General features: G+C 34.8%; 1 protein-coding gene and 1 pseudogene across 9 annotated transcripts; both read left to right on the forward strand.

Moving 5' to 3' along the window:
• The first annotated feature begins 112,718 nt into the window (after window positions 1–112,718).
• PACS2 (phosphofurin acidic cluster sorting protein 2) lies at window positions 112,719–477,467 on the forward strand. Of its 8 annotated transcripts, none has more exons than XM_031952883.1 (25): window positions 112,719–112,886; window positions 213,482–213,569; window positions 239,521–239,610; window positions 262,590–262,715; window positions 272,797–272,959; window positions 293,136–293,209; window positions 293,470–293,526; window positions 304,127–304,186; window positions 313,931–314,088; window positions 314,630–314,717; window positions 315,061–315,126; window positions 336,842–336,978; window positions 359,535–359,667; window positions 370,547–370,651; window positions 371,866–371,972; window positions 406,545–406,699; window positions 409,500–409,610; window positions 412,705–412,813; window positions 429,942–429,974; window positions 441,571–441,613; window positions 444,932–444,974; window positions 445,894–446,029; window positions 466,414–466,640; window positions 474,331–474,444; window positions 475,119–477,467. In XM_031952883.1, exons 1-25 carry the CDS (start codon window positions 112,768–112,770, stop codon window positions 475,235–475,237), a joined length of 2,661 nt encoding a protein of 886 aa, XP_031808743.1. In that variant the 5' UTR covers window positions 112,719–112,767; the 3' UTR covers window positions 475,238–477,467. The 8 variants fall into 8 exon arrangements, with proteins under 8 accessions (XP_031808743.1, XP_031808741.1, XP_031808742.1 ...); XM_031952881.1 differs by having other exon boundaries at window positions 293,470–293,550; window positions 475,119–477,466; XM_031952882.1 differs by having other exon boundaries at window positions 293,470–293,550; window positions 315,064–315,126; window positions 475,119–477,466.
• Window positions 297,066–301,159, forward strand: LOC116421598 (annotated as a pseudogene). Its single transcript, XR_004232049.1, has one exon. The product of XR_004232049.1 is annotated as an elongation factor 1-alpha 1 pseudogene (transcript).
• Window positions 477,468–552,458: the final 74,991 nt, after the last annotated feature.

The raw sequence follows: 552,458 nt of genomic DNA on the forward strand, positions 1-552,458 counted from the left end.
ATGAATTTCAAGTTAACTACAAAAGACCCATGAAGGAAAATGCTATCTACCTCTAGAGAAAAAAAATGACACGAGAAAGCATATATAGTTCCACACACATTTCTTTATCAAATATTGGTCCTCTCTAATGCAGCAAAGGAAAGAGAGTGGGGAAGGGAGGAAGGAAAATTACTTGAAACTCAAAAAGTAACAAAAACAATTAATTTTTAAAAAGAAAATTAAAATAAAAAGTATCTAAGTACAGAAAAAACATTTATACCACAGAGAATGAAGCAACATTAACACTAAACATGTATGCAATAAATGGAATAGTATCCAGATTCTTAAAGGAAAAGTTAGAATTACAGGAAAAAAAAGATAGAAAAATTGTACTAGTGGGGGATCTTAACTTTTCATTCTCAAAACTAAATCTAACCATGAAATAAAAAAGAATGAATTTGAGATTAATATACTTTAAAAAAAATAAAAGTAGAATATAATAGACTTCTAGAGAAAACTGAATGGGAATAGAAAAGATCATGAAAGCTTTATGTTGCAAGACTTATTTTTCTGAATTAAAATCTGGCCTTAGATACTTACTAGCTGTATGACCTTGGGCAAGTCACTTAATTTGCCTTAGTTCAAGGAAATGACAAATGACTTCAAATCTTTGTCAAGGAAACCCTAAATGGAGTTGAACATGACTGAAATGACTGAACAAAATAGTGTACTTTTTGCTCAGCTGGATGGCACTTTCAGAAAATTTTATCATGTTTTGGGGCATTAAAGTGTCACAACCAAGTACAGAAATGCAGAAATATTAAATGTTTCCTTCTTCAGATTATAATGCAATAAAACTATATTTAATAAAAGGCTGAAGCAGAATCTGTTATACTTTAGCTGAAGTAAAAAAAAAAAAAAAAAAAAAAAGGCCAGGGTAGCGATCCTGATTTTAGTTCAAGTTCCTTCTCAAGGAGTGGGCTAGGGTGAGAGAAAAGGAGAGAATTTGGAACTCAAACATTTTTAAATTATTGTTAATATTTTATTAATTTTTTACATGTAAATGGGGAAAAGAAGATATTATAAAATTACATCTCTTATTCACTCCCTTCTCTTTCTATTTATTCTAGACCTGCTTCTCAGATTTATGACTCTAAAGATTCCAAGGTATCCATTCTAATTTCTCCCCTTTACCCACTTTCTATTACTTCCTTATAGGCCTTAGTAAACTTTGAGAATTCCCTAAAAAAAAAAAAAAAAAAAAAAAAAAAAAAACCTCCAAGGCCAGAAAGACTTACAAATGAATTCTACCAAACTTTTAAAGAACAATTAATTCCAATACTATACAAACTATTTTTTGAATAGGGGGGAGGGGCAGCTAGGTGGCACAGTGGACAGAGTACCAGCTCTGAAGTCAGGAGGACCTGAGTTCAAATCTGGTCTTAGACATTTAACACACATTGCTGTGTGATCCTGAGCAAGTCACTTAACTCCAATTGCCTCAGCCAAAAAAAAATAATAATAATAGGGGGAAAAAAATCCTACCAACTTCCTTTTGTGACACAGATATTGTTCTGATACCTAAACCAGAAAGAGCCAAAACAGAAAGAACATTATGGGCCCACTTCCCTAATGAATATTGATGTAAAAATATTAAATAAAAAAAAACCTTTCCCAGTAAGATCAGGAGTGCAACAAAGTTGCCCACTATCACCATTATTATTCAACATTGTATTAGAAACACTAGCCTCAGCAATAAGAGTCAAGAAAGAGATTAAAAGAATTAGAGTAGGTAAAGAGGAAACTAAACTATCACTCTTTGCAGATGATATGATGGTATACTTAGAGAACCCCAGAGACTCTACTAAAAAGTTATTAGAAATGATTCATAACTCTAGCAAAGTTGCAGGATACAAAATAAATCCCCATAAATCCTCAGCATTTTTATACATCACCAACAAAATCCAACAGCAAGAGATACAAAGAGAAATTCCATTCAAAATAACTGTCGATAGCATAAAATATTTGGGAATCTATCTACCAAAGGAAAGTCAGGAATTATATGAGCAAAATTACAAAAAACTTTCCACACAAATAAAATCAGATTTAAATAATTGGAAAAATATTAAGTGCTCTTGGATAGGCCGAGCAAATATAATAAAGATGACAATACTCTCTAAACTAATCTATTTATTTAGTGCTATATCAATCAGATTCCCAAGAAAATATTTTAATGATCTAGAAAAAATAACAACAAAATTCATAATGGAAGAACAAAAGGTTGAGAATCTCAAGGGAATTAATGAAAAAAAAAAATCAAATGAAGGTGGCCCAGCTGTACCTGATTTAAAACTATATTATATGTACTTAACATCTACTGGTCATCTTGCCATCTGGGGGAGGGGGTGGGGGGGGTAAGAGGTGAAAAATTGGAACAAGAGGTTTGGCAATTGTTAATGCTGTAAAGTTACCCATGCATATATCCTGTAAATAAAAGGCTATAAAAAAATAAAAATAAAGTTCTTTCTAAATTATGTGAAAAAAAATAAAAATAAAAATGACAATTATCAAAAAAAAAAAACTATATTATAAAGCAGCAGTTACCAAAACCATTTGGTATTGGCTAAGAAATAGATTAGTTCATCAGTGGAATAGACTAGGTTCACAAGACAAAATAGTCAACTATAGCAATCTAGCGTTTGACAAACTCAAAGACCCTAACTTTGGGGATAAGAATTCATTATGTGACAAAAACTGTTGGGAAAACTGGAAATTAGTATGGCAGAAACTAGGTATGGGCCTACACTTAACATCGTATACCAAGATAAGATCAAAATGGGTCCATGATTTAGGCATAAAGAATGAGATTATAAATAAATTAGAGGAACATAGGATAGTTTATCTCTCAGACTTATGGAGGAGGAAGAAATTTGTGACCAAAGATGAACTAGAGATCATTATTGATCATAAAATAGAAAATTTTGATTATATTAAATTAAAAAGCCTTTGTACAAACAAAACTAATGCAAACGAGATTAGAAGGGAAGCAACAAACCGGCAAAACATTTTCACAGTTAAAGGTTCTGATAAAAGTCTCATTTTCAAAATACATAGAGAATTGACTCTGATTTATAAGAAATCAAGCCATTCTCCAATTGATAAATTTTCAGATGATGAAATTGAAACTATTTCCACTCATATGAAAGAGTGTGCCAAATCACTATTGATCAAAGAAATGAAAATTAAGACAACTCTGAGATACCACTACACACCTGTCAGATTGGCTAAGATGACAGGAAAAAATAATGATGAATGTTGGAGGGGATGTGGGAAAACTGGGATACTGATGCATTGTTGGTGGAGTTGTGAACAAATTCAACCATTCTGGAGAACAATCTGGAATTATGCCCCAAAAGTTATCAAACTGTGCATACCCTTTCATCCAGCAGTGCTACTACTGGGCTTATACCCCAAAGAGATACTAAAGAAGGAAAAGGGACCTGTATGTGCCAAAATGTTTGTGGCAGTCGTGTTTGTAGTGGCTAGAAACTGGAAAATGAATGGATGCCCATCAATTGGAGAATGGTTGGGTAAATTGTGGTATATGAATGTTATGGAATATTATTGTTCTGTAAGAAATGATCATCAGGATGAATACAGAGAGGCTTGGAGAGACTTATATGAACTAAGTGAAATGAGCAGAAGCAGGAGATCATTATATACATCAACAACAATACTGTATGAGAATGTATTCTCATGGAAGTGGATTTCTTTGACAAAGAGAAGATCTAACTCAGTTTCAATTGATCAATGATGGACAGAAGCAGCTACACACAAAGAAAGAACACTGGGAAATGAATGCAAACTGTTTGCATTTTTGTTTTTCTTCTCGGGTTATTTTTACCTTCTGAATCCAATTCTTCCTATGCAACAAGAGAACTGTTCAGTTCTGCACACATATATTGTATCTAGGATATACTGTGACATATTTAACATGTATAGGACTGCTTGCCATCTGGGAGAAGGGGTGGAGGGAGGGAGGGGAAAAGTTGGAATATGTGGTGTTCTTTTTCCAAAACACAGCCAGGTGATAAAAGTTCAGATCTTTTATTGTGTCCTTCAATATAGCCCGGTTAGCTCAGAGACCTATCTCTCTGCTTGGTTCTAAGAGCTCTTGCAGCTTTGTCTGCCTCTGCTTTCTTCAGTCTCCAGCCAGCACCAAGGTGGAAGATGGAATGAATCTCTTTTGCCTTTGAGAGAGGGGTTGTAGGCTTCCTCCTAGAATGCTCTTCTCCAACCCCTGGGAATGTTTGCAAGTAACTCCCTCAAGGCTTACTGGAGCTGTATTTATGCTACTTCTCTGAGAGTGGGATTGTGGGATATCTCTTAGCATGCTCTCTGAAATCTCCCAAACATGTGAGCTCCAATGAGTACTTAGATACTTATGAGCTCTCTAAAGGTGTGAACACAAGCATCGGTTCTATCAGTTGTACTTAGTACCTTGTTTCAAGTTCTGGCCCAAAATATCTCCTCTAAGATCAACTCAATCATATTGAACCATGCCAAATTAGATAATTATTGTCTCTATCAACTACAATGGCTTAACAGTTTGTAAAGATTCCAACAGAATAGAAGTGAGTGCAAGGGATAATGTTGTAAAAAAATTACCCAGGCATGGGTTTGTCAATAAAAAGTTATAATTTAAAAAAAAAAAAGATAGAGAAGGAAATGACAAACCATTCCAGTATCTTTACCAAGAAAACCCCAAATGAGTTCATGGGGGTTGAACATGACTAAAATGACTCAACAATAACAATATATTTACCAAAAGAAAATTTAAAAATTAATGATGAAAAAAAAAAAAAAAAGAGCGGAGTTGCTCGCACTGGACACTGCCCCTCTAGTGGGTTATAAAACCTGTCTGCCAGAGTCAGTGTATCTATATCAAAAATCAAAAAATTAATAGTGTAAAGAGCTAAATTTGAAAGTACCTGTGGCTCCACTTTTCTTTTGGTTTTTGGAGGAGTGTCTTGATGTGTCTGTTTCTCTTCTCTACTATTGCCAGTCCCTGAGGATTAAAAGATATGCCAGTGGTGTGTAAAATCTGATACTATGCACAAAAGTGTGCAAAATGCTTAGAAGTATATGCAGGTCCATTATCTGTTTTTATTGCTTGTGGAACACCCATAATTGCAAAAGCTTGTATAAGGAATTAAATGACTACTCTGTCAGTCTCTTTTGCTGCTGAATTCTGAAAAGATGTCTACCACAACATGGATAAAAGATAAACGGCCAAAAGATTTATAATGGGTCACATCCAATTGCCAAATTTCATTGGGTCTCAAACCACAAGGATTCTTCCCTGGAGGGAGCATAGGAGTGTAGAAAGGAAAGGCTTTTACTATGCTCCTAGCTTCCTCTTTTGTTATCCCAAATTGCAAACTTAAATCTCGAGCAGCCTGATGATATTTAGAATGAGATTCTTGGGCTGCCTAAAATAAAGGAGTATTGGCTTAACATGGTTAAAAGGTGATCTGCCTTTGACTTTCCATGAAAAATAGGACCTGGAAGTCCACTATGAGAGTGGACAAGCAAGATATAAATCTTACCTGGATGCTTTCTCACTTGCTCTTGAAGTACCTTAAAGAGCTGATATATATTAAAAGCTACAAATTTTATTTGGGCTGTGGCAATTCTTTGTACCACATCTAGTGAATAGGCCGAATCAAATATTATATTTACATCTCCTGGATAATACATAAAAACTAGCATGATTGAATACAATTCATTCTGCTGAGTAGACTGAAAAGGAGTTCTAACTACTCTCTTTATAGTTAAGTCCTGAAAGTATACAGCACAAATGTTATGTTTGGATGCATCTGTAAAGAAGGTTGGTCCTTTAAGAGGAACCTTAGAAACTTTTTCTTCAAAAATCGATTGCCAATTATGTAATAGCCAGGTTATCTTTAATGGAGACCCATGTGTAAAATTTGGAGCTACGGCCAATAAAATTTGCCATTCTGGGATGGTTTCACAACATATATTAATTTGTGCATTGGTATAGAAGGTGTATATCTTGTCAGGTCTTATCCCAGATAATTGTACTACTCACTTAATGGCATTTAATAAAATTCTAGCCACAAGCACTGGGTAAGGAGTAAGGCTTTAGTCTGGTTGTGCTGGGAGGTTCACCCACTCTATTACACTGTGTCCTTGATGAAGAACTGCTGAGGGTGCCTCTTTTGTAGCAAAAAACTGGTATTTCCAAGGGTTTTTAAGTAACTCTTTCAACCACATTGGATCAAGCCAGTTCAACTTCTCTCAAAGCCTCTTGAGCTTCTTTTGTAAATTGGCATGATGAGTTTAAAGCAGTGTCTTCCCTTAAAATATCATATAATGGTTGTAATTGATAACTATTTAAGCCTAACACTGGATGCATCCATTGGACATCTACCAATTTCTGAAAATTATTTAAGGTGTTCAACTTCTCTGTTCTTAAAGAAAGTTTTTGTACTGTAAGTACCTTAGGATATATTTCATATCCTAAATATTGAAAAGGAGCATGCCTCTGAATTTTTTCTAGAGCTACATGCAATTTGTAGTTCCCTAGTGTTTCCATGGTCTTTTGTAGACATGTTTCTAACATTTGCTTCTCAGGTGCACATCCCAAGATATCATCCATAAAATGTAATAACATAACTTTTGGAAATGCTTTCCTTACTGGAGTAAGAACAGCAGCAATATACTTTTGACACATAGTAGAACTAATTTTTTATTACATTTGGCAAAACTGTCCATTCATATCTTTTATAAGGTTCAGTTAAATTAACGCTGGGGATTGAAAAGGCAAATCTTTTCATATTCTCCTTATCCAGAGGGATAAAATAGAAACAATCCTTAATGTCTACAACCTAAAGAGGCTATTCTCTAGGTAGTTGAGTAGGAGATGGAAGAGTTGTCATAGTTTCTATCTGTTCATTTATTTTTCTCAAATCAGTCAACATCCTCTATTTTCCAGATTTCTTTTTTACAACAAATACAGGGGAATTCCAGGACTTAGAGAAGGTTGTACATGTCCTTGGTCAAGTTGCTCCTATACTATATCTAATAAGACCTGAATTTTTTCACTTGTTAAGGGCCACTGTTCCACCCACACTGATGTATCAGTTTTCCATTGAATGGGAACAGGTGAGGGTGCAGGCAGGCCTTCAACAGCAATCCTGCCTAAAAAGCTTAAGTATTCATTTGTAATCCTAACTGTTGTAAGATGTCTCTTCCCCATAGATTGAGGGGGGGTTTTATTTACTACAAATGGAGTAAAAATTCCCATTTCACCTTCAAATATCCATCTCAAAGGGGTAGCACTAATTTCAGCTGCTATTGATCCTCCTGTGCCAGACATATAGGTGTCTGCTGCCCTAATCTTTGGTCAATGACTGGGCCAATTGTCACCTCTAATGACTGTACAGTCTGCACTTGTGTCTGCCTATCCTTACAATGGTATGCCATTTACATAGATAGTGAGCATAGGATGGTCAGCTGTAACAGCTGTAGTCCAGAATATTCCTGGATTCTGTTGATGGGAGTCAAAATCTGGATAAATATCGCCAAATTGCCTATTAGGAATAAGTATCAGTAAATCTAATGCTACTACTTCTCCTGGGTGATAAGTCATACATTGTATTAGTGACTGGGATGTTAGCTACATATTCCCCAGTTTCCTAAGCCAAGCCAGTTTATGGATAAACACTGTTTTGTAAGCATTCTTAGGAGGTGAAATGGTTATGTCTACTGTGTGTGAAGGCAAAGGATCTATAGGCTGAACAGGAACAGATTTCACCTGTACAGTAGTCCCAGTTGCATACAACTCTATTCTCCCCAATTGTAATCTGTTTCCCCCATCAAGTTGCTTCTCAGCTGATTGATCTGAGTACTGAACTTCTAAAGACTCTCTGGGGGTAACAACAGCTACCACCATGTTCCAAGGGTTTTTTTTTTACTTGGGGCCCTGGAGCCAAGCTCTGCCTCTCATTTCCCTAAGTCAATCTATTCTGATATCCAATCTATATTTTGATGCCCAACAAAGGAAGTCTTTGTTGCATTTTGTTTTGGGTCTTGTTCTCTCAATTTTTTATGCCAACACTGAGCTTTCAGATGCCCTACTTTACCTCATGGAAAGGCATTAATGAATCTCTCTGGAAGTCCCTTGCCAAAAGGTACACTGTCTTCCCATGTTCTGCCTCATAGCTTGGACATAAAAGTATTTGTGCCCACTGTGTAGTCCTAGTATAATTCTTCTACAAACCTCATTAGCATGTTCTCTAGCAAGTTGTTTTATCATTATTCCTGTTGCTGCATTTTCAACAATAGTTTGTATGACAGCTATCTGCAGGCATACCACAAAATCAGCATAGGGTTCATTTGGACCTTGTGCTATTTTCGTGAAGGCTTCCCCTCTATCTTGTCTTCCTGGGAGGGTGACCCATGCTTTGATAGCAGCAGCAGCATTTTGCTTATATGCTGCTATAGGGTAATTAATCTGCTCTAAAGTGTTTGCATAAGGACCTATACCTGCTAATTGATCAAAGGTTACTGGTATATTAACTCCACGTTGCCTATTTCATTGGGCTTGTAGTCTACAGAGTTCACTATACTCAGAAAGTTTTGTTCAGGTTCTAAACATGTCTATAAATTTCCAATCACTAGGGATTAAAATTTCATAAGCCAAATTTTCTAATACCATCTTAACATAAGACGATGTAGACCCATAAAAAGTGCAAGCCTTTTCCAGATATTTGATAATTTCCAGAATAAAAGGAGTATATCTTCTTCTTCCTTACCTGAAGAGTCAAACTTTAATCACAGGGTATGCTTCTATTCTCAAATCAGAGAATTCTGTCCTTCCTCTTTAGCTTTAACTAATGTCTCTTGTAATCATGTCATAGGGGGTGGACAAAACTGCTTCATGGGTGGTGCTGATGATGTCACTGCCCCATCCACTCCTCTTTCCTCCACCCACAAAGGTGAAATTGAGGGAGGAGAGTCAGGAGATGTGGAATGGCCTAAGAGTCCCTACTCTGGTGTTGGCAGAAATGAAACTAAGCTGTGAAAGTGAGAGAAGCACCACACTCTTTAAGCTCATCAGAACTGTACTTAAGTCCTTTCTTGTCCAACTCTCCATGCTTTTCAGCTGCTTTGTCAGTACTATACCGCTCCTGCTCTTTCTCCTCATGCTTTCTTGTCTGGCTATCCACATTAAAATTTTTCCTTTTTTTAGAACTTATGGGCTCCTTTAAAGCCAATTGTATTACATTGTACATAAGGAATGTTTCCTCAGGATTTGAATCAAGACCCTTAGCTTCATAATATTCAATTAGTTGCTCTCCCACTATTTTCCATATATCTGGCTAATTTTTCTTCCTTAGAGAGCCAAGGAGACGTTCTCTCTAATATATTTAAGAGTCCAGAGATCTGCTTCCAAGTTACCAATAAACCTTGCTTCTTTCTTTTTTTAGTATTTGCCCCATTTCACGGAAAAATTAAAGTGACTAGTTTAGCCCTTACCAAACTTTCCTGCTTGTCTATTTTTGTACTCACCCTATTTCCAGGTCACAGGGACTTCTCCACCAAGTTTACGATCACCTCAGTTGAACTGCTGAGTGTAGGTCCTTACATCCAGAATCTCACATCTAGTGCCCTACGTTTAATGCCCCTCGTTCGGACACCAAAATGTAATGTCTAGGTTAGCTTTCTGGAAGATCTCTGGATGGGCCTTGGTCTTAACAGGAGAGTCACCATGAGGATGGTCAAGGAGGAGTCTGGAGTCTGAAGTCTGGTGTCTGGAGTCTGAGATTAAGCTCAAGCACACTTTCATCTCCAATCCTTAAATACCTTAGTGTGATTACATCACTACAGTACACTGAGCATGTGTCAACTGTAGAACTATTACATCACCATATCACACTAAGTACTAAGTATATGTGAACTAGAGAACCATTATCTCATCAATCACACTGAGTAAATACCCTGTTGTAAGTATCCTTGTTTCAAGTATACTTTCCTCAGAGTTCCCCAATATCTGCGGTCTTCTACATGGGTAGGCTGAGATAATATAATAATAAATGCCATCCCGACCCGATCAAACAGCCAAAAAATTATTTAATCGAGCTAAAAAATTTTATCTGCAAGAAAAAAGGACAATATAGCAAGATAATTTATGAAAAAAATATAAAGACAATGGTCTCACAGTATCAGACCTAAAATTATATTATGAAATAGCAGTCATCAAAACCATTTGGTACTGGCTAAGAAATAGAGTGGTAGATCAGTGGAATCGGTTAGACACACATGACACAATAATGACTATAGTAATCTAGTAGCTGATAAACCCCCAACTTCTAGCTTCTAGAATAAGAGCTCATTATTTCACAAAAATTGCTGGAAAACTGGAAAATAATATGCCAGAAACTCAGCATAGATCTACATCTCACATCCTATACCAAAATAAGGTTAAAATGGGGATGTGAATTAGGTATAAAGTGTCATACCATAAGCAAATTAGGAGCAAAAAGGATCATTTACCTATAAGATTTTTGGAGAAGGGAAAAATTTATTATGACCAAAGAAAAATTAGGAAACATTACAAAATGAAAAATGGGCACCTTGAATTACATTTAAGTAAGAAGTTTTTGCACAGAGTCAACACAAGATTAAGAAGAAAGCACATAGTTGGGAAAATTTTTTTCCATTTTTTTAATAAATTTAAAAAGCTGTCAAATTTATAAGAATACATAAATTTGACAGGTTTTTTAAATTTATAAAATGATTCCCCAAATGATATATAGTTAAAGGATATGAACAGACAATTTTCCGATAAAGAAATTGAAGCCATCTAGAGTCATATGAAAAAAAATGCTCTATATCACTTTTAGAGAAATGCAAATTAAAATAACTCTGAAGTGCCATCTCATACCTCTCAAATTGACTAAGATAGCAGGAAAATATAATAATAAATGTTGGAGGGGATGTAAGAAAACTGTTGGTGGAGTTGTGAAATGATCCAGTCATTCTGGAGAGCAATTTGGAACTATACTTCATAAAGTAATTTCTTTATTAAATCTAGTAAGACTATAAAACTGTGCATATTCTTTTATCCAACTGTGCCACTACTGGGTCTGTATCTCAAGGAAATCATAAAAGATGGAAAAGGATCCACATGTGCAAAAATGTTTGTAGCAGCTCTTTTTCTTGTGGCAAAGAATTGGAAAACAAGTAGATACCCATTAATTGGGGAATGGTTGAATAAATTACAGTATATGAAAGTAATGGAATATTATTGTTCTATAAAAAAATGATGAATGAGCTGATTTTTAAAAGACCTGGTGAGATTTACATGAACGGATGCTGAGTGAAACAAGCAGAATTAGGAATACATTGTATACAGTTAATAGCAAGATTGTGTGATGAATCACTTATGAGTAATTAGTTTCTCCGTGGTTCAGTGATCCAAGGCAATCCCAATGAACTTTGGAGAGAAATACCATCTGCATCCAGAAAAAGAACTACAAAGACTGAATGTAAATCAACCCATTCTATGTTCACTTCTTTCTTTTCCTTCTTTTTTTCTCTCTCATGTTTTTGCCTTTTGTCTTGCTTTTTCTCTCACAATTTGATTCATAAAGAAATGTGTATTTAATAAATTAATGTACATATATAACCAGAAAAAGTAGAATATAAAAAAGATAATTTATTCCCACCCTAAGATACAAGATAATATTATCTTAACTGCATCACTGAATATACTTACATTAAACATCCTGCCCCTCCTCCCACTTTTGTGCTAATATAACAAGCATCTATTAAATATTTATTTATTATCTATAAAGCATAGGGTTAGGTATTAGTAATTCATGGACATAATAAAAGCATTCTTTATCTTAAATGATGAGAATATTTTATTTAAAATGAGAGAGAAAAACTACAATCCTTTGATTGAAAAACTCTTTATTCCAAATTTCCCAAAATATGAATCTCTACTTACTCATGTTTCAAAATATGATACTTCATCTGGTAGAAACTATCTAAATATCTTGTTTTAGAATACTGCTCTCTTTCTTCTTATGGTGAAATTCTCTCAATAATTCCCTATATTCTGCTTTTAATTAGTGACCTATTTGACATCTCAATTACATCTCAAGTAACATTCCTTTTGTCACTTTATCTGCATGGAAGAAGGAAATAAAGGAATGATTGAAGTGACTTACATCAGTAGTAGTTTACAGTCCTCAGAATCTGATAAGATTTTAAATTATTTGATATTATTTATGAGTTCTGGTTTCTGCCCTCAATATCCAATTCATTTATTATTTCTTTCTCTATTTTCTCAACAATTCAATTCTTTATCTTCATCTTAACGTAACAGATGGCTAATTTATTTTTGTCATGTTGTTTGGCAAAAGAGAAAGATACTTAAGGAATCATGTACTGTGTGGATTAAACTTCAGTGCACCATAGGCTGTTGCTCCACTGACAAATAAGAGATTTCCTCTTACTGAAACTAGAGCAGCTTCTCTATATATACCATGACTTACCATAGATCTAGATCTTATGTTGTGCTAGAACTTGATGAATCTGTTACAAATGCTGGTTTTAGGTGGATGTCCTATAAAAAACCCAATGTCTATGTTTAAAACAAAATTCATCATCTTTCCCCTGAACTCACCTCTCACCATCCTTCCTTCTCAGCTATTTGGATTCACAATTTCAGTCACTACCTCTTCCTTATATTCCATATCCAACCATCTACCATATGCTGTTGATTTTTACTTCTATAATATCCCAAGCATCCTAGTCTCTTGTCTCTAATCACAGAATCGTGGAATTTGAAAAACCTGAAGGGACTTTAGCAGTCATCTATTCCAACTCATATATAAGAAGAATATAATATCCAATAAGTGGTCTTCCTGACTTAAAGTATAGGATGTAATGGACCAGAATTCTGGAGAAATATACTTGAGGCAAGGATTCTTACAACAAGGTGTTAACTCAGTGGAATTGATAAGACAATGGTTATCTAGTTTAGCATGGTGATTAATAGTTCTCTAGGTCAGTATGATTGATTTAATCTTACAACAAATAATGGCTCCCTAATGATATAACGATTGGCTTATACTCAGTATGAAGAATGGATTTAATTGTAATAGATTATTTTAAGAGGTCAGAGTCAGACCTAGAGGAGAATTCAAAGAGACTTGAAGACGTGGCTGGCCTGTCCTCCTTCTCAGTCTGTTTCCTTCGCCTGGGGCCAAGCTAGTTTTCTGGGGGACCTTCAGATGGGCCTTGGCCTTAGTGGAGAAGTAAAAGAGGACAGGACAGCCACCAGCTTGAGCTCCAGTCTCCAGTCCTCTATCTTCTCTATCTCTGAGTGTGTCTCTAGGCCTGGCTTTTGAAATTTTAACCCCTACTGATGGGAAATCTATAGCAAGGACATGTTTAGAATCTGGACAAAACTTGTTGTGGCTTTTTGAGTATAGCATATCTGTAGGAAATAAGCCCAACAAAATAGGCAACCTAGAATTAATATACCAGTCACCTCTGGTTTAAGTTTAGCAGGTTTTGGTGCTAAGCAGACACATTAGCACAGATTACTTACCCTATAGCAACATATGAGCAAATCGCTGCTGCTGCAGCTGCTGCTGCTACCAAAGCATGGGTCACCCTCCCAGGAAGACAAGATAGAGGAGAAGCCTTCACGAGAATAGCATAAGGTCCAAATGAACCCTTTGATGATTTTCTGGGACATCTGCAGACAGCTGTCATACAAACTATTGGTGAAAATGCAGCAAAAGGAATAATGATAAAACAACTTGCTAGAGAACATGCTAATGAGGTTTGCAGAAGAATTATACTAGGACTACACAAAGATGCTCCTTTAGAGGAGATCATAAGACACTGTGCTACAGTGGGCATAAATGCCTTTTATACCCAGGCTGTGAGGCAGAACATGGGAAGACAGGGCCCTTTTGTCAAGGGACTTCCAGAGGGATTTGTTAATGCTTTCAATGTGGTAAAGTAGGGCATCTGAAAGCATCAGTGTTGGCATAGAGATAGAGTGAGAAGACAGGGTGAGACAACAAGACCCAAAACCCTATATCTAAAAATGTAACAGAGGCTTCCATTGGACATCAGAATGTAAATTGACTCAGGGAAACAAGAGGCAGGGTCCAGCTTCAGGGCCCCAGGCAAAAAACAGGTGGGGCATGATGGCAGCTGAGGTCACCCAGAGAGTCTTTAGAAGTTCAGTATTCCAATATGATCAATCAGCTAAAAAGCAACCTGATGGGCAAAAGGGATTACAATTGGGGAGAATACAGGTTTTATAACCCAAAGGAAGGGCAGTGTCCAGTGTGAGCAGCTCAAATATAATCACCAGGTGATGTGGAGAGATCCAGAAAGTGGTGAATGGAAGCAACCAGATAGGTTAATTGCTTGGGGGAGAGCGCTTGCTCGTACTTCTACAGATGGAGAAGGAATCAGATGGGTGCCAACAAGCCATATTCATCTTGTCCATCAGAGGGAGACAGAAAAAGAGAAAAACCTTGAAACAAAGGAGAAAACTCAAGAAACATCAGGTGCTTCCATCTCTAACTACATGTGCCACTGAAAAAGCATGACTGTTAACCCAATGTGTATGGCAATTGACTCATGAACATCAAAAATTGTTAATAAGACTGTTATAGAACTTCAAAACCCATAGAAATCATTGGATTCTCTGAGACATGATAAGATTTTTGCAGGCTTGAAAACCATCAGGAATCATTGGATTCCCTAATACATAATAAAATTGTTGCAGGACTTCAAATTCTACAGGAGTTATTGGATTCCCTACTACATGATAAGACTATTGCAGGACTTCAAAACTTAAAGGAATTATTGGATTCCCTGACATATGAAGTAATGGACAATAGATTGGTTTTGGACTATCTCTTGGCTGCTGAAGGAGGTGTATGTGTGATTGTTATTTATATAACCTCCTTCTAGGACTTATGGGAATCTTTTACAATACCATGTTGATTCAGGTATATTACTATGTAATACCTCCCATGCTGATGGATTTATGTATACCTGTTTCAAGTGAGACTCTTCAGAAACCCACTAACAAAACTTGGTTTGACTCTCCATTTCCCTTTGGTGTTTTCACCTCCCAGATGTCAAGGATAGCGTGATCACCTCCTTTTTTGGTGTTTTCACTCTCCTTTCTGAGAAGTCAAGGAGGGCATATCACCTCCCTTTTAAGGTTCTTACCTCCCTGAGAAGTCAAGGAGAGCATGACCACTTATGTTCTAAAAAAAAAAAAAAGAAAGAAAGTGGGAGGTAGGGGAAGCTCACAACATGTACCTAACTCCTTTCCTCTACAAAACCTATTCCTCTTTTAGCCAGGGAAGTTTTTCCTGGCATCAAACCTGAATTTTGGTTTCTTTGACTTTCTGCCTATTCATTGTTCCTAATTCTGCTTCATGGGACAAAATAGAATAAGTATAATCCCTTTTCCATAAGCAAACTCTTCAGTTGATTGAAGACAAGTATCCTGTTGCCCTCCCCCTCTTCACACACATTTTGTCTTTTTCATGACAAATATCAGTTCTTTCAGCTGATCCTTATGTGATATGAATTCAACTCACTTCTCTAAGGTGGTTGCCATAGGAAGATGATGGGCCTCTATGTTGTTATAAGTTCAACAAAAAACCTCCCCATTACCCTTAAATAGGGAATCACTAATTTCTCCTACTCCCAACTTCTTTCACACTCTTACTACATGATTTTTCTCATGACAGCTTCTTTGGCTCTATTATGGAGAACAAGCATTAGCTTTATTCTCAGACCATATAGCTTTGTCTTCTTCAGGAAAAGCCTCAAATCTGTTTTTAGCTCTAATTTTATAACTGTCTTTTTTGTACCTATCTGTTCTTTGTCACATTCTTTCATTCCCTATCATCTTGACAAGGATTGTCTTGACAAATTCCACTCCTACCCTCCTCTCCCCTTGGAATCCTGATTTAGGAAAAGTTTGTTCTTCCTTATAATATGCAAGAGAGGTACTCATCACATCTCTTCAGTTTCTCCTCCAGAAGGAAAATCTTAGAGAACAGGCTTTTGGCTATGGTAGAAAAAAAATTGCACATTTGATACATATCCCTAAAGAATTTCGTCTACTTTTCATAATATCTGAGATTTTCTACCTTGTTTCTTTAAACCTTTTGCTACATATGAATAGGTGTTTCCATCTTAGACCTAAGTATCTAGTTAAAACATTTATGGTCAACTATGGCCTCTTAAATACTTGGCAATTCTAGGCAAAATTCTTTCCTTTGTTTCAGCAAATCTCCAGCAACAGTCATACTCTTTCAGCTTTGCACCAAAATCCAATTTCATTGATTTTCCAAATCCACATTCCATTCTCTCAATTTGTTTAATGATCTCATTGTTCCATTTACCATTTCTTATTTACCTTTCAAAGCATCTTCCCTTTTTTTTACTTTATTATTTTCTACTTTTAATCCTTAATTCTTCTTGATCTTTATCTTCTGTAATTCTCTCTGATACTTTATATCCTCTTTATTCTTGATTCCCCTCTTTAAAATCAGAAATAGAAAGTTCATTGCTACCTAAGCCTAGAGATTGCTCATCAAATATTTTTTAATTTCTCCCAAATTTTGTCCAATTTTTCTTTCACATATTCCATCTCTGCTAGTTTGAATCCTTGCAAGTGACCTACGGGAATTATTTCTTCTTTCCTGTGTGTCAAATATTTTCTCTCCTACTCCTAATTTTGTCCCACAGAAACTGAAAGGATCTTATCATCTCTCATTCACACTACTGAAATATACACCTAATTGGACTCATTTTTTAGTGCTTTCCCCATGTAATCCAATTATACCTGATAAGGTAATCTTCTTAAAGGTCAGGTTTGACCTGTTCCAAGTTCTTCAGTGGCTTTCAGTGACTGTTAAGATAAAATGCAAACTCCTTTGGTATTTGAAGCTTTTTACAATTTGGCCCCAATCTACTTTTCTAATCTTATTTCAGATTACTCCCCTTCAGACCTTCTATGTTCTAACCTAAATAGCTCTTTCTAAACTCTATATTTTTGCAGAGAATTTACAGCTTTCTCAATCATTAATTTTGTTCAAACATGAATTCAAACTTGAATGCTTCCTTTTCCATGAGCTCTTTCTTAAGATCTCTAGTTAGTATTTTCTCCCATTTTAAATTTTATCTTGCACATAATTGTATACATAACATGTGCTCAATAATCTTAAATTTTAATTCCTCTACTTTATCTTTCTGATGGAATTATTTAAACCACACAGAACTTTGAGAGATTGATTGGCTTGGTGAATGAAGATCTGATCTAGGAGTTATAAAATGTTAAATTTCAGCTCTTTCTCTAATATTACTAGCTGGGGCAGAGCCAAGATGGCAGAGAAGGCACAGGCGACTTTCTAAGCTCCTCTCGTTCCCCTCATAACCAACTATTTTATCCAGCCTCAGAAATAGCTCTTCACTGCTTAAATTCATGAAGATCAGAAGTATACAACTTACCTGCTGAAGTCAATCTGGAAGATCGCCAGGAAAGGTTTGTCCTGAGGGCCAGAAACAGACCAGCACAGGCAGGGAGAGGCTAGCGTCCTGAGCAGACCAGGGGCGGGGGTGATCTCTGTGGCTAGAGAAGTTATAGAGACCACTCTGCTATAGGCTAACTGCTCTGCCTTTATTACAAAGCAGTAAACTGGCAGAGAAATTAAAGCCTGGAACAGAGGGTACTCTAAAAAAATGCCAGAACCTAAGACTGGCTGTAGCTACTCAAACCCAGAAGTGACTCAGGAGACTGAAACATAGCCCTGCAGCCACATCCTGCAGTTCAGAGCTTTTGCGGGGGCAGTTACAAACCCACACAGCAGGGGGACACAGCCTGGTCAGCCTCTAATCGGCACAGTGGGGGGCTCGGCCTGGGGCAATAGAACTTCCCCAACAGGACTGTGCTTCCCAGAGCAGAGACACTTCGGTCCATTCTCTGCTCAACTACTAATACCCACAGCCCCAGGGTGGGATTTGGCTTGGGATAGTGAAACTCTCACTGCTCAGTGTCTAGCCCCAGGACACTCATTATCTCACACAGTGGGGGTTCTTTGCAGGGCACTTTCCCAGCTCTGCCCTGCAGGCCTAAGTTACTTCCAGGTGGGGAACTCTTTCCCAGAGCACTCCAGTACCTCATTGCTTTTTGCAGCCGGTTAGCAGGACAGCTACTCGTTCATACACCTCTCTCTGCTCTGCAGAGGAAGCTGGTAACCTCTTGGCCCTGAAGGCAGACTCTAAAGGCTTTAACAAAATGAGTAAGAAAATCAAAAGGACAATTGATAGTTTCTACTCAGAAAGAGAACAGCTTTTCAACCCTGAAGAAGTAATACAGACAGCCCCAGACAAAAGGTTTCCCAAACAAAAAGGCCTCCAGAAGAGACTATTAAAACCTTAAAAGGGAAGTGAAGAAAATGGGGAAAGGAAAGAGAAGTTAAGAGAGACAGAAAAGACATACAACTCAAAAAGAAAAATTTGACAAAGTGGAAAAGAAAACAACTCCCGAAATGTGAACTGGAAAAGGTAAAAAAAAGAAGCAGGAAACAGAATTTGTGAACTGAGAAAGAAAATAACTACTAAAAAAATTAGTGAAATGGAAAAAATCAAGAGCAAAATGACCATTTAAAAAACTCAATCAGAAATACAAAAAAGAAGAAAAAAAAAAAAAAAAAAAAAAAAAAAAAAAAAAACTAATAAGAAAAATAACACGCTAAAAATCAGAACTGAAAAATAGAAATGACACCATTGAGACAGGAAGAAATCAAAAACAAAACCAAAAAAACTGAAAGATTGGAAAAAAAATGTCAAATATTTTATTGAAAACAACGGACCTGGAAAAAAGATCAAGGAGAGAAAAACCTAAGGATCATCGGACTACCTGAAAAATAATGAAAAAAGAGCCTAGATATATTTTACAGGAAATTTTAAAGAGAACTGCCCAGAAGTAATAGAACCAGAAGGTAAAATAACATGGAAAGAATCCATTGAACACCTTCTGGAAAAAAGATCCTAAATAAAGACTTGAGGAATAGAAAAACTTCAGAATTTTCAATTAAAGAAAAATTTTAAAGCATCCAGGAAAAAGTTCAAATAAAGGTGCCAATATCACAAAGATCTGGCTGCCTCAACATTAAAAGGATCGGGGGCCTGGAATTTGATATTAAAGGCAAAAGAACTTAATGCCAAGAATAAACTACCCAGCTAATTGAGCATTTTTTCCATGGAAGAAGATGGACATTTAATGAAACAGAGCAACCATCTGTTTCTAAAGAAAAAAACTAGACTTTAACAAAAATTTGATCTCCAAAACAGGACCAAGACAAGCAGAAAAAGGTAAAAGGAACCTTAAACTGTACTTGTTTGGGATATACATAAAAATCACATGTATATTTGATTTTACTGATATAGCATAAAAAAGGGAAGGAAATGGGGGATACAGAAAAAGGGAAAAGGGGAAATAAGAGGGAAACTACATACAATGAGGCAAAGGAAACCACAACTGAGGTAACTTAGAGAGGGGGGGAGGAACATTTGGAATCTTACCTCATGAGTTGGCTCGAAGAAAAATTGACACATTTGTTTTTTAAAGAATCTCCCACCCCATTAAAAAAGTGGGAGAGGAAAAGGAAAAAGGAAAAAGAGTAATAAGGAAGGGAAAGAAAGGGGAAAAGGATTCAAAGGGAGGAGGGGGGAAAAAGAGGGAGAGGGGTGATGAATGGACCAAATTTTAATGGAAGGGGGAAGGAGGGCAAGGAAAAGCTAATTGGGGATATTAGGACAGGAAATACAGAATTAGTAATCTTAACCGAAAATGTGAATGGGGATGAACTCCCCCATAAAGAGGAAGCAGATAAGGACTGGATCAAAAGTCGAACCCCTACAATATGTTGTTTAAAGAAACACATTTAAAATAGAGATAAACAGATTAAAGGTTTTATTTTTGTAAGACCTAAAGGTCTTATTTTACAGATTCTGGGGAGCAGAATCTATTATGCTAGGTGTCAAAAGGGGTAGTTATCCATCTCAGATCAAGTAAAAGCAAAAATTGATCTAAAAAAGAGATAAGGAAGGAAACAATTCTTGTTAAAAGGACTATAGACAATGAAGCAATATCAGTATTAAAAAATATGCAAAAGTGGTATACATCTAACTTCCTAAATGGAGAAGTTAAGAGAGTTAAGGAAGAAAAAAGCAAAACTATAATAGGGAGACCCTTAACGATCGATCTAGATAAACCAAATCACAAAAACAAATAAAAAAAAAAATTAAAGAGGTAAATGAATATTGAAAGACTAGGGGTATGATAGACCCTTGGAGAAAAACTGAATGGTGATATAAAGGAATATACTTTCTTCTCAACAGCCAAAAATACAAAAAAATTGACCAATATTAGGACATAAAGACCCCAAAATTAAATCCAGGAAGGCAGAAATAGTAAATGCTTTTTTCAGATCACAATGCAATAAAAACACATTCAACAAAAAAGTTAGGTGTAAAACAAATCAAAAAGTAATTGGAAACTAAACAACCCATCTTAAAGAATGATTTTTGAAACAGAAATTATACACGAATTAATAACTTCACCAAGATAATGACAACGGTGAGACATCATACCAAAATTTGTGGGATGCAGCCAAAGGGTAATAAGGGGAAACTTTATATCCTTAGAGGCTTACTTGAACAAAAATAGAGAAAGAGAAGGTCAAGAATTGGGTTTGCAATTAAAAAAACTAGAAAAAAGACCAAATTAAAACCCCCAATTACTAAACTTGAAATTCTAAAATTAAAAAGGAGAAATTAATAATATTGAAAGTAAAAAAAACTATTGAACTAATAAATAAAATAAGAGTTGGTTTTATGAAAACCAATAAAATTGATAAACCTTGGTAAATCTGATTAGAAAAAAAGGAGAGGAAAACAAATTAGTAGTCTTAAATGAAAAGGAGAACTTTCCACCAATGAAGAGGAAATTAAAGAAATAATAAGGGGTTACTTTGCCCAACTTTACGCCAATAAATTTGATAACCTAAACGAAATGGATGACTACCTCCAAAAATATAGGCTTCCCAGATTATCAGAGGAGGAAGTAAATTGCTTAAATAGTCCCATTTCAGAAAAAGAAATAGAACAAGCTGTTAATCAACTCCCTAAAAAATCCCCAGGACCAGATGGATTTACATGTGAATTCTACCAAACATTCAAAGAACAATTAGTCCCAATGCTTTATAAACTATTTGAAAAAGTAGGGAATGAAGGAGTCCTACCAAATTCCTTTTATGACACACACATGGTAATTGATACCTTAAACCAGGTAACTGAAAACAGAGAAAGAAAACATAGACCAACTCCTAATGAATATTGATGCTAAAATCTTAAATAAAATATTAGCAAAAAGACTACAGAAAATCATCCCCAGGATAATTCACCATGATCAAGTAAGGATTTATACCAGGAATGCAGGGCTGGTTCAATATTAGAAAACTATCACCAAATTGGCCATATTAATAACCAAACTCAAAAACCATATGATCATCTCAATAGATGCAGAAAAGCATTTGATAAAATCAAATCCATTCCTATTAAAAACACTTGAGGTATAGAATAAATGGACTTTCCTTAAAATAATCAGTAGCATCTATTTAAAACCAGCAGTAAGCATCATATGTAATAGGGACAAACTGCAACCATTCCCAATAAGATCAGAAGTGAAACAAGGTTGCCCACTATCACCATTACTATTTAATATTGTATTAGAAATGCTAGCTTTGGCAATAAGAACTGAGAAAGATATTAAAGGAATGAGAACAGGCAATGAGGAAAACTAAATTATCACTCTTTGCTGATGATATGATGGTATACTTAGAGAACTCAGAGATTCTACTAAAAGTTATTAGAAATAATCCACAATTTTAGCAAAGTTGTTAGTTATAAAATAAACCTCACATAAGTCATCAGCATTCTTATATATCACGAACTAAAATCCAACAGTCAGAGTTACAAAGAGAAATCCATTTAAAGTAACTACTGATAGTATAAAATATTTAGGAATCTATCTGCCAAGTGAAAATCAGAAACTTATGAGCAAAACTACAAAACTTTCACACAAATTAAGTCTGATCTAACTAACTTGACAAATATTAAATGCTCTTGATTAGGAGCAATATAATAAAGATGAAATACTACCTAAACTAATCTATTTATTTAGTGTTATACCAATCAGACTTAAAAAAACTATTTTGATGACCTAGAAAAAATAAAACAAAATTCATATGGAAAAATAAAAGGTCAGAATTTCAATGAATAATGAAAAAAATCAAATGAAGGTGCCTAGCTAAAATTACAGATCTAAAATTATATTATAAGGCAGCGGTTACTAAAACTATCTGGTATTGGCTAAGAAATAGACTAGTTGATCAATAGGTTAGGTTCAAAGGACAAAACAGCCAATAACTTTAATTATCTAGTGTTTGACAAACCCCAAGACCCCAGTTTTTGGGATAATAATGCATTATTTGACAAAAATTGCTGGGAAAATTGGAAATTAATATGGCAGAAACTCGGCATTGACCCACACTTAACACCGTACACCAAGATAAGGTCAAAATGGGTTCATGATCTAGGTATAAAGAATGAGATCATAAATAAATTGGAAGAGCATAGGATAGTTTACCTCTCAGACCTGTGGAAGAGGAAGGAATTTATGACCAAAGAAGAACTAGAGATCACTATTGACTACAAAATTGAAAATTTTGATTATATCAAATTGAAAAGTTTTTGTACAAACAAAATTAATGCAGGCAAGATTAGAAGGGAAACAATAAACTGGGAAAACATTTTTACAATGTTCTGTAAGGTTCTGATAAAGGACTCATTTCCAAAATATATAGAGAATTGACTCTTAATTTATAAGAAATCAAGTCATTCTCCAATTGATAAATGGTCAAAGGATATGAACAGACAATTTTCAGATGATGAAATTAAAACTATTACTACTCATATGAAAGAGTGTTCCAAATCACTATTGATCAGAGAAATGCAAATTAAGACAACTCTGAGATACTACTACACACCTGTCAGATTGGTTAGAATGATAGGAACGATAACATAGAATATTGAGGGATGCGGGAAAACAGGGACAATTGATACATTGTTGGTGGAATTGTGAATACATCCAGCCATTCTGAGAGCAATATGCCCAAAAAGTTATCAAACTGTGCATACTTGATCCAGCAGTGTCTCTACTGGACTTATACCCAAAAGAGATACTAAAAAGGAAAGGGACCTGTATGTGCCAAAATGTTTGTGGAGCCCTGTTTGTAGTGGGCTAGAAGCTGGAAAATGAATGGATGCCCATCAATTGGAGAATGGTTGAATAAATTGTGGTATATAAATGTTATAGAATATTATTGTTCTGTAAGAAATGACCAGCAGGACGAATACAGAGAGGATTGGGGAGACTTACATGAACTGATGCTGAGTGAAATGAGCAGAACCAGGAAATCATTATATACCTCAACAATGATACTGTATGAGGATGTATTCTGAAGGAAGTGGATTTCTTCAACAAAGACAAGATCTAACTTGGTTTCAATTGATCAAGAATGGACAGAAGCTAGCTACACCAAAGAAAGAACACTAGGAAATGAATGTAAACTGCTTGCATTTTTGTTCTTCTTCCCAGGTTATTTCTACCTTCTAAATCCAATTCTCCCTGAGCAACAAGAAAACTGTTCGTTTCTGCACACATATATTGTATCCAAGATCTACTGTAATCTATTTAACATGTATAGGACTGCTTGCTATCTTGGGGAGAGGGTGGAGGGAGGGAGGAGAAAAATCGGAACAGAAGTGAGTGCAAGGAATAATGTTGTAAAAAATTACCTCGGCATGGGTTCTGTCAATAAAAAGTTATTTTAAAAATAATAATAATAATAATATTACTAGCTATGTGATCTATTGTGGGGCAAATGCATGGGAGTGAAAGACGTTCCTTGTTCTCAGGATGTGACTAGAAGAACCCCATATACATGTGAATGGGGAAATAGCCAACAGTCACAACTAGTTGCTGACTGTGCAAAAATGTTCCCATGGACCTCTCACTTTGTGGTGATGTGCTGAGTAGGCTCTCCTCCTATTGGTGTTCCTTCACTGTCCATCAGGTGCTCATGCAGGTTCTCTGCATAGTGACTGGAGAATGCTCACTGATTACACTTGCTGAATCATATAAAACAAAGGCTGTGCTTAATAAAGTGAAGTCTTTTTCTTACTATCCTGGGTTCCATCCCATCAATCCATTCTTGAGAAAAGAAGCTTGAGCTAGTTTCATGCTCTCCAACTGAATCAGCTGTGACAATCTATGAAAGTCATTTTACCATTTTACTACACCCAAGCAACTCTCTATGACTTTAAGTTAAAGTAAGTTGAAGATCTGCATCAGTGAAAAACTCAGCAAAAACTAAGTGCAATCTGTACATGTATAACAATAGTTTTGTTCACCCATATATTAGCAAATACAGATTTCATTATTGAAGGGAAAGCATTGCTTATGGTCATTACAGGTCACCAGTAATGACTATGGGTTGTCAAGGATCATATTTTGTGGCACAGCAGATTAAAAATTAAACAAATGCCTAGAGAATTGTGTAGAACTGACATTTATGAATTAAGCTACAGGTGATGGAAAGATTTAATGGAATGCGTAAGACCCAAAACTCATTTTTGAAATTGTTGTTTGGATTATATGTGCTATAATTATAACACTAATTATAGTCCTTCATAGATAGCTCCAGGAATAGTCAGCAGTCAGTGGATAGAATGTAGTCAGACTAAGTTTCTTGCTTTGTCATAAGTTTTTTATTATTTAATATTTTTATTTTCCTCAGTTACATGTTGATCATTTTTTACATTTGTTTTTAAACTCCGAGTTCCAAATTCTTTCTCTCACTCCCCATTCCCCGCAATTGAGAAGATACATGTGAAGTTATGCAAAACATTTCCATAAAAATCATGTTGCAAAAGAAAACATAGGTCTCCCCTACACACATCAAAAAAGTTTCAAGAAAAAAGAAAGTTTTTTTTTAAAGTATGCTTCAATCTCTATTTAGACACAATCAGTTCTTTCTCTGGGTGGGGATAGCATTTTTCATCATAAGTCCTTCATGGTAATCTTGGATCATTGGATGGCTGAGAATAGCAGAGTCATTCATACCTAATCAGCCCACAACATTACTATTAGTTTGTACATACTACATTTCATTTTGCTTGAATTTATAAAGGACTTTTTAGGGTTTTCTGAGAGTATCCTGCTCAACATTTCCCATAGAACAATAATATTCCATCATAATCATTTGCCACAATTTATTCAGCCATTCCTCAGTTGATTGGGAATTGATCTTCAATTTCTGATTCTTTGTCCTGAGAAAAGACCTGCTATAACTATTTTTGTATATACAGGTACTTTTTCTTTTTAAAATCCCTTTGGGGATTCATGCTTAGTAAGTTGTATTGTTAGGTCAAAGGATAGGCATGCTTTTATAGCTCTTTGTGCATAGTTTGTGTCTTCCAATCATTTATCAATTGGAGAATGGTTCTTATTTTTTATAAACTTGATTCAGTTCCCAATGTGTTTCAGAATTGAGGTCTTCACTAGAAAAACTTGCTTCAAAATCCTTTTCACGATTACTACTGATAACTGTATTTCCTCCCCTATTTATTCTATTCTTTCTCTCCTTTCACGTTGTCTCTCCTCAAAGTATTTTGCTTCTGACCACCTCTTCCCCAATATGTCCTCTCTTTAATTATTCTCATTCTCCCCTCCCACTTTACTGCAGGGTATTATGATAGAGTTCTATACCTATACTGAGATGTTTTTTCCTCTTTGAGCCAATTCTGATGATAGTAAAGTTCACTTTTTCTTGACTCTTTTATGGCAGATACAACATAACACTTCTCCCTTCCCCATTTTCCCTGTATATTCCTTTCTCATTCCTTATTTTTTAAAGATATTTTCCCTTCACATTCAACTCACAACTATGCCCTCTATCTCTATATACTCCTTCTGCCATAATAATGAGAAAGTTCTTATGAGTTACAAGTATTATCCTCCCATGTAGGAATGTAAACAGATAAACTTTGTCAAGTCCATTATAATTTTTCTTTTTTGATTACTTCCTTATGCTTTTCCTAAGTCCTGTATTTGAAAATCAAATTTTCTATTCATCTTTGGCCTTTTCATCACAAATGATGATTTCATTTAATTTCATTTAATATCCACTTTTTTTCAGGAAGATTACACAGTTTTTCTGGGTATGTAATTCTCTGTGGTAATTCTAACTCCATTGCTCTCCAAAATATCACATCTCAAATTCTATAATCTTTTCATGTAGAAACTATTAAACCTTGTTTTAACCTCAGTGTGGCTCCATCATACTTGAATTGTTTCTTTCTGGATGCTTGCAATATTTTCTCCTTGACCTGAGAATTCTGTAATATTCTTGGGAATTTTCATTTTAGAATCTCATTTAGAATATCATCAGTAGATTCTTTCAATTTTAATTTTATCCCTTGGTTCTAGGATATTATGGCAGTTTTTCCTTGATTATTTCTTGAAATATAATGTCTAGGCTATTTTTTTGATCATGAAGATAGCCTAATAATTTTTAAATTACCTCTCCTGGATCTATTTTCCAGGTCATTTGTTTTTCCAATTAGATGTTTCCCATTATTTTCTATTTTTTCATTCTTTTGATTTTGTTTTATTGTTTCTTGATTTCTCATAAAATTGTAAACTCCCATTTGCTCAATTCTAATTTTTAAGGAATTATGTTCCTCAGTGAGTTTTTTTTTAAAAAAATCTCCTTTTCCATTTGGCCAGTTCTGTTTTTAGGGCATTCTTCTCATTAGCTTTTGGTATTATCTTTTGCATTACCCTCATTTCCCTTTCCATTTTTTCCCGTGTCTCTTACCTGAGTTCCAAAATCCCTTTTGAGCTCTTCCATGGGCTGAGATAAATTCTTATTTTTCTTGAAGGTTTTGGATGTAAGAGTTTTGTTATAGTCTTCTGAGTGTGTATTTTGATCTTCCTTATCACCATAATGTTAGAATCCTTACAAACTGATGTCAATTGCCTAATTTAGCATGGTACTTAGCAAATTCTCTAGTTCACTAATGTATTTAAGTACTCATTGGAGTTCACACTATTGGGAGATTCACAAGTCAGAAACCCATAATCCCACTCTCTCAAAGGAGGAGTCAACCTTTGAGTTCCCACCTCTAAAAGATCATAAAAAAGAGCTGAGTTAAGAGCCAGAAGTCACTTTGGAAGATTGAAAGCCATGAGTCGGAGTTGAGGCAGAGGCAGAAGCAAAGGACAAGCTGCAAGAGTTCTTGGAATCAAGAAAGGAGAAAATAAACATTTGGATTTTATCAGCTGGTTGCATTTAGAGTGATTATTACTCTGAACTGAAACAAAGGCTGCCTCCAGAAAACCTCCCCAAGAAACCTCCCAGAGAGAACCATTTTATATTATAGCAAAAAAAGAACACCACGTTTTGGCACCCTGAATGTGGGACTGATAGGACCCTGATTTAAGTGGAAAAACTTCTGATCCTGAATCCAGTCAAAAAGTCTCCTCAATCCAGAAATTAGGGTGAGTACCACAAAGAAATTTTGTTAAAAGAGTTAAAGTAGAATTTCAGCTAAGATGGAACAGATGTTTAGAAAAACAGCCTTCTGTTTCTATTCAAGGAAAATGTTTAGAGAGCATTGTCAAGGTTATGGAAAGCCAAGGTTTGATTATAAATTTGGAGCAGATCACTGAACTTTTAGAAATTGTAAAGCACATATGTCCTTGGTTCTCTATGGAAAAATATTGGATCTAGATGAGTGGAAATTAATAGGAGAGCAACTTGGTGAATACTACAGATCTAATCCAAATTCAATGGAGTGGAAATTAGAAGGAGAGGATCTTTGTCAATTCTGCAATAAAAATTCAATTTTCAAAGATAGACTTAATACATATAATTTAATACAACTGGTTTTAGGAAATTATTTAAGTGTTAAAATAAGGAAAAAGAAGAAAGAGCAGGAGGGGGAGGTGCCAACTAAATTAGGTGAAAAGGAGGAAGAATCAGATAAGAATGGAGTTAAGTACAATTCTGAGTGTGATACTTCAAAGCAGGAGAAATTAGATCATTCCACATCTTATGATCCTTCCCCCTCAATTAACCCCTCATGGGTGGAGGAAGAAGAGGGAAGGAGAAAGGCAAAAACACTATCAGCATCTCGTGGAGCAGAATATGACAAGATTAGAAAAGGCATTGATTAAGGGGAAAAAATGAAGAAGATATATCTGATTTTATAAATGCATATCCTGTGATTGAAGAGCTCGACTCTTCAGATCAAAAAGGAAGAAGATACACTTCTTTTAATTTGGAAAAAATTAAAGATTTGAAAAAGTGTTGCACACTTTATGGGGCTACATCATCTTATGTTAAGATGTTACTAGATAATTTGTCTTATGAAATCTTAACCCCGAATGATTGGAAATCCATAGCTAGAACATGTTTGGAACCTAGACAAAATTTGTTGTGGCTTTCAGAGTTTCATGAATTATGTAGGATTCAAGCCCAACACAATAGGCAAACAGGAGCTAATGTACTAATAGCTTTTGACCAACTAGCTAGTGAAGGTCAGTATGGAGAGAATTCAGAACAGATTTATTATCCCATAACAGGTATGAGCAAATTTCTAAGGCTCCAATAAAAGCTGGGAGTTCTCTCCCTGGACAGAAAGATGGATGTAAAGCCTTCACAAAAATAGAGCAAGGTCCCAACGAACCTTTTGCAGATTTTGTGGGACATTTGCAAACAGCTGTAATAAGAACCATTGGAGATAATGCAGCTACAGAAATAATGACCAGACATCTGGCTAAGGAAAATGCCAATGAGGTTTGCAAAAGAATTATATGGAGACTAGACAAAGATGCTCCTTTAGAGGAGATCATAAGACGCTGTGCACAGTGGGCACAAATGCTTATTATACTCAGACTATGATGAACATGGAAAGACAGGGTTCCTCTTGGCAAGGGACTTCTAGAGAAACTCGTAGATGTTTTCAATGTGGGAAAGTTGAACATCTTAGAGCTCAGTGCAAATACAGAAATAGAGTGAGAGGACAGGGTGAGAGAATAAAACCCAAAACCCCATGTCCAAAATGTAACTGAGGCTTTCACTGGGCCTCGGAATGTAGATTGATCCAGAGAAATGAGAGGCAGGACCCAGCTCCAAGGTATCAATCAAAAGATACTTGGGGCATGATGGCAGCTGAGGTTACACTCAGAAAGTCTTTAAAAGGTCAGGACTCTGATGTGATCAATCAGCCTAAAAGTAGTCGGATAGCAGAAAGAAATTATAGTTGGGGAGAATACAGGCCTTTTAACCCAACAGGACAGTGTCCAGTGCAAACAGCTCCAATGTAATTGCCAGATGATAAGGACAAATCCCAAAAGTGGTAAATAGAAGGGAATTAGATAGGTTAACTGCTTGGGGAAGAGGGTTTGCCTGTATCTCCATAGGTGGAGAAGGAATCAGATGGGTGCCAACAGGGCCATATTTGCCCTGTCCATCAGAGAAAAACAGAAAAAGAGAAAAACCTCAAAAACAAAGAAGATTTAAGAAACATCTGACATTGAAAGAGCATGGCTGACAATGAGACTGTTAAAAGAACTTTAAAATCTTCAGCTTTCAGTTCTTGAAAACCAGCAGGAATCATTGGATTCCTTGAGATGAAAAATTGTTGATGAGACTATTGCAGTACATCAGAGCTTACAGGAATTATTGGATTCCTGGCACATGAACTAATGGACAATGGATTCCTTTGGGAATATTTCTAGGACTTATGGATATGTATAATTCTTCATGTTGATTCATGTTATTTGTTACATCACTACTAGCCTGTGTTATATTGCTATGTAATCAGATGTAATACCTCCCATATTGATGGATTTATGTATGCCTGTTTCAAATGAGCCCCTTCAGTAACCCGCTAATCTGATTTGATTTCCCATTTCCTTTGGTGTTTTCATCTCCCTTCCTGAGATGTCAGGGAGGGTGTGACCACCTTCTTTTTATGGTGTTTTCACTTCTTTTTTGAGTAGTCAGGGAAGGTGTGATCACCTTCTTTCTGGGGTTCTTACCTCCTTGAGAAGTCAGGGAGGTCATGAATGATGTTCTAAATCAAAAGAAAGCAGGAGATGTTAGAATCCTTACAGAGCGATAAGTCAGTTGCCTAATTTAGCATGGTACTTAGCAAATTTTCTAGCTCACTAATGTATTTAAGTACTCATTGGAGTTCATACTATTGGGAGATTCACAAGTCAGAAACCCACAATCCTACTCTCTCAGAGGAGGAGTCAATCTTTGAGTTCACACCTCTAAAACAGCATAAAAAGGAGCTGAGTTAAGAGCCAGAAGTCACCTTGGAAGATTGAAAGACACGAGTCAGAGTTGAGGCAGAGGCAGAAGCAAAGGACAAGCTGCAAGAGCTCTTGGAATCAAGGAAGGGGAAAATAAATATTTGGATTTTATCAGCTGGCTGCATTTGGAGTGATTATTACTCTGAACTGAAACTAAGGCTGCCTCCAGAGAACCTCTCCCAAGAAACCTGCTCTCAAGGAGAACATTATATATTATAAAAAAGAAGAGAACACCACATCATAGTAACTTTTTTATGGTCAGGAACCTTTTTCTATTGTTTGTTCACTTTTCCAGCCTATTACTTGGTTTTTAACTCTGTGTATAAGATTTCTGTTTCCAGAGTGAAGGGTATAGTTTCTCAAGTTTCAAGGGTTTTGTGCATCTGTTTTCAGAGATCATTCTAGTGATCTGTTTTCAGTTTTTCCAGATTTTATGACCCAAGGAGAACTGTGTTTGAATGACTACAAGTAATTTTTTTCTGACATGGAATTGTGAGCAGGGTTTCAGATCAACTCTTGCTGTAAGTTGTAGTATGCTAAAGCAACAAAGTCCTTCCTCTGTGTTAGAAAAGAGTTCCTTCTTTCCAACTGTTCAAACTCCTTTCTGTCTATAGACTGAGACCTTCATCAGCTTCCATCATCTTGGCAGCTGCCCTTGTTGCCACTACTGATAGTTTTCCTTCTAAGTCGTCTGATATTTCTGGGATGAGAGGTGTGGAAACTGCCAGTGCTGCCATTAATTCAAAGGTCCAAAGGCTAACTTCTGGTTTGTTTGCATAGCCTGCACTGGGACTGTGTGGGACTCTCAGCCTGATGCAATAGACCTTTCCTGCTGATCTTGTAAGTTTTCTTCAGCTGGGAAATTGTTCCACTTCTTCTTTTTGCATGTTCTGACACTTTAAAATTTGTTTAGAGTCATAAATTAAAGGAATTTGAAGAGGTTTGGGGGGAGAGTTTGAATGAATCCCTGTTTTTATCATTTTAGATCTGCCTCCTCTGGTTTGACATAATTTTTGTTTTAAGCTTTCACTTTGTGACAGAGTAATTGTCATGTAAATTGTTTTTCCACAATAAGATAAGGATGGCATAATTTGCCAATGATGTGTTTGTGTTCTCTAAATTTGGTAAACAAGGACTAAGATTTGGCAAACAGCTGCTAATAATTTATGGCACCTAAATCTTGTGAACAACACACAAATATTTGCTAATGACCTTAACATTGACGGATAATTTCCTTTTATCATGAACTTAGATAATCAATCGCCGATTATATGTTAATGCTCATAGTTAGGACCATAAGAAAGCTGCCAGAGACTATTAGTGTTCAGTCTAACCTTATGATGTAATTGAGGCTCACTCTCATAGTCTCCACACTTGAGACTCAAGCATTCCCATGTTCATTTGAGAACAATGCTAATTGTAACTGATAGAGATTTGCTGAACTACTAGATAGAGAGGTATATACCATTATATGGATAAAGAGAATACTTTGTTACTGAAGTCTAGTATGAGACATACTTATTGGCAAACACTGAGAGACCAAATTGGTAGTTTGTTTCTTAATGGGGTTAAAATTTAGGTATTTAATAAATAATATAAACTAATGTTTGCATACATTTGACTAATAAAGTTTGATTGGTAGCACTGAGAAGAGTAAGTCTAATTAGACTTTCTAGACCACTAGTTAATATAAAAAAGAATAAATTGGTTTTGCACATATACTATACATTACAATATAGAGAGAGCTCAGGGGAAAACTATGCTCATACTTAGAGTGCACATATGACAAAGGGGGAACTGAAAAGGTTCTTCTGTTCCTTTATGAAGATTTCATAAAGTTCTTCTTTGGAAAACAGAGATCTCTTCTGTTCTCTGACAGCCCATGGAAGAGCTCAAAAGGGATTTTGGAACTCAAGTAAAAGACACAGGGGAAAAAATGGAAAGGGAAACGAGGGTAATGCAAAAGAAAATACCAAAAGCTAATGAGAAGAATGCCCTAAAAGCAGAACTGGCCAAATGGAAAAGGGAGATTTTTTAAAAAGCTCACTGAGGAACATAATTCCTTAAAAATTAGAATTGAGCAAATGGGAGTTTACAATTTTATGAGAAATGAAGAAATAATAAAACAAAACCAAAAGAATGAAAAATAGAGATCTCTTCTGTTCTCTGACAGTCGATGCTCTTTTAGAGTCCTATGGCTACCTTTCCTTGGTACATCTAGCTAGTCATTGGCTGTATATAGATGCCATTGTCAATTGCTGTTTTAAGAAAACTGCTAGTGATACCTATGGAGATTCCAAAATTGTCCAATCTTTCAAAATTTATAAGGTGAAATTTTCTGGTGAAAGGGAGAAAACAGATTTCTCCCTCTCCTCCCACATATCCCAAGCAATTTCCTCTCAGGGACTTAGCTGAAATTGTTCTATTACTAGTCTGATTACTCATTGGAATATCAAATTCTGAACTGCCCTGCTATTCTAAGCCCCATACAACATAATAGATTTTCTTCAACTACCTACAAGCCCTTCCCTTTGTTGCATAATCTACTTTCATTCAATTTTATGCCTAATTATGCTTTTTATTTATTGATTCATTTTCTAGAGGGGTATAGAAATTGTTTTTATGTAGCTTGCACCCTTAACTGATGTTGATAAAGTTATTTGGAAATAGAGAATCCTCTTGGTTACATTCATTGCATCAAATGATATAGGACATTCTTCAGGCAAGAATTCTCTTATTCAACATGCTTTATCAAGAAAGTAATTAAAATTTGCTTCCCCTCCCCTCTTTATAATAACAGAGAGAATTAGAACATGTTTATATGGAAGAGTAAAATGGTGTTATGGAGGTCTTAGAAAGAAAAAGTGTATAGAAGATAGAAAGAAAAGTGCTAGTCCAGGTAAATGTTGGTGATATTGGATGAGTAAAAAAAAAGAGGGATAAATACAAATATACTGTAGAGTTAAGAGGATTAATAAGAGAGAAGGAATGTCAAGTTGATTCCAAGGTTGTGAACGTGAATGTCTAGAGGAATGTGAATGCCCCCTAACAGAAATATGGAGAAGGGATAAATTTAAAGAAAATATAAGCTAAATTTGGGGAATGTTGAGTTTCAGATACCTATGCATGAAGAAGTGTCAATAAAGTGAAGAAATATGGCAATAAGTTGATATGTAGAAATAGAATCCAGCAGAATCATTAGGAAGACTTAGCATAGGGATAATTATCATGGAAACTGATAAGATCACCAAGGGAGAGGGTAGTTTGAGAAAAATTTTGAAGACCCAGGACTGAATTTTTAAGGATATTGGCACTTAGTTGTAATGTTCTGGTTAGCTTTCTGGTGGGTCTTCGGACCAGCCTTGGTCTCAGCAGAATAATCACCAAGAGAATGGTCAGGAATAGAGTCCAAAGTCTTTATTGTCTGCTTCAGTCTCCCAGCCTGAACCAATCTCTCCCAAAGTGCAGGAGGCAGGAGAGTCACCATGAGGCTGGTCAAAGATGGAATCTTTGTGGCTGACTTTGTCCTCAGTTTATATACTCTATTAAATTACATCATTACAGTATACTGAGTATAAACCAATCATTATCATTAGGGAACCATCATTTGTTGTAAGATGAAATCAATCATATTACATGTATAAAGAACTATTAATCACCATGCTAAACTAGATAACCATTGTATTATCAATTCCACTGAGTTAACACCTTGTTGTAGGATTAAATCAATCATACTAAGCCTTAAGTATATTTCTCCAGAGTTCTGGCCCATTACACTTAGTGATGGTAGTAGTGAGAGTAGAATAATAATCTAGCAAAGAATAAAGAAGGTATGTCAACTACATTTAACAAATCTTTTTTTAAAGTGTTTGTGTAACTCTTGTGAATCAAAAATGTTATCATTAACAAGGAAAATGGTCTTAATTAACCAAGGATAAAATCTGAATTAGCCACTAGCAAACAGTTCTCAACAGCTTTAGAGGTCTCTTATTCTTTCAGTTCTTAGTCACTATTCTAGCCCACACAGTTATATCATAATCTCTCAGCCTCCATTGTGTCCACCATGTTCTTTAATTGCCAGTTGTATGGTCAGAGGAAAAGATGGAAAAGTGAGAAAGAGAGAAAAATGCATTTTTTTTCTTTTATTCTATTGTATTGACTTCTGCTCCTGTGTTGAGAAGATCACTTTGTTAACAGACTGTTAACAAGAGACTGGAACAGAGTTCCAGAACTCTGAAACAAGGATTTTTAATGTTAAGTCAGTGGAATTGATGAAACAATGATTATCTAGTTTAGCATGGTGCTTAATAGTTCTCTAAGTTCAGTATGATTAATTTCATCTTACAACAAATAATGGTTTCCTAGTGATGCAATGATTGGTTTATACTCAGAGTAGAACATATAAGGTGAGACAAACTCAGCCAGCATTAGAGAGCGAGAGAAGACAAGCAGACTGGAGGAGGGAGCTCAAGCTCTCAGAGGCAAAGAGAGAGATTCATTCCATCTTCTGCCAGGCTCCTGGTGGCAGGCTCTCCTGCTTCATTTCTCCACTGAAACCAAGTCCCCTCTGAAGGCCACAAGAAAGCTAGCTGAGCACCAGGCAAAGGAGACAGTAAAGTATTTGGACTTTAATACCTGGCCATTCTCATGTGATTAATCTACTGAAAAGAAGGCTTCCTGAGAGACCTCCAGAAAACCTACCAAGAACATTATAACAGATGAATGAAAAGAAATAGTCATTCTCCCATCAGAGAATGGGAGGATTATCAGAAATTGCTCCTCCAATCCATTTCTGTGCATTATTTCCTGAACTCTTAGGATTTCCATAAAGACAAAAAGGTAAGCAGAAGTAAAAAGAAACAAGATTAAACACAAAATAAGTGATCAGCTGATTATATTCCAGTGGGGAATACAGTAAGTATACATCTATACAAGAAATCTAAGATAGGGGAAATTGAAAAAGGCTTCAGACAAAAAAACACCTGAGTTGAACTCTGAAGGAAGGTAATGATTGCAAAAAGCAGAGATTAATAGTAGCTAACATTCATGTGTTGCTTTAACATTTTACAAATGTTGACTCATTTGTGAGATAGATATTATAACTGAAAAGACTGAAGCACTCAAAAATTAAAACATGTTCATGCTCACATAAGTAGTAAGTATCAGAGGTATGATTCAAATTCATACTCATCTAATAATAACACATTCATCATTTTTTTCAGAATACCATTGTGGAGCAAAGATATTTCAGGCATTGCAAACATAGTGTAAGTAGAGTTTGAAGAATAGCTAATTAATAGTCCAGTTTGGCAAGAGTAATGAGTGCTTGAAGTGCATAATAAGGTTGGAAAGATACACTGGAGTCAGATACTGACCTTTTGTATAACTGTTTAAGTCATTAAAGTTCAAAAAATTAAAGGTAGAATAAGTCAGTAATGTCTTATTAAGAATAAATGTTGCAAAGGAACTAGATGTTCATATATACTAAAAAGAAAGGGATACAGAGGTTGAACCTCTTAAATCTTGTACCTAACAGAGGGAGATAAATTCCTCTAAAATAATTCCCTATAATTTAGGAATATTGAGATTAAAAGTATAATGTGGAAAAAGTACATAAAATCAAGGAGAAGTAAAGCACAAAATTTCTCTAAAAAATAGAAATATATAGGTTCTATAATTCTTGTATAACTCTTGTGAATCAAAAAGAAAAGATGGAAGGAGGGATAGATTGAGGTCAAAAAGGTATGAAATACATGTTAATGAATAAGATTTGGGGCCACAAATTCCAAAGGTAGTATTGACTTGCTTGATAGAAGTGTCTTGTCATTGAATTTTATGGGGGTGACTATTTTTAATTTTTAAAAAGATTATATGGGTGAAAGATATCAGAAAACAATAATATTAGGATTTCTTTTTAAATTCTGTGACCAAAAATTTTGTCTGAAATTATTGGTCAAATTAGACTTTATTAATCACTGAATTTAAGCCAATTTGAGGCCATTTCCATCAGGAATAAGGTAATTTTGACTCTGCCTATGGATATAAAAAACTCAATTATTGAAAGGACAGGAAAAAAAAAAACATGACTAGCTATCATAAATCTTTAGTAATTTCTTTATTTTACTCATATAGTGCCTTACATTATATGTAATGTTGGAGATAATTTCTTCCTTCATTTTGTCTATTTTTGTTGATCTACTATTAACAGAATCATCTCATTTCTTTCTTTATTCAGAAAAATCAGAGCAATGGAAAGCATTGAATGAGAGACTTTGGCTTCTAGTCCCAATTTTAATGCGAATTTGTGTGACTTTGAGCAAATCACTTAACTTCTCTGGATCTTATAACATCCCTTTTCACAATTTTCGTCTTCTGTGGAAGTAGATTGTCACTTCATAACTAGCCCACAGTTTTGTCCCAAGGTGCAAACAACAAGGCAGGAGTCAAAGCGAGGTAATAATAGTTGCATGGAGAGGACTCTTCCCCATCAATGTCAGCACCTTGGGAGCCTTGGAGGGGAGGCATGTGACTTAAAGATGGCAGCAGCAGCATTCAGAGAGGTGCTGAGTGTCAGAATCAATTAGCCTATGCAGGGGTCCTCAAACTATGGCCAGCGGGCCAGATGCGGCAGCTGAGAATGATTATCCCCCTCACCCAGGGCTATGAAGTTTCTTTATTTAAAGGCCCACAAAGTTTTTGTTTTTAGTATAATCCGGCGCTCTAACAGTCTGAGGGACAGTGAACTGGCCCCTATTTAAAAAGTTTGAGGACCCTGGCATATGGTATTCAGAGAGGTGATGCCATGATATGCAAGTAAATTGGATTTAAGTGAGGAAGGGTTTTGCAAGGTTACCTGCCTCACTTTCCCCTCCAAGAATCATCTGGGTCCAGTGACAAGATATAGATCAAGATGACTAAAGATGACCCTGAATGCAATGGGAGACCTTGATCTTTTTAAGCTACAGTCTTTAACAGGTCTTAGTGTGAATGAGACTGAACCCATTCAATGGTTAAGGCTAGAAAGCAATTGATGCAAAAAATCTCCTCATTCACCTAGTCTAAAAAAAAAAAATCTAAATAAATAAACAAAATTAGGAGGGGTTTCTGGCCAAAGCAGAAATATGACTGCTATTTACATTCAATCTGAGTCAATCAGGACCCAAACCAAAAGAGGGTTGGCCTAGGACATATTGGTGGCAAATCAATGAGAATCAAAGTGGTTTTGTGGTACCTCATAGTCTTTAGGAAGAAATCTAGCCCTTAAACCCCAAAATATCTTGGGAGGGGTCAGAGATCAAAAAAAAACCCAGCTTTTAAGGGCATCTGCAGTTAAGAGTAACCCTATGTGGATAGGGGTAAGGAAAGAAGAGGAGGGAGGAAGCAGGAAATTATCTAGTCTCCTGCTTAAGTTCCCATGATTTTATCACCATAAAATCCTTTTCTGAGAATCCTTAAGCAATGTGGTGAGGGCCAGGCTGCATCCTTTCACAGTATGACTACACATTCATATCATGTTGTTGAGTTTAGGAAGGGACTCCGAAAAGTTGGGGTCACTGAGCAGTGTCGTGAGGTATCTCAAAAGAATTTGCAGGCTTGAACCCATATTCAAGTCAAGTTGCAAAATTTATTGTAATTCTTATGTCAATTGAAGCAGACTAAAGTCCAAAGATTTTAGCAAGGAACTTGAAGGAACATTTATCTAGTTCTTCATGTTGCTGATATGGTAATTTTATAGTTTAGAGGTATAACCTGAGAAGTGTTCTCAGGAATTTGGTTATCACTGACTGACCAGCAGACAAGATTGTCAGAACAATAGTTAAGAGTCTCAGGATCACTAATATATCTTCCCTGAAGTTTAAGGGAAGAAATATTATTATGTTCCTCAGCCAGAACACTTTTACAATCATTGACAAAACGGCATTCTTAGATTACAGGGCCTCAGGATCACAGATTTCAAAGCCAGAAGATTTAGAATTGCTGACAGATTGTTAAAACAGAATCACCCTAAGGTCAGGGGACCTTAAAATTATTGCTATCTCCCATAAAAGTTATATTCCATCATTTCCCTGCTCAAGCAGTTTGTACCCCAAATTCAATTGGGACAAAGGGACGGAGATCTCATCATCTGGAGCTGCTTCATGCTGATGAGGGGTGTAGAGCTGTCCCTGCCTAGTGGGGTCCTGCCTGAGGAGGGGAGGCATGCGATTTAAAGATGGCAGCAGCAGCATTCAGAGAGGTACTGAGTGTCAGAATCAGTTAGTCTATGGTATTCAGGGTGAACAAATAGTTGGAAATTCATATCGTGGGAGTCTGGAGGAAATAAATCTACCAAGAGGAATGTTAGTTTTCAAAAGGTTATGAAGAAGCTTCAAGGAAGGTAGTGTAAAAGTATTATGAGTGAGTTTGCCAGAATAATTTTGGAATGACTATCCTATAATTATAGGATAATCCTTTCTAGCAAGAAAACAAGGAATAGTCAGGTTAAAGTAATTCCCCTGGAGGTATAGGTAGTATAAATGGGGTAGCATTTGGGATGAAGATATTTGGTGATATTTGGGAATGTGGTCTTTGCAAATAATTCATTAGGTTACATATGTCTGCCTTGAGGATGCTGATGGCACAAGCAACAATCCTGAATGCCTCCACTATCCATGGAGTTCTCTAGCCTGACTAAAGACTAAGGAGTTTTCTCCTCACTTGAAAGGGCCCAAAAAGTGACACCAGGAGAGCTGGAGAGAAAATACTAGGACAAAAGCTCTCATCCTCAGAGTGTTGTTAAAGGTATACCTGAAAAGAGTAGAAAATAACAAGAAAGAAAGAAAGCTAGAGTGAGGGAGAGAAGGCGATTTTACCCTTCTCTCTTCAGTATATTTCCAGTGTTTCCAGGAGTCCTTCTAAAGAGTAGTTTCAGGTTTTCTGTGGGTTCACAGAAATGTCTGAATGAGAAGAAGTAACAGGAATAGCACTTTTAATTCTAGAAACATAAGTCCAGCTGGGGAAACCTTCAAATTTGACTGAAGTTGGATTAGTCAGAATGAACTTATGTGGTCCTTCCTAAAGGGAGATTCTTCATTTAATTCTCTCTAGAGTCTCCAGCCATAGTTTAGTAAGGATTCACTTGAGGGTGTGATTCATTTTCTCCACCTTCCCAGAAGACTGAGGATGCCAGCCACCTTTTGAATTAGTGAAGAAGTGAAGGCTGGGCCATTGTCACTGAAAGGAACTGTGCAGGCCAAAGCCAGGTATGATTTATTTTAGCAAACACTTTGATACCTCTTGAGCCTTCTCAGTCTTGTAAAGGAAGGCTTCTAACCAATTAGTAAAGGTGTCAAAAGAGACCAAAAGCAACTTGAAGCCTCTGTATGGTGCATATGTGTAAAATCTATTTGTCCATCAATGTACAGTATAAAAGGTTTTAGGCAGGACTAAGGCCAGGGCAAGAGATAGTTTAACTTTCAGGGTCTTAACAGACTGATAGGTTATGTGGGCCTTTAGACAGAGAAACTTCATAGCCTTTGATGGGAGGAGAGGGGCTGGAAGTTGAAGGTTTATATGGCTGCAGGTAGAGAAGTCTCTTGAGTGGGAGCTGCAGATCAAGATATCATCTGTATACTAGATAGCCACTGCCTGTCCAAATATGTGAGCCTGTCACAGAAGCCCTGAGCTACTTACATGTTAGGGACATAACTGTCCATGTTAATTACGGGGGTTATGTTTCCCTGGATTTGCCCCTTCAAGGTCAAAAGGAAATTGTGAATCTTTATGCAATGGTAAACAAAATGGTATACAATAAGCATCTTTAAAATGTAAGCTAGAAAACCATTGGGATACATTGGGATACAACCCTGGGATACTTGTATTGGGCTTATGGCTTCTCCTGACCATTTGCTCTAATTATAGAAATTTGCTATAAGAGGAAAAAGCAGGGACATGATTATAATCTGTCAAAACAGGTCTTTTAGGTTTCAGCCTGAGTGCATGTACATGACATGATAAAGTATCCTTAGCTCTGTTTGACAACCAATCATGCAGTAATAATTCCACTTTATAGCCAGAGTCAGGAATAATCAGGTGGGAAACAAAGAAACAGAACTGGGAAACTGAGTCAGAAGGATCCCACCTTAAGCAGAGGTCAAGATTATCCTCCAAACTCTTCCCAACTCTTGCCCAGATAAGACATCCATCTATGACAGTTCAGGAAGGCATTCATTCCTCTGAGTAACTTATGGCATTTCTCTGGAATGGTGGGTTACTGACTTAATGATCAGGCAATCAAATTCAAAACTCAAAAGAATATCAGTTACAGATATTTGGATATCTTGGATAAAATCCAAGAGATTTTATCTCTAATAGTAAATTCTATTAATCACAGCTAAGGGCTAGATACATTATTTTAAAAGTTTACCAGAGCTTAAACACATGATATTTTTGTTTAACATGTTATATATGTTTAAACTTACCCTGATGCAAAGAATCAATCATTAAACAAGTTTATAAATTCTTAGTAAACACATTCTTTGTGTTTACTAATTTAATTAATTAATACTGATTACTACTTCCTTATCTTGAAAGAAAACTGGCAAGCACAAATTAAGGGGATCTGACATAAACCCCAAAGAAGGGGCTGAGCTTGCTGTGGCCCGCCCCAATTATTCTTAGTGTTTTCATGGGCTGTGCTTTTTGATACTTCCTTCTATACTGTGAAGGGGAAAAAAGTATTGCACACCTCATATTTGAAGGTGAACTGATAAGTTTTTCGTCTTATCCCTCTTGTTCCACACATAGTAATTACCAATTTTAACATGATGACAATAACCCCATATAACTTAGTTAACAATTTTAGAATTTTCCTAATAGGCAAATAGTCCTTGTTAGGATTCTTACAAGGTGCTAAGACAGTGGAATTGATAGAGACAATAATTATCTAATTTAGCATGGTTCAGTATGATTGATCTGATCCTACAAGGAGAAGTTATGTGCCAGAACTTGAAGCAAGGTTAGGGTTAGGCATTGATTTAATCCTACAACAAATAATGGTTTCCTCACACTATAATGATTGATGTATATTCAGTGTACAGGGTAGAAGCAAGAAGCTCTCCGGGCCAGAGCCCACTAGAAGCTCTCAGCCAGGATTCAGTCGAGGAGATTCACAAGCCAAAAAAGGCAGCTTAAGCTCTTGGAACCAAGGAGAGAAATAGGCCTCTATTAAAGTTAACCAGGCCCTAGGAAAAGAGACAAGACTTTGAAGGAGAAAATATAGGATTTGGACTTTAATCCCTGGCTACACTTGTGGTAATTACTGGCTGCCTCCAGAAGCCCCCCAAGAAACCTGTTCCCAGAGAACATTATATTTTAGAGAGGAATATTACAAGGCCTAGCTGTAGTTTCTATTTCTTTAAATAAGTTTCCTTTTTGTTTTAGGGAGAAAATAAGACAATTCTTAAAATTGAGATAGAACAAATTTTAAAATTGACTTAACTTTAGTTAATGAGATTCCCTAGATTCAGATTAAATGTCCTAGACAAACTGAATTGCAATTTGGTTATTTTCCAATTCACACAAATCATTTCTGTTTTGTGAGCCAGGAAAAAGGTTAAGGTGCCAGTTTTTATTGACAGGGTCCTCAGATAGTTCAAAAACAGGCTGTTTTGTAAGCTAGAGTTTTTTAAGTAGCAGCAAACTGCTTTTCTGTTTTTTCTGAAGTTCTCCAACTCTTCTGGTAACACTATCAGTGCAAATAGATTACAATTTACATATCCCTTTAGGGGGCTTTAATTAGAACTCCTTTAAAATTGCTTTTATTATCATATCTCAAATAACAAATTTCACTGAACTGAGTATATTTTCAGGAAAGGAAGGAAGAGGGAAGAAAGAGAAAAACTCTCTTTCCTCTATACACTATTCTCCTAGTTCTGGAGAGGCCTTAATTTAGATTAATGTGGTTCCAAATCATTTATTTCAGCATTGGCATTGTATATTGTTCACATCTAAAAACCCACAGTTATCAAATATGAAGCAATTATATCCAATAAAGCAGTTAACATTCATATAGCATGTTTTATGCTAAGCAGTTTTGCAAATTGTGTGATTTTCACAACAACAATTATTATTTCTATTTACAAATCAGAAAATTCGGCAGAGATAAAATAATTTCCCATAAATCACGTAGTTAATACATATCCACAGTTGAAATAGAGAATGGTGGGCTTACCAAATGCAGAGACTGATTGGCTTTCTTACCTCACACTGCCATGCTGGGTGGTGCAGGGGTACCAGATTCTTCCCAGACAATTCTTGGACAGAACCTGCTGAAGACTGGGGTGACTAGTGGCAGGATCTCCCTTTGATGGTAGTTTCAGGTGCCAGACTCAGATAATTCTGACCATGGAGCCCATTCCATCTCCATTTTCCTAAGCTGGGTTGTGTAGGTATTTGGGCAAGGTTGTGTGGGGTCCCCATGGATGCTTCCCCTATTTCTACAGGTGAGGCAGAATTTGAGTTTCCCTACAATGCTTTAGCATTCTCTTTTCTTAATCTGATCTGAGATGAGAGAAGTTAGCAAACAGAGGGACTTGGGCTGTATTGATCTTGTTAGCAATCCCCACAACTAAGATACACTTAGGACTCTGGGTAGTGGAATGGAAAGGGTCCTTTAATACCTTCTGGGGTGCTTTCCCAAAGGAGCAAAAGCAGATTCCAGACAAGAAAGGAGTCAAGGAAAGATTAGCAAAAAGTTACTATTTACTGAGTTTTTTTTTCTTTTTCTTTTCTTTCAGAATGGTAAACTCTTGGAATTATCCCTAATGTTTCAGGAATTTTTCTTGCAATTGTAAAATGGCTAATTGCCAAACTTCTTAATTTTGCCAAACTTTGAGAATTTACTAAGATGTTATTTTAATTTTAATTAGCTAACTTTTTTGTATAGCCACTCGCTTGGCCAGAGCTGAAGTCCCCAGAAAAAAAAGTTAGGCTTTTAAAGAAATCTTCCCAGAATTCTAACTATAGCATAGAAGGTTGAAAATGGTGGAATATAGCTTCTAGGGGAGATATCAATAATTTTAAGGTCTCCTAACCTTAAGTTACTTCTGTTCTAACAATGTCAGTGATTCTAAATTTTTTGGCTTTGGAATCTGTGATCCTGAGGTATTCTGATTCTAAAAATGCTATTGTTCTGTCAATGATTATAAAAAGTCTTATGACCTAGGAATATAATAATAGTTCTTCCCTTAAACTTTAATGAAGATTAGTGATCCTGAGACTCTCTAACTATTGTTCTGACAATCTTTTCTGTCAATGCTTCTAAAGTCTTCTGGCTTTAAAATAGTCCTAGGTCTGCTGGTCAGTGTTAACGGAATTCCTGAGACCACGCCTCAGTTCTACCTCTAGGCCATAAAATTAGCATATCAATAACATGAAGAACTAGATAAATATGTCTCCTTGCTTCAGGTTCCTTGCTAAAATCTTTGGTCTAATTTAGTCTGCTTCAATTGGCATGAGAATTACAATAAATTTTGCAACTTGACTTGTATATGGGTTCAAGCCTGCAAATTCTTTTGAGACACCTCACAACATCGGTCTATGTACCCAACCTTTTGGGGTTCCTTCTCAACCTTAACAATTTAGGTTGTCCTCTGATTTGCTGTTCACCCCATTCCATCTATACAAATTCCTAAATGGGTCACTGGTATTACTCTATTACTCATTTTTACAAAAACTTTGAGACTCTTAATCTTTACATTTTACTAAGCCAGTAAATGAGAATTTCTTATGCTTTATATATACTAAAGTTGTGTGTATGTGTGTGTCATGCTTTTGCAGAAGACAAATTCTGTGATAAAAATTTTCTATATTATAAAGAGCAAGAATTATCTCTTCTCCACTGGATCTGCCATTCTTTTAAAATGCTTCAAAGGTTATATTCCATATCATTCAAGTTAAACTGGGTTGCTGATACAAAGTGGAGAAAAAAAGATAAAAAAAAGAGTGAGGGCTAGAAAATTCTGGGGTTCACAGAAATTTTGGGATTACAAAATGAATGGTAACTGGGCATTTTCATTGTCCTTATGGTGTTTTTCTGAGAAGGACTTTACTATCAAGTTCATCAGAATTATTTAAAATACAAAAATGCAAAGAAAATGCATGCTAATTAAAATGAACATTTTTAATATGTTAATGAAGCTTACCTAATGGTGAAAGACCTGAATTTTAATAAAATTTTAAGAGCTTCTTGATTATGTATTTGTTAGTTGAGATGATCATTTAAAATTAGATCTAGGTAGCTTTCTATTGAGTAAAGTCTACATTAGAACTTATTCTAAGCAGATATTAATGAATCAGATGAGCCCACTATCAGTAGCATTTATCTCAAAAGAAATGTAAACTACTTAAAAGAATTATGTCTGCAAGTTTGTATTAGGCAATACTGTAGGTAAGTAATGCACTCATTTGCTTGCTGATTTTTCAACATATTTACTCAGGAAAAAGAATGTTATATGAAATTTATTAATTATAATTTAGCAAAGGAAAAGATTTTTTTTATTTTTAAATCTAGCACTTATGTTATAGATTGGGCCTGACTTAGGCTTGTCATGTGATTTATGTTTAGAGTTGAAATTAAATGACACACTTGGGGGTGGGGGTGGGGGGAAAGAATGTTTTCTGTCAGTACTAGCTAACTTGCCAGTAAAAAGCTTGAGCAAGATGCTCCTGAATTCCCCCTGCAATGGAATCTATTATATTATTCATAAGGAAGCTATGACAATAGTTAAAGTTTTAGTTCCCTGGGCCAATGTAGTCTTGAAGACAGTATCAATATCTGCTAGGGAAAAACTTCTAGTTTCCATGAGAAATATATTATTCCCATCATAGTCTTGTTTTGACATAATTCTGTACATAGTTGAAATTGTTTTATTCACCCAAAGAATTTATCCAATCCAAATAACTTTTGAAAATATTTAAATGAGATATATTAAAAAAATTAAACCACAAACATAAGGATTAACATAACTGGGATTTCAATCCAGTTCTTTTCTAATTAATTGACAAATACCAGGAGAAAGGGGAATATCCAAACAGCACATAAATATGAGGTGTGGATAAAGTGCACACATGAAGTACTTTAAGGTAAGAAAATGAGAAATGTGACACAGAGACAAGTGGAATGTCAGGCAATATATGAGCAGCTTTATTATGTAAGTGTTCTACCATCCTTCTGCAAAGGTTGATTATATGGTATGCAGGGAAGAGAAAGGTGTTATGGGGGGGAAATTCCTAAGAGAAACAAAAGAAAAGAGAGCGAAAGGGAAGACTGGTATGTTGGTATTGCATTAGTAGTTTAGAGTCAGAGATGAGAAAATTAAGTGTAGGTCAAGCAGTAAGAGTCTTTCCTCTCTAGTACCCCTTCCTGTTTAGGAAAGAATGCAAAGGAATGGTTAGGATTTACAATATTAGAGACAAATGATATTTACCCCATACAATCTCACTGGAGAGTCAGGTTTCTTTCTTTCTTTTTTTTTTTTTCTTTTTTTTTTAACATCTCTAATGATTTCTATTCCGAGGTTATTATCGGTTTTGTGTTTTGTAATACTTTTTATTTGATAAAACCTGTTCCTGTGATAGTCACTAAAAATTAAACAGAAAAAAAATTTAGCTATTCTTTAGTACTTTTAATGAGATTTAGGAAAGTCCTTTAAAAAGAAGATAAACTTTTCAATTGAATATGATTGACTATTTAAACAAAGTCCAAGAGGTAGCTGAGAAGAATTTCTTTTTAAGGACATGCTGCCCTCTAGAGGTTTAAACACGCATTAGGAAGAAGTTTGGTCATAGCATTCTATTTTTTATTGCTCAAAGTGGTCTTGCAATTGTGAGAAAGTCAATGAATGTAGAATAGATGACAGATTATTATATTTAGGGGAGGGGTTTTCTGTCTTTTTCTTTTGTTTTAAAGATTGTCTTCCTACTTCAATGTTTCAGCATACTATAATTCAGGAAAGCTAGGTGACAGTGGCTAAAGTGCTAGACCTGGAATCAGGAAGACTGATCTTTCTGAAGTACAAATCTGGACTCAGACCTTACTAATTGTGTGACTCTAGGCAAATCACTTAACCCTGTTTGTTTTAGTTTCTTCATCTGTAAAATGAGGTGGAGAAAGAAAGGCTAAACCATTCCTGTATCTTTGCAAAAAAAAAAAAAAAAAAAAAAAAAAACACCAAATAGGTAAGAAAAGTCTAACACAACTGAAAAATGACTGAATAATAACAAAATCATACATTCATAACTTGAGCATTAGCTGACAATATTGTAGGTAGGTTTGGAGAGTCATAATCATAATACTGACCACCAGATGATAATTTGTGAGGAAAGGGGACATCTCAATTCATGAAATTATCTATACTTTCCAGAAAGGCTTCAATTATGATGCTAGTAATAGACTATGTCTATTTTTTGAGGACCAGCTAGTTAAGTACAGATAAAAGTATTGCCAGAAGTAATGACAATTTTAGTAATGGAATCTTTTGTCATAGCGACACATGAATCAATGAAAAATATAAAATGGCCCTCAATCCCCATGTATTTCCCTTCCACAGATTCAGTGACAGTGATAGAATGTCAGAAAGAGAGCAAAAGATACTAAGAAGCAATAGTTCCTATAATGTCTGTAGACAATTTAGCTGCCAGTTACAGAGTAAAGATGAATAGTCTGAAACATATTATCAATAATAAGAAGCACAGAGGAATATATCAACACATAAAGTATATTGTCAGAGATATATATTATAGAAAATGCAAAGGGACAGGTAATATAGGTTAGTTAAAGTGCTCCAATTTGTCCAAGACATTTTTCAGAAATGAAGTTAGTATCATCTACAGTTTGAAGATATCTAGAAGAAATACCGGGCATACTAGGTGTCCCCAGTGTAATAAACAGTGAAATAATGTGTAAATGGGTTGTGACTTGCACAATTGAAAAGAATATTCAGATGAATATTCCATGGGAAACAAGGATTCCGAGTGAAAAGAACTAAAGCTTGGATATGATTGGTACAAGATAGCAAGGCCATGCTATAAGACCCTTTTTCTAGTTAATGATTCTTTATATTTTATTTTAGAGATGCTCTCATCTGCTCCTTCTGCTTGGTAAACCTAAGAGTTAGATTTAGGGCTTTGGTAGGATTATGATTAGGATTTAGGGTAAATGTTAAACAAAAAGACAATGCAGGAAAAAAAGAGAGTCTGAAGAAGGACCAGTTAAGATTTATTATCAGAGTATTTGTTAAGAAACTCATGTAGATTTAGGGTTAGGATTAGGGTTTAGGGTTAGTGTAAAAGAGTTAGTTTAGGATTGCTAAGTGTATTCTGGATAGAAGGAGGAATGGAAAAGGAAGCATATACAGGGGGTTAAGGTGAGTTTGAAATTAGAGACACCTATAGCATCTGAATTAAAGCCAATTAGGGTCAAGGTTAGATTTATGGTGAAGGTTAGAATTAGATGGTTAGAGTCTTGTTAAGATTAGACTTTAAAATTAGTGTTAAAACAAATCAGAGGGTAGAGTTACAATTAGAATCAGGGTTAGAATTAGTGTTAAGATAGTGCTGGACTTCTAAGTTTAGATTAGCATTTCATCTATTAGCTTAACTCTAACCCTAAACTTGCCCTAAATCTAAACCTAATCCTGAAGTTATCTCTAACCTTAATTGCCTTACACTTCAACTCTCCCTATGATTCCAATAACTAACTATAGCAGAAGCATTAATCTAAACATGAAACTCTAACACTACCTTAGCATTCTCTTACCATGATCTTAACCATAACCCTACACTTCCCATTGCTCTAACATTAACTCTAAAGTCTAAATTTAACAGTATCCTCTAACCATCTCATTCTAATCAATACCATAAACCTGAATTTGACCTTTAAATGCTTTTGACTCAGATCCTACAAGTGTCTCCAGTTCCTAATAACATTCTTAGCCCTACTCTCTGGATGTGCACTTCATTCCATTTCTGTTTCTAAATAACACACTAGACCTCCTAAACTACTTTTAGATTAATCTTTACCTTCCACACAAACATAATTTTAACATTCTTATTCAAATATTAGCCTTAATCCTAATTTATCCCCATCTCTGCCTCTTAATAACCATTTAAATTACATACCTTAATTATTGCCCCTGACTCCTCTTTCACCTCCACCTCTACCTCAGACTCTCAGTCTCATATTAACCCTAAACTCTAATCTTAACCCTACCCAAAAGAATAATCCTTACCTTATTTGTAAATTTTAGCAAAAAGCTAACACTAATCTAAATTACCACAACTCCAATCTTGCTTCTGACTTTGATTCTTGTGTTATAGCAGCATAAAAGCTAATCATAACTTGAAACTCTAACACAACATTAACACTCTAAACCTAATGCTGACCCTAACCTTAACTCTAACCTTGTCTAATTTTAGCTTTAAATTTTCCCAATTTTAACCCTAACCCTACTAAGCCTATCCCTAATTTTAAATAATTAGAATAAGGAGAGCTCCAGTATAAAGTAACTTCCAATAGCAGAAAAAATACTCTAAACCCCAAACTCAAATCTAACACTACCTTAATGTTCTAATCCTCATTGTAACCATAATCCTATATTTCCCATTGCTCTAACATTAACCCTAAACTCTAATCTTAACTGTATCCTAAACTTCCCATTCTAATACTCACCATAAATCCGAATTTACCCTTAATTGCATCTGACTCAGACCCTACAGTTTTCTCCAGTTTCTAATCAATCTCTGTCTTATCCTCTGGATACAACTACTCCATCCCTGGGCTCTGAGTGAGGCACTGGCCATCCTAAACTAAACTTGACTCCTGAACCAATACTTAACTCTAACCCTAATATTACCTTAACATTCCTACTCAAATAATTCTACTGTGCCTCCTAACAACTATTCTGGTAACAATCCTTAATTGCTGCTACTCACTCCTACTTCACCTCCCCCTTCAACTCAGACTCTCAGCTTCATATCAACTCTAAACTCTAATTTTAACCTTACCTAAACAATAAATCTTCCCTTCACTTTAAATGCCTTATCCTAAAAGTAATCCAAATCCTATTTAGAGTAGATTCCATCCTTGCTTATGATTCTAGTCCTATTACTAAGGTAATAGTATTCTATTACTATAATATAAAAGTTACTCATAACCCTAAACTCTAACTCAAAAAACAACATCAACAGTTTAATGCCAACCTTTACCCTAACCTAAACTTGCCCTAACAACACTAACTCTAAGCCTATCCCTAACCTCAATTGTTTCCTATAACAACTCTCATATCACTTTAATATACCTACTATAGCCGAAACACCATCTCAACCAAAAACTCCAATTCTAACACTACCATAATACTCTCACGCCATGATCCTAATCAAAACCCTATACTTCCCATTGCCCTAACATTTACCATATACATTGATCTTAACATTACCCTAATTGTCTCCCTCTAACCTTCATCATAAGCCTGAACTTGACCTAAATTAGTTTTGATTTGGACACTACAGGTATCTTCATTTTGTAATCAGACTAAGCCTTAACTTCTGGATGCACATCCTATTCCATCACTGCTTCCAAAGAAGGTGGTAGTCATCCTGAAGTAAACTTGATTCCTAGATATACCATAAACTCCAAGCCTATTATCTTAATACTACTACTGAAACATTAGTCTTAATCCTTATTCTAACCATACCTGTGCCTCCTAATAGCTCTGACTCCTACTTCACCTCCACTTCCAAATCAGACTCTCAAACTTCTGTATGTAGCTATGCCTAATATTTACTTTAAACTCTAATCTTAATCTTACACAAACACTCAACTTGATTTTACCTATAATCCCTAACTTAAAGCTAATCCAAACCCTATTTTACCCTATCTTACATCAGATTCTAAACTCACCTCTGATTCTAATTCTATTAGTAGAGCATAAATGTTAGTCATAACTCCAAATTCTAGTTCTCAGACAACATGAACACTCCAATTCTAATGTTAAACATAACCTTGACCCTAACCCTAACCATTACTCTAACCCTAAACTTACCCTAACTTTACTCCTAATTTTAAGACTATCCCTAACCTTAATTGCTTCAGGCTTGAACTTTCTCTGTCCCTCTAATTAATCTATCATAGTAGAAATGCTAATCTAAACCTGAAACTCCAATTCTAGTACTACCTTAACACTGTAACTCTCACTATGACCCTAACTATGACCCTACACTTCCTATTACCCTAATATTAACCCTACACTCTAATCTTTTGTTGTTGCTATTACTGTTGTTTGATCCACTCATTCTTTAGAATTAGATTGTTTACTTTTCAATTACTTTTTGGTCTATTTTTACATGGCCCTTTATTACATAATTTTTATTGCATCATTATCTGAAAAGGATGAATTTACTATATATGCCTTTCTGCATTTGTGAGGTTTTTATGCCTTCCTACATTATCAGTTTTTATGTAGGTGCTATATACTTGAGAAAAAGGTATATTCCTTTCTATTCAATTTTCTCTAACTTTTCTAAAATTCTAATTATTATCTTAACTACTTTCTTGTTTATTTTGCAGTTAGATTTATCAAGTTCTAAAAGAGGTAGGTAGAGATCCCCTACTAGCATAGTTTTGCTGTCTATTTCTTCTTGCAACGCACTTAACTTCTCCTCTAAGAATTTGGATGCTATATCACTTGGTGCATATATGTTTAGTATTGGTATTTCTTCATTATCTATGGTACCCTTTCACCCTTTTCCTCCTCACCAATGTTTTGCTTATGAGTACCACCTTCTTCAATCTATGCTCCCTTTTTTCAGCCCTCCCCCTTTCTTATCCCTTTCCTCCTTTACTTCTGCCTATAGAGATCTATGAACAGTAAGAGGACTAGCAAACAAAGGGCAAAAGTACCTTTTGGTTGCTAGAAATTCTGCTAAGTCCAGACTGGCTTTTCCATCTGCCCTATGGGCTGGCAGTCTCTTGGGAAGTTAAGAGACATGACAAGCCTTTGATATCGCCTGGATTTACAAGCACCAATTAATGCCTTGGAATAAAGAAAGTGTCTTAGTATTTAGTCCTTAATGTTAGATAACCCCTACCTATTTCCTAAGGTCAAAATAAGCATATATAATTACAGAATAAGTTTGAAAGCTGGCACCAGTATTGTGTCCAGACTAGTTCTCTGAAGGATCTCAATACCAGTCTTATATATATAGCCAAAGCAATACTACACATGCGCTAATTATATGCTGCACATGTGAGACCACATAAACAACTTGCTATTGTATGTAGATGACTCTTTGCCACTTGGTATCACTCTGCTTTAATTAGAACACAGGTTGTCACAGTCCTCTGACTTCTCAGGAAGTCCAAGGGCCCTTAAGGGAGATGGGGAGCCAAACCAGACATTTTCAGCAGGTTCCCTCTGAGTTGAAGGGTCTTCTATATCACCCAGAGTTCCCTCACTATCTCTGGCCTTCTACTGACCATGATGTCTGACCATCTGCAGTTTCAGGATGTCCTTGAAGTCATAAATATGACAGAATCCTATCATATACTATTCGATGTAAACCAGAGACTTAAGATATAGATCTCCATGTATCCCATTCCCTAGAACAAAGAAATTCCTGAGTAATTAACACATGTGTCATATATACTCCGTCTTAGGAACCCTATGGTATATAAGTGCTTGGTATTGATCAATAAAGTAGACTCCTATCTTCACTTTTCCTTTTGAGTTCCTGTGTCACCCAATCCTTGCCTATGACAAAACTCCAGCTGGCTCTGGGCTTCTCCTGGCACTAGAGAGAAACTCTAGCATCTGCCCTCTCTTCTATTAGCTTCCTCCTTTCCTTTCTCCTTTTTCCTCCTACTACCTTATGGGTAGATGAGATCAAATGCACACCCCCCTCCTATATATCTTTTGTACCTCTTCACATGTTATATAATTTACTCCATTTTCCTCCCCATTCTTCTTCTCTTATTACAATTCCTTTTCCACCCCAATTTCTTTTTTTAAATCATCACATTAAAGTCAACTTATAACTACACTCTCTAAGTACACCCTTCTAACTGCCCTAACCTTTCTTAGGGTTCACAAGACAGTTCACAAGAGTTACATATATCTTCTTATCATATAGGAATGTAAATATTTTTACATTTTAAAAACATTTTTTCCCATTTACCTTTTTATACTTCTCTTGAATCTTGTATTTGGAGATCAAGTTTTCTGTTCAGTTGTGATTTTTTCATCAGAAATGATTGAAAATTCCCTATTTCATTGAATGTCCATATTTTTTCCTGAAAGATAATGCACAATTTTGCTGGCTAATTGATTCTTATTTGTAGTCCAAGCTCCTTTGCTTCCAGAATATCATATTCCAGGACCTCTAATCATTTAATATGGAAGCTACTAAGTCTTGGTTTATCCTGATTATGATCCTTAATATTTGAATTGTTTCTTTCTGGCTGCTTGTAGTATTTTCTCCTTGATCTGATAATTATGGAATTTAGCGACAATATTCCTTGGAGTATTCACTTTCAGGAGGTAATGACTACTTTACTCTGGTTCTAGGATGTCAGGAAAGTTTCCCTTGATGATTGCTTGAAAGATGTTATCTAGACTTTTTTTTCATTATGGCTTTCAGGTAGTCCAATAATTCTTAGAGTCTCTCTTCTGGATCTATTTTCCAGGTCAGTTGTTTTTCCAATGGAGTATTTTACATTTTCTTCTATTTTTAATTTTGTTTGACTCATTCTTGATTTCTCATTGAGTCATTCACTTCCACTTTTCCAATTCTAATTTTTAGTGAATTATTTTCTGAAGTTAGTTTTAACTTCCTTTTGCATTTGGCCAATTGTACTTATAAAGGAGTTGTTTTGTTCAATGGATTTTTTCCCATTTTGCCAATTCTATTCATAAGGAGTTGGGAGTTGTTTTCTTCAGTCAATTTTTATGCTTCCTTTTCCAAGGTGTTGACTTTTCCCAAAAATCTTTCATAATTCTCTTGCAATGCTCTCATTTCTTTTTCCCCATTTTTCTTCTCTCTCTCCTTTTAGATCATTTTTTAACTATTCCAATTTTTTCAACTGGATACCAGTTTATATTCCGGAGACTTCATCTGAAGGCAATTTGTATTTGCTGTTCTCGTCTGGGTTTTTATTTTGGTCTTCCCTGTCTCCATAATAGCTCTCTATGGAGAGAGCTCTTTTTGGTTTTTTATTCATTATTAAAGATTGAGGTCTACTCTTATAGCACAGGAGAGATTGTCCCAAGTTTCATCAGCAGGACAACGGGAGCTTTTCACTGATTGTACTAGGGTAGGTGCTGTAGGATTCTCCACTGCTGAATGGCCCAGCCCAGTCCCACTTTGTTATGTTGGGGTTCAAGGGCTCACAATTTGCCTTCTGTGGTTGTGTTGGAAGTCTCATAACTGGTTTCCTGGTCTAGTCTTAATCAGGATAGAGTAACGAATGCTACTGTATTTTGGCTGATATTCCCTGTACCAGGCCTCCCCAAACTGGGCTTCCCCCAACCCTAAGTATCTCACTCTAACACTCACTAAAAGCCTAAACTTGACCTTATTTGGTTCTGATTCAGACTTTACAGGTGTCTCCAATTTCTAATCATCTCTCAGTCTTACTCTCTGGATGCACCTTCTAATCAGTTTCTGCCTCTGAATAAGACATTAGTCCTCATAAAGTAATCTTGACTTTTAAAATACTCCTTAATTCCAACCCTAACATAACCTTAACACTCCATAATCCTAACCTTTTCTCTGACTCCTAACAAGTATGGTGATAATAAGACTTAATTGCTGCCTCTGACTCCTCATCTCTACCTCAACTCACACTTTTAAGCTCCTTATATCTAAGTATTCTTGTATCCTTGTAGTCTAACATTAACACTAAACTCTAATCTTAATAGTATATCTTAGGATCTGATTCTAAAGCTCACCCTAAGGCTATCCCTAACCTTAATTGTTTCAGACTGCAATTCTCCACATCACTTTAACTTTACTATAGCAGAAATGCTCATCTAAACCCCAAATTCCAACTCTAACATTACCTGAACACTCTACCTCTCACCATGACCCTAATCATAATCTTACATTTCCCATTGCCCTTATATTAATCCTAAATTCTAATCTGAACAGTATCCTTTAGGGTCTGATTCTAAAGCTCATCATAAGCCTAAATTTGACCTCAATTGGTTCTAACTCAGACCATATAGATTTCTCTAATTTCTAATCAGACTTTCAGCCTTACTCTCTAGATGCACCTTCTACTCTGTCTCTATCTCTCAATAAAACACTAACCCTCCTAAATTAACCTCAAATCTTAGATTAACCCTTAATTCTAAACCAAAAATCAATTTAACAATCCCACTCAAACATTTGCCCCAATCTTACTCTTAAATCCTACATGTGCCTCTTTAAGAACCATGTTGATTATAAGCCTTAATTGCTGCCTCTAACTCCTACTTCATGTCCACCTCCATTTCAAACTCTCAGTTTCATATGAACTCTAAACTCTAATCTTAACTCTATCTAAACACTAAAATTTATGTTACTTATAAGACTTACCCAAAAGCTAACGCTAATTCTGATTACCTCAGCTCCAACTTTGACTCTATTTTTTTTAGTATAACATAAAAGCTAGTCATATTCCTAAACTCTAAACTCCAACATGACATTAACACTCTAATTCTAATGCCATCCCTAACCTTAACCCTAACCCTAAACTTGCTCTAACTATAACCTTAATTACTTAATAAGACACTAGCCCTCCTAACCTAATTTTGACTTTTAAGCTAATAATTAACTCCAATCTTAACATTATCTCAACATTCTTATTTAAACATTAGTCATAATCCTAATTCTAATCCAACCTCTGATTCCTAATAGGCATTGTGATAATAAGCCTTTTTTGCTGTCATTGACTCCTTCACCTCACCTCCAACCAACACCTCCAACTCAGACTCTCTCTGTACCCTTGTCCTAACATTAACTCTAAACTCTACTCTTAAACTTAATCTAACACTAAACTTTACCTTACAAGAAGCCCTCTCTTAAATCTATTCCTAACCCTAATTATTCTCAGACTCCAATCTCATCTCTAACTCTAATTTTCTTACTATAGAATAAAAGTTAGGCATAACCGTAAACTCTAACTATAAACTGACATAACACTAACTTGAACACCAGCCCTACCCTTAATCCTAACCCTAAACTTGGCCTAACTCTAACCTTAAGGCAATCCTTACTCTTAATTGCTTCAGACTACAGCTCTCCCTAATCACTTTAATTAACCTACTATAATTCTCTTAGAATATCATAAAAGATAGTCATAATCCTAAACTTTAAGTATAACATGATATTAATACTCTAAAATCAATCCTAACCCTAAACTTGCCTTATCTCTAAGCATAAACCTAAAGTTTTATTCTTCAGACTCTAACTTCCCCTATCACTCCAATTATACTATTATAGCAGAAATGCTAAACTAAACCTGGAACTTCAGGTTGAACACTATCTTAACGCTCTCTCACCATAGCCATAATTTTTATCCTACATTAAGATTTTTGTTTTATTTAATAGCCTTTTATTTACAGGATATATACATGGGTAACTTTACAGCATTAACAATTGCCAAACCTCTTGTTCCAATTTTTCACCTCTTACCCCTCCCACCCCCTCCCCCTAGATGGCAGGATGACCAGTAGATGTTAAATATATTAAAATATAAATTAGATACACAATAAGTATACCTGACCAAAACGTTATGTTGTTGTAGAAAAAGAATCAGACTCTGAAATATTGTACAATTAGCTTGTGAAGGAAATCAAAAATGCAGGTGTGCATAAATATAGGGATTGGGAATTCAATGTAATGGTTTTTAGTCATCTCCCAGAGTTCTTTTTCTGGGCATAGCTAGTTCAGTTCATTACTGCTCCATTAGAAATGATTTGGTTGATCTCGTTGCTGAGGATGGCCTGATCCATCAGAACTGGTCATCATCTAGTATTGTTGTTGAAGTATATAATGATCTCCTGGTCCTGCTCATTTCACTCAGCATCAGTTCGTGTAAGTCTCTCCAGGCCTTTCTGAAATCATCCTGTTGGTCATTTCTTACAGAACAGTAATATTCCATAATTTTCATATACCACAATTTATTCAGCCATTCTCCAACTGATGGACATCCATTCAGTTTCCAGTTTCTAGCCACTACAAAAAGGGCTGCCACAAACATTCGTGCACATACAGGTCCCTTTCCCTTCTTTATAATCTCTTTGGGATATAATCCCAGTAGTAACACTGCTGGATCAAAGGGTATGCACAGTTTGATAACTTTTTGAGCATAGTTCCAAACTACTCTCCAAAATGGTTGGATTCGTTCACAACTCCACCAACAATGCATCAATGTCCCAGTTTTCCCGCATCCCCTCCAACAATCATCATTATTTTTTCCTGTCATCTTAGCCAATCTGACAGGTGTGTAGTGGTATCTTAGAGTTGTCTTAATTTGCATTTCTCTGATTAATAATGACTTGGAGCATCTTTTCATATGACTAGAAATAGTTTCAATTTCTTCATCTGAGAATTGTCTGTTCATATCCTTTGACCATTTTTCAATTGGAGAATGGCTTGATTTTTTATAAATTAGAGTTAATTCTCTATATATTTTGGAAATGAGGCCTTTATCAGAACCTTTGACTGTAAAAATATTTTCCCAGTTTATTGCTTCCCTTCTAATCTTGTCTGCATTAGTTTTGTTTGTACAAAAACTTTTCAGTTTGGTATAATCGAAATTTTCTATTTTGTGATCAGTAATGATCTCTAGTTCTGCTTTGGTCATAAAGACCTTCCCCTTCCACAGGTCTGAGAGGTAAACTATCCTATGTTCCTCTAATTTATTAATAATTTCATTCTTTATGCCTAGGTCATGAACCCATTTTGACCTTATCTTGGTGTACGGTGTTAAGTGTGGATCAATGCCTAGTTTCTGCCATATTAGTTTCCAATTTTCCCAGCAATTTTTATCAAACAGTAAGTTCTTATCCCAAAAGCTGGGGTCTTTGGGATAAACCCTAATTTTAACATTACTCTAAAAGTTCTATTCTAACCCTCACTATAAGCTTGAACATTATCTTAATTGATTCTGACTCAGATCCTATAGGTGTGTTCAATTTCTAGTCAAATTTTCAGCCTTATCCTCTACATGTGCATGTTACTCCTTCTCTGCCTCTGAATAGAACCCTCCCAAACTAAACTAAACTAAATTAGACTTAATCTAAATGCCAACTTTAACATTAAATTAAGACTCCTACATAAATATTACCCCTAATCACAATTGTAACTCGCCTATGCTTCCTAACAAGTATTCTGAAAACAAGTCCTATTTGCCCCCACTAAATCAGCTCTGCCTCCAACTCGGATTCTCAGCATTCTGTGTATACAATCAGCTGAACAATAACCTTAAAGTCTAACTTAGCCCTACCTAAACATTGTCCCTCAAGGACAATTGTCTTGAATTATTTTTTTATTATACCTTTTTATTTACAAGATATATGCATGGGTAATTTTTCAGCATTGACCCTTGCAAAACCTTCTGTTCCAACTTTTCCCCTCCTTCCCCCCATCCCTGCCCCCAGGTGGCAGGTAAACCAATACATGTTAAATATGTTAAAGTATATGTTAAATACAATATATGTATACATATTATTTTGCTGCACAAGAAAAATCAGACTTAGAAATAAGGTAAAATTAGCCTGAGAAGGAAATCAAAAATGCAAACAGACAAAAACAGAGGGACTGGAAATGCTATGTTGTGGTTACACTCATTTCCCAGAGTCCTTTCACTGGGTGTAGCTGGTTCTCTTCATTATTGAACAAATGGAACTGATTTGGTTCATCTCATTGTTGAAGAGAGCCATGTCCATCAGAATTGATCCTCATATAATATTGTTGTTGAAGTGTATAATGATCTCCTGGTCCTACTCATTTCACTCAGCATCAGTTCATGTAAGTCTCTCCAGGCCTTTCTGAAATCATCCTGCTGGTCATTTCTTAAAGAACAATAATATTCCATAACCATATACCACAATTTATTCAGCCATTCTCCAATTGATGGGCATCCATTCAATTTCCAGTTTCTAGCCATTACAAAAAGGGCTGCCACAAACATTTTGGCACATACAGGTCCCTTACTCTTCTTTAAGATCTCTTTGGGATATAAACCCAGTAGTAACTTTTTGAGCATAGTTCCAAATTGCTCTCCAGAATGGCTGGATGTACTCATAATTCTTGGATTATTTCTTGCTTTATTGTGTCAAGGTTCTTTTTTTTTGTCACAGCTTTCAGGTAGTCCAATTATTCTTATATTTTCTCTTCTTGATCTATTCTTCAAATCTGTTGTTTTTCTTATGTTTCACATTTAGTTCTATTTTTTCATTCTTTATATTCTGTTTTGTTATTTCTTGGTCTCTTATAACTTTGCTGAATTCCCCTTGCCCAATTCTAATTTTCAAAGAGCTATTTTTGTCTTTAAGATCCTTTATTTCTTTTTCTAGTTGAGTAACTTTTTTTCATAATCTTGTTTTTCTTTTTTTCCCCCCGAGGGAATTAGGGTTAAGTGACTTGCCCAGGACCACACAGCTAGGAAGTGTTAAGTTTCTGAGGCCAGATTTGAACTCAGATCCTCCTGACTTCAGGCCTGATGCTCTATTCACTGTGCCAACTAGCTTTTTCCTCAGTGTCCCTCATCTGATTTGTAAATACTCTTTTGAGTTTTTTTACAAATTCTTTCTCGGCAGGAAACTGTTACCATTACTTGTCAAGGTAGAAGAAGCTCTTTTTACTTCAGTATCCTATTCTGAAGATGAATCCTTGTCTTCACTATTTCCAAAGTAAGTTTTTATGGTTGAGTTCTTTCTTTTTTGATAGATCCTTTTTTAATGAGAAGTATTAGTTTAAGCACCTCTAATTGTGGGGTGGAGAAAATGATGACTCTGTCTTCACTTCAGCTCTCCCCTCTAACCTGGAACCCCAAGCAAATGCTCCACTCTTCTGCAAGTGCCCCCAACCAGCAGCATCCCTGCCCTATTGCCTCTGCACTCATGTGATGTGCTGGTTCCTCTCACTCAGTCCTGCATCTCAACAGCACAGCTAGGCTTGGCCTTTCCAATCAGCCAAGGTTCACTCAGTCTTCCCAAACTCAGACCCCCAACTTCTCAAGCCATCGGGAAGTGAAAGTTTCTGTGGTTCTTTCTGAAGCTCCAGCAAAACTCAGGTAGCCCCAGACTAACACACTTGGTATTTCTGTGGAGCCAACCCAAAGGTGTTTGTGCTTCGCATTGGTTAATCCTGCCTTGAGGTCTTTCTTCAGATCTTCTTGAGTTGTACCAGGAAGGCCCCTGTTCTGCCCCAAGTCTTCTTAATCTTTCACCATTCTATGTTTATCCTGAGGTACAAATTTATTTTGTTTGTGGGGGAAATCAGGAGAGCTTGAAATTTATTAGTCTACTCTGCCATTTATTAATCTACTCTGCCATCTTCCCAGAATCCTAGCCATCTTAAATTAAACTTGACTCCTAGACTAATTCTAAACTCCAACCTTAACATTACTTTAGCACTTCTATTGAAAAATTAGCCAAAACCCTAATCTTAACCCTACCTGTACCTCTTAACAAACATTCTGGTAACAAGTCTTGTTTGTGGTCTCTAAAGCCTGCTTCCCCTCCACTCCAGAAATCAGACTGTCAGCTTTTTCCCTAATATTAACCCTAAACGCTAATGTTAATTCTAACGCCGACCTAACTTTATCCATAATCCCTAACTTAAAATTAACCCTAACCCTAATTACTTCAGACTCCCATGTCTAATCTGACTCTAATTCCATTACTATAGCATAATCTTCAATTCCAACTCGAACATTAACAATTACCACGATATAAACCAGAACCCTACATTTCCCTTTGTCCCATAGAAATAGTCTGTTTGGTTTATTTTTTAAATAATAATAGCTTTTTATTTTTCAAAATATATTCAAAGATACTTTCCTTTTTTGTTTTACTTTTTTATTGTTTTCTTTTTCTGGTTATATATGTACATTAATTTTTAAAAATACACATTTCTTTATGAATTATGTTAGGCAAGAAAAATTAGAACAAAAGGTTTCCATAAGAGGGGAAAAAAAACAGAAGAAAAAGAAAAAATAATGGCCTTCACATTCATTCTCCATAGTTCTCTCTGGATGCAAATGGCACTTTCTATCCAAAGTTTATTGGGATTGCTTTGGATCACTGAACAGCTGAGAAGAACCAAGTCTTTTATAGTTGATCATCATACAATCTTGGTGTAGCTGTGAACACCGTATTTCTGGTTCTACTTGTTTCACTCAATATCAGTTGGTATAGATCTTTCCAGGCCTTTCTAAAATCAGCTTATTCATCATTTTTATGGATCAATAGTATTCCATTACTTTAATAAACCATAATTTAGTCAGCCATTCCCCACTTGATAGGCATCTACTTGTTTTCCAATTCTTTGCCACTACAAAAAAAAAAAAAAAAAGCTATTATAAACATTTTTGCACATACGGGTCCTTTTCCCTCCTTACTGATTTTGTTGGGATGTAGACCCAATAGTAGCACTACTGGATCAAAGTTTTATATCAAGTTTTATCACAATTTTATAGCTTTGCGGGCATAATTCCAGGTTGCTTTCCAGAATGGTGGGATCATTTCACAAATCTACGAACAATGCATTAGTGCCCCAATTTTCCCACATCCCCTCCAACATTTATCATTATCTTTTCCTATCATCTAAGTCTCTCTGAGAAGTATGATATGGTAGCTTGGAGTTGTTTTGATTTGCATTTCCCTAATCAAAAGTGAGTTACAGCACTTTTTCATATGACTATAGATGACTTTAATTTCATCATCTAAAAATTGTTTATATTCTTTGACGATCAATTGGGGAATAATTTGTATTCTTATATACTTGATAATTCTTTACATGTTTTAAAAATGAGGCCTTTATCAGAAACACTGATCAGAAAATTTTTTTTCTCCAACTTTGTACTTCCCTTTTAATCTTGTTTGTGTTGGGGTTTTTTTTGTGGGGGGTTAATTTAATGTAATCAAAGTTGTCAATTTTGCATTTCATAATGTTCTCTAAGTTTTTTTTCAATTATAAATTCCTTCCTTCTCCAAAGATTTGATAGGTAAACTATTCCTTGTTTTTCTCATTTGCTTACAGTATTACCCTTTATGGCAATTATGTACTCATTTAGACTTTATTTTGTATGGAGTGTGAGATGTAGGTATATATTGAGTTTCTGACATATTATATTCTAGTTTTCCCAGAAATTTTTGTGAAATAGTGAGTTCATATCCCAGAAGCTAGTTTTGGGGTTTAACAAATACTAGATTACTATAGTCATTGACTGGGGCAGCTAGATGGTGCAGTGGATAGAACCCTACTCTGTCCTGCCCTAAAGTCAGCAGGACCTGAGTTCAAATCTGAACTCAGACACTTAATACTTCCTAGCTGTGTGACCCTGAAAAAGTCACCTAACCTCAGTTGCCTCAGCAAAAAAAAAAAAAAAAAAAAACAAAACTGACAAAAAACTATAGTCATTGATTATTGTGTCATATGTATCTAATTTATTCCACTGATCTACCACCCTATTTCTTGGCCAGTAACAAATGATTTTGATCACTGCTGCTTTACAGTAGAGTTTTAGGTCTGGTACTGCTAGGTCACCATCCTTTGTATTTTTTTCACTAATTGCTTTGATATTCTTGTCTTTTCATTCTTCCAGATGAATTTTGTTATTTTTATAGGTCTATAAAATAATTTTTGGCAGTTTGATTGGTATGGCATTGAACAAGTAAACCAATTTAGGTAGAATTGTTATTTTTATTGTATCAGTGCAGCCTATCCATAAGCAATTGCTATTTTTCCAATTGTTTAGATCTTACTCTGTGTAAAAAGTATTTTGTAATTATATTCATATAGTTCCTGAGTTTGTCTTGACAAGTAGATACGCAAATATTTTTTCTACAATTATTTTAAATATAATTTCCCTTTCTACCTCTTGCTGCTAGGCTTTGCAGTTCCACTGTAATTGCCAGGTGATGTGGAGAAATCTAGAAAGTGGTAAATAGAAGGGACTAGATAAGTTAACTGCTTGGGAAAAAGGGTTTGCTTGTATTTCTACAGATAGAGAAGGAATCAGATGGGTGCCAACGAGCACCTGGAGAGAGACAGAAAAAGAGAAAAACCTGGAAACAAAAGTGAAGATCTAAGAAACACTGAGAGAGCATGGGTGATAATGAGACTGTTATAGAACTTCAAAATCCACAGGAATCATTGGATTCCCTAAGATAAAAAATTGTTGATAAGACTGTTGCAGAACTTCAAAACCAGCAGGAATTATTGGATTCCTTACCACATGTGAAGTAATAGACAATAGATTCCTTTTGGACTGTTTCTAGGATTTATGGACATATATAATTCCTCATGTTGATTCATTATTATTTGTCGCATTACTACTAGCCTTTGTTATTATGTGCTTATTTAATTTATATAATTATGTGTAATACCTCCTTTGTTGATATTATGTATACCTGTTTTAAGTGATATCCTTCAGAAACCCACTAATCTGTTTTGATTTCCCATTTCTCTTTGGTGTTTTCATCTCCCTTCCTGAGATATCAGAGAGGGCATGATCACCTCCTTTTATGGTATTTTCACTCCTTTTTTGAGCAATCAGGGAAGGCATGATCACCTCTTTTTGGGGGGTTCTCACCTCCTTAAGAAGTCAGGGAAAGTGACCACCCTATGTTCTAAAATAAAAGAAAGTGGGAGATGTTATGGGCCAGAACTCTGAACTTGAAACAAAGGATTCTTACAAGGTGCTAAGTCAGTGGAATTGATAGAGACAATGGATATCTAGTTTAGCATAGTTCAGTATGATTGATTTAATCTTACAACAAATAATGGTTTCCTAGTGATATAATGATTGGTTTATACTCAGTGTAGAGCATATAAACTAGGAGCCTCAACCAGGATTCATTTGGAGAGATTCAGAGGGCAGAAAGGACTGGTGGAAGGAACTTAAGTCTCAGAACCAAGGGAAGAAATTCAATTTGATCTTTGATCTTCCTCGTAGCTGGCCTGGCCTCCTGCACTTCCCCCACTAAGACCAAGGCCAGACTGGAAAGCCTCTAAGAAAGTTGCCCAGCCCCAGGCAAGGAGACAATAAAGGATTTGGGCTTTACCACCTGGCTGTTTTTGTGGTGATTATTAAACTGAAATGAAAGCTGCTCTCAAGAACCCAGAGACCTCAAGAAACCCAAAAGAGAACATTACATTTCATTTTGCCTTGATCAACACCTGCTACAGTTATCCAGAGTACTACTGCTGCTTGCATTCCTCAATGTGTGTACTATGCTATGGGGGGAAAATAACAGCAAAAAACAAAAAAAAAATTGGAATTGTTAAGGGACAGGTCAATTCCCTGAGAGCCTCCACAGCTGTGGATTATAATATCCGAAGGAGCTGCAGGGCAGCTTTTGCTGACACAGGTGTTTCAGACTAGGAATAGATAAATTGGAGGCAGAGGGAAGAGGAGAGAGGTCATACAACACAACGGCCTCTCGGTCAGAGAGGTCAGAGAACAACAACTGCTTCTCAGTCTCCTTGTATCATCTTTTCAGAAGAGGAGATCCAAGAGATCAATAAAATTGAAAGTAAAAAACCTATTGAATTAATTAATAAAACTAAGAGTTGGTTCTATGAAAAAACCAACAAAATAGACAAACCCTTAGTAAATCTGATTTTAAAAAGGAAAGAGGAAAATCAAATTATTAGTCTTAAAAATGAAAAGGGAGAACTTTCCACCAATGAAGAGGAAATTAGAGCAATAATTAGGAGTTACTTTGCCCAACTTTATGCCAATAAATTTGACAACTTAAATGAAATGGAAAAATACCTTCAAAAATATAGCTTGCTCAGATTAACAGAGGAAGAAATAAATATCCTAAACATCCCATTTTTAGGGAAAAAAATAGAACAAGCTATTAACCAATTCCCTAAGAAAAAATCCCCAGAACCAGGTGGATTTACATGTGAATTCTACCAAACATTTAAAGAACAATTAACTCCAATGCTATATAAACTATTTGAAAAAATAGGGATTGAAGGAGTCCTAGCAAATTTCTTTTATGACACACACATGGTACTGATACCTAAATCAGGTAGGTTGAAAACAGAGAAAGAAAATTATAGACCAATCTCCCTAATGAATATTGATGCTAAAATCTTAAATAAGATATTAGCAAAAAGATAACAGAAAATCATCCCCAGGATAATACACTATGACCAAGTAGGATTTATACCAGGAATGCAGGGCTGGTTCAATATTAGGAAAACTATTAGCATCATTGACTATATCAATAACCAAACTAAAAAAACCATATGATCATCTCAATAGATACAGAAAAAGCATTTGATAAAATCCAACATCCATTCCTAATAAAAACACTTGAGAGTATAGGAATAAATGGACTTTTCCTTAAAATAGTCAGGAGCATCTATTTAAAATTGTCAGTAAGCATCATATGCAATGGGGAAAAACTGAAATCTTTTCCAGTAAGATCTGGAGTGAAGCAAGGTTGCCCATTATCACCATTATTATTCAATATTGTATTAGAAACACTAGCCTTGGCAATAAGAGTCGAGAAAGAGATTAAAGGAATTAGAGTAGGCAATGAGGAATCCATACTATCACTCTTTGCAGATGATATGATGGTATATTTAGAAAACCCCAGAGATTCTACTAAAAAGCTATTAGAAATAATCCATAACTTTAGCAAAGTTGCAGGAATAAAAATAAAATCCATAAATAAATGCCCATAAATCCTCAGCATTTTTATACATCACCAACAAAATCCAACAGCAAGAGATACAAAGAGAAATTCCATTCAAAATAACTGTCGACAGCATAAAATATTTGGGAACCTATCTACCAATGGAAAGTCAGGAATTATAGGAGCAAAACTACAAAAAACTTTCCACACAAATAAAGTCAGACTTAAATAATTGGAAAAATATTAAGTGCTTGTGGATAGGCCGAGTGAATATAATAAAGATGACAATACTCCTTAAACTAATCTATTTATTTAGTGGTATACCAATCAGACTTTCAAGAAAATAGTTTAATGATCTAGAAAAAATAACAAGAAAATTCATATGGAAGAACAAAAGATCGAGAATCTCAAGGGAATTAATGAAAAAAAAAATCAAATGAAGGTGGCCTAGCTGTACCTGATCTAAAACTATATTATAAAGCAGCAGTCACCAAAACCATTTGGTATTGGCTAAGAAATAGATTAGTTGATCAGTGGAATAGGTTAAGTTCACAAGACAAAATAGTCAACTATAGCAATCTAGTGTTTGACAAACCCAAAGATCCTAACTTTGGGATAAGAATTAATTATTTGGCAAAAACTTCTGGGATAACTGGAAATTAGTATGGCAGAAATTAGACATGGACCCACACTTAACACAGCATACCAAGATAAGATTAAAATGGGTCCATGATTTAGGCATAAAGAACGAGATTATAAATAAATTAGAGGAACATGGGATAGTTTATCTCTCAGACTTGTGGAGTAGGAAGAAATTTGTGACCAAAGATGAACTGGAGAACATTATTGATTCTCAAATGATGAAATTGAAACTATTTCCACTCATATGAAAGAGTGTTCCAAATCACTATTGATCAGAGAGACGCAAATTAAGACAACTCTGAGATACTACTACACACCTGTCAGATTGGCTAAGATGACAGGAAAAAATAATGATGAATGTTGAAGGGGATGCAGGAAAACTGGAACACTGATGCATTGTTGGTGGAGTTGTGAACAAATCCAACCATTCTGGAGAGCAATCTGGAATTATGCCCAAAAAGTTTTCAAACTGCATACCCTTTGATCCAGCAGTGCTACTACTGGGCTTATACTCCAAAGAGATACTAGAGAAGGGAAAGGGACCTGTATGTGCCAAAATGTTTGTGGCAGCTCTGTTTGTAGTGTCTAGAAACTGGAAAATGAATTGGTTTGGAGAATGGTTGGGTAAATTGTGGTATATGAATGTTGGAATCTTTACAAACTGTTAAGTCATTAGAGTTGATAGAGACAATAATTATTTAATTTAGCATGGTTCAGTATGATTGATCTAATCCTAGGAGAAGATGTTATGGGCCAGAACTTGAAACAAGGTACTAAGTACAACTGATAGAAATAATGCTTGTGTTCACACCTTTAGAGAGCTCATATAAGCAAGAAGTATTTAAGTACTCATTGGAGTTCACACGTTTGGGAGATTTCAGGGTTTAGTATGAGATATCCAAATTCACACCTCCCTTAATCCCTGCCTCCAGAAGGAGGAGTTAACCTTTGGGTGATCATATATAAAGAGGCTCTTAGCTTCAGGTGACTTACTTAGAACATTGCGAGGGGTCGGAGAGGAGCACTCTGGGAGGAAGCCTACAAGCCCTCTCTCTGAGGCAAGAGAGATTCATTGCATCTTCCACCTTGGTGCTGGTTGGAGGCTGGAGAAAGCAGAGGCAAAAACAAAGGACAAAGCTGCAAGAGCTCTTAGAACCAAGCAGAAAGATAGGCCTCTAAGAAAAACTAACTTGGCTATATTGGAGACAATAAAAGATCTGAAGTTTTAGCACCTGGCTGTATTTGGAGTGATTAACTGAAACTTAAGCCTGCCTCCAGAAAACCTCCCCAAGAAGCCTGCACCCAGAGAGAATCATCTTATATTAAAGAAGAAAAACACCACATATGAATGTTATGGAATATTATTGTTCTGTAAGAAATGACCAGCAGGATGAATGCAGAGAAGCTTGGAGAGACTTACAGGAACTGATGCTAAGTGAAATGAGCAGAACCAGGAGATCATTATATACTTCAACAACGATACTATATGAGGATGTATTCTGATGGAAGTGGATTTCTTTGACAAAGAGAAGATCTAACTCAGTTTCAATTGATCAATGATGGACAGAAGCAGCTACACCCAAAGAAAGAACACTGGGAAATGAATGTAAACTATTTGCATTTTTGTTTTTCTTCCCAGGTTATTTCTGCCTTCCAAATCCAATTCTCCCTGCAACAAGAGAACTATTCGGTTCTGCACACATATATTGTATGTAGTATATGCTGTGACATATTTAACATGTATAGGACTGCTTGCCATCTGGGGGAAGGGGTGGAAGGAGAGAGGGGAAAAATCGAAACAGAAATGAGTGCAAGGAATAATGTTGTAAAAAATTACCCTGGCATGGATTCTGTCAATACAAAGTTATTTTAAAAAAACCCATAAAAAAAAAAGAGGAGATCCATTCTGGGTTGGATCTCCAGCAGCCATTGTCAGGTAGCTCTTGTGTATTCCAAACAGCTCTCCTATGTATTCCAATAGTAATGGTTATAGTGGACAACCTTGTTTCATTTCTGATCTTATTGAGAATGCTTCTAGTTTATCCTCATTATATATGATTATTGCTGATGCTTTTAGATAGATGGTACTTTTCATTTTAAGAAAAACTCAATTTATTCCTATGCTCTTTAGTATTTGAACTTTATTAAATGTCTTTTCTGCATCTATTAATATAATCATATGATTTTGCTTAGTTTGGTTATTGATACACTCAATTATGCTTATGGTTTTCCTAATACTGAGCCAGTCTTGTATTACTTGTATAAATCCTACTTGGTCATCGTATATTATCCTGGTGATAAGTTACTGTAATTTTTTGCTAATATTTTACATCAATATTCATTAGGAAAATTGGTCTATAATTTTTTTCCTCCATTTTGACCCTATCTGCTTTAGGTATCCACACAATATCTGTGTCATAAGAAGAATTTAGTAGGACTTCTTCTCCAATTATATTTCCAAATAGTTTGCATACTATTTGGAATTTTTTTAAATGTTTGTTAGAATTCACTTGTAAATCCATTTGGCTTTGAAGATTTTATCTTAGGGAATTCATTAATAGCTTGTTCAATCTCTTTTTCTAAAATGGGACTATTTAAGTCATTTATTTGCTCCTCTATTGATCTTGGCAATCTATATTTTTGTAAGCATTTATCCATTTCACTTAGATTATCACAATTATTGGCATACAGTTGGATAAAATAGCTCTTAATTATTGTTTTACTTACCTTTTCATTGGTGGTAATTTCACTTCTTTCATTTTTGATACTGGCAATTTGATCTTTTTTTTTTCTTTTTCTAATCAAATTAACTAAAGGTTTATCTATTTTATTGGGTTTTTTATAAAATCAATTCTTAGGGTTTTTTTATTACTTCAAATTTTCTTACTTTAAATTTTATTAGTATCTCCTTTTATTTTCAGAATTTCAAATTTGGTATTTGTTTTTTAATTTGTTCTTTTTCTAGATTTTTTTACTTGCATGCCCAATTCATGGATCTTCTCTTTCTCTATTTTATGTAAATAAGCATCTAGAGATATAAAACTTCCCCCAAGAACTGCTTAGCCTGCATCCCACAAATTTTGAGACACTGTCTCATTATTGTCATTCTCTTGGATGAAATTATCAATTGCTTCTATGGTTTGTTGTTTGACCTACTCATTCTTTAGGGTTAGATTATTCAGTTTCCAATTAATTTTAGTCTATTTTCTCCCTGTAAATTAGATGTAATTTTTATTGCATCATTATCTGAAAGAAAAAGATTCATTTACTATTTTTGCCTTTGTGCGTTTGATTGTGAGGTTTTATGCCTTAATACAAAGGTCAATTTAAAAGAAAACTTTGTTAAATTTTTATTTTTCAAAACACATAGAAGGACAATTCTTTAACATTAGTCCTTGCAAAACCTTGTGTTCCAATATTCCCTCCCTTCCCTCACATCCTCCCCTCGATGGCAAGTAATTCAATATATGTTAAACATGGTAGAAATATATGTTAAATCCAATATATGCATATTGATTTATACAGTTATTGTGCTGCACAAGAAAAATCAAATCAAACAGAAGAAGAAGAAGAAGAAGAAGAAGAAGAAGAAGAAGAAGAGGAAGAAGAAGAGGAAGAGGAAGAGGAAGAGGAAGAGGAAGAAGAAGAGGAAGAAGAAGAAGAAGAGGAAGAGGAAGAGGAAGAAGAAGAGGAAGAAGAAGAAGAAGGAAGAAGAAGAAGAAGGAAGAAGAAGAAGAAGGAAGAAGAAGAAGAAGGAAGAAGAAGAAGGAAGAAGAAGAAGGAAGAAGAAGAAGGAAGAAGAAGAAGGAAGAAGGAAGAAGAAGAAGAAGAAGAAGAAGAAAATGCAAGCAAACAACAATGAAAAGAGTGAAAATGCTATGTTGTAAACCACGTTAAGTTCCCACAATATACTCTCTCTAGTTTAGATGGCGCTCTTCATTACTGAACAATTGAAAATAGTTTGAATCATCTTGTTGTTGAAGAGAGCCATGTCCATCAGAATGGATCATTGTATAATCTTGTTGTTGCCATGTATCATGATATCCTGGTTCTGCATCAGTTCATGTAAGTCTCTCCAGGCCTTTCTGAAACCATCCTGCTGGTCATTTCTTGCAGAACAATAATATTCCATAACATTCATATACCATAATTTATTTAGGAATTCTCCAATTGATGGGCATCCATTCAGTTTCCAGTTCCTTGCCACTACACAAAGGACTGCCACAAACATTTTTGCACATGTGGGTCTCCTTCTCTCTTTTAAGATCTCTTTGGGATATAAGCTATATGGGTCAATTTTTGTGGAAGGTCCATGTACTACTGAGAAAAAAAAGTATACTCTTTTATGTCCTCATTTAGTTTTCTCCAAAGATCTATAATACCTAACTTTTCTAAAATTCTATTCTTCTCCTTAACTTCTTTCTAGTTTATTTTTTGGTTCTATTTATCTAGTTCTAAAAGAGAGAGATTGAGAGCTCCCACTGGTATAGTTTTGCTTCTATTTCTTCTTGCAATTCTCTTAACTTCTCCTCTAAGAATTTAGAAGCTATATCACTTGGTGCATATATTACTTCATTATCTCTGCTACCCTTTAGCAATATATAGTTTTCTTATTTCTTTTAATTAAATAAATTTTTGCTTTTACTTGGTTTGAAATCAGGATCATTACCCTAGGTTTTTTTTTTTTTATTTCAGCTGAAGCATAAGAGATTCTACTCTAGCCTTTTACTTTTACTCCATATGGATCTCTTTGTTTCAAATGTATTTCTTGTAAAGCTTCTATTTTATAAGAGAGTTCATCCCATTCACATTCATAGTTAAAATTATTTTTCCCACCATCCTATTTTTCCCAAGTTATACTTTTCTCTCTGCTTTTCCTTTTTCCCTTATCATCAGTGTTTTTGCTTCTGATCATCACCTCCCTCAATCTGTCCTTACTTTTTTGAGCTCCTCCCCTCTTTCTCCTTTTATTTCTGCCCTTTCTTCTATTAGCCTCCCCATTACCTTTTGTCCTTTTCCTCTTAATTCCCTGTAGAGTGAGACAAGTTTTTACACCAAACTAAATATGTATAATATTCCCTCTTTGAGCCAAATCCAATGAAATTAACATTCAAACAACATTCATCCCCCTCTCTTCTCTCAACTGTAAAAGATTTTTTTTTTGCCTCTTTATGTCATATAATTTACTCTATTTTACCTTCCCCTTCCTCTTCTTCCAGTACAATTTCTTTTTCATCCCTAGTTTCTTTTTTATATCTTCACATTAAGGTCAACTTATGCTTGCATCCTCTAAGTATACCTCTAACAAAAATACAGTTCTCAAGAGTTACATATATCATTTTCCCATGTAGGCATGTAAACATTTTAATCTTTTAAAAAAACATAGGTTTTTTTTTCCCTTCCCTTTTTCCCTTCCTATGCCTATAGAGTTATTTGAAGATCAAATTTGCTTTTCAGCTCTGATCTTTTCATTAAAAATTATTGAAAATCCCCTATTTCATTTAATGTCTTCTCATTTAATGTCCATCTTTTCCCCTGAAAGAAAATGCTTAGATTTTCTAGGTAATTGACTCTTGGCTATAGTCCAAGTTCTTTTGCCTTTTGGAATATCATATTCCAGGCTCATCATTTCTTTAAAGTGGAAATTGCTAGGTTCTGGCTAATCCTAATTGTGGCTCCTCAATATTTTAATTATTTCTTTCTGGATACCTGCAATGTTTTCTCCTTGATTTGATAAATCTGGAATTTAACTACAATATTCCTTGAAGTTTTAATTTTGGGGTCTCTTTCAGGAAGTGATTGGTGGATTCTTTCAATGGCTAGTTTAACCTCTGATTCTAGGACATTAGTGCTGTTTTCCTTGATGATTTTTTGAAAGATCTTGTCCAGACTATTTTTTCATCATAGTTTTCAAATAGTCCAATAATTCTTAAATTATCTCTCCTGAATCTATTTTCTATTTGTTTTCCCAGTGATACATTTTACATTTTCTTCTATTTTTTTCCTTTTTTTGGTTTTGTTTGACTGATTCTTGATATCTCATTGAGTCATTCACTTCCATTTGTTAACTTCTAATTTTTAGTAAATAATTATTTATTTATTTAGTAAATTACTTTTATTTAACTTTTAAACATCCTCTTTTATTTGGCCTAATTAAACTTTTAAATTAATTGTTTTGTTCAGTGGATGTTTGCAGTACCAATTCTGTTTTTTAGGGAGTTGTTTTCTTTCCATTTTGCCAAAACAAATTTTAAAGAAGTGGTTTTCTTCACTATATATTTTTCCATTTCGCAAATTTTGTTTTAAAGAAGTTGTTCCCTTTTTCCATTTTACCAATTCTACTTTTTAAGGAGTTGTTCTCTTTTTCCATTTCACCAAATTTATTTTTAAGAAGTGTTTTTCTTCAGTTAATTTCTGTTTTCTCTTTGAAATCCTCCTGCAAAGCTCTCATTTCCTTTCTTCATTTTCCTTTTAAATTTAAGATCCTTTTGAATTTTCTCAAGATAATCTTTTGAGTTGGAGACCAATTCATATTCCCCTTTGAACTTCATCTGGAGGTATTTTGCCTTTAGTTTCCTCAGGGTTTGAGATCTGTTCTTACCTGTTTCCACAATAGCTACCTAGGGGCAGAGCTCTTTTTGCTTATTTTTAAAAGTTGAGATCAGCTCTAAGACAGAGCAGATCATCCCAAGTTTTCTCTATAGATAGGCAGGGGCTTCATGCTGGGACCAGTGCTGCAGGGTATGGGCCTGGCCAAAAACTTCCTGTTATGCTGAGGTTCAGGGACTCATTATTTGCCTTCTGCATTTTGACTAAGAGTCTCCCACTAGATTCCTCATACACAGCCTCCCTGAACTTCACCTGCATTAAGCTGCACCCCACTCTGCCCAATTAAGACAGATCTTTCCTGAAGTCCTTTAAAAATATTTTCTGTTGGAAATTTGTTATACTCCAAATATTTGCGGGTTCTGTTATACTCCAAATATTTGCGGGTTCTGTCACTCCAAAATCTGTTCAGACTTTTGATTTAGTGTTGAATCTGAGAGAAGTTATGAAAACATCAAGTAGAGTCATATCTACTTTCTGCCATCTTGGCTCTGTACCCCATTAACATGTAATCTTATAAATGGTCGAAGAATTTTCAGATGAAGAAATTGAAACCATTTCTAGTCATATGAAAAGGTGCTCTAAATCACTGTTGATCAGAGAAATACAAATTAAGACAACTCTGAGATACCACTACACACCCCTTCAGATTGGCTAAGCTGATAGGAAAAGATAATGATGAAGTTGAAGGGGATGTGGGAAAACTGGGACATTAATGGAATTGGTGGAATTGTGAACCATTCTGGAGAACAATTTGGAATGATGCCCAAAGAGCTAGTAAGCATACACTTTGATCCAGCAGTGTTTCTACTGGGCCTATATTCCAAAGAGATCATAAAGGAGGGAAAGGAACTCACAAGTTCAAAACTGTTTGTGGCAGCCCTTTTTATTATTGTTTGCTTGCATTTTGTTTGCCTTTGCTTTGCATTTTCCTTTTTGATCTGATTTTTCTTGTTTAGTGTGATTGTGGAAATATGAATAAATGAATTGCACATGTTTAACATATATTGGATTGCTTGTCATCTGTGGGAGGGAGTAGGAGGAAGGGAGGGAAGAAATTTAGAGCACAGGGTTTTGCAGAGGTGAATACTGAAAATTATCTATGCATATGTTTTGAAAATAAAAAGCTTTAATAATAAAAAAAAAAAAAAAGTGGGCAGACAGCTAGGTGGCGTAATGGATAGAGCACTAGCCCTGAAGTCAGTTGGACCTGAGTTCAAATATGGTCTCAAGACACTTAACACTTCCTAACTGTGTGGCCCTGGGCAAGTCACTTAACTTCAATTGTCTCAACAACAACAACAACAAAATAATAATAAAGTGGTTTAATAATAAAAGAAGTGGTTCAATAATCTTAACAATACCCTAACCATGGCATCTTAATTTGTTAGGACCCTACAAGTATTCCCAATTTTTAATCAAATACTCTGTCTTAGCTTCTAGATGGGCCAACTATTTCATCTCTAATTTTGAATAAGATATTAGAGTGCCTAACTAAATTAACCCTTGACTCCTAGACCCCCCCCTAAATGCCAACTCTAACATTATCTTTATAATCCAACAAAAACATTAGTGTAACCCTAAACTTAACCTTACCTATGCCTACTAATAAACATTCTGATACCAAGCGTTAATTTCTGCCTCCTTCACATCTGTCTCAAACTCGGAATCTAAACCTCCTTTACAGACAATTGACTTAATATTAATCCTGAATTTAAACCTACCAAAACATGAAACATAAGCTTACCCATTATTCCTACTCTAAAAACAAACCAAATCCTAATTAGCTTAGACTCCAACCTTGTGTCTGACTTTACTTCTCTTATTATAGCATAAGAGCTAGTCATAACCATAAAATCTAACTCTAACATGACATTAACACTCTAACTCTATTGTGAACGAATCCAAACATTCTGGAGAGTAGTTTGGAACTATGCTCAAAAAGTTATCAAACTGTGCATACCCTTTGATCCAGCAGTGTTACTACTGGGCTTATATCCCAAAGAGATTATAAAGAAGGGAAAGGGACCTGTATGTGCACGAATGTTTGTGGCAGCCCTTTTTGTAGTGGCTAAAAACTGGAAACTGAATGGATGCCCATCAGTTGGAGAATGGCTGAATAAATTGTGGTATATGAATATCATGGAATATTACTGTTCTGTAAGAAATGACCAACAGGATGATTTCAGAAAGGCCTGGAGAGACTTACACGAACTGATGCTGAGTGAAATGAGCAGGACCAGGAGATCATTATATACTTCAACAACAATACTATATGATGACCAGTTCTGATGGACCAGGCCATCCTCAGCAACGAGATCAACCAAATCATTTCCAATGGAGCAGTAATGAACTGAACCAGCTATGCCCAGAAAAAGAACTCTGGGAGATGACTAAAAACCATTACATTGAATTCCCAGTCCCTATATTTATGCCCACCTGCATTTTTGATTTCCTTCACAAGCTAATTGTACAATATTTCAGAGTCTGATTCTTTTTGTACAGCAAAATAACGTTTTGGTCATGTATACTTATTGTGTATCTAATTTATATTTTAATATATTTAACATCTACTGGTCATCCTGCCATCTGGGGGAGGGGGTGGGGGGTAAGAGGTGAAAAATTGGAACAAGAGGTTTGGCAATTGTTAATGCTGTAAAGTTACCCATGTATATAACCTGTAAATAAAAGGCTATTAAATAAAAAAAAAAACACGCTAACTCTAATGCCAACTCTAGTCTTGGCACTAACCCTAAACTTTCCTGAATTTTAATCCTCACTTTTATGGCTCTCCCAAATTTAAACTGTTTCAGACAACAACTGTTTCTATCACTCTAATAATCCTGTTTTAGCAGAAATGCTAATCTAAACCTGAAACTCCAACTCTAAAACACCTTAACACTTTACTCCTCGCCATGGCTTTAACCAAAACCCTACATTTTAATTTCTTTTAATGTTAATCCTAAATCCTACTCTATATAGCACCCTAACAGCTCCATTCTAACCCTCACCATAAGCCTGAATCTAACCTTAATTGGTTCTGACTCAGATGCTATAGGTGTCTCCAATTTCTATTCAGATTCTCAGACTTAGACTCTGATGAGCTTTCTACTCCATCTTTGCCTCTGAATAAGATACTAGCCTTCCTAAATCAATTTTGACTCTTAGACTAACCCTTAACTGAACTTCAATAGTACCTTAAAATCATACTCAAACATTATCCTAATCCCCCTCCTAACCTTGATCTTCCAAAATAGTATGTAAAATAATAAAGTATGCAAAATAAATGCGTGCTTGTGCTGTTTCATTCCATAATTTATCTGTGCTGGTTAATCAAGGCCAATCTCTTCTGGTAATGCAAAGAACTATCTTCTCAGAAAAAAAAAATAAGAAGGTGGAAAGGATGATATTATTGCAAGCCTTGGTTTGTTTAGATGGATTCCATGCATTGCAATAGCTAGAGACTTTGGATTTTCTTGCATTGGCAGGGATGGTATACTGGTACTTTACTAAAAATTATACAAATAAGAGAATCAGTATCTAAGAAGTCCAAGAGGTATCCTCAAGAACTTCAAGAGATTCTACCTTTCTGTGCAGATGCACTTATTCCTAAGGAAACATATTCTACTTGGGAATCTTTTGTCTAGTTTTTAGAGGAAAGCTAGATATTTAATTGCACTGATTTGTAGTGAGACTAAGGTAACTTTGAGCCCTATGATCTTAAATTTAATATCCTTAAACAGCCTTTCCATACAGTTTTGAGAAATATTTAAGAAAACCCTATTGTATCTATTGGAATGAAAGAATGTGTACAGCCACTTGAAATATGCTTTTTGTTGGTCAATCAATGCCATTGTCTTCTGACTTTGAAAGAAACCCCTTTTCAGAAGAAAAATAAAGTGTAGAAAGGATGATATTATTGCAGGTCTTGATTTGTTTCATTAAATTCCATGCATTGCAGTTGCTCAAGATTGAATTTTCTTGCATTGGCAATTATAGTAAAGAATTTTCTTTTTCTCTGCATTGGCAGAATGCATGTGCTTTGGTAGAACATTTTTCTGAAGGAAAAAAATCTATTTGCAATACAAAAGGTCTGCTGGAGTCTTTCTAAATTTGATCCAATGAACACAATGGTCAGAATCTACAAAGTCCAAGAAAGGCTCTCAAAAACTCCAAGATATTCCAGCTTTCTGTACAAATGCATTTAGTCCTAAATATACTATATTTGCAAATATTTTATCTAGCTTTAGATGATAACAAAATACTGAACTGCACTGATTTACACTAAAACAGGCAATTTTGAGATTTATGCTTCTCATATTAAATGTCCTGAGGCAACATTTCCACACAGCTATGTGAATGAAGGATTATCTTCAGCCACTTGGAATATGCTTTCAACAAAGGGGCTAATTCTGATTAGGGGCTTGTAATTCTGATTGCAAGCAGAATCAAGAAAAAATAATTGAATTCTATGTTGCATTGGCATTGAAGAAGGGACCCTAAAACTACAAAAATCCTTGAAGGAGAAAATCTCCTTCAGCTCTGCCTCAGTGAGGGACCCCACCTAAGGGAAATCAAAATAGACAGCTTCATTCTGTTTTCTAGCAAAAGGAATTCCAGTCCTATTGAATTGAAGAAACTCACTGAATTCCAGATCAAGCTGAAACCCAACAAGTAGATGAGCCAACTTGGGACTCCACCCACGAGTTCCCTTCAGTTTGTAGTCAAAACTCCTATTATAAAAGAGCCAAAGTAAAATCCTCTCTTTTTAGAGGTTCCAAACATGCCAGCTATGCCATGCTTGCTTTGCCAAGGAGCCTCTGCCGGCTGGAATAATATTCTTTTCTAGTGTTATCCTCTCTTTATCCTCACTTATTTCCCTAACCAGACTTTATACCTCTCTGACAGGATTTCTAACCTTACTTCCCAATCCCTATAATTTTACCACTTTTATCAATCTAAGTTTTTGGGTCTGTAAATTCCTTTATGGAGAATCTCTGCACCGCCAGAGGGGAGTTCCCCAAAACTCCCTACCCTTGCGCCAAATCCCAAGGCGGGTGCAGGGGAGCCAAACCTCTCCATTTGGTTCCCTGAACCCCAAACCTGCCACTAGACCTTATCATTTAACTACCTGACCACCAGAAACCCTAATTTCATTTTGGTTACTGAATAAGAAATCTCTATATTATTAGTAAGTTCATTTCAAATCATTGTAAGAACGTGACTTTCCCCATGTGAACCTAATCTCCATATGAACCATGTGAACCCAATCTCCATATGAATGACTTTCCCCATGTGAACCTAATCCCCATGTGAACCATGTGAACCTAATCAAGGTAAGATGTGACTTCCCCTGTGAGAACTTGACTGTTCTCTCACCCATCAGAGCATATGTTTTAGCTCCTTCTCCCAAGAGAACTTGACCATTTTTTAATCTATAAGCTGGGAACATACCACATGTGTCTTACCTCCAAATACATGATTCCAGAAACTCGCCACTCCTTGGAACAGTTGCTGTCGATAAGGACTGGCCCCCTTGTCAATGCAACACTTGACTACAACCACCTGGAGCCCTTGTTGGTACTTCCCTGTCTTATATGATGTCTTTATTTGGCTCAAAGCCTTCTTTGTCCTGACTCCTATAAAAGGCGGGTAAAGCATTCTCTATTTGGACCCTTGCCCACAGAGATGATGATCTGCCTGGGACCCACTTTTCCCGATCGAGTTTGAAGGCTGCAGAATGGGGCCCCCAGTCACTTTAGAGCTCCCTTGAATCGGTGATGTACTTTCTCTCTTTTTCCTCTATTCTAATCATAATCCTCATTATTCTTTGTCTTTTATGTATTATTTGCTGTATTAGTTGTTATTGTAAGCATTCTATTCCATGTATTGTATAATTAAATTTTACTTTCACTTTGATTGAGTCCAAGAGCATCATTTATAGGAGCAGATTCGAACTTTTCCCTAAAATCACAGAACAGTTACCTAAAGCTAGACCTCATCATTTGGTTCCCTACTAAAGGGAACCCCAAAACCTAAACCTCATCAGCATGAAAGTGATAAATAAGAACTTGATCTTCAAAACTATTGTTTTGAAGAACAATATTAAGCATAACCTATGTAGTCTCATTCCATCATCTATTTGTGTTGGTCATCTAGTCACTACAGAAGGAACCATTTTTGCAGAATAAAAATCAGAGAATAGAAAGGATGAACTTCATTATAATAGTTAGAGACTGTAGCGTTTCTTACATTTTGAAATTCAGTTAAAACTTTTCTTTCCCTGCATTAACAGAAAAAGCTTTGTTAAAAACAACAACAACAACAACAACAAAACTTTTGTGAAAGAGAAAATCCGATTGGAATGAAAAAAGTTCTAGTTTAAATATACTATTCTTGATCCAATTAACAGGATAGTCTGGATCTATGAAGTTAAAAAAAAACTACCCACAATAACTGCAAGAAATTCTTTGCCAGGAAGTGAGATGATGAACTGCGTTAATTTATATAGAGACTAAGATAGCTTTGGACTCTATGACTCTTCCTGTGGATGTTCATAGGCAGCCTTTCCAAACAGTATTGAAAAGCTTTCAATCAGACCCTTATTGCATCTACTGGAATGAAGCAATATCTTCAGTGCCTTGGAATAGTCTTCCACAAAATGATTCTGCTGGATTTCCAATGTCAAATGAGCCAGACATTCTTTCAAAGAAAAATCATATTTGATCAAAATTAAGTCAAATATATTGAAGTATGCTACATTCATAGTAAGTGCGAAAGAAATTAATCTTGAAAACTAGTGTTAGAGATAAAAATAGTATGAAACATACCCTATGTTTTCTCAATCCCTTTTCTATTTTTTTTCTGGCTTTCTCAGGATAAAGAAAGAAACAAATTAACAAAGAACCTCAAAGAAAAAACTTAAAATGGAAATGATGGTATTACCTTAAGACTTGCTTTGTTTCATTGGACTCAATGCATTGCAGAAGGGAATTTTTTGCATTTGAAGAGGCTTTGAAGTGAAGTGAGGCTTTTTCTCTTTCATTGCATTGGCACAAAGGATTTGTTTAAAGAAATCTTTACTGACAGAGAAAAAGTCCACTGCAATCCTTCTAAGCTTGATACAATGAATGGTCAGAATCTAGGATCTAGGAAATCAAAGAAGTGCCCTTAAAAACTGCAAGAAGTTCTTTCTTTCTGGACAGTTTCCTTTATTTGCAAGGAAACATTCCTTGTTTGTTAAGCTTATTTCATATCTGAAGAGGAAATAAAACTGTATGGGGATAACAGGAAAATGATTGAGGACTGATAAAAGGATTGAAATATTAGAGAAAGTAAAAACTTGTGAAGACAGAAATGGTGTGATACAGAGAAAGAGGGGGGAAAAGAAGTGAAAATAGCATAATAATACAGTTAGTTAAAATTATAAATGTGAATGGATTTGACTCACCCATAAAACAGAAGTGTTTAGTGATGTGGACTTTGAAAACCCAGTTTATTATTAAATGCAATAAGGAAGCTAGTTCTCCCAGACTTTCCTGTTTGTATATAATAGACAATGAAACTCCTATATTGTTTTCTCAAAGAAATGAGACCTTAATAAACCTTTTCTTGTCTCAATAACTCAATAATAAAGTGAAACTCTTTATCAGTTTCCTAATCTCTAATTATCTCTAAGACTACCTATTTAACACATTTAAACAAACCCTTGGGAACTTCTCCAGACAATTTCATTAAAAATACACATCTTGGGAAAGGGACCCACATGTGCAAAAATGTTTGTAGCAGTCCTTTTCATAATGGCAAGAAACTGGAAACTGAGTGGATGCCCATCAGTTGGAGAATGGCTGAATAAGTTATTGTATATGAATATTATGGAATATTATTGTTCTATAAGAAATGATCAGGAGGATGACTTTAGAGAGACCTGGAAAGACTTACACAAACTGATGCTAAGTGAAATGAGCAGAAGCCATTGTAAATGGTTTATTTTAGAGTGGCCTTGAGAGACTTATATGAACTGATGTGAAGTAAAATGAGCAGAACCAGGAGGTCATTGTACACAGCAACATCAATATTATACAACAATCAATTCTGATGAATGTGACTCTTTCCAGTAATGAGATGATTGATGCCACTTTCAATGATCTTGTGATGAAGAGAGCCATCTACATCCAGAGAGAGGGTTGTGGGAACTGAATGTGGATCACAACATAACATTCTTTTTGATGTTGTTTGCTTACATTTTGTTTTCTTACTTATTTTCTTTCCTTTTTGAGCTGATTTTTCTTGTACAACAAGAGAATTGTATAATACACTCACATATTGGATTTAACATGTAGAAAAAATAAAATAAAATCTCCTCTGGACAACTAAGAAAAAAAGAAAGAAAGAAAACTACTCCAATTTCCTTACTTTATAGAAAAATTAAAAACTGGTTTGTTGTTGGAATTAAAGTTAAATCTTTGTGAACAAGAAAAAAAAATCCTTAAAGATAATGATAAATGTTGGAGTGGATGTGGGAAAACTGGGACACTAATACATTGTTGGTGGAATTGTGAATGGATCCAACAATTCTGGAAAGCAATTTGGAGCTATGCCCAAAGAGTTATCAAACTTTGCATAGCCTGATTCAGCAGTATTTCTATTGGGTTTATATTCCAAAGAGATCTTAACAGAAGAAAAGGGACCCACATGTGCAAAAAATGTTTGCAGCAGCTCTTTTTGTAGTGGCAAGAAACTGGAAACTGAGTGGATGCCCATCAGTTGGAGAATGGCTGAATAAGTTATGGTATATAAATGTTATAGAATATTATTGTTCTGTAAGAAATAATTAGCAGGATGATTTCAGAGAAACCTGGAGAGATTTACATGAACTGATGCTAAGTGAAATGAGTAGAACTAGGAGATCATTGTAATAGCAACAAGAAGATTATCCAGTGATCAATTCTGATGGATGTGGCTCTCTTCAACAATGAGATGATTCAGACCAGAGAGCATCTACACCCAGGCTGTGGGAACTGAGTGTGGTTTACAACATAACACTTTCACTCTTTTTGCTATGGTTTGCTTGCATTTTATTTTCTTTCTTATTTTTTCCAGTTTGATTTGATTTTTCTTGTGCAGCAGAAATATATGTGCACATATTGGATTTAACATATATTTCTACCATGTTTAACATATATTGGACTATTTGCCATCTAGAGGAGAGGGTGGGGGAAAGGGGAAAAAATTGGAACACAAGATTTTGCAAGGGTTAATGTCAAAGATTGATCCATGCATATGTTTTGAAAAATAAAAAGCTTTAATTTTAAAAATGGAGAAAAAAAAGAATGCACATCTTTTCTTTCTAATTCTTTCTTGGTTCTTCTCTTTCTCTATATAATCTTCTATACAATCTCTCCCTTCCTATAAACATGTCACAAAAATCACTTTAGAGTTTACCCATGGCCTTTTCTCATAAACAGGATTAACTCCTGACAAAGAGAAAGCCATTATGAGTTTGTCACAAGCACCTTTTACCTTGTGCCTCCACGTTCATCTCACAGTTTGCCTTTCAAATCAGCAATTGTCTCCATATTTTCATCATTTTCTGGCATTCTCTTTATCAATCAAAAACAGGATCAGGTAAGACAGGTATTGGAATTGGATTGAAGAGAGGAGGTGCAATATTGCCACTGGCCCCTGGTATCTCCCTCTGCAATGGATCCCAAACATGGCTCAGATAAAGGGGGTTAGGGATGGGGTAGGAACATGGAGTAGATTTTAGACCCTCGGGAGCAAAGGATGAAAAATACAGGGTCCCTCCCTGAGGAGGGAGCTGGGTTCTTGAAGGAGGATAAGATCTCATTATTAAGAATATCCAGTTCCTGGTCTTGGACCATTTTATCTATACCTGGCAAGAAAGAGGATTGCCCAAGGGCATTTTGTAGATTTTTTTCTCAAGTCAGGAATTGGGGAGAGTACTATAAGCACTTGCATCTAAGGTGTTTCAGAGTACTTCTTGACTGCAATATAAATCCAATTGTAATGTGATATTATAATTTAGACTGCTGTTAATTAGCCAACTTTCTATATTCCCTAGATATTATGATGGTCAGACATTGTTACAAAGAGACAAGCCTCTTCAAATTGCCTTCTCGAGACTTTTTCTAATTTTTGAGAAGATACCCCAAGAGTGAGTTTTAAGGGATCATCCTTTTAGCTAACTCCCACAGATCTAGCATTCCAAGAAAGTGAGATTCACACCACAAATGGCAAAGCAACTTAATCTAGGCGTTCCCTGAATAAGTTCAGTCAGATAGCACCCAATTATGCTAAGTGATTAGCAAACCCCTGGAAAAACCAATAGTGTTGTTCCTCTCTACATGGTCTTCTCACCTCCTGCCAATCACCCTGCAATACTCCGATACTTCCTGTCCTTAAACCAAGTGGGGAGAATCAGATGGTGCAAGATTTGAAACCAATGAATAGCACAGTTATATCTATTCACCCAAGTGCATACAATCTCTATACCATTTTAACCCAGATCCCAGAAGAGATTTATAACCTTAGATCTCAAAGATATTTTTTTCTGCATTCCCATTCACATGACTTCCAATTCATTTTTGTTTTTGAATGGGCAATCCCAGGGGAATTACCTGAACAGTGCTTTCCCAAGGATCCAGGGATAGCCCCTACTTATTTGGCCAAGTCTTAAATAAAGATCTTAGAGACTTTAATTTAACAGATAGTCAGTTAATCCAATATGTTGAAAATATCCTTATTTGCAGTTCAGCTTGGGAATCCTTCATAAAAGATACCCTGAATTTTTTGAGGTATAAGATTTCACTTCCAAAGACTAAGATTGCTATTTAGGAGGTTTAGTATCTTGTCATGTTCTTCCTCCCAATTCCTAGCTCCAGAGTATAAAATAAGCCTTCCTTGGCTATCCCACTCCTGCCTCAAAAAGACAGTTCAGAGCTGTCCTATAGATGTCAGGGTTTTATAGAATATGAATTCCCAATTTTGGGCTCCTTACAAAACCTCTATATGAATCTATTCAGGGTTCTGACTCTGAACCTCTGCTTTGGGGACAGGAACAAGACAAAGCCTTTAGCATCCTAAAGTTCAAGCTTCAGCCACTGATCTTATATTCCCTAACCTAGGAAAGCCTTTTTTTTTTTCCTTTTTATGGATGGGAAATGGGGCCAAGCACTTGACATCCTTGTTCAGACCTTTAGTCTGGCCCAAAGACCAGATGTTTACTTCTCTGATCTTTTAAGTGGTGTTAAGTTGGCCCTCTTGCCTTCAGACAGTAAACAGTCACTGCCCTTATGATGTCTGAAGTTAATAAAATTATACCTGTCCACCCCTTGATTGTACCTCCCCATAGAGTACAAAGTATTCTGGAGACCAAGGGTCACCACTGGCTCTTAGGGGGCAGATTTGCTAATTAAAGCTTACTGTTAGACATACTTGATCTAACTCTTAAGACCTGCCACACCTTGAATCTTGCCTCCCTGCTCCCAGAAAATCCAATGACAGACTCTTTAGAATATGAGTGTGAGATAATAGATTCTATTTATTCTAGCAGCCCTCTGGACAATCCTTATGGGGTCTGGTTCACAGATGGCATGAGAAGGAACTCGTAAGGTAGGATATGCCTTGGTAGTCTTCACCACATTATAGAAGCTCAGGCCTTACCCTAAGCTTCTATAATTTTCTGGGCAAAAGTGACTCAGGCCTTACCCTAAGTCACTTTTGCCCAGAAAGCAGAATTTATAGCTCTAGCAAGAGCCCTTTTACTTGGAAAAGGAAAGTTTAATATCTACATTGACTTTAAATATGCCTTCCACATCCATGAAGCCTATTATGCAATATGGAAAGAGAAGGGATTGCTAATATAAAAACATTCTCCTGGCAAGCATGGCCCTAAGAAAGTACAGCTTCAATACTGTGCACGCTCCTAAGTGTGACTTTATATTCTATAAAGGGCATCAAACAACTATATAGAGGCAAAAGAAAACTGTATGGAATAGAGAGAAATAAGATGAAGAAGTTAAAGGAATATTTAAATTTTTTTCTGTATTTTTTATTATTTCTATGTCTCTGGGAACTGCCTAAGTACAGTGTGGTTAAGCCAATATTTACTTAAAACTTTAAATATATTTACTTAACCAGAAATGATGACATTTATCCCTGTTCAACGTTATCAATATTTGGATTATTAGTTTAAATGATGTCAGCTCAATAATCTGAAGTTTGAAGGTCTGATTGATGATTCCTCTTGGAATCAGAGAAACAAAGCATTCCGTTCTAATTTGCCTTTGGCACTAATGTTTAACATTCAATTAGGGGAGAGGGCACTGATTTCTCAATGCTCCCCAACTTACAGAAACCTTCCATTCCAATCTCTCCGAATAGCAACAACCAATTAGATGTTTTCCCCTCCCCTTCTCAATGCTCTCTTACTTGTGATGTAATCTCTTGTATAAAAGCTATGTATCTTTACTACTTCTTTAGCCCTCCAACCACAAGCTTTCTCTTTCTTATCTCACGATGGGATGGCTCATCCTCTGGAGGTTTTCAATAAGCAACTTTTCTGCTTTTTACTGAATGATCTCTGAGTAGTCATTTTGGTTAAGGGTCTTCTATATCCCTCACAAAATCAATTAACAGATACTATAGCTAAGGCAGCTGTTAAAGGGCAGTAATTATGGCTCTCTTGATGCCCCACACCATTGCAGACCTTATTCCCTCTTATACAAACAAGGAAAAACTCTTAGAATCTAAGAGATATGCTTTTTCCCCATTGGATGGTACACTTCTCCAACTGGAAAACTGCTCATCCCTGAATCCATTATGTGGAAGCTATTACTAGTATTCCACTAAGCTACCCTTTCTTCCAGGGGCCTGGCATCTCAGCAGCCATTTTCCAAGTCTGCATGACAGCTCTCTCTGTGCACAAACCAACCCTGAGGGAGTAGCTCACTCTCTCCCTCTCCTAGACCCTGTCCAACTTCAAGGGTAACATCATAAGAAGAAGCTAGACTTCACACTCATGTCCCCATGCAGATGTTTTTGGTATCTCCCAGTCCTAATAGAAACTTTAACCAACTGGGTTGAGACTTTTCCCTGTTATTCAGAGAAGGCAAATGAACTACTACTTAAAATTATTCCTCACTTTAGGTTACCCAACTCTTTAAAGAGCTGCATTTGAGCCAGCCTACTATTTCTCAAATAACTCAAGAGGCATTTCCATTTCTATCACTTACACTTTTCATTCTGCATTGTACCCTCAATGCTCAGAAAAGGTTGAAAAGATGAATCATATCATATCATTAAATAGACACTCACTAAATTGTCCATTGAAACTAACCTAGATTGCCCTGCTCATTATCTGCATTGCTTCTAGAACAGCCTTGCAACTAAGCCTTTTTGTTCTATATGGTAGGCCATGCCTTACCTCAGATATACTAATGAACTCTGGGCAGCCTCAGCCACTCCATTACTCTCTGTCTCTAGGAAAGGTGCAAAGACCTTTGACAGAGTATGCTAATACTAACCTGCCAAACCCAGATATTCACATCCCTCTAACTTCTAAAGTGGTGAATCCAGATCAGGTATATCTCAAATCTAGTTCTGATCCCCCTGTGTCCCAAGTGGAAGTGCCCATATAGAATGAAATTTGTTGTGAAACTTGAGGGCCTGCTTAGCTGGTGTCATATCTTCCACATTAAGCTTGTTTTTATTCCCAATAAAGAGAAAATTCCTGAGGAAGAAGTGCTACATTGGCACATGAAAAGCAGCACCTATTCCAATGAACCAGTTGAAGACTTGAGATTGCTGTTTAAAAAGACATTTACCACTTGAATGTTACTCTGAGAAACAACATCTTGAGTTCTTGCCATATTGGTGCTCATTTTCTTGCTTGTCTTTTTATATTATTCTGTACATATTTTGGCCAATCCCCATCTCCTTCCTGTGGTTTGACTCCACATCCCTACCTCTCAGTGTTGAAGATGTCATTAAACATTTCAATTACTCCTCCTGTTGGTTATACTCTGGGGTTTCCAGCTCTACTCAAATGTCTATGACTTTAATTCCTCTTTTTTTATCAGGACTGGAAAAATATCTTTTTTATCTTTGGCGTTCCCAGCCTCTTTCTTCCCTAGAGGAATAGCCTTCAATTTTTTCCATATAGCACAGTAATTAAGGACAATTGATGACTCATTAAACATGATCCCCCATTTGCCAGGATTCTATTTTTTACAACATATATTTTACCTGAAGACAATCTGTTTTTAGTCTCCTCAGGGTTTAGAGTCTGTTCTCTGTCTGTATAAAAGCTGTCAATCGTTAAAGTCCTTTTTAACTTTTTGCTCATTTTGTCAGAGAAGAATCAGAGACAAACTAGCAAAGAAAAAAAAGGAAAAAAAACCCCAAATGGAATCTGCTTTTTGGGGGGAGGGGCTGGGTGGCGTTACCGAGCTTCCTCTACAGACTGGGGGGGCAGCAGCAAGGCACTAGCAGGACTGTGCTGGGCCTTTGCTCTGAGGCTCTGAGAGCGTGCTGAGTCACTGTGGGGGAGGGGTGGCCAGGTCCCAAGGAACTCCAGCTGTTTGGGGTTGTATTCTTCACCCCAGGTGTTTTTAACTTCTCTGCTGGGCTACTGACTTGCTGCCAGGGCAAAGTATCCAGTCCTGTAGGATTGGATAGGAGCTTCCGCTCTCCCCACAGAGACGGCTGAGATCACATCCCATCTCCCTCCTGTCTGCTCGGCTGTGAGCTGCCTGCCGAGCTCTCACTGCTTCTGCCAGCCCTCAACCTGTGCCCAATCTAAAACCATCTCACCCTCAAGCAAAAACAGACCTTTCCTGGCGAATCTCAAGGATGTCTTCTCTTGGTAACTATTTGTGGGTTTATTTTCAGTCAGGCATTAATTCAGAGGCTTGTAATGAGATGGATTCTGAGAGAAAATGCGGAGCTTACACAGCTGTGTGCCTCCTCACAGCCATCTTGGCCGGAAGTCCTACAACATATATTTTAAAAGACTTTTCTTTTCCTTTTTGCTATAATGCTAATTCTACTAGACCAGATGTAGGCTCTGTAAATGTTTCCCAATGTTCTCATATCTTAACATTTTTCAGCACTGACTTCACACCACATTTCCAGCACTGACTTCATACCTACTATAGGGGATGGGCATAATCAGGATGTCATGGTCTCACAGGGATGAGCAACACTCAATACTATTTTCTCATTCTCCTTCTTCAAATAGCCTGGATGGGGAAAGAGAGTATATACTGTCAGGGCTGTCCAGCAGGATCTTTGCTGACAGGAATCATCTGCTAAATACTATAGAATTCCAGACTGGCCTGGCAGTTGTAAATTCCTTAATATCTCTCTCTTAATAGTCTATGACCCTAGCTGTGGATATCTCTGGGCTTTCCATACTGTCTTTGGCAATCAGCCAATCTACCTGAGAGACCCTACCTTTAACCCTAAATTACTAATTCCTCCATGACTTTTCTCATATCATATTTACAGTTAAAATTTGATCACAGTTAGTCCAGGAATATGTCAGAGCCTAATTACATACATTTTAAAAATTTCTCCTCCTCTGAATTCTGGCCTATTCTAATATCTTCAGAACCCTTCTACCTTTTTGGATTGGTGTCTGTACTTTAATCCTTGCAGTTTCCCCTCTATAATCTCTTTTACTGTTCCTGTTTCCCTTTCAATGTAAACCTGATGTGTTCTTGTCCCCTTTGTCTCCCTTAGCAAGGCCAGGAGGACATTGCCTCTCTTACCTATCTTTACTCTTATGGGAACATGCGGGAGGTTAGGCACCAGAATCAGGGGAATCATCCAATCCCAGAAGATTTATAATGATTTTTCCTGAAGTTTAGCTGAAATTAATAATGGCCTTATTGCCAGCATTTGAGCCATGGACTCTTTGGCTGCCCTGACTTTACAAAACCTACACACAGGTCCTGGACATTCTTACTGCTGCCCAAGGCGCTACATGTGCACTCCTTGGAGAGGACCGTTTTTTGGTTTTTTGTAACAACAATTCTGTCACTATTTAATCCATCACTGATTCAGCTGAGATGAATATCAAGTGATTACTTAAGTAATTGTCCCAAGTCAAGATACTTCCATCATGTAATTCTGACCCCACTCTCCCCTCTATTATGGATGAGGCAATTAAGGTCTTTCATTTGCATCACCTTTAGGGATAACTCTATGTCCTAGGTCAGGCTGAAGCAGTTACAGAAGAACCTTTGGCCTTATTCCCAGTATAGATGTGGACTTCGTAAACCAGTTTATTATTATTTATTTTATTATTAAGTGCTAAAAGGAAGTTACTTTTCCCAGACAATCCTGTTTATATAAGATAACAGAGGTCAAAACTCCTATATTGGACCTCGATTGTCTCAAGGGAAATAAGATCATAATCAATTTCTATTGTTTCAATAATTGTTTGGACCTGCTTACTGGAGGATTTCATTACCAGCACGAATCCTGATTATTAGTGAGGCAGTGAAAGGGCAGAACTCATGAAGATGGTCAAACGGGAGTCCATTTATTCAAAATTTTCTCAAGCTTATATACCTTAATACATTTACATAACTATAGCACACTGCACATTCACTAACTATAGGATACTGTGCATGTGGGGACCATATAAACAACTTGCTATTGCAGATGTTTTTCTTGTCATTTTGGCATTACTCTGCTTTAATAGCAACAAAGGTTGTCATGCCCCCTGACTTTGCAGAAAGGCCAAGACACCCCTAGGGGGGATGAGGAGCCAAAGCAGATGGGGAGTCTGTCAGCAGGGTTCTTTTTAATGAAGTAAAGGATCTTATACCTCACCCAGGCTTCTCTACTATCTGTGGCCCTCTACAAATAATGATAGGTGAAACTCTTTAATAGCTTCCTTTGTCCCAGTCCTCTCTGAGACTAGCATCTTCAAAAAGCCCTTGAGAACTTCTCCAGACTGTTTTGTTAAGAATACTAAACTCTTTGTGTATTCTTCCCTGGTACTTCTCTTTCTCTAACAGTCTATATAATCTCTCCTTTCCCAAAAATATGTCACAAAAATCATTTTTAAATTTACCTGTGGTCTTTCTTCACAAAAAAAGGTACTTTTTGGCAAAGAGAAAGCACTTGTGAGTTTTCACAATATAGCCTTAAACTATATCTTAATTGTGACTTGAGACTATAATAACAAGTAGAACTATAGCTAAAAAGCTACAGGTATTGGATTGTCTTGAATGAACATTCCCTTCCTGTTTCTCACTACCTCATAATCAGCATTTAAGTACTTCATTTAAAGGTGATAATGGCTTTGAATTCTCTTATCCAGGGATATCTGCTTATATAGCAGTTCTCTAGGGAAATTTAAATTAAGAGTTTATTATTATTGCTGACCTGTATATTATTTTATTTCCAGGATAGATTTCCAGATTTAGGGTGTAATCCTGGACTCCCTCAAACAATAGGAGAAAATGTCAAGGGGTGGGGTGGCTTTTGTTCTATTTAATCTGGTATTTTGCAGTTTATGCTTTGAACTCCTTTTTACTGACAAACATCTTGTCAGATGGGAGATGCCCTTTCTCATGAGATTATAATAAACCTCAGTTTGCTTCTGAGTTTTTGTGGATACTGTCCCACACAGTTTGGGGCTCATCTAGGCTATTTTCTGTACCTGTCTCTCCGTACCGAATCCTTGGCAGTTCTCTGTCCAACTCTAGAGAGTTTTCTGGAGGTCCTTGAACTTGGCTCAGGAATTACTGCTCCAAAACCGTAAACTCCCAAAGGGAGACACTCAAGAGAAAGCAAAAACTGAAGTAGGTTAGCATAGAGGATAAATTGGCCTAGGAGATAAGCCAGCTGAGGAAAGTTTGAAATCAGTCAGTACATTGTGCAGCACAGCCCAGAAGGGAAGAACTAGTGAGGGGAGAAGAGTCTCTGCCAAGCAACTGGTGAGCCAATTAGGTGAGTGGGACTGGTAGAATTTAGGCAGTTAGAATCTGTAAAAGGTCCCCACTTCCCTTTGAATGGAAAAAACTGCTGAGGGGGAAAGGGAAAAACTATTGGTAAGAGGACTCTCCTCTGCCAAGCAATTGGTGAGCCAATTGGATATTGGGAAAATCCTATGTGGTTCGAGGCCATAAAAATTCTCCTATTTTCCTTTGGTAAGATCAGATGAATCCTGCCTTAAAAAAGGATAAAATACTGTGAATGTTAGGAAAGGCAAGCAACTGGCTCTGAACCTATCTGGTGTTCCAGGAAGATAGCTCTTTAGGAAGAATTGGGATGAAGTACCAAAATGTTTAGGGAAATACTGTTGCTTTGTTTGGGCAGCTTAGTTAGAGAAACAAGAGGAGTAGGGTGTAAATTCAAAGGAGGCTTCAATATCCCGTCTGCCACTCTGGCTCCTGTATGCCCCTCCTCACTTCCACTCCAAGGTAGAGTCAAGAAGCAGAGTTTGATTGATTTAGAAAAACAATTTGTGCTTGTGTGTATGAATCTGTGTTTGTCTTCGGTGTTTTTCTCAGGTGAATTACAAAGGAAAAGATATGACTGGAACTTTAAAAGTGCTTGTTTGTATATAATTAGACTTAAGCAAATAACTTTTAGCTAGACAGAGGAAGTTCTGAAATAGGAAAAGTTTTTACCAAAAAGAAAAAAATATTTCTATGGACCTAGAACTAGCCAATTTGGGTCTGCAGAAATAGTTAAAAGTTACAGAACTGGTAAAACATTTTAGCAGATTCTGGTGTTTTTGAGACTGTATTTTAAGTTGTTTGGCACTAAGTTAAGTTGGTCTATTTTTAAATACATTATTAAAAGCCTTTTGAGGGCTTTTTTTAAACCTGAGGCTTATTTAAAAAAAAAAAAAATGCCTTCTCTGGGATTTTCCAAGCTTCTTATGTTTGTGAATTATGTATTGGCAGTATCCTCATGCCTTTCAGCCTTTGGGAAGGAAGGATTGCTGGTCCAGACAATGCCTGTGGAGTTTGCAGTTCCAGGAATCCTCAAAGAAGCAGAGTGGGAAGGATGTTACAGATGAATGAGACTGCAGTCCAAAAGCTGAGAACACCAAGTTTAAATGATCTATGGAAGAACTTCAAGAATGGATTGTTAAGAATAATTTATAATCTCTAAAATTGACTTGGGGGGGGCGGAGTCAAGATGGCAGAGAGGACACGTGCTTCATTTTGAACTCCCTTCTACCCTCACTTACTAATTACCTAATTCAGCCTCAGAAATAGTTCTTGACTGGGAAAATCCACGAATATTGGGAGTATAATGAATTACCAACTGAAGATAACTTGGAAGATCTCCAGAAAAGGTCTGTGTTGATTGGGGGGGGGGAGGGGGCAGGGGGAATGGGGTGGAAGGGGGGAGGCAGCAGGGAGGAGGAGGCCAGCACAAGCAGGGAGGCAGAACAAGGAAGCTAGCCCATACTGTGTGGACCAGGAGTGCAGTCTCCCCATGTGGAGAATTTGCAGGGAAGACCCCTACCATGGGTTACCTTCTCTGCTTTGGTTGCAAAGCATTAGATCAGCAGAGAAGTTACACAAAATCCAAAGGTAACCCCAGAACTTAACAAGACCTGGCCACACCCACCAAGCATTGGAAGTGACTCAGCACAGACCACAGTGCAGCCACAGCCTGCAGCACAAGTCTCTGCCCAGGGCAGTGAAACTTCCACTGCTCAGCCTCTTGTCCCAGGGCAGTCATTGTTCCGCACAGCAGGGTTCTGCCCAGGGCAGTGACACTTCCATAGCAATCTGTTCCCAGGACAGTTACTCTCCATATATCCCTGTTCTGTAGAGAAGCTGAGAACCTCCTTGCCCTAAAGGCAGAATCTAAGGAATTTAAAAAAAAAAAAAAAAAAAAAAAGATTAGAAAAGATCTGAAAAGAGAGAAAAGAAGAATGGAGGAAAAAAAGAGAAGCTCTGCAAGAGAGTATGGAAAAGGCAAATAACTCACTAAAAGAAAGATTTGATAAAGTGGAAAAAGAAAACAACTTCCTGAAATGTGAAATGAAAAAGGTAAAGAACTCTCAGAGGAACAGAATTAGTGAATTGGAAAAGATAAAGAACTTCCAAGAAAATAGGATTTGTGAATTGGAAGATAAAGAACTCCCAGGAAAGTAGGATTTGTGGGAGGGAAAAATTGTGAATTATTTAGGAAAAAGAAAATGAGTCATTTAAAAAAATAGTGAAATGGAAAAACATTCCATAGAACAAAACAACTCATTTAAAAACTCAATTGGGCAGATACAAAAAGAAGCAAAAAAAGCTAATGAAGAAAATAACTCACTAAAAATTAGAACCGAACAAATAGAAATGAATGATTCATTGAAACATCAAGAATCAGTCAAGCAAAACCAAAAAAAAAAAAGAAAAAAAGAAAAAGAAAAAATAGGGGAAAAGTGTTAAATATCTACTTGGAAAAGCAACAGACCTGGAAAATAGATCTAGGAGAGATAATCTGAGGATTACTGAACTTCCTGAAAATTATGATGAAAAAAAGAGCCTAGACACTATTTTACAGGAAATCATCAAAGATGTAATAGATGCCCAGATATAATAAAATAAGACAGTAAAATAGGCATTGAAAGAATTCATAGAACACCTTCTGAAAGAGACCCCAAAATAAAAACTCCAAGGAATACTGTGACTAAATTTCAGAACTATCAGACTAACGAAAAAACATTACAAGCAACCAGAAAAAAAAAATTCAAATACCAAGGAGCTATAATACGGATCATTCAGGATCTGGCTGTTTTCACATTAAAGGATCAAAAAGCCTGGAATATGATATTCCATAAGGCAAAAGAACTTGGAATGCAGCCAAGAATAAACTACCCAGGGAAGCTGAGCATTTTTTTCCAAGGAAGAAGATGGACATTCAATGAAACAGGTGAATTCCATTTATTCCTAATGAAAAAACCAGAGCTAAACAAAAAAATTGACCTCCAAATATAGGACTCAAGAGAAGCATAAAAGATAAAAAGAACTCTTGAGAACTATATTTCTGTTATGGGCATACATAGAGAGCACATGTATAATTTGATTTTACTGTTATAAAAAAAGGGAACTAGAAGTAAAAAGGGGATTGTATCAGAAAAAAGGGAAAAGAGGAGATAAAAAGAGGGAAATTACATGCCATGAAGAGGCAAAGGAAACCTATCATATCTGAGGGAATTAAGGGAGGGAGAGGAACACTGTGTGAGTCTTACTCTCATCAGATTTGGTTCAAAGAGAAAATATTAGACATATCTAGTTTACAGAGAAACTTCTCTCACCTCATTAAAAAGTGGGAGAGGAAAAGGAAAAAGGAAAAGAGTAGGCTAAATAGAAAGGAATTACAGAAAAATAAGGGAAAGGTATAAGAAAGAAGGAGGGGTTCAAAGAGGGTAGATGGGATTCTAAAGAGGGAGAGCTGCATGAGGCAAGTGGTGCCCATAAGTTTGATACTGGGGAGAGGAGTAAGGAGGGAAAGAAAAAGAAAAGTATAATCTGGGGATAATAAGATGGCAGAAAATACAGAATTAGTAGTTTTAACTGTAAATGTGAATGGAATGAACATTCCCATAAAGTGAAGGCGGATAGCAGACTGGATCAAAAGCCAGAATCCTACAATATGTTGTTTGCAGGAAACACATTTAAAGCAGGGTGATACATACAGAGTAAAGGTAAAAGGCTGGAGCAGAATCTATTATGCTTCAGAGATGAAGTCAAAAAAGCAGGGGTAGCTATCCTTATCTCAGATCAAGCAAAAGCAAAAATTGATCTAATTGAAAGAGATAAGGAAGGAAACTATATCTTACTAAAGGGTACTATAGACAATGAAGCAATATCAATACTAAACATAAATGCACCAAGTGATATAGCATCTAACTTCCTAAAGGAGAAGTTAAGAGAGTTGCAAGAAGAAATAGACAGCAAAACTATAAAAGTGGGAGGTCTCAACCCTGCACTCTCAGAATTAGATAAATCAAACCACAAAACAAATAAGAAAGAAGTTAAAGAGGTAAATATTAGAATATTTAGAATATTAGAAATATTAGGTATGAGATCTTTGGAGAAAACTGAATGGAGACAGAAAGGATTATACTTTCTTCTAAGCAGTTCATGGAACCAACACAAAAACTGACCATATAGCAGGACATAAAGACCTCAAAATTAAATGCAGAAGCCCGCTTTGTAGTGGCCAGAAACTGGAAACTGAATAGATGCCCATCAATTGGAGAATGGCTGAATAAATTGTGGTATATGAATATTGTGGAATATTATTGTTTGGTAAGAAATGACCAACAGGATGATTTCAGAAAGGCCTGGAGAGACTTACAATGAACTGATGCTGAGTGAAATGAGCAAGACCAAGAGATCATTATATACTTCAACAACAATAATATATGATGATCAATTCTGATGGACCTGGCCATCCTCAGCAATGAGAAGAATCAAATCAGTTCTAATGAAGCAGTAATGAACTGAACCAGCTACACCCAATGAAAGAATTCTGGGAGATGACTAAGAACCATTACATTGAATTTCCAATCCCTATATTTTTGTCTGTTTGCATTTTTTATTTCCTTCACAGGCTAATAGTACACAATTTCAAAGTCTGATTCTTTTTGTAAAACAAAATAACTATTAGGACATGTATACTCATATTGTATTTAATTTATATTTTAACATATTTAACATATATTGGTCAACCTGCCATTGGAGGGAGAGGAATGGGGAGAAGAAGGGGAAAAATTTGAACAAAAGGTTTGGCACTTGTCAATGCTGTAAAATTACCCATGCATATAACATGTTAATAAAAAGTTATTAAAATTTTTTAAAAAATTAAATGCAAAAAGGAAGAAATAGTAAATGCATTCTTTTGAGATCATAATACAATAAAAATTACATTCAACAAAAAGCTAGGGGCAAATAGACCAAAAAGTAATTGGAAACTAAATAATCTAATCCTAAGGAATGAAGGGGTGAAACAGCAAATCATAGATACAATTAATAATTTTACCTAAGAGAATGACAACAATGAAATTAATGACCTAGAAAAAATAACAACATTCATATGGAAGAAGAAAAGGTCGAGAATCTCAAGGGAATTAATGAAAAAAAAAAAATCAAATGAAAGTGGCCTAACTGTACCTGATCTAAAACTATATTATAAAGCAGCAGTCACAAAAACCATTTGGAATTGGCTAAGAAATACATTAGCTGATCAGTGGAATAGGTTAGGCTCAGAGGACAAAATAGTCAATAACTATAGCAATGTAGTGTTTGACAAATCCAAAGATCCCAACTTTTGGGATAAGAATTCATTATTTGACAAAAACTGCTGGGAAAACTGGCAATTAGTATGGCAGAAATTAGGCATGGAGCCACACTTAACACAATACACCAAGATAAGATCAAAATGGATCCACGATTTAGGCATAAAGAATGAGATCATAAATAAATTAGAAGAAGATACGATAGTTTACCTCTCAGACTTGTGGAGGAGGAAGGAATTTGCAATCAAAGAAGAACTAGAGACCATTATTGATCACAAAATAGAAAATTTTGATTGCATCTACAATTAAAAAGCCTTTGTACAACAAAACTAATTCAAACAAGATTAGAAGGGAAGCAACAAACTGGGAAAACATTTTTACAGTTAAAGGTTCTGATAAAGAGCTCATTTCCAAAATATAAAGAGAATCGACTCTAATTTATAAGAAATCAAGCCATTCTCCAATTGATAAATGGTCAAAGGATATGAACAAAGGATATGAACAGACAATTTTCAGATGATGAAATTGAAACTATTCTGGAGAGCAATCTGGAATTATGCCCAAAAAGTTATCAAACTGTGCATACCCTTTGACCCAATTTACCCAACCATTCTTCAATTGATGAGCATCCATTCATTTTCCAGTTTCTAGCCACTACAAACATTTTGGCACATACAGGTCCCTTTCCCTTCTTTAGTATCTCTTTGGGGTATAAGCCCAGTAGTAGCACTGCTGGATCAAAGGGTATGCACAGTTTGATAACTTTTAGGGCATAATTCCAGATTGCTTTCCAGAATGGTTGGATTCATTTACAACTCCACCAACAATGCATCAAGGTCCCAGTTTTCCTACATCCCCTCCAACATTCATCATTATTTTTTTCTGTCATCTTAGCCAATCTGACAGGTGTGTAGTGGTATCTCAGAGTTGTCTTAATTTGCATTTCTCTGATTAATTTAACTTAATTAACTTGATTAATTAACTTGGAGCATCTTTTCATATGGATAGAAATAGTTTCAATTTCTTTGTCTGAGAATTTTCTGGACATATCCTTTGACCATTTATCAATTGGAGAATGGCTTGATTTCTTATAAATTAGAGTCAAATCTCTATATGTTTTGGAAATGAGGCTTTTATCAGAACTTTTAACCGTAAAAATGTTTTTCCAGTTTGTTGCTTCCCTTCTAATCTTGTTTGCATTAGTTTTATTTGTACAAAGACTTTTTAATTTGACATAATCAAAATTTTCTATTTTGTGATCAATAATGATTTCTAGTTCATCTTTGGTCACACATTTCTTCCCCCTCCACAAGTCTGAGAGGTAAACTATCCTATGTTTCTCTAATTTATTTATAATCTCATTCTTTATGCCTAAATCATGGACCCATTTTGATCTTATCTCGTTATATGGTGTTAAGTGTGGGTCCATGCTTAATTTATGCCATAGTAATTTCCAGTTTTCCCAGTAGTTTTTGTCAAATAATGAATTCTTATCCCAAAAGTTGGGATCTTTGGGTTTGTCAAACACAAGATTGCTATAGTTATTGACTATTTTGTCTTGTGAATGTAACCTAAACTGATCACTAATCCATTTCTTAGCCAATACCAATTGGTTTTGGTGACTGCTGCTTTATAATATAGTTTTAGATTGGGTACAGCTAGGCCACCATTATTTGATTTTTTTTTTCATTAATTCCCTTGAGATTCTCGACCTTTTGTTCTTCCATATGAATTTTGTTGTTATTTTTTCTAGATCGTTAAAATATTTTCTTGGAAGTCTGATTGGTATAGCACTAAATAAATAGATTAGTTTAGGGAGTATTGTCGTCTTTATTATATTTGCTCAGTCTATCCAAGAGCACTTAATATTTTTCCAATTATTTAAATCTGACTTTATTTGTGTGGGAAGTTTTTTTGTAGTTTTGCTCATATAATTCCTGACTTTCCTTTGGTAGATTTCCAAATATTTTATGCTATTGACAGTTATTTTGAATGGAATTTCTTTTTGTATCTCTTGCTGTTGGATTTTGTTGGTGATATATAAAAATGTTGAGGATTTATGGGGATTCATTTTGTATCCTGCAACTTTGCTAAAGTTATGAATTATTTCTAATAGCTTTTTAGTAGAATCTCTGGGGTTCTCTAATTATACCATCATATCATCTGCAAAGAGTAATAATTTGGTTTCCTCATTACTTACTCTTATTCCTTTAATCTCTTTCTCAATACTTATTGTTGAAGCTAGCATTTCTAATACAATATTGAATAGTAATTGTGATAGTTGGCAGCTTTGTTTCATTCCTGATCTTATTGGGAATGGTTTCAATTTATCCCCATTAAATATGATACTTGTTGATGGTTTTAAATAGATGCTCCTGACTATTTTATGGAAAAGTCCATTTATTGCTATACTCTCAAATGTTTTTATTAGGAATGGATGTTGGATTTTATCAAATTCTTTTTCTGCATCTATTGAGATGATTATATGGTTTTTGTTAATTTGGTTATTGATATAGTCAATTATGCTAATAGTTTTCCTAATATTGAACCAGCCCTGCATTCCTGGTATAAATCCTACTAGATCATGGTGTATTATCCTGGGGATGATTTTCTGTAATCTTTTTACTAATATTTTATTTAAGATTTTTGCATCAATATTCATTAGGGAGACTGGTCTATAATTTTCTTTCTCTGTTTTCAACCTACGTGGTTTAGGTATCAGTACCATGTCTGTGTCATAAAAGGAATTTGGTAGGACTCCTTCAATCCCTATTTTTTCAAATAGTTTACATAGCATTGGAGTTAATTGTTCTTTAAATGTTTGATAGAATTTACATGTTAATTCATCTGGTCCTGGGGATTTTTTCTTAGGGAGCTGGTTAATAGTTTGTTTTATTTCTTTTTCTAAAATGGGACTGTTTAGGATATTTACTTCTCCCCTCTGTTAATCTGGGCAAGCTATATTTTTGAAGGTATTCTTTCATTTCATTTAAGTTGTCGAATTTATTGCCATAAAGTTGGGCAAAGTAATTCCTAATTATTGCTCTAATTTCCTCTTCATTAGTGGCGAGTTCTCCCTTTTCATTTTTAAGACTAACAATTTGATTTTCCTCTTTCCTGTTTTTAATCAGATTTACTAAGGGTTTGTCTATTTTGTTGGTTTTTTTCATAGAACCAACTCTTAGTTTTATTAGTTAATTCAATAGTTTTTGTACTTTCAGTTTTATTGATCTCTCCTTTTATTTTTAGAATTTCAAATTTAGTGTTTGACTGGGGTTTTAATTTGTTCCTTTTCTAGCATTTTAGTTCAAAAAATTCATTACTCTACTCTTTTTTATTTATAAAGTAGACCTTTGAGAATATAAATTTCCCCTTATTACTCTTTGGCTGCATCCCACATATTTTGGTTGATGTTCTCATTATTGTCCTTTTCTTGGGTGGAATTATTATGTCTATTTTTCTTTTCCCAATCATTTTTTGTAAAGTTATTTAGTTTCCAATTATTTTTGGTCTACTTTCCTTTTTTTTTATGTAATTTTTCATTGCATTGTGGTCTGAAAAGGTCATTACTATTTCTGCCTTTTTGAGTTTAGGTTTTGTCCTAATAAAGGTGAATTTTATAGGCCCATGAACTGCTGAAAAAAGTGTCTCCTTTTTGTCTCTACTTTTTTTTCTCCGAGATCTATCATATCTAACTTTTTATTATTTCTTCTTTGACTTCTTTCTATTTTGTGGTTTGATTTATCTAATTCTGAGAAAGTTGAGATTCCCATTTAATAGTTTTGTTCTATTTCTTCTTGCAGCTCTCTTAATTTCTCTTTTAAAAAATTTAGATGCTACACCACTTAGTGTTATATGTTTAATAATATTTGCTTCAAATCTATCTCCCTTTTAAAATATGTGCCCTTCCTTATGTCTTTTAATTAGATCAATTTTTGCTTTTGCTTGATTTGAGATCAGGATGACTACCCCTGCTTTTTTTACTTCACCTGAAGCATAGTAGATTCTGCTCCAACCTTTTACCTTTACTCTGTATGTATCACCCTGCTTTAAATGTGTTTCCTGAAAACAACATATTGTAGGATTCTGCCTTTTAATTCATTTGCTAACCTCTTCCTCTTTATGGGGTAGTTTACTCCATTCACATTTGTGGTTAAAATGACCAATTCTGTGTTACTTGCCATCTTGTTAACCCCCGTTTATGCTGTTCTCTCTTCCTTTCCCCTTCCCCCTCTCCCCAGTATTAAACTTGTGAGCACCACTTGCTTCTCACAGCCCTCCCTTTTTAATATCTTTCCCCGCATCTTAAGAGTTCCTCACCCTATCTTACTCCTTTTCCTCACAATTTTTGTATTCCCTTCCACTTAGCTTATTCTCTCCCTTTTCACTTTTCCCTTCCCACTTTTCAATGAGGTGGGAGAAGTTTCACCATAAATCAAATATGTCTAAAATTTTTCTCTTTAAGCCAATTCTGATGGCAGTAAGATACACACTATATTCATCCCCCTCCATTCATTCTCTCAGATATAATAGGTTTCCTTTGCCTCTTCATGAGATGTAGCACCCCCACTTTACCCTTTTTCTGGTACAATTTCTTTTCCACCTCTAGTTTCTAGAACAAGGTATACATGTATTCTTTATATATCTTTATAGCAGAAATATAGTTCCCAAGATTTCTTTTTACTTTTTTAGGTTTCTCTTGAGTTCTATATTTGTAGATCAAACTTTTTGTTAAGTTCTGTTTGTTTTTTTTTTTTTTTTTCATCAAAAATAGGTGAAATTCGCTTATTTCGTTGAATGAATGAATCTTTTTCTAGGGAAAAAGATCCTCATTTTGGCTGGGTAAGTTATTTTTGGTTGCATACCAAGTTCCTTAGCCTTTTGGAATATCATATTCCAGGCCCTTTGATCCTTTAATGTGGATGTTGCTAGACCCTGAGTAATCCTTATTGTGGCTCCTCTGTCTTTGGTTTGATTTTTTTCTAGCAGCTTGCAGTATTTTTTCCTTTGTCTGATAGTTCTGGCATTTGGACACTATATTTCTTGGTGTTTTGATTTTAGGATCTCTTTCAGTGGGTGATCGATGAATTCTTTCAATGTCTATTTTACCCTCTGTTTCTATGACTTCTGGGCTAATTTCCTGGAAAATAGTGTCCAGGCTCTTTTTTTCATCATATTTTTCAAGGAGTCCAATTATTCTCAGATTGTCTCTCCTAGATCTATTTTCCAGGTCTATTGTTTTCCCAAGAAGGTATTTGACATTTTTCCCCCATTGTTTCATTTTTTTTGGTTTTGCTTGACTGATTCTTGGTGTCTCCTCGAGTCATTCAATTCCATTTGTTCGATTCTGATTTTCAATGAAGTACTTTCTTCACTCACTTTTTTTATATCTTTTTCTAATTGTCCAATTGCTGTAAGGGGCTGAAACGATTGAGTCGATGCATTGAGGTCAGGCCTGCCGAGCATTTGAGGCTAACTACCGATTGGACAATACTCTATGGGCATATGCTTGGGAAATGGTCCTTTCCACTATCCGTTCTGGCTCAATGATTGGTGTATACAGAGGATTGTAGGAGGGACTAGGAGGTGGAGTAATAAGACTAGCCAGCATCACACTTGGGCAGTAGACGAGGGAGAAGGTGGTAGTGGAGCTTCTGCTTCCATCCTGTTCAATCCTATGTCTAAGGACCAAGAATAAAGACTGAGGACTTTTGCTTATCCTGACTCCAGTTGATTCTGAGGTATCTGGGGTGCTAGTGCAGTCATCACAAATTGTGTTTTTAAGTATGTTGTTTTGTTCTATGGAATTTTTTCCCATTTTGCCAATTTTACTTTTTAGAGAGCTATTTTCTTTTTCCAGTTCACTAATTCTATTTTTCAAGGATTTGATTTCTTTATCCACTCTGTCTTTAAATGAGTGTGATGACTTCTCCAGACTCTCTTGCCAAGCCTCCCTTTCCTTTTCCCATTTTTCTTCTAGCTCTCTTGTCTTTTTAATTTCTTCTATGAGATTCATCTGTGCTGAGGACCAGATGATATCCTCCTTTGGGGATTCATCTGGAGACAGTCTGTTTTTAGTATCCTCAGGGTTTAAAGTCTGCTCTCTATCCATATAGAAGCTATCAATGGTTAAGGTCCGTTTAAATTTTTTGCTCATTTTGTCAAGGAAGAATCAAATTAGTAAAAACAAACAAACAAAAAACCAAATGGACTCTGGTTTTTTTTTGTTTTGTTTTTTTGGGGCGGCCTGGGTGCTGTTACTGAGCTTTCTCTACAGACTGTGGGAGGCAGCAGCGAGGCACTGGCAGGATAGCAATGGCTGTGCTGTGCCTCAGCTCTGAGACTCTGAGATCCTGCTGAGACACTGTTGGGGGGTGGCCAGGTCCCAAGAGACCCTAGCTGTTCGGGGTTGTATTCTTCACCCCCTGTGTTTTTAGCTTCTCTGCTTGTCTCCTGGCTTGCTGTCAGGGCAAAATATCCAATACTATAGTAAAGCTTTCCCCACAGAGAAGGGTGTGACCACACCCCACCCTGCTCCATTCTGCTTAGTGTGCTCTTGCTGTCGCTGCCTGCCCTCAGCCTGTGCTGGATCTAAAACTGTCCCCACCCTCAAGCAAAAACAGATTTTTCCTGGCAAATGTCAAGGATGTCTTCTCTTGGTAATTATTTGTGGGTTTTTTTTTTTTTCATTTAAGCATTAATTCCAAGGCTTGTCATGAATTCTGAGAGAAAACGTGAACTTACACAGATGTGTGCCTCCTCTCCGCCATCTTGGCCGGAAGTCCCCCTTTTTTAGCCTTCTATAGCTTGGGGCTAGGGAGTGAATGAGGGGCTAATTTTCAAATCAATAAGATAGTAATTGTTTCCTAGACCAAAGTGATTCCCAGATCAATTGGAGGTGGGAGTTTCCCAGTGGGAACTAGGTAGGAGCAGGAACTGCTCCCAGAGGCTGGGTTTTTCCAACCCAGGTCCACCCCCCAAAAGATCAAGGGGACACAGAGTCCTATTACCAAGAGCACTGAAGGAAAAGAAATGATAGTTATTGAAGAATGACTTGGGAAGATGAACTAATAATTTAGCAGGTGGTACAAAATCATATGGAAATAACAGACTGTTTGAAAAATGGAATGTTTCAAACCAAAGTTAATGATCCTGTGAGACAATAATAAATATTAAAACAAATGACTGGGAAAAAAAAAGAAGAAAATGCAATATATATCAAATTTTTAAATGACCTGTAAAATACATCAAGGAGACATCATATAAGATAATTGGACTATTTGAAAAACTTGACACATAACTGCTCCCCTTCCTCCTCCAAAAGAGCCTAGATAACATATTTCAAGAGATCACATAAGAAACCTTCCAAGATCCGTCTATTAGAATCACAGGGCAAAGTGAAATTAGAAATAATCTGTTTATTACCTCTTGTATGAAATGAAAATTCCCAGAAATGTCACAGCCAAAATCCAAATTTTCTAGGTCAAAAATACATATACTGCAAATATCCAGGAAGAAAAAGATTCAAATTCTAAGGAGTAACAGTCAGTTTATACTGTATTACACCAGACTTAGCAGTCACCACAATGGGAGAGAAAAGATATTGGAATTTGATACTCCAAAAGAGAAAAAGCTTAAACATCCAGCCAAAAAAAAAAAAAAAAAAAAAATATATATATATATATATATATAATATATTATATATATGCATATATATAACTAGCAAAATCCAATCTCAACCTATAGGATAAAATTGATCTTTAATGAAGTGAAGTAGTTCCCAGAATTCGTAATGAAAATACCAGAGGTGAGTAAAGGTATTAAAAAAACAAACACAGGTGTCACAAGAAATATAAAAAGATTAATAAGAGTGTGTAATTATTAAAGAAGTATATGAGAATGGAGTGTTTACATTGTTTTTAATTTTAAAATAAAACATTTTCAACTTATAGTTATGTATAAATGAATAACCACTAACAAAAGTGGATGTCTCTTTAAAGCATTTACAAAATGGACCACATATCATTCTTCTTCTAAGATCACCAGACAGTTATGATATTAACTTTATACTAAATAAAAAAATTATAACTTGGTTTCACAAATCCCTGAATCATTTGCCCAATTATACTATTATGAAAAATTAAAGGACATTATTTTATACATGAATAATTAATAACATCAGACAACAAGATTAAATACTTTTCACTTAGCCAGGTGGGATATTTTCCATTCAAGAGGAAATACATATGGAAGGAATAGTTAGAAGAATCCTACCTCAGCCTATATATTAAGAGTCGTTTCCCCAACTTTTCTCACGAGAACTTCACCTGCAAATTATGCATGTCAACACTATAGAGTTACTGGCATCATGGATCATTTTGTTTCACAGCATTCCTTGATGATAATAAATCATTCTTAGTTAGTTCAATTTCTCTTTCTAACATGAAATCATTTAAATATTTTCCTTCCTTTTCTGTTAATAAGGGCAATTTATATTTTTGTAAAAATTATCTATTTTATTTAGATTATCAGTTTAACTTGCATATAATTGGACAAAATAACTCCTTATAATTTCCTTAAGTTCATGTTTATTAGTAGTATATTCACCCTTTTCATTAGTGATTTTGTTATTTTTTAAATAAAATTAAAGAGCACCTCCTGAAGTCAGGAGGACCTGAGTTCAAATCTGGTCTCGGACACTTAACACTTCCTAGCTGTGTGACCCTGGGCAAGTCACTTAACCCCAGTTGCCTCCAAAAAAAATTAAATTAAATTAAACAAAATTATTGGTTTTCCCACAAAACCAACTTTTACTTATGATTTTTCAATGATTTTTTCCTATTTTAGTATTTAATTGGAATTTCAGATGTATTCTTTCTAATTGTTGGTTTTTGATTTTTTTTTTTTTTTTGTTATACAGAAATATAAACTTTCCCCTAAATAATGCACTGGCTATATCCTACAAAATGTTGTTTTATTACGGCAGTTATCTTTTTTTTTTTTTTTAATAGCCTTTTATTTACAGGATATATGCATGGGTAACTTTACAGCATTAACAATTGCCAAACCTCTTGTTCCAATTTTTCACCTCTTACCCCCCCACTCCTCCCCTAGATGGCAGGATGAGCAGTAGATGTTAAATACATTAAAATATAAATTAGATACACAATAACTATACATGACCAAACCGTTATTTTGCTGTACAAAAAGAATCAGACTCTGAAATATTGTACAATTAGCTTGTGAAGGAAATCAAAAATGCATGTGTGCATAAATATAGGGATTGGGAATTCAATGTAATGGTTTTTAGTCATCTCCCAGAGTTCTTTTTCTGGGCATAGCTGGTTCAGTTCATTACTGCTCCATTGGAAATGATTTGGTTGATCTCATTGCTGAGGATGGCCTGGTCCATCAGAATTGGTCATCATATAGTATTGTTGTTGAAGTATATAATGATCTCCTGGTCCTGCTCATTTCACTCAGCATCAGTTCATTGTAAGTCTCTCCAGGCCTTTCTGAAATCATCCTGTTGGTCATTTCTTACAGAACAGTAATATTCCATAATATTCATATACCACAATTTATTCAGCCATTCTCCAACTGATGGACATCCATTCAGTTTCCAGTTTCTAGCCACTACAAAAAGGGCTGCCACAAACATTCGTGCATATACAGGTCCCTTTCCCTACTTTATAATCTCTTTGGGATATAAGCCCAGTAGTAACACTGCTGGATCAAAGGGTATGCACAGTTTGATAACTTTTTGAGCATAGTTCCAAACTACTCTCCAAAATGGTTGGATTCGTTCACAACTCCACCAACAATGCATCAATGTCCCAGTTTTCCGGCATCCCCTCCAACAATCATCATTATTTTTTCCCTGTCATCTTAGCCAATCTGACAGGTGTGTAATGGTATCTTAGAGTTGTCTTAATTTGCATTTCTCTTATTAATAATGACTTGGAGCATCTTTTCATATGACTAGAAATAGTTTCAATTTCTTCATCTGAGAATTGTCTGTTCATATCCTTTGACCATTTTTCAATTGGAGAATGGCTTGATGTTTTATAAATTAGAGTTAATTTTCTATGTATTTTGGAAATGAGGCCTTTATCAGAACCTTTGACTGTAAAAATATTTTCCCAGTTTATTGCTTCCCTTCTAATCTTGTCTGCATTAGTTTTGTTTGTACAAAAACTTTTCAGTTTGGTATAATCGAAATTTTCTATTTTGTGATCAGTAATGCTCTCTAGTTCTTCTTTGGTCATAAAGACCTTCCCCTTCCACAGGTCTGAGAGGTAAACTATCCTGTGTTCCTCTAATTTATTAATAATTTCAATCTTTATGCCTAGGTCATGAACCCATTTTGACCTTATCTTGGTGTACGGTGTTAAGTATGGATCAATGCCTAGTTTCTGCCATATTAGTTTCCAATTTTCCCAGCAATTTTTATCAAACAGTAAGTTCTTATCCCAAAAGCTGGGGTCTTTGGGTTTGTCAAAGACTAGGTTGCTATATTTGTTGAGTGTTTTATCCCTTGAACCTAATCTATTCCACTGATCAACTAATCTATTCCTTAGCCAATACCAAATAGTTTTGGTAACTGCTGCTCTATAATATAATTTTAGATCTGGTACAGCTAAGCCACCTTCATTTGATTTTTTTTTCATTAATTCCCCTGAAATTCTTGACCTTTTGTTTTTCCATATGAATTTTATTGTTATTTTTTCTAGGCCATTAAAATAGTTTTTTGGGACTCTGATTGGTTTAGCGCTAAATAAATAGATTAGTTTAGGTAATATTGTCATCTTTATTATATTTGCTCGCCCTATCCAAGAGCATTTAATATTTTTCCAATTGGTTAGATCAGACTTAATTTGTGTGAAAAGTGGTCTGTAATTTTGCTCATAAAGTTTCTGATTTTCCCTTGGCAGATAGATTCCTAAATATTTTATATTATCAGTAGTTACTTTAAATGGAATTTCTCTTTGTAACTCTGACTGTTGGATTTTGTTAGTGATATATAAGAATGCTGATGACTTATGTGGGTTTATTTTATAACCAGCAACTTTGCTAAAGTTGTGGATTATTTCTAATAACTTTTTAGTAGAATCTCTGGGGTTCTCTAAGTATACCATCATGTCATCGGCAAAGAGTGATAATTTGGTTTCCTCATACTGCAGTTATCTTTAATGAAATTATTTCAATGATTTGTTCTTTGATCCAATTATTTTTAAGATAATATTATTTAGTTTCCAATTAATTTTTAATCTCTAATTCCAAGGCCCATTATTGATTGTAATTTTTATTGCATTTTAGTCTGATAAGGGTATATTTAATATTTCTGCTTTTCTATTTTCAATTGTAAGGTTTTTATGTTCTAATACAAGGTCAGTTTTTATGAAGGTGTTATCTATAACTAAGAAAAGGTACATTCCTTTCTATTTCCATTCATTTTCTCCAAAATTTTATCATATCTAATTTTTCTAAAATACTATTCATCAATTTCTTTGCTATTTTTCTAATTAGTTTTATTTAGTTCTCAAAGGGGATTTAGCAAAGAGACTAAGAAAGAGCAGCCTGATTAATGAGAGGAAAACAAAAAGAAATTGGTTTCTTGAAAACCTATAGAGAATAAAGTATCAAGAAAAGGGTGGTCAACAATATGAAAGGATGCTATTAAAAGAATTTTACTCTCTTGGTCTCTAAACTGAATAACTAGAGCCATAAAAAGCAGGCCTAGAGACAGTTTTAGAGATCAAGTCACAGTTTAATTTCTCCTTTTCAGAATGTGGAATAAAGTTTACAAACTGGAAGAGCTCCTGGGCAGGTAACCTTCTCTTATTCCAGGAAAAGTGGATATTTTATACACAAATCATAAATGGGAAGGAAGAGGGAAGGTGAATTACATTACAATCATTTTCAGAGCCTGAGTTGTTTCCCATGACAAGCCCCTGAATGCAACACAATATGAGTATTCTCCTTGGGAACAGTTCATAAGTGATTGTTTCAAATCTTAGTTGGGGAATAGGTTAAGAGTTGTTTAAGGAGAATGGGTTATACAACCTTTGATTACTTCTCTTAACATACACAAGGGAATATTCTCAAGAATTGATCATTTTGAGTTGCAAGTCAGAAAATGCAATGCAACAAAAAATAATGCAACTCCCAAATCAGAAAAGACTCTGAGCGATCTAAATTATTAGTATATTTATTACATATATCATATTGGTAATTATGAAAATCATAATTTTTCTATATTGCAGAGAGATTGAGGAGAATAAGGAGTGAGAAAAGATCACTGAATTTGTTCAATATGATATTTTTGCTAACTAGAGAGAGTAGTTTCAGTAGAATGATGAGGATGAAAGTTGGATGCAAAGTACTAAGAAGAGAAAAAGTAGATGGTTTTTTCAAGGAGTTTAGCTAGAACAGGCAGAAAAGTTATAGGATGAGAGAGTCAAGTAAAGGTTTTTTGAGAATTGGGGAGATATGGAGACAGGAAGATAGGAACTAATAGAGTTTGGAAATAAATGATAAAAGTAGAAATAATAGAGTTGACAATCTAAGGAGATAGGATGGAATGGGATCATTTGTGCAGGTAAAGAGGTTAGCCTTGGTAAGGAGTAAAGTCAACTCTTCATGTGAAACAAGGATAAAGCAGGAGAGAGAGGCAGGAAATTGAGTTAGCTGGAAGAGTAAAGAACAGCAAGCTCCAAGTACATGACCTAAATTTTTCCTGTAAAATATGAGGCAAGGTTCTCAGCTAAGAGAGTGGAAGGAGAGAGAGCCATGGGAGATGTGATAAGATTTTGATAATCTACTAGGAAGAATAAGAAATTGTTGATAGAGGATTGCTTGGCAGCATGTAAAGGCTGCATAACAGAAATCTGTTCCAGTAAGAATTGTTGTGTTATTTTCTCTCTTTTAATTAAGCAGCAAGTATGTGGAAGTTAAGATGGCAGATAGTGGGAGTCATCCGAGGCTGGGTCAAGGCAGGCCCAATTGGTAATATAAAGAGGGTAGGTATGGGATAATGGGATTTTAACTGTTGCTCCCAGTCCAAATCCCTCAGAAATCCCTAACTAGAGCAACAAGAAGGTCAGCATACCTTGTGACCATACCATCTGGCTTCAACAAAATACAAAAATCAACCATATAGAACAGGATATTGGGCTGCAAAGCACAGAAAGGACTTTCTTCAATGTGATACATATTCACTTTCTTTGCTTTGCTGTCCATGGGTGAACTTACACTAGTTATAATATCATTACCTTACTTTTAATACTTGACCAGCCAGCCCCCCATTTCAATTCCCCACCCCACCCTTTTCTGAAATGCATTCTGGGTAACCACAGGAACAGTTCCACCAAGGGAATGTATGACGAGATAATAGAGTAGGTATTTTCAGCCTTCAAGAAGTTCCCAACCTAATGATGGAGACAGCAAATATATATATATATATAAAACAAAACTGTCCATCCTCCCTATGTTAGCAAACTCCACTGGTAACCTCAAAATTTACATATTTTTTGATGTAATGAGCACTCTACAAAAGTCCTTGTCTTACTTTATTGAGCAAGGAGTAATCTAATTCCCCCATCACAACTAGTGAGTCAAAAGTATAAGTGTAAGTGTAACCTAGTGCTGGGAATGTAGCCAGGGCAACTCTATCATTTTAAAAGAGGACCAGAACTCAGTGATTGCAAATAGTTGGAACAAAAAAAGAAAAGTTTAAAATAAAAGCTGTTTTGTTACCTATGTCCAGAAAATGCAGTAGAACAACAAAAGGTTGAGATGATGGAATTCTGCTTTGAAAGGAATGGAAATAAGAGACTGATCAGTGGGGAGATGAAACAATGCAAGGGAGGATTCAAAATTACTAAGATGGGGTGGAAAGAATATTAGTCATTGAGAAATGAGTTTAGGTAGGTTATCTATGTTCAGAGAGTACAGTTTCAGAACTTGTCCCAGGAGGTCAGGAAATTGATTATGGCTAGAAAGGGAGTGAATTGTGGAAGATTCTTGGTTATAAGGAAGGAAGGCTCTGTGAAGGTAGCTGGAAAGAATGGCTTCAGCACAAATTTATCTGAAAATTATTCTTCCCTTTTCCAACTCCCTAAACATGTGAGATTAAATATTCTTTACTTCACAAAAGTCTTGAATGTAGAAATATATTGAGGATTCAACTATCTCCCCAATATTGAACCAGACATTAAAGAGATTTGCAAAAACATAAAACAATGCAACTCTTTTATATTTTGGTAGTTATTTTTCATGAAGATGTTATGTATGTTGAAATGTAATGGATTTATTATTTTTTAATTTATTAATAAATTTAATTATTTATTAAATCAATAAATAAATTGATTTATTGATCAATAAATCATTTGTTAACATGTATTATTTACTAAGTTCTGGGAATATATGAAGTGGTTATAGAATAGGTATTCCCAGCCTCCAAGAAAGTTACTAATGATGGAGACAACAAAAACAAATATCCTGTATATACAGGATAAATAAGAAATAATTATCAGAGGGAAGGTATTAGAACTAACTAAACTTAAAAATATAAACTTATATATATATATATATATATATATATATATATATATGCCACATATAAAAATATTCTAGGGTTCTCAATAAATGTATCAGAACACAAAGGCCAGCGACAAAAAGTGCTCTAGTAATCGTTGGCATTTCTCCCCTTGAAACCAGCTTGCTCATATTCTTGGGCTGAGGTTGGGAAAGGGAACCCAAAAGTTTCGGGTCACAAACTAGAGTCATGAGGTGTCTCAAAAGAATTTGCAGGCTTGAACCCATTTCCTGATCACGGGGCAAAGTTTATTATTATAATGCCATTACAAGCAGAATAAATTTCAAGAGAATTTATCAAAGAAACCGGAGCAAGGAGCCCTAGTTACCTAGTTCTTCATGTTATAGACATGATAATTTTATGGCAGAGTTAGGACAAAGGATTGGTCTCTGGCATTTGGTTCTCACCGACCAACATTATCACTATTGTCTCAGAAGTTTGGTCCATGGGACTATCCTGAGGCCAGAAGCTATTTGACAAGTCATCAAACAGATTGTTATTCTTAAGACTGGATGTGTTATGCACACCTGCATTTTTGATTTCCGTCACAAGCTAATTGTACAATAATTCAGAGTCTGATTCTTTTTGTACAGCAAAATAATGTTTTGGTCATGTATACTTACTATGTATCTAAGTTATATTTTAATATATTTAACATCTACTGGTCATCCTGCCATTTAGGGGAGGGGGTGGGGGGGGGTAAGAGGTGAAAAATTGGAACAAGAGGTTTGGCAATTGTTAATGCTGTAAAGTTACCCATGCATATATCCTGTAAATAAAAGGCTATTAAATTAAAAAAAAAAAAAAAAGACTGGATGTGGGAATTCCTTCCCTAAGGCAGACTCCAAAGCCCGAAGATTCAGAATCACTTCAGAACTGAAGCCCCCTAAGGTCAGGGGACTTCAAAATTATTGTTGTCTCCCCGATACTAGTTTATAATAATAATAAACTATATTACATCAGGGCCATTTATCATTTAGGGAAACCATCTCTAGCATTTGGGGCTGACCTTTGGTCACCGATGTGGAGCAGCAGTTCCCCCCAACCCTAACCCGACTCCCGACTCTAACCCTGGAGTGGGGCTGGCCTAACCTAGTTAGCAAAAGTTAAGCTTTCCCTTCTCTGCTGTTCTGAGTCCTGACTTTCGGAAACTTCGAGATCGGTCTGGATTTCTTCCCCTCCCCCCTCTTCCAGGTACGTAAAAGATTAGGTAGTTTGGTAGATCACAAATGATCAACTCTATCCTGTGCAGCATTTCCCAGGAAACGTACCCATTGCCAGCCCTCAGATCAAACCAGGAGCTCGGAAGGGCCTCCCAAAGGCGGGGGCAGGAGAATGGTAGGGTAAGGACGGTGATGGGTGGGGCACAGAAAGAAAAGGAAGAATTATTGGCGATTGCTGAGAATGGGGCTAGAAGCGAACCGGGAGACAGGGTGAGAAGACAACGAGTCCTTTACCTCATTTCCGGTGAGTGATCAATTTGGATCTTGATTGGCTCATTGACCCGCGAGCTCCAACTCAGCTCGGCCAATCGATCGACGCCGGGGCGGCTACCAAGCTACTGAGGAGCTTGGAGTTGGTTGCTTACACTTTAGTTGGTAGTCTTTTTTTTTTTTTTTTTCCTTCGTCAAATCTCAGTGCGCAGGCGCTTGCGGTAGGTCCAAATTACGGCTCAGGAGTAGCTAGTGGGGCGGGGCTCGAAGTCCAGACCGCTGGTTAGTATTTTTTGCTGTTGTGTCCCCGTTGTGACTGAGGGGTCCGGCGCGCGCCGAGCGGCCACTACCTTTTCGCACCAGCTGTGTGGATCCAAGTGCCTCTCCCCTCCCTCGCAGTCCCTCCGCTAACCCGCGGCCAGCCACAGCCATGTAAACCCCTCCTCTTCCCTTGTCCCCCGCTCCTTCGCTTCGGATCACAACTCCCAGACTGGGTCCCTTAGGGCCCGGCCGCAGCCTTGGGATTGCTGCCTCCCTTCTCCTAACCCCCCACCCAGGCCACACCGAACTACGACTTCGCCAGCTGGACGTCCGTCCCTCCCCCGCCCCCACCCCCCACCCCCCGTTATTCCCCGGGCTCCAAGGATAGGCTGCTGCTGGGACGGGGCTTGGCCCACGGAATCTGGCCGGCTTGCACCATGGCGGAGAAGGGCAGGCTCAGCTTCCCCACGGGGCCCGGCGCCCTAAACACGCCTGTACCCATGAACCTGTTCGCCACCTGGGAGATCGATGGCTCTAGTCCCAGTTGCGTCCCCAGGTAAGAGCTCGAATTAGGACCAGATTTACTACTTCGCAGCTGTAGGCAAGAGAGGATAAGGGAGTAGTGACGCGCGGGGGTGAGCACTATCCGAATTTGTAAAGCCCTGGCGGAAAGTCTAAAAAGTCTTTTCTGCTCCGAGTGATGAAGGGAGGCGGGGAGAAGGGCTTTTCCTCTAAATAGAGAATATAGATTTGATGAAAAAGAATTTCATTCCTTTTTTTCTTCCTCCCCACCTGTGGGAGGAGCGTTGAAAAGCTCCTGCAACACATTGATGTCTGGAGGTGTAGCTCTAAGCTCAGTTATTAAAATATACCAGAAGGTGGGGTCACTGAGGCTAAACATCGGACACCTAGATTGGCTATACTTTATAGGCAGTGATCTTGTTCAATAGATCATCCCTGCATCAGTGAAGTTGCTCCTCTGTTGCAAATGATTGTTTAGCAATCTGGTGATTTGTGTGCGTGGCTCCTTCTGATTTCCTAAAACTAGGAGCTGGAGTTATTTTTCTAAAAGATATGTTACTTAGTAGCATCTTAGTTTTGGCATCTCAAAATTCAGCTTTCATTTTAGGGACAAGCTTTATAAGAGTGTGGTTTTATTAAAAAAAAAAAAAAAAACCTGCAGCAACTATCACAATCTGTTTAAATATGAAGTCCCTGGTATGTGCTAAACATTAGGGATATGCATGAACAGTCAGTAAGCATTTATTAATCATCTGCTATGTACTCATGAAAATTGATGAAATCACCAAGTGAAATAGTATAGAGGGAGAAGAGAAGAGGGCCCTGAGCGCCCTGTTATAGTCATGGCTTGGACAAAGATCCAGCAAAACAGACTGAGGAGTAATTAGAAAGGTAGGAGGAAAACCCGGAAAAAATAGTGCCCCCAAACTGAGAGAAGATAATCATGAGAAGAGGGTAACTGACAGTGTCAGAGGCTGCAGAGAAATTAAGATTATTGAGAAGAGGCCATTGGAGTTTACAAGAGGGTAATGGTAATTTTGGAGAGAGTAGTTTAATTGAACAAAGAGGTTGGAAACCAGATTGTAAATTTAAGAAGAGAGGTCTACTTAAGGAGTTTTACCAGGAGAAGTATGATAGTTTGCAGGATGGATCTAATGAAGGTTTTTTGAGGATGTTTATAAGCAGTAGGTATGAGACTTGAGCATGTTTGTGGGCAATAGTCATAGGATGAGATTGAAAATAGATGAGTAGGATGACACTGGAAGAGTATGGTCTTTTGGATTGAGATGCAATGGGATATACTTTATATATATGTAGATACATATGTATACATAAAATGTCATATATCTGCTCTCAAGAAACTTAACATTATATTGAGAAAGACATGATCATAGAGTGTAGGAGACAAATCTAGATAAATTGTATTAAGAAAATTTTACTCAGCCAGATATAATGCAAAGGACACCATACCCAGGATCACAACTCCTCCCTCTATGATTTAGAAAAATTACTTAATGTCTCTGGGCCTCAGTTTTTTCAGTTGTGAAATAAAAAGTTTTGACTACATGACCTGTTCTCTTCCATCTTTAAATGTTAAAATTCTACTTTCATTTGGGAAGAATCAGGGAAGGCTTCAAGTAGAAGGTATTATTGAGCTGAGCCTTGAAGAATTCTGAAAGGCATAGTTAAGGAAGGTCATGAAAGATGGATTGTTCATTTTTGGGGAGGGGAGAGGAATGAACAGGAGAGAACATATGGAATGGGAAATAGCAATTATAATTTAGTTGGAATAGATTTTGGAAGGGGGAATAATACAATAGAAAAGTAGAAATGGCACAGATTTTAGAGGGCTTTAAATTCCTGGCTAAGCATTTGAATTTGATTTTGTAAGCAACAAAGAGCCACTAAAGATTTTGAAACATATGAATGATAATGTTGTGACCTGTTTTAATGAGATTCTTACAACTATATGATGAATGAGAGACCAGTTAGAAGACATAATAGTTTTGGTGAAAGGTGAGCTATAATGTTAGTAGTCTGAATGGAAAGGAGACAGATATAAAATGTGTTAGAAATAGAAGTGACAGGAGTTTAGAAGCTGATTGACTATGGTGATGAGGAAAAATGTAGAATTGAAGATGAATGAAATTTTTAATCTGAGTGGTTAGGAAGATGATACTATTAACAGAAATAAGGAAGTTAGGAGCACAAAGGCAGGTTTAAGGAAAGAAGATGAATTCAGTTTGTATGCCCATGTGATATCTAGGGAAATATGTATAGCATATAATTGGAGATGGGAACCTGGAATTCACATGTTTTGTTTGTCCTTCATTCTCAAAGAGGACCATGACATTAGGGAGATAATGCCATGATATACAAGTGAATTGGATTTAAGTGAGGGAAGGGAGTGTAAAATCCCTTGCTTCACTTTTCCCTCCAGAGCCATCTGGATCCACTGGCCAAATATAGATCAGATGACTGAAGATGGCCCTGGATGCACAGGGAGACCTTGGTCTTTTTAAACTATAGTCTTCAATAGGGCAGCTAAAACATTTAGGATTGAATTTTCAGCTTCATATTATCATTCATTTGTGTAGAGATTATAATTGAGCTTTTTGGAGTGGATGAAATCTCCAAAGAAGAGATTTTAGAGAGAAAAGAATAGAGAGGGCTAGGACAAAGCCTTTTAAAACACCCACTCTGACAGGAAAGGTATGATGAATCAGCAAAGACAAGGATCATTTAGGAGAATAGGAGACAATATCACCATGGAGAAGAGACTGATAAGTGTTGAGAGAAGGTAGTCAGCAATGTCAAATTGTATGGAAAAGTGAAGGAGCGGGCCAGCTAGATAGTGCAGTGGATAAAGCACCAGATCTGAAGTCAAGCGGATCTCAGTTCAAATCTGGGCTCAGACACTTAACACTTCCTGGCTGTGTGACCCTGGGCAAGTCACTTTACCCCAATTGCCTCAGGGGAATCAAAGTGAAGGAGCATGACGAATTAAAAAACCGTCAGATTTAGCAGTTAGGAGATCCCTGGTGATACTTGAGGGGGCAGGAATTAAAGAGTGAATTAATGGTAGAGAAGAATATAAACCACTATTTGGCATTTAAACTTTTTAGTACCTAGCTCTGGCCTATCTTTCCAGACTAATTATTTCAGAGGGGTGTGTGTCTGTATCTGTGCTTGCCTGTATATGCATGTGTATACCTGTATATTTATGTATGTATACATATATATATATGTGTGTGTACACAGATAGTTCAGCTTCTACACTGGCTTTTTTGATGTACTTCACACATGTCCTTTTAGAAATGCTTACTTAGAACTTCCTTTAAAGCTCAGCTGAGATGCCACCACCAATTATGGCTTTGCTGATTTCCCATTTTTGCCATTGAAATTGCTTTGTATTTACTTTCTTATACACACACACACACACACACACACATACGCACACGCGCGCGCGCGTGCACGTGCACACGCATTCTTTTCCTGTATTTATAGAATATAAGTTCCTTGAGAGCATAGAATGTTTCATCTGTTTTGTATCTCCAGCAGTGAACATGGTTTTCAGGTATGTATAGTAGGATGCTTAATAATGCTTTCTGATGGATTAATCCTGCTGAAGGGATAGCTTTGTTAAGTGGATTTTTTTTTGTTTGTTTGTTTTTTAAAGGATGAGGGAAACATCTGATAACATTTGCTGAAAGTGAGAAAAGGGCTGATAGATAAGGAGAACAGAAGAATGAGCAAAGGGTACAGAGGCCAAGGGCAAGCTCCTGAATAAGATGTCCAAACTGTTTGTTTTTTTTTTTTTTTTAAACAATGTAAAGAACAAGATGACTATCATAACTACATCCTGGGAAGTAGACATATTTATTTTAATTAGACATATTATTAAAATAGTGAGTATTCAAATTCAAATAGAAACAGATTTCACAAATTAACTTATTTTTGTTCTGCTTTATTTCTTAAAAATGTTAACTATTTCCTGAACAGGGAAAGTTTTGCAGGCCATATGGGGACTAGGAGTTTAACACCTATGTTATAGATTTTCTTTAGGTGCAATTTGGCCTATGTCTGAAGTTTTTTCCATCTCTCAGATTCTGGGGAACAGGCTCAAGGTCAGGGTCATTCTCTGACCTTGGGCAAAGGAGCAAAAGAGTGGTTGGGGAAGATCTAGTGAGATTTTGAAGTTTGGATTAAGGGAAGCTCACAAGATACAACTTTAATGTTCTAAGTAAGTTTATTTGCAAAGTGATGATCGGAGAGTAAGGGCTCCAGGTGGAACTATGAGGAAAGACACGTGGGACAGTTGTTGTAAAAAGACACTTAGTAACCAATAGAATTGCCATAAGCTGTGGAGGGCCCTATTAAGATTAAATAACAAATTTGTGGTGCACTAACATGTAGAGTTTTGTAACTTCCTACATTTTTTTTTTTATAGACAGGAGTGAAACAAGATGTGGGAAGTGGTGAAAGAGGTGACCCACTATCTAGGATTAAACAACAAAAATAAGATGAAAAGCATTCAAGAATGGAGCATTGTACTTTCTTGGACTGGTTAACTGGTTGAGATTGTGAAGGGAGAAAAGCGAAGTCAAAAAACAAGGACAAAGAAGAATTGAAAGAAATGAAAGTCATGTTGAGGCCAAAGAATAGGTTTAAGGAATGAGAAATGAAAAGTCATAGCTATCATTTACATAGCATTTCAAAATTTGCAAAACAATTTATTATTATCTCATTTTATCATCGCAATAATCCTGAAAGTTAGATGCTGCTATTATCCTCATTTTTCAGATGAACTGAAGCACAAGAGGTTAAATGACTTGCCCAGAGTCACAGAGTTGATCTGAGGCAGGATTTGAATTCAGGACATCTTTACTCCAAGTTTAGTACTTCATGCAGAATATCCTCAAAATAATTTCTGAGTTTGAAATCTTTTGAGATGAAATTGAGTGTGGTGAAGGTGGTTAAATTTAAGCATTAAATAAAGTGATTAAGGTTAAGTAAAATGGTCTCACTTCATGAGAATTGAAGGAAGTTTGTGACCTGAGAGCACAACAGAACCATTTAAAGTCACCAGATTTAAGAAAAGGAGTTGGACTAGAAAGGATTCTGAGCTAGAGATTGAATTTGTTAGGAAGAAAAGGGATGATTTCTTGTAGGCTAGTAAATGGCAACAATTAAAATCTGGACAAGTTTTATGAATTTCAAAGAAAAAAGATTTGAAGTTGCCAGAGAGATGAATTAGAAGTGGCTTTTTGGAAAATGGGGGAATATGCTGACTCAACATTTTAATGGTATACCTGGTTTTTAAAAAAGCTCTTATATTGGAGAAATTGGCTAGAAATGTGGTATCTTTAAAAGAAAGTAAAATTTTAGTTGTATAGGAACATTCCTGAGAAAAATTAGAGCAAGAAAGGAAAATGACCATCTTATGGAGCTGATAGCTGAGGAAAGAAGGGGAACCAAAGGGAAAAGAGAAAAGGAAAGCTATATCCAACTGAATGCATAATTCAATAGAATAGCCAGGAGACATAAAAATGTTTTCTTAAATGATCAATACAAAGAAATAAAAGAAAACAATAGAATGGGAAACTACATACTTTATTCAACAATATTAGAGATATCAAGGGGATATTTCATATAAAAATGGGCATGATAAAAGACAAAAAATGGCAGGGACTTAACAGAAACAGGTAAGATTAAAAAGAGGTGGCATGAGTACACAAAGAAAGATCTTAACATCACCTTTAACCACAATGGTGTGGTTACTGATCAGAAAGCAAGCTATGACAAATCTGGACAGCATACTAAAAAATCAGACATCACTTTCCTGTCAAAGGTATGGTTTTTCTAGTAGCAGTATATGGCTAGGAGAGTTGGAATATAATGAAAACTGAGTAACACAGAACTGATGGTTTAAAATTGTGGTGCTGTGGTGCTGGAGAATAGTACCTGGGACAGCAAAGAGGTCAAGAATTAAATTCAGAAATTAATTCAGGCTATTCACTGGAAGGTAAAATAATGAAGCTGAAGCTTAAATGCTTTGTCCACGCAATGAGAAAATGGGACTCATTGGAAAAGAACCTAATGTTAGGAAATATTGAAGGCAAAAGGAAAAGAAGATGGTGGAAGATTAGTTGACTAGATCGTATCATAGAAATAATAAACATGAATTTGAACAGACTTTGAGAGGTAATAGAGGATAGAAGAGCCTGACTTGATATGGTCCATGGGATCGCAAAGAGTTGAACATGGCTCAACTACAGCAAGATTTCATTGAGATAGGAAAATGAAATGAAAAAATTTAGAATATAGGGACATTTATTGTTAGTCTCAAAAATGAAAAGGAGAATTTACATCAGTAAAAAAAAAAAAAATTAGAGCAATAATTATGAGTTACTTTGTCCAACTTTATGCCAATAAATAACCTAAGTGAAATGGAGGAATATTACAAAAATATAGATTGCCCAGATTAACAGAAGAGGAAATAAATTATTTAAAATAGTCCCATTCTAGAAAAAGAAATAGAACAAGCTATTAATCAGCTTCCTAAGAAAAAATCTCCAGGACCAGATAGAATTACATGTAAATTCTATCAAACATTTAAAGAACAATTAACTCCAATGCTATATAAACTATTTGAAAAAATAGGGAAAGAAGGACTCCTACCAAATTCCTTTTATGACACAGACATGATATTGATGGGAGGATGAAAAACCAGGGAGGATGAAAACAGAGAAAGAAAATTATAGATCAATCTCCTTAATGAATTTTGATGCAAAAATCTTAAATAAAATAGTAGCAAAGAGATTACAGAAAGTCATCCCAGGATAATATACTATAATCAAGTAGGATTTATACCAGGAATGCAGGGGTGGTTCAGTATTAGAAAAACTACTGGCATAATTGACTATATCAACAACCAAATTAACAAAAACCATATGATCATCTTAATAGATGCAGAAAAAGCATTTGATAAAATCCAATACCCATTCCTATTAAAAACACTAGAGAATATAGGAATAAATGGACTTTTCCTTAAAAAAGTCAGTAGGATCTATTTAAAACCATCAGCAAACACCATATGTAATGGGGATAAACTAGAACCATTCCAAGTAAGATCAGGGGTGCAACAAGGTTGCCCATGATCACAATTACTATTTAATATTATGTTAGAAATTCTGGTTTTGGCAATAAGAGAAGAAAAACAGATTAAAGGAATTAGAGTAGGTAATGAGGAAAACAAATTATTCCTCTTTGCAGATGATACAATGCTATACTTAGAGAATCAACGAAAAAACTATTAGAAATAATCCACAACTTTAGCAAAGTTGCAGGATACAAAATAAATCCACAAAAATCATCAGCATTTTTATATATCACTAACAAAATCCAATAGCAAAAGCTACAAAGAGAAATTCCATTTAAAATAACTGTCAATAATATAAAATATTTGGGAATCTATGTGCCAAGTGAAAGTCATGAAATATATGAACAAAACTACAAAACACTTTCCACACAAATAAAGTCAGATCTAAAAAATTGGAAAAAATATTAAATGCTCTTGGATAGATCGAGCAAATATGATAAAGATGATAATACTACCTGAACTAATCTATTTATTTAGTGCTATACCAATCAGATTTCCATGAAATTATTTTAATGACCTAGAAAAAATAACAAAATTCATCTGGAAGAACAAAAGGTCAAGACTTTCAAGGGAACTAATGAAAAAAAAAATCAAATGAAGGTGGCCTTGCTGTACCAGATCTAAAACTAAAAAGCAGAGATCACCAAAACATTTGGTATTGGCTAAGAAATAGACTAGTTGATCAATGGAATAGGTTAGGTTCACAGGACAAAACAGTCAATAACTTGAATAATCTAGTGTTTGACAAACCCAAAGACCCCAGCTTTTGGGATAAGAATGACAAAAACTGCTGGGAAAATTGGAAATTAGTATGGCAGAAACTAGGCATTGACCCATATATACTATATACACTATATATATATATACATATATATATATATATATATATACACATATATATATATATATATATATATACACTATACACCGAAATAAGGTCAAAATGGGTTCATGATCTAGGCATAAAGAATGAGATTATAAATAAATTAGAAGAACAAAGGATAGTTTACTTCTCAGACCTGTGGAGGAGAAAGGAATTTGTGACCAAAAAATAACGAGAGATCATTATTGATCACAAAATGGAAGATTTTGATTATATCAAATTGAAAGCTTTTGTACAAACAAAACTATTACAGACAAGATTAGAAGGGAAACAATAAACTGGGAAAACATTTTTATAGTCAAAGATTCTGATAAAGGCCTCATTTCCAAAATATATAGAGAATTGACTCTTAATTTATAAGAAATCAAGCCATTCTCCAATTGATAAATGGTCAAAAGATATGAACAATTTTCAGATGAAGAAATTGAAACTATTTCTAGCCATATGAAAAGATGCTCCAAGTCATTATTAATCAGAGAAATGCAAATTAAGACAACTCTGAGATACCACTACACACCTGTCAGATTGGCTAGAATGACAGGGAAAAATAATGCAGAATGTTGGAGGAGATGTGGGAAAACTGATACATTGTTGGTGGAAATGTTACTACTGGGCTTATATCCCAAAGAGATTTTAAAGAAGGGAAGGGGACTTTTATGTGCCAAAATGTTTGTGGCAGCCTTCTTTGTAGTGGCCAGAAACTGGAAACTCAGTAGATGCCCATCAATTGAGAATGGCTGAATAAATTGTGGTATATGAATATTATGGAATATTATTGTTCTATAAGAAATGATCAGCAGGATGATTTCAGAAATGCCTGGAGAGACTTACATGAACTGATGCTGAGTGAAACGAGCAGGACCAGGAGATTATTATATACTTCAACAACAATACTATATGATGATCAATTCTGATGGACGTGGCTCTCTTCAACAGTGAGATGAACCAGATCAGTTCCATTTGTTCAATAATGAATAGAACTTGTTAGGATTCTTACAAGGTGCCAAGTCAGTGGAATTGATGAGATAATGATTCTATAATTTACATGTGCTTAGTACTTACTATAATTCTATAAGATTCACACCTTTAAGAGAACATATATAAGGAAGAGCTCTCAGGGCCAGACACACAAGCTTGCTAGAAGGTCATTCAGAGGGAGCTAGAGGCAGAAGCTGGCAGAGGCAAAGGACTAATGGCAGGAGCTCTCGGAACCATAGAGATAGGCCTCTAAGAAAGCTTAACTGGGCCCCAGAAAAAGAGACAAGACTTTGAAGGAGACGATAAAGGAATTGGACCGCTGCATTTGGGATGATTACACTGAAACTGAAACTAAGGCTGCTCCTAGAAGCCCCCCAGGAAAACTGCTCCAAGAGAACATTATATTTTAGAGAAGAATATTACATTTTGGCGCCTGAACGTGGGACCAAGAACCTTTATCTGTGACTCAGAAATTAGGGTGAGTACAACAAGGAAACTTTGTGAAAGGGCTAAAATAGTATTTCAGCTAAAATGGGACAAATGTTTAGAAAACAATCTTCTTTTCCAATTCAAGGAAAATGTGTAGAGAGCATTGTCAGACTTATGAAAAGCCAAGTTTTGATTATAATTTGGGAGCAGATCACTGACCTTTTAGAAACTGTACAGTAAACATCTCCTTGATTCTCTATGGAAAAAGAATTGGATCTAAAGGAATGGAAATTAGTAGGAGAGCAACTATGTCTATTCTACAATGAAAATGGACCTGACTCAATTTCCAAAGATACACTTTATACATACAATTTAATACAACTAGCTTTAGGAAATTATATAAGTTATAGAATAAGGAAAAAGACGAAAGAGCAGGAGAGGGAGGATCTAAATAAACTAGATGAAAAGGATGAAGAATCAGATAAGAATGGAGTTAAGTACAATTTTGAGTGTGAAGCTTCACAGCAGGAGAAATTAGGTTATTCCCCATCCCCTGACCTACTTCCCTCAATCCTTTGTGGGTGGAGGGAGAAGGAGGAGAGGGAGAGGCAGTAACATATTCAGCACCTCCTATGAAGCAGCCTATGACAAGATTACAAAAGGCATTGGTTAAAGCAAAAAACAAAGGATAGGATTTATCTGATTTTTAAAATAAATGCATATCCTGTGATTGAAGAGCTTGACTTTTCAGGTCAGAAAAGGAGAAAATACACTCCTTTTGATCTGGGAGGGTTGCAGTCTTTATGGGGCTACATCATCTTATGTTAAGATGTTACTAGATAATTTGTCTTATGAAATCTTAACCCCGAATGATTGGAAATCCATAGCAAGGACATGTTTAGAACCTGGACAAAACTTGTGGCTTTCAGAGTATAGTGAATTATGTAGGATTCAAGCCCAACGCAATAAGCAAACTGGAGTTAATATACAAATCACTTTTGACCAACTAGCAGGTGGTCAGTATGCAGAGAATTGAGCACAGATTAATTACCCCATAGAAGCATATGAACAAATTGCTATTGCTGCTATAAAAGCTTGGGGTACCCTTCCAGGGAAAGATGAAGGTAAAGCTTTCACAAAAATAGAGCAAGGTCCCAATGAACCCTTTGAAGATTTTGTGGGACGTTTGCAAACAGCTGTCACAAGAACCATTGGAGAAAATGCAGCTACAAGAGTTATGAAAAGACAACTGGCTAAGGAAAATGCCAATAAGGTTTGGAGAAGAATTATATGGGAACTACACAAAGATGTTCCTTTAGAGGAGATCATAAGATGCTGTGCCACAGTGGGCACAAATGCGTATTATACCCAGACTATGATGAACATGGAAAGACAAGGTCCCTCTTGGCAAGGGGTTTCTAGAGAAACTTGTCAGTGTTTTCAGTGTGGAAAAATAGGACATCTGAGAACTCAGTGTAGATATAGAGATAAAGGAAGAAGACAGGGTGTGAGAATAAAACCCAAAACCTTATGTCCAAAATGCCACAAGGGCTTCTACTAGGCCTCAGAATGTAGATTCACCCAAGGAAATGAGAAGCAGGGCCCAGCTCCAAGATATCAATCAAAAGACAGGTGGGGCATGATGGCACCTTTAGAAGCTCAATACTCTGATGTGATCAGTCAGCAAAAAAGCAGTCACATGGCAGAAAGGGATTACATGATATATTGGCCAAAAAGCAATCAGATAGCAGAAAGGGATTACAATTGAGGAGAATACAGGCTTTTTAAAGCAATAGGGCAGTGTCCAGTGCAAACAGCTCCAATGTAATTGCCAGATGATGAGGAGAGATTTAGAAAGTGGTAAACTGAAGGGAACTAGATAGATAGATTAACTGCTTGGGAGAAAGGATTTGCTTGTATTCCTACAGATGGAGAAGAAATGGATGGAAAAGGAAACAGATAGGTGGCAATGAGCACCTGGAGAGAGACAGAAAAAGAGGGAAAACCTCGAAACAAAGGAGAAGATCTATGAAAAAAATCTGCAGGAATCATTGGATTCCCTAACACAAGATAAGATTGTTTAACTTGAAGACTTGAAAACCAGCAGGAATCATTGGATTCCTTGAGATGAAAAATTGTTGATGAGATTATTGCAGGACTTCAAAACTTGCAGGAATTATTGGATTCTTGGCACATGAGCTAATGCACAATAGATTCCTTTTGGACTATTTCTAGGACTTATGGACATGTATAAATCCTCATGTTGATTCATGTTATTTGTTACATCACTACTAGCCTGTGTTATATTGCTATGTGCTTGTTATTTGTGTAATTATGTGTAATACCTCCCATATTGATGGATTTATGTATACCTGTTTTAAGAGTGAGCCTCTTTAGAGACCCGTGAATCTGATTTGAGTTTCCATTTCCTTTGGTGTTTCCTAAGAAGTCCAGGCATGACCACCTTCTTTTGTGGTATTTTCACCCCTTTTTTGAGCAGTCAGGGAAGGCATATTCACCTTTTTTGGGGTTCTCACCTTGAGAAGTCAGGGAGGTCATGACCACCTATGTTCTAATTCAAAAGAAAGCAGATGTTAGGATTCTTACAAGGTGCCAAGTCAGTGGAATTGATGACATAATGATTCTCTAATTTACATGTACTTACTACTTAATATAATTCCACAAGATTCACACCTTTAAGAGAGTATATATAAGCAGGGCAGACACACAAGCCCACTAGAAGGTCATTCAGAGGGAGCTAGAGGCAGAAGCTGGCAGAGGCAAAGAACTAACGACAGAGTTCTCGGAACCAAGGAGAGAGATAGGCCTCTAAGAAAGTTAACTGGGTCCCAGAAAAAGAGACAAGACTTTGAAGGAGACGATAAAGGATTTGGACTTTAACTCCCCGCTGCATTTGGGATGATTACACTGGAACTGAAACTAAGGCTGCTCCCAAAAGCCCCCCAGGAAACCTGCTCCAAGAGAAGAATATTACATTTAGAACCAACTACACCCAATGAAAGAACTCTGGGAACTGAATGTGAACCACTACATAGCATTTCCAATCCCTCTCTTTTTGTCCACTTGCATTTTTGATTTCCTTCACAGGTTAATTGTGCATTATTTCAAAGTCTGATTCTTCTTGTTTAGCAAAATATATGCATGGATATGTATACATATATTGTATTTAACATATACTTTAACATATTTAACCTGTATTGGTCTACCTGCCATCTAGGAGAGGAGAAAGGGGAAGGAGAGGAAAAATTGGAACAAAAGGTTTTGCAAGGGTCAATGCTGAAAAATTACTCATGCATATATCTTCTAAATAAAAAGCTATAATTTAAAAAAAGAAAAAATAACCTCAAAATTCATCTGGAAGAACAAAAGGTTAAGAATTTCAAGGGAAAAAAAAGCAAATGAAGGTGGCTTAGCTATACCAGATCTAAAAGTATATTATAAAACAGTGGTCATAAAAACCATTTTGGTACTGCCTAAGAAATAGACTAGTTGATCAGTGGAATTGGTTAGGTTCACAGGACAAAACACTCAATGACTATAGCAATTTAGTGTTTGACAAATTGAAAGATCCCAGCTTTGGGGATAAGAATTAACTATTTGACAAAAACTGCTTGGAAAATTGGCAACTAGTATTGCAGAAACTAGCCACTGATCCATACCTAACACCATATACCAAGATAAGATCAAAATGGGTTCATGATCTAGACGTAAAGAATGATACTGAAAACAAATTAGAGGAACATAGGATAGTTTACTTCTCAGATCTGTGGAAGAGAAAGGAATTTATGACCAAAGATGAACTAGAGATCATTATTGATCACAAAATAGAAAATTTTGATTATATTAAATTGAAAAGTTTTTGTACAAACAAAACTCATGCAGACAAGATTAGAAGGGAAGCAATAAACTGGGAAAACATTTTTACATTCAAAGGATCTGATAAAGACCTCATTTCTAAAATATATAGAGAATTGAGTCAAATTCATAAAAATCCAAACCATTTTCCAATTGATAAATAGTCAAAGGATATGAACAGATAATTTTTAGATGAAGAAATTGAAGCTATTTGTAGTCATATGAAAAGGTACTCCAAATCACTATTGATCAGAGAAATGCAAATTAAGACTACTTTGAGATACCACTAAACACCTGTTAAATTGGCTAAAATGACAGGAAAAGATAATGACGAATGTTGGAGGGGATGTGGGATAACTGGGACACTGATATATTGTTGGTGGACCTGTGAACAGATCCAACCATTCTGGAGAGCAGTTTGGAACTATGCTCAAAAAGTTATCAAACTTTCTATATCCTTTGACCCAGCAGTGTTTCTACTGAGTTTATATCCCAAAGAGATGTTAATATAGGGAAAGGGACCCATATGTGCAAAAATGTTTGTGGTAGCCCTTTTTGTAGTGGCAAGAAATTGGAAGTTAAATGGATGCCCATCAACTGGAAAATGGCTGAATAAATGATGTTATAGCTACGTTATGGAATATTATTGTTCTGTAAGAAATGACCAGCAGGATGATTTCAGAGAGGCCTGGAAAGACTTACATGCACTTGATGCTAAGTGAAATGAGCAGAACCAGAAGGTTATTATACATGGCAACAATAATCAGTTCTAATGGACATGGCTTTCTTCAACAATGAGCTGATTCAAACCAGTTCCAATTGTTCAGTGATGAAGAGAGCCATCTACACCCAGGGAGAGGACCGGGGGAACTGAATGTGGTTCACAATATAGTATTTTCACTCTCTTCATTGTTGCTTATTTGTATTTTATTCTGCTTTTTCTTTTCTTTTCTTTTTTTACTGGTTTGATTTGATTTTTCTTGTGCAGCACAATAATTGTATAAATAAGTATACATATATTGGATTTAGATGTATTTCTACCATGCTTAATGTATATTGGACTACTTGCCATCTAGGGGAGGGCGTGGGGGAAGGAAGGGAAAATTGGAACACAAAGTTTTGCAAGGGCTGTTAAAGAATTGTCCATGCATATGTTTTGAAAAATAAAAAGCTTTAATGAAAAAAAGAATATAGGGACATTTAACAATTGGGGTTCAAGAATACCGAAAGTAGAATACAGAAAATAATTAGAGTAAGATAAGGACTTCAGGGAATTAAAGCTAAATTAGTCTAAGATAAAAGTAGGGTGAAAGAGAACAAAGGATAGTAATTTTCTTGACATTTGGATCACAGGTATTAGGGGACTTCCTCATGTGTAAAATGAAAGTATTGGACTAAATGATTTACAAGGTCCCTTCTATGGCTAACATTCTGTGAATCAGATGCCTTGATTTTTGTAGAAGAATTGTGTCTTAGTTCTTCTTGGGATGTCACCTAGTCAGTTCTGTGTTGACTTTGTATTATGGTTGATTTAGAGCTCCTAGTCATTTTACAACTCCGGAAACTAAGGTTCAGAGATTAAATGAGTTATCCAAGGATGACACTATTAAGGGAGGTATAAGAACTCCTTTTAGGGCCACTCCCTCCAACAATGCAGATCAGCAAATCCTTTGTAATTTACTGTTTAGAGTTTTCCCTAAGAGAATCAAAAGATTAAATGATTTAACTCATAGTCACACAACCAATATGTCTGTGAGGGATCTGAACCCAAGTTTCTTTGACTTCAAAATTAGCCCTCTGTCTACCACACCAGACTACCTTCTTCTCCTGCAAATAATTTACAAGTATTATGGTCTTAAGATTTAATTCATTGTATTTTAGTAGAGACAGGGCCTGGTGCTGGACCTGGAGTCAGGAAGATCTAAATTTAAAACCAGCCTCACTAGTTGTATGACTCTGGGGAATAGAATCTGGGCTTGTAATTTAATTAGTTTAGAGAACTGGAAGAAACTCCATCTACAAATGCTAATTGGTACTTGATCTGCTAGTTATTTTAGGATACTGAAAGTGAAAGTGAAATGGCTTAGCCAGAATCATATGTCAAAGGTAGGACCTGAACTTAGGTATCCCAGTTTTGAAGCTAACTCTTTTCTTTTCTTTTTCCTCAATAGTTATTTTATTTTTTCAATTACATAGTTTTGAACATTTATTTTTATAAGATTTTGAATTTTTTTTTCTCCCTTTGGAAAAATTTTAAACATATTTCCATATTAGTCATATGAAAGAAAAATCAGAACAAAAGGGAGAAACCATGAGAAAGAAAAAACAAACAAAAGAAGGTGAAAATAGTATAATTCTACACAGTTTCCACAATTGTCTCAGGGTGTAGATGGTATTTTCCATTCCAAGTCTATTGGAATTGTCTTGGATCATTTATTGCTGAGAAGAGCTCTGTCATAGTTGATCATCACATAATGTTAGTATTACTGTATAATATTCTCCTGTTTCTGTTCACTTCATTCAGTATCAGTTCATGAAAGTCTTTCCAGGATTTTCTGAAATCAAGCCTGCTCATTTCTTATAAAACAATAATATTCCATTATACTCATATGCTATAACTTGTTCAACCATTCTTGAACTGATAGACATCCTCTCAATTTCCAATTCCTTGCCACTACAAAAACATTTTTGTGTATGTGGTTTTTTTCCTCTTTTATGATTTTTGGGACTATAGACTCCCCCCAAAATGTGTAGTGACAATCAAAGTGTATTCATAGTTTGATAGCATTTTGGGCATAATTCCAAATTGCACTCCACAATGATCCAATGATCAGTTTACGACTCCAGCAACAATGTATTACTGTCCCAATTTTCTCACATTCAACTGTTTATCATTATCTTTTACTGTCATCCAATCTGATAGGGGTGAGATGGTACTTCAGAGTTGTTTTAATTTGTATTTCTCTAATCAATAATGATTGAGACCATTTGTTCATATGACTATAGATAACTTAAAAATTTTATCTGAAAATTATATGTTCATACCCTTTGACCATTTCTTAATTGGGGAATGATTTGTATTTTTATAAATTTGATTCAATTCTGTCTTTATATATATTTCAGAACTGAGGCCTTTATCAGAAACACTGGCTGTAAAAATTGTTTCCCAATTTTCTGTGAAGCCAACTCTCTATTAATCACACCAAACTACTTCTGAACAAGATAGTAGAATGTGGTTAAATATCTGGTAGTATAGAGTGGTGCAGAAGTTCGAAAAATGGAGAGATTATGGAGGACTAAAGGAAACAGAATTTTAGTCAAATCTTGAAGGAAAAGCAAGATTTCTGTAGGCAGAGAAGACATTCCAGGAAAGAGGAATGTGAATGGGATAAAAGTAAGAGTCATCAGCAAATAAGAATTTAAGACTTGCTCAGTGTTGGGCCCTGTGAATATAAATGATAACTACTCACATTTTTACAGTCCTTTAAGTTTTATGAACTGTTTTTCTTAGATTTCTGTTTTACAGACAACAAAAGTGTGACTTGCCTAGGGTCATAGGTAATTATGTAACCCTCTGTTCAAGTTTATATAAGGTATCTTATATATGAAGGTAAATCTCAGGAAATATTTCACTCCATGACTCGTGTGCTTTTTACCCTAAACCATACTTTATGGCCTTTGTTTTTTATGTAGTAAAATTTTTTTAAGGCTTTCTTACAGATGTATGGTGAGTGCAAGTAAACTACAGCATGTTTCCAGTGATGACTTAATTTGGGACCATATATCATAGAAAGAATGTTATAGGTAACTTTATTCAGGAGAAATGTATGATTTGAAAAATGAGATTAATTTTATAGTGAGAAGGCTGACATTGGACATCCCAAGGACTTATAACACTTAAGAGTATAAACAGTCTGAGAAGGAAACATGAATAAGAATTGCTTGGGAAGAGCACCTTGTGGATGGATTAAGATTTGAATTGATACAAGGAATATTCATTTCCATTTGCATATATTTGAGCAAAATATTACTAATAATTCATTTTCCTTTTCACTTACTGTAAATATTTTTTTTATTTTGGATTTTGTCAATTTAGTGTTTTTCTTCCTTAAATCATACTATCTAATGGTTAAGCCAATTTACTAGTCTTTTGAAAAGACTTATTGTTCGTTCATTCTTTCTTGGCAAAGATACTGGAGTGGTTTGCCATTTCCTTCACTGGTGCATTAAACCAAACAGATATTATTTGCCCAGGGTCACACAGCCAGTAAGTATCTGAGTACATTTGAATTTAGGTGTCCCTGATTCCAGGCCCAGCATTCCATACACTCAACCATCTAGCAGTTTCAAAAGACTAGCTCCTTTTTTGTTTTGTTTTGTGTTTTCAATTTAAGTTTTGATTGTTTTCAGAATTTCTACTTACGTGTTTAGTTTTGTTTTTTTACTTGCTGATCTTAAACTTTTTTTAGTTGTATGCCCAGTTCATTGATTTATTCTTTTTCTCTTTTGTTGATTAAAGTGTTGAGAAATAGAAATTTTCTCCTTAAAACTGTTTTGATTGAATCGCAAAAACACTTGTCTCATTGTTGTCATTTTCTTGGATAAAGAAATTTATCGTTTCTTTGATTTGTTCTTTGATACAACAATTATGTGGGATTTGGTTATTTAGTTTCATATTTAAGTATTTAAGTAAGGACCTTACTTCAAAGGTCCTTTAATTTAGTTTTAATTGTGTTATGATTGATAAAGAATTTAACATTTTGAGTTTTTTACATCTGTGAGGTTTTGATGCTCTGTGAAACATTCAGTTTTGGTAAAAGTGACATGCATAGCTGAGTAATATACATGCTCATTTTTTAAATTAAATTTTATTTTGGTCAGTTACCCACCTTTTCTCTCTTCTATCTCCTGCTTCCAGTTGAGATGAAAAAGTAAAACCCTGCCTGTTTCTACAATGTCTGTGTCCAAAAAAAAAAAAAAAAAAAAAAGAAAAGATGTCTTAATTTTCACTCTGAGTCTATCTCCTGTTTTTCATGAATTCTTTGGAATTTTTTCCAAATTGGTTGGTCATTGTATTAATCCAAATCTTTCAAAGTTGTTTGTATTTGCAATTTTTTTGTCATTGTATAAAACCAGTTCTCTTGGTTTTGCTTACCATTTTGTTCTTAGAGTTAGTATTTGTTCTTAGAATTCTTCCTAGGTTTTTCTGACTTTCATAATTTCTTGAAGCAAAATAATATCCCATCATGTTACTTATCTTATTCAGCCAATCCTCAGCTGATGGATACTCTTTATGATTTTTTTTCTACTTAAAGAGAACTCTCATGAATATTTTATAAACTTAGAATTTATTTTGCTTGGGACTTAATTTACCCTTTCTCTTATTCTTCACTTTCCCTTTTCATTTTTTCCTCTATTTCCCTATCAGAATGTATTTCTTTGGTCACTTGTGTGCACTTTTTCTCCTTTTGACCAGTTCAGATGATTGAGGTTCACTTGTCACTAGGTTCCCCTATCCTTTTTCATTATTGTTTATATAGTCCTGTTTGTTCAATATGATTGTGTAAGATCATTATTCCCATCCTTCTCTTTTCTTCTACTCCCTCTCCCTTTCTGTTCTTTTAAGAGATCATTAAAACATAACAACAAGCCTTCTCCCTAATAAGATTTCCACTATGACTTTTGATGATAATAAGGTTTGAAGAAGAGAAATATTTCATCTTCCCATAGTAGAAAAACATTTTATCCTCTTTAGTCCTTGATGCTCATCTTTACTTTTATATGTTTCTCCTGACTTTATTTTTATGAAGCTTTTGGTTTTTTTTTTCATCAGGAATGATTGGGAGTACTTTTGTTATCCTTTATTTCATTAAAGATCATCCACTTCTCTCCACTTTTGCCTATTTCTTCCCTGAAAGATTATACTCAGTTTTGCAGAATAAGTTTTTTAATTACAAGTCATCTTTTGCTTTAAGTGTTTGCTTTTGTGTTTTAAGTTCTGCACTCCTTTATAATAGTAGCATGTTAAATTATGGGTGATTCTGACGGTTCTTTATTATTTAAGTATGTTCTTTCTGGCTGCCTGCAGCATTTTCATTCATTCATTTATTTATTTGGTTATATAGTTAATTATTTTGACTTTGCCTAGAAACTCTGGATTTTGGCTCTAATGTACAAGTAGTTTTTATGGAGTTTCTTTTAGGAAGTGACAAGTTGACTCTTTTCTATTTCTATTAGTTCTAAAAGATGGTGACAGTTTTCATTCTTGAAATAAGATGTCTAGATTCTTCTGATTGTGGTTTTTAGGCACTCCAGTGATTCTGAAATTCTCTCTCCTAAATCTATTTTCTGGGTCAGTGGTTTTTGCTATGAAATAACTAACATTTTATTTTATTTTTTCAGTCTTTTGACTTTAAGATTTCTCTGAGTGTATGTCTCTCTGAGTCATTGGCTTCTTTTTAGTGTCTTTAAATTTTCATGGAGTTTATTGCTTGTTTTGCTTTTGTTTCTCTTGTGCCAACAAGAGAATTTCCTTTCTAGTTATTTCTTTTGCAGCCCTAGTGCTCTCATTTTATTTTATAAGGTTTTTTTTGCTGTTTTTGTGATTTTTATTTTTTTTAAATCAGGAGCTAGTTGAACTTGTGCCAATGCTGTTTTTCTTTGGGTCTTTGTAAATGTTTTGAATTCTTTTCTTTTATATTTGTGTTTTGAATATCTTCATTACAATACAATCGTAACTTTTTATGGTGGCATTTCTTTTTTTGACTTTTCATCCTTCCAGCCTACTTCATGACTCTGGGCCATGCTTTATACATGCTTCTGTAGCAAATGTCTGTTTCTCTTTGGGGATATTAAATATTTTGTTATTCTAGATTCTCAGGGACAGCTCTGGTTGGCCGTCTGCAAACTTTCATTGCTCTCAGAGTCATCTTGATTCAGGATGCAATATTGTCACTGCCCTCATGATCTGCAAATTCCTGACTTGAGCTTGGATCTGAAATGAGTAAAACCAGGAGATCATTGTATATGGCAACAAGAAGATTATATGATGATCAATTCTGATGGACATGGCTCTTTTCAACAATGAGATGTTTCAGGCCAGTTTCAGTGATCTTGTGATGAATAGAGTCATCTCTATACCTAGAAATAGGACTGTGGGAAGGAGCGTGGATCATAAATTACATTTTCTCACTTTTTGTTGTTGTTTGCTTGCATTTTGTTTTCTTTCTCATTTTTTCCCTTTTTGATCTGATTTTTTTTGTGCAAGATAATGTATAAATATGTGTGCATATATTGGATTTAACATTTTTTTTTTTACCATATTTAACATATATTGGATTACTTGCAAGGGGAGGGAATGGAGATGGAGAGGGAGAAAAATTGGAATGCAAGGTTATGTGCAAGGGTCAATGTTGAAAAATTATCCATGCATATGTTTTGAAAATAAAAAAGCTTTAACTAAATTAAATAAATTTAATTTTAAAAATTAATTAAATTAATTTCAATTAAGATTTTGTGATTAAAATTTTAACTAATTAAAATTGATTAATTAACATTTTAATAAAAATGAAAGAACTAATGATATAATTATAATGGGTGACAGCAACTTTCACTTTTCAGAGAGTATAAAAAGTCAAGTATCTTGAGTTGTGAAGTATGAAGGGAAACTCTGTTGATAAGGAACATTAGGCTTATCTGTGCTGAGGAGATGGGGGGGGGAGGGTGGAGAAGGGAATTGAGGAGTGGCACACTGGGCAAGAAGGAACCAGCATATGCCCAATGAGTGTTGAAGGAGTGGAGCAGACACTCTTATCCTTAAAAAAAAAAAAAAAAAAAAAAAAAAAAAAAAAAAAAAAAAGAGGCAAAGGAAAAAGCACCCAACCAAAGAAAGTTACTATTGTGTGGGATGTATAAGACCCTTACCCAAAATGACTACTCAGAGATCATTCAGTAGATAGCAGAAAGGTTGTTTATTAAAACCTCCAGAGGATGAGCTGTCCCATCATGAGATAAGAAAGAGAAAGCTCATGGTAGGAGGGCTAAAGAAGTAGTCGAGATACACAGCTTTTATACAAGAGATTACATCACAAGTAAGAGAGCATTAAGAAGGGGAGGGGGAGGCATCTAATTGGTTGTTGCTATCCAGAGAGATTGGAATGGAAGGTTTCTGTTTCCCGAAAATCAGGCCTTCTGGCTTCAGATAGACAGTGGTCAACTAATAGACTAAATATCGATAAATGTCATCAGCTCAGGTTAAGTAGATATGTTTATAGTTGGCCAAGGCTCAAGTAAATACGGGCCTGCACATATTATACAGGTCATAGGAGAAACACAGAAATAATGAAAAATAAAATACAGAAAAAGAATTCACATATTCCTGTAAATTCTTCACCTTATCTCTCTATTTCACATAATTCCCCCTTGTAATATGTAAATGATTTTTATCATATATCTATGAAGAACTGTTCAAAATCAGTTAACATATCTATACATTGTTTATCAAGTTCACCATAAATCATCCCTCTCTAATACATTCCAGCCTTTTTTCTGAAGAATCATCATTTTAATAGAATCTTCTGTATGCAATATTTTGATAGGGACTATTAAACTATTCTGGTTACTAATGTAATTATACAGGGTAGACATAGTGGCAACAGGATAATACCACTGATTGCAATAAGTTCATGCCATAAAAATTGCTTCCACCAACTATCTTAGAAACAGTTAACACAAAACAGATTGGCATTTGGTAGACATAAAAATATGCAGATAAATTAACAAAAATGACAATCTAGGGAAACTGAGGCACAACATTATACACTTCTGAATATTTGAATTATTGAATTACCTTCCCCTGGATACCTAGGAGGTCTCAGGACCATAATTTTGGCCAATGTGAAGCAAATAAACCAAAATGAAATTAGAAAATGCAAGGTCTTATGGCAAGGGCAAGTCTCTTCCTGACAACCCCAGAGTTATCAGCAGTACAAAGGCCCTCATCTCAGCCAGAGAATCCAGTTTGAAATGGACAGTTCACTGTGTTAGGTGGTCTTCAGTCTTTTGTGCACTTAACTCAGCTTCTGCTTATATAGGGAGTAGCAGTACTCAAGACAGCCCCATGCTAGGAGGGGCACCCTAAGTCTGTCAGAAATTTCAAAGGAGGGAAAGAGTGGGGTCTGGAATAGTTCCACCTGTTCCCTCTAATAGAACAGGAGTTGCTACTAGGATTCCGAAAGGAATTCTGAGCAGAATATGCAGTTAGACCACAAAGGCAGGTAAACCCCGAACTTCAGAGGCTTGTTCTCAAAACTGCAATGTCCCTTGAGAATGCTGAGATACCAATTAAGAAACTGGGTTTATAGGGCTGGAGACTACCATTCCCAAGACAGGTGGAGATTTCCTAAAAACAGGCAATGAGAGAATAGTCTGCCAGAGCAATTCCAACAGAATAAGGGATTTCAAAGCTAAAGCATCAAATAACCATTTCACATATAAAGTTTCTATACATCCATAACAGCAGTAGTTACACAATTTAACAATTTCCATATCAAATCTTAAACATACAGTAATATAGTTCTAATTTTAACAATAATTCATCAACCACTTTCCTACTTCTCCCATAGCAGTCCAAATTATATCAGGAGCATGGACAGTGGTCTCAATCCATGCAGAGGTGTGGGTGTGGTGTGCTGAGAGCTGCCAAAGCTTCAGATAGGCCAATCTATGTCTTAGAAGAGGTTCAATAATCTGTAATTTGACCAAGATCTAGAACAACAAAAAACCAAATCTAACAAGATTAGAACAGTCTGAGATAGAAAGACTTGATTCATCAGACAATTGCCAAATGTGAAGGGCCAACAGCTGAGTTTGCTTCACAAGGCAGGCAAACTGCTCTCAGTTATATGCCCAATAAATAAAACAGCAGTTAGATTTCTCAGACCATTGTTAATTGTCCTCTTATCACTTATAAACTTTTTGAAAAACACTTAAATATCATAAACACAATATTCAGTAACAGACAGATGACCAGGCTACATACTTATTTGCCTAAGCATTTAGGATATAATGATTACATATAATCAGGTTAGAAACAACAAAGTATGACATAATTGAATTGCATTAACAGTTTCTATTGACCATTGCTCTGATCATAGAAGTAAGTTACAGGAAGAAAAAAAATGCAAAAACATTTTTTTTTTAGAATTTTAATAGCCTTTTATTTACAGGTTATACGTATGGGTAACTTTACAACATTGACAATTGCCAAACCTCTTGTTCCAATTTTTCCCCTCCTTCCCTCCACCCCCTCCCCCAAATGGCAGGATGACCAGTAGATGTTAAATATATTAAAGTATAAATTAGATACACAATAAGTATACATGTCCAAACCATTATTTTGCTGTACAAAAAGAATTGAACTCTGAAATAGTGTACAATTAGCCTGTGAAGGAAATAAAAAATGCAGGTGGGCAAAAATGTAGGGATTGGGAGTTAAATGTAATGGTTTTTAGTCATCTCCCAGAATTCTTTTGCTGGGCGTAGCTGGTTCAGTTCATTACTGCTCCATTGGAAATGATTTGGTTCATCTCATTGCTGAGGATGGCCAGGTCCATCAGAATTGGTCATCATATAGTATTATTGTTGTTGAAGTATATAGTGATCTTCTGGCCCTGCTCGTTTCACTCAGCATCAGTTCGTGTAAGTCTCTCCAGGCCTTTCTGAAATCATCCTGTTGGTCATTTCTTACAAGTATGGTATTTAATTACCATACTAAAGGCCTATCATCTGGTTTTGGGGCTTGACGGAAGCAATAAAATTTAGTAAGGGGGGTTTAGTGGTAAGAAACTATTATAAATACTGTTTGTCTTTATTTTTGTCTAAAACACACACACCTACACGCACACTCATACGCATACGCATATACACACATACACATACACATACACATACGCATACACACACTTGCGCCCACACTCACACAAATGCACTTTTAGTACTTTCGTCTAGTCGAGGGTAACATGTTGTGGGGGGGGGGGGGAATATAAACGCATGTCTAGTGAGGTTTTAGTAATATAATAATAATAATATGTCTATCGATCATTGATTAAATGTATAACGTTAATTAATAACTAATACTTAGCTTAATATCTAAACATCTTATGTCATCGTTGTTTTTAGTTAATAAAATGTCTAATCATCATTCATTGAATAACACCATTCTGGAAATAAGCGCGTGTCCAATGTTCATTCTCAGTTGATGTCCAGTTGAAATGTTGTTGGCCTTGTTATGTAAGTCTGCACTTTTAATGGCGTCCTCCAGGCTCCCGCCCTGGTGATAAACCACCCCCAAATTAAAAACTACCTAATGCCGTAGCCATCACCGGAGATGCCGGGATATGAGGCCAAACAGCATTGTTACCATCACAAATGCCTCTACAAAAAGCATGGTTGAACTGAATTAGGAACAAATGGGCCTGAAGTAGCAACCAATAGCCAGTCAGAGGGAATAAGGTTAGTCCGCAGATTATGGGCTTGCTCTGAAGGATCAAATATCTTCAGATGGCGGGTTGCTGATCTCTCGTGAGTGGAGGATAAAGGTATTCCTAATGGTAATGATCTACTAGAGGAGTTAGCTTTGTTGATCTTAATTCATGGATTTAATGTCTATGTACGCCAACATGTTATGTCTTATGTAATATATACATATTATGTATTATATACTATTATGAGTTTTATTAGTTTAAGATACGCATGTACTTATTAATACTTAACGATACATTATATTAATGTATTTAGTACTGTATACTTAATACGTATATTATTATATGATAGTGCACTATAAATGTATGCTCTATATACATAAATACTTATAAGTACATTAATATATATGTAAATCTTTACATATATTTTTTACGTAAGTGAAATTGTAAAAATTTGCAAAAAAAATGCAAAAAATGTAATACTGGGATAGTATATAAATTGAATTTTGCGATAAAAATAAATAAAAATTTTGATGCAGGAAGTAGTTTAAGTAGAATATCGGCTTTGGGCGTTGATGGTGGGGCATAATGCCTTCTTCCTGATGGGTCCTAGGAAGGAGTTTTACCTTCATAACTGACTTACAAGGCCAGTATTTTGGTTAAATTACTTGGATTCTTCATTTAGGTTTTAATATATAGTTTTCAAATAGTCCTGCAAGGGGTATTAGGACAAGAATTAGTAGGAAGTAAAGTATAGAGGCTAATTGGCCGATAATGATGAATGGTTGTTCTACAGGTTGGCCTCTGATTCAGGTAAGTGTGATTAGGTTAGCAGTGAGGTTTCAGAATAGGGTTTGGGAAATTGGGCGGAATATCATGCTTCGTTGGTTGGCTGTGTTGAAGTAGGGGGATGATTAGGAGGATTAGGATGGATGCTAGTAAAGCGAGGGCTCCTCCTAGTTTTTAGGAATAGAGAGTAGGATGGCATATGCAAATAGGAAATATCATTCTGGCTCGATGTGAGGGGGTGTGTTTAGTGGGTTGGCTGGTGAGAAGTTGTCTGGGTCTCCTAGTAAGTCTGGTGAAAAAAGGGCTAGAAGGAGGAGTACGAGAAGTAGAAGTATGAGGCCTAGGGCATCTTTAATAGTATAGTATGGGTGAAAGGGGATTTTTGTCCGAGTCTGGGTTGATTCCTGAGGGGTTGTTAGAGTTTGTTTCATGGAGGAACAGTAGGTGAACGATGGCTAGTGCTGTGATGATGAAGGGTAGGATGAAGTGGAAGGTAAAGAATCATGTGAGGGTTGCTTTGTCTACTGCGAACCCCCCTCAAATTCATTCTGCTAAGGGGGTGCCAATGTAGGGGATAGCAGATAGTAGGTTGGTAATTACGGTGGCATCTCAGAATGACATTTGGCCTCAGGGAAGTACATACCCCACAAATGCTGTTGCTATGACAGTGAGAAATAGGATTACACCGATGTTTCATATTTCTTTGTAAAGATAAGATCCATAGTAGATTCCTCGGCCTACATGTAGGAATAGGCATATGAAGAATATTGAAGCCCCGTTAGTGTGTAGGTTACGGAGGAGTCAGCCTTGGTTAACATCAGGGCAAATGTGGGCTACAGATGAGAAAGCGGTAAGGGTGTCTGAAGTGTAGTGTATTGCTAGAAAGAGGTCTGTGAGGATTTGGATGATTAGGCATACTCCTAATAGAGATCCAAATTTTCATCAGGCAGAGATGTTAGATGGAGCGGGGAGGTCGATAAAAGAGTAGTTGATGATTTTTAAAAGGAGGTGGGTTTTACGTAGATTGGTCATTAGTTTTTGTAGTTGAATTACAACAATGGTTTTTCATGTCATAGGTTATGGTTAGAGTCCATACTAAAACTAATACGGAAATGATGCTTTTTTTTGTATTGTCCTTGTTATTAATTTTTGGGTTTGTTGCTTTTGCTTCTAAGCCTTCTCCCGTATATGGGGACTTAAGTCTTGTGGTTAGTGGGGGGTTGGTTTGTGCGATTGTTGTGAGTTTAAATAGCACGTTTTTGGGGTTAATTATATTTTTGATCTATTTGGGAGGAATGTTAGTGGTGTTTGGTTATACTGCTGCTATGGCTGCAGAGGAATATCCTGAGAGTTGAGTGGGTAATATGGTGGCTTTTAGTATGTTGTTGCTTAGTTTGTTAATAGAGATAATTTGATTTATGGTGTCGGGTGAGGTTGAGGTGGTCACAGCTGCTGAGTTGTTTGATTTGTTGGGTAATTATTGTGTAGGTCAGGATTGGAATGGGGTGTCTTTGTTGTATGGTTGTGGGGGTTGGGCAATGGTATTATTAGGTTGGATTTTATTTATTACTATTTTAGTAGTTTTGGAAGTTATTTGTGGTCTTTAGTTATAAGATTAGGAGAATTAATGTTATGGAGATTATGAAGGAGAGGAAGTAAGATTTAATAAGTCCTTTTTGAATAGAAGTAGTGGCGGAAGATATGGAACTGTGTAAGTTGGCTTGGCCTTTTGGCCCGGTCTTTTCGTATCATCCTAGATCAATTAGTATGGTAGCAATGTGTTGACCTATTTGTAGACTTGCTAGGGGGTTTAGTCGGTGGAAGATGTGTGTAAAGTATCCTAGTATGTTTGAGAAGTTGTATGTATGGATTAGAGGTGTGGATTGGTATTATGGTATTCCATAATATTCATATACCACAGTTTATTCAGCCATTCTCCAATTGATGGGCATCTACTCAGTTTCCAGTTTCTGGCCACTACAAAGAGGGCTGCCACAAACATTCGTGCACAATCAGGTCCCTTTCCCTTCTTTATGCTCTCTTTGGGATAGAAGCCCAGTAGTAACACTGCTGGATCAAAGGGTATGCACAATTTGATAACTTTTTGAGCATAGTTCCAAATTGCTCTCCAGAATGGTTGGATGTATTCACAATTCCACCAACAATATGTTAGTGTCCCTGTTTTCCCACATCCCCTCCAACATTCCACATTATCTTTCCCTGTCATTCTAGCCAGTCTGACAGGTGTGTAGTGGTATCTCAGAGTTGTCTTAATTTGCATTTCTCTGATTGATAATGACTTGGAGCATCTTTTCATATGGCTAGAAATAATTTCAATTTCTTCATCTGAGAATTATCTGTTCATTGGAGAATGGCTTGATTTCTTATAAATTAGAGTCAATTCTCTATATATTTTGGGAATAAGTCCTTTATCAGAATCTTTGACTGTAAAAATATTGGAACCAGATTTCTCTTTAGGTCTGGATCCTGAATTCAGGGAGAAATGGACTCTTTAATGTATTAAAAATACGTTAAAAGCAATCAGATATATTGTCAGCTGGACTGACCCAGTCTCTAACCTGTGTAGAGCCAAACAGAGCTTTAATTGTAAAGTCGGTAAAATGACTTGCAAATAAGGAGGGAATAAGACACATCTGCCAGGGTGACACCCTAATCAGAGAGCTTGCTTTAGTAAAGCTGAAACTTGATTTATGTATTTGTGGTTAGACAAAGAATCAAACCATGTAGTGTAGCAACAGTGAGTAGTAAGGCACAACAGCAAAATTAAGGCGTAAAACAGTCATAGTAAGGCAAGACTGTCTTGTGACAAAAACCTTCATTTAGTGCAGGGATTCATGCCTGGGACCTGTTGGTGCTTGTCCAAGCTTAGGAACAATCAGTTATGTGTTCGTCCAGAGGGGAACAAAGTATTGTTGTTATGCTAGGCTCAGGATACAGCTTTCTTGCTGAGCTTTAGCGCTGGAAAACAGGGTATTCTCCAATATCTTAACATTTCCTCCTTTTAGCCAAAGGAAGGGTATCAGAAAGAATTCCTACCTTTCTGACCAGTAAAGGAGAAGCAGAAATAAGCTGAGATACCATGAGAACCTACTTGTGCTAAGACAAGATGGTGACTTGAATAAGATTATTATTGTCTTGTCTAGCCATTATTTGCTTGCAAACAGTAAAGAAAGGGAGAAACAAGAATGTAGAGGGAGAAAATACCAACACATTCTTAAATTGGGGCCTTGATGGTTGGCAACATAACAAAAGGAAAGAGGAGAAAAAACTAGGAAAATGTACTCAGCTGTTGTCCAGCATTTTGGAATGTAGTGTTCTGGTTGGTTTTGTGGAGGTCTTGGAGCAGCCTTTCTTTCAGCAGATTAATCACCGCAAGAATAGCCAGGTGTTAAGTCTAAATCCTTTATTATCTCCTTAACAATCTAGTTTCCTTGCCTGTGGCCCAGGCTAGCTTTCTTGGAGGCTTTCCAGAGTCTTGGTTTCAGTGGAGAAGCAAAGGAGGAGAGGCCTACCACCACGGTGGTGTGAGATGGAGTGAATCTCTCTTCTTGCCTCTGAGAGCTTGAGCTCCCATCTCCAGTACTTTGTCTTCTCCAGGTCTGTCTCCGAGCCCTTTCCAAGTCTGTCTCCGAGCTTTTCTGAGCCTCTCTCTGGCTCAGACGGGCCTTGGTCTCAGTGGAGAAATGAAGGACAAGCCTGCCACCACAGTGGTGTGAGATGGAATGAATCTATCTGGCTGAATTTGTCCCAGTTTATATTCTCTATTATAATTACATTATTATAGGTGTGAGTCTTGTAAAATAGGTGTCAATCTTGTAGAACTATATTAAATACATGTACTAAAATAGAGAACTATTAATCACCATGCTAAACTAGATAACCATTGTCTTATCAATTCCACTGAGTTAGTACCTTGTTAGAATCCTTGTTTCAAGTACAGAGTTCTGGCCCATAACATTGGAACAGCTGTCTAATCCGGGTGTCAGCTACTTTTAGGTCCATACTAGATGAACCAAAGGATTCTGTCATCCACTCAGGAGAGGGGTGATAATCTTCAGATAATGTAGGAGTCTACTCCCACAAATTTAGTACCTATGTGAATAGTCAAAAGGATCAGTTTAGGTCTTTGGAAAAAATGATTGATTGACAATTATAAGAAAACTTGCATCAGTCTTCACATCTGAGTTTCTAGTTAGCACCTCTAAATATCAGTTTCCTAGCCATGGAAGGTTATAATGTTAAAACAGTGCAATAGGGTTTTCTCACAATTCCCATAATTGTATGATTACATTGTCACTTATAGATCAAACAATTTAAAGGACTCAGGACTAATTTGAGAAGGGACATTTATTTACATGTATCCTACTGATCTCTTCTCAGTGTTGACTAGACCAGTACATTTTGCATCCCAGATATCTGGTTCCAGAATATCTTTTCTTGGACAATAGGCTTTATTTCCAGGACAGCTCTCTGAAAAGGGCACTGTTTCTCTGATTCCAAATTTAGAGTTCCTAGAGAATTCTGACTTAATATAATTTAGTATTTGAATTTTCTTGAAATTTCAGAGAATTTTAGTTGATATACCAGTTGCTATTTCTATTCTTACCTAAATCCTATACCCGATATAAGAATCCTTAAAAATCATGATCATCCAATATAAAATGAATTCTTATGTTTTTAATATTATCTATCAGACTATTTCACTTTCTTTACCATTATCAATACAAATTATGTATAAAATCTAGTTAATCCTTAATAAATGCATAATCCAGTTTTTGAGAAGTTATTACTAGGACATACATACTCAAAGGCTCTGTTTCCATGACAGATAAATTTGGAAACCAATCATATATATATTACAGAGTTCTTAGTGAAAATAATCTAATTATGTTGCTTTCTCAAAATTTACTATTCTGTTCATTTAGAAAACTTTTAAAATCTTTATCTTATTCTTGTCTAATCATTTCCCTCTCAGGAGGATATCATCCCTATCTTATAATTTGACCACAAATATGGGTAAAATTGTAAGATGTTCATACTTGTCTCTTACAGTAGTAACTCAAAGATGTCCATATTATTTAATGGATTATTTAATGGAAAGTACAAAGAATTATTGTAGTTTCAAAACTTAGTGATTAAAGAAATTTGCTATAAGAGTAAAAAGGACTTAGTTATGATAATGTCCTATGTCTTAATTGTGGGAAAATTCCCTTAGCTCTGTTCGATTGCAGGCAAGAAGCACAGCCAATCATGTAGTAATAATATTAAAAGCAAGGCTCAGCAGGATTAAGCAGGTGGGGAAATTTTCTTTTTAGAAAGGAGATAGCACAGCAGGGAAATAATCATGAGGATCATGCCATGCCAAAATTGTTCCCAAAACTTTGCCTAGGCATTGACATCTACCTTTAACAGCATGTGCCATTTTCTGCTATTGGCTTTATTATGATTTAGACAACTATTCCTGTAATCAAAGCTCAAAACAATAGTAAATTACAGTATCAAGAAGAAATGGATATATTTAATTAGAAGTGGCTTATTTGGAATGTGTTGAGTTATTTAGTAAAAATGAAAATCTGAGTAGGCCTAATTCTGAACTCTTATTTCAGAGTTTATTACATTACACTGTGTTTCTCAGAACTGGTTTTCCATTAAAAAAAAAAAAAAAAAAAACTTTGTTACATTAGTGTCCAACTTCATCTTCCAAAGTTTTAACCATGATGCAATTACATAAAGTTGATTTAAAAAAACAATAATATAAGAAAAAAAATTGCCCGACAGACACAAAAATCTACCATAAAGCCCCAGTTTTTAACCAAGTTTTGTTTGTGAATTATTTCCATATCCCACATTTTCTTTTCTGTAAATGTCATTTGTCTTTTTTAAAGACTTCACTGTATTCCCACCAGCTTTCTCCTCTTTAATTGAATTCAGGAAGTATAATTCACAGTCATTCTGGGTGTCAGGCACTCTTGCTGTTTATTTGTTTTAGTTGTGTTTTTTTCAGGTTTTCTTGGCAGGATAGTGAAGTAGTTTGCTATTTCCTTCTTTAGCTCATTTTACAGATGGTGGAAACTAAGATAGATGGGATTAAGTCATTTGCCCAAGATCACACAATCATTATCTGAGGCCAGATTTGAGCCTAGTTGCCTACTGTAAATACTGGGAAATTATAATATTTCCTACTCTTGAAGAGTTTGACAACACGCAAACAAATAAGCAAACACAAATTATATGCAATATAAAAATGCAATAGAATAATTTCAGGTGGTCTGGGGTGGGAAAGAAGCCTCTTAATCCTAAAAGAGATCAGGGAGAGAGTGTGAGTGGTATGGGGAATGGTCTCTGAACAGGGACCAATATTGTTTCAAAAATGGTGTTTTCAAAGTGTCTCTGCAATCTCTAGAATAATTTGGCTGGAATGTAGAACTCTTCATTAAAAATAATTTGCAGTAAATTTGGGAGAACAGGTTAAAGCCTGATTTTAAAGGGCTTTAAGTACCAATGATATGAAACAAAGAAGGAAACAAGCATTTATGAAGCATCTATGTTTGCTTATGGAACTAAATAATTTATAATTATCTCTTGCTTCTCACAATCCTGGAAGGTAGATGCCAATATTCATTTTATAATTAAGGAAGTTGAGGTAAATAGACTGGCTATTTAGGTCTGAGTTTGGTTTTGAAATTAGATCTTCAGATTTTGGACCAATGCCAGTGCCACCTAATCAGATGCTGGTTTATTCTAGAAACAATAGAGAGCTATTGAAGCTTTTGGAGCTTTAGGAACACCTATTTGGTAGAGAGGTAAATAATAGATTGAATTGTGGATATTGATGGTAGAACATCCAATTTAGAAGGATATTGTAATAATTTACAAAATAGACAAAAGAGCTTGAATTAAGAGTGGTATACATGTGAATGGACAAAATATAATCTCTGGCATTTATACTTCACTTAATAAATGCCAGGCATAGTGCTTTACAATTACAATCTCATTTGAGCTATACAACAATCCTGGGAGGGGTATATACTTAGTTATGAAAAATATAGAAATAAAATGTACACTATTTGCCTACTGACTTGAAATTGAATATGATAAAGACATGAAATGAAGTCATTTCATTTGAGGGAGAAGGAGGCTTTAAGGATAATTCTGAACTTGTGAACGTCAGTAACTAGAATAGTAAAGCCCACAACAAATATAAATTTTTGAAAGACTGATGAGTTTAAGGGGAAAGATAACAGGCTTTGTTTTGGACATGTCAAGTTTTAAATATCTGTTGGTAATAATATTTCATGTTTGTTTTTAATTGATATTTCTGATTATATTGGTACTTGTAATGTCTGGGCTAGCTTTCTGGTGATCCTCTGCAAGGGCTTTGATCTCTGCTGGATAGTCACCACGAGGATGGACAAGAATAGAGTCCAAAGTTGTTATTATCCCCTTCACAGTTTGTGTCTGTCCGAGTCTTACCCAGTCTCCCGTAGTAGTTTGCCAATCTGCCAGTTTGACTTCTGTCTGACTTCCAGTCCCCAGTTCTTATATACCCTATTATAATTACATCATTACAGCATACTGAATATGTGTGAAGTAGAGAACTATTACATCACCATGCTAAGTACTAAGTATGTGTAAACTAGATAACCATTGTCTCATCAGTTCCTCTGAGTTAACACTTTGTTTCAAGTATATCTTTCAAGTATATTTCTCCAGAGTTCTGGATCTCTACAGGTACCTCTGTACCTGTCTACTTTGAAATTCATCAAATACAGTATTTGACACATTTCAGCTAGAAGAAACTACTTCGGCACTCGATGCTTGCTCAGTCTTCATTGCCCTTGGTTGTTGTTTCGGTTGAGCACTAAGGACGTGAGGTTGGCCAGGCATACTGCCTAAATTCCAGCTGCCACTGTTATTTTCCTTGGCTTTTGGGCAGCTCCTCCCCAGTGCTCAGGACTGTCAGATTGGAGCTTATGATGCTGAGGTTGTGTGCCCCAAAATAGTATTAAAAGGGACATGGAGCATCCAGTATGCTCAGCAGGAATGGTGGTGAAGGCAATAGAGGATCCAGGAGTCCTGGCAGTCTTCAGTCTCCCATGGCTTCTGTCTTTACATCCAGCAGACTGCATCCTTCCCTCCCAAGGAAGCTTGGACAGCATGGGGGTCAAGCCTCTTCTCATAAATTGAGTTGGGTCAAGAAGGAAGTAATGTGACTGGGCTAGCTTGTTTGTCTGCAGCTGGAAGTCTCACTTGCCCCATTAAGGAACTGGGTTGAGAGGCATGGTTAAGCTGTAAACTGGAATGTATTCCTTATGGGAAAAATTCATTTAGTACTTATTTTTGCCATTCATTATGTCTTCTGGAATTAATGCCAGGCATAGTGCTTTACAATTACAATCTCATTTGAGCTATACAACAAATGTATAGCTCAGCTATAGCTCAGCTAATGATGAGTACTGAAATAACACTGTACTAGTGCTTTTGGATATTTTTCAAGTAGTTATTGATAATTTATGCTAGAAAAGCATCAACACTTCAAAAAAAGTTTTCCAGTTTTCCAACATCCCCTCCAACATACATTATCTTTTCATGTCACCTTAGCCAATCTGAGAGGTGTATAGTAGTACTTCAGAGTTATCTTAATTTACATTTCTCTGACCAGAAGTGATTTAGAGCATTTTTTCATATGACTAGAAATGGCTTTAATTTCCTCATCTGAAAATTTGTTCATATCCTTTGACTGTCAGTTACAGAATGGCTTGTATTCTTACAAAGTTGAGTCACTTCTCTATATATTTTAGAAATGAGGCCTTTATATTTGGATGTAAAATTTTTTCCCATGTTTACTGCTTCCCTTCTAATCTTGTCTGCATCGCTTTTGTTTGTACAAAAATTTTTAACTTAATAAATCAAAATTATTCATTTTGCATTCCATATTGTACTCTAGTTCTTTGACCACAAATTCCTTCCTTCTCCATAGATCTGAGAGGTAGACTATCCTTTGTTCTTACAATTTGTTTATAGTGTCACTCTTTATGTCTAAATCATGAACCCATTTCAACCTTATCTTGATATAGGGTGTTAAGTGTGGGCCACTGCCTAGTTTCTGCCATACTAATTTCCAATTTTCCCACAATTTTTGTCAAATAGTGAGTTCTTATCACAAAAGCTGGGATCTTTGGGCTTATTAAACACTAGATAGTCATTGACTACTGTGTCTTGAATACCTAACCTATTTTACTTATCCACCACTCTTTTTTTTTTTTTTTTTTTTTTTTTTTTTTTTGCCAGTATCAAATAGTTTTGATGTTCCATTGCTTTGTAATATAGTTTTAAGTCTGATACAGCTGGGCCATTTTCATTTGCATTTTTTTCATTAATTCCCTTGTAATTCTTAAATTTTCTCCTTCCAGATGAACTTTATTATTTTTCTAGCTGTATAAAATAATTTTGGGGGAAATTGTCATTTTTATTATAATAGCTTGGTCTACTCATAAGTACTTTGATACTGATTAGATCTGACTATTTTTGTGTGGAAAGTGTTTTGTAATTGTGTTCATATAATTCCTGACTCTGTTTTGGCAGGTAGACTCCCAAATATTTTATATTATCCACAGTTTTACTTTCAATGGAATTTCTCTTTTTATCCCTGGACTTTATTGGTAACATAGACTGTTTCTTGCAACTTTGCTAAAGTTGTGAATTATTTCTAGTTGTTTTTAGTTGATTCTCTAGGATTCTCTACATATACTATCATATCATCTGCAAAGAGTGATAATTTGGTTTCCTCATTGTATACTCTAAATCTTTTCATTTCTTTTTTTCTTTTATTGCTAAAGCTAATATTTTCAATAAAATATTGAATAATAATAGTGATAGTGGGCAACCTTATTTCACGAACCCTGATCTTAGTGGGAATGGTTCTAATTTATCCCTATTACAATTTAAGGAAAACTTCATTTATTCCTATGCTCTCTAGTGTTTTTAAGAGAAATGGATGTTGAATTTTGTCAAATGCTTTTTCTTCATCTATGGAAATAATCACTATTTCTGTTAGTTTGGTTATTGATATAGTCAATTATGCTCATAGTTTTGCTAAAAAAAAAAACTATATATATATATTTTAACCAGTCTTGCATTCCTGTATAAATTCTACTTGGTCATGGTGTATTATCATTATCCTGGTGATAACTTGCTTTAATCTCTTTGCTAATATTTTATTTAAGATTTTTGCATTAACATTTCTTGGGAAATTGATCTATAATTTCCTTTTTCTGTTTTTAACATACCTGGTTTAGATATCAGCACCATATCTGCGTCATAAAAGAAATTTGGTAGCACTCTTTTTTCCCATTTTCCCAAATATTTTGCATATTATCGGAATTAGTTGTTCTTTAAATATTTGTTAAAATTCATATATAAATTCATCTGGCTCTGGAGATTTTTTTCTTAGGAAGTTGATTTAATAGCTTGTTCAATTTCTTTTTCTAAAATGGCACTATTTAAGTAATTTATTTCTTCCTCTGGTAATCTCAGAAATCTATATTTTTGTAACTATTCATCCATTTCACTTAGATTATCAGATTTATTGGCATATATTTCAGCAAAATAGCTCCTAATTATTGCTTTTATTTCCTCTTCATTGGTGGAAAGTTCACCCTTTTCATTTTTGATACTAACAATTTGATTTTATTTTTAACTTTTTCTAATCAAATTAACTAAAGTTTTATCTATTTTGGGTTTGTTTTTTATAAAGCCAACATTTAGTTTTGTTTATTAGTTCAATTATTTTCTTAACTTTCATTTTATTAATCTTCTCTTTTATTTTCAGAATTTCAAATTTGGTATTTAATTTTTTAAATTTGTAACATTTTTAGTTGCATTCCCTATTCATTGATCTTTTCTTTCTCTATTTTATGCAAGTAAGCATCTAGAAATATAAAACTTCCTCTAAGAACTGCTTTAGTTGCATCTCATAAATTTTAGTATGTTGTCTCATTAATGTCATTCTCTTGGATGAAATTTTCAGGTGTGTCCATGATTTATTGCTTCACTCATTCATTCTCTAGGATTAGATTATTTAGTTTCCAATTAATTTTTGATCTGTTTTTCCATGGCCCTTTTATTACATGTAATTTTTATTGCAACATGATCTGAAAAAGATATATTTACAATTTCTGCCTTTCTGCATTTGATTCTGACGTTTTTACGCTCTAATACAAGGTTAATTTTTGTGTAGCTTCCAAGTACTACCAAGAAAATAGTTTATTCTTTTCTGTCTCCATCAAGTTTCTGCAAAGGTCTATCATACCTAACTTTTCTAAAATTCTATTTACTTACTTAACTTCTTTCTTATATATTTTGTGGTTCAATTTATCTAGTTCTGTGAGAGCAAGGTTGAGATCTCTCTCTAGTATAGCTTTGCTATCTATTTCTTCTTGCAGCTCTCTTTAACTTCTCTAGGAATTGGATGCTAAGCCTCTTGGTTCATTTATGTTTAATATTGGTATTACTTCATTATCTGTGATACCATTTAGCAAGATGTAGTTTCCTTTCTTATCTCTTTTAATTAGATCTATTTTTGCTTTTGTTTTATCTGAGATCAGGATTGCTACCCCCACTTTTTTTTTTTTTTAACTTTAGATAAAGCATAATAGATTGTTCTCCAGTCTTTTTCCTTCACTCTGTATATATCACTGTGCTTTAAATGTCTTTCTTATAAACAACATATTTTAGGATTCTGACTTCCAGTCTGCTATCCCCTTCTGTTTTATGGGAAAGTTCATCCCATTCACATTCACAAATAAAATTACTAACTCTGTATTTCCCACCATCTCATTTTCCCCATTATATTTTTCTCTTTTTCCCCTTTCCCTCCTCACTAATGTTTTGCTCCTGACTACCATCTCCCTCAATCTGCTTTCCCTCTTTACAGCCCCTCCTTTTTTTTAAATCCCTTCCCCTTCTACTTGTCTTCTCCCTTGTTTACCTTTTTGTTACCTCCCTTTATTTTTCCCTTTTCAACTCCTTCTTTATAGGATGAGACAGGTTTCTATATTAAACTAAATAGGTCTGGTATGCTCTCTTTGAGCCAAATCCAATGTGATTAAGGTTCATACAATGTTCATCTCCTTCCTTTATTTCCCTCAATTGTAATAGATCTTTTTTGCCTCTTTATGTAATATAATTTGCCCCATTTTATCACCCCTTCCCTCTTCTTCCAGTACTTTTCTACTATCACTTTTCTACCCATAACTTCTTTTTATATCATCACAGTAAGGTCAAGTTATACTTATACCTTCTAAGGTATACTGCTAATATACAGTTTTCAAGAGTTAAACATGTCATCTGATGTAAACATTTTAACTTAAAATTTTTTTATCTTCCCTTTCTATCTTTTTGTTTGTTCTGTATTTGAGAAGCACAGTTTCTGTTCAGCTGTGGTCTGTTCATCAAAAATAAATGAAAATCCCCTATTTTATTGAATGTTCATTTTTTTTTTCCCTGAAAGATAATGCTCAATTTTGTTGAGTAGTTAATTTTTAGCTATTGTCCAAGTTCCTTTGCCCTCCTCCTATCATATTCCAGACTCTTTGATCCTTTAAAATGGATGCTGGTAGGTCCTGGCTAATCCTGATTGTGGTTCTTCCATATTTGAATTGTTTCTGACTGCTTGAAGCATTTCTCCTTCATCTGATAATTCTGGAATTTACCTACAGTATTACTTGGAGTTTTCATTTTCACTTTCTCTTTCAGGAAGTGATTGGTGGTTTCTTTCAGTGGTTATTTTAACTCCTTATTCTAGGACCTCGGGGCACTTTTCCTTGATGATCTCTTAAAAGATGTTGTCTAGGTTTTTTCTCTCATCTGGTTTTCAGGTAATGCAATAATTCTTAAATTGTTTCTCCTGGATGTATTTTCCAGGTCAGTTGATTTTGTGATGAAATATTCTATAGGTTTTTTATTTTTTGTTTTTACTTTTTTGTTGTTGTTGTTTTGGTTTTGTTTGACTGATTCTTGATATGTCATTGAATCATTTTCTTCCATTTGTTCTATTTTTTTAGTGAATTATTTTCTTCTGTTAGCTTTTTTATCTTCCTTTGCATTTGGCCAGTTGAACTTTTAAATGAGTTGTTTTGTTTGCTGGATTCTTTTTTTTTTTTTTTTTTTTTTTTTCCATTTCAGAGATTCTAATTTTCAAGGATTTGTTTTCTCTTTCCATTTTGCCAAAATTATTCTTAGGAGTGAATTTCTTAAGAGAATTTCTGTGTTTCCTTTTCCACAGCTCATTTCCTTTCCACATTTTTCCTCTCTCTTTTAAGATCATTTTTGAATTCTTCTAAGAGAGCCTTGTGAGATGGAAACCAATTTATATCACTCTTTGAGGCTTTATCTGGTGATGTTTACCTTTGTGTCGTTAGGGTTTGATGTCTGTTCTTCTCTGCCTCCATAAAAACTCCCAATGGTGAGAGAATTTGGGTTTGTTTTTTTTTGTTGTTGTTGTTTGCTTTTTTGCTCCTTTTTAAAGGTTGAGGTCTACTCATAGATCAAAGAGGACATTGTCCTAAGCTTCCTCTGTAGGCAATAGTGGCTTCACGATGCCCTGGGGTTGGTGCTGCTGGCTTCTTTTCTGTGCTGAGTGGATGTGGCTAATTCCCTCATTATGCTTGGGTTCAAGGGCTTATTATTTGCCTTCTATAATTGCATTGGAGGTCTCACAGTTAATCTGCTGATTCACTGGCTTCTGAACCAGTACCGAGTAGCACAAGCTGCTGTATTTTGACTATGAGCCTCCCCTTAGATTTTTCCAGCAGCCAGAAAGCTCTCTGCCCTGGGTCTCCCTATACTGCACTATGCTACATTGTGCTGTGCTGGTCTGCAAACTGCCCCTTGTTCCTCCTCCCCACCACTGTTCAATTGAGACAGACCTTTCTTGAAGTTCTTCCTAAACATGCTTTCCAGGAAATTTGTTAAACTGCAAATATCTATGGGTTCTGTCACTGCAAAACCCATTCAGAGACTTGATCTGGTGTTTTTCTGAGGGAAATAAGGAAGAATTCAGACAAAAACCTGTCTACTCTCCATTATCTTGGCTCTGCCTATTTGGCTATCACTTAAGAAAAATCCTAAGATTGTTATCGAAGATATTTGGTTTTATTGTCATAATGTTAAAATTTAAAACTGGTAAATATTGCATTTGGGAAAAAGCAAATAAGGTGAAAACCTTGTCTGAATTGATTTTGCTTATTTAGAGAAGTCTGCCTTATGGTATTCAGCAAGGTTAGTCTATTTCACTCCCCTTTATAGGGTGAGAGGTGCTTGTGGTTAGGAAGCACAGCCCACAATGGCTCTAAAGGATGAAATGGACAGTCAGGGATAGCAAACTTAGTTTCTTCTCTGGGATCTCTGTCAACTTCCTTTAATTTATAAACTTGCCAGGTTTTTTGAAACCATCTGTGTGGGCAAGGCCATCAGCCATGTGAAAAGAGTTTGTTTAGGTTTCATAGTTTGTAAACAAGGAATGTATTTACTGAGAAACTACAAGTTTATTATATAGAAGTAATTCTAATTATTGATTTTTATACCAAAATGAATTTACACTCAAGAAAAAAAGAAAAACAAATGAAAAGTGTTAAATGAAATCTCTTATGTGAATACTGTTAAATTTTTATTACTTATTGCAACTTTATGAAAGTAAAAATAATTATATCTAGCCCTAAGCTGTGATTAGTGGAACTTGCTATTTGAGATAAAATCTCTTGGGACTGGAACTTAGAATGTTTTGAGTCTTCTTCTGAACTATTTGAGTCTTCTTCTGAACTATTAAAATAGTTCTTCTGAACTATTAAAAGATAGAGATTTGTTTTTGGGCAAGAGTAGGAGGACAACGTTGGCATCTGCTTAAGGTGGGATCCTTCTGCCTCATTTCCAAATTATGTCCATTTAAATAGGAATGTTTCCTACCTGATTATTCCTGAGTCTGGCTATCTGGTTATGACGTATAATTACTGAATGATTGACCTGAAGTCAAATGGAGCTAAGGGCCCTTTATCCTGCTACCTATATATGCTTTCAGGCTGAAGTCTAAAGGACCAGTTTTGAAGCTATTATCATATTCCTGCCTTTTTCTTTTATAGAAAATTTCTAACAAGTATTCAATAGAAGCTATGAGTACAATACAAAAATATGTAAGATCTTGCTATTTTCAATCTAAAAATGTGTAGTCATTGTATCCTAAACAATTAGGTAAATAAATATGTAGCCTTGTCATCTGCCTGTAACTTGACCAGGGCCATAACAGCTAGGAAGTGTTAAGTGTCTGAGGATTTGAACTCAGGTCCTCCTGACTTCAGGTCTGGTGCTCTATCCACTGCGCCACCTAGTCACCCCTATTAGATTGGATTATTGAAAGTAAATCAGAAATATCTTCAATATGGTATAGGGAAGAGAATTGTAATGCAATCAATTTTCTTAGGAAGATGTAACATATGGACATATTTTGTCACAGTCCAGTCTGGGTATTAAAGATATACATGTCCTTATTAGGTGTGATTGATTCTGACTATCAAGGAGAAATCATTGTTAAACTTCAAAATTTGGGATCTGAACCAATTGGTGTATCTTAATTCTTTCATCATTCTAATCATACTTTATGCACCAGTGAAAATTAAAAGATTTCTCCTCTGCCTCTGTGTACTCTAAAAAGAATTGGCAGATTTGAATCATCTGATAACATAAAACCTGGAGCTAAGATATGGGTAAAAAGAATGTCAGATATAATTCCTAAGGCTGTGGAAGTCATGGCACAAGGAAATAACAATACTTTGAGAATGATGTATTTAGGGCATGAGAAAATACATGTTGTGCCAATAATTGGTTGTTATTTTCATGAATAAAGTATGTTATACGTAAAGTATCATTATTTGGCTGTTTTGGACTGGAGGACAAGTTTGGGCACTGTGATTGAAACTATTCTCAGCAAATACAGTAATCCATTTACCTTGATCAAGTCTCAATTCAGCCTAGGTTCAAGGCACTTTTATATGCCCAGCATAGCATTCTTATGAAATAGCCAGTTGCACCTTGGAGAGCCATCCACGTGATCCTTTGAATATATCTGCACATACAACTGTGAATAAAAAAGTGTCATAATATGACTTTTGAATTTAGAAACCCTGGTACACAAATGAATCAAATATTGTCTCCTGATGTTTTCTGATATCTTGACAATGGTTACATATAAATTAAGTTGTCTGTATTTTTCAGTAGGAATTAGGCTAAATAAATGTAGGATTGAGTAGGAAAAAAAATTGCTATGAGCAGAGTTGACAGCAGACAGACAAGTAAAATAAACTAAATATAGTAATTTCTAATCTCTATTTTTTCTTTCTGTATGTTTTTGTCTTTAGGATATAGTCTATATTTGCTAGGTGTGAATAAGATCCAAGAATTTACAGTTTGGAGGTAGAATCAGGGAAGGGTTTTTTTTTTTTTGGCTGAGGCAATTGGGGGTAAGTGACTTGCCCAGAGTCATACAGCTAGGAACTGTTAAGTGTTTTGAGGCTAGATTTGAACTCAGGTCCTCTTGACTTTAGGGTTGGTGCTCTATACACTATCTTTTAATAAAAACATCAAGGTTTTTCTTTGGATGGAACTCTAGCAAGTGCTTAAACTGATAAATATCTATATCAAACTTAAAGATCTTAGTAATCATGAGGACCTTTTCTTTTGAATAGGATTGATCCACAGGATTCATCAATAATTCATATTAATAGATAGATTTATGATGTGCAGAGGAAAAAGAACCAAAGATAGAATAAGCTATATTTTGGAATTAGAAAAGAAAAAAAAAAAGTCACTCTGTGTGGGTGTGGGTATGTGTACACATATGTGTGCTCATATAGGTGTTATTTTGGAAATTTATCACAAGGGCTGATGAGGGAAAACTAATTTAAGATGTTTTGTTATTATTCCAACATTAGATGAATTCAGGTTTAATTAGATCCCAAACTAAAGTTTGTAGGTTATGTTTAAATTAAATTTAGAGAATTGTCAACCCACCCAGTATATCTGATATTAGGCACTGTGTTTAAAAATGCAAAAATACATTTTTTGTCTTAAGAAACTTTGATCCAGGTTTTTCTATCATAGCTTTAAAGGCAGTTATTGTAAAAATTCATTAATTTGTTTAAAATGATAATTACATTGTAAAAATAAACCTGGTGTTTTGTAAGTAATGTTGGTGAAAGGTAAATACAAGGAAATTGTATTGTAAATTATGGAGTGTTAACTCTTACCAGATTCTAAAAGATGAAGAGTACCAAAACAAAAAGGAGGATGATAAGAATGATTTGACATTCAGAGAAATTTCTACTACCACTACTAGAGAGGTAGCTTGGCTTGAGATTTCCATTTCCAAGAGAGGAGACTTGTCCTACTCTGCCCAACTATCCACATTACCAGGTCTGTCTTCTCTCTGTGTAGGCTTAGGTTTAACATGTCTGTCCCTAGCCTCCACATGTCACCTGTCCTCTCTTGTCTATGTCCTGCACCCATGTGTGCTCTCCTCACCCAATATGTTCTTCCTTTCTGTTCTGGCCAGCCCTTCTTATTGCTGGCCATGACCCTGCATGCTCTTGCTTCTCTATCTGTGACCCTAGAATATTCTCAAGCCAATCCTTTCCTTCTACCGATAGCTCACTTCCTGTTTTCTTCCCTCCCTCCTTTTCTGATACTCATAGGCAAATTCAAATGATATAAATAGAGTTAGCTCTAGATTGATATCATTTGAATTTGCCTGTGTCAGACTATGTGGAATAGTCTACTTAGATAAATGTAGTGGACACACACACACACACGTATGTATATACATAGATATTTTTATATAAATATAAATTTTAATATATGTACATATGTATATACACACAATGTATATGTGTATACATACAGTGTATATGTGTATACACACTATATATGCGTGTATGTATGTGTATATTTATTTATACATAGGTATTTTTATGTTTCTCCTAATTAGCTCATTGGAATGTCTGTCCTGTTTGGAAGCTAAACTATACCCACCCCTTTCTCCCACACTTTATTCTATAGTCTCCTTCTCACTAAACTCCCAGTTTCCTAAAACTGAAACATTTATTCATGAAGACATCTAATTTTTTAAATGGATATTGCAGTTTTGGCCAGTCGCTTTCATTTTCATAGCCAATAGTTCATTTAATTTTAGTAACTGATTTTTTTTAAAGTACTAATTTGATTGCTTTTATGAGCTTTTGGGGAGTGTTTACTTGATAGGGTTGGGGGACCTGAGTTTTGGGAGTGCAATAGGAAGATTCAAAGTGTTGATTAGTGGAGGGATTTTCTTTTTTTTTTTTTTTTTTTTTTTTTTTGTGGCTAACTGAATGTCCTTTTTTTTTTTTTTAAATTTTTAATAGCCTTTTATTTACAAGTTATATGCATGGGTAAATTTACAGCATTGACAATTGCTGAACCTTTTGTTCCAATTTTTCCCCTCCTTCTCCCCATTCCCTCCCCTAGATGGCAGGATGATCAATACATGTTAAATATGTTAAAGTATAAATTAAGTACAAAATAATTATACATGTCCAAACCGTTATTTTGCTGTACAAAAAGAATAGGACTCTGAAATATTGTACAATTAGCCTGTGAAAGAAATCAAAAATGCAGGTGGGCAAAAATATAGGGATTGGGAATTCAATGTAATGGTTCTTAGTCATCTCCTAGAGTTCTTTCGCTGGGCGTAGCTGGTTCAGTTCATTACTGCTCCATTGGAACTGATTTGGTTCATCTCATTGCTGAAGATGGCCAGGTCCATCAGAATTGATCATCATATAGTATTGTTGTTGAAGTATATAATGATCTCCTGATCTTGCTCATTTCACTCAGCATCAGTTCGTGTAAATCTCTCTAGACCTTTCTGAAATCATGCTGAAATCATTTCTTACTGAATAATAATATTCCATAATATTCATATATCACAATTTATTCAGCCATTATCCAACTGATGGACATCTACTCAGTTTCCAGTTAATGGCCACTACAAAGAGGGCTGCCACAAACATTCTTGCACATACAGGTCCCTTTTACTTCCTTAAGATCTCTTTGGGATATAAGCCCAGTAGTAATACTGCTGGATTAAAAGGTATGCACAGGTAACTGAATGTCTTAATAAGTTAGGTTTTAATCCTTCAGGTATACTGCTACACTAAAGTGTGCTTTCTTTGTAAATATCTAGTTTCTGATGAAATGTCAGAAAGACCTAGCAAAAGGCAGCCTTTCTTCCTCCCTGTATCCAGGACCTGAAATTGACAAGAGTATATTTGAAAAATGATTTCAGATGCAGAGTTCTAAAATTATGTTTGGTTATGGACAGTTCTTGACCTTCCATCTCCTGCAGGAAATGTTACCAATGTGTATTGGTAACAGTTATCTCTGAATAGTTCTTTTGTATTACCACTATATTTGTATACTTTAACAATTCAATAAATAAATTCTTAATGACTTCTAAAAAAAAGAATATTTCCTTTAACTACAGCTATTATTTGTGATCTCATTCTTATTTAGTATTTTTTTGGAGGGGGACTTTTATATTCACAACAATTATCTATTTTTTGTTTATTGTAGAATATGGTCTAAGGTGATAAAGTAAACCTAATTTCATTTGTTTTCAAGTTTACCCAAGTGTTCTTGTCAAATAGGAAGTTCTTTCCTAAATATTTATGTTCTTTAGTTTATCAAACAGTTATTGAGAATGTGTTTTCATGTATCTATAGATTAGTTTCATAAAGATTTTATAGAGATGAGAAAGGCATATACTGAACTAAGTTCAATACTTAACTGATATTTTCTAGGTTCCTTTTTGGGCTATTACTATAATTTGAAGGTTTTTTTTCCCCCCATCCTTTTGAGACATTGAAAACTGATCACTAAAAGTATTTAAAATTGTCACTGCTAGCTCAAATTTTCTTTGCATGGATTTTGGTAGATATATTCAACTTATTCTACTTTATTTTGTTGAGTGCTGTTTCTGATGACTAAGAGCATTTGGAAACATTGGATATTTGAACATGTAGAAGGTGATGGTTCAATAGATAGCAATATGAAATTGCTATAGAAATATTAGTATTCAAGATAAGATAGAAATGGATTCATGATTTAGACATAAAGGTTGATATTGTAAGAACATTGGTAAAACAAGGGACAGTTTACCTATTGGATCTATGGAGAAGGGAGGAATTTACGGCCAAAGAAAAACTAGAAAATATTATGAAATGCAAAATGGATAATTTTGATTACATTAAATTAAAAGTTTTTGCATAGAGCCAGGATTAGAGGGGAAATAGAATGCTGGGAGAAAAAATTTTACACCAGTTTTTCTGATAAAGGCCTCATTTCTAAAATATATAGAGAAAAGTGACTCAAATTTATAAAAATAAAAGTCATTCCTCAGTTGACAAGTGGTCAAAAGATAAGAACAGACGATTTTCAGGTGAAGAAATTAAAGCCATTTTTTAGTCATATAAAAAGATGCTTGAAATCACTGTGAGGTATCATCTCATATCTCTCAGATTGGTTAAGATGACAGGAAAAGATAATTATAAATTTTGAAGGGAATGTGAAAAACTGGAACACTAAGGCATTGTTGGTGGAGTTGTGAACTGATATAACCATTCTAGAGATTAATGCTTTAAAACTATGCATACCTTTTGATCCAGCAGTGTCTCTACTAGGTCTGTGTTTCAAAGAGACAATTTTTTAAAAATGGGAAAAAGACCTATATGAGCAAAAATATTTGTAGTGGCAAGGAACTGATAATTGAGTGAATTCTCATTAGTTCAGGAATGGCTGAATAAGTTACAGCATATGAATATAATGGTATAGTGTTGCTCTATAAGAAATAATGAGCAGACTAATTTCTGAAAAGCTTGTGGAAGGACTTACATGAACTGATGCTGAGTGAAGTGAAAGAACATTATAAGAGAACATTATACATAGTAACAAAAGGTTATGTGATGATCAACTGTGATAGGGTTGGTTCTTCTCAACAATGTGATAATTCAAGGCAATTCCAATAAAGTTTGATGGAAAATGCCAGTCATACCCAGAGAGAGAACTATGGAGACTGAATTTGGATTGCAGCATAATATTTTCAGCTTTTTTTTCCTTATAGTTTTTTCCCCTTTTTCTCTGATTTTTCTTGCACAACATGATAAATATGGAAATATGTTTAAAAGGATTGTACATATTTAACCTATATCAGATGACTTGTATCAGAAGGAGATAAAGGAAGAAGAGAGAAAAATTTAGAACACAAAGTCTCACAAAAATGAATGTTGAAAACTATCTTCATATGTATTTGGAAAAATAAAATCCTATGGAAATTTTTTTAAAAGTTTAGTATTTAGATTTAGAATCTTGAGGATGAAATTATTGTAATTTATTCTTAACATTAAATGAATCAAAAGATAAGTTTGCCAGTATATTTGATTGTGTAATGGGCTACTTTTATCATAAGGATTGGCACTGTAGTGTGACTGTTAAGATTCTTAATAAGAGCAGACTCTTAACTCCTTGCATTTGATAGCCCAGATTTCTCCATTAAAGGAAATTAGATAATTAAAGGGGGAATTATGTGGAAAGCGAGACATTGACTCCAATTAATCTGGTTAATAATATTTGAATTTTTAAATAGTTTTAGAAGACATTAACTCCAATTACTTTTAGAAGACATTGACTCCAATGACTTTTAGAAGACATCGACTCCAATTAATCTGGTTAATAATATTAGAATTTTCAAATAGTACAAAGTTTTAGAAAGATTTTAGAAATTAATATATTTCCACAATTCAATTCCACTGAACAAGCATGTTCAGCCATGGGGTTATAAAAACAACATAGATAAAAATATCAAATAAGTCTAATCCTCTAAGAGTCTGTATTTTGGAAAGAAGAAGCAGTTTGAATGTAAATAATAAGTAAACAGTAGATTATTTGCAGCTAGAACTCCTGGAGCTGGCACATTATTCCTCACCCATTCTCTCATAGCTGCCTTCCTTATCATCCACCTCTTCTTTCCTGAGAACAATATATTCATAATTGTCATCATATAAGGCCAGGTATAAAAATTAGGACCTAAAAATTGGTCTAATTGATCTGAGCCAGTTGGATCCTCTGTTGGGGATTTCATTTCTTTCTTTTACTCCTTACTTCAGCACTTGTTAAAGAAGCATTCACATGTCCAGTTTTCTCTTGACCTACTGGGATCTCCCTCAAGGTATATAAAACTTAGATGCTCTTTCCCCTTTAGAAGAAAGGGAGAAGGAATAATTCTGAAGGTTTTTCTGACATTGAACGAATTGCTTAATTTACTGAAGATGGGAACCCCACATGTCCCTGAACTGGATCTTCCTGTGATTTCTCAATTTTCTTTGTCTTTTACTCAGACCTTGAATCCTGAAACTCAGTTCCTTCCCCTAGATCTATCGAATCTTTATTTGGATCCTTAGGGTTAGAAGGAGCATAAAGAGATGAAAGGGCAAGATGGAAGAATATTTTTGAGGATCTTCCTCCTCCCTCATATCACATTTCTCTTTTCTATCACATTTCTCTTTTCCCTCTGACTTAATTAAAAATAATGTGACAGAACTCCCCCATTGTCTGCAGGAGGCATAGTCAGATGACTCCTGACTGAAAAGATCTTTGTTGTTCACAAAAATATTTAATGTTCTTGTCTGTTCTTTTTTTATCCTTCCCTCTTTTACAACAATCATCTTTCCAATACTTCATCATCCTTCTCAAAGCAATATCTGGAGGGACTTCTTCCAGAGAAACTGTCTTCTCCTTCACTGGCACTTTACATTTCTGATTCCCCATCCCACCTCTTCTCCCCTAGAGTTTCTTATACACATCCTATTTAATCCTTGTCTATTCCTGATAAGTTTTCCTGTGCAGATCCTGTCTTCCACACTCCTGGAGTCCCAGACTGCTCTCCTAATATTTATTCAACCTTAGGTTTTGTAGGATGATGCACCACTTCCACCAACAAGGTAGAACTTCAGTCCATTTGTCTTAGCATGCCTTATAGAATGTCCATGGTTTTGATGCCCAGAATGCACTTTTCTATTCGCTCTTCCTTTTCAGTCTCAGGTTCCTGTAGTCAGATGGTGAAAGTACTTGCCCTCAATCCATGAGGCCACTGAACTCAAAGGGGCATGCTTCCTTTGCTCTTTGATGGTGTCATCTCTCCATTTCAATACTTGGATCCCAGACAAGCCTCAAATTGTGAGAAATAAACCTTTTGGACACAGAAAAGGGGGCAAAGTCTTTTATTATAGACAACTGCAGAAGTAAGTGTGTATCAGGATAAGATAGGCATACATCTTAAAGAGAAAGATTAAACATTATATCCCTATTTCTGACCACAAGATCCCTCCTCTTTCCTTATTTGCTGATACTCCTTTTCACTCCACTATGCCTAAATATGTTCCCCTTCCCACTATACACATTGCATAATCATTAAAATGAATCTAAGCTCCTTCTGGAGAGGAGAAGTTAATATTTATGAGTTAATTACACATGAACACTTCAAGTAAAGCTTAACCTTTACTCTACTATCTCCTACGCTTGAACAGGTTCTTCTTATAACTGCTACTTATAAATTTATGGAGACAAATACTCCATTGTATATCTCATCCACTGAGATATAGAAAAGACATAGAACTGCATTTTGATTGGGAAACTAAAGAATAAATCACAATGAGTTCTTTTTCCAATCCATGCTATTTTAGGGAGACAGACTTTTTTTTTTGGGGGGGGGGGTGGATACTAGTAATTAAGTAATTGAGACCAGTAGCTCACTTCAAATGGACAGAATAGCACCCCAGAGGTTGAAAGAAAACGGGAACTTTGCACTAGATAGTATAGGAAGTAAGGGCAGGAAGCATGGGAACAGATTGAGATACTAGGGGATCTCCTAACTTGCCCTGGATCCAAGAATAGGTGCGATGTGACAGCTCTATAATTTAATACCCCGTTCAGCATCATAGATCGAAGGCAGACTAAGGTGAGGACCTTTGTGTGTTTCCTAATTGTATAAATGAAGAATAAGACCAGAAGCCAACAGTAGCTTTGGGTCTGAATCAGAAACTGAGTTCTGATTCACTTTCTGGCTTCCAACCTTGGATCCTGCATTCTACCCTGCAGTGGAATATTCAAGGGCAGGCATCTCACATCCAAGGGGAAAATGTAGTTCATTTTGTTTATTTATACATTAACAAATAGCTCTGAAATACTTAAAGAAAACATTGATCAGCACAATGGAGTTAACCACAATTCTATTTTTTTTTTTAGTTTATTTTTAATACTTGTTTCTTTATGAATTATGTTGTGAGAGAAAAATCAGAACAAAAGGGAAAAACCATAGTAGAGATTTAAAAAAAAAAAAAAAAGTGAACATACCTTGTGTTGATTTACATTGTCACCCTAGTTCTTTCTCTGGTTGCAAATGGCATTTTCTCTCCAAAGTCTATTGGGATTGCTTAAATCACTGAACTACTGAGAAGAATTGGTTCATAGTTGATCATTGTACATTCTTGGTGTTAATGTGTACAATGTATTCCTGGTTCTGCTTGTTTCATTCAGCATCAGTTCATGTAAATCTTTGCAGGCCTTTCTATAATCAGATTGTTCATCATTTTTTATAGAACAATATATAATTCCATTACCTTCATGTTTAGCTGTTCCCCAATTCATAGGCATGTACTCCTTTTCCAGTTCTTTGCTACTACAAAAAGAACTGCTGCAAACATTTTTGCACATCTGAGATCTTTTCCTTCCTTTATGATTTTCTTGGGATACAGACCCATTTAATGGCATCTATGGGTCAAAAGGTATGCACAGTTTTATAGCCCTTAGGGCATAGTTTGAAGATTGCTCTCTAGAATGGTTGGATCATTTCACAACTCCACTAATAGTGCTGTAGCGTCCCAATTTTCCCATATCCCCTCCAACATTTATCATTATCCTTTCCTGTTTCTCAGCCAATCTGAGAGGTGTGAGATGGTATCTTAGAGTTGTTTTAATTTGCATTTCTCTAATCAATAGTTGTAATATTCTCTTCTAAAATAATAATGTTCTCTGGGAGCAGGTTTCTTATGGGGCTTCTGAGAGCAGACTTTGTTTCAGTTCAGAGTAATCACTACCCCAAATGCAGCCAAGGATTAAAGTCAAAATCCTTTATTGTCTCTTTCAAAGTCTTGTCTCCTTCACTTGGGGCTGGGCTGGTTTTTCTAGAGGCCTTCTCTAGTCTTGGTTCCAAGAGCTTAAGCTGCCTTCTCTGGCTTGTGAGTCTCCTCGACTGAATCCTGGCTTCTGAATCTCCTGGAGTGCATCCTGGTTGAGGCTTCTAGCTTATATATGGTCTCTTAAAGGTGTGAATCTTGTAGAACTCTAGTATGTATTAAGTACTTAATCATTGTCTCTGTCAATTCCAGTGACTTAGCACCTTGTTTCAAGTTCTGGCCCATAACATTTCCTTGTAGGATCAGATCAATCATACTGAACCATGCTAAATTAGATAATTATTGTCTCTATCAATTCCACTGTCTTAGTACCTTTTAAGAATCCTAATAAATAGTGATTTAGAACATTTTTCATATAACTATAAATGGCTTTAATTTCATCATCTGAAAATTGTCTATTTATATCATTTGACTATTTATCAATTGGGGAATGATGTGTATTATAAATTTGACATTTTTAAAAATATATTTTAGAAATGAGACTTTTATGAGAAATATTGGCTGTCAAGATTTTTTCCCAGCTTTGTACTTCTCTTTTAATCTTGTTTCTGTTGGTTTTGTTTGTACAAACCCTTTTTAATGTAATGTAATCAAAGTTGTCCATTTTGCATTTCCTAATTCTCTCTAGTTCTTCTTTGGTCATAAATTTCTCCCTTCTCTAAAGATCAGATAGGTAATTTATCTTTTAAATCATGTATCCATTTTGATCTTATTTTGGTATGGAGTGTTAAGTTGTAGGTCTATGCCTAGTTTCTGACATATTATTTTCCAATTTTCCCAGCAATTTTTGTCAAAATACTGAGTTCTTATAGAAGCTGGAGTTTGGGGGTTTATCAAATACTAGATTATTGTAGGCCTTATTTATTGTGTCATGTGTATCTAATCTATTTTACTGATGCACCACTCCCATTTCTTAGCCAGTACCAAATGGCTTTGATGACTAATGCTTTATAATATAGTTTTAGATTTGGTACTACTAAGCCACTATCCTTTTTATTATTTTTTTTAGTCATTAATTTCCTTGATATTCTTGACTTTTTGTCCTTCCACATGAATTTTGTCATTTTTTCTAGTTCTATAATGTTTTGGCAGTTTGGGGTGGCACTGAACAAGTAGACCAATTTATGCAGAATTGTCATTTTTATTATATTAGCACGTCCTAGCTATGAACAATTTATATTTTTCCAATTGTTTAAATCTGATTTTATTTGTGTGAGAAGTATATTGTAATTATGTTCATATAATTCTTGTGTTTATCTTGGCAGGTAGACCCACAAGTATTTTATTTTGTCTACAGTAATTTTAAATGGAATTTCTCTTGATATTTATTGCTGATAGGCTTTGTCAGTAATATGTTGATTTTTGTGGGTTTCTTTTATATAGCTATGAGTTGTTTCTAGTAGTAGTAGTTTTGCATGATTTTCTAGGATTCTCTAAATATATCGTATCTTCTGCAAAAAGGGATAGTTTTCATTTTCTCATTGCCTATTCTAATTTCTTTCCTTTTCTTTTCTTATTGCTAAAGCCAACATTTCTAGTACAATTCAACCACAGTTATAAAGGACTCCTGAAGAAACATGTTACCCACTTCCAGATAAAAGAGTGATAGATTCGGAGTTCAGAAAGAAGGATTTGGGGAGAGGGGAGTTGTGGTGTTCTTTCTTCTTTAAAATAATAATAGTTCGCTCTGGGAGAAAGGTTTCTCAGGGAAGTTTTCTGGAGGCAGCCTTTGTTTCAGTTAAGAGTAAATAATCACCCAAAACACAGCCAGGTGATAAAAGTTCAATTCTTTTATTTCTTATCTCTTTCCTTGGGCCCAGGTAGCTCAGAGGCCTATCTCTCTGCTTGGTTCCAAGAGCTCTTGCAGCTTTGTCCTTTGCCTCTGCTTTCTTCAGCCTCCAGCCAGCACCAAGGTGGAAGATGCAATGAATCTCTCTTGCCTCGGAGAGAGGGCTTGTGGGCTTCCTCCCAGAGTGCTCCTCTCTGACCCCAGTCAATGTTCCGAAGTAACTTCTTGAAGCTCTAAGAGCTTCCTCTATGTATATGATCTCCCAAAGGTTAACTCCTCCTCTGAGAGAATGGAATTATGGGTTTCTCCCAGAGTTCTCTCTGGCTCTAAGAGCTTCAAGGGAGATGTGAATTCAGATATCTCATAATAAACTCTGAAATCTCCCAAACATGTGAACTCCAATGAGTATTTAAATACTTCTTGCTTATAAGAGCTCTCTAAAGGTGTGAACACACAAGCATTATTGTCTATCAGTTGTACTTAGTACCTTGTTTCAAGTTCTGGCTCATAACATCTCGTAGGAACAGATTAATCATACTGAACCATGCTAAATTAGATAATTATTGTCTCTATCAACTCTAATGACTTAACAGTTTGTAAAGATTCCAACAGGGAGTCACTTAGTTAACGTCAGAATTTGTTTTGATTTACTACATATATTTGTAACAATTTTCTTTTTTCTGGATTTCTTAGGGAAGAGGTAGGTGAGATTTGGATCATCAAGTAAAATAAAATTTAAAAATAAAAACAAATTATAAAAAAGATGTGTTCTTTAGTGAACCAGAGGCCAGTTTGAAGGTGAATGTGTGGGACAAGGCTCTGGATCCCCTAGCCAAATTGACTATGCTGAGGCATCTTCAGATACAAACATTATTCACTTCTTGCAAGGAAGAGGTCGTCCAAGCACACCAATCGAATAGCTCAGCATGTTTTGTGGCTCCGAGCTGGAAACAGTGAATGGATTAAATAGCAGAAAGACTTGGATTCATTCATTGGATGGATTGAAAAGGAATTAACCATTGACCAATAGCCTAGCAATGCTGTGAATGAATTGTGTTGGGATATGTGGTTCATGTAACTTCCTGAAGCTTGGACCTAGGGTTTGACCTTTTCTGCCCTCCAGCCCTCTCAGAAATCTTCACTTGGTCCCATTCAGTCCCTCTTTTTTATTTCATAGTTTTGAAGATTTCTCACACCAATGTATCAGGATACATTTCTTCCACTATGATATCCTTGTTACCTAGGTCTAGGTCTCTAGACTCATTCCTCTCTTCATTATCATTCACTCTATTATTTAGAACCAATATCCACACATCAGTGGAAGCCTTCAGGAATTTCTTTAGTAAGAAATCTTGAGCTATAATGCTGCTTATAGCAATGAGCTATTTCTACCAACTCCCACTATCTAGTATGGAAACCTTGTCATCACAGACCAACAGATTGGCATCTGGCAGCCAGTTATCCATGGAACTCCAGTAATTGTCAACGACCAGTGGCCTCAGGGCCATTATCACATCATTCCCACCTCAAGCAGTCCAGACCCAAATTCATTTGGGATAAAGGTGTAACGGAGGTCCTCCAAAAGGGCCTTGGTCTCAGCAGGATAGATACCACAAGAATGGACAAGAATAGAGTCCAAAGTCTTTATTGTCTCTTACACAGTCTTTTTGTCTGTTATAGTCTGATCCAGTCTCCCTCAGCAGTCTGCCAGTCTGACTTCCTGTCCCCAATTCTTATACACCCTATTACAATTTTATCATTACAGCATACTGAATATGTGTGAACTAGAGAACTGTTACATCATAATGCTAAGTTCCAAGTATATGTTAACTAGATAACCATTGTCTCATCAATTCCTCTGAGTTAACACCTTGTTTCAAGTATACTTCTTTCAAGTATACTTCTCCAGAGTTCTGCCTCTTTACATCTCCCGCTTTCTTTTGTTTTAGAACACAAGTGGTCATGCATTCCCTGACTTCTCAGGAAGAGAGGTGAAAACACCAAAAAGGAGGTGATCATGCCTTCCCTGATTTCTCAGGGAGGTGAGAACATCAAACCAGATACTGTTAGCTGGTTTCCTCTGGACTGAAGGGTCTTACTTGAAACAGGTATACATAAATCAATCAGCATGGGAGTTATTACACAAGCAAATAGTAATATAACACAGACAAGTAGTGATGTAACAAACAACATGAATCAACATGAAGAATTATATATATCCATAAGTCCTAGAAATAGTCCCAAACCAATCTATTCTCCATTACTTCATATGTCGGGGAATCCAATGATTCCTGCAAGTTTTGCAGTCCTGTAATAGTCTCATCATGTGCCAGGGAATCCAATGATCCTGCAGATTTTGAAGTCCTATAGTAGTCTCATCAAACAATTTTTGATGCACATGAGTCAGTTGCTAATCTGATGTTTCTTGGATCTTCTCCTTCGAGGGTCTTCTCTTTTTCTGTCTCTTTCTGATGAACAAGGCAAATATGACTTATTGGCACCCTTCCTTCTCCATCTGTAGAGATACAAGCAAATTCTCTCCCCCAAGCAGTTAACGTATCTGCTTCCTTCCATTCACCACTTTCTGGATCTCTCCATATCACCTGGCAGTTTTCTAAGGATAGTGGAACTGCTTACATTGAACACTGCCCTTCTGGTGGGTTATAAAACCTGTCTGTCGGAACCAGTGCCTCTTTATCAAAAATCAAGAAATTAATAGTATAAAGAGCTAAATTTAAAAGTTATTTAGAAATATCTATGGCTCCCCCTTTTGTTTTTGGAGGAGCGTCTTGATGTCTGTTTCTCCTTTCTACTATTGCCTGTCCTTGAAGATTAAAAGGTATGCCAGTAGTGTGTAAAATCTAATACTGTGTGTAGAAGTGTGCAAAATGTTTAGAAGTATATGCAGGTCCATTATCTGTTTTTATTGCTTGTGGCACACCCATGATGGCAGAAGTTTGTATAAGGAATTCAGTGATTTCTCTGTCAGTCCCTTTTGCTGCTGGTATTGCAAAAGTAAATCCTGTAATGGTGTCTACTACAACATGGATAAAAGACAGACAACTAAAAGATTTATAATGGGTCACATCCATTTGCCAAATTTCATTGGGTCTCAAACCACAAGAATTTTTCCCTGAAGGGAACTTAAGATCGTGGAAAAGAAGGCAAGCTGTACAGGTTTTTTACCGTGCTCCTAGCTTCCTCTTTTGTTGTCCCAAACTGCAAACATAAAGCTTGAGCAGCCTGGTGATATTTAGAATGAGATTCTTGGGCTGCCTAAAAAAAAGGAGTATTGGCTAACATGGTTAGAAGGCTATCTGCCTTTGAATTTCTATTAAAAAATAAGATCTGGAAGTCCACTGTGAGAGTGGGCATGCAAGGTATAAATTTACCTGGATGCTTTCTCACTTGCTCTTGAAGTTCCTTAAAGAGCTAATATATATTAGTGGCTACAAATTTTATTTGCGCTGTGGCAATTCTTTGTATTACATTTACTGAGTAAGCATACCCCAAGATATAATCCATGTAATGTAACAACATAACTTTTGGAAATGTTTTTCTTACTGGAGTAACAGCAGCAGCAACATACATTTGACACATAGAAGGTCTATTTTTCATTCCCTGTGGCAGAATTGTTCATTCATATTTTTTATAAGGCTTAGCAAAAGTAATGCTGTGCACTGAAAAGGCAAATCTTTTTATATCCTCCTTTTCCAGAGGGATAGAATAGAAACAATTCTTAATGTCTATAACCCGAAGAGGCCATTCTCTAGGCAATTGAATAGAAACTAGAAGTCCAGATTAAAGCGCTCCCATAGTTTCCATCTGTTCATTTACTTTTCTTAAATCAGTCAACATCTTCCATTTTCCAGATTTCTTTCTTACAACAAATACAGGGGAATTCCAAGGACTTAGAGAAAGTTTTATCTACTATATCTACTAAGGCCTAAACTAAGGGCCATTGTTCCACCCATACTAGTGTTATCAGTTTTCCATTGAATGGAAACGGGTGAGAGTGCAGGCAGGCCTTCAACAGAAGCCCTGCCTAAAAAGCCAAAGTACTCAATTATAATCCTAACTGTTGTAATATGTCTTTTCCCCATAGATTGATAGGGATTTTATCTACTACAAAAGGAGTAAAAACTCCTGTTTTCACCTTCAAATATCCATCTCAAAGGGATAACACTAACTTCAGCTGCTATTGATCTTTCTATGGCAGACATATAGGTGTCTGCCTTAATCTGTGGCCAATGACTGGGCCAGTTGGTGCCTCTAATGACTGTATGATCCACACCCATGTCTACCAACCCTTTCAATACTATGCCATTTATATAGATAGTGAGCCTAGGATGGTCAATTGTAACACAGCTGCAGTCTAATATATTCCTGTATTCTGTTGTTGAAAGTCAAAATCTGGGCAACTATCATCAAATTGCCTATCAGGAGGCTGTATCAGTAAACCTGATGCTACTATTTCTTCTGGGTGATGTCATACATTGTCTACCCGTTTTAGTGACTGGATATTAGTTACACATTACCCAGTTTCCCAAATTAGTGTATGGATAGACACTCTTTTGTAAGCACTCTCAGGAACTGAAATGGTCAAACCTACTGTATGTGGATGCCAGGGATCTATAAGCCAGACAGGGACAGATTTCACCTCTCCAGGGGATATCTCAGTAGTCCCAGCTGCATACAACTCTATAATCCCTTTCTCCCATCACATTACTTCTCAGCTGATTGATCATGTCTGACTACTGAACTTCTAAAGACTCTCTGGGTGTAGCATGGGCTGCCGTCATGCTCAAAGTGTTTTTTGCCTAGGGCTCTGGCCACACTTCCCATTTCCCTGAGTTAATCTCCATTCTAATGTCCAGTTGAAGCCTCTATTGCTCTGTTTGGATCTTATTCTCCCACCCTGACTTCTGTGCCAACATTGAGCTTTCAAGATGCCTTATTTTACCACATTGAAAACATTAGCGAGTCTCTCTGAAAGTCCCTTGCCAAAAGGGACCCTATCTTCCCATGTTCAGATCTTGAGAAGTCTGCATCATAGCCTGGGTATAAAAAGTATTTGTGCCCACTGTGGCACAGCATCTTACCATCTCATCTAAAGGAGCATCCTTGTGTAGGCCTAGTATAATTCTTCTACACACCTCATTAGTATTTTCTTTAGCAAGTTGTTCTATCATAATTTCTGTTGCTGCATTTTCACCAATAATTCATATGACAGCTATCCACAGACATCCTATGAAATCAGCAACGAGTTCATTTGGACTTTGTGCTGTTTTTGTGAAGGCTTCCCCTCTATCTTGTCTTTCTGGGATAGTGCACCATGCTTTGATAGCAGCAGCAACAATTTGTTCATATGCTGCAGGGTAATTAATCTGTGCTAAAGGTCTGCATCTAAGACCTAAACCTGCTACTTGATCAAAAGTGACTGAGACATTAATTCCAGGTTGCCAATTTTGTTGGGCTTTTATTCTATTTAGAAAGCTACAACAAGTTTTATCCAAGTTGTAAATATGTCCTTGCTATAGATTTCCAATCATTAGGGGTTAAAACTTCAAAAACCAAATTCTCTAATATCATCTTAACATAAGATGATGTAGACCCATAAAGAGTACTGCAAGCCTTTTTCAGATCTTTGATAATTTTTAAATTAAATGGAAATATTTTCTTATTTCTTGACCTGAAGTGTCATACTCTTCAATCACAGGGTATACTTAATTTTTAAATGAGATATATCTTGTCTTTCATTTGTAGCTTTAATTAGTGCCCTTTGTAATTGTGTCATAGGGGGGTGGACAAAGCTCTTTCATTGGTGATGCTGATGGTGTCAGTGCCCTTCCCTTTCTTCCTTCTTCTACCCAATCGAGGGTAAAATTGAGGGAAGATGGTGAAGAGATGGGGAATGTCCTAATGGCACTTGCTCGGGTGTAACTGAGCTGTGAAAGTGAGAAACACCACACCCCTTAAGTTCATCAGCACTGTTCTTATCCAATTCTCCATGCTTTTCAGCTGCTTTGTTAGAACTTGTGGGGTTCTTTAAAGCCAATTGTATTATATTGAACATAAGGAATGTTTCTTCAGAAATTGAATCAGGACCCATAGCTTAATAATGTTCAATTAGTTGCTCGTCCACTAGTTCCACATATCTGGCTCTAATTTTTCTTCCTTAGCTAAGCAAGGAGATGTACACTATATTTACGCGTCCAGTGATCTGCTTCCAAATTACAATCAAACTTTGCCATTTTATTAACCTAACTATGTTTTCTACACACTTCCCTTGAGGTGGAGAAGGCTCTTTTCTAAGCATTTGTCCCATTTCAGCTGAAACACTAGTTTAGCCCTTATTAAAGTTTCCTGCTTGTCTATTTTTCTACTCACCCGGTTTCTAGATCACGGGGACTTCTCCACTGAGCTAACAATCATGTCAGTTGAATTGCTGAGTGTAAATTCTTACGTCCACATTTGAACACCAAAATGTAATGTTGGGGCTAGTTTTCTGGAGGTCCTCCAGAAGGGCTTTGATCTTAGTAAGATAGATACCACAAGAATGGACAAGAATAGAGGCCAAAATCTTTATTGTCTCTTACACAGTCTGTGTCTGTCATAATCTGACCCAATCTCAATCTGACCCAGTTTCCTTTAGTAGTCTACCATTCTTCCAGTCTGACTTTGGTCTGACTTTCTGTCCCCAGTTTTTATATAATCTGCTACAATTACATCATTATAGCATACTGAATATGTGTGAACTAGAGAACTATTACATCGTAATGCTAAGTACTAAGTATATGTAAACTAGATAACCATTGTTTCATCAATTCCTCTGACTTAACACTTTGTTTCAAGTATACTTCTTTCAAGGTTTCAAGTATACTTCTCCAGGGTTCTGGCTGTTTACAGAAAGGGATGAAGGTCTCCTGGAGCTGCTTCAGGCTAATAAGGGAGCATGGAGCTAGCCCTGCCTAGTGGGCTCCAGACTGAGGAGGGAAGAAATGCAACTTGAAGCTGGTGTCAGCAGCGTGGTGATCCTGAATGTCAGAATCAGGTATTAGGTGATTTCATGTTGACCAAACAATTGGAATTTCATGGCTTGGAGTCTGGAAGAAACAACTCTCACAAATAGATTAAAAATGCAAGGACTAAATATGAGCAAAAAAAGAAAAAAGGGGGAAAAAACAAAAGAATAAACAAAAGTGGAGTTAGTATGGAGGTTACTAGGAAAAGTAACCAGGAATCCCACCCAGAGGAAGACTGAGGGGGAAGATGAGGCTATCATGAATGTCTCTCATTCAGACAGCTTTTCCTGGAATAAATATCAAAAGAACATTTTCCCCAAATTCCTGTTTTTATTTCCTCAAAGGAATAGGGTAGTGTAGTCTTAAATATGTATGATCTCCTTTAGCAAAAACTCTAGAGCCTTTTCAGTCTTACAAGGGAAGGCTTCTACCTAATCAGTACAGGTGTCAACAAAAACCAAAAGCAGTTGGAAGCCTCTGCCAGGAGGAATATGTGCAAAATCCATCTGCCAATCCTTCCCCAAATATGCTCCAGAGAGAGGGGTTTTAACAGCTCTTTCAGAATTTACTTACCTGGGAGCTATTTGAGGAAGTATAGGAGTCAGGGGTTGGGAAATTAAAAGTGCTGTGGTCATGAACATACAAGCTCCAACACAGGCAGCTGAATCTGCTAGCCTTTTTCCTTTGGCCTGAATGAATCCCCCTTCTGTTGTCCTTTACAAAACATAACATAAATCTCCCTAGGTCCATAGATAGTTTGCAGTAATTGTTCCCCTATATACTTATTGGCAGAATGTTTACATGAAAGGCATATTTGGAGTCAGTATAGATATTCATTCTCATTCCTTTACCCAATTCTAAAGCTCTATTAGAAGCAAAAATGCTCTGGTGGGGAGTTAGAATCTCCAATGATTGGCCTACGGTGCTTAGAGACTTCCTCAAAAAGACTATGGCAGCCATTGCTCTAAGGAGTGTAGGGTCATTGACACCAAGTTTCTTTGAGAAGTAAGCAAGGAGTCTATAATGGATTCCAGGGACAGAGTCAAGACTCTTAAGACCTAGCCCCACCTTTCATCAACATACAGAATAAAAGGCTTTGGGTTGGGCTAAGGTGGGGGAGAGGTCAGTTTAGCTTTCAAGGTCTTAAAGAGCCTTGGCCTTATGCGAGAGTGATAAGATTATTTTCATCCTCTTTGAAGTGAGCAAAAGGGAGGTGGCCCAAATAAAAGTGGACCTTCAAACAAAGAAACTCTTGCCCCAGGAAGCCAGAAAGTTAAGAGTTTTATGGCAGTAGCTAGACAAACCTCCAGGGCTGGGCTGAAGATAAAGACATCATCTATATATATATTTGTATTATGCTCATGTCTTCTACTGACCACTTGCTCTGATTATAGAAATTTGATGTAAGAGGAAAAAGCAGGGACATGATTATAAATAGAATCAAAACTGATCTTTCAAGGCTTCAGCCTAAGAGCACATCCATGACAGGATAAAGCATCCTTAGCTCTGTGTTGACAACAAATCATACAGTAACAATTCTACATCATAGAGTCAGGAATAATCAGGTGGGAAAAAAAGAAACAAAACTGGGAAACTGATCCCACTTTAGACAGTGGCTAAGGTTGTTCTCCCCCTTCTTGCCCAGATAAGATTTTCACCTGTAACAGTTCAGGAAGGCATCCCTCCAAGTAACTTAGGACATTTGTTCCAAATGGTGAGTTACTGACTTAATTATCCATCAGGCAATCCTACCTAAATTTGAAACTCAAAACAATATTAGTTACAGTCCCAAGAGGTTTCATCTCAATAGCAAGTTTCACTAATCAGGTTTTAGTTTCTAAACTATCCCATGTGCCTATAGAGCACAATCAAAAGCTAGATGAAAGATTGTCAGGTTAGACTCCTGCTCCAGTGTCTTCAAGAAAGCTATTGTTATGCCACAGAAATTGAGGCAAGATAGAGATAAGCAAGTATTTAATATTTTATTTGAAAGGGAGAAATTTACTGAGACCAAATTGATCTATGATTTGGTCCCAGGGCTGAGTGAGACTATCATCTTCAAGAATCCAGCAAACAATGTGAGTTCTCAATGACATATATACATGTGACTCAGATACAGGGGGTAGACTGAAGCAGGGGCAGAGTCAGCACTGAGAGCAGGAAGGAACTATCAATCTGATTCTGACAGGATGGAGGGAGGCATCTTGATAGGATGGTATCTGATATTCTGATTGCTTGGGATGGAGAGAGCCCATCTGATATTATAAATATAAGATCTTTTATCCTTATCAAATATTCTGATGATTAAGAGGAGGGGTGATTTTGCTCCTGCAAAATTATCTCTATCTTGAGCAGAACAATTGAGGCAGAACAATTCATGGAAACCGAGGCAGGATAATTCAGGGAAACTGAGTCAGGATAATTAGAGAAACTGAATCAGGATGATAAAAGAGAACTGTGGCATAACATTTCACACTCTTCTGAATATTCAAATCATTGAATTGCCTTCCTCTAGATAGGTCCTAGCATCATAATTTTGACCAATCCTATATAAAGCAAATAAACCAAAATAAAATTAGAAAAACGCAAGGACTTATGGCAAGGACAAGTCTCTCCCTGATAACCCCAGAGTTAATCAACAGTACAAAGGCTCCCTGTTGCTAGCATGTCAGTCCTCTGCAGTTCTGGAGCATCTCAGCCAGAGAATCCAGTTTGAGATGGACAATTCACTGTGAGTTAGGCCTGTGGTCATTTGTGCATTTAACTCAGCCTCTGCTTATATAGGGAGTAGCAGTGGTCAGGATAGTCCTGCTGCTCATTCTAACAGGGTACCCCAAGTCTGTCAGGGACTCCAAAAAGGGAGGAAAGGTGGGCCCTGGAGTAGCTCCACCTTTCTCCTCTCAATGGAATAGGAGCTGCTACTAGTATCCAGATTTCTGAGCAGATTATGCACAGTTAGACCAAGGCAGGCCACCCCGAACTCTTAGAGGCCTGATACCAAACCAGAAGGTCCTTTGAGAATACTGAAATATTAATTAAGGACCTAGGGTTACAGGAGTGGGAGTGGAGAAACAGATCAGAGAGACTGCCAGTCCCAAGACAAGTGTCTGATTTCTGGTTGTTTCTAAAAAATAATCCCCAAAACTGGGTTGCCAGGGTAATTCCAATGAATAAGGGATTTAAAAGTTAAAACATAACCAGCAAATCATAGTCCAGTAAATTTTAAGCAAGGAGTAAAAACAAAAAGGACTGTTTAAAGGATTTACACCAGTTTCCCCAATTTCCTATCTTTTCCTTCCTTTTTTTTTTCTCACGAGAAGGAAATATCAAATAACCATACCACATATAAATCCCAAGAGTGAATCAAAATTCCTATTTATAACAGATTTGTATTGTAAGTTACCAAAAAATCCTTCACACATACAGCAATAGTTACACAGTTGTAACAATTTCCATCTTAAATCTTAAACACACAGTAATAGATGACCTAATCAGGATTCCTAAATTCCCCCATATCAGTCCATCAGAGGTAAGGAACGAAGCCTCATTCAAAACTGCTTCAGGCTGGGCACTGGCAGAGACTCTCACTCCATGCAGGAGATACCTGTGGTGTGCTACCTGCTACCAAAGCTTCAGATGGTGCCGATTCATGTCTCAGAAGCGGTTCAGTAATGTATATTTTGACCAAAATCTAGAACAAGAAAAACACAAACCTAACAAATAAAGGTTAGAACAGTCTGAGATAAAAACACTTGGTTCACAAGACTGCTGCAAAATGTGAAGAGCCAGCAGTTTCCTATATGAAGAGATGAGTTTGCTTAACAGAATAGGCAAATAGCTGTCAGCTATAGTCCCAAATAAATAGAAGTTAGGTCTCACTGTGCTAATTGTCGTCTCATTATTTAGAAACTTAAAAAAAAAAAAACACTATGACATATAACCAGAATGGAAATAGCAAAGTATGACATAATTGCATTATGCATTGTTATATACATCGTTAATTACATTAACAGTTTCTATTGACCATTGTTCTGATCATAGAAATCAGTCATAGAAGGAAAAAAAATATAGAGATACAACTATAATATAACATAAGTAGTTAAAACTCAATTTTCAGCAAAACAGGAATAATAGCTTTAATTCATTTTTACTCCAGTTAATTGTCTCACTAACTGTCAGAGGGTGGAGCTTTAAAACTCCCAAATAGTATTAACTATAAGCCCAAGAAATTTTACTTCCAATAACAAATCCCATTAACCAAAGTTGTACAATAAATCCAACACATATTTACCATAACCTTATATTTATAACAGTAAGAATTTCTCAATAAGTTCACTTCTTTCATATCTAAATAGACAGTTTCACAAGTGGATATTATACATACAAATCATTTTGCTTTTAAAATATCCAATACTTAGACAAATATTCCAGATTACATATTGTCCATAACAGAAACATTTTCAAGAGGACAAAGAAAAAAAACTATGCTAAGCACTTTTGCAATCTTGTAACCCCCAGCTTGACCAGAGCTGGAGTCCACAAGAAAAAGTCAGGCTTTCCCCCCGCCCCCTTCTAAAATGGGAGTCAAGGGTGTAAAAAGAATCTTTCCCAGTGTTTTAACTATAGCATAGAAGTTTTTCTTTTTGCTGGCTGCATTGTAAATCTTTCCAGGTAACAAAATCTAGGTCGCAGAACAGACATGGCACAGACATTCTGCACAAAGACAAAGACACAGACAAAAATTACATGGAAGACAATCATCCCTTTACCACAGGTAACAAAATCTAGGTCACAGAACAGACATGGCACAGACATTCTGCACAAAGACAAAGACACAGACAAAAATTACATGGAAGACAATCATCCCTTTACCACACAAAACAGCAGATATCTCATAAAGTGCATTCTCTGGTGGTATTTTAGATTTTTGCTTCGAAGATTTGGGTTTGGACTGCCTTCTGGGGAGCCAATGTCATGGCTTGCTATCTGTAATACAGAGAGTTGACCTCTTAGCTTTGATCCCCAAACCTGAAGGTATTGCTGTCATCCAGAATGCCCCTGCTCTGTGCCATATATCAGAACTTCTTTCTGGCTTACTAGGCGCCATCCCCTACCTTGGATCACCATGCCTTGATGATTCTAGGGCTAAGGACGGCATAAGAGTACAGACAGTGCTCTTACCTCTGGATTATGCATGCACAAGTTACTTGTCTACTAACTCAACTCTCAGGCTTCTTTGGAGACTTCTGCTTCTGTTTATATTTAAGTATCTCTCTTTAGACCCATACTTCACAGAGAGGGAGGCTTGAGAATATGATCTAAGGATGGTTAGAAAAAACCCAAACTAGTGCCTGCCCTGCATCAGAATCCCAGTCATCTCTTTAGGAATCATAGCTCCCAGACAAGCTCCTATAAATTGTGTGGGACAAAGTGCTAGACCCCTTTCTCCCCCTTACCCAAATTGACTATACAAAGGCATCTTCAGATATGAACAGAAAGCACTTATTCAGTCCTTGCAAGGAGAGATCCAAGCACACCAACTAAGCAGCTCAGCATGGTGGGTAGCCCCAGGCTGAGAATGGATTAAATAGTAAAAAGACTTAGATTTGAGTGTAAGGGGAAACTGAGGACTTCCCAAGAATAGTCATTTGATAATTCTGAAGAGAACCCCAAAACCTGAACCTCTCACTTGATAATTCCAGACCTAATTCAAGGATTTCCTAATCATTAAGGCTCTGGGAAGGAGAACAAAAGATCTGCTCCTCCAATAGAAATATCTGATCTCCTGGACCTTTACTTAACTTCTTAGAAGAAGTTAACTAATTAATGAACTGGAGCCATTCTAAGGGATCTGTCAACTGGGTAATCTCTATTTGTTGAGGAAGCCTGAGGTAAACCAAGTCTCCTTGGTTATCCTAGTTTAATGGATTACTTGCCTCTAAACAAATCTCTTTGTGAGGGTATTATATGTTTTCTTATAAAATCATTAACTAAAGTAGTTTGAGATTTAGTTTATCTGGGGAAATGAAATAGGGTAAACAGTTGCAAAACTGACCATCATAAAATTCAGGTCAAAATTTAACAAGTTTATGTTACTTCCAAGCATTATTCTTGTGCTCATGACTATATAACTCATTTCAATCTCTATGGACATTAACCTCTCTAGACTAGTTTGGAGTCCAGTGTGACTCTTCTTGGAAGATTCTAAGAATAAATACTTTTATTCTTCATTTGAGATATCTCTTGAGTATTTGTAAATTGGATTTGTTGTACCACACAGGTTCATTGGATGGACTGAAAAGGAAATAATCATTGACCAATGGTCAGCAATGCTGCCTACTTCCTGAAGCTTAGACATAGGATCTGAGCTTTACTGCCCTACAGCTTTCTGAGAAATCTTCAACTGGGTCCCATTCAAGAATAATATGTAGTAATTTTGGACGTGTAAGTTTGGGCAAGGCTGGAACTAACGGCCAGGCAGAAGAAGTGATTTTTTTTTTTTTAAGAGGCATTAGCTTCCAAAGATTCCCGAGTAGATTAGTGATATATCAGATCTGTGCTTTAGGTATATCAATTTGATAAGCTATATAAAGAGTGGATTGTAAAAGGGAGAAACTGGGAGCAGGAGAAGTCAATTAAATACTATTGCGTTAGTTTTGGTTGTGTAAATACAGAGAAAAAAGTTCATATGAGACACATGACAAAAGAATTAAATATATTTGGGGTAAGGGATTGGGGGAGGGCAAAATAACACTGAGGTTAGGAACTTATATGTCTGTAAGAAAGGTGGTATCATTAATAGATATAGGGAAATTTGGAAGTATGTTTAAGGGAGAAACTTTGTATTGGCCATGCTGAGTTTAAAGTGGCTCTGGGACTTACAAGTGGTTTTCTCCAGCAGAATTATGAAAGACTGAAATACTGAATATATAATAAAATTTATATTAGTTCATTATATAATTTGTAAAAATATTTTGTCTTATGAATAATATAAATTATTAGTAAAATGTTATAAATATATTATACAAATTTTGGAAGTCATCTTTATAGACATAATTTAATCCAAGAGAACTTTCATTAGGTCACAATACAAGAAAATACAATAGAACCCAGAACCCAACTTTTTAGGGGATACTCACAGGAGATGGGTCAAGGAAGATACATTATTTCAGTACATTATTTAGTACATTATTTCAATATTCAGTATTCCAAAAATACCATAGTTTTATTTACTTTATGTAGATTGTTTTCAGTTTTTGCAAATACAAATGAATACTATTTAACCTTGAACAGATAAGTTTCCTTTTTTGATACTGCTTTTAGTGTAAAGATATTAATTGCCTTACATAAGTGAACCATTTCACATTCCTCTACCTTGAGTAATTTTTAGATAAAGTGATTTTTAAGTAGTGCCAATTTGACCATGTATGTGGATGAGAGAGAGGAAGAAGGCAGGAAGAGAGCCTATGACATGACAAGGTCATTTTGAAGATTAGGGGCAAATGAGAGTAGGAGGAAGTAGGGCCAGCTATGTGGAGATTTAGCCAGAATTGAGAGAAAGATGAGAGATGGGCAATGGGAAGTGGTAGACCAGTAGGGACCAAACATAGACAGGAGAAGACAGGCAATACAAGGGGGCCAGAGGCAGACACTATTACCCAACGCTGATGGAGGAAAGACACTTATTTAGTGGACAGATGGGAGGCTAGACAGAGTAAAACAAAAAATCTCCTTGGATTAGAGAACGCAAGCCAAACCTGCTGGCAGTAGTCTCTCCTACATCTGATCCTCTTTCATTTAGGGAGATGGGGATTTTTTTAAGGGGAGTTTTTTGGTGAGGGAAAGTGGGAATAAATTGAGGAGTACCAAGCTTAAAGGCAGGAGCTGATCAAAAAGAACAGTACTATACAGTAAAGTTAACATGGGTGGGTTTTTTTCTTTTAGTTTGGATTTTTTTAAGACTATATAAAACAACTTATATAATTTCTAATGTACTTAGAGTGAGAACTCTCTCATGTGTCCACTGAGTTAGTGGGTCAAAGAACATGATTATTTTTGTAATTTACAGAGTACTCGCCAGTTTGCTTTATTATCCCAGTTTTTAGTTCCATCATTAGTATTCCCAATGTACCATTTTTATCCACACAGTCCTGCCAGCATTGTTTTGCTGTTTTTTAAAACATTGGAGACAATAGTTTTAATCAAAATTGAAAGCCACAAAACAGTGGTTTGAGGAGAGGGAGATGAGGAAGCAGCCTGAGTATAATTTTTGGGAATAGAACCACCCCTCTCTTGATTAAAATGTTGTGAAGGTGCTTGCTAAAATAGTTAACATTGTGTATAAGTGAAATCTCAAAGTATGAGAGCAGTATAAATGTTGAAATTCTAAGAAGTAAACTAAACTGGAGTCAATAAATGACTCAGGAAGGGTAGATAAATTGCAAAGGGAGTAAACTGCAAAGGGACAGAGATTCTCGAATTACGACAGCAAGAGGAAAGTCAAAAAGCATCAATTAGGATCAAGATCACATAACCAGGAAGCTAGATTTGAATTTATGTCTTCTTGACTGTTAAGTCCAGCACTCCACACACTGCACCATCTAGCTGGCATAATCTGTTCCTCAGTAAGCATTTTCATGTGTCCTAATAATAACTGTCTGAGACTTTAATCCTCAATAAAGTTCTGTGCCAAGTCCTGGCAACTTAATGATTGTAAAGGACTGGGGGAGTTTATTTTTTCATGTGATTCTGTGAAATTATTACTATGTAACCTACATAGTAATAGGTTCAAATTTTTAAATTTTAAATGCGTGCTGGACACTCAGTAGTAAAGAAGAGCTACTGAAATATTATTGTGATTTTCAGTTAATCATTTATTTCCTCCTCTGCTCATCAGTTAAGGAAAAGTAAAAGCAAAATTCTTACAAGAAATATGCATAATTAAGCAAAAAAATTCTGGCCTTATCCAAATAAAAATTTATCTCATTCTACATCATTTTCTCAATTTTTACTATTATATTTGGTTATTATAATGGTAGGGGATAGTTTCTTCCCTCTCACTTATCTTGTTGCCATGTGTATTGCTTTTCTATTTTATTTCTCTTCTGAATGAGATCAAAAAAGTCTTTCCATAGTTCTCTGAATTCTTGAGATCTTATTGTTCATTAATAGTACTTAATTACATTCAATTTCTCCAAATGATAAGCATTTAAATATTCCACAATAACTTATTAAGCACCTACTGTGTGCCAGTTTCTGTACTAAGTATTGTTTTTTGTTTCCACAAAAAGGGCTGCTGTATTTTGGTACATATGAGACCTAAGCCTTTTTTTCCCTTGGTATGTATTTTCCCATTTTTCTCTTTTTGACCTTGTTGGAATACTTACCTAGTAGCAAACAGTGTTAAGTTAAAGGTTATGGACATTTTAGTCACTTAATTTTTTAGTGTAGTTCTGTGTGGAACCAGTACTAGATTACCTTACCCAAATTGACTACTTAGAGGCATCTTCAGATAAAGACAGGAAGCATTTATTTGGGCCTTGCAAGGAAAGGTCCAAACATACCAGCTGAACAGACCCAGAGCCTTTCAGCTCCTATCTCCCAGCATCGTGCCTGGCCTAGTTAGATGGGAATAGTGAATTTGGTTAAATAGCAAAAGACTTGGATTCATTGAGTGGACTGAAAAGGAAGTAACTATTGACCAGTGGTGGAACAGTGCTGTCTACTTTCTGTAGGCCACTTATCTTCTTGCAGTTTAGACCTAGAGTCTGACCTTTACTGCTCTACAAATCTCTGAGAATAGGGATCACATGCCTAGGGTCTAATCCACTCTATCTCATACATTTTTTGAGAAATCTTCACCTGAGTCTTACTGATGGTTTTAAATAGATGCTACTGATTATTTTAAGGAAAAGTCCATTTATTCCTATACTCTCAAGTGTTTTTAAAAGGAATAGATGTTGGATTTTATCAAATGCTTTTTCTGCATCTATTGAGATGATCATATGTTTTTTGTTAATTTGGTTATTAATATGGTCAATTATGCTAATAGTTTTCCTAATATTGAACCAGCCCTGCATTCCTGGTATAAATCCTACTCGATCATGATATATTATCCTGGGGATGATTTTCTGTAGTCTTTTTGCTAATATCTTATTTAAGATTTTAACATCTTCATTAGGGAGATTGGTCTATAATTTTCTTTCTCTGTTTTCAACCTATCTGATTTAGGTATCAGTGCCATGTCTGTGTCATAAAAGGAATTTGGTAGGACTCCTTCATTCCCTATTTTTTCAAATAGTTTATATAGCATTGGGGCTAATTGTTCTTTAAATGTTTGGTAGAATTCACATGTAAATCTATCTGGTCCTGGGGATTTTTTCTTAGGGAGTTGATTAATAGCTTGTTCTATTTCTTTTTCTGAAATGGGACTGTTTAAGCAATTTATTTCCTCCTCTCTTAATCTGGGAAATCTATATTTTTGGAGGTAGTCATCCATTTCACTTAGATTATCAAATTTATTGGCATAAAGTTGGGCAAAGTGACTCCTTATTATTGGTCTAATTTCCTCTTCATTGGTGGAAAGTTCTCCCTTTTCATTTTTAAGACTAATAATTTGTTTTTACTCTTTTCTTTTTCTAATCAGATTTGTCAAAGGTTTATCTAATTTATTGGGTTTTTTTCATAAAACCAACTCTTAGTTTTATTTATTAATTAAGTAGTTTTTTTATTTTCAATATTATTAATTTCTCCTTTTAATTTTAGAATTTCAAGTTTAGTATTTGATTGGGAGGTTTTAATTTGCTCTTTTTCTAGCTTCTTAAGTTTCAAGCCCAATTCATTGATCTTCTCTCTCTCTATTTTATTCAAATAAACCTCTAAAGATATAAAATTTCCCCTTATGCAGCTTTGACTGCATCCCACAAATTTTGGTATGATGTCTCATCATTGTCATCATCTTGAGTGAAATTATTAATTGTGTCTATAATTTGCTGTTTCACTCAATTATTCTTTAAGATGAGATTATTGAATTTCCAGTTACTTTTTGGTCTATTTACCCCTAACTTTTTGTTGAATGTAGTTTTTATTGCATTGTGGTCTGAAAAGAAAGCATTTACTATTTCTGCCTTCCTGCATTTAATTTTAAGCTCTTTATGTCCTAATATATGGTCAGTTTTTATGTAGGTTCCATGAACTGCTGAGAAGAAAGTATACTCCTTTCTGTCTCCATTTAGTTTTCTCCAAAGAGCTATCAAACCTGATTTTCTAATATTCTATTTACCTCTTTAATTTATTTCTTATTTGTTTTGTGGTTTGATTTATCTAATTCTGAGAGTGTAAGGTTGAGATCTCCCACTATTATAGTTTTGCTGTCTATTTCTTCTTGCAACTCTCTTAACTTCTCCTTTAGGAAGTCAGATGCTATACTACTTGGTACATATGTGTTTAGTATTGATATGGCTTCATTGTCTATAGTATCCTTTAGCAAGATATAGTTTCTACCTTATCTCTTTTAATTAGATCAATTTTTGCTTTTGCTTGATCTGAGATAAGGATGGCTACCCCTGCTTTTTTGACTTCACCTGAAGCATAATAGATTCTGCTCCAGCCTTTTATCTTTACTCTGTATGTATCTCCCTGTTTTAAATATGTTTCCTGTAAACAACATATTGTAGGGTTCTGACTTTTGATCTAGTCTGCTATCCACCTCCACTTTATGGGAGAGTTCATCCCATTCACATTTATGGTTAAAATTACTAATTCTGTATTTCCTCCCATTTTATTATCCCCAGATTATGGATAAACTGGAACCATTCCCAATAAGGTCAGGAGTGAAACAAGGTTTCCCACTATCACCATTACTATTCAGTATTATATTAGAAATACTAGCTTTGCCAATGAGTCGAGAAAGAGATTAAAGGAATTAGAGTAGGTAATGAGGAAGCCAAATTATCACTCTTTGCTGATATGGTATACTTAGAGAACCTCAGAGATTCTACTAAAAAGCTATTAGAAATAATCCACACTTTTCGCAAAGTTGCAGGTTACAAAATAAACCCACCTAAATCATTGGCATTCTTATATATCACTAACAAAATCCAACAGTTAGAGTTAAAAAGAAATTCCATTTAAAGTAACTACTGATAGTGTGAAATGTTTGTATCCTTACACACTGTTAAGTCATTATAATTGATAGACAATAATTATCTAATTTAGCATGATTGATCTGATCCTACAAGCAGATGTTATGGGCCAGAACTTGAAACAAGGTACTAAGTGGAATTGAGGAGAAGAAGTTTAAATCTAGTTTAGAATTGATTTAATCCTGCAACAAATAATGGTTTCCCAGTGATATAATGATTAGTGTGTACTCAGTGAACAGCATATAAGCAAGAAACTCTCAGGGCCAAGGAGCACTCTGGGAGATATAGAAGCCCACAAGCCCACTCTCGGAGGCGAAGTCAGATTCATTCCATCTTCCACCTTTGTGCTGGCTGGAGGCTGAAGAAAGCAGAGGCAAAGGACAAGCTGCAAGAGCTCTTGGAACCAAGCACGGAGATAGGCCTCTAAGAAAGCTAACCAGGCCCAAGGAAAGAGATAAGAAATAAACGTTTGGATTTTATCAGCTGGCTGCATTTGAAGTGATTATTGATCTGAACCGAGATTAAGGCTGCCTCCAGAAAACCTCCCCAAGAAACCTGCTCCCAGAGACAACCATTATATTTTAAAGAAGAGAACACCACAGTAAAATATTTAGGAATCTCTCTGCCAAGGGAAAATTAGGAACTATATGAGCAAAACTACAAGACACTTTTCACACAAATAAAGTCAGATCTAACCAATTGGAAAAATATTAAATACTGTTGGATAGGGCAAGCAAATATAATAGAGATGACAATACTACCTAAATTAATCTATTTATTTAGTGCTAAACCAGTTAGACCCCCAAAAAACTATTTTAATTACTTAGAAAAAATAACAACAAAGTTCATATGGAAAAACAAAAGGTCAAGAATTTCAAGGGAACTTAATAAAAAAAAATCAAAAGAAGGTGGCCTAGCTGTACCAGATCTAAAATTATATTATAAAGCAGCGATTACCAAAACCATTTGGTATTGGCTAAGAAATAGATTAGTTGATCAGTGGAATAGGTTAGTTTCAGAGGACAGAATAGTCAATAACTTTAATAATCTAGTGTTTGACAAACCCAAACACTCCAGATTTTGGGATAAGAACTCACTGTTTGACAAAAAACTGCTGGGAAAATTGGAAATTAGTATGGCAGAAACAAGGCATTGATCCATACTTAACACTGTACACCAAGATAAGGTCAAAATGGGTTCATGACCCTAGGAATAAAGAATGAGATTATAAATAAATTAGAAGAACATAGGATAGTTTACCTCTCAGACCTGTGGAAGAGGAAGGAATTTATGACTAAAGAAGAACTAGAGATCATTATTGATCACAAAACAAAAATTTTTGATTATATCAAATTTAAAAGTTTTTGTACAAACAAAACTAATGCATACAAAATTAGAAGGGAAGCAATTAACTGGGAAAACATTTTTACAGTCAAAGGTTCTGATAAAGTCTTCATTTTCAAAATCTATAGAGAATTGACTCTAATTTATAAGAAATCAAGCCATTCTCCAACTGATAAATGGTCAAAGGATGTGAACAGACAATTCAACTCTGAGATACCACTAATATACCTGTCAGATTGGCTTGAATGACAGGGAAAAATAATGTGGAATGTTGGAGGGGATGTGGAAAAACTAGGACACTGATGCATTGTTGGTGGAATTGTGAATACATCTAGCCATTTTGGAGAATGATTTGGAACTATGCTCAAAAAGTTATCAAACTGTGCATACCCCTTTGATCCAGCAGTGTTACTGCTGGGCTTATATCCCAGAGAGATCATAAAGAAGGGAAAGGGACCTGTATGTGCATGAATATTTGTGGCAGCCCTCTTTGTGGTGGCCAGAAACTGGAAACAGAGTGGACTCCCATCAATTGGAGAATGGCTGAATAAATTGTAATATATGCATATTATGGAATATTATTGTTCTGTAAGAAATGACCAGCAGGATGATTTCAGAAAGGCCTGGAGAGACTTACATGAACTGATGCTGAGTGAAATGAGCAGGACCAGGAGATCATCATATACTTCAACAACAATACTATATGATGATCAATTCTAATGGACGTGGCCCTCTTCAACAATGTGATTAACCAAATCAGTTCCAATAGAGCAGTTATGAATTGAAGCAGTTACACCCAGCAAAAGAACTCTGGGAGATGACTATTAACCACTACGTAGAATTTCCAATCCTTCTATTTTTGTCTGCCTGCATTCTTCATTTCCTTCACAGGTTATTTGTACACTATTTCAAAGTCCGAATCTTTTTGCACAGCCAAATAACTGTATGGACATGTATACATATATTGTATTTAACTTATACTTTAACATATTTTACATGTATTGGTCAACCTGCCATCTAGGGGAGAGAGTGGGGGGAAGGAGGGAAAAAATTGGAACAAAAGGTTTTGCACTTATCAATGCAGAAAAATTAACCATGCATATACCTTTTTTTTTTATTATAACTTTTTATTTACAAGACATTTGCATGGGTAATTTTCCAGCACTGACAATTGCAAAACCTTTTCTTCCAACTTTCTCCCCCCCCCCATGCATATATCTTGTAAATAAAAAGCTACAATAAGAGAGAGAGAGAGAAGAAGAAGGGGGAGAGGAAGGAAGGAAGGAAGGAAGGAAGGAAGGAAGGAAGGAAGGAAGGAAGGAAGGAAGGAAGGAAGGAAGGAAGGAAACAGAGAAGGAGGGAAGAAGGGAAGGAAGGAAGAAAAGAGGGGAAGGAAGGGAGGGAGAAAGGAAGGAAGGAAGAAAAGAAGCAGAGAGGGAGGGAAGAAGGGAAGGAAGGAAGAAAAGAGGGGAAGGAAGGAAGGGGGGAGAAAGGAAGGAAGGAAGGAAGGAGAAGGAAGGAAGGAAAGAAGGAAGGAAGGAAAGAAAGAAAAGGAAGGAAGGAAAGGAAGGGAAGGAAGGAAGGAAGGAAGGAAGGAAGGAAGGAAGGAAAGAAGGGAGGGAGGGAGGGAGAAAAAAGAAAAAAAAAATCTTTACCTGGTCCCATTCAGTTCCAAATTGATTCCAAAGTAATTGGATAATAGTTCCACCTACAGTATAAGTGTAGCTGTGTGACACTATTTCAGTCTTTTCTCATCTTTGCCAATTTATTAGGGGAAAGAGGAATTCTTAGAATTTTTCTGATTAATTTAGACAAATTTTCTAGTGATTTATAAGTAATCTTTCATAGGATCAACTGCTATTTTGTAATTCTCTTGAAGACTTTGTTTGCATCTTCTGATTGTTTATCTTTTGGGAAATTGCAAAATGACTCTTTAGGCAACAGTTTTCACAGGATCTTGATTTTACATATATTCTGCTACAAAATGTTCTGTTAATAAATGCAGATAGGTATTATATAAATACCAGCTTGCATCTTCTTCAACAAATGTAGAACAAATTCCTGAATAATTTTATTTCTATTAATAGAACTAAGCCCTTTTAAGATAAGAAAAGGAGGAAACAGAAAGACAATTTCTAAATGGATAAATATTTCCCTTCCAAAACATTGTAATGCCAGAGAAACTGAAGCAAGATAGCCAGCTACAACCCTGATTCTTTTTTTTTTTTTTTTTTTTTTTAAGATTTTAATTCATGTGGGAAAATCTCACTATTAAAAAGTTACTAGGAAAAAGGGAAACCACTTTTGCAGAAATAGCCCACCTTATTCCAACATAAATGTCAAATTGTAACATGACTGAAATAAAATGAAGCATCATAAGCAAATCCAAGGAGCAAGAATTAAATTACCTTTCTGATCTGTTGATAGTGAAATAGTTCTTGATTAAACAAGCATTGTATTTATCTCTATTTTCTTATTCTAAACATTCCTCCCTATTTTTTCCCTATATGTATTGTCTTCCTTATTGTAATTAAATTTATTTCTATTTTATTTTTTTTAATAGCCTTTTATTTACAGGTTATATGCATGGGTAACTTTACAGCGTTAACAATTGCCAAACCTCTTGTTCCAATTTTTCACCTCTTACCCCCCACCCCTCCCCTAGATGGCAGGATGACCAGTAGATGTTAAATACATTAAAATATAAATTAGATACACAATAAGTATACATGACCAAAACATTATTTTGCTGTATAAAAAGAATCAGACTCTGAAATATTGTACAATTAGCTTGTGAAGGAAATCAAAAATGCAGGTGGGCATAAATATAGGGATTGGGAATTCAATGTAATGGTTTTTAGTCATCTCCTAGAGTTCTTTCTCTGGGCGTAGCTGGTTCAGTTCATTACTGCTCCATTGGAAATGATTTGGTTGATCTCGTTGCTGAGGATGGCCAGGTCCATCAGAACTGGTCATCATATAGTATTGTTGTTGAAGTATATAATGATCTCCTGGTCCTACTCATTTCACTCAGCATCAGTTCGTGTAAGTCTCTCCAGGCCTTTCTGAAATCATCCTGTTGGTCATTTCTTACAGAACAGTAATATTCCATAATATTCATATACCACAATTTATTCAGCTATTCTCCAACTGATGGACATCCATTCAGTTTCCAGTTTCTAGCCACTACAAAAAGGGCTGCAAAACATTCGTGTACACGGTACAGGTCCTTTCCTTCTTTATAATCTCTTTGGGATATAATCCCAGTAGTAACACTGCTGGATCAAAGGGTATGCACAGTTTGATAACTTTTTGAGCATAGTTCCAAACTACTTCTCCAAAATGGTTGGATTCTGTTCACAACTCCACCAACAATGCATCAATGTCCCAGTTTTCCCACATCCCTCCAACAATCATCATTATTTTTTCCTGTCATCTTAGCCAATCTGACAGGTGTGTAGTGGTATCTTAGAGTTGTCTTAATTTGCTATTTCTGATTAATAATGACTTGGAGCATCTTTTCATATGACTAGAAATAGTTTCAATTTCTTCATCTGAGAATTGTCTGTTCATATCTCTTTGACCATTTTTCAATTGAGAATGGTTTGATTTTTTATAAATTAGAGTTAATTTCAATATTTTGGAAATGAGGCCTTTATCAGAACCTTTGACTGTAAAAATATTTTCCCAGTTTATTGCTTCCTTCTAATCTTGTCTGCATTAGTTTTGTTTGTACAAAACTTTTCAGTTTAGTATAATCTAAATTTTCTATTTTGTGATCAGTAATGATCTCTAGTTCTGCTTTGGTCATAAAGTCCTTCCCCTTCCACAGGTCTGAGAGGTAAACTATCCTGTGTTCTTCTAATTTATTAATAATTTCATTCTTTATGCCCCAAAATAATTTTTGGGGAGTCTAATTGGTATAGCGCTAAATAAATAGATTATTTTAGGTAATATTGTCATCTTTATTATATTTGCTCACCCTATCCAAGAGCATTTAATATTTTTCCAATTGGTTAGATCAGACTTAATTTGTGTGAAAAGTGGTCTGTAATTTTGCTCATAAAGTTTCTGATTTTCCTTGGCAGATAGATTCCAAATATTTTATATTATCAGTAGTTACTTTAAATGGAATTTCTTTGTAACTTCTGACTGTTGGATTTTGTTAGTGATATATAAGAATGCTGATGACTTATGTGGGTTTATTTTATAACCAGCAACTTTGCTAAAGTTGTGGATTATTTCTAATAACTTTTAGTAGAATCTCTGGGGTTTTCTAAATATACTATCATGTCGCTGGCAAAGAGTGATAATTTGGTTTCTCATTGCCTATTCTTATTCCTTTAATCTCTTTCTCAGCTCTTATTGCCAAAGCTAGCGTTTTAATACAATATTAAATAGTAACGGTGATAGTGGGCAAACCTTGTTTCACCTAGATCTTATTGGGAATGGTTGCAGTTTGTCTCCATTACATATGATGCTTACTGATGGTTTTAAATAGATGCTACTGATTATTTTAAGGAAAAGTCCATTTATTCCTATACTCTCAAGTGTTTTTAATAGGAATGGATGTTGGATTTTGTCAAATGCTTTTTCTGCATTTGTTGAGATGATCATATGATTTTTGTTAATTTGGTTGTTAATATGGCCAATTATATTGATAGTTTTCCTAATATTGAACCATCCCTGTATTCCTGGTATAAATCCTACTTGATCATAGTGTATTTTCCTGGAGATGATTTTCTGTAGTCTTTTTGCTAATATCTTATTTAAGATTTTAGCATCAATATTTATTAGGGAGATTGGTCTATAATTTTCTTTCTCTGTTTTCAACCTACCTGGTTTAGGTATCAGTACCATGTCTGTGTCATAGAAGGAATTTGGTAGGACTTCTTCATTCCCTATTTTATCAAATAATTTATATAGCATTGGGGCCAATTAACCCTGATTATTTCAGTTCTAATGGTCAGGAAGGGGGGTTGCAAACAAGGGGATTGAGGCAGAATAATTCAAGGAAGTGAGGCAGGACCATTTAGGGAAACTGAGGCAGGACCATTTAGGGAAACTGAGGCATGACAGTAAAAGGGAACTGTGTCACAATAACTTGTCCCTATTATGAGCAATTATCTTTCTCTTTAGAATTTTATTTTCATGAAAGAAATTGCCAAATCCCAAGTTTTAAAATAAATATAAACATCAGTGGAAGCCACGATTTCACTGAAGTAAAAGATTTTACAAATTAAATATCATGCCTAACATTGTAATCTAATTAAATATCATAGGATTGCAATTTTTTTTTGAAAGGGACCTTTATTGGCTAATCCAACTTTTAAAATTTTTAAATAACTTCTATTAATTCCTTTTGTTTTCAAATCATTTGTTTATATCTTATAATTTTTTTATAAAACTTTTTTCACACACCAGAATTAAACTCTTCATTTTAACAAAGAGTTTAGCAAAATTAAGTGTATCAGTGATCTGCTATAGAGTAATAATATATGTAAAATTATCTTAATGTGCTTCTGTGAAGAGGGAACTATATCCATCCCTGTTTCACAGGTAAGAAGTGAGACCTAGGGAGAGAAGTGATTCTCCATTGTGTACAGCTTGGTTTTTGTAAATATGTAAATAATTCATTATTTTCATATTTTTCTTTCTCCTTTTGTTCTTTTTTTTTTGGCATTAAGAAGGTTTCATTGATTTAAAACTGGTATTATGATTACTTTTCCTTTTCTCTCCAACTCCTATTTCTAGTAAAAAACAAACAAAACCATCAGGCATTCTATTCTACCTCTTAGTCTCCTGTTACTGTATTGATCTTAGGTTGTAACATTCCATTAAGTCTTTAGCCTGGTCTCTTGCTTTGGGGGGAAGGAGAATAATATTTACCCTCCCCTTTCCTTGCATGAACTAGCCTAAAGCTCTAAACGGACTTCACCCTGAAGCAAAAACAAAAGAAAATTAACCTGTTTTGGAATTTCAGTTTACCTAAATTCTTCCCCTAATGATTAACAAACTCCACCTTATAGTCTCTTCATTCCAGTGATTCTGAACTCACCTGTGGTCTATTCTCTGTTCCCTCATTCTTGTTGTTTAATTATTTCAATTGTGAGGTGAAAAATTGGAACAAGAGGTTTAGCAATTGTTAACGCTGTAAAGTTACCCATGCATATAACCTGTAAATAAAAGGCTATTAAATAAAAATTTAAAAAAAATTATTTCAATTGTGTCCTACTTTTCCTGACCTCATTATGGGTTTTCTTGGCAAAGATATTGGAAGAGTTTGCCTTTCCTTTTCTAGCCATTTTTTAATTGAGTAAAGTAAGGCAAAAAGGTGAATTGTCCAGAATTAAACAGTTAGAATGTTTCTGAGGCTGGATTTGAACTCAGGTTCTGCCTACAAGGCTGATGGTCTCTTTTATTCCCATTCTCCTCAACTTATCTTTTTCCCTGTGTGTGGTGCGCAAATCCAATTTACAAATACTTAGATATCTCAAATGAAGAATAGAAGTATTTATTCTTAGAATCTTGCAAGAAGGGAACTTGTCCAGACTGGACTTCAAACCAGTCTAAAGAGGTTAATTTCCACAGAGATTGAAATAAATTATATAGTCATGAGCACAAGAATAATGCTTGGAAGTAACATGAATTTGTTAAATTTTGACCTGAATTTTATGGTGGTTGCAACTGCTTACAATTGTTTACTCTATTTCATTTCCCCAAATAAACTAAATCTAAGTTATAAATTCAATCTACCTTAGTTAATGACTTTATAAGAAACCATATAATCCCCTCACAAAGAGATTTGTTTAGAGGCAAGTAATCCATTAAACTAGGTTAACCAAGGAGACTTGGTTTACTTCAGGCTTCCTCAACAAATAGAGATTACCCAGTTTACAGATCCCTTAGAATGTCTCCAGTTCATTAATCAGTTAACTTCTTCTAAGAAGTAAAGTAAAAGTCCAGGAGATAAGATATTTCTACTCGAGCTACAAATCCCACAGCTTCATGATTAGGAGATCCTTGAATTAGGTCTGGAATTATCAAGTGAGTGGTCCTCAGTTTCCCCTTTACACTTACCTGTATTCAGTAAATGCCTACTCAGAAGACAACAAAAATTTGCTCTTATCTTGAAGATTTTCATCTTTTATCTTCTGACTCATAGCTATATCTGGCTCATTCCTGATGACACAGCCACTCTGGCCACCCTTTTCATTATTAGTTGCCCTTTGATTCTTTTCCCTCTAAATGACCAAGATAAGGCAGTTGGATTCCTATTAGCAATCTGCTGTCACTTCCGGGCTTTCCCTCTACTGCCATCATCAATTTTTGCCTTTCCTTGTATCCCCAAGCACTTAGCAGAGTTCAAAGTCAGTGCTTAATAAATATTCACTGACTGACATTATTCTGTAACTTCCCCTTCTTCAGGGTTCTTTTTTAATCCTTATTCACCATCCAGTCACAGTTCTGCTACTTATTATCTACCAACTTCTAGGATATTCTTTTCTTTTTTCACTATGTTCAGAGCCTGCTCTCAGTTATTATCTCTTCACCAGTCTTTCTCTCTCATGTAAATAGACTTAATATAGACATATGCAATATACATATAGACACTTTCCCAAACACTTACCTCACTGTTCTTGAATGCTACTACCTTTACTCAGCTACACATAAATACATTCAAAAAATTAAAATGGTCATACTCTCATACCCATGATATTGTCATATCCCACAAATGCACAAGTTTCATGTTTATAAACTCTGAAATTCTCTTATCTGATCTTAGTCTGTTATCATTCCTATGTTCCCCTCTGCCTTTCTATCTCAAACCTTGTTCTGTGTCCATGCTGTGATCTGCAGTCCTTTGACCCTTCAGTTCTGTCCCATATCTTCATTCCTGAACTAGCAACACTGTATATTTAAGTGCCTTGCCTCCTTATCATGTCACTCATTTTGCCCTGCTATGCCTAAATCCTTGATTAATTCTTTTATCTTTTGACTTTGTTCTTATTTATATGCTGCTTGAAAGAATATATTAAAAAATATTAGGTCCACTACAAATTTGTTAAAATAACCTGAACTGAGTCCTTAAAAGGCAATCCTTTTATAGCTACCTAATTAGCTCACTATCTGTCTTAACCACACTGACTGAAAAGGTTTAGTAAACTAAACCTTTTCACCCCTCAGACCATCCATTTTTCATCCATTTACCTTCTTAGCTGAGATTATTGCTTCTTTTTCACTGAAAAAAAAGTGAGACCATTTGCAAAGTTCTCTCTTCTCTGTTCTGTGCATATCATGTATTATATCACGTCATATATATATCGCTCAAATATCTTCTGCCACTATTTTTTTTTTCACTTCTCACATGAATTCTTAAAGGAATTGAATTATCTACCAAAAATGATTATTTTTGTTTCTTTGTTGCCTTCTTTTTCCAATTTCTTTTTCTTATATTTTTGTTATAGTTAGCATAATTAGTACAATATTGAATAGTGGGGTAATGATAAGCATCATTGCTTTACCCCTTATTATAGCAGAAAATCTTCTAATGTGATAGATACTGTTTGCTCTTGGATTTAAATAGATAATTCTTATTTTAAGAAAAGCTTTATTTATTCCAGTGCTTTCTTGTGTATTAATAGTCATGGCTATTGTCTTTTTGTTCAAAAACTTTCCCTGGATCTATTGAAATAATTGTGATTTTTTTTCTTATGATTATTACATGGCAGTTAAAGCTTAATTTTTTTCCAATAGTGAGCCAAAACTACATTCCTGCTTAGTCACAATGTATAGTTTTGTGATTGTTTCTGTAGTCTTCTGTAGTTAAAGTTTTATTTAAAATTTTTTTTCATCAATATTCATTTGGTCTAGTTTTTTTTTTTTTTCTTTTTTGACTCTATAGTTTAGGGATCATCACCATATTTGTCATAGAAGTTGGTTAGTCAGGCCTCTGTTCCTTTATTTCTCCCCCCCAAAATTTTATATAATAGTGGAATTAATTGTTCTGTAAATATGTGATAAAATTCATTTATTAATGGTTTTTCTAATATTGAACCAACTATGCATTCCTAGAATACATCCCACCTGTTCATAGTGTATAATTCTTGTGCTGTATTGCTGTAGTTACCTTGTTAATATTTTGTTTGAAACTTTTGCTTTGATATTAATTGGGAAAATTGATCTGTAATTTTCTTTCTCTGTTTTAGTCTTCCCAGTTTGGGTAACAGCACCATATTAAAAGGAGTTTGATAGGGCTTCTTCTTTACCTATTATTCCAGATAATTTATATAGTATAAGAATTAATTGTTCTTTAATTGTTTGGTAGAGTTCACTCATAAACCCATCTGGCCTTGGGGATTTTTTTCTTGTAAGGTTTGGGCAATGTCTTATTCAATTTCTTTTTCAAAAAAGAGATTAGTTTTTTTTTTTTTTTTCCTGAACTGTTAATGTAGGTAATCTCAGTTTTCATAAATATTCATTAGTTTTCCTTAAATTATCAGATTTATTATCTTATAATTATGCAAAATATTTCCTATTGATTGCTTTAATTTCTTCACTTATAGTGATTTCACTCTTTTCATTTTGGAGTATTTGGTTTTCTTTTTTTCTTTTATCAAATTAACCAATGGCTTATCTATTTTTTTTTTAAGAAAGTCAACTCAATAACTTGTCGTTTTTTTTTAAACTTCAGTCTTCTTAATCTCACCTTTAATGTTCAAGATTTCCAATTAGGTATTCAATTGGGAAGTTTTAGTTGATAATTTTTCAAGTTTTTTCAATTGCATACCTATTTTATTGATCTCTTCTTTTTCTATTTTGTCGGTGTAAGAATTCAGAGATAAATTTTTCCCCAAGAGCTGCTTTGGCTGTATCCAATAAATTTTTGTATGCTTTCTTTCTTTGTATTATAACCTGTATAAAATAACCTGAGAAGAAAAAGAAAAATGTAAATGTAAGAAAAATGTAAAAATAAGGTGGGAAGAAAAACAAAAATGTAAGTAGTCTACATTCATTTCCCAGTGTTCCTTCTCTGGCTGTAGCTAATTCTGTCCATCATTGATCAATTGGAACTGAATTAGATCTTCTCTTTGTCGAAGATATCCATTTCCATCAGAATACATCCTCATACAGTATTGTTGTTGAAATGTATAATGATCTCCTGGTTCTGCTCATTTCACTTACCATCAGTTCATGTAGGTCTCTCCAAACCTCTCTGTATTCATCTTGCTGGTCATTTCTTACAGAACAATAATATTCCATAACATTCATATATACCACAATTTACCCAACCATTCTCCAATTGATGAGCATCCATTCATTTTTCAGTTTCTTGCCACTACGAAAAGAGCTGCCACAAACATTTTGGCATATACAGGTCCCTTTCCCTTCTTTATGATCTCTTTGGGATATAAGCCTAGTAGTAACACTGCTGGATCAAAGGTTATTCACAGTTTGATAACTTTTTGGGCATAATTCCAGATTGTTCTCCAGAATGGTTGGATTCGTTCACAGCTCTACCAACAATGCATCAATGTCCCAGTTTTCCCGCATCCCCTCCAACATTCATCATTATTTTTTCCTGTCATTTTAGCCAATCTGACAGGTGTGTAGTGATATCTCAGAGTTGTCTTAATTTGCATTTCTCTGATCAATAGTGATTTGTAACACTCTTTTATATGAGTGGAAATAGTTTCAATTTCATCATCTGAAAATTGTGTGTTCATATCCTTTGACCACTTATCAAATGGAGAATGACTTGATGTCTTATAAATTAGAGTCAATTCTCTATATATTTTGGAAAATGAGGCCTTTATCAGAACCTTTGACTGTAAAAATATTTTCCCAGTTTGTTGCTTCCCTTCTAATCTTGTTTGCATTAGTTTTGTTTGTACAAAGGCTTTTTAATTTGATATAATCAAATTTTTCTATTTTGTAATCAATAATGATCTCTAGTTCTTCTTTGGTCACAAATTCCTTCCTCCTCCACGAGTCTGGGAGGTAAACTATCCTATGTTCCTCTAATTTATTTATGATCTTGTTCTTTATGCCTAAATCATGGACCCATTTTGATCTTTTCTTGGTGTATGGTGTTAAGTGTGGGTCCATGCCTAGTTTCTGCCATACTAATTTCCAGTTTTCCCAAGAGTTTTTTGTCAAATAATGAATTCTTATCCCAAAAGTTGGGATCTTTGGGTTTGTCAAACACTAGATTGCTATAGTTATTGAGTATTTTGTCCTGTGAATGTAACCTACACTGATCACTAATCTATTTCTTAGATGGTTTTTGCGACTGCTGCTTTATAATGTAGTTTTAGATCAGGTACATCTAGGCCACCTTCATTTGATTTTTTTTTTTCATTAATTCCCTTGAAATTCTTGACCTTCTGTTCTTCCATATCAATTTTGTTGTAATTTTTTCTAGGTCATTAAAATAGTTTCTTGGGAGTCTGATTGGTATAGTACTAAATAAATAGATTAGTTTAGGGAGTATTATCATCTTTATTATATATGTTTGGCCTATCCAAGAACACTTAATATTTTTTCAATTATTTAAATCTGACTTAATTTGTGTAGAAAGTGTTTTGTAATTTTGCTCATATAATTCCTGACTTTCCTTTGATAGATAGATTCTCAAATATTTTATGCTATCGACAGTTATTTTGAATTGAATTTCTTAATTCTCTCAAGTGTTTTTATTGGGAATGGATGTTGGATTTTATCAAATGCTTTTTCTGCATCTATTGAGATGATCATATGGTTTTTGTTAATGTGGTTATTGATATAGTCAGTTATGCTAATAGTTTTCCTAATATTGATCCAGCTCTGCATTCTTGGTATAAATCCTACTTGGTCATAGTGTATTATCCTGGGGATGATTTTCTGTAATCTTTTTGGTAATATTTTATTTAAGATTTTTGCATCAATATTCATTAGGGAGATTGGTCTATAATTTTCTTTCTCTGTTTTCAACCTACCTGGTTTAGGTATCAATACCATGTCTGTGTCATAAAAGGAATTGGGTAGGACTCCTTCAATCCCTATTTTTTCAAATAGTTTATATAGCATTGGGCTTAATTGTTCTTTAAATGCTTGGTAGAATTTACATGTTAATCCATCTGGTTCTGGGTGTTTTTTCTTAATTCTCTCAACTATACGATATTTTAGCATTTTTTCTAATTCTGTATCTATGCATATAGACATTTATGTATATAGATATGGATAGTATCCTTACTAATAACGAGAAAATTTTGGTAATATTTCAAGATATCATAAAATGGAATGAATTACCTTAAAGGCAATGAACTCCTAGTCAATGAATTTTTTCATGATAGAAATTGAATGTGGCTGAGCTTGTTTATTAGTCAAATAGCATTACTTCTGAGGCCTCCCTCTTCTTAAATCTGCATTTTTTTTTTAAAGGAACCTGATACTTAGTTTTATGGGAGGTTTTTATATCATAGTGAAAGTGTGGCAAAAATATTCATTATTTTTTATTTGAAGTGTCTTGGTAAGCAAACAGAACACACGGATTCTGTTTTTAAAACTTTGTTTTGTTTTTAGAACAAAACTTTTCTCTTTAAATTATGAAAAGAAATTGTTACAAAGCAATAAAGCTAATATAGGTGATTTGCTCAACTTGGAAATGATGTATTAAATGTCTCAGTAGAAAACAAAACCCCTTTCCTGTTATCTTAATGTTTGCATATATAGAAAACAGAATTTGTTTGGATAACTTCTCCCTTCATGAGCTTTAGAAAAATGATAAAATGATTTTGTGTGTATGTGCTTTTGCATGTGCACACACGTGTATATCAGGAAAATAGTATACATGTACATTTGAGAAAAAAAATTGTATTTTTGCATTCTTTATGAATTTCCAAAGGTCTCTCATTTTATTTTTTTAATTTTCTGTGTAGGTTCTCAACCTGTGTCATCTTTTAGTTAGAATTTCCTAGTTCTGAAAATAGTAGTACATTGAAATTCCTAAATTTTATTATAGTTTTCCTTTCTCTTTTCCCTTTTAATTCAATTAACTTTTCCTTTAAGTATTTTGATGCCACACTGTAAGTATATATGTTAAGTTTTAGTATTTCTTTGTCTATAGAACCTTTGAAGTATAATGTTGTTTCCCTGTTGATCTCTTTTAACTATGTTTGTTTTTACTGTAGCTTTGCTCCAGGCCCTAATTTTAATGCTTTTATAAATTTTTGTTTCAAGTTTACTGTAAATAATAAATGGATTTCATTTTTGTAGTCAAATTTGTTATCCTCTTCCATTTTATGGATAAATTCATCCTTTTTTATTGTTACTCTGGCAAATATGTTTTTTCCTTCTTTAATAATTTAATAATCCTTCATTTGTCTACTACCTCATTCTAACAGAGAAAAGATAATGGACGAAAATGAATATGCTTAATTTTAGTGATCTTTAAATGAGATTATAAACTTTTTTTTCACTGTCCCTCATCTCTTTCTTATCCCTGAATACCTAATCATTTATTTACACACACACACACACACATGTGCATAAATGTAAAATATATACACATACACCCATCATTTTTTTTTAATTACAGCATCTTTGTACCATAAAATCTCTAAAACATATAGGCATATATCTACATGCCTATGTAGATCTCTCTTTTCTGTATACACACACACACACACACACAAACACACACAGAGTCCATGTGTCTATATTCACATTTCTATCTTTTTCTTAGTTCCCCACCCCCATCCCCAGAGAAATTTATTTTTTTAACTGAGTCTTTTCATTGCCACGTGTTTAGGTTCTTTGTATTTCTGTTTTACAGGGAGCATGCTGTGTGCAGTTATACAAGGGTTGCTAAGTTTCCATTTATATTAGTTTTGTGAGAGAAAAGGGAGTTCACCATGGAACAGGAATCTTAGAACACATACAGTGTAAAACAATGGTGGGGATTGAAATGGGAACATGGAAAAAGTAGGGTTAAAGGACATGGAGATGACAATGAGAAGAAAAGATATAAGGGGCAGTTTTCTGAGTGGTAATTGATGATTGAAGGAGAGAAATGAGTGGTCCGTGAATATTCAGGCTCTCCTTGTCAAATAGTACTGGAGAAAGTGCTGAGCTCAGTTTAGGTCTTCTTCAGCTGGGTGAGAAGTGACCTTGCTACCTTCTCAATCTTGAAACACATTATTCCCCATCTCATACTGATGAGGTTCGACGCAGGGCAAAGAGTTGTGGGAACTCCTTCTGGTCGGTGCAGGTCCTTTGTAAAAGAATTTATGAACCCCAAAAGACTGGCAAAAAGAAGTTTATTGGTACTGGGAAGTCAGCTTTTGCTAGGAGGCTGACTTTCTTAGTGCCAAGGTCCTGACAGAGAAGTAAAAGTCTAGCAGAGGAGTCCTGGCGGAGGGAGAGATAAATTTCCTAGCAGACAAATCTCCCAGCATAGAAATCCCGACAGAGAGGTCTATAGATGTCTCTTCCATTTTATTATTTTGTTATTAACAGAAATAATGTTGATTCCTGAAGATGTACTTTGTAAACTCTACTGAATTCCAAAAATGCCAAGAGATGGCATCAATAGAAAAGAAAATCTCATTCCAAATAACTACTAAATGTATATATATGAAGTATTTGTGGAATCAATCTACCAAACCACACAGAATATTTATATAGATTCAATTACATGATTCTCCTTAAGAAATTTTAAAAAAAACAAAAAAACTTAAATAGCTGAGTAATATTTGGTGGTTGTGGTTGGGCCCTGCCAAAAAACAAACAACAACAAAAAATGACAAACTACTAAAGTTAATTTAATCTTTTAATATCATACTAATCAGACTATCAAAGAGATACTTTATAGAACTTAAGAAAATACCAGCAAAATTTATAACATGAAGTGAAGTGTTGTACTTCTATATAATATAAAAGGAAAATACTAGCACTTTCAGTCCTTAAGCTATTATGTAAAGCAATAGTCATTGAAATTATTTGATACTAGTTTAAAGAAAACAAAAAAAATAGATTAATGGGAACAGAAATGACAATGTAATTCAATAACCCATTATGTGATAAAAACAAAAACAAAAACACTTAGGCAAGAAGTCTCTATTTGATAACAGTTAATGTTAAAACTTTGAAGCTGTCTGGTAGACATTAGTCTTAGATTAATACCTTATACCTTATTCTACAGCATATTCTAAATTTATTTGTGACTTTAATATTAAGATTATGGTTTAAAAAATAAAAAAAACTAGATCATATACTTCTCACAGTTATGGATGGGAGATATTCTTGACCAAAAAAGAATTAAAATAAAGATAAAAATTGGTATCTTTGATTTCATGGAACTGAAAAGCTTCCGCACAGACAAAATTATTGCAACTAGGGAAAGGAATTTGATTGAATGGGAAAAAAATCTTTGAGTAAATTTTTTACTTGTAAGACTAAATAAATATACATGGGTGTGTCATAAATACATATAATCAGAGCTATTTCTCAATAAGATGTTTAGTCAAAACATATAAACAAAAAGTTCTCAAAAGATTTTCAGAGTATTGATAACTATATGAAAGAGAAATGTAAATCAGAATAATTTTTAGGTTTTACCTCATTACCCTGCAAATTGGACAGTAGTCAATGTTGGAGAAATTGTGCAAAGATAATTACATTGGTGTAGTGTTGATGAAGCTGTTCCTTGGCATTTTTGGAAGCAATTTGTAATTATTCAAAATAAAGTTAGTAAAATGTCAGTATCATTTGACTTAGAGATCCTTTTGCTGGGCTTATATAAGAGACATAATTTCAAGGTAATTTATTTAGTCTTCTTATTCCTAAGGCCAGTACTCAATAAAAGGATGATCATTTGAGCCATCTCTTGGAGCAAGCAGTCATGGTAGCAGGCTCAGAGATTACCTGCTCTTTTGGAAGAGAATTAGCAATCAACTCTGATTTGTTAACACATTTGGAAGTGAGCTTTTTTAAAAGAAGGGTATGAGAGATGTCGTGTCACCCTTGGACAGAGAAACTATCTTTGTGCTCAAACCACTTCAGCCTTGGCTGGCTAAACAGAAGGATCTGTCTCTATCCAAGCTTGATTGAATGGAATTCACCTGAGATTAGAGATTCCTTGTAGTGTTGAGTTGGGTCAGATAGAAGCAGTCTTCAAAATGGAAAAAAAGAAAGAGGGAACTCTAAATTTCCCCAAATCATTAATTATTAATAATCATTTCTCTCAAAAGTATAGAAATACTTAAACCAATGCAAAATGAAGTAAGTGAAGCTAGGAAAATAATATATTCAGTGATTACAACAAAGCAAATGAAAGGAACAACAGATATTCACAAAAAAAATCAAAAGTAAATATTAAAGAAATAAAAAGAATGAATTGCTTCAATGAAGAGATGCTTCTGTTTTGGAAATCCTATTGTGGTAGTCACATGTCCATAGGTGTTATATATCGCATGTTTTCAGACCTTTTCAATTGATTATAGTGATTATTTTTTCTCTCATCTTCCTTTGTCTTTAAAAAATCAGTTTGCTCTTTGGAATGGTTCTCTAAGAAGGCAAAAATATAATTATCAATAAACTCTTAATTTAAAACATATTACATTAGCACAATTCACAGCTTTCATTGTGTCAATATTTTTTTTTCAATTTGTCCTTCAGTTAATGGATTCCACTCATCATATAAACCCAGCTTATTGATTGCCATACTTTTAAGATATGCTTCTGTAATCTTTGTAGTAAGTCCAATTTGAATTACAGTTCATTTCAGTTGTCTTGAACTCTTTGTGACTCCATTTGGAGTTTTCTTGGCAGAGATACTGGAGTGGTTTACCATTTTCTTTTCTAGCTCCTTTTACAAATGAGAAAAATGAGACAAATTCAGCACTATGCCAGTTAACAACTTTTCAAATATGCCATTACTCTCTAAAAGAAGAGCTTTACCAATATTTGAGTAGTGAAAACAATATCTCTTTTTGTTTATCATTTTACTTTTGAATGTCACTAGGGACAGAAAACCACCATGATTCCTGCCAATAGATTGTTTTTGTTTTACATGGCATTATAGGCACATTAATAAACATTTATCAATTTATTTGTTTCCAAGGTCTTTCCTGCCTCAAAATATACCTAAATTTGGGCATTTGGAGCCATATTGGGTATACCTATAATCCTGAATTGCTTAATTTTAAACCTTCTACTTTTAATCCCCAAAGGAATTCATGGGTAGTGGAAAACCATTTTGCCTGCGTAGTCGTCTTCTTCTTTTTTTTTTTTAAGATCCATAGAGACCACTTGAACCAGTCTTCTATAGATTCCTCAGCCATTGCTTTATTCCTTGAGGTGATGAGTCTGTTCTGAGATGATTGAGAATGAGATATAGTTTCTTAGAAGTAGAATCCCATTAATGCCATCTAAGCTGCATTAAGACCTACTAAAAATCCAATAGTAATCTTCATCAACTAACTTTCTCATTCTTTTTGTATTCTTATATCCCTTATGGACATGATTGAGTGACTCCCATCTCTTAACATCCTTATATTAATCCATTTTCCATTTCCAATTTTCTTTGAGAATTTATAATCCCAGAACATTGTTTCAGAAGTAAACTACCCTATTTCTAGTCTTTATCAAAAGAGCCCTATTAGATTGTCCACTTAGCATGAGGGGAAAAAAATCAAATTCATATATGTAATTGAAATTTAACTTCTCACATGTATCCCTTATTGATTCACCTCATAATCTTTAACTAAACCAACTAACATAGTTATAAATGGTTCCACCAACATTTACTGAGTACTATCATAGTCGTTTTTCACATCTAGGTATCTTCCAGTTCATTCAGTTATTTTTATCCTATGGATAAACTTTTTTTCATTTTTCATGTGGAACAAATATTTCATACCTGTGCATGCTGTCAACCCTGAAAAATAAGTTATCAAAGAGCCCACTTAATAAAAACTTTAAACTGTCAACTGTAATGTTCTCTGGTTCGGTTTTCTTGGGGTCTCTGGGAGCAGCATTCTTTTCAGTTCAGTAATCACCACAAGAGTAGCCAGGTATTAAAGTCCAAATCCTTCAAAGTCTTGTCTCCTTTCCTGGGGCCCAGTTAGCTTTTTTAAAGGCCTTCTGGAGTCTTGGTTTCAGTGGAGAAACTAAGGAGGACAGCCCTGCCACCAAGATGGTGTGAGATGGGATGAATGAATCTGAGTCCAAGGGTTTGTGCTTCAGCCTCCAGTCCACTTGTCTTCTCTAGCTCTGTGTATGAATGACCCTGGTTGAGGATCCTAGTTTATATGCTCTACACTGAGTATAAACCAATCATTATATCACTAGGAAACCATTATTTGCTGTAAGATTTAATCATTCATACTGAACTTAGAGAACTATTAAGGCCCATGCTAAAATAGATAACCATTATCTTATCAATTCCACTTAGTGCCTTGTAAGAATACTTTGATTCAAGTTCAGAGTTCTGGCCCATTAACAGTCAATTCTGAAAAATAAAATGTCAAAGAGATCACAACAGTTATAGGCAAAATGTTTTATTTCCTTGGAGGAGGGAAACTAGACATGAGTATTGGAGGTTGCTCTAGAGCTAAGGAAGACTCAAGACAGCAAGGCTAACCCTTAATACATATTGTTGTGGGAAGACAAAGGATCAAGTAGTGAGGTGTAATGGCACCAGAAAGGTGCCACAGTAGCAATATAGCAAATTTGCCAAAAGATGAAAGTCTGTTTATAGCAGAGCTTAATAAACAGGACATGGTTCTTGCAGGTCATTGCCCAGGTTCTGGGGCCACTAGTTCTGTAGAGGATGAGTTCACAACTTGCTTGCTGGGCTTGGAAAACAAGGTGTTTCCCAATAATAAAAAAAGAGATGGGGTTTTAAGGTGGGGACCCTGACATTGATTTGTAACATTCTAATGGGTGAACATCCAGATCCTTACAGATTGGATTTCATTTTTCAGATATACAAGGAATTGAGTCAAGTTTTTAAAAATAAGACCAATTCCTCAGTTGATAAATGATTAAAGGATATGAGCTGGCTGTTTGCAGAAGAAATGATAGCAATAGTCATATGAAAAAAATTCATTAAATAATAGAGAAATGCAAATTAAAATTACACTGAGGTACCACTTCACACCCATCATATTGACTAAGGTGATAAAAAAGGATAATGATAATTCCTGGAGAGAATGTGGAAAAATAGGTATCTTAATGCAGTGTTATGCTTGTGAATTGGTCCAATTCTTCTGGAGAATAATTTGGAATTATTCCCAAATGACAATATAACTGTGCATACTACTTTGTGTATCCCAAAGAACTCATTTGTACAAAAATATTTATAGTTGCTCTTTTTATGGTGGCAGAAGGTGCCCATCAATTAGAGCCCAGCTTCTTGAAATGTGAATTGTGACTCCATATGGAGTCTTATAATTGAATATGGAAGTCATGAAATTATGATTTATTATCAATAAATGTTTGATTTGTATACCTATTTTTATACATTATGGCACCTTGACACTCGTTGGCCTTAAAACTTATCTGATATTCAACAAGAAAAAAATGCTTTAGCACTTGACACTTTAGCACTTGGTTGCTCTGCACATGTTGAACTTGGTCATTCTTCTTGGTTGAATAGTAGGGATATGAGGTTGGCCAGGCACACTTCCCACCTCTACTACTTTTGCCCTCAGCCATGGGCAGCTCCTCCTCAGTGAAGGTGGTAGTGCACAGGATTGTCAGGTTGGAGAAAGTATTACAATGCAGAGAATCAGCAGACAATTAATGGGGCATTTCCTGCAGAACAATATGGCTGCAGCACGTAGTCTATTGACTGCCAATACTGTAATACTGAAAGGTTCAGGTAGTATCCAGTATGCTCAACAGGGGGAGATCAGGTGGAAACAGTGGCAGTGGTGGTGGCAGAAGATCCAGGATTCTTGGCAGCTCTGATCTTCAGGTGGAGGCCTTTGCTTTTGGCTGCAGAGAGCATAGGACAACATGAGGTAGGGGGAGAGTATAAAGGTCAGGGTTCCTCTCAGAGAAAATGAGTTGGGTGTGGATTGGAGATGCATACCTTATGGGGAAAATTCATTTGGTATTTGTTTTCACCACTCATCATGCCTTCTGGAGCTAATTAACAAGACTGAGGTATCAATATACTTACATACCTGGAGTAATATAAAAATTTCTCAGGCAAAAAGGGGTTAAGAGTGCAAAATGTTTAGAAGCCAAGATAGTGGAGTAAAGAATAGAGACAGGGGACTGACTCATAAAACTCTCCCCCAAACTGTTCCAAATTCCTTTAAACAATGACTCTAAGCAAATTTTAGAGCATCAGAACACACAGAAAGATAAAGTAGAACATTTTCCAGGCAAAGATTACTTAGAAGATCAGAAAAGGTCTATGGCACCAGGGAAGGGAGCAGGCCACACCAGTGCAGACCTGGCCCCAGTTCCAGCCCCCACCTCCAGTGCCAGCAAAATAGGAAGGAACAGGCCTTAGGCCATTGAATCAACAGCAATACTGGTGGTTTTTAAGCCTGGACACATCAGAGATGACTTAGAAGGTCAGCAGGAAAGGGTGTTTTCACTGGGAAACCCTCAAACAAAAAGTGGGCATGGGTGGCAGTAGAGCCTTCAGCTCACAAGAAGTCTCTTTACTAGCACTGAGGAAGGACTCTGTTACTGTAGCACACTAGAACTTAGAGCCACACTGGACCTGGGACATTCCTCACAGTTCCAGGGCAGAAAAGAATGCTTGAGGTCAGGTCCCTAGAAGAATCTCTGAAAACAGCTTGTGAATTGTAGAAATGAACAAGCAACAGAAAAAGATTCTGACCTTAAAATGTTACTATTGTGAGTTATGTGGAAGACCCTTAGCCAACATGGCTACTCAGAGATCATTCAGTAGAATGTTGTTTATTGAAAACCTCCGGAGGATGAGCCATCCCATCGCAAGATAAGAAAGAGAAAGCTCCTGGTAGGAGAGCTAAAGAACTAGTAAAGATACATAGCTTTTATACAAGAAATTACATCACAAGTAAGAAAGCATTGAGAAGGGGAGGAGGAGGGGGAGGCATCTAATTGGTTGTTGCTATTTGGAGAGATTGGAATGGAAGGTTTCTGTTTCCCTGAAATCTCCTGATTTCTAGGAAATAGAAAGTCAAGCCTTCAGGCTTAATCAAGCAGATAGTGGTCCAGCTAATAGACTAAATATCGATAAATGTCAAATACTAATACATGTCATCAGCTCAGGTTAAGTAAATATGTTTCTAACTGGCCAAGGCTCAAGTAAATGTGAGTCTGCACATATTATACAGGTCATAGGGGAAACATAGAAATAATGAAAATAAAATACAGAAAAAGAATTCATACATTCCTGTAAGTTCTTCACCTTATCTCTCTCTATTCCATACACTATGATGGCGAGGAAAACCAAAACACACACTCAGAAGAAGATAACAAAGTTAAAGCTCTTAATCCAAAAGTCTACAAGAAAAATAAGAAGGCTGTGAAAGAGCTCAAAAGAGATTTTGAAAATTAAATCAGAGAGAGAGAGAGGAAAAATTGGAAGAGAATTGTGAATGGTGCAAAAAGAAAATGCAAAAAACTAGTGAGAAGAATGCCATAAAAAGCAAAATTATCCAAATGGGAAAGGAGGTACAAAAGTTCACTGAAGAAAATAATTCCTGGAAAATTAAAATTGAGCAAATAGAAGCTAATGACTTTGAGAAATCAAGAAATAGTAAAACAAAATCAAAATAATGAAAAAAATAGAAAACAATATGAAATATCTCATTAGATAAATACTTGACCTGGAGAACAAATCCAGGAAAATGATTTAAAAAGTATTGGTCTCTGATCCAAAAAATAGCTTAGACATTATCTTTCATGAAATTATTAAGGAAAACTGCCATGCTATTCTAGAACCAGAGGGTAAAATAGAAATTGGAAAAATCTACCAAACACTTCCTGAAAGAGATCCCCAAATACAAACTCTCAGAAATATTATAGACAAATTCTGGAACTCCAGGTCAAGTAGAAATCATTACAAATATCCAAAAAGAAACAATTTAGGTATAATGGAGCTATAGTTAGGATAACACAAGATTTAGCAACTTTTATAATGTAGAATATGATATTCTAGGAGAGCAGTGGAGCTAGGATTATAACCAAGAAGCACTTACCCAACAAAATTTAGTATAATCCTTCAGGGGATTCTAGCATTCATGATGAAAAGACGAGAGTTGAATAAAAAAAACTGATTTTCAAATTCAGGATTCAGGAGAAGCATGAGGAGGTAATCAGGAAAGGGAAATTATAAGGGTCTTAATGAAGTTTATCTTTTTACATTTTTATATAAGACGATGATACTTCTAACTTATTAGTACATTCTCATTATTAGGACAGTTAGGATTATGTATAAACAGAGAGCACAGGTGTGTGATAAATATGAAGAAATAATATCTAAAAAAATAAAATTAAGAGGTGAGAAGACTACTAGAAGAAAGGGGAAGGAAGAGGTGGGATGGTATAAATTATTTCCATAAAATGTAAGGAGAGACTTTTACAGTGTAGGGGAAGAGGGAAAATAAAAAGAGAATGAGTGAACCTTACTCTAATCAGAATTGGCTCAAAGTGGAAATAACATACATACTCAATATGGATATAGAATTTTATCTTACTCTGCAGAAAAGGAGGAGGGGAAAATATAATATGGAAAGGAAGGTGATAGAAGATGGGGCATATTAGAGAAAGCTCTTTTGAGGAGGGTCAGGGTGAAAGGAGAGGGAGAATAGAATTAAGGCGGAGGGAGAATACAGTTAGCAATAGTAATTGTAAAAAGAATTTTGAAGTGAGTTTCTCTGCTGAAGGCCTCATTTCTCAACTGAGTTCTCCAAGTTAAATTTATAAAGCAAAAAAAAACCATCTCCCAATTTAAGTAAGTATGTAATATGTATGTATATGTACATGATATACATGATATGAACTATGTACCACTTGGCATGAATACCAAAAGAGATTTTAAAAAGAAAAAAAAATTTGCATGTACAAAAATATTTATGGTAGCTTTCTTCTCAGGGCAAAGAATTGTTAATTGAGGGAATGCCCATCAACTGGGTAATGGCTGAATAAATTGTTGTATGTGATTATGATGGAATATTATTGTTCTGTGGGAAATGATGAGCAGGATGCTTTCAGAATAACCTGGAAAGTCCTCCATGAACTCAAGCAAAATGAAATATACTATGTTGTGGGATGATCAGCTGTGAATTACTTTGCAATTCTCAGCAGTACAATGATCCATGACTCCTTTGAAGGACTTAACGATCTGAATCCAGATTGAAGCATACTTTTTTTTTTTTTGGCTTTATTTTTCTTGAAGATTTTTTTTTTTTTTGAGAAGAACTATGTTTTCTTTTACTTTGATGAAAATATTTTGCATAACTTCACAGGTGCTTTTTTAAAGAGGGATGAGGGGTAGATAGGAAGGGAGAGAATCTGGAACTCTTAAGATTTTAAAAACAAATGTAAAAAATTGTTTTACATGCAATTGGGAAAGTAAAAACATTAAATATAAATATAAAAAGAAGGCTTAAATTAGAGAATGCTCTAGTTTTTATAACGTTTCTATCCTAACCTGAGAAATGTGAACTCTTTTTCCATTCAGTAATCTCCAGAGATCTGGTCATGTGTGAATTTTCTTAAATTCTTTTCACATCCTTAATTTTCTTCAAGGCCCCCAATTGTTATAATTTTTCAGTAGATGAAAAATTTACATACTAATTAGGAAGATAATAATCCCAAAGCAATACTGATCAATTGATAAATCTAAGATGCATGTATAATATATAAGTATAAAGAATATATAAAAGATAAATACTTAAATACAACATCATTTGTGAGGGAGTATTATCATCCTGATGCCTAATTTCCTATATCTCTCTTTCCCTTCTTAGCTAAACTCTGAAAAAATCATCTATACTCCAGGCCTTTCTTACTTTTTTCTGAAATAACTGCATTTTGTCTTTTGGAAATGTCATTCTGCTGCAACTGTTCCTTCTAAAGTTGTAATAGTTTTTGGCTTTCAGTACTCATTCCTCTTTATCCCTGTAACATTAAGACACTTTTCCTAACACACTTAATTTTCATTGATTTTGTAGATGTTACTGTCCAACAAATACAATCATCAGATAATAGACTTAGAACCAGATAGACCTTAGATGTTTTCTGGTCCTGTCTTCTCATTTTATACATGAGTTAAGTAAAGCCCAAGGTCATTCAGGTACTCTAAGTGGCTTGACTGAAGTTGAAATTTTGACTGTAATATCCAATTATTTTTGGGTGCACTAGGCTTTCTCCCCAACTCATATGATACTCATGAGTCTAAGATGTATTTATTATGAGTAGTTTTGAAAAAGGAATAAATATCTTATCAATTCTATCAATTCATGTCTATAAAACAAGTTTTCCTAAAGCCAACAAAACCTGTAGTTGTTAGCCATTTATAGGATTAAAACAAAACTTAATTGTTTTCTTCTATTTTTATATTTTACTTCTTATTGTATTCCTTTCCCCACTCCTCTCAGTAAGTCATTCCTTATAATAAGGAAGAAAAAAAAAGCTTTTTAAAAAAAATACCTAGTGAACGAACATATAAAAAAAAAAAATGGTTCTATGTTTGGTACCCAAGATACTTTACATTTTCAGAGAAATTGGAAGATAAGAATTTACATATTTCTTCTTTGGAGCCAAGCTTTCTTAAAATTTTGCAACTTTCAGTTTTGATCAATTTGTTACTGTTTTTTCCAGTTAACATGTTGTCATTGTGTGTATTGTTTTTCTGGTTCTGGAATCATTTTGCATGGAGAACTTGACTCTTCCTTTTTCTCTTCATCCCAATGGCTGCACTTATTCTAAGGGACTTGACATACACACATGCTTGTGTCATATGATGTGATGTATGTATGTGTGTGTGTATACACACATACTCTTTCCCTCAAATACTCTAACTTCACAGTACCTCACTCAATTCAATTCACATGACTTACTTCTGCAATCCATTTCAGCTATACATAAACATAGTAATACCCTTAATCTTGAAGTCATTCACAGATGTTGAGCTTCTGTGTTTAGAGACAATGAAATTCCCCTAGTCATAACCTTTCATCATCTCATCTTTCCCAAAGCCTTACCACCCCTAACACTATTATTCTTTATCCTCCCTGTGAGCTCCATTCTCTCCACTCCTTTCTTTGTTGGCTATCGTTCTCACACTCAACTGTACTCAGAAATGGCTGTTAGCATATTCATGAAAGTAGAGCTGGCAGGGAGTAAAGAAGTACAGAAATGTTAAATGACTTGCCCAAAATCAAATAGCTAGTAAGTGTCTGAGCTAGTAAGTGGATAGTTCTTTGGCATTCTGTCACATGTCCTTGCTCTATCATCTCTCTTTCAAAAACTGAGAAAGGAAAAGTGGGAGATAATATAAAGTGTTGAGATGAAGAAAAGGGGATAAAAAAAAAAAGAAATGATTCCTTTTATTTCGTAAATTAAGAAGTAAGGTATTAAGCTTAGAGATTGGGGCACAGGATAGTTTGGGAAATCTGAGGAGAGAATGGAACAAATTTTAATGGAATCATTTTAGGAGGAATAAAAGGCTTGCCTTGCCACAATGAAGGCCCAGTTAATGTTAGATGATATCAATTGTAATGTAGCTAGTAAGCATAATTGTGAGACTTTTTTATGCTATTTTCAGCAGTAGGTTCACAGGATATAGATGGTGGGAAGTAATCCAGGGCTAAAGTTTGGCAAGGGATAAGAAGTTTTAGAAAAAAGGAGTGTTTGGGACAAAAAGACCTACCCAAATTGACTACTATAGAGATCACTCGTAGAAAGCAAAATTATTTATTAGAATCTAGAGAAGTGGACCCCATCCTGATCTGTGAGCTGAATTAACAGCAGGATAGGACCAGAACCTTGAAAATGTTTACAGTATTTATACATTTCAGACAAAGAATCCTCAAAATCCCACCCTCTATATGTTGTGTTTGGTCACATAAGTCTGTATTCCCCTAGTTGGTCAGTGGAATTTTAGTAGACAAGGTGATATACAGCTTCTTCGGCCTGTATATGTTTTTAATCCCTTCTTTGTACAATGGAATATAGTCCAGGCCTTATCTAAAATCACATGACTCCAGAGAAGCCAAAACTGAGGCCTATAGGCTTGATCTACTTTAGCTAACACTCTCTGATCAATATATGCTTAATCTGTAAATTCCTTACCTTTCCACACAGGAGGATGAGGGATTTGAGATTAGACGGCATTGTAGATTTAAATTTATTAACTCGGCAGTAAAAAGTAGAAAATCCTAGCTAAGCTATTCTCCTTTAGAAAGTACTAAAGAGGGTTTGATGATTGTGATGAGGGTGATAAATAGGCTTAATAGTTGTAAGGACATAGTATAAAATAAACCCAAGGATCCCAAATTCCCAGATGTAGTCATTTTTCTTTCCTTAAGCACTGTGAATTTGTTTATTTGTGCCTTGGCAAGTTGCCTCTTTTGTTTGTTACCCAATAAAAGTGGCTCATCTGTGAAAAGGAGAAGCTAAGACGAAGAGCTAAACCGAGGAGCTAAGGAGGAACTGAAACTGAGAATTGGAGCTGGGGTTGAAGCTGCTGTAGGAGCCTTCCTTTCCCCTGGTGCTGGTATTTCTAGTGAAGCACTTGTCTTGGTGTTTGTTCTTTCTTGCCTCTTGGTATAAAAAGAACTTTGACCGGAAAAGTTCCAAGATTCTAGTGTAACAGTAATGTTGAAGTTTAAAGAGAGATTAAATAATGTGGAGTTATGATCAGACTGTTAAGCAATCTGATGAGGTGATATGGATGAAAGTGTTCATATTTTACAAGCCGTAACTATTAATACATTATTGCTTTATTTTCTACACCTGTTTTATATAGATTTAGTTTGTTCTCCCCCTTCTCTTCCCCCTTCCCCCTCTCCCCCTCTCCTTCCTCCCCCACCACCTTTCCTCCTTCTTCCTCCACCCACCATGGCATATGATGTTACAGAGTTCACTTTTCAGAGGGCACACATTAAATATTTAGTAAACAACTGATTACCTATTTCTGTATATAGCATAAGAAGTAATATGCTTAATAACTTTCTTATGGTAGTCATAGTTTAGAAGACAGACAAAACAACATCCTGATGAAAGTGTTTATTGCGGCTTGGTAGTTTTCCTTTTGTGAGTCTTCATTTGTCTTTTCTCTGGCTACCTTTCATTTGGTTTCTATATAAGCAAAGTTGCCTGATATATCCCGATATAGATATTAGTAAAGTAAGTACCCTCTATTTGTTTTTACTTTCAGGTTATGCAGCCTGACCTTAAAAAAGCTGGTCGTTTTTAAGGAATTGGAAAAAGAACTCATCTCTGTTGTAATTGCTGTCAAAATGCAGGTAATACTTGTTTTTAAAAAAGCTATTTGATTAGAAGTGTAAGACCTTTGATTTAACCTAAGTGAATAAAAATTGCTAAATTATAAAAATCTTTAAAATTTGCCATTATCCATCAGATTTGCAAAATAATTTTCTTACAATGGGCTTCTGTTGCATTAGGTGTTGCAAGTTTTATTATTTCTATTTCATAGGGATAGAAACCTGAAGCTAATCTATGGTTTCACAGATTTTAGTTATCAGTATTGAATAGTGGATCTGGGTTTTTAATCTTTTCAAGTTCTGTACTATTCTCTGTAACTTTGTTGAAAAATATATTAGTACCATACTTTGTGTTATAGACTAGACTGCCTGAAACAACTTTTATTAATTTGTTATTCTGAAATGAAACATTGTCCTACTTGTCATAGAACTTTTTTAACTTACAATCTAATCTTATTTTCAGATGTTTTTCCACAAGTCATTTTGAAGGTCTTTTAGAGGATTCTTGAATGTAGGAAAATTTTACAGGGTAATGAAACACAAATCAAGGTGAACATTTAGCCATCCTCAAATAGTCATGTCAGCAAGAGTGTACTTAATTATCTACTATGTTTCAGGTGCTGGGCTAAGTGTTGGGGATGTAAAAAAAGGCGAACAGTTCATATTTTGAGGGAGATGATATTCCATTGGGGAAGACAGCATGCCAATGTGTCTGTGTAAACAAGATGTTTATAGCATTAACAATAAATAATCTCATGGGATAGGTACTAGCATTAAAGGGGAGTTAGGGAAAACTCATTGTAGAAGATGAAATTTTAGTTGATGCTTGAAGGAACCGTGGGAAACCTCTATATGGAGATAAGGAAGGGGGGAATTCCACACTTCAGGGAAAGCCAGTGAAAACGCCTTGTGCCAGGAGGTAGAATGTCTCATCAAAAAACAATAGAGAGGCATATTCCTTCCTCTTTATCTACAAAAACATATGTTTCCTCCAGTCTTGATAATTCTTAATTGATTCTGCCATCCTGGTGACAAATTTTCTATATTTCTCCTACCTTTTTCAGCTTAATGTCTTTGAAAGAGTTGTCTATATTTCATGCCTCAAATTATTCCTTTTTCCTCAATAGTATTTTATTTTTCCAAATACATGTAAAGATAGTTTTCAACATTCATTTTTGTAAACCTTTGTGTTCCATGCTTTTTCTCTCCCTCCCTAGCTTCTCCCTCTCCAAGAAATTTGATACAGGTTAAATATGTACAATTCTTTAAACATACTTCCATGTTTGTCATTCTGAGCAAGAAAAATCAGACCAAAAGGGAAAAAAGCCACGAGAAAGAAAAAAACAAACAAAAAAAGGTGGAAATACTATTCTTTGATCCACATTCAGTCTTCATAGTTCTCTCTTTGGATGTGGATGACATTTTCTATCCCAAGTCTATTGTAATTGTCTTGTATTCACTACATTGCTAAGAAGAGCCAAGTCCCTCACAGTTGCTCATCATATAGTCTCCTTGTAACTGTCCCATATTCTCCTGGTTCTGCGGACTTTTCTCAGCATCTGTTCATGTAAATCTTATCTAGGCTTCTGAAATCAGCTTGCTTATCATTTCTTGTAAAACAATAATATTCCATTACAAGCATATACCATAACTTTTTCAAGCATTCCACAACTCAGGCATCCACTCAGTTTCCAGTTCCTTGCTGTAACAAAAAGAGTTGCAACAAGCATTTTTGCTCATGTGGGTCCTTTTCCCTCTTTTATGATCTCTTACTCAAATTACTCTTATGCTCTTTTTTTTTTTTTAAATTTAATAGCCTTTTATTTACAGGTTATATGCATGGGTAACTTTACAGCATTAACAATTGCTAAACCTCTTGTTCCAATTTTTCACCCGTTACCCCCCCACCCCCTCTCCTAGATGGCAGGATGACTAGTAGATGTTAAATACATTAAAATATAAATTAGATACACAATAAGTATACATGACCAAAACGTTATTTTGCTGTACAAAAAGAATCAGACTTTGAAATATTGTACAATTAGCTTGTGAAGGAAATAAAAAATGCAGGTGGGCATAAATATAGGGATTGGGAATTCAATGTAATGGTTTTTAGTCATCTCCCAGAGTTCTTTCTCTGGGCGTAGCTGGTTCAGTTCATTACTGCTCCATTGGAAATGATTTGGTTGATCTCGTTGCTGAGGATGGCCAGGTCCATCAGAACTGGTCATCATATAGTATTGTTGTTGAAGTATATAATGATCTCCTGGTCCTGCTCATTTCACTCAGCATCAGTTCGTGTAAGTCTCTCCAGGCCTTTCTGAAATCATCCTGTTGGTCATTTCTTACAGAACAGTAATATTCCATAATATTCATATACCACAATTTATTCAGCCATTCTCCAACTGATGGACATCCATTCAGTTTCCAGTTTCTAGCCATTACAAAAAGGGCTGCCACAAACATTCGTGCACATACAGGTCCCTTTCCCTTCTTTATAATCTCTTTGGGATATAAGCCCAATAGTAACACTGCTGGATCAAAGGGTATGCACAGTTTGATAACTTTTTGAGCATAGTTCCAAACTACTCTCCAAAATGGTTGGATTCGTTCACAACTCCACCAACAATGCTCTTATGCTCTTTTTAAAAAATCTCTGCACTCTTGCTTCTGAATTCATCATTCAGCTGAAAGTTTTTTCCACAGAAATTTCTTAATTGCCTTCTCTTAATATCCATCCTTCTTGATCCCTGTAACATTTAGTTACTATTGATTGCTTTCTTCTGCATACTGTCTCCTGGATTTTCACGACACTGCTTTCTCTTAGTTCTCCTAACAATCTTATCATTCCTCAGTTTTCTTTTCAGATTCTTCATCCTTTGTCTTCTTTCTAAGTCTTCTTTCCTTCCTTCCTTCTTCCCCACTCCTTCCCCATTCCCTCCCTCCCTCCTTTTTTATCTCCTTCCCTCTCCCTTCTTTCCCTCCCTCCCGTTGTCATTCCTGCCCTCTCTCCCTCCCGCCCTCCTTCCTTCCCCTTTTCCTTTTCCTTTTCTTTTTCCTTTACTTATTTCATCAGTTTTCATGCATTCAATTTCATATTTTTGTAGATGATTCCCAGATCTATATATCTAGCCTTGACTTCTTTCCTGGACTCAAGTATCACCTCACTAAATGCCTGTTGGACTCAGACAGTGTCAGACAATATCCTATAAACATTTTAAATTCAACATATCTAAAATAGAACACATTATCTTTGCTGATAGACTCTCTCCATCCCAGGGATAAACTTCTTTATTATTACAAAAAATTAGCACCATCAGGCTCACAATCTCAGTGTTGTCATTTCTTCTTCACAACTTTTTTTTTTTTTTTTCTGAGGCAATTGGGGTTAAATGACTTGCCCAGGGACAGACAGTCAGGAAGTATTGTGTCTGAGACCAGATTTGAACTCAGGTCCTCCTGACTTCAGGGCTGGTGCTCTATCCACTGTGCCACTTAGTTGCCCCCTTCACAACATTCCTTGTATTCATTTTCTTCTCTCTATCCATATACCTTAGTGCAGGCCCTCCTTACCTCATTCTTGAACCATGAAAATAGCTATCAAAGTAATCTTCCTATCCTAAATCTCTTGCATGCCAACTTATCTTTTATTAAGCTGCCAAAATAATTTTCTAAAAGTGAAGGTTTGACCATAACCTCACCCTCCTTCCCCCACCACTACTAACCTTCTCAGCATTGAATATACTTTATTGACTTCCTATTACTACCAGTACCAAATACATGTATTTATTTATTTATTTATTTATTTTCTTTTAATGCCCATCATAATCTGCTCCCTCTTACCTTTGATTTCCTCTCAATCTTTGTTTCCTTCCAAGTATTCTGTTATCCTATGCCACTAACTCTTTTGTTTCTACTGACACAACACTCTCCCTCATGATTTCTTTTCACTGACTATCCCTCATGTTGGGAATGCTCTTCTTTCTCAGTTCCTAGACTTGGCATAGGTCTTATGAAGAAGAATGGAATATTTATTCTTAAATAGATTAGGAGAGAAAGTAGTAATCTTTTCTCAAGAACTTGATTCCTTGAAAACCAGGATATACCAATATGAATCAATAATCCTACAAGAAAACATGAAATATTATAAGAAATAAAAGAATTTTAAAAATAAAAGCATAGTAAATTATATATAGGCATTCAGGTAGAAGCAGTTGGTGTCAGTGGACCAAAATCAGGATCTGGCAGCTTCACTACAAACCAGAGTAGTTCTTAGAATAAAATATTTCAATAGACAAAAACTAAAACCTTACAACCAAGAACACTTACTTCAAAATTGGGGGTAGTCTGATGGGATAAAAATGATCTTTTAATTTATTTTATTTTATAAAGTCCTATTTGATAGGACTTTTCATTTCTGATGAAATATACAAAGCTAAGTACGTTGAAATACAAATGTTAAAGTACAGAGAAACTAGGAAGGTAAATCTGAACACTTGAAGGGAACTTTATGATGACATAGTGCTAACATTCTAATAGTGTGAAAAAATTTAGTATCTTCAAAGGTTATTTAGGAAGATAAATAAGAAAAACAGATTTCAGTAATGGATTGATTCTATAAAAGGGAAGTTAAAAGAAATATACTAATGTAGAAAGGAAGAAGGTGATAAAACTTATCACTCATAAATCAGATATGTAAGAAGAATAATCCACAAACATGAAAGGATGGATGGGAGGAAGGGAGTGGATATCATCACTATTATCTGAATTACAGAAAAGAGACTACATATGCATCACATATACACACAAGAGTTTGGTGCAGAAATATATTGAACTCAACTGGGGAAAAAAAGTCGGGGGACATTAAGAGGGGGAAAATACTAGGGAAGAAATCAGTGCAAATAAATAAAACTTCCTGATCTTGAAGGGCAGAAGTAGGAAAAGGTGGAGGGAGAATTAAACTACAAAGTGGTTTCTTAGATTGCTTCTTAAATTGTTGATTGAATTGTTGATGAATGGCAGAACAATAGTACATTAATATAACAGAATAGTTTTACCTTATAAGAAATGATTAAAGAGATAATTTCAGAGAATTTTAGGGAGCATAAACCTGATGCAGAGTTGAGTTAACTAGAAGAAAAAAATTATACAGGACCAACAACATTGTGAAGAAAAACAACAATGAAGGATGTAAGAACTCTGATCAATGCAGAGAACCAGCACTGGGTTTTTTTGTTTTTGTTTTACCTATGATGAAGCATAGTTCCCTCCTTTTTACAGAAGTAATTGATTGACACAAGATATTGGGTGCATTTTTTGAACATGATACAAATCTACTGTGTAGATTTGTTTTATGTGACTATGCTTGTCACATTTTTTTCTTTCTTTGTCTTCATTCATTAATTAAGGGGGGACAATAGTGATATTATTTTTGGCTTATTTTGATTTTTTTGCTATATTTTAATTTCATTAAATATTTCTCAATCACATGTATATTTTTAAAAATTTGGGCTTCAAATTCTCTCTCCCGCCTACTTGAGGTGGCAAGCTGTTTTATATCAGTCGTGTGAAGTATTACAAAACATATTTCCATATTAACCCATATTTGTTATAAAAGAAGACACACATGTAAAAACACAGTTTGTGTTTTTGAAACACAAAATTTGCTTTTTTATATCTGGAGGTGGGAAACATTTTCCATTGTGGGTTTTTTGAAATTGTCTTGAACCATGTAACTAAAACTATCCTTACAATATTGCCATGTACAATGTTCTGTTCACTTTACCTTGCATGAGTTCATATAAATCTTGCCAGGTTTTTCTGAAATTCTTCTGCTCATCATTTCTTATAGTACTTCTATCATAACAATATAACTTGGTCCGCTATTCCTCATTTGATGGGTATCCCCTCATTTTCCAGTTCTTTGCCACTACAAAAAGCTGCTATACATATTTTTGTACAAATAGATTCCTTTCATTTTTCTTTGATTTCATTGGGATACAGACCTAGTAGTGTGGTGGATGAGTTGTTGTGTTTTGTTTTGTTTTTTAAAGAGACACATTGAATCATTTTAAAGAATGCAGAGAAGAGAATTGAAAGAGGTTCAGGGGAAAGCATAAGCAAGTACAGGAAATTTTGAAAGTAAATTGTAGAATTTACTATATACTTATTAAAAAGGTCAAATGGTAGAAAGGAGTTTTCAGGTTCATAAAGAATCTTGTTTATGTATGTGTGTGGAAATGTTCTGTGTGTATATAATTTCAAAATGTTAATAGCTATGCTAATTTTCAAAAGAGAAGAGAGAAAACACTACCAAACTTTTTAAATGTCAAATATGGTCCTGATAACTGAGACAGAGAAGAATGAGGCAATGAGAGTATTATATAAATGTCACTGATAAGCATTAATAACAAGATTATAAACACAAATCTCCAATAAGATTATAATATATTCCCCCCCAAATTCAATATGACTAGATTAGATTTATGTCAAAGATGATTCTATATTAAGAAAAGAACCAACATGATACTTTTGGCCAAAGATAACTGCCTTAAAAAAGGAGGTATATTTTCCAACTCCCATATATCTACTCTAACAAAATTGTTAAGTTTATACCAGGACAAATAATTATTAAGAAATTCAATAAAAACTACAGTAAGTGATTTCTTTTATTCCCAAATAAACAATTTCATCCAGAAACTCACTGGAAATAAGAAAGGAGCCTATCAGCAAAGCCATTGTTTGTGAAGAATAACCTCCCAGGCCAGGGACACATATAATCAGTAATCAGCAAGCCTCAGTGTTTGGAGGCCTTGGGAATAAAAGGTCCTTCTGATAAAGTCCTTAGGGAGATCAGAAGGCTCCAGGGTAAGGATTTAGAATCCCTAGAGAGGTCCGGTGGGCACCAACCATTAATATCTCACTGCTGCAGAAGTCAGAATAGTAGATCCAATGTCCAGGGCTCCTGAAATTCTTAATCCTCTGTTTTGAGAGATCATAGGGACCCTGAAAAATCTATATTCTGCAAAGTAAAGTATCATACTTAAGTCTGGGAGAGTTTGTACAGGAGTCAAAGTAACCCAAATAAAACCATAATTTCAAATTGCTTTCCAAAATAGTTTTTACTCATTAGTCACTCCAACAGTAGTGCATTAGGGTGCCTTTTTTCCCCTCACAATTCCACCTGACATTGATTTTAAAAAATCATTTTTCAGAAAGATAAAATTTTTGAGAAATTGATATCCAAGTCAGGCTTTAAAGGAAGGATAGAGATGGCTGCCTCATAAGTGGCTACTAGAGAGACTAGGATGCTATGTTTTTACTTTACTCAATAGAAAAATGGAAAGATTAGACTACTAATAATATAAAGGTTCCATAAGATAGTGTAGAGAACCTGAGCTTTAATTTCCTGTAAAGAGGCTGTTATAGCCATCTGTTGACTGATATAATCAACAAGACTTGGTAACTTAAACATTATGAGAATTATGGGTGAAAAGAATCAAATATAATACTTTTTCAAACTTGGGAGTCTGGTGAAAACTAGTATCAGTTTACATGAATCCTCAAATCAGAAAGACTTTCCCCTCAATGAGTGAGAAAAATCTGAATTTTGGATCTCAGTTTAAAGTTTTGGTGGCATAGACAAGAAATATAAGGTCTTGGTAGTAAGAGAGATCAGAATAAGGGATATTGATTTGGGAATTATGTGCAAGATATAATTGTCAAGAGACATCAATTAACAAGTATTAAGCACCTGGTATCCAGTACTATGCTATATATATACACAGTAAACATATGCCCAGAATGCAAGAAATCCTGTTCTCAAGGATCTTAAATTTTTAGTGGGAAAGATAGTAAATACATATATCACACTGGCAGATGGGACCCCAAAAGTCATCTAACTACTACTCGTAGTAATAGTAGTAGTAGGAAGAGGAAGAAGAGGAGGAGGAGGAGTTTAAGGCATATTACTTAAAGGCTGAAATTTCTAGTAGTTATTTATGAAACTCTATTTGATATACTTTCCATTCACTTGAATCAGCCAAATTTTAAATAACTTTTAGAATTTATTTACTAAGATATCATCATAAGAACCTCAGTACAAAAATAAGAGTTCTGGGTCATATACAAATAGAGACTGGAGTGTAATTTAAAGTTAAAGTATGATAATCAGATACATAAAGATAATACTTTTACAAAAGATAAACTCACAACTGCATTCTTTTCTGGAATAAGAAGTCAAAGTTTCTTGAATCTACTTTCTTCCTTGAGTGGCTATCTTTCTGATATCTTTCTTTCCTGGGGTCTCTAGCCGCTTTGTCTTATATGAGTAAAGTCAGTGATGATATAAACAATGTGGCTGTTTAAAACAGACAGAAATGGAAGTTAGGCCTATCTGGATCTATGAGTTTCAGTGAATTAGATATTCAAGGCATTTTGTGGAGTTTCATGGATTCCCAGGATCTTGGAGGCAAAGGTTACACTGTTTACTTTTGCTTCTTAGACTTTCCAGGAACCCTAGTGTGAGTTTATATCCATTCTAGGACTTTAAAGAGGTCATTTATTATAGTTTCTCAGTGAATTTTTGATCTTATTCAGCTTTGTGTGAATTTCAGGTTTTTGTTAGAGTATATGTGAATAAGTGTTGGAGCTTCCGCTCCATCTCAGTTCCTTAGGATTGCCTATACTTATAAACTTTAACTTAGATATTATTTATGCTTCCTAGTTTATTAACACAAGTGCCACCTCCTTCAGGGGGCCTTTCCCCCCAATTTAATCTTTTCCTCTGCTTTTAGACACACCCTCACAACTTTGCACCCATTGCATAATTAACTCTCCTAACTTAACTAGGTTTATTAATACAGATATCTGTTATTAAGCTTTCACATCTTTCATACTTCTTGAACAACTTATTGTTGCTACACTTTGTCCATTATGCCAGCTCCCTTTTGCCAGTTCTGCCATTGACATTTTAGGAGTTTTTGTCTTTCTCACAAATGGTTTAATTCTTCCTGATCTTCCAACATCTTTATCACATAATTGCATTGTCAATAGAAATTACCTAACCAATGTCTTTGGAAGACCGAAGTCAAGGGAAAACTCTAAAGGATTATTTATAATATTCTCTAGATGAGGATGAAAAAGTGATGATCAGATATTTTAGATAACTGCTGTGAATTTTAGCAACTGTGTGGGTAAACTTAAGAAAGGTTTTTTCTGTTGAAAGAATCTATCGAACACCTTCTGAAAAAGACCCTAAAATAAAGACTCTGAGGAATATTGTGGCCAAAACTTGAATTTTAATAAAAAAATTCAACACCAGGAAAAAATTAAATACCAAGGGCAAATAAGGGTCACGTAAGATCTGGCTGCCTCAAATTAAAGGATTAAGGGCCTGAATTTGATATTCCAAAAGGCAAAAGAACTTGAATGCACAAGAATAAACTACCCAGCTGAATTTTTTCCTGGAAGAAGAGGACATTTAATGAAAAGAGGAATTCCATTTGTTTCTGAAGAAAAACCGATTAAACAAAATTTGATCTAAAAAACAGGACTCAAGACAAGTAGAAAAATAAAAAGGAACCTTGAGAACTGTATTTCTGTTGTGGATATACATAAAACCAATGTATAATTTGATTTTTACTGATATAGCATAAAAAAGGAAATGGAAAGGAAGGCAGAAAAAGGAAAAGGGGAAAAATAAGGGAAACACATACAAGAGGCAAAGGAAACCACTATCTGAGGGAACTTGGAGGGAGGAAATTGGGAATCTTATCAAGAGGGCTAAAGAGGAAATAATTGAAATTTGTTTTAAGAGAATCTTCTCACCCCATTAAAAAGTGGGAGACCAAAAAGGAAAAGGAAAAGAGAATAAGGGAAGGGAAAGAAAGGGAAGGGATTCAGAGGGAACAAAGAGGAGAACTGGGGACAAGAGGGACCAAAAGTTTAATACTGGAAGGGGGGAAGGAGGGCAAGAAAAAGAAAAGCAAATCTGGGGAATTAAGATGGCAGGAAAACAAATTATATTTTAACCAAAAGGAATGGGATGAACTCCCCAAAAGAGGAGGGAAGACTGGATCAAAAGTCGAACCCCTACAAATGTTGTTTCAAAACACATTTAAAAAGGGAATGCTACAGAGTAAAGATAAAAATTTGGAGAACTATTATGCTTCAGGTGGAAAAGGGGGTATATCCCTCTCAGATCAAGCAAAAGCAAAAATTGATCTAAAAAAGAGAAAGGAAAAACTAATCTTGCTAAAAGGTACTATAGACAATGCAAAATCAAAAAACATAAAACAATGGATAGCATCTAACTTCCAAAGGAGGTTAAGAGAGTTATGAGAAGAATTAAAGCAAAACATAAAAGGGAAAGATCCTAATCTTGCCCGATTTAGATAAAAAACAAAACAAATAAAGAAATTAAAGAGGTTAAATATTAGAAAATAGGGTATGATAGATCCTGAGAAAACGAATGGTGACAAAAATATATTTCCTTAAAGTCCATGGAACCTACACAAAAATTGACCAATATTAGGACATAAAGACCTAAAAAATAAAAGGCAGAAATAGTAAAATTTTTCAGATCACAATGCAAAAAAAATCCAACAAAAAGTTGATGAAAAATAAAAATTTAAACTAAATAACCCCATCTTAAAGAAATTGGGTGAAAAGCAAATTATATAACAATTAATAACTCACCAAGATAAACAACGGGTGAGACTCATACCAAAATTTGTGGGATGACCAAAGCGGTAATAAGGGGAAACTAATCCTTAGAGGCTTACTTGAACAAAATAAGAAAGAGAAGGTCATTGAACTTTTTAACTTAAAAAAAATAGAAAAAGACCAAATTACTAAACTTGAAATTAAAATTAAAGGAGAAATTCAAATTGAAAGAAAAAACCATTGAACTAATAAATAAACAAGAGTTGGAAAAACCAATAAAAATTGATAAACCCGGGTAAATCATTAGAAAGAGAGGAAAATCAAATTAGATCTTAAAATGAAAAGGAGGACTTCCACCAATGAAGAAAAAAAGAAATTATCATTTTTGCCCAACTTTACACCCAATAAATTTGATAACTTGCTTAAAATGGAACTCCCAAAAATAGGCCCCAGATTATGAGGAAAGAAATTGTTAAAATCCATTTCAGAAAAGAAATAGATCAACTCCCTAAAAACCCCAGGACTAGATGGATTTTATGTGAATTTTATAAAATTCGAAAGAACAATTAGTCCAATGTTTTATAAACATTTGAAGAAATAGGAATGAAGGATCAAAATTCCTTTTATGAACAGACATTATTAATACCTAAACCAGGTAGGTTAAAACAAGAAAGAAAATTATGACCAATTCCCTAATGAATATTGATGCAAAACTTAAAAAAATATTGAAAGGGATAAGAAAATCATCCCGGATAATACAACACATGTAGGATTTATACCGGAATGCCGGGTTAAATTAGGAAAAATTCCCTTGTAGTTACCAAAAAACCAAAAAAAAACCAATGATCATCCAGATGAAAAACAGAAAAACCAACATCCATTCCTTTTAAAAAAACATTAAGAGTTATAGGAAAAATGGACTTTTCCTAAAAACCAGTAGCATCTAAAACCAGAGTAAGCATTAATGAATACAAACTGCAACCATCCCCATAAGACTGGAGGAAAAAGGTTGCCCACCATCACTGTTACTATTTAAATTTATTAGAAATGCATTTGGCAAAGAGCTGAGAAAGAATGAAAGGAATAAGTAAATGAGGAAAAACCAAATTTCCCTTTGCTGATGATATGATGGTATATTTGAGAACCCTTGAGATTCTATTAAAAAGTTATTAGAAATAATCCAAACTTTAGCAAAGTTGCTGGTTATAAAATAAACCCACATAAGTCACGCATTCTTATATATCAAAAAAAAACCAACAGTCAGAGTTACAAAGAAAATTCCATTTAAAGTAACTACTAATAGTATAAAAATTTGGAATCATCTGCCGGAAAATAGAAACTTTATGAGAAAAACTATAAAAACTTCCCACAAATTTCGATCTAACCAACTGAAAAATATTAAATGCCTTGGATTTTATAAAATAATAAAGAAAAATACCTAAACTAATCTATTTATTTAGTGCTACCAATTGATCCCAAAACTATTTTGGGAAAACAAAAGGTCAAGAATTTGGTTAATGAAAAAAAAAAATGAAATGAAGGTGGCCAGCTGTACCAGATCTAAAAATTTAATTAAAAGCAGTGACAAAACCATCTTACAAGAAAAGAGTATTGATCAATGGAATAGGTTAGGGTTCAAAGGAAAACACCAATAACTTTAATTATCTAGTTTTGAAAACCCAAAGACCCCAGTTTTGGGGATAAGAATGCATTATTTGACAAAAATTGTGGAAAAATTGGAAATTAGTATGGAGAAACTGGCATTGACCCACACTTAACAATACACCAAGATAAGGTCAAAATGGGTTCATGATCCAGGAAAAGAATGAGATTATAAATAAATTGAAGAATAGGATAGTTTACCTTCCAGACCTGTAGAAGAGGGGAATTATGACCAAAGAAGCCAGAGATCACAGACTACAAAATAGAAAATTTTGATTAAATCAAATTGAAAGTTTTGACAAACAAACTAAAAAGATTAGAAGGGAACAAAAACTTGGAAAACATTTTCATAAAGGTTCTTTCTGATAAAGGCCCCATTTTAAAAATATATAGAGAAATTACTTAATTAAAGAAATCGCCATTCTCCAATTGATAAATGGTCAAAAGATATGAACAGACAATTTAAGGAAAAATTAAACATTTCAGCATGTGAAAAAAGCCCAAATCATTATTAATGAGAAATCAAATTAAGACAACTCTTGAGATAACCACACACCATTAGATTGGTAGAAGAAGGGGAAAATAAAGAATGTTGAGGGATGGGAAACCGGGACAAACATTGTTGGTGGAATTGTGAAACATCCAGCCATTCTGGAGAGCAATTTAACCAGGGCTCAAAAAGTTATTAAACTGTGTACCCCTTTGATCCCAGTGTTTCTACTTTAACCCCAAAGAGATACTAAAAGAAGGGAAAGGGACCTTGTATGGCCAAATGTTTGTGGGTGTTTGTAGTGGCTAGAAGCTGGCAAATGAATGGATGTCCATCAATTAGAATGGTTAATAAATTGTGGTATATGAATGTTATGGAAATTATTGTTCTGTAAGAAATGACCAGCAGGATGAATACAGAGAGGATTGGGTGAGACTTTTTGAACTGATGCTGAGGAATGAGCAGAACCAGGAGACAATATAACAAAATAAAAGGAGGATGTTTCTGATGGAAGGGATTTCTTCGACAAAGAGAAGATCTAACCATTTAATTGATCAAGGATGGACAGAAGAGCACCCCCCAAAGACAGAAAATAGAAAAAAAACACTTGCATTTTGTTCTTCCCGGGTTATTTGTACCTTCTAAATCCAATTCTCCCTGAGCAACAAGAGAACTGTTTGGTTGTGCACACATATATAGTATCCAAGATCTACTGTAACCTATTTAACATGTATAGGACTTCTTGCCATCTGGGGTAGGGAGGGGAGGGAGGGAGGGGAAAAATTGGAACAGAAGTGAGTGCAAGGGATAATGTTGTAAAAAATTACCCTGGCATGGGTTCTGTCAATAAAAAGTTATTTACAAAAAAAAAGTACATATACATATATATATACATACACATATATATGAAATATATGTATACATAGGAAGTGTGTGTGTGTATATATATATATATATATATAGAAAGTACATGTATATATATATATATATATATTTTGGAAGTGTATATATAGGAAGCATGTATAGATATAAAGTACATATATGTATACATAAAATATATGACTGTGAGTACAAATAAAAGAAGCATGTGAGTATATATATATTTTTTTCTTTTATATATATATATATATATATATATATATATATATATATAAAAGAAAAAAGAAGAAAGGTTATTTCCTTCTGTCACAATGTAATCTTAGGCAAATAACAATAATTATAATAGTTTATCTTTAACTATATATACTATATATACATTACTTTCTTTATAAGAACTCCATGACATGGTTAGTACAAGTGTATATAAGTGAAAATGCGTAGAGGTTTTCTTCTTTGGAGGAACCCTTCTCTGATAGACAGCTATACTAAACTATAACTTTATAGTATATAACTATACTAATGGGGGATGTCAACTTCCCCTTTTAAGAAGTAGATAAATCTAACCACAAAATAAACAAGAATAAGGAGGTAAATAGAAGTTAGAATATGATAGATATCTGGAGAGTGTTGAATGGACATAGGAAGGAATTTACCTTTTTCTCAATGGTGCATAGTACCTACCCAAAAAGATGACCACTTTAAATCATAAAAATTTCACAATTAAATACAGAAAAGGAAAAATATTAAGTTCACTCTTTTTGGATCATGATGCAATCACCATTATATATAATAAAGTGCTGTGGAAAGATAGAACTAAACAATCTAATCCTGAAGAATGAATGGCTCAAACAACAAGTCATATATATAATCAGTAATCTCACTAAAAAGGATAATAATAATGCAGCAACATACTAAAACTAATGGGATATAGCAAAAACAGTTCTTAGAAGAAATTTTATATTTCTAAATGCTTTCATGAATAAAATAAAGAGGAGATCACTAAATTAGGCATGCAACTAAAAAAGCTAAAAAAAGAACAAGTGAAAAATCACCAATTAAATAACATTAGAAATTTTGAAACTCAAAAGTTTAATAGATTTGAAAGTAAGAAAAGTATTGAATTAATTAAATAAAACTAAGAGCTAGTTTTGTGTAAAAACCAATAAAATGTATAAACTTTTGGTTAAATTGATTAAAAAACAAAACAAAGAGGCAGTATCAAAAATGAAAAGGGTGAATTCACCATCAGTGAAGAGGATATTAAAATAATAATTAGGAACTCTTCTGCCCAACTATATGCCAATAAATCTGACAATCTAAGTGAAATGGATGAATATTTACAAAAAAATAAAAAATATACTACTTAACCCCATTTTAGAAAAGAAATTGAACAAGCCATCAATGAGCTATGTAAGAAAAAATCAATAGGGCCAGATGAATTTACAAGTGAATTCTACTAAACATTTAAGGAACAATTAATTCCAATACTCTTTAAACTATTTGGAAAAATAAGTGAAGAAAGAGTCTTACCACATTCCTATTATGAGATAAATATACTGCTTAAGCCAGGAAGAGCTAAAACAGAGAAAAGCAATTATAGACCACTCTCCCTAATGAATATTGATGTAAAATGTTAAATAAAATATTAGCAAAAAGATTACAGCAATTTTTCTCCAGGATACTATGACCAAATGGGATTTATATCAGGAATATAAGGCAGATTTAATATTAGGAAAATTGTTAGCATAATGGACATTACTAATAACAAAACGAAAAGAAGACATATGATTAACTCAATAGATGCAGAAAAAGGTTTTGACAAAATACAGTACTGATTCTTTTTAAAACACTAGAGAGCATAGGAATAAATGAAATTTTCCTTAAAATTCTAAGCAGTATCTAAAATCATCACCAAGAATTATATGGAATGGAGATTATATGGAAGACTGTAAGCCTTCCCAGTAGAATGAGGTGAAACAAGAATGTCTGTTATCACTACCATTATTCAATATAGTACTTGATATGTTAGCTTTAACAATGAGAAAGAAAAAGAAATGAAAAGAATTAGAATAAGTAGTGAGAAAAAAAATTTTGCACATGATATATGTTTATATGTATGCTTATAGAATTAGCAAAATTGCAGAATAAACCCATATAAATCATTGACATTTCTATATGTATATTTATTTATAGATATAGATAGATAAATAGATATATGCTTTTAGCAAAGCCCAGATAGAGAAATTGCATTTAAAATAACTATGGACAAGAGGCGAAGCCAAGATGGCAGAGTAAAGACAGGAATTCCTCAGAGCTCTCATTCAAACCCCTTCTAAAACCTATAAATAATAATTCTAAACAAATCTTAGTATTTCAGAACTCACAATAAGAGGAAGTGAATCAATTTTCCAGCTGAGGACAACTTAAAATGTCAGCAAGTCTGTTAAACCAGGGTGAGAGAATGGAGTTCAGTCTGTGTCAAGCAGCACTAGCACAACCCCAGCCCCAGCAAATCATAAATAAGCCTTGGAATGACCAAATAAGTGGCTGCAATGGGTTTCTCGATCTCTCAGTCCACAGATGCTATAAATGACTTAAAAGGTTGGCAAAAAAAGGTTTGTCACACTAAGGTAAAAGTGGAATACAGTCCATCCTTTGTTGGACTGTAGGTAAAGGTAAAGGTCTTTACCTTGCCAGCAGTCTCAGACTTAGAAAACCAAGAGTGGGATTTGGAAGCTACTGAATCAGCAGCATCAACAGTTTCTGGAGATCTCAGGCCACAGACTGTAGTGAGATCAAACATCTGGTCAGAAGGAGATTATAAGAGTCTCTTTCCAAGCACTGAGGCAGAACTCTATTGCTTTACCCATTGGGAAAGCAGTTCTGGATCACAGTCTCAGGATGAGGCAGAACACTTAGCATACTAGAACTTATAACCACAGTGAACTGTGATCCTCCTCAATCTAATCCAGGGCAGTTAGTAGGTGATGCCAAGGCAGAAAAGAGTGCTTGTGGTCACTTACAGACTAGAACATAAATCAGGAGAATAGTAAACACACTTTTTCTTGGATCATGCTATCTTTGAAGATCTGAAAACTTACAGATCCCATAAGGATCTCTGAAAACTACTACACAAAAGCCCTGAAGCTTGGTACATTGCACTTTCCACTCTGGAAATAGAGCCCTTCTTTAACAAACAATTAAAAATCAGCTAATAGGCTGGGGAAATGAGCAAACAACAGAAAAAAGATTCTGACCATAGAAAATTACTATGGTGACAAGGAAGATCAAAACACAAGAAAGTAACATAGTCAAAATTCTTATATCCAAAGCCTACAAGAAAAATAAGAATTGGTCTTAGGACATGTAAGAGCTCAAAAAGGGATTTTGAAAATCAAGTAAGAGAGGTAATAATCGAGAAGAGAAATGAGAATGATGAAAAGGAAAAAGCCAATGAGGAGAAAAATGCCTTAAGAAGCAAAATTGGCCAAATGGGAAAGAAGATACAAAAGTTCACTGAGGAAAATAATTCCTTAAAAATAATTGTGTAGTCTGAATTCTTAAAAGAGAAATTAAGAGAGCTGCAAGAAGAAATAGACAGCAAAACTATAATAGTGGGAGATCTCAACCTTGCACTCTAAGAATTAGATAAATCAAACCACAAAATAAATAAGAAACAAGTCAAAGAGGTAAATAGAATAGTAGAAAAGTTACATATGATAGATCTTTGGAGAAAACTAAATGGAGACAGAAAAGAGTACACTTTCTTCTCAGCAGTTCATGGAACCTATACAAAAACTGACCACATATTAAGACATAAAAATCTCAAATTCAGATGCAGTAAGGCATAAATAGTAAATACATCCTTTTCAGACCATGATGCAATGAAAATTACATTCAATAAAAAGCCAGGGTAAAATAGACCAAAAAATAATTGGAAACTGATTAACTCATCCTAAAGAATGATTGGGTGAAACAGCAAATCATAGAAATAATTTCACCCAAGAAAATGACAATAATGAGACACCATTCCAAAATGTGTGGGATGCAGCCAAAGTGGTAATAAGGGGAAATTTCATATCTCTAGAGGCCTACTTGCATAAAATAGAGAAGGTTAATGAATTGGGCTTGCAACTAGAAAAGGAACAAATTAAAAACCCCCAGTCAAACACTAAACTTGAAATTCTAAAAATAAAAGACGAGATCAATAAAATTGAAAGTAAAAAAACTTTTGAATTAATTAATAAAACTAAGAGTTGGTTCTATGAAAAAAACCAACAAAATAGACAAACCCTTAGTAAATCTAATTTAAAAAAGGAAAGAGGAAAATCAAATTGTTAATCTTAAAAATGAAAAGGGAGAAGTCGCCACTAATGAAGAGGAAATTAGAGCAATAATTAGGAGTTACTTTGCCCAACTTTATGCCAATAAATTCATTAACTTAAATGAAATGGAAGAATATCTTTAAAAATATAACAGAGGAACAAGTAAAGTGGTTAAACAGTCCAATCTTAAAAAAAACAAATAAAACAAGCTATTAACTAACTCCCTAAGGAAAAATCCCCAGGACCAAATGGATTACCATGTGAATTCTACCAAACATTTAAAGAACAGTTAACTCCAATGTTATATAAACTATTTGAAAAAAGCAGGCAATGAAGGAATCCTACCAAATTCCTTTTATGACACAGAAATGGTACTGATACCTAAACCAGGTAGGTTGAAAACAGAGAAAGAAAATTATAGACCAATCTCCCTAATGAATATTGATGCTAAAATCTTAAATAAAATATTACCAAAAAGATTACAGAAAATCATCCCTAGGATAATACACCGTGACCAAGTAGGATTTATACCAGGAATGCAGGGCTGGTTCAATCAATAACCAAATTAACAAAAACCATATGTTCATCTCAATATTTGCAGAAAAAGCATTTGACAAAATCCAGCATCCATTCATAATAAAAACACTTGAGAGTATAGGAATAAATGGATTTTTCCTTAAAATAGTCAGGAGCATATATTTAAAACTGTTAGTAGGCATCATACGTAATGAGGATAAACTGGAACCATTCCCAATAAGATCAGGAGTGAAACAAGGTTGCCCACTATCACCATTATTATTCAATATTGTATTAGAAACGCTAGCCTTGGCAGTAAGAGTCGAGAAAGAGATTAGAGGAATTGGAGTAGGTAATGAGGAAACCAAATTATCACTCTTTGCAGATGTTATGATGGTATACATAGAGAACCCCAGAGATTCTACTAAAAAGTTATTAGAAATAATCCACACCTTTAGCAAAGGTATAAATACAAAATGAATCCACATAAATCCTCAGCATTTTTATACATCACCAACAAAATCCAACAAGCAAGAGATACAAAGAGAAATTCCATTCAAAATAGCAGTCAATAGCATAAAATATTTGGGAATCTATCTACCAAAGGAAAGTCAAGAATTATATGAGCAAAATTATAAAATGCTTTCCACACAAATTAAGTCAGATTTAAATAATTGGAAAAATATTAAGTGCTCTTGGATAGGTCAAATGAATATAATAAAGATGACAATTCTCCCTAATCTATTTACTTATTGCTATACCAGTCAGACTCCCAAGAAACTATTTTAATGACCAAGATAAATTAACAACAAAATTCATATGGAAGAACAAAAGGTCAAGAATTTCAAGGGAATTAATGGGAAAAAAAAATCAAATGAAGGTGGCCTAGCTTTACCTGATCCACAATTATATTATAAAGTAGCAGTCACCAAAACCATTTGATATTGGCTAAGAAATAGATTAGTTGATCAATGGCATAGGTTAGGCTCACAGGACAAAACAGTCAATAACTATAGCAATCTAGTATTTGACAAACCCAAAGATCCCAACTTTTTGAATAAGAATTTATGATTTAACAAATACTGCTGGGAAAACTGGAAATTAGTATGGCAGAAATTAGGCATGGACCCATACTTAACACTGTACACCAAGATAAGATCAAAATGGGTCCATGATTTAGGCATAAAGAATGAGATCATAAATAAATTAGAGGAACATAGGATAGTTTACTTCTCAGACTTGTGGAGGAGGAAGCAATTTGTGACCAAAGAAGAACTAGAGGTTATTATTGATCACAAAATAGAAAAATTTGATTATATCAAATTAAAAAGCCTTTGTACGAACAAAATTAATGCAAACAAGATTAGAAGGGAGCAACTTCTGGGAAACTGGGAAAACATTTTTACAGTTAAAGATTCTGATAAAGGCCTCATTTCCAAAATATATAGAGAATTGACTCTAATTTATAAGAAATCAAGCCATTCTCCACTTGATAAATAGTCAAAGGATATGAACACACAATTTTCACTCATGTGAAAGAGAGTTCAAAATCACTATTGATCAGAGAAATGAAAATTAAGACAACTCTCAGATACCACTACATACCTGTCAGATTGGCTAAGATGACAGGAAAAAATAATGATGAATGTTGGAGGGGATTTGGGAAAACTGGGACACTGATGCATTGTTTGTGGAGTTGTGAAAGAATCCAACCATTCTGGAGAGCAATCTAGAATTATGCCCCAAAAGTTATCAAACTGTGCATACCCTTTGATCCAGCAGTGGTACTACTGGGCTTATATCCTCAAAGAGATACTAAAGAAGGGAAAGGGACCTGTATGTTCTGATGTTTGTGGCAGCCCTTTTTGCAGTGGCAAGAAACTGGAAAATGAATGGATGCCCAGCAATTGGAAATGATTGGGTAAATTGTGGTATATAAATATTATGGAATATTATTGTTCTTTAAGAAATGACCAGCAAGATGAATACAGAGAGGCTTGGAAAGACTTACATGAACTGATGCTGAGTGAAATGAGCAGAACCAGGAGATCATTATACATACACTTCAACAATGATACTGTATGAGGATGTATTCTGATGGAAGTGGATATCTTCAACTAAGAGAAGATCTAATTCAGTTCCAATTGATCAATGATGGACCGAATCAGCTACACCCAGAGAAGGAACACTGGGAAATGAATGTAGACTACTTACATTTTTGTTTTTCTTCCCACCTTATTTTTACCTTCTGAATCCAATTCTTCCTGTGCAACAAGAGAATTGTTTGGTTCTGCACACATGTATTGTATCTAGGAAATACTGTGACATATTTAACATATATAGGACTGCTTGCCATCTGGGGGAGGGGCTGGGGGGAGGAAGGGGAAATATCGTAACAGAAGTGAGTGCAAAGTATAAGGTAAAAAATTATCCATGTATATGTACTGTCAATAAAAAGTTACAATTAAAAAAAATAAATGTTTGGTAGAATTAAAATAATTGTGCAAGTGGAAGCTAATGATTTCATGAGAAAGAAAGAAAAAATAAAAAGAAAAGAATGAAAAATAGAAAACAATGTAAAATATCTTATTGGATAAAGAACTGACCTGGAAAATAGATCCAGGAGAGATAATTTTAAAATTATTGGTCTACCTGAAAGCCATGATCAAAAAAATAGCTTAGACATCATCTTTCAAGAAATCATCCAAGAAGACTATTCTGATATTCTAGAATAAGAGAGTTAAATAGAAATTGAAAGACTCCAGCAATCATCTCCTGAAAGAGAGAGATCCCAAGGTGAAAAGTACCAGGAATATCCAAATTCTGTAGCTTACAGGTCAAAGAGAATATTGCAAGCATCCAGAAAGAAACAAATCAAGTATGGTGGAGACACAGTCAGGACAACACAGAATTTAGCAGTTTCTACATTAAAGGTTTGGAGAGCTTGGAGAAGAAATATTGGCATTCCAGAGAGCAAAGGAGCTAGGATTACAATCAAGATTCACCTTCACCTACCCAGCAAAAGTGAGTGTAATCCTTTAAGGGAAATTCAGTGAAATAGATGCATTCATCTATTCAAGTGTTTTATGATGAAAAGACCAGAGCTGAATAGAAAATTTATGTTTCAATATAGGAGAAGCATAAAGGGAAAAGGAAAGGGAAATCATAAGGAACTTAATACAGTTAATCTATTAACATTCCTACTTGGGGAGATGATACTTATAACCTGTTAGAGCTTTCTCATTATTAGGACAGTTAGGAGTTTGTATAGACAGAAGGCATAGGTATGTATTGAATATGAAGGGCTAATTTCTAAAAAAAAACAAAAACAAAAAATAAATAAAATTAAAGGGTAAGAGAGGAATGTCCTGGGAGAAAGAAGGGAAGGTGGGATCGTGTAAATTATTTTCATAAAAGGCAAGAAAAGATTTTTATAGTGAAGGGAAAGAGGGGAGTAACTGCATTTTACTCTCAATAGAATTGGTTCAAAAAAGAACTAACATGTACTCAACTGAGTATAGAAATTTATCTTATCCTGTAGGAAATTGAGAGAAAGGGGATACTAGAAGTGGAACAAGTGCTAGAAAGGAGGACATATTGTTAAGAAGTAGCCAGTAGTAAAATACCTTTGAAAAGGCGCGCAGAGTAAAAGAAGGGGAAAGAATTTAAAAGGGGGGAGGGGGAGGAGGAGTATAGTTAGCAATAGTAATTAATGAAAAGAATTTTGACCTGTTTCTCTGAGAAGATCTTATTTCTCAAGCATATAGGAAACCAAGTCAAATTTATAACAAATAAAAACTATTCACCAAATGTTAAACGACCAAAAGATATAAACAGTTTCCAGATGAAGTAATTAAGCTATTTATAGTAATGTGAAAAAAATACTTTAACTCATTATTGATTAGAGAAATGAAAATTAAAACAATTTTGAATTATTACCTAATAACTATTAGATTGACTAGTACATCAGAAAAAGAAAATGACAAATGTTAAAGAGAACATGGAGAAAATGAGACATTAATGTGTTGTTGGTATAATTGTGAACTGATTCCCCCATTGTATAGAGCAATTTGGAACTGTGCCCAAAGAACTTTAAATAAAATTATGCATACCTTTTGACCTAACAATACCAGTACTAGGCATGTATACCAAGAGAGCTAAAAAAAAAAAAAAAAAAAAAAAAGGACATAGATATAGCAACTCTTTTCTCAGGGCAAAGAATTGGTAATTGGAGATATGCCTGAATAAATCATGGTATGTCATTATGATTAAATACTATTGTATTATTAAAAAAATGATGAACAGGATGCTCTCAGAAAAACCTGGAAAGAAAAACCTGAGCTCATGCAAAGTGAAATGTGCTGTGTACAAAGTATAAATAATATAATAAGATGATCAGCTGTGAATCACTTGGCTATTCTCATCAATGCAGTGATCTAAGACAATTCTAAAGGACTTATGATAAGAAAGCTATCTATGCCCAGAGAAAGAATTGATTGTGTCTGAAGACAAATTAAAGCATACTTTTTTTTTAAAACTTTTTTTTTCTTGAAGGTTTTTTTTTTTTTTTTTTGGTTTACTTTCACAGTGTGACTTTTATGGAAATATTTTGCATAACTTCACATATGCCTTCCCAGTGGCTAGGATGGAGTAAGGGAAAGAATCTGGAACTCAAATTATTAAAAATAAATGTAAATTTTTTTACTTGTAACTGGGAAAAAATAAAACGTTAAATAATAAATTATTTTTAAATAGCTATAGACAATATAAAATATTTGGTAGTCTGCCTGCCAAGACAACACCAAGACCTATATAAGCACAATTAGAAAACATTTTTACTTTTTAATTCTTATTTTTATAAAGTCAGATTTAAATAATTAAAAATATTAATTGTTCATAAGTAAGGCAAACTAATATAATAAAAATGTCAGCTCTAAGTTAATTTACTTATTCAGTTTTGTATCAATCAAAACTATCAAAATATTATTTTAGAATTAGAAAAAAATAAAAACAAACAAAAATAACAAAAAAATCAAAATTCATCTAAGGGAAAAGGGTCAAGAATATCAAATTAAGTAATAACTCAAAAATGTTAAGGATGATCTAAAAGTATATTATAAAGTGGCAGTCATCAAAATTAATTGGTACTGGCTAAGAAATAGAGTAGTGAATCAATGGAATGGGTTAGGTACATAAGACACAGCAATCAGTGACTATAGTAATCTAGTGTCTGATAAACTCAGACTCCAGCTTCTATGATGGGAACTTACTGTTTTACAAAAACAAAACTGCTGGAAAACTGGAAAATAGTTAATTTTTTTTTTTTAAATAAAATTGGGTCTTGTATTTGATTGGTTTTTTTAGGTCCTCTCTAGCCCGAAAGCCATGGATCTATGGTTTTGATGATTTTTTTTTAGAGTCCACCAATTCTTTGTTTTATATATCATATCTTTTTAAGTTTCAAGTCATTTCTTAATATTACTTCACTAATCATAATTTTTATTATATTCTGGTTAATAATTGATACATTCAAGATATCTGCTTTCCTGTATTTGTTTGTGAGGTTTGTATACTCTAGCATGGAGTCAATAAAAGTTCTATGTACTACTAAGAAATATATAACTTTCAGTCCTATTTGGAAATCACCTTCATATTTAATTTCCTTCATATTTAATTCCTTTAAAATTCTATTCAGGTCTTTTATTTCTTTCTCATTTAACTTCTTGTTAGAATTGTTAAATCAAGAGGCAGCTAGTGAATAAAGCATTGGCCCTGGAGTCAGAAGGTTTTGAGTTCTAATCTGGTCGCTCACTAGCTGTGTCACCCTGGGCAAGTCATTTAACCCCAATTGCTTTGCCAAAACAAGCAAACCACCACCACCACCACCAATGATAATCAACTAGAACTGTTAGATTTCCAAAAAAAAAAAAAAAAAAAGGCTTGTTTATTAAACACATTAAGGTCTCCCACAGTTAGAAATAGAAAAACTATTTCTCCATTTAATGCTATTAAGGTTTTCCTTCCGATAGAGGCTTATTCAGAGTGTATAGTATTGAGCCTCCTTGGAAGAAGGGAATATAGGAGATGAAAGAGAAGAAAGAAAGAATAAAGTAAAAAGCATACAGCAGAAAATAAAAGAATAACATACAAGGAAGCCAAGAAAAGATGGAACAGTCATGAATTTCTTCTATTATTATATATGCTTTTTTAAAATGGAAATTTATTATTGCATATTTTGAATACTCCTTGATGTTCTGCCGGGCACATGACAATGTTTTATTTTGTTGTTGTTGTTGTTTTTTTGTTTTTTTTTTTCTTTTCTGTATCTTTCTATTTGCTTTTTTTTTCTTAATTTGCATTTAGTTTTAATTTTTTTTATTATTGATTAGAAATCATTATTGATTAGAAAATGCTAATTGAAACAACTTAGAGGTACCACTTCACACCTGTCAGACTGGCTAATATAGAAGAGGAAAATGATAAATGTTGGAGAGGATTTGGGAAAATTGAAACATCAGTTCATACCCATTCTGGAGAGAAATTTGGAATTATATCTAAAAGGCTATAAAACTGCAAAGCCTTTGGTCCAGCAATGTCACTATTAGGTCTGTATCCAAAAGAGATCATAAAAAATAGAAAAGGACTCATACGTACAAAAAATGTTTACAGCAGAATGGTGTCAAAGAATTAGAAATTGAAGGAATGTCTGTCATTTGGATAATTGCTGAACAAATTATGATATATGAATGTAATGAAATACTATTGTTTTATAAGAAATGATGAGCTGACAGATTTCAGAAAAACTCAAAAAAGATTTATGTAAATTGTTGCTCAGTGAAATGAGTAGAACTAGGCTAATGTTGTATATAATAACAACAATATTGTATAGTAACAGCAATATTGTTCGATGATCACCTTTGGTAGATTTAACTCTTCTCGATAGTAAGTGATCTCAGACAATTTCACAAGACTCATGTTGGAAAATGTTATTCACATCCAGAGAAAGAACTGTGCAATCAGAATGCAAATCAAAGCATACTATTTTCTCTTTTTTTTTTTTTAAACCCCCATGTGGTGTTTTTTCTCTTTCGTTCTGATTCTGATTCATAGCATGAATGATGTGGAAATATGTTTAATATGATTGTATATGTATAACCTAAATCAGATTGCTTGCTGTTTTGGGGAAGGGGCAGGGAATGGAAGGAGGGAGAAAAGAAAATTTGGAACTCAAAATCGTATAAAAGTGAATGTTGACATGTATTTGGGGGGAAAAAAAGAATACTATTAAATGGAAAATAAGAATTTAAATTTACCTATAATTGATTTTACTCCATATAACTTAGAGAAATTCTTTCATCATTTGATTTATGTTATCTAAATCAGGAAGCTTCTTGTCTTTATATCTGGTGAAAGGTTTTCTTGCTTTTTATTACAGGGCTCAAAACGAATATTGAGGTCTCATGAAATTGTGCTGCCTCCCAGTGGACAAGTGGAAACTGATCTTGCACTAACATTTTCATTACAGGTAGGTAATGAAATTATTTCAGAGGTAAATGTGCAGTGATTAAATTTTTGTATTTGATTTCAGTTTCAGGAAGTTTTTTTCAGCCTTAAAATTGTCTATTATTGTAGGAGTTTTGTGGGGCTTTTTTTTTTCCCCCCCACAGTTTTTAATCTTTATGGATTAGAGAATTTCTTTCAACTTGGCAAGAGTTAGCAAGGTTTTTTTCACTAACAATATAAGGAAAAAGAATAAGGAAATGAAGGAGAAAAATACACAAATTTTCATGTTAAATTCTTTTGTAAAGTCAGCAAACAAGTAAAAAACTAATTTAGATCATTATTTCTAGTTTATTAAGTATATATGTATTTATTTTTTGTGTATTTAAATTTGTTGTATCTTTTTCTATCTAGATAAACTATATGTGTGATATTTCTAGCTAAGATGTTAATGTGAAGGACTCTAGCTTTCTCATATACACTGCAGCAATGTCTTATGAGGGTACCAAGAGAAATCAACAGTGTTTTTTGAATGACAAATAGATGCTGGGCACTAGAGATACAGAAAAAGTAAAAAACAGTTTGTCTTCTTAAGGAACAGTCTATTAGAAAAATAATATATAAACAAACAATTATATATAAAAAAGAGATATATGAAGGACATTTTGAAAATAATCTTGGCAGAAAGCACTAACAAAGGGGATTGGGAAAAACATCTTGCAGAATATGGAATTTTAATTGAGGCTTGAAAAAAAATCAGGAGGCAGAAGTGAAAAGAGACATTTTAAACATTAGGGACAGCTGGTGGAAATGACCAGAGTTGAGAGATACAGTGTTTTTTTGCAAGGAACCAAAAGAAGGCCAGTATCACTGAATTAGAGTGTGTATTGATAGAGGAATATTATTTAAGAATATTGAAAAGATGAAAGGATTTTGGAGGGCTTGAAAATTTCAAAAGAAGACTGAAGAAAAAAGAGGTAGTATAGATTTGAAGTGGGTCACCACCGAGTCAAGTTGGGGGGAAAAAGAATAAAAAGATGTGTACCGCTATGTTAACGTGGGAAAAAAAGTGAAGGATTGAGGAGTTAGAGACTTTGATAAGGGAAGGCTGAGAGGAAGAAAGACAGTAGATAATACCAAGATAATTTCGGATTTCTTGAATATAAAGGTGGGACATTTATGATAGCAAGATCAAGGATAAGATAACCATCTTTGGTGGTGGAGGGAAGTGAATAGGAATAGTTTGTAAGAGTGTCATTTTGTATGTTGAGGTCTCCTAGTATGAGAACAAAAGTTACAGAGGAAAGAAGGAATTAGGTACTGAGCTAGGTACTGAGGAGTTTCCTCAGATTCCCATTTATGTTTCTTTGTATTCTGGTAAATTTCTACAACCAGAGAGCATTTGACTACCATATCTACTTGGTCCCTTTTCCTCCACAAATTTATAGCAAATTAACCTGGGATGCATTGTAGTCAAATTCTACTATCACCAAATATTTTCAGCTATATCTAAGTCAGTGATTCAGGTTTAGGTTTGAAATGCAGTTTTGTTTTGTTTTTTTTGCGGAGACAATTGGGGTTAGGTGACTTGCCCAGAGTCACACAGCTAGGAAGTGTTAAGTGTCTAAGACTAGATTTGAACTCAGGTCCAACTGACTTCGGGGCCAAATAAACATACTCAAAATATAAAGATTGACATGGCTAAAAGAGGCCACAGCAAAATTTAGAATATTTTGAATGAATTAATAAAAAAAGTAGGGTGGTAACCATGATCTCTGAAACAAGGCTATACTAATAAGAAACATAATTAAGATACCATCAATACTCAATATTATATGCTCTGAATAAGCATCCAACGATTAGAAGGAAAACCTTAATAGCATTATATAGAGAAATATTTTTCAATTTCTAATGTGTCCCTTTCAGATATAGACAATAATTTTTTTAAAAAATCTAACAATTGTAATTGGTATCTTTGGTTGTTGGGATTTTTGGTTTTTTGGCAAGGCAATTGGGTTAAGTGACTTGCTTATAGTCACATAGACAATGAGTGTTGTGTCTGAGAGGATCTGAACTGAACTCTTATTGAATCCAGGGCCAGTGCTCTATTCATTTGTGCCATCTAGTTGCTCCTTGATTTAACAATTCTTAGCAATAAGTTAAATAAGCAAGAAATAAAAGATCTGAATAAAATTTTAAAAGAATTAAATATGAAAGTATCTGTTAATTTCTGAATAGGGATTGAAAGATAGATAGATATGTTGTACATAGCATTTTTATAAAAAATTGACCCCATTCTAGAGCATACAAACCCCACAATCAAATACAGGAAAGCAGATTATTATGATTATATAAATCATTAACCAGTATATAATAAAAATTATGATTAGTAAAGGGAATATGAAGGAATAACTTGAAATTTAAAATGAAAGATACATTTTGTAAACAAAAAATTGGTGGATTCTATTAAAAAAAATCATAGGTCTATGGCTTTCAGTCTGGAGAACATCTGAAAAACCATCAAATACAAGCCCCAATTTTATTTAAAAAAAAAAAAAAAAGGAAACCAAGATGTAGAAAGGTGAAGTAACTGCCAAGATCATAGAAGTATTTAAATGTCACTTATATGTCAGATATGAACCCAGTTCCAGTGATTACAGTCACTAATTTTTTACATTGTAATCACATAGTAGATATCTTAATGAAATGACAATTACAGTAAGCTTGGGAATTGCGGTCAAAAAAAAAATTCTAAGGGAGAATTGGAATCTCTTAACATTTTTACCAACTACACAGAAAAATAATGGAATTATTTGCTAGTAGAACTAGCAAAACTACAAAAACAACAAATAAATCCTAACTCAATTCACAAATTGTGAAATATCAAAGATGATGAAAATTGAACTGGAAAAAATCCCACGTACTTAATAGTATAACTTAGAACGGTTTCTGAAAATAATAACAAAACAAAAACCATTAACTATAGAGAAATAAAACAAATTGGCACAATGAAAATTTAGAAAAATAAATTCACAATAAATGAAGAGGAAATAAAGTAAATTAATATAAACTACTTGTCCCATTTGTATGATAATGCTGATTGATTAAATATAATGAGTGAATATTTATAAAAATATAAAGTACTCTGATTAAACAGTATAAGAAATAGATATTTTAAGAACTTAATATAATTTAAAGAATTTGAAAAAAGTATCAAGGAGGAAAAAATCTAGGAACAAATAAAATTGTGAATAAAATTTATCACATATTCAAAAAACAATTATTTTCATCATTACATAAATTATTTGTAAAAATAGAAGTATTTTATATTATATTATTTTTAATAGTAGTTCTACTTTGAATAGCAAAAGAATATGCAAAAATTATTTTGGAAATGCTTTTTTAAAAAAAGTTGACAACAACCATAAACACTCAATATTCTCTAATTATTCATATCTTCTTTTACTTCTATAAAAAGGAAAATTTTGTAATGGTTTATGTGTATCTTGGTGGCTGGACTCCTGGCAACCTGTAGTTATAAAGAATGGATTTCCCCACAAATTTTTTTATTTTTTAAACTAGTAGTTAATATTAACCTAGAGGAACAAGAAAAATAACAAGGGAAATCATTTCAAAAATAGGAACAAAGAGGGCTTAGAAGTACTAGATCACAAAATATAAAAATATTAGCTACTAGTTTAAAAAATAAAAAAAAAATTTCAATATAATAGATTAGGTATACCAGACTCCAAACACAATTAAACATGGTAATATGTTTGATATAGCCAAAAACCAGTTACTGGGGTAAGAACTGGATAGTTGATAAACATGCTGGAAAAACTGGGAAACAGTCTGACATTATTTGCTACAATAAGCTGCAAATGGATTCATGATTTAAATATAAAAGGCCATATCACCATTAAATTAGAAAGGAAGGGAATTCGCTCTGAATAGGGGATGAGTTTTTTATGTTGCCATTCATGCCATGAATTCATGTCATGATGAAGTGATTGAAAGAGATGAAATGAAAAATTTTGAATAATTAAAATATATAATCACACTAACATATTGATATTTATTATAATTGTATTAAATGATTTAATAAAATCACTGCAGTTAGAGAAATAGTTGGGAGGAAAAAACTTGATATGCAACTTCCCTTCTAAAGGTCTAATGTCCAAGATATTTAATAAAATACTGATAGAAATCTATGAGAATAAAAGTTATTCTCCTCTAGGTAAATGTTCAAAAGGATATGAACTAGCTTTCTCAAAACAGCTATGGCAAGGCATCAACTACTACGAAAAAACTGCACCCAGTCATTGATACAAAGAAAAACACAGTAGAACAACTGTGTGGTTTAGGAGAGACTGTTAGAGGACACTAGTGGAGTTGTTAAGGAGCTATCAATTTATCCCATCATTAAGGGATTGTGATTTCATGAGTATAAAGAACTTAGGAGAAGAAACTCCCTTCTACCAATGAAGATCAAGAGCTAGAACACTTGCTCTATGTACGTATGATCTGATGTGTGTATGTCAGATCTGGGATATAAACTTAGTTTTTATAACTCTACTACTGTCTCTTATTGTGAAAAACAATTTTCAAATATATTCAGTTACAAAGCTATATAACCATTTGAGGCTGTTATATATACCACTACTATAAACATATTCCAGAGATATCAAAATGATGATGTTTTCTTTACCAAAAGGTACCTTTATTTTCAAGAAAAGGTCATAGAAAAAATCCAAAGGGCATTTTTTGAAATGCTTTGTGAAGAGATTTTTTATAGACAGAGAGAAGGAGAAGAACCCAGAAAAGAATTGAGATAAAGGAATCAGAGAGGAATTGGGGAAATAAAGGATGCTTACTGACCACAGAGGAAGTTGATAAAAGGTTTCCTAATAAGGGGAAAGAACAAGCTGGTTTGAGTTCCCATCCTTCCTCACTGTTGGAATTTCGAGGGCACATTTCTGAGCTGGGAGCAAGGAGGAAGATAATAGCTTCAAGCTGACATGGGGCATTGAGTTGTGCCTAAAGCTATTGCAAATGAAAGTCCTTTTTTGCCTCATTCATAATAGAGGAGGTCCAGAGTACATGATGGGAGTAACTTGACTTGGGAGAGTCAGGAGGAAATAAAAGAAACAAACCAATTAAATGAAGGAGGAGGGAAGCATAGATCAGCAAAAGGGACAAAATACACAAAGGGACAGTTAGGGCATTAATAGGGACATTAACCAAGGAGTGAAGGAAAATGAACTGTATTATGTAATAATATTACAACTCTCCTCTCCAAGGAATGCATAGGTACCCAGATACCACTAGGGCCCATCAGTTTTATAAAGTAAGAATGGCTAATGATTGTTATTGCCGAGCCAGAACTCAAATGTTACTAGTAAGGTAGTTGTTGATTTCAACCAGACTTTTGGAAAGATCATTATAAATCTTCTGGGATTTGGAAAATCCTACGATTTCAGTGCCTGCACCCCGCAACTGTTCCTATAAAAGCAAAGGTAGGTAAGAGAGGCAGTGCCTTTCTGATTCTGTTAAGTGAGACAAGAGGGTCAAGGGGACATTGAGCATACATTGACAGGGAAACGGGAACAGTAGAAGAAATGTAATCCTGGAGGGAACTGCAGGGGTTAAAATGCAGACACCCATCCAGAATAGTGGAAAAGTAGTGAGGAGATTATTGCCAGTAAAAATAAGAATAAGCCAGAGTTCAGAAGAGAACTTTTAAAAATCCAAATAATTAGGCTCTGGCATGTGCCTGGACCAGATAACAGTCAAATTTTAGCTGTAAATGTGATATGAGAAAGGTTGTAGAAGGATTGGGGGCTGAGTTGAAGGTATGATCTCTCTCTAGTGGATTGACTAATTGTCAGAGATACTACAGAAGGTCCAGAGATATAGTCCAAGACCATTTATTTGGATAGGGGTATTAAGGAATTTACATTTGTACAGTCAGTCTGGAGTTTTTAGTTGGCAAAGTCCCACTGGGATGGTTCTAACAGTATATACCTCCTTTTCCTCATCCAAGCTGTTTGAAGGAGTATGAGTAAGTAGTATTAAGGGTTGCCCATGTCAGAGAGGCCATGACTTCCTGATTATGGCTATCTCTTGTGGTGCGCAGGAAGCCAGTGCTGGAAATATTCATTACAGGAGAACATTGGGTAACATTTACAAAGCCTACATTTGGTCCAGTGGAATTAGTCTTATAACAAAAAGGGAAATAAAAACCTTTAAAAATATCTAAGATAAAAAACAGAGGCACAGCAAATGGGGGATCATGTCAAAACAAAACACCAGCTTCCTTAATTCCCATACTATATGGGAGAAATTTAGAATTATTTCGCTAGAGAAGAAGCATTAATGCTGGAACTCTGAAGATAGTATTTCCCCAGTCCTGATAAGAATGAAGAATTGAGATCATAGACTTCTGAGCAAAGCTGGAAACTCCAAGGCATAACCAACAGAAGGAGAGATTAAAATATTTAATGACAATCTTGCACTGGAGGTAGGGGTGTGGAGTTAAACCCAGGGAGGGGGATTGTGCATATGTATAGCATAATGTAAAAAGACAAGCAAGAAAATAAGCACAAATATGGCAAGTACTCAGTATCTTGTTTCCTAAGGCAGGATTCAGGTGGCAGATGTCTTTTTTAATAGTAGTCTCAAGTCTTCAACTGGTTCACAGAGTAGGTGTTGCTATTCATGTCCTGCATTAGCTCTTCCTTCTGAAAAATTTTCTTTTCTGGAGTAAAAACAGGCTCAATGCAAGAGATATGACACCAACTAGTCAAGCCCTTAAATTTCAGAGCAGTAAGAGTGATCAGAATAACCCTTCAAGAACCATCCCTTTGGAGCCCAGGGTGTCAGTGCCAGGGGACTCCCAAGATCTGAAATATATATCTTAATTCTTGGATTCACAGATTTGGGAGTTAGAAGGGATTAGTGTATAATATCTAGGCTCAGCAGATGAGTATTAGCCTACTCTCCACCTGCCCTAGACACTGAGTAATGGAGTAATTGGTGTTGGCCACTATTATGTCTAAGGTAAGAAAAGGCCTACCACACAGCATTTCAAAAGGGCTTAGTTGCAAGGCTGTTCTAGGAGCAGTACAGATTCTGAGCAGAGCAACAGAAAGAAGTGTAACTGAAATTAGCTTAGTTAAAGTGGACAGTTTAATGAGTGTTCATTTAAGGGTCTTTTTTAACCTTGCCTGAGGATTGAGGGTATGATGCAAAATGAATATTGTAAGTGATTGTAAGCACTTGTGTTATTTGAAAGGTAAAGGCTGTCCCATTGTCACTCTACAAAGACCTAGGTAACCCAAAATGAGGAATAATTTCATTAAGCAGTAGCTAAGTGACTTTGCCGGCCTTCTCTGAACTACAGGGAAAAGCCTCAATCCAGTTGGTCAAGGTATTTATTAGAATTAGGAGATACCAAAAACATCTGCATGGGGACATATGTGTGAAGCCTAGCTGCCAGTCCTCCCCAAGATGTCTTTCTTCTCCCCTCTGTCCACCCTTCTGCCCCTGCCCTCCATGTTTACAAGCTTTAGGAGAGGGGAAGAATAGGCAGTTCCCTCAGGGTTGGTTTATGCATAGACAGAGCATGTCCTGCAGATTTGGGAAATGGTTCCTGAGGGATCTGAAAGAGGGAGTATAAAAGTGTAGCAAGGGAGTTTTCCTTGAAAACTACATGAAACCTAGATTGAACAAAGTCTGGAATGACAGAGTCTACAAAGAGATAAATTATATTCAAGCTCAAGACAGATTGTAAGGACTTCAAAAAACATCAGTCTCACTGGGTAAAAGAGCTGCTCACCCCAGCTAAGACAGTGTCTGGAAAAGCCAGTGAGAGGGTCTTACTTAGTCACAGTAAGTTAGCAACTGAGACCCTTCCTCCAGACTCAGTAAAACAGTAGCACAGCAGATTAATGGGACAGCCTCCAGTTTCAGCATAGAAGGCAAATTGCCAGCTGAACAAGAAACAGAAAAGAATCTTGGCCATAGAAAGCTACTATGGTGACAGGAAAAACTAATATATTTATTCAGAAGAGGATAAGATGGCTATGTATGAAACTTCAAAATGGGATATAAATTAGTTTCAAGTCCAAAGAGCCTTCATGGACAAGCTCATAAAGGATTTTTAAAATCAGATGAGAGAGAAAGAGAAAAAAAATTGGAAAAGAAATGAGAAGTATGCAAGAGAGAGTGAATAACTTGGAAAAAGGAAGGACAAAAATTGACTGAAGAAAACATTTCCTTAAAAATACAATTGGTCAAATGAAACAATAACAAAAAATTCACTGAAGAAAATACCACCTTGAGAAGTAGACTTAGGTTTTCATAGAAAAGCTAATTGAAGAAAATCATACATTAAAAATAGAACTAGGCAAATGGAAGCTAACTGATTCTATGAGACATCAAGATTCAGTCAAATAAAAAGAATGAGAAAATGGAAGAAAATGTAAAATACCTCATTGGAAAAACAATTGACCTGGAAAATAGATCCAGGAGAGAGAATTTTAAAAATTATTGGAGTACCTGAAGGCAATGGCCAAAAAACAAGAGAGAAAAGAAGAGGGGAAGGAGGAGGGAGAGAGAAAAAAAAAAAGAAAGGGAGGGAGGGAGAAAAAGAGAAGGAGAGAAAGAATGAGGAAGAAAGAAAGGAGGGAGACAGCTCACAAGCATGCAAGAATATCACGCTGACATTGAAAGATTCCTTTGATCACCTCCAGAAAGATCTCACTAGGAAAACTCCAAGAAACTTTGTTGCAAAATTCAGAATTATAATCTCAAGGAAAAAGTACTTCAGTGTGCCAAGAAAATAAATCAACTATCAAGGAGCCACAATCAGGATTACCCAGGATTTGGCAATAAGGAAATGGGTAAGAGCTGTGGGAGGAAGGTTGATAGAAAGGAGAACAAGTTGAGGGAGGGGTTGGTCTGAAACAAAACTCTACTAAGGAGGGTCAGGGTGGAAAGAGAAAAAATAAATACAGGAAATAAAATAGCATGGAGGGAAAAACATATCTGGTAGTCATAACTGTTAATGTAAATGGGCTAGTGTCTCCCATAAAACAAAAAAACCCAGAATCCTACAAGATGTTGTTTACAAGAAATACATTTGAAACAGAGAGATGCATACAGAGTAATGGTAAGAGGATGGAAAAGAATATGTTATGTTTTAGCTGAAGCAAACAAACAAACAAAAAAAAAAGGTGAGGACACCAATTCTGATTTCAGACAAAGCAAATGCAAAGCTAGATCTAACTAAAAGATATAAGGAAGGAAGCTACATTTTGTTAAAGAGTACCATAGATGATGAAGTAATATTGATATTAAACATGTGTACCAAGTGGTACAGCATCCACATTCTTAGAGAAATTAAACCATTTGCAGGAAGAGAAAAAGATTAAAACTATATTAGTGGGGGCCTTAACTTCCCCTTCAAGAAGTAGATAAATCTGATTACAAAATGAACAAGCTTAAGGAGGTTAATAGAATTTTTAAAAACTTAAAAAATTGAACAAAATTGAATGTGAATAGAAAGGAATATACCTTTTTCTCATGAAACCTATACAAAAATTGATATGTATTGTGGCACAAAAACCTCACAATCAAAAGCAGAAATAATAAATGCATTTTTTTCAGATCACAGTACAAAAAAAGATTACATTCAATAAGGGATCAGGGAATGATAGACTAAAAACCAATTGGAAATTAAATATTCTAATTCTAAAGAATGAATGAGTCAAATAGAAATAATCATTTCATCCAAGAGAATGACAATAATGAGATGACACCAAAATTTATGAGATACAGCCAAAGCAATTCTTAGGGGAAGTTTTATATCTCTAAATAGATATATAAATAAAATAGAGAAAGAAGATCAATGAATTCTGCATGCAACTAAAAAGTAGAAAAAGAGCAAATTAAAAACCCACAATTAAATGCCTAATTAGAATTTCCGAGAATCAAAGGAAAGATTAATAAAATTGAAAGTAAGAAAACTGTTGAACTAATTAATAACAAGCTGATTTTATGAAAAAGCCAACAAAATAGATAAATCTTTGGTTAATTTAATTAGAAAAAGGAAAGGGAAAAAACCAATTACCATCATCAAAAATGTAATTAGAGCAACAATTAGGAGCTTTTCTACTCAACTGTATGCCAACAAATCTGACAACCTAATTAAAGTACATGAATTTTTACAAAAATATAAATTATCCAGATTAACAGAAGAGGAAATAAAATAATTAACTCTATTTTACAGAAAGAAATTGAAAAAACCATAAGTGAACTCCCTAAGAAAAAATCTTTAGGGCCAAAGGGATCCTACTATTTAAAGAACAATTAATTCCAATGCTATATAAATTACTTAGAAAAATAGGCAAAGAAGGATTTTGCTCAATTCCTTCTATGACACACATGGGATACTGATATCCAAACCAGAAAGAGCCAAAGCAGAGAAAGAAAATTATAGACCTATCTCCTTAGTGAATATTAATGGAAAATTTTTATTTTATTATTTTTTATTATTATAGCTTTTTATTTATAAAACATATGTATGGGTAATTTTTCAACATTGACCCCAAGCTTGCAAAACCTTCTGTTCCAACTTTTCCCCTTTCCTCCCCATCCCCTCCTCTAGAGGGCAGGTAATCCAATACATGTTAAATATGTTAAAGTATATGTTAAATCCAATGTATGTATACATATTTATGCGGTTATCTTGCTGTACAAGAAAAATCTGATCTAAAAAGAAAGAAAAAAAATCTGAAAAGGAAAACAAGAATGTGAGTAAACAACAAAAAAAATAGAATGCTATGTTGTGATTCACACTCATTTCCCATAGTTCTCTCTTTGGGTGTAACTGATTCTCTTCATTACTGAACAATTAGAACTGGTTTGAATCATCTCATTGTTGAAGAGAGCCACATCCATCAGAGTTTATCATCGTATAATTTGTTATGATGCAAAAAATTTAAATAAAAGATTAACAGAGAGATTACAACAACTTGTCACATTATGACCAAATGGGATTTATACCAGGAATGAAGGGCTGATTAAATAAAAGGAAGACTTATCTAAAACTATCAGCAAGCATTATTTTCTAATGGGTAGAAGCTAGAAGCATTTTGAGTAAGATTGGAGGTGAAACAAGAATGCCCATTATCTCTACTACTCTTCAGTATTGTACTAAAAATGTTGGCAATAGCAATAATAAAATAAAATGTAATTAAAGGAATTAGAGTAGGCACTGAGTAGATGCAGATATGATGGTATACTTAGAAAATCAACCAAAAAAAAAAAAAAACACCCACTTGAAACAATTTACAACTTTAGCTAAGTTGCAGAATATTTTTCCTTTTTTTTTCTTTTCTGATTTTTCTCTCCCAACATGAACTATTTGAAAATGTTAAAAAAAAAAAAAAAAAAAAAAGGAATGTAGAACTTCCCCAACCTCTCCCCCAAACTACTCAAAAATCCTTTAAATAATAACTCTAAACAACTTTTTAGAACATCAGAACACCAAGAAGGATTTTGGTAAGAGAGATAGAGGAAAAAAATGGGAAGAGAAATGAGTGATGCAAAAAGCTAATTAGGAGAAGAATGCCCTAAAAAACAAAATTGGCCAGATGGGAAAGGAGATTTTTTTAAAAAGTTCACTCAGGAAAATAATTCCTTGAAAGTTAGAATTGAGCAAATGGAAGCTAATGACTTTAATGAGAAATCAAGAAACAATAAAGCAAAATGAAAAAGAAAATGTAAAATATCTCATTGAAAAAACAACTGACCTGGAAAATAGATCCAGGAGAGATAATTTAAAAATTATTGGCTTAACTGAAAATCATGATCAAAAAAAAGTTTGGACATCATCTTTGAAGAAATTATCAACTGTTCTGATATTCTAGAACCAGAGTGTAAAATAGAAATTGAAAAAATCAGCTGATCACCTCCTGAAAGAGACCTTAAAATAAAAACTCCTGGGAATATTTTAGCCAAATTCTGGAACTCCCAGGTCAAAGAGAAAATATTGCAAGAATCTGAAAAGAAATAATCCAAGATAGTGGAGCCATAGTCAGGATAATACAAACCACATTTAGCAGCTTTTACATTAAAGGATCAGAGTGGTTGGAATGTGATATTCTGGAGAGCAGTGGAGTTAGGATTGCAACCAAGAGTCATCTGCCAGAAAAACTGTTGAGTATAATCCTTCAGAGGAAAATGAAATTTTTTTTTCAATGAAACAGGATTTTCAAGCATTTCATGATGAAAAAACCAAAACTAAATGAAAAAATTTGATTTTCAAATGATGGACTCTGTAGAAGTATAAGGAGGTAATTGGGAAAGTAATATCATAAGAGACATTCCAACATGGGAGGATGATAACTTTTAACTCATTAGAATATTATGGAATATTATTGTTCTGTAAGAAATGACCAGGATGATTTCAAAAAGGCCTAGAGAGACTTACATGAAGTGATGCTTACACAGCATGAAATGTACTATCTTCAATTGGCTCCTTCATCTCTCTCACAGCTGTCATCCTAACAGTGTTCATTATCTGAGAAGCATTTGCATCTAAACGAGAAGTTTCTTCTGTAGAACTAACTACTACTAATATCGAATGACTCTATGGTTGCCCTCCACCATACCACACATTCGAACAACCAGTTTTCATCAAAGCTTAAACGAACAAGAAAGGAAGGAATCAAACCCCCAAAAAGTTGATTTCAAGTCAACCCCATAACCATTATGACTTTCTCCAAAAGATATTAGTAACAGTGAAACGAGCAGGACCAGGAGATCATTATATACTTCAACAACAATACTATATGATGATCAATTCTGATGGACGTGGCCTTCTTCAACAATGTGATGAACCACATCCGCTCCAATAGAGCAGTAATGAATTGAACCAGCTACACCCAGCGAGAGAACTCTGGGAAATGAGTATGAACCACTTCATAGAATTCCCGATCCCACTATTTTTGTCCGCCTGCATTTTTTATTTCCTTTACAGGTTAACTATACACTATTTCAAAGTCCGATTCTTTTTGTACAGCCAAATAACTGTATGGACATGTATACTTATATTGTATTTAACTTATATTTTAACATATTTAACATGTATTGGTCAACCTGCCATCTGGAGGAGGGGGAGAGGGGAAGGAGGGGAAAAATTGGAACAAAAGGTTTTGTAATTGTCAATACTGAAAAATTACCTATGCATATATCTTGTAAATAAAAAGCTATAATAAAAAAAATTTTAAAAAGAGAAAAAAACATGTACATTAATAACAGAAGAGAACACCCTTAACTCTGTTTGACTTCAGATGTGAATCACAAATGAAGACCATACATGTAACAATTCTACCCCATTTTTACCTCAGGAGTAGGTAGAAATCATTCTAATACAAAGGAACATGATTGGGAAGAAGGAATAATTAAGAAGGATCAAGGAAACTTGAAAAATTGTTCTTCCAAATTTTTGCAAACAAGCCTTCACCTTCTGAGAAGCTCTGTGTCATTTTTGTTTTGTTATGTTTTCGTTTTGATGGGTTTACTGATTTAATGTTCATCATCCACACCTGAATTCAATCTCAAAAGAAATAATATCAGTTATGGTCCCAAGAAATTTTCTCTCAAATAGCTAAGTCCCATATCAGAAGCTTTAGATCTTTACAGAAGAAGAAGAGGAAGAGGAGGAAGAAGAAAAGACAATGGTGACGGCACCTTATAAATCATTGTGCATAACCAAACTATCTCAGGACTGTTATGGGCTTTCTTAAGCCATACTTTCTTTTCACAGGAACAGCAGAAGGTGCAAAACAAAGAAAAAATAATAGAGGTTTTTGCTAACAAAACAACCAATAGTATCAGATTTAAATCTTGCATTAGGAATTTAAGGATATATCATATTGGTTATATAATGGATGTATACTAAATAAATGTTAAATAATAACAGGATGGTTTGCTGAAAGGAGATTGAAACCATAGTAGAAGTGATGGGTTTTAAAATAAATATTTTCAGAGAACTTGCAATTAACCAGAAATTAAAATGTCTATTTTCTCTCAGAAGTTTGTAGCATTGCTAAGCAACAGAACCTTTGCAACATTACACAAATGACATCACTTTAAAACAATGAGACTTGAAAAACAGCACAGTTATTAACACGATGGAAACAGACTATCCCTAATAGAAGCAATTTAAAGATGACGAGATTTCAAAATAATTTCATCTATATTTTCTTCCTTATATGGGAATTTGATCTCCCATATCACGCTCTTTTTCTAGGGCTGATAACCTCAAATAAACCATTCTCATTAGTAAGGTATTTCCATAGGAGGAAAGACTAAGCCTGAGGTTGATACATCCTATTTACCTATCTTCACAGTCAGGAAAAGAAGAAAACTCTTTCCTTTTCTATAATGAAGCTATTAGTCTTACCAATTGCTTTTTAAAACATTTTCAAACTTTTTATACGATTTAGCAAATTCCACAGCTACAACCTCAATTATGTAACTTCATTCTGTAGACCTAACTTGGCCAATGCTGGGTCCATAGACCCCTTTAAGTAAATTTCTTTGTTTATGGGAGAAAATAAGATGATCTTAAAATTCAGAACAGAGGCAATAGCTAAATAATTTGGGGTAAACCGTCACAAAATTTACAGCATATATTTACATTTTAATGATTTTTCTTCAAATACATGTAAAAATAGTTTTCAACATTCATCTTCATTAAATCACAATTTTTTTCTCCCTTTCCTCCTCTCTTTCCCCTTCCCAAGACAGCAAGTAATCTGATATAGATTAAACTTGAAATTCTTCTAAACATATTTCCATATTCATCATTCTGAGCAATTAAAAAAATCAGATCAAAAGGGAAAAAACATGAGAGGAAAAATTCAAACAACCAAAGAAAGGTAAAAATACTGTGCTTTGATCCCCATTCAATCTTCATAGTGCTCTCTCTGGCTGTGAATGGCACTTTCTATCACAAGTCTGTTGAATTACTATGAATGGCACTTTTCATCACAAATCTGTTGGAATTGCTTTGAATCACCTCATTATTGAAAAGAAGCAACTCCTTCAGAGTTGATTATCACAGTTGTTGTTAATTTGTACAATGTTCTCTTGATTCTGCTTACTTCAGTCAGCATCAGTTCATGTGTTTCCAGGCTTTTCTGAAATGAGTCTGCTCATCATTTCTTATAGAACAGTAATATTCCTTTACATTCATATACCATAACTTATTGGCCATTCCCCAATTGCTAGGTAAGCATTCAATTTCTAGTTCCTTGTCACTACAAAAATGGCTGCTACAAATAGTTTTGCACATGTAGGTCTTCCCTCTTTTGTGATCTCTTTGAAGTATAGAGCCAGTAGAAATACTGTTTGCAGTTTTATAGGGCTAACAGAATTTTAAAACATAACTCATACAGTTTTTACAAATTGCACAATATATAATTTAGAAAACATCATAACACTTTAAATAAATTTCATAGACATGTGGCCTTGTTGGATTGAGTCAGTTACCATTGAGAACTTTGCTTAAATACAGTTTTAAATTTCTAATAGTAATACTTATAAAATCTTATGCTCATATAGAGAGTCAAGTTCACAATTTTAGCATGCACCAATTAAAATATTCTAGTTTCATGTAATTTAGAATCAGATTTTCAGTTTAAATGTACATGACTTTAAATTAATTTCTTGGGTCACAATGTTCTTTAAAGTGGCAATCAACTGAGAGAAACAGGTATGTGCTTTTTCCAGATGCTGCCGAGGGACGAAATGGTAGTGGTTTGTTTCTCCACAAGGGCTTCTCTTTAAAATTTTAGGGTTCTCTTTTCTCTGCCTTCTCTCAGTCCTGCCACAGTCAGGAAAGGAAGGAAAGGAGAAGAAAAAAAAATGTTCTTAAAGTGGGTCTTAACTGTATTCAGGGATCCAGGCATCTCCTGACTGGTGAGTCGCTCAGATCTCCCCAAGCCATGTGAGGGCACTCTCTCATTTGGGGGAGGGAGGGAGGAACCACTTGGATCTCCTATCTAGAAGGAACTTAAAAACCCATATCCTTCCACAGCCGCAGAATCCCATTTAAGGAGAATTTTAAGATTCTGGGAGTCAAGGACACAGGGATTGTGATCTAGGGATATCTAGAGAGAAGTTGTAGGTGGGTATACAGAGTTAGAAACAGTATCATTGCAAAGTGCTAGGCATTTGGTATGAAAAAATGACTGGTTGAGGGGTTCTCCAATAAGAGACAATCATCTTGATATAGCCTTCAACCTGTAATTTGGCCAGTTATTCCCCATTTATAGGACCCCACAAGATAAGGCAAGAAGAACTAGAGAGAAAGAATACTAAAGGAGAACACCTCATCCTTGGAAGGTAGTAAGAAGACAATCAAGAAGTGTGGGGGAAAGCATTTACTTTGGAGCTGCTCTGTAAAACATGGATTGGGCATAATTTCTTTTAGCAGAGGCTTGTACTCAGTTATGCTAAAGAAAATGCAGAAAGGTTGGAAGGTGCTAAAATGGGGTTACCTGACAAGTATAGGCTGAGAAAAGGATAAGGTAAAAGAAGTGTTGGATTTAGGTTGGAGTGATGAGGGTAGGATTTGTCCTACATCACCACTGACTCCAGGTACTTTGTTTGGAGTCAGTCCCTGAACCTGGCTCAGATGTTAGAGGTTAGGGAAGTGGGGATGGAGCCTGAGGACCAGGGATGGAAAATCCAATGTCGAAGAGTCCAGTGAGGGAGGATAAGGTCTGGTTGTCAAGAACATTGACATTCAGTCCCTGCTTTTGAACTTTTATCTATAACCAGGAAGGATTTAAAAAAGATTGGCCAAGAGAATTTTGCAGTTTTTCTCAGGTCGGGATCCTGGGGAGAGTATCATAAATACTTGGCCCAGGTTTGATTCCCACTCAGGGAACCAAATGATGAGGTCAGGGAAGCAAATGATGCTGTTAGTGGCAGTGCAGAGAGTTGAGGAAACCCCTCTTTGGTTGGCACAGGTCCAGTGTGAAAGAATTCATGAACCTGAAATATTAGACTGGCAAAAGGAAGTTTATTGTTTACACTACAGAAGCCAGCTTTTGCTAGGAAGACTGACTTCCGAGTGACAAAGTGATATAGGTCTTAGCAGAGAAATCCAGGCAGATAACAAAAGGTTTATCACTGAGAAGAGAATGTCTCTTCACAGTGGGCAGAGGTCCCTTCTCCCCAAGACAACAAGCAATGTGATATGTTAAACATACGTTTACTTCTTTTAAACATGTTTCCATATTTGTCATGTTGTACAAGAAAAGTCAGGTCAAAGGGGGAAAAAAACACGAGAAAGAAACAAGTAAACAAGGTGAAAACACTATTCAACATTGAGTGACCATAGTTTTTTCCCTGGATGTGGGTGGCATTTTCCATCACAAGACTATTGGAGTTGCCTTGAATCACCTTATTATTGAAATGAGCCAAGTCCATCACAGTTGATCATCATATAATTTTGTTACTATGTATGATATTCTCTTGGTTCTGCTTGCTTCACTTAGCATCAGTTCATTTAAGTCTTTACAACTTTTCTGAAGTCAGCCTGCTCACCATTTCTTATAGAAGAATGATATTCCATTGTTTTCATATACTTATAACTTATTCAGCCATTCCCCAACTGAGGGACATCCATCCAATTTCCAGTACCTTGCCACAACAGAAAGGGCTGCTGCAAACATTTTTTCATGTGAGTCCTTTTCCCTCTTTAATTATTTCCTTGGGATACAGACACTTTGGGATACAGAGATACTGCTGAATCAAAGGGTATGCAGAGTTTTATAGATTTTGGGGCATAGTTCCAAACTGCTCTCTAAAACGGTTGGTTCTCAAGAAAATAGATGGCAAAATTTTTTAAAAATGGCAAATCTGATTGGAAAAAGGAAAGAGGAAAATCAAATTGTTAATCTTAAAAATGAAAAGGGAGAACTTTCCACCAATGAAGAAGAAATTAGAGCAATAATAAGGAGTTACTTTGCCCAACTTTATGCCAATAAATTTCATAACCTAAGTGAAATGGATGACTACCTCCAAAAATATAGGCTTCCCAGATTAACAGAGGAAGAAGTAAATTGCTTTAAATAGTCCCATTTCAGAAAAAGAAATAGAACAAGCTATTAATCAACTCCCTAAGAAAAAATCCCCAGGACCAGATGGATTTACATGTGAATTCTACCAAAATTTAAAGAACAATTAGCCCCAATGCTATATAAACTATTTGAAAAAATAGGGAATGAAGGAGTCCTACCAAATTCCTTTTATGACACAGACATAGTACTGATACCTAAACTAGGTAGGTTGAAAAGAGAGAAAGAAAATTATAGACCAATCTCCCTAATGAATATTGATGCTAAAATCTTAAATAAGATATTAGCAAAAAGACTACAGAAAATCATCCTCAGGATAATTCACCATGATCAAGTAGGATTTATACCAGGAATGTAGGGCTGGTTCAGTATTAGGAAAACTATTAGTATAATTGACCATATTAATAACCAAATTAACAAAAATCATATGATCATCTCAATAGATACAGAAAAAGCATTTGATAAAATCCAACATCCATTCCTAATAAAAACACTTGAGAGTATAGGAATAAATGGATTTTTCCTTAAAATAATCAGTGCCATCTATTTAAAACCATCAGTAAGCATCATATGTAACGGGGATAAACTGGAATCATTCCCAGTAAGATCAGGAGTGCAACAAAGTTGCTCACTATCACCATTACTATTCAATATTATATTAGAAATACTAGCTTTGACAATAAGAATTGAGAAAGAGATTAAAGGAATTAGAATAGATAATGAGGAAACCAAATTATATCCCTCTTTGCTGATGATATGATGGTATACTTAGAGAACCCCAGAGATTCTACTAAAAAGCTATTAGAAATAGCTTTTTCTAATAATCCACATCTTTAGCAAAGTTGCAGGATATAAAATAAACCCTCATAAGTCATCAGTATTCTTATATATCACTAACAAAATTCAACAGTTAGAGTTACAAAGAGAAATTCCATTTAAAGTAACTACCAATAGCGTAAAATATTTAGGAATCTATCTGCCAAGGGAAAATCAGGAACTATATGAGCAAAACTACAAAACACTTTTCACACAAATAAAGTCAGATCTAACCAATTGGAAAAATATTAAATGCTCTTGGATAGGGCAAGCAAATATAATAAAGATGACAATACTACCTAAACTAATCTATTTATTTAGCACTATACCAATCAGACTTCCCAAAAACTATTTTAGTGACCTAGAAAAAATAACAACAAAGTTCATATGGAAAAACACAAGGTCAAAAATTTCAAGGGAACTAATGAAAAAAAAATCAAATGAAGGATGGCCTAACTGTACCAGATCTAAAATTACATTATAAAGCAGAAATTACCAAAACCATTTGGTATTTCCTAAGAAATAGATTAGTTGATCAGTGGAATAAATTAGGTTCAAAGGACAAAACAGTCAATAACTTTAATTATCTAGTGTTTGACAAACCCAAAGACCTCAGCTTTTGGGATAAGAACTCACTGTTTGACAAAAACTGCTGGGAAAATTGGAAATTAGTATGGCAGAAATTAAGCATTGATTCATACTTAACACCGTACACCAAGATAAGGTCAAAATGGGTTCATGACCTAGGCATAAAGAATGAGATTATAAACAAATTAGAAGAACATAGGATAGTTTACCTCTCAGACCTGTGGAAGAGGAAGGATTTACGACCAAAGAAGAATTAGAGATCATTAGTGGTCACAAAATAGAAAATTTTGATTATATCAAATTGAAAAGTTTTTGGTCAAACAAAACTAATGCAGACAAGACTAGAAGGAAGCAATAAACTGGGAAAACACTTTTACAGTCAGAGGTTCTGATAAAGGCTTCATTTTCAAAATCTATAGAGAACTGACTCTAATTTATAAGAAATCAAGCCATTCTCCAATTGATAAATGGTCAAAGGATATAAACAGACAATTCTCAGATGAAGAAATTGAAACCATTTCTAGCCATATGAAAAGGTACTCCAAGTTATGATTAATCAAAGAAATACAAATTAAGACAACTCTGAGATACCACTACACACCTGTCAGATTGGCTAGAATAACAGGAAAAGATAATGTGGAATGTTGGAGGGATGTGGGAAAACTGGGACACTGATATATTGTTGGTGGAATTGTGAATACATCTAGCCATTCTGGCAAGCAATTTGGAACTATGCTCAAAAAGTTATCAAACTGTGTATGCCCTTTGATCCAGCAGTGTTATTACTGGGATTATATCCCAAAGAGATCTTAAAGAAAAAGGGATCTGTATGTGCAAGAATGTTTGTGGCAGCCCTCTTTGTAGTGGCCAGAAACTGGAAACAGAGTGGATGCCCATCAATTGGAGAATGGCTGAATAAATTGTAGTATATGAATGTTATGGAATATTATTGTTCTGTAAGAAATGACTAGCGGGATGATTTCAGAAAGGCCTGGAGAGACTTGCATGAACTGATGCTGAGTGAAATGAGCAGGACCAGGAGATCATCATATACTTAAACAACAATACTCTATATGATGATCGATTCTGATGGACATGGCCCTCTTCATCAATGTGATGAACCAAATCAGTTCCAATAGAGCAATAATGAATTGAACCAGCTGCACCCAGCGAAAGAGTTCTGGGAGATGACTATGAACCACTACATAGAATTCCCAATCCTTCCATTTTTGTCCACCTGCATTCTTGATTTCCTTCACAGGTTAATTGTACACTATTTCAAAGTCTGATTCTTTTTGTTCAGCTAAATAACTGTATGGACATGTATACACATATTGAATTTAATTTATACTTTAACATATTTTACATGTATTGGTCAACTTGCCATCTGTGGTAGCATGTGGGGAAAAGGAGGGGAAAAATTGGAACAAAAGGATTTGTGATTATCAATGCTGAAAAATTACTCATGTCTATATCTTGTAAATAAAAAGGTATAATAAAAAATAAATAAATATGAAAAAAACCACATAAAATGGTTGGTTCAGTTCACAACTCTATTAATAATGCATTAGTGTCCCAATTTTCCCACATACCCTCCAACATATATCATTATCTTTTCCTGTGATCTTTGCCCAATCTGAAAGGTGTAAAGTAGTTACATCAGAGTGTACATAATATTTCTGAAGTATATTTCTTCAGTCAGTTCATGTTTTCATCTCTGTGATCCTGAAATGTAGGGATGGTCTTATATCTTGTTATCACGTGAGTATATGGATAGACTAATTCATACCTGTGCTCATTAAGAGTGAAGACCCTTTGTTCTGCCCATGTGAGAAATTCATGTTCAGAAATATAGACACAAACTAAAACTGTCTATGAGATTTGTAATTCCATAATTTTAAGTTTAAACTTTAATAACATGATTTTATAGCAACTTTTTGGTGAAATTTAAGGAATCACAGTAACCATTAATCTAGATTGTTAAAAAGATTCTTCTTAACAAATCAGCTTGTTTTATTGTTGTTTTGTTTTTAATTTTTTTGTACTTAATGGCTATTTATTTCCCTCTTCCCCATTTCCTAGGAATTGACTATATTTGTGAGGTAACCAGAAGTTAAATGACTTACCCAGAGTCATACAGTTAGTCTGAGGCAAGCTTTCAACTCAGATCTTCCTAGTCCTGGCCCAACATTCCATTTAGTATGCTACTTAGTTACTGTAATTTTTTATTTTAATGATTTTAACAAATGTTACTATAAATCTGGATTTATAAGATTTTTCTTTTTCTGAAAAGATAAAATTCTCAGCTTTTTTATGTCATCAAAAAACTAGCTTTGTCATTTCTACCTTTACAGTATATTATTTACTGATCTTGGAATGGGTAAGGTTGACCATTCTATATATCATTTTCATTTCATAAAAAATTTATAATTTATGCTAAATATGCTAAAAAAATATATAGAATCTGTCAGCCTATAATTGTTTTCAGTTTGTATTTTCATTTTTTAATTTTAGAAAGATAATTTTTGAAGGTATGCAAATATAGAATTATTTAATGGCTATGCAGATATATAATACATTGTCATTGTTATACACTGATTGTAATACATATGAATATAATGCAATATAGCAATATCTATGATTATGCTAAAATATATATTTACATAACTAAGTGACAAAAGGACCATTTGATGTAGATATATGCCAACAAGCTACATGTATAGAATTTTTAAGAAGCATTAAATTTTCACTTGCATACATAAAAATTGCATTCACAAACATTGGATAATTAAAATGAAAGTGAACAAAATGAAACTTATAGAAATATAAGGACAATATTTTAATATATGTTAATGAATATCATTGACTCTCTTATACAGGTGACTATCTTACATGTTTTACATACATCCTATTTGACATTAAGCCATTTTTAGTCTTGGTACTGTTTATAAAAATGATAAAAATATATTTCCAGTAAGCCAAGAATACCTTTCAATATGGAAGATAGAATTGTAAATTACCCCTAATAGGAACTATAGGCCTCTTTGTAACTCCTTTTTCCTCTGCTATTAAAGGAGTAGAATGAAGGGGAAATTAGCAAATGAAGCATAAAACCCTAATTTGCTAGGATCATCTCTGAATTTTATTGCATTAAGGATAATGGCCTATATTACTCCTGCTTGTTCCCATTTTTAAATGTGATGTTTATAGAAATATTTAATTTCTAAATCTTTAATTATGTAATCTCAGCAATTAAAACATTTCAGTTCCCACTTGCTAAGATACTTTCAGATACTCATTATCTTGGGGTTTATTTACTCTCCCTTTCCATACAATGAAAGGCCTTGGTCTGTTTTGGGGAATAGATTATTATAAACTTTATATATAAAGTTAAATAACAGAAGTGTGGAAGTTTAAACTGTTGAATTGTATTGCACAGTATCCTCATTTCTTGAAAAGAGAAGGCAACAAACTTCAGATTATGCTGCAGAGAAGGAAACGATACAAAAACCGAACTATTTTGGGCTACAAAACTTTGGCAGTGGGATCCATCAACATGGCTGAGGTAGGTTCTTAAAAATTTAACAACTGGAAAATGAATAATTGTAAATTCAGAGATGTACACTAGAGCCTATTGCATTATCCACTATCAGGGTGCTATTTAATATAAAACAAACATCTTAGATTACATTAAAAAATTGAGAAGAGAGGAAGGTTGTAACTAGGATATCTGAAAGAAGTCATTACAGTGTTTCACTTCAAATGTTTATCAAGTATCTGCTGTGTTCAAGACACTCTGCTACACTTTGGAAATATAAAATTGAAAAATTATATAATTTCTGTCTTCAAGTAGCATACACATGCATGATGTACCAAATTTAGACCTATTATTGTTCTGTATAAGCTAATTACTATATTATTAGAAATTCATTCATTGGAAGTCACAAGTAGCTTTTATGTAAAAAATTATGCAAACTTTGACAACAACTGTATTATTATGATAAACACTTTTTTTTATGTCTGCTGTAAAGAGGCGTAGCAGCAAGATTGAGATAAGTGTAATGCAAAGTATGATGTGATAAGGACAAAGGATAGGTCCCTTAAGAAAATTTGAAGAAGGATAGACTGCCTTTAGCTGGGGTATCAAGGAAGGTATTAGTAAGGAGGTGCCCCTCATGTTACATTTTGAAAATAAAATAGAATTTTAATAGAAATCAAAAGGGAGTATCTTCATGGTAAGATTAGGCAACCTTATCTTTAGCTCAAATGTAGAGTATGTGAAATAGGGTAGGGAATTAGAGCCAGATTGTGGGGAGCTTCAAATCCTAACCTAAGGAAAGAGCCACTTTAGGGCAGTGTGGAGGGAGGCAGTGTGAATGAATCGGGACATTAGAAGGTTATCTCGGCAGCTGTGCAAAGAATAAATAAGAGATAATACTGGGTCATAGGAATATTATTTAATATGTCATAAATATTTTTCTTATGGGAAAAAGTGATGAAGGTCTGAAATAGGTGATGGTAAGTTTGAGTGTAGAAAAAGGAATGAATATGAGAGAGATTATGTAGGTAATATATTGACTATAGTTGGAAAGCTTGTTATACTTGGCAGAAGATAGAAATCTAGGAAATGGAGCTATTCATTTTCAATAGACTTGTGATAGAGAGATCCATCTGATCAGACAGAAAGAACTGGGAGACTGAATGTGGCATCACAATATAGTATTTTCACTTTTTTGTTGTTGCTTGCTTGCTTTTTTACTTTCTCATTTTTTTCCCTTTTTGATCTGATTTTTGTTATGCAGCTTGATAAATGTGAAAATATGTATAGAAAAATTGCACATATTTAACATATGTATTGGATTACTTGCTATCTAGGGGAGGGGATGGAGGGAAAGAAGGGAGAAAAGTTTGGAACACAAGGTTTTACAAGGGTAAATAGTGAAAGCTATCTTTGCATGTATTTTGAAAATAAAAAGATATTTTAAAAAAGAAATGGAGAAATATTACTGTTTCTCATGCCTAAATTGAATTGTCATCTCCACTATTAAAAATTCTTCTAGCTCAGCTCATATGCTACCTTCTTCTGGCAAGGGGAACAAATATGAGGAGGGAGATCATAAGTATAGTCTGGAATTTATTAAGTTTTAATGTACCAGAAGTTTGTCCAGATAGTAATGTCCCAAGTGATTTTAGGACAATGTCTTTTGAGATCACCCACATTTACGAGGTGGATAGATGATGAACCAATCCAAGAGGTGAAAAAGCATTATTTAATAGGAGAAGAATCAGTGCCTTTCCAGAAAGACAAGGAAAGAATCAGTGAGCAGTTCCATAAGATACAGAGAAGTTGAGAAATTTGAGCAGCTAACATTGGATTTAGCAGCTGAGAAAGAGCAGTTTTAGTGGAACAGTGGAGTCAGAAATGTGGCTTCAAGGGCTGGAGGAATAAATGGGTAGGAATATGGGATATAGTTTGATTGGAAGCATGGCATAAAACCTTTAAGATAAAGTGAAATTTTCTTGTGGTTTTTAGTTGAGTTTAAGACTTCAGCAAGACATTACTGGAGTATAATATATAAGACTTCTATTTGCTTTCCCATAGCTCTTAGAAAATCATTTGCAACACAAATGATTTGAGTTAACGTATATTTTTGAAGTATACTCCTGCACATAAATCTGAAAACCAGAAGTAGAAAACATGAAAGAGAACATTCAGGTAAAAAACTTTGGGGAAAAAAAAATAGGAGAATTATCAGATTATTACAATAATGATAGAGAGCATCATACATCTAGTAAAATTCTTTCTATGTCATAAGCAGAAGAGCTAACAACTTTTTGTTTGATTTCACCCTTCAAAGAATAGAGGAATCAAGATCCTAGTCTAGACCTTATTCTCATGATTGAATTGGAGTGGAAATCACGGGGAACATTATAGTGGGAATAGCAGTTCCTTAGAAGAGTATCTAATAGAAGAGAGGAAATGTGGACATAGATTTGACATCTATTCTACACTTTGGGAATGCAATTTTCCAAGGGTTCAGAGGTAAGATTAAGAGTTCTACAGGAAGTAGCATAGGAGCCATGAGGACTTCTCAATATGAAATTCTTAAGACACAAAGGAAAGCAGTTCCTATAAGTAGGAAATATAAGAATTGTTTGAAAGAACAGTGTCAATGCACATGCAACTCAATCAACTTAGACATCTTTTAAACCTCTGTTTCAAAGATGGAAGCAGATAATAATGGAGAAATATAAAACATGACATTCTCCCACCAAAAAATAGTGTCTGGCAATGAGTGAAGCTCAGAATGAGTTAAAGCTAAAGTGGGAAGCTAAACAATGAAGACAGATTTTTTTTTGTTTTTTAAGGAAAAAGAAGGAAAAAAAGAAGGCTTGGGATGGATGAAGTAGGTGACAACAGAAAGAAGCGAAAGTTACTTATGTTACTTCTCTTTTCTCTGCCAAAGAGATTGATCATTACAATAAAAATAACAGAATAAAGAATGACAAAAACAGGGAGTTGATATGAGTAAGGAGATACTAATGAAGTTCCTAGCTATGCTTGATAAATTTTATCTAGCCTAAATGATCTTATCCCTGAATACTGAAAAAATGAAAATGAATGCTACAGAACATTACTGTGCTATAAGAAATGATAAGATATGAATAGAATAAATATAACATTTTCATGAATATTTTCATAGTGAAGAAGCAGAACTAGGAAAATAATCTACATAATGATTACAACAATGTAATCATTTTGCAACATTACAGTGAATAAGCTTGTTCTCAAAGAAGACTAATAAGAATATACTCTTTACTCTTGCTGTGGTTTATATGTTGGGAATAGGAGATTTATACAGGTGTAACATTTCATATAATTTCAATTTTTTTCTGTTATGTTGATCAGTTTGGGGATTTTTTTTCTTTTTTTCAAAACAATTCTTTATCATAGAATTGTTTTGAAAAAAAAGAGAATTCCATCTCAAAGATGGAAAGGAGGAAATTTAAATAATATAGGAGGGAAGATAGTCATTTTAAAGAATATATTGTGTCACTACCCTTATTTTCTCTTATAAGGAAACTGAGGTTTGTTATTCTCCTGGTATCATAAAGACAGTCATTTAGTAAACAAGCATTTATTAAGAAGCTACTGTGTTTAAGCACCATTTTAAGCACTAGAAATACAAAGAAAGACTAAAAGAAAAAAACTCATCCAATCCTTGCTTTCAGTGAACTCACAATCTAAGAAAGACTAAAGCAAACAAATATGTCAAAAACATTTGTGTATACATTCAGTAAATTGGATATAATGCCACAAGGAAGGCAAAGGAGGATAGATAGTGGCTTTTTATAGAAGGTTTGATGCTAGACATGCAATGACAGCTCAGATGGCACTGTTCAGGGGACCAAAGGGCATTGGATCTTGCTGCTGCATGCTAAAGTCCATTGAGTTTTTCCATCAGCACTGCAGTTGAACCTTTTTTTATTTGTGTTATCTCTTATTATCTGATTAGAATGTGACCTCAAAAGCAAGAACTGTCTTTTTGTATCCCCATCACATAGAGCACTCAGTACTTGGCATAAACTAAGTGCTTAATAAATACTTTATTCATTTATAAATGGAAGAATGTCTAGAGGATGACAGCCAAGGTGGTAAAGGGCCTTATGAATATCAGCTAAAGGAGCTATGAGTATTTAACTTACAGAGAAAGGTTAGGAAATAGCATTGTATGAAATATTTGACAGACCCTCATGTGGAACACAGATTAGGTTTATTCTTTTAGACCCCAAATAGCAAAACAAGAAGCAATGAATAGAAAGTGCAAAGACTTGGGTCAGGAGAAATGTCCTAACCATGAGAGCTGTTGAAAAGTGATTTTTGTTACTCACTGGAGGTTTTCAAACAAAAGCTTAGATGAGCATTTGTCAGTTCTCTTATATCATATATTCCATTTGAGGATGGATTGGATTAGATAACTAATAAAATCTCCTCCAGCTTAAAATTTTTCAGTTCTTTGACTTTTTATTAATAACTACTCATTTCTTTTTTAATCATTATCATGTGTTCCCAGGGGACCATGTATAGAGAATTAGTATATGTAAACTTAGTTTTAAGCATAAACAAACTAAAGGTATTTTACATTTAGTTACTTTTAATTATGCTTATTTCATCATACAAAATATCAGTTTCTACCTATTAAATTAAATAGATAGAGACTCATAGTAATTATTTATAAATAAATTTTCCTTTTATATAGTAGTAGCCAATACAATATTCAGCTTCTCTTAGTTCTGCTTTCTTGGGTTTAAATTATTTTATAAAATTTTTATAATTTTATATATGTTTCCCATACTTATCTTGACAGCGTCCTTTTTCATCAATACATATTGAGTTTTGTGATTTTAAAAAAGATTTGCTATTTTGATTAGCATATATAGTATTCTTGGTTGTTTTATTTTGCATTTGCTTGAGCTTTAAGATTTTGAAGAAAGCAATTATTTTAAATTTGTGTTTCTTTTAAAATTATCTGGTCTTAAGAGCTTTGGCTCCCTTTCTACCTTTCAGGCCATCTTTCACATCTCCTGTGTACTACAATCTAGTGACTGTCTTCCTTGCTACTACTTAAATATGATACTCTATTTCCCAATTTCCTGTTCTTTTTTTTTATTCTTCATATGAGCCTCCTAGCTTATCTGGCTTCAAGTCTTAGCTCAAATCTCACCTCTACATGAAGACTTTCCTGGTCCTCTTTAATCTTATTGCCTTCCCCTCAGTTTATCTTGTATATACTTAATTATGTTGTATCACTCATTAGACTGTGATTTCCTTGAGAATAGGGACTGTTTTTTGCTCCAACATTTATCTCTCTGCTTGGCACCACAGCTGGTGCTTAATAAATGGTTGTTGACTGTTTTCTTCTTTTTATTATTATTATGATAAGTGTTGAAGACTTGAAGCTAATCACCCAGGCTATAGAGAGTCAAGTACTGTGATGCAGGACTTTTTACTAGGCTCCTGGTAACTGAGAAACAGAAGCCATTTAGGACAAAGGAGGATTAAAACCATTTAATATCCTTTTTTTTGTAAACTGTTTTGCAATGGCATTCTGGCTATGATCCCTATGCTATAGATATCTTTTACTTTAATTCCTTCAGTGCTCCATGGATAGAAATTATATATATATATATATATATATATATATATATATATATATATATATATATATATATATATATATATATATATATATAAAATCACTGGTTATCAAGCTAGAAAACATTTGAAGAATGTCATGTAACCAAACATGTCACCAAAAAGATAGCTTCTAGAATTGCAGAACTTACTCTTCTCATCTAAGTGGGCAATACGAAGTTTATGATGGTCAATCACCAAATGACTATTAAATACCTACTGTGTGCCAGGCGCTGTTAGATGCTAGGGTTGAAGTATGAAGAATGAAAAGATGCAATAAATATGTATGGGAGAAAAAATAAGTAGTTGGTCTACTCTGAATTCTGGTCAATAAAATTTTACTATTTACTAAGTGCCTATGTGTCAGCCAATCTACTAAGGACTAGGAGAACATGGAAAGGGAAAAGACAGACTGTGCTCTCAAAGAGCTCACACTCTAATGGGGAAGAAAATTTGCAAACTAATATATACAAGCAAGATGTATGAGAATAAATTAAAAATAATAGAAGAAAGACACAAGAATTGAGAGGGAAAGAGAAAGGCTTCCTATAGAAGGAGCTATTTTACTGGGAATTTGAAGGAAGCTAAGAGATAGACCGACATGAGGAAAAAGAGCACATCATGAGAAACATTCAGTGAAAATGTCCAGAGTTGAGAAATAAAAGTATCTTGTTCCAGAAATGGCAAAAAGGCTAAAATCACTGGATGTAACAGTATGTGGAGTGGGGAGATAAGTTTAAGAATATTGGAAAGATAGAGGGTGGGGCTAGGTTATAAAAAGCTTTGAACAACAAATAGAGAGCTTTATATTTGATCCTGGAGGTAATAGACACTGGAGTTTATTAATGGAGGTGGTCATGGGTGACATGAGTAGTACTATATTTTAGAAAGCACGAATATCATTAATAAACACACAATATACAAGGAAGTTTGGCAAGGTGAGCATTAGCAATTGGGATCAGTGCACAAATTCTATCAAATATGACCATTATGAAATCAAATTAAGGCACAGAGATATATACTGTTGTTTTCTTTTTTTACAGTGATAATTCACAATTGTTCACAATAATGTTCCAGACTAATCCAGAGAATCTGGTTATTTATTTAGAGAGCAGGTCCGACAAAACCATTATAAATCAGTTCTATCTAAAATCTCTTCTACAAAAATCCTCCCCCCCCCTTAATGGCAATGCCTTTCCTCTGTAATAATCTCCAGTTTATCCTTTATGTACTTAGTTTTCTGTTTACATTTTGTCTCCCCAATTAAGACTGTAAAGCTCCTTGAAAGCAAGAATGTCTTTTGCCTTCCTATGTACCTCCAGTCTTTAAGACAGTGTCTAGGAAATAAGCACTTAGTAAATGTTTAACAACTGATTATGAATTTTAATAACCACCTGAATGACATCCACAGTTACTACTAAGAGATGGAGCCAAGATGGTGGAGTAAAGGCAGGAATTTGCCCAACCTCTTCCCCAAATCACTCCAAATTCTATTAATTAGTGAATCTAAAAAAATTTAGAGAACACCCAAAAAGATGGAATAAAAACACTTTCCAGCTGAAGGCAACTCAGATCAGCAGAAAAGGTCTGTGATGCCAGTCCCAATGCAAGCTACACCAGCGCAGCCCCAGCCCCCACCCTGGCCCTGGCACCAATGTCGGCGAAGCAGGACCTCTGAATCAGCAGTGATGCTAGAAGCTTCTGGACCTCTCAGCCTGGGGGACATCATGGAGAACCTAGAAGGTCTGCAGAGAGAGGGTTATTGGCAACAGGTTGGGAGTCCGGTGTGCAGTCCCAGTATAGGCCATACTAAAGCATCCCTGGCTCCAGCACTGGACCATGGCATCAGCAAAGCTGAACTCTGTTGATTCCCCACATTACTTATAACTTACAGATACTGTAGGCTGGGGACACTCCTAAAAACTCCAGGGCAGAAAAGAATGCTGTGATCAAGTTCTCAGAAGAATCTCTGAAAACAGCTACACAAAACCCCTGAAGCTTAGGACAGTGCACCCTCCACCCTGGAAACAGAGTCCTACTTTAATAAAGAGTTAAAAGCCAAGTAGTAGGCTAGGAAAATGAGCAGAAAACAAAAAAAGTTTCTGACCATTCCAAGTTATTATGGTGACAAAGATCAAAACATACATTCAGAAGATAACAAAGTCAAAGCTCCTTCATCTAAAGCCTCCAAGGAAAATAAGCATTGGGCTCAGATTATGCAAGAGCTCAAAAGGGATTTTGAAAATCGAGATAAGAGGAAAAATTAGGAAAAGAATTGAGAATAGTGCAAATGGAAATGTAAAAAGCTAATGAAGAAAAGAATGCCTTAAAAAGCAAAATTGGAAGATAAAAAAGGAGGTACAAAAGCTCACTGAGGAAAATAATTCAGTTACTACTAGATTTCCTCATCATACAACTATGGGAACCCCACCTACCAATGGAGAGCTGGGAGGAGTGAATCTGCCCAAAAAATGTTGAGGAGAGGGCTTTTTTCTCCCATATGAAGCAAGTGGTTACTAATATTTTTACTGATTTGGTCATAGTCTGATAAACATTGATGATGACATTTTTCTCTATTTCAGAATGTCAGTGGTAGTCATTTTTTATAAATTTAAATTATTGAATTATTTTGATCATATAATGTTGGTTAAAATGTTGAACAAGACAAGTCCAGAACCTTATTTTTTGTCATTTCTTGGGACTCCCCCTTTTTATTCCCCTGCAGTAAATATCCATCAATTAAACAATTATTTCTAGTAACTCTTCTGTGGCAATTAGAAATTCATCTGCTACAGACATGAAATCTAGCCAGTTTCATCATTCTGAAATAATTTAATCATAACAGGATGTTCTCAATTACACCAGTACTAAAGTGATTCTATGAACATAATTGATATGAGTTTTCCCTTCAGTTTTGTAGAGCTCAATTCATTCCTGCCTCCTATAAATTCATCATGGGTTTTTCCTCGTTTTCTTTTTTCTTTTTTTTCCTCCTCATTTTCTTGGAGTAAAACCATCTCAATGGCCACCACTAACTATTTACCTTCTAACAGTAAGTGCAACAACCTCTGCTGTTTCCTTAGCAATTTGAGACGTTGAAGACCTGAAAAAGAAAAACTGTTAGCACAAATCTTTTTGATATCATCAAATGGCTAAACATCAGAAACAGATATGATTTTATCAATGTAAATGAAATTTTAAAAGATGCATTATAATCTCTTTCTTTTAGCATTGTATCTCTTAAGAAACAATATACCTTTTTATCTGACTGTGCTGATGTGGATGTGCTCCTTAAGAACAAAAACTATCTCACCTCTTCTTTTTGCATGTCCTAGCTCAAATCACATTGCTTTATTTGTATGTAGTAAACACTTAACAAATACTTTTTCATTAATTATAAGTCTAATACCTAGCAGAGTTCCTGGAATGTTATACATTTCTTTTCTGAGATCCTTTAAATCAGTGAATCTAATTTTAGTGAATTAGTGAATCTAAACAAATTTTATAGAACACCAAAAAGATGAAAGCAACTCAGAAAGTCAGCAGAAAAGGTCTATGACACCAGTCCCAGTGCAAGCTATACCAGCACAGCTCCAGCCCTGACTCCAATGTCAGTGAAGCAAGACCTCTGAATCAGCAGCAGTGCTAGAGGCTTCTGGACCTCTCGGTCTGGGGACATCAGGGAGGACTGATTTAATTTAATTCTTTTAAGTACTGCAGCCTGCTTGTGCCCACCCCATGAATCAGCCATATAATATTACTAGACAAATATTAATATCTCCCCCCCCAAAAAAAAAAAAAAAAATACTGTTTTTCCAAAGAGAAGCTTGGATTCACTTTGCAGTTTTCCCTGGGCAGTCCAGTCTTCTTTCCTCTCAATTTTGACTCTCTGAGTTATACCTCCTCTTCGGAAAGTTCTATAGGTTATCTAATTGCATATCATAGTTTGGGGAATTTTTATTCTTTCTTTATTCTTTCTTCAGTTAAAACTATGTAGATACTTAGGCCAAAATTGTCTTGAGAAATAGTGGTATATTCCAAGGCTTGATAACTTTGACACAATGTCATCTGCAAACAGGAAAATGTGAAGAGTCTCACCTTTCTGTTCTTCACTTTCTCTTGGGTCTCCTTTTTCAACTTGCACTGTCTTGAATTTCCTTTATAACTGAAGTGAAATTGTTTGACAGCTATATATCCTCTCATTTAAATCTTCAAATGATAATAATGCTCAGAGAGAATGCTTTTCTATCTCTCAACATCAGAATTCCTTCTACACTGCAGTTTGGGCATTGACTGGATATCCTTTGACCTGACTAAGAAGGAAAAAACAAGTAAGTCATATATGAAATACTTGAAAGATGTAGTGAATATAACCAGATGTCTTTAAAAACATTTTGACTTTTTATATTTAAATATACTTCAACTAACCATCCGAATTACCCAAACACAGGTGATGCAGCACCCAACTGAAGGAGGCCAGGTTCTGAACCTTTGTAGCAACATCAAGGAAGTCACTACTAAAGTAGCTGAAATATGGATCTTCTCTTTGTCTAGTCAACCAATAGATCATGATGACAGCACTATTCATTCTAGCCAGAAAATCAAATCCACAGGTGAGCTTTTTTTACCACTTTTTTTTCCTGACTCAGCTAATAAGTAATGGGTTACTTAACCACTCTCTTTCATCACATTTCAAATCATGAATATGTAAGCATGAGGTATCTACTTCTAAGACAAAGGAAAAAACCCCAGCTAAAACATGAACTGGGCATAATAGAACCCTGCTAATGTATGACTACTGTATCATAATAAAAATAAATAAAAGAGGTGATCCATCTGAGTCTGATGTTTAAGTGACATTTGATCAGGAAGGCAAAAGGTTCATGATACTTAAAAATATCATGGAGAAAGAAATAAGATGTGACTCATTGACTATAAAACCCTATATATAGAGGGAAAGTTAGAATACAGCTCTACATACAAAACAAGTGTATTCATAGATATTAACCTGGAGCTATTTAAGCTCAAAATATTATTTAGATAAACCTGATTTTCCAAAGGAAAATTCCAGGTTGATTCATCCTGTTTCCAGCTACTTTCAATTTAACCTGTTGTTTATATTCTCCCATTGATGTCAGAGGCATTGGCCCTCCAGTACCCAGAACCCCTAAATCTTTTATCAATGTTCCTTCCACAAAGAAGCTATTCAAACTATTAAAGGCTTCCCCTAGATATTTTTGTAGCTCTTAGGTTATTCTCCATTCATGCTAAATAATTCGCCTGCTTCCTTTTTCAGTCATATATTTCAATAGGGATTTCCCTTATTCTACAAGCACATAAGTTACTTGTGGAAATATGTTATCACCTACTTTTTCTAGTACATGCAAAATATATTTGTGATGCTTTAAGATTCAAAACAATATGGCACCATAGCGGTAAATCATTTAATCAATCAGAAAGTATTAAGATTACTATGCTAGGGGCAGCTAGGTGGTGCAGTGGATAGAGCACCAGCCCTGAAGTCAGGAGGACCTGAGTTCAAATCTGATCTCAGACACTTAACACTTCATAGCTATGTGACCCTGGGCAAGTCATTTAACCCCAATTGCCTCAGCAAAAAGGAAAAAAAAAAAAACCATTAAGGCAAAAAGACAAAATAACCTTAACTCAAGTAATTTCCATCTCTCAAGGGAAAAAACATATATATATGGAATGGAGATAGGGATTGAACCTGTATTTTCATTTGTATAAAGAATTTCTCCTGAGTGAAGAAATTCCCTCCATCAGTGGTGGTTGGAAAATTCTCTGCACCTGATTGTCTTACAGAATTTCGTAAACCACTGAGAGGTTAAGTAACTTAACCAGAGTCACATAATGTATGTAATTAGAGTGCATAAAGGGTAGCTCTCTGCCTACACTATCATGCTGCCTCTTACAGATTTACAGAATAACTATATGCACACTAAGAATGAATTCAATTCAGCATAGCAAAGGAGGACAATAGCATTTTAGTGAAAACAGGTATCATGTAAAAAGCAATATGTCAGCTATTGCCTGAAATAAATTATGGATTTAGTGACAGAGAGCTGAGTTTGGACTGCTTCCAGGATTTAGATAATACCCTAAACAAAGGCACATAATAAGGTAATGAGAAAGACAGCATGACCTTCTGAAAAAAAAGCTGGCCTTAGGAATCAGACCAGGGCATAAGTTCTGCTTCTGATACATCTTAGAACAGTAAATCTAGAGATAACCTTTTTCTAGAGTGCAACTTTATGCATTTATAAAGCAGTTACTGATTGGCATAGATGGAACAATTTCTTTCCAGGATATTTGTGGCACCAATGAAATTACAGTGCTAGACAAAGAAATAATAGTAATAAGGTAATCACTGAAAAGAGTGATTATACTCTACTTTTTCTTCTACTCCATGAATAGAGTAGATGAAAAGCTATGTACTCTGCAATTTTTATCCAGTATTTGTTGGAGATGTATTTATTAATATAAGAACATTCTTGAGAAAGAACCAAACTGGCAAAGTTTCCTGTGCTATTTGGAATTGTCATTACACAAGAATTTTCCATCATAGTAATTATTATTATAATAATAAAACAGAAGATAAGACGTCATAGCAAGATGACAATGGTACAAAGTTCAAGATGTTAGTTATTGGATTTATTTGAACTGAGCAATAATAATATTAGTGTCACTTGACCCTTGGAGAAATGTCCTTTAATCATTCAATCTAAGCATGAGATATTGTTTTTAATTAGATTTAACCAAAGTATGGTTTAGTATGGTTACACCACTCTGATCTTAATTTCATGAAACCTGGGTTCCTACATGAACTGAGTCATCAATTATCAAAAAAAAAAAAAAAAAAAAAACCCAAAAAACTGATTAGTTCTGTGATAAAAATGAAATCAAGGGCTTCATGGTAGGACTTTACCTCCTTAACATTGATAATAGTTTTTCCATTTAATCAGGAACAAAAGCTTCAGAAAAAGATGCTTGTCATAACATTATTTTTCAGTTTTCAAAAGAAGACAAAAAAGCTTTTCTATAAGGAATCTTAATTTTTTATGTTGTGGACATCTTTGGCATTTGTATACAGCCTATGAATCTTTTCTCAGGATAATGTTTGTTGCCTACATTCATAATTGAAGGAAGTACTAAATTTCAATTAGATGTAAATGAAAATGAAAATGTAATTTTCTCCCAGTAGTATTAACACACTTCCTGAAATTTATTCATGCAGATTCCTTAGGGGTCCATGGATCCCTAGTTAAAAACTCCCACCTTAGCATATATGTTTCCACAGTTCGACAGGAAATGTTATATGATGAGTTGTTGGAAGAAAAACTCAAAGATTGCATTTTGATATGCACCCCCCCCAAAAAAAAAAAATCACTGAAGGCATGGCAGAATTTTTTGCAATTTTTATTCAGTTTTGTAACTGTTAAAAAAAAAAAAAATCTGCTGTAGGAAATTGTCTTTGAAAGCTTGATTTCCCATCTTTAAATCCCCAGTATTTGACTCAGAGGAGCTGCTTAATGAATTCTTGCTTGCCTACTTAATTGATTCTTATATTTTTTAAAGTACATTTATTATTCATTTATTTATTTATAACTAATTAAAGTAGTTCCAAATTCTATCCTACCTTCCCCCATCCATTGAAAAGACAAGAAATATATCAGTTAAGCATGTAAAACCATGCAAAACAGATTTCCACGTTAACCATGTTACCAAAAATTAAAAAAGACAAGAAAAGACAAAAAAAAATTCTGTTTCAATTTTTATTCAGACTCCATCAGTTCACTCTCTAGAGATAAAAGAGCAGTATTATTCTTCATAACTCCTTTGGAATTATGTTGGATCATTGTCTTGATTGGAATAACTAAGTTATTCAAGGTTAATAATTGTACAGTGTTGCTATTCCTATGTATAATGTTCTCTTAATTTTACTTAACCTCTCTTTGCATCATTTCTCTCCAGGTTTTTTGGAAGTTATCCCACTTATTTCTTACAGCATGGTAGTATTCCATCACAATCATATACTATTTGCAACTATTCCCCAATTCATAAACATCCCTCATTGGAACCTCAAAATTATTTTAATTTGCATTTCTGTAATCAGTAGTGATCTAGAGCATATTCTCATGTGACTATAAGTAACTTTTAATTTTGAAAATTGTCAGTTTGACCGCTTATTAGTTGAGGACTGATTTGTATTCTTATAAACTTGACTCAGTTTTCTCTATATTTGAGAGATGAAGTTTTTTCAGAGATACTTGCTGTAACTTTTTTTCCCTAGCTGCCTGCTTTTCTTCTAATCTTGGTTGTTTGCACAAAAATATTTTTAATTTAACTTAGTCAAAATTAACCATTTTATACTTCCTATTATTCTCTCTTTCTTCATCCTTTTCTATTTTCTTTCCTCATCCATAGATCTGACAGGTAAATTATTCCCACTCTTCTAATTTGCTTATAGTAGTGCCCTTTATATCTAAATTATGTATCCATTTTTGCCTTTTTTTTGGGGGGGGGATTGATTTAAAATACTGGTTTCTGCCACACTGTTTTCCAGTTTTCCCTGCAGTTTGTCAAATGGTGAGTTCTTTTCCCAAAAGTTTGGGATTTGGAGTTTTACCCAATACTAAATTACTATAGTCATTTATTATTGTATATTGTGTATTAATCTATTCCACTGAGCTAACACTTTATTTTCAGCAAGTATCAGTTTGATGATTATTGCTTTGTAATATAGTGTGAAGTGTGATACTGCTAGGCCATTTTTCCTTCACATATTTTTTCATTCATTCCCTTAATGTTCTTGACCTTTTGTTTTTTCAAATGAATTTTGTAATTATTTTTTCTAACTACATGAGATCATTTTTGGTAGCTTGATTTGGTATAGCATTGGATAAGTAAATTAATTTAGGTAAAATTATATGTCTCCCCCTGAGTAATTAATATTTTTCCAGTTCAAGTCTGACTTTATTTGTGTAAAAGGTATTTTTTAATTGTGTTCCTGTGTTTGTTTCAACAAGTGGACTTCCAAATATTTTATATTAAATATATTTAAATGGACTTTATCTTTCTTTGACTACTGAACTTTATTGGTAATATATAGACATGCTAATGATTTATGTGGGCTTATTATTTTATATCAGGCAACATGAATAAAATTGTTAATTGTTTCAAATAGTGTTTTGGTTGATTCTTTAAGCATGCCATCATATTATCTGCAAAGAGTTATAGTTTTGTTTCCCCATTGCCTATACTCTAATTTTTATAATTAACATTTCTAATACAGTAATGAATAATAGTGATGAGAGTGAACATCCTTGCTTCACCCCTGATTTTACTGAAAAGATTTGTGACTTGTTCCTTTTAAAAGCAATGCTTGCTAATAGTTTTAGAGGAATACTACTTATCATTTTAATGAAATTGCCATTTATTATTATGCTTTGTATTATTAATAGGAACGATTATTGTATTTTGTCAGAAATATTTTTCTGTATCTGTTGAGATAATCCTGTGGTTTTTGTTGGTTTTGTTATTGATTTGTTATATTAAAAGTTTTCTGAATTGAATTAGCCCTGTAGTCCTGATATGAATTCCACCTGGTCATAGTATATGTTCTTTGTGATATATTGTGGTAATCTCCTAGCTAGTATTTTGTTTAAAATTTTTGCATCAATATTCATAAAGAAAATTCATCTATAATTTTCTTTATCTATTTTTGCTCTTCCTGGTTGAATTATCAGCACTATATTTGTGTCATGAAAAGAATTTGTTAATATTCTTTTCTTATTATTCCAAAGAGTTTATATTGTATTGGAATTAAATTGTTCTTTACATGCTTGGTAGAATTCACTTGTGAATACCATTTGGTCCTAGGAATTTTTTCTTAGCGAACTCATTGATGGCTTTTTCAATTTCTTTTTTTTCTAAAATGAAACTATTTATTCTAATTCTTCTTCTGTTAATCTGGGCAGTTAAATTTTTTGGTAAATATTGATCTACTTGTATTGTCAGATATATTTGAAAATAAGTTAGCATTATAGCTTCTAAAAATTGCTTTAATTTCATCTTCATTGGAGGTATACTTTACCCTTTTCGTTTTTGATACTGATAATTTTTTTAATCATATCAGTGGTTTATCTATTTATTGTTTTTCTTTTTCACAAAACCAGCTCCAAGTTCTATTTATTAGTCCAGGGGTGGTTTTTTTGTTTTTAACTTTCATTTTTATGCATTTTGCCTTTGATTTTCAGAAATGGAAGTGGAAAATGGAAATATTTTATTGTTTAATTGGAGAGTTTCTCATTTGTTCTTTTTCTGGTTTATTTAATTGCATGTCCAGTTTATTGCATTGCTTTGCTTTTTTATCTAAATGTTTAGAGCTATAAAATTCCCATTAAGTACTGATTTGGCTGCATCCCATAAATCTTTGCATGATATCGCATTCTCCTCAATAAAATAATTGTTTCTTTCTATGATTCATTTTTGAGCCACTTATTTTTAATAATTAGATTATTTAGTTTCCAATTTATTTTTAATATATCTTTTCATGACCTTTTATTGAATGTAATTTTTATTGCATTGTCTAAAAAAGATGTACTTAATTTTTCTACTCTAATAATGATCAGTTTTTATGAAAGTTCTATTTACAACTGAGAATGAAATATCCTTTCTATTTTCATTTAGTTTTCTTCAGATATCTTGTCATACCTAACTTTCCTCATTCTATGATTCTCAGTATCTTTCTTATTTATTTTATGATTAAAATTATCAAGTTCTGAGATAGGAAAGTTGAAGTCCCCCATTAGTATCGTTTTACTGTCTATTTCCTCCTTTTCCTTTAAAAATTTGAATGTAATGCCATTGAATGTTATGCATATGTATTTAGTATTGATGTTGCTTCATTGACCTTGGTTCTTTTAAATAAAATGTTAATTCCCTGCTCATAACCTTTAAATCCATTTTTGTTATCATCATCATTTTTTGTGAGATCATGATTGCTACTCCTATATTTTTTACCTCAGCTTAAGCATAATAGATTCTGCCCCAATCCCTTATTTTTGTTCTGAATGACATTCTGTTTCAGGTATCTTTCTTGTAAACCACATATTGTTTGATTCTTGTTTCTCATTGATTTTATTTCCTCTTCTGTTTTATGGGTAAGGTCATTCTATTCACATTCACAGTTAAAATTACCATATATTTTCTCCTCCATCTTATTTTTTATCTTGTTTCTTCTTCTCTCTCTTTTTACCCTCTTTCCTCAAAAGTTTATTTTGCTTTTAACCACTGCTTCTCTCAATCTATCTTTCCTTCTGTTAGTCCCAACCCTCTATGCTCTTTTCCTCCTACTTTCCTAGATTTCTATATCCAACTGAGTGTGCATGTTATTCATTCTTTGAAACAATTCTAATGAGATCAAGAATCAAGGTTTGTCCAACATGTCACCTCCCTTATTTTCCCCTCAACTATAAAAGCTTTTTTTGTGCCTCTCTTTTATGTGAAATTATTTTTATTGTTGCTGCTGCTGTTCAGTCATTTTCAGTCAGAGCTAATTCTTTGTGAGCCTATTTGAGATTTTCGTGGCATAGATAACAAAATGATTTACCAGTTCCTTTTCTAGATCATTTTACAGATGAGGAACTGAGGTATACACACTTAAATGACTTGCCCAGGATTATACAGTTCTTTAAGTGTCTAAGGCCAGATTTTGAACTCAGGAAGATGAATCTTCCCAAATCTAGGCCCTTATACTCTATTCATGTGCTATCTACCTCTGCCCTAAGATGATTTTACCCATTCTTCTCTCTTCTCCCTTCCCTCTTCTAGTACATCTAACTTGCCTCCCTCCCTTTTTTCTTGGTCATCATTTCATCATATTCAAATCACACTTATCCTTCTAACTGTCCTAAAACTGATAGAATTGTTAGGAGTTGCAAGTATCATCTTCCAATAATGGAAAATAAATAGTTATCATATTAATTCCGTTATGATTTCTTTTTCATGTTTATTTCTTTATACATCTCTTGAGTCTTTTGTTTGAATGTTGATTTTTCTATTTGGTTCTCTTTGTTTTTGTTTTTGTTTTTGTTTTTCCCCATCAGTAATACTTGAAAGTCCTCTATTTCATTGAATTTTTTTTTTCCTATGAACACTAAGTAGATTATTCTTTGTTGTAATTCTTGGCCTTTTCCTTCCAGAATTTCATATTCCAAGCCTTTTATTTCCTTTAATGTAGAAGATGCTAAATGTAGTATGCTCTTGATTATGGCTTCTTGATATTTGATTTGTTTGTTTCTAATATTTTCTCTTTGACCTGGAAGCTGGCTATAATATTCCTGGAAGTTTTCATTTTGGGATCTCTTTTAGGAATTGTTTTTTTCTTTTGCTTTCTATTTTTCCTGGGATTGTGAGCTGTCAGGGCAATTTCTCCTTGTAATTTCTTGAAATATAATGTCTGTTCTATCTTTTTTATCATGGCTTTCAGGTAGTCCAATTACTATTTTTTGGTCCAAATATTCTTAAATAATATCTCCTTTATTTTTCCAGGTCAGTTGTTTTTCCAATTAGAAATTTCATCTTCTTCTCCCCTTTTTGTTCTTTTGGCTTTGTTTTATTGTTTCTTGATGTTTTGTGACGTTATTAAGCCTTCCATCTTTATCTCTTTTTTCCTATTTGGACTTTTTAAGGATTTTTTTTCCTTGGTGAATTTTTGTACCTCTTTTTCCATGTACAAGAGTAGGGATATACTTTCTTCATAAAGCAGTCCAGTCTATCTCCCTTTCATTCTTGTGCTTTTATGGTAAGAATAAATATAGGCAAAATTAAAAGCAGATAAGATAATACATGGATAGTAAGTAAGATGGTATTATGTAGAGGTTAGTATTTCAGATGTGGCTTGAAGGAATTAGAGATTCAGTTAGAGGAGATTGAACAGGAACTTATTCTCCTGATGCCATTTTCCACTGTGAGTCTCACCTTTCTCCTAACACAACTTGTTTGTCTTCCCTCTCTTATTCCTTTCTGCCATCATTCTTCCCACCATCTTTGCTGAGTGTTGTTTAGTAGAACTACATCTACTTGGGACTTTTAAGTTGACCACTTTCCCCACTGGCTGCCTCTGAATCCTTCCCTCTCAGTAATTTTTGGGGGTTACCCAGTGCAAAAGCACCTTGAAACATAATTTTTTTCTCTGTACCATCTTTTCCTTCACCTCTTCTCAAGGGTTGTCTGGTAGTACAGGCACAGTCCCTTCTACTAAGCCTTTTGATGACTCTCTCATGCAGGTTAAGGTTCTTTTCTGTTTCTTGCTCATTTTCTTGCTTTCCCTTTTTGTATTACTTATTTTGTGCCTTTTATGGTTAAGCTCTGCTCTTGGGATAAAGGGGGTCCTGATCCAAGCTTCCTTGTGCATCTCTGAGTCTTTGATTACAGGGCTCCTTGTGTTTGCAGCGGGTATCTTTGCCTGCTCTTTCCAGGAAACAACCTGGTTTCCCAGAATTTGCCTTCTGACCTGGGACTCGAGGCTGCCCTACTGATCTGTTCAGCTACTGAGTCAGGACTGAATGTCTCAGTTGCTGATCTGCTGTGATTAAGACTATCACTGACTTTCTTAGACTCTGTCTGAACTGGGCTGAACAATCCTTTTCACCCCAATGAGACTGATCTTTCTTGAAGCTTTTACAGTCTATTTTGATCTGCAGGGTGGTTTCATTCCATCAGACTGTGCTCAGAGATATGGTTTCATGTGGTTTTTGAGGGAAACTGGGAGAGCTTGAGCATCTTTCTGGCTTTATTTCACTATCTTGGCTTCACCCCCAGAAGTTCTCTTGGCTTCCTATTTGCTTTCCTTCTGATACTTTCTTCTTTGAGTGCTCTTAGTATGAAGCAACTTAGATTGGTCTCATGCCAAATTTTCTTCGCATTTTTCACTTCCACTTCCTTGCTCTAATCTCTCTTTTAAAAGAATTTCTTTTTGAGTGAAGTATTTGGAGCTATAAAATTTTCCCTAAGAACTGTTTTATTGAAAAAAAAATTTTGGAATATTATCTCATTGTTTTTATTAGCTTTATAAAAACTATCTCTCATTTTATTTTTTTGCCCCAGATTCAGTTTTGTATCTACTTTGCCCACCTAGTTTCCTTATTTTTCTTTTTCTCCCCCTTTAAAAATTTGCTATCAGATTTCTGAGAAAATGGATATAATGGGAAATGTTAAGTGATAGAGAAACTATTAGATAGCAGTACAAAATTATTAACAATGATGATGAGGTTATTGCAGTAGTCTAAGCAGGAATTGGTAAGGACATAAATACGGATGGTGGCCATGTGTTTTAGGAAGAAATAAATACTAGCAATTAAAAATAACAAGTTCAGATTTATAGGAATACAAGTCATTCCTCACTACTGACTAGAGAAATCCAAATTAAAGCAACATTGAGGTATCATATCACACCTGTCAAATTGGCTAATATGACAGAAAAGGTTAATGACAAATATTGGAGAGAGTATGGGAAAATTGAAATACTAAGGAAAGTGAAACACTGGATCTGATATTCTGGAGAGTAATTTGGAACTATCCCAAAGGGCTATAAAATGTGCATGTCCTATTGATCTAGCAATACCACTACCAGGTCTATATCAAAAAGAGATCATATAAAGAACCCATATGTACAAAAATGTTCATAGTAACTCTTTGTGATGGCAAAGAATTGGAAATCATGGGGATGCCCATCAATTGGAGAATGACTGAAGAAATTGTGGTATATGAATGTGGTAGAATACTATTGTTCTATAAGAAATGATAAGTAGGCAGATTTCAGAAAAATCTGGAAAGAGTTACACAAACTGATGCTGAATGAAGTGAGCAGAGAGCTGAACTGGGAGAACAGTATACACAGTAATAGCAACATTGTGTGATCAACTTTGAGAGACCTTACTCTTCTCATCAGTGTAATTTTCTAAGATAGTTGCAAGAACTCATGATGAAAAATGTTATCCATATCTAGAGAACTATGGAGTCTGAATGCAGATCAAAGCATACTATTTTCACTTTTTTATTTGTTTTTTTTTTTTCTATTTCATAGTTTTTTTTCCTTTTTTGTTCTGGTTCTTTCACAACAATTAAGTAGAGATATGCTTAATGTGATTTTATATATATATAATATATATCAGATTGTTTACCATCTTGGGAGTGAGGAAGAGAAAGGAAGGAAGGAGGGGGAAAAATGGAAATCAAAATCTTATAAAAGTAAATATTGAAAACTATCTTTACATGTAATTTGAAAAAATAAAATAATATTAAGTAGGGATAAAAAGGAATAACTCAGTTCAGAAGAAGAATAAGTTATATTTCATATATGTTGAATTTGAAAAGGCTTCACAAGCACCAAGTGGTAATGTTCATTCATTTGGTATATAGAGTTGGAACTCATCTACAAAATATGATGGTGGTTGAAATCACCACAACTGTTGAGATCATCAAGAGAAAATATAATGGCAAAGAAATGAGAGGAACAAGGATAATCTGTTGGGGAACAGAGGTACCCAGAAGACTGAGGAACAGTCTTGACAGGTGGGAGAGAGCAGTGTCATGAAAGCCAAGGAGGAGATAGTATCTAGAAGACATTCACAAGTATCAAAAACTGAAGAACCCTTGTGAAGGTGAGAGGCTGCAGAGTAGATAGAATCAGAAGATCTTTGGTTCTGGGATCAGAGTATTTGGGTTCAAATCCCATCTTGGATGTTGAATAGTTTTACTACTTTAAGCAAATCAGTTTCCTCTCTTAAATCCATTTTCTTCATCTTTTAAATAAGAAAATTGTACAAGTTGGATTCTGAATTTTCTTTCAGCTCTAGATCAATGAAACTTTGATCCTAAGAATAGGTTGAAACTAAGAGACATTCTCTTACTCTCACTTTACCCCTTGCTCCTGCCTAGGTTAGTGAATATGTAATGTTATTGATATTTCCTAACACCCTTCCTAGTACTATACCAGGACATCCCTGTCTATAATATTTTGAATCAACTCAAGGCTTCCATTTTGTGGAATGAGCTTCTGCTTTATCCCAAAGGAATAAATGGGTAAAGGGGAGCCCATGTTGAGAGTACTATGTGTGAGGATCAATAAGTAGGCCAATTTGGCTTGACCTTATAGTATCTGGAGAGGAACAATGTGTAAAAAGATAATAAAGCTAAAAAGGAGCCAGGTTGTAAGGTTATTCAGATGTCAAAACAGATGATTTTAAAGTTTGATGTTAGGTAGTAAGTTGTGGAGTTTATTGCCTAGACTAAGGTATCATGATTAGACCTGTACTTTAGGGAAATCACTACCAACTAACTATGTGGGGGATAGATTGGAATAGGGAGAGACTTGAGACAGAGAAACCAATTAGAAGTATTAGCAGAAATCTGTATTAGAGTTAATTAGTACTAATTTATAAATATTTTATTATATTTTAATATATTTTATATATTATAATATAAAATTATATTTTAATACTAATATTAATAGTACTGTTAGTGTGTACTATGTGCCATGCACAATGATGTGTGCTTTATTATTAGATCCTTAAAACAGCCCTAGGAGATAGGTGCTGATGTTATTATCCCTATTTTATAGATGAGGAAAATGAGGAAAACAAAAGTTAAGCAACTTGCTCAGTTAGTAAGTGCCTAAGGTTTCAAATTTAAACTCATCTTTCTATCGTGAGGCCAGCATTCTTTCCACTGCCACCAACTGTCCCTGAGTAATGTGGGGAATGTTGGCTGTGTCATTGAACAGAAGAGACAGTACATCAGTAATATTAAGAAGGGGGACAACAAGATTGGGCAGTTGATTGGTTACATAGAATAAGTGAATCATTGTGTCAGCAATGACACTGAAAAGGAGAATCTAAGTGACTATAATGTGGCTATGTCCATGATAGTAATGGAGAAGTTTAAAAGAGGAGTTGTTGCGGAAAATAAAGGGAGTTCTGTTTTGGACATATTTTGTTTGTGGTGCCTTTGGGATACCTGTTTTGAGCTGTCGAGGAGCTAATTGGTGACATAGTGACTGGAGTTCAGCAGATACCTACACACAGAAGAGTGAATTGAAACCATGGGAGCTGATAAAGTTACCAAGTTAGAACATGTATAAATAAATGAGAATTCTGGAGAATAAAAAGGCCAAAGAGTTGTAAAATTGTTCATATCCTTTGATCCAGCAATACCACTACCAGGTCTTTACCCCCAAAGAAATCAAAGGAAAAAGACATAAAATATTTATAACAGCTCTTTTTTGTGCTAACAAAGAACTTGAAATTAATGTGATGTTCATCACTTGGGGAATGACTGAACAAATTGTGGCATATTGAGTGTGATGGAATACTATTGAATTATAAAAAATAACAAGAGAGATGGTTTCAGGGGAAAGTGGCAAGATCTCCACGAACTGAGGCAAAGTGAAGAACCAAAAGATGATTGCCCGCAGTTGTGGTATTTTTCTTCTTTAAAATATAATAATGGTTCTCTCTGGGAGCAGGTTTGTTGGGGAGGTTTTCTGGAGGCAGCTTTCATTTCAGTTAAAAGTAATAATGCAGCTAGGTGCTAAAAGTTCAAGTCTTTTATTGCTTCCTACAAAATAGCCCGGTTAGTTTTTCTTAGAGGCCTATATTTCTGCTTGGTTCCAAGAGCTCCCTCCGAATGTCTCCAAATCCAAAGGTTTGTCCTTCAGCCTCCAGCCAACCAAGTGGAAAATGGAATGAATCTCTCTTGCCTCTGAGAGAGGGCTTGTGGGCTTCCTCCCAGGGTGCTCCTCTCCAACCCCTGGGAATGTTCTGAAGTAACTAAATTAAAGCTCTAAGAGCTTCAGTATATATGATCTCCCAAAGGTTGACTTCTCCCAAGGGAGGGATTAAGGGAGGTGTGAATTTGGATATCTCATACTAAACCCTGAAATCTCCCAAACTTGTGAACTCCAATGAGTCCTTAAATACTTCTTGCTTATATGAGCTCTCTAAAGGTGTGAATACAAGCATTGTTTTTATTAGTTCCACTTAGTACCTTGTTTCTTCTGGCCCATAACATCTCCTTCTAAGATCAGATCAATCATACTGAGCCATGCTAAATTAGATAATTATTGTCTCTATCAACTCTAATGACTTAACACTTTGTAAAGATTCCAATACACAGTGACAGCAATAGTGTAGTGATTGATGATCACCTGTGAAAGACTTGTCTATTATGATCAATACAGTGATCCAAGACTATTCCAAGGGAATCTGTGATGAAAAAATACTATCTACCTGTAGAGAGAGAACTCTGAATGCAAGTTAAAATATAATTTTTCTCACTTAATTTTTTTCTCTTCCTTTTTTGATGATGTGGTTATTAAAGAAATATTGATATATTGTTTGCCTTCTCAATGTATGGGAGGGAGGGAACAATATGCAACCCCATTTAAAAAATAAGAATGTTATAAATAAATAAAAAATATGGAAAAAAATATTTTACTGTAAGCTCCTTGAGGCAACTGCTGTTTTTGCCCTTTTTTGTATCTCCCACACTTAGTATAGAGTCTGACACATAGAAAGCATTTAATAAATATTTGTTGATTGATTTTTTTAAAGTAATATTCAACAACAGACTGCATTTTGCCATCTTAAAATTTGTTTAAATGTATAGAGAATTAAAAAATGACATCTTTGAAAAATAATAATAAAATAAAGAAATGAAGACATAACCTTGAGGAGCACCAACAGTTAGAGTGTATGACCAGGATGATGATCCAGCAAAATAGAGAACAAGCAGAAAGAGAATCAAGTGGGAATCAATATCATGAAAATAGAAAGGATTAGGATTGCTAACATTTCTAGTGGACCCAGTCAACATAGGTGCAGCACTTCCCGATTCATTCAAGTTACACATGAGTAGGATTGAAGGAGGTACATGGTGAGCTGCTCAGAACTGGAGTTTGTCAAGATATCTGTGACAGTAGGAAAAAGGATTAAAGAGTAGAGAGGATAGTAATGAGTTGATTCACAAAAGGGTCAAGATCGGGAAGAGAAGAGAATATAACCAAAACAGATTGAAAACTTGAGGAAGTACTGAAGGATATAGAGCCTAGAGGTCGCAAGGAGGTCAAGTAATAGGAGGAAGGAAGGCATGGAGGAAGAGCTAGTTAACTTTTTGTGCCACAGACCCTTTTGAAATTATCATAATACTTTTTAAAAATATAATTATATTGAAATGTGCTTAAAATGTCTAAAAAATGCATTAAGAGACCCTCTGAAATTTATCCATAGCCTCATGTAGACTGCTGTGATATAGGAGAAAATGGAATAATATGTGGTTGTGATCAAATCATGTGATTTCAGAGTTCTTAGTGATGAAAGTATAATATTTGTGGATGGCATTCATTGTCATCAATGTCAAGTGGAGGAAGAAGAGGAACTATTATTGCTCATGGGAATAAAGAACTCTTTCCCCTTATGCCCTTCATAACTGCCTTTAACCTGTCATTCTGGGCTCATTGAACATGACTTCTCCCATACAGTGCCTATCTTTTAGTGTTTTTCTCCACCCCAACTAGAGGACTTCAATAAATGTTGATTTTAAATAGTCTAACCTACTATTTATTAATCTATTCAACTCTCATACCCTACATTTCTAGTTGTCCTCAGTCCATGAAGAATGATCACACTCTTGATCTTGCTTGTTCTACTTCTGTGTTCAAGAATTCTGAAATTCCTTTATCTGATAATAACTTTTAATCATTCTAAGTCTCCCTGTGCTTTAGGAACCTCTAATTCTCTTCTTTGTCTTCCAGTCCTTCCACTCTTCAATACTTTCCCAGGATTCAGTTTTTGACTTACTGATGTATCAGATTAGCTACACAATATTTTCTGTTGCCTTTGATTCCTATTGTCTTGCTGATCATATTTTCCCAAACACTAGTCTTCTGTAGGTCACAATAACTTTCTGTTTTGCTCCTACTCTTTTGCATGCTAAATAATTCTACTACAAATGTATTTTATCTCATTTTTTTATTATAACTTTTTATTGACAGAACATATGCCTGAGTAATTTTTTACAATATTATCCCTTGATATTTTATCTAATTTTAACTGGTTCCTCACCACTACGAGGTAGATCTTTTATAACTTTCTTATGAATTCTCTATCTCACTCACATTCTGTCTTGTTTCTTATTATGTTTCTCTAAACATTTGTACTTGGTGTTTTTAGTGCCTCGAATACCCTTCCTTATATTTAAATGCAAATCTTTTGACTCCAAGTCCAGCTTTCTTTTTTTTTTTTTTTTTTAAATAATGTTGAGATAATCTGGTGCCAGATTGAGGAAGAGTATTGTTTTTTACTTTGGCTGAGAATTGGTTAGTAAGTAAATAGTTGTTTCCAAAATATATTGATCTGTCATGATTTTATTTGTATAGGAAATAATCCAAATGAGGAAATTCAGTCCATCAAAGTTACTCAGCATTTTATAATAGAAAATTACATAGAACCCTGAAAGTTTATGACTAGCTCAGTACCAAGTAGCCATTATATATTAAAAGTGGAACTTAAACCTGACTTCAAGGCCATAACTCTATCCACTGTAGCAGAAGTTTTAAAAATAAATTATCACTTTTGCCTCAAGGCCTTTTCCTTTTCCATTTTATCTTGTAAGCCTTTCTTCCATTCTTTTAGCTTTTTATATTTCTTTTTTCACTTCTCTCAGTTCTTTCCCCTTATTTTTCCTCTATCTCTCTTGATTTTCAAAGTCCCTTTTGAAAATCCCAGGTTTTCCATGGCCTGAGCCCAATTCATATTTTTCTTGGAGGATTTGGATGTAGAAGCTTTGACCTTGCCATCATCTTTGGAGTGCGTGTTTTGATCCTCACCATAATAACTTTTATTGGTCAGAAATTTTTTTTTTCTTTTCTGCTCATTTTCCTAGCCTATTAAAATTGGCTTTTAACTCTTTGTTAAAATTAAATTCTTTGTTAACTCTTTGTTTCTAGGATAGAGAGTACACTGTCCCAAGCTTCAGGGATTTTTGTGCAGCTGTTTTCAGAAATCCTTCTAAAAATTTAACTACAAGCACTCTCTTCTTCCCTGGAGTTATTAGGTATGTCCCTGCTCCATTGGTAAGATCTAATGTGCTGACCAGGACTGGGGCTCTGCTGATTGGAACTGTGCTGGGACTGCACACCAGATTCCCATCCTGTTGCCACAAAACCTCTCCACTGACCTGAGTCCTCCTAGTGTCCCCGGGCTGAGAGGTCCAGAAACCTCCAGCACTGTTGCTGATTCTGGGGTCCAGGCCAGAGCTGGTACTGGGGTTAGGACTGGGCCCTTGCTAGAATTGCATGCTGGGTTCCCACTCTGGTTCCACAGACCTTTTCTTCTGACCTTCCAGCTCCTATTTGGTGTCTCTGGGCTAAGAGGTCTGGAAGTCACCAGTATTGCTGCTGATTGAGAGGCCAGGCCTAAGTCAGGGCTGCACATTAGATTCCCATCCTGGTATCACAGACTTTTCTGCTGAGCTTCTAAGTTGCCTTTGGCAGGAAAATGTTTTACTCCATTTTTTTTTTTTTGAGTGTTCTGATAATATAAAATTTGTTTAGAGTTATTAATTTTTTAATATTAATTTTTTATTTTAAATATATTTCAATTATTGGTACAATTTATTTCATTTACAATGCTATGAATTTTTTTCAGATTTTTTTTTATTATAGCTTTTTTTGTACTGTTCTCTTCTTTTGTATAATGTATGATGATTCTTTGGGAGCAGGTTTCTTGGGGAGGTTTCTGGAGGCAGCCTTAGTTTCAGTTCTGCGCAATAATCATTCCAAATGCAGCCAAGTGTTAAAAGTTCAAATCTTTTATTGTCTCCTTCAAAATAGCCTGGTTAGTTCTCTTAGAGGCCTATCTCACTCCTTGGTTCCAAGAGCTCTTGCAGCTTGTCTTTTAGCTCTTCCAGCTTCTGACTAGCTCAACTCCGACTAGTGGCTTCTCAATCTCCAACTGGCGCTCCCCTCTCAATCTTTTCATCTGAACTCTCCTGACTGAGCTCACCTGTTTTTATGCTTTTTTAGAGGTGTAAACTCAAAGATTGGCTCCTCCTCTGAGAGTGGGATTATGGGAGGTGTGAATTTGGACATCTCATACTGAACCCTGAAATCTCCCAAACATGTGTCAGCTAATGTGTGAACTCTCAAAGGTGTTAACTTAAGCATTGTTTCTATCGATATTAGTGACTTAACACCTTGTAAGGATTTGCTCTAATGTGTGAACCAATAAGCATTGTATCAATTCCATTGAGTTAACACTAGGATTGTAACACTTTTTATTTACAAGATATATGCATGGGTATTTTTTCAGCATTGACTATTACAAAACCTTTTGTTCCAACTTTTCCCTTCCTTTTCCCTACCCCTTCCCCCAGATGGCAGGTTGACCAATACATGTTAAATATGTTGAAGTATAAGTTAAATACAATATATGTATACATGTCCAAACAGTTATTTTGCTGTACAAAAGGAATTGGACTTTGAAATAGTATACAATTAACCTGTGAAGGAAATCAAAAATGCAGACAGACAAAAATAGAGGGATTGGGAATTCTATGTAGTGGTTCATAGTCATCTCCCCGAGTTCTTTTACTGGTATAGCTGGTTCAATTCATTACTGCTCTATTGGAACTGATTTGGTTCATCTCATTGTTGAAGAGGGCCACTTCCATCAGAATTGATCATCATATAGTATTGTTGTTGAAGTATATAATGATCTCCTGGTCCTCCTCATTTCAACTCAACATCAGTTCATGTAAGTCTCTCTGGGCCTTTCTGAAATCATTCTGCTGGTCATTTCTTACAGAACAATAATATTCCATAATATTCATAAACCACAATTTATTCAGCCATTCTCCAATTGATAGGTATCCACTCAGTTTCCAGTTTCTGACCACTACAAAGAGGGCTACCGTAGAGTTATTATTTAAAGGAATTTGGAGCAGTTTGGGGGAGAATTTGGGATAGTAAGCATTCAAATTGCTGCCTTTATTCTACCATCTTGGCTCCACTTCCTTTTCCATTCTTTTAAAGGACACTTCAGTCTCTTAAAAATCAAAAGCAAAAATGTATTATTTCAATATGGAAATATGTTTAAAATGATTGTACATGTATCAGATTGCTTCCTATTTTGAGGAAGAGGAAGGTAAGGGACAGAGGGAGGGGAAAAAAATTGGAACTCAAATTTTTACCAAAAATTGAATGTTGAAAACTATCTTTACATGTAATTGGGAAAAATAAATATCATATAATAAAATATAATAAGGGGGGGGGGAGAAATGTATTATTCTAGCCTTATCCCTTTCATCCTCTAGGATACATACACATTGTATGTATGTGGATGTTTCATGGTATGACTGAAACACAAACATAACTATTCATATTCTTTTTAAGTCAAAGAAAAATTATCTTTGCCCTCATTCTGTAATTGCTTAAAGCAAATTCCATAGTTCTTTGGTCCTTCTAGCCACATTGGGGGTTTTCTGTTCGTAAGATGCAAATGTAATCAATTTTGCCACTACCCTTCAAATCTTTTATCTCTCTCTCTCTCTCTCTCTCTCTCTCTCTCTCTCTGACAGCTTTTCTGTCCCTTCTTAGATAGTAAGGTATAATTTGTTTAGCAGACAAGGACATGAGATGAAAGGCTGTTATTTAATGATGTCAACATACCTGCTCTTACTACTGTCCTCTGTAACCTTTCCTCTTTTCCTGAATGCAGAGTTCTCTTATACCACTTGTGGGTTAAGGCTTAATTTTAACTAGAAACATAGGTAAGACACAAAATGCAGTTCAGTTATATGATGAGTTCTACATAACATAATTTCTCACCTTGTCATTTCTCTATTGAATCTTTCTTTTACTTCCTTAGATATTAGCTTCTCTTGTCTATTTGGAAGATGGGACTTTATTTAAAAAATAGAAGTACTCAAAATAGGACACAAGGACATGAGGACATCCAGCTATCAAATGTATTCTATTTATACAATACATTTTATCCTCCTATTTATCTTCAGAATTTTCTGTCATTTTCTTTAAGTGCTAGCTACTCTTTTTGGTAATGTTCAATATTGTCACATATGAAAGTGTTTTCTTACTCTTTCAAAAAAGTATTATATATAGTTGAGGGATTTAACAATAATCTTTTCTTTGTTGTTATTGTTGTTGCTGTTGTTGTTGAAAGGCAATTTGAGATTAAGTGATTTGTCCAGGGTTACACAGCTAGAAAATGTTAAGAGTATCAACCCAAATTTTGAACTCAGGTCTTCCTGACTCTAGAAACACTGTGTCATCTAACTGCCCCAATAACATTTTCTTAATAAGCTTTTCACTAACAAATTTCTTAATACCAAACCATGTATTCAAGTATATATTTTACCAGCCTCACCTTTTCTCACTTTTATATTGAATTCATCAAATATGAATACATATTCACTTGGTTTGTAGACTCTTTCAGGATTTGTTATTGTTATAAAGAAGTTCTCTGTTCAGCCTATGCAACAAATGTTATTAAATAAAAAAACTTTTATAGCTTGTTCAATAATCTGTCTTTATATATTAGTTTGTTTTGGAGGAAATATATCAGTTTTTGTTATTTTTACAACTTTTAGGAAGTTAGCCAGTTTTTAAAACCACTACTCATGTGAACAATAATGTGTCTTACTGAAGAAGAATCTCAGATATTCATTGCTCTCATTCTTGATTCACAGATAACTATTCTGAAGAAGAATATGAGAGCTTTTCTTCAGAACAGGAAGCCAGTGATGATGCTGTCCAAGGACAGGTATTCACCCTTTGATGAGGTCACATTATGGCATGGAAAATTTGGTATCAGAAAATTAATTGTATCCTAGCAAATTATTTAATTGCAGCAAGATGTTGAAAAAGAAATAATAAAAGAGTAAGAAACTTAAAACTCAAAATTTGCATTGAATTCACTCTACATATTGGTGTAGATCCCAATTTCTTTTATACAATATCATTTTTATTGGTGAGAACTTTGAGCAAAACATTTTTATATCATTGGCTTCTGTGTTTCTGCAGGATTTGGACGATGATGAATATGATGTGGGGAAACCAAAGAAACAGCGGAGATCGATAGTAAGAACGACATCCATAACCAGGGTCGGTGGAAATTAGTTTTACTAACACTGTATGTGAGGGGTTTTTCCTGGGATGTACTTGAAGCTGGTGAGCTTAACAAGCTTTGGTTTTGAGAAAAAAAGAAAGCTGGGAAAAAGAAAAATCCTATCTGGCTAAATATTGAGAACAAGTTTTCTTGGTAGTAAATCTAGGATTAAAAAAACTATGGGCATTTGCCTGTTTGTTTTCTATATCTGAAAAATCTTAAGGCATATCCTTGTCCTGAGATAAAGTAAACCAAAAAAAAAAGTTTTTAGCAAAATGAGACTTATTATTTTACTATCTGCCTGTGACCTAATAAAAGAAGTTAATAAAGCACAATTTGGGAACCAATTTATTTTGTGGGCAAAGTATTAGGTGAAAAGTCGAGATAGTCCATTTTAGTTCCAGATCTGCTATCCATTTACTCAGTGACCTTGCTGGATAAATCAGATAATCAATCCCTCATTTTCTCCATCTATAAAACTGTAAAAAGAAAAAAAAAAAAATACCTGCTCTATAATCCATTGCACATATATGGTATTTGAGAAGCCATATATTCTCCAAGAGTCATTCCAGTTCCCCAGGTACACTAATTCATTCACTTTTTTCTGATATTAAAATAGGTTTGGTTGTGGGGTTTTTTCCCCCAAGATATCCTATTTACAATATTTAAGATATTTTATAACAGTTGTGTCCATCAGAAAGGGACCAAATGCATATATTATATTTGATTTTAATTTGTGAGTGGAGATAACATTTAATTATTGATTATTGCTTGGCAGCTTTAGATGAAGAAAATCCTTAATATTTGAAAAAAAGTTAGCAGTGCTCTTAGAAAGTTCCCCTTCCAAATTCCAAAAAAAAAAAAGCTAATGACACGTTAAGTTCATTACTGTCTCTCTCCCATCCCTCCTGCTTTTTTTTTTTTATTCATATCTTTTGAATATGGACTGAAACTAGTTTATAGTGTTGTTAAAGGGATAAGTGATAAAGGAATATTTATATAAAGAGATCTATCTGTGAATAAACTTGTTCTTTCCTAATGTAAAGGAATATACTGGGAAATCATAATAAAGTAGTAAAAGTTTGGTTGTGTAAGATACTTCTAATGAAAAAAAGGGTGCACTGTGATAATATTGCCTGCCTTGGCAAAAGATTAAAGCACAGATCAAATTCCTGTAGCTCTGCTCCCCACCATGAGAAGAATGACCATTTTAGAAAACTTTTCATATTTCACTATTTCTTTCTTATATCAATGTTACCTCTTCCTCCATTGCAGTATTTTAGAAAAGATTGCTCAATTCATGAAAATCCAAATCCTAATACAATTTATGGTATAAGTAAGTGGTGCTCAATTTGGCATCACTTTAATTTGGGGGAAATTAACTTTCTTTAAAAAGTTATTTTTCTGTTTATGAATTAACCAATCCAATCTACTTGTTTAGACTATTAAATTTTAATTTCTTGATCTTTTTCATTACTCTGATGAGATTTGCTATGTTAATATATTCCATTAGCAAAAAAAAAATCAGTAAAGAATTACTAGAGAATGAGTCATTTCTAAAAGTAAGAGAACCTAGAAATGAACTCAAATTTTTCTTCTTTTTTCCAAAGCAATAATCAGGATAAATACCCAGAAATTAACAATATTCAACTACAGTAAGTTCTTCAAATTTTTTTGTGTGCTCCTGTCTTCATCTTAGTGTTGCTGAAAGAATCCCCCATTTTCCTAGATAATGGAATTGATACAGTACAATAAATGCACACAAGCAGTTTGTAAATGGGCTAAAATAAGTTATATAAAATTCAATAATAAACTAAACAAAACCTCTTCTATTATTATTATTATTAAGTTTTCTTAAGATTGAATATCTCAAGGCATAAGTTTCAATTTCATTTTTATTTAAACATATAAAATAATAGCTTTGAGGGGCTTCCAGTGACATCTAACTGAATCCCTTGCCTTTTGATACCTGGGTATTTCATATCTTTCTGATTGTTTATTTAAAAGCAAGTGCAGAGTTGAATGGGGGGTAAAATCTTTAATTCATCGTTGCCACATTGGAAAATGAATTACATGGAAATCTGAGACAACCTACCTTCAATATCATATTTGACTTGTATATTTATATAAAGTACTAATCTTGGAAGGTAGAGAATTTCTTAAAAGCAAAAGGAATTGTACTTCTTTATTTCACTATTTAGGACATTTTTACTGTTGCCTGATAGTTTCTTAGGGCATTGAAGTCTGAAATATTAAGGTTTATAAAAGAAAACTTTTGTTTGGAATTTCCAAAGAATAAAAAAAAAAAATCCACACAGGTAAAAAGAAACTTTGATCTTAAATAGTTTAGATAAGAAATTTTACAAGTTAAATGTGGATTTGTGACAAATTACATGTAAGCTGTATATTAAATATCACAACCTCTCTGATATAAAGGGTACAAATATGGCCTATATTGATAGTTTTGTTTCTGTATGAGGTAAAGCTAAGGGTCAGTAATTAGGAATAAATATTCTTTCCTTTTATTGATTGATCCCAGAAATTAGCTCTTTCACTGATTAGATTTACACATCTTATCGTTATAGCTGATGGCTCCAATTGCTTTTGAAAATTCTCATAGTTTTTGGATTTTTGAGAAGTAAATTCCAATTCATAAAGCTATTAGAGTATTTAACATATTTGCCACTGTTTAAGCCTTAAATGCAGCTCCAAATGTGACTGTCTTAGGCACAAGAAGAAAAAAATATGGTCTTGGGAGAAAGTTGGATTTCATCTGATTAAGCGCAGTGCACCCTAAGTACCAGCAAGCATGGTAAATCTGTTTTTACACTAACATTAATTCATATGTTATTACACTTGGATTCTCAAATGTCTTGCCTAGAAAGTGTTTAAAACATAACTTTGCTATAGAATTATCAGGTTTGGGCAGAAAGTAGGCTTCTGATTTATTTCAGAGTTTTTTCCTGTACTTAAAGCTGTCCTTAGGATTTGTTTCAGAGACCAGTTTTCCAACATCAGTTTTTAACCTAGTAATCTTCACTTGTCTTTCAAATACAATTTATGCTATTTTAAAGCAATTGCTATAATTAATGCTATAATTTAAGTACACTTTTAAATACACCTATTCACCTGAAAAAAAATTAGCCTCTTAAAATAAAAATACCTAACTTAAAATGAAATACAGAGTCAGGTCATACTAGTGACTTTAAAAAAAAAAAAAAAACATGCCAATTGCTATATTATTGATTGTCTTAATTTAAAGAAGTCTGAATCACTTACCCTCAGAACACTTCCATTTTGTACATTCTAATACCTGTTTTAAGATGAGGAAATTTTCAAAATAATCATATTGTCTTTTATCAGAAAGGAATGTTTTCTTTAGAAGAAGCATCTAGTAGATTTTTGTTGTTGTTGTTTAAAATATTGGTTTAATGATGAATTAGATTATAATATAGAAATAGTATGTCATGTTATCAGAGATAATCTTTTATATCTTGAAATTTATCTCAAACTTAAATTTTTATCTTTGAATTGAATAAAATTCCTTCAGTTTGTTTAAATATCCTAGTTGAACAGAAAATACAAATTATTTTTCCCTAATAAAATTTTATTTCCATTTCCTATATTTACTGTCACAAAGGTGGATATCCATCTACTTCCTAGATGAAATTATACCATATAAGTTAGCCTATATTTAACAGCTTTGTTAGAAGAATAGGGGACACATATAAAAATAGAAACTTTTCTATTTGTTGGAAACTGGCACTAAAATTGACCAGATATCCCCTTTTTAAAAAATTCTAAATCTGTTTTATGTACATATGCACATATGCATACATACACATTAAATTATCAAGCACTTAACTTCTAGGCACTGAGGATACAAGGATTCAAGTAGCTTTCCTTTTCTCAAAATAGGCAATATGCACATATATAAGCACTTAGAGAATTACATTGTAGTTTTGAGAGGCACAACACTATTAACTGAAGAGATAAGGAAAGTCACTTCAGTAGTACGTATGGAGGACAGATTTAAATGAAGAAAAACTTGAGGTAGGAGAACAATTAGGAAGGTATTGGATTAGTTCAAGCAAAAAATAAAGATCTGAATTAAAGTGGTAACTCTGAGCAGTGAGGAAAAGATATGTGTAAAAGATCAAGTAGACATATAAATGGCAATATTTGACAATTGTTTGAATATCTAAAATGAGGAAGAGTGAAGAGTCTATGATGATGCAAACCTTGTGAAATAGATACTTCAAAAGAAGTAGGGGAAGTTTAGGAAAGGGAATGAATTGATAGTGGGTGGAGGGAGAAAGTTAATGTCTGTGAGACACCCATTTAAAAATGTCTAATAGGCAGTTGATGGGATAGTAATAGAATTTTAAGATATGTAAGTCTTGAAAACGCCATGATGATAGAACCTATTGGGAACTGTTAAGATCACCAACCTAGAAAGTGAAAGAAAAGAGTGACCAAAAAAGAGCCTTGGGATATAACCATACTTAAAGAACTTAATATAGATAATGATCCAGCAAAATAAACTGTGAAAAATGGCCAGGTAGGAGAAGAACATGGATGGAGAATAGTGCCAACAAAAACCTAAAGAAGAGAACATCCAGGAGAGTAGGGGTGATCCACAGAATCAAGTGCCTTTCAAGAGATCAAGAAGGATGAGGTTTGTGAAAAATGTCATATTTAATATTCATTTAAGAAATCATTAGTGACTTAGAAGAGAACAATTTCAATTGAATGATAAGAAAAGAAGACTGACTGATTTAAAAGGATTGAGGAGTAAGTGAGGGGAGAGACAGATTTTATACAGCTTTTTCTAGGGGATTGGCTGAAAAATAAAGGAAAGGAGTTATAAGATGACAGTTTGAAGGGTTGGTAAGTTGTAGTGAAGTTTTTTTAGGATAAGTTTTTTAGGTCTTAGTCATGAGATTGGAGAAAGACCAAATAATTGTCAGAAAACAGTTTGCTGGAGAAAGTGGAAAATAATGGGATCAAAACTACATATATTAGGAGTTGACCTTTATAAAGAAAAGGAGACCTGATTTCCAGAGAATGGAGGAAAGGAGATTGGGAAATGATGGCAAGAGGTTTTGAGGTATATCAAAATGAAGAGGAGGGAGCTCATGGTGAACCAGAACCATTTTTATTTCCTCAATAAAGTATGAGATCACACATCATCAGAATACTTAGAGAGGAAGGAGACTTGAGAAAATTTGGAACAGTCTTTGTGGTGTATTTTAGAGAATCAGAAATAAAAGGAGTACCATATTGCAGTGAGGGCCCAATTGTGGTCACAAATTTGTAATGTAACCAATCAGTTCAATTGAATGACTTCTTTCAATCTTATATAGCAACTTAAGATAGGACAAGGAAAAAATGAGGCAATTGATTGGTGTAATCTAGAGCTAGGATTTGTCAAGACTAAGTAACAAAAAGAGGTAAGAAATTTGGGTAAAGAATTCGAGCCAGAACGTTCAGTACTGTGTCATAAATTTACAAAGTAAAATTCAGGTGAGAGAAGATGAGGGATGGAAGCAAAGAATGAAAGAGAATGTAATAATAGAGCATAGGGGATATTTTAATTTCCTTCCAAGACCAGTCTTAGGGACACTCAGTGCTGGAGATATATAGGCCAGGGGTATAAAATAATCTGTCATAGATGTCTTTGTATGTAGGTGTTTTTTAGAAATAGGTAAAGGAAAAATTTTATATCATTAAAGTGAAGGTACATTATAATAATCATATTTATTCTCCTTGAAGCTGGAAGGAGTTTACATTGATTATCAATATAGAAATTAGTTATAGAATTGGCCTGTAAATTCTCCATCATTCAAAAATGAGCAAATCAAAAATTTAGAGCAGAAAAATAGAATTTCCTTTTTTGCAACGGGTTTGCTGCCAGAACACAGGTGTTATGACAACCATTGCTAAACCTCCACAGAAATGGGCAAGAAAAAGACTCACATTAACATTAACATCATTGGACACATAGACTCTGGCAAGTCCACCACTACTAGTCACCTCATCTACAAATGTGGTGAGGTTGATAAGAGAACCATTGAGAAGTTCAAGAAGGAAGCTACTGAGATGGTAAAGGGCTCCTTCAAATATGCCTGGGTATTGGATAAACTGAAAGCTGAATGTGAATGTCGTATCACTATTGATATCTCCCTGTGGAAATTTGAGAACAGCAAATACTATGTGACTATTATTGATGCTCCGGGACACAGAGACTTTATCAAAAACATGATTACAGGTATATCTCAGGCTGACTATCCTGTCCTGATTGTTGCTGCTGGTGTTGGTGAATTTGAAGCTGATATCTCAAAGGATGGGCAAACCTCTGAGCATACCCTTCCGGCCTACACATTAGGTGTGAAACAACTGATTGTTGGTGTAAACAAAATGGATTCCACTGAGCCACCCTACAGCCAGAAGAGATACAAGGAAATTGTTAAGGAAGTCAGTACCTATAACAAGAAAATTGATACCCTGATATAGTGGTTATGTGCCAATTTCAGGATGAATGGTGACAACATGCTGGAGCTAAGCTCTAATATGCCTTGGTTTAAGAGATGGAAAGTCACCCGTAAGGATGAGAATACTAATGGAACTACACTGCTGGAAGCTTTAGATTGTATCCTGTCATGAACTTGTCCAACTGATAAACGCCTTTGTCTACCCCTCCAAAATGTCTACAAGATTGGTGGTATTTGGTACTGTACCTGTTGGCCATGTGGAAGCTGGTGTTCTGAAACCAGGCATGGTTGTCACCTTTGCCCCAGTCAATGTTACAACTAAAGTAAAGTCTGTTGAAATGCACCATGAAGCTTTGACTGAGGCTCTGCCTGGGGATAATGTTAGTTTCAATGTCAAGAACATGTCTGTCAAAGATGTCTGTTGTGGTAGTGTGGCTGGTGACAGTAAGAATGACCCACCTATGGAAGCTGCTGGTTTCACTGCACAGGTCATTATCCTGAACCAGTCAAATCAGTGCTGGCTATGTACCTGCTCTGGATTATCACACTGCTCACATTGCTTGCAAGTTTGCTGAACTGAAGGAGAAGATTGATTGTTGTTCTGGTAAGAAGCTGGAAGATGGCCCTAAATTCCTGAAATTTGGTGATGCTGCCATCGTTGACATATTTTCAGACAAGCCTGTGTGTGTGGAGAGCTTTTCTGATTATCTTCCTCTGGGTCATTTTGCTATTTGATATAAGGCAGATTGTTGCAGTTGGTGTCATGAAGGCAGTTGACAAGAAGGTTGCTGGAGCTGACAAAGTCACAAAATCTGCCCAGAAGGCTAAATGAATATCTGTTACCCCAGTCTTAATCAGTGGTGGAAGAACAGTCTCAAAACTGTTTGTCTCAATTGGCCATTTAAGTTTAATAGTAAAAGACTGGTTAATGATTACAATGCATTGTAAAAGCTTCAGAAGGAAAGGAATGTTTTTGTGGACCATTTGTTTTGTGGCAGTTTTAAGTTATTAGTTTTTAAAGTCAGTAATTTTTAAATGGAAACAACTTGACCAAAAATCTGTCACAGAATTTTGAGACCATTAAAACAGTTTAATGCAAAAAAAAAAAAAAGAATTTCTGAGGCCTTGTTAATTCTTTTAACATTTATGATTTTTATGTACTGTTTTGTTCTTACCATAGTTCTAGCATAACTAATAATAGGAATAATGACCAACAAGATCACATATATTTGAGTGGTGCATTGAAACCACCACAGATATGGAATGGTTAGTCCAGGTGCAGTACATTTGAGCTTTTAAACACTTATTGAAAAAGAATATTATCAAGTCAATAGCATTTATTAAATGCCTTCTATATGCCAAGCACTGTATTAAACTTTAGGAATAGAAACAAAATAGAAAGAAAGTTCCTTTCCTCAAGGACCTTCCAGCCTAATGAAGAGAAGCATCACTGAAGCAACTACATCCATAAACTATATATGTATATAAGATAAATTGGACATTATTTCAGAGGGAAGGCACTGATATTAAGGAGGATCTTAAGAAGGTAAGATTTCAGGTGAGCCTTGGAGGAAGCCAAGGAAACTAGAAGGTAGAAGCCAAGGAAACTAGAAGGTAGAAGTCAGGAAGAAGAGAATTCCAAGCATGGGTGACAACTTGAGAAATGTCAAGGGATATGGCCTGTCTTGTCTGAGCAAGGAGGCTAGGGTAACTGAACTGTGGAATATGTAGAGAGAAGTTAAATAGAAGAATGAAAAGTTTGTAAGGGTTGTAAAAGTTTTAAGGTCTTTAAAAGCCGATCAGAGGACTTAAAATTTGATCCTGGAAATAGTGTTTTGAGGAAATAATACATTCAGACTTGCAATTTGAGAAAATCATTTTGATAGCTACAGGAGGATGGATTGGAGTGAAGAAAATTTTGAAGTGGGGAGACCAGCTTTAATTGCAACAGTTCAGACAAGAGATAATAAAATCCTCCTCTGTTGTGATGGCCATGTCAAAAAAGAGAAAGCAATGTATGTCAGAGAGATTATGAATGTAGAATTTATAGGATGTGACCATAGATTAGATGAAAAAAGGGTGAGGTCTAGGATAATACTTAGGTTCAGAGGTTAGGTGAGTAAAAGGATGATGATGCCCTCAGTTATAAAATTCAGAAGAGGAAAAAGATTTGGGAGAAAGATAAGAAATGTACTGCTGGACATTTTGATTTAAAACTTTAGATCCTCCAATTGTCCGGGAGGCATGTGAAGATGCAAGACTGAAGAGGTTCAGAGAAAGTTTAAGGCTAGATACTTGGATGTGATAGAGATGATAACTGAATCTGTAGGTAATGATGAGTTTACTGAGTAAAACAGATTACAAGGAGAGCTCATTACAGAGCCTTGATTACCACCCCAAGAGCATCCATGGCCTAGAGGATCCAGCAAAAAGACTGAGGAATAGATTGTCAAGAATCAGGTACAGGAGAACCCAGAGAAAGTAAAGCATTCATGAAAGTGTATCATGAAAACCTAGAGAAAAGATAGTTACAAGGAGAAGAGGGTGATCCACAGAAATTTCAAAGAGATTAAGAAAGATGAGGATTGAGAAAAGGCTGTTAGATTTGTAATTAAGAAATCATTTGTAACTTTGGAAAGAGCAATTTCAGTTGAATGATGATGCTGAACTATGACAATGAGGAGGGATATATAATATGATAGGGAGGGAGGGAGGGATAGATTCAATGGGAGGGTGTTTTTTTTGTTGTTGTTGTTGTTGTTTTGTTTTGTTTTGTTTTTTTAGAATAGTAGAGTTGTAGATTTGTTTTAAAGGCAGCGGGCAAGCAACCAGTAGACAGAGATCAAAAATTAGTGAACATTTATTAGAGATGATAGGATGGAATGAGATCACTTTTGTAGGTAAAGGAGTTTACCTTGTCAAGGGAAAGGCTCACCTCTTCATTTGAGATGAAGGAAGGAAGAAATTGTGGGGGAAGGCACCTGAATGATGTTAAAATGAGGAGTTGAGAATAATTAATGGCTCAGTTTCTTTAGGGCAAAATCAGACAGATTTCTCAGCTTTAAGAGTCAGAACTGAGAATAGTAGGAATTATGACAGTTTTGAGGAGGGATAAAATGTTTTGGAAAGGCCAATGTTGTGAATGGGATTGTGAATCAATTAGGGAGGTGTATATAAGGATTACTTTGCTAGAGTTTATGTCTAGGTGAGATTCACTGTAGTTTTCTGTAGCTTCATTTAGTAACTCATGAATAGGAACAAAAGGAGTAGATCTTGCATTCTGACTCAAGATCATATAAAATTGTTCATCATGAGCATATGTGAAAGGATATCTTAAGAAGTAAAGAACAAAGGGAATTATAACCTCAAAAGATGGGAAACTATTCAAGTGATCTTCATATAAAGTGAAGCTTATTGACAGTGTATGTTTAGGCTTAAATGGTCACTTTATGCACAGATACTTAGTTAATAATTGAGTATTTTGACTAAAATGCTTTTTGATTTAATGTACTAAAGTTGTACTTTGGGTAATCCTTTCAGTAAATGTTAGAATTTAATAAAAGCAGTATATAAAAGAAAGTTTGAATAATACTCCCAGATATAAAACAACAAACTCTATGTGCATTCCTTCTCTATGAATTAAGGAATATGACATTCCGTACTGATCTGTCCTGAGTTTCTTTATGGCAGTTGTAATGATATGTTTTTCTGTTGTGATAGTGCTTCTTTTTGAGACTTTATGTTTCCCAAGTCAAACTTAGGGGTTTCCCCATGGTGGGAAGCTATCCAAGTGGAATATAACAATATTATATTTGTATATAATTGTATGTAACAAATTATCCCTGATACAGAGGGTTAAGGTTCTGCTTTATTGCAAAGAATCTTCTATGATCAATAAAAGAACAGACCCTATAGGATTACTTTATTGAAAAGAATCTTCTATATCAATAAGAGAACATACCCTATAGGATTACATAGGCATTTTAAGTCATTTTATCAAACAGACCTATATTTTGTTTACCATCAGAAAGATGTTGTTTTCTGTGGTTGCTGATTTTATTTTCTCTTTGGCTTACAGCAACAAAACTTTAAACAGAAGGTGGTAGCATTGTTGCGAAGGTTTAAAGTTTCTGATGAGGTAAGTCAGCTGGATATTAATTTTTTTCCTTTTGTCTTAATGTTAATGTTGTATTTGAATTCACTTAAATAAGTTATTTTTCCAAGGCCCCTATGCTTTCTTTTTTGGGCCTGTGTTCCATATCTTTTTTGACTGAAATTTTTGATAGAGTGCCTTCAAATTAAACAACCAACTTAGTACAGTATTGAAAGCAGGTTTGTGATTCTTTTTATTTTGTTTTTGTTGACATCCTCTTTTCTTACATGTCATTCTTGCCTAAATATATCCTTTCCTCCTCTTCTATTCAGAAAAACATTACTTTTAATAAAAAGTGGGAGAAAAGTTAAGCAAAATTAACCAAGACATGATCTGCTTCTGGCAGTAAGCAGTATTTTTACACCCTCTACTTCAGTAGTGAAGGAGGAATATACATTTTATTGACTCTTTTTTTCAAGGGCAAATTTACAGTGTTGTGATTCATTTTAAAGTAGTTTTTTGGAAATCCTTTATTCTAGAAGTAGCTTTAATAAGTAAAAAAAGTTTATTTAAAAAATAAAGCTTAAAATGAATATATAGATGGATATCATAACACTTCTGATTGATTTATTGCCTGCCAAGAATGATTAATAGCAAAAAAAAAAAAAAACAAAAAAAAAAACCCTAGGAAAAATAAAGTTCTTACTTTGATTTTTCCATAAACTAAGTTTCAACAATTGGCTGAAACAATTGGACCATATAAAAGTAACAGGCAGTAGGGACACTTGTCAAGGCAAGTGTCAAGAAAATGACCAGGAAATAAATGAAGCATGACTGGAACTGGCCTAGATGTCATGGTCCATGTGAGATGCTCACTACCCAGGAACAGGGAGGATCAATAACTGAAGGTATTGAGATTGCCTTTTATTTAAATCACAAAATCTCAATAATGGAAGGATTTCAGAAGTCTCTAGTTCAACCTCTGCTGTAGCAGTAGTTTCCCTACAATATCATGGACAGATCCTTCCAGCCAATGACTAAAAACATATTGCTTCTTAAGATAACCTCTTTTACTTAGAGATAGTTTTGAATTATTAGGAAGTTTTGTTTTTACACCAAAATTTCCCTCTATGCACCTTCCTCCATTATTCCTAGTTCTGTCCTCTAGAGTCAAGAAAAACAAGTTTAATCCTTTTTCCATTTGATAGCTGTTTCCATACTTAAAAAGCAGCTCTCATCCCCTGTGTCCATTTTCATTCAGTTTAAATATCCCCTTTTCTCCATCCTGATTGTCCCTTTCTGGGATCATTAAAATTTGCCATTGTCCTTTCCAAAACATAATGTCATTTTCACAAAGTTGAACATGGTATATGTCTCCTGACCATGTGGCTCTGTTTATGTAGTTTAAGATTCCTTCCAAAACATAATGTCATTTTCACAAAGTTGAACATGGTATATATCTCCTGACCATGTGGTTCTGTTTATGTAGTTTAAGATTGTACCTATTTTGGGGGCACAGTGGATAGAGCAACAGCCCTGAAGTCAGGATGACCTGAATTCAAATCTGACCTCAGACACTTAACACTTCCTAACTGTGTGATCCTGGGCAAGTCACTTAATCCCAACTTCCTCAGGAAAAAAAAAAAAAAGGATTGTACCTACTCTTTAAGATTGCAATAAATAAACTGTTGACTGTTTAGCTCAAAATCCACTTTAAAAAAACCCAGAATTTTATGTAGAAGGCAGTGTTTGAGCTGAGTTAAAATAAGTAACATTGTATGTGGCAGGTAAAGAGGGAATGCATTCCAGGAATAGAATACAGTCGATGCACAGCTACAGAAACATAATGCCACATGTAGGGAATAGTGAAAAGGACAGTTTGGCAATCTTATAGTACAGAAGGATATGTAATCTGTAATAAGATTTGAAATGTAGGCAGAGGCCAGCTTATAAAGGGCTTTAAAAATCTAACAGAACATTCATTTGTTATCCTAGAATTCACTGGAGTTTATTGAATGGAAAATGATATCATTAGATTTTTGCTTAAGGAAAATCACTTTGGCAGGGAATGCGCGCGTGTGTGTGTGTGTGTGTGTGTGTGTGTGTGTGTGTGTGTGTGTGTGATTGGAGCGCAGGGATACTTGGCCAAGAAGACTAATTGGGAAGTTATTACAATATACCAAAGAACACATATCCTACTTCTGAATAACATAAAATAACAATAGAAGTCAAAATTTATGTTGACTCCTTTACATTCTGCCTTTGCTTCTTATTTCTCTTAAGCTTCTGTTTAATTCTAAAAGTCTCAATTTTAACTTAAGCAAGTCTTCCATTTGGTCTAGGGATTCAGTCTGCTTATTCAGGAACTTGGCATGACCAGACATCTAGACTTGATCTAGAAAAGTTAGTTTAGGAACTTCTCTGTGTGATCTAGCAATTTTTCTTCTCAGGCTCTTCATCTGATATAAATTTTTTGAGATTCATTGTTCCTTAGAAGGTCAGATGGTTATGCAGGCTTGCATCCAGACAAGATTCTGTTAGAATCAGCTGGAGCCATTTGTTAAATTTGAAGTTTTCAATTTGAGTTTTATACCTCAGAAATCAGCAAACCATGCAAAATCATGACAATTTATTGTTTTTTCGATTGTATAGTGTAAAATGATGTCAAAAATTTTAATATTGTAAAAAAAATCCTTGTGTGCCACATGCACTTTTTTTTTTCTTCAGAGACAGTTGTTAAACATTTATCAGCAAACTACTGCCTCTAGAGAACAATCTTCCCACTGTTTTTCATCATTACTCTTTTCTTCCATTCATTTTTCATCCTCTTTTTTAAAGTGTGTTTTATAATGCTTGGGCACTTAGAATATAAGCACTTAGTTCAAGCTCAGGTATTTATGAAAAAATGGTTAATAAATATTAATCACCATTGTGACAGAAAACTGTGTGTCAGTAGGCGCCTAAGTCCAAATTTATACTTTGTCAAAATGCTAACTTTGTTAAGGGAAAATATTATCAGTACCAAAACAAAGTCTTCATTAATAAGCTACAAGGATCCAAGACAATGCCTGGTCCCACTTACTACAAATGGTTTCCAGAATTTGGCAGTCTGTTTCTAACTTCCTTCTCTTCCCTTTCATGAAAATTGGAAAGCATTTGCTATTCTCCAGTACTTCAGTACTGTCCACAGTCATTCTAAGATCTCTAATAGTAGCTCACAATTCATTTTCCTGAGTGTTTCAGTATCATGTATTGTATTTCATTTTGAATTCATTAAAGGAAGTTAGCTATCTTTTATTATAGCTCTACTTAGTATTCTCCCTAATAGCCATTTTTGTTCACACTTTCTGGAATAATAATTGTACCTTAAGAAAAAATTAGCAACATAAAAACTGAGTAATTCTGCCTTCTCTGTAGCATCTTTTATCATCCCATACATACTGAGTCTATTGGTATAGCTAAGAAATGCACCCTTTTTGTCAGATTGCATCTTCTGTTCTTTGCCCTTGGTTTCCTACATTTTAAAAAAATCTTATTTTGGAACATGATAGACCTTTGGAGTATATCATAGAGAAATAGAAAGTAGTATATATACATCTCAGTTATGCATGACCTTTCACAAAAATTTACCACAAATAAACATTAAAAGCCTTACAAACAAATTGATAAAAGCAGATATATTAAAGATAAAAGTCTTTACAGACTGTAATGCAACAAAAATTATATTCAATATAGCCCTTTAAAGCAAAGGTTAAAAATTAACTGGAAACTAAATAACTAAAGAATAATTGGATTATAGAGCAAATTACAAAAACAATAAATAATTCTGTTAAAAATAGTGACAATGATGAGACAGCTTACCAAATTTTTATCTTCACATACTTTCATCAAGAAAAAAAGAGAAAACAAATCAATTAATTGGACATGCAACTAAAAAACATTGAATTAAGTTTTACAATGAAAACTAACAAATTAAAAACAAATAAAAAAATTAAATATTAAAACAGAAATCTCAAAACCAAAAAAGAATTAAGAAAATTAAAATCCTCCAAATTGTTAATAAATAAAACAAGGAGGTTTTTTTTCCCTTGCAGAAAATCATAGCAAAATAGTTAAGCCATTTGCCAATTTGATTTTTAAAATGAAACAAAAAACCCCAAAAATTATTAATAACAAAAACGAAGAGAAAGCAAACAATGAAGACAAAAATCAAAGAAATTATTATGAAATTATTTGGTCCTACTACATGCTAATTAAACTCACAATTGATGAATTAGAATTAATTATAAAATGAATGAATATTTATAAGAATTGTAAATTGTCCAGATTAACAGGAAATAGAGCATTTAATATAAACATATTAAATAAGTTATAAATGAATTCCTAAAGAGAAAGTCCCCTCAATCAGATGAATTCAAAATCAAATTCACCTTAAATTTAAAAGAATTCCAGTACTGTATGGGATCAATATCCTTGATGAATATAGATATAGAATTTTTAAACAATATAGCACAAATATTATGTGCTATGACCAAGAATTTCACTGGGAATTCAAGGCTAGTACAGTGTTAAGAAAATTGGACACCTGACTATATTAATAAAAAAGAACAACAAAACAAAATTATGATTACATTAGGTACAGAACAAGCTTTTTATAAAATCCAACACTCATTCCTAAAAAATAAAACACTAGAAGGCATAGCAATAGATGAAGTTTTCTTTAAAATAATAAGTCATGTCTATATGAAATCAAATTTGTCAAAATTGTTTTGGAATTTTTTTGGTGGTGGTTTAGTCTTTTCAAAATTTGATTCTTGTGAGCTGCTTCTCTTTCCTTAACTGACTTTCCCCCAATTTAGTTCTTGAAATCTTTTTTAACTTTTTGAAGTCTCCTTTCCCAAAATATGTTCATGTCAAGACTCTATCCAATTTTCCAATCTTTTATCTTCACTTACTCGCAAGTTTCCATCATGTCTACTACAGGAATCAGTTACCCTTTGTTGATAATTTAAGAAAAGCAGAACCTCACTGGTTCTTCCACTTTTTGAAAGGAGACATTTTCTTTAAGGGAAGCCTAGAAATTATTAACAGCACAAGCTTTAGTAGAGAGAATCTTGCAGCAAATAATGTCTGAATAATCTGAGTATGACTCTTCTCCTTACAGTTCTAAGCACCATCCTATTTTACTCTCTGAACTATAAATGATTCTGAGAAACAGTGATTAAGAGTTCTGTAATCAGTATTCATTGCAAGACACTAGAGGGTCCTTATCAACTGAATACATTCTCCATATTTTGATGGGTTTATTCTCTATTTGCTCTGACCCCATGGATCACAATCAATATCTTCTCAAGTTCAAAAATTCCTTTTCCTCTCTCTACCTAACAATCTTATCTTATCCCTCTCAACCTTCAACATTTCACATCCTCTTGTTTCCCTCTTCTTCTAGTATATTCTCCTCCATTCCTCTTATTTCTATCCATCATTAACAAAGTTTCACGTCACACTATTTATCTTTTTGAACAGAGTAAAACTAACTTTCTCTGGAAAATAACTGCATCTCCAGCTATTCTTTCAAACATTCTATGTTCTTCATGACCTTCAAAGCAAGGACCAAGAGAACTAAGCATACTTTACTATTTCCATTTCTATACTGTCCTTTTTCTGCTGTCACCCAACAGTCACTCTTTCTTTGAGATTGTTCCGTTAATCTGTATTACCTATTGGATCCAAGTTACTCTTTTTCTTTTCTCAAGGTCAGCATTTGAATCATAGTCTTCATTTTTATCCCAACCATGTTTGTCATACTAGACTTTATATGCATTAATGTCCTCTCCAGCAATCTACCCCCACTATTTCTTCACTCTCCAAAATTTCCATTATCTGTACCTTCAGTCTCCCTCACTCACATTAAACAGGAGATAATCATATCCCTGATTTAACCATCACCCATAATTATTCCACCTCTGTGATCTGGAAATAAAAAATTTCTCCCTTCAACTATAACTTCTATTCTTCAATCTCTAACCTCTTTTCTAAATCAGTTCTTGATTTTATAACCTTGTTCTCTCATTCCATTTCTCATATTCTTACTTCCTGTTACAATCTTGACTGTAGGTCCATCACTTTATTCTTCCTTACTAGCTACCCTTGAATCTTTTCCCTTATCCTTTTGATAGATATTTGTTGCTAGCATCTCACATGAGTTAACCCATCTATCTTTTTCATTTCTCTCCATGAGTTCCTGGAAAAACTCATGCAAATCCTTTGACTGGATTCATTAGTTATTTGTTATCTAATAGTAAACCAGTCTACATTATAACATGATGGTCTTTTTATTCTTCTGTGATTAATCCTCTCATACTCTCAAAAGTAATTTTCACAGATCTTCTATTAAATCTCTTATTTCCCCCCCATGTCTTAAATATGAAACTTTACTACCTCCCTTATTGAAAAGCTTAATTCTGACAACTGACAACTGACAATTCTCTATTCTACACTTCATATCCATCTTCATCATCTACCATTCTTTTTCTTTTGCTTTAGTCTCTGGGGAAGAATGGCTCTTTTCCTTGTCATTATCAGTCCCTCCACAAATGCCTTTAGTCCTACCTCGCCCATTTTTTTCAGAAGCTTATCCCCTAAATTATCCCCATCTCTGTTTCTCTCATTTCAATGTCTTAACCTGTAGTTTCTTCCTTAATATCAACAAATATGCCGGATTTGTTCCCATTCTTAAGAAAAAAAAAAAAAAAAACCCTTACTTGATCTCTTCTTCCTCTCAAGTTACTCTTCTTCGTCTCAAGTTACTATCCCCACATCTCTTCTCTCTTCTACAATCAAATTCTACAAAGTTATCTGTACTCATTGTTTCCATTACTGTAACTACCAATTCCCTTTCAACTCTTGCAATCTAGCTTCTAGCTTCTTCACCACTTAACTGAAACTTAGCTAAGCTAAATTTCCTAATTTATTTCTCTGCCTCCTGTCTTCTCCTTTTTCTGAATCCACACAGCTATAAAACCTTGTCATTCTTCCTCATGTCTTTTCCATACATACATATACATACACACACTCAAAAGTCTTAATTTACTCCAAGTTGCTTATAAGATAAATTATAAAATCCTGTGCCTAGCATTTAAGGACTTTCATAATCTTGTTCCTTGCCTTTCCAGCCTTACTTTGCTTCGTGTAATCTCTATTCTAATCAAATTTGCATACTAATCAAATACATAATTGATCTGTTATTTCATTGGTTTGGCAACTTATTCCAACAATACATATTGCAATGTGTGTAATATGATAAATAAATCTTAGGATATTATATCAGATCAATTAAGTGACTTGTCCATAATCACATGTGACATTAAGACAGTATCTGACCTCTTTCTGACTTCAAAAATAGTACTAATCATTTATAGAGCACTGCCTCTCATTACCTGTCTTACCAGGTTTCCTCCTCAGTAATTAATTTTTTAAAAATTGATGTTTTGAAAAAATATATATTTAAAGTCTGATCAGCTTCTCAAATTGTCAATTCAAACCTCATACCAGTAAAAAGATTTTTCATCACTTCATAAAAATCTCTTCTTTCCTTCTACCTATACCTATACACATGAGATAGATATATACCTATAGATAATAGATATATACAGAGAGAGGGAGGAAGAAGGAAGGAGGGAGAAAGAGAGGAAGGGAGAGAGGGGAGGGGTAGAGTGAGGAAATTTTTCTCACATAGAAGGAGCACATAAGAAAGCTTTTACAATGGAGAGAGAAATGGTAGTGGGATGATGGTAGTAGCAGGCAATGCTTGAACCTCATTCTCATCAAAATTAGTTTAGAGAAGGAAGAATATTTTATACATAATGAGTTATGTATAGAAATGTAACTTAGGCAATAAGGAAATAGAGGAAGGGAGGGGAATGATAAAAGGAAGGACAGTTTAAGGGAGGCATTAGTAAAAAGCAAAATATACTTTTGAGAAGGGACAAAATAGAAAGAGAGAGGAAGAAAAAGAAGAAAATGGGATGGCTATAATCAAATATGCTTCAGCTGAAGTAAAAAAAAAAAACGGCAGGGTTCATAATTATGATCTTAGATAAAACATTGTTACTCTGATTATCTCTTTAATTGTGTATTAAAAGATAATCAGAGATACTACCTTTTGGTAGAAGATACCATAGACAATGAAGCAATTATGTCAACAGATTTTACTGTAAGTTTCTTTGATTAAAAACTTATTTCTTGAATATATGCCAAGTTCAGAACTGAGTCAAATAAATAAAAATAAAAGCCATTCCCCAAATGATAAATAACAAAAGGATATGAAATTAGTTTTCGGAAAAAGAAATTAAAGCTATTTATAATCAGGTGAAAAAATGCTCTTGATTTTTATTGCTTAGAGAAATGAAAAATAAAACAACTCTGAGATACTGATGAAGAAAAAAATAGATGCGTTAATGGAGTATTGAACAGGCCTAACCATTCTGAAGAATAATTTGGGCCTAGACCCTACTAGGTCTGTATCCCAAAGACATTAAAGAAAAATTTGGGGAAAGAACCTACCTTTATGTACAAAAATACTTATAGTAACGCTTTTTGTGGTGGCAAAGAACTGGAAATCAAGGGGATGACCATCACTTGAGGAAATGGCTAAACAAGTTGTAACATGTGATTATGAAGAAGTACTATTAAAAGGCCAAGAGAGATAGTTTCAGAAAAACATGGGAAGATCTATATGAACTGATGCAAAGGAAAATGAACAGAACCAAGAGATCATTGCTCACAGTAGCAGCAATGTTGTGATGTTGATCAATTGTGAAATACTTGGCTATTAATACAGTAATCCAAACAATTCCAAATGACTTTTTTGTTTGTTTTGGTTTTGTTTTTTGAGGCATTTGAGAGTAAGTGACTTATCCAGGGTCATAGAACTAGGAAGTGTTAAGTTTCTGCAGCCAGCTTTGAACTCCAGTCCTCCTGACTTCAGGAATATTGTCCTATCCACCAAATGACTTTTAATTCCTATTCATTTCCAGAGAGAGAAATCTGTTAGAACTCAGAATGCAAATTGAAGTATAATTTTCTTGCTTTTCTTTTCTTTTTTTTTTTTTTTTTTTTGTGATGTGGCTAATAGAGAAATAAAATCAGCATGATTTCATTTCAGCATCTTATTGTTTGCCTTCTCGATGGGAGAGGGTGTGGGAAAAAGGAAAGGAAATTGGAGTTCAAAATTTATAAAGAAGAGAATTATAAAAATAATAAAATCAAAAATTAGAATTTTTAAAAATTAATTCTCTTCAACTTCTCTCATGATTTCATTTAGGAAATGTGGCTAGTTGCTACTTTCCACTTTTATAAAATGAAATAGAAGGTGTAACTTTATTAATCACTATTAATTTAGCTGTTTTTCTTGAAAGGGCTCCTCAGAATAAGATAAAAATAAAAGATTTTTGTATTACATGAAATACTTCTCTTCTCTATTCCCCACTTTTGTTTCTTTCATAGGTAACCTTCCATCTTCTCCTTCATTCTTTAGTAGATAGACTTAGTTAAAATTACTTAAGAAATATTTGAAATCATATTGATCTGAGTTGTTTATGATGTCTTTAATAGGAGGACTTATATATGAATTTTAGTTTTGTTGTTTTTTTTTTTTTTAATTTCTGAAGACCAAGTCTTGGAAGCTTCTTTTATTTCTAACTATATCAAGTGATTTGCTCACATTAATAATTGTTTCTATGATACCTGACTTTTCTCTTATTTAATATTTCTTTTTCTTAAATATAGGTACTAGACTCAGAGCAAGATCCAACAGAGCATGTCCCCGAAGTTGAAGAAGATTTGGACCTCCTGTATGATACCTTAGATATTGAGAATCCAAGTGACAGTGGCCCTGAAATGGAAGATGATGACAGTGTCCTTAGTACTCCTAAACCAAAATTAAGGTGAGGAGATTCATAGAGATTCACTACAACTCAGCCAGATCCATTATCCCCGACTACTGAGCTAAGCAATATGTTGAGATATTCTTTTCTTCTTTTGAAATTGGTTAAGTTACATCTTCACTTTTCCTTTTTATCCTCAGAATAAAATGTCTTTTGGACAGGAAGTTCACAAATTTTTTTCCTTCTATTAAAAATTCCCAGTTGCCTCTCCATGAATAGGTTTACACAAAATCATGCTTTTGTTTTTATCCTTTTAATTTATTTATTAGAGACTGCATAGTCTCACTAAATAGAGCTTAAGAGAGTATTCTAATCATGAAGTTTTTATTCAAAAGTTTCCCTGGAAGAAGACTAACAAACTTGAAATCTTCCTAAATTTAATTCACTTGGAAGGTCCAACTTCAATTTTCTATTAAATTTGTAATTTTCTGAGAATTTATTTTTTATCAGGGTTTTCTGGGGACAAATGATATTTGTTTGAATTCTTGAAATAAAGTTGTGAATTAAGTAAGATTACTATTTCTGTATTCCAACTTTTTAGGCCCTATTTTGAAGGTTTATCACACTCCAGTTCTCAAACAGAAATTGGCAGCATCCACAGTATAAGCCATAAGGAACCATCAAGTCCAGTAAGTAAATGTTATTTAGGAAAAAAATCTTTTTTTTATATTTAACAATAATATAAATAGAATCTGCAACCCATAAATCTGTCTCTGCCTCCACCCCTTTAAAGTAAACTTATGTTAAACCCATGTCTCAGAGTAATTTATTATATGGAAATTATATGATTTCTTATGAGCGTATTATTCTGAATCTATTGCACAAATATTTATCCTGATTGCTCTCTTGAATTTAGCTAGTTCCAGGTAGCTCTCTCTGCCAAATTACTAATCCAGAACGCTTGTTATGCTTTTCATCATTCATTATTAAGTGCTCCATTTTGGGCATTTTTTCTGACTATCTTATTTCAAGCAGATGGAGAAGCCTGAAAAGACAAGAAAGCATCAAGGAGACAGTGTTTCTGATTCTGTATCTTATGTAAGTTTTTGATTCAAATCATTTTTTCTTTACTAACCATTTAATAGTCCTCTGACTACTGTTCATTTCTACAACAGCATTGCTCCTGATCAGCCTCTGGTCTATAAAAATTCAATATATCCTATCACCCAGTTAAAGATTTTGAAAAAGTTGAAATTTCTTTCAAAATCTGGCTTCAGTTTTCCAGTCTTAACCCCTTCTCCTCCATTTCCTTCCATCAACCTATCTCGTTAGTCATACAAGACTATTCATGATCTTCAACATATATATGTCCTTCCTGCTCCTATATACTTATGTAATCCTCATCCTTTGTAGGCTTTCTCTGTTATAGTGTAAGAAGCAGCCCAGGTCACACCAGCTTCAATGCTGGATTTGAATTCCAAATTAATTTTTCATTTTACCTACAGTGCTTATTACTTGGATACTTAGCCACATCATTTATCCTTGGCTGTAGCTTCCTTATCTGCAAAATATCTGCAAATTAGGGATAATAGCAAGGACCAACTTGGCAGTTACTGTACTAAACAATGAGGATATCATTACAAGTAAAAAAACAAGACAATCTCTGCCTTCATGGAGTTTATTATACTCTAATGGAGAAAAAAACAATACATAAAAAGAAAATTGAAAATCAAAGAGAAGTCCAAAAGCATTATAACCAGTGGGAAAAGGGGAGAAGATTTTGCTGAGCCCCTTCCTTAAACAGAAGCTCTTGAATGCATGTCCTTACCCTTTTCAGTCAGAGAAGCATAGGGTAATGATAAAGTAAGAGTACTAGGCAGATTTAGTCTTGGGGGGGAGGGGAGAGATGAGATTTTCCTGTGTTAAATTTCCTTTGAATTTAAAATCTGAGAGCCTTCCATTCAGAAGTGCTTAATTTTATCCTCTGAATATCTCCTTGAAGGGACACAAGTCTTTGTTCTTTACCAGCTATGAAATGCTTTCCCCTAAGACTTTCTCCACAAGTTTGCCTGAAAAAAAAATCACAGATTCTGATCTTTATAGTTTTAGGTGATTCATTTATTTCTGCTTGGTGGGAGAGTCTGTATTCAAATTCCCTCAGGATCAATCTTCTTGTACTATAGGATTTTATAGCAGTAACAACCAATTAGAACTCTCTTCCCTTTAATCTTGGATAGTTTCTCTAATTAACTAGTCACAGGAACAGTTCTCTTGATCCCAGTTATATATAAGGTTATGTGTAAGAAGAAATGGAAAAACTAAGTGGAATGGTACATAGATACAGGGAAGAAGCAGCAAAGTTTGCTTTAGTTTTTTCTGGGGAAAAGGCAACAGGACATCAATTGAGTAGTTGGAAAAGAGGATTATGTGCATGAGTTCAAACCCCCAAGTTAGCTTCTCCCTCATGTTATAGCTAATACAATTCTGTTTTCCTAATTACCTCATAATAAGACTTACATAGAAGAAAAATACTTAAGTCCATGATGCCAGGGAAAGAGATAGATTTGGAATTTTACAGACATTCCAACAAGAAATCCTGCTTCTAAAAACAAAACCAAAAAAAAAAAAAAAAAGCCTCATAAATTCTTGAGGAAAAGAGCTATTCTTGTCTTTTCTTAGTCTCCCCAGCCTTTGGCACAGTTCCCAGTATATCATAACCTCTTAATAAATGCTTATCGATCGACTTGGGGGAGGGGAGAGAGAAATACTGATCACTACTTAATAATATACGATTCACATAATTCTCTGGGTTTCAGGTTTTGTCTGCAAAATCAAATAGGTTGCCTAGAACTAAGTATGCAATGTGGGAGCCAAACAAAGTGCTCTGTTGGGTTTCAGCAGGCAGCCAGGGACCAGGGCTAGCTTCCTGGAGGAGGACCTACTTTAGATCTGTGTTGTAAAAGTGAGGTAGAAATCCAAGTAGAAAGGAATGAAATAAGTAGTATATGTATTATCTGTTTGTAAGATTTAATTGAAATATTATGCATAACACCCTTTGCAGGTTTAAAGATACATATATATTGCTTTTCTTATCTCTAATAATAGTATAATAGAGCCTTATAATTATATAGCACTTTACAACTTTGATAATACCTATCCATCATTTATTTCAGTTTTCACTGCCACCTTAGGAAGTGTTTGGAAAGAGATTCTTATCCTCACTTTAGAGATTAAAAAAAAGTGAGTCAATGAATTTAAGCAGTTTGTTCACATTTGTATATATTAGGGATGAAACTGGGACCAACAACTGGTCTTCTGATTCCCTCTAGTACTGTATCCAGTGTAGCATTTAGCATAATGCCTTACTATAAAGTGATCAATAAATGCTTGTTGATGATGAATTCATCTCTTCTTCAATCAATTATTGAGCAGTTACTATGTGCAAGTTTCTCAGTGTACAAAGACATAGCATAATATAGTTCCTTTTGTCAAGAACTGCAAAATTTATAGTCTAATTGGAAGTATGAAATGTATAAAAATATACATGATACAAAGTAAAGGGCATAAAAGTATAAGGACAAGGGAGGCATTTAGACAAATGCCTATAAGGCTGAGGCAAGAGAGATGACTGCCAGTTGGAAGAATCAATGAAAACTCGAAGGAGGTAGAAACTCAGCAAAGATTTAAACAAATAGAAATGTGAGTTGTGATGCACAGCTGCCCAACCATCCTAATCTTGGGTATCAGAGGACTATAAAATAAGGCTTATTAATACAGATTTGTCATATATTGGACACGATAAAAAATTAATTGGTTTAGGTTCTGTTTCTTTCAAGTTAAATGCCAACATTTTTCTCCATGATGAATATAGAAATTCTTACCACATAGTGACCACCAGATCTGAGAAAGGAGGATGCTCAATCAGTGGGTGCTTTTTCATTGCTAATGTAAATGCCAGCATTCATTTTACAAAGCCTTCACTTAAGTGTGAAACAAAAAAACTTTCATCTTGTAGCCATCTATGTAAGGTGTAAGAAAAATGGAAACATAAGAAGACGCTAGATTATAAGGAATTATTAATGCCAAACTGTTATAGACCAAACCTTGAAACTCACTGGAATTGATACAAGCAATGCTTGTGTGCTTGGGTTTGCACCTTTAAGAGTTCATACACATTAGTTTACAAGTTTGGGAGATTCACAAGATGAGATTCTCACCTCCCATAATCCCACTTTTGGAGGAGGAGTCAACCTTTGAGTTTATACCTCTAAAAGAGCATGAAAAGGAGCTGAGTCAATGGAGTCAGTGAGTTCGGGAGATCGACAGAGTGAGAAGTCAGTTGGAGATTGAGAAGCTAGGAGTCAGAGTTGAGCTAGAGGCAGAAGCTAGAAGAGCTAAAAGACAAGCTGCATAGCTCTTGGAACCAAGGAAGGAGATAGGCCTCTAAGAAAACTAACTGGGCTATTTTGGAAGAGACAATAAAAGATTGGATTTTAACTTCTGCCTGCATTTGAGGTGATTATTGATCTGAACTAAGGCTGCCTCCAGAAAACCTCCCCAAGAAACCTGCTCCCAGAGAGAACCATTATATTTTAGAAAAGAAGAGAACATCACACCAAATAGAGGATTTTATATATGATCCGAGAGGCAGTAGAGAGCCACTTGAGTTTATTGAGAAGGGGAGTGATATGGTCAGATCTGTGTTTTAAGAAAATGGTTCCTTTCCATTGCATCACAGCTAGGTTTGTTACAAGAGAAATAAACATGCATGTAGAATCCTAAGCCAGGGCAAAGAGTCCACAATGCAAAAAACAGAAGTTTGCATATTTATGAAATTATGACAGTGGGGAGGAAAAACAAATTTCCACCTGAATGGGAATGTCAGGGAAGGAGAAAAACGAATAAATAAGATGGTAAAAATAGCACTTTGCCCTTAGAAAGACTATAAAGATATGGTGGTCTACTTATTTACAAGGGTTGCCATTGAACAGGCAGTTTCCCAGTTCTAGTGCAAGCTAACTGACTCCCAAGAACACATGGAGTCTAGCTTGGGGTGCAAACAGCAAATAATTTTAGTTCAAAAGAGCTTCTTCCTTGACATATTCAAGGTCTCTTGCATACATTAGACCTATTGTTTCTGGAAAATATGCAAAAAAAAAAAAAATTCAAGGGATCCCTTTATATTCCTTAACACTTACTGATGTTTTTTTAAACTTGTGTTGCCCAGTTCTGAATATTATAATATAATATGTTATATATTATATAATCTAATATTAGATTTTTTAACTTCCACATCACAGTATTGACTCATTGAGTTTTTAGTCCACTAGAATTTTCAGATTTTTTTTTTTAGGACAAATTCTATTTATTCATGCTTTCTTCATCTTCTACTTGTGAAGTTGATTTTTTTTAACCCTAGTGCAAGACATTAATCTTATTAAATGCAGTTCTGTGTTCCAGCCTATAACGACTTTTTTTAAGATCCCAACACCATCATTTACTTCATAAGCTATCCCTTTTAGCTTTGTATTATCTAAAAATTTGATGACAGCATGATAGCTACGCTTTTATTCATGTTTATTTATACATATTAAGTTTCACAGGGCAAAGAACAGATTTCTGAGGTACTCTGCTGTGGACCTTCTCCACAATGACAATTAATCGTTAAGAGTTCGTTGAGTCTTGCCATTCATCCTATTTTGAATTTTTCTGATTATATGATTGTCTAATCCTTATCTCTTTATAAAAATTATATTAAATATTTTATTTTACTTATGCAAAAAATCTATATCCTTTGCATTCCATTCTATTTAATAATCCCATCAGAAGTGTCACAGCCTATTCTTATAATATGGCTTCAGCCCTTCCTGCTCTTTGTAATTGCTACTCCCCTTTCTAGATATTTCACAACCATTTCTTCAGAAATGTGTTCTAGAATTTTCCTGAGTTAAGGTTAATCTCAATCATTTATAGTTAAAAGACGCTTCTTTCCCTTCTTTCATCAGGATATGAGTTGCCATTATCCAATCTTATTGTTACTCTTTGTTTTTATCATAATAGTTCATTTAATTTTTAAAAAATTCTGCACTTAAAGAACCAAAAGAGAGCACTTCCTTACATACAGCACAAAAACAGAATTGTATATCAGACTGAATCTTCATACCACTTGCTTTTTTGGAAAAGTATATATGTTTCCATATATTACTTTAAAAACTGTCATACTTATTCCTACTTCCTTTTGGAAGTGCTTCTGTTATTTTTTTGTGCTTTAAATTTTTTTTTAGTGATCCTCTCTTTTTGGGAGTCATCTTTCTTATTAACCTTCTAATCTAACCAAACATATCCCCTAAATGTTGTTTTGTTGTTGTTGCTGTTGTTTTTGTTGTTTGACCTTTGTTCTCAAAGAGAATCATGACATCTGGGAGATATGCCATGACATCAGCAAGTGAGATGGATTAAAGTGAGAGAGGGCTATACAAAGTCTCCAGCCTCACTTTCTCCTCTGAAACAATCTGGATCCAGTGGCAACATGTAAATTAGAACATTAGAGATAACCCTGGATGCAATGGGAAACCTTGGCTTTTTTAAGTTAAGGTCTTTAACGGGTCTCAGTTTGACTGAGGCAGTACCTAATCAGTGATCAAAGATAGAAAAGAAATGAGGCAGAGAATAACCCCAATTTAAAAAGAAGAAAAACCCTCATAAAAAATAAATATAGTTAAGCAAAATAAATCCACATAATGGTCATATTCAAAACTGTATGTTTCTTTTTACACTTTAAGTCTATCAGTATTCTATCTGGAGACAAGTAACATGCTCTATTATAGGTGGTCTGGAAGTACAGGTGCTCATTGCACTGATGATAGTCCTCAGGTTTTTCAAAATTGTTTTCTTTATAATGTTTTAGAAATTGAATTCTCTTAAATTGCCTCTTGTTCTTTTTTATAGTGCTATATTATATTAAATTTATATATCACAATTTATTCAGCCATTTCCCAATTAATGGGTATTTCCCAAGACTCTAGTTATTCTCTTTTCTTTTTTTTCTTTCCAGTCCCCATTTCAGGATCAGGAAATTTGTTTTACTTGCTAGCTGTTCCCTCCCCGCTATTATCTTCTCTCCTAAATCCTCTCTCAGCTACATCCCAATTTGTTTTCCTGTTTAATGTATTTCTACACAAAACAGTTTTTGTCTGGTCAATCCTCCATTATCTGTTCAGATAAGTGACATTCAATTGATGCTCTTGTTCTTTACCCCTTCCTCTGTTAGTATATACTTCTCACTTAATTCTTTTTTAAAAAATAGAAAATTATAATGCCTTCTTCTTCCTTTCCATACTTGAATATTCTTTTTACTCTACCTTCCCTTTTTCTTCTTAAAATCTCCAGAACACAACCAAACTATTCCCAGGCTTGTAGTTTTCTTGTTTAATTTACCTTTTTCATTATTTTTTGGATATAGCATAGTTCTGAAAAGCCACTTAATTCTTCTTCATCTGCGTCATCACACAGCTTCTCAACTTTGTAAGTTTTTCTTGAATCTTATATTTGTATTTTAACGTTCCTCCTCAGCTCTGGTATTTTCAACAAAAATGCTTTTAAGTCTTCTATTCCATTAAAGATCTCTTCCCCACTCCACCCCCACTTCCCATAGTGATGTGGTTTGAGCACCAAAATGATAAGGGTTATGTAGACACCAGATGATGGTAGACAACAAAAAGTTATGGTTTGGTCATGTGAAGAATTCACAGTGTCCTTTCTCTTTGGCAAAAAGTAGATTTATTTAGGGAAGAGTTTATAAACAAAATGAAGGGACATAATAGATACCAGGAATTGTAAATCTGGAATAGAGTGGGAGAACATATGAAAGCCAAGTTCTTTAGTAGAATTCAAAATTACTCAGTAAAAGAGGAGCATCTGTTGTAAGATTTTAAAGTTTGAATTAGTTATCACAAATGATTCGTGTGTTTCAGAAGCCAAATATTAAAGAACTTTAATAATACCTAAAAATAGCAAAGAATAGACCTTTTGCAATAGCAAAACCAGCATATAAGGATAATAACTAGACACACTACAATTATTAATACAATAATCAGAATAGATGAAAAAGGGAGAGAAAACATCACCAATTCGGGAGAGCACCAATTCTGATCCTCTGTGGTTGATGAATCCCAGAAGTGCAGCCTAGAGTCCTGAATGGGAGGGTCCCAAGCAGAGTGTCCTCTCCATGGGTGAGATTCCAATGAGCCATTTCAGAGCAAGGGCTTTTATGGGGTTGCAGATAAAGAAGGCTTTGAGCCAAGGATTTGGGATATGGTTTATCATGGGATATGGTTTATCGTGGGATTTGGCTGGGCTTCAGCCCATTTTCTTGGTTTTTGGCCATGGGAATACAGATGTGTTAGCTCATCAAGGAGATAACCATGAAAGGGCCATGGGGTTGTAATTAATAAATGACATACATGGGAGATTAGCCATTTCTTCCAAGTACTATCCTTGAGTTCCAGGAGAGGCTAGTTCCTGGAACATAGATAAGCAGCCAATGCACGCAGATAACATTCCTTGAGAAGTCAACTAAAGGACAGAGTGAACTTACTCAGGAATAGGGAATATTCCTTCAGCATCCCATGAAGTTGGGACATGCCCTTAATTGGCAGACTAAATCCTGAAAGGGATTTAGTACTCAAAAAGAGTCGGTTAGGGTTAGGGAGGAGAAGTGGGGTTGAAAAGCACAGTGGACTTGGGAGAGATGGCATGGGGAAAGGAGTAAGGGGAAAGATTTCATATTTCTGATTCTCCCTTATTCATTGATCTATTACTTCTCTTTGTTTTAGACAATACCAGATGGTTTTGGTGATTGCTGCTTTATAATATAGTTTAAAATCTGGAAGTGCTCTTCTTCCTTCATTCTTTTTAATTTATTTTATTTTAATTTTTTTAATAATAATAATAATAATAAAATAAAATAATTTATTTTAATCATTTCCTTTTCTAGTCTAGGTTCCTCCCCCTCACTGGATTTTGTTAGTATTTTATCAGATTCTGAAAGTATCCCTTATGTTTATATAGTATTAAAAAACTTTGGGGGGGAGGTGGATCCAAATTGTCTGAGATTAGACAAATTTCTACCTGACTTCCTCTAAGCTTAACTCAAATCAAGAACAGATTAAGCCTCTGAACTGGTTTTGGAGTGACAGAACCCACAAATATTTGGAGTACAACAAATTTCCAAAAGAAGATAACTGTGGAAGAAATTCATTAAGGTCTATTTTACTTGGCAGTGGGAGAGGCTGCCAAACCTAGACCACAGTGCAGGGAGCCTGGGGCAAGGAGCTGAGAAGGGAAGTCAGGGCATTGTGGCATCTGCACACCAACTAATCTATTGCAAGGTTCTAAGGCTACTCTGTCCTGGTTATAAGCCAGTGAATCAGCAGATTAGCTGTAAAACACCCAGAGCAAATACAAAAGGCAAACTGTGAGCCCCTGAACCCCAGAAGAATGTGGAACATGGCCATGCCTACCCAGCATTTGAAATCAGACAGCACTACTGACCCCAAGGCAAACTAAAGCGGCTATTGCCCCTTTGCCTTAAGAGTAGACCTCAACCTTTAAAAAAAAATTAAGCAAAAAGAACTCAGACCATAGATAGCTTTTATGAAGGAAGAGAACAGATCTTATACCCTGAGAATCTTAAAGGCAAATCAGCTCCAGATGAAGTGCCAAAAGGTGATATGAGTTGGTCCTCATTTCACAAGGCTTTCTAAGAAGAATTCAAAAAGTATCTTCTTAAAAGAGACTTAGAAGAAAAATGGGGAAAGGAAATGAGATTTTAGCAAGAAGTTATGGAAAAGAAAAACCAGAAATTATCTGAAGAAAACTCTTTAAAAACAGATTTGATGAAATGGAAAAGGCAAATAACTCCTTGTAAAATAGATTTGATGAAATGAAAAAGCATATAACTTCTTGCAAAATAGATATGAAAAAGAAACCAATTTGTTGAAAAACAGAATTTGTGAAATGGAAAAAATGCAATGAACAAAACCTCTCAATTGGACAAATGCAAAAGGAAGTAAAAAAGCTAACGAAAGAAAATAAATAACTAAAAATTAGAATTGAACAAATGGAAGTGAATTACTCATGAGACTTAAGGAATCAATTAAACAAAACCAAAAAAAAAAAAGTGAAATAGTAGAAGAAAATGTAAAATACATAATTGAAAAAACTGACCTGGAAAATAAATCTAAGAGAGACTATCTAAGAATTATTGGACTTCCTGAAAACCATAATGAAAAAAAAGAGCAGAGATATCATCTTTCAGGAAATCATCAAAGAAAACTGACCAGATGTCCTTGGACCAGAGGTTTGAAAGAATTCATCAATCACCTCCCAAAAGAGACCCCAAAATGAAAACTCCAAGGAACATTGTAGCTAAATTCCAGAATCATCAAATCAAGGAGAAAATATTGCAAGCAGCCAGAAGGAAACAATTAAAATATCAAGGAGCCACAATTAGGATTACTCAGGACCTATAAGCTTCCACTTTCAAAGATTGAAGAGCTTGGAATCTGATATTTTGAAAGGCAAAAGAAATTGCATTGCAGCCAAGAATCAACTATCCAGTAAAATTGAGCATTATCTTTCAGGAGAAAAGAGGGACATTCAAAGAAACAGGTGAATTTCATCTATTTCTGATTAAAAGACCAGCACTGAATAGAAAAATTTGATATTCAAATACAGAACTCAGCAGAAGCATAAAAAAGGTAAAAAAGGAAAGAAAAAAATAACTTTCTTTTAAAAGTTAAAAAGCTTGTATCTCTATATGTGAAGATGATATGTTTAACTCTTGAGATCTGTTTCTCTCATGAGTATAGTGAGGGTACAAAGATCATTTGATTTTTTTTTATGATTTTAAGAAGAAGCTAGAGGAGGAAAAGTGATTCTACTGGAAGAAGAGGAAAATGTAGTTAAAATGGGATAAATTACATCTCATGAAGAGGCAAAAAAGACCTATTACAACTGAGGGAAAGAGGGGAGGAAGAAGAATGTTAAGTCCAAGCTAGCTCCCTGGAGGCCTCAGGATCAGCCAGAGTCAGGATAAGTAAAAGTCCTTGGTCTTTAGGGGGAAGAGTTAAAGAAGCAGGCAAACTGCCAGGAGTTTTGCCAAAGATTTCTTCTCAATTCTAGAGTCCAGACTATCTGCCTTTCTCCTCATCATCCTACCCACCAAGTGAAGTCTAGCCTCTCTCACCCCACCCTCTAATCCTTGCCTACAATTATCTTAAGACCAAACAGTGAAAAAAGCCATTTATCCAAACATATGCTAATAAACTCATTGTCTCACATCAATAGGTAATTAGCCTCAAGTGTTAGGTTGTCTGATTCAAGTATACCTTTTCATAGTTTCAGCCCTTTACAGAAGAACATTGTGTGAATCTTACTCTTCTCTGATTTGGCTCAAAGAGAGATTATCAGACACATTTAGCTTCACAGAGAAGTTTGTCTCACCCTGTAGAGAAGTAGGAGGGAAAAGAGAAAAAGAAGGGATGAGGCTAATAGAAGGGGAAAGGTAAATGAAAGGGGGAGGGGCTGCAAAAGGGGAGGACTGTTGGAGGGAGGGAGAGAACAGTGACAAAATACTTGGGAGGTAGGAAAAGAAGAAAGGGAAGAGAAAAATATAACGGGGGATAAACAAGACACTAGGAAATACAGAGTTAGTAATTTTATCTGTGAATGTGAATGGGGATGAACTCACCCATAAAATGGAATTCGATAGCAGACGGGATTAAAACCCAGAATCCTACAATTTGTTGTTTACAAGAAATTCATTTAAAGCTGAGTGATACATTTAGAGTAAAGTTAAAAGGCTAAAGCAGAATCTATTATGCTTCAGCTGAAATTTTTAAAAATAATAATAAAGCAGGGGTAGCAATCCTAATCTCAGATCAAGTAAAAGCAAAAATAGATCTAATTAAAGAGATAAGGAAGGAAACTACAACTTACTTAAAGGTATCATATATAATGAAGTAATATCAATATTAAACAAATATGCATCAAGTGGTATAGCATCTAGATTCCTAGAGGAGAAGTTGAGAGCTGCAAGAAGAATTAGACAGCAAAACTATACTAGTGGGGGATCGCAATGTTGCGCTCTCAGAACTAGATAAATCAAACCACAAAATAAATAAGAAAGAAGTGTTGTAGGAGGTAGATAGAATCCTAGAAAAGTTAGGGGTAATAGACATTTAGAGAAAATTGAGGGGCACCTAGGTGTCACACCAGCCCTGAAGTCTGGAAGACCTGAGTTCAAATCTGGTCTCAGACACTTAATACTTCCTAGCTGTGTGATCCTGGGCACGTCACTTAACCCCAATTGCCTCAGCAAAAAAAAAAAAAAAAAAAAATTAATAGAGAGAGAAAGGAATATACTTTTTTCTTGGCAGTACATGGAACCTATACAAAAATTAACCTTATATTAGAGCATAAATGCAGAAAGGCAGAAATAGTAAATGCATTTTTCTCAGGTCATGATGCAATAAAAATTATTATGCAATGAAAGGCCAGGGGAAAACAGATCAAAAATTAATTGGAAACTAAACAATCTAATCCTGAAGAATGAGTGGATGGAACACAATAATTTCATCCAAGAGAATGACATACCAAAGAGAAAATGTACCAAAATTTGTGGGATACAGCCAGAGCAGTTATTAGGGGAAATTTTATTTCCCACTTGCAAAATATAGAGAAAGAGAAGATCAATGAATTGGGTTTGCAACTAAAAAAGCTAGAAAAAAAATTTAAAAACCTCCAATTAAATACCAAATTTGAAATTCTAAAAAGGATTAATAAATTGGAAATAAGAAAACTATTGAATTAATAAACAAAGTAACAGTTGGTTTTATGGAAAAAAAAAAAACAACTAAATAGGTAAACCTTTAGTTAATTTGATTAGAAAAAGGAAAGAAGAAAATGAAATAATTGTTAGTCTCAAAAATGAAAAGGGAAAACTTTCCACCAATGAAAAGGAAAATAGAGCAGTCATTAGGAGTTATTTTGCCCAACTATATGTCAATAAATTTGCTAATCTAAGTGAAATGGAGAAATACCTATAAAAATATAAATTGCCCAGATTAATAGAAGAGGAAATAAGTTACTTAAATAGTCCCATTTTAGAAAAAGAAATACAACAAACTATTAATCAACTCCCTAAGAAAAAAATCTCCAAGGCTAGATAGATTTATATGTAAATTCTACCAATTTATGACACAAACATGGTTCTGATACTTAAAACAGGTAGGGTGAAAACAGAGAAAGAAAATTATAGACCAATTTCCCTAATGAATATTGATGCAAAAATCTTAAAAGATTACAGAAAAGAATTATCCCCAGGATTACACTGTGGCCAAGTAGAATTTATACCAAGAATGCAGGAATATTCAATTCCTGGTTCAATATTAGGAAAATTATTAGCATAATTTTTGCTAATTAGCATAATTTGACTATACAAATAACCAAACCAACAAAAATGATATTATCTCAGTAGATGCAGAAAAAGCATTTGATAAAATCCAACACCCATTCCTATTAAAAACACTAACAAGTAAAGGAATAAATGGAGTTTTCCTTAAAATGATCAGTAGCATCTATTTTTAACACCATCAGCAAGCATCATATGTAATGAAGACAAACTAGAACCATTCCCAATATCAGGAATGAAATAAGGCTACCTATTATCACCATTACTATTCAATATTGTATTAGAAATGTTAGCTTTGGCAGTAAGAGAAGAAAAAGAGATTAAAGGAATTAGAATAGGTAATGAGGAAACTAAATTATCATTCTTTGCAGGTGATATGATGGTATAAGAGAACCTTAGAGAATCAATTAAAAAACTGGTAGAAATAATTCACAACTTTAGCTAAATTGCAGGATACAAAATAAATCCATGTAAATCATCAGCGTTTTTATATATTACCATTTTTCAAAAAATGGACTTTTTCAAAGTCCAACAATGAGATACAAAGAGAAATTCCATTTAAAATAAGTATCAATAATATAAAATATTTAGGAGTTTACCTGCCAAGGCAAAGTCAGGAACTATATGAACACAACTACAAAACACTTTCCACACTAATAAAGTCAGATCTAATTAATTGGAAAAATATCAATGGTCATATCAATATAATATAATATAATCAATATAATAAAAATGACAATACTACCTAAATTAATGTATTTCTTCAGTGCCATACCAATCAAACTCAGATTTTACATCAAAATTCCTAGAGAATCAACAAAGATACTAATGACATATAGCTTCAACTAAATTGATGGCTACAAAATCCTCAAAAAACATGTGCATTTCTTTTATGCAAACCATCATATTATCAGCAAACAGGGATGCTCTCTTTACCTATATTTATTTACGTAATTTCTTTTTCTTGTCTTAATACTGCTCTTAGCATTTTTGGAATCATATGAAATAATATTGTGGAGGATTGGTATCTTTACTTCCATGTTTGCTGGGAAAAGTTCTGGTGTACCCCTATTGAATTATTGACCTTAGGTTTTAGACTAATACTTTTTATAATGTTAAAAAGTGATACCTTTATGCTTATAATTTGTAAGGGTTTTTAGCATAAATGATTGTTGTTTTCCTCACCTATTGAGATTATGATATGGTTTTAGATGGATTTTAAAATGCTTTTAAGATGATTAAATTCTGTTGATTGTTTGACCCATCTTGGCATCCTTGATATGATTCCAACTTGATCATAATGAGTGGTTTCTTGGATAAATCACCATAATCTGTTTGCTGAGGTTTTATTAAAAATTTTTCAACCAGTATGCATTAAGAATATTGGTTTATAGTTGAACTCAGTTTTATCATTGCCTCGTTTAAATGTTAAAATTATATTTGTTTCTTTAAAGGATTCTAATAGGGTGTTTTCTTTCTCAATTTTTGAAAATGATTTGTGTATTTATTGGATTTAACATATATTATAACATATTTAACATGTATTGGTCTATCTGTCAACTAGAGGGAGTGGGTGGGGAGGAGAGGAAAATTTGGAACAAAAGATTTTGCAAGGATCAGTGTTGGAAAAATTACCCATGCATATGGTTTGTAAATCAAAAGCTTTAATAAAAGAAGAAAAAAAATGATTTCTGTAGTATTGGAACTAATTGTTCTTTAAAAGTATGAGAGAATTCTCCAGTGAATCTCTTAGAAACAGGAGTTTTTGTCTGATAATTTCTTTAAAGCTTTTTCTATTTGCCTCTCCTGAGATTGCCATTTGATTTCAGTCAGTGTAAATCTTGTATATTTTTTAAGGTATCCCTCTTTTTTGTGATCTTGGTTTTATTAGCATGTAAATAAGAATACATAATAGGTTCTGAAATTCTTTTTATTTCCTTTGTTTTGGTATGATTTTAGTTTGTGTTGATTTGATTTGTTTTTTTAAATCAAACTGGCTGAAGTTTATCAATTTTTTTTTTTATTTAATAGCCTTTTATTTGCAGGATATATGCATGGGTAACTTTACAGCATTAACAATTGCCAAACCTCTTGTTCCAATTTTTCACCTCTTACCCCCCCACCCCCTCCCCTAGATGGCAGGATGACCAGTAGATGTTAAATATATTAAAATATAAGGTTTATCAATTTTTAAAATCATTACAAAGAACCTTTAGATATATTTTTCATTTGGGGAGAGTGTTTTTAGTTTGCCTATTTCTCCTATCATTGTAAATATCTCTTATTTTAGGATTTTCCATTTTTTGGCTTTCTAATTTTTTAAATGCATACATATCATTAATTATCTCTTTTTCTATTTTGTTAATATACATTTGTAGGGAATATGATTTTTTTTTTCCCCAGTGACTTTTTTAACTGCATCTCAGAAGTTTTGGTGTATTGTTTCATCATTATAATTTTTTTTTCATGTGACTATTAGTTGTTTTTATAATTTGTTCTTTCATCCCCTCATTCTTTAGGATTTCATTGTTAAATCTCTAGTTGGATCTGTTTTTTTCCTTCCTGAATTGGTTACTACTTTTATTGCATTATGGTCTATATAACATGTACTTAAAAATCAACATCTTTTTACATTTGTGTCCAATTTCTTTGCTCCCTGGTCAGTTTTTGTAAAAATTTCACATAGTGCTGGGCAATATGTATGTTTCTTAGAAATTTCTTTTAGACGATACCATAATTCTTTTGGTTCTACTTTCTCATTTAATTTGATCCAATCTCTATCTTCCCTATTAAGTATCTTGTAACATATAAGTTTCGTATTAATATTGCTTTATTATCTATGGTTCTTTTCAGCATAATATAGTTTCCTTGTTTATCCTTTTTTTAGACTGTGTTTCCTCTTGCTTTGTCTGAAAACATGATTGCAGTTCCTGCTTTTGTGGAATCATTTGATGTATAATAGTTTTTCAAAGTGTCTCATTTTTATCCTGTGAATGTCTTTTCAGAAGTGTTTCTTGTAAGCAAATGGTGAAATTTTAGCTCTTTTTATCCAGCCATCACTCTTTTTCATATGATTGGATAGTATTGTCCAATCACACTTAAAATTAAAAATTCTGTTTTCCTCCATTTCTCTCTCATATTGCCTTTTCTTTTCAAATTAGGTTTTCTCCCATTTCCTCTCTCTTGCTGTAATTTAATCTATTTTAAAATGATTCCATTCCTACTTGCTGTTTTTTTCTCTTCTACATATCAATTGCAGATGATAAAAAGGGTTCAAGGTAGGAATCTTCCAATGTCCCTTGTTCAAATCTTATTGCCTTTGCCCTCCCCTGATTATTTGTTCCAATTTACCTAGAAATTTTCCCCCTGGATCTAGATCTACCAACTTTTCTGAGTATCACTTGCCCCAGAAACTCTTATTCCTCTTCATCTGAGGCAGGATAAATGATCTTTCAAAGCACCAAATCCCTTCAGATAATGTTCATTATAAATTCCACACATTCCTTTATGAAATATCTTTCTTCTCTTATTGAAATATTCATTGGTGGTAACTCCTTTTTCAGTCCTTTCTTTTGCTTTTTACTCAATGTCTTTATTTCTATATGACTTAATAGAGTTATTTTTCCTTCATGAATATATCACATTTCTCCTTTATCATCTTTCTCTCTTTGTATTTCCCTCCATTTTGTAATTTAATACCACAAAATATATTGATTCACCTGTTTGCAACTTGTTAATGAGGTTTGGTCTGTGATATTTTGACCTTTTTTTCCCAACATCATTTCTGTTTTAATTTGGCTTTTTTCTTTTTCTTCATGAATTTCTTCAAGAAGAAATTTCTTAATGATTTCTCTGTTGTTATTTTTCTATTGTTGTCCTTGGTTGCTGCATTTGTTTACCCTTCTGGTGTACTTCTGTTGTAATGAGTTATTTGAGAAACATAATTTTCTTCCTCCTGAAATCTTTAGCAGTTTCATTTTTTTTCTTCTGATTTTCCCTTGCTTATCACATTCTGAGTCCCTCTCCCTTGATGGCAATTTACCAACCTAGGTCTTTACTTCTAGTGTCTAAGGGAATAAAATTGGACTTTTTCTTTAAGGCTTACTAGAGTCTAATGCAGCCTCACACATATATCCTGCCCCAGTTCCCTCTATTTCTTAGTTCCTTGGCTGTTTTTTGTTGCATCTTAAGAGCATTAATGTTCTTAGTAAGGCTAAGCATAGCCTTATAAAATTTCTCTTTAGATCTCTGCAACACTGGGAGATTATAGTGAAGAGTTCAGTTCTGTTGCAAGTGTAAGGGTCACCTTTTGTGACTAACTATGGTGCATGGTAAAGAAGAAGGTATTGATTACATTTAAGCTTAAGGATTAGTTCATCAAATTTTTACTTCGTTTAGGTCGTTGGTGTTGTAAACTGTAGAGATAGCTGAAATTAAATAATCTGGTGACATTTTAGGACAAGTTCTTCTGGTCGGAACACCTGAATGTCACTGAGCCACTAGTTTGAGTTGACCATTTTGACCATTGCTGCTCTGCTTCAAAAGTCCCCAACATAGAACTGGGTCTTTCTTGGGGCCCTCTCAGCTCTTGCTATCTCTAGACACAGTCTTTCAGTTCACATATTTCTAGCCTCTATTTTCTGGGACACAGCTCTTTTATCTGTGCTACTACTGGATTTGCCAGCAACCTACTTTGTATTATGAACATATTTCTGGCTAGCTTTTGGTGCAATTCTAGGATGAACAAAATCAATTTTTCTAGTTCTCATTAGATTTCTTGATCCAAAAATATATGTCAGATTTTGCCTAGATTTCCTCTCATCAACCACAAAAGATTGATTAGTCACTTACCCCCAGATTCTTCATTATTTCTATTCCATCAACCAATTCAATTTTTTTTAAGGTGAATCAAATCCAAAACAGAATTTACCCTTATTGGTTCCATCACTTTTTGAAAGTGACATTCCTTCACTAAGCAAGTCATAAAAGTTATTAGCTGCTCTGGATTTCTCAAAGAGAAAGAGCTCTTCAGTAGCTGATGGGGTAATTCAAGTTCCTCATATCACATAGAATGCTTTGCTAGATTTGTGATCCATTTCTCAAATTCCCTGATTTTTTTCCTTCCTTTGTCCTTTGCCCAAATATTTTCCATCATAATTTTCCTTTCTTGTTTCCTAGATTTCTTCAAATGTGCTCCTGGCCATATTCCACTTCTTAGTGTCTGTAGATCTCCCTTTCTATCTCCCAAAGCTTCCTTGGACTAGAAAAATGACTCACTATATCTTCTTGATTTTTCCACTAAGAATTCAGACTGATATATTTTCTAGATTTTTGTTAACAATGTGTGAAGTGAAAGTTGGAATGCTTCCTTTTGCTCTTTGCATCTTGACTGCACTGACTTCTCTATCATCTAAAAGATTTCAGAAAGCTGTTTGAATTTCCTCTAAGATTGTGAAATAAACTCATATTCAGAGGGCTAAGAAACTTATTTTTCTCTCCCCTATTGTTTCTGGTTCTCAATATGCATTTCCTTTCCTTTTCTTTTTCTTCTGTATTTTTCTCAAAACACTCTGAAGTTTGACTGGACACTTTTATCACATTGATGGAGTTCTTCTAAAAATAACTCCATAGTTCTTTAACCATAGAGTGCCATGAGTTAATATCCCATAAGCAGGGAGTTGAATATTTGCCCCTTATTTCTCTTTGTTTGGAGCAGAAGTCATTTTTACCCATCTCTTAGCTGCAGCAATATGATGCATGTCTATTTAACTATTCTAAATTAAGTTATCAGAGTAATATAAAATATTCTCAAAAAAGATTTACTTTCCTTATAAGGATAGAGTTGTCAAATACATAACAAATATAAATATTGATGACTCTTCTCAGTTAAGCACCAAGGTCTTCCTTGGTCTCTCTTTTTTTCCCTCTCAGAGATAATATTGTCAGGTGATGATAAATATATCCCTGCTCAAAGTTGAGAATCTTAAGGATACTAGAATATCATTGCCACTTTGATGCTATTGTTACCCAGATGTGTATTCCAGTCACTTTTTAAAATTCAGTTTTCTTGAATTTTCCTACATATTACATCTCTTAAATTGTACCTCCTACCAAACAAGTGGATTCTTTTTTTTTTTCCCTAAATATTCTAAGTCCTTCAGAAAAATCTGCTAGGCTTCCTTACTGTGTGCTTTTTCCTATGCTAATTGCAGTTCTTGGGACCATGTCACCTATATAAAGCATTTGGTTATGCATGAAACAAAGAAACTTAAGCTCTAGCTGCCTATGTGGTATTATACATGAGCATTCCTTGATTCCTAGGTGTTTTATAGTCCTCCTTCTTCCACAGCCTATCTACATCACAGTGCCTAAATAAACCCAGGTAATGTATACAAGCCTGACTATAAACTATCATAGAAATGCATTCCAGTTTTGGAATACAGTATGCACAAAAATATAAACAAAGTGGGCTTTTTTATTTTTTCATTGATTTCAAGGACAAAGAACAAGATGCTTCTCCCAGAATAAAGTCTTCATTTTTAATCTCATCACCATGCCACTAAACTCAAGTCTGAACTAGTAACATCTTCCTTAGCTTCCTTTCCCCTCTGATCAGAGGACTAAAGCATGCAAGACCAAACTCCTTCCAATCTCTTCCTTTAGAGAGTGCAAAAACTGGAATTTCATCTCATTCTTCTTTGCATCTGCTGCTCTCGTATACAGGATGTCCTTCTGCTGGTACTCTATAGTATCCCCTGATTTCTATTCCCCACTTTTTGCCTCTTTTTGTATATTATCTTCCCCCTTTATATTGTAAGTTCCTGGAAGGAAAGGGCTATCTTTCTTTTTATTAATTGTATCTCTAACACTTAGCATAGTGCATAGTACATAGACACAATAATTACTGACTGGTGAGCACATGACAATTTTTTTCTTTTTCTGTCTTTTTCTATTTTTTCTTATTTTGCATTTTAATTTTAAATAAATTACATATTTGAAAAATATTTATTGGATTAGATGGAAAAAATAAATTAAAGAATAACTAGTTGGTCCATTATAGCTGGCATAGCGATCATAAAGGGGAAATAATAAATTGAGCTAAGGCTAAAACATAAATTATGATAAATTTTGCATAAAACATTAACATTTTGATTTTGTTGGAGTTCAGAATGTAAATAAATTTTCATGTGAAGTTTGTATAGTATTTTGGGATAGACTGGTAGAGTTGGAGTTGAGAAGATGAGTTCAGCTCCCATCTCTGGAATATACTTGTTTATGACAAATAACTTAATTTTTTAGTATTCTTAGCAACTTCCTAAGATTGTAAAAGAAGGTGCTGACTTGCATTGGTAGAAGGAATTTTCCCATCTGAGTGTTCCTCATGCATATTAAATAACAAATCTAGTCCTTATGCCTGTGTTCAAGTCACTGCCTAATATTATTTCTTTTAATGGTCAATGTCCATTCCCTTTATTTGTGGCTCCATGTTGTAATTGTTGCAATTTATGTTGACTTCCATGGATTGTACAAGCAATAAAAGGCAACCAGCTATGCTTTATATCGTTGTTTCACACAAAGCAAATACAGAAATATCCTAAACAATTCCTATAAACACAAAACAGTACAATGACTGAGGAAAGAATATGCATAAATAAAGAAGTAATTTTTTTTACATGAGAAAAGTCCAAGATTGACAAAGTTTGCAGAAGCTTAGTTAATTGAATACTGCAGTGCTAATTTAATTAGTATAAAATTGAAGGAACTTTTGTTTCTGCAATAAGAATTCAAATTTGGGATAGGGCAAACTTTAAAAAAAAGCAGCCATTAAAGAAGGAAAGGGAAAAGTAGTGGGACAGATAACAAAAATGTTGCAACTTTGGGGACATGTAAATTGCACTGTCAAACAAACCAGTTCAAGTTTCCTGGTTTCTCATGGAAAACATTTTATCTGCCCATTTTTTCCTTCCAAACTTAAGTCAATCAAATTCTAATACATTGTTTAAATTGTTGTTGAGTTTTTTGATTAGTTTTCTTGGTGGCAGTATGACAGTAATTTTACTACTTTTTCTCTGCCCACAGCTCCACAAAAAGTTGCCAGTCATTCTTCTGTATTTCATCTCGGAAACAATCCTTCAATGCTTTAATGAATTGTTAGCTGTCCTTGCTAACAGGAATGTTCATAGTTTCAAAATGTATTCCACACATTTTAAGAGATTATACAGGAATGGGTTCTATTTTGACACAGATTTCTTGACCCTTTTTTTTTTTCAGTAGTAACTTATTTATGGTTTATTTCAATACTTGTAACTATTCCAGTCTCAACAAGATTTGTCCTTGTGCACATATGGGTACAAGGTGCTAATTAAACAAAATTAAGAACACAGTCCCTGCCCTCAAGGAATTTATACTTTAGTGGGATGAAGCATCAAACAAATATAACTCGAGTTAAAATGAGAAAAGTTTAAAAGCTTAAGAGAGTCATAAAACATGGGGGGAAGGTGAATTTTCCAATAGTTGGGAGGATCAGGAAAATTGTGTTAATATAGGTGACTTAGTTTGGAGAAAGGGAAGGAAAAAAAAGAGGAAAAGGTCAGAGAAAAAGAGAGAAAAAAGACAAGACAGTTCCTACTGTCAGTAGGAACTTTTTAATTGAAGACGACAACATAAATGGAAATTGGGAGGGTACCTTCTAGTAGGCAAAATAGCTAGTGAGAAGACAGAACAATGTAGAAATCAAGCCAAATTGAAAGTATCTTTACTACATTCTAGATCGATAAATGTTCTATTCACTTTCACAAAGGAAATTTTAGTCACATTTTATAAGACACAATCTAAACAGGGATAATTGATGAATATTATGAAACTTTAAAAGGAGGGTACTTTTGTTGAAGCATAATGTGACACTTAAGACATTGTTTTTCTTTAGTTCCTTCTATCTATTGACTTCTTTGAGCATTTGGAAATCTGTGCATCTGCACACTCTTTAGGGGATGTAGTAGAGATTTCACATTGTCCCTCTCTGTTGTACAGATAGGTATACTGATCACTGTTTTGAATTAATTTCTTCAGATGTTGCTACCTCTGCCCTGCATTTGATAAGGCATTTCTTCTACCAAACTAGGTATTTGTTTAATCGTAGTTTCCTAAGTCAATAGATTTTAAATTAAAGGACAAGTAGAGAGAAAAATTTTTAATTCATGTAAGCCCCTCTAACCAAAGGTTATTTATAAAGGAGGTATGGGTGGTGGGTGACAGACATAAAGAGAGATGAGAATAGTGTATTTTTATAAATAAAGAGTGTAACTAGTGATATTTAAGAATAATTTTTGCTCATGCCAGAATCTGCTTCCACAAGAAGCCAGTCAGCAAGAAGACAGCCAGGAAACTGAACTCTCTACTCTGGATGTGTTCATTGGGAAGCTTCCACCAAGTGGGAAGATTACCAAGACAGAGTCTCTGATTATTCCTTCTACCAGGTAACATCTCTAAATACCATTCATGACCATGTTTATTCCTGACAAGTCCAGTAGAAATATGTTCAGTGATAAGAGAAAATCTGACTTTGAAATGTTTATCTGACATCTGCAAATACTATTACTATACATGGTACTGATTCATATCATCATTTCAGTGAGTTGCTGTTTGACTCATTTTGTGTTGCAAGTTTAAGTTATTTTTTTAAATCACTATTGTGATTTAAAGTACATTTGATCCCACCTAGGAGAAAATTCTCATATCATCTAGAAATGGCATCCAAAATACAACTGTTTTTGATGGTGCCAATAATGAAAATTTGTAGCACCTAATTGAGAAAGTTTTCATCACTTAAATGAGGAAAAAATTTTGAGGTAGGCAAAAAAAGTAATAGAAAAGAACAAGTTTAAAGATATATTAGAATTTACATACTTAGAGATAGTCCAGGATTTAGATAGTGTTAATAAGGCAGCACATTTTTATATTCTATAATGTTAATCTCTAGAGTTTATTACCTGCCTCTTTCTCATTAAACAGTTAAATAAAATTTTCATAGCAGACATGTAATCCTGCAAAACAAATTTCCACATTAGTCATGTCCAAAAATGTATGTCTCATATCTACAACTTAAGGCAATCACTTATGACAAGAATGGCATGATTTATTCTTCATTCCTTAATTAGGGTTCTAAAATTTTTCAAGTTGTTTTCTTTATAATGTTGTCATTGTATAAATTCTTCTTCTAGTTCTGTTCACTTAACGCTGAATTAAGTTATTGAGATCTTCCCTGTTTCTTCTGAAATTGTCTATTTCCTTATTTTTAACAGTATAATATAACTTTCAATACATTAATATACCATTATTTGTTTAGCCATTCTCCATAAATGGTCTCTCAGTTTCCAGTTTAGAATTACAACAAAAATTGCTTTTATAAATATGTTTGTACATATTATCCATTAACTTTATTTTTGTAAATCTTTATATTCAACCTTAATCACTGTTTTGGACAGTAACCTATCATGTGCCAATAAGTTACTATCCACTCTATAAGTAAATCCATCAACAGAAACTGTGTGCAGAGAATGAGGACTTATGTCTTTAAAACATTATGTATTTTTTTAGAAAAGAATTCTGTTTTGTAGTGTGCTTTCTAGAACCCCCAAATTGGGGTGCCAAAATCAAACTATGTTTTCTAGAGCTAGGGTGTCAAAATATACCGTTCGGACTAGCTCTCTGGAGGATCTCAGGACCAGCCCAAGTCTTTGGTCTTAATGGAAGAGTGATGAAGGTAGGAGACCCACAAGGATGGTCAGAGATGGAGTCCATTTATTTCAAGTACGTTCAGCCCTTAAGTACCTTAGTATGATTACATCACTGCAGCACACTGAGCATGTGCCAACTATAGAACCATTATATCACCATATCACTACAGCACACTGCAAGTGCTAACTATGGTAGCATTACATCACCATAGCATATTGGGCATGTGTTAACTATAAGCACCCTGCTATTGATATGTAAATTCCTCTTACTGTTATCCCTTGCTTCAAGTAGAACACAGGTGGTCACGCCTGCCTTGACTTCTCAGGAAGGGTGAGAGGCACCAAAGGAAGGTGATCATGCCCTCCTTGACTTCTCAGAAAGGGTGAGAACACCAAAGGGATATGGGGAGCCAAACCAGACATTGTCAGCAGGTTCCCTCTGGGCTGAAGGGTGTTATACTTTACCTACTATCTGCAGCCCTCTACAATGTTTTATAAAATAATGAAAATAATTTAAGGGCGTAAATAATAAGATAGTGCATTTATTATATTCCAGGGTGCTTTGTTATGCACTAGATATAATAATACAAGCAAAGAAGTTGATTCCTACCCTAAAAGAGCTTACAAAGAACTAAATAGAAAGTAGATAATAAATGCTATTTAAGTTCATAAGTTCATAAGAAAAAAATTATTTTCCCAATAATAACTAGGGAAATGTTTAAAGAAACAAAATCCACAATAGATAGTATTTTGATCATCAGAAAATAATAGGAAGTACTTTTTTGGTCAAGGAAAGATAGCTAAAATAAGGAGAGAAAAATTATAAGATAGATTTCAGCAACTTTGAGTTTGGCTGGAGCAGAAAAGTTTCAAACATAAGGGAATTGTAATAGATAAGGTTGAAAAGATGGGTTGATGTTAATGATGATAATACTAGTTTTCATAGAGTATTTTAGAGCACCATTAGGTTCTCTATTATCCACACTTTATAGATGAGGAAACTGAAGCTAAGAGAAGTTAAATGACTTGCCCAGAGTCACACAGCTAGAAAATATCTATGACTGGGTTTAAACTTAAATCTTCCTGAATCCACATCCAGTTCTCCTTACACTGCCTCTCTACCTACTTCAACCATTACATACATAGTTAAATATTATCAGTGTGTCATTTGTTCTGCTTGGAAAGAAACTAGGCTCAGATTGTTCCAACCAGTGAAAACAACAGAAACTTACTACTAATTTTTGTCTTTTTCTTTTAGAAAATAAAAAATATCATAATCAGTCTCATACATTTTTAAGTGCCTACTATTCAGTGCTAGGCACTGAGATATAAGAACAAAGAATGAAACAGTCCCTACTTGAGTTGGAGAGAGAAAAAACAAACAATCATAACTATGAATGTGAATGGGATTGAACTCATACATAAAAAAGAATGACAACATGAATTAGAAAACAAAACTCAGTAATTTTCTGTGTACAAGAAGCCTTTCAATATGCAAAGGTTTTTATAGAATTAATATTGAAATGTTGGAGTAGAATTTATTCTATCTTAGCCAAATAAAAACAGATAAGGATTCGTGCTTTCAGGCAAGGCAAACATAAATATACATACAATTAAGAGAGAAAAGCAGTAACACTACATTGTACTTAAAGATTATTTAGAATATGAAAGGATCAATATTATATTTATATGTATCGATTAGCATATATCTAAATAAAATTAAAGCATGGAATAGATCTAAGATTGATATTGTTTGTTGCCTTTTTTAGACTTAGACAAAACTCACACAGTTAAATAAGAAAAATGATGTATCTAACCTGAATTACATCTGAATCTAAGTTTAAAAGCTAGATATGACCTTAATTATTGAATTAAAACTTTTAATTAATATTAACTACTTTTCACTATTATATTACTTTTATTTCATTACAAACATGAAAATATTGTAGAGTATAAAGAATTTACAATTGCTAAATGTTAGAATCCTTACAAAGTGTTAACTTATTGGAATTTATAGAAACAATACTCAAGTACTTAAGTGAACTTGAGAGTTTACATATTAGCTCACACATTAGAGTTCACAAGTCCAGGAGATTCAGAAGTCAGGAACCCACAATCCCACTCTCGGGAGGAGGAGTCAACCTTCGAGTTCATACCTCAAAAAGAGCATATAAAAGGACAAGCACTAGAAACTTTTGGCAGATTGAGAATGAAAGATTCAGAAGAGGAGAGGCTGAAGCTGGCAGAGGCAAAAGACTAGCAACGGCAAAAAACTAGCAATGAGAGCTCTCGGAACCAAAGAAAGCTAACCCGTCTATTTTGGAAGAGACAATAAAGGACTGTACTTTAACAGCTGGTTACATTTGAGGCGATTATTACACTGAACTGAAACTAAGGTTGCCTCTAGAAGACCCCCGAGAAAGCTGCTCTCAGAGAATCTTCATATTTTAGAAAAGAAGAACATTACAGTTGAAGTGCTCGGTTTTAAACATATCCTTGACAGATTATAATGCAATAAAAATCATTGATAAAGTGAACAAATAATACATGCTTAAAGATTAGATAGTTGTCCTAAATAATTTATGTCAAAGGATAAATTATAGAAATTAATAATTGTTTAAATAGAATGAGGTAATATGCCAAAAGTGGTCCTTAGAGGAAAATTTTTCTCTGTGGACGCTTACATTAACAAAAAGAAAAGCTAACTGGGTCTGTATCCTATCAAGAGATCATAAAAGAGGAAAAGGGATCCACACATGTAAAAATACTTGTAGCAGCCTTTTTTGTAGTGACAAGGAACTGGGAACTGAGTGTAGATATCCATCATTTGGAGAATGGGTGAATAAATTATGGTATATGAATGTAATGTAATATTATTGTTCTATATGAAATGATGAGCAGGCTAATTTCAGAAAAGTCTGGAAGACTTACATGAACTTACGCTAAGTGAAGTGAGTAGAACCAAGAGAACATTGTACACAGCAACAACAGGATTATATAATGATCAACTGTAATGGATTTGACTCTTTTTTAACAATGAAGTTATTCAAGGAAATTCTAATAGACTTGTGATAGAAAGAGCCATCCACATCCAGAAAGAAAACTAAATACACCAAATGAGGATCAAAGCCTGGTTATTTTCACCTTTGTTGTTGTTATTTGCTTGCTTGATTCTTCTCTCTCTTATTTTTTCCCTTTTGATCTGATTTTTCTTGCATATCATGACAAATATGGAAATATATTTAGACGAATTGCACATGTTTAACCTATATCAGATTGCTTGCTTTCTTGAGAAGGGGGAAGGAGACAAGGGATAAAGAAAAATTTGGAGCACAAAGTTTTGCAAAGGTGAATGTTGAAAGCTATCTTTACATGTATTTGGAAGAATAAAATACAATTCCGAGTCAAAAAATAGGAAGTGAAGAAAAATTGTGTATGTATGTATCTGCATACACAGATGTGTGTATCTTTTTTTTTTTTAAAGAAACTAGAAACAATTAAATATTTACAAACAAGTACAGAATTCTGAAAATCAAAGAAGTAATAAGTGGAAAACAAATGTTTATAAAATCTAGAAAACTAAGAGCTGCCTTTTGAAAAGACCAATTAAAACAATTAAGCATTCAGTTTTTTAAGGCAGAGAAAAAGCTGATTACCAAAAAAAAAAAAAAAAAAAAATTTAAAAGAATTTTTAAATTCATGTCTGAAGGAGAAGAAATGAAGCAAATTATCAGAATCTAATAATGATGTGACTACATTTGTCTATCTGGTGTTTTAAAGATTGCACAATTCTTCATATACATCATCTCATTCTAATCTTATGATAACACCTATTAGTTAGATGTTAGAGTTATTTTATTCCTGATTCAAAGTTCAGAGAAATTGAATGACTCAGCTTTATTCACCCAGGTAGTAATTTTCAGAGTCAATGTTTTCTCTTTTTTATTTAAATCCTGGCAATCTTTCCATTTTGTAATGCCTATTATGCACAATTAATTGCTTAATAAAACCAAAAACTTAAATGAAATGGATGAATAATTACAAAAAATATAAAATAGGCAGAACATCAAGATATGCTAATAAATAAATTAACTAGTTTCAGAAAGAGAAATTAAATAAATCTCAATTGAACTTTAAGAAAATAAAAACATTGACATAAATTCATTTACCAAAAAATTCTGTCAAATATTTTAACAAATTACTTCTTCATTGCCTAAATTCTTTGCAGAAATTGAAAAAAGATTAATTTACCAGACTTTCCCATCAGATAGTTATGCCCTGGTACTCAAATCTATGAAAGAGGAAGCAGAAAACTGAAAATGTAAGCTAAATGACTAGTGAATGTTAACATAAAATATTAAAATATAACAATATAAAGAATTTTTAAGATGTTTATATTTTTCAAAAAATTATTATGATTAAGTTAACTTAATTAGGAAGTTTATAGAAAACAAATCTTATCAATAATGAAAGTTACATGATCAAGAGTTTTTAAAAAGTTCTTTGAAAAAAAATAAACCACTTAAATTATAAATACTAAGAAACTCAGAACAAAATTACCTTAATATGATCAAAGAGATCTTTGTAAAATTAATAGCCAGAACACTTAAGGTAACATACCTTCCCAGTAAGAAAGCCAAGAAAGCCATTAACTCTTCACCAATCGTGACACATTACCCAACCTCCATTTTCTTCCAAGGAGAACAATTAAGAAAGAGGAACACAAACGGAAGTTAAGACATCATCCCGGGGTTTGAGGAGAGATTAAATCCAGTCTGAATTATTTTCCTCCTGAGTGCCTACATCCATCCTCTGCTAGCTTCTAGCCTGAGTTAGTTGAAAGTGCAGGAGTTTTGCAGAACCCCTTCCATCCTATACACCCACTCTACTACCTACTACCTACTGACCTGAACCTATCAGTTTTGGAGACATTCAACCAATCATTCAATCAGCAGATCGTACTTTGTCAAGTACTAGATGACACATACAGAGAATGAAACTAGCTCTGCTTTCAAGGACCTTATATTCTATCAAAGGAAACCATATGTATATATGTGTGTATATATATACATATACATACATATATATATATGTGTGTGTGTAAAATAAATATGGATAAATAAAAATGAAATAAATATAAGATAATCAGGAATGAACTACTAGCGGTTTAAGCACCTACGTGGCTCAATGTATAAAGCACTAGGTCTGGAAATAGGAAAACCTGAGTTCAAATGTAGACACTAGCTGTATGATTTTGGGCAAGTCACCTAATTTCTCTTTACCTTAATTCACTGGAGAAGAAAATGGAAAATTACTCCAGTATCTTTGCCAAGAAAATCTTATGGACTGTATGGTCCATAGGATCATGAAGAGTAGAACACACTTGGATTTCTGAATAACAACACTAGCAGTTTGGGTGATAAGAAAAAGTTTTTTTTTATGAAAAGTAGCTTTTAATATGTGTCTTGAAGGAAAGAGATGAGAGAATACAATTTCAACCTTTGAGGATGACTGTTCTAAAGACCTAGACAGGGAAGATGGAATATCATTTGTAAAGAATAAAAGAAAGCCACTTTGGATGAACCATAGAATATGAAAAGGGAAATACATAATTTCCTTGAAAAGCTAGATTGGGGCCATATTATGAAGAGTTTTTTAAATTCAGAAGTTTATATTTTATTCTAAAAGAAATCCAAGACTTTAGGAAAATGACATATCTACTTTCAAGGAAAATCTACTTTCACAGCTGTGTGGGGAATGGATTAGAATAAAGAGAGACTTATAACAGAGAGATCATTTGAAAGGTTAGTACAATAATTCAGATGGGCGATGATGGGACCATGTGAATAGTAAAAGGGGGAACAATGTGAGAAGGCTTCTGGAAATAGAATCACTAAGACGTGAGAACAGAATACCTACAATTAGCAGGGCAATACTAATCCCTCTAATAATCTTTTTTCATGTGTATACTTTTTCTTCAGACCAATAAAAAGTATTTTTAAGGTAAGATCCAGCATAATTTACAATGGAGAAGCACTAAAAAGAGATAGAGAAAACAGGAATGTCAACTCTCATCACTTCTTTTTTGACATAATGTTGGAAATTCTAACAATTGCCATTAGTCAGAAAAAAGTATATTAGAGGGATCAGTATTAGAAAAGAAATCATAATATCATTATTTTCATGGGGCATGATGTGATGATCTGTCTAAAAAGTAATACCATTTCAGCCACAAAATTGAGTTTATCAAAGCTACAAGATACAAAATTAACCTAGCCCCCTCAAAAAAAATTAAAATTCTCATTTACTAGTAATTAAGAGCAAGAACAAATAACATTTTTTTAGTCCCTCTGCATTAAAAGCAAAAACCATTAAGTATTTGGAAATTGAGCTACATAGAAATAAAATTTTGATGGCCAAAATGAAGAAGGAACAAAAAGTTGGAGGACTATTAATTGTTCATACATATATTATGTTCACATAATAGAAATGACAATTTGCCAAATTAGTTCATCTATTTAATATGGTACGAGTTAAAATACCAAGAAATTTCTGTATTAAAACCAAACTCACAGTGAAAATTTATATGGAAATAATCAGGCAATAATATCAAGGAGCAAAGAAAAAAAAAAAAAAAAAACTGACAACTCCTAGAACTCAAAACAAATGTTCCATCTCAATCATATACCACAACTTGTTCCGCCATATCCCAATAGGTAGGCATCCCCTCAATTTCCAGTTCTTTGCCTCCACAAAAACAGCTGCTATAAATATTTTTGTACATATAAACCCTTTTCTTTCTCCCTCTTCCCCTCTCTCTCTCTCTCTCTCTCTCTCTCTCTCTCTCTCTTTCTCTCTTTCTCTCTTTTTCTCTCTCTTTCTTTCTCTCTTGTTCTCTCTTTCATTTCTTTGGAATACAAATCTAGTAGTGATGTTACTGGGTCAAAGGATATGTAAAGCATAATACCAAATTGCTTGGATTAGTTCACAATTCCACTAATTAATGTTCCAATTTTCTCACATCTCTTTCAACATTTATCATTTTCCTTTTCTGACATATTATCCAATCTGTTAGATGTGAGGTAGAGTCTCAGAGTTGTTTTAATTTGTCTTCTCAGTCATAAAATGGATCATTTTTTTCCTATGACTGTAGCTAACTTTGATTTCTTTTTCTGAAAATTGCCTTTTCATATTTTTTGACCATTTATCAATTTGGGAAATATCTCATAATTTTATTGTTTTGACTCATTTCTCTATTTGAAAGATAAGATGTTGGAATCCTTACAACGTGTTAACTCATTAGAGTTGATAGAGACAATAATTATCTAATGTAGCATGGTTCAGTATGATTGATCTGATCTTACAAGGAGATGTTATGGGCCAGAAGAAACAAGGTACTAAGTGGAACTGATAGAAACAATGCTTGTGTTCACACCTTTAGAGAGCTCATATAAGCAAAAAGCTATTAGGGCCAGAGAGCACTCTGGGAGGAAACCCATAATCCCACTCTCAGATTCCACATCCCACTCTTTGAGGAGGAGTCAACCTTTTACACCTAGCATAAAAAGCTTCAGTGAGTCAGTCAGGGTCAGTTCAGTTCGGAGCATTGCCAAGAGTCAGAGAGGAGCACTCTAGGAGGAAGCCCACAAGCCCACACTCGGAGGTGGAGTCAAATTCATTCTAACTTTCACCTTGGTGCTGGCTGGAGATATTCAGAAGAAGAAAAGCTGAAGCTGGCAGAGATTCTGGGAGATACAGAAGCCCACAAGCCCACTCTCGAAGGTGGAGTCAGATTCATTCCATCTTCTACCTTTGTACTGGCTGGAGGCTGAAGAAAGCAGAGGCAGAAGCAAAGGACAAAGCAGCAGGAGCTCTTAGAACCAAGGAGAGAGAGAGGCCTCTAAGAAAACTAACCGGGATATATTGAAGGACACAATAAAAGATCTGAACTTTTAGCACCTGGATGCATTTGGGTGATTATTACTTTTAACTGAAACTAAGGCTGCCTCCAGAAAACCTCCCCGAGAAACCTGCTCTCCCCCAGAGAACCATTATATTTTAAAGAAGAGAACATCACATTTTGGCGTCCAAATGTGGGACTGACAAAATCCTGATTCCAGTGGAAAAGCCTATGATCCAGTAGAAAAGACTCCTCAACCCAGAAATTAGGGTGAGTACAACAGACATTTTGTTAAAAGAGTTAAAGTAGAATTTCAGCTAAGATGGGACAGATGTTTAGAAAACAGCCTTCTGTTTCTGTTCAAGGAAAATGTTTAGAGAGCATTGTCAAAGTTATAGAAAAACCAAGGTTTGATTATAATTTTGGAGCAGATCACTGAACTTTTAGAAACTGTAAAGCACATATGTCCTTGTTTCTCTATGGAAAAAGAATTGGATCTAGAGGAGTGGAAATTAGTAGGAAAGGATCTTTGTCAATTCTATAATAAAAAATGGACCTGACTTAATTTCCAAAGACATACTTAATACATATAATTTAATACAACTGGCTTTAGGAAATTTTATAAGTGTTAAAAGAAGGAAAAAGAAGAAAGAGCAAGAAGGGGAGGTGCCAACTAAACTAGGTGAAAAGAAGGAAGAATCAGATAAGAATGTAGTTAAGTACAATTCTGAGTATGATACTTCACAGCAGGAGAAATTAGATCATTCCACATCTCATGACCCTCCCTCCTCAATTAACCCTTCATGGGTGGAGGAAGAAGGAAGAGGGAGAGAGGCAAAAACACAATCAGCATCTCCTGTGAAGCAGAATATGACAAGATTAGAAGAGGCATTAAGGCAAAAAATGAAGAAGATATATCAGATTTTATAAATGCATATCCTGTGATTGAAAAGCTTGACTCTTTAGGTCACAAAGAGAGAAAATACACTCCTTTTAATTTGGAAAAAATTAAGGATTTAAAAAAGGGTTGCACTCTTTATGGGGCTACATCATCTTATGTTAAGATGTTACTAGATAATTTGTCTTATGAAATCTTAACCCCGAGTGATTGGAAATCCATAGCAAAACATGTTTAGAACCTGGACAAAATTTGTGGCTTTCGGAGTTTCATGAATTATGTAGGATTCAAGTCCAACACAATAGGCAAACAGGAGCTAATGTACTAATAGCTTTTGACCAACTAGCTGGTGAAGGTCAGTATGCAGAGAATTCAGAACAGATTTATTAACCCTTACCAGTGTATGAGCAAATTTCTAAGGCTGCAATAAAAGCTTGGGGTTCCCTCCCAGGACAAAAAGATCGAGGGGAAGCCTTCACAAAAATAGAACAAGGTTTCAATGAACCTTTTACAGATTTTGTGGGACGTTTGCAAACAGCTATAATAAGAACCATTGGAGATAATGCAGCTACAGAAATAATGACCAGACATCTGGCTAAGGAAAATGCCAATGAGGTTTGCAAAAGAATTATATGGGGACTTGACAAAGATGCTCCTTTAGAGGAGATCATAAGACACTGTGCCACAGTAGGCACAAATGTTTATTATACCCAAAGTATGAATATGGAAAGACAGGGCCCCTCTTGGCAAGGAACTTCTAGAGAAACTGGTTGATGTTTTCAGTGTGGAAAAGGTGGACATTTGAGAGCTCATTGTAGATATGGAGATAAAGTGAGAGAATAAAACCCAAAACCCCATGCTTTCACTGGGCCTCTGAATGTAAATTGACCCAGAGAAACGGGAGGCAGGGCCCAGCTCCAAGGTAGCAATCAAAAGACATATGGGGCATGATAGCAACTGAGGTTACACCCAGAGAGTCTTTAGAAATTCAGGACTCTGATGTCATCAACCAACAGAAAAGCAATCAGGATTATAGTTAGGAGAGAATACAGGCCTTTTAACCCAACAGGACAGTGTCCAGTACAAAACAATTCCAATGTAATTACCAGATGATAAGAAGAAATCCCCAAAATGGTAAATAGAAGGGAGTTAGATAGGTTAACTGCTTGGGGAAGAGGGTTTGCTTGTATCTCTACAGGTGGAGAAGGAATCAGATGAGTGCCAACGAGCTGTATTCACCTTGTCCATCAGAGAGAAAGAGAAAAACCTCAAAACAAAAGAGAAGATTTAAGAAACATCTGACACTGAAAGAGCATGGCTGCCAGTGAGACTGTTAAAATAACTTTAAAATCTTCAGGAATCATTAGATTCCTTGAGATGAAAAATTGTTGATGAAACTATTGCAGTACTTCAGAGCTTACAGGAATTATTGGATTCCTGGAACATGAAATAATGGACAATGGATTCCTTTTGGACTATTTCTAGGACTTATGGACATGTATAAATTCTTATGTTGATTCATGTTATTTGTTACATTACTACTAGCCTGTGTTATATTCCTATGTGCTTATGTATTTTATGTAATTATGTATAATGCCTCCCATATTGATGGATTTATGTGTACCTGTTTCAAGTGAGCCCCTTCAGAAACCCGCTAATCTGGTTTGATTTCCTATTTCCTTTGGTGTTTTCATCTCCCTTCCTGAGATGTCAGAGAGGGTATGACCATCTTCTTTTTATGGTGTTTTCACTTCTTTTTTGAGCAGTCAGGGAAGATGTGATCACCTTCTTTTTTGGGGGTTGTTCACCTCCTTGAGAAGTCAGGGAGGTCATGACCACCTATGTTCTAAATCATAAGAAAGGGGGAGATGTTGGAATCCTTACAAAGTGTTAAGTCATTAGACTTATAGAGTCTGACTGCTAGAGACAATAATTATCTAATTTAGCATGGTTCAGTATGATTGATCTGAGATGTTATGAGCCAGAAGAAACAAAGTACTAAGTGGAATTGATAGAAACAATGCTTGTGTTCACACCTTTAGAGAGCTCATATAAGCAAAAAGCTTTTAGGGCCAGAGAGCACTCTGGGAAGAAACCCATAATCCCACTCTCGGATTCCACAATTCCACTCTCAGAGGAGGAGTCAACCTTTTACACCGAGCATAAAAAAAGCTTCAGTGAGTCAGTCAGGGTCAGTTCAGTTCGGAACATTGCCAAGAGTTGGAGAGGAGCACTCTGGGAGATACAGAAGCCCACAAACCCTCTGTCTCAGAGAAGAGCACTCTGGGAGGAAGCCCACAGTCCCCTCTCAGAGGTGGAGTCAGATTCATTCCAATTTCCACCTTTGTGCTGGCTGGAGGCTGAAGAAAACAGAGGCAGAAGCAAAGGACAAAGCTGCAAGAGCTCTCAGAACCAAGGAAAGCTGAGGCCTCTCAGAAAGTTACCTGGGCCCAAGGAAGGAGAAAATAAACATTTGCATTTTATCATCTGTGTTTGGAGTGATTATTACTTGTAACTGAAACTAAGGCTGCCTCCAGAAAACCTCCCCGAGAAACCTGCTCTCCCCCAGAGAACCATTATATTTTAAAGAAGAAAACACCATAATAAGATCTTTAAAGTAAAGAAATTTGCTATAAAAAATTTTCCCAGTTTTCTGCTTTCCCTTCTAATCTTCACTGAATTATTTAATGTTTCTTAGTGCCCTCTTATCATTTGATTAGTCATAAACTCTCCCTTCATCCATAGATCTTAAAGGTAAGATTAATTTCATGTTTTACTAATTTACTTATAGTATCACCTGTTATGTCTAAATCGTATACACATTTTGACTACATCTTGGTATATGGTGTGGGCTATTGTTCTATACCTGGTTCTCAGTATATATTCTGTGTCTGTTTCAGCTGTCTTTCTTACAAACAATATAGTGTCAGATTCTGGTTTTTAATTCACTTTTCTTTCTGCCTCTGTTTCATGGGTGAATTTATCCTATTCATATTCACAGTTTTGATTACTGTTTTTTCTTTCCATCCTAATTTTTACCCTCTCCCTCCTCAAAAGTCTGTTTTGCTTCTGACCCCTACCTCCCCTAATCTGCCCTTCCTTCTATCATCCAGCCTTCTCTCATCCCCCTCCTTTCATACTTCCCTGTATGTAGGCCAAGATAGATTTCTATACCTATCTGAATGTATATTCCCTATTTGTAATTCCCTATTTGAGCCAGTTCCAATGGGAGTAAGATTCAAACATTATCCGCCACTTCCTATCTTCCCCTCCACTGTAAAAGCTCTTTCCTTCATGTTTCTTTTATGTCAATTTACCCTGTATCTTTCCCTTTCCCTATCTCCCAGTCTATCACTCTTTCTTATCTCTTTATTTTATTTTGTTTTTAAAAATCATCCCATTATATCAGCTGACTTCTGTGCCCTCTGTCTATGTGTGATTCTTTTAACTGTTTTAAAAATGATAAAATTTTTAATAGTTAAAAGTAGGAATATAAATGTTTAATCTTATTGAATCATTTTATTATTTCTCTTTCACAGTTTACTTGTTTATGCTTCCTATTAATCTTGTATTTGAAAGTCAGATTTGTCTTTTCATCAGGATTATTTAAAACTCCTTTATTTCATTGAATGTCCATTTTTTTTTCCTCTGAAGGATTATACTCAGTTTTGTTGGGGAGGTGATTCTTGGTTATAACTCTAGGTCCTTTGCCCTCCAGAATCTCACATTCTAAGGCTTTAGATCCTTTAATATAGAAAATGCTAAGATCTTATGTTATCCATATTAGAATTCTTTCTGGCTCTTTACAAGGTTTTCTCCAGGGAGCTCTGGAATTTAGCCATAATATTCCTGGGAGATGTTTCATTTGAATGTATCTTTCAGAAGGTGATCAGTAGATTATTTCAATTTCTATTTTATCCTCTGATTCTCAGATATCAGGGCAGTTTTTTTGTTTTGTTTTGTTTTTTAATAATTTCTTGAAATATGTTTATGCTCTTTTAAAAGTTTTAGCTTTTAAATAATCCAAGAATTCTTTAGTTTTTTCTTGGAGCTATTTTCCAGGTCAGTTCTTTCAATGAGGTATTTCACTTTTTTTTTTTCATTTTTTGACTTTTTTGTCTATTTTTGATATCTTGTGGAGTTACGAGCTTAATTTGCCCAATTTGTAAGTAATTATTTTCTTTAGTAAGCATTAGTACCGTATCTCTTTACTGTTTCACTAGTTCTATTTTTTAAGGAGTTCTTTTCTTCAGTGAATTTTGTACCCTCTTTGCTATTTGACCAATTCTGCTTTTTAAGCAGTTATTCTTTTCAGTGAATTTTTGTGCCCCTTTTAACCATTTGACTAATTCAGTTTTTTAAAGATATTTCTTTTTTCTGCCTCTTTTTCCAAGCTATCAACTTTTTTTATGATTTTCTTGCATCACTCTCATTTCTTTTCCCACTTTTTCCCATATTTCCCTTATTTAATTTTTAAAATCTTAAAAAAAAAAAACCTCTTCCAATAATTCTTTTTAGGCCTATAACCTATTAACATTTTTCTTTGAAGCTTTCCATGTAGCTGTATCATATTGTCATCTCTTGAGTTTGTCTTAATCTTCCTTGTCACCATAGTAACTTTTTATGACCAGTTTCTTCTTTGGTTAAAGCTGATTTTTCCAGCTTATATATTGACTTTATGTTAAATTTAGGCTCTCTTCCCAGAGTATGGGCACATAGTCCCAAGCTCTAGATCTTTCTTGTTGCTATTTTCACAGCTAACTCTAGAAGTCTGTAGTTTTTCATTTCTTCCAAGATGGTGTGATCAAATGAGAGGTTTGAACTTTGCTCTCTTGGCTTGTGCTTTGGCCTTTGAGCAACCACAAACACTCTACTCTTCCCTGGAACTGTGACCAGGGCCCTTGCATCTCCTGCAATTTCAAATACTAATAATTTAGTATTTCTCTTAGATCTGGAACTGCACTATGACAGATTCTTGCACCCAATGCCAACAAAGGATCCCCTGTAATTTCCTTCTGACTAGTTATCTTTCTCTCTTACCATCTGTGGGTTGAGGGCTCTTGAAGATGTTGCTAAGAAACTGCCTCCTGGGTCCTGCTGCTGGTGCCTGGCATGGCCTATATTGTGCAGTCTGTGCTGAAGCTCCAGGTTCAACTTCCTCATCTCCCCACCCCCTTGGGAGAGACCTTTAAGTTGTTCTGACCTGGAAATGTATTTGCCCTGATCTTTTGATTGTACCATTCCAAAATTTGATTTGAGGCATAATTTTACATTATTTGTAGGGGAATTAGGTAGCACTTGAGTGAGTCCCTACCTTTACTCATCTCTTAGCTCCATCTTGGGACTAATATTTTTAGATTCAGCCTATAAAATGACTTTAAAGTAGAAAGACAATCATTTTGTTGTAACTACTTTTGTATGACAAAAATATATAATTGGAAAAAGTGGGGGCAGATATACTTATGGACATAATAAAAACTTGCCTTCTTACAGCAAGATAACTATATGAATATGTATACATATATTAGAGTTAACATATATTTTAACATATTTAACATGCATTGGACTACCTGCCATCTAGGGAAGGGGGTGGGAGGAAGGAAGGGATAATTTGGAACAGAAGGCTTTTGCAAGGGTCAATGTTGAAAAATTACCCATAAATAAAAAGCTTTGATTAAAAAAAAAAAAAACTTGCCTTCTAAAATATATAAGGAAATGTTTAAATGTCAAGAGTTGTAACTCCTAATGAATCTGTAAACTATTATTCTAATCACTGGATAAATGATAACTGATTAAAAGACATATTGCAATTTTCTGAGGAAGAAACAAATGGGTTTTAATAATCTTTTGAAAATCTCATTATTCAAAAATGGAAAAATTAAAATGCCTCTTTTATATTGGCAAATAGAATTTAAACTTTCACCTTTGATTTAATTTGGTCCGAAGAACCCTTGGAAAGGAAACTCCTTGCATTGATGCAGATTGGCAATTTATCTTATACTAGCAATAATACTAACCTAGTGAGAGTGAGAAGTTAAGTGATTCATCCATTAACACAGCCAGTATATATCAGAGCTTGAACTTGGGTACTTCTTATTCACATCCACTATCATACCCAGCCTCTCTTTAATCATACCACAAGAAAATGAGTAATAATGGAAAAAACAAAATAATCCCAAAATGAACTTAAAATAAAATATGATAGTATTAAAATTATGTGTTAAGTGTAAATCTTTATTAAATAAGTTTAGTAGATAGAATTAATTTTCCATGTTAAATTTTTAGTCAAGTATTTTAAATCAAAAATTAGCATTAGTTGTAACAGAGAAATACTGTGAGCTTTTTCAGTAATTTTTCTCTTCAGTATTATTAAGCAACTACTTTTTGCCATGCAAGCAACAACAAGATATAATGGATAGAACTGTCTTTGGACTAGGAAGTTGCAAGAATGTGGTGACATTCATTTGTAGAAGAAATTTTTAATTCAGGTACCAATAAAATCATTTATTTATACCTCTGTCCTCCTTGCCCCCCCAAAAAAAATTTCACATACTAGGAATGCAGAGACAAAAATAAAAATAAACCCTCCCATCAGTGAGGCTCACCTCTACTGAACAACTTAGTATACTGGGAAATAATCATGATGTGCTAAGACTCTATAAAAAAATTAAGACACTAGCTTCATTAAAGTAGAAAAATATAAAATAAATCTGTAAAATCATTAGCCTTTCTTTATTTTCCTAACAAAACCCAAGAGAAAGAGGGAAGGAATTGTATAAGCCAATTAATCAACAAGTATTTATTAAGTGCCAGCTGTGTGCCAGACACTCTGCTAAATACTGGGATATAAATAGAAAGAATAAAATAGTCTTTAACCTCAAGGAGCTTACATACTAACAGATTCTGCTTCTGTGTGTCTGTGTGTCTGTGTGTTACAGAATAAATGTAAAAAGAATAAATGCACATGTAGAGTAATAAAGTAGTGCTTTTTGGTTTGGGGAAGACCATTTAAGATAACAATAAATTGAATCAGATATTTGGGGATTATCGTATAGATATATAGACAGATTATATATATGCAACTAAAAATAACTTTTAATGGGAATAAAGACCTAAATAATTGAAGAAAGATTCAAGTTTCATGAATGAGTGTTGCTAATATAATAAAGATTGTACAGTACTCTCAAATTACTCTACAGATTTTTTGCTTTAACAATCAGATTCCTAGAAAATCTGAAAGAAATATTTTGTAGAACTAGCCAAAATAATAACAAAAATACATTTGTAGGATTGGATTTCAAGAATATAAAGGGATATGATAAATGAAGGAAGAAGGGAGTATTGGGGGAGGGGGGGACTTGTTACTATTAAATCTCAGATTCTACTGCAGAGCAATAATTAACAAAACTAATACTGCATGATAGTAATCATGCAATCAAATGAATAACTATGACTTAGAAATAAAGTGATCAGAAGCAAAATACTGGTGAAGAACAGTGTAAAAGGAGAGAGAAAAATAAAAATTTGAGGGGGGAAGAATGTGATGTAGAGAAATACATAGTAATCATAACTGTGAATGTGAATGTGATGAATTCTCCATAAAATGGAACAGAATAGCAGAGTGGAATAAATACCAGAATCCTACAATATGTTGTTTACAAGTAAAAGGAACAGGAGTAGCAATTCTGATCTCAGACAAAGCAAAAATAGATCTAATTACCAATTGTATACCAATAAATTTGACAATCTGAGTGAAATGGATAAATATTTACAAAAATGTAAATCACCCAGATTAATAAAATAAAGTTTTTATTTTGTTAGAGGGGCAACTAGGTGGATAGAGCACCAGCCCTGAAGTCAGGAGAACCTGAGATCAAATCTGGTCTCAGACATTTCATACTTGTGTGACCCTGGACAAGTCACTTAACCTCAGTTGTCTCAGCAAAAATAAAATAAAGTAAAATCGGTTAACCCCATTTTAGAAAAAAAATGAAATAAAACAAGCCTTAAAATCGGTTAACCCCATTTTAGAAAAAAATGAAATAAAACAAGCCTAAGGAAAAAAATCTCCAGGGCCACATGGATTTACAAGTGAATTCTATGAAACATTTAAGGAACAGTTTAATACCATGTAAAACATTTGGAAAAATAGGTGAAGTCTTTCCAAATTCCTTTTATGGCACACATAAACCAGGAAAAGCCAAATATACAAAGAAAATTATAGACTAATTTCCCTAGTGAATATTGATGCAAAAAAATTTAATAAAATACTAAGAAATTGCAGCATTTGATCACCAGAATAATATATTATGACTAATTGGGATTTATATTGGGAGTTCAGGGCTGATTCAATATTAGAAAAACTATCAATGTCATTTACCATATCAATAACAAAACTAACAAATGATATTATCTCAATGGATGCTGAAAAAGCTTTTGAAAAAGTACAGCACCCATTCCTATTTTAAAAAATTAAAGAGCATAGAAATAAATGGAGCTTTTCTGAAAATGGTAAGCAGTATCTATCTAAAATCATTAGAAAACAATTAGCAAACATGATATGCAATAGGGATAAGCTAGCAACTTTCCCAATAAGATCAGAAATGAAACAAAGGATGTCCAGTATTACCACTTTTATTCAATATGAGCAATAAGAGAAGAAAAATATGTTGAAATTAAAATAGGAAATAAGGAAACAAAACTGTCATTCTTAGCAGATGATGTGATTGTATACTTAGAGAATCAACCAAAAAACTCTACCTTTATTGAAATAATTAACAAATTTAGCAGAATTTCAGAATATAAAATTAATCCACAGAAATCATTGACATTTCTCTATATTACTGACAAAACCCAGCAGGAGAAGATAGAAAGAGAAACTCCATTTAAAATAATTGTAGACAGTATAAAATATTTGGGAGTCTTATCTCCCAAGATATATCCAGGAACTATTTATGAAAACAATATGAATGCTTTTCACACAAGTAAAGCTGGTTCTAAATAATTGGAAAAATATCAGCTGCTCATGACCAACCCAATATAATAAAAATTACACTTCTACCTAAATTATTTTTTTCATCCCATACCAAACTGCCAAAAATTATTTTATAGAGCTGAAAAAAAAATAAAATTTATCTGAAAGAACAAAAGATCAGGAATATCAAGGGAATTAATGGGAAAAATGCAAAGGAAGGTAGACAAGCCATATGAGATCTAAAACTTAAGTAGCAATCATGTAAACTACTTGATACTGGCTAAGAAATATGAAATATGTTAGGTACACAAGACACAGAAATCAGTGACAAGTAATTATTGTTTGATACAACCAAAGACTCCAGCTTCTAGCATAAGAACTTATTATTTAATAATGACTGCTGGGAAATCTGGAAAACAAGAGGGCACAAACTAGGTGTAGGCCCAACATCTCATACTGTATACCAAGATGAGGTCCAAATGGGTACATGATTTACACACAAAGGATGATACCATAAGCAATGTAGGAGAGCAAGAAATAGTTTACCCATCATATCTATGAAGAAGAAAGAATTTACAAAATGGATAATTTGATTATATTAAGCTAAAAAGTTTTTGTAAAAACAAAACCAGTTCAACTAAGAAGAGAAGCAAAAGGCTGGGAAACAATTTTAATAGCAAATGTTTCTGATAAAGGCTTCATTTCTTAGCAATTTAGGGAATTGAGTCAAATTTATAAGAATACAAGTCATTGATAAATGGTCAAAGGATATGAACAGGCAGTTTTTAGATGAAATTGTGGAAGAAAAATGATATGATCAACTTTAATCGAGTTAGCTTTTCTCAGCAATGCAATGATCTAAGAAAATTCCAAAAGACTCATGATAAAATTAAAAAATGCTATCCACTTCCAGAGAAAAAACTAAGGTCTCTAAATGCAGATCGATGCATACTATTTTCACTATTTTTATTTGTTTTTTTCTTTCTTGTGGATTTCTCCCTTTGTTCTGATTTTTTCACAACATGACTAATGTGGAAAAATGTTTAATATGAATGTGCATATATAACCTTTTCAGATTGTTTGCCATCTTGTGGAGGAGAAGAAAGGAAGAAAAAAAGAATTTGGAACTCAAAATCTGAATGTGTATTAGTAAAAAATAAAATATTGTTAAATAGAGGGGTGAAGAGAAGGAAACTGATTGTATGAAAGTCTACAAGAAGACAGAAATGCTAGTTTACTATCTTAGAATATGTGATTTGTTTGAACCTTTATGAACAACTTGAAATTGGACCCAAAAAATTTAATAATGTTCTTTCCATTTTGAATTCCAGAATTTTCTTAATGAAACTGTGATGTTATTAACAGAATTTATTAACAAGAAAAGCAATATGTACTCAAATGTTCATATTAAGATTCTGTGTGATAACAAAATACAAAAAAAATCTGAATTCAAGCATTGGGTAATGACTGAACAAATTATGGTATCTGAATATTTATATCACGTGCATATGTGTTAAGGAAAAAAGATGCCCAAAACATAACTATAAAAATATAAATAAAGTCATCATAGGGAAGTAACAATAAAGTTCAAATATAAATGTTAATATTAATACAATATTACCAGAATTAGAAGATACAATTCTTCTTTTAAGGCGAAAGTATTTACTAATTATCATATATAAGAAAATTAATTTGTTAGTGCTTTCACTAAAATTATTTCATATCATAGTATGAAAATAACTCTTTGTTCTTCAAAACTGTGCCAGTAAAGCAACAAGTTCTGAAAGTCCTGAAATTAAAAGGCTTGAAATAGGACACAGCAACAGGCTTTATACTTTTCTGAGAAATACCTTCTTACAGCTGCTTCTAGAAAAGCATTAGTCTTTCAAAGTTTGTAGAAGTTTTTCCCCATATTGGCCATAAGTTGACAAATTTTTCAGCCATATAACTACTCCTGAGTACTGTCTATTAAGTTGTTTTCATGGATAGAGGGAGAAACCATAATGGTTGTGTCATAGTTTTTTTTGTTTGTTTGTTTTTTGTTTTTGGCTGAGGCAATCAGGGTTAAGTGACTTGCCCAGGATCACACAGTTAGGAAGTGTTAAGTGTCTGAGGTCACATTTGAACTCAGGTCCTCCTGACTTCAGGAGGCAGCCACCTAGTTGCCCCTATATGAAAAGATCTGGCAGTGATGTGCAAGTTTGGATTTCATGGGATATGGTCTTAAAATTTTAAATATTTAATGATAATCCCTGAAAAATATTTTTAAAAGCATTGGTCTTTGCTCTGATTCCTTAGGGAATATTATTATTATTATTATTATTATTATTATTATTATTAAGAAGTAATTATTTTCCTTTATAGCTTTTTTCTGCCTCTGAATATTTTCCTTATCTTTGCTAAAAATACTCTCTGTAGTCCTATTATAAACCAGCAATTTTTTTAAGCAAATGTTTTGGAATTTCAGCAGTTTAAATAAATTAATTTCACTAATTATTATTACATGTTTATATGTGCATTGTATACCCCTATATATATATATGAGTGAATTTTTATCCATTAAAATTAATTAGCACCATTTTTATCTAATGTTTATAATTTATGTGGACATTTTCTTCTAATAAAGCCTTACAATAATATGAAGGTGACTCTGAGAGTCTTTAAAATGATGTCCATAGAGATTAAACTCCTAACAGATTCTCCCAAGTGAGAAAAGCTTTGCAGAGATAGAAGGTATGTTGCATAAGGACCAGGTTAATTGAGAAAAGTTCCATCACCAGGTTGGTGAAATTGATCAGAATAGTGAATTATTTAGCCACAGAAACTACCAAAGGTCTTCTACAAAGTTATACTGGGGTTACAGTGTGCATTGGAGAGGGGAATACTTGCACTGAATTACAGATAGTGTAAGTGTTCAAATGTGCTTTCAAAAACTTCCATCTGATAAGCTTGTCTCACCTTTTTCTAGGAAGCCTTTTATCTATCTTTGATTAAATGTCTTTTCATTCAAATACTTTGAATTTAAATATTTTGAACCAATTTAACTAATCTAAGGTTAAGGTACCTGATATTTTGTTATTTTTTCCTTTTAATTGTTATCTGTCAGGATATCTATGAAAATTTTCATCAGAAATTATATATAGTAATAAGCAGGTTGCCTTTTTATTACATTGTAAATGGAATTATAGTAGTAGTTTTATTAGCATTTCTTTCTTCACTGATTCTTCTTTTGTAGAGCTAGTAAAATATTTCTATGTTTTTCATTCAGCTTCTTAAAGCATTCCTGTGGAGGAGATGATTTGGGGCAAAAACAAAGGAAGGCTTTTTTAATAAGTTGATCAACTTTGTAAGGTCTTGTTTTTTCTACATCAAAACTCTGACCTACCACTAGTGGGCAAGGGTTTGATGATTAATGGGTGTATTTCAATATATCAATGTTTTCTCACTGCAATCTCTGAACAATCTGCTTCTTATAATTAAACAATTTTCCCCCAAAAAAAACCTCTCCTTTATTGGCTCTGCAGGTCAGAGGGAAAGCAGACTGGTCGGCGGGGTAGAAGCACTTCACTAAAAGAAAGACAGCCTGTGAGGCCACAGAATGAACGAGCTAACAGTCTGGATAATGAGCGTTCACCAGACACTAGGAATCACTTGCAGGTGAAGATAACTTACTCCTTTGGTTTGGGAAGAAAAGGGAAAAATTGGTCTAACCATTTGATTACAGAAATTATAGTAACAATTGAATTATGTGTAAGAATAATTCTAACTCCCCAAGAAAAGCACTAAAAAGACAGAAAATAAACTCTTATCTAACCATTAAACTTGGTCTGTGATAAATCAGATTAGAAGACTTCTTTCCTAAGTATCAAGAGAGGTATTAGGAAAAAAAAAAAAAAAAAACTTTATACTACATTAGAAGAATGTGAGTATTCTTTAAATTTGTGGGGAAAAGTAGAGATTGACAATTTTATCTAAGAACTTTTCTTTGGAAAAAAAAGGGATACTGCCACATTTTCATTGGAATAATTAAGCAATGTAAATATGTGAGTAATAACAGCACAGAGAATTACCCTTCAATAGGTAGGGAAAAAAACCTATTGTTTTTCTGTTATCGCAGAACTGCAGCTCTGAACCCTATTCACTGACAAAGGATTTGGTTGATAGAGCAGAAAATACAGGGAACTTGAGGAGAAGTGAAAACTCCACTTAGAATTTAAAGAGAGAAAAACAATATGTAGTGTGTCATGCATCTTAAATTTTGAAGAAAGCAATCAACCAATAAGTCAATAATCATTGATTAAGTTCTTGCTATGTACCAGGCCTCATACAGGAGATACATATATAATAAATAGTACATTTTAACAAGCAAGTCAGCAAGGACATTTATTTTAAAGTACATATAGAACATATAATAATAATACAAGGAAATTTAAAATAATTAAATACAATGGTAATTTAAGAGGAAAAATTATGGAAGCTGAGTTCAATAAAGATATCACAGAGAATGCAGTATTTTAATTATGTCTTGAAGAAAGCTGTGAACTAGGAATGAGGAAGGAGTGCATTCTAAGTCCAGCAGGAAGCCACTGCAAAGTAATAAGGTGTCATGTGTAAGGAATATAGAGAATTTCAGGAAAATGGGGAAGTAATATACAATTAGCCTGGAAAGATAGGTTGTGGTCCAGTTGTCAGAGGCTTTAGAAACTCATAAGGAAACTTTATATTTTATGCTAGAGATAACGGAGAACCAATGGAGGAGTTGAATGAGTAGGATATTGACATAGTCAGAACTTGGGCAACAATGAAGTTGAGATGGGAAAAAAAAGGAAGGCTATAGGCAGTTATATAAGCACCTTCTATGTGCTTATTCATCATGCTAAATATTTTACAAATTTATCTCATTTGGACCTCACAACCTCATAAAAAATAAAAAATATTCTGTTATCATCCCCATTTTATAGTTAAGGAAACAAAGATTAAATGATTTGTCCAGAGTCACACAGTATCTGAGATTAGATTTGAATTCAGATTTTCCTGACTTCAGGCTCAGGATTCTATTTATTTCCTCATCTAAGATTTGATTGTTGTAGGGAGAAATTTGAGGCAAGGACTCTATTTAAGAGAATATTATGGTAATCTAGATGAGAAATGATAAAGATTAACAAAGGTGGTAGCTTTTTTATAAGTGGAATCTGATTATAGCTTTATTAATAGATGATGAGAGAAATGTTCTGGACAGAGGCATAGCAATATTTGGCTATTAATTGGATATGTGGAAAAAGGAAACTCAAAGGTAATACTGAGATTACAAGCTTGGAGGACTGAAAGAATGATAATGCCTTTGACAGAAAGAAGGAAATTTAGAATAGAGGTAGAATTAAGGATGGAAAAGGTAAATGAGTTCTATATTTAGACATACTAAGTTTGATATGTCTCCAAGACATCTGTTTGTGTGGAATTGAATCTCAGGATTGAATTATGCATGTCTGTGTGTGGTATTGATAAAGTTTAGATTTAGGGAACCAAAATGAGATTAGGGTTTCTGGTGGTCAGGGAGTTAAATGATAAGGCAGGTTCAAGGTTCAGGAAACCAAATGGAGAGGTTTGGCTCCCCTGCAACCCCTTGGGATTTGGGGTAAGGGTAGGGAGTTTTGGGGACTCCCTTCTGGTGGTGCAGAGGTCCTCTGTAAAAGAATTTGCAGACCCAAAAACAAAGATTGATAAAAAGGGTTTATTATGGGGATTGGAAGTAAGGGTAGAAATCCTGACAGAGAGGCATGAAATCTGGTTAAGAAAATAGGTGAGGGTAAAGGGAGGATAACACTGGAAAAGAATATTCCAGTGGACAGAGGCCCTTGGCATCCCAAGCATGGAGCTGGCATGTTTGGAACCTCTGCAAAGAGAGGGTTTTAGTTTGGCTTTTTTATATTGTCTTAGGACAGCGAGCAGAATACAACCAGTGGGAGCTGGGCAGCCCAAGCAAGTCAGAATGGGGGCTGGGACAAGGGCCAGATCTTTTATTGGAATTCAAAGGGATGCTTTTTGAACAGGATTTGTAATTGAATCAAAGGCTCTGGCAAGACAACTTGTCTGGGGAGGATATACCTCAGCCAAAAGGGGATGGGAATCTGAAAGGAATCACAGTTTCTTAAAGGGACCACAACCTGCTTCATTATTGTGTATTTTACATGTATTTATGTCTACTAGGTATCTGCATAGGGATGATAATTAAATTTACAAAATTTGTGATAGATAATAAATCAGCAAAGGATACCAAAAAAGCATGATTAAAGAAGTTGAAGTAGAAAACCAAGAGAGAAGAGAATATCCAGGAAAAAAAAAAATGATCATCAGTGTCAAATTCAGGGCATTAGGGCAAGAAAGCTAAAGACTGAAAAGAAAAAAAGAAAAAAAAAGATTTAACAATGAAAAGATATAATATGAAAAGAAACAGGTTTCCCTTATTTGAAAGCCAAATTACAAAGATTTGAGTATAAGTAAGAGGAGAGGAAATGGTGACAAATGAATTTAGGCAGGTTTGTTTGTTTGTTTGTTTGTTTCCCCTAGGTGTTTGAGAAATAGAGGACAGATATAGGATGACAGAATGATAAAGTTGAGTGAAAGTTTTTTAAAGATAAGAAAGATCAAACATATTTAAAGGCATTTAAGAAGTAACTAAACATATCACCTTTAGGTCCTGGGGTTGGGGGAAGGAGAATTGATATAGCAGTAAATTATTTTCAATAAGAAGCAATTTGGAACTTTGCCTTCACTGATACTGTGAGTTATGTGGAAAGTATTAAGTTGTAAGAAAGGGAGACCCCAGCATAATGAAGTGTTTTATGATGGCCTCCAGAAAAGGACTCAACTGTTCAAGACCCAAGGGTGAGCTCACTCTCTGTATCTTTGGGGATTAGTTAAAATCTGTCTTTTGATTGATAACTTCACAGCCCAAATGCACATACAGGAAAGAATGCCTTTGCTTTTTTTTTTTTTTTTTTTTTTTTTTTTTTTTTTTAATAGAAGCATGAGCCAAATTTCTGTTCTTAGGGGAAAATCTGGGTGGTTCAAAACAAACAGATTCTCAGAGAGAAGTCAGTCACTCTCATTAAGGATCCATAATGCCACTGGCAACTCAGTCCAAAAAACTTTATCTAAATATGGACAAGAAGATCAGAAAGTAATAAAGAAAAACCCATTTATAAAATGTTTAGGGGCCAAAAATATATTTTAGCAAAATTATATTTTTGAGGAAAATGTTAGCAATTTAATCTAAAGATAACGTTTTTATTTTAATATCCAGTATGAAACATTAGTATATATTTTTATTAACAGATTATTAAACTCAAGATTATATTAAAAAGGCAGTTTACCTAGCATTTTCAGAGTCACAGAATCTCAGAGTTGGAAGAATCCTCAAAACATGAATTGTAATGATGTGGTTAGTTGCAGTGCAGAGAGTTGTGGGAATCCCTTCTTTAGTCAGAGGCACAGGTTCAACATGAAAGAATTCACAAACTGGAAAAGTCTAACTGGCAAAAGAGAAGTTTATTGTTGTCTGAAAAGCCAGCTTTGCTAGGAAGATTGACTCCTCTGTTGCGAGAGGTCCTGGCAAAGAAATAAATAGCGGTTATCACTGGCAAAGTCTCTTCACAGTGGGCAGGAGTTCTGGTAGGCAGCTGTGCCAAGAGGAGAGGTCCCTTGGCAAGGCATAATTCCTACTTCTTACTTCTGCAAAGGTATGAGTTTAAAATTCTTTTTATAAGAATTCTGAGATTGGGGTTTCTATTGAATGAGATTCCTTCAATGTTGTCACTGCCTCCAGGCCTAGATTTCAAGTTGAATGAGACCATTTAAGTTATATCAAGTCCATATCTCTAGCTGAAGGAGACCACTTTAAGTTCAAACTAAGTAGAGAGTAATCCTGGGCTAATCTTAATGAAACCACTCAAATGCCCTGAAAGGTGGATCTCTGTCAGAGGAGAGTTTCAGAGTTCACCCCAAAAGTCAAGGAGGACATTTTAGGGTTCATCACCATCAGTAAGTGACAAGAAAGCCCATCTACAGCATTCTCATTAGTGGTCCTCAAGCCTCTGTTTGAAGACCTTCATTCAGTGCCTGGAATCTACCACCTTCAGAGACTATCTACTTTTGAATAGATTGAAATATTAGGAAGTTTTTCCTTTTATCAAGCCTAAATTTATGTCTGCACCTTTAACCCACTTCTGTTTCTTAGTCAACTCAAAATGTTCATTGTTCTTTCTCTTCTATATGCCATTCTTTAATTGTCCAGCTTCTCAACACAATGCAGGATTCTTTTCTGTCTTTTCCTTAAATTCTTCCCTTCTTCCTCTTTCCCCTTTTTCTCCCATTGCTTTACTTCAAAATTTCTCTACCAAATAACTTAAGAGAGTGAAAAGACATTTCTTGATCCATTTTACCTTCTCTTCTTTTGCACTTTGGGCATAGAAAGCAATCATTTGGCTATCACAGCAATACAAATTGACAGTTGGGAGAAGCAGAATAATATTCATTCAGAAGATTGTGTCTGAGCTGCATTTTAAAGAGCAAGACTTTAAAAGGAGGAAATAGAAAGAAAATACATACCAGGTGTGGACAAAAAGATATTAATACAGGAGATGGAATATCCTGGATAAGGAACAGAAAAAACATGAATTTCCCTAGATTGCAGGATGCAAGAGGGTAAATTGGGACCAGGTTATGTAGGTCTTTAAAAGCTAAACAGAGGGAGTTTATATATTATTCTGAAGGCATCAGAAAACCACTTTTGGTTGACTAGAAGAAAAATTACTTTGGATTAGAACAGTGAAAAAATTGAAGCAAATTTACCAATTAAGAGTAAACTGTATGAGACAGGTGCTAGACGCCTTTTCCAAAATTAACTAATCTGAGACATCTTCAGATACAGAGAGAAAGCATTTATTTAATCCCTGCAGGAAAAGGCCCTGACAACCTGGGAGCTATTCCAACTCCTGCCATGTGCTCCTGAACCTGGCCAGCTTCTGGCTTGTCTGGATTTAAAAGCAAAAACCCGAGCCTTTTCATTGGATAGACTAAAAGGATATAACCATCCTTGACCAATGATTACCAATGTTGTCTGCCTCCCACAGGTCATGTCACTTCCTGTAACTTCACTAACTTCCTGTATCCCTGCATTCAAAGTTCATCCCTCCAGAGATCATGTGACACCCTGAGTTATTCCCAGACCCAGAGTCCAAAGCCCAGTCTCCCAGTTCTGGGAACAGGGATCATGTGACTCAATACTGAAAAATACTTCATCCAATCAGTCTCATTCAGGAGGCTGCTCAGTAAACTAGCAAAGAAGTTATGAGGACATGAATTAAAGCAGTATCTGTGTGAGTAGAAAGAAAGGAGAAAGTTGGGAAAAATATGAAGGTAGATACCACAAGATTTGGTGATTGATTTTATAAATGGAGTGAGGAGTTGAGAATAATACCAAGATTACCAACCTGATATTTGGGAAGGATGATGATGCTTTCAACAAAAATAATGTAGTTTGGAAGGTTTGGGGGAAAAGATAATGACTTTAGTTTTAGACTTGTTGACATATTTAGAACATCTGTTCTTAATCCAAGAGGCAATTAGGTGATACAGTATTAAAGGTCAGGAGAGAGTAGTCTGAAATATCCCTTAGGTAATTAGGGGAATTACCTGCATATAGATAATAGTTGAACTCACAGAAACTCATAGATTTATAGAGCGGGGATGGAAAAAGCCCAGGATAGAACCTTGGGAAACATCTGCAATTAATTAGTATGAAGTAATTGCTGAGCCATCAAAGGTTACCAAGAAAGAAAGGTTAGACATTGAAAGGAAAAGGAAATGTTGGAGTCTAGCTCCAGTGCAAACCAAGAGAGTGAAATGAATACCCAAGGCCAGGAGGAATATGTGCTTTGCAGTCTTCAGTTATTAATCTGAGTGCCATGCTTAATATACCTTTTAGGCTAATGTTACAACATTACTAGCTACCTTCAGTTGACATTATATTCTTCCAGGGGTAATGCACATTCCATTCTTTGACTTTTCAGTATGCACCTTAAATATCAATATCAGGGTACTTATCAACACGGAATTGTAAATAACCTAGTTGTGATGCTCACCAACATCAAGAAAATGGTAAATAGCTATAATGTTGTATCTGGACATCAGTATCACTTTATTTTGTCAAAACAGAGTAGTAAATAGCATATTTTATATGCTAATTTACTTGACATACTAATATATGTATGTCAAGTATGTCCTTAATTCATTTTTAAAGGTAAATAGTATAGTTGAACATTGTTAAGGGTAAGTAGTATAGTTGAAATGCCTTGTTCCTGTGGCATGCATTCTCCAACAGGAGAATCCTAATTTTACCAAATATCTCTTTACAATTATTAATAGCTGGACTGGACTCTAGCTGTTTTTGGACTTTTCAGTAGTGGCCCTCTACAAGGAAACAAGTAAAGCAAGAGGGGGAAAAAAAACAGAAAAGAGGAGCCAGGAGGAAATAGTGGTCAATACTGTCAAATGCAGCAGATAGAGCTACAAATATAAAGATTGAAAAAAGACCACCAGGTTTGTCAAGTAAGAGATCACTAGCATCTTTGGAGAAAGCAGTGTCTGTTAAGTGATGAGCTAAATAACAGATTACTTTCTGGCCCAGTTTTGTTGATTAAAGAATGAGAGAAACAAGTAAAGACACTTTTTTAGGGAGTGTAGCTGAGAAAGGGAGAAGAGATGCTGGACAATAAAAGTGTGTTGTTTTTATTTTCCTCCTCTTTCTTGCTTATTACTTCTCCTTGAGTGCTTTTCTTCCCCTTCTCCTATTCTTCAGGTCCTTCTTTTCCCCAAGAGTCTCTTCCCTTTACAATTCTGTTTCTTTAGCTTCTTATCAAGTCTTTCCAAATATCTGCTTCCCAAATTCTTTCACACTGTCCCTCATTACAACTCCATATCCTTTCAAGTCACCCTAAAAATTCCTTTTCGTTTGTAAGCTAAAGCCCCTTATTTTTCTCCCACCAAAACCAAAAAGTAGATAATGTTTGACTTAGAAAGAGTAGCATTTAAAGAGGAAAAGCAAATTGTTAGTCTTAAAAATGAAAGGGAGAACTTTCTACCAATGCAGATGAAATTAGAGCAATAATTAGGAGTTACTTTGCCCAACTTTATGCCAATAAATTTGATAACTTAAGTGAAATGGATGACTACCTTCAAAAATATAGTATTTCCCAGTAGTTCCCAGATTAACAGAGGAAGAAGTAAATTGCTTAAATAGTCCCATTTTAGAAAAAGAAATAGAACAAACTATTAATCAACTCCCTAATAAAAAAATCTGCAGGACCAGATGGATTTTCATGTGAATTCTACCAAACATTTAAAGAACAATTAACTCCAATGTTATATAAATTATTTGAAAAAAATAGGGAATGAAGGACTCCTACCAAATTTCTTTTATGACATAGAAATGGTGCTGATACCTAAATCAGGTATGTTGAAAACAGAGAAAGAAAATTATAGGCCAATCTCCCTACTGCATATTGATGGAAAAATCTTAAATAAAATATTAGCAAAAAGATTACAAAAAATCATCCCTAGGATAATACACCATTACCAAGTAGGATTTATACCAGGAATGCAAGGCTGGTTCAATCAATAACCAAATTAACAAAAACCATATGATCATTTCAATAGATGCAGAAAAAGCATTTGAAAAAATCCAGCATCCAGTCCTATTAAAAACACTAGAGAGTATAGGAATAAATGGACTTTTCCTTAAAATAGTCAGTAGCATCTATTTAAAACCATCAGTAAGCTTCATACATAATGGGGATAAACTGGAACCATTCCCAATAAGATCAGGAGTGAAAAAAGGTTACCCACGATCACCATTACTATTCAATATTGTATTAGAAATGCTAGCTTTGGCAATAAAAGTTGAGAAAGAGATTAAAGGAATTAGAGTAGGTAATGAGGAAAACAAATCACACTTTGCTGGTGATATGATAGTATACTTAGAGAACCCCAGAGATTCTACTAAAAAGCTATTAGAAATAATCCACAACTTTAGCAAAATTGCAGGATACAAAATAAACCCACATAAATCATCAGCATTCTTATATATCACTAACAAAATCCAACAGAGTTACAGAGAGAAATTCCATTTAAAGCAATTGCCGATATTATAAAATATTTGGGAATCTATCTGCCAAGGAAAAGTCAGGAACTATATGAGCAAAATTACAAAACACTTTCCACAAAAATAAAGACAGACTTAACCAATTGACAAAATATTAAGTGCTCTTGGATAGGTCAAGCAAATATAATAAAGATGACAATACCACCTAACTAATCTATTTATTTAGTGCTATGCCAATCAAATTCCCAAAAAACTATTTTAATGATCTAGAAAAAATAACAAAATTCATCTGGCAGAACAAAAGGTCAAGATTTTCAAGGGAACTAATGAAAAAAAAAAATCAAATGAAAGTGGCCTAGCTGTACCAGATCTAAAACTATATTATAAAGCAGCAGTCACCAAAAACATTTGTTATTGGCTAAGAAATAGATTAGTTGATCAGTGGAATAGGTTAGGTTCACAGGACAAAATAGTCAATAACTTTAATAATCTAATGTTTGACAAACCTAGTTTTGGGGATAAGAATTCACTGTTTGACAAAAACTGCTGGGAAAATTGGAAATTAGCGTGCCAAAAACTAGGCATTGACCCACACTTAACATCGTACACCAAGATAAGGTCGAAATGGATTCATGATCTAGGCATAAAGAATGAGATTATAAATAAATTAGAAGAACATAGGATAATTTACCTCTCAGACCTATGGAAGAGGAAGGACTTTATGACCAAGAAGAACTAGAAATCATTATTGATCACAAAATAGAAAAATGTGATTATATCAAATTGAAAAGTTTTTGTACAAACAAAACTAATGCAGACAAGATTAGAAGGGAAGCAATAAACTGGGAAAACATTTTTACAATCAAAGGTTCTGATAAAGGCCTCATTTCCAAAATATATAGAGAATAGACTCTAATTTATAAGAAATCAAGCCATTCTCCAATTGATAAATGGTCAAAGGATATAAACAATTTTCAGATGAAGAAATTTTAACTATTTCTAGTCATATAAAAAGATGCTCCAAGTCATTATTAATCAGAGAAATGCAAATTAAGACAACTCTTGAGATATTGCTACACACCTCTCAGATTGGCTAGGATGACGGAAAGATAATTATGAATGTTGGAGGGGATGTGGAAAAACTGGGACACTGATACATTGTTGGTGGAATTGTGACTGCTTCCAGCCATTCTGGAGCACATTTTGGAACTATGCTCAAAAAGCTATCAAACTGTGCATACCCTTTGACCCAGCAGTGTTACTACTGGGCTTATATCCCAAAGAGATCTTAAAGAACGAAAAGAAACCTGTATGTGCTAAAATGTATATGGCAGCCTTTTTTGTATTGGCTAAAAACTGGAAATTGAATGGATGCCCATCAATTGGAGAATGGCTGAATAAATTGTGATATATGAATATTATGGAATATTGTTGTTCTGTAAGAAATGACCAGCAGGATGATTTCAGAAAGGCCTGGAGAGACTTACATGAACTGATGCTGAGTGAAATGAGTAGGACCAGGAGATCATTATATACTTCAACAACAATACTATATGATGATCAATTCTGATAGATGTGGCTCTCTTCAACAATGAGATAAACCAAATCAGTTCCATTTGTTCAATAATGAAGAGAACCAGCTACACCCAGCGAAAGAACTCTGGGAAATGAGTGTGAACCACAACATAGCATTTCCACTCTCTGTTTTTGTCCACTTGAATTTTTTATTTCCTTCTCAGATTAATTTTACTTTATTTCTAAGTCCAATATTTTTTGTGCAGCAAAATAAATGTATGGATATGTATACATATATTGTGTTTAATATATACTTTAACATATTTAACGTGTATTATAAATACGTTATTTATAACTGCCGTCTATATATGGCATCTAGAGGAGGGGTGGGGAAAAGGAGGGGAAAAGTTGGAACAGAGGTGGGGGGAAGGAGGGGAAAAGTTGGAACAGAAGGTTTTGCAAGGGTCAATGCTGAAAAATTAGCTATGCATATATCTTGTGAATAAAAAGCTATAATTTAAAAAAAAAAAAAGAAAAAAGGGGGAAAAAAGTAGCATTTGCATTAAAATGATGTATAGCTTTGAGATTTAGAAATCATCTAATTCAGCCTCCCCATGAGATAACTGAAACCCAGAGGAAGTGACATGCTCATTGTTGGTAATAGTTAATAAAATAATCCCTTTTGCATATTTGAGTATTGTCTATACCATCTTGCCTGTAATTTAGAAATTCATCCCTACAAGTCATTTGATTTCTGCTATTATTTTTATTATAATTTTGTTGGATAGTGTTGCTAGCTTTCAAAAGTAAGGAAAAAAAAAAGAACTGAGTTGTAGCATTTTTTCATTTTTTTTTTAATAGATCCCAAGAAAAACTGTGTATGACCAATTAAATCACATTTTAATTTCTGATGACCAGCTTCCTGAAAATATAATACTTGTTAATACTTCTGACTGGCAAGGACAGGTAAGAAGATAAACACTGTTGTTTGTTATCATTTTATCCTTTTTTCCTTCAAAATTAGGATTGGCTCTAGGGTAGGGAAGGATAAAATGAGAAAATAGATGCAGATTATTCTGGTGTGATTGAACAAGGTTATTTTCAGATTTTCTATCCACCATTGATAATGTCTAATGTAGTGCTAGCTACATAGTTTGTGGTGTATAATTGATGTGCCTTAGCCATGAGATCTATTTCCTAATACTATGCAATGTTGAATCTCTTTCACTTCAGCTCAATTTCTAGCCATTGAAACCTGACATAGTCTCTTCAAATGCTTCCTTGTTGTCATTTGTATAACATTCTTGTCCAGGAATGTGCATGCCATTCATCCATTTTTCACACATTGTACATGATTCTGTGATTAATCTCAACAAATGTATGTGTTAAATGCTAAGGCTACAAAAAAATAAATGAAATAGTCCTTAGCCTCAAGGAACTTAAATTCCTTTGAACAGATGGAACACATACACGAAAAAATATAATATGATATAATATAAAGAAAATTCATTTGTATCTCAACTACTAAACTATAAATTCTTTGAGGCCAGGCATTTATTGTGTCTTATATAACTTTATATCCTTCATAGAACCTATCATGAAGCCCCGAACATAGTGGGAAATATTTTTTGAATGTGAGAATTAGTCATCATAATTAGAACAAAATTTAATTAAATCAAATCAGATATCAAATCAAAATACTATTTGGTTTATTTACTTTTGGCAAAATTTGCTTTTAATTATATTTTTCTCTTTTGTTGATGATAGGCTTGAGAAAAAAATTGTAGTAGTAATGTATATGTAAAAAAATCAATTTGTTCATCCTTCAAGGGGGCCTTGCAGAGAGACTTTTTTTTTTTAATTTTTTGCTGAGGCAATTGGGGTTAAGTTGACTTGCTCAGGGTCACACAGCTAGGAAGTGTTAAGTGTCTAAGGCCAGATTTGAACTCAGATACTTTCTGACTTGAGGGCTGGTTCTCTATCCACTGTGCCACCTAGCTGTCCCATAGAGAGTAAAAATTTTCTGACAATCATTCTCATGGATGTGGATGTGTATATCTGTATATACACACACAAAGAATTCTACATATGTTTACATAAGATTATATGTGTGTAAATGCAAACAAGGTTTTATGTGTGCATGTATGTGTGTGTATATATTTAATATTGTTTAATTTTAGTTTCTTTCAGATATTTTACAAAAACACACCCTCCCAGTGGTTTGCACATGTTCTTCAGCAGATATTCAAGCAGCTTTCAGTACTATTGTCTCACGGATCCAGCGATAGTAAGTTCTTATAATTCTTTTTTTGGCCAAGCTTTACAGAAATCTATTAATGTAGAGGAGTTGCTTCAGTATAAAGCACTGATTATCCTGTTAATTAACTTCCTTTCCATAATCTTGACATAAACTTCTTTCATGGATGATAATGATCATGCTTTTTCTTCCCATGAAAAATGGTAAGAAACCTAGAGATAGGAATGGAAGCTGCTATGAAAGTGATTTACTACAAAATATATGCTTTTAAATGGGTGGTGGACAATGTTTTTTTCCTTTCAGAATTATCAAAGCATACTCCTGAGCAGCAACCCAGGTAATGGAGATAAAGGGACTACTTATCTTTCAAATAAACTTCAGTCTATAGCAAATAGTACCTACCATGTTTCAGCAGCAACTCCCATTCTTGTCTGGAAAATTTCCAGAGAAATTACTGCATCACCAGTAACAGAGATTTCTGGCTGCAACTCTTAAAAGTACTACTTAAAGGACACAAATTCTCTCTTTGTTCCTTGCTTCATTTTTCAGGGAATTATAGTAGCCACAACAAATGATCAAAGTTATCTAATAAACTCTCACATGAACTGCTCAAATAGCATTCTTTTTTTTTAATAGCTTTTTATTTACAAATATATGCATAGGTAATTTTTCAGCACTGACAGTTGCAAATCCTTTTGTTTCAACTTTTTTCCTTCCTTCCCCCCACCCCTTCCTCCAGATGGCAGGTTGACCAATACATGTTAAATATGTTAAAGTATAAATTTAAAACAATATATGTATACATGTCCAAACAGTTATTTTGCTGTATTTAAAGAGTCGTACTTTGAAATAGTGTAGCCTGTGAAGGAAATCAAAAATGCAGGTGGACAAAAATAGAGGGATTGGGAATTCTGTGTAGTGGTTCAGTCATCTCCCAGAGTTCTTTCCCTGGGTGTAGCTGGTTCATTTCATTACTGCTCTATTAGAACTGATTTTGTTCATCTTATTGTTGAAGTGGGCCACGTCCATCAGAATTGATCATCATATAGTCTTGTTGTTGAAGTAAATAATGATCTTCTGGTCCTGCTCATTTCACTCAGCATCAGTTCATGTAAGTCTCTCCAGGCCTTTCTGAAATCATCCTGTTGGTCATTTCTTATAGAACAATAATACTCCATGACATTCATATACCACAATTTATTCAGCCATTCTCCAATTGATGGGCATCCACTCAGTTTCTAGTTTGTGGCCACTACAAAGAGGGCTGCCACAAACATTCTTGCACATACATGTCCCTTTCCCTTTTTTAAAATCTCTTTGGGATATAAGCCCAGTAGTAACACTGCTGGGTCAAAGGGCATGCACAGTTTGATAGCTTTTTGAGCATAGTTCCAAATCATGCTCCAGAATGGCTGGATGTAGTCACAATTCCACCAACAATGTATCAGTGTCCCAGTTTTTCCACATCCCCTCCAACATTCATAATTATCTTTTCCTGTCATCTTAGCCAATCTGAGAGGTATGTAGTGATATCTCAAGAGTTGTCTTAATTTGCATTTCTCTGATTAATAATGACTTTTATATGACTAGAAATAGTTAAAATTTCTTCATCTGAAAATTGTTCATATTCTTTGACCATTTATCAATTGGAGAATGGCTTGATTTCTTATAAATTAGAGTCAATTCTCTATATATTTTAGAAATGAGGCCTTTATCAGAACCTTTGACTGTAAAAATCTTTTCCCAGTTTATTGCTTCCCTTCTAATCTTGTCTGTGTTAGTTTTGTTTATACAAAAACTTTTCAATTTGATATAATCAAATTTTTCTATTTTGTGATCAGTAATGATCTCTAGTTCTTCTTTGGTCATAAATTCCTTCTTCTTCCACAGGTCTGAGAGTTAAACTATCCTATGCTCTTCCAATTTATCAAATAGCATTCTAATTGATTTTTCTATTTCAAGTGTCTCCAATCCATCTTCTACATTGCAACATGATTTTCTTTTCTTTTTATTGTTTTCTGTTTTTCTAGTTATACAAGTACATTAATTTTTTTTAAATACACATTTCCTCATGACTCATGTTGGGCAAGAAAAATCAGAACAAAAGGGAAAACTACAAGGGAAAAAAAAGTAAACATGGCATGTGTTGATTTACATTCATTCTCCATAATTCTCTCTCTGGATGCAGGTGACATTATCTGTCCAAAGTTTTATTGGAATTGCCTTGAATCATTGAACCTCTGAGAAGAACCAAGTCTTTCATAGTTGATCATCATACAACCTTGCTGTTCTTGTGTACACTATATTCCTGGTTCTACTTGTTTCACTCAGTATCAGTTCATGTAAAATTTTCCAGGTCTTTCTAAAATCATCTGGTTCATCTTTTTTTTATAAAGCAATAATATTTCATTACTTTGATGTACCATAACTTATTCAGCCATTCAGCCATTCCTTAATAGTTGGGCATCTACTCATCTTCTAATTCTTTGCCATCACTAAAAGAGCTGCTACAAACATTTTTGCAGATGTGAGTCCTTATCCCTTACGTTTTCTTTGGGATACAAACCCATGGTAGCACTGCTGGATCAAAGGGTGTGTCCAGTTTTATACCCCTTTGGGCATAGTTCCAAATTCTCTCTAGAATCATTAGATCATTTCACAATTCCACCAACAATGCATTGTGTTATAATGCTCTCTGGTTTGGTTTTCTTGGGGTCTCTGGGAGCAGCCTTCGTTTCAGGAGAGTAATCACCACAAGAGTAGACGGGATTTAAAGTCCAAATCCTTTATTATCTCTTTCAAAGTCTTGTCTCCTTTCCTGGGACCTGCTTAGCTTTCTTATAGTCCAGATCTTGTATTATCTCTTTCCTGGAGCTGGGCTGCTTTCTGGAGAGCCTTTCAGACCAGCTTTGACCTCAGTGGAGAAATGTAGGAGGAGAGTCTACCACCAGGATGGTGTAAGATGAGTCCAAGGGCTTGTGCTCCAACCTCTAGCCTTCTGTATGCTTGTCTTTTCTGGCTCTGTCCCTCTCTAAATGAATCCTGTCTAACGCTCCTAGCTTATATGCTCTACATTGAGTATAAACCAATCATTATATGACTAGGAAACCATTATTTGTTGTAAGATTAAATCAGTCATACTGAACCATGCTAAACCATTGTCTCTTCAGTTCCACTTAGTATCTTGTAAGCATCCTCGTTTCAAGTTCAGAGTTCTGGCCCATAACATTGTGACCCAATTTTTCCAGGTTCCCTCCAACATTTATCATTATCTGTCATCTTAGACAATCTGAATGGTGTGAGATGGTACCTCAGACTTGTTTTAATTTACATTTCTCCAATCAGTAGTGATTTAGAGCATTTTGTCATATGCCTATAGATGGCTTTAATTTCATCATCTGAAAATTATCTGTTCACATCCTTTAACCATTTATCAATTGGGACTTTTCTTGTATTATAAATTTGAGACCCTTCTTTATGTATTTTAGAAATGAGGCCTTTATCAAAAACATTAGTTGTAAAAAAATTTTCCCAGCTTTGTAATACCTTTTTAATCTTGTTTGTGTTGATTTTGTTTGTGCGGAAATTTGTTAATTTACTGTAATCAAAGTTGTGTGTTTTTCATTTCATAACATTCTTTAGTTCATCTTTGTCATAAATTCTTCCATTCTCAGAGATCTGATAGGTAGATTATCCCTTGCTCTCTTAATTTACTTATAATATCATCCTTTAGGCCCAAATCATGTGCCCATTTAGACCTTATTTTGGTATGGTATGTAAGATGTAGGTCTATGCCAAGTTTCTGATATATTTTCTAGTTGTCCCAGCAATTTTTGTGAAATAGTGAGTTCTTATCCCAGAAGTTGGAGTTTTGGGATTTATTGAATGCTAGATTACTATAGTCATTGATAATTATGTCATGTGACTGCTGCTTTATAATATAGTTTTAAATCTGGTACTGCTTTGCCACCATCCTTTGTATTTTCTTTGTAATGCTCTTGATATTCATGATTTTTTGATTCTGCCAGATGAGTTTTATTATTTTTTCTAGCACTATAAGAATTATCATTTTTATTATGTTTACTCTGCCTACTCCATGAGCAATTAACATTTTTCCAGTTGTTTAGATCAGACCTTATTTATATTAGAAGTGTTTTGTAATTGTGTTCCTAGAGTTCCTAGGTTTCTTTTAGCAGATAAACATCCAAATATTTTATTTTGTTTATTGATATTTTAAAATAGAATTTCTCTTTATATCTCTTGCAGCTGGGCTTTGTAATATAGAAATGCTGATGATTTGTGTGGTGATTTTATATCCCACAACTTTACTAATGGTTTCAATTAAGTTTTTGGATGATTCTTTAAACTACTCGGTAAGTGTGCCATATCACCAGCAAAGATTGATAGTTATACTTCTCATTGCCCATTCTAAATCTTTTAATTTCTTTATCTTTTCTTGTTCCTAAAGCCAACATTTCTAGTAGTATATTGAATAATAGTGATGATAATAGGCATCTTTGTTTCACCCCTAATCTTATTGGGAATGTTTCTAACTTCTACCCATTACATATAAGCTTGCTGGTGGTTTTAGATAGATACTACTTATGATTTTAAGGAAAACACCCTTTATACCTATCCTCTCTGGCGGTTTTTTTGTTTTGTTTTGTTTTTTTGAAAAAAAAATTCTTTACAAAATTATCTCTTGTACTTACTTCTGTTCCAACTTTTTCCCTCCCTCTCTCCGCCCCCTCCCCCAGATGGCAAGCAGTCTTATACATGTTAAATATGTTACAGTATATCCTAGATACAATATATGTGTGCAGAACCGAACAGTTCTCTTGTTGCACAGGAAGAATTGGATTCAGAAGGTAAAAATAACCCGGGAAGAAAAACAAAAATGCAAACAGTTTACATTCATTTCCCAGTGTTCCTTCTCCAGGTGTACCTGCTTCTCTCTCTGGTGTTTTTAATAGGAATGGGTGCTGAATTTTTTCAAAAAGTCTTTTCTGTATCTAGTGAGATTAGTTTTGTTATTGAGATGATAAATTATGGCAATAGTTTTCTTGATATTGAGCCAGTCTTACATTCTTAGTATAAATCCCACTTGGTCATAGTGTATTATCCTGCTGATAAATTGCTGTAATATCTTTATTATTTTATTTAAATTTTTGCATGAATATTCATTAGGAAGATTGGTCTGTAATTTTCATTTTCTGTTTTCTCTTTTTCTGGTTTAGATATCATTACCATATTTGTATCATAGAAGGAATTTGGCAAGAATCTTTCTTTACCTATTTTTCCAAATAGTTTACATAGTATTGGAATTAATTGTTCTGTAATTGCTTTGTAGAATTTACTTGTAAATCCATTTAGCCCTAGAGATTTTTTCTTAGGTAGTTCATTGATGGCTTGTTCAAATTCTTTTTCTAAAATGGAACTATTTAAGCAATTTATTTCCTCTTCTGTTAATCTGGACAATTTATATTTTTGTAAATATTCATCCATTTTAGTTAAATTGTCAGATTTGCTGTCATACAGTTGGACAAAATAGCTCTTATTTATTACTTAATTTCATTTTCCTTAGTGATGAGTTCAGCCTTTTCATTTTTGATACTAGCAATTTGATTTTTTCCTTTATTTTTTCAAATCAAATTAGTTTTTTGATAAAACCAACTCTTAGTTTTGTTAGTTCAATCATTTTCTTAGTTTCAGTTTTATTCATCTCACCTTTAAGTTTTAGAATTTTTAATTTGATATTTAACTGGAGGTTTTTAATTTATTCTTTTTCTAGCTTTTTTAGTTGCATATCCAATTCATTGATCTCCTTTTTATTTTATTCATATAACTATTTATTTAGAAATACAATATTTCCCCTTAGAACTGTTTTGGCTGCATCCCAGAGGTTTTGGTATGTTATCTCATAGTTGTCATTCTCTTGGATGAAATTATTGATACTTTCTATATGTTATTGTTTGACCTACTCATTCTTTAGAATTAGATTATTTGATTTCCAATTGGCTTTTAGTCTTATCTTTCTGGCCTTTTATTGAATATAATTTTTCTTGCATCATGATCTGAAAAGGTAGTGTTGATTGTTTCTGCCTTTCTGCATTTGATTGTGTGGTTTTTGTGCTCTAAAACAGGGGTAGTTTTTGTATAGGTGCTATGTACTTCTGAAAAAAAAAGATTTATTTCTTCTTGTCTTTATTCAGTTTCTCCAGAGGGTACCAAATCTAATTTTTCTATGATTCTGTTAAGCTCCCTAGTTTCTTTCTTGTTTATATTATTTGGATTTGTCTAATTTTGAGGAGAGGTCCCCCACAAATATAATTTTGCTGTCTTATTTCTTTCTATTACTAGTTTAACTTCTTTAAGAATTTGGATGCTCTGGCATTTGGTGTATATACAGTTAGTATCAATACTACTTCATTTTTTTTGATACCCTTTAGCAAGATGTAGTTTCCTTTCTTATCTCTTTTTAATTAGATCTGTTTTTACTTTTCTACCCCTGCTTTTTTTGCTTTAGCTGAAACATAATAAATTCTTCTCTAGCCTTTTATCTTTACTTTGTTTGTTTCAAATGTGTTTTTTATAAACAACATATTGTAGGAGTCTGCTTTCTAATACATTCTGCTATTTGCTTCCATTTTATAGGAGACTTCATTCCATTCACATTCATAGTTCTGATTACCAGCTCTGTATTTCCCTCCATCTTATTTTCTCCTCTGTATATGCTTTTGTTCTCTCTTTCTGCCTTATTAATAGTGTTTTGTTTTTAGTCCACCTGACTCTCTACCTACCCTACCTTCTATCATCCCCTTTCCCTTCTCTTACTCCCTTTTCCCAATGTTTCTCTCCTCCCTTCCACACAGCTCCTCCCTTTTCTTTCTCCTTTCTCCTCCTACTTCCTTCCAGGGTAAGGTAAATTTTATGCCCAATTGAGTGATTATATTATTCCCTTTTTGAGCCAAAAATGATATTAAACTTTAGATAATGCTCAATCCTCTCCCTTCTTTCCTTCTATTGTAATAAGTATTTTTGCCTTTCTATGTGACTTAATTTGTCCCATTATACTCTTCCCCATTCCCCTTTCTCTCAGTACAATCTTTTTTCCATCCCTTAATTTCTTTTTCTTTCACACGTCGCATCAGAACCCATTCACCAGCCATGCTCTCCATCCAGGTATGCCCCCTTTAGCGTCCCCATTAACAGATATAGTTCTCAAGAGTTACAGATAAAATTTCCCATTAGAGATTTAGACAGTTTAACCTTTAAATAATATACATATATTTTCCCCCATTTACTTTTTTATGCTTCTCTTGTCCTGTGTTTCAAGATCAAAATTTCTGTTTAGTTCTGTTTTGTTTTGTTTTGTTTTGTTTTGTTTTGTTTTGTTTTTCAGTTCAAATGATTGAAAGTCAGTCAACCTTCTTTTTATTTCATTGAAGGTCCAACTCCTCTCCTGAAAGATAATGCTTAGTCTTACTGGTTAGTTAATTTTTTATTGTAACCCCAGGTCTTTTGCCTTCTAGAATATGGTATTCCAAGCACCTCTGATTCTTTATTGTAGAAGCTGCCAGATCCTGGGTAATCCTGACTATTTCTTCTTGACACTTCAATTGTTTCTATCTGGCAACTTTCAGTATTTTTTTTTCCCTTGAGATTCTAGTTGTGGAGTTTTGCAACAATGTTCCTTGGGGTTTTCCTTGTGAAATCTTGTCCTGGATGGATAGGTATTTGATGGATCCCTTCACTGACTCTTCCCCTCTTTGGGTCTAGTATAACTGTTGATGACCTCTTGAAGAATGCTATCCAAACTTCTTTTGGATATGGCCTTTAGTAGGTAGAGCAATAAATTTTAAATTGTCTCTTCTGAATCTATTTTCCAGGTCAGCTGTTTTTCCACTAAGGTATTTTACATTTTTTTCCATTTTTTCATTCTTTTTAGTTTGTTTTGCCCAATTCTTTGTTTGTGACAGAAGCATTAGCTTCCTTTTGCCCCATTCTAGTTTTTAATGTGTGATTCTCTTCAATTAGTTTTTGCATCTCCTTTTCCATTTGATTAATTCTACTTTTAAAAGCATTATTTTCTTCAATAGATTTTTGCATTTGGCCTGTTTTGCTTTTTAAGGAATTATTTATCTTCAGTCTATTTTTGGCCTTCCTTTTCCAATCTGTTAACTCTCTCTTGCATACCTCTCAGTTCTTTTCTCATTTTTTTTCTGCCTCTCTTATGTGCCTTTTAAAATCTTTTTTGAGCACTTCCAAGAAGTGTCTTTGGGCTTGAAACCTACTCATATCACTCTGAGTTTCCTCTGTAAACATTTTGTCCTCATCTGAGTTGGTGTTTCTTTCTTCCCTGTTACCCTGTTACTGATTAAGATTCTTTTCTGTTTCTTGCTCATTTTCTCTCCTCTTTTTTTATTTCCTTTTTTGTGCTTTTTATGGTCAAGCTTTGTTCCTGGGATAAATGGGAAATTCCTGTGCACCTCTGAACCTTGACTTTGAGCACTGGGACTCCCTGTGTTTGGTGTCTTGCTATGGGGTAGCCTAAACTGCTTTTTCTAAGAAACAGCTTGGTTTCCCAGAATTTGCCTTCTGAGCTGGGATTGGAGGCTGTCCCATTGGTCTACCTTGCTATTGAGCCAGGACAGAGCGTCTCAATTGCTGATCTGTTGTGTATTAAGACCCTCTCACTAGCTTTCCCAGTTACCATCTGAGCTGGGCTGAATACCCCTTTCACCTCAGTGAAATTGACCTTTCTTAAAGTCCTTTCAATCTATCTTGAGCTGGAGAATGGTTTCAGAGACTTAGTTTTCAAGGGAAACTAGGAGAGATTGAGCAGTTTCCTGGCTTCACGCTGCCATCTTTGCTCCTCCCCCAGAATTCCCAACATGATTTTCTTTTTTTCCTTTTTTTTTTAATTTATTTTATTTGAAAAAACAGTAACAAAGAAAAACAAAAAAGAAATATAAAACAAAATAAAGCAAAACAAAAAAGACCATTGTTATGTACACAGCAGAACATCAAGGAGGATTCAAAATATATAACATGTTACCAGATCAAGAAAGTACATATATTAATAGAAGAAATTATATTCATGAATGATAATTTTTTCTTTACTTCCTTATAAATTGTTCTTTGGATCTCTACTGTGCACCTTATTTACTTTATTCTTTTTCTTCCTTTCATACCCCACTTTCCAGCAAACCTCAGTTAAGAAAAGATAAATATGTATACATATATACACACACACTTACACACATTCCACATACACAAACATGTCTTTCTTGCTGCCTCCTTAATTAAATTTTGCTCCCTAATTTGCCTTGCCATTACTTAACCTCCTTCCACCCAAGAATTCCCCCCTTGGCTTCTTCCCTCACTCTTTGCTTCCCTATCCACTCATCAATCCTCCTTTATTTCTTTATAGATTTTGGAGAGTTCTATACCCTTCATGGTATATATGTAGTGTTGCTTATTGAACCCATTCCCAAAGTAATAAAGTTTCTTCTTTGAACCAAAAGCCCTCCTCTTCTCTCTAATGCCTCTGTGTATATTTTCCTCTGCACCTCATTTGTATAACATAATTGCTATTTTTACCTTAATTCTACCAATCGTTCTATTGTTGACGTGAATCTTAAACATATATTATATATATATATATATATATTATATTGTATTATATGTTACTATATAATTATGTTAAATTATATTAATATGTTAATAGAAATTATATTCATGTTATTAAATATATATTAATATATTAAATATGTCATATATTAAATATATCATATATTTAATTCCATATATCAAATATATTAATGTATTATTATATTCTATAATGTATTAAGTATATTCTATTCTCTTATATTAAATATTAATATGTTGTGTTAACATATTAAATATATATTTGCTAATATATTAAATATATTGTATATTAATATATAATATATATATAATATATTAAAAACATAAATAATTTGTCCATGTTTAAATAGTTTGTCCATGTTAAGTTCCTTAAAATTGATCTTTTTTATTTTTTTCAAATTTCCCATTCAAAATTATAGATAATTTTGCTGGATATGACAATTTTGGCCTCAGGTGGTCTTTTATTGTAGCTGCTGCTAGCAGATTCGAATTTTTTTTCCTTGTTTCTTGCAGAATTTTTTCTTTGATCTGGGGGTTTCAGAATTTGACAATAACATTCCTGTGTGTTTTTCACAAAAGATCTCTTTGAGGTGGTGATTGGTATATTTTTTCTGTTGCTCCTTTCCCCTCATGTTCTATCACTCCAGGACAATTTTCTTCCATTATTTCCTGCATATTGTGTCAAGGTTCTCTTTTTGGTCAGACCTTTCTAGCAGTCCAATTATTCTTATATTTTCTCTTCTTGATCTGTTCTCTAGATCTGCATTTTTCTTAAAAGATGTTTCACATTCTGTTCTATTTTCTCATTCTTTATAATCTGTTTTGTTATTTCTTGGTCTCTCACAACTTCACTGGCTTACCCTTGCCCAGTTCTAATTTTTGAAGAATTATTTTCATTTTTGAGACTCTGTACCTCCTTTTCTAGTTGGTTAACTTTTTTTTTTCATAATAATCTTGTTTTTCTTGGATGGTTTTTATTTTTCTTTTTAATTTTTCCTCATTGTTTCTCATTTGATTTTTAAATTCTTTTTTGAGTTCTTCTATAAATTCTTTCTGGGCAGGGAGCCATTTCATATTACTCTTTGTGGTAGAAGTTTTCTTTACTAAAATGACCTGTTCTGAAGATGAATACCATCTTCCCTGTTCCCATAGTATATTTCAGTGGTGGGGTTCTTTCTTTGATAATTCATTTTTTTACGAGGTATTAGTGTAAGCACCTCTAATCATGAGTTGGGAGGATCACAGTGCCTCAAGCCTTCAGCCCTTCACTCTGACCAGGAACCCCAAATCAAGAGTTCTTCTGTCCTGCAAGTGGCCACAGCACAGCAGGGCCTGATTCCCATTCAGCTAAAATTCACTTTGTCTTCCTGGACTCAAACACCACTATATAAACAGTAGGGGAGGTGAAAGTTTGTGTGGTTCCTGCTGAAGTCCAGCTACAACCAGCTTGCCCCAAGGGTCCCCACTTAATGTTTATGCAGAGCTAGCCCAGAGATGTTTCAGACAGGTTAATCCCCAGCCCTGAGGTCTTTCTTCAGATCTTCTCAGGTTGTATATGGAAGAACCCTGTTCTGTCCCCAATCATCTTGATTTTTCACTGATCTGTGTTTACCCTGAGGTGCAAATTTGTTCTATTTGCGGGAGAAATCTGGAGAGCCCAACATGATTTTCTTAAAGGACCCCCACACTCCTGCATTCCCCCCCACTCAGTAAACTGTCTGCTGTTACCTCTAGAATCAAATGTAAACTTTTATGTTTGGCACTGAAAGTTCTTCACAGACAGGCCCCTTCTTATCTTTCCAGTCTTTTTAGATAGTATTCCTCTCTGTACACTATATGCTTAAGCCATATTAGCCAACTTGTTTTTCCTCACCCACAATATTCCATCTTCCATCTTGACACATTCCCACTGGCTCTTCTCTGACTATATGCTTTTTTTTCTTACTTCCACTCTTAAAATCCCTGGCTTCTTTCAGAAATCTGCTCAAGGACTATATTCTGCAAGAGATTCCTGTTACCTTATCTGAGGTCACTACTCATCTATTATGTATGTATCTTGCATACTGCATATTTATATACATATTATTTCCCTCACTAGGATGTGAGTACCTTGAAGGAAAGGCTGTTTTTTGCCTTTTCTTTATATCCTCAGCACTCAGCTGTGTGTATAGCACTTAGCTTGTCACATAGATAGTAAGCACTTAATAAATGTTTGTTGATTGATTGATAATTTATGACCCAATATTGGGGTTTATTACTTTGATATAGGAACAGAAATTTAAACAGTTTCCCAGGAAACAAGATTACCCATCTTTTGTTTGTAAATAAGTGGCACATATAATCCAATTTGAACTTGAGATATCCAAATTGTTTTGATGTAGTGGAATTTTGTATGTATAAAGATGCCCTTAAGTATTACCTTAGTAATTATGATCTCAATGTGGTAAAGCTAGAGAGGAAGCGTTTGAAAGTCATACCCTGTAGAATGAATTAGCAAGCGAACCTGATGATATTCTAGTGGCAGCCAGAGTTGTAGGAATCTCCCCTTTTGATCACAGGCACAGGTCCTTCGTAAAAGAATTCACAAACCCAAAACGTTTTAAGTGGCAAAAAGGGAAGTTTATTGTTGGATGAGAAGTCATCTTTACTTGGAAGACTGACTTCTGAGTGCCAGAATCTTATTAGGGAAATGGGGTTTAGCACTGAAAGGAGAATGTCTTCACAGCAAGCAGGAGTCCTGACAGGCTGCTAAGCCAAGGGACAAGGCATAGTCCTGCTTTGGACATTCTACAAAGAAATGAGTTGAAAATTTCCCTTTAATAGGAAATCTGAGGGCCAGGTTTCAAATGGAAAAGAAAGACAAAGTCTCCAGTCCTAGATGCTTATCAATATCAGGCCCAGATCTCCAATTGAATGAAAATCACTTTGAAGGCTTCCTAAATGAGGATCCAGCTACCAATGAGGTGGGGAGAGGGATGGTGATTTGCCTTAGAAAAGGCCCAGTTGAATGACACCACTTAACTTATCTGGGGAGATATGCTTCCCAGGATGGCCTAAGGCTCAAATCTCCCTTCTGAATAGCTCAAAGGGTACATAATTTTTTACAGAGTTCACCCACATCAAACCCAAATAGAAATCCTGTGTATTAAGAAGGAAAGGAGGCAGAAGCACTGTATTATGGTACCAGTTCCATACTTAACCATATTCATAAATATATACCTGGAGTTTCTTTTCTACTCTACCATGTTGGCTAGCACATTTGCACTCTCTTATTTCAGATGATGACCTAAACAAATCCTATAGCATTCATGTAAGACCCCTCTGTGGAAACATCTCTCAAGGCAAAATAGCCACAGAGCTGAATTATAATGCAGCATTTCTGATTTTGTTTTTTATGTCATGTAGTCAAATGTATTGCTTTCATGTATGTAAATAAAATTCTAAAAGTGCTACAAATATTATTATCCCATTTTATAGCTTAGCAAAGTAAAAGAAGTTAAATGATTTCCCCAGGTTACACTGCTGAGCAAAAATTTGAACCCAAGGCTTTTTTTCTAAATGCAGAATTATTAATTATTGCATTTCATACTGTCTGAGAATAAGATAACATTTGCATAGCATTTTCAGATTTTCAGAATGTTTCCTTACACATACACACATGCACCCACACTCACGCATACATGAACACTCATATACACATTCAGTATCATGAATACCTTCTCTCCCTGTCTTTTGGACATCATATTTGATGAGATTATCTTATGTAATCTTAACAGTAAGCAATCAATCAACAAACATTTATGGTGTGATCAGCTAATATAAGGCAATGGAAGAAAACAGTAGAGTCAGGTCTCTCTCACATCTCTACAAACATTTAGAAAATATACAAACCAGTACTAACTGATAAAGTCAAGTAAAAGTCTGTGGTGACCGTGTTTAGCACCCAGAGTATATTAAAATCAGCTGGAGTCAGGATAAGGGAAAATCCTTGATCTTTATTCTTTGCAGAGGTGAAGGACAATGGCGATAAAAGTGAGAGCAATCACAAGGAATTCGCCAGCAGTGCCTCTAGCTCTCACAATCTCCTATACAACACATCAAACTTGCACAGAGAGTGGGCGGGACCATTCTTTCTCCAAGCATATATTAATAGAGTATTGTCCAATTGCTAATTAGCCTCAAGTGTTCAGGACCTCAGTGCAATGACTCAAGAGCTTCAGCCCATTACAAAAGTCTGTTATTTTCTAGCCTATGTCCACATAAGGAGACTCAAAGATATGCAGATACTAAGGAGAATATCTACCCTGAAGCATGGCACAATTTACAGAATCTTCCAATAGTGAGACTTGAAGAAGGGCCTGCCCTGATTACCAAGATAATAGATCTGCTGCAAAATTAAGTGAAAAGAACTGGAAGATAACTGTGCACAAGAAAGAAATCTCAGAGTTGTCTTCCTGTTCTGAGATCTGTAAATTCCACAACCTGCTGAGAAGCAAACAATATGATACTTTTTAGCATGATGTAGTGTCCTCAGTTATCTCTTTTGATCAGTTCTATTTTTGTTTTTGCTTTTTCCAAGATCATGATTGTTAACCCTACCTTTTTCACTTCTGGTGAAGCTTGTTAGATTCTGTTTCATCCCATTCATATTCACAGTTATGATTATTATGTATTTCCTTCAACTCCATTTTCTTGTCTCTTCCATTCTCTTTTTATTTTACCTTTCCTCAAAAAATCTATTTTCTTCGAACTACTGCCTCCCTTAATCTACCCTACCTTTTATGAAATCACTCCTTCTCTTATCCCTTTGCCTTCCTATTTCCCTATTGGGTAAGTTACATTTCTACACCATGTGTGTATATGTGTATATGTGTGTGTGTGCCTATAAGTATGTATTCTGCCCTATTTGAAACAGTTCTAATGAGAGTAAAATCCAAGCATTGTCTGCCACTGCCACCTTATTTTCACCTCCATTGTAAAAGCTGTTTCTTTAATGCTAACTTTGTATAAGAAAATTTTCCCCATTCTACCTCTCTCCTCCCTCCTCCTATTGCATTCCTCTTTTTCATCCCTTTTTTTGGGGGGAAGGGTTTCCTATCAATTGACTCATACACATACCTTATGTCTATAAAAACTTGTTTAACTGCCCTAATAATGATAAACTTTTAGGAAATACATATATTATTTTCTCACATAGGAATATAAATATTGTACTTTGTTAAGTTCCTTATGATTAGTCTTCTGTGTTTATCTTTTTATGTTTCTCTTGGGTTTTGTGTTTATATGTTAAATTTTTTATAGCTTTTTATTTACAAGATATATGCATAAGTAATTTTTCAGCATTGACAATTGCAAAACCGTTTGCTCCAATTTTTCCGCTCCTTCCCTCTACCCCTCCTCCAGATGGGAGGTTGACTGATACATGTTAAATATGTTAAAGTATATGTTAAATACAATATATGTATATATATCAATATAGTTATTTTACGGTACAAAAAGAATCGGACTTTGAAATAGTGTACAATTAACCTGTAAAGGAAATAAAAAATGCAGGTAGACAAAAATAAAGGGATCGGGAATTCTGTATAGTGGTTCATACTCGCTTCCAGGTTCTTTTGCTGGGTGTAGCTAGTTCTCTTCATTATTGAACAAATAGAACTGATTTAGTTCATCTCATTGTTGAAGAGAGCCACATCTATCAGAATTGATCATCATATAGTATTGTTGTTGAAGTATATAATGATCTCCTGGTCTAGCTCATTTCTTTCAGCATTAATTCATGTGAGTCTCTCCAGGCCTTTCTGAAATCATCCTGCTGGTCATTTCTTACAGAACAATAATATTCCATAACATTTATATATCACAATTTATTCAACCATTTTCCAATTGATGGGCATCCATTCAATTTCCAGTTTCTAGCCAATATAAAAAAAGTGCCACATACATTTTTACACCTACAAGTCCCTTTCCATTCTTTAAGATCTCTGGGATATAAGCCCAGTAGTAACACTGCTGGATCAAAGGGTATGCACAGTTTGATAACTTTTTGAGCATAGTTCCAAATCGCACTCCAGAATGGCTGAATGTATTCACAACTCCACCAACAATGTATCAGTGTCCCAGTTTTCCCACATCCCCTCCAGCATTCGTAATTATCTTTTCCTGTCATGCTAGCCAATCTGAAAGGTGTGTCTCAGAGTTGTCTTAATTTACATTTCTCTGATGAATAATGATTTAGAGCACCTTTTCATATGGCTAGAAATAGTTTCAATTTCTTCATCTGAAAATTGTCTATTCATATCCTTTGACCATTTATCAGTTGGGGAATGGCTTGATTTCTTATAAATTAGACAATTCTCTGTATATTTTGAAAAGGAGACCTTTATTAGAACCTTTGACTGTAAAAAATCTTTTCCCAGTTTATTGCTTCCCTTCTAATCTTGTCTGCATTAGTTTTGTTTGTACAAAAACTTTTCAATTTAATATAATCAAATTTTTCTATTTTGTGATTAATAATGATCTCTAATTCTTCTTTGGTCATAAATTCCTTCCTCGTCCAAAGGTCTGAGAGGTAAACTATCCTGTGTTCTTCTAAATTATTTATAATCTCATTCAACTCATTTTGACCTTATCTTGGTGTACGGTGTTAATTGTGAGTCAAAGCCTAGTTTCTGCCATACTAGTTTACAATTTTCCAAGCAGTTTTTGTCAAACAGTGAATTCTTATCTCAAAAGCTGGGGTCTTTGGGTTTGTCACACAGTACATTATTAAAGTTATTGACTATTTTGTCCTGTGAACTTAACCTATTCCACTAATCAACTAGTCTATTTCTTAGCCAATACCAAATGGTTTTGGTAACCGCTGCTTTATAATATAATTTTAGATCTGGTACAGCTAGGCTACCTTCATTTGACTTTTTTTTTTTTTTCATTAGTTCCCTTGAAATTCTTGACCTTTTGTTTTTCCATATGTGTTAGAATCCTAGTGATAACTCAGTGGAATTGGTAGAAACAATGCTTGAGTTTACACCTTTGAGAATTCACACATTGGCTCACATGTTCATAAGTTCATAAGTACAGGAGATACACAAAACTTTGTAACTTTGTGAATTCACACCTCCCATAATCCCACTCTCAGAGGAGGAGTCAACCTTTGGGTCACACCTTTAAGAGATATAAGAAACTCTTAGATTATAAGAAACTCTTAGAGCTTCAGTGAGTCAGTCAGTCAGTGGAGGAGATTGAATCGGAGTTGAGCTAGAGGCAGAAGCTGAAAGAACCAAAAGACAAGTTGCAAGAGCTCTTGGAACCAAGGAGGGAGAGAGGCCTCTAGGAAAGCTAACCAGGACCAGGGAAAGAGACAAGACTTGGAAGGAGAAAATAAACGTTTGGATTTTATCAGCTGGCTGCATTTTGAGGTGATCATTACTCGGAACCGAAACTAAGGCTGCCTCCAGAAAACCTCCCCCAAGAAATCTGCTCCCAGAGAACGATTATATTATACAAAAGAAGAGAACACCACATTTTGGTGCCCGAACATGGGGCTGACAGGACCCTGATCTCAAATCCTGAATTCAGTGGAAAAACCTCTGATCCTTAATCCAGTGGAAAAGTCTCCTCAACCCAGAAATTAGGGTGAGTACAACAAGAAATTTTGTTAAAAGAGTTAAAGTAGAATTTCAGCTAAAATGGGACAGATGTTTAGAAAAACAGCCTTCTGTTTCTGTTCAAGGAAAATGTTTAGAGATCATTGTCAAGGTTATGAAAAGCCAAGGTTTAATTATAATTTTGGAGCAGATCACTGAACTTTTAGAAACTGTAAAGTGCATATGTCCTTGCTTCTCTACGGAAAAAGAATTGGATCCAAATGAATGGAAATTAGTGGGAGAGCAACTAGGTGAATACTACAATTCTAATCCAAACTCAATGGATTGGAAATTAGTAGAAGAGGATCTTTGTCAGTTCTGCAATAAAAATGGATCTGACTCAATTCGAAAAGACACACTTAATACATACAATTTAATACAATTGGCTTTAGGAAATTACATAAGTGTTAGAATGAAGAAAAAGAAAGAGCAGGAAGGGGAAGTACAAACTAAACTAGGTGAAAAGGAGGAAGAATCAGATAAGAATGTAGTTAAGTACAATTTTGAGTGTGATACTTCACAGCAGGAGAAATTAGATCATTCCATATCTCATGATTCTCCTTCCTCAATTAACCCTTCATGGGTGGAGAAAGAAGGAAGAGGGAGAGAGGCAAACACACAATCAGCATCTCCTGTGAAGCAGAATATGATAAGATTAGAAGAGGCATTAATTAAGGCAAAAAATGAAGGGGAAGATATATCTGATTTTATAAAGCATATCCTGTGATTGAAGAGCTTGACTCTTCCGGTCAAAAAGGAAGAAGATACACTCCTTTTAATTTGGAAAAAATTAAATATTTGAAAAAGGGTTCCACTCTTTATGGGGCTACATCGTCTTATGTTAAGATGTTACTAGATAATTTGTCTTATGAAATCTTAACCCTGAACGACTGGAAATCCATAGCTAGGACATGTTTAGAACGTGGACAGAATTTGTTGTGGTCTTCGGAGTTTCATGAATTATGTAGGATTCAAGCCCAACACAATAGGCAAACAGGAGCTATTGTACAAATTACTTTTGACCAACTAGCTGGTGAAGGTCAGTATGGAGAGAATTCAGAACAGATTTATTATCCCATAGTGTATGAGCAAATTTCTAAGGCTGCAATAAAAGCTTGGGGTTCCCTCCCAGGACAAAAAGATCAAGGGGAAGCCTTCACAAAAATAGAGCAAGTTCCTAATGAACCTTTTGCAGATTTTGTGGGACAAATATCTGTGACAAGAACCATTGGAGATAATGCAGCCACAGAAATAATGACCAGACATCTGGCTAAGGAAAATGCCATGAGGTTTGCAAAAGAATTATATTGGGACTAGACAAAGATGCTCCTTTAGAGGAGATCATAAGGCGCTGTTCCACAGTGGACATAAATGCTTATTATACCCAAACTATGATGAACATGGAAAGACAGTGTCCCTCTTGGCAAGGGACTTCTAGAGAAACTCACCAATGTTTTCAGTGTGGAAAAGTTGGACATTTGAGAGCTCATTGTAGATATGGAAATAGAGTGAGAAGACAGGGTGCGAGAAAACCCAAAACCCCATGTCCAAAATGCAACCGAGGCTTTCACTGGGCCCTCTGAATGTAGATTGACTCAGGGAAATGAGAGGCGGGGCCCAGCTTCAGGGCCCCAGGTGGGGTAAGATGGCAGCCGAGGTTACACCCAGAGAGTCTTTAGAAATTCAATATTAAGACATGATCAATCAGCCAAAAGGCAATCAGAGGGGGGGAAAGGGATTGCAATTAGGAAAAACAGAATTGTGTGCAGTAGGGACTACTGAGATATCCCCTGGAGAGGTGAAATCTGTTCCTGTCCGGCCTATGGATCCCTTGCCTCCAGACACAGTAGGCTTATAATTTTAGAGCAGATCACTGAACTTTTAGAAACTATAAAGTATATATGTCCTTGGTTCTCTACAGAAAAAGAATTGGATCCAAATGAATGGAAATTAGCAGGAGAGCAACTAGGTGAATACTACAATTCTAATCCAAACTCAAGGGAGTGGAAATTAGGAAATGACCATTTCACCTCCTAAGAGTGCTTACAAAACAGTGTTCATCCATACACTGATGTGGAAAACTGGAGAATTTATAGCTAATATCCCAGTCACTAACACAGGTAGACAACCTGTGATTTATCAACCAGGAGATGTAGTAACATCAGGCTTCCTGTTACATAACCCTAATAGACAATCTGATGATAGTTGCCCAGATTCTGACTTTAAGCAAAAGAGTCCAGGAATATTTTGGAGAGCTGACTGACCTCTGCTCTCTATTTATGTGAATGGAATACCGTTGGAAGGATTTGTAGACACAGGTGCAGATTTACAGTCATTAGAGGTGCCAGTTGGCCCAGTTACTGACCAAAGATTAAGGCAGACACCTACATGTCTGGTGTAGGAGGATCAAGAGCAGCAGAAGTTAGTGCTGCCCCTATGAGATCTGAAAATGAAACAGGAGTTTTTACTCCTTTTGTGGTTGAAAAAATCCCCATCAATCTGTGGGGAAGAGACATTTTACAGCAGATAGGATTACAATTAAGTATTTTGGCTTTTTAGGCAGGGCTGCTATTGAAGGCCTGCCAGCACTCTCACCAGTTCCTATTAAGTGGAAAACTGATAGACCAATGTGGGTAGAACAGTGGCCCTTAACAAGCAATAAAATTCAGGCCTTAGTAGATATAGTGTAAGAGCACTATACTTGACCAAGGACACTTACAACTTTCTCTAAGTCCTTGGAATTCCCCAATATTTGTTATAAAAAAGTAATCTGGAAAATGGAGGATGTTGACTGATTTAAGAAAGGTAAATGAACTGATGGAAACTATGGGAACTCTTCAGCCTGGGCTTCCATCTCCTACTTAGTTGCCTAGAGAATGGCCTCTTTGGGTTATAGACATTAAGGATTGTTTCTATTTTATCCCTCTAGATATGGAGGATTTGAGAAGATTTGCCTTTTCAGTGCCCAGCGTTAACTTATCTGAGCCTTATAAAAGATATGAATTGACAGTTTTGCCACAGGGAATGAAAAATAGCTCTACTATGTGCCAAATGTATGTTGCTGCTGCTCTTACTCCAGTAAGAAAAGCATTTCCAAAAGTAATGTTACATTATATGGATGATATTTTGGGGTGTGCAATGTTAGAAGCATGTCTACAAAAGACCATAGAAACACTAAGAAACTACAAACTGCATATCGCTACAGAAAAAATTCAAAGGCATGCTCCTTTTCAATATTTAGGATATGAAGTATAACCTAAGGCACTTACAGTACAAAAGCTTTCTTTAAGAACAGAGAAGTTGAACACCTTAAATGATTTCCAAAAATTAATAAAAGATATCTAATGGATGTGTCCAGTGCTAGGCTTAACTACCAATCAGTTGCAACCTCTATATGACATTTTAAGGGGAGACATTGCTTTAAATTCACCACACCAGCTTACAAAAGAAGCTCAAAAGGCTTTTGAGAGAAGTTGAACTGGCTTTATCCAATGTGGTTGAAAGACTAACTCAAAAATCCTTGGAAATATCAGTTTTTGCTACAAAAGAGGCACCTACAGCAGTCCTTCATCAAGGAGACAGTGATAGAGTGGGTGAACCTCCCAGCACAACCAGAACAAAGCCTTACTCCTTACCCAGTGCTTGTGGCTAGAATTTTATTAAAGGCCATTAAGCGAGTAGTGCAATTATCTAGGATAAGACCTGACAAAATATACACATTTTATACTAATGCACAAATTAATTTTTGCTGCAAGTCCATCCCAGAGTAGCAAATTTTATTGGCCATGGCTCCAAATTTTTGCACATGTGTTGGAATCCTAGTGTTAACTCAACTTGGAACAAGGTGATAACTCAAGGGAGATATTAGAATCCTAGTGTTAACTCAATGGAATTGATACAATGCTTGTGTTCACACCTTTAGAAAGCTCATATAAGCAAGAAGTATTTAAGTATTCATTGGAGTTCACACATTTGGGAGATTTCAGGGTTTAGTATGAGATATCTGAATTCACACCTTCCTTAATCCCTCCCTTGGAGGGGAGGAGTCAACCTTTGGGAGATGATATATAAGAAGTGGACAGAGGCTCAGTCAGGAGTTGAGCTGAAAACATTGAGAGGGGAACATCAAGTCACTTCAGGAGAAGCCATCTCTTGGAGGCACAACCAGATTCACTTCATCTCACACCACCATGGTGGCTGGGCTCCTGCACTTCCCCCACTGAGACCAAGGTGGTCTTAAAGGCTCTCCAGAAAGCTGGCCGAGACCTAAGTGAAGGAGACGAGATTCATTCCATCTTCCACCTTTGCACTGGCTGGAGGCAGAAGAAAGCAGAGGCAAAGGATAAGCTCGTTAGAATCAAGGAGAGAGAGAGAAGCCTCTAAGAAAGCTAACCGGGCTATATTGAAGGGCACAATAAAAGATCTGAACTTTTAGCACCTGACTGTATTTGGAGTGATTAACTGAAACTAAGGCTCCAGAAAACCTCCCCAAGAAACCTTCTCCCAGAGAGAACCATTATATTTTAAAGAAGAGAGAACACCACACACATGGATAACCATTAAAGATAACTAGACTATTACATAATTAGCAATGGATTTTTGAAGAAAAGATTTCTAAGGTTCCTCTTAAAGGACCAACTATCTTTACAGACGCATCCAAACAAAATATTTGTGCTGTATACTCTCATGATTTAACCACAAAGAGAGTAGTCAGAACCCCTTTTCAGTCCACTCAGCAGAACGAATTATAAGCAATCATGCTAGCCCTTATTATCAAGGAGATATAAATATAATATCTGATTCAGCCTATTCAGTAGATGTGGTATAGAGAATTGCCACAGCCCAAATAAAATTTGCAGCTTCTAATATATATCAGCTCTTTAAGGAACTTCAAGAGCAAGTGACTCTCATAGTGGACTTCCAGGTCCTATTTTTGATGGAAATCCAAAGGCAGATAGCCTTCTAACTATGTTAGCCAATACTCCTTTGTTTTAGGAAGTCTAGGAATCTCATTCTAAATACCATCAGGTTGCTCAAGCTTTACATTTACAATTTGGGATAACAAAAGAGGAAGCTTGGTGCATAATAAAAAGCTGTACAACTTGCCTTCCTTTCCACACTCCTACACTCCCTCCAGCAAAGAAGCCTGTGGTTTGAGACCCAATGAAACCTGGCAAATGGATGTGACCCATTATAAATCTTTTGGTCATCTGTCCACATTGTGGTAGATACCTTTTCAGGATTTACTTTTGCGATACCAACAGCAAGAGACAGCCCAAGTGGTCACTATATTCCTCATCCAAGCATTTGCAATTATGACTGTGCCACAAGAAATAAAAACAGATAATGGACCTGCATATACTTCTAGACATTTTGAACACTTTTGTGCACAATATAAGATTTTACACACCACTGGCACACCCTTTAATCCTCAAGGTCAGGCAGTCATAGAAAGAAGAAACAGAGACATTAAGACACTTCCAAAAACAAAAGAAAGGGGGAGCTATGGGTAACCCTAGAGAACTTCTAAATTTAGTTCTCTATACCATTAATTTTTAAATTTTTGATAAAGATGCACTGGCTCCAGCAGACAGATTTTATAACCCACCAGAAGGTCAGTGTCCAGTGCGAGAAGCTCCAAGATCTTTAGATAATCGCCAGGTGATGTGGAGAGATCCAGAAAGTGGTGAATGGAAGGGACCAGATAGGTTAACTGCTTGGGGAAGAGGGTTTGCTTGTATTTCTACAGATGGAGAACAAATCAGATGGGTGCTAACGAGCCATATTTGCCTTGTCCATCAGAGAGAAACAGAAAAAGAGAAAAACCTCAAAACAAAGAAGATATAAGAAACATCTGACACTGAAAGAGCATGGCTGACAATGAGACTGTTAAAAGAACTTTAAAATCTTCAGGAATCATTGGATTCCCTAACACAAGATGAGACTGTTCCAAGGACTTGAAAACCAGCAAGATTGGATTCCCTGAGATGAAAAATTTTTGAAGAGACTATAACAGTACTTCAAAGCTTTACAGCTTTGGCACATGAACTAATGGACAACGGATTCCTTTTGGACTATTTCTAAGACTTATGGACATGTATAAATTCTCATGTTGATTCATGTTATTTGTTACATTACTACTAGCCTGTGTTATATTGCTATGTGCTTATGTAATAATACCTCTCATATTGATGGATTTATGTATATCTGTTTCAAGTGAGCCCCTTTAGAAACCCGCTAATCTGATTTGATTTCCCATTTCCTTTTGTGTTTTCATCTCCCTTCCTGAGATGTCAGGGAGGGTGTGACCACCTCCTTTTTATGGTGTTTTCACTTCTTTTTTGAGCAATCAGGGAAGGCTTGATCACCTTCTTTTGGGGGGTTCTCACCTCCTTGAGAAGTCAAAGAGGTCATGACCACCTATGTTCTAAATCAAAAGAAAGCAGGAGATTTTAGAATCCTAGTGATAACTCAGTGGAATTGGTAGAAACAATGCTTGAGTTTACACCTTTGAGAATTCACACATTGGCTCACACATTGGAGTTCACAAGTACAAGAGAGACGTAAAACTTTGTAACTTTGTGAATTCACACCTCCCATAATCCCACTCTCAGAGGAGGAGTCAACCTTGGGGTTCACACCTTTAAGAGATCATATATAAGAAGCTCTTAGAGCTTCAGTGAGTCAGTTAGTCAGTGGAGGAGATTGAGTCGGAGTTGAACTAGAGGCAGGAGCTGGAAGAACCAAAAGACAAGCTGCAAAAGCTCTTGGAACCAAGGAGGGAGAGGGGCCTCTAAGAAAGCTAACCGGGACCAAGGAAAGAGACAAGACTTGAAAGGAGAAAATAAACATTTGGATTTTATCAACTGGCTGCATTTTGAGGTGATTATTACTCGGAACCGAAACTAAGGCTGCGTCCAGAAAACCTCCCCAAGAAATCTGCTCCCAGAGAACGATTATATTATACAAAAGAAGAGAACACCACGCATATGAACTTTGTTGTTATTTTTTCTAGGTCATTAAAATAGTTTTTGGGAGTCTGAATGGTATAGCGCTAAATAAATAGATTAGTTTAGATAGTATTGTCATCTTTAGTGTGTTTTCTGATATTATCCTCTTTCCATTGTCCCCTTCCCTTTTTTTATGTTATATCAGTAAAATCAAATTATACAAAATATACAAAGTATACAAATTATACATAACAGAAATACAGTTCTCCAGAGTATTTTTTACCTTTTTCTACTTTTCTTTAATCCTATGATTGGAGGTCAAATTTTTTGTTTAGTTCTGGTTTTTTCTTTAGAAACAAATGGAATTCATCTCTTTCATTAAATGTCCATCTTCTTCCCTGGGAGAAAATGCTCAGCTTAGCTGGGTAAGTTTATTCTTGGCTGCATTCCAGGTTCTTTTGCCTTTCAGAATATTAGACTCCAGGCCCTTTGATCTTTTAATGTGGAAGCAGCTAGATCTTGAGTGATCCTTATTGTGGTTCCTTGGTATTTGAATTGTCTTTTACTGGCTGCTTGTAATATTTTTTTCCTTAGTCTAATAGTTCTGACATTTTGCTACACCATTCCTTGGAGTTTTTATTTTAGGGTCTTTAGGGCATTTCAGAAGGTGTTCGATGAATTCTTTCAATGCCTATTTTATCTTCTGGTTCTATTACGTCTGGGCAGTTCTTTTTGATGATTTCCTGTAGAATAGTATCTAGGCTCTTTTTTCATCATAATTTTCAGGAAGTCCTATAATCCTCAGATTGTCTCTCCTAGATCTATTTTCCAGGTCTGTTGTTTTTCCACTTAGATATTTAACATTTTTTGTATTTTTTTCTTTTTTTATGGTTTTGCTTGACTGGTTCTTGATGTCTCATGGAATCATCCATTTCTAATTGTTTAGTTCTGATTTTTAATGAGTTATTTTCTTCATTAGCTTTTTTTAGTTCTTTTTGGACATATGTCCAATTGAATTTTTAAATGAGTTGTTTTGCCTTATGGAATTTTTTTCCATTTCACTATTTTTTTTTTACTAAGTTATTTTCTTTTTCCAGTTCACAAATCCTACTTTCTTGGAAGTTCTTTATCTTTTCCAATTCATAAATCCTACTTTCCTGGGAGTTCTTTATCTTTTCCAATTCACATTTCAGGAAGTTGTTACCTTCTTGCATAGCTTCTCTTTCCTTTCCCCATTTTTCTTCTAGCTCTCTTTTAAGACATTTTATAGTTTCTTCTAGGAGAGCTTTGTGTGATGGGTAACAGGTTCCATCCCCCTTTGAGGTTTTGTCTGAAGACTGTCTCCTATTAGTCTCCTTGGGGTTGAAAACTTGTTCTCTTTCTGTATAGAAGCTATCAATGGTCCTTTTGGCTTTTTTACTCCTTTTTAAAGCCCTTAGACTGTGCCTTCAGGGCAGGGAACTTACCAGCTTCCTCTGCAGAGCAGGGACAGGTATATGGACAGCAGCTTTCCTGCCAATGGGCTGCAAAGAGCAGCCAAGCTGCAGAAGTGCTCTGGGAAAATCTCTGCACCGGAATTGATTCAGGCCTGGGTAGCTCAGTCAAGCTGCGGAAGTGCCCTGCAAAGAGCCCTGCTATGTGGATTAGCGACTGCCCTGGGGCTAGAAGCTGAGCAGCAAAAGTATCACTACCTCAAGCAGAAGCCCTCTGTGGGTAACAGCAGTTGTCCTGAGAATAGCCCCACATGGCACCAGGCACGGAAGTGTCTCTGGCCTAGGGAGCACAGTCATTCTGTGGAAGTTCTATTGCCCCAGGCCAAGCCCCACACTGTGCAGATTAGAGGCTGCCCCGAGCTGCAACCCCTTGCTGTGCAGATTTGTGACTGCCCCGGGGCCTCATGCTGCAGAATGCAGCTGCCCAGCTGTGCTGTAGTCTGTGCTCAGTCACTCACTTCTGGTTTTGAGTGAGTATAGCCAGATCCTGTTAGGTTTTTTGAAGTACCCTCTACCTTTGACTTTAATTTCTCTGCTGGTCTACTGCTTTGCAACCAAAGCAGAGCCACCAACCTGTGGTAGAGTCCTCCCTGTAAATTTTCCAGCCACAGAGACTACCCCTACTTCGGTCTGCTCCGAATGCTAGCCTCTCCTATCTCCCTGCTTGTGCTGGTCTGCTCTCACTACTCAGGACAAACCTTTTCTGCTGATCTTCCAGATTATTTTTTCTGGTAAGTTGTTGTTCTTCCAATCTTTGTGAATTTTACTAGTCAAGTGCTATTTTTGAGTCTGAATTTAATGATTAGTAGTGAAGGTATGAGAGGAGCTTAGAATGTAGCGTGTGCCTTCTCCACCATCTTGGCTCCGCCCCATATGTTAAATTTTTTTAGCTGGATAGCTAGCTCTGGTCTTTTCCTCAGGAATGGTTCAAAGCTATTTATTTCAATATAAATTTTTTTCCAGCTTTTTTTTTTCTTTTCGCTTTTAAGTTTATGTTTAAGTTGGTTTCTGCTTCCCTGCGTTTTCTCAAGCTTCAAACTTTTTCATGTTGTTGTTTTCAGAGTTAGTTCTAGAGGCTGCAAGTTTTGGGCAATTCCAAAATGGTATGATCATAAAAGAGAAAATAGTCCAAAGCTCTCCTGATCTGTGCTTTGATCTTTATCCAGAAAGGATCCTGGGTCCTCTGCAGCCACAAAGGGTAGCATTTCTCTTTGTAGCTATGAATGACACTATCAGTATTTCCTATCAGTCCTGGACCTACAACTCAAAACTGCATATGGGCAATAGAGTTGCCAATCAGTTCCAGCTGAAACCTATGCCAGCCAAAGGTCCCCTGTAATCTTGTTCTGGCCAGTTCCCTGGATAAGAGCACTCAAAGCTGCTGTTAGCAGTGTTATTATCACTGCCTCACATATGGACTCCAGACAAACCTCCACTGATTTCTCTGACAGCTTAAGTTTTCTTAGTCCAGAAAAATGTCTCATTTAGACCTTTGATTGTCTGTGTCATTCCAAAATTTAATTTGAGTAATTATTTTAAAGTTGTTGGGAACCTTGGCAGAGTTTAGTTGAATAGCTGCCCCTAATGCACCATCTTGGCTCTCCACTACAACATCAAGAAATGATGAAACCCTCCTCACAGTTCTAGGGCAGAAAAGAGTACTCATGATTATATAACCAGAGCCAGAAGAGTGGTATACACATACTCAAAAGAAGATAGTAAAGTATAAACTCCTACAAGAAAAAGATTAACTGATCTCAGGCCATGGAAAAGCTCAAAAAAGATTTTGAAGATCAAATAAGGAAAGTAGAGAAAAAAAGAAAAATGAGATTAGTGCAGTAAAACATGAGAAATAATTCAATAGTATGGAAAAAAATATACCAAAATATACTGAAAAAAATAAGATCTTAAAAAACAGACTAGGTCAAGCGGTAAAGGAGCAACAAAAAACCAGTGAAGCAGAAAATGCCTTGAAAAACAGAATTAACCATATGGGAAAAGATACACAAAAATTCACTGAAGAAAACAACTCCTTAAAAGAGCAGAATCAACCAAATGGAAAAGAAGGTATACAACCTCACTGAAGAAAATAATTCCTTAAAAGTTAGAACTGAATGTGCCAAAATGTTTGTGGCATCCCTGTTTGTAGTGGCTAGAAGCTGGAAACTGAGTGGATGCCCATCAATTGGAGAATGATTGGGTAAATTGTGGTATATGAATGTTATGGAATATTATTGTTCTGTAAGAAATGACCAGCAAGATGAATACAGAGAAGCTTGGAGAGAATTACATGAACTGATGCTAAGTGAAATGAGCAGAACCAAGAGATCATTATATACGTCAACAACGATACTGTATAAAGATGTAATCTGATGGAAGTAGATTTCTTTGACAAAGAGACCTAATTCAGTTTCAATTGATCAATGATGGACAGAAGCAGCTACACCCAAAGAAAAAACACTGGGAAATGAATGTAAACTGTTTGCATTTTTGTTTTTCTTCCCAGGGTATTTCTACCTTCTGAATCCAATTCTCCCTGTGCAACAATAAAACTGTTTGGATCTGCACACATACATTGTATCTAGGATATACTAGGACATATTCAACATATATAGGACTGCTTGCTATCTAGGGGAGGGGATGGAGGGTGGGAGGGAAAAATCGGAACAGAAGTGAGTGCAAGGGATAATGTTGTAAAAAAATTACCCTGGCATGGATTCTGTCAATAAAAAGTTACTATAATAATAATAATAATTAAAAAAAAAAAGTTAGAACTGAAAAGTCAGCTAGATGGTGCAGTGGATAGAGCACCAACCCTGAAATTGAGAGAACCTGAGTTAAAATCCGGACTCAGACACTTAACATTTTCTAACTGTGTGACCCCAGTCAAGTCATTTAATCTCAATTGTGAAAGAAAGAAAAGAATAGGAAGGAAGAGAGAGAGAAAGCGGAAGGAAGGAAGCAAGGAAAGAAGAAGGAAGGAAGCAAGGAAGGAAGAAAATGAATAAGAAAATAAAAAGAATAAAAAACATACAATTCAGATATTATGGAGCCATAGTCAGGATCATGGAAGATTTAGCAGCTTCTGTATAAAAGATCAGAGAGCTTGGAATGTTATATTCCTGAGAAAAACAGCTAGGTTTTCAACCAAGAATCACCTTCCTAAATTGAGTGAATGCCCATCTGTTGGGGAATGATTGAATAAGTTATGATACATGTAAGTTATGGAATATTATATTCTCTAAGAAATGATCAGCAGGATGATTTTACAAAGTCCTGGAGAGATGAAGTAATTCTAAATGGAGTGAGAACCAAGAGAATATTGTACACCAGGACAACAAAAATTATATTTAATAATTCAATTCATCTAATTCTGATAGAACAAGGTTAAGATTCCAAACTAGTATAGTTTTGCTGTCTATTTCTTAGTTGCAGTTCTCTTAATTTCTCCTCTAGAAATTTAGATGCTATACCATTTGGTGCGTGTATGTTTTATATTGATATTACTTCATTATTTATGGTCCTTTTTAGCAAGATATAGTTTTCTATCTATCTTTTAATTAGATCTATTTCCTTAATTTAAGTTGATCAGGATTACTACCCTTTTTATTTAACTTTTTCTGAAGCATAACAAATTCTGCTCTAGCTTTTTACCTTTATTCTATATGTATCATTCTGCTTTAAATGTGTTTCTTGTAAAGAACATATTATAGGATTTGAGCTTTTAATCTGGTCTGCTGTCCACTTCTGTTTTATGGAAAAGTTTATCCCATTCACATACACAGTTTAAATTACTAATTCTGTATTTCCCACCATCTTATTTTCCCCAAGTTATATTTTTCTCTTTCCTTTCTCTCTTTCTCTCTTCCACAGTGTTTTACTTCTAATTACCATCTCCCTCAATCAGCCCTTCCCTTTTACAGTCGCTCTCCCCATTTTTATCCCTTTTCCTTTCTACTTTTTTTCTCCTTCTTTTAACGTCTCCCTTTCCTTTCTCCTTTCCCCTCCTACTTCCCTATAGGAAATTTCACCATCACATTAAATATATCTGATATTCTCTCTTTGAGGCAAATCAGGTGGGTTTAAGTTTCACACAATGCTCATCTCTTTCCCTTCTTTCCCTAAATTCTAATATGTCTTTTTTGCCTCTTCATGTGATGTAGTTTACCCCATTTTACCTCCCCTTTCTTTTTCTTTCAGTACAATCTTTTTTCCTCCACAGTTTCTTTTTTATATAATCACAATAAAGTCAAATTATACCTACACCTTCTAAGTATACCTCTAACAAAGATACAGTTCTCAAGAGTTAAACATATCATCTTCCCATATGGAGATGTAAACATATTAACCTTTAAAAAACAATTTTTTTTTCTTCCCCTTTTACCTCTTCATGTTTCTCTTGAATTCTGTATTTGAAGATCAACTTTTTTCTTCAGCTCTGGTCTTTTCATAAAATATAAGTGAAATTACCCTATTTCCTTGAATGTCCATATTTTTCCCTGAAAGATAATGCTTAATTTTGCTAGATAGTTGATTCTTGGCTACAGTCTAAGCTCATTTGTTCTCTGGAATATCATATTTCAGGCCCTTTAATCCTTTAAAGTAGAAGTTGCAAGGTCCTGGGTAATCCTGATTGTGGCTCCTTGGTATTCAAATTGTTTCTTTCTCTATGTTTGCACTATTTTCTCCTTGATCTGATAATTCTGAAATTTAGCCATGATACTCCTTGAAGTTTTCATTTTGGGGTCTCTTTCAGGAGATGATCAGTAGATTCTTTCGATGGCTCTTTTACCTTCTGGTTCTAGGACATCAGGGCAGTTTTCCTTGATGATTTCTTGAAAGATGTTATCTAGGCTCTTTTTTTCATCATGGTTTTCAGGTAGTTCGATAATTTTTAGATTGTCTCTCCTATACCTGTTTTCCAGGTCAGTTGTTTTTCTGATGAGGTAATTTAAATTCTCATCAATTTTGGGGGGGGGGGGGTTGTTTGATTCTTGATGTCTTATTGAGTCATTCACTTCCATCTGTTCAATTCTAATTTTTAGTGAATTATTTTCTTCAGTTAGCCTTTTTACCTCCTTTTACATTTGACCAATTGAACTTTTAAATGAGTTGTTTTGTTCCTTGAGGTTTTTTTCCATTTCGCCAAATCTATTTTTTAAGAAATTTTTTGAGATAATTTCTGTGTTTCCTTTTCCAAGCTCTCCTGCAAAGCTCTCATTTCCTTCCCTCATTTTTCTTCTAATCCTCTTTTAGGATTCTTTTTGAATTCTTTCAAGAGAGCCTTTTGAGTTGGAGAGCAACTCATATGAACCTTCATCTGAAGATGTTTTGTCTTTAGTGTCCTCAGGGTTTGAGGTCTGTTCTTCCCTGTCTCCATAATAGCTATCTATGATCAGAGCTCTTTTTGCTCATTTTTATAAGTTGAGGTCTGCTCTTAGGGCAAAGGGGAGATTGTCCCCTTTGCTTAGGCTTCCTCGGTAGGTAACAGCTCTTCACACTGCCTCAGGGCCAGTGCTTCTGGCTTCCTCCCATGCTTAGTAAGCATGGCCAAGTCCTTTGTCTGGGGTTAAGATGCTCACTATTTGCCTTCTGTAGTTACATTGAAGGTCTCACAGCTAATTTCTGAACCAGTAGCCAATGCTGCTGTAATTTGGCTAAGAGCTTCCTATTAGATTCTCCAACAGGAGAATATCTCTCTGCCCTGAATCCCTGAGCTGTGCCTGTTCTGGGTGACTTCTCCCCCTTCCCAATTGAGACAGACTTTTCTTGAAGTTCTTCCAAAATATCCTCTACTGGAAATTTGTTACATTTCAAATATTTGTGGGTTCTGTCACTCCAAAATATGTTCAAAGGCTTGATCTGGTGTTGATGTGAGTGAAGCCAGAAAGAGTTTAAAGTCCTGTCCACTGTCCACCATCTTGACTCCACCTCCTGAAATTGAGTACTTTGAAAGAAATATACCAGAGCTGAATAGAAAGTTTAACTTTCAGATAAAGCATAAAAAGGTAAACAGGAATTGGAACTCATAAGAGACTTAATAAGATTAAATTTTTATATTCCTACATGAGAAGATTATGCTTGTATCTCAGAACTAAATAATTGTAACTCAAAACTTTTCTCAATATTAGGACAGTTAGAAGGAATATATATAGACAGAGGGCACAGGTGTAAGTTGAATATTATAGGTTGATATCTTTAAAAATAAAAGAAGGGAAAAAGAGAAATGCACTGGAAGGAAAGGGAAAGGTAGAATGGAATAAATTATTTGACACAAAAGGCATGAAAGAGCTTTTACAGTGGAGGGGGAAATGGGTTTGATAGTAGGAAATCCTCTCATTGAAATTGGCTCAAAGAGGGAATAACATACTCTTAGTTGGTACAGGAAAGTAGGTAGGAAAGGGGATGAGAAGAGGTGGGGAGGGTTTCATAAAAGGAAAGGCAGTTGGGGCAATCAAGCAAAATACTTAATTAAGAACAGGATGAAAGAAGACAGAGTAAAATAAATAAGGAGAAATAGGATGAAGGGAAATACAGTTAGCAGTCATAACAGAAAAAAAATTTTGAAGTTTCATTGATAAAGTCCTTATCTCTTAAATATATAGAGAAATGAGTCAAATTTATGGGAATAAGAGCCATTCCCCAGTTGATAAAATATGAACAATTTTCAGTTGAAGTTATCAAAGCTGTCTACAACTATATGAGAAAAATTTCTAAATCACTAGTGATTGGAGTTGTTGATCAAGCAATCTGAGATATTACTTCACATCTATCATATTGACTAATAGGATCGAAAAGGAAAATGACAAATATCGAAGGGAATGGGAGGCAACAAGAAACTAATACACTGGTGATGGAGTTGTGAACTGATTTAACTATTATGGGGAGCAATTGGGAACTATGCCCAAAAGCCTATAAAATCTTGCATACTTTGACATAACACTACTACTTCTAGGTCTATATGCAAAAATAAAAACTTTTTAAGGAAAGGAAAGTGACCTATACCCCCAAAATATTTATACCAGCTCTTTTGGGATGGCAAAGAATTGAAAATTGAAGGGATGAACAAATTGTGGTATACAGTTCTGATGAAATACTGTTGGCTGTAGCAAATGATGAGCCAGATGCTTTCAAAAAAACCTGGAAATGACTTGTTGCAGAGTAAAATAAATAAATATAACTAGAAAAACACCATAACAACAATATTCTGAGATGATCAACTATGAATGACTTAGCTGTTTTCAGCAATACAGTGATCCAAGACAACTCTGGATAACTGGTATAAAAAGTGCTGCTTCAAACAGTTTTGCACATATGGATCTTTTTCCCTCTTTTATGATCTGTTTGGGATACAGATTCAGAGACACTGCTGGGTCAAAAGGTATGCACAATATTGTGACCCTTTGCACATAGTTCCGAATTGCTTTCCAGAATGCTTTGATATTTCACAGTTCCACCAACAATGCATTTGTGTCCCTGTTTTCCCACATTCCCTCTAATATTCATTGTTATCTTTCCTGTCATCTTAGCCAACCTGAGAGATGTGAAATTGGTACCTCAGAGTTGTCTTAATTTTTCATGTGATTTAGAGCATTTTTATATGACTAGAAATTGCTTTAATTTCTTTATCTGAAAATTGTTCATATTCTTTAACCATTTATCAGTTGGAGAATGATTCTGAAGCACTTATGATGAAAAATGCTGTTCATCTCCAGAAAAAGAACTGATGGAGTCTAAATACAGATCAAAGCACACTTTTTAAAAATTTAATGTTTCTTTTTTTTATTTTGGTTTGTTTTCATTTACATGACTAATATGTAAATATGTTTTGTTTAACTGCACATGTATAATCTATATCAAATTATTTTTCTTCTCAGTGGGGAGAGGAAGGGAAGAGGGAAAGAGAACATTTGAAATTCTTTTAGAGGGGGTTCATTTTAAAAAAAACATGTTGGAAATTGTGTTTACAAATAATTGAGGAAAAAATAAAATACTAGATTTTTAAAAAGAGATAGACTGGAGTTAAGTAGAAACTTTGAAATGTTTCAAACTCAGGAGTCAAGAGAAATATAAAAAAGCAAATATGAATGAGTAGTCCAATTAGGGACTAAACAAGGATTACATTCTAATATGGGGAAATGATGCATGTAATCTTTCAGAACCATATAATCATCAGGGCTTACAAACAAAATATAGAGAAGATGAGAGCAGATAAAATGGATAAATTTTGTTTACATACAGTTTAAAAGTTTTCGCTCAAACAAAATCAGTACAGCTATAGTTGAAAGAGAGGCATGTAAATTGAGAAAAAAATCTTTGCAGCTCTTTTTGTGGTACCAAAGAAATAGAAATGGAGGAGTATAATTCTGGAGAAACCTGGTAAGATTTGTATGAATTAGTGATTCTGGAGAAACCTGGTAAGATTTGTATGAATTAATGATTCAAAAGTGAAGTGAGCCGACATTTTGACAGTAATAATAATACTGAAAAAAAAATTTGAAAGACTTAGGAACAACCATAATACTGGAGGACTTGCGATTAAAATGCCACCAACCTCCTAATATAGAAAGGTGATAGACGACTCAGAGTGTAGATTGAAAGAAACATTTCGTTTTTAGCATGGCCAGTGTGGGGAATTTGTTTTATTGACTATTTTTGTTGGAAGAATTTTATTTTCTTTCTTTTTCAAGGTGGGAAAGAAGGTGGAAGAGAAAGAGGTGAATTTTCATTTATTGATAAGAATTAAATTATGTTTTAAAATAGCAAACATATTTAATAAAAACTCCTAAAAAATTCTTATTCTTTTCAGCACAGTATATGGAACATAGTAAGTACTTAATTAAGTTTCTTGATTGATTTCAGTTGTAACTGCAATTCTCAGCCTCCAAATCCAGTGAAGATTGCTGTAGCAGGTGCTCAGAACTATCTCAGTGCTGTATTGAGGCTTTTTGTGGAACAGTTGTCTCATAAAACCCCTGACTGGCTTGGTTATATGAGATTCCTGATTATCCCATTAGGTAAGTGAGAAATCTCACACAACTCTTGTATATCTCCTTACTTGTTGTATTATAGTTATTTGTATGTTTTTTTTTTTCTTCCTTAGACAGTAAGCTCCTTGAAGGCAGGATCCATACCTTATTTGTCTGTGTATATCCTCTAATCCCTAGCAGTATGTTCTTGTGTTTAGTAAATCAATTTGTTGGGGTAGCTAGGTAGCACAGTGGATAGAGGACCCGAGTTCAAATCTGGTCTCTTTGCACCTCTCTATGCACAAGTGATCCCATTTCATCCTGTCTTTTTCAGCAGACTTCCTCTTTTATAATCCTTTCTTATCTCATTAATCTTCAATCACTTCCTGTCTACTGGCTGTTTTCCTACTGTCTGCAATCATATCCATGTTATCCCCATCCATAAAAAAAACAAAAGATCTTTCTTGGTCTTTCTCTTATTTAATATTCCCACTAGCTATCATCCTGTACTTTTCTGTGGGTAAATTCCTTGAGAAAGCCTTTTACAATAGGTGCTTTCACTTCCTTTTTTTCTGTCTTATTAACTCTTTACAATCTTACTTCTTATCCTGACATCAAAGATGCCAATGTCATCTAGTGCCCAGCTTCTTAAATTGTGGTTCATGACCCCATATGATATCTCATAAACTGAGTGAGGGGGATTACAAAATTATGATTTATTATCAGTTAAATGTTTGATCTTTATACCTATATTATGTACCTATGTACCCAGGGTCATATAAAAAGTTCTTGGGTGAAAAGGGGTTGCAAATGGAAAAAGTTTAAGAAGCTCTTCTCTATTGCATTCTAGACCTTAGTCAGTTGTCCTGACTTTTGTCTTGCTGTTAGATTTTGATGTCTCTAGAAAAGAGATTAAGATTGATTACTTTGTGCATTTCTGCCTCACTTAAATCCAGCTCCCATGCAAGTTAATCCCAAAGTGTCATCGGTCCTCCTCAAAATGAAAGTCAAATAACATTATATATACTCTTGATCTCATTTCTTCCCATCTAATTGCCAGTCCAACTGTCTTTTTTCTATCTTCAATCTGTTCTTATATTCTAGTTCTTTACCTGCTGGCCATAATCATTCTAAGTTTGTTTCAGTCTTTAAAAATAAAAGAGGAAAAAAGTCTCACTAGTCATAGTGAGACATCTCCACCAGTCACAATCCGACACTCTGCTTCTCAACTAAATTTGAAAAAGGCATCCATATTTAGTGCCTTCACTCTTTTTTTTCTTTAATTTTTAAATGTATTTTCTTTTCTTTTTTCTCCTTTATTAAAGCTTTTTATTTTTCAAAACATATGCATGGACAATTATTCAACATTAGCCCTTGCAAAAGTTTGTATTCCATTTTTTCCTTCCCTTTCCCTACTCCCTCCCATAGATAGCAAGTAGTCCAATATATGTTAAATCCAATATATGCATACATATTTATACAATTATCTTGCCCTTCATTGTTTTCTAATCCTGTGATATTTGTCTTCTCATCATTCAACTGGAACTACTATCTTCAGCTATTAGTCATCTTTTTATTATCAGATCTTTTCTCATTTTCCCTTGACCTCTTTGCAGCATTTGACATTGTTGACTGCCTTCTCCTCTTTAACTCTCTTCTTATCTCTCTGCGTTCCAATCTGTCCTGCACACAGCTGACATGATTTTTCCAAAAGCACAGAATTTACCATGTCTCCTCCATATTCGTTTATACTCCAATATCTTGCTATTATCTCTAAGGGTCAAATTTTTAAAAAAAATTTTATTCTATTAGTAATTTCTCTTACATTTCTGTTCTTTGCAACCCAGTTTCTCCTACATATTATTCCCCTCTATACTGTCTACTGTGCAACCATATTTACTATTTCTAGTATAGGATGTTCCCTCTTTTATGTCCATGTCTTTGTACTGGCTGTACCTCATGCCTTAAATGCTCTCCCTCACTGATCTTTTAGAATGATAGTATCAAGCTCAATTAGAAACAGATCCCTGCAGCCCATATTTTGACTTAGAAAACAACAAATTAATGTATTTTTATTTCTTTTGTTATATATTTCCCAATTACATTTTATTTGATTCTAGCAGTAATTGAGTTTTATAGGTTACAATAGTGGCCACATTTTGAATACCTGGTTTGCTTTAATAGTCAATTCAAGTACCATCTTCTTTTAAGACAACTTTCCGGTAGCCTAATGTGCATATATTTCTTATGTACATTGTGTCCATTAAATGTAAGTTCCTTAAGGGCAAGGACTGTTTCTTTTTATCCCTAGCATTTAACATTGCCTGTTATATAATAATTACAAATAGAGTGCATAGTAAATTAATAAATGTTTATTGATATCTATAGTTTAGCAGCTTTGATTTTGACTTTTTCCCTAGGACAACTCCTTTATGTTTTTGTTAACTAAGAATAGTATTAACACTTTTATTTGCAGGATAGAAATATTGTTGTGTTAAACACTTAATTTTTTTAATAGTAAAGTGACATTTTTAAAAAATGTGTCCTTTCTCACATTTTCTCTTATAAATCCAAAAACAAGTATAAATTACAATGACTGACTCAAAGAAATAACATTTCATTGTCTTGTCTTTTTTTTTTTTACTGAACTCTGAGAATTACAAATTATATAGGAAAGAAGATTAATTGAAAATGAACAAAATGACCATGTGCATAATAAACTAATCTGAATGGTCACCATGTTAGATGTGCTAAGAAAATAGCCATTTAATCCCTATTTCTTTACAAATACCATTATGCATACAAAATTTGTATTTCATATTAATTAAGTTCATTTTCTTTGCTCTAGGTTCTCATCCAGTGGCTAAATATCTTGGTTCTGTTGATCATCGGTATAACAACTTCTTCCAGGATTTGGCCTGGAGGGATTTGTTCAGTAAACTTGAAACACATACTGCTGGTAAGAAGTTATTTCCATATCTTTCTCTGATGCTACAAATGATATGAATGTTTTACATCAGTAAAAATGCCACACAATAGGAAATATTAAAGATTATATTTTTGTGAACCTTTACATATATAAAATACTTAGATCTCCCTCCAGACTTTCATCTTTTTTCCCTGTATTTTTCTTCAGTATCACAAAATCCTACATCTCTTAGTAATGCTTTAAACCTGTGCTCATTGAACTTTCTTTTCCCAGAGTAACCTTAATTGCTATATCTAATGGTATTTTGTCTTATCATGATCCTTAGCGATGTCTGCTTTATTTGATCATGTTACACCCTTTTTCCTAATATATACTTAATATTTCCTTTCTTACTAGATGTCCATGACACTTTTACTCTCCTGTTTGTTTGTTTTTTTCCTACTTATCTGTTTGCTTCTCCTCAGTCTCCTTTACTGGCTAATTATTCATATCTCACATACACCCCTCTAAATAGGAAGATACCTCAAGGATCTGTCATAGGCCTTCTTTAGTTTTCAGGAGTCTTGTTATTGTTTCACAGATATTATCATCTTTTAGATGAATCTCAGATCTCTATTATTAGCTGTGTTTTTTTCTCATGAGTTTAATCAACAGGATATACTGTAGATAGCTCAAATTCAGCATGTACAGAACAAAACCCATCTTTTCCTCAAAGTATACCCTTCTAGCACACTTCTCTATTTCAGTCTAAGGCATCACAATTATTTCGGTCTTCTGTTTTTGAAATCTCAATGTTATTCTTGATTTCTCACTCTAAATACCTAACTAGTTGCCTTTTGTTGCGGTTTCCTTTTTTCTCTACTCAATGAGCCATCAACTCAGTTTAAGCCATTTTCAGTCTCAACTAGATCATTATAATAGCCTCTTAATTTACATTCCTGCCTTAAGTCTGAAAGGATGGTAAGCCTTACTCCTAAATACAGCTGTGATTTTCCTTAAATGCAGATATGATGATGTCACTTTCCTATTCATTATATTCCAATTGTTTTCTAGTACTTCTAGAATCAAATAGAAATTCCTGTTTAGCTTTTAAAGTTCCTTCATATCCTGGCCCCTGCCTGCACTCTACACTCCAGCCTGGTGCGGTTTGAGTGGTCTAGATTCCTGATGGTCTAGAGGTTAGTGGCTATAATAGAGTTGTTAAGAATACCTTTAAATAGGTCACAGGTTCTAGGAGTGAAAGAATTCACTCATTCCCGAATTATTAGTTGCAAAATGAAAGTTTTTTTGTTGGATAGAAATCAGTTTACCAAGAGAGTGACTTCTAATAGTGGCAGATCTATTGGAAAATGGAGTTTTGCACTGAGAGAATGCAGTTCTCAGTGGACAGAAGAGTCCTGATAGCTAAGTGAGCTATCTGGGTCCATCTGCAAAAAACTTTCATTGAAGGAAGCTATTATACTGAGGCTGGGACAGCCCGGATCTCCTATTGGAATTAACTGTAACACTTCAAAGATGTGCTTTTTGACCAGGATTTCTAATTGAATCAAAGGCTCTGGCATCCTGGAAAAGTAACTTATCTGGGGAGGATATGCCTTCCCCAGGAATGGTTGAGACTCTGAAAGGGATCACAGATCAAAATGAAATACAGTTTCCTAAAAGGACTACAACATGCTTCAAGCCCAACTTGCCTTTTTCTGTTCTTTACACATAACATTCCATCTCTTGCCTCTATACCTTTGCATTGGTGACTTCCTATCCAAGAAATGCATTTTCTTTTTTACCTCCTCATCTATACAGAATCATTTTCTCTTCATTACTCTGCTCAAGCACCACTTTCTTTCAAAGTAAATATTTCTTAGTCTCCCCTACTACTGGTGCTCTTCCTCCCTGACTACCTTGTATTTACTTTGTGTTTATTCACTATATACTTATATACATACATGTTCTTTCCCCCAGAAAACTGAAAACAGGAATTGTTTGGTTTTGTCTTTGTATTCCTAGCACCTAGTACAGTTCTCAGAGACATTATAGATGAAAAATAAATATTTATTAAGTGACTTATATGCCAGGCACTATGCTAAGTCCTAGGGATGAAAAGAAAAGCAAGCCCTCAAGGAGTTTGCATTCCATTGAAGAAATACATAAAAGGAAGCTAAAAAAGAGAATTGGGGAGGAGGGGAAGGATGGAGTATTACAGGTTAAGAAAGGATGGTACCTATCATAGGGGCATCAGGGAGAAGTCCAGAGGAGTGCAGCTGTGTAACAAATAAAGATAAAGCTGGCCTCAGTAAAATCCTGTACTGCAAGTTCTGAAAAGAGCTCTGCACCCTCCAGTCAAAGGAAGGAGTTCAAGGGCAGAGAGCTATGAACTATGAGTTCAGGAACTGAAATGATATTCCAGTAAGAACTTTCTGGGGGAATAATGAAAAAGTTGAGAAAAATACTTGTTAGTTAGTTAGCACTAATTTGACTTGCATGTAAGAGAAATCTATTATAGACTCCTGTTGGTTTTACTTATGAAAACATCTAATCCTTGACCTAGAGCAGCTGCTACTGATAACTGATTTAGCTAGTTATCTTATTTTCTAATAATCGTGCTCTTAGTGGCACTGGTGTACTTGCTAGTGCACCAACAAGCCACTCCATCTCTCAACTCTGGGCATTTTCTCTAGATGTCCTTCATGTTTAGTGTGCTCTCCTTCCTCCACACCAATTACTTACCACTCTTCTTTTTAAGTCCCAACTAAAATCTCCCCTTCTACAGGAAGAGCATTTACTAATTCCATTGCCTTCCTGATATTAATTATTTCCTCTTCCTCCTACATTTGGCTTGTGCTGTGTGTGTGTGTGTGTGTGTGTGTGTGTGTGTGTGTGTGTGTATTCACATATTTATGTTTGGATTTTGTTTCTCCATTAGACTGTTAGCTCCTTGAGGACAGGGAGTGTCTTTTGCCTCTTCGTATATCCCTAATACTTAGTACAATACCTAACATATAATGTTTAATACATATTTATTGGTGCTTAATAAATGTTTATTGAATTGAAAATTAATAGCATGTAAATTTTGCAAAGCCTTGCTGAGGAATAATCCTGATTATCTTTCCTTTTCATTCTCTTACAGTTCAAGAAACTCCAGATATTGTGTCCCGAATAACACAGTACATCGCAGGGGCTAACTGTTCCCATCAGTTACCAATTGCAGAAGCTATGTTGACATATAAGCAGAAGAGGTAAAATCTGTTATTAATCTTTATTCTAGAAATGGTAGTGGTATGAAAAAATGCAGTGAAATATATCTAAATTGAATACAAAAACTGACTGATCCAAAGTAGTAAATTTCCTTTGTGCTGACTTTTTCATTTGTAGAGCACTTTCAAAGAAAGATACCCTCAGTTAGGAACCCCTCCCCCCTAATCCTGGCACATAGAGAGGTGTACAAATTACTTGGGACAAAGCATAATAATTAAAATGTATTGACTTATACAGGAAACCTTATAGTTTTTTTTAACATTTTAAGTGTTTTAATATTTAATGTCCTCCATTCATTATGACTTGTTGCAAAATTTGACTTTCTTTAATTTTTGATCATGAAACCATACTTTTATCCATTGAATAGTAAGTATAATTTTAACAAATAATCCATTTTCCCAAATTTAGTCTTGATTATATAGCTCATCAGTTTTCAATTGAATTTTAAAATCATGTGAGTTCTCAAGTCATTAAAACACATTTATCTCCTTTAGATATATCATAGCATTGTGACATAAAACAAGTTGTGCTGTAATATTTCATCTCCATTTGAGAATTTCTGTAATTCTGGAACTATTCTATTTCTCAGTATATCAGAATATTTACTAATGTTTTTAACTTCTTTAGTGAGAACAATATAGACCTATTAGAATTTTTTTAAATCTACAAATATTTTGGAAGTAAAGGTCATACTCATATTTCTAATGAAGATCCATAGATCTTACAGGTACATTTGTGCTTGAACTAAATGAATTTCATCAGTAAAAATTACCTTTTTCTATCTTCATTGTTCTAGTCTATCATGTTTTGCTTTTGAGAAGCATTTTTCATAACAGAGATCAGCTTATATCCTTCCAACTTCAAGAATCTTATAGAGAATCAGTACCAAACCCTCTAGATGCCAGTTCCCCTGAAGGTTTTTGCTTCATTTTCTGAGGATTAATTAGGCTATTTCATAACAATAATTTTTTAATTATAGGTACAGTTTTTCATTTTTGCCTACATTTCCTTTTGCATTTTGATGTAACTGATCCTATTTCATTATGAACTTTAGTGGTCCCTGAAATGCTTAATAACCATCCCCATAACAATAATTGTTTGAGAATCTCTTAACAGTTGTTGAAATAAGTTATTTAAGATGTAGGATTCTTATATATATAAATAATATAATTACATTATATTATATACTGCATCCAGAACAATACAGTATCTGGAATTTTCTATGTTGCTCCAGAATTTTTTAAAAAGAAAGAGAATCAAGATTGATTTATCTTATTTAAATAATAGAACTGAAATTATAACAAAAGGGGATAGTTCTATAGATTTATGCAACTTGAAATGTAACTATTAATCAATAAGAGAACAAAACAAAGATGGAAAATACCAACTCAGTTCAATTTTATCTAGTCAAAATCGTATGTTCTGAGTTAGCATTGTAGCAATAGAAGAGTCACCATTTCTGTCACAAAATGTTAATCACCATTCTGGAGTGAAAGAATTCCTACAAATTTAAAGAGGAAGTGAACCAGCATAGAACCTTCTGTTATGCCACAGTCTTCTTGAACTGTTCCACCTCAGTTTCTCTGCATTAGTTTCCCTGAATTATGTCTCCATTGCCCTGAGTTAGTATGCAACCCCCATCTTTTTTCCTGTCCATTAGGGCTGTCTACCCACTCTAAATATTCCAAAAGATAAGACTATCTCAGATACCTAATTGACATCTTTACTTCTGTTTGTTCAGACATCTTGACTCTGGCCAAGGTAGTAAGAATTTATACTTTTCACCCCCATCCTGCTAGAATAGAATTTATGGTCCATCCCTGAAAATTCCCACTCTTTGCCTCCTGCCTTTATTTCTCTTCTTACTATAGTCCTATAAAAAAAAATCTGAGAGTCTCACATTCACCACTGGATACTTTGAGATGAGAGTCCTATCCGGTCAATCAATTAAGCTCTCCAATAAATAAAATATTTAAAACTCTTGCCTCAGTTTCTCCAGCATTACAAGAGAACAGAAACCTTAAATATTAGGCAACACACAGAGAATGGAGTAAGATAGTGTTAGGGAAGGTCACCTGAAACTATATCCATTACTAGTCCATCTTAATCTTTAATCCTTCAGTCAGTTAAGAACTCCTAAAGGCTAGAAGAAGTAAATAGCTATAATGGAGAACCTTCCTCCTTTTTTGGAATAGTACTGATTTATCAAGAACACTGCCTTTAGTAGATAGGATATCCATTCCCAGAACACCCATTTTGGGGTATAAACCCCAATGTCCAAAAAGCTAATGTCCACTTCTGCTCTCTAGCATCAGTTGCCTGAGGATGATGTGGGAAATGGAAAATCTAGTGAAAGTAATAATAATGGGCTGAATGTCAGATATTCTTTTCAATAAAATTGGTTTTCATTAGAAGCACAAAGGAGTCCATATAGGAGCTTCCCTGGTGTCGTATTGGGTCTAAGACTCAATTTTCTAATTCTGTTCACAGTAATAGGTTGGATCTTCAGGGGATAGCTGGTTACTGCTTTCCTCATGTTTCTTGGAGTAACTTTGAGAGAATAGAGGATATTTGTCATGAAACTGCACCTGTTTGTTCTCCCATTAGTTATTATTTGATACCAATTAGAGAAGTAATTAAAGTTCCTTCTATATATAGTAGCTTTCTTCTGGATTCTGGATGATGAAGCTACCTTTCATCAAAACATCTAGTTTATCTTCACTGTGTATTTCAGCTCATGAAAGAGTTGCTGCCATTAACTACTGCTGTTCCAAGAACACTTTTACTGTTACCATTGGAAAGTCTCATCTTCCATCCCTTCAATCCAAGATTTAAAAAAAGAAATATTTTTCCTCCTTTTCCCCACCAGGTTGAATTAAGCCTCTGAGCTTTCTTTTTAAGTATGTTCAAGAAACAAGTATTAATACCTTGTTACAAGTTATATCTGGAACCATTCAGATACTTAACAGCCAGCATATTTTTTCCATTTTTAAGAAAAATTAAGTTTTTAATGTCTTTTTTTAATATTACTATAATTTTTTCTAGTATTCCTGATCATCTCCCTCCCTGAGAGCCATCCTATTTAACAATTAATATTTTAGTAGTATTTAAATTTTTTATCAATTATACGTAAAGAATATTTTAGCATCCATTTTTACAAGATTTTATGTTCCAAATTTTTCTCTCTCCCTCCTTCTCCTAATATTTTCCTAAAATGGTAAGTAATTTGATATAGGTTATATATGTGCAATCATGTAAAACATGTTTCTGTATTAGCCATAGTTATAAAGAAGAAATAGACCCAAAGGATAAAGCCATCAAAAAAAAAAGGGAAAAAGTATGCCTTGATTTGCATTCAAAACCCATTAGTCCTTTATCTGGATGTGAATATGTGAATAGCTTTTTTCACTATGAGTCCTCTGTAATTGTCTTGGATCATTGTGTTGCTGAGAACTAAATCATATTTGATCATCTCGCAGTGTTGTTGTAGCGTATAAGTGTAATAGGATACTATTGTGTGTATTAAGAAATGATGAGCTGGCAGATTTCAGAAAAACCTGGAAAGTTTACTATGAACTGAAGCAAAGTGAAAGGAACAGAATCAGAAAAACATTGTACACAGTAATAACAACACTGCTAATTCATATCCCGTTACCATTTATCAATTGGGAAATAGATTGTATTATATATAGTATTATTATAAAATTTGACTTAGTTCTCTATAGATCTGAGATACTTGCCATAAAAATTATTTCCCCTCTTTCTGCTTTCCTTCTAATCTTAATTGCATTGGTTTTGTTAGTGCAGTTTTTTTAAATTTAATTATAATCAAAATTATCTATTTTACATTTTTTAATGTTTTCCCTCTCTTGTTATGTCATCAATTCCTTTCTATATAGATCTGATAGGTAGACTATTCCTTGCTCTTCTAATTTGTTTTATGGTATCATATTTTTTATTTTTTTATTTTTAAGTCATGTACCCATTTTGACCTTATCTTGGTATTCAGTGTAAAATGTTTGTCTATATCTAGTTTGTACCCTTTTATTTTCCAGTTTTTGTCAAATATTGACTACTTATCCCGAAAATTGGAATCATTGGGTTTTTCAGACATAAGGTTATTGTGTTATGTTACTATATCTTCTGTGCTTCATCTATTCTACCGATGCATTACTCTGCTTTATAATATTATTTTAGATATAATATTGCTAAGCAACCTTCCTTTGAATTTTTTTTCATTAATTCCCTTGATATTCTTGAACTTTTGTTCCTTCAGATGAATTTTATTATCATTTTTTATATCTCTAGCAAATAATTTTTGGTAGTTTGGTATGTCCCTGATTAATTAAATTACTTGTGGTAGAATTGCCTTATTATGTTAGTTCAGCTTGTGCATGAGCAATTAATATTTTTCAATGTTTAGATCTGACTTTGTGTGAAGCACTTTTTAATTGCTTTCATGTACTTCCTGGGTTTGTCTCAATAGGTACACTCCTAAATATTTTATATTATCTACAGTTATTTTAAGTGGAATTTTTCTTTCTATCTCTTGCTGTTGAGCTTTGTCATAAAAAGAAATGCTCATAATTAGTATGTATCTTATATCACACAATTTTGCTAAAGTTTTAAATTATTCTATCATTTTTAGTACTTTAAGTGAATAATAGTGGTGACAGTGGATATCCTTTCTTCACCCCTGATGTGATAAGATGATAAAGCTTCTACCTTATCTTCATTACAAATTATGCTTGAAAACTCCATTTATTCCTGTGCTCTCTGGTATTTTAATAGGAATGGTTGCTATATTTTGTCAAAAACATTTTCAGCATCTTTTGAGATAATCATATAGTTTCTGTTGGATTTATTATTGATATGGTCAATTGTGTTGATAAATTTCCTAATAACCCTACATTCCTGGTACAAATCTTACATGATCATAGTCTATGGTTCTTGTGATATAATGCTGTAATCTTGTTAGGAATATTTTATTTAAAAATTTTTACATCAATATTCATTAGGGACATTAGTCTATAGTTTTCTTTCTTTGTTTTAGCTCTTCCTGGTTTAGTTATTAATACCATATTTCTGTCATAAGAGGTATTTTGTAGGACTTCTTTGCCTATTTTTCCAAATAGTTTATATAGTATTGAAATTAATTGTTCTTTAATTATTTCATAGAATTGACTTACAAAACCTCTCTAGTCCTTAGGATTTTTTCCTTAGGCAGTTCATTAATGGCTTGTTCCATTTCTTTTTCTAAAATAGGATTGTTTAGGCATTCTGTTACCTCATCTGTTAATCTGGATAATTTATATTTTTATAAATATTAATTTCATTCAGATTGTTAGATTAATTGGCATATAATTAGTCACCTTTTCCCAACAATTGCTTTAAAATCTTCTTCATTTGGTGATGATTTCATCCTTTTCATTATTGATATGAAGTATTTTGTTTTCTTTTTTAAAATCAAAGTAATCAATGGTTTATTTGTCTTATTGAGTGGTGTTTGTTTTTTGTTTGTTTGATTGGTGAGGTTTTTTCTTCCATAAAACCAGCTCCTAATTTTATTTATTAGCTCAATAGTTTTGTTTTTGTTTATTTTCCATTTTATTAAGCTCACTTTTGGTTTTCAGGATTTTCAATTTAGTGCTCAGTTAGGGATTTTTAATTTGTTGTTTTTCTCTAATTTTTTTTTTTTTTAGTCACAAGCCTAGTTCATCTGTTCTTTTTGTATTTTGTTGACATAAGAATTTAGAGAAGTTAATTTCCATCTACCTACCGACTCCCATAAATGACATTCTTGTCATGCTCTTTAATAAAATTATTGATTATTTTTATGATTGACCCACTTATTCTTTAAGATTAGATTGTTTTAGTTCCCAATTGATTTTTAAGCTGTCTTTCCATTGTCATCACTTGTTGAATGTAATTCTTAATATATCATGATCCAAAAAAAGATACATTTAATATTTCTGCCTTTCTACTCACTTAAATCCTTCTTTAAGAATTTGGATGTTATTCCATGTGGTGCATATATGTTTAGTATTATTATTATTTCACTTTCTATGGTACCCTTGAGCACCAAGTAGTTTTCTTATCTCTTAATTAGATGTAATTTTGCTTTTGCTTTGTCTCAGATCACGAATCCTATCTCTGCTTTTTTTTATTTCAGCTGAAGTATAATAGATTCTGCTCCAGCCCCTGACCTTTATTCTGTGAGTGTCTCTGCTTCGAGTGTGTTTCTTGTAAACAACATATTGTAGAATTCTAGTTTTTGATCCTCTCTGTTATCCACTTCTCTTTTATGGGAAAGTTCATCTCATTTTTATTCAGAGTTATGATTACTAACTGTATATTTCCTTTCATCCTATTTTTCTATCTTTTTGTCCCTTCTTTCCTTTCACCCTTCCTCTTCTCACCAGTGTTTTGCTTCTTTCTACTGTCTCCCCCAATTTACCCGCTCTTCTGTCAATCCCCTTTGTTCCTTAATTTCCTTTCCTCTCACTTTCTTGTTGAGTAAGATAGATTTCTGTGTATAACTGATTGTGTATATATCTACATCTATCTATCTTTCTATCTGTCTGTCTGTCTACCTATCTATCTGTGTGGGACAAAGACCACCAGATCCAATAAATCAAGGAAATTTCTCAAAGTAGAAGCAGAAAGGAATTTTATTATGTTCTTGCAAGAAAGGGCATCTCTTTCCTAACAGGCAGGTAAGGAGATGGAAGGTATAGAAAGAAGACAAAGATTATATACAAGTCTTGGGTAACATTCCCATAGGCTGGACCTCTGCCCTGATTAGTCAGGACAAATGACCTCAAATTCTAAGTCATAAATGATGGAATGCTTCTAATCCAATCACATCTTTAGGATTACTAAATTACCTTATATGGAGTTTTAATGTCAAAGTGGCCCTAACTTAGTCTCACAAAGAAAAGGACTATATGATCCCATTCTTTGTAAATCATAATAATTTCTGGAGAAAGAAACTTAGGCCTGGGGCACAGCCAACTTTCACCCAATTTTTAGAATATTGTCTCCATCTTGTGAGACAGCTTTCACAATTCACTTCATCCATATCTATCTATATATCTATATCCATATATCTTCCCCTTTTTGAACCAATTCTGATGAAAGTAAGAGTCAAGGTTCACCCACTCTTCCATCTTCCCTTCACTGTAATAGGTCTTTCATGCCTCTTCATGTGAAATAATTTGCCTCATTTTATTTCTTTCTTCCTTCTGTACCCATTATACTTCTTATTTTCCTCCTTTAATTTTTTATGTCATTCCTTCAAATTCGCCTTATTGTCATATCCTCTGCCTATGTGTATTCCTTCAGTTGCACTATTAGTGATATAATTCTTCAAAATTACAAGTATCATTGTCCCACATAGGGAAGTTTGACTTTTTGTTGTTGTTGTTGTTTTACCTTTTTCCCTTTTTATGCTTCTTTTGGGTCTTGATATTAGAGATCAGGTTTTTTATTCAGGTTTGGCCTTATTAAAGCTTGAAACCTTTTTATTTCATTGAATGATCATTTTTTCATTTTCAGTATTATCCTAGGACCTAAGTTCAAACCTGGTCTCAGGCATTTAACACTTCCTAGCTATGTGACCCTGGGCAAGTCACTTTACCCCAATTGCCTCATCAAAAAAAATTATTAATAATAATAATAATAATTCTTGATTATATCTTTGCCCTCCAAAATATCATTTCCCATGATCTTAGATCCTTTAATGTTGCAGCAGCTAAGTTCTATATAATCCTGATTGTGGCTCCTTGTTATTTGAATTGTTTCTTTCTAGCTGCTTAAAGGGTTGTTTTTTTTTTTTTTTCCTTATAGTTCTGAAATTTGGCTCTAGTGTTTTTCATTTTGGGATCTTCTTCCTGAGTTTATCAGTAGAATTTTCAATGCCTTTTTTTGCCCTTTGATTCTAGGATATCAGGGAAGTTTTCCTAATTTCTTGAAAGATACTGTCTAGACCTCCTTTTGATTATGATTTCAATTAGTCCAGTAATTCTTACATTATTTCTCCTAGTGCTGTTTTCAGGTCAGTTGTTTTTCCAGTAAGTTATTTTACATTTTCTTTTATTTTTTCATTCTTTTAATTTTGTTTGATTGATTCTTAATGTTTCTGAGTCATTATTTTTCTCAGATTTTGTATCTCCTTTTTCATTTGGTCAGTTATACTTTTTAAGAAGTTGTTTTCTTCAAGGGATGTGATATCTTCTTTTCCATTTGACCAATTCTACTTGTTAAGCAGTTGTTTTCTTTTTTTCAAGCTGTTGAATCTTTTTTTCATAAACCTCTTGCATCACTCTCAATTCATTTCCAAATTTTTCTTCTACCTCTCTTATTTGATTTTGGAGCTCCTTCTTGAGCTCTTTTGAGTTCCCTCTGGATTTGAGACCAATTCTCATTTTTCTTTATTTTGACATTGTGGTCCTCTTCTGAATTTGTGTCTTGATCATCTTCCCTGTTACCATAATAACTTTCTATGGTTAGATTATTTTCTATTGTTTTTTGCTCAAATTTTACAGCCTTTTCCCTTTTTGAGCTCTGCTCCTGAAGTAGAAGGCACATAGTTTCAAGCTTTTTGTTCCAGGTACTACAGACACTTGCTTTTTCCCTGATGCTGCACTGTGTTGTCCTGAAGCCCACAGGGTACCCTCATAGGTGATTCTATGCTGAAGGAATACAGTGGGAAATGGTTGGCACTATTGGAGGCTATCTAGGTCTAGTAGCTTACCTAGTGTTACCAGCTAGGTTCCTACTGCTAGTGTCTGATACGTGTTGAGGCCTGAGTGGAGGGGGTCACTGCATTGACATCTCCCTGTTTCCCTGGGACTATGTTGAAGCAATGTGGCCAGTCTAAGAGCTGGAGTCTGCTCCTGTTCAGAGGTCCATAGAGCTTCCCTTCATTGGCGTCTGTCTGTTTGCCTGATTATGCTAGGATACATTTCCCTGCTGGAGGACAGTAAGAGCTTATAAAGGCTCAGCAGTGAGAGATGAAGTGGAATAGGTAGGAGTTCAGTATCAGTATAATCAAGGAATAAAGTATAGGAAGATTGGGAAAATAGGAGGGAGAAAGGTTATGAAGGGCCTTGAATGCCAAATAGAGCATTTTGTATTTGGTCTTGGAGGTCATAAGGGTAGGGGAATGACATGATCAGACTTGAATTTAGGAAAATTACTTTGGTAGCTGAATGGAGAATGGATTGTAAAGTAAGTAGAGATTCGAAGCAGGCAGATCCATCAATAGGTTTATGAAATAGTCTAGGTGTAAGGTGATGAAGAGTCTGCTCCAGATCGGTGGAAATGTCAGAGAAGAGAAGGGTGGAAAATATGTTTTGGAAATGTTGGAAAGATGAAACTGATAGGTCTTGGCACTAGATTGTATATTGAGAGATAAAGAGTGTGGGATAAGAAGTACAGGATAATTCCTAGGCCACAAGCCTAAGCCACTAAGAGGATGATGTTGCCCTCTTTACTAATAGAGAAGATAGGAAAAGGAGGTGGAGAGGTTTTAGCAAAGAAATTGGAACAGGGTAAGTAAATTTGGTGAATCATCAGCGGTCAGGGCAGCAATTCCTTATTTGAAGGAAGGATTGTACTCAAAACAGCCAGCCTCCTTGTCAAAAGGTAGATTTATTTAGGAGAAAAGAGTACAGACAAAATAAGAGGTAAAATAGGCATTAAGAGTGGTAAATATGAAATAAAGTTGGGAAAGCAGCAGAGTTCTCATTATCAAGGAAAGGAGTTGGAAAAATCCATTAAAAGAATACACCATGAGGCCTGGGATTGCCCTTAACTAGCATAGAGGAGTTTAGCAGACTAAACAGCTAGAAAAGGGAAGGCATTATGAGGAGAGAAAAAGAATACTTCATAGTAGGCTTCATCCTGAAATATATTTAGCAAAGATTTTCATCATGAGCAGATTGTTTATAGGGGAAATGCAGCCTTAACAATTTCTCAAGATTAGGGAAGAATTTGGCAGCACGAATTACGAAGAAAATAAGAAGAAACCAGATGGCTACCTGGCAGATGACTATCTCAAAGGTTACTTAAAGATCCCCAGAGGTTGGGGAATAGACAGTGGAGGTTGATAAAGATTTCCATCCTTAACAGTCTTCATACAAACAAGATAGTCTGGGAATTGGTTATGGCTGATAATAGCCAGGTAGCTTTCTTCCTGACAGGAGACATTCCCTACTCTTTGATTTGCAAAATAAATGTTTAAAAAAAAATGTTGGAGGAGAGAGGGGGTTGTCCATAAACAGGGTGGGATTTTAAAGACAATGCTGAAAACACACTTGTTGTGCTTAACAAGTAAAGAAGCTGTCCAGAAACTGGGAGTGAAGTATAGTAGCCAAAGTTTGGTGACACCATAGAGATACAAAATTGGTTACCAGAGCAGAATAGTGGAAATTAGCACAGGGTCAGTTGTTTTCTCCTTAGTGGCAACCCACTCAGACACTGATAGTATTTTGCTGGAGTTCATTTGCATCAACGATCAGTTTCCTCCCAAATAAATGGGACCCAAAGTTGTTTGGGGTATAGGATAATGATCTCTTCTTCTGAAAATACTTCCTGCCAGGAATATATATTCCTGGGTATAGAGCTGGGTCATCCTACAGGATCAAGGGATGGTCCAGAAACTGATTAAAGTAATATTTAATGGGGTTCTGAGTCTGATCCCTGAATTGCTCAGTGCTGATCATTGAATTGATCAAAGCTTAGGAGAAAACAAGTCTAACAAGCAGGGATTAGGGACATTAGCATTACAAACAGTAAAAGGGTTGTTTGGGTAAGCAAGGATATATGTGCCATAATATTCAAAAGAACTTAGGCATTGATTAGAGAGGATAGCAGGTTAACAGGTTGAGAGTAGTGGGGTCTGCAACCAAAGGCATTTTTCTTAATACAGCCTTCAAAAATGTTTAGAGAAAGTTCTATATTACAGCCTATAGTGTGGTCCAAAAGTTATTCCTCCTTATTTGAAGGAAGGAATGTAGTCAAAATGGCCAACCTCTTTGTCAAAACGTAGATTTATTTAGGAGAAGAGGGTACAGACAAAATAAGAGGTAAAATAGGCATTAAGAGTGGCATCACAGATTAGTGGGATATGGGGAGAGTGGAAGGGAGAGAGAGAAGAGGAAAGAGGTATATCTTTCCTGAAGAATATGTAAATAGCTAGTTAGGCATCAGCTTTTTAAATAAATACATTGTCTTCAAGGAGATATCTTGTACTGGTAGATAAAGAAATCCAGAAGTAACAATTAAAAGCAGGAAGAATCTCTAGAGATCTCGGTTTCCAGGGACCTCCACCAAAAGTTTACTTAAGAACAAAAGATCCACTTAAAGCTTTGGTGTTGATTAGAAATGGAGTGCCAAGCAAAGAGAATAGCTAAGATCCCCATAAAGGACACTGCTTTGGGGACCTTAACCCAAAAGCAATTTTTAGAAAGGGGGATCCCACCAGAGATATTGACAAAAATTTTCCTTAATAGGTCTCACAGTTATCTTTCAAAAGCAGGACATGAGATAGAGACATTTGCCCAAACTTCTACATGAGGCATATGGGTTAAAGTTCTCTGCCCTTTTCCTAGACAAGTATCCTTTCTCTGAACAACTTTTAGAAGAGGGGGGTTTAATGGAGGCCTAGGAAAAGTTTTCACTGGCTTATTTCTGGGGGATTAGAAGCTGGTCTGAGTATGTTTGAAACCACCAAAAGGGGGAAGAATATATTCCCTCTTTGCCAGGTTCTACTGTAAGAACTGGAGGAGTAAGAAAGCCAATGTAATAGATTGTCAGCAAGCCATTTTCCTGTGGCTCATGTTTATAAGAAAATATGTTTGTGCCACAGGACACACAGGACAAACGTTATTTCCACATTAGCTCAAAATTGACTTCTGCATCAGTGTAACAAAAAACTATGTTACATCTCCTAAATAACTTTTTACACTAAAATTCTCTAAACCCCATTGCATGAGAAGAGCAGTTAAGTCTCACACCCAGTTGTTCTTACATTATGAAAGGTTTAGAAATTATATACAATACAAACATATTTCTATCTCTAGTAAAGGAAGGTGACTAGATCAAATATTCATTTACACAGTGATGGAAAACAGTAATTTATCTAATGACTACACATTTTCAAGAAGAAAACAGCAAGATCTTCGAGCTTGCATTTTGCTGACAGCTTTTGCTGTCCACTTGCTCTGAATATAGAGATTTGGTATAAGAGAAAAAAAAGCAGGATATAATTACAGGACGACGCATCCATAACTCTTTGACTTCAAGTAGGAATTCAAAATAAATTCCACTCCATTACCAGGCTCAGGAGTAATCAGGTGGTAAATGTTCAAAGGAACACAATTGGGAAATTGAGTCAGAAGGACCCAACTTTAAGCAAACACCAAGATTGTCATTCCAGTTCTTCCCCAAATGTAGAGACATCTACTTGTAATATCAGAATGGCATTCTTCTGAGTAACTTAAGGCATTTCTCTTGAATGGTGGATTACTAACTTTATGATCTGTCAGACAATCATACCCAAATTCAAAACTCAAAAGTATATCAGTTATAGTCCCAAGAGATTTTCTCTCAACTATCTGAGTTTCCACATCAGAGCCTAAAGATTTTCAGAGGCTTACAAATCATTGTGTATAATCTAAACTATCCCAGGGCTGATAGGGTATCAGGCACATTTTCATGCCATGCTTTCTTTTCACATGCAGATGAAATTGAACGGAGTGAATTTCATTTCCCCATTACTGTGCAGAGGGCACAGCCAAAACTGTTGATCCCTTTCCTTCCTTTAAGATCTCTTTGGGATATAAGCCCAGTAGTAACACTGCTGGATCAAAGCGTATGCACAATTTGATAACTTTTTGAGCATAGTTCCAAATTGCTCTCCAGAATGGCTGGATCCATTCACAGTTCCACCAACAATGTATTAGTGTTTTCCCACATCCCTCCAACGTTCATCATAATCTTTTCCTGTCATCTTAGCGAATCTTGAGAGATGTGTAGTGGTATCTCAGTTGACTTAATTTGCATTTCTCTGATCAATAATGATTTAGAGCACTTTTCCATATGACTAGAAATAGTTTCAATTTCTTCATCTGAAAATTGTCTGTTCATATCATTTGACCATTTATCAATTGGAGAATGGCTTGAATTCTTATAAATTTGAGCCAGTTCTCTATATATTTTAGAAGTGAGGTCTTTATGAGAACCCTTGAATGTAAAAATGTTTTCCCAGTTTATTAAGGGTAGCAATTCTTAATTCAAAATAATCATGTGACAAACTCACAAGGGGCCACTCTCTTTGCCAAAAGGTAGGTTTATTTAAGAGAAGAGAGTACTGACAAAATAAGAGATAAAATAGGCACCAGGAGTGGCAAATGTGAAATAAAGTTGGGAGAGCAACAGGTTTATCATTACCAAGGAAAGTAGTTTGGAAGAATCCATTAAAATAATATGCAATAAAAGCCTGAGTGTGCCAGTGATTGGCACAAATCCATAGAGGAGTTTAGCAGACTAAACAGAGATAGCTAGAGTAAAGACAAAGATGCCATTAAAGGGAAGGAAAAATAGAGAACCCATAGTGGGTTTAGTCTTGAAAAGGACTTAGCAAGGATCTTTATCATGAACAGTTATGTTATAGGGGAAATACAATTTTAGAGATCTCTCAGAACCCGGGAAGAATTTGGCAGCTCAGAGGGAGGAGTCAAGGAGGAGGTGGAATGCATCTGGCAGACCAGGTCCCACATCTCTCTAAAGTTATACTAATCAATATCTCAGAGATTGTTTAAAGATCCCCAGAGGCTGGGGGATAGACAGTGGAGGTTGATAGAGAGTTCCATCCTCACAATCACTCTATACAAACAGAAATTGGTTATGCCTGATAATAAGCAGATGGCCACCTTCCTGACAGAGGAAGAGAGTAAGTCCACATCAGTAATTGTAATTAAATCCATGAGAACTAATGCAATTTCCAAGTGAAGTAGTATAGAGAGGGAAGAGAAGGGGCCCAGGACAGAAAGGGTATGATCTTGACAGAATCCAATAAAGGAGAAATTTGATAGGTAAGAGAAATACCTGGAGAGAATGGCCTAACAGGAAGTTTAACTTAGAAGACAATATTTAGGAATTGACTGTGATCAACATCAGAGATTTCAAATAAAGGTTATCCTGACCACTAAAACTCCCCATAACGATTAAAATTTAAAATTATTAAGATTAAAATTGGGAAATTTAAATAAAAATAAAGATACAGTACAACATATTAATTTGAGGTTTTCTAAGTCAATGCAGGCTACTTATTTTATAACACTAATCAACAGTATCAAAGGTGGCAGAAAGCAATAGAATAGGGATTGAGAAAAAGTTATTGAATCATCGGTAACTTTAGAGAGAACAATATTGATGGGATAAGGTTGGAAGCTTAATTGTAAGTATTTAAGGAAGTGAGAGGAGAGAAGGTGAAGGTACCTATTATAATCTGCCCTCTTATTTGTTAGCAATATCAGGTGATGGAAGGATCAAGAATTTTTTTTAGTTGAGGTAGGGAGCATATTTATAAGCAGTAGGGAAACAGCCAGTAATTAGGGAAAGACTGAAAATAAGTAGATGAATGGGGAGGGGGAAGATTGCAAATCTCTTGGAGGAGGTGAGGGGAATGGAATTCCTTGAACAGGTAGGAGTATTAGCCTTGATAAAGAATAGGGTTAATTAATCATATGAGACAGGAAGAAAGGATATGACAGTAGCAGAAGGTCATGAATGAAAAAGAGAGGAGGAATAGGGGAAAACATGCTTGTGACAAATGGCCACAATTTTTTCAGTAAAATATGAGGCAAATTTGTCAGTTGAGAGTTTGAGGAAGAAGGGACCATTGGAGGTTGAGAAAAGATGAAAAGCTTTGGAAAAGCAACTATGGAGAATGGGATAGTGAGTTGGTAATGGAAGTATTATTAAGATAAATTAATAGCAATGAGGGCTTTGAGAATTCAGAGCAGCAGTTAAGATGATATGATAGTTTTTTTGTTTGTTTGGCTTTTTTAATGCAACTAGGTACACAACTGATAGAGCAGTGGTCTTGGAATCAGGAAAATTCATCTTCATGAATTCAGATCTACTCATGAAGATGAGTTTTCCTTATGTGACTTTGAACAAGTCATTTAATCCTGTTTGTCTTGGTTCCTCATGTATAAAATGGAAAAGGAGATGCCAAACCATTGCAGTATCTTTGTGAAGAAATCCAAATGAGGTCACCAAGTGTCAAAAACAATTGAAATGATTGGGTCCACTAAACATGTATATTTGTTGTTCAGTCACAGCCATTGTGTGCTTTTGCTCCTTCCATGTTCACTAGTATCTATATAGGAAGTAATGAATAGTTGCAGTGATCCAAGTCTGAGGCTTTTTTTTTTTTTTAATGGCTTCATTTTGCAACAGCATTGATTATGCAGGTGGGCTTCTCCTTACACTAGGCTGACTAGAACATCTGATCTTGAATAGATAAAACCAGCTTGAGCTGGTTTCCTCACCTTTGATCTTATTCTCTCTCAGTTGAGTGCTAGATGATGTTCAATAAGTATGTATTTTGTTTCCCACTTTATATATTAAATTGTGTCTCAAAGAAGGAACTATTACTCCAAAGATATGTGCAAAAGTTGTGGCTCTTAAAGATACTACAACAGCTATTGTGGAAAAGCCAACTTTTTTTTTTCCAATAGTCATTCAGCCCCACAGAGTGCATTGAAAATGAAAAATGATGTGAAGAATGATAAATTTTTACTATGAAATAGCTTAATTAATCCTCAGAAAACGAAGCTAAGGCCTTTAGAACAACTGGTATCTGAAAGGGTTGTTATTATTTCCTCTATAGTGTAACTATTAAAAGTGAAACAACATGGAGAAGTTGTTAAAAAAAAAATTAACTACTGCTAATCATTGCTAATGGAAATAACATGTGTCCCACTAGAGTACTGAAGATTGAAAAAAAAGATGATCAAACAATGTTTATTCAAAGCTGCTCTGAAATGAAAATGTTGTCAGAAGCCCAAGAGTTCTTTTAAGATTCAAGTGTCTTGATCAAAGTGTAACAACATCCAATCCAACAGTGTTTTAAGGATTTTTTTTTTATTCCAGTAGATCTCATTCTTATTTCCTTTGAGGGAATCATAAATTTTGATAAATATTCTGATCTACTAAGAAACAGAAAAATTTTATAATCATATTCATTCCAAATGGAGATGAAAAATTGCAACACAGTCTTATATACACCATGTCATTATGTCATGAAAAGTTTAGATATATATTTGAGAAGGGAATAAAGATGCCTTAATGGCTTGAGATTCTTACAATTTAAGTGCTACTAAAAAATCTATGGGTCATGTTCAAGACTAGATTTGAAAGAAGTTAAAGATACACTTAATAGCCAATGTGATAAAAATGTAATTTAATGGTGAAGAATTGCATAGCATGTCAGAATCTTGTTAACTTCATTCCAAATTTTGTAAAACAGGTAAAGTGAAAGGACATATACTATATATATTTTTAAGATGTTGAAGATATAAGAAGTTTAATGTCTATTCTAGAAATCAAACCTTTATTTTAATTTATTTTTTTTCTTTGTTCCAAGAAATTCATACTACTTTATATGTTCCTCCTCTTTAAAAAAAATAACAACCTAGTTGGATGAATAAGATCTATCTATGTAGTGAAAATAATAACATCTTCTCTTCATATAGTCCTTTCAGGTTTGCAAAATACTTTACACATATTGTATTGTTTGATAATGAAAAATTCATTTAACTTTTTTGATAGCCTTATTTAAGGATTTGTTTAAGACAAAGTACTAATTTCAGGGCAAGAGATTAAATCTCTCTTATGAGATTGTTGAGAAATGACTTGCTGGTATAATACTTCAATAGAAATCCTGTAGCTTTAAGATTTTTATTTAAAGAGATCCTTTTAAAGGTAATCAAAAAATAGACTATATTGTTTCTTAATTGATGAGTTGTTTTCTTTGATAAGTGTAATAATGTGTGTGTGTGTGTGTTTTTTTTCTTTTGGTGGCTTTCTGAAAAGGAAAAAGAACTTTCATTTTGATTTTACCTTAAGGTATTAATCTTAAAGTTCACTCTCCCTTTTTTTGGGGGGAGGGGGGGGTGCTTTCTCCAGGCTGGTCTTTTAGTCTTGTTTAACAGTTTTTACAGGTTGGGATACTTAATCTATACTTTGCATTCCAAATTCAATTTTTTGCTTTGGTGCTTCCGACATCTTTGCCACAAAATGATATATTTGATCTCTTTTCTAAAGTATATACTAATGGACACTTTGCTGTCAACCAATCTCAAGCTTAATTACACTGATTTAAAATTATAAAACTGGAAATATGTGTAATAGCACAGTAAGTTTGGAAAAGGTATAAGAAATAGTTTTGTGGATGATGATGATATATAAAGAAATCAGAAGAAATTATTATATAAATTTTTGTTACCTTTAGTTCTTCACAGAGTTGAAAAGCAAGACCATTTGCCCTATTTCTTTCTCTCATATTCTAAACCATGGAGAGCAGTTTATAAGAAGAGCAATTTGTAAAAATTTTTAATTCATCCACTGGAAAAAGTTATGGGGATCTTAGGAACCCCAGAATTCAGACTTAATGCTGTTGGAATTTTGCAGTAAAATATCCTCTTACCTTTACATCAAGATTATTTGGGAGCAGATAACAACGAAATTTTCTACTTTATTTTTATCGAGGAAGAAGGGAAGAGTATGAGATCAACTATAGGCTCCACAAATAAAATCTTGGTACTGCTGATCTACAGTGACATCTAAGTATTTCTCTTAAATGAGCTAGAAGGTTTTGATAGAAGTGCAGAGAAGTAGGGTAGAATATGTAGCTCTCTTTCATATGTATATATATATAGATACGTGGAGTTCTGTAAAATGATGCTGCCTGATTTAATGGGGATAAAATAAACATTTGCCACAGTGGTAACAAAAATAGAGAGAGAAAATTAGAGAATTCTAGTCTGGAGAATCAGCTCCTACATTGCCTAAAGCATAGATTTAGTAATTTCACTTACTTCCTTGGTTCTTTATTATACATGAAATTTAAAAGCCCATTTTGTGTTTGTGCTGCTCTATTTGCTCTTCCTTAGTTTCTCTCACACTCTTTGCACTCTGAATGATGAATTAAGAGCATTCCTTCTTTAGTACTTTGTAGTTTCTGCCAGATCTTTTCAACCCACCTCAGAGAATTACTCAGATGTTAATAGACTGTGTGAATCTAAAACTGTAATAAGTTATGGTCTTTATACTGTGTAGATAGGAATGGTGGAATCTAAAGTCACCTATTAGGGTAAATACACTATAAATAGTGCATTATAAAATGATCTTCCCTAACAAAGAATTTTTTTATTTGTAGCTTATAAGCACGTTCTCTGTTCTCAGAGCTGAGATACCTTTTAAAATAGATTTGCCATTTTATCCTCAAACTGGGTTGATTCTTCTTGCTAAGAGAATAAGAAAAACTCTTCACTTGAATGGATAAGTTCCTTTCTGTCCTACTTTGTTGACCTATACTTAGTTGTTGTTGTTTTTTCCTAATTAATTTAAGGATTACTCTAAAGTTGAAAGATTGATTTACTCTATTCCCCAAGTGGCTGGTGTATTTGAAAGTATTTGAACACTTAAAGTCTATCTAAGTGAAAAGAATAACCAATTTAAACTAAATTTTTTTCTGTCCAGCATTTTTGCCTCCACAGTTCTCAGGTCATTGATTTTTTTTTTTTTTTTAAGGGCTGTATGTTACTACTTCCTGGAAATGGCTTTAAAATTTTTAAAAATGTAAAGTAGAGAGACAACTTTGGTATCCCTGCATTTGCTCTGATAAACAAGCCTTTATTGCCCTGGGGAAAAGACCAGTCATGGTGTACACCTTTCTATGCATTTTTTTCTGATCTTCCTAAATTTTTGTACTGAGCAAAACTCTATAGATTTTTTTTTAATCTCTTTATATGGTTATAACAAGAGGCTTGAAGCATGTGCTGCTTGTGAATATGCTGTGTATCATGTGGGATTTTTTTTCCTTAAATCTTTTTTGCTAAATTTGACCAAAGTTTTGGCTCTAGGGAGAAAAACAAATAAATCTATTTTCCCTCTCTGTCTCTCCTGTTTTACACTGGGTGACACATTGTGCTAAGTGGAAGGTTCTATGGGTATTGAGTAGCATCATTCTCAAATATAGGTCTAGTAAGTAGCTATTGAAAGAAAAGCCCACTGGTGTTAATAAAATGTGCTGTTTTGTGGCAATTTCCTGGATCTTGATAGGTAAGATGTCACAACTTTCTCCCCACTACCATCAGAAAATACCCTTATTTTCCTGTCCTTTTACCTTGATCCCATATGAATTAATCTCAAATGACAGTTAAACCAAAACCTCTCCCCAGAAGACAATTGGAACAGAAAAACAAGCCCCTTATCTTCTTTGAGGAAAAGAAATTATATTTATAATAAGAATAGTCCGTATTAGGAATGTGATTAACGATTATAGTAGTTCTTTCACTTTTTCAATTAGGAATTTGTACGCATTCAATTTTAATGCTTCATGGACATTGCTTTGCTTTTGTGTTTTCTGAGAATTTTATAACAGTTGAAAAATAAAACCAAATTCTCCTCTTTGAGGAGATGAATTAAAAAAAAAAAATTACATAGACTTTTGTTATCTTTAGCTGTGCCTGCACAGAGCTGCTATATAAATTGAAAAGCGAAACAACCACTTGCCTTATTTTTGTCTTCCATATTTTAATAGACAGACAAGTGTATATATCAATGAGTTTTAGGTTGACTTCACAAAATTTTTGTTTTATCTATGTAAGCAATAAAGAGTGCTTTTCTCTATACCATCTTTCTTGGAAAACCTAGTTTTGTTTGTCTTTGTCTCCAAAGAAATATGGAGATTACAGGTAATTTTTGAGCTTCTTTATTCATAAAGAAAAAGGTATTATACAATATATTTAGAATTTGGGCGGTATATATAGTCTCCATGTATAAATGACCATATCAGTCATGTCAATGAAAGTCTATTATAAAATATTTGAGCATTCATTGGGTTAAAATCTGGTTCTGTAATTTCACTGGTAGAGTAAATTAATAGGTTAAGAAAATGCTATCAACTCAAGTAGCCACCATTTTTGCAAATTATATTCTAAGAAAGTTGCCCGGAGCACTGAGAAGTTCATACAATCATTACATATCCGAGTTGGGACATGAAATCATATCTTCTTAGCTCCAAAGTAATTTTTATCCACTCTGTCATTTCTGTCACCCACTGTAATTCAGAATCCCTCATTATAGTCCCTGGATGTTGTTTGCATGAATCTTGAGGTACAGCTTGGCTTTTGAAATTTGAGCAGTTTTCTTCACATGGAAACTTCACATGTTGGTATATTCTCCATATTTAATATTCACTGTACTAAATATGTTATTGTCCTTTTTTCTGTGCCTTGCTCAGGAGAGAAGTCTTATAAAGAAATTGTTATTGCTACAACAATCCACTCCATGAATTGGGTTTATATTAGTTTCTACTACAAATTATACCAGTTTGAGAGATGGAAGAGTGGGAAAGAAGTGGTGGCTCAGAGGCAATATGACCTTAGGATATTTGCCATATCCTAACTAATTCTTACCTTTGGAATAACCCAAAACATGTGCAAACATGATCATCTGCCATTGGTATCTGTGACCTTAAATGTTCCTTTAAAAAAAAGTTCCTTATAATTACCAAATGTGAAAGTTGCTGAAGTAGAAAGGAAAAACTGTAGTTCACTACTTAAAATCCAAGCTGGTGTATGTTATGGAAGATGGTGTAAAAACAAAAATTAAAAGTATAAATATCTTCTGTACCTTATCAAAAAGCAGGTGGGAAATGAGCAGATAACTGAAATAGGAGAATGTGAATTGTTTAGATTTCTTTATCCAAAGCTGGTTTTTTGCTTTGTTATAATGATGATAAGCTTTTACATATTTCTTTGGTTAATGTCTCTTTTTTTAAAAATTGCATAATTTTGCTTTAAAATCCAAGGGTTTGTCGTTCAGGTTTACTTTGGAGTTTTATTCTCACTGTGTCCTCATGAAAAATACTATGCTTATTCCTCTTATGATACTTCGTCATGTATCGAGATGTTTCATAATATAATGTTGACCCTTGTTTAATTTTTGTTTACATTTTTTTAACAGAATTCCAAGACAGCATAATCATACTGACTGACCTAGAAAAGATTTGAGTTTGGGCTTAGTGTTTGTCATCTGAAGATCAATCTAGCTAAAGTCAGAAATGATTATCACATAAGTTGATGTATTTCTTTGGCTACAGCAATATATGAAACAACCTTTATGCATTTACAATATGTATTAGAAAGAAAACTTGGACCAGTGAAACCACAGAATTTTTGATTCAAGTATTTAAAGTTTCAAATTCAATAAAAAGTGACATTTGTGAATAAGAAAAATATAGGGCCTTAAAATACTTAGTAGTTCTCTTTTATTTTTCCTGGGGATTTTTTTTTAAGTAACTAACTGTTACCAGATTTTCTTGACTGAAACTATTCACACTTTCTTAGAAAGAACTCTTCATCAACATCAACATTAATCTGAATGATGTGATGAAGTCCCCAATTTACTACCTTATTGGCCAAGTACAGCAATAAGAATACTCAAAGTATCAGGGTGTAATTTATCTTTATCTTGATTTCTTTACTGCATGAGGATACATTCTTCCCACTATGCATAAAGCCTGCTGATATAAATCCTTTTAACATGCAGAAATAGATTCAGAATCCTTTTTAAATTGTAGACTGATGGCATTAGATGGCATTAGACCACCTAACTGCCGAGATATTAACTCTGATAAAATTACAAATAAAATTATTTTAAATAATAGAAATGACATTTGCAAATAGCTGGCATTGCAAATGATGAACTCATTAAAATTAGGCAAATTTCACATTAAAATATCTAGTTGAGGACTCATTATTTCTACACATAGCCTTAAAAAAAATTTTAATATCTTTTGGTAACATTTCACGTGTTCTTTCAAATAGACAGATATTCTACTTTGGAAGCCTTTGATCTTATTTTTAGCTCTTAGTTTTACTCAAGTTTTACTCATTATTTACTCAATAGTAAGCTATTGAGAAGGAATATTTGTGGATTTTATTTGCCTTTCCTGAAGTATTAGAAGAATGTAGATATCTAGCTATTAGCATTCTTTATTATTGATGACTACAGATATGCAGGTAGATAGTAATTGCTGCCTAATTTGAATAGTAGTATGTGGTATTCTTTTTTATAATATAAATGATGGTTCTCTGGGAGCAGGTTTCTTGGAGAGGTTGTCTGGAAGCAGCCTTAAGTTTCGGTTCAAAGTAATAATCACTTCAAATGCAGCCAGCTGATAAAATCCAAACGTTTATTTTCTCCAAGAGCTCTTGCAGCTTGTCCTTTGCTTCTGCCTTTGCTTTCTTCAGCCTCCAACCAGCACAAAGGTGGAAGATGGAATGAATCTGACTCCACCTCCAAGAGTGGGTTTGTGGGCTTCCTCCCAGAGTGCTCCTGGCTCTCAATCTCCCAGAGATTGCCCATAACATCTCCTCATAGGATCAGATCAATCATAAACTCTAATGAGTTAACACTTTGTAAGGATTCCAACAGTAGTAGTCATATATTATTTAGGGTATATAATGTGAGGAAGATTTTGACTTCATAATTAACATCCTCCAGATTTTCCTTATGTGATGGAGTGAGTTTGTTTTCTCTCATGCTCTGCCAGCATAACTAGAATTCTGATCAGTCCTTCTAAATTGAAATGACTTCAGATATGGGCACAATATATATGTTATCTGAGAACTAACCTACCTAAGCTTAGAGGTATATATCATCAGATTATGTGCAGGGTGTGAGATTTTTTCAGCTTTTGAAAATCAGCTACTTAAATTGTAACCACAGTTGACAGAGGACCCAAATTGAGAAATCACAAATCCTTGAAAGGAATCTCAAAATCAAAGATGTCATCACAGAATCAAAAAATTTTAGAGTTGAAGGGATATTGGCTGTCATCTTGTTCAATCTATAATCAAAAGAATTCTCATTTATAATATATCCAGCAAATAGTTATTCAGCTTATTTCTAAACAGCTTCCAGTAAAAGTTAACCTAACTTCCAGAGAAGACTCATTCTACTTTTAGGTGTTTTTACTTGGTATAAGTGTGTGTGTGTGTGTTTTCCCTCTGAAATCTGTTTCTGAATAACTTCCAACTACTGTTCTTGGTTCTGCCCTTTGGAGTCAAAAAGAACAAAGCCAAAAAGATACCTAATCTCTCTTCCATATGAAAATCTTCCAGTTATTCTCCTTAAGTCTGCTCTTCTTTGAGCTTCATATCCTCAATTGTTTTAACCCATTTTCATATGGAATGGACTTAGGCCCTTCACCAACCTGGTTACCCTCTTGTACATGCTCTCTAGCTTATCAATGCCTTTTTGAAACTATGGCAATATACTAGATGTCATCTAAATAGTACAAGGAATAGCAAAAGCACAGAGGACTTATCATGTCCTTATTTTCCTGGAAGTTATCTCTTTTTTAAACAAGTTTGTTCCCACATCACATTGTTTAATAATTGAGCATGCAGTCCATCAAAACAAATTTGTTTTTCAGACAGATTGGTTTTTAATCATGCTTCCCCTATAGTGTACTTGTGAAGATAATTTTTTAAACTATAAGACTTTAGCTCTTTCTCTTAGTAGCTCTGGTCTCTTATTGAGGCCAGTTTTTTGTTGTCATATGTTTTGGAATCCTGACTCGTATTGTCCAGTATTGTTTATCCCTTCCTGTTTTATGTCATCTGCTAATTTGATAGATATGTTATCTATACTTTAACTAAGTCATTGATAAAAAATGTTAAATAATGGAACACCACATACAGATCCCAGAGGTCCTATTAACACTGAACTAGATCTTTCAACCAACTGTTCTTAATCTAATTATTACCTAATACCACATCTCTACATCTTTTCCACAAGAATAGCTTAAGGTTATTTTTGAGGGATTGAAGTTACTGGCCCTTGTTTTTAAGAATCAGGTTATTTGCCCTTTTTTTGTCCTACAATACCATCTCTTTATTTCCCATTACCTTTCAGTTATCACCAATAATTATCTCAGCAATTATATGAAAAATAATTTAATAACAGTGATATTAATGCTATTTCAAAAGTTTCTAATATTACCCTATTGCCCTTTCTTAAAATTATCGTATGTATATCCCTCTTATGTTTTCCTTTCATGGTAGATCTCCAAATATGAGGTCCAACTTCTATAATATTAGGATCTTTTTTCTTATCTTTTTTTTTCCATCTTCTCTACTCCCATTGATAAGGCTTTTACTTAGAAAGAAGTAAGTGAGCTCCAGGACTAAGTCATGTTTTTATCTCCTCAAAGTGGTAAGTCATCTACTTTACTTATGTCAGTCTATCCAAAGATTTTTCAGCACTAGTTTGTCCCACCAATTAGGAAAGAAGAAAATGATCATTATTGCCATTTCACTGTTAAGATAGCTTAAGAATTTCTGTATAAGTTTTTTTGCCTTAAGAAAAATATCCAAGGCAGAAAATCTGGGGTCTCATATAGGATTATCATCACTGTTAAATGATTAGTTGTAACTTTTGAATTGCTATTGGAATTCTATAGATCAGTCCCTTGAGAGATATTAAATGTGTCTCTCTGATGGATTAAAGAATGAACTAATGGGAGAAAGGACTTAGAGTTATCTCCTAAAAGAGTTCAGTCAGAAGTACAGAACAGTTGGAAACTTTCAGATATTTTGGTTATATTTTTTAGCAGTCTTTGAATAAATTCAAATTTTCTTTTTTTAGTAGGCATCTGCAAGTGGAAGCTCCAATTTTACTAGCAATTTAGGAGTAATTAGCCATTACTAATTATTCTGAATAATTAAATATTTGGTTATAATTCTGATCTCTTCCATTTTCTGCCTTTCTTTCATTCCTAGTTCTTCCAAAATCACCTCTATCTCCTAAAATCACAGTTTTATTATCTGCTCAGGAGTTCTCAGACTTAACGTCTTTTAGCTAGCTCTAATTTTTAGGAAATTCTTCCTCACATGAAGTTTAAATTTGCTGCTTTGTAACTTCTATTCCTTGTTCTCCTCTCTATGGCCAAGTAGAATAAGTTTTAAGTCCTCTTCCACATGACAACTCTTCAGATAGATACTTAAAGACAGCTGTCTTTCTCTCTAACTCTTCTTTAGGTTTAACGTCCCAATTCCTTTGACTGGTCTTTAATTGGAATGGACTCAAGGTGCCTCACTATCCTAGTTATCCTCCTCTGGACATTATCCAAATTATCAATGTTCATCCTAAAATCTTGCACCCAGAACTGTACTATACTTCAGTTGTGAATTGAACATTCCAGAAAATAATAAAAGCATTATCTCCCTTGTCCTGGAAGTTATATGTCTATACAGCTTTTGATTGCATTAACTTTTTTGGGTTGCCATAGCAAATAACTGAATATTTATCATTCTGAACTTGCCAGCCAAACATGGTAGAGAGCTCTTTGGAACTTGTAATATATGCCAGTGTTCAGATATAGACATTCTTTTAGTTTTAAATTTCTCATAAGCAGCCTTGAAAATCGGAGTATAGCTATATGGAGACTTTAATACTAGGTTTGCAAACTCCTGTATTGGTAAGCATGGGACCGAATGTAATAGAACTAATTTTTCCTTCTGCACAATTTATATCCTATTTGTTATGATCTTTACAATGCATTTGAGGCAATTAGGTGGTACAATGTACAAAATGTTGGGCCTGGAGTCAGGAGGATTCATATTTCTGAGTTCAAATCTGGTCTCAGATACTTAACTAGTTGTATGACCCTGGGCTATTCACTTAACCTATTTGCCTCAATTTCCTCATCTGTAAAATGAGCTGGAGAAGGAAATGACAAACCACTCCAGTATCTTTGCTGAGAAAACCTCAAACGGGAAGAGAAGCAAATTGCAACTGCAAACAACTGAACAACAGCAGCAAATTACAGAACACTTCATCTCTGAATTCATCAGTAGAAAAAAGGCCTTATATCATAATTTACTTCAAAAATGTTTTCAAACTCAACATATCCAAAACAGAATTCAATATCTTTCCCCCAAAGCTTACCCTCTACCAAACTTCTCTGTTGGTATCAGTATCATCCTCAACTCCTCATGCATCCTCATCCCAAATAACTAATCATTTGTCAGATATTATATGTAAGACATCCATTGAATCTCCTCAACAAGTAAAAAAAAACTTTTCTTGACTCTCAGTCACTACCTTATTTGAAGTGATCGTCACCTCTCATCTAGGTTGTTGCAATTACCTCATAATTGGTCTCTGTACTTTGACTATTCTAGTTCATAGATACAGCTGCCAAAGTGATTTTTCTTTAGCACAAATCTGACCATGTTATTCTCTGACTTATTTGAACTCCAGTGGCTCCCTAATATATCTTATAATCAAACAGAAGCTCCTTGTTTAGCTTTTAAAGCCCTTCACAATAAGACCCCAATATATTTTTCCAACTTCATTACATGTTATCTATCATCATATAACTTTTTGGCATTAAAATGGCTTTCTGTTTCCTCATATACAGTGTTCCCATCTCCCATCTTAGAACTTGTAATTTACTCCCTTTTTGCTAATGTTATATAGAACATTATATATAACTTGCTTCTTTTAAGATGTAACTCAAGCACCATCACCTTCATGAAAGCTTTTCTGATTCCCCCTATCATTGGGTGGGGTATAAGAGAAAGACATCTTTAACAACTTTTCATTTATTTTGTATTGTTATTTTTATACTTATATAAATCATATTATCTCCCCAAATAAAATGTCAGCTTTGCAAGAGTCGGGATTTTTTTTGGTCTTTTTTATCCCCAGTGCCTAGCATAATGCATGTTGCATAGGTTTTTAATAAATACATGTTGATCAATTAATTGAGAATAGATCCCATTTTCTGTAAGGTCGTCCTTTTTTCCTCAGCATAAAACCTATCATCATTTTAATGACATCATGCCATTCCTTCCAGTGAGGAGGTGATTTTTCTCACCAAAGCCACTCTCTCAACATAGAACCATGATCCCATTCCCTCTTGTTTTCTATCAGATCAGTTATATTTGACCTCGGGAAGGATAATTATATCTAAATGCCTCGTGTACCTAAAATGTGGAATTCAAAAAACCTGATTTTAAATCCTACTGCAATTACTAGCTGTGTGTCCTTGAGCAAGTTGTCTACTTGTTTATTCATCTGATAAATAGGGATAATAATGGTACCTGTGTCCCAGCATTAATGATACATTTTCCTAGATACTGTGTTTTCTCTTTTTGTGACATCTCTCTCTCTTAGCTATTCTTTTATTAATGTAGTATCTCCTCAGTTACTTTTGTAGGTAGGGGTTCTTCTCTATATATACTTAATAACTTCATCAGCCTCCATGGTTTAATTATCATCTTTATGAAGATAACTCCCAAGTGTCTTATCCTCTCTCTCAGTCTCAACCTCTTTTTATTGAGCTCCAATCATACATTCCGACTACTTATTCCAACTAATATCCATATCCAAAACTGACTCCTCTTTCTCCCAAAACTATCTCCTTTCTGAACTTTATTTTTTCTGTAGAGAGTCTACTATTTCATTTACCCAGATTCACAACCTCAAAATTTTCTTCCAGCTATTCTCCTTTACTCTGCAATTGCCATATCTTCTTGTTTCTACTTTCATAATATATCTTTAATCCATCCTCTTCTCATTCATATGGCCACCACTTTAGTTCATACTCTGTCACAAGTTATCTGGACTAATATAGTAGCCTCCTAATTGGACTTTCTGCCTCTGTCTCTTCTCACTTCGGTTCATCCTCCACTCAACTGCCAAAGTGATTTTCTTGTAGTACACCAGACCATATCATTACTCATTCCATTCCATTGTTCCCTAATATCTTTAGGATTTTATTTTCAAAGTCCTTCACAACCTCTCCAACCCTACCCTTCTGACCTTATTATATGACTCTTTACACTCTCCAGTTTGGCTGGACTGATCTCCTCACACCCAAACTGATTCCAAGTCTCTTCTCTTTCCATACTTTTACACCTGTTTTCCTCCATGCCTGGAATCTCTTTTAAAATTCCTATTTCTTTCAAAACTCTGCTCAAACATAACCTTCAACATAAAGGCTTCTCCAGTCCATTCCCCTACCCACATTCCTAGCTTCTAATAGCCTTTCCTCCAAAGACATATTTACCTTGTAGTGATTTTGCATATACTTAATTATAAATATGCTTCCCCCATTACAATTCCTTGAGGGTAGGAATTGTTTCACTTTTTTTAAATTTTAGTATCATCATCTAGCACAATGCCTAGTAACATATCAAGTTTTAAATAAATGCTTATTGACTTGGTTGCTTATAATATTTATGATGACCAGATAAGTTACTGTTGATAGTTTCTCTCATTAATGGCAATTGAATGCTGAAGAAAGAATTACAAACCAACTTTTGTGTCTTTTGAATTCTTACTGCATGCCTTATAGACAGATTGTTTTCTGGATGTACTTTGAATAAGTATTAACTATCTGTGTTTTTCTTACTTTTAGCCCTGATGAAGAATCTTCCCAAAAGTTCATTCCCTTTGTTGGGGTGAGTATTTCTTCAACATGGCAATTGGAATTAAGTATGTTTCCTAAGTTGGTTGCTTTTGTCATCTCATCAGCAAATTATAGACAAACTGTCAGGATTTCCACTACAGTGAAGCAGCCTTTGGAATCATCTTCCCCATTTTGATTAAAAGATTTACATGTAAATCACTCCAACTCAAAAACTGTTTTGTTTTTCTTACTCTAGCAACCTGTGGCACTTGTGATTGTTCCCTTTGACTTCTCTCCATAGTAGAAAACTAAAATATAAAAGCATTAATTACTGCATTTTATTTTTTGAGCCTGGATCTCTTTCTCTTCCAGAGTAGCAGTATAGTGGCCGCTCACAGAATTACTTGCAAAACTGATGAGCGTGAAAGCTTTAACCTGTTACATTTCTCTAATTTGTGCTCTTTTAACAACTAGACAGCCCTTCACTCCTATAAACTCACTATTTTGATACCAAAATTAATATAAATAGCTAATTACATTCAGTCTTAATATCTAGCTCAGTAGTCCTGAACTCCACCAGCCTCAACTTCCCCTAGCAACAGGGACTATAAGCATGTATCATTATGACTGGACTCCAATCCTTATTTCATATATCTATATATAAAAGTGAAATGAATGAATAATGTCTTTTTATTTTTTTAATTTTTTGCTGAGGCAATTAGGGTTAAGTGACTTGCCCAGGGTCACACAGGTAGGAAGTGCTAAGTGTCAAAGGTCTGATTTGAACTCAGATCCTCCTGTCTTCAGGACTGGTACTCTATCCCTGCACCAACTAACTTCCTCTAAACCTGTCTTTTTAATTAAAGTTTTTTTAGTTTAATTTAATTTTTTATGATTGTAGATTAAAAATACAAAAAACACATATATGTATCTTGATTGGTTGTTTAAAATATTTATGATCAATTACTGATAAATTTATCTCATTGCTGGAGTGGAATGCTAAAGAAAGAATCATTTATACATGTACATACATATATACACATATACACACATACATACTAATATATATGTATGTACATATAGTGATGTTTGTGTGATCTTAGTTTTAAATTTAACACTGGACATATTTTTAGGATCTAAAAATTTTAAGTTTTAAAAAAATTCTTGGTAAAGAATTAGTTATAATTTTCCCATTTTTAAGAATTTAAAATACTCAACCAAGTAACTGTGTTTTCTTTTCTTAACATAAGCCTTGGGAAAACCTATTTTAAAAGCCTATTTTATGAATACTACTTTACCTTTCAAAAAAAATATTTTGCTTTGAAATAGTTTAGAGAATTTTGGCTAGAGAGAGTTTTCACAATTCTAATCTTACATGACTATTTAATAATGATGCTGTTTTGAGGAAAATAACATAAAAGTCTTACTGAAAATCAAATCAGTGATCAGTATATGCTAAAAATTGGTAGTGACTGCATTATGACTAAAATTCCTCTGAACTTAGGTTCCTCGTCTGCCAAAAAAAAAAAGAGAGAGAGAAAGTTAAGACTAAATTATCTTTAATGATCTTTTAGTTTTAATAATTATAAGATTATCATTCTATTTTCTGTTGATAATGTGTAGTGAGATTACTTTGTGGCATCTGCCAAAGCAAAAGGTGTTAGAAACTTAACCAAAAATCTCATAAGAGGATAACATAGTTATGCTTTAGATTGGAAATAATTGTTGGGGAGATGAGGTAATGCATGCTTAAAAATGTAAAATGGCCCTTAATCCTGTATAGGTGCTAACATATATTTTATTTTACACACACACACCTGCACAAATGCACACACAGATATAGGTCTACATATATATTTATGTAAGTCTATTTTACAATAACATTTGGGAGTCTGTGAATGATCAACTTTGCCTCAAATCTCTGACTTAAACTATTTATACTAAGCCCTATACTTTGCTTCCTTTTACATGTCATTTACCTGCTTGGTTGTGGGTCTAAATGATGTTACTCTACTTTTTTCCCCCTTCCTGAACCTTTTACTTATAGTATACAGTGTTCTGGTCTCTTTATCTAATACAACTATGATCTCATCTTTATCATCTGGTCAATTGCATAAAGTCTTCATTCACTATAAATGAATTGCATGATGTTCTCAGAAAAATTCTCATTTGAGTATTACTGTTTTAAAATTAGTTTTATTAGATAGGAGATGATAATATTAGCAAACATTTATATAGAACTTGAAGATTTGCAAAATGTTTCCACACATTATCTCTTGACTTGTTGGATATTTATTCTGATTTATTTCAACAAGTATTTATGAAGTAGCTGCTGTGTTCCAAAATAGATAACATTCTGGCATGAATGAAAAGCCAGCCTCATATTCAGGAAAACCTGGATTCAGATTGTCTCTGATACATATTGGCTGTGTGAGCTCTGGGCAAGTCATGTAACCTTTAAGTGTTCCAAACAACTCTCTAAGACTTTTAAGTTGCCCGAGCCTTGCTCAGTAGAGAGAATATCCTCATAGGTCCAATCCGTTTGCCAAGCATTATTTGTAAGTAGTCTTATAAAGCAGAGCCAAGAAATACATCATTTCCAATGGGAAAATATCATTGTGTTTTGTTTTACTAAAAGACTTTTATGATTACAACTTAAAATAAATGACTAGCAATATTCATTATTAGCCAGTAACTAGCAGGAGGCTTTTGTCAGTTGTAGAAATCATATCATCATACTACCTGAGAAAATGAGTTTTAACAAACTTTTTCTGATTTTGCTTAGAATATAGAACCAAATCCCATCTTCCCACATCTGCCGAAGCCTTATAGCTTGAACCATCAAGCATTCAAGTTTTTTGCTTGCCCCTTGTAGTACTTGTGCAGAATATAGAAGTTGCAGAAACAAGTCTTACTTTTCTGGAGTTTGTTCATTAAGACACATATAAAATATTTCATTGCCCAGGCAAGATCTGTCAGTGGTGTCAGACTCAAATGAATTCCTTTGGGCCATATATTGTTGTAGAAAACCACAAATTAACATTATTTATATTGTATTCTAATTTTACTTATTTTGTTAAACATTTCTCAACTACATTTTAATCTGATTCAGGCCCCACTTAAAGGACCTCAAATTGGACACCTGAGTGGTATGTATACTCAGAACATAGAGTTAGAAGGCCTCTGATACTGTCTGGTTGTAACTTTCTCATACGGCTTCCTATATGGAGGCATAGTGGAAAGCAGGTTAAATATAGTGAGCAATAAAACCTCAAACTAACACCAGCTCTGTGACATTCTCCATGCTCTTCTAGACTCAAGCCCACAATTATATATTTCATAATTCATTAGTTATGTCATTGCTTTCTAGGTGGTGAAGGTTGGAATAGTAGAACAATCCTCTGCAGCATCAGGTAAATTGATTCATGTACACACATATATTTTGTTTCCTAATAGGTTTTATTCCTAATGGCTTAGGTTTTCTGATTTGACCAGGTCCTATAGAACTAAAAGCAAACCTAGGCACATACAGTCATTGTATATTTGTGGTAGAATTGGAAGTCCTGGATTTTGTTGTTGTTGTTGTTCCTTTCCAAGATAAATATCAACTCATTCTATTTATATTGGAAGAAAGAAATGCCTTGTTTGTATTATAGTTTAATGGAACTATTAGCAATACTTTTTAGTTCTGTTCCCCTGTCTATCTTTTCCTCTACTCCCCAAAAATATAAAGCTAAGCATACTGGCTCATTCAGTGTTTCACCTTATTCTTTGATGATGTATGAGATCAGAGCTAGCATTTACTTTTTATTAAATTAAATAAACACAAGTATCTGCTGAATGTAAAACATATTCTGGGTCATAGTAGAGATTTAGATAAGTCTAGATAAGACATAGTCCTAGCACTCATGTAACACAATCTAGTAGGAAGGAAATAAGACATAAAAACAGATAATCATAATATATAATAATATTAACTAAGAAGGTCAAAATGTTCCATTAAATTTAAAAGAAGAAAGTAGTAAACTCTGGGAAAGGGGTAGAAGAATCAAGTTTCAATTTCAGCAAGAAATTCCTTCAGCACTTTCATGCCACTTTCAGTGTATCCCTAAAATTAATGGCTAAACCATAATCCTCTATTACATCTCACTACTCTCACCATAGAACCCACACCTCCATTTCCCTTTCCAAGAGATAAATGCTTATTTGCTCTTTAAGTTTATTTTCTCTCCCCGAGGAGTTCATGTCTTGTCCTGCCTTGTATGGACGGATAATTCCAAGATGATAACAGGCAACTATCTGGCTGATTGTATAATTCCTTCTCTTTTAAAGGTGATTCAGATGATGCAGCTCCCTCTAGTTCCAGTATTCTTTCCTCTACCCCACCTTCAATGTCTCCTGCTGGAAAGGAAGCATCACCTACTCCTCCTTCTTCTCCGTCTGTGGCAAGCAGCTTTTCTTCCCCCAGGTAAATTTTATTCTCCCCTCAAAAGAAATGTACCAAATTAGAGAAAAAAAGGAGGCTTTGGTATGTGGGTAACATTGATACCCACCTCTTTCACTAACTTTTTTTCCTAAGGCCTAGTGCATACTCCCACAAAATCAGGACCTCTCAGAATTTGGAAATTGTAAATATTCTATTGATATGTGGTTTGGTTCATCATACTTCTCACACAATTTTCTTTGCATTTTGTTTGATTTAAAATTAATTTTGTTTCATCATTTGAAATAATTCTCAATGTATAGGATTCTTACAAAACCAGAATAACAATAATTGATATCAACTCTTCAATGCATTTTAAGAAACACTGGACCACTGAAAACTAAAGTAAGAATTGGATTTTTGTTCTTGGCTTAATTAAGGATACTTCAAGAAGGTTATAGACTGGAAAGTTCTAATGAGATCTGTATCAGAAGGGTGAAAACAGTCTTTGCTGCTCTACCTCCTCAGAGCAGTGATGTATTCCTTCATTAGCTCTGTCCAGATCATGTATCTAACTTTCATGTTCTCAAATATCTGGGCTAATTTTGAGACTGAGGAAAACATAGTCCTTAGCATGGGGAATCAAAAATCTAGCACAGATTCAATCCAGTGATGAAACACAAACAAAATCGTGCACATGCATATTCACACTGAATATGAAGGTAAATCCATAAAGTTACCATGTGGCATTGAGACATAGTGTTCTGGTTAATGACTTCTTCTGGGTTAAGGAAATGTCATCCTTTTTTTCTTTGAAAGTACCAATGTTAAAGATGTTCTGGCACAGAGTGGTAAGATTTGCCAGCACAAACTAGAAAAGCAATACTTATTAACCTTGAGTCTTTAGTCTAATAGCCAGCATATCAAACACAGCGTCAACACACTTTGACAGACTTGGAAAGAGACAATAAAGGATTTGGACTTTAATGCCTGGCTCCACTTGTGGTGATTACTGAACTGAAACAAAGGCTGCCTCCAGAGACCCCAAGAAAACCTCAACAGAGAATATTACATTTTTAGAGAGAACATTACAGTTGGAAACCAGAGAGCTTAATAATGACATATAATGCTTTAAGGTTTGTAAATAGCTTTATATGTAGTGTTAATAAATGGTAATACTGTAACATACTTTAAGATTTGTAAATCACTTCATATATGACTGCTCTAAGTCAGATGGATTACTCCAAATCCAGCACACATTTGCTTTTTTTTTTTTTTTTTTTTTTTTAGAGCTCTGAGCAATTGAGTGATTTGTTTTATAATATCTGGGTTTAAATACTAACTGCTGTTTATTTCTTACATCTTTGGAGAAATCATTTAGTTTAATTTTTCTGCCAATCATTTTCCTCATCTTCAAAGGTAATGCTAGGTAATGATTAAGTCATCTTTAAGGGACCTTCCACTCTATATCATATTATCTTTTGAATCTCTTTGAAGTGAAGTATTTCAGGATATTAAGTATTTCCAGGTCCCTTTATTAGAATACAGCTTGAGTACCTTTGTGATACTGTATTGCATAAAAACCAAAAAGTTTGTTTAAAATTATGAGTACACTTTTTAGAACTCAATTTTTTTTAAAATAAATGGAGCCTTTTGCTTATAAAGTTAGTTAATAGTTTATAAAGCATGTCTACATACAGTTGCACCAGCTACTTTATCACAGGGGTTGAGATGTTCTTTATATTGTGCTTTGTTTGCTGTAGCCTGGTTAACTTTCTTATAGTCCAGATCCTTTATTATCTCCTTCCTGGGGCTGGGCAGCTTTCTGGAGAACCTTTCAGTCTGGCCTTGGTTCCAAGAGCTTGAGCTCCCGCCTGCCTTCTCTGGCTTCTGAATCTCCCCAACTGAATCCTGGCTGAGGCTCCGAGAGCTTCTAGTGCACTTGTACTTTCTGGCCCTGAATGCTTCTTGCTGTACACTAAGTATGCACCAATCATTATATCACTAGGAAACCATTATTTGTTGTAGGATTAAATCAATGCTAAACTAGATTTAACCATTGTCTCCTCAATTCCACTTAGTACCTTGTTTCAAGTTCTGGCTCATAACATCTCCTTGTAGGATTAAATCAATCATACTGAACCATGCTAAATTATTGTCTCTATCAATTCCACTGACTTAGTACCTTGTAAGAATCCTTTGTTTCAAGTTCAGAGTTCTGGCCCATAACACCTTTCATAGAATCCTTAAACTCACTAATACCCATACAATTTGTCTAAGATGGAAACAGTTTTCCAGTTTGGAATATTAGGGTTCTTAAAGTAGAGTAATGTGTAATAAGGGTAGAAAATAGGTCTGAGCTAGATTGTGGGGTATCTTAAGTATTAGGTTAAAGATTTAGTATGTTATTCTAGAAGTTCTCAAAGTATAGTCCATGAGAACTTTTTAGGGGGTCCATGTGGTTAAAACTTTTCAAATAATATTTAGCTGTCATTTGCCTTTTAAAATACACCTTCCTTTTCCAACTACATATCTTATTTGTCTGATTCCAATGAAGTACCCAGGCAAGAGAAAAACAGGGCAGCCAAAATAATGAAGTTTTAAGAGGGTTTATTACTGGCCAAGACTGATCCCCCAACACCAAGACAGGAGGGGTGAGTAATGAGTGGCCTCAGGGCCATATATTTATAGAAAGAAGAGAGAGACATCAAAATGTTTCTTGATACATTTGTTATAATAAAGGAATTTCTATTCTAAACAGGAGGCAAAAAATTATCACTCTAAGAGCGTCATTCCCAGGCAATAATAAGCAGTATTTCTTTAAGTTTATCAAGTTGTCAAGGTCTTAGGTTTTTCAGGACAGCACACCTTGGGGTGTAAAAATACCATCCTGCATTAGGGAGTAAAGAACTAGTAATAAACTTCTAACTACAAAGATTCAAGATTATGTTTCTCAAGGTCCCATTTGGGATGTTTTTCCATTCACCAATACAATATATTGCATCAGATTGAATGTAGAAGCAGAAATGAGAATCCATCTGCCAGACATTTGAGATGTGCCCAAAAAAGAATGTTGTAAAAACATGTGAAACAGTGCCTTGCTTTTCTCACTGATTTTTTTTGTTCTGAAAGTTACTTTTCATGAAAAATGTTATGTTAACATGTAATGGGCTTATTATTGTTATATTTTTCAAACATTTTTCAAAGTTTTAATTTCTAATATGGTAACTATTGATACTTATAAGCCACATAAACAAACGTTCTTTGGATCATTAATAATTTTTTAAGAATATAAGGGAATCATAAGACCAAAAAGTTTTGGAACTGTTATTTTATGTTATTTGCAGTAGGAAACCACTGAAGGCTTTTTGACTAAGGTTTGACATGCTCATATCTCTCCTTTACAAAGTTTATTTTGAAAGTTTATGGAAGATAGGTTAGAACATATAAAAAAAGGGAATAACTATTTACTAAGCTCCTTTTATATGCCAGGCCCCGTGTTAAGCAAGTTTTTTGTTTTGTTTTACAGTCTCATTTAAAAACAGGAAGACCAGTTAGAAAGCTGTTGTAGTAGTCCAGGTGAAAGACAGTGACGGTCTGAATTAATGTAGGCCATGAGTGGAGAGAAAGAAAGACATTCCAAGATATGTTATAAAGATAAATTTCACAAACTTGGTACCTTATTGGGTATAGAGGAATAAGATATGGTGTATATATACTGAGGTAATTAATAAGATGACTATTTTCATTGAAAACTGGGAAGTTTGAACAGGAGTGGATTAAAAGGGGAAGATAATTAGTTCTATTTTGTATATATTGAATTTGAGAGACCTATATACCTCCAGGAAGAAATACCCAGGAGGCACTTGGTGATCCTTCATTGGTGTTCAGGACAGAGATAAGTGTTGTATATACACATTCGAGTGTTATCTGTTCATATAGTGGATGATAATCAAACCCACTGGCGCTAATGAAATATCCTAAGAACATGTATATTTTCCTCAGTGATAGATGAAAAATAAATTTCTATCTTTTAAACAAATAAAAGAAATGATTAATTACAAAGTAAATGTGTTACACAAAAACTGAAAATGGTTCTACAAAAGAAAAAGATTTTCAAGATAAAAATAGCATACTAGAAAAATATTTATGATAAGCATGAAAACCTAACTTTTAAAATATATGAAAAAATGGGGCAGCTAGGTGGCACAGTGGATAGAGCATCAGCCCTGAAGTCAAGAAGACCTGAGTTCAAATGTGTTCTTAGACACCTAACACTTCCTAGCTGTGTGACCCTGGGCAAGTCACTTAACTTTAATTGCCTCAGGAAGAAAAAAGATTTTTAAAAATATGAGGAAATGATAAAAAGAAAATTCTACAACAAACCCTACTCCTAATGGATAAAGGATCAAAGGATATGAAAAGATTGTTTTTAAAAAAAGAAACAGAAATTGTACATCACTTGAAAACATTTAATCTCATCAATTATCAAATACAGTTATATTGCCTTTTAATATGTCACTTATGAAAATTGTAAAATTGATTAAATTAATGCAATGATGGCAGGTCTGCTGAATCAAACTGGCAAAATCTCTTAGAGTACTCTATCATTCATATCTTTCAAAAGTTACTCCTTAACCCAACAATTTCATTATTGAGAAATTATCATTCTAAAAAGAATGTATTCTAGAAAGAGAACATTCTAAAAAGAATGGTTATATGTTCAAAGATATTTATGTCAGCATTTGTTATTATTGCCAAAAAGAATGGAAACTACGAAGTGTCCTGCAATCAGGGAATGACTGAATATATTTTTGTGTATTAAGATGACAAAACTTCCTGTAGAAAGGATGTATCTTCACTCAATTTGGACTTGTAGATTAGATACCTAAGAAGAGGACAATCTAGGTTCAAGGTACCCTTTGAGACTATGTTTATAAAATTGTATATCATGCACTTCCATCTGTGTTTTTACCTTTTAGCCAAAGGGAACAACAGCAAAGAGCAAACACGGTTTCCTGAAGAAGCATTAGTTTAAAAAAAGTTTCCCCCTCATAAATATTAAGTATACTCTCCCACTTTCACATCAGCTAGAAACATTAGCAAGTATAGAGATTGTGTATGAGAAGGCCCTATATGAGAACAATACAAATGAAACTGACCCTGCAGAAAACCTAGTATCCTCTCATAATGTGCCATATAGGTTTTTTGCTAAGCAAGCCATTTTATTCTTCCAAGTTTTCATTGGTCCTGTCATCTACACACAATACATTGTTCTCCCACCATAGACTAGAGCAGTGCTATACTCAGAGGGAATCAGTTTCCAGGTACTCTCACCATGTCTGCTTCCTCAGAGGCTTTGAGTCTTACACATCTCCCAAGCAGCAGGATACCACTCCAGGCACCAAGTTCATTTTCCTTGAACTTCCTCTTCACTAGAAAAATGAGAGGAAGGATATTTCAGCAGCTCATGTTCTTGAATTCTCCTATTAGACAATACCACAGTATTATTGTGTGTCATAGTCACGTGTTTCTACTACAAGATGCCATTGCCATGATAGGATATAAGAAAAGAAATGACCCTCCCTTATGATGTAATATGATTTTGTGGTCCCCTGATTTTAGGCAGGGCGTCTATTCTGGCAGGGAGTTAGGAAATCCTGGGTCTTTTGGTTTTGGAGTCTGCTTCAGAAATTCTCACACCCAACCTGATTCTTAATAGATTACTTCTCAATTCAGTGATCTGGTCAGTGATAATCAAATTTCTGAGACCACCCCTCAACCTGGAGACTACTCCCTAGCCTTACCCTTGGGCCATAGAATTAATATGCCAATGATAGACTCCCTAGCCTTACCCTTGAGCCATAGAATTTGCATATCTATGGTAGAAGCTGGAGAAATATCTCTCCTTGCTTCTGTTTCTTTACTGAATTCCTTTACAATTCAGTCTGTTTTGTAATGGCATTACCATTACTTTCAATAAAATTTGCTTCTTGACTAGGTGATGGGTTTAACCCAAACTTTTGGGGTCCCTCTTTCCCCACTTAGATTGTGGCACTTTTTTCAAAAGATATAACAGCAGATCTTCAAATGCAGAAAGCTCCTTCCAAAGTCACCTCTTCTTGTATTGCTAACTTGTTTTCAGGATTTGACCAGTTTGGTGTTTGGTTTTTTTATTTTTGTTTTTCTTGGCCCCTAGGATTATGGTATCGATTTCATTCAAGTTGACTGAAGAACTTTAAAGTGTTTGGCCCTTTACAATGACTCACCCTTTCTTATTTTATCTGATTGTTTAGAAGAGAGGAGTCAAAAGGCCTGGCTATCATCATTCTCATTATCATCATCACATTATCACATCACACCAACCCTTTTATTTTAAGGAAAAATTTTAAGGAAACCCAAAAGATTAAGTGAATTAAGGATCTACATCATTTTCAATTATAATGCTGTTAAGATTGACAAGTATAAAGGAATATATATAAATATGGAAGGAATAATATTTAATAATACAGAGTGAAAAAAAATGAGAAAAGGACAGATTAAACTGATTTACAAAGAAAAATATGCAAATTTTTTCATTTTTATTTTGTAATTTTACTTTCCCAGAAAGAAACTGTCCACCAGACCAGATCCATAATTGTTCTGTAATGTAGTCTTAGAGAGTTGCCTGAAGCCCAAAGGGGTTAAATGACTTTGCTTAGGATCACAAGGCCAGAAATTAGCTAGCCTGAATCCAGATTTTTCCCAACTCCAAGACCAGCTTGTTATGCAGTACACAATGCTGCTTCAGTACATGAATATATTGGCCAAGATGGCGGAGAGGACACACGCTTCATTCTAAGCTTCCCTTCTACCCTCACTACTGATTACCAAATTCAGCCTCTGAAATAGTGCTTGACTGGTAGAATCCACAAATATTGGAAGTGCAACAAATTACCAGCGGAAGATAATTTGGAAGATCACCAGAAAAGGTTTGTCTTGATTGGGCAGCAGGAATCCAGCACAGGCAGAGAGGCAGAATACAGAGGGATGCAGCCAAAGCGGTAATAAGTGGAAATTTTATATCTTTAGAGGCTTACTTGAATACTTACAGAAAGAGAAGATCAATGAATTGGGCTTATAACTTAAAAAGCTAGAAAAAGAGCAAATTAAAAACCCAATCAAATACTAAACTTGAAATTATAAAATGAAAAGGAGAAATTAATAAAATTGAAAATTAAAAAAAAACTATTGAATTAATAAATAAAACCAAGAGTTGATTTTATGAAAAAACCAACAAAATAGTACATGAATATATTAAGATAAATGGACACCAAAAATTTTTTTGAGAGAACATAGAGGGAGTAACATAAATTGTTACAGATTTTTATCTGTTATTATTTGTTTAACTACTTGAATATAAATAGCTTTTAAGTTTACTTGATTAGTTTGTTGATCAAGTTCATAAAAGATTTTTAAAATAAAATTATAGTATATTGGTACGAGTCATGGAATGCTACAGCCTCTGAAGAATTGGAAATATAAACATAATCCAGAAGGTAATGGAGAAGTACAGAGGTATGAGTAGCAACAAGATAACAAATACAGATGTGCCTTCTGACTTTTTTAACTTTAACATGCTCTCCAGAAATGTTCCTAGAGCCTCAATTGAAAGGGGGCCCAAGTTGGCCAATCTTTATTAAACTTCAGCACTTTGTCCCTCCTAGATACCTTCACTCTGCCCCCCCCCCACTCTGTACTCTCTCTCTTTCTCTTACACACACACACACACACACACACACACACACACACACATATTCTAGGACTTGTTGTTTTGCCTGCCTTTGTAAGCATTTAATAAGTATTTCTTGTCTTGTATTGCCTTGCCTACAAATAAGAAATTATGAAGGAAAACTAGAGCAAAGGATAGCATCAAAGAAATGTATGAACAATTTTTTAAAAAGATGGCATAGTTATATGAGAGTGAAGGTAATCAATAAACAATATGGGTGTTTCTTCATACCACCTAGAGAAATTGAATATTCCTGGCACATTGTGTGGACCCCCTCTGGCAAACTCATTGGAGGACTTAGAGGAGAAATTGTGTTAAGAAATTTCACACAAGTGTCAGTTGAATGAACATTTTTGCTTTAAGTTTAATGTCTCCAGATTTTAAATCTGAATTTGATCTTCATTGGAGCATTTGCCAGCTTTTTGCAAAAATCAGCAATTTAATGATTTTGTGGCAGTGATTTGTAAAAGAAATGTCACATTTTTTCTGCATGTTAAAAAATATTGATAGCTTTCATTTTTACAGTATTTTAATTTTCAAATATATCTTTCACATTTCCATTCCCAGAAAGACATAAAGAATAAATAAGAATATTTCCTAAGAATAAAAAAGAAAGAAGGAAAAAGAAGCAGTTAAACAAAACCAACTAAAAAAGTTACTCAACTCATCAACCAAATTTGATAGTATATGCAGTATTACAAATCTACAATCTACTTCCACAATGAAGGGAGGAAATGCATTTTTTTTTCAATTCTTATTTGATTTTCTTTCTTTTCATTGTTGTCATATATATGGTTTTCCAGGTTTTGCTTATTTCACCCAATATCAGATCAATTAGGTCTTCTCATGATTCTTTGTATTCTTCATATTCATTGTTTATTAAGGCATAATAATAAACTATTAATATTCCATAACATTTCTGTACCATAATTTGTTTAGCTATTCCATACTTGATGAGCACCTATGATGTGATACTACAGAAAGTATTGTTATAAATAGTTTAGTCCATATAGGACTGAAGCAGGAGGGAACTGTTTCCTTTACTAAATTATGGTCCCTTTAAGAAACTATATTTCCTTTTGATCTGTGATCCCTTTCAGATTCTTAGCCCCTCCTGGGGAAGGTATATCCTCCCCAGACAAGTTATCTTTCCAGGATGCCAGATTCAATTAGAAATCCTGGTCAAAAAGCACCCCTTTGAAACGTTAATTCCAATAGGAAAGCTGACAAGAATCTAAGCCTGGGAATCTTGGCTGTCCCAACCCCCAATACCCAATATAACAGCCTCCCTCAACCAAGGTCTTTGCAGATGGACTAAGCAATTTGTCAGGACCATTCTGCCATTAAGAAAGCATTCTCAGTGCCAAAACTCCATTTCCTACCAGGAACAGATTTCTATCCAATAATAAACTTAAATTTTGCAACTAATAATTCAGGAATGAGTGAATTCTTTCACTCTAAACCTGTGGCCGATTTAAAGGGGATTCTTAACAACTCTCTTATTGCTACTAACCTCTTGACTACTAGGAATTGAAACCACTCAAATCACATCAGAATCTTTCTGAATTTAACTTTAACTTCCTTTCAGGGGAATCTCTGGTTTGAAAGATCTAATTCTGAATTAATGAGATCTTTTCATAGCTCTATTAATAGTATATTAGCCACCTTATTTAAAATTGTAGATGTTATATAGAAGTAGTATTTGGGAAATATGTAACTGACGAGGGCTGAGGGTACCAAAGAAGAGATTAGGCAGGAATAGGTGAAGTTCAGCTGTCCAAGGCTTGAGTTCAGGCAAAGGGATTTCGCTATGGTAAAAAAAAAAAAAAAAAAAAAAAAAAAAAAAAAAAAAAAAAACTTTATTGTTAAAGAAACACCAAAAGGGATTCTCTTGGAGGGCATATCATTCTCAAGAGAGAAATGATCTGCAAAGAGTCATTTTCTGAAGACCCATTTTATGCATGAGTCTAAGAGAAGTTTCCATGGGATGTGAAATCTTGCCAGGGGTTGTGACTTCCTCCAAGAAAGCTTATCTTGCTCCAGAGGATGCAAGAGCATTTGGGTTTATACATCAAAGGAGACATTTTGTTGGTGATTTTACATAATTTTACAGGGCTGACTCAGATCAAGCAGTTTTACTCTCATCATCTCTCCCCTCAAGCAATAAGCACAAATTCTTTTGGGAAAAGGATAGAAGGTCTCAGGTCTTCTATAACTACTTCCCGCTGAAAATAGTCATAGACCTTCCCTTAATGGGGGGTTGTGCTTGAAGGAGAGAAACAAGATCTGAAAACAGCAGCTGTAGCATCCAGTGGATGTTGAGTTTGCCCATCAGTTGTTTCATGATCGCCAGGTTGCAAGAGAAGTTGAAAGTTTGCAGCTGGAAGTTTAGAAGAAATAAATCTCACAAGCAATCTGAAAATGCAGGGGCCAAATAAAAGAGTTCAAAGGGGCTCAGTTTAATTATCTCCCCAGGGGCAACTCTGACTCTGGGTAGTCCCAATGACAGATTCTTTATCCAGTCCTCTCAAGTCTTTAGGCAGAGTTTAGTAAGGACTCTCTTAAGTGTCTGGTTCATTTTCTCCATCTTCCTAGAGGCTTGAGGACACCAGGCAGAGTGGAGATAAGAAATGTTAAGTGCCTTGGCTACCTCTTGAGTTCATTTTTAGAAATGAAGGCCAGCCCGTTATTGCTCTGTAAAGCGCTGGGCAAGCCAAAATGCAGTGTGATCTCTTTCAGCAAGCACTTAAGATTCTTCTTTAGCCTTCTCAATCCTAGAAGGAAAAGCTTCTACCTAGTTAGTGAATGTGTCAACAAACACCAGAAGCAGCTTGAAACCTCTACAAGGGGCATATGCCTGAAGTCTAGTTGCCAATCCTCACCAGGGTGTGTGCCTCTCCTCTGGATTGGCTTCAGGAGAGGTGGGGGCTTAACAGCTCCCTCAGGGCTCACCTGGGCACAGACTGGGTAGGCCTGGCAGACCTGTCTGATGGTTTCTCCCAGCTTGTGGCCAATGAAAATGTGTTTCACCAGGGAAAGGAGAGCATGGCCTGATGGAGACCAGAGATCAGTTTCCACTGACTTACCTTTGGGATTAAGAGGTGGTCTGAGGGCATTTGAAACCAACCAGAGGGAGAAACCGACCAACCCCCTTTCCTCTGCAAGACCCTTTTCCTGTGGGTTATAGGAAGGAACAAAAGACTCAGGCAGCTGGGGAATTAAAAGTGCCATAGTCAATGGTGAAAGGGCAGCAGCTTTAGCAGCTGAATCTGCCAGCCTGTTCTCTTTAGCTTGAAGTAAATCTCTCTTCTGGTGCTCTTTACAGAATCTGACCAAAGACCTCTCTAAGTTCATGGACAGCTTGCAATAGATGCAGAATTTCTCCCACATGTTTAATGGGAGAGTTTTTTGCTGTCAACAAGCCTCTTTCCAAATAGCTCTGTGAGCTCGCAAAATATGAAAAGCATATTTGGAGTCAGTGTAGATGTTGACTCTCATCCCCTTCCCCAGTTCTAAACTGGATTAGAGCTATGAGCTCAGCTTTCTGAGTAGAAGTCCCAGGAGGTTTAGCCTCAAGGGTGGTATGAAGAGATACCACTAAATAACCTGCTTTTCTCTTCCCATTCTCAAGAAAGCTAGATCCATCTGTGAACCACTCCCCATCTGGGTTCTCAAAGGGAGTGTCCCTTAAGTTAGATCTGCTGGAGTAGACAGAATCTATAACTTCCTCGCAATTGTGGACAATCTCTCCTGATTGAGAGACATCAAGGAGAAGAGTGGCAGGATTTAAAGTCTATCACACATTCGGAGAGTCAGGTCAGGGGTATCTAGCAGGAGGACTTGGTACTTAGTAAGCTTCCCACTCGAGAGCCACTGATGACCTTTGGCTTCTAGAATGCTTTGGATTCTGTGGGGGATTAAACCTCTAATGGCTGACCCAAGGTCAGTCTGGAAGCTTCCTCAGTTAACAGGGCTGTGGCAGCCACTACTCTGAGACAGGAAGGCCTTCCTAGGGAAACTGAGTACAGCTTCTTTGAGAAAAAAGCCACAGATCCGAGATCAGGTCCTAGAGGCTGAGTAAGGACTCCCAATGCCTACCCATGCCTCTCATCCACATACAGGGTGAAAGGTTTCTGTAAGTCAGGGAGGGCCAGGGCAGGGCAGAAGTCAGTTTGGCTTTCAGGGTTTTAAAAGCCTTGGCCTGATCAGGTCCCCATTCAAGAGGAAGGTTATCGGAACCTAGAATAGAATCATAATGGGGTTTGGCAATAACCCCAAAATTGGGAATCCAGATCCTTCAGAAGCCGACCATGCCTAAAAAGCTTTGCAGCTGCTTCTTTAAGGCAAGGTCTGGGAGGCTTAAAATAGCTTGTTTCCTCTCCTCAGAGAGCAAGAGAAGGGGTGAGATTGTGGCCCAAATATTTGACAGACTGGCAGGCTATGTGGGCCGTTGGTAGGGAGACCCTGTAGCCTCTCAAGGCTAGAAAATTTAGGGTCTTTGTGGCTGCTATTAGAAACTCCTCCCTGGTGGAGCTGCAGAGCAAAATATCATCCACATATTGGATAAGGCTGCTGCCAGGCAGCTCAAGGTCTCTCAGATCTTTAGCTAATGCTTGCCCAAACAGGTGTGGACTATCCCGAAAGCCTTGAGGCAGAACAGTCCAGGTTAACTGGTGGGGGAGTTCCCCTGGCTTAGCCCATTCAAATGCAATCGAGAAACCTTATGCAGAGGTATGCAGAAAACGGCATCTTTAAGGTCCTAGGTAGAAAACCATCATATATTCCCAGGAATAATTGGATAATGGCGCCTATGAGGAAAAACACTAGGATCCCAAAGCTTAATGAGAGCTGGAGTGGCATGCATGGCTCTTCCAGGGATGCCCTGATCCCACACAGAAGAGTCTATGTCCTCCCAGATTTCATAGGAAATATGCGAGGGTCTAGAAAGGAGCACAAAGAGATTATTTGGAGGTTTGAGCAGAGAGAATTGGGCTCCCAGCTTCACCATCAAGTCTCTCCCCATTAACGGGGTGGGACAGGAAGCAATAATTAAAAATGAATGTAGAAACAATAGGTCCCTAAACTGACAAGGCAGGGGGAGGCTTCCAAGCAGTTTCAGTATCTCCTGTCAATTCCCATCACCATATGGGGGGAGGGACGAGCAGAACCCAAATGCACGAGCAGAACAGAAAGAGAGGCCCCATATCAAAGAGAAATGAGATGGGCTTACCTGCTATGTCCAAAGTGACCCTGGGTTCTGTGATGGTGATGGAGTAAGGGAAGCCATAACCAAACCCAGGCCCTCAGTCCAGGTCTTGAGATGCCCATAGGGCAAGAATGGGGGCCATAGCCCTCCCCTTCCCTAGGCAGTTGCTCTTCCAGTGTCCTTCCCGTTTGCATCTAGGGCAAGGGCCTGGAGGCTAACTTTTCAGAGGGCAATTCCTTGCCCAGTGTCCAGTGCCTTTTGCACCAAAAGCACAAGCTCTGGGGCTCCTTGGAAATAGCGGCAGGGAGAATCTGGGCCTGCTCTTTGTTCTTTGCTCTGGCCTTCTGATCCTCCTCTCAGTCCCTATTATTGAATACCCCAAAGGCAACTTCCAGTAACTGAGTTATGAGAGTCTGGGGTCCTAGAGCCAATTTCTGTAGTTTCCATCTTATATCTGGGGAAGACTGATTGATAAAATGCATGCCAAAGACAGTGGTCCCTTCTGAAGAACGGGGGTCCAAGTTAGTATATTTCCTCATGGCCCTCTACAAGGCAACCCTGAAAGAGGGCAGGGTTTTCCTTAGCTGCTTGGGTAATCTCTCTAAGCTTATAGTAATTCACCTGCTTTTTAATCCCCTTTTTCATACCCTCAATGAGGCAAGTTAGGAGATGATTCCTCTTTTCTCTGTTCCTGCTCCCCTCCTGATAATTCCACCCGGGTTCTGAGACAGACACGGCAATGGCCCCTGTTTGATATCTACAGGGGAAGAAGCAGCCATGTCATCCCCAAACTTCTGGGACAGATCCCAGATCCTTCTTTTCTCCCCTATGGTACAACAAGAGGAGATAATGATATTAATATCTCCCCAGAACAGATAGTATTGGAGGGTAATGGCTTTAAATCCCTCAATATACTTGGTGGGATCTTCAGAGTATCTGCCCAACTTCTCCTTAATATGGGAAAGATCCAACATGGAGAAGAACATCTGCACTCTGAGTTCCCCCGTCCCCGCCAGGGTCAGCCACTTTCCTCAAGGAGCAGAGTTTAGAGGAGGTAGCCAAATCAGGGTCCTGAGCAGCAACTGTAGCTGAATCAGGCTCGTGGGGAGAAGTAAGAGAAGGATAGAGGCTTGGGGGCAGGGTGGCCTCAGAGGAGGAGGGAGGGAGTGGATGGGAAGGAAGCACAGCTTCTCCTCTGAGAAGGACTAAGGAGTGGGGTAGTCCCAGAGTCCGACTCTGGGGAAGAGGGGAATTGGACAGCCTGGGATCCGAGGTTCTCTTTCTGATAAGAGGGCAGCTTTTGGAGGCAATTAGGAAGTGTCTTGCTGAGGGCCACAGTGGGGGGCAGACGTTCCTTGCACCCCCAAAGGAGTGGAAAAGAGGGGGTCATTCAGGGAATCAGTATCTATCTCCAGTTCCCCCGCAGTGAACTTATCTAGCAACATCCTGCAATTTAATCTAAATTTAGGATCCTGAGATAAACCTATGAAGGCCTGAACATAGGGAACCTCAGTCCATCTACTCTGGCTCCTGCAAAGTCCAGTTCCCTAATAGTAGTGAAATTCATTGAGCCATTAATGGGCCATGCCTCCTGGTTGTCTAACTTACATTGTGGTCAGACAGTATTGCAAAAATAGATGAACTTTTTCGATTTTAAATCTCTCAAGCCGAATTTGTCCCTATTTCTATAGCTCTCGTCTGCTCTAGGTGTCCCCAGAGAGACAGAAAGATGTGACAAAAGCTCTTCTCAGTAAGAGGGCTATTTGTCACCCTGCAGAAGTTTATCTGTCCAAGCATCCTCAGAGACACAAATCTGCACAAGCGCAAGGCTCCAGACAGCATCATGTGTGTGCCCTGGGGAAGTCAAGCTGTCCCCTGCTACAGAAGGGTGGTATGGCAGGCTTACCTCAGTCAGAAAGACCCTTGTAGATGAAAACCTCATGGAAGGGCCACCAAATGATGAGGGCTGAGGGTATCAGAGAAGAGGTTAGGCAGGAATGGGAATTTCGCTAAACCCAAGGCTATGGTAAAAAAAAAAAAAAAAAAGCTTTATTGTTAAAGAAACACCAAAAGTGATTCTCTTGGAGGGGGCATATCATTCTCAAGAGAGAAGTGATCTGCAAAGAGTCATTTTCTGAAGACCCATTTTATGCATGAGTCTAAGAGAAGTCTCCATTGGATGTGAAATCTTGCCAGGGGTTGAGACTTCCTCCAAGAAAGCTTATCTTGCTCCAGAGGATGCAAGACCATTTGGGTTTGTTGATCAAAGGAGACATTTTGTTGGTGATTTTACATAATTTTACAGGGCTGACTCAGATCAAGCACAGTTTTACTCTCCTCATAACCATAGCAAACTGGTGCTTATGAGCTATATTATTGGGGTGGGAAGCTGACAACATGCTAGAAAGAAGAGTACCCCAGATATTCCTACCTATACTCTCTTGGGGCTTAGACATGTGTCACTTTGATAAATCATAGAAAGACTCACCTCTAATGTCTTCCAGCCAACCCAGTATTCCAAAGAAGAACACTTATAGTTCTGCAGAGATCTTAAGATAAACAGCTGAGGTATATTGAATGCAGAAAACAGGACATAAGTAGCCACCCTGATGACTTTGAGTGAGTCTAACAACCTTGTCTGAACTCTGCTGTGGGTATCCCCCAAGCCTAACCTACCTAAGAGTATAGCTGCAGAAGTTGAATCTAGAAAAACTGCTTTGAAGTATTGTGGGTGAATCTAGCATTTCATTCTCTGCCTGAGCCAGGAAGTTCCCAAGCTTAACTTATCCCACACCCAACCCAACCCTTCCTCAAATTCCCAGCAGGATCCAGTACAGCATTCTCTGACCAAATTAATACTGCCAAGTGCCCTTAGAATGTAGGATCCTAATTAGAGAAATAACAAGTCATTATGGAATGAGAAAATGGGGAGAGTGAGGAGAGAGCCTTTAAACAAAACTCAAGGCCGCCCTGAAGGCTGTAGCAAGCACCCAGCACTGAAATAACCCCTGACCCCAGCCACAGAGAGAAATAACCCCAAGCAGAGGTTGAGAAGTCTTATGATAAGATGCAATCCCAGGATCATAGCAGTTCTAGTCACTTGAAAGAAGGCTCTAGTGTGAACCACTATATTTGGGACTAAGCAGGCGTTTCTTTTTTAATTGGGAAGCTTAAACCAAGGACAGACCTCTTCCCTGCCCCTCCCCCCCAAGCAGCTTAATTATCAAAATGGAGGAGGATGCTCAAACTCAAATACCATGAGAAAATACCTTGGTTTGAGGAGGACAGCAAACCCACAAGTCCCTTGGAGGAAAATAAATGTCTTAACCACAGGAATATAATAGAAAAGCTGGAGAGGAATGAAAAAAAATTTTAAGCCACAGAATAGATGGTAGAAAACCTCAAGAATAGGGCCCTAAAATTTACACTTATTAATTAAAAGAAAACCAAAATTTTTAAAACTCTAAGAAATATATTCAAAATGATTTTTAGATTCTTCTTGATCTATTTTCTGAGTCAAAGTTAATGTACTATGTGAAAATCATGATCAGGGAGGAAAATAAGATTACCGATAATATAATTTCAAGAAATTATTAAGAAAAACTGTCCAGAATTATTTTCACTTTAAAGTTAGGAAACTATGTGAAAGTAAAATCTTCTGATCACCCAAAATGAAAAAAATTTAATTCCAGGAACACCACACCCAAAATCCAGAGTTACTAAATCAAACAAAAAATATTACCAGCACCCCAAAAGAAGGAATCAAAATACCAAGGAGCCATGCAAAGGATCATCGAAGATTGTTTACTGTCGGTAAAAGCAAAAAATAGAATATTTCAAAATTCAAGAGAAAAGTTTACAAACAAGTTTTGCCTTTCTGACAAAACTAAATATAATCCTACAGGGAGCAGAAATGGGCCTTTCTTGGAATAAAAGATTTTAAAACATTCCAGATGAAAAGGCCAGAACTGAGGAGAATTTTTTAAATGCAAATGTAGGTGGCAAGAGAAACATTGAGAGGTAGACATATTTGTTTCATTAGAAAAGACTATATAGTCATTGCTTGATTCCATATTAATAGGGGACTAAAAAAAGTCTTCTGCAATCTTTAGAAGTTATAGAAAATGGTTAAATAATAAATAATGAGTGGTTTTGTTCTGATGCAAAGGTTTTAGGAGAAGACAGAATGGGAAGGATGGGGGACTAGACAGAAGGGAGGAAGATAAAAAGTGCAAAACACTTTTACATAATGGAGATTCATAAAATAAGTGCATAGTCCACAGGAAAGTCTGGAAGAGAAGGAGCAAGCGGCACCTAAGAACCTCAATTTCATATTAATCCAATAAAGGAAGATTGAACACAATTTTACACAACGATTTCATTAAACTCAAAAGGAGAAATGAGGAATGAAGAGGGAGATAGAGGTTTAACAGGAAGGGTAAGATAGGTAAGGATCTAGTCAAAACCAAAATATGTTAGATTGAAGAACATGAAGTAGAAATTAAAAGGAAAAAAAGACTGAAAGCCTGTGTTAAGAGGCAGAATAAGAAGAGAAGAAAAAGCTGCAACAGGGGAAAAACAGATTTTCCCTTAGATCACTCTTTTTTTTCTACCACCTTATTTGTAAACAGGTATCAAAGAAAAAAAAGTACAAGAGGATAAATGGAGGAAAATACACAATTAACAGTCACAACTGAATGAAAATGGGAAAATATCCACTAAAAAGGATAATAAAATGGATTAGTAACAGAATTCAGAAATAGATTTCTAGAAAAATACTTGAAACAAGAATATTTATAAAGTTACTATAAAGGGGACAAAAATCTATTATGCTTTATCTGAACTAAAGAAAAAGCAGTAGTAGCAATCATAATATCAGTTCAGCCTCTCTTAAAGATAGATAAAATAAAAAGATAAACCAGGAAGCTTTATGTTTAAGGGCACCATAGATAACAAATCATTATCAATATCAAATAAATGCAGCCCATTAACATAGCACCTAATAATTTAATTGGAGAAAAATAAATAGTAAAACAGTAAAATTGAGTGGCAATTTCAAACTTAGACAAATCTAACTAAAAGTTAAACAAGTAAAAGGACCTGAATATAACTTTAGAAGATAAGAAAGGATAGATACTTGATAATTACATACTAGAAAGGAAATTTACATATGTAGGGCAACATAGCAAAAAGTGTTGAAAAACAGTCCTACTAAGCAAATTATTTGCTGATCATAATGTCAAAAATATGTTCAATGAAGGAAATTTAAAATAAATTGTAATTAGAGACTAAGTAGCATAATTCTAAAACAAAAAAAAAAAAACTGGTAGATAAAGTAGCAAGTTAGAAAAACAATAGAAAAATTTCAGCAAAGAAAACAAAAACATCATACCAAAACTTATTAATTACAACTAATGCTGTTCTGAGGGGAAATTTTCTATCTGTAAATACTTTTATCAATAAAAGGGAGAGAACAAATTAATGAATTAGGCAGCCAACTAAAACTTAATAAAAAAATGTCCAGCTAAATAATAAAGTAGAAATTGTGAAAATTCAAAAATATAGGCGCTGTTTTTTAAAAAAAAATTTTTAATTAAAAAATTTAGTAATCTTGTTTTTAAGAGAGGAAAATCAAATTGTATCACATCAAAAAGAAGCATCTGAAAAGGAAGTAAAGGAAATTATCAGAAATTACCTTAGGATATGCTAACAAAAATAAGTTGGAGGAAATCAATGAATATTTTTAAAAATGAGAATACCCAGATTAACAAACAAAAATACTTAAATAATCCAATATCTATTTCTGGAAGTGGATAATATTTTTCATCATGAGTTCTATGGAACTATCTTGGATCACTGAGAATATCTAAAAAGTCATTCACAGATCATTGTGCAAACATTGCTGTTACCATATACAATGATCTCTTGATTCTGCTTATTTCATTTTGTATCAGTTTACATAAGTCCTTTAAAGTTCCTTGGGATACAGATCTAATAGTTGCTGAATCAAAGGATTTTATAGTGTTTTGGGCATTATTGTAAATTGCTCTCCAGAGTGGAGTTGTAACTCCATCAACAATGTACAGTCAAGTGTTTCCCACATCCCCTCCAAGATTTGTAGTTTTCCTTTTCTGTCATATTATCCAATTGGTATGAGATAATGTGCCAGAATCATTTTAATTTGTATTTCCTTTATCAGTAATGATTTAGAGTATTTTTTCATAACTATAGATAGCTTTGATTTTATTATCTGAAAAAATATAGGCAGTTTTCTTAGGAAGAAACCCAAGCAAACAACAACCCTATGAAAGAAATTTTGATATCACCTGTAATTGGAGAAATGCAAATTAAAGCAACTCTTGAGGCTTTATCTCATGCATATTAGATTGACAAAGATGAAAAAAACAAGAAAAATAACATATTGCAGAGACTATAAGAAAACAGATACATTGATGATGGATTTATTCTTTGGTCCAATCATTCTGCAAAATAATTTGGAGTTATTATAGATAGATACCCCAAAGAAATAAAAAAAAAAGAATTGATATGTACAATTATATTTGTAATGGCTTTTTTGTTATAACCAAAGTCTGGAGATAAAGGGGATATTTTAATGGCTAATGGCTATATTAAATAGAATGTAATATTATTGTGCCATGAAAAATAATGAACAGTTTCAGAGGAACTTCAGCTGATGCAAAGTGAGAACTTAGAGAACAGTTTATATAAAAAATACATTATAAAAGCAATTTTGAGTAACTTTAGAATTTTGATCAATGAGCTATATAATGCAATGATATAAACAAATCCCAATATGCTGAAGATAAAATAAACCACTTCCTTATCTTATGACAAAGAGGTAATGAATTTAAAATCCTGAACAAAACATATATTTCTGAATGTGATCAATGTGAGAATTATTTAGCAATGTATTGAGGACTTTATTTTTCAGTTTTTTATTTTGTTTTGTTTTGTTTTTAATTTGCTCATTGGTGGGGGAGAGGTGGAATGAGGGAGGGATGAATTAATAAAAAAGAAAACCTATGAACTCTAACCAAGACTCAGCTTGGAAAAATTAACTATATATAAATGGTATGCTTATTATCTAATGGGATAAAACCATAATTTTATGATAAGCAATTAAAGAATGTGTGTCCAAAAAAAAGTAAAATAAGAGAAAATAACTAGGGTATGTATACATTTATATATTCTTAAGACAAATAATTGTAATCAATAGTGTCTAACAAATAAATTTTAAATCATAGTATTATACATATTTTTAAGTATGAAAATGTCTTAAGATATTGTTCAAATAGATTATGTTGATTAGTTTATAAAGCTTGAAAAACTTTAAATTATTTTCTAGTGATATTTGGGCACCTATTAAGAAGTTAGAAAAGAACATACAATATGATAAAGTAACTAGCTCTTTTTCCGCCTTCTGTTTTCTAGTCAGAGTACTGGTGTTGAATTAATGGGACTGCAAGTAGATTACTGGATTGCTACTCAGCCCATGGAAAAAAAGAAGGACACAGAAAAGAAAGATCCTTCCACTGCCAAAAACACACTGAAATGCACTTTCCGGTCTCTCCAAGTTAGCAGGCTTCCTAGCAGTGGTGAGACAATAGTCACTCCAACCATGTCCATGACTGTTGTAACAAAGGAGAAAAACAAAAAAGGTAAGAAGGGAAACATGAACTTGGGTGAACCTTATTCACCCTTGGCAAGATGTGGGTCTGTCTTAAGACATGGGACATTGTTGATCTCTGCCTACATCCATTCCGTTCTATTTTGATTGTCTCTATTCTTCATTTTCCATAAAGGTGTTCCCATTATATTATGATCTCTCCTTATATTCCTGTCATAACTCCCCACTCGTCATACTTGGAAAAGTAACCACTCACTTTGCTGAAATCATTAGACTGTGCAAGAGAATGTCTCTCAACTCTCCTCTTCCCCAAAATTCTCAGCATTATCACTCATCTTTTCCAACCCTATTGCCTCAGACTGTCTTCCTTTGACCCTTCTTCCTAACCAACTAACATATCATCTTCTCTCCATTACTGGACTTCTTTTAAAAGGTGTCTAAACTCAGTTTTGCCATATTTCCAATTCTTGGTCTCTCTTTCCTTGTAATCTGACTTCTGCTTCCACTGGTGTACCACTCCTCCTCATTGTTAAATCCTTAATCTTCATCTTCATCCTTTACAGCTTTTGATACTATTTGCCACAATTCCTTCAGATACTCTGTAATGTCTTTTTCTCTATTAACTCCTCTGTCTTTTTCATTGGTTTCTTGTCCTCTTCATGACATTTAGCAAAGAGGATTTCCAAAAAAGATCTCTTGCCCCTCTTTTTTTTTCTCTCTCCTCTGTCTTCTTTTCTTCTCTTAAGTTCAATAACTACTTAAGTGCCTCTAATGTACCAGGCACTGTACTAAACACTACAAAAAAAGGCCAAAAATAAAAAAAGTCCTTCACAAGGAGTTCATAATTTCATTATTTCAACAACCATCTCTCTATAACTGACTTCTCAATCCATATCCCCAAATTCCAACTTCTGTTCTAAGCTCCAGATTCACATTTCTACCAAATCTTTTTTTAACTACTTCAAATTCAGTATGATCACTATACCATAATTTCCTTGAAATGTAAATAGAGCACTAAGTCTGGAGTCAGGAAGACCTTAATTCAAATCCCACCTCAAACACTTAGTAGATGTGTGACCCTGGACAAGTAACTTAATGGTTCCAATCCTCAGTTTCCTCATTTTTAAAATAAGATTAATAATAGCATCTGTCTTACAAATTATTATGAAGATTAAATGAGGTAATATTTATGAAATGCTTACTGCAGTGACTGACAAATTGACAGGTGTCACAAAAATCTATTTTAATCTATGTGGGGATGGGGATGGGTGGGTGTATATGATTAGGAATTGTCCTTGTTTTATCTTTGTATCCTCAGCATCTAGCACATATTAGGTGCTAAATAAATATTACTTGAATGAATGAATGTACCAGACTGAACTCATTATTTTTTCCTCTAATTCATTTTCTCTTGACTTTGTCTCTCATGTTAAAAACCACAGTTCTTTTTTACTTTTCCCTTTTTTTCATTTCTTATCTTACCTACCTCATATCCTTACTATGAGAGAAGCTTTTTTGAAAACCTTACAAGCTGTCTGCATTGTTTGCTAAACCCTGTTGATCCTTGGCCTAAAATATCTCTCATATCTTTTCCTCCCTTTGTCATTTTAATATAGACCCTCTTTACCATTTATCTGGGATATTGTGATAGCCTCTTAATAAGTTTTTTTCCTTCCATTTTCTATACTCTATAGACCATTCTTTATTCCACTACCAAATTTACATTATTTATGTAAATCTGGTCATTGCTTAGAAATTTTCATTTAGTCTTTGTGCTCTATAGTCTTTGTCTAGGATTCAAGCCTCATCAGGAATACAGTTTAATATAGGTCTTTCTCATACTTCTTCCTTCACATATATTACACTGCAGCCAAACTGGACTTCTTGATATTGCATAAGTGTACCCTATTCTTTCCTAACCTTATTACTTAACTTATATTGTTCCCTCAGTTTTCCCCTCAATATGTTGCTATTCTTTTCATCACATATTTATTCCTCTTCCAGGAACCCTTCTCTAATTTTCCACAGTTGATATTAACCTTTCTTCCTTCATATCATACTTTGTACCAGGTATTGTTTTGTATTATATTTAATTATATGATTTTCCCACATGCCAACTTTTTTTTACCTTTGTATCTGAGCTGTCTTAGCACATTACTCTGATGTAGAGAATCATGCTTTTCATTTTTAAATGTATTATTGATGCTTTTTTTTAAATTTCCCAGTGCATATCATCTTAAAGAGTCCTCTTAGAAAATTTCCTTAGAAAACAATTAAGCAAAACCAGCTAAAATAGTAATGAGATATTACATCTTACTTTGAACAAAATCATCCATTAAATAATAAATGTTGAACTGAGAGGAATTACATTCTGGACCTTTTAGCTCTCCAGAACTGATGGTAGTTCATCAACAATATACAAATCTTTAGGAAAAATGAAGAACTCCCAAATTTTAGGGTAAATCAGGGAGAGAGCTGAAGCAGGGTAATAGGCAATACATTGTTGCCCATCATACTAACTGAAAAGCCTAAGGTGATAGAAAATAATCAAGAGGATTCTTATAAAAGGGGAAGACAAGTAGAAATGTGTAACAGAAATGTTTATCAGTTGAAAGTTTTGGACTACTTTTAGGGCTCTAGAATATTCTAATTCTGTCAAGAACTGAAGAATAGGTTAAAAAAAAAAGAAGGATATTAAGATACTGTCAGCTAAGGAAAGCAGTATTGTCATCAAGAATATACTGCAAACCATCTAGGTAGAAAGATGTTGAAATGAAGAGTTCAGAAAATTGATTTCAAGACACTCATGTCATAATGTCATGTATATGAAATTGATCAGGAAAACATGATCAATCTGATGAGGTTAAAGTGATGAGGGACTTTTGGACTTTTTAGATTTTGATTATATATAAAGAATTTTATGTCTCCTTGATAGGTACCAATATCCCCATAAAATGATTAAGCTTAATGCCAGGATAACTTCAGTAGCTTAGGCTATTATGGAGCAGAGTCATCTCTTTGTTCCAGATCTACCCAGAAGTGTGGAATAAAGACAAATCAAAAACCTGAAGCACACATAAGTGCCTAGTTGAGCTAAAACCTGACTTTTGCAACACACTCAGGCCAAAGTGTTTTTGCAATTGCCCCAGAAACATTTACTTTAATCCCAAAAATATCATCTGTGATATAGGATATTTGCAGAGTCAAGTAGTAGAAGTTCATGAACCTTGCTGTCTTAGGGGGATGGAGAAATAGTAGAGTTGCTAAACCAAGAATTGATCATGTGTCCCTGTAGCTGCAGTAACAAAACTTAGACTTTGTCTTCTCCTACAATAATTATTAATATGGTGCAGATCCCAAGAGAAGGGGACTCCTTAACAATTGTAAGTTCCTTTTTCTTTTAAGAGGGTTCAAATTTGGGATGTATGGGGTAGGGTGATGTTGAAAGATTAAAGACCTGGATCCCTGGAGTGCAGGCGGGTCTCAATGGAATATTGGGTTTAAATGAAATTTAAATCAAAAATTAATGGATTTTTGTGCCTTTTTTGTTTTGTATTGCCTATGAGGTGAAATGAAAAATACTTTTTTTTTTCCAATAGTAGGAACTTAGTGTTTCCACAAGAGTTGATCTGTGGCAAATAAAATCTGAGCTATGTTCTGAAACTCCATGGGAAAACCTTGGACGAAAACAAAATAAGTCAAAAAGAATAGTTTATTAAAAGCCCCCAAGATTGAATCAAGTCTTTGTAAATTCAGAACATGTATTTTGGGACCCCAAAATAATGAGAAATTTCAATTATCCTTACTGAATTTCTGAATTTCTTCACCAAAATCAGAATAATTCATAATTTCCTTATTTTTGAGACAAGTGTCAAAAAATTCAAAAGAAGGCTAGTTAGGGTTCTATGAACTGAAGTTCTACAAGGTCATCAGTTTAGGAGTATTAGTGAAGGGCATTTAAGAATGAAGTTGTAAAGACATGAAGAAACAATTCAGGAAAAAAGAAAGAAAGAAAGGAAGGGTGGGTTCTTAAAAAGACCAATGTAGGTATACAAGAAATTAATCAACTAGGATTTTTTAAAATAGATAAGATAGGCACATAAACAAAGGATATATAACAAAATATGACATTGTTTTGTAAAACAATTCTCTAATAGTGTTAGAGAAAGCTAAATCTTGGCGTATACTCAAGCTGTTGAAGAAGAGTTAAAAAAAAAAGGGAGGGGAACACTTTTTTAGCTACGTGCATATAGAGACAGACAGACATGTCAAAGAAGGAAGAGAATTACACAGAGTAGATAGAATTATAATAACAAATGACAAAGAAAAGGGAGAACTGTCCCATATCATGTTGTTCTTGATTTTTTGGCCACATAAAATTATCTTTGTACTAGAAAGAAATGATTAAATGAGTTAAACTTTGATGATGGTTATCATCAAAAACAAATTATATCAAAATAACCTCTTTTCCTTTGTCAAGGATATTATCCTGGTAAATCAAGTGAATATCAAAATTAGGTTTTTAAAAAGAATTTAACCAAGTCTATTCTACTATACTTGTGAGTATTTGGAACTGATGAATAATCAGCCTCAAAGAGCAGTCATGAAAATGGCTTAATATTAGATTTCCCCGATGGATTTCTAAAAGGAATCTATCGGTGTTTTAGATTGTATGATTTAGGTTTTTGCTAACAACTAAATGAAAGCATGTGTATAAAATTTTACTTATTGCAAAGTTACAAGGGATAGCCAACACACTGAATGAGAAAATCAGGACCTAAAAGGATCTTAAAAAACTAGGTATTTGTGTTATATCAAATAAAATGAAATTTAATAGTAGCAAATTTATCATGTTTAAATCTTGGTAACATTTTTAGGAACATCATTGAAAAGCTGGAGCACATCTACAGGAAGATAACCAAAATAAGGAAATTCCTTGAGTTCATGCCATATAAGAATGGTTTCTAGAAATTGGAGCTGTTTAGACTAAAAAAGAAGAGACTTAGAATAAGAGAGTAGTCTTCAAGTATTAGAAGTACTGTCTTCCTGAAAAGGGATTTGGCTTGTTCTTAGTGCTGAGAAACAGAACTAAGAGCAATGAATCAAAAGAAAAAATTTAGGCTTGAGATAAAGAAAAATGTCCTAACATCTAGAGTTATTCAAAAATGGAACAGCCTACCTTAGGAGAGAGGGGGGTTCACCTTCTAGAGTTCTAGCAAAGCTTATATGACAGTTTGTTAGAACTATTATAGAAGGATTTTATGTATAAGTGGGATTCTGTGGCTTTCTGAACTTATTTTCAATTCAGTCCACATCTTGCCTTCAGAACCACACCGAGCCATACCTTAATATCAAATCCAAAGTCAAAAAATATGCCAAAAGAGTGATGAAACAAAAAAAATCCTACTACAAAAAAGTATTATAGTGACTGAGAAATTGAAGGCAAACCTGAAAGAAAACAACTCCAAATATTATGACTACAAATTCACCTAGAATCCTAGAACAGATGAAATTTTTTTTTATTTTTTTTTTTTATTTTGAGTTTAAAAAGATTTTGTCAGTGAAGTAAGTGCTAGAAGAAAAAATGGGCAGTGGAGGCTCATAGAAGAGCTGTGGGAGAAAAAAATTGGAAAGGTAATTAGCAGCATGGTTTAGGAGGTATAAAATCTTACCCAAGTAACAAACTCTTTGAAAACTGGAATAGACAGGAAAGAAGCCAACAACTCCATGAGACAAAAAAAATATAAAAACAAAATCAAAAGGCTATTTTTTAAAAAAGAAGACAATGTAAAGAATAGAAGGGGAAAAAAAGGAGAATCATTGGACTACCTAAATTAATCCATGACTCAAAGAAAAAAATTTAGATAGATGTATAAATACCAAGAAATCATTAAAAAGAAAAAAAAAAAAAAACTAGCCAGATATCTTAGAACTAGAGGGCAGAATAGAAAGAGAAAAAATATACTAGTCACCTACTTTAAAAAATAAAATAAAATAAAACTCAAAAACCTCCAGGAACATGCTAGGCAAAACCCATCAAAGAAAAAATATTGCAGATATCCAGAAAGAATTAAAGTACCAAGAAGCCACAGGCAACTTAGCAACCTCTACCTAAAGCAGCAGAGAGCCTAGAATGCAGTATTTCAGAAAACAAGAAACATAGGCAGTAATAACTGATAGCATATTTGAATATAATTCTACAAGGGAAAAAACAGACCTTTAATGAAATAGGGTACTTAAGATTCAAGCACAGGAATTAAGAGAAATATAAAAAAAAGAACTAATCAAGGATAAATTGATTCTAATATGGAGATATGAAGTTTATGTTTCCTCTCAATCCTAACCAAGGGTCAAGAGGGAATCTTAAAAAAAAAAAAAAGTCTGGGAGTAATTCTATTAGGTATAAAGAGTTTAGTGGATAGAAAGTTGATCCTGGAGTCAGAGAGAACTGAGTTCAAACCTGGTCTCAGATACTTATTAGTTGTGTGATACTGGGCAAATACTCAATTTACCTCAGTTTCCTCAAATGTAAAATTAGAATAACTTAACTCACAAAGTCGTTGTGAAGATCAAATGAGATTTTTTTGAAGGGCTTTTAGCATGATACCTGGTACATAATAGGGATCCTTATAAATTCTTGTTCCCTTTTCCTTTATGTCTTGAAAAGAATGGAAAGAGAGAGGAAAAGGTATAATAGGGATTGGGGAGAGGAAAAGAAGGTTAAGGGGAAATTATTTCCCATAATCTGGGTGTGTAAGTAGATATATAATACCAACAAGAAGGAGGGAATGAGAATCAGTTGACACTTGAACCTAACTCTCATCTGACTGGTCAAAGAAGGGAAGAATAGGCATACATACTTGTATAAAAATACAACCCACCCAATAGGGAAATAAGAGAATAGAGGGAAAAGGAAGAAAATGAAATTAGAAGGGTAGATTAAGTGAAGAATTAGTTCTAAGGAAAACAAACTATAACAAAGGATGTACAAAAATATTTATAGGTGAATGACTAAGTTATATAGTCAGACTATTAAGTGGGAAGTGGACTATGAAAGCAAGACAAGGAATAGAAGGGAATGGATATAACCAAGGGTATTGCCAGGTTTTGTGATCTTTAGGGTGTAGCGAGAAAAGGCAATTCACAGTGCTCACTGAATGGAAACTTCTGGGTTCAATTATATCAGGCCAATTCTGGTATTTTATTAGATGAGTCTTAAATTTGCTTCCCCCCTTTGTGGGATATATAGATATATAAATATCTAACAAACTTTTGTTTCTAGCCTAGAGACTTCTAGGCATAGTAGATTCAGATACAGAGAGTTAAAAAAGGCACAGGGCTGGGAGGAGAAAATATCAGGCAAAAGAAAAGATGTGTCTAGAACATAGACAATTGTTTGAAGAGAAAAACTAGGCCATCCAAAACAGCTTTTTGCCTGACCATAAGAAGAATGAATTGTACTATATAAATACCTAATATAAATGGGCACAATTTCATTTTCTACTCCCAGTTAAATAATTTTGAATATTAGGTGTCATTTTGTTTTTTTTCAGGCTGCCAACTCTGCATCCTCCATTGCTATGATTTCATTTCTTAATAATGAAAAAGAATGTAACTTTCTTCTCAAAACCTACCTACAGTCTCTTATGTACAGATTTAAACATCAGAATTTAAATATTTAATTGATGTACAAGATAAAATTTGCTTTTTTTCCCCCCCAGTAATGTTTTTGCCTAAGAAAACAAAGGACAAGGAAATTGAGTCTAAGAGTCAATGTATTGAAGGAATTAGTAGGTTGATTTGTACTGCAAAGCATCAGCAGAACATGCTACGGGGTAAGTGCTGAATTATTTTCTAAAAAAGAACTTGCACAAACTCCTGTGTTTCTAATCTAGAACATTCTTAAGTTCCTAACATACTTTTCAATTGTAAGTTTTTGGTTTGTTGTTTTTTTGTCTGAGGCATTTGGGATTAAATGATTTACCCAGGGTCACCTAGCTAGGAAGTATTAAAGTATCTGAGGTCAGATTTGAACCCAGGTCCTCCTGACTTCAGGGCTGGTGCTCTATCCACTACACCAACTAGCTGCCCCCAATTGTAAGCATTCTTACTATCCTTATATATTCCTTCTGAAAAATCCTAGCAAATCAGTTAATTTGGGATTATTTTAAATGCTCCCAGAATGATAACAGTACTTAATGTAAATCCTGGGAAGACAGTTAAGCTGGAAAATTAACAAAATGTCTTTCTTTCCAAAAACAACCCAAAAAAATATTGTCTTCTCATTTTTTAATCTGTATTATATAACCCTCAGAGTCCTTCTTCATTGATGGCTAACCTGGAATAACAGATAATGAAACATAAATGGAACACTTAAAAAAAAATCTTATTATTACAACGTTAGAATGATATGGGCCAGGCATATAAACATTAGAAGTTTATCAGAGCAGGGAATTTGGTTTGACTTATGCTTTGGAAAACCTGAGTTCTTGTTTCTTTCTTTATCTAGTTCTCATTGATGGAGTAGAATGGAATGACGTCAAATTCTTTCAGTTGGCGGCACAGTGGTCTTCCCATGTCAAGCATTTCCCTATATGCATCTTTGGACACTCTAAATTCAATTTCTAGATTCCTGAAAGGTGAACAAGCAAGGAATAAGTGAGGGATGATCATTCTCACTGGAACTATCAAGTGTTACCTGTTTGCTGACTGAAAGCCCATTTTGCTTTCTAACCTGCAGATGACTGACTGCTTTGCTGGAATGTTTTCTGAATTACTTTTTTTTTTATTAATATTTCAGTTTACCACAAGGGACATGCCCTTAAAAACACAAAGAAAGAACAGTCTTAAATATGAATGTACTTATAAGCTAGAAATTAATTGGAACAACTCCCAAGTTGGAGAGCAGAGTAACTGCACTGCTTATTAATGTTGAACATGTTTGAAGAAAGAGCTTGGGGAAAGAGAATAAGGACAAAACTAAAATTTGGGAATCTCATTTAGGATTTTTTTTTGTTTGGTGGGGAAAGGAAAACACTGAAGAAAAGAAAAAAAGATATGCAACTCGAGGTTTCCAAATGGTACTTTTCTACCCAGAACTTGTGAAACAGGAAATATTTTCTTGCTCTCCACCATCTTTTTCATAGAGAAAATGAGATCTGAAGATTTCTCAAGTAGCAATAGTGTAAAAGGGTAAGTCACTTGCATCAAGTTATCGATTCCATCTGGCGTGCCCAAACTGGGGACTATTCAGCTCACTACATCTCAAAGCAGGTGGAAGGTAGAAGAGAAGGAAGCTTCCAGATAAGACATTGAGGAAGAATTGCCCAGGGTGATTCACAGTCAAGATGGAATCTGATTTAGTGCTCCTACCTGGAGAAAATTCTAAGGGCAAGAGACTCAAGGACAATGCCACTGCGAATTCAAACCACCCGTGTTCTTCCTGCTTCCAGGAAACTGCTGCCAGTGCTTGGTGGTCAGCAGGCTTGCTGCTATCCTATAGAGTTTTTCACCAACTCATTCTTTTCAATAAAACCTCCAGCCTCATAAAGAAACATATTTTAGTAGCAAATTTTTTTAAAAATACTTTTTAACATGTATATTTTAATTTACTTATTCCTCCCAAAAAATGGGATAATGTTTTTGTTCTCCAATGACTGAGCCAGGTGTGATCTCTAGGTCATTCTGCTGCATCCCCATTGTTGGAATAGAACCAGCTAAATTAACATCCAAATGCTACAAACAGCCTCAAATACTACTTTCTTTAAAACTCACCAGTCATGCAACTTTTCCTATAGACCTCACCCCCTATGTTTTGTTGAAAAACACCATTATTATCTTGTGACTTTTGTTAGTTAAACAACATAAAATGTATCATATACACTACCTAAAATGGATCTATTCACCTCTAGAAAAGTGTTTTGCTAAATTGTTTTCTCTCTTTCTCACTCTTTACACCCCAATTCATTTAGTCTCAGGCTACTGTCCTAGATATAGAATAATGGGGATAAAGTTTATTATAGCCAGTACTGACTCAAAGGTGACTCACAGAACAGGCTCTCCTAGAAAAGTAAGAAACATATACCTTTAATATTTCTTTGATTCCTGAGGCATTCATTTGCTCTGGGAAGCTTGTATTCCTATACCTTCCATTAACACTTGGTGTCATTTTCCTGGAAAATGTCCTGTGCATCTTCAGAAGTAACTGATCTGTGTTTGGCTGTTGACACATGAATGCATCATCTGCACTTAGCATGATTGTTAGGGTATTAGGTAAAATCTCTGTTGGATTGAACCAAAGAAGTATACTAGTATCATCAAAGCATACAATCCTTTAGAAAATACTATATGCTTTCTCTTGATGAACATACTTTAGAAGGTACATATGTCAATTTTTAAAGTTATAGAATCAGTATCTGGGGTTTCTTTGAGCTAGTATTTATGTTATTAGTCTGTTCAAACCATCGATACAAATTATTGAGTTGCCCACACTTTTTTATCTGCAGGAAAAATGTATTTAAGTAAAAGCTTTTTTTTCCCCTAAGCTTAACAGTCTTCTTGATACTGAGAACTGTGTACTCTTAAAGCCTGCAATAAAATCTTACTAGATGGCAGTGTATATACCTTCTATACCATTTTTTGGACAGTGAAGATGTTAGCAGGACAAGATTTTAAATATAAATATAAATCTGTAACATTCCAAAAGATGCACTCCCAACCTCTCCAAGTAGTCTTTTCTAAGTCTTATAAACAGTCAACAATGTAAGGAACAATTCTCTATTTAAAATATAGCAGTATCTTTGAATTACCTTCCTCTAGAAGGTCTTAGCACCATAATTTTGGTCAACCCTATGTAAAGCAAATTAAACTAAAACTAGAAAATGCAAGGACTTATGGCAAGGACAAGTCTCTCCTTGATAACCCCAGAGTTATTAGCATAAAAACAGCATTCCTCATTTAGGGAGACAAACAGGCCTCCTTGCTGCAGAAATAGCAGGTCCTCTGCAGTTGGGGAGCATCTCAGCCAGAGAATCCAGTTTGAGATGGACGATTCACTGTGAGTTAGGTCTGTGGTCATGTGTGCATTTAACTCAACCACAGTCCTGCTGCCCATCCTAAGAGAGGCACCCCAAGTCTTTCAGGGACTTCAAAGGGGGGAAAAAGTGGGGAGTAGCTCCACCTGTCCCCTCTCAATAGAACAGGAGTTGCTACTAGAAAACGGATTTCTGAGCAAATTATGCAGTTAGACCAAGGCAGGCAATCCCAAACTATTAGAGTCCTGATATCAATACTACAAGATCCTTTTAAGTACGCTGAAATACTAATTATGGAACTGGGGTAACAGGAGTGGAGAAACAGATCAGAGAGACTGCCAGTCCCAGGACAGGTATCTGATTTCTGATTGTTTCTAAAAAGTAATCCCAAAAACTGAGTTTGCCAGGGCAATTCCAGCAGAATAAGAGATTTCAAAGTTAAAACATAACTAGTAAATCATAGTCCAGTAAATTTTAAGCAAGGAATAAAAACTAAAAGGACTGTTTAAATATAATTTCCAATTCAATCTGAACTAATGAAATAGGGGCCAGAGCAGAAGTACCTAAGAAAAATATATCAGTTTTTCCCAATTTCCTGACCAGTTTCCTTCCTCCCTTTTTTTTCCTCATAGAAAAGGAATTATCAAATGACCATTCCACATATAAATCCCAAGGGTAAATCAAAATTCCTATACATAATAGACTAGTATAGTAAGTTTCCTAAAAATCCCTAAAATATACAGCAATAGTTAAAACAGTAAAAAAAAAAAAAAAAAAAAAAAAAAAAAAAATAGTTTAACAAATCTTAAACACAGTAATACAGTTAAAATTTTAACAGTAATTCAACCACTTTCCCACTCTCCCTGCTTCCTGCTGAGGAGATGCTCTGTCCATGGAGGGGAGGGGTATGGCCGTGCTGCCTGCTACCAAAGCTTCAGATGGGCCGATCCATGTCTCAGAAGCAAGTCAATACCTGCAATTTTGACCAAAATCTAGAAAAAAAAATACAAATCTAACAAGTAAAGATTAGAACAGATTAATACAAAACATGAAGTGGACAATATGAATTGGCCAGCAGTTTCCCAATAGATAAAACCGCAGTTAGGCTTTTGTCTTCTCATTATTTAGAAACCTTTAAAAACCTGAATATCCACAGACACAAATATTCAGTAACAGATAGATGACCAGGGTAAATACTCATTTGCCAAGTATTCAAGATATAATGATTACATATAATCACTTTGGAAATAGCAAGGTAAAACATGTAACCAGATTGGAAATAGCAAGGTATGACATAATTGACTTGCATTAATAATTCCTTATTGATCATTGATTTGATCATAGAAATTAGTTACAAGAGGAAAAAATGCAGGGATACAACCATAACATAAGCAGTTAAAACAACTTTCAGCAAAACAGGATAAAATAACTTTAATTCATTTTTGCTCCAGTTAATTGTCCCACTAACTGTCAGAGGGTGGAGCTTTAAAACTCCCAAATAGCATTAATTATAAGCCCAAGGAATTTTACTTCTAATAACAAATTCTATTTAACCAAGTTTCAGACACTAAACAGATATTTACCATAACCTTATATTTATGACAATAAGAATTTGTCTCAGTTAAATTCACTTCTTTCATAGCTAAGTAGATGTTCTCATAAGTGAACATTATACATACAAATCAGTTTGCTTTTAAAAATACCCAATACATAGACAGATATTCCAAATTACATATTGTTTATAACAGAAACATTTTCAAAAGGACAAAAGAAATATTTTCAGAGGCTCTTTAAATGACCTCAGGATGACCTAATACAATCAATTAAAATTTGGAATATCCTAAAAGAATCCAAGAGGTTAACAGAAACATTTTTTAAAAGGACAAGGAAAAACTATTACTTTCAGAAGCCCTTTAAATGATGGCTATAACCTCAGGATACAATCAATTAAACTTATACAGAATACCCAATTCTACATAAAAGAATCTGAAAGATTCTTTAAAATATCCTTTAAACCTTTAGAAATAGTCCTACCAAATTATAGTTCAGTTAACTTAAAAGCAGGCCTATCTCTTGAAATCTGGAATACACTTAGTGTAGGGGAGAATTCCACGTGGCTGCTCTTTTCCCTTCTTTACCTCCCAAGAGGCAGGGGGCAGGGAAAGCAAGCTAACCTTCACCCCAGGCTAACTAGGTGCTCCATAGTTGAAGCAGCAGAGAGCAGTGGAGGTGAGTTTAATCTTTACCTTTGAAGACAAAAGATCCCTACCCCATCCAACCTTTAGTGGGGTGGGGGTGGGGGTGAGGATTCCACATAGCCACCCTTCCCAATGGACTTTTCCTAAACTCCAACTTGGCCAGTGTTTAAACCTTTAGGAAAGTCTGACCTATCTTCACCTAGAGGTACATGACCCCTTTCAGGCAAATTAACAGAATTTCATTCCAACAAGTTCTTAAGATCTTAGATTTAAAGATAACTAAGTCTAGTAATAGTAAAATTGTTTCCCACAACTTTAAAACTTCCCAAAAGGAATATTCAGAAAAAATCTGGCATGCAAAGGCAATAGTAAAATTATTTCCCACAAATTTAAAATCATCCTAAAATCTCTAATCATATGTTTTCTCCAGCCAGAGTTCAAAGCAATTAGCATAAACTCCTTTTGTTCTCCAGAGGCCTTATCTAGGGTAGCTCAATCCAAGCCACACATGAATTTAAACTATCCCAGTGCCAGTTTCTAAAGTTTAAAATCACAAGCAAATTTTAACTAATTCCCAAATTTCTTAATTTAGCAGAGCTCTGAACCAAACAAGTCACAAACAAGTGACAGACAAACAAATCACATACAGACATGGACATGACTGTGCAGCCAAAAACATAACACACAGACCAGGGGCTCTGAGAGAAATTGTCAGCTCTAGAGTCTTCCCTCCCAGAATCCAAATGGAACTTTTTTTTTTTTTTAGCCAGATGTTGTCTTAAAAAAAGACACCCAGATTTATACTCTGGAATGCCCAGAGTTGTGCCAACTGGTGCACAGAATCAGATGTGTTTTTAGACACCAGGTAGTGCTCCCTACATCCAGAAGACACCACGCCCAGCATTTCATTATTCTGGGAATCCAGATGCTAGCACAGACAGAACAGAACAGGTCTTAAGACTTACAGACTTACTCTCCTGTGGCTGAAATGGAGTGTCCACCATCAAGAACAGATGTGGCTGGAAACTGCTCATTCCTGGAAAAAAATCCAGAGGGCTGGCCTCTCCTAAGCAAAGAACCCAGATCCCCAGTCACTGTGAGGCCCAAGGGGGAGACCTGAAGGTCTCTTGTCTCTAATCTGCTTACTTTCTAACATCTTCGTGGGAAGCCTCCAAAATTCTCAGTGACACATTCAGATTCTCAAAGTTCTCAATGACCCATATATATACATGGCTCAGACTCAGGGGGGTAGATTGAGGCAGGGGCAGAGTCAGGGTACTGAGAGCAGGAATGGAACTCTTGACAATTTGTTTCTGACAGGACATGAGGGATGGGATGACCTAATGAGGGGAAGAACCCCGAAGATGGGGGGAGGAACCCCAAAGATGGGGAGAGGCATCTTGATAAGATGGTATCTGACATTCCAGTAGTTTGGGATGGGGAGAGGCATTCTGATATTCTAAAACATAAGATCTTTTATCCTTATCAAATATTCTGATAAAGAGGGAGGGGAGGTTTTACAGGACTGAGTTTTTAGCTGATTATTATAAACTGAAGCAGAGAAACTGAGTAGGACTGGGTCAGGATAATTAGGGAGACTGAGTCAGGACAATAAAAGAGAACTGTGAAATAACACAGGAAGGCATGTGGGCTGAAAAGGAGGGGGTAGCATAGAATCACAGAGTTGGAAATAAGCTTATAAATCAGCTCGTCCATTCTTTACTTAAAGCAACATTTCCTTAAGTTTTCCTTTTTCTACCACTACCTGCTTCCCCAGCAAAAACCCTAAGATACACCTAAAAGCTAGCTGTGTATATTTAATTAGCAAAACAAACATCCTTGTGCAATTCTGTGGATAGTGACTAGGTGAACAACTCTGATTTCACAATTAATCTTTTGTGATTGGAAATATCTCTTTGAGAGATCAGAAACCTATATCCCTAGGTTTTCTTTGTAGCCAAATTTTCTTTGTAGTCAAAGTCAATGAAGCCATTCTAAAAGCAAGCCATCAGAAAGATCTGCAAAAGCTTTGGAAATTTTAATATTGAGCAATGAGCACTATTCACATAGTGTTTGGCACCATACTAAAGTCCTTACTAAATGTGTATTTTCTTCTCTTCCCTATTGAGTATAGGAGATATGGGGAGGGCCAGATATAGAAGGATGGAAATTGGTATAGTCTTTGTTTTTTATAAAAAAACAAACAAACCTTTTACTTAAAATGACCCAAAAGTAGACCTTTATTTTTCTTTCTATGGCAAGAAACAGAAACTATTTACTTCGAGGATATAAAAGTTTTCTGCATACTGCTCTGAAAATTTCCTGAAGGCAACAAATTTTGAGATGAATCTGAAAAACATTTTAATGTTTTGGGTCTCACTGGTATGTCTCAAGAGGGTTTCATTTCATATTAATCCAGCAATAGTAATAACAGAAGAACAATTATTTGTGATACGATGCAATGGGTTATTATTACTCTGAAATGTTTCTTCACAGAATCAGAGATTTTCAGAACTACAAGGAAAGCTTGGGAAATACACAATTCCAGCTTCCTTTTTTGCATTTGGGAAAGAATCATTAAGAAGATAAGTTCTTTGAGGACTTGATGTGCTCCTTGTGTCCCATGTCTGAATTTTCTTTCTGTGAACTGCTGTGTTTAAGCCATCTGCAATACTGTTCATTTCCATTGGGCCTTAATTAGAATGTATTTCATTCAAATGGAAAGAATTTCCCAAAGAATTACTGGAATTTCTTGAGAATAATCCAGCTGAGACAGTGTTCCAAAATAGTTTTGATTTTAAATTATTTATAAAGAGTTCCTAACACTTTGAGACCTTGGTATCAAAAACTTATGTTAAAAAAAAAAAATTTGGACTCCAACATCTAACTCTTCTAAAGTTGACATTTGGCAGCCATACTTAAGATCTTTGTACCAGGTTGAAGTCAACAAGAATATTGACAAGGTAAAAGCAAAATGTTTCATTTCCTATCCTGGATCACAAGAGCATTATCTTTAGAATTTTGTCTTGCTCTTGAAGTTTGATTTCATCACATAGTTTCCAAAAAAATGTCATTCTAATGACTAATTCTAGTTTTTCTTTATAGGTTTAGTTTCCTTGGCTACTAGTTGGAAAACAGAATCAGTCAGCAAAAGAAATTCATTCTTGGTGCTACATTTTCAAGGCTATTCCCTTGACTCTTGTACATGCCATCTTTCCTCATTTACATACATATGCATTCTGTCCACTAGCCTTGAAAACCAGATCTATGAAAATCATGTTTAGAATTAGAAAGCAAATTGCAAACACAAGGTCAAAAGTTGGCTGAGACAATGCAAATAGGGGAAGAAAAACCAAATTATGCTTGAGAATTCGTATTTAAACATGTGTGGCCCCAAAATCACTGCCAAATCAGTATAAGTAAAATTTAAGCCTTCTGAAGGGGTTTCTTGACTTGGCAATCATCCTTGAAGGAAATGCATTTTACAACCTCATTCCACCCATTTAAGATTTCATTGTTAAATATCCATTTGGAAACATTTAAGTATCTTTTGTTTGTGGTCTGTAAACTAATTTCTATTCGTATTACTTTATAGTCTATAAAAAATACATTGATTATTTTAGCCATTCGTTTGCACTATTTCTGTGCTTTAGTACATGGTCATTTTCTGTCAGAGTTCCACATGGTACAAAGAAGTATGTGTGTTCTTTTGCTGTCCCATTTAAAAAACACCATAAATTTCATAACTCTACTTTCTCTGAATATTTATTATTTCTTATTTTCCCTTTTGTTTATCTTTCTGTTAGACTTACTCAAAACTTTTAGAAGAATATTGAAGTCTTCTGTCACTATTGTATCTATGTCTTTTTAAAGTTCAGTTTTTTCCTTTGTGAATTTAGATGCTGAGGCATTTAAAGCATTTAAGTGCATTACTGATTTTGTTTGTTGTCTATGACTGCTTTCAACATAAGATAGTTTTCTTGTTTCTCCTTTTTTCATTTTTGAATATTTATTTTTCTTTTGTCTAATTGTATGATAAGCAACTCCTACTTTTTTAGATTCATTTGATGCATAGTAAATTTTTTTTTCCATCTCTTCAGTTTTATTTTGTGTATGCCATGGTTTTTCTAATGTATTTCTACTTACTGTTTGGTCTTAATATAATCGAGGCAAGGATTAGAGAGTGGGGTGAGACAAGCCAGAATCACTTGGTGGCAGGATGAGGAAGAGAAAGGTGGAGACACCTTTTCAGGATTCACTCTTGCAATACCAGCAGCAAAAGAGACAGCCCGAGGGGTCAATGAATTCCTTATACAAGCATTTGCAGTCATGGGTGTGGCAGAAGCAATAAAAACAGATAATAGACCTGCATATACTTCTAAACATTTTGCACACTTTTGTGCACAGTATAAGATTTTACACACCACTGGAATACCTTTTAAATCCTCAAGGACAGGCAGTAGTAGAGAGGAGAAACAGAGACATCAAGGCACTCCTCCAAAAACAAAAGAAAGGGGGAGCCACATGTAACCTTAGAGAACTTCTAAATGTAGCTCTTTATACAATTAACTTCTTGATTTTTGACAAAGTGCACTGGCTCTGGCAGACAGGTTTTATAACCCACCAGAAGGGCAGTGTCCAGTGCGAGCAGCTCCAATATCTTTAGATAATTGCCAGGTGATGTGGAGAGACCCAGAAAGTAGTGAATGGAAGGGACCAGATAGGTTAACTGCTTGGGGGAGAGGGTTTGCTTGTATCTCCACAGATGGAGAAGGAATCAGATGGGTCCAACAAGCTGTATGCGCCTTGTCCGTTAGAGAGAGACGGAGCAGACCCTTGAAATGAAGGAGAAGATTCAAGAAACATCAGGTGGTCCCATCGCTGACTGTGCCCACCACTGAAAGATCATGGCAGTTATGGCTATTGACTCATAGAGGTCAAAAATTGTTAATGAGACTGATCCAGGACTTCAAAACCCTCAGGAATCATTGGATTCTCTGAGACATAAGACTGTTGTAGAACTTGAAAACCCTCAGGAATTAACAGATTCTCTGAGACATGATAAGACTATTGCAAGACTTCAAAATCTGCAGGAATCATTGAATTCCCTAACACTTAAAAAGACTGTTGCAGGACTTCAAAAACTTGCAGGGATCATTGGATTCCCTGACACATGAAGTAATAGACAATAGATTGATTTTGGACTATCTCTTGGCTGCTGAAGGAAGCGTATGTGTGATTGTTTTTTACATACCCTCCTTCTAGGACTTCTGGAAATCTTTCACAATATCATGTTGATTCATATTGTTATATTACTACTTGCATGTACAATTCATGTTTTTTACACCACATTGAGCCTGCACCGGCTGTGGGGAGAGTCATCACAGCTAGCCTGTGCTTTATTGCTATGTGCTTGTATAGTACCCCCCATGCTGATGGGTTTGTGTATCCCTATTTCTAGTAAGACCCTTCAACCCAGAAACCACTAACAATATCTGGCTTGACTCCCCACTTCCCTTTGATGTTTTTCATCTCTCTTCCTGAGAAGTAAGGGAGGGCGTGATCATCTCCTTTTTAATGCTTTCACCTCCCTGAGAAGTCAGGGAGGGAGGGCATGATCACCTCCTTTTTGGGGTTCTTGCCTCCCTGAGAAGTCAGGGATGGCATAACCACCTGTGTTCTAAAACAAAAGAAAGCGGGAGATGTAAAGGGCTGAAACTATGAAAAGGTGTACTTGAATCCGACAACCAAGCACTTAAGGCTAATTACCCATTCGATATGAGACAATGACTATTAGCATATGTTTGGGAAAATGGCTCTTCTAGCTGGTTGGTGCTTCCTCAATGTTTGGTCTTAAGATAATTGTAAGCAAGAATTAGAGGGTGGGAGGAGACAAGCCAGAGTCACTTGGTGGCAGGATGAGGAAGAGAAAGGTGGAGATTCTAGACTCCAGAATTGAGAAAAGATCTTTGGCAAAACTCCTGGCAGTTTGCCTGCTTCTTTCACTTCTTGCCCTAAAGACCAAGGACTTTTACTTATCCTGACTCTGGCTGATCCTGAGGCCTCCAGGGACCTAGCTTGGACTTAACAAATTACTTGATCATAGACTCTGTCATCTACTACTTTCTGCAAAATTCCTAAAAAATTTCTATTTAATTTCTTATGCCAAAATATATTGAAATCCCAATGGGGAAAGTCACAATCTGGAAGGAATAACCTAAATTATGTTCATTTAATTACTTTAATCTTTTTTGACCCTGTTCTGACTGATATTTCACTGCAAGACTCTCTTCTCATTTTTACCTCTTTCCCTTTACATTTTTGTTTATTCCTTTCTCCTGCTTTTATCTGGTCATATATTTCTACTCCCTTTTTTTTACTCAAGTAGATTCCCCCTTCCTTTTAACTTCTTTTTTTTACACCACTTTAAAAAAAAAAAAGAATTTCTTTCACTTTTCTGTATTTATGTTTTCTCTTTATTCTAGACTCTCATTTTCTGATTAATGGCCTCTATAATCATTTGATCTCTCTCTTTTCTCTGTTTCTTCATACAATCAAAGCTTCCAAGGTATCCATTCCAGACTCTGCCCTATAGGTGCTTTCTGCTATGTAGGGTTAATCCCATGAATTCCCCTTTGTCATTTTATCTCTCAGAACAGGGTCAGTTATGCAGGTATCAGAGAGTTCCCTGCCCCATGATAAGGCACCTCCATCTCACTGATCTAGACCTTCTCTGGTGTTGACCTTTCCCCCCCAGAAATCTGCCTGGATCTAATCTCTCCTATTCCTCCAAGTGCCACCTGCCTCCAGGAATTACAACTCTACCCATCTTTCTTTAAGAGAAGTAGATTTTTCAGGCGCCAAAACCCCTAGACTTCACTCTTGATAGATTTCTTGTCCCTCTTCACCAGTAGAAGCATTCATCAATGCAATACCCTCCCACTTCCAAAATAAGGCCTTTTCTTTCCTCCTCTTTTCAGCCTTTTCCCACTCCCCACCCACTCTATTTAAGACTCTTCTCTTCCTGAGACCAGAGAAGTCACCTTCTCCTCATTGCTAGCCTTTGAGTTGACCCTGAAGCATCAGCCCTCTGTATCTCCCTTATCCTCTCTCCCAATCTTCCCTGTACCCTAACATATTGTAACCCCATTTTTAAAAAAGCATTCATCTGTATTTCTTACAGATTCTCTTAATTTCTGTCCATAATGATCTGTATTCACCTCTTTCACTGATGCTTCGCCCAAATTTTTGCCTTTACCTTGTGTATCATTAGAGGTCTCTAGTTTTTCTTTTGTCATTTTGATGATGGTGATGTCTACATTTATTCACTCTTCTTGTGTTTTTATGTTTTGGGTGATGTTTGAAAAGCAAATAATCTCTTTAATTCTGGTTTTCTTTCTAAAAAATGTTGCAGACTCAATTTCATTATTATTGAATACCTTCTTTTGTCCTATATGGTTAGGGCCAGATTTGCAGGATAGGGTCACTCAGGCAGCATCCTGAGCTCAAATTCTTTAGAACCATTTATTCTATTCCCTTCTTTTCCTAGTGTGTATAAGATATTCTCCTTTCCCTTGAATTTAAAAGTTTTTTCCTAGATGACTTGCAGAACTTGTTTCTGAATAGAATTTAAATTTAACCACTATTTTCTCAGAATTTACAGCACTGAGTGTTGTGGGTTTGTTTTTCTGGAGGCAATCAGTGGTCTCTCCATTGAAATTTCATTTTTATTTTTTTACATTCAGAAATTCTGGACAGCAACTTTTATTATTTCCTTCATTATGATGTTAAAGACATTTTGTCCTGCCATGCTCTTTGGGGAGATCTGTGATCCTTAGGTAGTCTTCATGTATCCTGTCTTCAAGATCCATTGGTTTTGCTTGCATAGTGAGCATACTTTCTTTTAATGTTCTTTTTTTTTCTTTTTTTCTATATCATCTTTTTCTTCTGTATATTTGCATGCCCAATCTTTTGTTCTCTCTTTTGTTTCTTTGATGAGGCTTGACTTTGCGGTTTCAAGTTTTTCTGTTCTGCTTATTTTTGTCTGTAGGACATAAATTTTGCTCTGCTAAGTTTCCTCTGTCTTTTAAACTACTCAGGAACTATATGTTATGGTTTCATGTTCTCCTTAAATTCCACAGAGTCCTGTGAAAATTTTGGATCATTTTCTTTTGTTTTATAGTATTTGTTCATAAATATCTGAATTCATTTACTCAAACTGGAAGTCATATTTCCTTCTGTTGTTAGTTTTTTCAGTTATTATTTATTTATATTTCAGTTATTATTTATGTTCAAGATCTTTGAGATTTCTTCATCCTGGAATCTTTTGTACTTTCAATCTCTTTCACTGCCCCCCTTTATTTTCTTTATTGTTCATTTCTGATTCTCTGTCCTCTGTTATTTCCTTAAGGGCTGCTGGATCTCAAAATATCTCAGCCTCCTCCCACACTGGGCATTTCATAGTTCACCAGTCCAAGTCTCTGTCCCAGCTGACTTTTTGGAGAGTCAGAACTGGCCCCAACTAGATTCTGTGCTTTTTAGGGATTTTAGAAAGCTAAAAGTGTTTAGACAGATTTATGTTTATTTTAAAAAGTGATTAATATTCAGGGATAAAATTTCCTCCTACACTGTGTCCATTTCTTCATTTTTCTTTTATTAAATACGTTTCATAGTTCCCTTTTTTTGATGCTACTATTCCACTTCTGAACTTAGGGTTAAAACCCAAAACAAAAAGAATTTTCATTTGGGAAAAATGAGCATGAAGGAATCTGCTCCATACAGAACTTTACACTTACTGAGCAACTTTAAATGGAAAATAGGCTTCATCCTAATGTCTTTTAACTTCTTTAATCTCCTGAGAGAAGCATTATGCTGAATTCCTCAGTCTCCTGTCCTGTTACTGGTACAGGACTGGTTTTGTTTTGCCCCTTAGGGAAAGACTCTATAAGTCTCTTAGTAGAATCTCCCTCCTCGACTCTTTAATCCATAATAAACCATGTGCAAAAGATAAATATGTATTTAACTTGGACTCAACTTCTCTATAAATATCAGTAGTGTTAACTCTTGCTGGCAATTTATTATTAAAGCAGTTTACAATGTACTATAAGAATCTTGGGCATAGCCTTTCCTAGAAAAGACAAACTTTAAACTTTGCTTTTGAAGCAAGTACTAACAAATGGTATCAAGCAAGGCTTTGCTAACATCCATATTCTTTGATCCACAAGTGACTGAAACATTTACATATCTTTTTCATTTTATTCTATCTTTCTTTAGATTATATAGTTCATTCTAAATCACTGTACTTCAGGAAATTAGATTTGCTCTTTGCATCTGTACAATTAATCTCCTTCCAGCCTAGGAGATCACGTCCAATGAGAAATGTCTTGTCATTCATAAAGTCAGAGATATGGGTATTTTCTGTTACCTGGAAGATACAAAAGTCATTTTCAGCCTCCCTGTTAATTCTTTAGCTTAATTGCAAACTAAATTATTCATGAATCCATCTCTCAAAAACTTTTTTGGAGGTTTTCTTAACTGTTCTGATTCTTACACCTGTTCGAGTTGTAATTCCCATTTTCTCTCTATGGCATCCTATATAGGCTTTAATAACTAAAGGTTTCTGTTGGTGGTTTTGTTTTTTGAGAATTTTTTCCAACATCTTTTTTAATTACTAACTTAATAGGATTTTAATGTTTAATTACTAACTTACTAGATTTTTTTTAATAATATCACCTGTCTGTTCCTTTGTGAAAATGAAGTCGTAACAGTGCAGTTGGCAGAGAGGGATTGGAGTATTGATGGAATTGTTCCCAGGTTTTAGTACCAAATGATGTGATTTAGGCACCAAATGTTGGAGTTTGATCATGTGAAGAATTCTTAATGGTCATTCTCCTTGACAAAAGCTAGGTTTATTTAGGAAAAGATGTTACAGACAAAATAAAGAGATATAGTAGACACTAAGAATGGTAAATATGAAATACAGTTGGGAGAGCATATAATTAGGAAGGAAAGGGGTTTTAACAATTTATGATGGAAAAGAAAAGTTTTCTAGTGAAATAATTAACCAGGAGAAATGGGTTCCAACCCATTGGAATATGCTGTTGGATTATGTCTGTAGCTGGCAAGCAAAATCTCTACAGAGGAGTTTAGCACCCTAAAAGAGTTAGCTGTAAAAAGGAGAAGAGAACAGAGGCATAGTGGGAAGTGAAAGGAGGGAACACCATAAGGCATCGTAAATTGAGAGAAAAGACACCATATGGCCTGGGGAAGATGGAGGGAAAAGAAGAAATGCCACAGGGCAGAGTGCCTTGGTGGACTGACTCAAGGGAAGTTCAGTAAAGATGACATGAGCCATAGACAGATTTATGGAGTAAATTTAACTTCAGGGGTTTGACATAACTTAGATTTCTGGCCAGACATAACAAGGTGGGGCTGCCGTGACCTCCACAGAGGGCAAAAACTGATCTCCATCAGTGCCCTTCCCAGTGCTTGCCCCAGGGAGTAATTCCATCAGTACTCCAGTTCTCTGCCAACTATAGCCAATTACTCAGCACTTCCTCAGAAACATACAGAAAATCTTTCTGATCTTACTCTTTTCAACAACAAAGAGATCAAGGAATGATTTAGAATGAAGATTTCCAGGTCCTAGTCCTGGCCTGATTCATTCATTGTGACTTGGGTCACTTCAATGTGCTTCATTTTCTCATTCAAGAATTGAGGGTAATAATGCTTTATTTACCCCACAGTAATACTCTAAGGACTTTGTACACTTAAGAGGAAAACGATAGAAAAGAAAAGAAAAAATTGGTAAAATATCACCAGCCATCCAAGAGCTTACATACAGAAAATAAAGCCAATGTGTGAGAGCTGAGTTAGTGGGAGTCAGCCTTGTCAGAATTAAGTAAGTAGACTTGATTCTGGATAGCCTTGGAACAAAATGCTAATTCAAACTGAATGGCCAATATGCATGACACTGGGATAAAATGACTTGCTTATATTCTGGAAAAATTATAAAGCTCCAAAGTAAGGCAGTTCTTTGAAGCCTTTAGTTCTGGCAGCTCTTTTGGTCACCTCAGTAGTTTTGTATTGGCTTAGTGATATGGGAAGAAAATTTTCCTAAATAAAATTAGCACAGATACTGTGGAGTCAGAATCCCCCCTTTAAATGAAAAAGGTCAGATTCATTTCAAGTCCAAGCACCTTTCTGTTTTCATCAAGCACTACTACCTGACTTTCAGTCTTTCTTTAGAATTGCTCTATTGTGTAACTTTTTATCTGAAACGAATTCTCAACAGAATCATTGTATAAGATTGTGACTAAGTTAACTGTTGAATGGAGTAAAAAAAAAACTTTCTTTTTCAAGTTAATGGAGCTTTGTCTCTCTTAACCCTAGACTAGGAAGGAATAACCATTACTTTCTACGTAGTAATATGAGCCATATGAAAATAACACAGTTGTTTCAGTCATGCCTAACTCTTAGTGATCCCATTTGGGATTTTCTTGGCAAAGGTAATAAAATGGTTTGCCATTTCCTTCTCCAGTTTATTTTATAGGTGAGGAAGCTGAGACAAATAGGATTAAGTGACTTGCCCAAGAGGCCAGATTTGAACTCAGGAAGATGAGTGAGGCCCAGCATTCTATCTTCTGTGCCACCTAGCTACCCTCAACACAGCATAATAATGATAATAAAATGTTCCTCTCTGCCAGAAGGCAGATATAAAAATATCTGATTGAACGGTGTAACCTGAGACATTAACCTAATCAATGAAATCAAGGGTCATTGTCTTGTTGGGAATCATTACCATGTTCCTGTTTCGTCCCTCTCACATGGGCCCTGGTTCCTGGACATGATACCTTTCTCCCAAACCATCTTCTCTTTTTTCCTTTTCCCAAGGTCCTTGGGTCCCTTCCTAGAAAAAGGCTCACTCAAAGCACTAATCATTCTTTTAGTTTTTTTTTTTTTTTCTAATAGCATCACTGAGAACTTTCCCTAGTACCCAAACATCAGTTTTGCTTATGTTTAGAATTTCTTAGGGGAAGTATAATGCTAAAAATAGTACATGTTTATAACATTCAAAGAATTGAGTTAATACAAGGTATATTGAATTCAAATATCCATGGCCATTCACTTTGTCAAAAGTAAAATGTCATTCCTATTTTCCCAATGCTATTTCACCCAATGGATAAAATAGTTTCCATTCTGAATCATGTTCAATCTTTTTATTCAGGATGCCTTCTAGATACAGGGTCTGTAAGTTCAAATGGTTGCAAATGAAGGAATTTTGCCATTTTATAAATGTCTAAGGTTTTTCCTCTTCACTTTATTGATTTGGTTTTAGTGTTGTATATTTTTTAATGAAAAGAAAATTAATCTAAGTAGTCTTTTTTTAAGGGAACAGTCTCTGAATCTGTAAAATGCACAAGCAATGGACTACTGATGCTAAAGAAACATTAATAAACCTAGAAAGGAAAGAAAGCATCCTTACCTGATGCCTTTTAGCTCTCCTTATCTGGATCACTTTATGGTTTCTCAGTAATTGGAGATCCCCATTTCCCTTATTCTGGGTTTTCATTTGCATACCATATTTTTGGAACAAAATAAGTAACTAAAACTAAAACTTAATGTGCTTCTTCAGAATCTCTATTCCTTGTTGGCTTCTATCTCTGAGGCCAGAAGAAAGGAACCTTGGGTGTTTTCTTGGGGAATTTTTTCAATCAAGAACCCTAGATTGAGGTAGATTATTGAGAGAGAGGACCCTAATCCCATTTTATGCTTAAATACCTACATTTTTGTATCAATCAAATATAGCCCTAACTGGTTATAAAGCTTAATATGTTCTCATCAAGATCTATGTTAAAGGAATTCCTAATTAGAGACATGCTTAGTATAAAAAGTGCATGAAGAACAAAGCCTGCAATTCACATAATCATGTGTCTACCTCTACCAAGAATACTCAGTTGTTACAAATTCTCTCCATTTTCCTTCCCCCCAAATAATTCTTTCCAAAGCTATAATGACTTTAAGAATTAATTGCCTTTTGTTCAGTCTCTCATAGGCAGGGCAAGGATAGCTCCCTCCATATTTTGGAACTGATGTATTCTTTACTAGATCCCACTATTATATTCCCTATAAATGTATGAGCCCCAGTCTACTTCTCTAATCAGTTGTGATGATTCTGCCCAGATATGGTAACATAGTGAAAAAAGCTCTAGTTTTAGAGTTAGAGGAGCTACCTTTGAATTCAGACTCTAAAATTTACTACCGATGTAGCTGTGGACAAATCACTTAACCTCTTTGGACCTCCATTTTTTGTAAGTGTATAAAATGAAGATTGGCTAAGATTATCTGTAAGGTTCCTTATAGCTCACAGGTAAATCTTTGTCTTCCTCAATCCCAACTAGGTATAAATACTTATTTCAGAATGGGACTTGGTATATTAAGGTGACTGGGAAAAGGTTCTGAGAAAGGAAAGCGTGGCCCACTAGAGCCTGAAAGGGAAGAGCTTGTAGGGAGTGGGATTGATACCTTTGGGATATAGAGCTGTGTGTTGGATAAAGGCAAGTTCATTGATGGACCTCTCTATTGGAGTCCTACAAAAGGGAAAATTACCTAGAATCCATTGATACACCTAAAAAAGTAAACTGTCCATTGGAAGGAATACATTTGACATTTTAGAAATGGGAAGTGTGTGGGACAGTGACCCTTACCCAAATTAAAATCAGAGACTCGAGATTAAAAAAAAAAAAAAAAAAAGAAAAAGGATTTATTATGATCTCGAAAGAAAAGGCAACTCCCAACAGAGCTTTCTCTGTCAGTAGAAGAGTGCAAAGCACAAACTACAAAACATAAAATTTATAAGCCAGAAGCCATCCCCTATACCCCCGACCTTTTCTCCTAATCTCTGGAGAGTCCAGACTTACACTCTAAACATGGAAGTCTATCCCAGTAAACAAAATATTAGTAAATAACAAACTTTTAATTTTAATTTCTCTAGAGAACTAAGCAGATATTCTTGGTTGAGAATTCTGTTACCTGAATTCTCAAAGCCATCATCACCTTTAAAAGAAATATTTAAGTGCTAATTAAGAAGTGGGGAGAAATAGGAGGGGAAATGTTCATCCAATAAAATGAAATACCTGCAGCTTTTTAGCTATAGTTCACCTTGTTATTGCAAAGTCTCAAGTCACAATTAGGGCATAGTTTAAGGCTACATTCCCACGAAAGGTCTTCATTTAGTTTATCCCATTTAGTCCTTCAATCAGTCCCTGATTGGATCTGTATCATTCTTTCTTATTTTTTCCTTTGAGGTCTCCCTATGCCTTTTAATTATCTCCCCCACACACATACTATGCTTCCTCATTCCTGCCCCATTTATTTGTTAATTCCTTTTCCACTGGGCCCTCTCAATGACATCTCTTCTCCTCTTTTACTCTCTTTCATTTTATTGTCTTTCCCTTTCTATTTCTCTTATTTCTTCTGTATTGCTTAGAGGGCTTGGGCTTTGCCTTGACTGCATTAGAGGAGTTCCCTATCACCAGCGCACAACAGAGCATCCTGACCCAGGTCAGTGGTTTGTATATCTAAGGGTGAGAAGGAGAATCCTCTGTCTGTGAGGCAAGCAGTTCAGGCTCTGGTCTTTGGTAAGGACAGGAAATCTTGCCCAAGAAGGTGACTGGGGGCATTGTCACAACCTTGATCAGCACCCTAAATCATGAATTCTTGCATTTGAGTCCTAAATTATGGCACAATTTTCATCAGGATTTGGGAGCAGCTGCCTGGCTAACTAGTTCCAAGTATGAGGAATACTTTTGAAAGTTGAACAGATATGAGAGAAGATATGATATGAGATATATATGAGATAAGATATGAGTAAGGCATTCATTCCCACTGAAGCATATGACTCTGGCCCTTGAATTCTCTAGAGAGGAAGGTGGGGCAGAAAGAAGTAAAGTTTCCAGTCCCATTCCATCTATGGAGGAACCATAGTCACAGCTTTGGTCAGTGGCTAATAAACTTGTGACCTAGCATTGAGTTGTTAGCCATCTAGCTAGTTCATTTGGATTCTGTTAGAGACTACTGCAAGAGTCATTAGAGGAAGCTTTATTAGTGATACATTGATGCTTACCAACAGTAGCAATCAATAGTAGGTCACAATAGTTTAGAGGAAAGTGGTAAAGCAAAGATAAAACTTAATGGGGACAGGGAGAGAAAAGGAGTAGTGCTCCTATACAGGGAGTTAGATGATTCTTATGGGTTGGAGGAAGGAAGATTGGCTGTCCAGAGTCAGTAACTATTTAAGTAGGGTTTTAATAGGTTTTTTCTGGTATATTCTCCCAAACTCCATAGGTAGGATATTCTTCCTCAGCCTCAACAAGGATGGGACATTTCTAAGCATCTTGGTGGTGATTGATCTTATCTCTAGATACAAAACAGATGAAGTACACACAATGTTCCAACTTCTAGTCATCTCGACAGTGATGGTCTTGTGCTACCTGTGGTAGATGAAAGATGAAATGACTGAGGAAAAAAAAGATTTAAGCTTCTGAGCATATTGATTTATTAAGCAATGCTTGTCAATTGTCCAGCAAATCAGGATCGGTAACTTTCTTTAGCTTTGGCACAGACCCTCAACAAAGGGAAAAATAGACTTTTATGCATTAAAACCAATTTATCAAACAAGACCAATTAAGTAAAAGAAAACAATTAGCCGTGATAAAAAAAAATTTGTTATTTGATTTCTAATTAAAGGGGGAAATTAAGGGACTTTCCAAGTTGGGAGAGATAGAAATCAAACAAGTGTAATTTCAAGAAATTAGAGAGGTGTCCACTTTGCCTAAAGGTCTAAACAGTCAAAGAAACATAGAAAGGTAAACTGATTGACCAATATGGGACCAGTTTCCAGATAAAATATATGGGTTGCTTGAGATAGATAACTATGAAAAAACTTAGTTCAATCTTCAAATGTGACTGAGTTCTGTTTAGCATAAATATCAGGTAGATGTGGCCTAGTTTTCCAATCTCACAGGACTAAGTTCAAACAATGCAATGAAGTCCTCTCACAGTTCCCACAACTGAATTAAGTTTTCTCACAAGACAAAAATTGAACTAGATCCATAATTGAATAGGAAGAGAACTAAGCTAGCTCCAGAATTGAGTCACAAAATGAAATCGTAGTGGACAATCCCCAATCACCATTCAGAGAAGCAGCTCGTGGGCTTTGCGTATGCATGATATCTGCCAATGGGAGGAGAAACTCAATCCAGCCATTCTAGCAACCTGCTCACAGGTAAGAGGCCCTGTCAAGGCATCCTTGCTTATGAGCAGTTGTGCTGTGACCCTCAGACCGATCCTCTTCCCATGTCTGCATCACTGCTCCTTGTCACTGCTTCTGCAATGTGACAGACAACTTGCTGTGCACCAAAGGTCAAGGTGACCTTGGTACTCCCTCTTGGTAAAATCCCATAGCCCAACAGGAAATAGTAAAAAACAAAAAACAAAACTTAAGGAAAGGAAAAGATAAAAAAGAGAGAAAGTAAACTAAGGGAGGCATTAGTCAGAAAACATATTCTCATAAAAAGGAGATGGGGAGGGAAAAGAATGAAAAGTATAAAAAAAAGATGAATAAAAATAGACAGCAAATCATTACTTTGAATGCAAATTGGTTCACTCCCCTATAAAATGGAAAAGGGTACCAGAATAAATTAGAAACCAGCAACAATATGTTGCTTACAAGAAATACAATTGAAAAAGAAATGTATACACAGAACTTAAATAAGGGGCTAGGGGAGAATCTGTTGTGTTTCAGCTAAAATTTTTAAAAAGCAAGGGCAACAATAATTTCAAAGTAAAAGCAAAAGAATATTAAGAGACCTCAATTTACATCTTTCAGACATTTTTTATATATGTATGTATAGGTGTGTTTAAACTATAAACAAGAAAGAAGCTGATGACATGAATAGAATTTTAGAAAAGTTACATTTCATAGACCTCTGGAGAATACTAAATGTCAACAGAAAAATGTATAGCTGCTTTTCAGTTGTGCAAAAAAAAAAAATGGTAATACATTAGGATTTTAAAAACTTTACAAAGAAAAGGGCCCTGAAGCAAAGATTAAAAACTTATCTGAAACTAAACAAACTTAATTCTAATGAAAGGGTAAGTCAAACAACAGAGAAACAACTTCAGGGATGCAGAAAAATCAGTACTTAGGGGTAAACCTATTTTTAAATGAAAGAAAGTTCAGATCACAAACTGAACATGAATTTTGGAAAACCAACAAATTAAAAACTCCAATTAAACAATATAATGGAAATCCTGAAAAATCAGAGGAGAATTAAACAAAAAGTTTGATAGAGATATATATGTGCGTGCCCATATATTTAAAAATATAAATCTATATCAAACTTTTTGTATGTCTGCATACATACATATACATTAGCCACTATGTAGTTTGAAAAAAGAAAGAGAAAAACAATTATCAATATCAAAAATGAAAATGATGAATTCACAAAGAAAAAAGAAATAAAAGCAATTTATTAAGAGATATTTTGTTCAACTGTATGAAATGAATGAAATAGAGAAATTTCATTTAAAATAAATACTTGAATGAATCTAACCATTCTGGAGAGCAATTTGGAACTATGCTCAAAAAGTTATCAAACTGTGTACACCCTTTGATCTAGCAGTGTTACTACTGGGCTTATATCCCAAAGAAATCTTAAAAGAGGGAAAGGGATCCACATGTGAAAAAAATGTGGCAGCCCTTTTTGAAGTGGCTAGAAATGAAACTGAATGGATGCCATCAATTGGAGAATGACTGAATACATTATGGCATATGAATGTTATGGAATGTTATTGTTCTATAAGAAATGACCAACAGCATGATTTTAGAGAGGCCTGGAGAGACTTACATGAACTGATGCTGAGTGAAATGAGCAGAACAAGGAGATCATTATACATGGCAACAACAGGACTATATGATGATCAGTTCTGATAGACGTGGCTCCCCTTCAACAATGAGATTATTCAAATCAGTTCCAATTGTTCAGTGATAAAGAAAGCCATCCCAGAGAGACACCTGTGGGAACTGAGTGTGGACCACAACATAGCATTTTCACACTTTCTCTTGCTGTGTACTTGCATTTTGTTTACCTTCTCATATTTTTTTTCCTTTCTAGATCAGATTTTTCTTGTGCAGCAAGATAATTGTATAAATACATATAAGTTTTTTCTGTATGTTTTTTCTATTATGTTGTATTATGTTAAATACATATAATAGATTGTATCTAACAATCTATTGTATTAGATATATTGTATCTAACAATTGTTAGATACATTGTATTTATTTATTGTATATATATATATATATATATTGGATTTAACATAGAATTTAACATGTATTGGACTATCTGCCATCTAGGGAGGGAGTAGTGGGAAGGAGGGGAAAATTTGGAACAGAAGATTTTGTAAGGATCAATGCTGAAAAATTTACCCAGGCATATGTTTTATAAATAAAAAATATAATAAAATTTTAAAAAAATATATCCCAATAGAAAAAAAATAAAATAAATACTTGGGAATCTATCTGCCAATATACACACAGGAACCATATGAACAAGATTACAAAGACTTCACAGAAAGGCAGATCAAATAATTAGAGAAATATTAATTGCTTGTGAGTGAGCTATGCCAATATTTTAAAAAATAAAAATACTATCTAAGTTAGATTACTTATTCAGTTCAATTCCAATCAACTTATTAAAGAATTGCTTCATAATGCTAAAAAAAAATAATAACAATTTATCTAGAGGAATAATTTTTTTTTAAAAAGTCAAACTAATCAATAGGGAAAAAATGGGGAGAGGAATCAAGCAGTAACATATCTCAGGCAATACTACAAAGCTGTAATCCTCAAAACACTTTAGTACTGGATAAAAAAATGGAGAGGTTGATCCATAGAGCAGATTAGGTACACAATATTTAAAAAAAAATACTAAGCACAATAACCTCGTGTTTTGATACATCCCAAAATCCCAACTACTGAGTGAACTCACTATTCAATGTTTAGAAAGTGGTCTGGCAAAAACTAACAAACAAAAAACCACCCTAGATATAAACCATTATCGCACACTGTATGCCAAAGTAAGCTCAAATTTGGTACATAATTTAAACATAAAGAGTGACACATAAACAAATTGTAGATGAAATTATTTGTCAGATCTACAAGAAGAGTTCATGAACTCTAACAGGAAACATGGGAGGCAAAATGAACAGTTTTGACTACATAAAATTTAAAAGATTTTACATAATGAAAACAATGCAGCTAAAATTAAAAGAAAAGCAGATAAATGGTGGTGTAGAGAGGAATCTTTGTAGTAGGTTTCTCATTTGTCTCATAGATCTCATTTCTAAGAAACCGAATCAAATTTGTACATCTTTCTGTCTGTGATTTTCATTTACCAGTTTTTGTTCTCCCCTATAAGATCAAATAAGTCTGCCTCATAACAGCAAAACTTCCAACACTTAAAAGACATATTTCCTGGGGGCAGCTAGTTGGTGCAGTAAATAGACCACCAGCCCTGAAGTCAGGAGGACCTGAGTTCAAATGTGAGTTTTCAGATACTTAACACTTCTTAGCTGTGTGACCCTGGGCAAGTCACTTCACCCCAGTTACCTCAGCAAAAAAAGAAAAAAAATACATGTCCTGTCACCTTACAAATCTTATTTTCTGAAAGCTTAGCTTAGTTTTCTCAAAATAAGTTAATCACCTCCAAAATTGTCCCATATTCCTACTTCCAAAAAATGATGTCCAGAACTGAATACAATAGTTAATCTGACCACAAGAGAGGATACAAGTATTATCCTTTCTAAGCACAAATAGTCAATAGAACATATGCTTCTTTAGAGGAATATTCTATTTTATCATCATTCGTACTTAATAGCATGGCATCCATACAGTTGGCACTTAAAAAAATGCTTGTTGAATTGAAATAATTAAATGCCCTATAAATGTAGTTTAAGATCATGTATTCCTTGAACAATTCATCTATTGGCCTGTCTTGTGCCTCCTCCCTTTCCAAAATCTGCACTAGAATGGAGGGGGAGAGAAGAGAATTAGAAGTGTCCCAAGATATCTGTGTGCATAGTGCTCAAACAAGCATTGTAGTCTCTGTCTGAACCACAGTCCCTAACAGATTTCTTACAGCAAAAGAGTTACATCTCTAAAAGATGTTAGACAAAAGCTCTCCCTTCCATCTTTTGTATAACTGCCAAAATATCTTCCTAATGTTCAGATATTAGCATGTGTCTTTCTCAAAAACCTTCAGGAACTCCCTATTACTAGGAGGAAAAAAGCATAATCAATTTTTTAACTTAGCATTTAAATTTCTCCCAAATATGGCTATTCTAATTTTCCCATCTGATCACAAGGTCAAAAGTGTAGAGCTGGCAAGGACCTTAGAGATCAACCCATTTATCTTACAAATGAGGAAACTGAGAGCTAGAGAAATTAAATGGTCTGCCTAAGATCATACAAGTAGTAAAGAGTAAAGTGTATATTTGAACCCGGTTTCTCTAACTAGACATTGAGAGTTCTTTCTGTCTACAGTCTTATTTTATACTTTTGTCCTTCAGAATTTGTCTTCATTAGCCAGCCCCCAAATCTAACCTACCTTTTCACCTCAGTCAGCTTTGTTAAAAAGCCTAGTATATGTTCTTTGTACTAGTCCATCTGTTCAAAGTTGCAAGGCAGCAGTGCACTTGAGCTGCTCTAATGAGATCTGGAAAAATTGGTTTTTTAATTTTCAGTGTGCACATTTAGACCCTGGAAAGCAGCAAACACTACAAATAGGACTTTGTGAGTTTGTAGATTTTTTAAACTTAAGAATATGATTGAGAAAATGTTAATTGAAATTTAATATAATCATATTTAGAGAAAGATACATTCAAAGATTCACATGTCCTAGCATGCCCCTGCTTCAAACTCCCCCTCAAATATAACTTTCCACATGAAGTCTTTCCCAATCTTCCAAAAATATATGACTCTTTCCCTTCTGAACTTTTATAACACATTTTTGTATCTTTTCATGTTATTTTATTTTATATTTTAGTGATTTATAACTTCTCCAATTAGATGCTTAATAAATATTTAGTGAATAACATTTCATTTCTCTCCTCAGAAGCCCACAATGACAAGCCTGAAGGAGAATCAATGCTGGAAAATTGACTATCTTAATCTAAATGATGATACTTCAGGCCATAGATTTAACCTATTCTTTTACATATTCACTTGGAAAGAATTAATCTACAACTCAACTAGTTTCCAGTTTAACATTATCCAAGATGCAAAATTGGTGAAATGGCTAAATCCAGACCAATCAGGACTTGGAAAAACCTGTTCCCAGGTGGTCCTGAGAGAACTACTCCACTCTCCTATAGTAGAACTAATCAACTACTTATCTCATTAATGTGGGATAGGAAGAATTATATATATGTAGTTAGAATGGATTTCAGAGATATTGATCAAGCAGAGATCAATAAAAAGCACAATCAACTTCTATCAATTAAAGCAGAGATCAATAAAAAGCACAATCAACTTCTTAACTGGGCATTTAAACTTTTCCCAAATATGCTTCCATTCTAACTTCCCCATCTGATCATAAGGTCAAAAGTGTAGAGCTGGCAAAGACTTTAGAGGTCATCTAGTTCAACCCACTTGTCTTATAAATGAAGAAACAGACCCAGAGAAATTAAATCATTTGCCTAAGATCACATAAGTAGTAAGGAGTAAAGTGGATATTTGAACTCAATTCCTCTAACTAGACATTGCAGGTTCTTTCTATTGCTAAATTATTTTACACCTAAAGAAAATCAGGCCTTGGAAGTTGTGACTTAGAAGTAATAGGCATCATTCTTGCAGATTCTTGTCCATGTTCTCCCATAAACATTTCACAGGATCTACCTCTTGAATTGGGCACCAAGTTCTCTTGATAATATTATATGGATATTTGGGGTCTATGTGCAGCATAATAATCTGCTGAGCATAATAAATCATCAATAACTGAGGTTTATTTCTTACTCTACTCACTTTCTACTTTACTTTCTACCTTGTTTTCCAATCATACATTTCTCTAATGACATCTTACATGCTTCTCTTTTTTTTATCAGCCTTCTCATGCCATAATTGGCAATCCATGATTAGGACACTGTACAAACCTAAATAAATCCTAGAGACTAATACTATCAAACCAAAAAATTTTAATGAATTTGACAACCCTGAAAATAAATAACCAAGGAGTCATGGATGTTATTCACCAACTCAACAAAAAGTTCACAAAAGTTATAACCAAAAAACTGTATTTCACTAGAGAAGAAAAATTGAACATATGAGCTAGAGTTTCTTCTACAAGAATACCCAAGACAGTGAGGCTAAGCCTTGGTACAGATAGTTGCACCTAGACAAAGAATCAAATAGTGAGGCATAATAGTAACATTCAGGCAACCTTGCAAAAAGTTTATCCATAGCAGGGCTTCTTTAACTGGGCCTGCTAGTGTTTGCTTGCTTGAGCTCAGGAACAACAAATTCCTATGATTTAGCAAGTGAGTGTAAAGAATTGTTGTAATGCCAAGCTCAGAACACAGCTTCCTTGTTAGGCCTTCACTCTGGCAAACGGTGTCTGCAAAAAGATAGGAATAAAAAGAGGAGTATTCCTGGGATGGGGATCCTGACAAATTTAAGGATAATGTGGAACTTCTGGCCATAATGTAATATGAGGAAGCATTGATCCACAAATATAACAAATTTAGCTAATGCAAGATTCCCATCTATGAGGAGTTCTAGGGAAAGGCAACACTATAGGCATAATATATGTATACTGTTGTTAGAAACTATTAATTAGGCCATTAGGCAATAAAAACTCATTAGAATAGACTTCTAGTTCTAGAGGTCATGATGGTCATGATGGCACAAGATCTCTCTCTGGGTGTGTTTATGATGGCAGGAATGGGTGAAAAGGAATAGCTGTGTTTGAAAGAGAGGGGATATGAAGGAAGAAGTGCTTCCAAGTGTGCTCAGAGATAATTCTTGGGTTAAAATGTAAAATGGCAGAAGGAAATCCAAATGTGGATCTTCAGAGCCAATCCTACATGGAGAGATATATTCTTGGGTCCTAGTGGATTTCATTCAATTTCATGGATTGCTAGAAGCATTTGGGGAGTTATGATAATCAAGCTTTAGCAGATAGAAATATATATATATAATTGGCACAATTTTGAGCCCTCAGTAGTGTTGCTACAGGAAAAAAAATAGTCAAAGAGAATCCATAAGGTCCAGTGTCTAGATATGAACATTGGGGATATGATGGAAAGAATACTGGTTATGGAGTCATTTAAAATCTTAACCCTGATGCTTGTTAACTTTATGACCTTGAGAAAGTCATTTAACCTGCTGGGGTTTCAATTTCATCATAGGGGTATTGGACTAGATGCTTTCTGTCATCTCTTTCATCAATAAATCTTTTAGCATGAGATAGACAGCTTTACTCAATCAAGTCACCTCATCCACACTTAAAGAAAATTGTAAGATTCCCTGGTGACTTAACCAGATGAAAGCAATCAGTTTACCATAGGCTACATAGTGTAAGTGTATTCAATTATTGAAAAGCTTTAGAACTCATAAAATATTGCACAGGAATCATGTTGGCATAATATGACAAAAGATGTTCATACTTTAGAAGTCTATATATTATCAAATTAGACCTGATACATCTGATTGGAGTGAGTGTAGTTTTATAATAAAACTGTTGAAGAGAAATTACCTGGGGATAGAAAAAGAGGTTTTGGTGTGACAGAATAATTCTCTTTCTCTTTTTCATATTCCCCAATTTTGTTGAAGAGAATTTTGCAAACTTTGAAAGGAACAGGGAATCTTGGACTACTAACTACATCCCTAGGACAATTGTGCAGGAAAATCTACTATGAGAAACAAGAATACACACACACACACACACACACACACACACACATATGTGAGTGTGTGGGTATGGGCGGATGTGTATGGAGGAGATATGGGGGCTATTTTATATGATATGCCAGGCTATTTTACCATCTTGATCCCCTATAAACATCATATTTCAAGAAAAAAGAAGAGGAATAATAAAAATGAATATAGAAGCATATACAGGATGGGGGAACTAGAATCTTAAAGACTGATTAAAAATATCTACATTAATACCCCAGTCAAAAGATGATGAGGGACTTTACAGAATATTGGCTACAGAAGAGTAAATGGAGACACAGAGGAAAAATCAGTAAAACTTAGTGACTAAATAGTTGTGAATGATGAAGGAGGAGAGATTTTAAGTCTGGGTCATTAAGAAAATGGGCTTTTGGGGATAAACAAAAATCAGGTGCTTTCTTTCTCCTTCCTATTCCTCTATACTTCTTTCTTAGGTGCTTCCATCCCTACTGCTTATGGTTTCTTCTTTCTAGGAATGTCAGCATTCAATAGTATAGAGATCTGTGGATTCAAGGTTAAATCCAGGTCCTAGAGGGCATTTTACCACAAACTAGCCATGTGACCCCAGGGAAATCACCTATCTCTCAGATATGACCCACATTTTAAAAAATAGAAATTATAGATTTAAAGCTGGAAGAGAAAACTGGGACATAGAGAAGTAAAATGACATCCATTGGAGTCATATGATGAGCAAAGTTCTGAAGTAAAATTTAAATCCAGGTTTTCTTGACTTTGGGCAACTAGATGGTCCAAAGTGGATAGAAAACTGGGCCTGACGTCTGACTCATCTTCTTGAGGTCAAATCTAGCCTCAGATACTAACTAGCTGTGTGACCCTGAGCAAATCATTTACCCCTATTTGCCTCAATTCCTAATCTATAAAATAAACTGAAGAAGGAAATGACAAACCACTGCAGGACCTCTGCCAAGAAAATGCCAAGTAAGATCATGGGGAATTGGACATAATGGAAAAATCTTAACAACTTCTTGATTTTAGATTCTATTCTTACATACTACACATTGCTCCCTCTCAGGATAATTGTCCTACTGTGAGTTTTTGGATATATTCCTTAATCTGACAGAAGTTTTAACTCTCAAATATCTCAGTTGAAAGTCTCTCAAAGTTTTGCTATGAGTAAAAAATGGTCAATCTGATGATGAGTTTTTTTTTTTTTTACTTGTCTAGTTATCAGATGATTGACGCATACAATCCATGTACTTGAAATCTTTTCAGCATGATAGGACCTGCCAGAAATTTTATTGCAGTACTATGGGATTATAATTTGAGAACCCAGGGTCATTTTCACATCAAAATAAAATATCAAAATAAGATTTTAATAGAAATACATACAAATATAAGTTTTTCCTCATTATTTCACCATGCTGTGAGCCTAACTCCCAATTTGATTAGATACCTAATTTACTTTACTTACTACCACTTTTCCCTTTCCCCAGTCGTACTCACTATTTGCAATTATTCCTCACTAATAATTGTTAACTGCTTTCCTCATATTATTACCAATCACAAAGCACCAGTAAACCCAAAAAAACAAGTGCTTCTTCTTCCCTTAAGGGTCAAGCCTACCCAGCAGGACAAATCCCTAGCTGCCCCTCAGTAGTGAAAATAAGCTGAATTACCTTAATAAATTATTAGGAATATATTTGTCAACTTAGCATAATTCAACTCCATTTTGCTTTAAGCTTCCGCTTTATGACTGAGTTGTTTTGAGTAAGTTATTTTCCTACCAATTGTTTTTTTCCAAAAAAGGTGGTTATTTATCTAGATAACTAACATGTTTGTGTTCATAAACAACTCATGTGACCTTCTATGTGAATAAGTATACGGTGGACAGACCACCAATAAAAATATTACAAAGAATATCAGTTGCTTATGTAATAAATCATTAATCTATTTATGTGGCAAAATAATAATTATAGCTGACTTAGTTACTATGTGTCAGGCACAGTACTTTACAATCATTAACTTATTTGATCCTTAACAACTCTGGGAGGTAATGCTGCTATTATCATCATTTTATAGATGAGGAAATTGAGACAAAGAGGGATTAAATGATTTGCCTAGGGTCACACAACTAGTTTGTATCTGAGTCTGAATTTGAACTCAAGTATTCTTCTAACCCCAGGCCTAGTTTGTCCTACTAATCAAATTAGGACCTTTAATACTATTAAAAAATCCACCAGAGGTCCTACCTAGTAGCACATTTATGGGACAGGCTTCTGTGTTCCTACCCTCTCCCCATTCCATTCAAGGAGCCCCTATTGATTTGAAAGTAATTTTGATTAATGGGCACTTGGACACACTGTAGGAGACAAAGCTTTCAGATGGGCAAAGTAGAAACCTGTGAAAACTAGGTATAAAATACTTAGTGGAACATCTAGGAAAGTCTTGGTAAGTCATCTGCTTTTTCTTAGAGGGGCTGATGTTTGCATTTTTACATATCTCAATAAAGTTTGGTTACAATGAGAAGTAATTTTAAGTGGCATTCACTTGCACTAATAAATATATGTAGTGATAAATTGGCTAGAAACATGCACTTTGTGTTATACCCTTCAATGTTGTCACTGTCCTTGGGCCCTTGCCATAATCAACTACCCCACTTTCAATAATTCAAAATGTGACTGTTTGCCATTCCCCCCAAAATGGGCTTCCCCATAAAGTACCATCTCTCCTTCATTCCTCCATCCCCATGTCTACAAACAATTCCCAGAACTCTCAATACAGACTCAGTCAGACTAATAAAGCCTTCCCTTTAAAGAGACACTAAGTCATCACCACATATCCCAAGTAGATCTAGCTCATTTTGATCTTCTGTTTGACCCATGAATCATCTAACTTCCCTACTTCTGAACCAAACTGGTTTACCTAAATAGGTCAAAGAACAGGTTTGGGGACAGCAGAAAGGCAGAGGTAAGAAGATCAGAGAGCAAGAGTTATATTTTCAAGTGTAACAGATAAATGCCAAGAGTTTGGGGAACTATATTCTCTCCATAACTAATTTTCTGTTACCTGAAATTAACCCCCATCCTATAACACATAACATTTGGTTTTTAAGAAACCACTTAGCTCCTCTATCAAAATAAAACTTTTGTTTAATTAGGGGAAACATAGTAATATCAAGCTGCAGCAGGTATAATTTAGCATAACGGAAGCAAAAGCAGTCCCCTCCCAAGGTGACTGTTGCCCCATTAGATGAAGTGGAGGAGAGAAGGGAAAGAAATAGGTTGTTCAGCTGTACCATCATAAATGTCTCCTTCCTCTCACTTTCACACTAACCACAAATTAATTGTCCTCTTATTCTCCATAGAGGAGCATAATTTCTTTCCTACTTCTCTGCCTTAGGAACAACAAAAAAGGAAGTACAGTGCTTTCAGTCTCCTACCTCAGTGGAAGAAAAAAAATTCCAATTTTTCATCACAGGATAGTAGCATAGGAACTGGGGTAAACTGCAAGAAATTTCAATTATTCTCTGAGACATAACTAGTTAGTGGGTTAATAATAATAGCTAATATTTACTTACCACTTTAGGACTTTCAAAGAAGTACTTTATAAATATATTATTTGATCTTCAAAACAATCTAGTGAGATGGATATAATTATTATCTCCACTTTACCTAATAGGAAACTGAGTCTGAGAGAAGTTAAATAACTTATACAACATCACACTACTAGTATTTGAGGCCAAACTTTGGGCTACCATTCCATCTCTATTACTATATATTAACAGAAGTTACATAATTATACAGTAAGACATTAAAACCAAGTATCTCTGATTCTTCCTCTATTATTCCACAAATTATACTTCTCCCTGGTATGCTCCCAGCTCACATCTTCTGATTATGAAAGAATGTAATTTCACAATGTTGGTTAAATATAGACAAGGAACAGAAAGGGACCTTAAATGTTCTCTATATGATACTTAAAGAAGAATAATCAGCAAGAATCTTGTAACTCCCTTGAGTGATGTTAATTAATTTTTCTCCTACTTCCTTTTTCTTCTTATCTCCCCAATTGAACCTGGACACATATGACTTCTTATTACTTGCTTTGTCTTCTGCCTAACAAATTTAGGTTGTGTTGATGCTGGAGCTGTTTAAAAAACAGATATCTCCTCAAGGTCAGTTTTGGGAACATATATTTATATATATATATTACTATATATATATATATATATATGCATATATATATATAACTGTTAACATGTAACAGTTATAAGTGATTACCCAGTTATATTGTATAATACATGTACAAACATCAAATAGATATTATCCACATTAGAATTATATGTAAAAAGCCTGAGAACATAAAAAATATAAAACAATAGTACATATGGCAAAATTACTGGAGCGCATACTACAGACCATATAGGGTCTTAAAATATATTACATGTATAATAAAATATATTACATTCATAGTAATGAAATACCAAAATCATACATTAAAATACAGCATCACACATCAGAGTTCCATGCATTAACCAAATACATAGATTACATGCACAAATAATGCAGGTCTACTCTACCAACTCCCATTCATAAAAGCAAGACAGCTCTCCATTGGACTACTGGCCACTGCCTCCCTCAAGATTCTATGTGTAACCCTAAGTGGTTGAGAGGTATCTAATGCTATATTGCTCAAAAGCCTTCAACGGAATTTGCATAATACTTTCTTACCTTTTTGTTAAAACAAACAAACAAAAAAAACAACCTGAGTAACAAATTCCTTCCCCATCTGTCATCTGTCCCTGACCCATTTTGAAGGCAAGAAAAATGAAATCAATTATACATTTAAGATCATATAAAATATATTTCCATATTAGCCATGTAGTAAAGACAAAACAAGAAAACTAAAGTGAACAAAACTATGCTTCAATCTGCATTCAGATTCTTATCAGTCCTTTATCTGGAAGTGGATAGCATTTTTCATCATTGTCTTCAAAATTATCTGGAATTACTGATATTCATTTTTAAAGTTTTCAGTTCCAAAACCCACTCCCTTTTTTATGTAGATTATACATGTGAAATCATGCAAAATATATTCCTTATTACCTATATTGAAAAAGAAAACACTATACCACCCCCCCAAAAAAGCTTCCAAGAAAAATAAGGTTTTTTAAAAGTATACTTTGATCTGTATTCAGACTCCATCTACTTTTTCTCTAGAGGTAGATAGTGTTTTTCATCATTATGTCCTTCAAAATGAATAGTCTTGGAATCCTTGTATTACAAAATAGCTAAATCATTCATTGTTGATCATTGTACAATGTTGCTATTACTGCATACATCATTCTGATTCTTCTCACATCACTTGGCATCAGTTCATATAAGTCTTTCCAAGTTTTTCTGAAAACATCCCACTCATCATTTCTGTACTGTACTGTAGAGGGCCAGAACTCTGAAGAGATATACTTGAATCTAAGACAGCATGGTGCTTATGGTGAGGTAATGGTTGCACATACTCAGTGTGTTGTAGTGATGTAATTGTACTGAGGTATTTAAGGGAATCTCAAACACAGAAAGCTCTCTCAGCCACAGCTCTCAAACACAGCTCTCAGTCACAGACACAGAGAAGACTTCAGGTTCCACACTCCAGGTTCCAAACTTCATCTTTCACCAGCCACATGGTAGCTCTCTTGCCTCCTTCACTTCTCCACCTAAAGATCAAGGACTCGGGCTGATCCCAAGGTCCTCCAGAGATCTAGCCCGGACATTACACAATATTATTCAATCGCAATCATATAAGACAACTTACTTAGCCATTCCCCAATTGATGGGCATTTCTTTGATTTCCGATTCTTTGCCACCACATAAAGAGCTGCTATAAATATTTTGGTAATTATTGTTCCCTTTCCTTGTCTTTTGATATCTTTGGAATACAGGTATTGCTGAGTCAAAGGTTTGCCTTTTTTAGCCCTTTGGACTATAAAATTTTTCCACATTATTATCTAGAATGATTGAATTAATTCACAATCAACCAACATTGAATTAGTGTCATTTTCCCACATCCCCTCCAACATTTATCACTTTTCTTTTATGTCATATTAGCCAGTCTAATAGGTATAAGGGGGTACCTCAAAGTTGTTTTTCAATTTACAATTTTTTCTAATTAACAGTGGTTTAGAGCATTTTTGTATAACTATAGAAAAATTTGATTTCTTTTTTGGATAATTGCCCATTCACAATCTTTGACCATTTATCAATTGAGTAATGGCTCATATTCTCATAAATCTGACTTAGTTCTCTACACATTTGAAAAATAAAGACTTTATCACATAAACTTGCTACAAAATTTTTTCCCAGTATTTGGCTTTTCTTCTACTCTTGGCTGCATTGGTTTTGTTTGTACAAAACTTTTGAATTTCATGGAATCAAAATTATTCATTTTACAATCTTTCAGCCCTCTCTCTCTTCTTTTGTCATAAATTCTTTCCTTATCCACAAATCTGACAGGTAAAAAGTTCCATGCTCCTCTAATTTGTTTGTGATATTATATTTTATATCTAAATCATATACCAGGAGTTTATCTCTGTATATGGTGTGAGATGTTGGTATAATGATAAAAACTCTATAAAAGGAAGATTCTGGGAAGATGGAAGAGTAGGTCTGAAAATTCCAAGCTCTCCAGATTTCCCCCCACAAATAAAGTGAAATTATACCTAAAGACAAACATAGATCAGTGACAAACAAATAAGATTGGGACAAAATAGAGGTCTTCCTGCTACAATCTAAGAAGACCCAAAGAAAAAGCCTAGGATTGGGTTAAACTCATGTGAAGTATAAACACCTCCTGGCTAGCTATACAGAAACAGCAAGCAAGTACCTCTAAGGCTAGCTGACTTTGGACATAAGTTCATCCCAAAGTACAGGAATTTTCACTTTCTGGACAGCCTAGGGAGTCAGAGTTCTGAGTCCAAAAAGACTGACAAGGAACTTCACCACCTCCAGGTGTGCTGCTAAAACACTGTCCTGGGTGAGAAGGAAGAAATCTATCCAATGAGTACGGAAGCAATGGAAAAGGAACGCTGTTGGCTGCAGGAACTAGAAGGAGGGTCAAGCTTTTGGTTTGGAGTTTCAGGTCAGAGGGGAGAGCTGAAGTGAAGCTACAGGCACCATTCTCCCCCACCCCAGGAATAGAGGTGGTTACATTAATGATGTTCATTTAAAAAAGTTAACAGAGGGGCAGAGCCAGGATAGTGGAGAGGACACATGTTTCTTTCTGAGCTCTCCTACTACCCTTACACTAATTACGAAATTCAGCCTCTGAAATAGTGCTGGACTGGCAGAATCCAAGAATATTGGGAGTGCAGCAAATTATCAGAAGATAATTTCAAAGATCACCAGAAAACGTCTGTTTTAGTTGGGCACAGGAGGTGTCCAGGCGCAGGCAGGGAGGCAGAGCACAGAGGTCAGCACAAGCTGTGCAGACCAGAGGCGGTTGCAGTCTCCAAAGGCCAGTGCAGAATTTGTGCTGTGGAGAATCTACTGGGAGGATTCTACAACAGTGTTGGCTACGCTGACCTGGTTGCAAGCCAGTAGACCAGCAGAGAAGTTATAAAATATCCAACACAAACACAGAAGGTAAAGAGTGAACCCCAAAGTATGGGAGTCTCATGGGACCTGGCCACACCCCCAGCACGGACAGTGACTCGGCACAATCCCAGCACAGAAACCACTCTGCTGCCTCTCTACTGGTGCCTGTAGAGGAATCTTGGAAAGCGTACCTTGCATATGCCAATTTAAAAAAAAAAAAAAAATAAGTAAAAAAACAAAGCAAACTCTTGATTGTAGATAGGTTCTATAGTAAATAAGAAGAACAGATTTCACACCCTGAGGAGACAAAAAGCAGATTGTCTCCACAAGAAGCCCTGTATAATCTAATCCCCAACACACAAGGCTCTCCTAGAAGAAATTTAAAAGGATCTTAAAAGAGAACTAGAATAAAAATGGCGGGAAAAAGGAAAGCTTTGCAAGAGGATGTGGAAAAGGCATATAATTCATTAAAAGATTTACTTGATAAAGTGGAAAAAGAAAACAACTCCCTGAAAAACAGAATATGTGAAGTGGAAAAGATAAATAATTCCCAGGAAAACAGAATTTGTGAATTTGAAAAGGTAAAAACTCCCAGGAAAACAGAATTTGTGAAACAGAAAAAAAACTCCTTTAAAAAATTGTGAAATGGAAAAAATTCCATAGAACAAAACAACTCATTTAAAAACTCAATTGGACAATTACAAAAAGTAAAAAAAGGAAATGAAGAAAATAATTCACTAAAAGTCAGAACTGAACAAATGGAATTAATGACTCAATGCGACATCAAAAATCAATCAAACAAAACCAAAAAATGAAAAAATAGAAAAAATGTAAACTACATGCTTGGGAAAACAACTGACCTGGAAAAATAAATCCAGGAGAGATAATCTATGGATTATTGGACTTCCTGAAAACCATGATGAAAAAAAGAGCCTAGACACTATTTTTCAGGAAATCATCAAAGAGAACAGCCCAGATGTCCTAGAATCAGAAGGTAAAATAGCCATTGAAAGAATTTACCAAACACCTCCTCAAAGAGGCCCCCAAATTAACAGTCCAATGAATATTGTGGCTAAATTTTAGATCTATTGGACTATTACAGGAAAAGAAAACTATTACAAGCAGCCAGAAAAAAAAAAAAAACAATTCAAATACTTAGGAGCCACAATAAGAATTACTCAAGATCTAGCAGCTTCCACATTAAAGGATCAAAGGACCCAGAATCTGAAATCTGATATTCTGAAAGGCAAAAGAACTTGTAATGCAGCCAAGAATAAACTATACAAGCAAGCCCTCTCCCCCAAGCGGTTAATCTATCTGGTCCCTTCCATTAACCAGATCCATCTGGATCCATTTCTGGGTCTCTCCACATCACCTGGTGATTATCTAAAGATAGTGCAATTGCTTGCATTGGACACTGCCCTTCTGGTGGGTTATAAAACTTGTCTGCCAGAGCCCGTGCATCTTTGTCAAAAATCAAGAAGTTAATAGTAAAAAGGGCTAGATTTAGAAGTTCTCTAAAGTTACCTCTGGCTCCTCCTTTCTCTTGTTTTTGGAGGAGTGTCTTAATGTCTCTGTTTCTCTTCTCTACTATTGGCTGTCCTTGAGAATTAAAGGTGGTGTATAAAATGGTGTGCCAGTAGTGTGTAAAATCTTATGCTGTGCATAAAAGTGTGCAAAATGTTTAGAAGTATATGAGGTCCATTATCTGTTTTTATTGCTTGTGGCATACCCATAATTGTAAATGCTTGGATAAGGAAGTCAGTGACCACTTGGACTGTCTCTTTTGCTGCTGGTATTGCAAAAGTGAATCCTGAAAAGGTGTATACCACAACATGGATAAAAGACAGATGACCAAAATATTTATAATGGGTCACATCCATTTGCCAGATTTTATTGGGTCTCAAACCACAAGGGTTCTTCCCTGGATGCAGTGTAGGAGCGTGGAAAGGAAGGCAAGCTGTACAGGCTTTACTATGCTCCTAACTTCCTCTCTTGTTATCCCAAATTGTAAACATAAAGCTCGAGCAGCCTGATGGTATTTAGAATGAGATTCCTGGGCTTCCTGAAATAAAGGAGTACTGGCTAACATAGTTAAAAGGCTATCTGCTTTTGAATTACCATCAAAAATAGGACCTGGAAGTCCACTATGTGAGTGGACATCCAAGATATAAATCTTACCTGGATGCTTTCTCATTTGCTCTTGAAGTTCCTTAAAGAGCTGATATATATTAAAAGGTACAAATTTTATTTGGGCTGTGGCAATTCTTTGTACCACACCTACTGAATAGGCCGAATCAGATATTATATTTATATCTCTTGGATAATAAGTAAGAGCTAGAATGATTGCATACAATTCATTCTGCTGAGTGGACTGAAAAGGAGTTCTGACTACTCTCTTTATAGTTAAGTCACAAGAGTATAGCACAAATATTATGTTTGGATGCATCTGTAAAGATAGTTGGTCCTTTAAGAGGAACTTTAGAAATCTTTTCTTCAAGAATCCATCGCCAATTATGTAATAATCTGGTTATCTTTAATGGAGACTCATGTGTAAAATTTGGAGCTGTGGATAATAAAATTTGCCACTCTGGGATGGTTTCACAGCACACATTAATTTGTGCATTAGTATAAAAAGTGTATTTCCCAGATATACATTTATACTCATTTAATGGTCTTTAATAAAATTCTAGCCACAAGCACTGAGTAAGTAGAAGGCTTTGTTCTGGTTGTGCTGGGAGGTTCACCCACTCTATCACACTGTCTCCTTGATGAAGGACTGCTGTGGGTACCTCTTGTAGCAAAGACTGAAATTTTTAAGGGTTTTTGAGTGAGTATTTAAACCACATTGGATAAAGCCAGTTCAACTTCTCTCAAAGCCTCTTGAGCTTCTTTTGTAAGTTGATGTGTGTGATGTGTATGAGTTTAAAGCACTATCTCCACTTACGTGTCATATAATGGTTGCAATTGATAGGTAGTCAAGCCTAACACTGGATGTATCCATTGGATATCTCCTATCAATTTCTGAAAGTCATTTAAGGTATTTAGCTTCTCCGTTCTTAAGGAAAGTTTTTGTACTGTAAGCACCTTAGAATATACTTCATATCCTAAATATTGAAAAGGAGCATGTTTTTGAATTTTTTCTGGAATTATGTGCAATTTGTAGTTCCTTAGTGTTTCTATGATTTTTTGTAGACGTGCTTCTAACATTTGTTCCTCAGGTACACATCCCAATATATCATCTATGTAATATAATAACATTACTTTTGGAAATGCTTTTCTTACTGGAATAAGAGCAGCATCAACAAACATTTGACACATAGTAAGGCTGTTTTTCATTCCTTGTGGCAAAACTGTCCATTCATATCTTTTATAAGGCTCAGTTAAGTTAACACTAAGCACTGAAAAGGCAAATCTTTTCATATCCTCCTTATCTAGAGGGATAGAATAGAAACAATCCTAACACTAAGCACTGAAAAGGCAAATCTTTTCATATCCTCCTTATCTAGAGGGATAGAATAGAAACAATCCTTAATGTCTATAACCCAAAGAAGCCATTCTCTAGGCAATTGAGTAGGAGTAGGAGATAGAAGAACAGGCTGAAGAATTCTCATAGTTTCCATCTGTTCATTTACCTTTCTTAAATCAGTCAACATCCTCCATTTTCCAGATCTTTTATCCTGTCTTCTCACTCTGTCTCTATACCTAAATTGGGCTCTCAAATGTCCTATTTTTCTACACTGAAAACATCAATGACTCTTCTAGAAGTCCCTTGCTAAGAGGGACCCTGTCTTTCCATGTTCATCATAGTCTGGATATATAATAAGCACTTGTGCCCACTGTGGCACAGTGTCTTATGATCTCCTCTAAAGGAGCATCTTTGTGTAGTCCCCATATAATTCTTCTGCAAACCTCATTAGCATTTTCCTTAGCCAGTTGTCTGATCACAATTCTTGTAGTTGCATTTTCTCTAATCATTCTTGTGACAGTTGTTTGCAGACATCCCACAAAATCAGCAAAAGGTTCATTGGGACCTTGCTCTATTTTCATGAAGGTTTCCCTTACATCTTTTCCTGGGAGGGTCCCAAGCTTTTATTGCAGCAGTAGCAATTTGTTCATAAGGTGCTATGGGGTAATTAGTCTGAGCTGAATTGTCTGTGTACTGACCATCACCTGCTAGTTGATCATATGTTAACTCCAGTTTGCTTATTGCATTGAGTTTTAATGCTGAATAATTTGCTATACTCTGAAAGCCACAACAAGTTTTGTCCTTGCTATGGATTTCTAATCACTAGGGGTTAAGATTTCATAAGCCAAATTCTCTAGTAACGTCTTAATATAAGACGATATAGCCCCATGAAGAGTGCAACCCTTTTTCAAATCCTTAATTTTTTCCAGATCAGCAGGAGTGTTATCTTCTCCTTTGTTGACCTGAAGAGTCAACTCTTCAATCACAGGGTATGCATTTATTTTTTAATAATATCCTGTCATTCTTTCTAAGCCTTAACCAGTGCCTTTTGTAATCTTGTCATAGGCTGCTTCATAGGTGATGCTGATTGTGTTACTGCCTCTCCCTCTCCTTCTCCCTCCAGACATGAAGGGTTAATTGAGGGAAGTACATGAGGGAATTGAGGGAGGGAAATCCACCCCAAGGGATGGGGAATGCCCTAATGGCTCCTGCTGTGAAGCACCACACTCAGAAGTGTACTTAATTCCATTCTTATCTGATTCTTCATCCTTTTCACCTAGTTTATCTGGGGAGAGGCCCCCTCCTGCTCTTTCTTCTTTTTCCTTATCCTATAACTTATACAATTTCCTAAAGCCAGTTGTATTAAATTATATGTATAAAGTGTTTCTTTGGAAATTGAGTCAGGTCCATAATCATTGTAATATTCACATAGTTACTCTCCTACTAATTTCCACTCCTCTAGATCTAATTCTTTTTCCTTAGAGAACCAAGGAGATGTGTACTGTACTGTTTCTAAAAGTTCAATGATTTGCTCCCAAGTTACAATCAAACCCTGGTTTTTCATAAGTCTGACAATGCTCTCTACACTTTTTCCTTGAATTGGAAAAGAAGGCTGTTTTCTAAACATCTTTTCCATTTTAACTGAAGCACTAGTTTAGTCCTTTACAAAGTTTCCTTCTTGTAGTCACCCTAATTTCTGGGTCACAGATGAAGGTTCTTGGTCCCATATTCAGGTGCCAAAATGTAATGTTCTCTCTAAAATGTTCTCTGTTGAGGTTTTCTTGGGGTTTCTGGAGTCAGCCTTTCTTTCAGTTCAGTAATCACCACAAGTGCAGCCAGGTGTTAAATTCCAAACCCTTGATTATCTCTTTCAAAGTCTTGTCTCCTTTCCTGGGTCCCAATTAGCTTTCTTAAAGGCCTGTCTCTCTCTTTGGTTCTGAGAGCTTGAGCTTCTGCCTCCTTTTCTACCCTCTGAATCTCTCTGAATCCAAAGGTTTGTGCTTCAACCTCCAGCCACCACAAAGGTGGATGATGAAATGCATTTGTCTCAGCCTCCAAGAGCTTCTAGTACATTTGTCCTTTTTTCGCCTGAGAACTTCTTGCTTATATGCTCTACATTGAATATAAATCAATCATTGTATCACAAGGAAACCATTATTTCTTGTAGGATTAAATCAATTCTAACTTAGATTTAACCATTGTCTCCTCAATTCCACTTAGTACCTTGTTTCAAATTCTGGCCCATAACATCTCCTTCTAGGATTAAATCAATTATACTGAACCATGCTAAATTAGATAACTATTGTCTCTATCAATTCCACTAACTTAGTACCTTGTAAGAATCCTTTCAAGTTCAGAGTTCTGGCCCATAACACTTTTCAGATCACGATGCAATAAAAATTACATTCAATAAAAGGCCAAGGGAAAATAGACCAAAAAGTAATTGGAAACTAAATAATCTCATCCCGAAGAATGAATGGGTGAAACAGCAAATCATGAACACAATTAATAATTTCATCAAAGAGAATGACAATAATGAGACAACACACAAAAAAATTGTGGAATGGAGCCAAAGCTGCATAAGAGGCAATTTTATGTCTCTAGAAACTTACTGGCATAAAATAGAGAAAGAGAAGATCAATAATTTGTGCTTACAACTAAAAAAGCTAGAAAAAGAGCAAATTTAAAACTCCTAATCAAATGCTAAACTTGGATTCTAAAAATAAAGGGAGAGATTAATAAAATTGAAAGTAAGAAAACTATTGAATTGATAAATAAAACTAAGAGTTAGTTTTATGAAAAAACCAACAAAATAGATAAACCTTTGGTAAATTTGATTTAAAAAATGAAAGAGGAAAATCAAATTTTTAGTCTTAAAAATAAAAAGGGAGAACTTTCCACTAATGAAGAGGAAATTAGAGCAATAATTAAGAGTTACTTTGCCCAACTCTATGTCGATAAATTTGATAACCTAAGTGAAATGGAGGAATACCTACAAAAATATAGGTTGCCCCAGAATTAACAGAGGAGGAAGTAAATTGCTTAAATAGTCCCATTTTAGAAAAAGAAATAGAACAAGCTATTAATCAACTCTCTAAGAAAAAATCCCCAGGACCAAATGTATTTACATGTGAATTCTACCAACCATTTAAAGAACAATTAACTCCAATACTATATGAACTATTTGAAAAAATAGGGAATGAAGGACTCCTACCAAATTCCTTTTATGACACAGACATAATACTGGTACCTAAACCAGATAGGTTGAAAACAGAGAAAGAAAATTATAGACCAATCTCCCTAATGAATATTGATGCAAAAATCTTAAATAAAATATTAGCAAAGAGATTACTGAAAATCATCCCCCAGATAATACATTATGACCAAGTAGGATTTATACCAGGAATGCAGGGCTGGTTCAATGTTAGGAAAACTATTAGCATAATGGACTATATCAATAACCAAATTAACAAAAACCATATGATCATCTCAATAGATGCAGAAAAAGCATTTGATAGAATCCAGCATTTATCCTATTAAAAACACTAGAGAGTATAGGAATAAATGGACTCTTCCTTAAAATAGTCAGTACCATCTATTTAAAACCATCAGTAAGCATCATATGGAATGGGTATATGTAATGTCTGGGCTAGTTTTTTAGAGGACCTAGGGATCAGGCAAAGTCCTTGCTCTTAGTGTGGAGAAGTGAAGGGGGCAGGAGAGTCGCCACATAGCTGGTCCAAGATGGAGTTTGGAGTCTGGAGCCTGAAGTCTTCTGTGGCTGAGAGCTGCTATGAAGAGCTGCAACTGAGAGAGAGTCCTCTACCCCTGGGACTTCCCTTAAATACCCCAGCATTGAATGGAGACAGAAAGGAATTTACTTTTTCTCAGCAATTCATAGAACTTATTCAAAAATTGACCATGTGTTAGGGCATTAAAAACCCCAAAATCAAATGCTGAAAGGCAGTATTAGTAAATGCATTTTTTTTTCAGATCATGATGCAATAAAAATCACATTTAATATAAGGCCAGGAAAAAATAGACCAAAAAGTAATTGGAAAGTAAATAATCTCATCCTGAAGAATAAATGGGTGAAACAGCAAATCATAGACACAAGTAATGAGACAACATACCAAAATATGTGGGATGCAGCCAAAGTGGTTATAAGGGGAAATTTTATATCTCTAGATGCTTACTGCATAAAAATAGAGAAAGAGAAGATCAATGAATTGGACTTACAAGTAAAAAAGCTAGAAAAAGAACAAATTTAAAACCCTCAATTAAATACCAAATTTGAAATTCCAAAAATAAAGGGGAAATTAATAAAATTGAAAGTAAGAAAACTATTGAATTAATAAATAAGACTAAGACTTGGTTTTATTTTAAAAAACCCAACAAAATAGATAAACCTTTAGTTAATTTGATTAGAAAAAGGAAAGAGTAAAATCAAATTTTTAGTCTCAAAAATTAAAAAGGGAGAACTTTTCACCAGTAAAGAGGAAATTAGAGCAATAATTACTTTGCCCAACGTTATGCCAATAAATTTGATAATCTAAGTGAAATGAAGAAATATCTACAAAAATATAGGTTGCCCAAATTTCAGAGGAAGAAGTAAATTGCTTAAATAGTCCCATTTTAGAAAAAGAAATAGAACGAGCTATTAATCAACTCCCTAAGAAAAAATCCTCAGGAACAAATGGATGTACATGTGAATTATACCAAACATTTAAAGAACAATTAACTCCAATGTTATATAAACTATTTGAAAAAATAGGGAATGAAGGACTCCTACCAAATTCCTTTTATGACACAGAAATGGTACTGATACCTAAATCAGGTAGGTTGAAAATAGAGAAAGAAAATTATAGACCAATCTCCCTAATGAATATTGATGCAAAAATCTTAAATAAAATATTAGCAAAAAGATTACAGAAAATCATCCCCAGGATAATACACCATGACCAAGTAGGATTTATACCAGGAATGCAGGGCTGGTTCAATATTAGGAAAACTATTAGCATAACTGACTATATCAATAACCAAATTAACAAAAACCATATGATCATCTCAATAGATGCAGAAGAAACATTTGATAGAATCCAGCATTTATTCCTATTAAAAACACTAGAGAGTATAGGAATAAATGGACTTTTCCTTAAAATAGCGTTTAAAACCATCAACAAGCATCATATGTAATGGTGATAAACTAGAACCATTCCCAACAAGATCAGGGGTGAAACAAGGTTGCCCACTAGCACCATTACTATTCAATATTATATTAGAAATGCTAGCTTTGGCAATAAGAGAAGAAAAAAAAAGATTAAAGGAATTAAAGTAGGTAATGAGAAAACTAAATTATCACTCTTTGCTGATTATATGATGGTATACTTAGAGAACCCCAGAGATTCTACTAAAAAGCTATTAGAAATAATCCCACATGAGTAATCAGCATTCTTATATATCACTAACAAAATCCAACAGTTAGAGTTACAAAGAGAAATTTCATTTAAAGTAACTACCAATAGTATAAAATATTTAGGAATCTATCTGCCAAGGGAAAATCAGGAACTATATGAGCAAAACTACAAAACACTTTCCATACAAATAAAGTCAGATCTAAGCAATTGAAAAAATAGTAAATGCTCTTGGATAGGGCGAGCAAATATAATAAAGATGACAATACTACCTAAACTAATCTATTTATTTAGTACTATACCAATTAGACTCCCCAAAAAACTATTTTTATGACCTAGAAAAAATAACAACAAAGTTCATATGGAAAAACAAAAGGTCAAGAATTTCAAGAGAACTAATGAAAAAAAAAAATCAAATGAAGGTGGCCCAGCTGTACCAGATCTAAAATTATATTATAAAGCAGCAGTTACCAAAACCATTTGGTATTGGCTAAGAAATAGACTAGCTGATCAATGGAATAGGTTAGGTTCAAAGGATAAAATAGTCAATAACTTTAATAATCTAGTGTTTGACAAACCCTAAGACCCCAGATTTTGGGATAAGAAATCACTGTTTGACAAAAACTGCTGGGAGAAATGGAAATTAGTATGGCAGAAACTAGGCATTGATCCATATTGAACACCACACACCAAAATAAGGGCAAAATGGGTTCATGACCTAGGCATAAAGAATGAGATTATAAATAAATTAGAAAAATATAGGATAGTTTACCTCCCAAACCTGTGGAAGAGAAAAGAATTTATGACCAAAGAAGAACTAGAGATCATTGTTGATCACAAAATAAAATATTTTGATTATATCAAATTGAAAAGTTTTTGTACAAACAAAACTAACTCAGACAAGATTAGAAGGGAAGTAATAAACTGGGAAAACATTTCTACAGTCAAACGTTCTGATAAAGGCCTCATTTCCAAAAAATATAGAGAACTGACTCTAATTTATAAGAAATCAAGCCATTCTCCAATTGATAAATGGTCAAAGGATATGAACAGACAATTCTCAGATGAAGAAATTGAAACTATTTCTAGCCATATGCAAAGATGCTCCAAGTCATTATTAATTAGAGAAATGCAAATTAAGACAACTCTGAGATCCACTATACACCTGTCAGATTAGCTAGAATGACAAGGAAAGATAATGCAGAATGTTGGAGGGGATGTGGGAAAACTGGGACACTGGTGCATTGTTGGTGGAATTGTGAATACATCCAGCCATTCTGGAGAGTGATTAAGAACTGTGCTCAAAAAATTATCAAATTGTGCATACCCTTTGATTCAGCAGTGTTACTACTGGGCTTATATCCCAAAGAAATATTAAAGAAGGGAAAGGGACCTACATGTCCAAAAATGTTTGTGGCAGTCCTCTTTGTAGTGGCCAGAAACTGGAAACAGAGTGGATGCCCATTAATTGGAGAATGGCTGAATAAATTGTGATATATGAATATTATGGAATATTATTGTTCTGTAAAAAATGACCAGCAAGGTGATTTCAGAAAGGCCTGGAGAGACTTACATGAACTGATGCTGAGTGAAATGAGAAGGATCAAAAGATCATTATTTACTTCAACAACAATACTATATGATGATCAATTCTGATGGATGTGGCCCACTTCAACAATGAGATGAACCAAATCAGTTCCAATAGAGCAGTAATGAACTGAACCAGCTACACCCAGGGAAAGAACTCTGGGAGATGACTATGAACCACTACATAGAATTCCCAATCCCTCTATTTTTGTCTGCCTGCATTTTTGATTTCCTTCACAGGTTAATTGTACACTATTTCAAAGTTCGATTCTTTTTGTACAGCAAAATAACTGTATGGACATGTAGACATATTTAACTTATACTTTAACATATTTAACAGGTATTGGTCAACCTTCCATCTGGGGGAAGGAGTGGGGGAAAGGAGGGGAAAAATTGGAACAAAAGGTTTTGCAAGTGTCAATGCTGAAAAATTACCCATGTATCTTGTAAATTACCCATGCATCTTGTAAATAAAAAGCTATAATAAAAAAATTTATTAGCAGGTTGTAAACTTGTAAATAAAGTGGGTCAAATGGCTATCTCAGTTAGGCCAATAACTTAGAGGAGGAGACACAGTTGCCTTTTATAAGCATAGAAAAAAGAGCAGAACAAGGTACGTAAGGAAAATAATATGATTGGTAAAAGAGCTGGCAGCATCACAGGTGAGGGCAACTTGATTGTTTACATCAAGAAGAGAGATCTAGAACATAAGTATCACTCTCTGTCATAGTGGAATGCTTGAATGATTTGTGGAACCCATCTTCATCTTGAGATTGTTGGTAGTATACCAAAGATAGTAGATTCCTTGTTTTCCTCTTAATTTTACAAAGACAGTTAAGGACAATATTTCTTGTGTAAATATATCAGGTAAGCAAGCAGAATTCTGAAAACTTTTTGAATTGAGGAGAGGACACCATATAATTTTATATATAATATCCTGAATGCATTTTTAAAGAACTTATTAGAACATGTTCAAGATCTGTGTATCCCAGTGGAATCACATTTGTCATGAAAAAAGCATATGATTTTGTTGCTTTCTCAAAATTTCTTTTCCACTTAATTTCCCTCTTAGCACAAGGAGCTGATCTAAACATGAATACATATCTCTGAGCATTATTTAGAAGTAGATAACTTCTATCGCTAGTTTAAATAACTATTGTTAAAAATAATACTCTTGACATTGAAAATCAGATATCAAGGAAAATTTATTAAAGAAGAATCTTAAGGAATTGTCTTAATGTTTTTGGCCAGAAGTGGGCCCCACTCCTCTTTGGGAAGAGGGAGCACTGAGTACCAAAATAGGGAAACCTAAATTTGCTCATGTAACGCAGCTCCTCCCTTCAGAAAATGGATTGGTCTGCTTTGTCTGGGTTACAGTCTTTCTGATACACCCCCTACATGTTTCCCCTTAATATGTATAAAATATGTCCCCCCCATCATAATCCCATATTCAAAAATGGTGGAAAACTCCTTCTCTAGGGTGCATTATTTAATATTCACTTAACCTATTAAGCAGGTGTGATTTGGTTAAGTCAGGTTATTGACCCAACTAGTTTGGCCTGAGTGGGGTATTATCTTAAGTTTGTGGTTTTCTCAAAACCACAAGACTCTTTCTGATTGAATCCATCTGTGCCTTCCTAGCTCCCAATTTCTTGTTTGCTCAAGGCTTCTATTAATTGTTCTGTGAATCCTAATCTTCCTTAACCTCTCACATTCTGAAAATCTCTTGGTCAATGGTACCCACTATCTCAATCCTACACTACCTCAAAGCTTGAAACACTGTGGAAACCCATCTTTTCAGCATTTTTCACATTACACATCTTTTCAGCATTTTTCACATTACACAAATGAATTTACTAAAATGATGCTTATTTAACTCCATTGGTAACAAAAAATCTGGCATGAGATTTGTAAATATACAAAGTAATTAATTTCACATTGTATACAAAGAATGGTGTGTATCTCAAATGAGCAGTTTATGCATAAATTGATTGCACTTCAGGAATAGTCTACAGATAGGTGTTAATCCCAGAGTAAATAATAAAACTAAGGAAAATTGGATTTCCATTTGAGATACACAAGATGGTTCATAAGGTACTCTCCTCTAAAGATTACTGATTGCACTAAAACTATTTTTTACGATAACCAAATAGATGGTTCTGATTTTAACCTTATTAATAAATAGATTTATATCCTCTTTTCTGATATATCAAGAATGTTATCTTATAGATGAATATGAAATTATTAATAGAGAGATGACAAGAACAATAACTCATTTACTTAGTTATATAGGATGTGGAATTGAACATAAGTTCCAGCCTGAAAACAGTAAGATCTTATGTCTTTGCAGCATATTGTAATAACTTATAGTATTTGAGTATTAATCTATTATATAATGGAACCTTGTACGCATATGTTCTACTCATTCCCTTTCCTGTTTATAGAAATTTGCTATAAAAAGAAAAAAAGAGGGACTTAAGATATCAAGGAAAGATGTTCCCCTAGCTCTGTGTTAATTCCAGGCAAGAGTCATATAGGTAGCCATTTGTATGATAGGATATCACCATCAGGCTCAGAGTTAAATAGATGGGAATAAGTCTTGCATTGGAAACTTAGTCAAGAGGGATCTACTTAATCTTCTCATAGTCTCTACTCTGCACCTTCTCCAACTATTCACCAGGGACAAGTATCCACCAACCAACCAAGTAGTAGTTCACTACCATTGAGCTGCTGGTGTTTTTCTTGAAGCAGTGAAAAATTGTCTTAATGACACAAACATACGTGAAAATAAAGCTGAAAAGTAAAATTCACAATTCCCAAAGATGTTACATTTAACAGCAAAGTTTCATTTTCATAAATTAGGGCTGGATAAAATTATTATTACTGCCATGTTGTTGCACTAAGTTAGTTAGCAATAAAAGCTATCCCTCCCAGCACACACGCAAAAAATTGACTCAACATCCTTTTCTTCTTCTTCCCCAATTTAAATTCATCAGGTATAAAGATTAATCATTAAAGAGAAAAAAATTTATAATTCCACAATGATAGTAAATTTTTTATTCAAAAGAACTCAACAAAACCCAACCCCAACAGTGAGACATGGGTTAATTGCTGCAAAATTCCAGACTGACATATATCTCCTAAAGTATCATATGTTAACCCATTAAGCAAAATCAAATCCTTAAGACTGGAGTCTAAGACTAAGTTGGTTGAAGTTGTAACTTCAACATATGCTACGCTAGGTACAATTTTATCATCATAGATCATCACACAAAGCACTATTAATACACTATAAACAAATTTATTAATCCTCCCCCCCTTTATCAAAGAGTGTTTGTAATAGAAGAAGGAATTTCATTTCCTTAAGAAACTAATTCACAAGTTCTTTCATAGGGCTAATAAGATTTTATGAACTTGCTCAAGCCTGAAGAATCCAGGCAAATTTACAAATAAGGGGATTTTTATAAGGTCTCTTATCTTTTCTCTTTTCCTTTTTTGTAAAGTAGGCAACTATTATTCTTCCCTTTTAAAATATATCCAATTAGGAATCCAGCTTAAAGAAGAGATTGCAACTGCCACTGTGTTCCTGGCTGAGAAATATTCCTTGACCATGTCTTGCTTTTTTTCTTCTTTTCTTTTTCTCTTGGCTAGCTAGACACAAGCGAAGTTGATAGTAGGGAAGTCAGTCACACTGCACCTGCTTGCCCTCTTCCTTTTTGAGGCAGCTTTTAAGAGGACTAAAACTTCAAGTTCAGAACCACCTCAAAACAATAATAGTGAATGCGACAAAATTATACAGAAAAACACATTCTCAACTTATCATACCAATTTTTGCAGATATAGGAGTGTGTGTGTGTGTGTGTGTGTGTGTGTGTGTGATATGTTGCTGAATTTTGCTGACTTTTCCCCTTTCATCCTTTTTGTAACACTCATTTGTAATCTGAAATTTCTATCTGGAAGAAGATGGGGGCAAGAATGCTGATTGAATTTCTGGTGATGGAGAAAAACATTTCAATAAAATCTATTTTTACAAACAAAATAAATAAATAAAATATATTCAATTAAATGCTTCATATACTTTCAGACCTGGCTAACACTGGCCTGAGTTGAGGAAGTACCCAGTGAAGAACCCCTGCTGTGGGGATTAGCAACTGCCCTGAGGCTAGATGCTGAGCAGTGAAGTATCAGATCCTATTAGGTTCTGGCATTTGTTAGGATATTTTCTGCCTTTGGCTTTAATTTCTCTGCTGATCTACTATTTTGCAACCAAGGCAGAACAATCAGCCTATGCCAGAGTCGCCTCTGTAATTTTCTAACCACAGAGGCCACCCCGTTTCCCATCAGCTCTGTTTGCTAGCCTTTCCTACTTCCCTGCCTGCGCTGGTCCGCTCCAGCCCCTCAGGATAAACCTTTCCTGGTGATCTTCTTTATCTTCGGCTGGTGAGTTGTTGTATTTCTAATCCTCGTGGGTTTTACCAGTCAAGTGATATTTTTGAGGCTGAATTCAATAACTGGTCGTGAGGTTATGAGAGAACCGTAGAAAGTCATGTGTGCCTTCTCCATCATCTTGGCTTCACTCTCCAAATGCTTCATATATTTTAAAACATTAAGACAATCGCCTCTAATGACTTAATAATTTTACAGTATAAAAATTAAAAGACATAATTATTTCAATGACATAATCTTATTCGCTTGTACAATTTCTTATACAATGGTTTTCCTGAATTTACAATACAAGAAAATTTAGAAACACAATAATAACATTCACAATATCATTCATTTAAAGTTTGAAACAAAACTTATAGTAGTCAGTTATCAGCCAAATTAATTTCCAAATTATCTTACCTAGGAAACTTAATATTATTACCTTTGGCCTTTTATACCAGTCACATCATTCAGTCACCATTCAATCAAAACAAATAACAGCAATCAAATTTATATAATGCTTACCAAAGTCCCAAAGAAAAAAAGGAACTTGGATACAAGCCCAACAAGAATTCCTGAAAGTGCTAAAAATGATTTTGAAAATCAAATAAGATTGGGAAAAAAGAAAATTGGGAGGAAATATTTATAGACAGTTTTTCAGATAAAAGTCTCATGTCTGAAATTAATAAAGAACTTTGTGGAATTTATAATAATATGAGTCATTCATCATATAAATAGGCAGTTTTTTGATGAAAAAATAAAAACGGACTCTAAAAGGAATTTGGTAGGACTCCTTCATTCCCTATTTTTTCAAATAGTTTATATATCATTGGGGCTAATTGTTCTTTGAATTTTGGTAGAATTCACATGTAAATCCATCTGATTCTGGGGATTTTTTTTAGGGAGTTGATTAATAGCTTGTTCTATTTCTTTTTCTGAAATGGGACTACTTAAGCAATTTACTTCCTCCTCTTTTAATCTGGGAAGCCTATATTTTTGGAGGTAGTCATCCATTTCACTTAGGTTATCAAATTTATTGGCATAAAGTTGGGCAAAGTAACTCCTTATTATTATTAAGCTCTAATTTCCTCTTTATTGTTAGAAAGTTCCCCCGTTTCATTTTTAAGACTAACAATTTGATTTTCCTCTTTCCTTTTTCTAATCAGATTTACCAAAGATTTATTTATTTTTTTTTTTCATAAAACCAACTCTTTTTTTTTTTTGTATTTTATTTTATTTTATTTTTTTCTTCTTTTTTTAATTGAATAGCCTTTTATTTACAGGTTATATGTATGGGTAACTTTACAGCATTAACAATTGCCAAACCTCTTGTTCCAATTTTTCACCTCTTACCCCCCAACCCCTCCCCCAGATGGCAGGATGACCAATAGATGTTAAATATATTAAAATATAAATTAGATACACAATTAAGTATACATGACCAAACTGTTATTTTGCTGTACAAAAAGAATCAGACTCTGAAATATTGTACAATTAGCTTGTGAAGGAAATAAAAAATGCAGGTGGGCATAAATATAGGGATTGGGAATTCAATGTAATGGTTTTTAGTCATCACCCAGAGAAAGAACTCTGGGTGTAGCTGGTTCAGTTCATTACTGCTCCATTGGAAATGATTTGGTTGATCTCATTGCTGAGGATGGCCAGGTCCATCAGAACTGGTCATCATATAGTATTGTTGTTGAAGTATATAATGATCTCCTGGTCCTGCTCATTTCACTCAGCATCAGTTCGTGTAAGTCTCTCCAGGCCTTTCTGAAATCATCCTGCTGGTCATTTCTTACAGAACAATAATATTCCATAATATTCATATACCACAATTTATTCAACCATTCTCCAACTGATGGGCCTCCATTCAGTTTCCAGTTTCTAGCCACTACAAAGAGGGCTGCCACAAACATTCGTGCACATACAGGACCCTTTCCCTTCTTTATGATCTCTTTGGGATATAAGCCTAGTAGTAACACTGCTAGATCAAAGGGTATGCACAGTTTGATAACTTTTTGAGCATAGTTCCAAATTACTCTCTAGAATGGTTGGATTTGTTCACAACTCCACCAACAATGCATCAATGTCCCAGTTTTCCCGCATCCCCTCCAACAATCATCATTAAGAAATAAAACCAACTCTTAGTTTTATTTATTAATTCAATAGTTTTTTACTTTCAATATTATTAATTTCTCTTTTAATTTTAGAATTTCAAGTTTAGTATATGATTGGGGGTTTCTAATTTGGTCTTTTTCTAGCTTTTTAAGTTGCAAGCCCAATTCATTGATCTTCTCTTTCTCTATTTTATTCAAACAACCCTCTAAAGATATAAAATTTCCCCTTATTACCACTTTGGCTGCATCCCACAAATTTTGGTATAATGTTAATCGTTGTCATTATCTTGACTGAAATTATTAATTGTGTCTATAATTTGTTGTTTCATCCAATCATTCTTTAAGATGAGATTATTTAATTTCCAATTACTTTTTGGTCTATTTACCCCTAACTTTTTGTTGAGTGTAGTTTTTATTGCATCAGGATCTGAAAAGAAAGCATTTACTATTTCTGCCTTCCTGCATTTAATTTTGAGGTCTTTATGTCCTCATATGTGGTCAATTTTTGTACAGGTTCCACAAACTGCTTGAGAAGAAAGTATACTCCTTTCTGTTACTATTCAGTTTTCTCCAAAGATCTATCATACCTAATTTTTCTAATATTCTATTTACCTCTTTAATTTCTTTCTTAGGTCATGTATACTTATTGTGTATCTAAGTTATATTTTAATATATTTAACATCTACTGGTCATCCTGCCATCTAGGGGAGGGGGGGGGGGTAAGAGGTGAAAAATTGGAACAAGAGGTTTGGCAATTGTTAATGCTGTAAAGTTACCCATGTATATATCCTGTAAATAAAAGGCTATTAAATAAAAAAAAAAAATTCTTTCTTATTTGTTTTGTGGTTTGATTTATCTAATTCTGAGCGTGCAAGATTGAGATCTCCCACTATTATAGTTTTGCTGTCTATTTCTTCTTGCAACTCTCTTAACTTCTCCTTTAGGAAGTTAGATGCTATACCACTTGGTGCATATATGTTTAGTATTGATATTGCTTCATTGTCTATGGTACCCTTTTAGCTTCCTTCCTTATATCTTTTAATTAGATAAATTTTTGCTTTTGCTTGATCTGAGATAAGGATGGCTACCCCTGCTTTTTTACTTCACCCTGAAGCATAATAGATTCTGCTCCAGCCTTTTACCTTTACTCTGTATGTATCTCCTTGCTTTAAATGTTTCCTGTAAATAACATATTGTAGGGTTCTGACTTTTGATCTATCTGCCTCCACTTTATGGGAGAGTTCATCCCATTCACATTTACAGTTAAAATTACTAATTTTGCGATTTCTTGCCATCTTATTATCCCCAGATTATGCTTTTCTTTTCCTTGCCTCCTCTCACCCCCTTTCCCAGTATTAAATTTATGGGCACCATTTGTGTCACGTAGCTCTCCCTCTTTAGGATCCCTCCCACTCCCTTTGAATCCCCTCCCCTTTCTTGTACCCTTCCCTTATTATGCTTTTCCTTTTCCCTTTTCCTCTCCCACTTTTTAATGAGGTGAGAGAAGTTTCTCTGTAAACCAAATATGTCAATTATTTTGTCTTTCAGCCAACTCTGATGAGAGTAAGATTCACACAATGTTCCTCCCCCTCTCTAAATTCCCTCAGATATGATAAGTTTCCTTTGCCTCTTTGTGGGATGTAGTTTCCCTCTTTTTTCCCTTTTTCTGACATTATCTTTCCATTTCTACTTCCCTTTTTTTTATATTATGTCAGTAAAATCAAATTATATGTGTATTCTTTATGTATATCCACAACAGAAATATAGTTCTTAAGAGTTCTTTTTACCTTTTTCTGCTTCTCTTGAATCCTATGGTTGGAGATCAATTTTTTTTGTTTAGTTCTGTTTTTTTTTCCTTAGAAACAAATGGAATTAATCTGTTTCATTAAATGTCCATCTTCTACCATGAAAGAAAATGCTCAGCTTAGCTGGGTAGTTTATTCTTGGCTGCATTCCAAGTTCTTTTGACTTTCAGAATATCAGATTCCAGGCCCTTTATTCTTTTAATGTGGAAGCAGCTAGATCTTGAGTGATCCTTATTGTGGCACCTTGGTATTTTAATTGTTTTTTTCTGCCTGCTTGTAATATTTTTTCCTTAGTCTGATAGTTCTTTGCCACAATATTCCTTGGAGTTTTTATTTTAGGATCTTTTTCAGAAGTGTTCAATAAATTCTTTCAATAGCTATTTTACCTTCTGATTCTATTACATCTGGGCAGTTCTCTTTGATGATTTGCTGTAAAATAAGTGTCTAGGTTCTTTTTTTCATCATAATTTTCAGGAAGTCCAATAATCCTCAGATTATCTCTCCTAGATCTATTTTCCAGGTCTGTTGTTTTTCCAAGTAGCTATTTAACATTTTTTCTAATTTTTCTTTTTTTCTTTTTTTGACTGATTTTTGATGTCTCAATGAATCATTCATTTCTATTTGTTCAGTTCTGATTTTTAATGAGTTATTTTCTTCATTAGCTTTTTTTACTTCTTTTTGTATAATTGGACATATGTCCAATTGAGTTTTTAAATGAGTTGTTTTGCTTTATTTTTTTTTTCCATTTCACTTTTTTTTCTGAGTTATTTTCTTTTTCCGATTCACAAATCCTACTTTCTTGGGAGTTCTTTATCTTTTCCAATTCACAAATCCTCTTTCCTGGGAGTTCTTTACCTTTTCCAATTCACAAATTCTGTTTCCCTGCACTTCCTGGGAGATCTTTACCTTTCCCAATTCACATTTCAGGAAATTGTTACTCTCTTGCATAACTTCTTTTTCCTTTCCCCAATTTTCTTCTAGCTCTCTTTTAAGATTTTTTATAGTTTCTTTTAGAAGAGCCTTGTGTGATGGGGATGAGGTTCCATCCCCCTTTGCAGTTTTGTCTGAAGACTGTCTGCCATTAGTCTTCTCCAGGTTGAAAACCTGCTCTCTTTCTGTATAGAAGCTATTGATCATCCTTTTGATTTTTTTACTCTTTTTTTTTTTTTTTTTTTTTTTTTTACAAGCCCTTATGGTCTGCCTTCAGGGCAAGGAGGTTACCAGTTTCCTCTGCAGAGCAGAGATAGGTATATGGACAGTAGCTAACCTGCCAATGGGCTGCAAAAAGTGGATGAGTTGTGGGGGTGCTCTAGGAAAAGCTCCACACTGGAAGTGATTCAGGCCTGGGTCTCACAGGCCAAACTGCAGAAATGTCCTGCAAGTCACTCCTCTGTGTGGATTAGCGACTGCCTTGGGGCTAGAGGCTGAGCAGCAAAAGTGTCACTGCTCTCTCCCAAAAAAAGCTTGCTTTGGATATTAGCAATTGCCCTACCCCTCACAGAACTGGAAGTGTCTCTCCCCTGGGGAGCACAGTCATGCTGCAGAAATTCTATTGCTCCAGGCTGAACCCCCGACTGTGCAGATAAGAGGCTGCCCCAGGCTGTGCCCCACTGCTGTGCAGATTTGTGACTGCCCCAGCGAAAGCTGCAGAATGCAGCTGCATAGCTGTGCTATGACCTGTGCTGGTTCACTGACTTCCAGTTTTGGGTGGGTATAGCCAGATCTTGTTAAGTTTTGACGTTTTTTAGAGTACCCTCTACCTTTGGCTTTAATTTCTCTGCTGTCTACTGCTTTGCAACCAAAGCAGAACATCCCAATCTGTGGTAGAGTCCTCTCTGTAATTTTTCCAGCCACAGATACCACCCCTGGCCCCAGTCCATGCTGTTTGATAGCCTCTCTTATTTCTCTGCTTGTACTGGTCTGCTCTGGCCACTCAGGACAAACATTTTCTGGCGATCTGCCAAATTATTTTTGGCTGGTAAGTTGTTGTACTTCCAATCTTCATGAATTTTACTAGTCAAGCGCTACTTTTTGAGGCAGATTTTAATAATTCATAATGTGGGTATGAGAGGAGCTTAAAAAGTCGCATGTGTCTTCTCCGCCATCTTGGCTCTGCCATCTGCTAATAAATTGATAAAGCTCAGAATTCTACATACCTCAGTTCACCTTTATCAAATTTTATTAAGATAACTTCTTACCTTCATTATTATGGCTAGTAATGAAGCCATACAGAGGGAAATATTCTTCCCACAGCACTTTGGTAACAGTAAGTTTTCTTGTGGCTGGTAGGGTATTCAGATGAATCAATCAATTAACAAATCTTTATTCAGCACCTAGTACATGCCAATTACTATGCTATGCATTGGAAATACAAAAATAAAAGAATGAGGCAATACCTTTCTCACAAGAAACTTATCAAGTCCTCTAGGAAACATCATAAACGTAATATGAACAATATAAAGAAATTAAATACAATTCTTTTAGTAAGAAGAGGACTAACATTTCCATGGTTAAAAAGTGGAGGGCTGTAAGTGGGGTAGGACTCTTCATGCTGAAGATGGGATGTAAGTGTATACTCTCCGAGTTTGAGATAAGAGAAGATGTGGTGGCCTGTGTGAAGAATAGAAAGGGAGCCAGTTGAGATGGATCACAGAGCATGTGCCACTACTGATTACAATAACTAGCATATATATAGTACTTTAAGGTTTGTAAAATGTTTTACATGTATCTCATTTGATTTTCAGCTCCGACAAAAATCTCACAATAGAGGTATAAGCTGTTATTTTACAGGTGAGAAAACTAAGACACACATTTAGTGACTTGCCTAGTCACACAGTTGCCAAGTGATTAAGGCAGAATTTTAATTCATTACTTCCTGATTCTGAGTCTAGTGTTTCATCCACTGTACTACCTAGTTGCTTCAATATATTATATTGGAAAGTTAGGTTAAAACCAGAGCTTTATTTAGATTTTTATATTAAAGGCTATAGGAAGCTAATGGATTGACTTTAAAAGGGGAGTCACTAAGTTAGATCTAACCTTAAGAAAAACTATTTTGGCAGCAATGTGTAGGATGGACTAGAACAGTGAAATACTTGAGTGAGGGAGAACAATTAGGAAACTGTAGCAATAATCTAGATGTGAGGTGACAAGGATCTAAACTAAGGTGGTAGCTGTATGAGTAGAAAGAAAAGGATGTTGCAAAGATCCAAGATGTTGTAAATATAGAAATTACAAAATATGACAACCCATTGAATATGTGAAATGTAGGAAAATGAGGAGACTGGATAATGCTGAGCTTATGAACCTGAGACATTAGGTTTGTGGTCTCACACCAGTAAAATGTTACTCATGTTCTTCTTACCTCCCTTCTTTCAGAAATAGAAAGTCTATAAACATACATAAGTTCCAAAGACTTGTTACTATTTATTCTTTCCACATCCATGATATTAATTGTTAACACTTTCCTTTGAACATATAACCCAGCACCTTTCACACTTCTTATAGATATCTGCTGCCATCTTGGGCTAATAGAATCTATTTCATACCAATTCTAATGTTCCTTTTGTCCCAGATATCCAAAACATCAAATAGTTCATCATCATAGAATAAAATATCTTGGCTAATATTAATTACATTCTGATACTTCATGTATTCATTTACAGTCTTGTATAGAACTGCATTGCATAGCTCTGATTTCACCATTTCATAAACAGTTTTAGTGTCCTCTGAGGAATAAAGCTTGAGTCCCTGAAGGGTCTATGTTTCTTTGCTTTTATAACTTTTTATTGGTCATTATCATGCAGTTGGTCTCCATTGCTGGTCTGCCAAGGACAAATCAGAAGGATTAGCTGAATACATTGAAATTTATGTTCTCAGATTGACGTTTCAGATTCTTAATTGATTTTTATATATCAGTGGTTTGTTGGGTATTCATGTTAATATTCTTGAACAATGTGGAATTCATTGCTGGCCAGTGGTTCTATCCATTTCCAGCAGATTGCATGCAGATTAATCTGGGTCAGAATATATTAATGGATTTCTATCAATCAATCCTTGAAATTGAGCGCTATATAACATAATTTTGAAATTCATTGGTGGCAATTCACTACAAAATTAAGAACTTAAGTTTATGTAAAGGATAACAAACTTCACTATCAGTAAATTCTTTACTAAAAAATGCAATAGGCTTTTTGATTTTCAAGTATAAATTTGCTACATTTCTAGGTGACTGTTGGAGTCTAACATAAAAGACATACCTGGAATTGCATAAACCAACAATAGTGCACAAGTGAATTATTACTCAAGCTCATTAATTCCCTTCCAGAATCCTCATCTCAACTGTCTTCAAATGGCATCACATATTTTCAGGATGTCTATTTTATTTTCTTTCTGTGTCTGGTTCTGAATCAAAAAACCATGAGTGAAAAAGTCAGTGGTCATGGTGTAGCTCTTTACAAAGTTCAAATAGTATCTACCAAATCCTAGAATGGTGGCCAGCTTTTCTAACTTATTAAGTAGATATTCATTCCTTGCTAAATTACTATATTGCCTATGGTGAAATCGAAAACTGATAGGCCATTTTATTCTTATATTAATCATTAATTGACAATTGTATCTAATCACTGGAAATAGTACTTAGGAATTACTTTGATTTAAAGGGCAGTTTGACTAATTAACATTAGTGTCTATAAGATAGTGTTTGACTTTTTAATAAGAGTCTAACTTCCTATTTCTTGCTCTGAACAGGTGGAGGGATGTATGAACCCCTGTCATACATAAGATGTCATAAGATGTTCTGCCTGGTCAGTCATAAGTCACAGATTGCTTAACACTAGAGAATGATGATTAACTCTGTTAGCATGTGTATCAGAAATCCCCTCTTATAAATCAGGCTAAATGAAAGCCTACCTTACACTTTTACCAAATGTATAAAAGATCACTCTGTGTGCTCTAATGTATCCCTGGCCAGCCAAGATCTTTGGGATCTCACTTACTGACAACTGCTAACCTGGCTAATAAATGATTATGCTTCAGTTTCTTTTCATCACAGATTTTTATCTTGACACTATGTACTTGACAGAGGCTCTAAACAGTTGGCACTTGTCAATTGATAATTTCAGACCAACATCTTTCAGCCAATTTGACAATTTCGGTGATCTTTCCTCATGTAGTTTTAATATCTTTCCCAAATTGTGTTTTCAGTTCAATTCAACAAACATCTATTAGATACATACATTGTGGCATTTAGGTATTAAGAATATGATATCTGAGGGCATTTGAAACCACCAAGAGAGAAGAAAAAAAATTTTTTTTCTCTTTAGCAAGAGCCTGTTCTAGCCTTAGGAAGGTGTTTAAAAATCAGGGAGCTGGTGTCATGAAGCAATTTAGGCAAGCTGAATCTACAAGCCTGTTACCCCGGCTTAGAGTTCCATCTTGATGTCCTTTACAAAACACAAAAAAATCTGTCTAGGTTTGTGGACAGTTTATAAAATTTCCCTTGCATGCTTAATGGGGGAATATTTAGCTGTCAAAAATCCTCTTTCCCTCCATATAGCCTTGTGAGCATGTAAGACATGTAAGACATATTTAGAATTAGAATAGATGTTAGCTCAGTCTTCTTCCTTAATTCAGCCCTCTGAGCAGAGATCCCATGGAGAAGCTTCTAAGATAGTATTGAGGCTAAACAACAAAGTAGCCACTTTTCTTTCCCCATCCTCAATAACACTAGACCCATCTGTAAACCATTCATCATCCGAAGTGTCAAGGGGAAGGTCCATCAAATCAGGGTAGTTAGAACAGAAAAAAATCTAAGGTTCCTTCATAATTATGAATAATACCACCTGATTGCATGGTGTCAGAAAGTAGCATGGCTAGATTAAGAATGTAAAACACCTGGAGTTACATCAGGTGTATACAGCAGGAGCTTTCCACTAGCCAGCCACTAATGGTCTTTAGCTTCCAAAATGTTCTGAAACTGATGGAGAGTTGGGATTTCCAAAGGCAAGTCAAGAGTTAGTCTTGAGGCTTCTTTGATTAAAAGGGCTGTAGCAGGCACCCAGAGGCTATAGAATCAATATTAAAAAAAACAAAAAAACAAAAAAAAAAACACTGCCATTCCCATCTAGGGGAGGGAGTGGGAGGAAGGAGGGGTATTTTGGAACACAATATTTTGTAAGGGTCAATGTTGAAAAATTATCCATGCACGTGTTTTGAAAATAAAAAGCTTTAATTAAAAAATTTTTTTAAATAATCCATAGGCCAGGGATTGAGTCCTAGGACTTGAGTTAAAACTTCAAAGGCTTTGCCCTGTCACTCATCAATAAACAGAATAAAAGGTTTTTCCAAATTGGGCAAGACTAATGTTTGGACAGTGGTCAACTTAGTATTCAAGAACTCAAAAGCCTTGGCTTGGTCAGGTCCTCGATCGAGAGAGTGAGTCAGGGCCCTGAATAGAATCATAAAGAGGCTTTGTAATAACTCAAAAATTGAGTTTCCAGATTCTACAAAATTTAGCCATGTCTAGAAAAATAGCCAGCTGTTTTCTGCTGGCTCAGAAAATAACAAAATGGCCTGTTTTCTTTCTCATGTCAGCGAATGAGAGGTAGGATTTAGTTCATAGGCCAGATACTCAACAAATTGACAGGAAATATGGGCCTTGGAGACACCCTATAGTCCCAGAAGCCCAGAAAATTTAGTCTGTCTGGCAGCAGCCAGAAAGGACTCCAGGGTTGGGGTGCAGATGAAGATGTCATCTACAGATTGTATTTGATTGTTCTTAAATTTCAGATCTCTTAAATATTTTATTAAAGCCTGACCAAATAGGGAAGGACTGGTTCAGAATCCCTGAAGCAGGACTATCCATGTTAATGTTTGAGGTCTGGTTCACCTAGGACTCCCTACTCAAAAACAAAAATAAATAGTGAGTTTTTATGGAGTAGTATGCATAAGAAGGCATCTTTAAGATCTAAAGTAGAAAGCCACTGGCTATCTCCTGGAATCTAAGTAAAGATGGTATAGGGATGAATAGGAATAATAGCTTCATTAACAGCTTTGAGATCTTGCACCAAGAGGTACTCCCCATTTGGCTTTTTAACTGGCAGGGATGGGAGTGTTACATGGAAACTGGCATGGAATCAGAAGCCTATATTTAAGGAATTTCTCAATCAGGAGTGGTAAGCCCTCTCTGGCCTTAAGCTTAATGGGGTATCAGCATTGGGGGGAGGAACACATTAGGATTTCAGAGGCACACGATGGCCAGTGTTGTAACTCTTCCTGGAATTCCCTGGTTCTAGATGGAAAAATCTATTTCCTTCCAGATTTCAAACAGGATTGGAGGTTGGGGGAGGATTGGGAAAGCCTTGTCTGGAGGTCTGAGAAGGGAGAACTGGGCCAGTTTCACTATTAGATCATCTCCAAATCAAGTAAAAGCATTTATTAAAATTTATTTGGAATCATACACTCAGAGCAGGTTGTGCTCCTTTAAGGAGTTTAGCAGTTCAGCAAAGCAAGACAGATATTTATGGAATATAATTACATCACAAGAAATATAGATTTTGAGGTTACAGAAGGAGTTTTCGAGCATGGAGAGGCCCTAAAGCCTTGATGAAACTATGCATGTGACTACTCAGAATGTATACAGAAAAGCCCATGAAGGGTGAAGTGAGTATTAATGTATGTTAATGATATAATTAACCTGACTTCATCATAAGTTCACCCAAAGGACAGCAATTGGTGTTGGAAGCTCTCATGGGAGAGCTGTTGGGATACAAGGGAGCTACCTGACAGTGGCTGCTGCAGATCCAAGCCAGAATGGATCTCCTCTTGTGAGAAGATGATATGAGGAGACTGAGAGACAGTTGCTGTTTTCTGACTTCTCCGAGAGGCTGTTGCATTGTCTGACTTCTCTTCTCTCTGCCTCCAATATATCTCATTCCCACTCCACAACACCTGTATCAGCAAAGGCTGCCTTGCAACTCCTTCAGATGCTATGATCCATAGCTGTGGAGGCTCTTGGAGAATTGACCTGTCCCTTAACAGGCAGGCACCATGTTGAGGAAAGATTTACTAAGGTTTGTGGTTCAATGTCCTGTTCTACATCTTGTTGGTGCTATCTTGGAGACTGACATCTAAATTAAATGAATGGTGGGATTATAGATCATGTAGATCTGTACCTGTCAATGAGTGATTACAGATTTATGTGGATCTTGGGCTGGGGTGATGGGAGTGAGGCAACAGTCAAAATCCCATCAGTAACAACAATACTGTGTGATGATCAACTATGACAGATGTAGGTCTCAGCAATACAAGTGATCCAAGACAATTTTGGATCCACTTGCGATGGAAAATGCTATCTATATCTAGAGAAAGACCATGGAGTCTGAATGCAGATTGAATCATACTATTTTCACTTATTAAAAGTTTTTTTTCTTTCTTGTGTTTTTTCCCTTTTGTCTTTCACATGACTCTTTTTCATTTGGAAATATGTTTAACATGATTTGTACATGTGCATAAAAGCCTATATCAGATTGCTTGCTGTCTTGGGAAGGGCGAAGAAAAAAAAACTTTTTAAATCTTAGAAAAATGAATATATGTAATTGAAAAAATGCTATTAAGTTTTTTAAAAAGTTAAGAAAAGTGGTGGGTGCTCTCAATATTCCGTGGGGGCATAACTGAAACTGGTTAAAAAAAAAATCTATTAGTCTCTTTTCCTGGTCTTCCCATGCCAAGAAGGTATTGCTAATGTTCAGTGAGCATATACAATATTGAAAACCACTGACTGCCCAACAAACAGTCCAGGATATCTGGAACTTAAGGCATAATTTTGCCTTTTATTCCCAGTGCTTAACAGCACCTAGCACAAAGTAGGCACTTAAACGTTATTGATTTGGCTTGACAAGCTTGTCTTGATTCGTGACAAAGTATACACTGAGGATCATGAATTTAAGGGTAGAAGATGTGTTTTTTAACAGATGAGAAATAAGGCCTGAAAAAGTTGTTTTGCTTTAGATTACATGGGTAATATATTTGGATAGAATATACACAGCTATTTTTTGCTTGTTCATGTTTTATATGTGGGGCTTTGGAACACTTATTTCTAGCCATGTATGACTCAAAGTCTTGTCATGGAGGATGACAATCGGGAAGAGGTGATGACAATGACCTTCTAGTCTCTCTAGCTGTCTTTTCTGTCAAGTGAAGAAGCATTTATTAAATGTTTATTAGGTGCAAGGTGCTATATTAAAACACTGAAAATACAAATATGGTAAGAAAGAAAAATCAGCCTCTCTCTCTATAAGCTTACACTCTTATAGAGGAAGATAATACATGAAAGGAAAATGAAAAGCAAGATAAAGCTGAGGAAAATATGATGAACTGACTAAAAAATTTGTATTATTTCTAAGGTCTTCCAAATCAGAGGGGATACTTTTCTGTGACTGATGTCAAATAGGTTGGGGGTCATCAAGATGTATTTTGTATGTTGCTCCAATCATATGCCCCATATCCCATTTATGAAGAGAGAATTGCTAATCCTCCCACTGCATTCAAATGTTCTTTCCAATCCTCAGTCAATGGAGAATCAACAATATTGAACCTCTCCGGAACTCTTTAAAGAATTCAATGCTCTTTTGCTGCTTTCTTTCCCAACTAGGATATATCTGCTTGGAAATTTCTGCTCAGAAGTCATAGTGAACCCCAGTTTACTTGCTCCATTATTCAACCAGTACTTTGAAGAAGATGGAGTTTGTCCAGTTGATGCTGATGCACTAGTTATATTAACTGGGTTTAGACATATCACCTTCTTGATGGACCTTGCCATTGCAAGAATATCAATGGAATATATAGGCTATCTTTTGGTTATCCCCCAATGTAACATAACTAATCTTTTTGCTTGTATATTTATTTCTAAAATTCTTGTCTTATTTTTATTGATCCTTATATATTTTTAAATGATGTCCATTCCCAAATATATTGCTTTCAAGGAATAAAAAAGAAAGTTTTAAAAAGCAGTTTAGCAACACTAACCAACACATAAACCACATCTCATGATATATGCAATATTCCACATCTAAGATCAACCTCTGTAAAAAAGGGAGAGAAGAACACTTTTTCAGTTTTTCTCTAGAACCAGTCATGATCATTAAATAATTTTCAGTTTCATTTTTTCTTTTTCCTATTTATATTACTGTAATTATTGTACTGTTTTCCTGGTTTGGGTTTCTTTATTTCAATTCAAAGTCTTCACATACTTGTCCAAATTAATATGTATTGTTTGCTACAGTGAAATAATATTCTGGAAGGAGAGTTGATAAGACTTTCTGTGACCTCCTCTGATCTTTCTCTCAAACCAACAGCAGATTAAGCCTCTAAACTGGTTTTGAAATGATAGAACCCACAAATATTTGGGGTACAACACATTTCTAGAAGAAGATACCTTAGAAGAACTTCAGAACAGGTCTGTTTCAATCAGGCAGGGGGCAGTCTGCAGAGCCCAAACCACAGCACAGGAAGCCCAGGACAAGGAGCTGAGGCAAGGGAGACAGAGCTTTGCTGCCTCCTCAGACTGGGAAATCTTCTGTGAGCTTCTTAGACTACTCTGCCAATTGTAGGGGGGTGGCTATTAGATTTGTTGCAAGACACCCACAAGCCAATACAAAAGGCAAATTGTAAGCAGCTGACCCCCAGAAGAACTTGGCACCTGGCTCCGATTACCCAGCACCGGAAGTCAGTCAGAAACACCAACCCCAGGGCAAACAAAAGCAGCTGTTGCTCCTTTGTCTTAATAGCAGATCTTAACCCTTAAAAAATGAGCAAAAAAAAGTAAAAAGAACTCTGACCATAGACAACTTTTATATATAGAGAGAAAACAGACCTCAAATCCTGAGGTTCCCAAAGGCAAATCAATTCCAGATGAAGCCCCAAAGGGAAATATGAGCTGGTCTCCATTTCACAAGGCCTTCTTGGAATATCTCAAAAAGGATCTTAAAAAAAGAGTAGAAGAAAAATGGGGAAAGGAAATAAAATATTTACAAGAGGATATGAAAAAGGAAAAACAGAAAATATTTTCAGAAAACTCCTTAAAAATAGATTTGATGAAATGAGAAAATCATATACCTCCCTATAAAATAGATATGTGAAATGGAAAAAGCATATAGCTCCTTACAAAATAGATATGAAAAAGATAACAATTCATTGAAAAACAGAATTTGTGAAATGAATGGGACAAAAATGCAATGAACAAAACAATTTAATTGGCCAAATGCAAAAAAAGGTAACTAAAGAAAATAATACACTAAAAATTAGAATCAAACAAATGGAAGTGAATGACTCAATAAGACTTCAAGAATCAGTCAAACAGAATCAAAAAAATAGAAGAAAATATGAAATACTTTCTAGGAAAAACAACTGACCTGGAAAATAGATCTAGGAGAGACAATCTAAGGATTATTGGACTTCCTGAAAACCCTAATGAAAAAAAGAGCCTAAACATCATCTTTCAGGAAATCATCAAGGAAAACTGCCCTGATGGCCTATAACCAGAGGGTAAAATAGCCATTAAAAGAATTCACAAATCACCTCCTAAAATTGCAAAATGAAAACTCCAAAGAACATTGTACCTAAATTTCAGAATTATCAAATCAAGGAGAAAATATTGCAAGCAGCTAGAAGGAAACAATTCAGATACCAAGGGCCAAAATCAGGATTACTCAGGACCTTGCAGTTTCCACTTTAAAGGACTAAAAGGCCTGGAATCTGATATTCTGAAAGGCAAAGGAAATTGGATTACAACCAAGAATAAGCTATACAGCTAAAATGAGCATTATCTTTCAGGGAAGAAGATGGACATTCAATGATACAGGTGAATTTCATCTATTTCTAATGAAAGGACCTGAGCTGACAAAAATTTTGATCTCCAAATACAGAACTCAAAAGAAACATAAAAAGGTAAAAAGGAGAGAACTCTTGAGAACTATATTTCTATTATCAGGATACTTAGAGAGTGTGGGTATAATTTGATTTTATTATGATAATATGAAAAAGTAATGAGATATAAAGGGGATTGTACTGGAAAAAGAGGAAAATGGAAGTGAAATAAGGAAATATATCTCATGAAGAGGCAAAGAAGACCTATTATAATTGAGAGAAAGAAGAAAAGTGGGTGAGTACCATGTGAATCTTACTCTCATCAGATTTGGCTCAGAGAGAATATCAGACATATTTGGTTTCACAGGGAAACTTGTCTCACCTTTAGGGAAGTGGGAGACGAAAGGGGAGGATAATAGAAAGGAAAAAAGAAGTAGTAGGGGAAAGATGTAAGAAAGGGAGAGGGGCTCTAAAAAGGGAGGGCTGTGTGAGGGAAGTGGTGATCAGAAGCAAAATACTGGGGAGGAGCTAAGGGGGAAGGGAAAGAGAATAGCATAACTTGAGGTAAATAAGATGGCAGGAAATATAGAACTAATCATTTTAACTGTGAATGTGAATGGGATGAACTCTCCCATAAAACGAAAGCAGATAGCACACTGGATTAAAAGCCAGGATCCCACAATATGTTGTTTACAAGAAACACATTTAAAGCATACAAAGTACAAATATACACACAAAGTAAAGGTAAAAGCCTGGAGCAAAATTTATTATGCTTCAGGTGAAGTAAAAAAAGTAGGGGTAGCTATCCTGATCTCAGATCAAGCAAAAGCAAAAATAGATCTAATTGAGATAAAGAAGGAAACTATATCTTGCTAAAGGGTACCATAGATAATGAAGCAATAGCAATACTAAACATATATGCACCAAGTAGTATAGCATCCAAATTTCTAGAGAAAGAAGTTAAAAGAGCTACAAGAAGAAATAGACAGCAAAACTATACTAGTGGGGTCTCAACCCTGTTCTCTCAGAGCTAGATAAATCAAACCCCAAAATGAATAAGAAAGATGTTAAGGAGGTAAAGAGAATTTTAGATAAGTTAGGTCTGATAGATTTTTGGAGAAAACTAAATGGAGACAGAAAGGAGCATACTTTTTTCTAGGCAGCATAGAACTTATACAAAAATTGCCCATGTATTAGGACATAAAAACCTCAAAATCAAATGCACAAGCCATAAATAATAAAAGCATTTTTTTCAGATCATGATGTAATAAAAATCACATGCAATAAAAGATCAAGCAAAAATAGACCAAAAATTAATTGGAAACTAAATAATCTAATCTTAAAGAATGAATAAATAAAACAACAAATCATAGATACAATCAATAACTTCATCCAAGAGAAGGACAATAATGAGACAACATACCAGAATTTGCGGGATGCAGCCAAAGTGGTTATAAAGGGAAATTTTATATTCCTAGATGCTTACTTGCATAAAATAGAGAAAGAGAAGATCAATGAATTGGGCTTACAACTAAAAAAGTTAGAAAAAGAACAAATTAAAAACCCTCAATTAAATACCAAATTTGAAATTCTGAAAATAAAAGGGGAGATTAATAAAATTGAAAGAAAACTATTCAATTAATAAATAAAACTGAGTTGGCTTTATGTAAAAACCAACAAAATAGATAAACCTTTAGTTAATTTGATTAGAAAAAGAAAAAAAAAAGAGGAAAATCAAATTGTTAGTCTCAAAAATGAAAAGGGAGAACTTTCCTCCAGTGAAGAGGAAATTAGAGCAATAATTAGGAGTTATTTTGCCCAACTATATGTCAATAAATTAGATAATCTAAGTGAAATGGAGGAATATTTATAAACATATAGATTTCCCAGATTAACAAAAGAGGAAATAAATTATTTATAAGTCCCATTTTAGAAAAAGAAATAGAACAAGTTATTGATTAATTCCCCAAGAAAAAATCTCCAAAGGATATGAACAGACAATTCTCAGATGAAGAAATTGAAACTATTTCTAGTCATATGAAAAGATGCTCCAAGTCATTATTAATCAGAGAAATGCAAATTAAGACAACTCTAAGATACCACTACACACCTGTCAGATTGGCTAAGATGACAGGAAAAAATAATGATGATTGTTGGAGGGGATGTGGGAAAACTGGGACATTGATTCATTGTTGGTGGAGTTGTGAACGAATCCAACCATTTTGGAGAGTAGTTTGGAACTATGCTCAAAAAGTTATCAAACTGTGCATACCCTTTGATCCAGCAGTGTTACTACTGGGATTATATCCCAAAGAGATTATAAAGAAGGGAAAGGGACCTGTATGTGCACGAATGTTTGTGGCAGCCCTTTTTGTAGTGGCTAGAAACTGGAAACTGAATGGATGTCCATCAGTTGGAGAATGGCTGAATAAATTGTGGTATATGAAAATTATGGAATATTACTGTTCTGTAAGAAATGACCAACAGGATGATTTCAGAAAGGCCTGGAGAGACTTACACGAACTGATGCTGAGTGAAATGAGCAGGAACCAGGAGATCATTATATACTTCAACAACAATACTATATGATGACCAGTTCTGATGGACCAGGCCATCCTCAGCAACGAGATCAACCAAATCATTTCTAATGGAGCAGTAATGAACTGAACTAGCTATACCCAGAAAAAGAACTCTGGGAGATGACTAAAAACCATTACATTGAATTCCCAATCCCTATATTTATGCACACCTGCATTTTTGATTTCCTTCACAAGCTAATTGTACAATATTTCAGAGTCTGATTCTTTTTGTACAGCAAAATAACGTTTTGGTCATGTATACTTATTGTGTATCTAATTTATATTTTAATATATTTAACATCTACTGGTCATCCTGCCATCTAGGGGAGGGGGTGGGGGGGTAAGAGGTGAAAAATTGGAACAAGAGGTTTGGCAATTGTTAATGCTGTAAAGTTACCCATGTATATATCCTGTAAATAAAAGGCTATTAAATAAAAAAAAAAAAAAAAAAAAAAAAGAAAAAATCTCCAGGGTCAGATGGATTTACATGTGAATCCTACCAAACATATAAAGAACAATTAATTCCAATACTATATAAACTATTTGAAAAAATAGGGAAAGAAGGACTCCTACTAAATTTCTTTTATGACACAGATATGTTACTGACACCTAAACCAGGTAGGATGAAAACAGAAAAAGAAAATTATAGACCAATTTCCCTAATGGATATTGATGCAAAAATCTTAAATAAAATATTAGCAAAGAGAGTACAGAAAGTCATGCCCAGGATAATATATTATGACCAAGTAGGATTTCTACCAGGAATGTAGGACTGGTGCAATATTAGGAAACCTATTAGCATAATTGGCTATATCAATAACCAAACTAACAAAAATCATATGATTATCTCAATAGATGCAGAAAAAGCATTTGATACTAGAGAGTATAGAAATAAATGGACTTTTCCTTAAAATGATCACTGATATCTATTTGAAACCATAAACAAGTATCATATGTAATGGGGACAAACTGGAACCATTTCCATTAAGATCAGGGGTAAAACAAGGTTGCCCAATATCACCATTACTATTCAGTATTGTATTAGAAATGCTAGCTTTGACAATAAGAGAAGAAAAAGAGATTAAAGGAATTAGTGTAGGTCATGAGGAAACCAAATTATCACTCTTTGCAGATGATCTGATGGTATACTTAGAGAACCCTATAGAATAAACTAAAAAACTACTAGAAACAATGCACAACTTTAGTAAAGGTGCAAGATATAAAATAAATCCACAGAAATCATCAGCATTTTTATATATTACCAACAAAGTCCAGCAACAAGAGATACAAAAAAAAAATTCCATTTAAAATAACTGTTGATAATATAAAATATTTGGGAGTCTACCTGCCAAGGGAAAGTCAGGAACTATACAGCACTTTCTAAACAAATAAAGTCAGATCTAAATAACTAGAAAAATATCAAGTGTTTATGGGTAGGCTGAGTGAATATAATAAAAATGACATTACTATTTAATTTAATCTACTTATTTAGTGCTGTACCAATCAAACTCCCAAGAATTTTACAGATCTAGAAAAAATAATAACAAAGTTCATCTGCAAGAACAAAAGGTCAAGAATTTCAAGGGAATTAATGAAAAAAAATGCCAATTAAGGTGGCCTCGCTGTGCCAGACCTAAAACTATATTATAAAGCAGCATTCATCAAAACCATTTGGTATTGGCTAAGAAATAGAATAGTCGATCAGTGGAATAGGTTAGATTCACAGGACAAAATAGTCAATAACTATAGCAATCTAGTGTTTGACAAACCCAAAGACCCCAACTTTTGGGATAAGAACTCACTATTTGACAAAAACAGCTGAGAAAATTGCAAACTAGGCTTTGACCCACACCTAACATCCTATACCAAGATAAGGTTGAAAGGGTCCATGATTTAAACATAGTGCTATATAAGCAAATTAGAAGAACATAGGATAGTTTACCTCTCAGATCTGTGGAGAAAGAAGGAATTTGTGACCAAAGAACTGGAACTCATTATTGAATACCAAATAGATAATTTTTATTATATTAAGTTGAAAAGATTTTGTACCTACAAAACTAATGCAGACAAGATTAGAAGGGAAGCAATAAATTGGGAAAACATTTTTATATTTAAGGATTCTGATAAAGGCCTCATTTCTAAAATATACAGAGAATTTACTCAAATTTATAAGAATTCAAGCCATTCTCCATTTGATAAATGGTCAAAAGATATGAACAATTTTTAGATGAAGAAATTAAAACCATTTCTAGTCATATGAAAAGGTGCTCTAAATCACTATTAATCAGAGAAATGCAAATTAAAACAACTCTGAGATACCACTGTCAGATTGGCTAAAATATCGGGAAAAGATAATGATGAATGTTGGAGGGGGATGTGAGAAAACTGGGACACTAATACATTGTTGGTGGAATTGTGAATGGATCCAGCCATTCTGGAGAGAAATTTGGAACTATCCTCAAAAAGTTGCCAAACTATGCATACCCTATGATCCAGCAATGTTTCTACTGGGCTTATATCCCAAAGAGATCTTAAAGGACAGAAAGGGACCCATATGGGCAAAAATGTTTGTGGAAGCCCTTTTTGTAGTGGCAAGAAACTGGAAACTGTATGAATGCCTATCAGTTGGAGATTGGTTGAATAAGTTATGGGATATGAATGTTATGGAACATTATTCTTTTATAAGAAATGATCCACAGGATGATTTTGCTGGAGAGACTTACATGAACTGATGCTAAATAAAATGAGTAGAATTAGGAGATCATTGTACATGGCACAATGAGATTATATGATGATCAATTCTGATGGACGTGGCTCTTTCCAACTAAACAATGTACCAAATTTTGTTTAGTCATTCCCTACTCAATGGGTACTTACTCCTTTTCTCCTACCACAAAATATTACTATGAAAATTTTGCTATATACATGCATATACATATGTATATGCACATATGTATAAAGCACAGGTTTATATTTAGAGACTTCTTTCCATCTTTAACTAGCTCATGCATTTCTGTGACATTCTTTAAGAATTTTTCTTCATAATTCTTTGTTTGTAACATGTGATGCCCTGCTCTGATCATAAATATATATCCTTATTGCCCTCTGAGTAATGTTCAATGTAAGTTTTTCAGCAACCATAGTTTCTCATATTTTACACTGGAAAAATATGGGTGTGTTCAAAGGATCTTGGGAATGAAAGTTCAATAGAAGCAATATTTTTCCCTGAGGCAATTGGAGTTAAGTGACTGGCTAGGGTCACACAGCTAAGATGTGGTAAGTGTCTGAGACCAGATTTGAGCTTAGGTCATCCTGACTTCAGGGCTGGTGCACTAACCACAGCACTACCTAGCTGCCCCAGAAGTAATATATTCTTAATGTTCCTTTTAGTCTACCCTCTGAGGAGCCATTGGGACTAATTTTTTGAATGATAATCTAACTCCTCCTATTTGAAAGAAAGGAGTAAAAGAAGGAGAAGCCACTTGGGGAATAAAACCTACATAGAGGTGGAATGAGCATGGGAGAAAGGCGCAAATACATGAATGGTCCAGGAAAGACTAACATTTTCACCCCCAGCCTGGGTGAAAGTTAAAGATACAAAAAATGCTGCCACCACTGTTTCAAACAGGAGAGCAAAAGCTAAGATAATGCAGGAAACATATGAAACAAGGTCAGAACAGCTAGAGGAATTCATGTTGCTGAGAGCAAAATTGATGTCTCATTTTCTAGTATTTTTTTTTGTCACTCTTGCTCTTGTGCCTTCTCAATAGAGCACAAAGTCTATATTCCCAATACTTTTTTAAAGTATTTTTTTTTTTTGTTATTCTCAGCTTGACAAAACGCTAACAAATATGAGCACTGCCATAAACAAAGGATTAGAGAAAAAAGGATTATATATGAAACCACAAAGTTCCATTATATACACCTTACTTTTTTTAAATAGACAATAAATTCAGTCCTTAAATTCCAAAGCTGTTCCATTTCCTTCTAATTCTCTCTATTCTTTTCTTTTTTAAAAACAAATTCTTGGGGCAGCTAGATCGTACAGTGGTTAGAGCACTGGCCATGGAATTAAGAGAAGCTGAGTTCAAATCCGGGCTCAGACATTTAATACTAGCTGAGCAACCCTGAGTAAATTGCTTAATCCCAATTGCCTAAACAAAACAAACCAAAAAAATTCTTTAACAGTCTTTTTAAATTTTGAGTTCCAAATTTGTCTTCCTTCCCATACAGTCCCACACGCATTGAGAAGACAGGCTATATGAAATCAATTATATATGTGAAATCATGCAAAATATATGTCCATATTAACCATATTTTTTCATAAGCAAGAAAAACAAAGTGAGAAAAGTATAGTTCAATTTTAACTTGGAGTCAGTTCTCTCTTAAAGGTGAAAAGCCATGTCTTTCACAGTTGATCATCATTCCATCATTGCTATTGCTATGCACAATGATCTCCAGGTTCTTCCCACTTCACTTTGCATCAGTTCATTTAGTTTTTTTTTCCCCTGAAACCACCCCTTCTTCATTTCTTCTAGCATAATAGTATTCTATCATTATCACATGCCACAATTTGTTAAGCCCTTCTTCCCCAAATGATGAGCAGTTCCTCAGTTTTCAACTCTTTGCTATCACAGTAAAAGCTTCTATAAATATTTTTTGTACTTTTTTCTTTGATCTCTTTGGGACATCTGGTTTTTTTCATATTTTTCTTCTGCAAGCTGTCTGGTCATATCCTTTGATATTCATTAATAGGGAATTAGCTCTTATTTTTACAAATTTGATTCATTTCTTTGCTCAGTATATAACTGAGAAATGAGGCCTTAATTTGAAAATTTTTCTGTAATATTTTTTGATATTACTTTATGCCTATGATACCTTTTAGCAAAATGAGTTTCTCTGATTATTTCTTTTAATTAGGTGTATTTTTGCTTTTGTTTTATCTGAGATATTGATTGCTACCCCTGTCTTATTTTGTTCAGTTGAAACAGATTTTTACTATAGTCTTTATTTTAACTATGTGCATCTTTCTGTATCTCTTCTAAATAACATATTGTTGGATTCTAGTTTCTATGTCCTTCTGCTATCCACTTCCATTTTATAGATTAGCTACTTCAGTTTTCATTCCCAGTTATTACTATGGAATGGTTGGACAGTAGAGTGTATAGAGGGGAATAATGTGTAGGGTCCTGAATGTGAGGGGTGGCCCAGGAGCTGATTGAAGCAGCAACCAGTAGTTTTGAGTTAGATCTCTGAAGCTAGTCAATATAGTTGTCTAGTGTATTATAATCATTTGAGGGGTGAGGCAAGAGGGAGGGAATGTTAAGTTCATCCCCATTCTCCCTCCCCTACCCAGACCATTGGATCCATTTGTCTCCCATCTTCTTATTCTATCTTCTTATAGTGATCATAACTTGTTGGTCCTGCACTTTTAGTTCTAAACTATACTGTATAATTAAATCTTTTTCTAACAAATGACTTCTGGGCCCCACTAATCTTCCTCATCAAAAGTCAAGAGGTGAATTCTCTTCTCTTCTTTAATTCTGGGCATTCATGTTTGAAATAGCTGGGCCTTCCATATTGGTAGCACCAACAGAGGAAAGGAGACAGGCCACACTAGACCTTGGTCTCATACCACATTCTTCTTCTCACTTCCACACAACTAAACTTCCTCACTTTCCCCTCCACACACACATCCCTTTAGTGTATCTTTATCAAAACGGTTCGAAAATTGCATGTTTCCTTCTTACTCTCATCCCACATACCTTTACCTGCTTGATCATATTTCAATCTCCACTATAAAATCCAATAAACCCTACCCTTCAAGTAAATCTCTTTTTCCAAGGGAGAAAACAAGACAAATCCCCAAATTCAGAACATAGGCAACAGCTTAATAACTTTGGATGAGACTTCACGGAAATTTCAAAACATAGTTCCCGTAACTCTGCAAATTCAGTTTACAATTTCTAGTTTTTTCAGTATTTCAGTGTCAAAGATTAATGTTCATGTACTTCCAAAATCCCATGCCCAGACAGCACACATATCAATTAAAAGTGATTCAACCTTATACAACATAATTAAATACACAAATTCATATTACATTCTTTTGGAGAAAACTCCTCTTCCCCCTTTTGTGAATCAGAAGAAATGCTAAACATGCCAATTTCTACTTCAAAAGGGTAGATCCTTATTCTTCTTCCCATTTCAGTCAGATGGTAGGAGATCTCACCCTCAGTATACAGAGCCATTGAAATCAACAGGGTGAGCCTTCTAGATCTTTGATGGTGATCCCATCTCGGTCTTAATGTTTGGATCTTAGAACGGCCTCCAAAATCTATGAAAAATACCTCCATTGAAATCAAGGAGTGACTTCACAACTGCAGATGTGGGTGTCCTATAGAATAAGAATGCCTGCAATCAATTCTTGTCCCCACTTTGAGTGTGAATCTTCCACCCTGATTACAAAATTATGGCTCCCTTGGCATTCACCTTATTTGGAAGTAGTTCAATCCTTTCCCTGATTCTCTATTGGCTTAATACTATCCTATGTGAAGAGTAATTTTCCTACATAAGTCTGAGTCTCTTTCCCTATTCTTGACATTACATCTACCCCTCTCCATGTGTAAGTGGTTTTCCATTGTTATTCTAAATTTCCACTCTGATTACATTATCTTTTCTTTTTGTAAGTCTGAATCTCCCAACCGATTGCATTTTCCCTTTTATTTTTATTTCCTTGTTCCACATCTAGCCTCTCATTCCTTAGGTTTCAATTTTCTAATTTAGATTTCATTTCTCTATTTTTCTAATTCAATTTTCATAACTGGAAGCTTAACCCCTATTCAATTCTCATACTTCAAGACCCATATAAAACTCCATCTTCTTCTAGTGTCTTCCCTTTGTTTCTAATTTCCTACTAGAAATAGCTTGTTTGTACATATTTGTTTGCTTGTTGTCTCCCATATTAGATTGTGAGCTCCAGGGAGGCCCTATCATTTTTGCCTTTGCTTTTTGTAATACTTACTAAAGTGCTTGACACGAGCTTAATAAACTCTTAATGACTAAATAGAGGTTTTTGAGAGTCTGGATGATCACTTACCAAGGGCATTTCAGAGGGAATTTCTATTTCTGCCCCAGGTAGAAACATAGGTCTTCTGAGGTCCTCTGTACCTCTAAAATCATACGATTCATAAGTTATGAATTTCAGTGATTTTTCCCCCTGGAAATAATTCTTTGAAGAAAAGAAGAGTAGGTGGTCACTAACCTAAACTTAAGGTGAAACCTAAGCCTCCTTGAAATGAATTAGGCTGATAAAGGACTTCCATATTATCCAATATAATATATATTATAGACAGAGAAATATATTATTTCTCTAAGATAGTTTGGAATATGTCAATGAATTTTGCTTTGAGCTTTAAGAATTGTGTTCTTCTCTTAAAGCCTTGATTACATTCTGTCTTGTATAGTATTATATCTGATCTTATTCATGCTTATTGTTGAGTTTCATGAGATAGGGGCCTCTTTTTGTTTTTCATAGTTATCTACCTGTTTATTTTATATATGAAATCTTGATTTAGCATAAAAAACTGTGCAATGAATGAATTTTGAGAGGTGATGTATTTCAGAAATACTGAAAAAACTTGGCTTGGCTTGGTTTGCTATTCCTTTTATTCTGGAGAGCAGAGTTCCAGCTCCTGGGCTGAAAGAGAAACCCCAACCACACACATGGCAAAGACTGGAATCCAGAGTCTTTGGCCAGGGTAGGTTGAGTTGTTGTTTTTTTTTGTTTGTGTGTCT

The sequence above is a fragment of the Sarcophilus harrisii genome, chromosome 2 (assembly GCF_902635505.1).
Source record: "Sarcophilus harrisii chromosome 2, mSarHar1.11, whole genome shotgun sequence".
Classification (NCBI taxonomy): Eukaryota; Metazoa; Chordata; class Mammalia; order Dasyuromorphia; family Dasyuridae; genus Sarcophilus; species Sarcophilus harrisii.

What these genes read in the sequence shown, in the direction of transcription:
- PACS2 (XM_031952881.1), top strand. Translation starts at nt 112,768, where the DNA reads ATGGCGGAGAAGGGCAGGCTCAGCTTCCCCACGGGGCCCGGCGCCCTA. An exon ending in TTTCTGATTCTGTATCTTAT is followed by an intron (nt 315,127 to 336,841) that starts GTAAGTTTTTGA and finishes TGCTCATGCCAG; the next exon opens with AATCTGCTTCCACAAGAAGC. An exon ending in ACAATCCTCTGCAGCATCAG is followed by an intron (nt 444,975 to 445,893) that starts GTAAATTGATTC and finishes TCTCTTTTAAAG; the next exon opens with GTGATTCAGATGATGCAGCT.